Source organism: Thermobia domestica, chromosome 6 (assembly GCF_964235325.1).
Source record: "Thermobia domestica chromosome 6, izTheDome1.hap1.1, whole genome shotgun sequence".
Taxonomy (NCBI): Eukaryota; Metazoa; Arthropoda; class Insecta; order Zygentoma; family Lepismatidae; genus Thermobia; species Thermobia domestica.
In genome coordinates this window covers 297,654,470-298,132,805 of record NC_137459.1, presented here as the reverse complement: position 1 = coordinate 298,132,805, position 478,336 = coordinate 297,654,470, and the positions used below count along the sequence as shown (strand labels likewise).

The window sequence follows — 478,336 nt, the reverse complement described above, 5'->3', positions numbered from 1 at the left end:
AAGTCAATGCCGAGCTTTTCACCTGTTAGATGGTTATTATTTTATATTTGTAGCGAGCGTGAGGATTTAAAGACAAATGCTGTATTATTGAACCATGTTTTATATACTAACTTTGAAAGAACTTACGAAATTTATCGAGTTAAGTTTAACATCACCATTTAGCAGCTAGGCTGTATGAAACGTGAACCGAAAGTGGAATTTAAGTTTTTGCTCAGGATTGAACTCGAGTTTTTTTTTCTTATGCTAAAGACACGTAGATTATCCGGTTAGTAAGGAAGAAGTTGTATTATTTTTACTTTTGTATAGGTTTTCCGTTTTTTGTGCAACAGCTAGGTTATATGGGACGTGGACCTACTAATTAAAATGGAATTCGAAGCACATGAGATTCCGCCGGGAATCAAACGCGGGATTGCACGTGAAAGGCATGCACGCCAACCGACATGTCACGAGGAAACTATGTGAAATTTATTGTTTTACAAAGGGTTAAGATTGAGTTTTGAATCATTATAGGGTGGAATTAGATTTTGTAAAATGTTGGTAGCTAGATTTATTTAACCTGTTACGTTTGACGGTAGTATCCCTCAGCGAGCACACTATTCGGGGAAAGATACAAAGTGGTGTATGTATGCATGTTGGGTATCATTTGGGCATTTATTTGTTATGAATGAATGAAGGAAATCTTTATATTAATATTTTGTGGAAATGGTAGATGTTAGAATCCAAGTTAAACCCTGTATTTGGTTATTAGGTTGTTCGAACAAAAAATAAATAAATAAAAAAAATTCAGTGAATTTAAAGTCAACTTAGAGTAGAGACATTTATAACAGAAAGAGTAAACAATCATTTATGATAGACTAATCGATTGAATCTTGTTGATGAGAAGTTTTTATACATTTGGTCCTCCTGTTTGTGTTTTTTACCTGTATTGACAGAATGATTAAATTAGGTCACTTGCTACATGACAGGATCTCATGAAATTTTTAAGAACAATATTTTGTAAATAATTAGAAGTGTCCGCTAAGCATAGATTTGGGTTGCTTTATGTTCTATAATTTGATATCGTAAAATTATTTTGATTGCTTTACGTATTATTCATAAGTAATTTATACGAGAATTATTATTATTCACACTTTTAGTAACGACATGATATTGTGTAGAGAAGAAAATTGTGAATGAAAAAAGAATAATATTATTGGGGAAAAAATGAAATCTTTAGTTTTACGTCACATGTTTATAATGGTAAGGCTAATATATTTGGTCTAGGAATTAATTCGTGCGGTTGGTACGCACACATTGAAGCTGTAGTACAAACACAAAATACATAAATACCTTAAGAAAAATATTGTCCATCGCTAGCCACCACTTTCGCCCATCTGTCAGGCAATGTACGGATTCCGTGGCGAAAGAAGTCCTCATCCTTGGAAGCGATCCAGTCAGAGACCCATGTTTCGATATCTTCTGAAGAAGTAAACCGCTGTCCAATCAAATCGTTGTTCATGCAATCGAACAAGTAGTAGTCCGAAGGAGCAACGTCTGGTGAATACGGCGGGTGGGGCAAAACTTCCCATCCGACATTTTCTAAATAGGTTTTGACCGGTTTTGCGACATGTGAGCGAGCGTTATCATGTTGAACAATAAGTTTATCATGTCTGTTCTCCCATTCTGGTCGTGTTCTGGCCAGAGCTTGCTTCAAACGCATTAATTGTCGTCGATAACGTTCTCCATTCATAGTTTCACCCGGTTGCAGCAGCTCATAGTACACCACACCTTTCATATCCCACCATATGCACAGCATAACCTTTGCACAGTGAATATCTCGTTTTGGTTGTGATGGACCTGGTTCACCTGGTTTCACCCAGGCCTTTTTTCGTTTAGGGTTCTCGTAATGGATCCACTTCTCATCACCCGTAATAATTCGATGCAGAAACCCCTTTCTGCTCTGTCGTTGAAGCAGCAATTCGCAAATGGTTTTTCGTCTTTCAACGTCTCTGTCTTTCAATTCATGTGGAACCCAATGTGACATCTTTTGAATCATTCCCATGGCTTTCAAGCGTTTGGAGACTGTTGTTTGATCAACGCCTAATGCTGCTGCAAGTTGTTCCTGCGTTTGACACGAATCCTGCTCGAGCAATGCTGTCAATTCTTCGTCTTGAAATTTTTTTGGCTGTCCAGCTCGCTCTTGGTCTGCCAAGCCGAAATCACCACTTCTAAACCGTGCAAACCACTTCTGACACGTTCGCTCAGCTAGAGCATGGTCACCATACACTTCCACCAAAATACGATGACTTTCAGTCGCACTTTTCTGCATGTTAAAGTAATGCAGCAGGACACCCCGCAAAAACACTTTATCAGGCACAAATTGCGCCATGTTCACTTAACTACAAACTGGTGTTGTTGACGCTTTAATCCACTGCCCTATACTACGAACGATACGCGATGACAGGGGTTTGCAACACATGTGTGGATACACGGAACTGTGGGACGCTCCGTTCGTTGCGCCATCTCTTGTCCACCCGCACGAATTAATTCCTAGACCAAATATTAGATCAGATTATAATGAAATTGGGAAAGATCTGTTGAGAAATTGCATAAGCATGGTGTTTGTGGAATATAATTTTATATAAGATCCAAACTGTTATGTTTCTTATGAAAAAATGTTCACCTAAATGAGGGACCCCTGCATCGGAGGTGAAGGCTCTACCACTGATTCACCTCATCCCCTTATTCATATTATTGAATTAGGAATGTAGTCAGAAATTTAAAAAGACAGGATTTTAGGATTTACAATTTAGATTTTCTGAGCTTTTGGATCTAAGGTTATGTTAACCCTTTACGATTTGAAGGATATCATCCTTCAGCGAGCACACAGTTCAGTGAAAGGGTAGGAACCTATTAAAATTTCTCTGGTGTTAATGAGGGAATTTTCACGCATGTTGTTTTGTCTGAAAAAGCTTTTACACTTTTTCGATCGAATGATTTCACAGCAGAAGACAGCATGTAACGCAGGAAGTGAATATATGAATAAATGTGAGTATAAAAAAGAATGTAGAAATTAGATGAAAAAATTATACTTAGGATTTAGGATATAGAGTTTTAACATCTAAACTTATTGACCTTGTTTTCAATTTGAGAGATGACATCCCCCGGAGAGCACAGAATTTGAGGAGAGGATTTTGTATAATCCCTAGATAGTAGGCAACCCAATATGCTTCATGTACTGTTGGATTATCTAATCTGAAGGATAACATCAACTAGGTAGAAATCATCTGAATACAGTAAAACTTAGTTTAATGCATTTGAAAAACATTAAATAAAATGTATTTTAGTTTATTATCTGAATAACGTAAGCTATGATAAAACACTTGAAAATAACTTTTTGTCACATGGAAAACTGATATTGTTTTTTGGTAACGAAATAATTTGATCGTCTAAAATCGGTTGTTGATTACTTGAGTTTATCATTCTGCTGAGGTACGAGGGTAGGTGAGTTATGTCCTACTGTTTAAATTCGAATTTGAATTACATGACCTTCCGGTGGGAACGGGAGTCGAGGTGTTTGAGGAGAAAATGTTGAGTTTTGATTTTAGAGGTAATTAACATAGGATTAAATTGTCGGGAACCAGATTTACCTCTTTTGTGATAATTTGATAGCCATAAGGATACTTATGTTAGATTGTATAGGATTGTAAATTCAAATTATTGATAATTTTTTATCTGTTTCTTTAAGGATGGATCATAACCATCTTGTAAACTGTTTGAGGAATTGTTTGAGAAACGTACTTGGCACGTGCCAGAAAAGGTTCGCTGCGATAATTATAAATTTATGAATGACATTTTTCCCGGATACCATAAATGCGAATATTGCGAAAAATTTTTAATTACTTATTTATATGCAGAAAATTCATTTTATTGGACAAATAGTGAGAAAGAAGTATTTGGATTACCTTAAAAAAATAAAAATCTGAACAAAGAAATGTATATATTATATTGTAAAAATAGTTGAAAAATAAAAGACGAAAAACAATTAATCTAATTATAGTTGTAGTGAAAATTTGATGTTTGATTTCAAAAATATGTGAACCCTCTTTTTGAATGGTATATGTAAAAAGGAATGAAAGATAAATATGTTACTATTTGGTGTTGAAAAAAGGAATCAATTCTTGAAGGAAAAATCTGTTTTTTGTTTTCAGCAATAAGGCTATATGAGACATGCACATACAGATCAATATGGGATTTCAATCAGTTAAATTGTGACTTGTTTTTTGTTTTCAGCAATAAGGTTATATGAAACATGCACCTACAGATTAACGTGAGATCCGAACCAGTTAAATTGTGCCTTTTTTGTTTTCAGCAATAAGGCTATATAAGACATGCACCTACAGCATAACATAGGATTCGAACCACATAAGCAAATTGAAGTCAAATTTATCTTTGCCAAATGTGGATATGAAGAAATTTTATTATTATTATTATTATTATTATTATTATTATTATTATTATTATTATTATTATTATTATTATTATTATTATATCTTTGCCAAATGTGGATATGAAGAAATTTTATTATTATTATTATTATTATTATTATTATTATTATTATTATTATTATTATATTGATTTGCATGCATTGAGACCGAGGGATGGAAATGGTGATTCACATTATTCACTTAGAATTTTCAGCTTAGAATTATTAGCTATGATGATTAGTCTTTTAAACGAAAAGAAAAAATGTAGAAATTAATGATGTCCGTCCATCTTACGTAAAACTGTAAACATTTGAGTAAACTAAATGAAAAAACTTGTTTGCTTACTTATTGTTGGAGCTGGTAACGAAAAGATTTTTTTGTTTTGACTCAGAATGCTTTCTCATTCATAACTTCAGGAGGAAATCATTGGGAGTTTGAAAAAACAATTTTTAGCTTGAAGATTTTGCGAGTTGAAGTCGAATAACACCTCATTTCCTCCTTCTCCCCTCTATGAGCTGGTTTTCAGTGTCTGGATGTTTACTTTTAGGAAGAGAGCTGTTTCTTTTCAAGAAATGTGACAGTGCTAGGGAATAGCAGGAAGAACTTTGTGAAATTCTGAATATCTACAACGCTTTTTACATGATTTTTCTCGATGAGTTGAGGGTAATCTTTTCTTTAAATAGTATTCAACGTTGCTTCTTAGTAAAATATACCATGAAAGAAATATGTTCTTCGGTTTCCAACGTATTGTTCTTATATTATAATATCTTGGCGAAATTCTGACTGGGTTTCACTGTAATTTTACAGATTCACGTGATATTGCAAATGACGGATAAAGATAATGAAATGAAATAAAATCTTTACGTCCCACGGTTATGTCGGTGAGGCTAAAGGAGAGGGCAATAATTTTATGTTGTTTCGCTTTATAAAAGCTCTTGAAAAGTATATGAATAAAGTGTGAGGAAACGAGAGAACTCCGAGAAAACCAGCGAGCACGGTGTTTGTCAACCACAACTTTAACTCATATTTAGGTGAACGCTCTACCACTGAGCCACCGCGCCCCCTACGGATAAGGACAGTTAGTTGAACTTGAAATATGCAGATGACATGGTGTCCTGTCACACTTGTGCTGTTATTGGAAAAATTCCTTATGTAACCCTTTCGTTTTCAGAAATAAGCTTTTTTACTTTAGTTATGATGGACGAACACAACGTTTGATTAGCGGAAACTGGAATCGAATCATACGGCTCAGGCACTTGAATATCTGATATCATGCTTTTTTCACTTTCTTTAATAACTAAGTAAAATATTTTGGTTCCTGATATCTCTGCGTTTGTGTTCGAACAGTAAAGGCAAGTATTCTCTGGCTTCGACTTATTCATCGTTATACAATATGCTTAAAGTTTCATGGAGAAATCCTAAGACCGTTGAAATGAATTTCTGCTTTATCTTTACTTAGCGTTGTGAGCTATAGTTTGTGAGTCATTAAATTTCATAAAGCTAGGAAATCACAGTGCCTTGATCACGTGTTTGTCGTTACGCTAAATATTTTACGGTTTAAAAAGTACCGGTATGATAAACGGTACCTTCAATCAAACGGTATGATAAACAATAATCCAAAGCAAATGAGTGATCAGTGAGAAAATTACTTAAAGTATTTCGTTCTTTGTAAAAATAATCGTCTTTTAATCGTCGAATTTATTCATTTGAAGAAATGTGGCTGTAAAGAAAAAGAATGCGAATTTCTGAAACAAACTAGTATCTTTTAATGACAAAGGTGAAAAATCTGATCAATGTAGAACAATAAGTTGAGATACTATCACTGCTTTCAGTGATTTCATAATTTTGTCAGCTTGTGGGGGTGTATAATATTGCGCAAATGAATATTACAAATAGAACATAGTTTGGGTGAGAAGTAACAGTTGATATCAGTAGTACTAGTTAAACAATTATACCGAGTAGGTTAGAAATTCCTGAGACGTATATTTCCACTCAAGAGGAAGGAAAATAGGGAATGGCGGAAACTTCATCACGAAGAACTATATAATTTATGCGGTTTATCAAGTATTGTTAGGGTCATCAAGTCTAGGTGGCTCCGGTGGGCAGCTCATATAGCTAGGATGGAAAAAAGTAGAAAGGCTTTCAAAGAATTAATTGGAAGACCTACCGAAAAAAGGCCATTAGGAAAATCAAAGCAAATCACTTTGGAGAGAAAAAGTTTTGTGCTGATACATGAGCGCGTAATAAAAATAAATAAATGAAATAACTGATTTAGAAAAGTGTATATCTATAATAAATTTACTCATAAATATATTTTATTATTTATGAAACCTGAAAATAAAGATGTGAGGTGAAAAAAGATAAAAAAAAAACATTGATTTATTACAAGACCATTGATAAAGTCATTATAAATCCTATGGAAACGGTAATTAAAAATAAGTTGAAATGCTCAGCAAGAAATCATTTAGGCTATAAAGTTTTAGGAAATTTCTTGTGTAATGTATATTTGCAAAAGATACAAACGTCCGTCTTCCAGTGCAGTCGTTGTGCGTCCACATTTCGCAGATAATTCCTCGCTCTCTCAGTTTTTCTCTGTTATCTGCCAAGCATTATCTCACAGAACAGACAAACTTCTTCATTAGTAGGATTTTAATTCCGATTGCTTTTTCTAGAAAGATATTCCCCAGAATCGATATCTGATTCACATGATTCCTTATCTGAATCTTCAAGAAATTTCTTTTTTATTGCCTGATTTCTTTTAGTTTGAGTTTTCTTTGTAGGCTGTTAATCATTTTTTATCTTTCAATTTGCTTTCTGAAAGATCTGAGGCAAACGTCTTTCTTTCTTCTTGAGTAGTTAAAGTTTTATGGGTTCATATACCAAGCACTTCCGAGGGCTCATATTAGAACCTTCGCGAATTGGCATACTCATAATATATTTTTTTAACTTCCAAAGTTAAATAGTATCTGCAAAAAACTGTTTTAAACATGCTTTATTTATTGGAATAATATACTAGCATGAATTTAAATGATTAAGCATTGTAATTAAAAGCAAAGCAATAATCTTTCAATGCTTAGAAAACAAAAAAACAATGCGTTCTCTTATGAACTACTGAAGAAGAACGCTGTTGCCCAGAAAGGCATAAGTTGTCAACGGCAGGTTGAGACCGCTGTATGAAAAATATATTAAGGGGGCTCATAATATATGAAGGGTTCTTAATAATATATCTACTTCCGTTAATAATAATAATAATAATAATAATAATAATAATAATAATAATAATAATAATAATAATAATAATAATAATAATAATTTATGGCACTTTGGCACAGAAGGTTCAGATTCAAATAGGAGAAGGGAAAGAACGTGCATACTCGTAGTGCTTAAGTAAGTGTTTTTCCTGTTTTCTGGAAAACAAGGATTTGTGACTTCGCAATTCATGCTCACAGATACAGCTACAGATATTTGCTACATAAATAAACCCAGAGTCGGACTGGCCAAGATGAGGGCCCTTGGCACAGATTCTTAAAGGGCCCCATATATATATATATATATAAACTTAACACGACAGTTGCAAAACATGATACGTGCCAAAATTTCCGTACTGAATAAATATGTAGTACAAAACAGACCGCAAAATAAGTTACAATAACACTGGGCCAATCCAGCGTAATCGTGAAGCTACTTCTGTTACTATGACAGTTTTTTTTTTTTTTTTTTTTTTTTTTTTTTTACGCAGTTCTTAACTTGATAAGGCAATCAAATCAATTACTTTTTCTTCATCTACATTCTGGAATGTCTTCGTCTGTAAACATTGAAAGCAAAGGAGACAAATGGTTTTGAGTTATCGTAGATCTTAGTCTACGTTTAACAAATTTCAGTTTAGAAAATGCTCTCTCACATATGAATAGCGCAAGGAACTGTTACAGACTTAAGGGGACCTTTGCTAGTTTAACTGACTCATGGGGCCGTACTGATATGAGCAGGGGGGGCAAGAAGACTTCTTTCGGAAAGACGAACTTAAGCTTCCGCAACCTTTTTGGTAGTAAAACTCAATAAAGCATTTTAGATCGCTAAAATTCGACCAAGGAATACAGGTCCTGGGCCTCGTGATCTCTGTGGGGGCCCCCTCGGGCCTCGGGTTGTTGGCGATTGCCAAGTAGCCAACGTGGCCAGTCCCGCACTAAATAAACTTAAATATAACGACGCGGAAAACCCGGGTTCGATTCCTGATGAGAGCTCATGTGATTCGGATACCATCTAAAGCTGTATTACCACGCCTCTCTGAGAAACCCTCACTTTTTAGCGCCATAAAAGTTTATTTTTGGATTTTCTCGAAAAAGTTCGTTGCTGAAGTCTCTTTGTGTGTGTGTGTGTGCCTGTTATTTGCTAATTTTTCAATATTGAGCCCTTCAATCGATAGAGTATCAAAAACTATCTGAGAAATTAATGAAATTTTTCGCGTCACTCTTACCGTTCCCGAGACATTGGCCAAAAAATTCCAATTTCGGGAGATTTAAGGATCTATATCTCTGGAACCGTAAGTCATAAAAAGATCGTGTTGGTGTTGATCAATACCTAAGACGATGGTGGATAGATCGGTACTAAATAGTAACCGGTGGCCATTGGCCAACTAGCCATCATTCCCTAGATATTGGCCAAAAAAGTTAGGATTTTAGCAGATTTAAGGAGCCATATCTCGGGAATCGTAAATCATAGAGAGATGAAATTTTGCGAATTTTTCAATTTTGAGCCCTCCAATTTGAGTATCTGTCTTCGTAAAGCATATCGTAGAACTTTTTAACAGAACTGTTAAACAAAACACGTGGAAAAAATTAGTACTTAAGGAAATTATCAATGGATAGATATATTACAAGAACTGTTTAATGAGTATAATAATAAAGTACTGTACATAAAACAATTGGTATAAAGCCTGTAAAAGTTAATAAGAAAATTAATTGTTTTTAAGTTCGTTCTGGCAATGCTCTTGGAGCATTCTTAAGTGGTTTACTCTGAAACACATTACTTAGGTCATCTCAATGTACTCATTGTGATGTGATCATCTGTTCACTCATGTATGCCTTACATTTGGACAATATTTTAGTTCAACAGAAATTAAAATATAAAAGCTACTGATAATTCTAGCTTACACCTCATTAATAGTTATGTACTGTCGCTTTGCTAGTATCGCAATTAAGAACTTAATAAGAATATATTTAATCTCATGTTCACCTCAATAAGTGCCATGGTTCTCGTATACGGTAGTATCAAATTTTAAGTACACAAATTTATTGTTTTTCCTCTCGAGTTTCTCGAAAACTACGCATGTTTTACTAAGACACACACACACACACACACTTATATATACACTTATATACTTTCAAAACAACACCGACAGCGTTCGGGAGATGATTCCTGACACGAAGATAAGACAAAAGGTATAGACCAACCTGGGTGCACAAATGCTTTCTTTCGGAGTTAGGCTGCCGGAAACATCAGAATATGGACTTTAAAGATCCATAGCTCCAATACTATGAGACCTACCGTAGGCGGGTCAAGACTGCGCTTAGGAACTAACATGCGCCCTATCCAAAAATACATGTTTCAGAATCCTAAGGTACTCACGAAGCAATTTTTATGGAGAGAGTTTGGCATATAATTTGAAGAACTCGCCAACTACCTCTGTAAAAATTATTGCGGAAGTTCCGCAGGATTCTCAAACATGGATGTTTGGAGAGGGCACATATTAGTTCCTGAGTGAAATCTTGACCCGCCTACGGTAGGTCCCATAGTATTGGAGCTATGGATCTTTAAAGTTCATTTTTTCATGTTTTCGGCAGCCTATTAATCCGAAATGACAAATTTGTGCACCCAGGTTGGTCTATACTTTTTTCTTATCTTTGTGTCAGGAATCACCTCCTAAACGTTGTCGGTGTTGTTTTGAAACACCCTGTATATACACACTTCAGCTCAATAAAATCTATCGATTGGTCAGGGCCGGATTAACCCATCTGGAGGCTAGGGGATAGAAGAAATCCGCTGACTTCGCCTAATACATTTCTCTGAAAATACTGTAGGAAAGTTAAGGGAATACACGTAATTCTACAACACCAACCATGCTATGTATTAGATGATATTATACATAATGGAACTTTCCAAATGCATAGAAAAACGCAGAGAGTTACTCTATTTTGTAAATGTAATGAATTAACAAATGATACCTCGAAAATTTCTTTTCCTAGCTTTCGTCCTGGCGAAGTCCTCTATCACATCCTAGAAGTCAAGAGGACTCGGTATCCCCCCACTGAACCCCGGCCCGGATGCAATGGTAGCTGAATCTGCAAGTCAACGCTAATGGAAATGTCACCATTGATCTCAGCGACGGCAAAAACTATGGATTTGACATTAATATCGGTCATTTTGGATTACTTTTACATGTCCCGGTAAACGCCCCCTGAGACCTCCATGTTTCGAATTTTGACAAAAACGCTTCGCCTTGATCTGGGGCCTGGACCATGGTATGCGTGACCAAAATTTGGTAACGCTCGGTCAACTTGTCTGGTCCCCAGACCGGTCCTGGTAAACACCCCCCTGAGACCCCCCTGGATCGAAATTTGAAAAAAAGCACTTCGTCTTGGTTTGGAGCCTGGACCAAGGTACCCGTGACCAAATTTAGGTAGCTCTCGGTCCACTCGTTTGGTGCCCAAGCCGCACATATACAGACAAACAAACACACAAACAAACTCTTTATTTTATTTATATTAGAAGCTAGAAATATAACCACTTAATAGTGAAAAAAATACGAAATAAAAAGAATCTTCTGGAAAGAATTCGAGTTGAGTTGATTTTAGTTTAGCGTCTCTTTCAGCAACGAGGCTATATGAGACGTGGACCAACTGATTAACGTTGAATCCGAATCACATGAGCTCCCGCCGGGAATCGGACTCGGATCTCCCACGCCGAAGGCAGTAAGGAATTCGAGTAGAAAGTACACACTAGAAATTCAGCTCCAGCATGCAGCTTGTGGGGGGCGGTTGCTTACTGGTAGAGCGCTTATTTCTGGTGCGTGGGGCCCCTGGTTCGATCCCGCCAAATAAGTTCGTGGTGGACATTATTTCCGTGGATTTTCTCGTGGTACTCCTGTTTCCTCCTACATTCCCATTCTACCAATTCTTCCATCATCATTTACTTGCTTTAATCATCTTTCAACCCTTAGTCTAAAATGGCATAATCGTGGGACGTTAAACTGACAGACTTCGTTTTATTTCAATGTTCCAACATGTACTTGGTGGAGTGTAAACCTTGACCCACTGTGTGACTCAAATTCAGGACCCTTTCCATATTAAGATTGTTAACCAATCACCTACATTTTGGGGGTTTCTCTTTTTTTATTGAAGTGTTCTGAATGCTTTGAACACGAATCAAATATGTTAAACAAAGTTTGTTGAATAAAAAATCATATTGAGTTTTCTGCAAAATATTAAAAAAAAACTAGTGTTCTTGTTGTTATGTTAAAGTTTAGCGTCCTTTTAGCAGCAAGGCTACATAAGACCTGCACCTAGAGTTTCGCGTAAAATCCGAACCATATCGAGAATCAAACCTGGATCTCCCGCGCAGATGACTCGTACACAAATAAAAACAATAATCAGCTGTGTCACACTCATTGATTGGACAGGAAATTTTAGAATTATATTCTGTGATCTATTCAATTGTAATTAACATTTATAAATAACCTTTATTTTCCAAAAAAAAAAAAAAAAAAACTTGCGTTTTCGTAACTATTAACTTTTTTGTAAATTGGCTAGATGTTCAAACTGTTTTCAAAAGAGGAAAGAAGAAACGAATTCAGGGGTTATGCAGGGATTCACTGAACATGTCGCATTATTTTTTCCAACCGTGGTGTAATTAAAAAAACACAGTCAAGTTATATATGATATAACAAGTGCAGCTATTCATTGGAAGGTAGGTGGCAACCCTGTGTCTAGTCTCATGGGATGGGGAAGCTAGACATGTTTATGATGGGTCATTGCCCGTACAACCCTTCTTAGCGACGTCCTTGTGAACGTAAAAAAAAAAAAAAAAAAAAAAAAAAAAATCTGACCTATTTAATATTATATGTACGTGAATGTATTCCAGCGTAATAGAATTACTTCGAACAGTTTGATGTATCTATGCATACTTTAGAAGTCTTCAGTATTTGTTCGTTTTTCCAAATGGACGATTGTAAGTTAATTGCAGGCTCATAAACAAAAGTCCCTTTGTTCTTGTTTTAAATTATCTCAACATAACTAAAATCTTCACATCCTCATCAGCTGGACAAAGTTTGTCTGTTCTGTGCGAACTTTAGCTAACAAATAGTCCCGGGTTTTATGTTGGCTGTTTAGATTTCCTCCCTGTAATTTATCTTTTGTAACTAAAGCTTTCACTTAATTAACTATAGAATATATAAATATTCAGTAAACATATGAGTTATGAGTAGAAATCGCTTGTAAAACTTATTTGATAATTTGTGAAAACAGTGCATATAAAGTTTGTAAAAAAATCTAGCAGGGGAGGAGCGCAACTACGGGAACAGCAACAGGTCGGCCATATCTCAGAAGTTTCAATTGTGTTGCTGCTGGTGCATGGGAAGAGTTGTCTGTGACGGAGTGGTGGTAAGTACGTGCCTCAAGAAAACAAGTTTAGTTAAATACTTAATAGTGAAGTGTTGTGCATTTTACATGTTTTTTATATAAAGCATACATAGTGAGGACTGTGTTTTGATACCGGTGACCAAGTTTTTCTTTTCTGTTTTATTTTTCTTCGGAAGTTATTGTGGGGTGGAGCGACACTCAGAGCGTGTTATGCGCTTGTAAAGTAAACTCTTGTTTACAACTGAGAGGAAGTGTTTCCTTGGTGATAACTATGTATGGAAATATAATGAGAAATGAATTCAGTCTTTAGTTCCGATCAAGGAAGTGTGAATACGTATCTTCAATATCTAGTGAAGAAAGAAAGCAGAATTTTGTGTAATGTATACGGAGGTTAAAAAATATAGGACATACGATTTTTTCTTCAAGTCCGTGGAGATTAACGCAATCGAACTCAAGACCAAGCAGATAAAAAATTATTGTGTCAACTTTTACGTTACTCAGTAGTTCATTGTTTACAGGAAGACAAGATATAATTACAAAGTGTGAGAATATTCTTCAGTACTCCGGTTCCTGTTATTATTATATATTATTATTTTTATTAATAATAATAATTGAAGGCTTGTGCAAATTGTGGGTTTCATATCCACTCTTGATTTAAAAAATTGCAGCTTTTGGAGAAAAACTATTCCAAAGGTTACAGAATTTCGTACTTTTCTTTTGTTTTCTTACGATTTAAAGCCTATTTTCAGCATCAATGCTGTACGAGACCAGTTTGAATTATGTGCTACTGCCAGGAATCGAACTCTGTTTATCTGGATTGATGGTGAGAGAAAGAATCGCATAGCTACGAGAAGGACCAGTCTGTATTTGTGTTATTTAGAAAGATGATCGTATTGTTGCACCACACTGAAATGGTATTAGTTCATTTTTTGTTGGAGCTTAACCACCCTTTTTAGTAGATGCAGCAGACTAAAACATTTTGGAAATGAGAGGGTTTTGTGTGTGTTTGATTTCTTTAGTTTTACATCGTACGAATTTGCGGAAAAGGGTCAGATTCCGTTAGGTAACAAGCTGTGGGATCATGTGGACCAACACTAACCTGCTGGGTATCTGCCCACGTTTTTTTTCTTTTCTTTTTTAAGTATAGTTGGAGAATTTAGTAAATGAATTGAAAAGACATGGCCAACGTGCGTGTTCTAGAGTTCAATTGCCGGAGGAAATGCCTGCCTAGGATAAGAACGCGAGTAGTGGTTTGCATCCCGTTTTAAGCAACAGTATCTGTTTCATATAATCTTAAGTCTGAAAAGCAACGTTAAACATCTTGCGGATTGCAACAGTATAAGGACGCAAGTTCGATTGCACTTTTATTTTAAATGTGTGCTTGTGTGGGGAGGAAGGAAGAAAGGAAATATGGAGTTGTGACCTTTCCGACTTCTCTATCCCATAAGTCTAGCCCTATTATATAAGAAGTCAATGGGAGTTTCATTTACTAGAATTGTGAAGAAGGAGTAATGTTATCATACCCATATAGAGGAATATACTCTATATGTTCATTGACATTTTGATTTGATTTTGAGTTTAGCGTCCCTTTCAGCAGAGAGGCTACGTTACACGTGGACCTATAGTTTAACGTAGCATCCGTACAACAGTTCTCGCCAGGAGTCAAACCCAAGTTTTTCCACTCCAAAGGCACGTATGCTATCCGCTTAGCCTCAAGGAAGTTCCCTTTCACATTTTGGTGGTAATCATTGTTACAGTTAAGAATCTGCACGAGAGAAGTCATTAATGCTACTGTTGTGTATTCTTCGTTCATAGCATTCCGAATTTGTGGCAGATAGCGAGAGTTTTTTCAACGTTCTCCCGGTGCCTTCCATTTCAACTCAGGCAAAAAAATAAATAAAATGTACCATCACCATCTCAGATATTGTTGAAACTTCTTTTTATAGCAACTAGAAGTGTTTTTTAAGAGACCCGTATTTTTTTGTTTTGTCGAAAAGAATTTTCCCGCCGAGTAATGGGCTATCAAAGACAGGGAGTACAATTTATGAATTGTAGAAGAGATAGAAAATGGTCAATTTCGGAGCCCCACCATTCAGCTATGGAGACAGGTAAAGTTATAATTCTTGTTGTGGTATGTACATAGAGATATAAATAAACTATATTTTATTATAGTTTGGTTTGCGCATGCATATCTTTTTCTATATAAATTAATAAATGAACGTCGGTTTATCTCAAAAGTCGAAGTTTGCGAATTTTTTTTCGAGCACTTCCGGTTTGAATGTTAAAATTCTGTTTTCACGGTTGGTAAGAACAAGTTACCCGCTTTCCGCAAACAGTTTTGTGTCGCTTCTGTGTGCAACCGTTTTGTCGAAAAAAATTTCCAGAAATTGTAAAATTTTCAAAAATCGCCATTTTCTCGAAAACACCATCTTTTAAAATTCTGAAATTTTGTCAGATGGTTCAACTTTACATGTATAATAAACACACCAAATACCATTCTCGACCAATGCTTCATGAATTAACTACAGCCTTTTGAAGGCAGCGAAGTTTCGCTAACTTTGATGTCACAGCAACACTGGAAACAATAAGAGTGCAATGATTTGATGTTGTTTGTGGTTCAGATTCATTAAATGAAGAATAAAAGGTTTTCCTGACTGTTTTTTTTTAATTTTGATCAAAAAGGTTCTGAAATAGTAAAATAAGCCTCCCCCTTCTTTTTTTTTTAAATTCCGAAGTAATCTGAGTTTACGATTACGAAAAGCACAAACTTGAAGTTCACTTACTTAAAATGGTCTTCGGAAACAAAATTTTACTGATTTTTTTTTTTTTTTTTTTTGTTTGCTTAAGATGGACCAATCATTTCCTTGCTTGGTGTCTTCTTCGCTAATAGCATGTAACCGTGCAGATGCTCTAATAGATGTTCATGCACTCATATCTCGTCCAGGGGTGGATCCAAGTGGGCGATCGCCCCCCCCCCCCCAGGAAAGAAACTTTCTTATTTTATATATAAATAAAACCCATCTCCGACTTGTTAGCTCTTAAAAGTAGCTCTAAGTAGCAGTATCATAATCCCCCCCAGAAGTCCGTCCTGGATCCGCCCCTGCGTAGCACAGTGTCGATAGCCACAAAACACTTGTTTTCACTTCTCTTATGCCCTTCTGGAAACCTGTACTCTGCTGAAGGTCCATCTAGAAGCATAAACAGCACATCAGCCTCGCGTAATTCATGATTTATTCATAATATTTCTGCTACGCACCACTGGTTATCATACGTACATGTATGTAACAAAATTTCCTTTTTGCAGACTTCTTAAATATACACTTTGAATTGCATAAGCTCGATTTTGGGGGAAGCATGAAGTTAGTTCATGGTGATCCGTTACTGCCATAAAAACGTCACCATTTTCCGAAAGTCAAAGGTGACTTCCTTAAATACCAGTTGCCTGTCGCACACTTTTCCATTCTTGAGGTTTTATTATTATTATTATTATTTTCGAATTTAGTTCCAGGCCCGTAAAACGAAAGTAATACCCGGAGTGTGTACTTACGCTATACTTACGAATTCTTCTGCAGTTTTACTACTGGTATCTGTTTTTGCCTAAGGTTATGCCGCGTTGTCAGATTCTTTACCCCCCCCCCCCGATGATTCACTGGAAAACCGCTGCTTTATCGGACATGTCTGCATCTCGAACCTCTGAAAGCGATTTTTAAAGTGGGATGCAACACCATCAGAAGTCACTGGCACGGTTTGGGAAATTGTAGACACTTATTTTCACGTTGTTGAGTTGAGTTGATTTTAGTTAAGCGTCCCGTTCAGCAGCAAGGCTATATGAAACGTGGATCTACTGATTAACGTGGAATCCGAACCACATGGGCTCTCGCCGGGAAGCGAACCCGGGTCTCCCACGCCTAAGGCGCGTACGCCAACCGCTTAGCCACGAGGAAAATCACTTATTTTCACGTATTAGAACCTTTTTCTTATTTTCGCTTTTCTTCAAGTATTTTTAGAATCTTGTCTATGGCTATGAGTACATGAGCCGAATCGTGTGTTTTGTCGTCGCTTATTACAAAAAAGCTGTCAGTTGTTTCATATTCCGGTGATAACTCTGAATTTCACTTTGCAGAATAACAGTCCAGTTTCAGCGAAGTCCACATAAAGTTTTATAGAATTTGTATCTTGAAATTTTATACGATGCTTTTCGGTAGGAATTAATTCTCTTTGGATTTTCTCGATGTGGTCATGAATTACAATTCTTCAAGTTAAACCACCAATGCACGATACAAAAACAGAAAGTGGCAGTTTTTTTTTTTTTTTTTTTTAATGAGATCATTGTTTTCCCATATGGCATACGTAACACTTTCATTTTCATCAGGATCAATAATTAAAGACTCCACACTTACTCCGTCCACCCCAGGACATTCACCACATTCTTGAAGAAGACAGCTGTCATTTTCTACGGATCATACTACTAAAGTAAATAGATCACTCATGACAACTTCAATACAGACTGCACCTTTGATTTGTTTTAAGGCAGTAGCAGCTAACTCACAATTTGCACAATACATACACTTCTTTCGCAGATTGCGGATTGACCCACTTTAGTCGAATACTATAAAATTCCGAGTGACCCATTCTTCTGTTGTGTTTAAAAAGTCCGTAAATTTCTTTGATGGAACGCGTAAGAAAACGTTTCGATTTTTTTATTTTTTTTTTTTAAACTTTTTGTCCTTTTCGATCACTGTAATGACGTCGCACTTAATTCAAACTTTGTCTGGAGCATTCCAAATCATCACTGAGCTAATAGTTTAGGCTTTTTATAGATCATCAGAATTTATTGGATGGTCATTTCAAGTAAACTTGAAATTTGTATGTTTCGTAATCGTAATTTCCATCTCAGATTACTTCGGAAAAAAAAAACGGAGGAGAAGGGGAAGGCTCATTTTACTGTTTCAAAGAGCCTTTTTGATCAAAATAATAAAAAACATGTCAAGAAAACCTTTTGTTCTTCATTTAATGAATCTGAACCACAAACATCATCAAATCATTGCACTTTTATTGTTTCCAGTGCTAACTGTGACATCAAAGTTAACGAAACTTCGCTAACTTTAAAAGGCTTCAGTTAATTCATGAAGCATTGGTCGAGAATGGTATTTAGTGTGTTTATTATTCATGTAAAGATGAACCATCCGACAAAATTTCAGAATTTTAAAAGATGGTGTTTTCGAGAAAATGGCGATTTTTGAAAATTTTACAATTTCTGGAATTTTTTTCGACAAAACGGTTGCACACAGAAGCGACACAAAACTGTTTTCGAAAAGCGGGTAACTAGGTCTTACCAACCGTGAAGACAGAATTTTAATATTCGAACCGGAAGTGCTCGAAAAAAATTCGCAAACTTCGACTTTTGAGATAAACTGACGTTCATTTATTAATTTATGTAGAAAAAGATATGCATGCGCAAACCAAACTATAACAAAATATAGTTTATTTATATCCCTATGTACACTCATGTCCAAAATTATTGTCGCATGTCTATAAATATGTTGTTGTAGGAATATTCTTTGATAACGAATTCGCCCCATATTTCTTGTAATGTTAGTATGTGCACAATCGGCAAAGACATGTATGTGGCAAATTTCATGCCAAAAGAACAGTAAATAAGAACAACAAAACGAAAATAAAACTTTCTTGTCCATTTAGCAACGTGTTTTACTCACTCTAATTTTCGTATTTATAGTTCTTTTCCTATGAAATTTACCACAAATATATATTTCCCGATTATACACAGAGTATCAGTATTAGAGGTACCCTGCAAAATCATTACCAGATTATATTCTTACAAGAAGACAGTTATAGATATGCGACAATCATTTTGGACATGAGTGTACATACCACAACAAGAATTATAACTACCTGTCTCCATAGCTGAATGGTGGAGCTCCGGTGTTGACCATTTTCCATGTCTTCTACAATTCATAAATTGTACTCCCCGTCTTTGATGGCCTATTACTTGGCGGGAAATATTTTTTCGACAAAACCAAAAAAATATGGGTCTCTTAAAAACATGTCTAGTTGCTGTAAAAAAAAAAAAAAAAAAAGTTTCAACAATATCTGAGATGGTGATGGTACATGAAATGCCTGAATTGAAATGGAAGGCACCTCCCGTTACTTTCCGCATTCTTGTTCACTTTATCGAGCGGTTGAGGGATCGATTCCCGGTGGGAGCACTTGGTTGGAAAGGTGTGAACGCCTTTTAAGGTCAGCTATCCTGAATGAGGTTTTCCACATTCACGCCAGGCAAATGCCGGAGTGGCACGTATCATGAAGATTCCCGGCCCTTTCCATCCTTCCTCACTTCCCCGGATGGTATGATCGCCGATGAACATCAACCCTCATAGATAACGGGCCAAAATGGCCATAGATCCTGAAAGCTTACAACTATAATTCCTAATTCATTAACCATCCGTCTTATTTAGCTTAAAGACATGTTAGATGGAAAACTAGATATTTCATTTCATTCTTTTTCTTCGAATGGTAACTCTGGAATGGGGGGCGGGAAAATAGCTGAAAGCGTAAATTTCCCGTTGTCTCATCTTCGTTGAGTGAGCCAGGAGGAAGCCAGTTACTTTTTTTTTCGGTTTTCATTCTTCCTTTTATATATATATATATATATATATATATATATATATATATATATATATATATATATATATATATATATATATATATATATATATATATATATATATTATCCACATAAGTTTTTTCAATCATAATGTTTATATTTCTGACCAATGGTTGTAATTGAACTCTAACTTATTGCGAGCTTCACGTGTGTTGCGACCAAGTACGTGAGCGTATGTTTTTTCTGGGTCTTATATTTTGTTTTTTCACCGTCAGTGGAAGTTTCCATGTAGTGGTGTGGCTCACTTGCTACGATTTTCCCTCGCATACTGTGTGTGAATATGGGAGTTCAGTCTCTCGTGTGTACTCAACTCAAGTATGTGGCTTAGCAGACAAACAATTATGCTCATTATCTCTCTCTCTCTCTCTCTTTTTTTTTTTTTTTACCTTAAGGCTATAAGTCAAAGTTATGACACACAGGACGGGACGACTAAATAAATCGCGAAGTATGGCAGGGCAGGGTTCTAGAAAACTGATCCGCATATCAATCGAGTCGTAATAAATCAATCAATCTGGGTATTAACCCACCTTCTTCACACCTTATCACTCACTCGGCATTAGTATGTGAATTGAGTATTGAGGTTTGATAAAGAAAGGAACCAACCTGGGTACTAACACACCTCCGCCTATATGTGCGGAACAGTATTCTAGAACCTTCCCAGGAATCTTGTTTTTCGATATCATATTTAGTTATAATTGCGACCTGGGCCGTTATTGTCATTCTGGTAACATTTTTTCTTTTTAACCGCCAAATTGCGTGCGCGTCACAGGATAACATGTGAATGGTAATATTCACAAATATTTCTTTGGTATTCCCAAAGCGCTAAATAAATGAACTTGTCTATTTGAAGGGTGCTTATCTGTTATGGTCCCTGTCTCACGTTTTTTCAAAACATTGTAGTCGTGCAGTAAGATAGCGACGTACTGACGAGAGGTAAATAGGGCCCGGAAGTTGAGGAAAATCCTCTTTGTTACAAGTGCCCGAAGACGAGGCTTAACATACTATATGTTCATTTTGGTCATTGTAGGCCAGAAAATGGTGGATTTTATTTGTTCTTTTTCGTTTTTTTTATTGGCCTTTTTTAAGCTTTTCATAGGTCTTAACATCTTTGTCTTTGACTTCATCTTTTAACAATAAAGTTACTGGCCATTAACTTGAATCACCACTACCTCTTAAACATCTTTTCTTTAGTAAAGAAAATTCAAGAGATAAGACATTCTTCAACGACTGGACTGATAAGACCAGAGCTGAAACAATTGCAAGTCGGATAACAATGTCCTCCGGCAAGGGGGGTGAGGGGAAAGTTTTCTTATTTTAGTTTGTACTTCAGTTTGCGGATGAAGGACAGACCATTAACCTACCAGAAGCTTGCATTTCTTGAGCATTATATTCATTAAATACGTAATTCTAATTAAGCTGGGTCTTAATTTTTACGTCTTTTTTTTCAATTTTTACGTCTTTTTTTTTCTTTTAGATATTTTTAGGTCCTTTTTAGGTAATTTTTAGATCTTCAACTTCCGAGCCTTAGTGATAAAGAATAAAAAAAGTTGCTGGGAAAACGAATACATACACGGAAGAGGGTGCCGATAATGAGGAAGAGGGATATCTTTTTTGTGCTAGTTAACAATGGTTGTATATTTGTGTATCTTGGGAGGTGTTATCGAGTAATTATGAGCAAAGGAAACAGTAACAACTTTCTTCGCATAACGTTGTCTTCCTCTTTGTATTTCTGTCGCCACTTTCGAAGAGAGACAATGAAAGAACTATCCTGAATGAGCGAGGACTAGATCATTTCTCTTCCCTTTCCTCACGGAATTTTTTTGTTCTGCACGACAGTAAAATTGTAAATGAATCTTATGTGTACGTTTTATTACAACGCTAATAGACTGTATTCGCGAAGTCGCAATCTTAAGTTCGAACGTCACGTTTCTGTTTGACATGGAGTGATAACAGTAAGGTGTCAGATAGATTGGATGGCCTTATGGAGTCGGGGTTGGATTTCCCAGTAGGCAAACAAAGCAAGCTTACTAGAACCGCATACCTTAGAGAGCTTCAAGTGAAACAAAATCGACGTTTGGAAGATTTATATTTTCTAAATTAATATGGTGACGTTTACTTCTTGTTTGGATGAATTGATTGTTGTAAGAGATATATTGCAGTGTAAGTTACAATATTCTCTATGTGTATGTATATTAATTTTATAATTTTTGTTTTGAACATAGAATTATTAAAATATATATATATGTTTAACAAACTATCTAAAACTACAAAGATACTTTTATGTACTTAAAAGTAAATGTACTGTGAAACAGTCAACGGCTGAAGCAAAATTGTCAAAAGTATACTGACACGATTTCATTGATAGACATGTATCACAGGGTGGGTGTCGTGCGGGTGGGGGACTTTTGGACATAAATTGCTTAGGGCCAGAAGATGCCTAAATCCGCCACGAGCTAGATAATTTGACGTAGTGATCAGTCTGATCACCTGGTATTCCGCACGTCTCTTGAATATCTTTCTGACATATGTAAAGAAATAGATCTCAGAGCAGTAGGAAAAATAAAGCATATGTTGCTAATCCTTAGCTTTATTCGCGAAAACATCACAATTAATAATAATGTTGAGGAAATTAATACATTGAAATTCTTAACTGTGGTGTTAGCAAAGAAGGTAAGGAAAGTAGTGGAATCTTTTGTTACTGTTTTATAGTGTGAGCCATATGTCGCTTCACACTAGCAGTTGTTCAGTTCTCGGTGTCTTCCCACTTACGACAGTCCTATTAGCGACAGGAACTGTTAACTGTCCTATGAGCGACCGATTCGATCTGTTAACTGCTATATGAGTCACCGATTCGTTCATACTAAGATAATGGAAGAAGATAAGGTTCTCCCTTCTTCAACTTGTTTCATGCTAATGTGATTTAGAACCTAACAAAATGTACTATGAAAAATTTCGCTCTACCTGAATTTAATACGTGAGAATGCTCTCATTACATTAACAATCTTTTATACGTTTTTTCTAATATTATATTTTTGAATTAATTTCTATGAATACATTGACTCTATCAAGGGGAAAACTAACTAAATACATTTAGAGTAGCTCCGCCTTTGTCTATGATTCTAATATAATTAAAAATTCCATGTTTAAGTGATACGGAGCATAAGTTTAGATTGAATATGTTTATGGCATAAGAAAGAAATCAGAAAGAGGTAGGGGCGCCCGAAGAAAATTTTCAAGGAGGGGCATATCCATGGTTGCTGTATCACGTCTGATATATCTGGGGTATTTAATATACGTGGTTTGCTATATTACGATATTTGTGAGCCAGGGGGGTGACCCCTGCCTTCCCATCGGGCGCCCATAGAAAAAAGGTGTTCACCACTTGAGGATATTAAAGAAATCTAAAATACGGTGTATTTGAAGAAATTATTACACAAGTTACAAATCTCTCGCAGGACTTAACAGTTCGTCTAGTTATAAGGGATTATTTCAGATTGCTACACGGCAAGCTTTTATGCATAAGTCAAAACAAGGGAGGGAGGCAAATTAAGCAAATAGTTTACGTTTTAGTAGCTTACAATAGGGGGAGGGTAGTTTAAAGAGTTTGTTTACCGTTTGGATTGTTTAGAGTGAACTGCATTGTAATTGGTGGGATTGGTTGAGAATAGCCAATCAGATGTAAGTTATCTCAAGAGCTGTCTTTTATCATTGACATTTTTTTCTCATTCTATTCATAGAGTCTTAGGAAGTTTAAAAAATAGATAGTTGGCGAAACTGTTACACGTTTAAGTTTTTCAAAATAAAATATATTACTGTTCTTAGTGTGTGATTAGATTTGAATCAAATTAAATACAGAAAACAGAGCTTTTGAAGAAAGGGGATATTACAACTGGATTTTCAATAATTACATAGGAATATACTTTTCATGGAAATATCCCTGTTGTCTCGTTAAGTTATTTGATATGTTTTATGTCAAATCTAACTCAAAATTAAAATAAGTTTTATTTGCACTCACAGTAGAGGAAAAATATATTTGACGAGCAGTATCACTGGCACGTACATATTTCATACCAAGGTTGTTCGGACACTAATAACGCCAGAAGCAAACATATTTTACGAGATGGAATCATATCATCTTCCATCATCTCAATGTAAATGAATCGGTCGCTTATAGGACAGATAACAGTTCCTGTCGCTAATAGGACTGTCGCTTCTGGGACTAATTCCAGTTCTCAGTTGACTTTATAGCAGTAATTATTCGATGTAGACAACACGTTATGGTGTAATTCGTGAATAATAGGTAAATTTATAAAGATCGAGTATCAATCGCCCGCTTCTCTGGGCTATTTATTAATCTCCCCTTTAGATTTTTTAAAAATTAAAAATATTCACTTTTGGCAATTTTTCTGTCGGTTAGTCCCGAAAAGCTACAATCATGTCAAATTTAATCATTGTAGCCCTACAGGAGGTACCCAATAATTTTGGGTAAAAAGTGTCCCATATAAGTAACATGGGAGAGATTTTTCAGTACCCGATGAAACCACTCTAAAGTTGGATATTTTTTATTTTTACTGATCTACTTAGCAATGCTAACGAGAGCATGCAAGTATATCGAATTTCAAGTTTTTATTCCAAGTACCTAAAATATGTGATGATAGGTCCAAAAAATGCCCATTTAAATAACATGGAGAAATTCTTCACCCCCTTTTAGACCCCATAAAATTTAAAAATTAATCACTTGCCAATTTTACTGTTGGTAGTCCCGGAAAGCTACAATTATGCCAGATTTCAACTTCCCACGTCAACCGGAAGTACCCCTGTAATTTATGTCAGTTCATGTAGTTTTATATATAGTTAGGATCTAAATCTTATTACATTCATAATTAAGTTAGTTTAAAATAAATAGTGAGGTAATGATGAACGTGTGTTTGTACTTCAAAGGTGATGGTTATATGACCACATTTACCAAGATGTGATTGAGTTATTTGTGCAGCATTCACTGGACCTAAGCCCAACGCCTTTAGGCTATCAAAAGACAAAATTTAGGAAATGAAATATAAAGGTTTCTCCAGAAAAACGTACGGATCTAGACTATTTAGAAATAGCATATTATTACTGAATTTCATAAATTATAATCCAACAATATTATGATGTTATGTTCTTTTGTTCGTAGAGGATGTAATTTTTGGATTGATTATAATGGATGGCACTTTCAACACTGATTTACGAAAACTTGCTTTCTAGCTTAACTTAACATAACTTTTAATAAGTTTGTAGTTGATGAATTGATGCATTTTTATGCAGTTTTTTAAGTGACTTATGGGACCCTATTGTCGGACTAATATCGGAATAATTCAAGCCAACAAAGATATGATTAAAGACTTAAATGAATAACAATATAAGTGGCCCCAATATACTGAAGAAGTGGTTTCGAATGCCCGTCCATATATATACAGAAAACTATGCATTGTATCAACACTAACTTTTAGTCTGAGGTTTCATAGAATTCCGTAAGGGGTCAAAAGTGTTTCCTACACTGGAAACTAAGTGTAATTTGCAAAAAAGTGGAGGTCAAATTGCATTTTTCTCGATAAAGACTTCCGACAATAAGGCATCAGTCGTTACTTTTGTAAAGTACAGAACGGAAGTTTTCTGATTATATAAATGTGTTTCGGACTATTTTTTTTTTCAAAACAAGTATAGAGTATATTGTTTATTATGAAATTTTTCATTAACAATCGTATAATTCAACCTAAGCAATTTTAAAAATTACAGAAAGAGTTGTTCACTGGCGAGGGTAAGGATTTCTTGAACGATTTTTCATAAACTTCTTTAGCGATTTTGTTCACTTTACATTAAGTGGGCATTTTAACAATATGAGATAATTTTCTGACTAAATTCCAGAAAGGCGAAAGTTGCTCGTATAGTTATCTCGAAAATGGCATTAGCAGTTTTGTTTTTATTTCATGTGGACATAGCGATTCAGGGATAGAGCGCTTACCTCTGATGCGAAGAGTTCCCGGCCCGATCCCAGGCGATGTAAATTTGTAATAGTTAACATTGGATTCGGGGGTTTCCTATGGGTTCTTCCATTTATTTCCACATTATTATTTGTCCAGCTCTTTCATAATCATTCACTTTCTTGAATCACGTGTCTCCTTTGCCCTAAAGGGAATAGTCATAAGGATATAAACCGAATAATTCCATTTATACATACATATATATACAGTGGCGGATCCAGGATATGATCAAGGGAGGGGCTAAACCATAGTTTGCCGCTTTATCCAGTGTAAAACCGAATTGAAGTCAATTTTATCCAGTGTAAACCTGAGCGTCAAGGGGGGGCTATAGCCCTCCCTTGGATCCGCCCTTGTATATATATATATATATATATATATATATATATATATATATATATATATATATATATATATATATATATATATATATATATAAAATTTCATAAATATGTATTTTACTAATAGCTTTAGTATATGGTCCATTTTTCTCACTGGATTTCAGAAGTAGTAGTTTACGGTAGAATAATTTGCGTTGAGACGAATTTCTCTAAAACAGCCCTAATGACTTGTTTATAGGTCACAACTAAATATTTAGTTTACCACCCTACACATCAGCGTGATTCTTTTGTTCATATCAGTAAAGGATATTTTGCTGATATAGGAGAGTTTTGGTCCGACGATTTTCTCGTAAACGGTTTTAATGATTTCTTCATATTTTACTACATTCTTCTCCAACAATATATACATTTTTTCTTTCTTTTTTTTTACTATAAAATGTAGCATTAATACAGCAAACAGTAAAAATTAAAAATAAATGTGCTACTATATACACCGACGATTGTAATAAACGAATAGAAACACATAAAGTTGAATAAGTGTTTCAGTCCTCTCTACTTAGATTTTGCCATGCAACGTTTGAAATGCTCATCATTTCTGTTCTAAGTTAGCAACACTGAACATAACACGATTTTCATCTGTTGTGTTTGTGATTAGTAGTCACGGAGCGCCGAATAGTGTGTCATGGGAAAACTTACTACAAATATAGTGAACGTTGTGTGCAGAGACTGTTCGCAAACTCCGTGGAATGTTTAGTCAACGCAATGCACGGAATAAGTCGACTGTGATAAGATTGGTTGCTAAATTTGAGAAAACTGGTTGTGGACATTAAACCCTCGGGTTGTCCTCGTGTTAGTCGTTCTGCGAAAAACATCTTCAAAGACTTCTTCAAAAATGGCACCGGAAACGCATTAACAGTGAACGCTACCGCAATATGTTAAGGGAATCTGATACCTCTTCGCTTAGGCTTCTAACTCTCTATTTGATAACATGTAAAATTTAATATGGTAATTTCTAACAAAATATTGCAGGTAATGACTTGAAATTTTTAATACAAATACACAAGACACACATATATCCAACCACGGTCTCCAATTTACGTTACATGCGTTAGATTAATTGTAATATATTCTTCAGTAAGTTTGGCAACTATGCTGTATATAGTATATGGATAGATCTTTTTGAAGGAATTGAGAGCCCTCGGAACTTCTAGCCCTACTAGTCTTCGCGGCACGTGGTAGTGATTTATAAGCGCTTCAGGCTAAAAACCAATGTCGCCTCTGATCCTTTGTTTCTAATTTTCTTTCTTTTTTTCCTTTTTTTCAAAAACTTGTTTTGGGCAGCTTTGCCCTTTTGTCGGCTGTCTATAGAAATAACAGTCATACTCCCTGGAATTGTTGATTCTCGGTTGGAACAGTCACTTCCTCTCCGTCGTGAACCTCAGTGTTAGATTCGACAAACAAGAATAAACTAGAAGACAGTAAATGTAAAAAGACAACAGTAGCAGTAGTTTGTATTAAAAATTTGAAACGAACAAGAATATTGTATCTAAATAACGTATTTGTGTTAAATGTACTTTACCATGATAAGAAGTTCTATATTCTTCTCGTATAAGATGCTATAAATGCTCTACTTTGTAATAAAACTAAAAGTAATGTCTTTGAAAGATGGTATTAGACTTGGCAAAAATTGGTTTTCTGGGGTCAATGTAATAATTTCATACATACAGTATTTTTATTCAATTTTCAGACATTAGTTCATTGGTAATACACAAAGTGTACAGTACATGTAATCAGTGTACAATATTAAGATATTTTATTGATAATTGCTTTTTGGATGAGTTAACTTCAAGCATATAATCATTCTATTCTTTTCTATAAAGTAATTAATATAAATGTGTACACAGAGTATAAATGTTATTTGACAATAGTAAGGTATTTTGTTGGAAAAAAATACTTTTTGTAGTATCGTTTTAATTTCAGATATATAGTTTCGTTTTCATAAAGTAATTAATATAAATGTATCAACAGTATAAGCGTCGTTAGTGTTAGAAATGTAGTGAAATATTTCGTTGATAATTGTTGTAGAATCATTTGAATTTTAACCTTATAGTCATTCAATGGGGTTTCATAGTCTAATGGTTAGAGCGTTGGACTCCTGATCGCCTGGTTCTAGCAGGTGATTACCTGCTAGAATACTCAAATTATTGGCGTCTGCCCATCGTCGTGAGGCAAGCTGGGTAGCCATATGATTAAAAGACATAACAGTCTATATAATTACTATAAATATATACACAGTACAAATGTTGTTTGACAGTAGTGAGGTATTTCGTTGATAATTTATTTTTATAAGATGTATACTATTTTTATAATGGTAGAATGTGTGTGTACTATTTATAAGATGTAGACCTATACATTTCTTTGTATAGACTTTTATAATGTATAATGAATTTTTATAATCAAGAGCGAAAGTTTAAAACCTTAGAATGGGCGAATCTTGCCACAAAAGCGAGATGTACCCGTAGAAAGATTAATAATAATAATAATAATAATAATAATAATAATAATAATAATAAGGGAAGGAATAAAGACGTATTAAAGGAAGCTAGTAAAGGACGACAGATCATGAAGATAATAGGAAAGAGAAGAACGAGCGTGCTTACCTATCTTATTCGACACTCAGATCGGACACCGTGTTGATAGAGGAAAAGGCAGAAGAAAAACCAGGAATTGGAAGACCAAGGATAGAAAAATCTATAAGTTTTACGTCCCACAGTTACGCTTGGTAGGTTAAAGGAGCTAGTGTTGTTGAGAAATGAAGGAAATGGTGGAAGGAAACGGGAGAACCCCGAGAAAACCCCCACACATGGTGTTTGTCCTCCATAAAGTTCACTTGGTGCGAGCTGAGGTCGAAATAAGAACGCCATGCATTAGAGGTGAACGCTCTACCACTGAGCCACCGCGGCCCGACCAAGGATAGATGCAATAACGAAGAAGAGACCTTATCAAATTATAAAACAGCTCTCCCAGGGGAAAGAAAACTTTTAAAATTTCCTTCTTGCCCATCAACCTATGATTGAAGTGAGAAAGATTATTATTATTAATATTATTATTATTATTATTATTATTATTATTATCAGTGGCGTATTTACGATTTTGTTTCGGGGGGCTTTGCCTGAAAATGTGAAAATTCTGCAAGATATTTAATATACTTTACTATAGTAAGATTTCAGAGGGGGCTTAGGCCCGGAAGCCCCCCCTAAAACGCCACTGATTATTATTATTATTATTATTAGTATTATTATTTTATCGAGAATGTACTTCTGGGCTTCCTCCTAAAAAAAAATACACACACTATTTCCAACTATGGTTATCTTACTTTTTACAAATTTGTCTAATTCTATTGGTTTAAATAGTAGTTTTCAAGCTACGTGTTCTTTGACTAATGAATAGTGCACGCCCGTTCTGGCTCACTCACCACTATTTAACATTAAATTTCAGATGTCTCGATATATTTCCATAAGTTTATTATTTCTAAAATAAACATTACGTATAAGGTCTAGTCAAATTGATATCAAGTTTTTCTGACATGTGTATATTACGCATATCATTCTTAATTTGCATTACTCACATTACCCCAGAGAACGAACAAATTTTTAGAGTTCTGGTTTGAACTTCCCTTACAATAATAAGCAAATATACGAGGAACAAATTTACCATTATTGACGATGCGGAGGGGAGGAGATTTTCTGGACTAGGAAGGAATGTGTGCGGGTGCAGAGCAGAGGTCTGCACGGGCCGGAATTTTCAGCTCGGGTCCGGCCCGTCAATTTACAATGTGAGGCCCAACCCCAGTCCGAAATATGTCTTAGTATTCGGCCAGAGTCCGGACTGAGCTCTGTAATAATCAAATGAGCCCGAAATAAGTCCGAATTACAGAAACTTAATTATTAATGCAAAATTGTATTTTTATTTACAGAAATTCGAGGTTTAATTTTGCAGTTGTGTTTTAAAGGTCCTCCAGAAAGAAAGGTGCAATTTGTATCGTTTTACACAATATTTACAAAGTTAGGCCAGAAAAAGTCCGAGAAATATGGTTGTATATTTAAAAATTCACAGCCCGAACCCAGGGGCGTCATTTAGGGGGCAGGGAGGGGCATCTGCCCCTCTGAGTTTGAGATTTATATAGATTTTATCAATAGAATAGTAGTAAGTCAGTGAAAAACGCGGAATTTTACATACATCAAGGGGTCTTGCCCCCCCAAGCCAAATCTGAAATGACGCTACTGCCCGAACCCCTCCCGGGCCCGAAGTGATGCATGCTTTGTAGGCCCGAGCACGTGCAGACATCTAGTGCAGAGGCGTTTCAAGTGGTGGGCGACTGCCCACGGCCTTGCATCTAGGGACCTCGCAAAGACCAACGAGCCTAAAACGATTTGGCACTCACTTTTGTCGATGCAACAATAGAAACAAATATGAATTCGGACTTATTTACAGAAAAACAATACATAAGGCTTCAAATTAACTTTTCATCTATTCGTATATATTAGATCGCTAGCATATGCGACAGGCGGCGAGTTTATTTTAAGATTGCAATAATGAATGTGTATAAGTCTTTATCGTTGAGATGAATTGTTTTCGATAAATTTTATTATAATTAGCAATTTTTAAAAAGGGGGTAGGAACCTTACTCGCCTTGCTGTGCAGATGGTATGGTCAAAATCAATACTGGATAGTGAAAGTGTAAGTGTAAAAGCTAATATGGAACAGAGAAACAAAAGAGAACTTCTTCAGAAGGGAATTGGGAGGGAAGGGAAGGAAAGTACAATACTGTAACACTTGAAATGCGTCTTGATCTGTATACTTCAACAAACTTTTCTTATTAGATTACGCAACTTCTAGTTTCTTACTCCGATTATTCAAAGTATTCAAATGTTCTCGGAGGGAGTGACCGCCCCTCCCTTTAATCCGTCCGTGGTGTCATTCAGTTTTGCTTTTTGCTACTAATTCAAAATCCTTTCCGAAACAAGTTGTCTTCTTGTGACTGCAGGGGAATGGAAGAAACAAACAAACCGTGAAAGGAAGAAAGTGGTTTTGGGCGCTTACAGTCCAGACCATTCTAACCACTGAGAAGTGAGAATCACAACGTGATTTTTCTGGTAAGAGCGTCCTTTTAAAAGCAGCTAACAAGCAAACAGATGGTCAGCCCTCTTCCCTCTGCAGCATACTTTTTATTCTCTGTTGCCAAACTTACTGAAGAATATATTGCAATTAATCTAACGCACGTAACGTAAATTGGAGACCGTGGTTGGATTTATATGGGTCTTGTGTATCTGTATTGAAAATTTCAAGTCATTACCTGCAATGCTTTGTTCAAAATTACCATATTAAATTTTACATGTTATCAAATGGAGAGTTAGAAACCTAAGCGAAGAGGTATCAGATCCCCTTAAGGGAGTTTTTGTGGTCTGAACAAGATCGTATGAATGCTGAGGAAGTATGGTTTCAACAAGACGGCCAACCTCTCACACATCGATTGCAACAATAGACTTGTTACGAGAGAGGTTCCCTGGCAGTGTTGATTTCTTGCACCGGTGACGTGAAATCTTGTGTGCGCGCCAACAAACAATGGTCACTTCCAGAACACAAGGCCAAGACTCAGCGTGTAATTTAAGAGCTTAAGGTGCAAGTATGCCGAAAAGTTATGGAGAATTTCGTCGAATGAACGAGAGTGCCTGCAGAGTCGTGGAGGGGATTTGAGTAGTATCATATTTCATGCATAATCTCAGGTAGCATACACTGTAAAATTATGTAATATGTAAATTACTTAATTTCATTAGTAAATTAAGTAAGCATGCGTATAAATTTGTATGTTATTATGCACTCAAAAGTTTCGTTCTTTATGGTACACCCTTTATGTTTATCGTTAGTTCGTTTCGACAGTGAGATCTCGGAAATCGCAAGCTCTAGAAACGTGCTGTTTTCGGCATTTGATTCCAAATTTTATACAAGTTTGCCTATTCTAATCGAAATTTTGAAGAAAACCTGTTATTGTTTTTCTATTCAACGTTTCAGAAGTCGTTTTGAATAAATTAGATTAACATTGCTGTTAGTGCGCTGCTAAGGTTTAAATCCTTGTGTTAGACAACTGACAGATGAGCAACGCACAGCAGGTTGACGGATATTGCAGGCGCTTTGTTTTAATCTGAATGACAAAACCTGTTACATGCTTACAATTTTAAAGGTGTGTTGAGCCACAGTGACTCGTATTCTGATATGGATTTATAACAAAAAAATAAATAAATAAAAATAAAAATAAAAAATATTCCTATTTAACATTATCTATCAGTTCTCCAAGTTTATTACAAACTCACCCCCGAGTAGTGCATTTCCTTTTTTACTTGTGTCTGTAAAGGGACGTACATATTTAATAAGGAAGTGTGAAGGAGATTCATGCTCATTTTAGGATGATGCGCTGTGTAGTCAACGCAGGTTCAGCCAAGTATTATTATTATTATTATTACTATTATTATTATTATTATTAGTAGTAGTAGTAGTATAATATTACGATGGTTTGGGGAATCCTCAGTTCAATTCGGAGATAGGTTTAATTTGAAGTTGTAAGGGAAATAGAGATTCTTGGAAACAGTTTTCGGATTTCGGTATGTTCAGTGCATATTATAATTGAGTTGTTGAGTTGAGTTGATTTTAGTTTACTGTCCCTTTCAGCAGTGGGGCTAATGAGACGTGGACCTACTGATTAACGTGGAATCCGAACGGCATGAGCTCCCGCCGGGAATCGAACCCGGGTCTCCCACTCCAAATACGCGTATGCTAACCACTTAGCCACGAGGGAGCTCTAGTCATAATTGAAAGTTCTGTAGCGATTACAAGAACTTTTTTTATAATAACTTATCAGAAATTCATAAATTCTTTTTTCTTTATTTTATAGAGTAGGTTTAACAGATTTATATAATAATAATAATAATAATAATAATAATAATAATAATAATAATAATAATAATAATAAAGGAACACTTAGGTAAATTGGTATAATTTGAAATTCTTAAATTCGGTTATTATCAGCGAGTCGAACCAGAAGTGTCGAATCTATATCCAACCTTTGATTAGCGTCCTGAGTAAGAGTATCGAATATCGGAACGTGGAGTCTACTATGGTGCCATCTGTTCGAAAAAGTACGAGTTAGGACTAGTTTTCAACATTTTAAGATCTTTGTAAATGAAGGCTCAGGTTTGCATATTACGAACGCATGATAGAAAATAGTTTTCAATATCCAAGAAAAATAAACTCTTTGTTAGCAATGGAATCAAAACAAAAGGAAATTATATACAATTTCGATTTTGTCTCGGTCCACAAGTAGAGGTCTCATTCTCGGTCTCGAGAGTCAAGCTTCGATCTCGTGTCAGTAGTCGTCGTTTCGTCTATTATCACTTCATTCTTGATTGTAGAATTATTGTAGGCTTGTATTCCTTCGTAGTAAGTGGCTAACTTTCGTATTTTCTATGCATATGTTCGCGGTTCAACCCCCATTGGTTTTATCAAGCCTTGAATGAGGCTCAAATAGTAATTCAGATCCCACTTTAAGTGATAGATCTGGTTTCATGTAGCTTCGGTCTGTAAAGGATCATTGAAATTTAATTAATGAACTTCAATATTAGAGCTCCTTTCCTTCCTGTTGAATCAGATAACATTGTAGATAGCAGCAACACTAGCTATAATCAAACCGTAATACCAGTTTTGATTTTTCATTTATTTTGCTTTACAATCTTCTTTGATTGATGTCTTCACTACAGAAAATCACGCCCATTATTTTAACAAATGTTGATCAATTCCTACTACAAAGTTATATTTCAGATGAATGAACTGCTTTATTACCGTTTCATTTTTCCGAGTTTAATTGGCATTTGATAACACAAATTCGCCCAACTGTATGGTCGGAATATTTCTCTAGAGTTTAATAGATACAGTACTCATCTTTTCTATGCATTGTTCCAGGTTGGATATCCAAACGATGGATCGGATTCCAGCTTAAAGTGTAGGTCCACGTCCCATATAGCCGTGATGCTGAAAGAGACGTTAAACTCTAAGCTATGCAGCAAATCCAATATCTCGCGTAGTTCAGATCTCACTTCAAATACAAACACTTTTTACGCTAGTTCATTAGTTTGTAATATATTATGTATGGTATATACGGTTATATATACTGACTTTCTTCTTGGTCCTAACAATATGAAGCGTTCCTATGATTTGAAGCGTTGTCGTATGATTTTTTTTTGTTTATTTTTGTTTTTAGTAGAGCAAAATGAAACAATTTAAGATGTAATTGTGGAGAAAATGTAGATTACTCAGAAGAAGAAAGATGGAAATCAGATTTAACACTCAAGAGAATATTATGTCTACTATTATTGACTTTAGAACTTAGATTTATAAGGCAACCAAGAAAATTCTGTCGCTTTTTCACCCACCACCTTCGAGCATCGAAATGTCACCTACGGCAAACATAGATCAAAAATAGTCCCCATCTGCATCGACGACCTTCTGCCAACGTTCTAAAAGGCTATGGATTCCATCGCGGTGTAACTTTGTGGGCCGTGAAGCAAAGAAGGTATCAAATGCATTTTGCACCTCTACTAGGGATTTGAACTGGCGTCCTCTAAGGTGATTGTCCAAGGAATGGAGCAGGTGATAAACGAACGGTGCAATCTAAGGGGAGTATGGCGGATGCAATACTGTTTCCCATCCAAAGCGTAGAATGGTGTCCCGGGTCATCCTACCCACGTGGGACTTAGTGTTGTCCTGTAACAGGAGGACTCCTTTGCGATTCAGAAGTGCTGGCTCCAGAGTTTTGAGTCTTTTCTTGAACGCGGCTCAACTGCTGCAGTTGCATTGATGCTCTGACCAACTGGTAGCAATTTCTGATGCATGATGCCGCGAGCAGTCCACCAAACAACACGCAGGGGACCTTCTTCTGGTGCAGTGTTGATTTCGGTGCTTTGGAACCGGTTCATGGAATGCTAACCAATGACGACTGCGCCGTGGAGCTTCGTACAGGATCCACTTCTCATCACATGTCAACACCCTGTCCAGAAATGCTCCTCCCTGAGGCGAGAAAGCAACGAAACACAGGTGTCTTCTCGCTTTGCCTTCTGGCCCGGAATCAGATCATGTGGGAGCTATCGACCCACCTTGTAGTGTTTCCCAAGTTGATGGAGGTGCTGCCAAATGGTTTCTCTACTCACACTGAATTGTAGTCCCAGTTCCTTACATGTCTGGCCAATGTTCGCCTCAAATGCTGCGCGAAGATCTTCATTTTTACATGTGTTGGTCTCCCGGCACGTGGTGCGTCTTCGAGTGTTTCGTCACTGTCCTTAAACTTGTTAAACCACCGCTGCACTGTCCGCGTAGTCAAGACGCCCCCACTAAAGACCTGTCATATCTTCCGTCCCGCTGCAGCGGCGTTTGTCCCCAGTGTAAACTCGTACAGCATACACGTCCTTATGACACTCTGTGGAGGTCCCATGTTCAGTCTGTTCTTACGCAAATTCATGATGTAACTGAACTGCCACAACTAGGTAGTATGTCGAATATAGCCACACCAACAACTGACTTTCGCCTTATCTCCATTCTTCTTCAACTCACTGTGTGAGGGCGAATGGAACACACACTTCCACAAAATGCGACACAACTTTCTTGGTAACCTTAATACATCATTCTTTTGCTTTTCGCTGGATGTTCTTTTTCTTCATTATAAACTAGAAATTGTTTCCTTTAATCTACGACAAATCTGTCAAATCTTACGCTGTATTTCAGTTTATTTTAAAATGTTTTGCAAGAAAGATTTTAATTCTGAATTGACTCAATATTGAAATGAGTAATCTCAGGTTAAGATTAAGTTAATTCTAATGTTATAGCGGGATCATAATTAAACAGACTTTCTAATGTTCTGCTTGCTGATTTGAAGTTTTTAAAGCTATTTAAGAAGTAGGATTTATAGTGGATCGGGAATCGAAGCCGGGTCTTCTGAGTCGAAGTCACGTGCGCCGACCTCACGAGCACGTGGGACCTCATACTCCGAGTAATATTCTACTTCAAATGGAGGTCATTCTGGCATTAACTAAAACGTAAAGAGTTGTTTTTTAAATAAAGAAATCTAGATACCAGTGGCGGATACTGCCTTACCGAATCAACAAATATGAAAATAAGGAAGATATTTTTTTCTATCTCAACACACGAGATCAGGGAGGGCGCCCACAGGTGCACGTGCCTTTGGTATTGCAACCGTTGGTTTTACAAGCCATTAATCCCTACTTTCAGATACTGACTGAACATAGATATTTTTGTTAAGATTGAACATTATTTTTAAGAAGAAAATCAGTAGTTATAGGTTACTTCTCGAAGTACATAGGAAGGAATCAATCGACTCTGCCATGCATCTTCTTCACATGAATATTCAAAAGGTCCGCAGAAGCTTAAATAGTTTATTTCTTATATCAACGATGTTATTTTTAAATACTGGACTCAACATGCATTACTTGCTCTCCCTCTGATCTAGTGACTAGCGCGTGCACCTTTGGTATACGTGGTCCAGGGTTCAATTTCCAATGGGAGATCATAACACTTTTAACGCATTACGGTGGTTTGGGTCCCGTCTTAAAATGTAGGTTCACGTCTCGTATAACTTCAGTGCCGACAAGGGACAGCAAACGTTAATATGTATTAATATGTAGCTGTAGTTTTGGGGACAAAAGAAACAAGTTAATAAGAGTAGATTCATTATGTAGCATACATGTGACTAGTTTATACAATCTATTAAAATGTTCGTTTTTTGCGAGACTGCAACATTTGCCTCCTTGATAACATTAGAGCCGCAATGCTTTAGTCAGTAAGATATATGCAGTGGGTAAAAAAGTATTTGGACACCTCGTAAAAAAAACAAAAGAGCCGCTACTATGCAGCATACATAACAAGACAACAGATTGGATTTATGTTGGAAACAAGGGGCAAACACGGTCTTTTATTTGCATGTATACATATTAGAAAATATGAAAATTATATTATAATATCGAACGAAAGATGATAACTGTTGACAGTACAACAACAAAAAAAAGTATTTGGACACAACGAAAAATTAACATAAAAAAGCTACGAAATGAAAACAAGAGGACCTTTCAGTACTTCGCCTGATACCCTTTTGCCGCGACGACTGCTTGAAGACATATCGACATTGAATTGATGTATTTACAACAAATTGTGGAATCAAATTGGGCCCATTCCTGTCGAACATACTGAGCCAACTGTTCTGTTCTGGTAGGGTTGCGTTTACGGATATTTTTCTTTAGTTTAAATCACAAGTTCTCCAGTGGATTCAAATCTGGTGATTGCGGCGGAGTTTCCAGATAATGGAATGCATTGTTAAGGATTCATTGGCGAACATCGTAAGCTCCGTTTTGGGGGTCGTTATTTTGTTGGGACATCCACTTATCACCCAAGCAAAGTTTTTGCGCGCTATCCTTTAAGTTTGATTTTAAGTTCTCCAAATATACTCTCGCAGTCATAATACCATCAATCACATGGATATTTCTCACTCCGTTACCATTTGTGAGGTGCAGGTAGCTATAGAAGAAAACTAAGCATACCACGAAGACACCCCTACAATAAAGATGATAATATTAAGTGGAGTGGCTAGGGATATTCAAATTAAAACAGAAAATCTAAATAAAATGCAAATAAGATGCATTAGCATACGTAATCCCTGTTTGGAGATAAGGGTGATCTCCTGTGGAAGCCGTCACTGCCACGTTTTAGTCGGTAGAGCATAAGTAAGTGAATAAAAACAGACAAGAATCTCAGGGTATTCTCTGACATCAGTTATGGTCTGAATCTACTTATAGAGAGTTTCAACATAAACAAAGGTTAAAAAAAAAATTAAAAAAAAAAACAAATTTCAAAACAAACAGGTAGCAGCCTGTTAAATACTCTCTATACTCATAACTGTGTCCTCTTTAGTTCTTTGGGCGTAATTCTCCCTGGGCCCCATTCAGGAAGATGGTCAGATGTACACTAGACAAGGAAAAATGTTCCTTGACTCTCACTCCTGAAAACAAAACATAGGAATTAGTATTCAGGTACTCACCGTACAGGAAAAACAGACACCCTGGAAATACTTTTGATAGATGACGATTTATTGTTGGTTTGGTAGACCATTGATGAAAGTAGAAGGACATGACACTTTCATGGTAAATAGACACACTTGTAGTGAATTTACTTATAACTTGGTGCACCACACACTAAACAAATTACTCACAATTCCACACTGAAATTTTATAAAAAAAACTTAAAGCACAAAATGATGATTAAACTGGAGATCTGTATGATCTCTTGAATGATCGTATAAATAAAAACACCACTTTTATACACACTCCTCATAGTTGCAAGTTCACAGTCTCTGACCGTCTTTCAGAGAGGAGGCAGATAATAAAAAAGGAAAAATAAAAGGTTATACACACTTCATACTTGAAAGTTGTTAATTATAATATATATATGTATATATCGGTACGACGCACTGTTCATCCGGAAAGGTTGACGCACAGTCCCTGACGGAAAATCACAAATATAGTTCCCACATTCTCATTCCACTAAACTGGAAAATTTTTGAGACGATGCTGACTAGTTGGATAGTCACAACGACGATAGAACTGACATAAGGAATGTCAGCATTATAGTAAAAATTAAGCAACTGCTTGTCTCCTTGTTCTAAAGTCCAAGGATGGCCCTGCCGTAATAGCGCGACAGGCCTGGTTAAATCTCATATAGAGATTTGACAGTGATTTCTATTCCATGATTGGAATTTGATACTAGTGCCATTTCACTGTTACTGAAAACGTAGGCAGAAATGACTACTACGTTATAATGCTAGCCTAGACCTAGCCAAATCACCATAGTTCAGACACTATGTCAAACTGATTTTGTTCTGGTGAAAACACACAAGCATAGTCGAAGTTTCAAATTTTGAAGGATAACACTGTTCAAACACTTGAAATAATTCCACCAATAAAGATAGTTATGAACACTGTCCACTAATAAGAATATGTAACCCATACATGTCGGTACATGTATATACACAGGACAACCTGGGTTGGTTTTCTAAAACTTCACACACGAGAGTTCGACGTGTACTCCTCGATATCTATCTAACAACTCCCTTGCTCAGCCACTGAACAAGGTTATTAAACTCAAGTATTCTCAGAAATTGTGGACTCGCTCTTCTCGGAAACTTCCCACAAAGGGTTTGATGCCCCAGGCAAGATATCGTGGGTGGTCTCCTACGTACAGCCCACAGAAACTAGCTCCTGCCTGCACATTTTGCCAGACACCTCTTGAGAGGTGCTGCCCTCACCTCAGAGAGCGGTCACTTTGAAAACTCCTGATCCAAACAGAAGTCCATAGCAATAGCATGTAAACATTTACTATTTTCACTTAAAAACAACACCTTGCATTATCGTTTCACATGATAAAATGTACAAAAATAAACAAAAATATATATAGAATACATTGATACATATATACAAAGCTGTCATCTCTCTGGTATTAGAAGGAAGTCTATTTTCCTTTGGCTTCCCTCAAAACTGTCTGCTACCAACCCCTGTAGCCATGTTTGCAAGAGAGAGAGAGAGAGAGAGAGAGAAACATTTTAGTTTACTATTAATTTTGAAAATATACAAGATCCAAATGTCTTGAACGAAGGGAAACACGTTGACAAATAGAGCTCCTCTGTGGCTAAGCGGTTAGCGTACGCGCCTTTGGCGTGGGAGACCCGGGTTCAATTCCCGGCGGGAGCTCATGTGGTTCGGATTCCACGTTAATCAGTAGGTCCACGTCTCATATAGCCTCGCTGCTGAAAGGGACGCTAAACTAAAATCAACTCAACTCAACGTTGACAAATATAGTCATGAATTTTGAACGGTCTTTCCATGAACTGGTGAGCGTAATACGTTAATATTAATATTTTACACATAAAATGAATCAAAATAAAATACAAATTTTCAAAACTGCAGTGCATCCTGGGATAAATACTAAGGTCCGCTCGCAGGCGGCCAACGAACAAGGGGTGGGGAGACGCTACGAGCTTGCTACTCGAGAAATTCTTTTAAAAGGTGTGAAAATCTCACCTTTACAAATTCAAAATCTATCATGTTGCCACTAAAAATTTTACTTTTTCAACAAAGCATGCTGAGCGTCAGTCAGCAATGTATCCATACCAGCATTGCTATACAAGAGGAAGTGAACAGAATACTTCCTATGCTTAATGAGTCATTCTATCTGGCTCATCTAGTGATTCCTTCACTCGTGAGTTGTCATAGACCTCTCATGCAGTTCTCGATGCAGACAAGTGTCGCCAGAAAAAAAACTCTCTGTTCATGTAGCGCTGTAGCCTCAAAGTTCAAACTTCTGTACAAGAATCCTTAGTAAATGATATGATTTCTCCTTTAATTAATCGTATGCAGAATAGTATGATAACTATTTCACTTCATTAACATATGTAATATATACAACATAATGTCCCAGTAATGAGATGCACGCAAGAAATAAATGTTTCACTAGCCTATAAAGGAAATAACATACATAATTAAAGACAATATACAACAATATAGTATTAATACTCTCGTATTACGCTCGGTGTTTACCCATTAATATTCATAATAACAAGACAATATTTACCATGAATGCAAATTACGAAGCAATAAATTTTACCACAAATTAATATATATTTAAATAATGATATGCAAATGTGCACTCATCTGCATTTTGATATGCAGATGAAGGAGAAGGAACTCGGCCTTCTACACATTTACCCCCCCCCCCACACACACACCATCACTAAAAAGTTGCTATGTTTAACTCTTCGAACAATATTCTGTTTTTTAAATGCATTATTCATCTTTCGCCACACATGTTGGTAGCTACCACTTCCAAATGCGTTGATTTTAGTTTGACCTGTGAAAATCACATTGTGCCGAAAATCTACAGGTTCATTTTGGTATTTCTTTGTAAGTTCTAGTCTTTGCTTTCCTGTTGTCTGAGAAATATGTTTTTTCCTAGGTGCACATTCCCGAAAACCTGCTATTTTAAGCGTATTTCTTACTGTTTGAGGTGTAACATTGACTTGCATGTCTTGAGTGAATGATGTAGCCAAATGTCTTGCACTTGTTCGTGGATTTTTCTTCACAGTTCTAATGATTTACTTTTCTTGAGGAGGATTTAGCTTCCTTGATCGGCCAGTTGGCGGTTTATTTTGTAGTATTTCTTCTGTTTTGTGTTTCTTTATAATATAACCAACAGTGCAAGGTAACTTGTTCACTATACGGCCAATTTCTCGGTAACTTTTACCTTCCCCATACAATTTCACAATTAACTTTATTTTCTCAAGGGTTGTCTCTCTCTGTTTTCTCCTCACGATAGTAGTTTCGTCTTCAACTGCCATGAACTGACTCTCTCTACTATGTAGACCTTCCAGATGCACTGAAGCAACTTTTCAGCTTCTATTTCTGCGTGATTTTTTGGCGATCACAGCGTTGTCCAAATAGTTTTTTGCTACCCTCCTACCTACCTCTTTCCTTTTCCTTCACTCACGGTTGTCAGGTAGAGTACATGACAGTACTCAATAGGCAACACAAACCATCATACCTCTGGTGTTAATGGCCCATAATCTTTTGCTCTATACTGATTTGCATATACGGTACTTTCTTGTGTTTTGATCCTAGGTCTAGCTGTCCAAATACTTTTTTTACCCCCTGTACGTACCAATAGGACAGCCCGGTTTCGATTCTCAATGGGGCTGGATTTATTTTCCCATTTTACCCTCGTCCATATGTAGTTTATGGATTCACTCAGTCTGTCGTATTTATACATGGGGATAAAGATGGACGTAGTGTTCGTTCGTTCGGTAGTCGTTTTACCGCCAACTTCATTGTGGCTCGCTGGTAAAGTGTAGTGTCATTTAAAATAACACAAATAATGCAGTTGGGCAAATTATAGCAATGAGATTTGTGTCAATGGAGACTAGATCTGAACCTGGACTAACACATATCAATTTTAGAGAATTTGACCTAAATATGTTTTCCATAAGATTACGGTATCCATTGTGGCAAGGAATTTGTTTTCTCTCTCTCTCTCTCTCTCTGTATATATATATATATATATATATATATATATATATATATATAATATTCCGTCGCACACATTAATTCATACTTAATCATATCACATATTCCTTGATATATTGTTTCTTTGACCGCATTTTAATTTGAACAAAACTAATTGAAAATTATACGTGACAATAAATGTGCTTTATTATTACTGCTGAAAAAAAATCGTCGTAACTGTGACATATATATTTTTACTTAACTTAAAAAGAAATAAAGTAGTGACGAGTGAGTTGGAGACGGTTAAAAGGCAAAAATTTTCTGTTACTGGTGCTGGAAGCTATTTTAGTCTCCTTGTATGACATAATGTATGTTACCATGTAACCAGCTGGACGGAAGCTTCCTTGCCATATACATGAGAACAGGATGTGTGTCTTGACTAATGATCAGTGAGGACAACGCAGTTGAGTGAATACGACAGCGGAGCTACTGAAGTTTACAATTTTTAGGTTAAATCATCATCATTACGATATTTAGATACAAATGTTCGAACATAAAACGTATTCCATTCGCTTCTCTATTAAAATGATGTGAGCATTATCCTTCAACCCTCAAGTATAGCAATCCAGTTTTAAGGTTTCTCTTTTCGGTTTCCGGGCACTCAGTATCGTTGGTTTTCAAAGAGAGAGAGAAAAAGGAGGGAATAGGTTGTGGTCTCCAGACGTAATGATCAATGTTAATAAGTAGTATACTACCGTATATAGTAGAATCTGGATAATTTTATCATTTTAATCTTCACTGATTTCTGTAACCGGCAAGATCGTGGGACGTAAAATTTAAGGATTTTTTCACCGATTTCTGGTCCATCTGATCTACCCCTCCTATGCCTTTTTTTATAATTTGAAATTACTGGCTGCTGTACATTATTTATACAACTATTGACATCGGCAGTTACCAATATACATGTTCCCATTAACATCTTCCTCGAGGAGATCCAGGTTTCCATCGTGATCTTGATCCGATTTGCCAATATTCTCGCCTGTCTTTTCTCTATCAATCAACAAAATACAAATTTCAAACGCTCTTTTTCGCTCCAATCTTCTAAAGTGACTAAGGTTTTAGTTACAGTCAAACTGACACAAAAATTAAACCTGATACGAGCCGCAAATTAAAGATTGTCAGTTGTTAGCATTCTCCAAAAAGATACATAATACAAACATTGTTCACAAAAGTCTTCCTGAATGGAAATATGTATTTCACTACCCTTTGGCTAGATAGGGGCTCCGCCCCCAGTCCCCTGTCTTTGCTCGGCCTACGGCCTCACGTCTGTTATGTGTATCAGCCTTTGCATCAAGAGTGAATCTCAAGCATTTGCTCTTAATATTTCCTGAATTTGGCCCAGCTGGGGGCTTCGCCCTCCTGACACCTGCATTTACTCGGCCTACGGCCTCGCAGTTCGTAAACCCACAATTCTGCCAAATTTTTAATTTATAACCATATTTCAACTATCTAAAAGATAGGATTTTATATCCCAAGAAAACGTTCATTTAAATAACATGGGAATATCTTCATCCCTCATTAGACCCCTTAAAAGCTAAAAATATATCTGGAGTGTCACTATTCATTTCTGCGACTCCAAATTCTATGTATTGGACACCAATGTTGGTCTTTTTTTTTTTTGACTATTTTTACATGACACCCCCGCCTCTCACCCCATGTCAATGGGGATGAATTCGGATTTCCATAGCATCGGGAGTGTCTCTGTGACCCTGAAAACTATGGGTTGGACATTAGTATCGTTCGTTTTTTTATTATTTTACATGCCATCCCGTCCCAACTCTCTAAGTCCTCTCCTTCAATCAGAAAATGCGATAGAAGCTAAGTTAGGCCATGGCCAATTCATGTACCAAAATCGGTCCAGCGATTGAGGAGTTCGCAGAAAAATTTTGATGGTTCATTTTTATTTATTTGTAGTTATAGATAGAAAATATCTTGCCCCGCTTAAAACGAAAATTTTTAAAAACACTGGAACATGTTCCCCTTTATATTTAATGGGGATTTTATGTGCTATCATCTTTCTAACTTGAAGGGCTCATGAGGTATTATATTTTTGGAATAAATTTTGAACCCCCTTTATTCCCTTGGGATGCGACCTCTAATCAAAGTTATGCAATGAAAGCTTTAGGCCAGGGTCGTCGAGTCAGGTACTAAAAGTTATTAAAATCAATTCTGTGACCTAAGAGAAGTTTGCAGATAAACTCCGTTACACTCATTCTCATTAGATATATCGTCCCTTTGTTTGCAAAGTGTAGTATCTAAAAAAAATCGATTCCCCTTTAACCCTGAATTTCCCTTTAGGAGCTCTATAATTCTCTTTAATAGCCGTATCTAAATTCCCAAATATAACTGTGGAATATGGAATAGGCAGTTTGATGTTCGTCGTATCTCAATTGTAGAGAACTAATTTTCTCTCAAACTGCCGTAACTCAAGATACGACAATTTGCAAGAAAAATTAAGGTAAGTTTCTATTGTTCACACAGAGTCGTATCTCAAACGACTTTCTATTTGTATGGGTGTGTGTGTTCACATTAATGCGTAATTTGTTTTAATATGTTATTTAACCAAGCAGGAAATATATTTGTGCCTTCAGAACTGGTCCCTGTGATTAAGCTGGCTCGTAGAAAGCAGCCTTTTGAGGTACTGGAACTACAGCATAGTGGCTTCCTCAACTTCAAGCAGCCCTCCAAAGAAGTTAGAATTCCACAAATTCGAGAATCAGATGGAAGCAATGCAAAAAACGAAAACTGGAAGAACATGATGGAAATCAAGAGATCGCTGACAAGCAGCGACGCAACTAGGCTAGTTATCGCGCGGTATTAGAACTCGCCTTAGAGCCTCCCCTGGTCAACCAAACCAAAACGCTCCTCAACTACACCTGATATTGGCATCATACAGGAATTCTCCTATTCTTTTTTTTTTTTTTTTTTTTGTAGTGGCAAAGCTTGATTTCAAAATTGCAGTACATAATTTAATTTTTAGTACAAAATAAAACACCAAACTAATTAATATTTGATAGACAAATAATCTTGAGAGTAGCATGCTTGATCTATTCTTATAGTCTTATTATAATAACTGCTACCCACAATGTTTTTGGAATTATATCGGGATGTGCATATGTGTAGAATGAATCAACAGTCTGTTGTTTTAGAGTAGAATATTTAATTATGACAGTCAAGCTGTTGTCTCAAGTACTATACTCGGACATTTTGCAAATCTCTTAGATTGATGTAAGTTAAATGCAAACGCAGAAACTTGGAACTAAAATTTAACTTTGCGGGCTCTTTTGGCTACAAAAAAACAAACAAAAAAAAATGTTTATAATGTTCTCGAAAGATAGCTTTGAAGCTAACTTATGCTCTATGGATATGATCTTAAGGTTGGTGAGTCGTTGCTGCCCTGTAAAGTTTCTTTGCTAAAACTCATTTCCTTGCCTTATAGTGAAAATAAATATTTATCCAGTTTTGCGCCCGCCCAATCCCACACCCGTGGCACAAGCCCCGTTTACACCCCTCTTTTGTTACGTCACTGCCGACAACTGTTTTCTACAAAATCAGCTACAGCTCACAGATGACGAGAACTCTAGCAGAAGTAGTGACACGTAGGTATGGTCTCGCCCACTTTTCGCACGGGGGTTTCAAATGACACCACAGAATAGCACACACACAGAGAAAATTTTGGGGGTTAAATTAGCCAAAATTCGGTTGCCAGTAACCAAGTTGCTTTGTCAATATAGAGCATGCCTAGAGCTCGGTTACTGCAACCTAGTGCTACTCGGTTAGTTAACATTCGTTCATTTAACCGAGTAGTTGGCTAAGGGGTAATCAACCAAGTAATACACGGTAAAAATAACCAAGCAATATTAGTTAATGTAGCAATAGTACTTGGTAAAAAATAACCCTCTGTGCTCGGCTGATTTAACATGGTATGACTTATTCTTGCCGAGGTAGTTGGTAAAAATAACCTTTTATGCTCGGCTGATTTAACTGAGTATGTTGGTTGCTGTTGCCAAGGTAGTTGGTAAAAATAACCCTCTATGCTCGGCTGATTTAACTAAATGTTTTGGTTACTGTTGCCAAGGTAGTTGGTAAAAATAACCATCTATGCTCGTCTGATTTAACTGAGTATTTTTGTTACTGTTGCCAAGACAATTGGTAGAAATAACCTCCTAGCTCGTCTGATTTAACTGAGCATGTTGGTTACTGTTACCAAGGTAGATGGTAAAAATAACTTTCTATGTTCTGCTGATTTAGCCGAGCATGTTGGTTGCTGTTGTTAAGGTAGTTAGTAAAATTACCCTCTCCGCTAGGATAATTTTTAAAATATTTTTCAGAACTATAGCTCTTATCCGCGCCATTCTAATCTCCAAAAGACACGTTTCTTAACATAAATCTGTTGATAGAAGACAGGTGCATAAATTATTGTGAATTCAAGTCCTGATTGTTTCCTTAAGCAGATTTATGTTGAGAAGCGCGTCTTTTGGAGATTAGAATGGTGCGGATAAGGGCTATAGTTTTGAAAAATATTTTACGAATTATCGTAGCTGGGAGGATAATTTTACCAACTACCTTAAAAACTGTAACCAACTAGCAGAGGTTTTTAAAATACCAACTACCTTAGCAACACAAACCAAAGAAAAAAAAAAAGCTTTGGATCGGTGACTGTGTTGTCAGAAGTTCCTCTCAATAGCAATACATATTTACGTAAGACGACGTAAGAAATAAAATATGAAATAAGATATGGAATCAAAATATGAAAACATTCAATTTGAACTGAAATAAACAAGATTACGGTTCTATTTCCAGTTCAGAAAATGACAAAAACGCAAAAGAGTAGACAAATTTCTTCCTGATATGTATGGAACATAACCGTAGCTTACTCTAGGAATTTCTGACACTCAGATATTGCAAGAGAGAAATACGAATTACTTACTGAAGGAAAATTAATTATTTATGCTACATAATACACTTTATTTCATAAATTCTAGTAAGTAGAGAAGAAAGAAAACAAAGGAAAGCACATTTATGACATAGATAAGATTCAACAAAACAAATCTCTCTTCATAAGAGAAATACAGATAATTCAAAGCTTACTTTGTTATTTTTAGGTAGTCAATACTCTCTTTCAAAACAAGTACCTGATTATTTACATTGGTACCCTTACAGAACAACTGGTAACTTTCAACAGAAAAACAAAATCTCTGAACATATGCCTGTAGCTTATATAGCCGGATTTGTAAGTGCAAGTAAATAATTTTGCAGACTGCTTATGCTCGCTTCTCTTTTTGTGCCGTGTTGGTTCGAGATTGTGATGGCTAAAGGAGACGTGAACATATTGATTATAATGAATCCGAGCCAGTTTTTCGTTCAACTGTACTCTGCCGGTAATCAAATCAGAGACCACGCACACAGAAGGCAAGGATTCTAGCCACTAGAGCTTGTGGGATCTAGACTGAAGCATGAAAAGACGCTCAATGTTATACGACAGCGATGAGCTAATTACTTTCGTTTAGCATATTTTTTTAATGCGAATACAAATTGGGCTGCGTTGGCTAAGTGGTAGTGTTTTTCTGCAGTGCGTGAGGTCCCTGGTTTTGATCTATGCTCGCGTCAAGCTAGCTTTCTGGTGAACAAACACCAAGTTCGAGAGTTCTTTCAGGGTTATCCCTTTCCTCTCATTTTCTTCATTCCAGCATTTCATTCATTGCTCATTATTACGTCTCCCTTAGCATCGATGCACAAACGAGAGACGTTAAACTAGATATGTCATATCATTTCAGGCGATTACGAGGAGTTGGAAATGTCATTTACTTGCAGCTAAAATTCTGGCCTACAATCATAATTAACATGTTTACCAAATATGGAAACTTACTATTAAAGAAAGAAATCAATATAACATTCATAGACTTGACGGTCTTCATAAAGAACAAAAAATATAAAACAGAACAACTGTCTAATAATGAACATTAATTCTCAAACTTACAAAACAAGTGTAAGCAAATCCTGAATATATGTTACAATAAACACACTATTTAACACAGTTCTAAGTTCACTGAAAAGTTACTGGAGAGAAATCTCTTGACGCTACCCACGCATAAAATTGATGAATGTTAACTTTTACAATATGGACGGTTTCGTCTTCATGAACTTCACATTTTAAGATAATGTTATTGTAAGTATAACGTTTTCCCTTCATTTTTAAAATTACATTTCAAAAGAGCTGGGGAATTTGTTTTAAAAGCCTTACTGACAACACTATTTTCCTGAAATTTTGCATATGATAATTTTGAATAGGCCTTGATTTCATTTTATTCTGAAGTTAGCACCCGTTCAGGAGCAAGACTACATACAACGGGGACGTACAGCTTAACCTGGGATCCGAAAGACGTGAGCTCCCATCGGGAGACGTACTCGGGTCTCCCACGCAAAAGGCGCATATGCCACCCTCTTAGCCATGGAGGGAACTCAATTACATGAATAATGTACACGAAAATGTATGAAACAATGTTATGCAACACTATTATTTGATATATTTAACTTCAAAATTAAATTTCTCGTATATTTCAATTTTTTATATAATATAGCATTTTTCGTAACAGGTACTGAAGCCCGCACTTGGATATCTTCCTCGTGGCTAAGTAAATAGTGTACGAGACTTTGGCGTGGGACACCCGGGTTCGATTCCCGTCGGAGGAACTGGTTCAATTCCCATCGGGATCCTACGTTAAGCTGTAGGTCCACGTCTCATAGAGCCTTGCTGCTGAAGGGGAGTGAAAATTCAAAGCAACTGAATTTATGAGCTTATTTCTCTCAGCCCAGGGGTGGAGATCGCATGTTCTCCATCCCTGGGCTAGGAGAAATAAGAAGACAATTATAAGTGACTACGAAGTATCGCATATTGCTTACCGTTCATATGAGCCACTTTCGCGTTTAGTTTTGGGGACAGAAAGTGATCATATAAAAGATACACACGTTCACTATGCAAAGGGATGTCCACTTCGTAAGCATAGTTATGTTCGTACCGGACGAAATTACATGGGCAGATTCATATAAATATATCAACTATAAAGAAGTTAATTAAATATCCGTTGACACCTATGTTTAATGCAAGAATTGTTCCATTTTCGTAACACTGAGATGACATCTCCAACTACCCAACTCAACTTTAACAATTTCTTTTTTGTATTTAACTGTAAACAAACTTGAGCGGACCTTCTATCAGAAGATAATAATTCCATGCTTGGTCCTGTGGAAAGTACGTCTCTCTGCTTACCCCTAAGGAACAGATCATTTAGCTGTAGTCGATGTCTTATTGTCAATGTTTTAGTAATATTTTGTCTATTCATTGAGGCTCTAGCAGCTATTTTCGAGTGCCTGTGCTTTGCTTCGTATCTCGTTGACCATATATTAACGAGGGAACCATATTTCAAAAGAGCTGTGTGGTAGTGAACAAGATTGTGGAAGTTAGGTTTGAGTTTTCCCCTTGTTAGTGTCATATACAGTTCATTTAGTTCGGCCACCAACGTCTGTAGTAAGTTCTCTGCGCCAGGAATAATAATTCGTCTCAGTAATATATCGAGGATCTTTATCAAAGTTGTGTACAAACACCAGAGCTAATTGTCTATAGGAACAAACTCTCCAAAAAGCAACCCAAAATAACGTAAACATGTCAACATCTCTGATGCTGTGTAATGGAGATTGCAATTTAATAAGTGCTCAATACTAACAGAACATGGTTTGTTCCTATTTACAGGTCCATAATTAAAAGCCTCTATTCTATTATTGAACGTGGAAAGCGTAAATAGTTCACATGTTCGAATTTACTCAAGTAATAGGAAACTTAAGACATATTTCGATACACCTTCTAGCACATCATGCTTAACATTTACTCTTATCTGATCAAATAAATAAAAACCATCTATGTTCCTCCACACACACTTTTCTTTAATGCCTATCAGTGAGGAATCTTTCTTTTATAAATCATCTTCATAACTTGTAGTATCTCGTAACAAAGATTTCTTCTCGTATCATTGAACCTGCAAAATTTCTTTTCTCACTTTGTATACTCTACACGCAAAATTGGCTGAGAAACTTTAAACAAACCCTGCAATTGAATGCAGACCGAGATTGTTCCCAAGAATAAGACAAGTTCGAAATAAATATTACCTGTAAATTCTGGAATGTCAGTGAATATTCCCACATTTCTAAGATAATTCAGTTCATCTATTAAGGGTTGAAAAACTACGCTATTTCCGAACGCTTTTCTATCTTCAGAATGAAAGAGCAATACCAAGAAAATGTTTGAAAGAACTGAAGTTCTCGAAGGACGAAGACACGGAACAGAAAGATATACGGCACCTAATTTATGAACACTACTACGACTGCCAAGAGCATTTTGTTTCATAGTCATCGTGTGATAAAAACAACGGAATGACATTGCGACCATGGTGATTTCGTCGTTCTTTACTACACGTTCCTGAATGAATTTTTCCACTACATTAGACTAGTGGACTAAATACGCTCGAGCTGACGTTTTCTCAGCGATTCTATTGCTTTCGCGTTTATGATTAGCCATCTACATTTAAATACATGGTCAGCGTATTCCAAGAGTACGCATGAGCAATAAATACGCTTTGCGATCGCCTCAAATAGCCGGGTACTAAGAGTCTTAGGTGGGCAGGCCATATAGCTAGGATGAAAGAAAGTATAAACCCTTTCAAAGTCTTGACTGGAAGACCAATCAGTAGTGATGAGCGCAAGAGTCTTGGTCTTGCAGTTTTTGCAAGAGTCTTGTATGCAAGACCAAGACCAAGACCAGGAATCCCGATGCAAGACCAAGACCAAGACCATACCTGCAAGACCAAGACCAAGACCAAGACCATATCTGCAAGACCAAGACCAAGACTCTTGCGCAAGAGTCTTGCACAAGTAAGGTACTACTTGATTTTTTATAGAATGTAAAAAGGAAGGGGAAAAATCATTACATCTTTCACGTGAACTTCTTGGCTCCAGTAAAAATACCGCCGGAGTGAATTTGTTCCCAGTAGTTTATGCAATCCATGTGAGTCAATTTGCTCCTGTAACATATAGCTACAGTATGTCGTTTTTTGAATCGGTTGTTCACGAGACGACCGACAGCATAATTCTATGAATTGTTACAAGCTATAATAACTTCAGTGTCTGATTTACTTTGGTCATCATTTGATCATTCACGACGGCCCATGATTGGATTTTGGGAAATCATACGAAGAATAGTTGTGTCCTTAAGAAGTGGATAAGTAAAAATAAACTAGAGCATGCTATGGACACGGTAACTCAGTGGCAGAGCGTGCACCTCTGGTACATGGGGCCCTGGTTCGATCGCAGCTTGCGCTATGCAGGGATTTATTTGTAGCCAGGGAAGCCTGGTAATTTCCCCCCTTCTAAATTTTGACTTCCCTGTCTCTAGGTTTAATTCAGTCTTCCCCCCTGGGAAGATATTTTCCCCATTTCTTAAGCTATAAACTGTTTTTAAGTGCAATGATTCAACTTCATGTTTTAGTAGTAGGGATGCATTCGAGTCGAGTCGAGTCGAGATTTAAGCCTGTCTCGACTCGTCTCGAGAAAATGTTGTCTCGACTCGAAAATATGTTTCTGTCTCGACTCGACAGTCTCTGTCTCGACTCGACAGTCTCTGTCTCGACTCGACTCGAATTCGAGTCGAGACGTCTCGAAATTCGAGTCGAGACAAAATATACGAGTTAAAATATACGCACACATCAGCCAGAATATTATGACTACCTACCTTATTATCAGTGTGTCCAACTTTGGCACGGATAACAATGGCGACGCGTTTTGGCATGGACGCAATGATCCTTGAAAGGTCACTGGAGAGAGTTGATTGGTACACATAGGCAAGGGCGCCGATTTTTCTGTATATGTGGGGGGGGGGCATTCAGATGCAGAAGGCATATATATGAGGATTTTAATTCAAATTGTATTCAAATTATGCCAAATACTGTATATTCATAAATACAATGCGGGGGCTCACATGAGCTTTGGGGGAGCCCCCTCGGCCCCCCAGGATCGGCGCTCTTGCACACAGGTCATCTAATTCCCGTAAATTCCGGGCAGGGGCGATGCGCTCTGAAGTCATGTTCAATCACATCCCATTTGTGTTCGATTAGGTCAGATCAGGCGAGTTGGGCGGCCAGCACATCACTTGGAACTTGCCTCTGTGCTCCTCGAACCACTCCATCACAATCCTGGCCTTGTGATATGGTGCATTATCTTTTCAAAAATGCCACTCCCGTTGGGAAACATGGTCGTCGTCTGCAAGCAGTGTGTGATACGCCTTGGCCGTCATGGTGCCTTGCTCGAGCTTCACTAGACACATGGATGCTCACGTGAATGTTTTCCGGAGCATAATTAAGCCACCGCCAGCTTGTCTCCGTCCCGCAGTACAGGTGTCAAAGAACTGTTCTCTTGAAACACGACGGATTCGCACCCTCCCATCGTCATGATGAAGAAGTTATCGGGATTCATCAGACAATGCAACGCTCTGTCACTGTGCCAAGGTTTAATGACGATGGTCATGTGTTCATTTCAGTCGTAGTTGTCGATGTCGTGGTGTTAACATTCGCACACAGATGGGACATGGGCTTCGGAGGTCCATCGTTAGGGGTGTTCGGTGCACTGTGTGTTCAAACGCACTTGTACTTTGCCCAGTAATAAAGTATGATGTTAGCTCTGCCACAGTTCGCTGCCTGTCTTGTTTTACCAGTCTGCCCAGCCTATGACGTCCGACATCTGTAATGAGGTGGGAGCGCCCAACCCCTCGACGTTTGGACGTCGTTTTCCCTTGGTTTCGCGACTTGTTGAAGACACTCACCACAGCACTCTTCGAACATCCGACAAGTCCTGCAGTTTCCGAAATTCTCCTGCCAAGTCTGCGGGCCATTACAACCGGTCAAACTCAGATCGCGCGCCTTCCCCATTCTACACACGGCCAGCACTCTCACTGATACTACATGCACCGTACGCGTGAATGTCCAGCAGGCATTCGTCGGCAGGTGACACAGATATCGCCTGGACGGAAATTATATCGATAGTAGGTTGGTAGTCATAATGTTCTGACTGATCAGTACATACTAAATAAATTTAAAATGTAGGAAATTTTCAACATGCTGATTAACTTGCAGGAAATTTCACAATGAAAAGAAGCATCTGACTTGGACAAGACAACGGTTAGTTGATGGGGCAATCTTTTTTTCTGGTCTTTGAGGTGTGAGCTTTGACCATGCCTTTTGAAATTTTGATGTTTGGTGCTCATCAGTCGCGCTTCCATTTTTTTTTCTAATTGTTCCAGTTCATGATAATTAACAATACATTGCGCAGTTCGAATACATGTTCACGTTTTCATTCAATCCAACTCAAGCCGCTTCAGATACTATAGAGTTATATTTGTTTATGAAGAATTAATTGCGTATTAGAAATACACCCCAACAAAACATTTTGCGTGCTCATCTGCTCAGTATTCAAGGTTTTAATTACAACCTGAATTATTAAAATGCGAACGTAAGTTGCATTAGATATCTAAGCAGTTCCTAGTCTATGGATAATTCAAGCAATGCTAATTAAGGTCTTTCTAGCAAGCACTTCTGCTGTTCATAAACCTTACGCATTGGAGTAGGAAAAAAAAGAAAAGAAAAGGAAGAAAGAAAGAAAGAAAGAAGTAAAATTGGTAATTTTGCAACCGTGACTCACTCGGGCTCATGCTCTCTATCCTCAATGGAGCTCGCGTTCGCTAATCTCAATGAGGATCACACTAGTCAAATTTCTCACTAATTCGAGCTTGAGCTTGATATTTACTGTGAAATTCTCTTTAGCTCGATCTCGTAATGCCACACGTCCTTTCTTGTTTTTACATTTGTCTCACCATTTTCGATTTATACGGGTGGCGTGGACTTTTCAATTAAGTTTTTGTTTTCATTTTGACCCGCCGCCATTTTGCACAGGGTTGTCGTAGAGAGTTGAGACTTGCTCCATTTTCCTTCATTTTACAACAGATTTCAAACGATGTGCTACTTAACCCCCCTTGCCATTTGAAACTTTTTAGTTGGATCCCGTCTGGGGCCCTGCGGGGAACCCTGGGGCAAACTTTTTAGTAAAAAGTTTTTATCCCAAAAAAGTGTGGCCTTGAAAATGATGGGATACATGTTCACCGAGTTTTCCATTTACCCAATCGTTTCCGAACAAATGACTCGGTTCAAAATATTCTAGCAGGTAATTTCCTACCTATGGCTTTTTAAATATCTAGAAATTGGCCATGTTTTTGGCCAATATCACGGGAACGGTAAGCCATAGAGATATGATATTGCTGGTAATCAATCCCTAATAGAATGTTAAACATTTTTGTCCTGATATTAATTGGTGGCCACTGGCCAACTGGCCATTGGCCAAACAACTGGCCAGTTGGACAGTGACTACCGGTTCCTATTTGGTACCAAAATGTTTACCATCCTTTTAGATATTGATCAACACCAATATGATCTCTCTATGAGTTCCCGATATATGGCTACTTAAATTTCTGTAAATCGGTCATTTATTAGCCACTATCTTGCGAACGGTTAGATTGACGCGAAAAATTTAATCATTTTGTCTGATAGTTTTTGATGCTCTATCTAATGCAGTGTACAAAATTTTAAAAAATGCAAATAACAGACAGACGGACAGATAGACACACAGACATAGAGAATTCAGTAACGAACTTTTTAAGTTCGTTGAATATGTTGTAACTCACGATATCCAGCCCGGTGACACGTATAACTTCGGGATTCGTCTAGTTATAACATATCCAATGCGAACACAATTGTCTCGTTCGGATCTCAGTGGAGCCACTCCCTTGTCAGTAAGCAACTGTCTTCTTCAAATAACAAGTTGTTATATCTCGAATTATTTTCTTGGAAGATATTTCTGGTAAATACGATAATTTATTGTAATACACTGTAATTCTAGTCTAAGATACACGATATCGAAAATATGGCATTATAGACTAACATAATAATATTCAAATGTTACACTGGAAAATAAAATCTTTGGAAAATCGCAAAGAGGAACCTGACATTCATGTTCACAGTCATTTCTCATTATTTGATTTTAATTATTACTTCATTATCAACGAACTTAAAAAGTTCGATACTGAATTCTTTGTCTGTATGTCTGTCTGTCCGTCTCTCTCTTATTTGCGATTTTTCAATTTTGAACAAATTTGATAGAGCTTCAAAAACTATCAGAAAAAGTGATTAAATTTTTCGCGTCACTCTTACCGTTCCCAAGATATTGGCCAAAAAATAGCCGACTTCCAGAGATTTAAGGAGCCATATCTTGGGAACCATAAGTCACAGAGAGATCACATTGATGTTGTTCATTACCTAAGAGGATGGTGAACATTTTGGTACCAAATAGTAACCGATTAACACTGGCCAATTGGCCACTAGTTTGGCCAATGGCCAGTTGTATAGTGGTCACCAATTAATATCGGTACTAAAATGCATACCATCCTCTTAGGTATTGACTAACACCAATATCATCTCTCTATGACTTACCGTTCCCGTGATATTGGCCAAAAACATGGCCAATTTCTAGCTATTTAAGGAGCCATAGCTCAGGGACCATAAGTTGTAGAGAGATGACATTGATGTTGATCAATACCTAAGAAGATGGTAAACTTTTTGGTACCAAATAGTAACCGGTGGCCACTGTTCAACTGGCCACTGGTTTGGCCAATGGCCAGCGGCCACTAATTAATATCGGTACCAAATTGTTTACCTTTCTCTTAGGTATTGATTAACACCAATATCGTCTCTCTATGACTTACCGTTCCCGTGATGTTGGCCAAAAATTGCCAATTTCTAGATATTTAAGGAGCAATAGCTTGGGAGCCGTAAGTTGTAGAGAGATCATATTGGTGTTGATCAATACCTAAGAGGGTGGTGAACATTTTAATACCAAATAATAACCAGTGTCCACTGATTAACTGTCTACTGGCCAACTGGCCACCGTTCTCCAAATACTGGCCAAAAAGTTCATATTTCTAGATATTTAAGCAGCCATATCTCGAGAACTGTAAGTCATAGAGAGATAATATTTTACTAATTACTAATTTTTGCGAGGTAGGAACAATGACAGTTTTCCTTCCCGCTCCATATCTCCATTCTTTTTAAGTTCGTTCTGGCAATGCTCATGGAACATTCTCAACTGGTTTTATTCTGTGAAACTGTTAGAATTAATTATAAGCTGTGTAGAAACGCTTTCAAAATGCATTAAAATTATAAATGACAAGTAAAAGGTGCCTTGCTGAGCGTACCTTGTAGAGGCCCCCTCAAGTATGCTCCCCCGCACCGCGGGGTCTGCGCGCCCTCTATCGCCGTCACTGGCTAATATGAATATGAAACAGATGTCAGGCAAGGACAACTAGCGGTGTTTCCCATACGATCAGACGATGACTTATTTATGGCACGAGCCATAGTAGAAGGCGGCTTAGTTGAAGAAACTACACCCTCTCAGTAACCTAAATTGCACGAAAATTTCCAAAGCAGGTTCATTGACCTGACTACCGCATGTTGCCCACTTTGTCCAAGAGCGGGATGGTTTGTTCCTAGCTTTTCTACCGAAAAGCATTTGTCTGGAATGGTGTTTCGGAGACAATAAAATAAAGAAAATATACTATGCAGAGAGAGAGCAGGGAGGAGGGAGTGTACCAATTATTCTTTCCTCTAAACCAGCGTTTCCTAACCTTTTTCAACTTGCAGCACACTACGGGTGTAACATGGATTCTCGCGGCACACTTATAGATATTATTATTTGTAAATATAAAACACACACCAGTGTCGCGGTATTTTCACTGCTAGCTTCTCATTTTAGATAGGTATATTTACAACAAAGGGGGGTAGCGTGCACCTTTGCACCCCCTAAATCCGGCCCTGTCCAGAAGTTAAGTAGCCCTATGGCGTTCATGGAAATAAAAACACAATAGTTATAACTATGCTAAATTACTATAGACTGCCAATTGATCATTCAGAGAATTTATGATGTTCACTTTATTGCAATGTTCTTATACAGACTAGATATAGGCTACGGATGATAGTTTTATACAAACTAGATAATCTATTATTATTATTATTATTATTATTATTATTATTATTATTATTATTATTATTATTATTATATTTGAAGTACAATCAAATATCACGACATTAATTACTAGTTTTAATTAACTGAATTGAGCTGAAAATTAAATCTTGATCTCGGAAGATTAACTATTAAATTTATACGTTCTGTACCTTTCTAAAGTAATAAATGCTGGAATTGGTTTCAAGGCTGTTCCTGAATTAATAATTTCTTCATAATAATATTAAAAGTTTTAGAAAAATTTTCGAGACATTCGAGTCGAGTCGAGATTTTTATGAGCTGTCTCGACTCGACTCGAAAATTCGAGTCGAGAAACACGTTTGTCTCGACTCGTCTCGAATTTTACAAAGTATGTCTCGACTCGAATCTCGACTCGAATTCGAGTCGAGTCGAGTCGAGATTCGAGACATGTCTCGACTCGTGCGCATCCCTATTTAGTAGCGATTCTTTATTTTTTCTCAGTATGTTTATTGTGGTCTTGTTTATGAAATTGCTTCCCGAAGAAATATTCATAGAATTGCTTTCAGTTTCTTCTGCAGAATGTTAGAAAGGCTTTTCCAACTTAAACTTACAGCATACTGACGTTAGAAACCATTTATCTGTAAAAACCCTCGAATCTCTTCTTTCCATAAACATTAATGGGCCAAACATTACTTCTTTCAATCCAGAAAAGTATACCTTCAGCTGGATAAAAAGTGGACATCATGCTGCTACCGACAAACCAACTGAAAGGGAAGGTATCCGATGTAAACCAACCTCCTATTGCACTATTCTAAATTGAAGGACTCTATGAAAATATTGTTAATTTCTAAAGACAGTGTTAGATAAGTCATGCTTCAGCTTAACTCAAGGTGAAATCGGCAGTCAATCCTTTGTTGTGATTTTGTAAAAACTGTAAATATTGTAGGCTACAATGGCTGTTTCGATTTCGAGAGTAAAAGTGAAAGAAGAGTTAAGTATTTTTTTGCCTAGGTAGCATCATATTGGTAATTGTTTAATACATGCTCATGATTCTTACATGAGACCATATTACAGTCCTCGTTCAATTCTGGATTCGTTTTAATACCAGTATGTTTTGTTGACTAGAAGTTTACTTTCAACAGAACAGTGCTAGGGTCACTCACACCTGAATGTAATTTTATTAAGTAGAAGGAGCAAGTGCAAAAACTCATTTATGATATGAGGAATGACATTTAATACCTTCTTTCCCCTTCTATTTAATAAAATCAGGTTCAAGTGTATGTGCACCTATCACTGTCCTGCCCAAAGTAAACTCTTATCGTATTTATTGTTCGGGCAAGGAATTTGGTTTTCAAAGACCAAATTAGAACGGACTAAAGAATTATTTGTCATAACAAAACTGTTTTACGTAGGAGTGTGACACTTGTTTCGACAAGTTGTGCTGATTGCAGTGTAACTATAGAGCTTTTACTGGATGCTGCACACTTGTCTTCAGCAGTAGGACGAAAAGTAGCAAGGTAACACATGTAAACTAATCTACCTAACCAAATCTTATCTAACGTACCTATCCGTATTTATCATAAAATTGTTTTTAAAAAGGTGAAAAAATGAAGAACTTGGGGACCGCCTATCACAAACCAGTACCATAATTTTAAAGTAAGTAGGTTTAAAGATAACATTGTCCCAACCCGACTTTAAAGTTGTTCTGTTATACGGAACACAATCTTGCATAAATATTCACCCCTTCTACAAAATCCACAAATAAATCACTGGCGCTATGTGAGCTTCTTTGGTGAACAAACACCCTGTGCGTGGGTTTTCCCGTTTCCTCGTACTTTCTTCATTCCACCATTTCTCATCATCACTGTTTCCTTTAGCCTCAGTGTAATAATCGTGGGACGTTAAAGTAGATATTTCATTTTATTTCAAAACATATTAATGGTGTTCTTCTTCCAAAACTAAAGAAATGTAATATTGAACATCGGCAATTCCGTACACCATAGGTGCCGACTACATGGGTATGGCCTTGGCTCTGAGGTTCAAGCATCCGTTGGAAATTTTTAATGTGTACTTATAAAATTAATATTGAAATAACATTTTCATGACATTGACAAAAACTTAGCGCATGTGACCGCAAGTTTGATTTCATAGATGGATGCTTATACGTTGAATAATTGTTTATCAATATAACTTATAGCCCCCTTAGGTATACGGCATATCTAGGATTCAACGATATAACATTATACAACAATAAATAATCTATATTCACAACTGAGAGTAATTTCGTACTTATTTCAAATAACTTGAAGTTTGATGCCGTTATTATGTATTTCTAATGTAGGTCAAAAGTATTTATATAAATTGAGTTTACACAAAAGACATAGACAGTTGAGTCGTTTTCAGTTTTCACTCAAATTATTCTAAAATATTGTGGCCGCGGTGGCTCAGTGGTAGAGCGTTCAGGTGTTTGGGGTCCCGCGTTCGATCCCAGCCCCCGCCAAGTGAACTTTGTGGTGGGCAAACACCGTGTGCGTGGGTTTCCTCGGGGTTCTCCCGTTTCCTCCCACTTTATTCTTTCCACCATTTTCATTCATTTTTCATTATCACCGTCTCCTTTAGCCTAGCCGGCATAATCGTAGGACGTAAAACTCACAAATTTAATTTCATTTCATATTCTAAAATATTGAGGTTTAATTATTATTATTTTAATTTTTTCTATCTATTTTGGTCAATATTGCAAAACATATCATCATCGTCATAATAATAGCTATTCTGCCATTATTGGCAGGTCACTTGCTGCAGCTGAGAAGCTTCGATGACTGTGGTCCTCAGCTAGTCTCTTCGTCTTAACGTAGCAATATTCTGTCTTAATATCTTTCTTCAACTACAATCTCCTTCGTCCCCTCCCTCTAGCACGTCCCTCATAATACAGTTCCTCTTCAGCCAATGTCGTCCTCTTCATTACATCTAAAATTCTTCTTTTCTCCCCTACTGCTACTATTTCTAAAACCTTCGCATTCGTTTTCCGTTCAACCCAGCTGATTCTCTCCTTTTTTCTCCATGCCCACATTTCGAAAGTCTAACTGTTTCATCGTTTTTGCGTAATGTCCTTGTTTCTGCCCCATACAGTACATATTAGAATCAGTAAAACAAAATCTCTATATTTAATTGGAAGTTTGTTTAATACAAGGATTAGCTAATCGTGGTTGAAAAGAAAGATCTGACGCCTTTAGAGTGTAAAAATAATTTTGGAATTTATGGTATTTCAGTGATCTCTGCCGTCTTGGTTTTCTTTCATGCGTCTCAATGTCAGGGGTAGCCTCCCCAGTTTGGAAACCAGTGGAGTATTGGATCTGTTAAAACATAAAAATATTACGAAATGTTGTGATTTATCTTATAAGTAGTGAAGCGTGATCACCCATTTAAAAAAAAAGTAAAGGTCATCGCCTATGTTGTACAGTATCATCACACTTACACGAAGGTAAAATATATTACATTTAGAAACATACATTGTATTTCCCTCACTATTGGCGCAATGTAGGATTTATTATCCCTTATATCCAGAGTAAAATTTACTTATGAAAATCATAGATTTCTTAAAAGCAAAACTTGCAAGACTCTTGCAAGCAAGACCAAGACTGGGTGTGCAAGACCAAGACCAAGACCAAGACTAGGTGTGCAAGACCAAGACCAAGACCAAGACCGAGGGTTCCAGTGCAAGACCAAGACCAAGACCGCATGTGCAAGACCAAGACCAAGACCAAGACCCGGGTGGTCTTGGTCTTGGTCTTGCATTTGCTCATCACTACCAATCAGAAAACGACCATTAGGAATACCTAGGCGCAGATGGGAGGACAATATTAAGATAGATCTCACAGAAATAGGAATACGAAGTAGAAACTGGATCCAGTTGGCTAAGGATAGAAGCCAGCGATCTTTTGTGAATGCTACATTGAACCTTCGGGTTCCATAGGCCATAAGGTTGGTTAGTTACCTAAATTCAAATCAATCGAAGAAATTGTAAAGACTTCAAGAAAGAGCACAATATATTTCATGAAAATCAGATATGTCTTTCCTTTCCTTTCTGTTCGATTAATTATTATTACGAAAGTTATCCTGAAACATTATTGCACATGCTATAGTTCTTATTGGGAAGCATGAAAAGCACGTGTTATGTTTAATGAATATCTGATGATTTCTAGAAAAGATGTAGTTTTAACTTTTATTTTGCAAGACGAGGTGAGTTCACCCTTTTGCTAGTGGTTTTCAACCCCTTACCTATATGCTGCGTTGGAATGCCTCAAAGAAAGTACACAACATATTTCATGAAGATAGGATAATTGACGTTTCCATTAGCTTTTACAACATTAAAAGACACTTAGTGGACACCTGGAATCAAAATTGGGAAGCAGTAAATTAAAATATGCATAAGTTGGATCAGACTTTGTTCAGTACGTGAAACACTTACCTTGGTTTGTGTGTGAATTCTAATTGACAGAGACTGGCAGTTGAATTTCGGTCTCTAACACGTACGCTCAAAATAACGATCATCGTAGTTAAATGTCACTGACTGGTTCAGGAAACGACCGTTGCTACTTTGTGTGAACAGATCATTAGCTTCATATTTAGACCCTTCAAGAGCGAAGAAGAAACATTACTTGAATTGAGTACTTTTAAATCGTCTACAAAATCGTTGATGCAACGAATGATAAAAGCTGAAAAACTAAAGAGTTTAACAAATCTTAGAAAATTAAATTTATTATTACCAACTAGCAGCGTTCACCCCGCTTCGCTGCGGTCACCCCGGAACGCAATAAACTTTGTTACTTAGATAATTTTTACTTTTTCGCTTTCAAATTGCAGTAAATGTTAAAATTATAGCGCCTGTCATTTATGTTAACCCGCCGAGTCACATGGTCATGCGGGTTGCATATAAATACGTTTATTTTTACCTATGATGAACTAATAACAAAGGATTTGTACGTATGGACACTTGAATGGTCAATTATCTCAAGACACTGGTAATTAAAAATTAAAGTGATATGATAAAAACCATCTAGGGTCCAAATCCTAATAACCCCCCAAAAATGAAAGAAATTGGTTCAGCCGTATTAGCGTGATGAGTTCACAAAGGATTTGTGCGTTCTCTTTTATATATATAGATTACTTCAATATTTATACTGTATATTGAAAGACTAAAGTTTTCAGTTCATTAATATCGCCCATCCAGAATTAAAATCCTCAGAAACTTAAATTTGGATAGTGTACTTTATTAGTAATCAAGTGATATGAGATACTTATAGCGATTGTGGACCCGATAGGAGAGAACAAAAGTTTGATTTATTTCAATAGAATATTCGCTTATGCGAGTTGATTAATTTGGAGAAGTAAAATTTAAAAGTATATATACTTAATTTAAAGTAAGTATGCTTTTGAATATTTCTCAAAACTAAATTAAGACATGTGTATATTTCTAACTAAAAGTACAAAAACAATAAAATAATAATAATAATAATAATAATAATAATAATAATAATAATAATTATTATTATTATTCCGTAATTTCACTCTCAAGAGGTAAAGTAGAGTTTTAGTATTATTTATAAAGATAACCAAGAAAGTTCTGTCGCTTTTTCACCCACCACCTTTGCACATCGATATGTCACCTAAGATTTACCGGGAAGATCAAAAATAGTCCCCATCAACATCGACGACTTTCTGCCAACGTTCTGGAAGGTCACCAAGCACACAGGAGGACCTTCTTCTAGTGCAGTGCTAGTTTCGGCTGTTTTGGAACCGTTTCATGGTATGCTAACCAATGATGATGGCGCCGTGGAGCTTCGTACAGGACCCACTTCTCATCACATGTCAACACCCTACCCAGAAATGGTTCTTCCCGTAGACGAGACAGCAAAGAAATAGGTGTCTGCCCGCGTTGCCTTCTGGCCCGGAGTCAAATCATGTGGGACCCACCTATCCAACATGTAGTGCTTCCCAAGTTGATTGTGGTGCTGCCAAATGGCTTCTCTACTCACACTGAATTGTAGTCCCAGTTCCTTACATGTCTGGCCCTGTTCGCCTCAATTGCTGTCTGAATATCTTCATTTTGTAAATGTGTTGGTCTTCCGGCACGTGGTGTGTCTTCGAGTGTTTTGTCACCGTCCTTAAACTTGTTAAACCTCCGCTGCCCGCTCTACTGCAGCGTCGTTTGACCCCAGTTTAAACTCGTACAGCATACACGTCCTTATGACGCTCTGTGGAGGTCTCATGTTCACTCTGTCCTTAGGCAAGTTCGCGGTGTAACTGAACTGGCACAACCAGTTAGTATGTTGGATATAACCACGCCAACAACTGATCTTCGCCTTATCTTAATTCGCATTCAACTCATGGTATGATGGCCAATTGAACTCTGACCTCCACGAAAGCGACTGAACCTTCTTGGTTACCTTTATACAGTTCGAGAACTGAATTATTACCCACAAAATTACTTGATGCATTAAGATGGGGATGCTTTATTACTTGCTGGTGCCACGGTGGTGAGTACTAGAGCGCTTATCTCTGATGAGAGAGGGGCCCTGGTTCAGTTCCGTGCCATATTAGTTTCTAGTGCATAATTTGTGCTATGATATTTCCCGGTATTTTTCCGTTTCCTTTTAGTTCGTATTCCACCAATTCTTCCATATTCGTTCACTTTCATTAGTTATCCGTCTTTTCTAGCCTGAAAAACGTAATCGTATGTCGTTAAATTAAAAATATAATTTCATTTGTGTTTGATCACTGCATGCAGGCATTTACAGTCTTAATCTTCTTGGCGGGTCGGTCGGTTCAAGAGTTATTCTCACAAACATAGTGACTTTCATTTATATATATATATATATATATATATATATATATATATATATATATATATATATATATATATATATATACAGATGGTGATCAGAAAAATGGAAACACCTGAACGAAATTGCAACTTACCAGATTAATATGGTGTGGGGCCACCTTTCGCCTTCAGAACAGCCTTGATGCGATGTGGGATGGAGGCATAGAGGTCGTGAATGGTAGCAAGTGGAATTTTACACCATTCCTCGTGCAGGACATCGGCCAGTTCTGTGAGAGAGGATGGAGGTGGAAATCGTCGCCGGAGTCGTGTTTCCAAGACGGACCACAGATGTTCAATTATTTTGAGATCTGGGGATTGGGCGGGCCAAGGGAGGTGTTGAACTTCATCCCGATGTTCCTCAAAGCACGCTGCAACAACGCCAGCTGTGTGAATGGGTGCATTATCATCCTGGAAGATGGTGTCATTGTCCGGGAACAACATCTGGACCATAGGATGCAAGTGGTCTCCTAAAATTGCGACATAATCGTTGGCAGTGATTCGTCCGCTAAGTGTGACCACAGGACCCAATGAAAACCATGATATGACGGCCCACAGCATTACCGAGCCGCAGCCATGTTTCACAGTTGGGCGGAGACACTGCAGATCATAAGCTTCTTTGGGCGTTCTCCACACATAAACACGGCCCGTGGTTGGGAATAGGGTGAAGGATGACACATCCGACCATATCACACGTTTCCAGTCCTCAACGGTCCAAGTTGCATGGTCGCGGCACCATTTGCGGCGTGCGAAAGCGTTATGGTCCCTCATGAGCGGTTTGACCCGTGCAACACGACCCCGTGAGTTCATGTCATGTAATTCGCGGCGGACTGTGATTGTCGAAACAGGGTGGGGGATGTGCTGATTGAGTTCCTCCTTCACTTGCTCCGCAGTGACACGACGGTTCTGCGTGACAATGCGCTTTAATACCCGGCGTGACCTGTCACTCATGATTTTCTTCCGCCCACTGTTCCGTTTCCCGGATGTGGTTTTCCCGTGTGTTGTGTAGGCCGTCATCACCTTCGACACTGTCCCACGCGACCCACCTAACACAGTAGCCACTGCCGTCACACTCACTCCACATAACCGCGCACCAACAATTTGCCCTCTGAAAATCTGAGAGGTCTCCAATTTTACACTACCTCCGTCTGCTGCAGCCACTGGACACTGCTGTTCCACTGCGCCTGACGTAGTATCGAGACCGACCTAACACACCACCACCAGCGGTCCGGCGCTGCGGGCGCCACGACACCACTGGTAACCCATACATCTGACGTGTTGCCAATTACAGGTGTTTCCATTTTTCTGATCACCATCTGTATATATATATATTAGGGTGGTCCTTATTTATATGGGGAAAAATAAATTTAGGAGTTTCTTTGGACTCAGCCCCTAAAATGGTTCCATATGGGACAAAATTAAGCCAGGAGAAAAATTAGATCCATTGAATAATTTTAAATGGTGCCCCAAACGACCTAAAATTTTGAATGCGTTTACAATACATAGTATATAGGGAAAAGCTGGAATAAACTCTTATAATTTACAAACGGCTTAAGGGAATGGAAAGATATCTTGGATAATGGAATTAGAGAAAATGACCAACCTAATTTTGAATAGCATTATTATGGCGGCCATATTGAAGTCCGTCATCTTGAATTCAGGTCAAAATTTTCGAATAGGAAGAGGGTCATGTTACATATCATTTTGAGGTGGCGTTTTCCCAGAAGCACAAATCTCGTATTATTTTTAAGCTACCAATAATCTTGTAAGAGTTATTACGTGTGAAAAACAAAATGCTTCGATGTAATGTTATTTTATTGTAGTTATGGAGCACAGATTTGTAAGAATTTTGGGACTATTTTACATAAACTGGAAACAAACTGCTAGAGAAAGTTAAATCTTTGTTTCCCCATGAGCTACCAATAAGTTTTTCCATCAAGATGATTCATAGACCATTATGAGGATAAAGAAAAAATATAACATGGAAGAAATTGAAATACCCCTTATTTATGTAGCTTTGGGGTAAGTTTTCAATAGGTTTTCAATCTTATATACTACACAGTTCACTTTTGTCACATCTAGGAAAAGATTATCTATGAGAATTCACTATATGCAAAAGAAACTGTTTCTGATACTCATTTTTCGTAAAAACGATGTTGTAAACTTCTGTTAGTTTCACTCCTCTTTCTGCTGCATCGTTTATTACGGAGATGAATTTAACTATTGTCTTTCCTTGAAGATAGTCATTGTTATCTGACCATGAAATCGGATCACACTCAAGAAACCCTTTGGGTATTTTAAATCTCACGAGAAAAAAAATGTTTGTTGTATCAAAATCACTGATTTCTCTTTTCGTAAGAATTTTTATGGTATTATCCTTGCGTCAAGCCTCTTTGCTGCTTCACGGTTTCTCCTTACAGTTTTAATTCTTTCAACCAATTTTTGTTTTTCCACTATGTTAACTTCATCAAAAAACTCCAATGCTACGTATTCCTCCTTCAAGTACCAGAGATGCCGAGAAAATTTAGAAAGAGCCACTTCAGATAATTCATTATCTACTTGCCTATAACTGTACAAAGCTTTCAAAAATTGCAGATCTTGTAATGGTGAATGAGATACTTGATCACATTTAAATCAAGCTTGGACATATAGTTGTATCAGAAAAATTCATGCTCTCCGAAGACCCGTTTCTATTTGCTTCGTTAAACGAAAATGTTGGCGAAAGAGAAATATTTTTAAACAGTATATTGCTTTTCCCAACTACCTTGCATGGTGAATTGCTCCAGGCAAACGAAAGAAAACTCTTCGAGGAGGTATGCTATCCAAGAATGTCAGTTCTAAAAATTTACTGTAATCTTCTCTGCGGTGTCCTGCTTCTACAAGTTTGATAGCAAAATTCAATACTTCATTTCTTACATCTGAGATGTTGTTCCTTACGTCATTATCATCATCAATTCTGGAATAAAGTTAGTACAATCTATTTTAGACCAATCGTTCAGAAAATGCTTAAATAGGGGAACGTCCGGTCGAGATGCAAACGAAACACAACACTTGTCAAATACACATTTTAAAACCAATTCATAAATGTAGTGTCTACAAGGAAGGTATAGAAGATAATTTTGGAGCATCTGCTCTAGCAGAATGAAAGCACCGTTCACATGACACATATTGCAGGGAATAGTGTGACATCAAACTGCCTGCACGAACTTTACCAAGTTCCATTCTTCAAGCTAATGAACTATAGTAGAAATAATATGTTCGTTCTCCTCTTCATGATGACAAACTGAGAACACCAATTAGCCTCTCATGAGCATCTCCTGTAATAAATATTGATAACCCGTCGATAGTCTCTCTACCAGTCAAATTCGGCAGTAGTTTTCCGTCTCATTGCACAGCTAACGCACTTGATGCACTCCGAAATTGTTTTTGTGGTCTTATGCAACTTCGCTACGGATTTTCTCTCAGCAGCGATGCATATTTATTACTAGTTCCTTTACATTATGGCCTAATGTTTCTGCCGTCGCTGTCAGAATATGTATTCTCGTTCTATCAGTGGACTTGTATCGATCAAGAGCAGCAACCTGTCTTGGAGTTTTAAAATTAGTTTTTCCCCTTTTACATCTCTTCCAGGGTCCGGGCGCACACAGCCACATATTTACATTTTATCTCATACTCAACTGGGTTTTCCTCTTCATTTCTTGAAATGCTTGTTTACCGTGTATTTTGGTGTAAAATTCATACAAATCATTTTCAGAAGTGCATTTTTCTTTCGCGTTCCTCTTTCTAATGAAGCCGCGCATATCCCTCTTGTTATTTTCGAGCCAAACTCAAGTCTACATTTAGTTGTGTAAGTTATTACTTGTGAAAAAGAGAAATATTTTACAAGTAATAATTCTTAGACGACTGAGGCTATCTTTAAAATAGTACCAGATTTGTATTTCTGATGAAACGCCACCTCAAAACGATATGTCACATGACCCTCTTCCTATTTGAAAATTTTGATCTGAATCCAAGATGGCGGACTTCAAGATGGCCGCTGTGACAATACTATACAACGTTAGGTATGTTTCTTCCTCTAGTTCCATTATCTAGGGTCTTTTTGCGTTCCCTTAAGTCGTTTCTAAATTACAAGATGTTATTCCAGATTTTTCCCATATATTATGTACTGTAATCGGATTCAAAATTTTAGGTCGCTTGGGGCACCATTTAATATTATTTAATGAAGTTAATTTTTCTCCTTCCTTAATTTAGTCCCATATGGAACCATTTTAGGGGGTGAGTCCAAAGAAATTAGGAAATCAAAAATTAAGGACCACCCTAATATATATATATATATATATATATATATATATATATATATATATATATATATATATATATATATATATATATATATATATATATATAATCATCAATTACCCGCTTCGTTGGGTTAAATTTAAAAAAAAATAGTAATATGTTTCGTTAGCCACTCTTTTTATTACTAAAGCGCTCCTTGATATTGGTTATTTTCGATGATTTTTATATATCCCCTCTCCTCTCCATTTTGCGGCCACTAATATCGGTCATTTTCGATCAAGTTACATCGTCAAAGTAATATGACAAAAATCATCTCATGTTCGAACTTCATCTACGTTGAAAATTAGATCGAGATCTGTCAGGTAGTTCAAGAGTTAAGTTTTATTTATTTTTATATGTCCCACTCCTACCTCCTCCCCTAAGTTCTATCGTCAAAGTGAATAGATTAGTACCATCCCAGGCCCGAACCTCATCTATGTTGAAAATTTGATCGAGATCGGTCAGGTGGTTCAAGAGTGAAGTCACATAGACAGTCACTTTTATTTTTTTTTTACATATATCTCCCCTCCCCCTCCCCTACATTGCATCGTCAAAGTTAAATGATAAAAATTATCCCAAGATCGAACGTCATCTACGTTGAAAATTTGATCGAGATCGGTTGGGTGGTTCAAGAGTTATTAAGTTTTATTTATTTTTATATATCTGTCCCCTCCCTTCCCCATTCCGTAAGGTCTACCGTCAAAGTGATATGATAATAACCAACCCAGGTACGAACTTCATCCTTATTTAAAATTTTATTAAGATCGATCCTGTGGTTAAAGCGTGATGAAGTCACAAAGACAGTCACTTTTATGTTTTTTTTTCTTTTCACACACACACATATATATATATATATATATATATATATATATATATATATATATATATATATATATATATATATATATATATATCCCCCTCCCCCTCGTTGCACTGTAAAAGTGAAATGAATTAAACATCCCAGGCCCGAACCTTACCTATGTTAAAAGTTTGATCGAGATCGGTTGGGTGGTTCAACCGTTATTAAGTTTTATTTATAGATTTATCCCCTCCCCTAAGTTCTACAGTTAAAGTTATATGATAAAAACCACCTCATATTTGAACCTCATCTATGTTGAAAATTTGGTTAAGATCGGTCGGGTAGTTTAAACGTGATGAAGTCACAAAGACAGTCACTTTTGTTTTCACTTTTTTGACATATATATCCCCCTCCCCCTCCCCTTCGTTGCACTGTAAAAGTGAAATGAAGGAAACATCCCAGACTCAAACCTTACCCATGTTGAAAGTTTGATCAAGATTGGTTGGGTGGTTCAAGAGTTGTTTTATTCATTTTCATATATTTCCCCTCCTCCCCTCCCCTAAGATATACTCTCAAAATGAAATGATAAAAAAACTTCCCAGATTTGAACTTCATATATGTTGAAAATTTGATTGAGATGGATCGGGTTGTTCAAAAGTTATTAATTCACGAACATAGTCACTTTTATTTTTGTATTTTTTTTATTTTTGTATTTCTCTCCCTCCACCCCTCCCCTACGTTGCTCCGTTAAAGTGAAATTACAAAAATTATCCCAGTCCCGAATCTCATCTACATTGGAAATTTGTTCAAGATCGGTCGAGTGGTTCAAGAGTTGTTTTATTTTTTTATACGTCCCCTCCTCCCCTCCCCTAAGTTGTACCGTCAAAGTAAATAGCTAAAAACACTCTCAGGCCAGAACCGCATGTACGCTGAAAATTTGATCGAGATCGGTTGGGCGGTTGAAGAGATTAAGAGTCACAAACATAATCACTTCCAATTTTATAATATACTAGCAGCGTTCACCCCGCTTCGCTGGGGTCACCCCGGAACGCAATAAACTTTGTTACTTAGATAATTTTTACTTTTTCGCTTTCAAGTGATATGATAAAAACCATAGAAGATTGCAGTAAATGTTAACATTATATCGCCTGTCATTTATGTTAACCCGCCGAGTGACACGGTCATGTGGGTTGCATATAAATACGGTTAGATTTAGCTATGATGAGCTAACAAAGGATTTCTACGTTATGGACACTTGAATGGTCAATTATCTCAAGACACTGGTAATTGAAAATTAAAGTGATATGATAAAAACCATCTAGGGTCCAAATCTTAATAACCCCCCAAAAATGAAAGAAATTGGTTCAGCCGTATTAGCGTGATGAGCTAACAAAGGATTTGTACGTTCTCTTTTATATATATATATATATATATATATATATATATATATATATATATATATATATATAGATATATAGATAGATAGATAGATAGATAAATTTTATATTCTAACGTCTTGAACGTGAAGTCACAATACTATGTGATACGTGACATCGATATGCGGAATATGGATACATTTATGAGTCCAATATGGCAGACGCAGAAGGAGTAATTGAGTCAAATATCGTCGACACTAATATGCGAATATATTTGGTTGTATATGTAATACGTGAGTTGCTCGGGAGAACATAATGCTAAGCACCACTTCCGGTGATATTAAGCCGTTAGGTGGCATGGGTTGTGATCAAACCACAGGAGAGTATGTAGCCAATTTAATTTCGAAAAAAATACCTGCAGATGTCAGGGGAAGCTAGTTTGGTATGTTTCATTGCATTGAGTCTTATGGGAATGGTCACCCTTCTTTTCCAGTTTATTCGAAATTTGGAAAGTGTGACACCATTATATTCGCCCGAACCGCTGAAATATGTAAGGACATGCAGTTGTGACTGATATAGTAAGTTATTTATTCACTACTACGAATCGTATTTTTTCCCAAGCGTCAGTACTTCTTCAAATTTCTCGTTGCAAAACAATTTGTGGCACTAAAAATCATTTCATAGCGTGAGAAAGTTCGTTAAACTTCGTATGGGTAGGTGGATCCTTTTCAAACTAGATCCGGATATCTAGTTTCTCATGATGTTGTTGTTTAAGTTTGCGTTCCTTTTCAGCGCTGAGGTTAAACGTGAACCTACAGTTTGAGCTGGAATCCAAACTACTACAGTATGTTCAAATTTCAATGATCTCTTGCCAGGAATCGAACTCGGGACTCAATACACCAAACTTGGGACTCAGTTTGCGTGCTGGTCACTAGACCAGCGGGGAGAGTATCCAAATCCTTTTGGACCCATATCTGACCATTTCTACTTTCCACCTTTGAAAGGATATTGGTACATATTTGAAATTGGAATGTTTAGTTAAAGCGAATCTGTACCCCGACTTTGAGAAAATTATGTCGTGTATGTGGGGGAATTATAATATGACAAGGCTGTATTGTGACACTATGTTTTAAAGAGTGCCATGAACCAGAATTACATATAATCACAATATCATTTATTTTAGTTTCGAGGGAATGGGAGGCTGACCATCTCTGGGGACTTCTTTCGTCCTTTGAGAACCGAAGGAATTTAGCACAAAATTGTCACAAATTTCTGTTGTGTGTGATCTGATTTGCTATTTCACTTAAAGACTTTACCAGAAACTTCAGTCAGCAATTGTTGTAGCGAATTTACTTTTTCCAGCCTATTCGATCCCTAAACTTTTTGCCTTTCAGGAAAGCTTACAGTTCAAAGTTCCAAAGAAAGTTAAACCATCCTTCGTGCCCTTCTAGGGGTGAGTTTCAACCACTTTGAGGAATTCCAGGAGACGCGGTGTTCACTTTTTGACCAGTTACAGGACTTCATTTTAAAGATGGCCATTTTATATATTTTCCTTTAGAAATTAGAAAACATACAATTATGAATATACTTTTATTTTTAAAATAGGAACCAACCACTGAAATATATATTTATAAGCACAAGAAGTGTCATTCATGATTCAAATCAGATATTGAAAGCTTATACAGGGTTAATTTAAAAAGAAATAAGTTGTACTATCTATAAAATGTTACGTTTTTTTTTTTTTTTTTTTTTTTTTTTTAGCAAAGAGATTTTACCTGTGGTACATTCGTACATACTTGAAGTTTTGCGGATGACTGTTTTTCTTTTGTTTTAGTGACGGATATGTGACTTAAGTGGCCTTGCCCTCGAACTTGACCTTGACGTGGCGAGTCAAGTTGAGAAGGCGTTCTGTGTTCTGGAATATGCCAAGACAAATTCAATTACTATAGTGCAACGTCATTTTAGGACAAAGTATGGGAAACAACCACCCACACGGCAGTCCATTTATAACTAGGTGCATAAATTTGAAGAAACAGATTGTCTGCGTAAGAAGAAATCCACGGGAAGACCTTCAGTGTCAAATGAAACAGTTGAGCGCGATCGTGCGAGCTACGCACGCAGCCCGAGCAAAGCAACGACACGTGCAAGAAAGGAACTTGATATTTCTCAAAAGACTGTCTCGAATATTCTACGGGGGGCGCGGTGGCTCAGTGGTAGAGCGTTCACCTCTGGTGCTTGGGGTCCCGGGTTCGATCCCAGCCCCCGCCAAGTGAACTTTGTGGTGGACAAACACCGTGCTCGTGGGTTTTCTCGGGGTACTCCCGTTTCCTCCCACTTTCTTCATTCCACCATTTCACTCATCTCTCATTATCACCGTCTCCTTTAGCCTAACCGGCATAATCGTGGGACGTAAAACTCAAAGATTTTTCGAATATTCTACGCAAAGTTCTATCCATATCGATTGCAATTACTGCAAAGTCTCAGTGAAAGTGGCAAACAGCAACGTTTAGTGTTTTGTGTGTTCATACAAAATCTTTGTGAAGGAAAAGATGACTTCCTTCAGCTGCTGAGATTTGGGGACGAATCATCCTTTCACATTAGTGGTGTCGTAAACAAACATAACGTGCGTATATGGGGAAGTGATTGTGGAGCAGATTAGGGACTCCCCAAAGGTTAACGTATTTTGTGCTGTATTGCCCAAAAAGGTGTATTGAACCTTCTTTTTCCAAGAAGATATCGTTACTGGAAGAACGTACCTGGACATGTTGCAACTTTGGTTGATGCCACAACTTGAAGAAGATAGTAACAATTTCATATTTGTGCAGGATGGAGCCCCACCACACTTGCATTCCGATGTAAGGGATTACTTCGACGAAATTCTTCCTAGGCGGTGGATGGGCCGTTCAACTGATGAGAACATGGCTATGATTCAATGGCCACCACGAAGTCCAGACCCAACAACATGTGATTAGTTTCTGTGGGGTTTCATAAAAGATAAAGGTTATGTTCCTCCCTCCCTCAGAGCAGGGTTTGCCCAAGTGGGCCCAGCCCGAAAAAACCCACCGGGTTTTTTCGGGTTGGACCCACCTGAAAAAACCCATCTTAAAACCCACCTGGGTTTTTGACTTTTTTGTTAGTGTATTATTGGTACAACTAAGGTCATCACATTGAAAGTTATTTTTATCAGATTTTAAACATTCTTTGGGCGAATTATATGCTTTCATGTTAAGATAGACAACATTATTCAACATAAGACCTTTATAAAGCTCTAAATGCACTGAATGAATGAATAAATAAATAAATAAATAAAACCCTCACCTTAGCTTGAGATAATTGTAGAACAAATTAATGTGTGGATTATGCTTATAGCCTATTTGAAGTAAAGTGAACGATTGTATGTTTTAGAAAATATTTTCCATGAATAGTGTGTTTCCTGACTCGGCACCAGCGAGGGACGTTATTCCTCATACGTTGACGGGTTTAAGGTCATAGGTGCCGGTACTAACAATAAATATGTAAATACATTAGTAAAACTATTAATATTATTTCTTACCTTTGATGGTAACAAAAGTATTCAGTAAAATTTGGATTTCCAACAACAACAGTTAAGTTCAGTCATTTGTTGCTAGCCTTCAAATAAGCATTCTGTAGAATCAACACTAGCAATAACGTAAACATTCTTGTCAAAATTAAGAAGCTTAATGCTCGGAGCTCCGAAAACTACGTAACACTTACTATTTCAAGTGCTGCATTCGAACTTCAGTATTAATGGAAGTTTCGATGTACAGTAAACCAAGCTGCATTTTCAGTGAAAACCCGTCGTGAAAGAAGTGTTCGGGAAATTCCCGCAATTGAACCCACAAAGCATCGAAATGAATACTTCAACAATAAAACTATTTATTTTACGCTGGAAGATATTTCATTTCATTTTAGACATTTTGAAACATTTACTTTATAAAATATGAATTATAGGCCTATCTTTAATTGTTTTAAATTAATTTTCGGAAAAGAATGATCTTGCAACAACTGCTCGGGTAATTCCCATAATTGAATGCACAAAGCATCGAAAGTGAACTTCAACAATAAGACCATTTATTTTACGTTGAAAAATATTTAAGACATTTTGATTAATTATGTCTTTGTTTTAAATTAATATAGCTATTTGGTATTTATATTTGGCGAACATCACTGAGGCTCCTAGGATGAAAATATTGTTCTACATTTGTTCGTTTGTCTGCCTTTACTACACAGTGTTCAACTCTCGGTCTTTTAAATTTTCAGGATACAAACCAGAGAGACTCTAAATTTTCTGTTTAAATTTTGGCAGCATACCAACGTAAAATTACAAAATGGCGCGCTTTTTTTTTAAAAAAAATAGCTGATATCCACTGGCGAAAATTCCGGGGGGATGATGGGGACATATCTCTTACAATTTTGGAACTGTCCCCCTCAATAATCCGATTGGAAATGTGTCTTAGGAAGAAATGTGATGATTTGTGTCCAACTGTCACAAAGGAAAGTGAGATGAAATTGATACCTCCCAGAATAAGCCTCAAATCTGACCGCCTCCCAATGTTGAAGACAACTCTGCTCCCCTGCCCAAGTTGTCCCGGAGTCCCACACAGGGGACATAAAATATGACGATATTATTATTACTTTACAACTTTAAAATCAGACTGGCAACATTGAAAACTGTTTAAAGGGAATGATCATATTTGGATCATCCCTTGTAAACAGTTTTCAATGTTGCCAGTCGGATTTTAAAGTTATAAAGCAATAATAATGTCGTCATATTTTATGTCCCCTGTGGAGGACGCCGGGACCGACATGGGTAAAACTCCCCAGCATTGTTTTTCGCCTTCATAAATATTTTGTACATCGCATATATATATATATATATATATATATATATATATATATATATATATATATATATATATATATATATAACGTCTTACCCGTCCCCCCAATGTTGAAGAAAAATTTGCGCCGCTGCTGATATCCACACTACAAAGCGCAATTTTAGGTCTTTCAAGTTGAAATTTTCAAAGTAGAAGCACGAGAGACTATATTAGCTGTATATATTTTAGCGGCATAAAATTTCAAAATGGCGGCCATTTTTCAAAATAGCGGGTATCCATGCTACAAGGTGCAATTTTCGGACTTTTTAAGTTGATATTTTGAGGGTAGAAGCACAAGACCTCCTAAATTTGCTGTATAGATTTTGTCGGTGATCCAGTATAAAATTTCAAAATAGCGGCATTTTTTTCAAAACAGCAGTGAATAGAAAGTTGTTGCAAGTTGTGACAATGACACTCATAAAATGTAAATCATATTTTAACATTTTTACCCCAAAGAGATTGAAATATTTCGAAAAAACCCAATTAAACCCGAAAAAACCCAATAAAACCCGAAAAAACCCACATGGGCCCAGGTGGGTTGGGTTTTTTCAAAAATACCCGGGTTTTTTTCAAACCCTGCCTCAGAGTCTGAGGCAACTGAAACAACGAATCAGAGATGCGTTGCATTGGTGGACAGTCAGACTTTGATGCGTGTGTTGGGAAGAATTGGACTCTAGACTATATCGCACCCTTACTACAAAAGTGCCACAACTCAAAAAAGCTAGTTTTGAGTAAATCGCATTTGAAAGTGTTGGTAATACGTTCACTTTAATGTTATTCACTAGTGAAACTAGCGCTCTCGTGCAGCTTCTAGAAAAGCTAGGGTCATGAATCTTATATTGCCGGATAGACGGCAGGCTCACTAATCCGAAGATAACCTAAAATTGACCATTTTTGAGTTGTGGCATTTTTGTAGTAAGGTTACGATATGTTTTCCGTGTAACCAAAGGATCACACATAAAACATCTGTAGTTGTACCACAAAAATTTCCAGATGTACCTTACAACTCATGTGAGTTATGTCACCATGTCATTAAAACTCTTCATTTGGGGGACCACTAAAGCTGTCTATTTCTTTTAGGCTAACCCTGTAGTTTTAGACACAGAAATAGATTGGCTTTACATGCAATAGCAATTAAAAAAATAATAAGTGTAATGCTGAATCTTTGGTGGCGTCTAGGCTGGAGACCCGTTGGCTCTCTTTCTTATCTGACACAAGTTTTTAGAGTCGCTTTCACTCTTGTCCCCCTGAAAAAAGGAAACAAATAGAAGGCTTTTCTCGAACAGAGTAATCGCACGTTAAGCAATACTTCTCGCACATTGCAGGGAGCTACTTTTATTTTCCACTTCAGGGTTATTCACACTATCGTATGGATAGTGAATCGTGTTAATTATAATAACCAGCTACTTCTGCTATTGATCGTCACAACGTACTGAAGGCCTTTTGTCATCAAATTTGCAAGAACCTGTTCACTTATGGACCTCGTTAGCACCGGAAGCAAGAAATTGTGGTGGAGGAGTTTTACAAGTTGTGTAAATTTGTGGTTTAGTATGAATGATGTTCAGATATCAGCTTTTGTGAGAATGAATTGGTTCCTCAAACAGTTTCTCAAAAGCTTTCTGAGTGGGAGATGATTTTATTGGACTATTCTTAGAGAATAGTAAAATGTAGTAAACATGGAAAACTGCCATCAGGAAACATGAAATCTTACTGTAGCTACATAATATCTGACATAACCTAGTCATGTAATGAACAGAGGACACTTTCTACACCAAAGCTCGATGTTCTGGGTGATCAAGATGTTACGGGTTAAAAAATTTCATACACACACAGTGAATAAACGTCATCACAAGGATTTTACCATCATCGTTAGATACTCATTTCTCGAAGCTAATAACTTCAGTTCAAAAAAGAAGAAATAAAAACATAGGGTGTTCACTTAATTGTCAGATTGATGCAAAAAAAAAAAAAAAAGTTATAGAAGCGATTTATCTCCTATTCGTACCTGTATCTTGAAGTTCTTTCCTGCTGTATCTGCGCGTCGATTCCAACATTGTCACCATCGCTAAAAGCAGTTTCGGTACGCCTGTTGTTGAGTGTGCCGGAATTTCCTTGTGTTATCCTGGACGGTGTGGAATTATTTCCGTTTGAGATGGATTTCAGTGTAGGGATAGGAAGAAGTCACGATGGTAGACAGAGCGAATGACGTACGACGGGATGTAGCTTTTTAGACAAGAAGTCAACCACCATTTCTGAAGTGTAATACGGGATGTTACGGGTGGCTCGGTGGTAGAACTGTCACCTTCTGCAAGTACTCCTTGGATCGATCCAAAGCCAAGTGAGTTTGTGGTGGGTAACATAGTATCCGTGGGTTTCCTTGGGATTCTTCCGTTACAACCCAAAATTTCACGCATCGATTCTTTTGTTACTATCAACTTTCATTAATCATCCACCTCCTTTAGCCTAAAGGGCATAATCGTAAAAGGTAAAAACCTGGAAATTTAATTTTATCTGTCCGGCCTTTACGACGAACGAAGTCACATAACCGTTGTAATACAACTGTGTAGCGCTTTTGTTGACTGTTTGAACACGTGGAACTAATTCGTGATGCACGATCCCAGACATGTCAAAACAACTCAATCAGTAGCACTTTCATTCGGGATCAGACTTCTTTGACCTTTTTCTGTCTTGGGAATGATGGCTTCCATTGGGATAACATTGCTTTGTTTTCGAAGTTATATCCATGAGATCATGATTGATCCTCTATGATGACACTGGTCAGGATTGTTGGATCATTGGCAAAATTTTTCCTCTATTTCTCTGTTGTTGGTACGAGTATTTTTCTGGCCTCAGTGTGAAAATCTCGGCACAAATTTTGTGCATATACGCTGCATCCCTAGATCTTGATGTAAGATGTGGAGATATAATCTAATGGAAATATTTAACAGTTTCACATAGAGTTAGTCGAAGATCGGATCTCAAAAGTGCACTGACCTGGACAATTTTTTCCCAGTCCGACTCACAAAAGGGCGACCAAAACAGATCATCTTTCACAAACTTTCTTCCAGCTTGAAAATGTAGAAACCACTGAAAGGTCATTACGCGACTTATTGATGCATCACTGAAAGCTGCTTCATACATTTCGTGCTGTGACTATTTGGTAAGTTACTATTTTCGAACTGGTTTAATAATTGTTATTGAAGTTTGATCTTCACTGAAAAGTTTGATCCTGGTAAATCATGGTACATGCTGCTTGCTATCACGGTGAGATGAAAACTGGGGTTTAATCGGTCATCTGGAATGCGTGTTACTTGATCGATCGTGGAGGGAAGTTATTTAGTCAATTCTGGTCTATGCCGCATTCACAAAAGCTCTCCATTGACTTATGTCCTTAGCCAACTGGATACAGTTTCTACGTTTCGTGCGTATTTCCGGAAGATTCAGTTGAGTATTGTCCTCCCATCTGCTGCCCCTAGGCCTTCCTAATGATCTTCTTGCGATTGAGTTTTGAGTTAAAATTTAGAAATGTTTTACTTTCTTCCCTTACGGCCACGTGACCTGCACAACTGAGCCTAGACTTAATGACCCTAACAATGTTTGCTAAACGGTATAAATTATGCAGTTCTTCGTTGTAAAATTTTCGCCATTCCCATTTCCGTCCCTCTTGGATGCGAATATTCGTCTTAGAATTATGTTGTCAGATGTTTTTAGTTTACGTTCTTCCCTCAAAGTAAGGGACCATATTTCTCAACTATACGAAATAATAGGTGTAACTATCGTTTTATATATTTTAAGTTTCAAATTTTTCGACAGAATTCGCGAAGGCAAAAGGACTGAATTATAACACGAATTTCCTGTTTTCAGTCGACATTTAATTTCTCGGTATAGTTTTGGTCCGTTAATGTTGATCCTAGATATTTGAAAAATCCACTTTGTCGAAATATTATTTGATATTTTAACGTATCCATAATTTATAGTATTACGGTCACTGCGAATTTCCATGTATTTAGTTTTTTTCTGCATTTATTTCTAAATCCATGTTCCTGCAAGCATTTATTAAAATTTCCGCATTTGAGGAGTTTGATGCAATAAGGGCGTAAGTCGGAAACATGCAGTTGGAGAAAAACGATGTTGAAAATTTAATAGTTTTTTCTTACATTAAACAATGTAATATGCAGCATTTTATTCCGATATTGAATTGAAATGTTACCAGGAGGATAAACAGGCATGGAAAAAGCCACAAATGCGTTTGATGCAAAAAGGGCGTAAACTCGCTTACGCCCTTATTACATCAAACTCCTTATTTCTTTCTGTTCCCTACCAATTTTACATAATGAGCATAAATCACAACCTGGTGAGTGTCATTCTGCTCTAGGTTCTGATTGCCATCTGTAATATTCTTTGCGTATTCTAGAATAACATTGAATAATAATGGCGAGAGCACATCTCCGTGTTTCAGACCATTCTCGATGTGAAAGCTCGTGAGGGATTCATTTAAACATGTCTTAATCTGACTAGCTTTTTCCGGCATTCCAAAATCTATAAGAATGTTGTACAATATTTTCCTTTTAATCGAGTTGTTACACCTTTGTGAAATTAGTAAATAACTTATGTGGCGGGTATTCTATTCTTAAATTTGTGGGGGGGGGAAGCTAATATTTTTGCTTGAAGATTTAATCTGATCTATCGTTTTCAAGTGTAAGAAGACATTTTATCTCATTTTTGAACTTGGAATTTAGGGATTACTTCGGAAAATTCATTTTGCCAGTATTTTTGAGTATCATCAATTTTATGGAAAACGTGGGAATCGTATGTTTTTGGATGCGAGAAGGCGATTTAACCAGGTCTCAACTCATTCAGATAAGACTTAAGGAAAAATAGGGGGAGAGTGACTAATGATTTCCATTGAATGGTATATACATGTACTATTTTCATTGCGATAAAGCAATATAAATAGATACCGATCTTTTAGAAAGTTGTTGAAGGGCTACTTCACGAGGTATTTGTCCCCTTGCGTTTAAGGGGTTTGTGATGAAAGATATGAATCCACCGTTTTCACATTCTAGAAAGGGATTTAATTTGACCTCGACTTTCCGAATAGTCATGTAGGGGAAGAATGGAAAAATGCTTCCAGTCCTAAAGTTTTTGTTGAACTATTTCTGTCAAATAGAGTGAATGTTTCATTTTGCGATACGGGAAAATTACTTTAGCCTCGAATTTGCGAAAAAAAAATACAATTAAAAGACGATCGGGGTAGTTTTATTTAACGATTTCCACGGAATGGGGTGATTCTACAATTTAAAAATGTGAAAATACCTTTTAAATATGTCTTGACTTTCGAAAAGACTATTCTATTCCGATTTTTTTTTTTTTTTTTTTTTTTTTTTAAGAACGGTTTCGCAAGGAAATAACGAATTTCATGAAATGAAATTAAATTACCACTTTTGGGTGCAACATAGTGAGTCTCGGATGTTGAGGAAATTAGTTTAGATGCGATATTCCGAAGGTTATATGGGACTGCAGTAAATTTGAATTTGTGATAACGAGTGTCTTGTAGCCAAAATCGTGCGTATATATAAAATGTTTTATATTGTTAATCACGTCTCATTCTGTGTAGAGGACGAGTAGTTGTACTGATAAACGCAGAAATGGATTAAGATCGTTGGAATGCACTGTATAGTGTTGAATTGTCGCTATTGGAAACATGTAGTTTTTTTTTAATTATCATCAATCATCTTAGTTTTTATCTCTGCAATGGTGGAATATTTCAGTCCTTTCTTTTTACCAGTAGAAAGGCAGCATAAATTACAATTAAAGGTAAGAGTTACGATACTATTATAAATAAATAAATAAATGAGGAAAACAAGTACAAAAGTTACGAAATTTACTCTATGAATCACGGCTTTTGGGACACGAATCAATGTATCACAAAGGATCTGGGTCAGAGCTCTTTTTATCTAGTACGAAGACAATAACTTTTCTCGTGGAATGCAGACTGGTCTCCCTTTCGAAATCTGCTGCTTGGTGGTTCATATTACAGGACTTTGTGCTTTGTCGGTTTAAGGTGACGTTTTGTAAAGGATAAGACTTTTTTTTCTAAGTCTTCAAGAAATTATTCAAACATTATTTTTGAGACTAATCTAGTTTCTCAAAAGTAAAGAGAGGGGAAAATATTGGCGTATTGTGGATAGGTCTACTATTAACAAATTACTTATAACATAAAGGTGCTTTTAGAGTTAAACTTCATATGCTCCTTTGGATAATTGGAATCACTGAAATTTACATTAAAATGCAAGCTCCCTCGTGGTTATCGTACGTCTTCGGCGTGAGGGACCCGTGTTCTATTTCCGAAGGGGAATTTGTGCAGTTCGGATCCCACGTTAAACTGTAGGTTCACGTGTCGTATAGCCTCGCTGGTGAAACGGACTCTAAACTTAACTTAACCAACCAAACAATCATCTCAAAATTATTAGTTTCATGTTATTTTAAAGTTACTAGTTTCAAGACCTCATTATGTATAAAATTTTCAGTCGAATTTATCACTAAAAACTTTACACTTCGTTTCATGTAGTAGAAAGCAGAATAATAGAATATTCGTGTAGTAGAATATTTACGATGATATCCTTGACAACTCTGGAACGCCAACAATATTACTAGAAAACGGAAAATTTTGTAACTACCATTTGTGTTGGCATGCTTTGCCCTGAGGGAAGTCTTCCAAAAATCCATTGTTTCTAGAACACTTCTGATATACAAACTGAGATGGAAGTACGACATTTCTAATGTTCACATTGATCAAGCATAGAGGAGGATCAACTCAGGTGCACTCCTTTTTCTCTCCTGAATTCATTAGTGAATGTGTTTGAGTTCTGTTCGCAATAAAATACGGATATTTTAGTTGCCCGTGTCAGCGAGTGTGTTCATATCCAGGCAACGTAGGGGAGGAGAAGGAGGGGGAGATGTATAAAGATCAATTTATATACGACTGAAAATGACTGTTTTTGTAACTTAAAAACTCTTGAACTATCCTACCGATCTCAATCAAATTTTCAAGATACATGAGGCTCAGATCTGGAAACATTTTACTCTGACGGTAGATCCTAGGGGAGGGGGAGGGAGAGGGGGGAGATATATATGTAAAAAAAATAAAACTACTGCCTTTGTGACTTCATCACTCTTGAACCACCCGACCGATCTGAATCAAATTTTCAACATACATGAGTTTAACGGCAGGAATTACTTTAGGCTATTCACTTCGACGATGCAACGTAGTAGAGGGGAAGAGAAATTTTAAAATGATCAAAAATGACCGATATTAGTGTTGAATCCATAGTTTTAGGAGTAACTAAAATTAACAGTGACAATTCTGATGCCATGTGTCGCAGCACGGAGGAGGAGGAGCTATATATACCGTAGGGAGGGGGAGAGAAATTATCAAAAATTACCGATATTAGTTTTGAATACATAATTTTTGGGGTCGATAAGAGAAACAGTGACACTTCTGATGCTGTTTCAATCTACGTTCAGCTCTGGTAGTTGGGAAGGGGGAGGATACAACGTAGGGGAGGGGGATAAACATTTAAAAATGATCGAAAATTACTAATACTAGTGTCGAATCCATAGTTTTAGGAGTAGCTGAGATCAACAGTGGCAATTCTGTTGCCGTGTGTTGGAGGAGGGAAAGGGGGAACTATATATAATAATGATCGAAAATGACTAATATTATTGTTTAATCCATAGCTTTTTGGGATCATTCAGATGAACAGTGACATTTCCGATCCGGTTCAAATTCAAAATCAGCCCCGCCACTTGGGGAGGGGGAAAAGAAGATGTATAAAATGATCGAAAATGGCCACTATCAGTCTCGAAGTTATAGTTTTCTGGGTCGCTTAGGTGAACAGTGATACTTTCGATCCCATTTAAATTTAAATTCAGCTCCGCAACTTGGGGAAGGGGAGGAAGAGATATTTAAAAATGATCGAAAATGACTGATATTAATACTGAATCCACATTTTTTGGGGGTCGCTGAGATGAACGGTGACACTTCCGGTGCCATGCCCGCAACATGGGGAGGGGGAAATATAATGGTCAAAAATGACCCATATTAGTGTTGAATATATAGTTCTTGCGCTCGCGGAGATGAACAGTGACACTAATTAAATTACGAAAAAAAAAATCTGCATTATTAGAACATGAATCTCACACAGTTTACAACTAAGAGAAAAGATTGTTACTACATTATAACGTTACCAAACATTAACAAAAACTGTGTAAACATGCTTGCTGCAATAAACAATAAAAATTAATGGCAATAAAATACATGAGATACAAAGATGTACATTTAAATTATTTCAACCAAGCGGAGCGGATAATACTGTATATGCTAGTTTAGAATAATTTTGATTTCTGATATTCTGAAATTTGTCTTTACAAATAAAAGTAGTTCGCGGTGTTTTCCTTCCAAGTACGAATAACTAGTATTTGAGATTTAGCATCCAGAAATCTCATTTTCTTTTCTTCATTAGATATTGTGCGCAAATCCCTTTCTGTACTTATTTTAACGAGATGCTTGATTAAAGTACGTCTCTGCACCTTCACTATTGGGGGTGCGAATTTAAAGGGAGTGCTCTTGCCTACCACTATTCGGGGTGCTTATTAAAAGTGACTCCCTTCCCCTTTCACTAGTCGGGGTACATATTTAAAATGAGTCCCCTCTCCTCTCACTATTGTATGTGCTTATTTAAAGTTAGTCCCCTCTCCTCTTACTATTACGGATGCTTATTCCAGCGTCTAATGCAAAGTTGACTTTGTTATTAGGTTCGTGAAGTGGTCACAATTCATCAGTTTTTGAACCTATTTTAAGAACAAAAGAGTACCCCAAAATAGAAACCATTTCTGCAGGAATAACTAGCAGGATTCAGCCTCTTGATGTGTTGTTTTTTAGGCGATAGAAAAAAAACTTCTTGAGACACTTTTATGACATTATCCTTCTCTACAACTATAACATGACTTTACATCTCCGTAATAATATAACTAACTAGGGATGTACTTGAACCTGAACCCACAAAGTCGGGGTGATGTATATATTTCCTGAAAGCTTGGTTCAAGATAAGATCAAAACTTGTTACCAAAATTGGGGAGGTCTCATGCATTCCGCTTGGGGGAAGCACTTTATTCATTGTTATTAAAATGTTTAAACGTGTCCATAAAGTCCGTTGCAACCCGGAAAATTCTGAAACCGTGAGACAGATATGAAAACAGGAAAAACATGTCTTTCATCATTTCAAAACTACAATGTATCAAAGTAAAATAAATTGTCCCAGGGTCCCAGACGGGGTCCAACTCAAAATTGTTTAATGGGAAAGGAGGGTCAACTTGCATATCGTATGGTGTTAAATGAAAGAAGATAAATCATGTCTCGACTCTCTACGATAAGCCTGTGCAAAATGGCGGTGGGTAAAAATATCAACACAATCTTCATTGCAAAGTCTATGGCCACTCATATGAATCTGAAACAGTGCGATAGGTGTAAAGACAAAAACACGGATATGTCATTATTTCAAAAGTATAATGATTAGAAGTAAAAAAAAAAAAAAAAAAAAATGTTCCAAGGTGTCTCGCAGGGTCCCAGACGGAGTCCAACTCAAAATGTTGAAATGGGAAAGGGGTTCAAATTGAGTATCGTATGAAAGCTGATGTTAAGTGAAAGAAGATGAAACAAGTCTCGACTCTTGGTGATATGCCTGTGCAAAACGGCGGTGGGTCAAAATGTCAACATAAGCGTAATTGAAAAGTCTATGGCCACTCCTATTAATCTGAAACGGTGAGACAGATGTAAAAACAAACAAACAAACAAAAAAACTAGAACGTATCAACAATGTACCGGGATCCACAAAATAAGTGAATGGAATTACTGTCTTTCACGCTAACGTGTCGATGGCCAGCCCCCATTCACCATACTCTTACAAATATTATCCAGCCTCCCGGTAAATGGTAACGTTGCATTTTCATTTAACATTGGATGCATAAAGAGTGTACAGCCCAAACGGCTTGTCTGCTTTAAAAAAAAAAATCCTTCACTTTAGATTTAAAACATCATATTCGGAGACTGTTTCCCTTCTTACATTTTGTTGTAACTCTGATAATAACACGAGTTACCCCATGTCAGGGGACTTTTGAGGCACTATATATATTAACTAGCCTTTAGAAATGTACGTACGTGTTATCAAATTCAAATTAATGATGATACACACAAGTTTTTTTTTTTTTTAAGTTGTAATCTTTTCCAGAGATATTAAGTTGGAACACCAAAATTTTGCTTACTTTTAAGATTACATTGAAATGAATTACTGTAAGAACTCAGCCAGACTATGTAAAAACATTGTCCGGTCTTTGTTAAGCCGATGGATCGTTGAATGTGTGTGTGTTTTAATTTGTGACGTTTGTATATTACAGTATTTTCATTATTTGAGACTCGACCGCTGGAATATTACATGTAGATTGCGTAATGATGATGTCATCTTGAATTTGCAAAGCGAACTTCAAGTAATCAAGATTTGTTAGCTTTAGTAATATATTTCAAGTAAGAAACGATTCCACATATTTAGCACCTTATTAAAGGTTAGATCCTTGTGTGAGCGTCGTAACTGCTGGTACAAGTCTATCATATACATCTCAGTGGTGTTTGCACTGTATCTAAGTCATGAATTGGAGATAAGTTCAAGGGGTCTTTTAAATTAATTGTCCCATGTACAGTCTTTTAAACCGTAAATAATTTGTAATTGTTTTTTATTAAATCTATTATTCACCTTCTAACCGATTGTTGAAGGGCTTTAAACATAGTATATTGTTTAAAGATAATAATAATATTGAAAGATTATTTTTTGTCAGCCATAAAATTTATGTATTTTTTATTGCGAGGCTGTGATGGATTAGTGATAAAACGCATTGATAGAGGGAACTCTGAATTAGGTCGTTGTTTTATCTAGTCAGGTTATGGATGCTTGCTGTCGGATGAACGTTTGTGATACTTCGAGAATGCTGATTTTAAAGCTATTGCAAAAATGATTGAAGTAATAGTTTTATTTCATATTACAAATTTATTTGTATTTATCCAGCTTTTTGGCTCTCAGGTACACATTTCAAGAGATTAATAAAGAATTAAGCTAGATTTAGTGGCAAAGGTTCAATACTCATATTTGCTTTGTGAATTTTGGATAAATCTATTCTATATTCTAGCATGTTTTCAAATTGGGAGTCTACCAGAGTGGAAGACTAATGTTCACTAAATTAATTTCAAATATTTGAAATAGCTATAGCTCTATGAACTATATTTCTTATAACAATAACTTTAAACAACTTCTTTTAGTGCTTGCTCTCAATCCTCTTTTCTTTCCCTGTTATGCTGTTACTTATGTATCAGTAAGTAAACACTTGAGAATTTGTAGTTTGCTTTTGACTAGCAGTGTTTATTGTGAGTCAGTGAGTTGTTGATTAAGTGGTCACTTCATCGCAAAGCTAATCGTAAACCAGCTGCAAATGATACACACAGCATGTGAAATTGCTGTATCCATGAATCCCGAAGCTACTAAGAAGATAACTGAGCACAGTAGATGAGCTGATAACACAGGCGAGCTTCGAATTCTTCGCTTCCGTTACTTGTATGATTTTCCTGGCCTTCAAAATGTACTATTATGATTCCTGTTCAAATCGTCTTGATTACTTTGGTTCATTTTCAGAAATGAACCCGTTATTTTATAAGGTTTTCCTTTTTTTAACTTTCGAGAAACTAGAAATTGATAATACCTTATACGAAAGCCCAAACATAAAGAAAAAAAATGGTTCATATATTTAAAAGATACGCATTTTTCATGATTCTATATACAGACAAAGGACGCAGATCACTGCATTAATATTTACATTTAAAAAGAAAATTGCATGTGGTTTGGGTTCGGATTCATTTTAAAGTGTAGGCCTAATTTCATATGGCCTCAGTACTGAAAAGGATGTTCATTGTAGAGTTAATAATGCGATGCTTGTGAAAAATGAACAAATTCGTGAAAGTTGTTTTTAGAAAAATCATCATTAAATAAATTAGGACTAAATTTTAAAATTAGGATTTTTAATGAGTCCCAATGACATTTTTAGGAGGGAAGTCGAGTTATTTTTCTTTGCAAAGTAGAGTAATGCTTTTCTGAATGGACTTTTGTCACACAGACGTAAGTATTACACAATACACACTACATTTATCTTTTGACTTAACAAGAGGAAATCATGTTTCGACTCTTCATGAAAATATGTTTTCGGATTTTTGGAAATTAGTTTGCTTTAATCGAAACACAGTAGAAAGAAAGCGGTTGGTGTATAATAGTTTTTCGTCTTTCATTTGATATTTTTACCTGAAAAATCAATGACACAATATTTCATAAGAATTTAACTGAACGCATCCATTTGGGATCAAACTTAGCGCGATGAAAGACCTTGACCTGTTATGTAAGAGTGAAATATTAGGTTGTGCAGACTTTTGGTTTCCGAGTTACGAGGGGGATTTTTTAGTCATATTGTTGGAAATAGTCATACACCGAACTCATCAATTATGATGTGTTGTAGGGACGTAGACAGTTCTGAGTTCACGGAGCCATATTTGCAAATGAAATAACACACATATATATATATATATATATATATATATATATATATATATATATATATATATATATATATATATATATAAAATATATATAATGTGTGTGTATGTATTATATTGTGTACTCACGATAATTCGCTGAATCGGGTGGCGTGGCAACCGCGGATAATCAACACGAAAACATCGCATGGAGAACTCACCAATAAATTATTTTAAATTAGACTTTAACTACTCTTTCGGGGGTTAGAAGAGAAAATTGAACCTCTCCTACGAAATGCGATAATGAAACAATAATTTAAAAACTATGTATTAATAGTGTTGTTTACATATGCAAGGACATCCAACTAGAACATTAAGAAACGAAATACTTCATATAAATACTTTTTGATACATTTATACAGGGTGTTTCAAAACAGCACCGACAACGTTTGTGAGGTGATTCCTGACACCAAGATAAGACAAAAAGTATAGACCAACCTGGGTGCACAAATGCTTTCTTTCGGAGTCATAGGCTGCCGAAAACATGAAAAAAAGTGAACTTTGAAGGTCCATAGCTCCAATACTATGGGAGCTACCGTAGTTGGGTCAAGACTTCACTTAGGAACCACTATATGCCCAAGTTTCAGAATCCTGTGGTACTTCCACAACAATTTTTATAGATGTAGTTCGTGAGTACTTCAGATTATATGCAAGTAACCAGACTCCCTCTATAAAAATTGTTATGGAAGTATCGAAGGATTCTGAAACTTGGATATTTGGTTAGGGCACATACTAGTTCCTAAGTGAAGTCTTGAACCGACTACTGTAGGTCGCATAGTTTTTGAGCTATGGACCTTTAAAATTTATTTTTAGCAGCCTATAACTTCGAAAGGAAGCATTTGTGCACCCAGGTTGGTCTATACTTTTTGTGTTATCTTGGTGTCAGGAATCATCTCCTAAACGTTGTCGGTGTTGTTTTGAAACACCCTGTATATTGTGTACATTTTTGCCTTGTACCTTTATATACTTTGTAGCTTGAGAAATAGTTCCAAATAATATAGTAAGTAATAGGTAACAGGTAATACATAAACTACCCTAATAAAGTGGCATGACTTCCATGATGTTACCTAAACTGAACACACAAGCTCTCAAGACATATTTTTGCGTTAAAATGTAATATTCTACATAGTTAAAGAAACATTATAGCCTATACTAGACTAAATATAATTTCAACTGACTATCGTGTAAATTTAATAAGCATTAACAAACTTTAGCATTTATTAAAGATCTTGAGTTCCTTCATATACATTTTTATTGTTCACAAAATCGTTAACGTCTTCCGTGCGTCTCAAACATAGAGTCTTACAATACTTGAACGTCCGTAAGCATAAAAAATCTAATCAACGAAGTACATATAAAATAATAATTGGTAAAATATTGGCCTAATATTACACCACCACTTTTTATGCTGTTCTTGCATCCATCTGACAAGGTTCTGCCACTTTGTATTTACAAATTACTTGCTGGACACAACTATAGCGCATCTGCGACGACTTTTTGAATAGGCCTATGGCAATATTTTTATCTTCTTCAAGCTTAGAGGCTATCTCTTGTTCTATTTCAAGTGCGGCTAATGCTGATGTTCTGTCCTGATCAGACTTACAACGAAGATATGATCATTGGCGTATTTAGGGGGGCTCCGGGCTTAAGCCCTCCCCCCGAAATTTTATTTACTATATTACAGTAAATGACATATTTTGCAGAATTTTCATATTTCCAGGACTAAAGTTAGCAAAGCCCCCGAAACAAAATCGTAAATACGCCACTGGATTTGAGTCTTATGCACGCTGAAAGAACACTCACAAGAAGCTGATAACACAGGTGGCGTCAAAACTATTTCCAGCAAATTCGTAATTTGGGGAAAAATTGCCTTGGGCAGAACAGCTCGCAGATCCGAGATATTTGTAATTTCTTTCTCCATAAGGGATTCTACGTAATTTTTACAATAACGAATTCATATTCACGAAAATCACGTAGCAAACTCTTCCATTGCCTCCTTCATCAAGAACAGTTTTGTTTCAGGATGACATCCTTGAATGCCACCAATCACAGATATATTTTCCTTGCGGAATTTTCTGACAAACTCGTTCACAATGTTGTCATCATTCTCCTAAATTTTCGTAAATAACTATAAAGATGGTCCTAAATTTTCCAAATAAATACAGATAACGATCACTAAAGTTCATAATTGACTGTTTAAGAACATGTTGGCCTTTTCAAAAAATATCACATATTTCAAAATGACGGATTGCAAAATAGCGGCGGAGGTTCCTGATCTACTTTGCCCATTTTGCTCTTGTCAAAATGTGAAACTACTGCTGTTTGAATTGTCTATCTTTCACTATTTTTACGATTCAACAGTTTATTTGATATATTTCTATAACATAACATAGCCCTTCTCCCACCAAATTTGACCCCCCTCCCCCTCCGTTCCTTATGGCGCTCAGCCACTATAATTTTGCACAAAAATATTTTTACATACTGTATCAGGTGCAGTATGTCTCATCCTGCATCTCAACTCATCCATTTGGATCCTTTACTTGTTAGTCGGTTATAAAAAGTGCATTCGCATAGATTTTTGGTACCTCAAGACGACTGTAAGGCTGGAATCACTATGAGCTGGAAGAACCTAGCAATGTTAAAAATGACGACTCCCAGCCCCAAAGTTACTGATCTTATACTCACATTACCGTTCACTTAATGTTGAAGAAATAGCCTATAAATGGGTTTTTAAAAAATAACCTTTTCTTAGAAGTACGAACAATTTCAGTTTACTATGGATAATTTTTCATTTATTGTCGGATAAAAACAATTTGTAACATAATTTTAAATAATTATTTGAGGGGGCCAGACCAAGATTGGGGGGAGGTGCCCCCCGTGCCACTCCCTAGCTACGTCCCTGGTGTGTTGGTAGACCATCACCAGCTATATAAGTATGTGAAATACGAGCATTATGTTGATCAGACTTTTTGTATTATGAGCGGCAACATTTCTTTTTTAAAAAAAGTACACTGAACTCATCGATCAAGATCAAACTTGCCACGGTGATAGGCCTTGGCCGAATATAAATGCTGAAATATTATGTTGTTTATGCTTTCGGTTCTCCGGGTTCTGAGTAAATTTTGAGTCATTTTTCAAAAAAGAAAAAAAAGCCGAATTCGCCCAACCAAAATTAAGCTTAACATTGTGGTAGACCTTGACCTAGTATGTAAGTGTGTGAAATATTATGTTGTGCGGGCTTTTTGTTCCCGAATATGTGAGATCAAGTTTTGAGTTATATATTCTCAAACAACTCATACATTCAACACATCGAATTAGCATGATACTTGGCATGTTGGTAAATCTTGACACGTTGTCTAAGCTTTGTATTTCCGAGTATGGGTCACCCAAATTTTAAGTCATTATCGAAAACAAAAAGTCATACGCTGAACTCATCAGATCGGACCAACCTTGATATGGTGGTAAAACCTAGACGTAGTATATAACCTTGTGAAATATGTTGTGCAGGCTTCCGATTCGTTAGTTACTGGCGGTCAAATTTTGAGTCATTTTCAAAAGCAGAAAGATAGTCGTACATCAGACTTGGCATGGCGGTAGACCTTGACCTATTATACGAGAGACTGAAGTTTTATGTTGTGCAGGCTTTGTACTCCCGAGTTATAAGCGGCCAAATTTTGAGTCAATTGTCAGAAAAAGGAAACGTTGAGCTTCTCGAAATCAAACTTGAGATGGTGGCAAACTTGATCTAATATAAAAGTGTGTGAAATATGTTGTACAGTTTCGATTCCTGAGTTGTGGAGGGTCAAATTTTGAGTCATATTTTTGAACACAATAAGCCATATCATTCGATCGGGAGGAAACTTCGTGGTAAAACTTCACCTACTATATAAGTATATGAAATATGTTGGTCAGACGTTTGGTTCCCGATTTATGAATGACTGAATTTTGATATTTTTTTAAAAATAGGAAACCATATACTAAACTCATCCAATCAACATCAAACTTGGCATGATTGTAGGTAGACCTTGACATGCTTTACAAGCAGGTGAATATTATGATGTGCAGACTTCTGGTACCTAAGTTAATGCACAATCAAAGTTCTAAATCAATTCACTGAATGTAATAGAAACGTAATAAACGGTCTTTAAACAGTAATTAAATGCCAATCTTGGAGAAAAAGAAAATAAAAATCAAAAGATGATTATTTCTTTTTCGATTATCCGTATTTCACTTGTCAATTTTTTTCGTCATTGGAAAGTTTCGTAGTCCACCCGATACTCAGCAGCGATCGACTGTTTGGCCAGCCCTGCTATAGAGTGTACAGTACAATAAATGTGATTTTTTTTCGGACAAGTTATGTCTAGACCATAAAACTACTACATTGCATTCCTGGAAAAATCTCCATGCCTAAGGTTTTGCTGACAATCGCTTACCTAACGAACATATACATTACAGACAGGAAATGAGATAAACATACTGTTATTCCCCTTCATTCTTCATTTAAATTAAGTTGTACTGCTGTTGTTACTGGAACATTTATTTATGAACTGTAAACAAAATTACGGACATTTACGGAGAACTTCCAAGAAAACTTACCACCAAGAGTATAGAACTCTGCTTGACTTTTTCATGAGAAATGACTTCTAACAAATTGTAGGGTTGTTATTGAAATATTTATTTATGGCATGTGAACAAAATCGCTTGAGCAATTTTGGGAAAATTATTTGAAACAGAAACCAGTCCTAAGAATAAACTAACTCTTGTTGACCTTTCCTAGGGAAATGACATGTCCTACATGTTTATGAAATATACAGGGTGGCCCAAAAGTAGGTATACAGACCGGCATCGATGAAGTATGACTTTTTAATTTATTAATATAATGAATTTATTTGCTTAGGTTTGTTTCGAGCTTAAGGTATAGGTGAAGATAAATTAAGAACAAATAAGGAAGAAACTAAATTAATACCTGTATGAATACCAATAAGTAAATGATATAAATTGTCATGACCGATCAGTTCGGGACTGTATATATACCAGGGTAGATTTGTTTAAAACAAAATGTTCAAAACAAATGATTGAAACTTGTTTTAAACAATTTTTGTTTAAAACAAATTTTGTATACGTTTTAAACATTTTGTTTTAAACAGACGTATTTTTAAGACTTTTTTTAAACATATGTTTATATTTATTTTATTTTTGTAAAAACATCTGTCAGAGAAAGAAAATTGTCAAAAGGTGCTCCCCATTCAGAAAGCTATTTTCTTCCCATGTAAATGTTTTGATTTCTCGTGGCTACAGCAGGTCGGTGTGGTGATCTACAATTTATTTACTCTCTTTTCCCCCCTTATTTTGACCTATATTGTATTGTTTAAATGCTTCTCAGCTAACTAGCGAGTTAAGTGTCGTAATCGAAGGTTGGACTACTTGTAGAACTGATATATAATAATAAATAATTATCATGGAAACGAATGTTTATGTTGTATTCAGAAAACAAACAAAAGGTTATTTGATAAATTGCAGTTCTGAAATTAAAATATCGCAGGCTTTCGTTGATACGGTGCATGTTGGTTCTGTGTCCATACAGCTTGGAATCGTTTAACTTGAGATTTACAGGAAGAAAAAAAGAACGTCATTTGGAGCAGATTTATTAAAGTAACTGAAACTCCATCAGATGAAAAAAACGACCATACGAGCTCGTTGCAAAACGTTTAAAAAGAAATGGTTGGTTTAGTTCAAAGATTGGGGGGCGCGGTGGCTCAGTGGTAGAGCGTTCACCTCTGGTGCTTGGGGTCCCGGGTTAGATCCCAGCCCCCGCCAAGTGAACTTTGTGGTGGACAAACACCGTGCTCGTGGGTTTCCTCGGGGTTCTCCCGTTTCCTCCCACTTTCTTCATTCCACCATTTCACTCATCTCTCATAATCACCGCCTCCTTTAGCCTAACCGGCATAACCGTGGGACGTAAAACTCAAAGATTTCATTTCATTTTTAGTTCAAAGATTGAAGAATCATTATGAAAAATGCAACACTGTGAAAAAACTGGAAACCCAAACAAATCGTAAAAGTGTTGATCCGAAAATTGCTTCTGATGTGGTTGAGATGCAATTGAAAACTTCAGGCAAGAATTAATTTTGTATCAACGATATCTTTTTCACTATATTATAAAAAGTTTATTTCGTCCCTCTTCCCCACCTCAGTTCTAAATTTTCTTAAAAACTTTACACCTTAACATAACTTGTATGAAGGGACCAGACGAGAGAGCGCAAGGTATGGCAGTCGTCCGCGTAACTAACCCTTAAAGTGTGATACTCATTGTAACATCAGTGCCGAACGTCAATATCTGGGACAATTTGATCTCAATTTGTTCTTCTGTCTGTATGTATGCACCACGCTACAGGGCACAATTTTCGGTCTTTTAAAATTAAATTTTGAGGGCCGAGGCATGAGACGTCTGAATTTGCTGTATAGATTTTGACTGCGATCCGACATGAAATTTCAAAATTAGTGGTTCGGATCCCACTTTAAACAAAAATTCCTGTCTCATATAGCCTTTCTACAGATGCAAGACTGTAGTCAATCAAACTAAACAAACTAATTTTATGCATTTTGAACAAACTTGGTTTGCAGGATAAATTTGGCTGCAACTCAGTTTTTATAAAATATTTTTAGATATGGGGCGTTCAGAGCACAAGGGATCCAAGCCCATTTTCAGAAATCTTCACGTTTGCTCAGCAAACATAGAATCTTCGTAGCCAATTGTACGAAATAAGTGAAACACAAACCACGTGAAAGGGTGTGGACTAGAGTTTCATAGGACAACCAATAGACAAGGGCGTTGATGGAATGGGGGAGAAGGATGAATTTTTCCTTTCCTTGCTCATAAATTTAAGATATTAACGTCATATTGTGTACGGTGCAGCGTGGAAATTGATTAACAGGTCAAGCTCCAAATGCCATAGTCAGTGATGCATAATTACGTTAAATAAATGCAGAGTGTGTCCAAAAAAATACACCAACGGAAATAGGGATGCCCACGAGTCGAGACATATCTCGAATTCGAGTCGAGACATTTTGTAAAATTCGAGACGAGTTGAGACAAACGTATGTCTCGACTCGAATTTTCGAGTCGAGACTGCTCGTAAAAATTTCGACTCGACTCGAATGTCTCGAAAATCTTTCTGTAATTTTTAATAATATTTTAAGAAAGTATTAACTCAGAAACAGCCTTGAAACAAATCCAGCACTTGTTTCTTCAGAAATATACAGAACTTGATCTTTCAAAGGGAGACTACGTACACCCCTTCATGACGACCATGTTTTCCAATGGTAGTGGCATTTTTCGACAAGATAATGCACCATGTCACAAGGCCAGGAGTGTGATGGAGTGGTTCGAGGAACACAGGGGCGAGTTCCAATTGATGTGCTACCCCTCAACTCGCCGGATATGAACTCGATCGAACACATCTGGCATGTGATTGAACGTGACGTCAGAGCGCATCGTCCCCCTCCCGGGAATTTACGGGAATTAGGTGACCTGTGTGTGCACATGTGGTGCTAACTCTCTCCAGTGACCTATCAAGGATCATTGCGCCCATGTCAAGACGCATCACCGTTGTTATTCGTGCCAAAGGTGGACATACTGACAAGTAGGTAGGTAGTCATAGTATTCTGGCTGATGTATGCATTGACGTAACTAGTATATTTTTCTAGGGGGGCATGGCCCCTTCTGAAAATTGGAAAAATATTTTAGAAGACCTTGAGTACCACTTACCCCGCACTCACTATCAGCTCTTCAAGTTATTTAGTTCTGCTAATTCGAGGCTGTCATGTAACAGTTCAGTGAAAATCTATTACATCATAAATTTGCTTAAAATTGTATTTTTCCTGTATATTGTATAAAATGGTATATTCAGTTGCTATTAAATAACTACCTAAAATCTACTCTGATTATGAAAGCTCATAATTTTCTATTACTGTTTTACTTGTGCAATTCTGAGCGAAAGTACATTATTCGTAAACGTTAACTATCATGTTCTCAGTTTACTCTTGCATCTAATAGAAACAAATAAATATACAAGCAATGACAATTTAAAATTATAACTTTTTAAAAGTCAGTCACCGGCTAATATTCATTTCTATATTTAAAGTAAAGTGTAAAATCTTTTCATTTTAAGTTTTACAATAAATCGTTGTCGGTTACTAGAGTTGTAGCTTAATTACACGAACCATTGCGAACAAAGAATTACAATCATTTTCTTATACACAAAACATTTTTCTAAAAAAACAAATAATGGTATGTAAAACTACCGAATCGGAGAAATATAGGTCTAGTTGGCTAACTTCCCGTACAACTTAAATATTTAAAAACTGTAAATAGAAGAGGTCAATATGGGAGAAGACATGTAGCGGACTTCAGGGACAGCAATAGCAATCAAAATAAATTTATAGTGAAAACATCACGTTTATAAAATGAAACATCTCTAAGATTGGTATTAAGTACAAATTTGTATTAGTTAAGTTACAATACACTACAAGTTTACATCTTATATAAATAGTCAAAATTAATATTAGTTCTCTTAAAGATTCTAAGTGGGTGTTGCCTACAAATTCACGATATAAAAAAATAATTAAATATAAAAAAATCTAAGCTACGCATTTATACACTACAATATTTTTAAATATTAATATAGCCTAATTGCTTAAATTGAAGTTAGCTACACATTTTTGTGATTTTATAAGCAGTGTATTCAACGTTTTGCAGCATATATAAGAAAACTCTTATATATTCCTGAATTACATGTGAGCATCTTAGCGTACTGTTATAGTTGCATCATTAGTAGTTAGTTAGTTATAAAGGAGGGGAAGTCGGAAAATATGGTTACAGCCAGAGAGCACCCACGGAGGGATCCACCAGATTCTCAAAAGATTTTTTTTTTTAATGATTATATTTTGTCTGTACCAGGGCGCACTCATGGAAAGTCCATCCGATCTGGACCGCATGCAATCTTATTAACTTGACAGACACCTTTGCACTTTCTTAAAACTATACTTGCTTTAACAGTGAAATTATTAATGTGGATTAAAGATTTGAACTTACACTATATCTGTATTCTTTCCTTTCTTATAAAAATAATATAGTCTTTTATTTTTTTCTGTAAATATAGGTAAAATAGAGGAAGTCGTGCGTTCCAGGGACACAATATACAGTCCACAGCAAAAAACCTGCAACTTGAGCATGTAAGTTTATTGTGAAAGAAACGACGAAGCCTCTTGCTCCAAAATAAGTGTGCATGGGCGAACGCCGATTGTTTCTCCTGCGTGATTCGTGCCACTTAGTCGTTATGTTAATTCTCTGGGCTGTTAGGCATAGTTTCGCAATAAACTTACATGCTTATGTTGCAGGGTTTTTGCTGCGCACTATACCAGGGGACATAGCATCTACAGCTCTCCCTGGTTCCCCTCTAGTTCCGCCTATGGATGTGTGTATGTTTTAACTCGTCTATTTTGTCTCGACTCGAATTCAAGTCAAGTCGAGACAGAAACTGGCGAGTCCTGACACGCGTCAAGACAAACATATTTTCGAGTCGAGACAGGCTTAAATCTCGACTCGATTCGACTCGACTCGTGCGCATCCCTAGGCGGAAAAGGTCATATTTTCACAACCTCGAATCCGAGATGAAAGAAAGAAAAACTACACGACAAGATGTAATCTAGAATTTTATATGATTGCCGCTAGAGAGGGGCGTTCGTTTAGACATCATCCGCCCCCTAACCTGAATTTCAGATTTTGGGAGCAGTAATGCAGTTTTAGAAACCTTTGCTGAGTAAAGTCCAACATAAACAATTTGAAGTCCTTACACCGAATAAATACGGATTTTGATCAGTTAAAATCCATTTCCATTGGCCGTAAGGAGCTATAAGCTTATATTGCTCTCTTGTATTTGTTTTTCCCCAAAGGATTCCAAAGGTGTCTCTACTTTTGAGTTTCGTGCCTGCTTACAATACTGGAAATTGGGCCTTAGCAACTTTCCAGTTTTAATCATCCGTATGTTCTCTGTATTTATTCGGTGTAAGGACCTCAAGCTTGTTCTGTTGGACTTTGCTTATCAAAAGATTTCTAAAACTGCTGTATTGCCCCCAAAATCAGAAATTCAGGGTGGGATGGGGAGGTTACCCTGTCCCACTGATGCCCCCTTGTCTAGCGGCTGTCATATGAAACTATCGCACGCCTTTTCGCATGGTATTAGTTACATTTGTTTTGGACTCTTGACTGCAAATATATTACGTTTTGAAATAGAAATCATTTAATGAGCAAAACTGAACTTTACTGAAAATGGATTTGGTTCCATTGTGCTCTGAGCGCCCCAAATATTACCTTTCTCCAATAAATTATTGACCAAAACACAACAAATTACATACGCTTGCAGAAAATATTTCAAATTAGCACATGAAGTGTGCTTCATACATTACTTTTCGAAAATTTATTATTTTAAAATAATTTTATTAGCATCAGTGTTCTGAAATAGTAATCAAATTTTGCAACAAAAATCTCACCCGCCTCCAAGGAAACGTGAACTTAGCCCCTAAAAGCATAACTAGAAAACTTTCAGAAGCGATAACTCCGAAATGACCTGCTTTAGAGCAAAACAATCGCACAACCGTATTTCTGGTAAAATTGTAACCTTAAAACATGTAACATGACTTCCTTTGCATTTTAAAGTTAGAATACTAAGCAAAGTTGTCCACGACGATGCTTGATAGCATCATCTGATGTATCAGACCACTTCCAAGTTTCATCATTCTCCCTCAACCCGTTCTCAACACATAAGGATGGTGAGGACTTTTGTTTTGCCATGTATATTGATTGATTGTGTGAAATCTCTATAGTAGGTAAATTTTAAAATCTACTTAAAAAGCTTACTACAACTAAGAAAGCACTTACGAGAGTCACTGGCAAGAGGGTGTAATAAAAGGGGGCCGTGATATGAAATAAGTTAACTACTAATCTATACTGAAATGTTCTCTTCCCAACACAGTGTAGTCTTAACGAGAATAAAGTAAATGAAAAGATCGGTTGCAAGAGCAAGAAAAATCTTAAATACGTTATTACACGATTTTGAAATATGTTTAAAATCATGTTTTAAACTGTTCAAAATGTTTAAATTTTTTCGTGTGTTTTAAAACATGTTTAAAACATTTTAAACACGTTTTTCATGTCTTAAACATATGTTTTGTTCTTTTTTAAAAGAAAAAACTGCATTTTTCCAACCCTGATACCTACTTTTGGCCACCCTGTATATTTATGGAATATAAACAAAATCGCCTAAGATATTCTTGAAAAGAATTTTCCGAGAAAAATTCGTCCCCAAATGTAAGCTTCTTGTGTGAAACTTTTCAGAAGAATTGCTTTACTTCATGTTATAAAGTGAAATATGAACAAAATCACCTGAATCGTTTCTGAGAATATTGTCCAGAAAGCACGAACACCGAAGAGTAAACTACAGATTTTTAGTTTTTCTTAGGAGAACTTTCCAGATTATATATAGGGGTTGGACAAAAAAATCTAAAACGTTTGCAAAAGTGTGAAAATCATACCTAGTATGGTGTGGGGCCTCCTTTTGCGTCCAAAACAGCTTGGATCCGACGTGGAATGGACGTATACAGCTCCTGAATCGTGGTGTGTGGAATTCTGTACCATTTTCCCTCCAAAACATGCTCCAGTTCCTTAAGACATGCTGGTGGAGGGTAATGAGGCCAAACACGCCTTTCTAACTCAGACCACAATGGCTCAATGATGTTCAGATCTGGTGATTATGGGACCCAGGGGAGGTGTGATAGCTCCTGATCATGCTCCTTAAACCATGATTTCACCGTTTTTGCAGCGCGGCAGGATGCCAAATCATCTTGGTAGATGCCATCACCATCAGGGAACAATATTTGGGCCATGCGTAGAACCTGTCCCTCAAAATGGCCTCATACGCCTTAGCATTCATTATTCCATGCAGGGCTATGATGGAACCTGCAGAAAACCATGATATCACTACCCATACTGTAACAGAACCACCCCCATGCTTTACAGTTGGGAGCAGTCAGTCAGTATCATAGACCTGCGACGGTGTTCTCCATACGTAAACACGGCCGGTTGTTGGTAACAAAGTGAAGGTCGATTCATCGGACCACATTACGTGTTTCCACTGCTCATGAGTCCACGCCTTGTGGTCCTTGCACCACTGGATACGCCTCTTCGCATTTACTGCTGTGACCAGGGGTTTGGCGATAGCGGCCCTGCCATGAATTTTCATTTTATGAAGTTCCCGTCGCATTGTTTTCGATGAAACCAGGTTATATAGGCCGGAAATGAGTTCAGACGTAATTTTCATTGCAGTGGTCTTCTTTTGAGCTGCTACAGTCCGTTTTAATGCCCTCCGGTCCCTACTTGACAGGATTGTCTTTTGACCACTGTTGTGCTTTGCAGAGGTCGTTTGCCCATGAATTGTGTATGCCCTCGTGACATTGGACACAGTGCCTTCCGATACCCCCACAATGTTCGCCACTGAAGCTCCAACCAGACGGGAACCAACGATCATGCCCCTTTGGAAGTCTGTCAGGTCGCCTATTTTACCGCACCATTTTCACACCACGACACTCACAGGTGAACTGGTTACTGCTGACGGAAGAGGAAGGTCCATATGACACATTGAAAACAAACAACGATTGGCAACCGCAACACGTGTTGTACAGTTGAGGGCCAAATTTCCGTGTCTGTATGATAGTGTTTTTTTCTTTTGTCTATGCCCTGTATATTTAAAAAAAGAAATAGAGATTTACGAAATATAAACAAAATCGTTAGAGCAATTGTGGAGAATATAACGATTTTCGATTTTCATCTACAAGTAAACTACGCATATTTTTGAGGGTAAGAAAAATCCGAAATCCCCTCCTACGAAGTCTTATAAAAATATTAAGTTTAAAATTTGGTCTCGGTATCTAAGCGTTACGACTCTACGCGAGTGTACATATTTAGGGTAAAGTTGCTATAATCTCACTACCCCCGAAATCGCACCCCCATCTATATTACAGAATCGGCAGGTGATACGAGCCATCTATTGAACGGAATGGAAAGCTGAGTCTACTTGCATAATCCTTCAGTAAGGAGTGCGCGCGTGAAAGTGGAAGATAATATCTAAGTGGAAAATTTTGTACCATTTGGATAGAAGATTTTGACGTTCGTCGTAGGCAAATTACAAGCTATGCTTTGTTTCATGAGTTTCCTAGTGTTATTTAAAATTGTTGAGTATTATGAATTACAGTAGTATTGAAATCGGCATGGGTAGCCTACAAAGAAATACAAAAGTGTAAATTCGAATAATGGCGTGTTGTCCAAAATCACACCATCACAGTGTTGCTAAAATCGTACGGGTGCGATTTCGGCAATTATTTACATTATGCTTTCATTTCATTTTCGTTTCAGTACTAAGTTGATCTCAGAATGTCAAAACGACAGTATAGAAAATGGAGTGTAGAGGACATGAATCAAGCTCTGAAAGACTTTGGAGATAAGAAAGCGGTTCAAATGAAATGTGTAGAAAATATGAAATACCAAAAAACTTTCCTAAAACAGTTTTGAGGTGAAGTTCAGAGGGGCACACGTCGTACCTGGACAGATGCAGTGAATGGAAGAGACACAGCTATTTCTTACGAAGCTGAAAATGAATTGGTGGACCTAATGTTGGAGTTTGAGGTGATGATGTTCGGTCGTACACCATTAGATGTTCGCCGAATAGTTTACGAAATTTTGGAAGCGAATCCTCATCTGCGTAAGCCTTTCAATAGAGAAAAAGGAATAGCATGCAAAAAAAAAAAAAAAAAAAAAAAAAGTATTGCGGTTTCATGAAACGTCATCCTGTATTAAGTTTAAGGCAACCAGAAAACGATTCTATTGCTAAGGCAAGGAGATTTAATAGCAAAAATGTGTATATTTTTTTCTGACACTTTAGGGAAACTTGATGAAAAATCGCTTATTGCAACACGAATACTTAATTTGAGACTGGAGTATCTAGCGTGCAAAAACGGTCACCAAAAATACTGGTGTAGAAAGGCAAGCGTCAAGTTGGAACGATTGTATGAGGAGAAAGGGGAGTCAATACCACTCTAGTTTGTTATGCAAGTGCTAATGAAAACTATGTTCTTCCGATGATCATATTTAAGAGACAGAGAATGCATCCATCGCTGAAAACACGTGCTCCACCTGGAAGCATAGTTGAGTGTTCCGAGACAGGCTACATTATTCGTTAAGTTGCTTTATCGATACTCAAGCAAACAACTGAAGAAAAAGTTTTGACTCTCCTTGAGGGCATACAACGCATTTAAGAAACAACAATGCAATTCAGCTTGCTAGGTCACACGAAGTTTTGCTTCTTCAATTCCCCTGGGCATACTACATATCGCCTTCTGCCTCTGGATGTCGCAGTATTTGGGCCATTTCGAACGCATTATGATGAAGCTGTAACAAAGTTCATGCGAACCCATCAATCAACCATTCAATAGTGTGATGTTAGTGTATTAGTTTCAGATGCTTATGCAAAAGCAGCTAGCGTTGGTAATGCAATTAATGGTTTTAAAACAACAGGAATATGGCCTGTCGATATACATGTTTTCACAGATTCAGATTTCGTTCTGGGAGCATTTCATTCATCAAGCATCGGTAGTGAAACCTCTGAAACCGTCAGCAATCTTGCAGCAGGCAAACATCAAGATGTAGATGTTAGCCTACCTCTATCAAGCAGACGTTGCAATAATGCCTTTCACGAGGAAGAAAACAGTAACGACTATCAAGAGCAGCAAGTTGTAAGCAATCTTCCGATCCAGGAGCAAAATTCCATTGCATCTACAGAGCCTAGTACAGAAGAGACAGAAAACTCAACATACAAATGTGACGGTTGAAGCAAATAAAATACTTACAACTACTGTTCACCAACTGAACCCTTTGCCATTGAGAACAACGAATAGTATAAAACGTATACCTCGAGGAGCGCAAAAAGCTGAAGTGTTGACATCAACTCCGTATAAAAATAAATTTATAAGCGCAGTGAAGTCTTCCAGATACCAAGCGTACGACACCGTTTGTAAACACTACCGGGAAAGATAGCCATTTTAGAGGACCTTTCTGTGGGAAAACGAAACAAATGTTCGAGAAGGTAGATCTGTGTAACACACTGGCTCCTGTTGAATTTGTATCTGCAGGCTTCCATTTACACTCCTCCTCTAGTAGAGATCAATGAAGATGATTGGTTCTGCTTCATATGCAAAGACGTTTCAATTGAAAGCATTGTTTAATGTGAAGAATGTGAGAATTGGTGTCATGAATCATGTGATGGAACTTAGAAGAATACGAAATAATACAAATTTGGCTCTAGTAAAAATAAACACAGCAGTGAACTAGGACACATAAATATTCTTATGATATTTTAAAGTTCTTTTTACGTTTTGTTACAGGCGTACCAACTTAAATGTTTCATTTAGCTAATTCTACGTTCTGTTGGGTGTAGATGCAGTTCACAGTTGTTTTGTTTAGTACTCTTACCAGGGAAGGGACCGAATGGGGCACTTGAGTTGCCGAACGACATGTATCAGGTATGAAAGAGGGTGTGAAACTAGGTACATACGCAAATTTATAGCGGCTGAGGGCAACATAGAAAAGCAGGAAAGCCGGAAGAAATATGGCCAAACGTAGGGCCAAGCATCACAGACAGCTAGGGAGCAACTCGTTCTACGCGTGAATGGCCACAGAAATTAACGTCAAATGTTTAGTAGTAGATGCATGATAAGATCTGCTATATGTAATGAACATCCTGGCCGCCATATTGAGTGGCCATCTTGAATTCGGATTCACATTGTAGAAGAGAAAGTGGGTCATGTGGCATATGAAGTAGCATTGTAATTTTACCAGGAATTTATTGGTATTGACCATTTTGTAGTAACTTTGTTGTGATTTGAGAAGTAACATGTAAGAAAGTCGTGAGGGGATATTTGAACAAACTGCGGAATAACCTATCGGAATAATGTTGGCACATGATGCACATCTAGAAAAAAATTAAAAAGAGCATTTGCACATGCAAAGAGCTCGTAATATAGCAGTGTTAAAGATGGATAGTTGTTGTCACTTACAACACCCGACACAAAGGGGGGCTGTGGATTACAGGTACAATTACGACGTGGTTCTTCTCAAAGAAAATACCATATATCATTACATAAGCAAATATACTGATAAAGGTGCATACCAATCTATGAAGGGCAGCTGATGTGAAGAGTATTTATAAGGGTGTGATGAAAACACAAGAGCTATTCTCACTTGACACTCTGTCATGTATCTCTAACTTTTGTTATTCTTCGACCACTGTATCAATATTCACTAAAAATACATTTCTGATCTTCTAAACAGGGATTATTGTCGCACGTCCCAAACTCAAGTACTAATAATGATACACCTACCTGGGGATTCATATTCATACCCACAAGAAGAAATAACTTTTCCATATGATGAATTAGAATATACCTTGTCATTTTCTAGCACTTCCTCAATAGTGGATCATCGATCAAGGGCACATTAACCTCCCTACCAACCATTCTATCTTACTGGACTACTTCACAGATAAGGCAAATATTAACTGATGAGTTTTCTTGCGCATTTTCTGTCTGGAAACTGGACACACAGTAGGTGCACGGACTCAACTTTGGTATCTTCTTTCTCTGTCGTCAGTGACATCTTTTTCTTTCTCGCAATTATTCTGCATGTAAACACATTTTTCCTTTGGTCTGTATGCAAACCAGAGTTCTTCAAGCTCTAGCTTTTGCGTCATACTAATAAGACTATCACAGAATTTATATGCATCCTTCTTGCATATTACTTCTCAACTCAGAATAGTTACTAGAGAATGGTTAACAGCAATGTATTCCTGGTAAAATTTCCACGCTATTTTGTACTCCACATGACCTACTTTCTTTTCTACATTGTGAATTCAAATTTAAGATGACTACTTTCAATATGGCGGCCATTGATGTTCATGTTCTTCAACATATAGCAGATCTTATGATGCATCTACTACTAAATATTTGACCTTTATTTCTGTGGCCATTTAGTAATTTCTTAGCTTTCTGTATTGTTGAGCCCTACGGTCAGCCATATTTCTTCCGGCTCTCATGCTTCTCCATGTTGCTCTTAGCCGCTATAAATTTGCATATGTACACTCATGTCCAAAATTATTGTCGCATGTCTATAAATATGTTGTTCTAGGAATATAATTTGCTAACGAATTCGTCCGGTATTTCTTATAATGTTAGTATGTTTATAATCGGCAAAGACACGTATGTGGCAAATTTCATGTCAAAAGAGAAGTAAATAAGAACAATAAAACGAAAATAAAACTTTCTTGTCCATTTAGCAAGATTTTGTTTTAGTCATTCTAATTTTCGTATTTATAATTCTTTTCCTATGAAATTTATCAGAAATATACTTTTCCCGATTATACACATAGTATCAATATTAAAAGTACCCTGCAAAATCATTATCAAATTATATTCTTACAAGAAGACAGTTATAGATATGCGACAATAATTTTGGACATGAGTGTACATAGTTTCACACTCTCTTTCATATCCGGTACATGTCGTTCGGCAACTCTAGTGCCCCATTCAGACACTTCCCTGGTTAGACCTAAATAGGCCTACGTAGTAAGGTTAGAAATCTATTAGGTACACTTCTGGTCACAATAGTTCGATACTGCTCTCCAATTACGATGAATACATAACTAAATATTATAATGGACGGATATTCTCTAGAAAATTATTTCGAACTCATATAGTCTATTGAACACTTCGTAGTTACATAATCTCACTCAGTATAAATTCTAGATATTGAAAATATATTCATATATTTCATACTTTGCGATTTTCATTCTTTCTTAATTTCCTTGTTAATTTAATTTGAGTGCGATTTTGGCTCCCAGTGGTGCGATTTTGTATACCCTACGCCTAAATGGCACCTTTTGCAGACTTTCAGAAAAGTGGCAAAATCAGGCACTTTCCTTTCATCTACATGCCACACACATGTTTCACTAATAGCAGAAATATTAGTCTCTAGATAGAGAAAAGGGGGGCAAGAGTACGCAAATTTCAATTGAACTTATATATTTTGGTAAAAAAAAAATAAAATAACTGCATCGGAAAACTTTTACATTGAACACAAAATTTGAACTTTGCTTTAAGAAATGTGAACTCAACTATGCTTGGAGGAACTAGAACTCGTAAAATGAAAGTATTCAAATTCTTACTCTTGCCTCTGTATGTGGGGCAAGAATACGAAATCAAGGGGGAAAGAATACGCACCCAAATGAGCATTAACAATTGAGCTGCTTGTAGTGAGGATCCAGCGTTAGTAGCTGAAGGTTTGTCACAGATGAAGGTGCCCACTCTTGCATATAATGTGAATTGTTCATGCCACCATTCATTGCATATTGCTCACTGGATCCAATCTTCTGTTGGAGGATCGCTGTAGATAATATTACATGATGGACACTCGTACACTAGTTTCTCACTAACCTGAGAAGTTGTCTTGGTTGTACTTTTTCGGTGCAACTTCACGTTTGCCTTGGTGTTTGGACAGTGCCGTTTCAGAAGTAAGTTCTGTTTGAAAGGAGAGGATGTCAAAATCTCAGATTGACCTCAAGAAGATCGAGATTTGCTGGCTTGGTGGCAGATAGAGAAGGATTGACAACCACCAGAAGAATGTATGATGTGACTCCTGTTTAATTCCAGTGAAGATCCAGCTTTACTGGTTGAAGGTTTGGACACAGACGAATGAGCAACCCGCAGAGGAATGTTTGATGTGTACAGTCCGCATGAGCTTCTGCCTGCTTCTAGCGATGATCCAACGTTTCTGGCTGAAGGTCTGGTAACAGATGGAGGAGAACGACCAACCAGCAGATGAGTGTTTGAAGTGGAAAGTCTGCATGAGCTCTTGCTTGCTTCTAGTAAAGATCCATCATTACTGGTTGAAGATTTGGTAACAGATGAGAAAGAATGAGCAACCGGCAGAGGAATGTTTGAAATGGACAGTCCACATTAGCTCCTGCATGCTTGTAGTGAGGATCCAGCGTTAGTAGTTGAAGGTTTGGTAACAGATGGAGAACGAGCACCTGGCAGAGGAGTGTCTGATGTGGACGCACCGCGGTGATGTGTGTTCCAGTGTAATTCCAGTGAATCTTCCGATGAAAGATTTTGGACTCTATTCGGGTCTTCTGCTTGATTTGTTGCTTCAGGAATGCTTTCATCTTTAGAGCTGGCTTCTACATTTAGGTCTACGACATCAACAGTAGTAGGAAGAAAACCTTCAGCGAACACATCTGGGTTCAGTGGGACAATTCCACATTCTTGAAAGCCGGTCACTGCATTGCTAATGGTTGCAGCTTTGTAATAAGCCTCAGTGAACAAAATCGCAACTTGAAATTGTGTAATTGGGCGGAATGGATAATTCCCCATCCATTTATCACACCCTGTTGAATACCAGGATTTCAGTGACCAAAAAAGGAGCAATCTAACGGTTGCAACTTAGGCTGGTATGGGGTGGTAAACTTAATATCACAATCCCATTTTCCCTGTAGAAATAAATCGCCTCTATTGAAATGTGAGAGGATTGACTCTCAAGAAGTAACAATACCTTTTTCGTGACCGGATTTGATCAGACATGTTGATGTAAATGATGCTGTCATTCTCCGAAAAGTTGTGAGTTGATGAAACCAGATAATCAGATATTCTCACGGAACAAGGCGGCGCTCCATCGAGTAACTCCTTTTTCATTCGTTCTCTGGGAAATATCAACGCAGGTGGAATAAAGGAACCAGATGCACTCACGCAGCAAACAGCTGTGGTAGTAACTCCATGACCACTAGGTACGATTTTATTCACAACTGATTTTCTTTTAGTCAACAACACTTTTGGAACTTTATGAGGAACCGTATTTATGTAGTTCCTCCATATTGTAGACCTCCTGTGGAGGGAAACCATTTTCTCTTACAAGATCGTGTAGACTATTAAAAAAGCGTTCAACTTGTAGCTTGCTAAAACCACGAGCTCTTCCCAGACCAGCTTTGAAGGCTGTCACAAAGCAATAGTTGGATTCTACGACGAAAAGACTCTGTTCAGTTTTTTTCTGCCATTCAATTCGCATGGCTAAAGGGGTAGGGTAACTGGTTACGTTCAGCAAAATAGTACACCATTCTTCTTACTGTTAGATCATTAAAGTTAATCAATAGAAGAGTTGCTCCAGTAATGTGATATGTCCCACTAATTCGTTCTCCATTTCTTCGTTAAATACTGACTTCATTGTGCCCAAAGACGCTGCAGGTTCTCCCTGAGAAAAACAAAGAAAGGGAATATCCTTAATTCTCCTCATTATCAGTAATGAGAACGCATAGGATACAAACAATCAGATAAAAAGTATATTTTCCAACTTCAGCTTATTTAATCAGTTTCTTGTTCTAAAGAATGCTTGTCAACTACGAAGGTAACATTGAAGCGAAGCTCCTCTTGGTCTTGCCCACTCCACTCTCTCTCTTTTGCTTCTGTAAACTCTTGTTTTGTAAGAAGCCGCATATTTCCTTTCCTCTGATAATTGCGCACCATGATCTGAAAAAAGTTTTATTTTACACCGTAAAAGACACCTTCTAAATGGACAAGTTTATAGGATCATCTGATGAGCAATCGTAGGCCCCCTGTCGTGTCCATAATTCACCTAAATATATTAATTTTACACTATGTTGATGCATTACTGACACGATCGGGGCATTACGACTGCTCAGAAGATGGTCTTCCGGACTTGCCCAATGTCTCTAATGGCAAGCGTTATGTATTCATTTTACTCACTTCAGGATAAGTAAAATTAGATGAGTTTGCTTTAGATATTGTTGTGTAAGGAGTGGCATTTAGAATAACAATTTTTCCCTTGTATATAAGAAAGTATCAGGATTTTTCAGAATTCTTAACGTTATAGGCTACATATGGGAACCAGTATTCGTAACACTTGCTGTCTATTACAACGGAATCTACATTCTTTTTTGATTGTTAGACGTAAATTAAATTGGATTCTTTTTTTCATAAAAACGAAGGGGCAAGAGTACGCACGCGTATCCTTGCCCCGTCGGTATCTGCGTATCCTTACCCCCTAACTACACAATGGACTTTCCCCTGTGTGAGGTGCAGGTTGCCAGAGCCGAAACTACTGTTACCTAAGAACACCAACACAAATAAAAATAAAATAATTGAAGTGGAGTGGCTGGGAATATTCAAATCAAAAGAGATATTTGCATAAAATGCAAATCACAAACATCTGAAAATGATTTCTTCCCTCTTGGAGATAATGGTACTCTCCTGCAAGAGCCGCCACTCCCTCAAGTAAGTCGGTAGAGCATAAAATTGTTAGTATTTTGGAACTGCAGATCTCAGGGTCATCTGCATAACAGCCATGGTCAAAGACGCTAATATAGTGAGTCAGTTCAAAATTACCAAAATAGGTTAAAAGAAAAAAAAATCTATACTTTAAAATTTACAGGTAGCAGCCTGTACTTGAGCTCACTATCTCATGACTGTTATATGGTTCCATGGGCATCAATACTCTCTCTGAGGCCCCATTCAGAGAGCCGGTCAGACATACACAAACAAGGGAAAAATGCCTCCTTGTATCACTTTGATGAAAACAAACATCTCATTAGTACAGGTACTCACCCTACAGCAAATTGAGTAGACATGAATTCTGGTAAGAGATGGTAGTTTTATTCTCATAGGAACCAGGAACATAAAGATGAGAATTGAGATGAAAGCCACACTCCAATACACTGATATTATAACTTTTCACGTAGTGCACTATCACACACACACTTTTATATATATATTTATATTTTAGATTTATATATCTTTATATCACAGCGTTATAATATAAAATAAAAAAGGAGGGGAGGACTACACCTGATGTTAAAGATCTGTCTGACCTTTAAAAAAAAACAAAATATATATATATACAACTTTCTTATCTCCTCATGTTGTGAGTTTATGGTCTCTAACAGTTTAGAGAGGAGAGAAATATTTCACAGTAATTATCATATCTAAATGACTGCGTAGATAACACAGATTGAAGCTTAAAAAAAACTTAATACGTTGATCCACTGTTCATGTTGTTCACTAGTTGTTGTCGCACAGTTCTAGTAAATTTCACAGAGTCCTTCCGCATTGTCATTCCACTGCGAAGAGAAATGTTCCTCATAAGCTATGGAACACTGGATACTGACGTTTCACGAGGGGACTTGTAGTATCTCTTCCACACAAGCAAATTAAATGCTTGAAGCCTTGTTCAAAATGTCCAAGGACAGGCACGGCTTAAAAGCGTTACCGGCCAATGTTAATATCTCTACTGGAGATATTGTACGTTACGTATTTCTCCCATACTGGAAGAGTATGTTTTCCCATATTAAAAGTGGGTTGTTTGACAAGAGTCAAAGTATGTAATCTCTTTTGAGTGGCGGTTAGCACTCAGAGGATGAACGAAGATTAAATGAATATAAATGTTAACTTTCCATTGTCACTTGTTGTAATAATCACAACTTAATTTTACTCACTACAGAAATGTGTACGGCTTCACACATTCTGTGAATTCACTTGAAGGTGATATAAAACATTGAGTTCTCTACACACTCGCGTAGACTGTTGTTCACAGGACCTCCACGGGAACCGGAAAATTGTTCACACGTGTCCTGGGTTATCAAACACTATGTAAGTGAAGTCAGATGACTTCTTACAGCGGAAAATTTCGTGTTCTCACTCGAAGCTACTAAATTGAACTCCCCCGTTCTCTCTCGAAAACAAGTATATCTATTCCCAAAAAACAAGGAAACGAGGAAACTCGCTTCCTCCAGTCTCTGTCACAAAGGTTTTGTCCCTTCAGGCTATTCTCACAGGTGGTCCTTACCGCAAAACACTAGTTTGGTTGCTTCTGGGAGCAACTTCAACCCTTCACCCCTGTGACAAGTGCTGCCCTATGTAACTTGCGGAGATCTGTGAACTTTCTGCTCCTAGCAGAAATCTTTGAGAGTATTCAAAACAATAAGTTTTCTTCACTTATTATACTCATATGGAAATAGAAAATATATGTTAACATACACAAAAATTGAATAACAATATTTATACAATACACTGACATTATATTCACACACTGTCATCTCTCCCAGAAGCCGAAGTAAGCCCAATTTCCTGTGGCTGTCCTTCAAGCTGTCTGCTACTAATGCCGCCATGTTTGCAAGGAGAGGGATATAGGAAACATCTTTGTTTATATTTAATTTTTGAAAATCACAAGATCCAAATGTCTTGTACGACTAGGGGTCACGCTGATAAAATAAATCAGAATTTTGTACGGTATTTCCAAGAACGTGTTGAGCGTACTACGTAAATATTAATATTATACATAGAAAATAAGTCAAAACAGAGTATACATTTTTAAACTGGTGTTGCATCTCGGGAACAAACTAAAGGCTCGCTGGCTGACGTTACTGGTCTTCTGAGAAAAGGGGGGAGGAAGTGACGCTAGAGCTCGCTACATAGAAAACCACACCTATAGAAAACTAAAATCTCGCATGTAGAAGCGAAAAAGTTTATGACTTTTGAAACAATACAAACGGTGGGTTTCAACCCACTGTATCAACGTCAGTGTGGTTCCACTAAGGAAGTTTGTAGGCTACTTCCTGTGTATAAAGATTCTTATTTAGTTCCTATTCTGGTTATTTCTTTCCATGGTGAGTTGTGAAGACCCCACCGCTGGCTGACGTTACTGGTCTTCTGAGAAAAGGGGGGAGGAAGTGACGCTAGAGCTCGCTACATAGAAAATCACACCTATAGAAAACTAAAATCTCGCATGTAGAAGCGAAAAAGTTTATGACTTTTGAAACAATACAAACGGTGGGTTTCAACCCACTGTATCAACGTCAGTGTGGTTCCACTAAGGAAGTTTGTAGGCTACTTCCTGTGTATAAAGATTCTTATTTAGTTCCTATTCTGGTTATTTCTTTCCATGGTGAGTTGTGAAGACCCCACATCTCGAAGTCTAGGCGACAAAAGTCGGGAGAAAAAAAAAACTTCTCTCAGCGCTCGCTCTATCTTCCAGCGTTCTGAAATTCATGTATGATTCCCATAGAATCTGCTTATTTCCTTTTTTAATTAATCCTTCATATATGATTTTAATATCATTTCTTCCATCTTCCCCAGTAAGCTATACATTATTCAAAGACTCAGTAATTAGATGCAACCCCTAAATACACTATAAATTGCCTATAAAAGGAATAAACACAAATGAATTAAATACAATATGATACAATATTGTATTAATATTTACGTACTACGCTCGGTGTTTTCCACTTCATTACTCATAATATCTAATTAATATGTAATGAGTATGCTAATATAAGCAATTAATTATATCACAAAATCATTATATTTACATATCAATATGTAAATGTGCCCCTCATCTGCATTTCGATATGCAGATGATGGAGAAGGACATGGGCCTTCTACACCTGATGTTGCACAGTCAACTGTTGGAAGAAAGTCAATTTACTCCATCCTGTCAAACAATGAATATGTTAGAAACTAACGTTTAACAATACTTTGAAATCGTTAAAAAGTTGTGTAAGTTATTCCTTAAGTACTTACGTCCCAATATTATATCAAACTATTAGAAAAACATAAATACTTACCTAGATAGCTTGTAGTTTTCCGCAGCACACTCAAACTTGTTTAGGTTCTAGACACCATTAACATCAAACTCCATGTGACGCATTATTGCGATGTGTGAATATATTCCCCTGTTTTAGGGAATCGTATTCTTACCCCCCTGTACTGTAGCAGAGATTATTGCTACTTGTTATATTGTATAACTGCGACCATATCTATCGTTCAGATTCAACTTTGTGAAAAGTGGTGCCATATAGGCAACTTTTCCCTACATTGGGTTTAAATATAAGTTAGAATTATGTTCAATGAACTTTAAAAAAATTCTTTACTGAATTCTCAGTCTGTGTGTCTGTCTGTTATTTGCGAATTTTTTCAATTTTGAACCCTGCATTCGATACATCATCAAAAACTGTTTGAGAAAGTGATTAAAGTTTTCGCGTCACTCTTACCGTTCCCAAGATATTGGCCAAAAATGACCGATTTCCAGAGATTTAAGGAGCCATATCTCGGGAACCGTAAGTTATAGATAGATCATATTGATATTGATCAATATTTAAAAGCATGATAAATATTTTAGTAGCAAATAGTAACCGGTGGCCACTGTCCAACTGGCCACTGACTGGCGACTGGTTTGGCCAGTGGCCACCAGTTAATATCACTATCAAAATGTTTACCATCTTGTTAGGTATTAACACCAATATCATCTCTCTATAATTTACCGTTCCTGAATATTGGCCAAAAAGTTCGAATTTCGGGAGATTTAAGAAGCCATATGTCGGGAACTGTAAGTCATAGAGAGATGATATTTTGCAAATTTCTGCGAGAAACAGAACAAGGTGCGGATAAAAAGATGTACTTTTACATCTAGAAACAATGAAAGTTACCCTTCCCTCTCCATATCTCCATTCTTTTTAAGTTCGTTCTGGCAATGCTCTTGGAGCATTCTCGACTGGTTTTAAATATGTATTCGTTTATGAACTTGTTTATGAAATTATTAACTAAGAGATGTTAAAAATTGCTACTGGAATATTCAATTCATATGTATCTGGGGTATAAACTCTAAAATGTATTCTATGATACCACTGTTTACATTGTCGACATGAAATTAGTCTTCTCTCCTATCGTGTTTCTTTAGAGTAATATTTCACATAGCGTTATCCACATGATGCTTTTTCGTTCAATTCATATTTATGACTAAGGTGACTTACAGAGGAATGACCATAGATGGAACGGCTAAAATCGAGTGGGAACACTGAAAATATAGTATAATATTCGTCTCACTTCAACCTATCAAAACCATTTACCTGCAAGCTCCATCTAAACTATCAGCGTACTATGTATGATTGATTCACTTCGTCAAAGCTGTAAAGATGACTCATTTGTTTACGACCAATGTGTGAATGAGAACAAATTGAAAGACTAGAGGAGCACGATGACACAGGAAAAACAATACTGTGTAAAAGATATTTCTGGGAGACAGGCAAAAACTAGACATGGAATCATTTGGAAATCAGATGGTATTTGGGAAACAACTACAAGAGATTCGCGTGAGAGAATTTATATTAATTGGAGATGGAAGGGCTACAATAAAACAAACTTTTTTAAAAAATCTCCGAAGTCTTTTTTTTTTTTTAATATTTGAAGTTTAGTGGAGAGATAATAATACGTTTCATCTTGGTTTTCTCATTATAACACGAGAAAACATTTACTTACTGCATTCTGAAGAGAAAATACTGAGAAGAAAGTCGAGAATTAAAAAAAAAAAAACGTTATGCGACAGGACAGAAAATTGAAAATCGGTGGAGGCGCTCTAGCTCCAACGAACTGTTTATGGAGCTATTGGATTAACTTTCGACGACAAAGATGGCTTACTAAAATGTTAAATAGTGTTAGCAATAACCGTACTGAAAATATAGTAGGTATCGTGGTCTAAAATTATTGAAAATTTATGAATAAACCAAAACTTCATTATCACTAAGATTTATTGAGGCCAGTTAAATTTGAAAGGGAGAACGTTAGAACAATATCCACCAATTTCTTATTTCAAACATTTTGACGATATAGCAGTAAAGAAAGAAGGAATTATGTGAATAATGATGTTAAACTAACATGCCCAAAATTTATAACTTTAATTTTGTACTGAACTCCCTGAACCTCAAAATAACATCTTTACCGAATAGAGAATGAGATGTAAGTAAGACGAGCTTTATTTTTTATTTATTTATTTATTTTTTACCAGAAACAAGTTCTGTATTTGTTTCTTGGTTTATAGTACTTTTTTTCGTGAGAGCCAGATCGCATCACTGAAACATATATCAAGATATAAAAGTAAACGTAAAAACTTGATAAGACGGCTAGGCAACCAAAACGACATTTGAGATATGGTGGTTGCATAAGGTACATTTGTTGAAAACATGCCAATTTGAAAACCAATCAAGACAGCCAGCCCCGAGTTGAACATAGGAATCACAAACTAGGTGATGTAAACACACTTTCTTAATTGTAGAATTCACTACTGAGAAACGAAAGTAGTACTTAGACAAGAGAATCATAAAAAGTCAAAAATGCAAACAATTCCCGTCCCTCCTCGCCCCCCAAAAATCCGGACTTGTATGGGAAGAAAACCTGTCCTAAAGAGGCAGGCGTTTTTCCCTGCATATCTATGTTAACACATTAATACGTAGAGATTTTCGATTTCCGGAACGAGATGCTGTAATCTGGCACTTTAATGTCGCCATTCTTCATTAAAGTGCAATTGGGAAGTTTCCGTGTAGTGTTTAGAGCACAGCAGTATATGCACACTGGACAAGGGCAACATGTTGATACGCGACATTTTCTTGAGTGCATCCGCATTGCAATAGGCCTATATGAAAACAACAGTGCTCACATTATCAAATGGTGATATAGGCAGTTTCAACTTTACATTTTTTGTCACGCGTATGCCAATCTAGGTCTGTATCTTCGTACACAAATTGGCTGTTGTAGACCCCAGAGTTAAGCCTGATAATGAAGTATCAGTTAAGTAACGAGACTTGTGTTTTGTGAGTGTATAACCGTACAAAATCAACAATCCGTCTAGCGTAGATTTTATACGTACTGTTAAATAAAACAGACATTCAGATGTTAACAGTATTTAGATGTCTTTGGTGGCAATATCTTCAATTTACTTACCTTGTTGTGGAAATAGTCTTCTGTCTTTGTGTCCACATCAGGAATCACACAGCAACAGACTCTCACACACTCATATCTTCATTGAAGGACGATTGAATAGAAACCTTTTATGCGTTCTCTCTTTGTTCATTTCTTCACTTTTACTCGCTTCCATGCGAATGTTTCTCAAACACATCTGTTGTTTTCTGCAAAACATGGACTTTTATTCCGATAACATATAAAACTGATTCACCATGGCCAATACGTGGGTTCCCAGCGCCAACTCTTTTTTTCTGGACCAGAATTCACTACCTTTTTACCTCCTTGTGTAACAATACGGCGCTTATAGTTTCACTCCAGGTATATATATATATATATATATATATATATATATATATATATATATATATATATATAATATGGTACTTTATTTCTCGGTAACTACTGACTGCACCTAAACGAAATTTGGTGGGCAAGCAGCCCATCGTGTAAGGGATAAATATCGCTATATTTGGTGGCTTAACTCGGCCAGAAATATGCTAGAGTTCCAGAACTCAACACACCAGAAGCTTCTGAGTTCGGTTGACCGACTGTGTTCTCCATGTAATTAAGGTTGCTTTCTAAGTTCGTTTCAATGTTGCCTAAGCTAGATATAAAAGAAAACTTGCTGTTACGAAGTCAGGAAGAGCTTAAGCCAACCAGTTGGAGATTTTAATAATAAGAATATACGTCATTGCATTGCGATTCCCATTCCTGTTTCTGGTAGTTTACAAGAGGCCACTACTTCTTTCATTCAATAGCTCACAGATTCACGATACTTGGTGAACGCTGCACTCCAAAGTAATGCATTTTGTTTTCTTCAACATTCAACCATTGAATACTAGCCAGATGCTAGGTAAATACCAAAAAATGCCTATTCCAAGAGTCTTACAAGAAATCGAATCTGAGACAACGTGCGTCTGACACACGCGTACGAACTTCCTCTGCGCAACATTTTTCCTCTTTATTAGGATTGCGTTAGTGTACCTTATACGATTGTAATGTTATAACGTCCGTCCGACCGTCCGTTCGTTAACTTTTAAACAAACATTTTTTTTATAAACAGCTGAAGCAATTATCTCTGCCGAGTTCTTTCTTCTCTTGTGTTTAACGTCCCACAATTATGCATCGGGGCTAAGGAAGACGTGATAATGATGGAATGAAGAAAATGGGAGAATACTGGAGAATCCCGAGAAAACCCATACACACACATTGTTTGTCCATAAAAAAACACTTTGTTGGATCAGGGATCGAACCATGGATACTACGCGCCAAAGGTGAACGCTTTACCAATGAGCTACTGCGGTAGTTTTGACTAAAAATGAAATGACATTTTTGAGTTTTACGTCCCACGATTATGCCGGCTAAGCTAAAGAAGACGGTGGTGATGAGAAATGAATGGATTAGTGGAATGAATAGATCTAAAGTGGGAGGAAAGGAGAGAACCCCGAAAAAAACTCATGCAGACGGTGTTTGTCCACCACAAGTTCACTTGGCACGGGCTGGGATCAAACCAAGGAGCTCAATAAGCAGAGGGGAACACTTTACCACTGAGCCACCATGGCTCCCATTCTTGACTTGAGTTCGTTAATGGAATCAATCCGTTAAAATTCACTGGTAACGGTGACTTTAATGGGAGCCATCCATATCCCATTTTCTACCATTGAAACAAGGACGTACAGTTCTAGAATGCTTAAAATTACACATCACGCTGTTAGATGGCAGCAAACATCCTGCAACAGTTGACATCCTACACCAACACAAGATTAAACATATACCCGTCATTCCCTTTAGTGTCTCAGCAGAGTTTATTAGTATTCAGTTAGCAAACTTACAACTTGAGAGGCTAATTTAAACTGAAGTCATTAACAATGATGATAATCTTCTACAGCAACAGTAGAAATAGGAAACGAAGTATTCAGGGCATGAATTGACTGTTCTTTGCATTTTTCATTTGCAAGTGAAGTAAGGCCATGGGAAAATCTGTCAAGATTACTGGCCATCAGACTCGAACTTGGGACTGACTTGATGCAAGAGGAAGTGAAATGTGTTCTAGAAAGTGGGGAAACAATGATGATAGCAACCGATGTGATGATCAGAATACCCAACTAAAAACTCCTCCTGGAATAAAAATGCCAGGGAGATAAGCATTTAATCTCTGTAGAAAAGTATTGTAGATGGCCAGACAGCTTTTATTTGTGTGATGAGCAGTCAGCGTATTGAGTGACGTCGCTCTTCCATTTGCTTCAAACTCTGCATTTAAAAGGTGCTTAATTCATGTAGGTATCTTACTGTCAGACAATGCTGAATCATAACGTCATCGGCATTCGCCTACCACACGCTTTAAAGTCCGCATGCTAACCATGAAAAGTAAGTTTAAAAAAATGTATAATTATATAAACCACGTTTTTTCAAGTGTAACAAACTGTTACGAATTTCGTTTTCTAAAATTTTTTTATACATTAACTGTCCGTGTGTCCTTCCCTACGGGAGAAAAATCTCGAGAACTACTTGGTGGATCAGGATGACTTTTGGCCAGAATGTGGAGGGTCAAAAGTTATAAATGAACTTCGTTGATGCGTATCGTGTTCAAGCAGAAAGTGGTAGAAATAAACAATGTCCGGTTTCAGCGTTGAACATTGTAGAGCAAACTCTGTAATAGATAGCGAGAATCGGTTTGCTACAATCGCTTAAGCGTCCTAAAAATTCATTTCATATTCATCCTTAATTCTTTACTAAAACCGAAAGTGACAGAAATGCAGTACAACTTTCAATTTCAGTATTGATCTACATAAAGCAAAATCGATAAAAGATAGTGCAAAGCTGTTTTTGGAATAGTTTCAGCATTCTAAGAACAAGTATCGTCTCTTATCTCTCTATTCAAACCAGAATTGGAAGAAATCAAGCACTTCCGGTTGTAAGGTTGAAAACTGTAGAGTAAAAAGGGTAATAGATAACAAACAAGAAGCGTTTCTTTGTAATTGATTTAGCATTCTAAGAATAGATATAGTCAAACCTCTTAGTCCTCTATTCAGTGGCGTAGCAATAGGGTAGGCAGAGTAGGCACTGCCTACAGGCGCAGGCCATTTTGGTATATTAGGGAGCGCTGCTGCCGTTTTGCGTCCCTTGGGGTTTTGGTAGTGTACGAATTGATTCCCGCACTCGACAAGCTTGTCTAACGATAACATCCGAGTTGATTCCCAACACTACGAACCCTCACTGTCCGTGTTGATTCCGGGTTTGCTTTCACACAATTCCTGCAGGTGTCGCTACTCACTTGCGAGAAACCAGTTCATTGTGTGCCAGCGATGGAGTTTGAAGTGATGCCAAGTGAAAAGGGTAAGCAACTGTTGGTGATAGATGGTTACAAATTTTGTTTCCATAAGTGTGTCGTCAGTGGGGTTGAAAGATATAAATGTACGAGAAGAATATGTAAGTGTTTTGTAATCCTAAACTCTTTAAATTGTGTTGTTCGCTCGCAATTAGATCATAATCATGAAAAAGATAACTCTGGTACATTAAACCGGCAAACACTTAGTAATTCAGTCAAAAGGAAGGCGGAAGAAAATTTGTGAGAGCCCGTCAAAACTTATACGCATGGAGTTAGCTAATAGTGATATCGACACACTCACAACATGTGATTTAGTTCGAACTAGGAAAAATATTAATGCTGCTCGCTCACGCAAGCTTCCGAAGTTGCCTAATAACTTAAAAGAACTGCAAAAATCCCTAGAGAAAAGTGTATTCAACACACAGTAAACAGGGGCGAAAACTTTTTGTTTGTGAACAGCTCAGAAAAGAATATTGTTGATTTCTCGCGTGAAAATAATTTGGATTTTCTTAAGAATTCGAAAACTTTATAGGACTTTCAAGAGCTGCCCTAAGCTGTTCCACCAAATATTTGTAATTCACGGTGTAAATAAAAAACTATTTCCTGTTGGTATTTATTTTTATTTATTTATTTATTTATTTATTTGCTCCCAAACAAAACCTCTGAGACATACAAGGAAGCTTTGTGCTTAATTAAAAATATCACCAATCCAGACATTATATACATTGAGTTTGAGACCGCAATCTACCAAGCAATTGCTTACTTTTGGCCCCAAACGACTATAAAGGGCTTAAGATTCCATCTCGGTCAGTCATGGTGGAGAAAAATCCAATCCTTGGGACTGTCAAATGATTTTAAATCAAAAGACTCTAAACTAGGAGCACTTCTCAAAACCTTGTTTGGACTGCCTCTTCTCCCACCAGATCAAATTGAAGACTGCTTCGTAGAAGATCTAATGTCTCGCAAACCTTCACATGAAAAACTGGATGAATGTTTTGATTATTTACTTGAGACCTATATTCTCGCAAACAGCGACTTCCCACCCATAATGTGGGCCGACTTTAATGGTAGTTCTGAACGTACTACAAAGTGTTGCGAAGCATTCCACTCTAAACTAAACACTCAATTTTACTCTCACCATCCAAACATTTTCCACCTGATAGAAACATTGAAGGGTGTTCAGACTGAAACTTACGTTAAAATGAAAAGCGAGAGGAAGACCACTCCCAAAAAAATGCGGGACAAACAGAACTATACAGAAGAAGAAATGATTAAACTAACAGAGTCTACCATTACCCGTTATGAATATCTTCAGAAAATCTGCTACAAGTTTCTCCCATGTACATAATTCCATTGACAGTTGCAACTTAGCACGTAAATTATGAGAGTAACAATAAAAAAATAATAAAAATGTGTAATGCATGTGAACTAGTGTTTCTTAATAGGTGGTCCGCGGCATCTTTGCTAGTAATTGTGTTTCCTGACTGTGTTTAGTGGATGACTGAGTTCAGTGATTGAAAATATTTTAGTGGTGTGCTTAGTGATGCAAATGAAGCATCTTCCAAGTAGCGGAAATAGTGAGTCAAAAGTATTTTTTTTCTTTTTCTGTAGTTTGTTCACTGTATAAAATTTCTCAAATTTATATTGCAACTTGCATCTGTCAAGTGAGTTATTCAAAAGTTGAAAATTGGTATTATTTAGGATAGTTTGCTTAACTACAACTTCATAAGTAGCCAAGGTGTGATTGGCACACGTGAATCGGTACGGTATGAGAAATCGGAATCGCATGGTATGGGAATCAACTCGTACGCTAAGGGTAAATACGCACTCACCAGATGGGAATCAACTCATACGCTAGGGGTAAATCCACAGTCAGCTAATGGGAATCAACTCGTCCGTTTCGGAATCAATTCGGTATCAGCCTTAGGGAGCGCCTCGGGTTTTTAATAAAAAAAGAAGCAAGTTGTATAAGTAGAGCCTCAAGTTTTTGCTGTCTTCATTTCCGAACATGGCAAGAATAAAAATTCCTTCTCACTGCGTTCGCAGTTTCTTACGTTGGCGTATCAAATTATTGGCATTACTGTAAACTCGTCTAGGTTATAGCACTGTATGATTAAGAAATTAATCCTCCTGTATTAATACGATATCAGTCCTATATTACATGTAGTGAGCTTACTAACTTCAAATAAAATTCCCCTGCTCAACAAACTTTCAATAATAATGACAAATTCTATGACCTATAAGATGTTAAAACGAGTTAAAAAGTGTTGCCATGATTATGAAGCACAGCAACAATTGCCACGTACCGCGGCTACACAGAACCAAGCCAAGAACCAAGAGTTGGTCAAACCGGACAACTGCCCGGGGTGCCAACGTCCGGGGGTGCTCAACCGAGCACCCCAAAGTAACTTCTCGAACGTATTTTCTAATATCACTGTAATAAAATATAGGCCAGCACTAGGTGGTAGAAGGCAAAAGACATCTTGGCCGGGTGAAAATTCTGCCTTCTTCCGCTCCTGATACTAAGATGACGTAACGTTAAATGGATGAGGAGAATACTGACCTATTTTGGCTCTATACTCAACATTATTGAAGAGTAATAATTAGCTGATTTTTTAAATAAAAGATCGATTGCAATATAACTTACAGTATTTTTGTAGACATGACAGATAGGGGAACTACTCATCTGAAGTGACAGATATTGTTCTAAAAAAAAAAAAAAAAAAAAAAAAAATTTGAACTATGGCTCATGCATGCCACAACTACTGTGTATTCTACAAATTAAAATGATGGAAATAGCAGATTTTCCAATGAGTACTACACTTTTCGAAAGAAGGCTGGTGTTCTCCAAGAAAGACTATGGTTATGTTAATGTCCCAAGTTGGATGTGGTCTCCTGTGAGCCTTGCTGGGTGTTTGCAGATAGACGGGGACGAAATTTCCGAGAAGAATGGATTAATGGCATAAATACATGGAAGAACTTGTTAAGTAAAATAGTAAGGCATAGTAAGCTCAGAAAGCCATATTCATTCAGTAAGGGCGAAATCTGCATAGGCCACAAGGCGAACAATGGTAAGCAAGCTCGATTCGGAAACACAATTGAGCATTAATTATTGTGCAGGAAGTATTAAATCGAGTGTTTCGTGTTATTATTTTCCTGTGTTCTGATGATTTGGCACTTCGTGGTCGAGAATCTGTGAAAGAATGTTGCAACTCAGGTAATTTTCTTCGAACTATCAGTCATACGGCAGAATTGATGAAGTTTTGGACAGACTCTTAGAAGACGACAGGAACAAAACCAAATATCTAAGCCCACAAATTCAAAATAAAATAATCGATCTCACTGCAAACAAAATTAAGAAAAACATCTGCAATGAGATGCAAGAGCTCTTTTTTCAGCATAACCTGGATTCAAAAATCGACCAACTAAGCATCAACATTCCTTATGTTATCTTCTAAACATAGTGGTCATTTCCTACAGTTCGAAGTTCTAGAAACCTTCCTTGGATTTTATGATATGGACGAACACTATGCAGAAAATTATGAAGATTTAATACTACCTAAAATCGTTCTACTAGAATATGGGATTGAGATTAAGAAGTGAAAAGGACAAGGCTACGATGGAGAGGCAGTAATGAGTGGTCGTATTTCTGGCTTGCAAACATGGATTCAAAAACATGCAAGAGTGCCATATGTGTTTACTGCGCACCACATAATCTGAACCTCATATTATCGGATGCTGCAAAAGTTAACACAGAAGCTGTTAATTTCTTTGCCACTCTACAAGATATATGAACTTCTTTGATAGCAACGTGCAACGCTGGAAGGTTTTACAAGACTGTATTCCCAAGGATACATCTCCGGAAAATGAAACGACATTGAAGAATCTATCCAAACACGCTGGAATTCAAGTCACAATACCGTGCTCGCATTAAGAAAGAGATATGCGTACGTTATGAAATGTCTTAATGTCATGTGTTTTACTGGAAACAAAAAGAACGGACAGAAGCAGCTCGTTATAAACGAAAAATATAAAAGTTCGATTTCGTGGTAATGCTTGTGTTGTGGGAAAAACTTCTAAGAAGCATTAATGTTGCTAAAAAGCTGCAGAACCCTAGTATGTGCTTGTCAGAGTTTCAACGAGAACTGAAAAAATGTTATACAGTGGTGAGAGATCTCAGAAATAATGTGTCTCAAGTATTCGAGAAAGCCAGTGCTTGTTTGCGCAAATTTGATGTTTCAGGTAAGTTAGAAGAAAGAAAGAAGCCAGTGCCGAAAATATTATTTGATGAATTGGCACAAGATACGCGATTTACTGACCCTGTCGAAGAATTCGAGGTCAAAGTGCTATTGCCTATCCTTGACTCTGTAATAGTAAACATAAGAGTACGCTTCGAAGGAATGAGGGAACTTCGTGAAAGATTTTCGTTCTTATGCCCGTCAATGTTACGAACCACTCCTGCAGAAAAGGTCAACAAGCAGTCTTTTGTATGCAAACGATTTATCCAGTGACTTTCCACGAGAAGTGTTGACTTTGAGACACTTTTCAAAAAAGACTTTCAAATCTTTTAACCCACGAGCAGATTCTTCATTTTACAGTATTACCGAATCTGACATCAGCTCAGCGTTTCCAAATCGAGTGACTGCGCTTTGTTTATATGTAACTCTTCCTGTTACAATTGCAAATGCTGAGCGATCATTCTGTGCGTTAAAATTAATCAAGACATCTCAGAAACAGTATGACCTAAGAATTCGTTTGGGGTGTAACCAGGGGGGCCCGGAGAAAATTTTCTAGTGAGGGGCCATCTCCATGGTTGCTATATTACGTCTGGTATTTCTGGTATTTAATATACGTGGTTTGCTATATTACGTACACAATTTTGTGAACTATTCGGGGTTCGAGATCCACCCTGCCCTCCCCTTCGGGCGCCCATGGGTGTAGCCATGCTGAGTATTAAGCGAAAAAGAGCTCACGAATTGAACATATCTGATCTGATAAAAGAACTTGCAGAAAAAAGTGACAAATAAGCATTTCTGATTTTAAATACAATTTGTCGATTAAAAAAGAAAATGAAAATAGAAATATACTTACAAGCGGTTTCACAAGGTTTATTATTTATTTTATAATTATGTAAAATCTTATCATACTATATATATTTATTTGAAATCCTTTTGGTAATACTAGCTGATACATTACTTTTTATTTACACTGCCACTGCAAGAAAGTCCGAATTTTACATGAGTATATTCTTAATGAACAGGGTACTGTCCAGTTTACTATTAAATGACATACCACAACGATATAAAAAGAAAAACGGTCAATACACTCCCACTGATAATTTTCGGTTTATGGCCATTTCGATGCGGACGCATAGTCATGCATGGGATCCATTCAATGTGTGAGGGGGGACACTAGAGATTTTGCCTAGGGGCGCCAAAGGCCATTGTTACGCTACTGCCTCTATTCAAACCGGAAGTGGCATAAATGAACCACTTTCGGTTTTAAGATTCATGGGTATACAGTAAAAAGTGTAATAGACAGCAGAAGCGGTTTTCTGCAATCATTTAAGTGTCCCAGGAGCAGGAACGTACGTATGGTGTCGGTCCTGATGGTCAAATACCTTCCCGAAATCCCGAATTTTCTGTAAATTAGTTTAATTTTAGGGTTTATTCTACAAATTTTAATGTAATTTATACTCATATTGAATTTGGAGCCCCCCGAAAAGACCCGCTTAGTATTGAATACTGTGGTCATACTATAACATTTGAAGTATACTATAACATAAAAGTATTTGAAATGAGCAGGAACAAAGTTATGGGGAATTTAAGTTATGACTTCTTAAAGAATGGTTTATTTCAAAAGCCTGCTTAAATAAATATCAAACCCAATCAGACAGATTCTCAGTACACCTAAAGATCATAATATCATTCACATTGATCAGTAACTGTTTCGAAGTTATGAGAAACATAGGTAAGCATTGCTGTACTCCTGAAAATGGTATATTTGTGGGAAATATTTATGATGATTGTTGTTTTCCTTTGCATTTATAACATTTAACAGCAACAGCTATTGCTAGTTGTAATTACAAGTTCTTGCAATACATAACATTAAGCAGTGTTGCCAACTTCCTCAATGCTTATCGTATCTGCAGAATGGTGATACAGGGTGTTAATGAACTATACCGACAAACTGTAAGATGTGATTCCTTACATTAAAATAAGAGAAAAAGTTCATATGGACCTGTGGGGAAAAGTGCATAGTTTCAAAGCTAGGGCTGTCCGAAATCGCGAAAAAGCCAAATTTCAAGTGGCCTTATTTCGAATTCGAGAAACTGTGGGTGGTGATCCTTATCAGGTGAAGGAAGTCACGCATACGCTGCCACTGAGACAAGAAAAAAAAAGTTCTCTTGAACTTTCGGCTATCGGACATAGTTCCAGATCTACAAGGTGCCGAAAGCGTGGGAAAATGACTTTCGGACGCCTATAGTTCGGAAACTTTCCAACGTAAAGAGGGCGGGTAAAAAATTCACTGAGGAAGTCATACCTGCTGTATTGAATTTTGCATGTTTCACAATCCTACCATGCACGCGCAAGGGATTCCCCAAAGGAACGTAGGGAGTCCCGGATAATCTGCCAAATGAAAATTGGTCAAAATGGATATGAATTGATAGGGTTTCTACCAGGTAACAATAATTCTTTTGTATTAAGTCGATATCTGGAACAAATAGAAAATGGCGGACACCTTCATGTGGTTCCGTTCTGTGTGGCATAATCGCCAGGTACGAAGGCTGGCCAACAGTGACGTTCTGAGCATTAAGTGTAGCAAATTTGTACTCAAATGCTCTAGAAAGACATCTGGCGTGACGGTAGAGTACAACAGATGAAGCAGGGTGATTCACATGTGTGGAAACACATAACGAAAAATGCCCAGAAATGCATTCATACTAAGTAAACGTGAGTCCAAACCGTCGGAAATGTAAGGAATAACATAAAGAACATGAAAGCCATTGCCAATTCACCAAGAATATTACCTCAAACCGATGCAATATGATGTGCACGGTTGCATATCAATAAGGATGTAACAACTGAGGTTAACAAGGAGAAGGCAGACTTTGCTAAGAGAACTTCGGGGCCATTGTTTTGCGAGAAGGTAGTGCACATTTAAAGAGTTAATATTACAAACTGGCAGAGCGCAATGGGCAAAAATGAGGGAGAAAAACCGTCTTTAAAAGTTTTCTACTCGCCACATATACTTTTCGACGCGCAAATTTATCAAATGACGGCGTGGCAGAGTGAGTAATGTGTGCAACTCATATGTAAAGCGTCCCGAGTTCGATTCCCGTTCAAGTTAATCCTTGTTTTGTTATTTGCTTCAACTAATACAGTAACCATTTGTAACTATAAATAAAATATTAATTCACCATATGTTTATAATGAATAAAAGAATGGAAATTTTAAAATCACTTGTAAAATCTTTCAATGTTCCATGTTAACTAGTAAGAAAATTTAATCTATTCCGTAAATATACTGATATCAAGAGTTGTATTATGGTTACGACAGTCAACGGCGCCGATTTCTCTGTAAATTTGGGGGAGCCTATTCATAAAAAAGTACATACAACAATACATTAACAACAAAACATAAATGGGGCCCACATGAGCTTAAGGGACGGGCCCCTCGGTCCTCCATGATTGGCGCCCTTGGCGACAGTCATTGTGTAATAGATGTTGTTGATGCTTCGTGTCTACATCTGTTGACAGTGTGCGATTTACAAAGGAGTTGAGGGGGAAATCCCCTTTGCTAATACTGGATGCTAATAATTACGGAAGAGATTAAATTTTGTTCCTGCTTAACATGGAACATCAAAAGAATTTACAAGTGATTGAAAATTTATATTGTTTTATTCATTATAAACATATGGTGAATTAATATTTTACTTATAGTTACAAATGCCTACTTTATTGGGTGAAGCAAGGAAAAAAAAGCGACTCGAACGAGAATCGAACCCGGGACTCTTTGCACTTTCGTCGCTTATTCTTCTCACTTTGCCATGCCGTCACTTGATAAATTTGCGAGTCGTACGATATATGCGTCGAGTAGAAAACTTTAAGTCGGTTTTTCTCATTCATTTTTGCCCATTGCGCTCTCCCAGTTTGTAATATTAACTCTTTAAATGTGCACTACCACCTCGCAAAAAATGGCCCCGAAGTTCACTTACCAAAGTGTGCCTTCTCCTCGTAAGTTGAAATTGTGCAAGGGGACTCACTAAGAAACTGGGTAGACTAAGTGAATGTCACTAGTGGGATCGCATGATCGATATTGGAATGTGGCCAATGTGTGTGTTGATATCGACATGTAGCTAATGGACAAATGTCAATATATCCTACTCTGCTGGGACACCGTCCCACGTGCGAAATATAGGAAAATAACTACCCGGGTTTTGAATCTGAGGCGGCCGTGGGCTCCCGGTAGGATTGGAAACTGCAACCACGCGAGCAAAAGCGAGCGCTCTAGTCCTGAGGCTTCGAGGGAGCCTCACTTTCTCTGTATTCATTTCTTTGAAGAGTACCCACTTTGTTTGTCAAGCGCTCTTGTGCAGCCTCCCGACATGCTTGTGTGTTTCATTTTGTTATTCCTACTACACACTTGTAAACAATCAGAGCTTTAAGACGTTTCTTCCTATTTCTCATGTCTTTATATTTTCCATATGTGTGATGTTCCAGCAGTAGTGTTACATGTACCATATTGGTTCATTTTCGTCTTTGTCTTGCCATGTGCACTGTGTGTAAGATACGAATTTCTGGAGGTATTTTCTTATATTTCGAGTACGTCATATGTCCCAGAAGACGTGGGACATGATACAAGTTTATTATTTTCCCGCTCTCTCAGAATTTGAACCATGGATTAAGATATTTCTTTCCATATGTGTCGACTGTGGGACAATGTCCCAAACAAAGAGGGACATTGATACAATCGTCTTCTAGTTACGTTCTACCAAAAAGTGCACCAGATGAAATAGCAGAATGTAAAACGTTATTTTCCTAGTTTTCGCACTTCGGACATTGTCCCAGAGTAGTGGGACATGTTGACATTTGTCCATTAGCTACATGTTGATATGAACTCACACATTGACCACATTTCAATTTCGATCTTGCGATCTCACTAGTGACATTCATTTAGTTTACCCAGTTTCTTTGTGAGTTCCCTTCGACAATTACAACTTGGCCTCAGTTGTTGCATCCTTATCGGTATGCAACCGTGCACATCATATTGCATCGGATTGAGGGAATATTATTGGTGAATTGGCAATGGCTTTCATGTTCTTGATGCTATTCCTTACATTTCCGACGCTTTGAACTCACGTTTACTTAGTATGAGTGCATTTCTGGGCATTTTTCGTTGCGTGTTTCCACACATGTGAATGTTGTGCTCTACCGACACTCCAGATGTCTTTCTAGAGCATTTGAGTACAAATTCGCTACACTTAATGCTCAGAACGTCACTGTTGGCCAGCCTCCGTACCTGGCGATTATGCAACCACACACAGCGGGCATGAAGGTGTCCGCCATTTTGTATTTGTTTCAGATATCGTCTTAATACAAACGAATTATTGTTACCTGGTAGAAACCCTATCAATTCATATCCATTTCGACCAATTTTCATTTGACAGATTATCCGGGACTCCCTACGTTCCTTTGGAGAATCCCTTGCGCGTGCATGGTAGGATTGTGAAACATGCAAAATTCAATACAGCAGGTATGACTTCTTCAGTGAATTTTTTATCCGCCCTCTTTACGTTGGATAGTTTCCGAACTATTGGCGTCCGAAAGTCATTTTCCCACGCTTTCGGCACCTTGTAGATCAGAAACTGTCCGATAGCCGAAAGTTTAAGAGAACTTTTTTCCTTGTCTCAGTGGCAGGAGTCACCTCGCAAGAGTTGTAACACTTATTTTGCAATACCCTATATATATATATATATATATATATATATATATATATATATATATATATATATATATATATATATATATATATATATATATATATATATATGTGTGTGTGTGTGTGTGTGTGTGTGTGTAATATTAGGTTGGTGTAATTATCACTACGATCCTTACGTGTATTGAAACTACGTGATTGAATGTGATAATTACTTCAGCTGTTTTTTTTTTTTTAAATAAAACATTTTGAAAAAATCAAACTTTATTTCCTTCTAACTTTATCCCTGGTTATTCGAAATGTGCCACATTGGGATCTTAATATCGAACACTAAGGTAATTTGAATTTGCGTTGCCCCATCCGTCTCTCGCACATTGTTACTGCTGTAGAGGTTTCCAAAGTTTTGGTGTGTGTAATATTGTATCACTGATTAATAAATTTGGTGGTGGTAGATTTTGTTCAATATATAGATTTGAGATTTGCAATAATATTACGTAGCAGGGTTTGAAAAATAAAACTTTATGTTCGGTTGGCAACACTTAAACTGGTGGTATATCTGCTATCATGGAAAGACATCCGTATGTAAGTACAGGAGTCTACATCTGAATAGAAATCGTGCTAAGACCACATAGAACACAGAGAAATATAATCCAATAGCATTATGTGAGATCTTTCCGCGGTAAAATGGACTTCTGTGCAATGGTCGATAGTGTCCGACCCCGGTCTAGAAGTATCTAGGAATCGAGGATATTACATAGTTGAATTGGCCATCATGCTCCCCAAACTGCATTCATGCTTTTCATACGTGGGACGTCTTCGACAACAGGATTTAACCGATAACCTAGTCACCACGAATCTCTGCATGGAAATTGACCAGGAATGTAATGAATTACTTCAGGAATTCTTAGACGACGTGGTTGGTAAAATGGGTACTTGCTACGCAACCTTCTCAACACATTTCGATGTGGTTTTGAGGTGTCAATTCGTTTCTACAAAGGTAGTCAAAAAAGTTATTTCGCTTTTTGTGGAGATCTGTGTTCAAATGGCTCTCACACTGTGAGTTGAATGCGAATGGAGATAAGGCGAAGGTCACTTGTTGGTGTGGGTATATCCAACATACTACCTGCTTGTGGCAGTTCAGTTACACCGTGAACTTGTGTAAGGACAGAGTGAACATGGGACCTCCACAGAGCGTCATAAGGGCATGTATGCTGTACGAGCTCAAACGAGAGTCAAACGCCGCTACAGCGAGGCGAAAAATATGCCAGGCGAAGGTTTCGTGACTACGCGGACAGTGCAGCGGAGGTTTAACAAGTTTAAGGACGGTGACGAAACACTCGAAGACGCACCACGTGGCTGAAAACCAATACATGTTCAAAATGAAGATCTTCAGGCAGCAATTGAGGCGAACAGGGCCAGACATGTGAGAAACTGGGACTACAATTCAGTATGAGTGGAGAAACCATTCGACAGCACCTCCATCAACTTGGGAAGCACTGCATATTGGGTCGATGGGTCCCACATGATTTCATTCCGGTCCAGAAGGCAATTCGAGCGGACACCTGTGTGTGTGTGTGTTTTTTTTTTTTTTTTTTTTTTTTTTGCTGTCTCGTCTGAGGAAAGAGACATTTCTGGACAGGATGTTGACATGTGATGAGAAGTGGGTCCTGTACGAAGCTGCACGGCGCCATCATGGTTTGTTAATATCCCATGAACCGGTTCCAAAACATCCGAAATCACCACTGCACCAGAAGAAGGTCCTCCTGTGTGTTTGGTGGAGTGCCTGCGGCATCATGCATCGGAAACTGCTACCAGGTGGTCAGAGCATTAATGCGACTATGTGCTGTCAGCAGTTGAGTCGTTGTCAAGAAAAAAAACTCAAAACTCTGGAGCCAGCACTTCTGAATCGCAAAGAGGTCCTCCTTTTATAGGACAACGCTAAGCCCCAGGTTACTAAGATGACCCGGGACACCATTCTACGCCTTGGATGAGAAACTATTGCAACCGCTATACTACGCGGACATTGCACCTTCCGATTATTACCTGTTCCATCCCTTGAAATCCATATCCTTCCAGAACGTTGGCAGAAGATCGTCGATGCAGATGGGGACTATTTTTGATCTTCCAGGTACGTCATACCTGACATATCGATGTTCGGAGATAGTGGGTTAAAAAGCGACAGAACTTTCTTGGTTACCTTTATAATTTTGATATCAGTATAGGAAAAATATATAGTTTTTTGGAACTTCCACAGCACAACGAGGGGTCCTGCTAAATCGATTTCCACTTTTCCTCAAAATATTACAAGTTTGCGTGGCTTTATATTTGTCTGCCTTTGATTTAATGATCATAATACTGTACACATTATTAAAAATGTGTTATATCGTTTCCATCTCTCTGTATTCCGAATGTAAATTAAGTCATTTACTGTGTAAAAGTCTGCGTGACCTTACTTTTTTAACAAATAGTGTTAAATTAACTAAATAAAAAATCGTACTATTTTAAGTTTACTGTGACCGGATTGATTGTTACACATAATCATTTGGTGATTTCCTTGAAACATTTTAAATGAAAATAATATAAGAGTGCGTTTTAGAAAGAACCCCACTGTCGGCCTACGGGCATTGTCGCATTTGATTGTAACGTGAAATTGATGTTCATGTAAGGTATGCCGCCTCGACACTGATGCGAGTGTGGATGCAATGGACATCATCGTACACAGTGACAGTCGGGGAATCTGCTGCGTAATGTAATCACATCACAAGATTTCGTGCAGCCATCAAACAGTGTCAGCTCGATACTGCACCATGGTAATAAGTATGGAATTTCGTCGACTGTGTCTGCTGAAAGTTGGACTCGTGGCACATTTACCTTTGAATTGGCCTCCATTGACGCAGAATCGCAAATGCTTCAGGCTACATAGGTCTTTCCACTGGCCTAGCGGATATCGCGCGTTGTGCATACGGAGACCCGGGCACGATTCCAATGTTAGAACATTGAACGCATTATGGTGGTTTTTATTCCACTTTAAACTGTAGATCTACGTCTCAAATAACCTTTATGCTGGAGGGGGATGCTAAAGTATAATAACCGAACAAAGTCCCAGGCTTCAATTGGAGCGTGAGTACCCTGGCTGGCGTTTGTATTTTTGGTCGAGTCCCGCTTCAACCTGTACTATAGTGATGGTTGCACACGCGCTAAACCCTGTCCTAGTGAGCGCGCTTTGTCAACTTGAAATGTCAGATGTCAGAGAGGGTGAATAGTAAGTGTCATGCTGTGCCGTGTTATTGAGTGCAATACAATCTCGGTTTCTATGCATTGAGGTGTCCCCACCATTGACCACTATAGCAGATTATTTCTTGAGGCCTAGGTCATGCCTTTTCTTGAGATAACGGGTGAGGTCATATGACAGCTGAACAAGGCGAGGTTACATGTATCACGGGGTATGTATGCCTTCTTTGAGAAACGACGTACCTCTGCTTTCTTACCTTCAATAATCACCCTGACGTCTTTCGTATCGAAGATGTATGGAAACTGGTTGGTTGGCACCTTTGCTCACCACTGTTTTCCAGCATTCAATGCTGATATTTCACGGACTCGCATACAATCGGCATGACATACGTCACATTTCCTCAGCATATTCAACGGTTATTAGATTCAGTGCAACGACATATACCGTAGCTCTGATTGCAGAAACTTTGTTGTAAAGTCGCAGTTATTTATGTACTGTTGTATAACGAATTTGTGGTATAACTTTTATTACGAGTACATCCACACGTGTCCTTTAGTGTGTTGTAATTTTCAAAAACAACAGTGTATGTTTATTTGATCAAAACATGCTTTCAGAAATATTAGTATAATTTGAATAATAAGTGAAAACTTTTTAACATTTGAACTCATTTATGAATGTAATTTCTTGTTTAATCTAAAAAAAGAAAAGAAAGAAAGAAAAAGAAAATAAATTGAGTATGTTGGTTTAGATTAAAACATACGTAGATAAGTATGCGTAGTTAGTGAGAATAATAACACATTATGATAACACAGATTTCCCGCAACATCAGAGCATCAAAGTATTACCTAGCACTTAAATTATTCCTTCCCAATCTAAACAGTTACATCCTTGAGACATTTATAGAAAGGACAAACTGTTGAACTTCCATTTTCTAACATCTCTTAGAGCTCCTGTCTGTTCGTTCTCATTGCGTCTTCGTAGTAGAAATCAAGTAGAGAATCATAATAGCAATGTTTATCTGCATGTAGTGGAAATCGTGTTTCCGAGCCCCATAGAGTTGTTGATAATTGTTCCCCGGCTGATACACAATTAGCTTTTAGTTTTACAAGTTAATTTCCAATGGCAAAAAGAGCTCTGTAGTCGCAGAAGTGATATTAAGTATAAAGATACATGAAGAAGAACCTTTTAAAATAATGTGGATCAGCACTTATAAGTAATGGATTCTTGATTATATATAAGAAGGAGAATCATCTTTACATAGTAGATTTCATTTCCAAACCGCCGCTACTTCATTTATTTACTTCAAAGTCAATCGTTTTAAAACTTTAAGTGTACTATACATAAGTGTGGGAAGCTTTTATAGAAAGTCTATGTCCATCCTTCGACAGGTATGAAAGCAAAAATGATATTACAGAATTGTCCCATCTCCTTCATCAACTTTGTACTTAAACATATGTTAAGGAAAAATGATAAAAATTACAACTTTTGTTCCTTTAGGAGTTGAACTTCCAAAAACGCTGAGGTATGTATCCACTTGTTTTTAATAAGGAGTTCATATTCCAAGTTTCTTCTAACATGAGGGTTTATTTTTGTTAAGAGTTTCCATATCAAATTTGGCACCTCTAGTTGAACTGATCCTTACATTGATGTTTTCTAAGTAAATAGTATGGAATTTTAATACTGTAGTAATTGTTCCCCTTTAAGTGTAGAATATTGAAAAACACAAACTCGTGCAATTACTTCCTTTTCATGGAAATTTGTGTGCTTGGTTTTATCTTCCTAACTTCAAAGATTCGTGAGATACTTCATTCTTGGCACAAAGTGTAACCTCTCTTTACTCCCATCGCAATACGTACTTCCAATTTGCGTTTTTGGCTATAACAGTATAGCGTGCGCGATGAGCCATTTCAACTATTTTATATAATTTGATTTGTTGATTGCATTGCTGAGGTTTAACGTTTATCTTGAACATTAAGCCTGTGTGAAACGTTTACTAGTTTAACGTGAAATTTTAACTATATATTAGTGTCATCAGAAGTGGAGCCCTACAGGACTGGATTAACTCATCTGGAGGCCCGGGGCTATTAAAACTGTGTGGTCCCTGTTGACTTCACCTAATGCATTTCTGTTTTAAGTACAGTAGGAAAGTTAAGGGAATATGATTTATATTTTTGGTCATTTTTTATGATCATTGTATCTTCATAATTAATTTTAGATAACTAGTTGAGATTTTCATAAGAGTGGAGGCCCCTGTCTACCTAGAGGCTCAGGGCTATAGCCCCCCTAAGCCCCTCCCTTAATCCGGCCCTGGAGCCCTAGTCTCCAGCCCAATCATCTTTACTTATTTCTGTATTTTGAAACATAAAAACTCGTTGCGAGACAGTGTCAAATTACGGTACATTGTAATACGTGGAGTAGCTTTTGGTACAGTACAATATACGGTACAGTACAGTTCTATAGGATGTACAATGCAACCTGGAGTTTGGGATAGTAGAACTTTTGAATCTGAAGTGACACACAAACAATGGTTATACCAAAATGAAGCCTTGTTCATGCATATATTTTTAAACTAGGAAGCAACGATTGAAGTACACTAGGAACCACACAGTGTTGCCAGATGTGAGCGAAGGTGTATATCAATTTTTTTTGCAAAACATGTAAATTGACATAACTCATACGTATGGATGTTCTGTCGTTAATTTTCAGTTTGTTTAATTGGAGTAGCTTGAAAACTATGGAGCAGAAAAAAGAATTGTTCATTTCCACCGATAACTAATCGGATGAGGCCTCTGTAAGGAGGAACTAGGAAATCGTAGTTTTCATACATTAACGCTCTGAATTGGAACTTTGCTGATGTTTCAGTGCATCGAAAGGTGTGTTAAGGATCTGTGCACATTATGCAATTCCCGAAAACAATGAAAAACAAACTTTGAAATTTCATGATAAAACCTTTACTTTCATGTACCCGGCAACGCTGCTATTCATTTCTATGGGGCTATTTAAAACAAGTATTCAAGACCTGGAAATGAACATTCGCAGTGCCATTGAGAACATTAACAGTTCTAATCTTCGTAAAGTTGCTGCCAACCTGGTGAAACGTATGAACCAGTGTTTGAATCAAAACAGGGTACACTCTCAGCATCCGTTGTAGAGCTGGTAACTCATTTCTGATAGTAGCTGTGTTGCCGGGTGCATGTAAATAAACGTTTTATCGTGATAATTTCAAAGTTTGTTTTTCATTGTTTTCAGGAATTGCATAATGTAGACAGATCCTTAACACACCTTTTGATGCACTGAAATATCAGCAAAGTTGCCAATTCAGAATGTTAATGTATGAAAACTACGATTTCCTACTTCCCCCTTACAGAGGCCTCATCCGATTAGTTATCGGAGGAAATGAAAAATTCTTTTTTCTGCTCCATAGTTTTCAAGCTACTCCAATTAAACAAACTGAAAATTCACGACAAAACATCCATGCGTATGAGTTATGAGTCAATTTACGTTTTGCAAAAAAAAAAAAAAAAAAAAAAAAAATATATATATATACCTTCGGTTACATCTGGCAACACTTTGTGGTTCTTTGTGTACTTCAATCGTTTCTTCCTAGTTTAAAAAATATATGCATGAACAAGGCTTCATTTTGGTATAACCATTATTTGTGTATCACTTCAGATTCAAAAGTTCTACTATCCCAAACGCCGGGTGCGGTTGTATATTGGACACCCTGTAGTTAAGAATGTTGAAACATTTAAATTCACAGGTGCAGCGCAGGGAGTTGACGTCATGTTTAAACTCATTAAATTTTGATGGTCTTTGGGAGAATTACTATCCTGTTTGAAGAAATTGCGACCGGCTTGTAGATTATAGAATTGAAGCACACGCTTGCATATATTTCTATACCAATTTCTGAGAAAGAAATAACTTCATTGCTGGTATTTGTTTTGTTATCGTAAGAGGTAATCGATTTAGTATAATAATACATCTTTAATATTTTCGTAAATATTACGAAACTTGATACGTATTGAAATCAATAGTGCACTCTGTGCACTAATAAATAATAATAATAATCATCACAAAATAATAATAATCACAAAATAATAGTAACAGTAATAATGTTCATCTACCGGGCATCATACACTGCTGTTTGTGAAAATTGCAACACCAAGTTGAAATAACGGAAATTCGTCTAAACTTTCATGGTCTATATACGGCAAGGCTTGACGTACGAACGATTACAATTTTAACAGGGTGGCGCATGCATGGATGTAACAGTACATTATCTTATATGCTTGGAATAGTAACATGAGAGAGCAATTTATGCAGAGCTTAGGTCGTGGAGTGTGGAGAAGCAAACAGGAAGCATATGGGCGAACGATATCTTCCGTTGTCAATAGAAAACTGATATAAATTAAACAGTCTTCTGCGTTCAAAAAAATCCACATGATCAGACTATGAGAAGACGTCTTCTTGTACTACGAAATTGTAGCGGGTGCAGGACATGCTATCATGCAGTGATGCATGTGTGGAAGCAGTCCATAGAAAACAACCTCACACAGCTTTAATCCGGAAGTGAGCCACGCAGTTTGACTTTACTACGGGATAATATGGCCTTAACGGACTGTACAGCGTCCACAGTTTGATGGTATCGTCTGGAAGCTAGACTCATTGCACGCATATATTTCCGCTGGCTTCCATTCACTCAGAACCACAAACACCTCAAGCAACAATGAGTGTGTAAATAACGTTGCTGGCGTCCTGAGTGACAGGCTGTCGCGTTTTCGAATGATGACTGTATTCAGTGTTCTGCAGTGATGACTGTATACTTGTTTGATGCTATAGTGGTTAGAGTAGTCTGGTAGCGTGCATTGTGGAGCGTCATAATAGCCGAATGGTAAGTGTGATGTGCGAGTCGCCCTTGGTATAGCACACGATCTCAGCCGCTACACATTGAGAGTAGGACCGCATCATCAAGGAAGCTATAGAGACTGACCTCATAGTTTTTTTTTTTAAGACAACTTCGGGCTGTATATTCCAACTAGACAGTACTTAACTATGTTTATCCCGAAATGAACGTATGTTCTTCAAGGTATGACTGGGGACCGCGGTGGCTCAGTGGTAGAGCGTTAAACTCTGGTGCATGGGGTCCTTGGTTCTATTCCAGCTCACAGTAATTGAGTTTTGTGGTGTACAAACACCATGTGCGTGGGTCTTCTCGGGGTTCTCCTATTTTCTCCCACTTTCTTCATTCCAACATTTCATTCATTTTTCATCATCACATTCTCCTTTTGACTAGCCGGCATAACCGCGGGTCGTAAAACTTAAAGATTTTATTTAATTTCATTTCAAGGTATAACTGGCACCCTGCCCTTTATAGTCGCTTTCTGTATTTGCCGCTCATCGAAGATAAGAGGAATTATGACTGATTGGAATTTTGTATTATGGTTCTCGTTACGCAGTGTCGAAGTTATGTGCATACAAGCAATATGAGAGGCAATTCGTTAGAAATACATTCAATTTCTGTTTGGTTCTATGTCACGATGTGCAAAGACTAGTCGTGGAGGTTTTACGCTGTATGATTGGTTCTCTGCAGCCTTGTAACAAATATTTTATATAAACTCCATTCCACTCACATGTGTGTCTGTAGCCGTTCAAGCTGGTCTAGTAGCTGGAAAATGCGTCTTCGGTGAGCGTGGTCCCTGGCACAATTTCACCTTAAACTGTAGGTTTACGTTACATATAGCTTCACTGCTGAAAAGAAAGTAAACATCAATAATGAAGCATTTGTTTTTGTTTTGCAAATTTTTAGAAGTAGCTAACAGTATGTGTTCTAGAAAGATATATATATATATATATATATATATATATATATATATATATATATATATATATATATACAGGATGCGGCAGCGTTCATAGCGTAATTTGACTTGCGTAGTACAATGACGTACTGCATGAATGCGCGCGAGCTCGTGCCGCATTCGTGTACTAATGAGCTGTCATTTCGAGTGTGACAGTGATATGGAGCGGCGGAGTGCACAGCATCGTGCCTTTGCTGTTGAAAGTTATTTCAAGAATAACGACTCTGTTATTGCTACCTAGTGTCTATGTCGGCAGCATTTCAACTTGGGACGTCATGGGAAAGTTCCAGATAGACGGACCATTGTGAGGTGGGTACGTGCATTTCGAACAACAGGTTCTGTTTGCAATGGCAAACCGGGAAGAAGTGAAAGAACTGTGCGGACACCAGAAGCCGCGGAAAATATTCGTGCTGCAATATCGTGTAGCCCAAAATGATCTGCTTGTCGTCATTCGCAAACTGTGGATATATCCGATCGCTCATTCAGGAGAATATTGCACGAAGATCTCCATTTTCACCCATATAAGCTGCAGATTGTTCAGGAAATTAGGCCTCGCGATTGGGTTGCACGAGAAACATTCTGCTTAACCATGCGTGATCTCCTTCACCAAAATCCACAAATGTTGCACACCATCCTGATGTCAGATGAAGCTCATTTCGAGTTATGTGGTTCAGTGAATAAACAGAATATGCGTTGTTGGAGTGATGTAAACCCGCATGAACTGCACATCAAGCCCTTGCACAGTTCGCGTGTCACAGTGTGGTGTGGAGATGCTTCCTTCGGGATTATTGGCCCTTACTTCTTTGAGGATGACAGCGGTGTGGCTGTAACTGTTACCAGTGAACGCTACCTAAAGATGCTGCAAGACTTCGTTCTTCCCCAATTAGGTATGGTCAATGTGGATGTGGAACAATCATGGTTTCAACAAGACGGAGCGACCTCGCATACAGCCAGAATTTGCATGGATTTCTTGCGACAGTCATTTCCAGGTAGAGTAATTTCCCGTTTTGGTGACATTTTCTGGCCCCCTCGCTCACCTGATCTTTCATGTGCAGACTTTTTTTCTTTGGGGCTACCTGAAGCAAGAAGTTTTCCAAACACGTTGTGCCACCATTCGTGAGTTGAAGAATCGCATCAGAACTGCCGTCGGCAGTGTCACAGGGAATACGTTACGCCGAGTTATGGAAAGCTTCCAACGCCGCCTAGATGAATGTGTTGTGCAGAGGGGGCATCATTTGACAGGAGTCATATTCAAAAAGTAATCCACGCAATGGACAGTGACTTACACATTAGTAAATAGCATACCTTTAACTATTAATTGACATAAGAGGTAATAGCTAAATTACAGTTACTGCCTGATGGTGTGTTTTTAATATCGTACTATGAATGCTGCCACATCTTGTATATTATATATTCCATAAAATATAAAGTGTTCTAAAAGTGACGCCCACAGAATACAGAGTACTATTCTGCAAGTCAAAAAAGTATATATATATATGTATATAGGGTATAACTTAATTAGTGTAACGAACGTCGGGAAGTGATTCGTGACACCGAGATAAGTGGAAAACGATCTGTTAACATGTAACATTGACGGAGTTAGCGAGGGCCGAAAGCGTGCGAAGAATAAGTTCGAAGTGGTAGATATCAATGTGCGGAGTGAAACAAATGTACGTTCGTCGTGCACATCACATAAGATGTTCAGTGTCCGCCATGGACAGCAATGTGTACACGACAACGCCGGATCATGGATTGGCGAACCCGTTCGAAAATACCTGAGTCATGACGTTGTGGGTACGCTGTTCCAAGTCGTGGAATCGTTTACAGGAAGCATGTACACTTTTCATGTATCCCCAGAGTTTTAGTGGATACAGGTCCGAAGACCGGGCAGGCCAATCCAACATCTTGGAAAGTTGTTGTTCAACCAGCTGCGGAAATTCACACTGAAGTGCGCGGGAACCCTATCATGCATGTACCAATATTGCGGGGAATCGCTAGGGGGACATTTTCCAGTAAATCGAGCAGTGTATCCTTCAGGAAGGTCAAATACTGTGCTTCATTCAGTCTTCGGGGTATGATGTATGGGCCGATCATTTGATCATGGACAATGCCACATTGTATATTGAGTCCAAATTGATGTTGATGATTAGTGACAACCGTACCATAGGGTTGTGCATCTGCCCACATGTGTATTATGCCTTCCCTTCCAAACATGGCCTCATCAGTGAACAGTACTGATGTCCGAAACAGCATGATGGTTATGGACTGTTGAATGAACCACTAACAGAATGCTTCACGTGTTGGAAATCCGCTTCTGTTATCCTTATATCCTTAGGTGTTGTGAATTTAAGGCATTTTTATGTAACGCACGTTACACAGCCATGTGAGTAACACGCATTTCACGGTTAATTTCCCTCATACTTGGCTCATTGTCCAGAGCTTCTAAAACACGTTTGTCCATAACAGGTGTTCGTACACAACGGTGTCGACTAGCATCTGCAGGGACAGGTAGTACAGTTTCTGTTTCCCATACGTGCCGGTAAATCGCTGCAAACATCCTGTGTGATGGTGGTTAGCGTCTATTAGGTAAACGCTCCTGGTAGGGTCGTGCCGCTTCACGTCCATTGCCATCTGCACGACCGTATATGAAGAGCATGTCGGTCTGTTCGCGGTTTGAATAACGCATCATGTTTTAGTCGAGCACTGTCACTTGTTCTATTCAACACTCGCAGAATAGAGCCAGTACTCATGTACTGTAGAGTCTTGAACACAAGCTTCTCCTCGGTTAGTGTACGCGTCTTCGGCGTGGGGGACCCGGATTCGATTCCCGGCGAGAGCTCATGTAGTTCGGATTCCACATTATTCAGTAGGTCCACGTCTCATATAGCTTTGCTGCTGAACGGGACGTTAAAATCAACAGTCTCTACCTGTACGTGCGAACTGAGCAACCACATATTGAACACGAACGCCACATCTAGCCCTTGATATGCCGCCATCTCTGAGCTTAGTTGTTTTCGATATCTACCGTTTTGAAACTTACTGTTTCCAAGCTTTCGATCCTTGCAGCCAGGCTTGATCTATGTGGCTATACATTTATCAGCCATTGTGTATTCATATTGAATTGTATTCCTGGAAGGTCGTCTCTTATTACTCGAAACCTGTGTCATCCATCTTTTCTGTTCTAGTTATGTGACCCTATATCTCTACTTCCGGTTCATAGCCTTGATTGAGTTTTCTGTTTGAAAGCGAATCCATTCCTTTGTCATATTCCTTGGGTTGTTTGTAAATCAGCTTCCAGATATATGTTTTATAGTAACTCAGTTTATGGAAATGTCGACATGTTGACGTTTAACTGGTTTAAATAATGTTTCCATCGAAAGCAAATAGATGGTATCTGAAGTTCAATATCGTAAATCAAGTTAAAGTTAGTACTGCATCAGTTTTTCTCCATAATTTCCTTTAAAATCGGTATGTGGTTCAAAGTGGTAAATCCTCTAGAAAATAAGCCTATTTTTCCCCTGATTAAAATTTAAATTGTGGTCAGTTTAGTTCAAGAGAGGTTTTGTGAAATCCTTGCCCGGGACTCAAAGCTGAATGGTCGATAATTTCCAACACATTCGTTATATATTTCCAACACAACACATTCCCTTTTCTTCTGTAAGAGAATACAGGATGCCCCAAAAGTACCTCACTATTGGAGTAGTAACTAGTGGTGGGCACAAAACCCGGTTTTTCGGTTTTCGATCTTTAGAAAAAACGAAACCGGTTTTTGAATTTTCAAAAAACCGGTTTCGGTTTTCTTCAAAACCGGTTCGGTTTTTCACCGAAACCGGTTATCGGTTTTCTCCAAAACCGGTTCGGTCTTTTACCTGGTCCGGGTTTGGTTTTCTTCAAAACCGATTCCGATTTTTTTCCAAAATTTGTTCTATTTCTGACCAGAATGGTGTTTCGTTGTTCTCCGGAAACCTAATCCATTTCCACAGAAATAGTTTTGTGTGTTTTCGAAATGTTTTCACCGAAACCAGTTTCGGTGAAAAACCGAACCGGTTTTGAAGAAAACCGAAATGTCGGTTTTTCGGGTTTCGGTTTTTATAGAAACCGGTTTTCGGTTTTTATAGAAACCGGTTTTGCCCATCCCTAGTAGTAACCCATGTGCTTTTCTTTTCTCTTTTCTTTGCTTTTTCTTTTTGGTTCTTCTATTGTTGTGACTTCTGGAACACTGGATTGGTTGTAGAAGCAGCATCGAATGGACCCACGTTCGCAGGATTAAAATCCGATGGACTATGCTTTCTGGGATATGCTTAATTTGTTGTGTACAGCGTGAAGATTTGCGATATGGTTCCTCTTTGCACATGCATTGGAAGTATGCGAAGCAATTGTCCCAGAATTATGTTTTCCGTGTGCTCAATAATTTGCGATTCTGTCTACAAACCTGTGTGGAACTCAAGAGAAAGTCCATGAAACAAATACTGTGATGTTGCAGAACTTTTCTGGATATCTGTAGGGATGACATTTTTTTTCTTTTTTTTAATAATTTAAGAGCAATTCTCTCTTCTTGAATACTTTTGCAAATGCTTTTCTTGTTTAAAAATACAAATCCTCCCTATTTCATTACCTTTAAAAAGATTCTCCTATATGTTTTTCATCCTTCCTCCATCTAATTACTTTGTGCATATCTTCTTCCGTGTTTTCTGGATCTTGTACGTAAGCTTTTTCAACTGATCCTTTTTCTCTAGAAAGTTTTGAATATATCTTTATAATCGCGTCCTTGCTTGTAGCTAAAATCTAGGCTTCTTAATTGTCATTTTTTTCTATTACAAGTAATTGAAGAGGTTATTTTCAAAGGAGAATATTTCCACAATTACTAATTTTACAGTATGAGGGGGAAAAAAAAGAAGTGTGTATGGTGAATATGTTCCTTTTTGGTAGAACCTATATATATATATATATATATATATATATATATATATGTGTGTGTGTGTGTGTGTGTGTGTGATTTCTACCCAAAACGTTCCCGTTTGCATAAACCTTGTTCCATAATCCAATAGAGCTCATCCGAAACATTCAGAAACTGTGAAAAATGCATTTCGAATCAGCATTACTATTACTATTATTATTAATTAATAATAATATAATAATAATAATAATAATAATAATATATAATAATAATAATAATAATGTTCCCTTATGAAAATAATCTCCTTAATCGTTTGGTTTACTTCAAGATGTGTATATTCGCGACTCTGTCTTTCAATCTTTTGCCCACTTAGAAAAAAAATCTGCGGGTTTTTCTGCTTTCTTGTATAATTTTTCGACTTGTTCAGATATGATAATGTTGCAGGCAGAATATGTTTAAATGATTTACACATTGTATATTTTGTGTATCTTAATTACTAATTGGGTGTCGCGGTGGCTCACTGGTAGAGCTCTCGCCTCTGACGCTGAAAGTTCCTGGCTCGATACCAGCTCCCGGCAAGTGGACTTTGTGGTGAACAAACAACCTGTGCGTGCTTTTTTTTTCGTAGAGGTTCTCCCATTTCTTCTCACTTTGTCATTCCACCGTTATAATCCATCTCATCATCACCGTCTCCCTTAACCTCGGTGAATAATATTGCAATGTTAGCAATAATAATAATCTCTATTTCAGTGCCGCGAACAACTTGGTAGCTAAAATACAGCACATTGTATGGTATCAGAGTACTACGTTAATGATAAAATAATAATAATGATAAGAAAAAGGTAAAAAGAAAAAAACTAACATGAGATACAATGTAGACTAAAGTCAATTAAGCAGAAATAATTCCTTGTTAATACTGTTACAATTGTCAAGCTTTCTTTCTAATTAAACAAACGAAAAATAAACACAACAGTCTTGAAACTACATTTTAGCTCGATGTTGCTAAAGTTATTGCTTAGAAACAATCAGTCAGGACTTATAAAAATTTCACTTGCTTAATACAGTAACCCTAAATTTACATACTTTTCAAATTATTTCACTTTTAAATTTAGGGAAACTAAAATTGTGCTATTTCTTATGCTATGATTTGTTATTTTAAACCAGTGTTTCGTAAACAGTATTTACTGATACATACTTTACCTGGTAACGTTTGCATGCACATTTTGTCAAACCTTTTCTTCTATTGGTAAGTCTCCAAACTCCAGTTATCATTCCAGTCACATAGATCTGTGAATAGTAGATCATTTTCATTTCCCTAATACCATAGTAAACGTCTGAAAAATTTGCTCGTTTCAAATGAGAAGTATCATACTGAAGAACGAGACTATTAATGCTACGATCTATAATTTTCCACTCAAATGTAAATGGGGATGGAAGCGATCAACTTTAGTCAATGATGGGATGTCAAAATGCATAAAACTGTTATCTATGTACGTATGTCAGCACAAAATATAATATTGATACTCTACTACTACTACTACTACTACTACTATAATATTATTATTATTATTATTATTATTATTATTATTATTATTATTATTATTATTATTATTATTATTATTATTATTGATTGTGCGAGTCTGTCTTCTTTGATTGTGGCACCTCGATTTGTGACACCTTTTGCCTCTGATGAAACATACACTTGACATTTGACAATTTTCTATTCTTTTTATAGTAGAATCTGTCTACTGATATTCATTTTCTCCCTTCTCTTTTTCTCGTCACCATAAACAACCCTATTATATCTCATGTAATTTTCTCTGTCTGTCTTTACTAGAAAGTGATTGGCAGTTCAGGGTCGCCGTATAAGTTCCGTTCTAACAAAATCCGTTCTAGGTTTTTGTTTTCCTGTTATCCTAGCTTCTTAACTCGGGAATTTCGACCCTCTTGGACTTCCTGCTGAAGGGATCATTGTCAGTCGCATTTCATCTTCCAAGCAGTGAGGGGCATCCGCGACTTCTTCATTGGTGTTTCTATTATGAGAAAAGATGGGGGGAAGGGGATACAAACATCTAACTCACTATGCTGCTTGTGGGTGCTTGTTAGTGAAATCCCATTCATGTTTATTGTCAAAACACGGATCTCCAGCAGGATTAATGGCTACTTGGATCATGTTGTAGACCATGAACTCATGGATTAGACGTCAGACCTCCATCCTTATCTGTTCTTTAAGCGTCTAGTAAGAAGAATTAAAGGGATTCATTACCCTTCTGGTGGAAACTCATATTGGGTTTATATTAGTTATGTATTATATCAATTTCCAAGTTTTCATTTGCATAAATGATATATGTTTTATCGCTTGCACGTGAATAAAAGCAGCCGTTGTAGAAAATGTGCTGCACAATGTCAGGAGAGAATGAAGTATCACGTCTTGCTTGAAATATACGAGACTACTGAAAATTTGCATATTGGGAGGCTTAGTGAGTCAGTAGAAGAGCTCTCAACTGTGCCGCACAAAAAGCATAGTTTGATCCCAGACCATAGGAGTTTGTGGTAGGCAACATTATGTTAATGGTTTTTCTCCGGGTTCTCCCATTCTCGTTCCATTTTTCTTTTGTTAACTCACCCACTGTCATTCTCTTCCAGTATTCATCCGTTTTATTTAGCATATAGGCATAACCTTATGACGTTAAGCTAACAAATTCATTTCGTACTCAAAACTTGGCGTTCATTGCTTAAATTAAAAACGATTATTTTAAAACTATACATGTCGCTCTACGGGAATTATTTGTGTATTAAATTTGTCTCAACTTCACACACGTGTTTGGAATATTATATTTATCCCACATTTATTTTTATTTTTAAATTAAAATGAAATATAGTGAATTTAGAAATTGGATTCTTGGAGAAATAAAATTGTTCCAAAATAAAATTCTTGGAATTGTTTAATGATAATTACCTTTATACAAGAGTCGGGATTTCTTTTACATATATATCAAAACATAGTGCATAAAATAAGCATTCTTGAGTTTCCTTACTGGAATTATGTGAGTATTATAATGTGTTTCATCACATTAATCAAAATGCGTCTTCGTACTTAAGTAAATATTTATTCTAAGATGCGTTTGAAACGTTTTTTTATTGTTTCGGGTAGTTTTTTGTAGCGGAAAAAAACTAAATGACTTAAGCTTTTCCGTTGTTTTTTTTTTTTTTTTATCCTCTCTGATGGGATCGTTGACGTGGGTGTGCATGACATTTCTCACAGAGCGGTAGCGTCTCAGTAGAAGTGGCAAGCACATGTAGCTTCTCGCAAAGGTCAGAGAGTAAATGGTTGTTTCTTTCTCGTCACAGGATGGACCAGTGATAAGGGTTGAAGTGGAGGAGCAGGAGCAGCCATGTTGGGCCGAACCCTGTGTTCTTGGAGTGTGGTGCTTGTACTTCTCATTTTCTGGACAGGTGAGTAATAGCTTTTATATATATTTTTTTTGTTCTTTTTAAAGGGTTGATGATTATAATAATAAATTGTGACAGCTAATTATGTTTTGACACTATATAAAATTCAAATCCGCCTGCTTGATTTACTAGACTGTGGTTATGAAGGTTCCGGAATGGAATCCGCATAGCAGCATAGACGTTTTTATTTATATATTTTAATAATAATAATAATAATAAACTAAATTTGAAGTTAAGGTAGACATAGAGAAGGTAAAGAAACTTCCGTCTGTCGATTTATGAACAATTTGTTGTGTTCAACAGTGTGTGAACATTGTTTGTTGTGGACATCGAAATCTCGATTCTATAGCTAATTGCAATTGCAGTTGTAGGGCTGCTGCTGCTGTATTCATGTGATGTTGTTGGAATATTCATGGGGCACACTGGCTCAGTGGTAGAGCGCTTACCTCTGGTGCATGTAGTCCCTCCTTCTGTCCTCGGCCAAGTAAGTTAGTGGTGGACAACATCGTGTCCGTGGGTTTTCTCAAGGCATTCCCGTTTCCTCTCACATTATCATTCCACCGATTCTTCCATCATTATTCATTCAATAGGGTGAATTTGGAAGTTAATGCGATCGGAGTTTCACCATTGATCTCAGCCACCGCGAAAACTATGAATTTGACACTAATATCTGTCATTTTCTACTACTTTTACGTGTCCCGGTAAACGCTCCCCCCTGAGATTCCCTGGTTCGAATTTTGAAAAAAAAAAAAAAAGCTCTTCCTCTTGGTCTGGGGCCTGGACCAAGGTACCCGTGACCAAAATTTGGTAATTCTCTGGTCTACTCGTCTACCACATAGATAGACACACAAACAAACAATGTTATTTATATTAGATTACTGTATATTAAATCAACCAGAAAAGCAAGCGTTAGCACAACATTCATTAAAACCAAAAAAAAAAAAAAAAGTTTGAAAATGCGTCCGTTATGCAAATCCACTCACTGTTATAATAGATTATTAAGAGAAGCAATTGAAATAAAATTATGCGAATGAACATTGAATAGAGAGGAAGGTTTGAAATTTAGTGTTTCTGGAATATTTTGTTACAATAATTAATAACAATAATAATAATAATAATAAAGAGAAGGAAAACAATAACTAATGTTCGGTTGCACCAACCGAGCATTAAGATCGGATGAGATAATCCGTTGATTATTTTGATCTTTGGATAAGGATCTTACATCAATGCACCCACAGTTTGTGAGAAAGGTTTAACTTATACACGAATAGTCAAAAGCTGTATAAAACTATGACGTTTACGACATGACTTCATGCAATTTTATACGTTTAGCTTCAACAGTGCCGTAACAACTGAAAACTTATTTGCGTAGCATGTGGTAACTTTTCTTATTAGATATGGGAAGAAAGCGGGAGAAGCTGACTCGGGAAGGCAAGTATGTTTTAATGCTGGTAGACAAACATGTCGTTTAACAAAAAGAAAAAAGCCATGTCAAATATGGAAAAGGAAGCTGTTTCTGATGTTTCAAAAATTATATATATATAGAGGCGGACCCAAGGGGGGGCTATAGACACTCCCTTGACGCTCAGGCATACACTGGATAAAATGGGCTTCAATCGTACTTTACACTGGATAAAACCGCAAACTGGTTTAGTCTCTCCCTTGATCATATCCTGGATCCGCTACTATATATATATATAAGAGCGGATAGTTTTTAATAAGCGGGATGGCGTGGGAGATCCGCTGGCCGGAACTCATTTAGTTCGGATCTTACGTTAGCTGTAGGACCGGGTCTCATATAGCCTCGCTCATGAAAGGGATGTTAAACTCCAAACCAAATCAGATATGGATATCTGGGCCTGTTAAGCGACATTTTAAAGTAAGGGTGGGTAGTCCCTTTCTCTTAAATAATGTTTGGCTACAAACTACACTAAGCTTCACTCAAATGCCGTCTTCTCTTAAATCTAATGTTCGGTTTATGAATTCAAGTATAGGGTAGGATAGGGAAGAGTAGAGAATATTAGGGTAGCGTATGATGGAGTAGTGTAGGTTAAGTTAAATTACGTTAGCTCAATGCTTTGCTATTATTTTCAAATGTAGGGTAAGGTAGAGTAGGTTAGGCTACTTAGCTCAATATTTAAACAATATTTTCAAATATAGGGTAAAAAGAAATGAAATCTTTAAGTTTAATGTCCGACTATTATGCCCTTTGAGCTGCGGGAGACGATGATTAAAGCAAGTGAATGATAATGGAAAAAATGGCGGAATGAGAATGTGGGAGGAAAGGGAGTATCCTGAGAAAACCCACGGACACGATGTTGTCCAAAACAAATTTACTTGGCCGGTAATCGAACCAGGGACTCCATTAACAGAGGTAAGCGCTTCAAATGCAGGGTAGAGTAAGTTAGATTACGTTACATTAGTCATTGTTTTGAAATATAGGGTAGAATAGGTAAGGTTAGGTTAGGTTAGCTCATCGTATTGCCGCACCTCACCATAGCACTTTATTTAACAGTTACCTCACCAAGAAATCCTCGCCCTTCCCCCTAAGGCGCTGTTCGGACAACTTTTTAAAACCCAAATTTTGACATAGATTTAGATTTGCATCGCCGCAACACTTCCGCAGAAACAAATAGCAACGGTTTAAGTTTGCATTTGCGTCGCCAGTTGGTTATGCTTCATTCCAGATGGTTATGGTGTACGCAGGGTAGAGACCTGCACGGGCCGGGCTTGGGCGGGCCGACTCTGTTATTTCTTTGGACCGGGCCGGGCTTGGGCGGGCCGATACTGATTTCTCTTCAGGTCGGGCCGGGCTGGGGCCGATCAATTGCAATTCTTTAATAATTATTGACTTTTGTTAAACGATAATTGGAATAAAGCCAAACGTTGAAGAAGTGTGCCCGTGAAAAATGTTAGAAAGAATGCAATAGCTATTTATAGTTTGTGTTGCTAAGCGGCTCCACTTTCACTATAGAGGATTGCGGGCATTATGTTGTAAATTGAGCTCTGACCTTGACCTTCACTAAACTCAAAATATAAAAAGGAGGGGTGGGAATGTTTTGCCTGTCGCTAAACAATATTGCCATCTTCACTTTATGCTAAAAATCAACTAAGTTAGATTTTTCTTACAGGGAACAGAGTTTTTGTTCTCTCGATGACAGGCAAAGTTCTAGGAGGCAATGGTACCATTCGGGAGGCAAGCGTCAGGTTGTGAACCAGAGTTTAGAAAATGTTTCTGAGGGTTAGGTCAAATTTAGTACTAAATTTTGAGAAATATTCGAGTTCGAGCTAATTAAAAAGAAAAAAACTTATCGGGCCGAGCCGGGTATGGGCCGAAAATCTCCAAAATTTTTCGGGCCCGGGCTGGGCTGGGCCTAGGTACGTGTGGGCTGGATTGGGCTCGGGCCGAAAAATTCGGCCCGTGCAGGTCTCTAACGCAGGGCCGTGCCGTGAAAAATCAGCGCCCGGGGCGTAAGTATACGACGGCGCCCCATACATATATTCGACGCAATTTTCCTATCTTTTTTCTTTTCTTCTCCCGAATCCCCCCCCCCCCCGGCACGGCCCTGGGTGTACTTAAATATGACCCTTTTAATTAAGCAAAGTTATTTTAGTAATTCATTGTCGGTTTTGCATAATGTTACGAATTAGCAATGTGGTGCAGACTTATGTATGGATCCAAGCACGAATTCCTTGCATATATACTTTTATTTCAGCAAATAGACTTTTTGTATCTTAAATAATCATTCTTGGGGTATGGACTTGCCTTTCTTTGTACAGATTCATTTTAGGGGAGCTTCAGTTTATGTACACGATGAAAACTATTGTGCAAAAGACACTCACCAGCTTATGCTGCATGTTCACTAAAAAGCATGAATACTATCTAACCGAGTTAGGGTAGGACTGCAGAGGAGTGACCCGATTGACAGCGAGGTTGTATATCACCAAAGGTGGGTATACATATAAACGAGGATAGTGCAAACACTATATATGGCATCAAATTTCCTTACATGTTGAATAATGAATTTGCACATTACTAAAGACGTTATACGTAATATCCCGATGTTTTCATTGCTTGTATATTTGTGTTCTAAATTAAGGGTTAAGTGTTATATCTGCAGAACAGTTTTAGGAAATTTACCGGGTGAATTGTTAATTTATTTTGATTTCTGATGAAAAATGAGTGAAAGTCAGGTGATGAGAATAGTTGAAGTAATGTTGTTGGTTGTTTTTGATGTAAGCGGCATCGCATATGTAGGCGGAAGGGACTACCAATATTTGTCGGAGAGGTATACTTCTTATGGTTTAGTAGCGGGAAAGTTACTGTGGAAATGACGCGTATGTGTCAAGGTTCTTACACTCGTGTCTGTCTTTTATCGAATTATAACCTAATCTATATAACTTAACCAACCTAACTTGCTAAGTGGCCACTTCGGCGATGTATTTCTGCACATAATGTATTTTATGTTTACAAGTAGATAGTTATAAGTATGAAACCATGACAAATGCTATTGAAACTCGTATCGTTACCAAAATCCACCTGTTTTCACTACCTTTGCTTACGCGCATACACGCCATCGCTAACGTGCCTGCTCCCTTTGGACGCACCCCCCGTGCTATCGTGCGGGTGCACTACCTTGGCCCTGAACCGACTCGGTTAGATAACACTTGTGCTTTTTTAGTTGACACCTAGTACAAGTTAGTTCATGTTTTTTGCACTGTAGTTTTTATGCCATATATCTGGACGCCATATTTATACGCATATAGTGATTTTCTCTTCCAAGTTGTAAAAGTTTAACCTAATCCAACCTAATATAATGTTATCTAATCTAATGTAATGAATTGTAGTGCATTTTTTTCGACTTTCGTGTGGTCCGGCGATACAGCACAAATGCCCAAAGTAACATAAGGATTACTGACACAAATTTCATGATTATGTGGATCGCTTAATTCTCAGACATTTGTATAGTTGCATGTCATGCGTTAGCACATTGACTTCAGATACTTCTCATACTATGGTTACTAGCTACCTTATAGGGGAGTCCGTTCATAAGAGGTTTGACTTTCATTAATGTATTTTTACATAGCTATGTATTTCACAGGTAAGAAGACAACATATTTCGATTCTTCTTCTTTTTCACCTCAACCATAGGTTGATGGGCAACATGGAAATTTTAAAACTTTTCTCTCGCTTGGGAGAGCTGTTTTATACTGTGATAAGGCCTCTTCAATGTATTAAAATATTATTCGCTGCGAGCGGTCCCGGGTTCGATTCCCGGTGGAGATACTCGGTCGAAAAAGTGTGAAACGCTTTTTCAGGCCATCCATCGTGAATTACCAGGCAAATGCCGGAGTGGTATCTAACTTCTTGGTCCCAGGCCGCTTCCTTTTTTCCCCAATACTTTTTTCCTTCTCTTTCCTCGGATAGTGTGTTCGCCGAGGGACGTCATCACTCAAACGTGACGGGCTATATGGCCTTAAATGCCGAAAGCCCAGAAATCTAAATCCTAAAATTGGCCTGCAAATTTTACAAATCTGTGGATCCGTACAGTAAATGTGCACCGGTGAAAATTTGAACTGTAATGAAAAATTGCTCACGTTTTTTAAAAAATTCTATTACGTACGCTGTTTACTGAATGACTTATTGATAAAATTACGATAGCAGCAATCAGTAGTTTATATTGTAAAATTTACAGAACATGCTAGCAAATTTAATGTAAGGATGGGAGCAATTCTAGTTTATCACATGCAAAGTTAACTGTTCGATTTTCTCCTTCGGTTTATTTTCTTTTCACATTTACTGCTACAGTATTTAATATACAAGGGCATATTCAACCCAAATTAACCAAAATTGTAAAGATTTAAAATGCCAATAGGAATGTTAAATGAACACATGGAGCAGTGTATACCATAAAATATAATTGACCCCAAGAGTGTGTCTTGCAGCGAAGTAGAATCGTATAATTACCTTAAATGTGAGATAAATTTAACCTAGTACTATGTCCATCTCTACTAAGTGGTCGCTAAAACTAAACTACTTCAATTTACAAACTTTAGTAGTAAATAAGTCAATTAATGAAATAAATAATATAATGAATTAGTGCAAATATGCTACTTTAATCGGTCCATTGTAGGAATGTTAAATGAACACATGGAGCAGTGTATGCCATAAAATATAATTGACCCCAAGAGTGTGTCTTGCAGCAAAGTAGAATCGTATAATTACCTTAAATGTGAGATAAATTTAACCTAGTACTATGCCCATCTCTACTAAGTGGTCGCTAAAACTAAACTACTTCAATTTACAAACTGTAGTAGTAAAAGAGTCAACTAATGAAATAAATAATATAATGAATTAGTGCAAATATGCTACTTTAATCGGTCCATTGTAGTAATGACAGATTTTTATTGGTACAAATATCACTGTTTCTTTCTTTGGGAACAATTAAAATAAGCACAGTGACACCATTTATATCTAAATAACCATAAATAACAAATAAGCATCCAAATTATTGATATAAGCTCCAGCAAGCAATCCTGCAACAAACTGCTGTAAAATATCAAAACAGAATGCTTCGATAAGTGAAAACGAATTCAAAATTTGTCATCGCTGAAGTACTCCAAATGATTTTGTCTGTCTCTCATTATTCTTCTACGTCGGATAGCATATTCTGTCTTCCAGCACTTCAAATTCATCTAAAACATTCAAACTGCAGCCATGTTCACTCTACTCACAGCTATCACGACGTTATCAAGCATTAATCTCCCGTTTTCCATGGTTAATCTTAATCCGACGATTTGGCGATATAATCTTCAGATCAGTGTTGGTGCAAGACATTATCCTCACGTCGATTATTAAATTTAGTTTAATCGCTATACACCGATTAATCCTCGGTTGGCACAGCTGAGAATAAGAGATCGCTTATATTATAAACTTGGATGAAACTATAAATTATAAAAAATTTCGACTGTTTCATATTGAAATATAAAATTATAAAATACATAATTATAAAATTATTCCAGTTTCCTTAGTTTCTACCTCTGAATACTAAATGTGATATTGTAAGTTTTCGTTTAACATGAAACTTTGAAATATTTATTGATCTAACATTGTGATATTTGAAAAACAAAATCGTCATGTTGAGTTGACAGCTTGTTAATCTGGTGGTATAACAGAATATGTGAAACTTATTTTTTCCAAAGTAGATGCAAACTCAGAAGTGTGTGGAGGGCTTATATTGAAAAAGATTGTATATTAAACTGTAGGTACACGTTTCACATAGGATTGGTGTTGAAAAGGTACGTTAAATTCTAAACTCCAACACCAACTAATCTTCGGATAACTTTGAAATTTTGCACTACAAAAACGATTGTTCGCGGTAGCATTTGTGCTTATTTTAATGTGTACAATGGTATAGTTAGTACGTGGCAATATTTCCCTTCTTGATGTACTTGATATAGAGGGTGAATACATATTCCCATTACAGCATTTGATGGGTGATTTTAAGCACAAAAACCTTCCAGAAAGTCTATATGTACAAGCACCGAAAGCGGCTTCTTTTCAAGAGTTATCAGCGCCATTTGATAAACTAAACCATGATGCTCTACAGTGGATGAACTAGTATAGGAAAGGCAGGATTGAAATTTGCCCAGGAAGTCATACCTGTAGTTTTATGAAATACAATGTTTAGTACTCTCATGGGATAATTGGAGAGTTTAGTGCAGAAATAAATCAAGTCTATATTTTGGTCATTTCGGATAGCCTATATGTAGTCCTTAACTGAACTTTATCTGAAGCTCCTTTCAGAATTTAAAAGATTCCTGTCCAGATATTTTAAATAGGCTTTTATAAGGTGATAGATGAAGTTTCGTGGTCGATTGGAAAAGATGTATGGTGATAGAGATGTGATACTTCTTGCTGAGTATTTCAAAACTGACCGAGAAAAACCGTTATCAGACGTAAGTCTAACCAGAAGATTTGTCGATGAGGAGATGCAGAAATTTCTACGTCGCGTAGAAGTATTATCAATTTCCACGACATAATATGAACGGAGATTTCCCCTGATGAATTTACAGATGACTGATATTAGAAATAGACTAAGTGCTCAAATATTGTCTAAATTGTTGTTCATCAATGTTAATGGCCCACCGGTAGACAAGCTCAAAGTAGACGAGCTAGTTATTTCTTGGCTGAAGGATGGACATCATTCCGCTGCGGATGATTTACTACGACAAAGTTCTAGAGGCCAACAGCAAATAAACCCGATTTCAGATTTGTTTTAAGGTGGCAAATTAGGTGTTATGGAAAATGTATACTTGTATTACTAATGGCTGAGTCTCTTCTTTCCTTTTTATAAACAAAAAGGTAAACTACTTTGAATAAATATTCATAATAATTGCAATTATTCATATTTGTAACTTAAATTTAACGTAGTGTTTTAGTGATTACACAAATTACAATTATGAGCATACTTTGTGGAGATGCTCTCACAGAGGGTACCCGAGACCTTTATACGCTATGAAAAACAGATTTTTTGAAGTCTTTGGAGAAAAATACCGAGGGTGGGCTGATTTCTCCGCCCGACCTAGAAGGACTTGAGCTGCAGGCATGAAAGTGTGAGGCTATTCAACATAGTCCCCTCGAAGGTCAACACACTTGGCACTTCGATGCTGCAACTTCTCCAACCTCTCAAAAAAAATAAAATAAAATAAAAAAATAAAAAATAAAAAAAAATAAAAAAGATTTCGCAAGGCCTGCAAAGAACTGTTTCCGCAGCTGTTATCATCTCTTCATCACTGTGAAATTTCTGTCCTTTCAGTGCTGTTTTGAGTTTTCGAAACAGATAATAATCAGAAGGGGCAAGATCTGGCGAGTAAGGTGGGTGGTCAATGCACTGAAACCCTAGGTCCCTCAGAAAATCCATTGTTCTGCCAGCCTTGTGGGCGGGAGCATTGTCCTGCAAGAACAAGACACCTCGTGTCAACTTTCCCCGGCGCTTTTCTTTAATAGCGCCCTTTACCGTAGCCAGCAGACTGCAATAATACTCTGCAGTTATGGTTTGGCCCTTTGGAAGGTAGTCTGAGAGCAAAACACCATCCTTATCCCAGAATATTGAGGCAAGCACCTTCTCTTCGGACTTTTGTGCTTTGAATTTTTTGGGTCTTGGAGATCCTGAGTGGCGCCACTCGCATGACTGCTGTTTGGTTTCCGGATCAAAGTAATGCAACCACGTTTCATCCTGGGCAACAAGCCGATCCAAAAAATCGTTCTTCGAGTTCGCAAATGCAACAGTACACTGTCAGCAGTTGAGCCGTGTTCAAGAAAAACTCAAAACTCTGGAGCCAGCACTTCTGAATCGCAAAGGGGTCCTAATGCTACAGGACAACGCCAAGGCCCACGTGGCTAAGATTATCCGGGACACCATTCTACCCCTTGGATGGGAAACTATTGCAACCGCCATACTCCCCGGACATTGCACCGTTGGATTATCAACCGTTCCATTCTTTGGACAATTACCTTAGAGGACGCCAGTTCAAACCCCTAGTAGAGGTGTAAAATGCACTTGATACATTTTTCGCTTCACGGCCCACCAAGTTCTACCGCGATGGAATCAATGGCCTTCCAGAGCGTTGGAAGAAGGTCGTCGATGCAGATGGGGACTATTTTTGATCTTCCAGGTATGTCTTAGGTGACATATTGTTGTTCGAAGGTGGTGAGTGAAACAGCGACAGAATTTTCTTGATTACCATTATAGAAAACGCTCTTTGTAATTACCAACATTTAGTTTCAAAAATTAGACTAGAAGGATCTAATAACTACTTGGTCCCCCTGTGGCTACGCCAATCCTAAAAGTGTTTGCAATAGGAATAAAATTATTTTACTCAGATATGACATTATTTCCAAATTGTTACACTCATGCAATAAGTAGTCTTTAGTAAAGTCTCGAACTCGCATGATAATATATGACCCCACAGTTAGAGATTTGCAGATGGGATGGCCACAAAGTTGGAGATCCGGTTTTCAGAACCGATTTCGGAACAGGTTCTAGAGCTGGATCCGAAAACCCGGTTCTAGAACTGGATCTTAGGAACCGGTTCCAGACCTGGATCCGAAAGCCCCCAAAGACCCGTGAAGGAGGCACAAAGTTCAGCTTCAAAAGACTGCAAAGGGGACCACACGCTTGTGCCCTTCCCACCCAGACCCGCTTGTACCCCCCAGAAAAAAATGATTCACGAGTGGGTGTTTAGCCAAAAAAAAGTGCCTGTTTAGTCAATAAATTTCCCAGTTACACAGTTTGTTTAGGCAAATGAGACAAGCGGGCGCCGCCTGGGAGCCTGTCTGTTGCTTCCACCATTTCATCTAGCACACTGTTCACAGCCTGCCAACAGCTCGGGTTTAGCGTAAGGATGGCCGCCAAGTTCTGGAACCGGTTCCAGACCTGGATCCAAAAAACCTGTTCCGGAACCGGATATTCTAGACCCGGATCCGTTCAGAGCCAAAAACCGGTGCTGGCCTTCCTTATTGCAGCACGCGTAGCTCATAAAATAATCACCTATTATCTTTCGTCTGTGTGAAATACTGACACGTCTTACAGAAAGCACATTTCCTGGGTGATAATTCCTTCTGCACATGCTAATTTTAAACCTACCCTTACTTAACAGAATTTCGGCGAATTCGTTACTTCCTGTATGGAAGCTTCCAGTGTAAATTTGAAATCTACTTTTCCCATTCTTTTAGTAGTTTATAGGCTTTCAGAGATAAGTTTTCTAATATTTCTGGTGCTCAAAACTGAAACAACACTTACATGGTTTGGAATCGATTCCCAGTGAAAGGTTTTTTTTTTTTTTTTTTTTTTTTTTTTGCATTAGAGTGGTTGGGGTTCCACCTTAAACAGTAGATCTGTGTCTACTATAACCTCAATGCTGAAAGAAACACTACACTCCAATTCAGTCTAATTTAACCGGCTTTCGGCGTTAAACATTTTTCTTTGTTTATTTTCATACATAAATTCAGCCACCAATCGCTGTATTAGAAATATCAAATCTCTGTGTGTGTTTGTGTGTGTGTGTTTAATCTATAGTGGTTTCAAGGAGTTCCTTCCTGGCTAAGCGGTTAGCGTACGTGCCTATGGCGTGGGAGACCCGGGTTCGATTCCCGGCGGGAGCTCATGTGGTTTGTATTCCACGTTAATCAGTAGGTCCACGTCTCATATAGCCTCGCTGCTGAACGGGACATTAAACTGAAAATTAAATCAACTCAACTCCACAGTGGTTTCAAGAAATGGGGAATTAATTACGCAGTCCATGAACCGAACTCTCATTATTACAAAAACAGAATAGCTTAATTTCATAGAAATGTTTACTTTCTAACCTACATTATAGCCAACTGCTACTCAGATCCAGTTCGTTTTGCCATATTGTAAATGTTTTAAACCGAACACTAATCATCTTTCGACATTTCAATATAAAATAGGAGTGCGTAGCAAAAGGAATATGCGTTTCTGGGCCGATGCTGTGAAGTAAACATGAAATAAGCCGATATGAAAGGAACTCAAACTCCCGCATGCAAAGCTGCCGAATACTGGCTCTTTTGCCGAACCGAGCCTATTCCTGATTGAGCTTGGCCATCAAATATAAACATCTTTATTTCGTAGGCTACTTGCTCACCAAATATTGTTCAGATCTTGTAAGTAGTTACCGATAAATAAAGAACCAAACACAAGGCGAACCGAGCTAGGCAGAGCTTGTCCCTGACCAAGCTCGGCCACCAAAAATAGCAATTTCTATTTCTTAGAGCAGCGTTTCCCAACCAGTGTGCCGCGGCACACTGGTGTGCCGAGAATGGGCCGTTGGTGTGCCGCGAGGAAATTGAAACAAAATGATTAATTGTATGGCAATCAAATTGCAAAACGCAGGGGAAATTGTATATTTGTATTTCACATTACTAAGAACCTCTACTATGAATCTACAATTTTAAGTTTCATACCAGGTTACTGTTCTGTACTTTTCTAATGTTGAAAAAAGTATTTGTTATTGTTATGATCATTATTGCTTCTTTATTGTTCAGACTATTTCGTAACTTGAAAATTTGAAATATCATTCAATCCTTTCGACAAATTACCTACATTTGTGTTTTAAAAGTAAAAGAGATGTGTTTGTTCGTTCGTTATTTAGTGATCTTCCTTCTTAGTGAAAGGTTGGATACAGTTTTCGAAAAAGAAAGCGTAATTTTAAAAACCTAAGTCCAATATTTCATTGCAATTGTTTTCTTTTTTTTAAATTGAAAAATAAGAATAGTGATTTACCACGGGGAAAAAACAGTGATCGAGCTTTCTTCTATGTGAGAAGGAGCTCAGTAATCACAGCAAAAATACCACGGTATTTTATATTAGAAATAATAATATCTATAAGTGTGCCGCGAGAATCCAAGTTACACCCATAGTGTGCCGCGAGAATCCAAGTTACACCTGTAGTGTGCCGCGAGAATCCAAGTTACACCCGTAGTGTGCCGCAAGTTTAAAAAGGTTGGGAAACGCTGTCTTAGAGCATGGACCTGCCCACCAAATTTTGTTTTAATCCATTGAGTAGTTACCGAGTGATAAAGTACCATACACTAGAGCAGCGTTTCCCAACCTTTTTCAACTTGCGGCACACTACGGGTCTAACTTGAATTCTCGCGGCACACTCATAGGTATTATTATTATTATTATTATTATTATTATTATTATTATTATTATTTGTAAATAGAAAATAACGTCGTATCTGTTTTCTTTGATTACTGACCTCCTTCTCACAAAGAATAAAGCTCGACCACTGGTTTTCCTCCATCGTAAATCATTATACTTAATTTTCATTCAAATTAAAAAATAGAAAACAATTCCAATGAAATATAGAACTCAGTCTTCTAAAAAATACACTTTCTTTTTCGAAGAATGTATCCAACCTTTCAGAAGAAAGATCACTAAATTACGAACGAACAAACAAATCTCTTGTACTTTTAAAACAAAATTGCGGTAATTTGTATGGGTGTTTACTTTGTCGAAAGGATAGAATGAGATTTTAAAATTTCAAGTTACGAAATAATCTGTAACAATAAAGAAACAATAATGGTCATAACAATGATAATACTTTTTTCAACATTAAAAATGAACAGATAAGTAACACAATGTGAAACTTATAATTTATTAACATGGTTAATATACGTCACAATTTTAAATATTAATAAAATTCTGTTTTCGAAATACAATCTATGTAGTAGTAATGTATGTATACACGACTCCAAAAGTGCATTACCACCTGCAATTCTCCTTTTCCTGCAATAGCAGGCAACCCAATAAGCTCAGCGGTTGGGTTGGTTGCGAATTCGAAAGGCGCTGGACCAAACCTCAATTTTGTAATAAATATGTCAGTGCGGCAAACTGCAAATAAGAGAATAAAACAAATTGTTAAAAATGACAATTTTATTATCGTGACGGAGTTGGATGACATTAAAAGTTACAAAATGATCTTACTTCAGCAGTTCAAACAAGGTCAATGGCAAGAAACAGATATCAGAGGAAAGCATTTCTCTCGTCAATACCAACAAAAAATAAAAGAAAAATCATAAAAAAGAAAAAGGGGCATAAAGTTACGTAAGTTTTAATATAAAAGTCCCACTCTAATTTGTGAAAGTTGACACCCGAAAGGCAACAACAACTGAACCAAAGTCAATGAAATTGTGCACAGATATTGCAGACGTAAAACGAACGAATACGAGTTTCGTATTTTCTTGGAAAAAGGGTTGGGTGAGGCACGGACCCCTCCAAACCTTTCATCACGAAATATGGAAACTGCTAGTAACAGTATGTCAGAAGTGTGTAAAAGACATGAAGAATTGCAACGAAACCTTTTGTATGGAAAATACGCAAAAAATAAAGGAATACGGGCTTTTTTAATTTTCTGCGGAAAAACGGATTTAGGGACAAAAACTAGCACCCAAAATTTTGAAACTAGACTCCGAAAGGCAAGAAGAAGTGAACCGAACTGAATGAAATTAAGCACAGATGTTGCACACGTAAAATGAGGATGCGGGTTTCGTATTTTCCTCGAGAAAACGATTGGGTGGGGCACGGACCCCTCCAGACCTTTGATCACGAAAAATTAAATGTGTTGGTAACAGCATGTCAGATGTGTGTAAAAGAACATCAAGAATTGAATCAAACTGCGAGTATGGACAATACGCAAAAAATAAAGGAAAATATTTTTTTAAAATTTTCTGTGGAAAAACGGTTTTAAGGGGCAAAACTGAAACCCAAAATTTTGAAAGTTGATGCCCGAAAGGCAAAAGGAAGTGAACCGAAGTTAATGAAATTGTGCACAGATATTGTATACCAAATTGGGGAATCCGCGTTTCGTATTTTCCTGGAAAAAACGGTTGAGTGGGGCACCGATCCCTCCAAACCTTTGATCACGAAAAATCAATAGAGCTAGTAACAGTATGTCAGTCACATGTGTGTAAAGGACATGAAATATTGAAACGAAACTTCTTGTATGGATAATACAGAAAAAATAATGGAATACAGGATTTTCTATGTTCTTCGCAAAGACGGTTTTAGGGGGCAAAACAACTTACCCCCAAATTTTGAAATTTGACGCCCGAAAGGTAAGAAGTGAACCTAAGAGCAAGAAATTTTGCACAGATATTGTAGATATAAAATGGGGGAATACGGGTTTAGTATTTTTCTGAAAAAAAATGTGTTGTGGGGCACCAACCCCTCCAAACCTTTGATGATGAAATATCAAAGGTGCTAGTAATCGTATCTGAGATGTGTGTAAAGGACATGAAGAATTTCAACATAACTTTTTGTATGGACAATACGCAGTAAGTTAATGAATACAGGTTTTTTCATGTTCAGCGGGAAACGGTTTTTGGGGGCAAAATCTCCCAAATAAAATTTTGAAAGTTGACTCCCGAAAGACAAAAAGAATTTAGCCGAAGTGAGTGAAATTGTGCACAGATATTATAGACAAAGTGAGTGAATACGGGTTTCGTATTTTCCTGAAAAAATCGGTTGGGTGGGCCACCGATCCCTCCAAACCTTTGATCACAAAAACTGAAAATTGCTAGTAACAGTATGTCAGATGTGTGTAAAGGAGATGAATTGCAACAAGACTTTTTGTATAGACAAAAAATAAAGGAATATGTTGTTTTCTTTTTTGCGGAAAGACGGTTTTAGGGGCAAAAAACCCAAAACCAAAATTTCGAAAGTTGACGCTTGAAAGGTAAAAAGTGAACTGAAGTGACTGAAATTTGGACAGATATTGTAGACAAAAAATTAGGGAATACGGTTTGCGTATTTTCCTGGAAAAAAGGTTAGGTGGGGCACGGACTCCTCCAAACCTTTCATCACGAAATATCAAAATATCTAATAACAGTATATCAGATGTGTATAACGGACATGAAGAATTGCATCAAACTGTGTGTATGGACAATACGCAAAAATAAACGAATACATTTTTTAATTTTGGTTAATAACGGTTTTGGGGGGAAAGCCCCCGTCCAAAATTTTGGAATTTGACCACAAAAGACAAGAAGAGGTGGACCTAAGTGAATGAAATGTGCACTAATATTGAAGAGGTAAGGTGAGGGAATACGTGTTTCGTATTTTCCTGAAAGACAAAAAAAAAAACTTTTGAGTGAACTGAGGCGTTGAGTTCCGGGAGGAGTGGACCGAAGCGAAAGAAAGATATTGGATATGTAAAATATGGCATTTCGTGTTTGACAAGTGTCGTGCCTCCATCCGATTTCTTCAAATTTGGCAGATCAAGTAACAACAAACACAAACAAACAGTGTAGCTTATTCTATAGTATTTCAGGAGGCCCCTTTAACCCTTGGAATGTTTTTTCCGCATAAAGAAAAACACGTGTCGATTTATATCCAGCTTCCTGTTGATATGCCAAATTTGAAGGAAAACCGATAGAAACACTTGAGAAACACGAGAGTTCTTATTTTACATGTAATATCTAAACACAATTTGATTTGCTTGGGTCCACTCCTTCCTGAGCTATATTTTTTTTTTCGGATGGGACCTAGGCCCCAACTGTTTTTCCCCAAAAATTAAAACATGTTTCATATATTGTTTTGCAAATAGTCCCTTTACGAAGTTTCGTTCCAATTCTCCATATTCTTTAGGAACTTTTGCGTATGCTTATTTGCACTTGTGATATTCCGTAATGAACAGTTTAGAAGGTCCGTGTCTCACTCAACCGCTTTTTCCAGGGAAATACGAAACCAAATTATCTCATTTTTCGTCTACAATATCTGCGCACAATTCAATTCAATTCGGTGCACTTCTTGCATTTTGGGCCTCAAATTTCAGAATTTGGGATGGGGGCTTTTGCCCTCTAAAACCGTATTTCCGCAGAAAACAAAAGAAAAACCGTATTCGTTTATTTTATGCGTATTGTCCCTACACAATGTGTCGTTCCAATTCTTCATGTCCTTCAAGCACTTCTGTTATTAGCAGTTTTGATATTTCACGATCAAAGTTCTAGATGGGGAGTGTGTCGCACCTGAACGGTTTTCTTTTTATCAGGAAAATAAGAAAAAGGTATTCCGTCATTTTATATCGACAATATCTGTGCACAATTTCATTCACTTAGATTCACTTCCTCTGTCCTTCCGGGCCTTTCAAAACTTTTGTGATGGCTTTTGCCCCCTGAAACCGTTTTTCAGCTCAAAATAAAAAAACCGTGTTCCCTTTTTTTGGTATATTGTTCATACACAAAGTTTCGTTGCAATTCTTTGTGTCCTTTACACATATTTGTCATATTGTTACTATCAATTTCAATATTTCGTGATGAAAGTTTTAGAGGGGTCCGTTCCCCTCCTAGCCGTTTTTCCAGGAAAATACGAAACACGTGTTCCCTAATTTTATGTCTGCAATATGTGTGTAAAATTTCTTTTACTTCGGTTTACTTGGTTTTATGAATAAGTAAGTAAGCCGAATCGTTTAATTCGGCTTACTTACGAATAAGAAACACGTATTCGTTTATTTCATGTGTAGTATCTACCTCCCAAATTTTATCAAAATCGGAGTGTTAAACTTCAGAAGTGTTGCTTGTTAATAATAATATTTCTTTAAAATTTTATGAAAAAATAGAGGGAATTAAAGCGAAAAATTGGGATCAATTGGAACTTTCGGCTTCTACCAACATTAAAAGAAATGACAGCACAAGTATTTGGATGCAAGGTAGACATGAAATTTGAAACTGATATTTAACTATATTTTTGTCATGATTTTAATGCACACTGCGAAGTTCTTAAATGCTAGTTAAGTCAGGATTCTACATCCAAATTAAGTTGCAACATAATAATTCTTGTTAGAAAACCCGCATCGGCAATGCGAATTTAAGATTAGCCGATGCTTTAGATAGCATGGGAAAAAGGTGAAGAGTGTAACTTAAGTGTGCGGCCTAGTGGGTTGCGAGGCGATTTAATAAATTGCATGTCTTCTACTCGGCAGAGTCCACCTCAACCGTTTCATTTTGTTTTAAAACAAAACATTTTTATCATGAGTTACATTTAGGGATGCGCACGAGACGAATCGAGACAGGGTTTTCCTGACAAAATTCGAGTCGTCACGGCACTTCCAATAGAGAAATATACATTTTTCGAGTCGAGACATTGCTTTTTAGCTCATTTTCGAGACGAGACAGCCACAAATCTTGTCTCGTGCGCATCCCAAGTTACAGTAGCACACACTACATGAGTGACAATTTATATTATGACAGAATAGATTATGAGCTTTAATAGAAAAAGTGTAGACACTCGATAATTATTACGTAGTAAGATTTCAATAGATTCAGTGCTTGATCGTGCCGTGTATGAAGTTATGAAATATGAATTGGTTTCAAAAGGCGCGATCCAAGGGGAATTTTATAGGGGCTACAGCCCCCCATGACGCTCAGGTATACAGTGGATAGAGTGTGTTTCAACTCTAGTTTAATTACACTGGGTAAAGTTGGAAACTATGGTTTAGTCTATCCCTTGATCATATCCTGGTTCTGCGTATTTAATATGTGGTCAGAACTTGCTGTTCTAGAAGCCTCAAGTTCATACGCGATAAAATAGTATTTCTGCATTATGCACCTTTTTAAACTATTTTCAATATTTGTATATATCTTCAGACAAACCCTCCTCGAAAAGTTTGATTTATTGGATACTGTATTTCTAACGATACTTCCATTATCAAATAGTGTGTGTAGTTTTATTTAACATAGAATTGCATACGCCAAAACAGTAGAAAACATTCTCATCGTTTTAACTTTTCTTGTGTTGATTTTGAGCTTAACGTCCCTCTCAGCAGCGAAGCTATATGAGACGTGAACCTACTAGTTAACGTCGATTCCGAATCACATGAACTCCCACAGGGAATCGAACCTGGGTCTTCCATGCATTAACTTTACTTGAATTTGGACTCGAACGCTCTCAAGCGGATTTAAGACGATGGACTTGCCACCCGTAAGTTTTTCAATGAATGTATTTTTTAGTAATTATTTTAATTTTACTTTTTAAAAGGTGTAAACATTTCGCTTTTTTTAAAAAAATCCTTGAATTGTACGTAGTCAGTGTTGAATACAGGTTTCATTTTTGTACGTGGCAATAGTAACTTCCATGTCCCCTCTCTTGTACCTCTAGACACAGAAATATTGTTTTTAATAACTGCCAAATTACAATTTTTATCAATAAAGAGTAACTGTCCTACTAATTCTTGTATCGATTTCCTGCTAGGAAATATAAAGTGAATCTGAAAAGGTAGGGAAATGGTAGGTAGCGGCATGACGTCACGCCGTCCCCCATGCCTATCTTTGCCCATTGTAATTTCTTGGGACCTGGGGGGACGCCGTACACATTTTTGAAGGCGTCCCCTGCATTCCGAAGCAATTTTACCCCTGCTGCTAAGTATAAATTGCTGTGAGAACTAACGGAAAATATTATGTAGTAATATTTATACTACTACCATTACTACTACTACTACTACTACTACTACTAATAATAATAATAATAATAAAGGATCTGAATGATGAAGATATTTTTTTTAACTTTCTATTGCACTCCCTGTGGGCTTCCGTGAATCTGGATATATTGGTTTTATAAGGAATAAAGAGGCTTCAAACAACAACGATTTGTATAAAAGTCTTTTTAGCTGTTTTACGAAGAACTAAGCAACTGACAACTGACCTTGTGTCTGTTTTTCTTTTTAACACAATGTTACGAGGCACAGAAGCCTGCGGGCATTTTGCTTTTTTTTTGACTGAGTGTAGCTTCAGTACTAAAATCAAGACTTTCATTCTGTCGTTGGCACGTGTCGAATCAGCTTGTTTGTTCTGCAATGTTTTGCCTTCAGGCGATCGACTAGATAGATAGATAGAAGTCAAGAAAAAAGAAACAAACCAAACGATATGCTTATTTCATGGAGATATGCTTGCTTCTTGGCATTAAGTGTTTGAAAACCAAAACCATTCTGAATATCCATTTTGTTATTTCCATAATAAGTATAAAAGGGAAATGTTAATTCTCATATATAGTAGGGGTAAAACTGAGGGAGAACGCGAGGGGAACGTTATATATATAATAACATAGCATATTTCTTTCCAAAATTTTATTAAAAACTTTATTTTATAGAGTTCAAAATTCGGCCAAATGTTTATTAGTATTAATATTGCATGTTCACTTTTACTTTTTCTTGCTAAGGTAATATTAGAGCGCGCTAATTAAAAATTAATTTTCCTCCGTTTAAAAGCTGTTTAAGATATTGGCTGCATTTTGCAACAGTACAGAACAGCAGATAGGAATCTAACCAGGTAGATTTCGTTCTCTCTCTGCCCTCGCTAGGTCACGTGCGTGAACTTAGGGTTGTCCGCGGAGAAAAAGAAACCGATGGAATGCAGATTGACAGCAAATAATAGCAAAGTCTGTTTTCTCTCTCTTCATAGATCGTAAAGATTTCCTTGATTCTATGTAAACATCTCCGCGAATAATTAACTGTACAGGAATATTGTAGCTAACAACATACGAAAGTTTCAGAAAATCTGTCTATTTTTTTTCAAGTGAGAGAAGTCTGTTCATCTTATAAAATCAGTTTCGAACTGTAGAGCGTAGAACAAACTCAATTATTTTTTGCATCAACTGACAAAAGTTTACATATAGATCAAAGAGAAGTGTTAGTGCGTTTGCACACGGCAACGATAATATCGGTGGAAGCATCGATAATGTCGGCGGTGAAATCGACTTCAATGTACTCAAATTGAAGCTTACACATGGCACCGATATTATCGGCCGACCCTCCGACACGCAGATGCTGTCGGCCAAGCCCCCGATAATGTCGGCGGTATCGCCGACACCGATTTTGTCGGTGGCAATGTTTTCTTATGATTGGATGCACATGTGGCTGATAATGTCGGCCGGCCAGTGGGTTAGATGAAGAGAGTGAGTGACAAGGCGCTGTGTATTTTTGTTTCGTTTCTTGTCTTTGGAATTTTGTTGTTTCCATTTTTTCTATTACAATTGTATAATAATATTATTATTATCTTGTCCTATAAACAACTTCGGAACAGCTTATTACTTTTTTTACAGTCTCTGTTTTGGAGTAGCTAATTCCCTTTATTAAATAAGTACAAAATGTGGGAAGTTTGAAAAGTACTGGTTTCTCTCTAAATAGCTATTACCAAATAGAATATAGGAAATTTAGATAACCAATTTCTTGATTATTATCCACTAATTTTTAATTTTTGTTCTTTCTCTCTCTCTCTGTCACACACACACACTCTTTGATGGTATATTTTTTAATCTATTAATGCATTTAAATTTCAATACATTCTGGAAATTAATTTAAGCGTAATTTTCAAATTTTGATACACTGTGAACATAAGCATATGGAAAAAATCCTGATTATTATTACTTCCTTTTATTTTCATTAGAATTGTGTGCAGATCACTTTTCCCGGTTCCACTCAATAAGCAATGATTGAATACAATATTTTTTTGACAAGTCAAAGTAGAATTATTATTATTATTATTTTGAAACGAAACCAGCACAATCAAACACTCTTTCCCAAGCTCCAAGGACAAGTTGCTCACTTGGCATTTTATTGATTGTGATCTCAACAATAGGGATGTGACTTCATGCTTCACTTGTTACAGATTTTTTTCTCTTACTTCCTTAACTATCCCAGATCTCCCATTTTAAAAAATAATGTGTAGAATGGCAATTGAAAACAAAGACCAAAGCTATGTATCCAAGTTTTCCCTCTCCCCTTTGTACCGGGATCGACCCCCTGATAGAGTTCTGCAGTTTAGCTACAGTGACTGCATGAAAAGGTTGTGTATTATTGCATTCTTACCTTTCTAGTTTTCCTTAGATTTTTAGATATCAGGAATTTTTCCATTCGATATTTTAACCGTTATTGAACTTGTGGAATGTAAACTTTGCATATGGGATAAGATAACAGACTCTTTCAACGACAGAGTTAAAAAGCAAAAAGCATGGCGAAAAATTTATGCAAGCCTTGTCCAGGATTTTGAGTTCATGGACAAAAAGAAACGAGAAACGACAGGTATATATGCAACAGCGCAAATCTGTCTTCAACATTGGGGGGGGGGACGGGTAAGATGGTTCCCATATTATATATATACATATTTAGCGATGTTCAAAATATTTCTATTGCCGAGAAACAATGCTGTAGAGGATCAGGGGAGCAGAATTGTCTTCAACATCGGGAGGCGGGCAGATTTGAGGCTTATTCTGAGTGGACATTAATTTCATCTCACTTTCCTTTCTAGCGATCGGCCACAAATAATCAAATTTCTCTCCCAAAAAACACATTTCAAATCGGATTATTGGGGAGGATAATCTCCCCAGTTCTAAGATTGGAGGGGACATGTCCCCTTCAACCCCCGGGATTTGCTCCAGTGTATGTATGGAGCAATGTAAAACAGAATTACTAATTCAAATTTTATCATTTAATCTACTACGACATTAATGTTAACTACATGGAAAACAAAATAATATATATACATGTGTTTTCATTGGGAAGGCCGATGGGGGCTGAATTTGAACGTAAACACTATCGGGATTGTCACTATACATCTGAGCAATCCCGATAAATATGGATTCGACACAAATATTGGTCATTTTCTACTACTTTTACATATCCCGGTAAACGCCCCCTGAGACCCCCTTGGTTCGAATTGTGAAAAAATCGCCTCTGGCCTCCAGACGATACCGCGAAAACTATGAATGTGACACTAAAATCTGCCATTTTCTACTACTTTTACATATTCGGATAAAAGCCCCTATGATCCTCTGTTTCTAATTTAAAAAAAAACCACGCCTTTGGCCAGCAGCCGATGGGGGCAGTATTTGGAAGTCAACGCCTGTGTGAGTATCACCATTTATCTCAGCGACAGTGAAAACTATTGATTTGAGACTAATATTGGTCATTTTCCATTATTTTTCATGTCTCGCAATTCTCCACCCCGGTGACTCCCGGCCCGCATACAATGGTGGCTGAATTAGAAAATCATCGCTAATGAAAGTATCATCATTGATCTCAGCGACCGCAAAAACTATGAAATCGACACTAATATCGGTCATTTTCTACTACTTTTACATGTCTCGGTTAACGCCCTCCTGAGACCCCTCTGGTTCGAATTTAATCAAAAGCGCTTCGCCTTGGTCTGGGACCTGAACCAAGGTATCCGTGTTCAAAATTTGGTAACTCTCGGCCAACTTGTCTGGTTCCCAGGCCGGTCCCGGTTGAAAAAAAAACTCTTCGTATTGATCTGTGGCCTAGACCAAGCTACCCGCGACCAAATTTTGAAAACTTTCGTCCACTCGTCTGGTCCACGGGCCGCACACAAATAGAGAGACAGACACTCAAGCAAACTCTATTTTATTTATATTAGAAAGGTCAGATCCACCGTTATTGTAATAGAGCGGTGCTTGAGTGATTGATCGTAGAAATTCAAAATCCAATGAGTGATAATTTCATAGCCTTGTTTTATTACAAGTTTAAACTCTTTAGTCAGCAGAGAAGAGGGCATAATTCATGGGTCAGAGTTGATGACAATGGGTTTCGGTGGGTCTTGGGTCACAGTGTGTGACAGTGGTTCATGGTGGGTGGTGGGACAGAGTGGGTCACGGTGGATCATGGGTCACGATGAATGGTGGGTCAGTTGGTCGTGGATAAAGTTTTCATTGCCCCACACTCTCTCTGAACTACAGTGTTGAAAATTAATCAGTGAAAATCAATTGCAATTGATCAATCAATTGAAAGTAATTGTTGTGGAAATCAAAAATTGCAATTGAATTAATTGCTGATTAATTTCAATTGCAATTGAATGACTGAATTCAATTGCAATTACTTTCCACTGCAATTACTTTCAATCTATTGATTAATTGCAATTGATTCTCCTTTATTAATGGCCAACTGCAATTAACAATTAACCATTACTTACTTCCGTTGTCAATTGCAATTAACAATTAAATTTACAGATTAATTATTAATTGTCAATTCAATTGAAATTTGCCCAACACTGCCACTCTTCTCTTCACTGTCCCGATCCGGCCCTTTTTTTCCTTCTATCGAAGCCAGTACTGCCTACTTGGGAAAAGTCTCAATGTAGAGGATTGCTAGTGGTAAAAACGATGCATTCGCCGTTCTGTTGGAAGGGGGAGCTCGTGGAATGTGCCCTAAAAGTTTACGTTGCCCTCATAGGAAAAAAATCTAGATTCGACACTACTAATATATATATATATATATATATATATATATATATATATATATGTGTGTGTGTGTGTGTATAAATAAATAAAATTGAGAAACACTATGTTTGTGACTCTAAATCTCCCGAACCGCCCCACTGATCTTAATCAAATTTGAAACATGGATGAGTTTTACGGCTGGGCTGGTTTTAGACTATTCACTTTGATGGTAGAACTTAGGGGGGGGGATGTAAAAATAATTAAAATTTAATAATTCCTGAACCACTCGACCGATCTTGATCAAATTTTCAACATAGATGAGACTCAGGCCTGGGATCGTGTTTTTTTTAAATTTGACGAAGCAACGTGGGGGCGGAGAAGGAGGAGATATATATATATAAATCAATTTATATAAGACTGAAAGCCACTATTTTTGTAACTTAATAACTCTTGAACTATATCTTGAATATCTGACCGATCGCAATCAAATTTTCAAGATATATGAGGTTTGGATCTGGAACCATTTTTGTAATTTCACTTTAACGGTACATCCTAGGGGGGGGGGGGAGCGAGACGTATGAATAGAAACTAATAAAACCTAATAACTTTTGAACCACTCAACCAATCTCGATCTAATTTTCAACAAATATGAAGGTCGGGCCTTGGGTGTTATTTTTTTATCGTTTCACTTTGACGAGCCAACGTAGGGGAGGGAGAGGTGGCAGATATATGTAAAATAAAAATAAAAATGTCTGGCTCTGTGACTTCATCACTCTTGAACCACCCGACCGATCTAAATCAAATTTTCAATATACATGAGTTTAGGGGCAGGGATTACTTTAGGCTATTCACTTTGACGAAGCAACGTAGGGGAGGGTGAGAGGGAGAGAAATTTAAAAATGATCAAAAATGACCGATATTACTGTTAAATCCATAGTTTTCAGGCCCGATGAGACAAAGAGTGACACTTCTGATGCTGTTTCAATCCACGTTCAGCCCTAATAGTTGGGAAGGGGCAGGGTACAATGGAGAAGAGGGGGATAAACGTTTAAAAATGATCGAAACTGAGTAATATTAGTGTCGAATCAATAGTTTTAGGAGTAGCTGAGATTAACAGTGACAATTCTGATTTCGTGTGCCGCAGCACGGGGGATGGGATCTATATATAATAATAATAATCGAAAATGACCAATATTAGTGCCTAATCCATAGTTTTCGGGATCATTCTGATGAACTGTTACATTTTCGATCCGGTTTAAATGCAAAATCAGCTCCGCCACTTGCGGGAAGGGGAAAAAGTGATATATAAAATGATCGATAATGGTCACTATCAGTGTCAAATTTATAGTTTTCTGGGTCGCTTAGATGAACAGTGGTACTTTCGATCATGTTTAAATTCAAATTCAACCCCACAACTTGGGGGAAAGGGAGGAAGAGATATTTAAAGATAATGGAAAATGACCGTTAATTAGTGCTGAATCCACATTTGTGGGGGTTCGCTGAGATGAACAGTGACACTTTCGTTGCCATGGCCCGCAACTTAGGGGAGGAGGAAATATATATATATATATATATATATATATATATATATATATATATATATATATATATATATATATATATATAATAGGGTGGGCCGAAAAAAAATTTTTCAGATATTCAGGATTGAGTAGTTATCAAAAGTTGTGTATTGGTATGAAATGAAGCCATGTCAAATATGTTGATTTTAAAACAATATTTATCCGGGCCCCCGAGGCCCTAAAGTTCCTCATTTTTTGTTGAAATAAAATGATTTTAGGTAATAAGAACATTGTTCCAGACAATACTATTAATACATAAAACATGAAATACATGGTTTTAATATACGCAAGTAGCTATTGAGACCTTAACTAACTTTCATAATTACCATATTAACCACGAAAAACCTTCGTGTTGAGCCCAGCTCAGAACTCTCAAACTTTAAAAGAATATCAATTTTTCGCATCTGGATGCAAAATGCACAACACTGGCTTTCCGAAGGCGGCGCTTACATTGCTGAATTCAATTAAACTATAAACGATATGGCTGCGAGTCTCTCTTCCTGTATTGTCTTGCCTTCGAATTAAGGATATAATTTTGAATTACAAGTCAAAATGCAAAACGATCATTAACCCCATTAAGAAATAAGATACCTCCATTAAGAGCAAAATTAAAGAAATTTAAGAACGGTGCTCAGAAGTTATTTGATATTTTTTCTTCTCAAATTAAATACCGCCGTGGGAGCTCATATTAGATCAGAGAAATCAGAGACAAATGACGAGTTGCAATGCAGATAAAGCAGGAACCCATAGGCTCAAAAGAAAGCATGACACACAGATCGATTATGATGCTGCGGTACCAAATACAAGAGGGTTACAATCGTTAGCCTCAATCACGCACTTGGAACATACATTAAGTGCTTCCACCCCGAATTCAGACGATGAAGAATTCGCATGGAGCTATCGTTTAGAGAATAAAATTTAAAGTAAACCTAAATAAACAATACTGAGCCTAAACAAATGAGTACCGCCAAAGATTTAACAGGTGTCTCGAAGAAGTCGGATGCTAAAATTGTATCCGCTGTTTTAGGAGATATTAATTTACTGAACAAAACTAACCAAGACAAGGTAGTAGATAAAACCAGAATCCATAGGAAACTAGCAAAGAAGAAAAAGAACGAGAAAAAAGAAACCGTCTACAGTGTAAAGCTACTAATTTTAAGGGTCTATTTTGATGGCCGAAAATACCAAACTATAGTTATAATTGACAATTGCAGTAGGCAAAGCACTGAAGAATATGCGGATTATATCGATTTGACCGATTGGTCAGAAGTAATAGGAACGAAACCTCCAATTTTGGCTAACATATCAACAGAAGAATTAACCGAAATGATTGTGGAAAAGAGGAGGTTTCACAGTTTGTCACGTTCCCCTTCCACACACAGGCTTTGGAGAAGTATCTAAAGGTAGTAATAGAATCTTCTTCAGAAATATGCGGTAGTGTAGCACGAGACGGTTATATTCGCGCAAAACTGGAAGCACGAAAGTATCTACCAAGTTTCGAACATAAATCTCAATATTTTGTTCCAAGATTCAACTAAGGAGCTTTAAGTAAGAGGAAGGTGGGTGGGAGGAACTCGCTGTGTAGCCATCTCCACGTGGTGAGTTCTGGGCTGGTTTGGTGTTTGTTGGTCAATTTTTCAATCTTGCTTTATGTATTTGTGTCCGTACTATTATATCTACTAAACATCAATCAGACGAAGAGCTGCACATCAGATCAGAACATTTAAAATCCTGGGGTCAAGTTAAAGTATTAGGAATCTTAACCAATTTTCTACACATACTTAAAATAATGGTATATATTTAAAAAAAAGTAAAAAAACAAAATAACACTTTTTGGACCCGCAGGTCCTGGTGAAATATTTTTATCTGCCCCTGTTTTGGGGAAGAAACATAGCATTATACAACTTTTACACGGTACTCAAACTTAATTTTCTGAAAACAAATATTTCAATAATATTTTCACTACTCACAACCGTATTTTTCAGCATTAACGTTCTTTCGGGCTCCCGGGGCCCGGTTAAATATATTCTTATCCGGTTCTGTTTTGGCGAGGAAACATAACATTATACAACTTTTGCACGGTACTGAAACTTAACTTTCTAAAAATATATTTTAATAATATTTTCATTGATCGCTACTTTTTTTTTTCAAAATTATTGTTCGTTCGGGCCCCTGGGGCCCGGTTAAATGTCTTTTTATCCGGCTCTATTTTGGTGAAGAAACATAACATAATATTATACAACTTTTGCATAGTACTCAAACTTAACTTTCTTTTAAAAAAATATTTCAATATTTCACTGCTCGAAACTATTTTTTTTAAATTAACGTTCTTTGGGGCCCCCGGGGCCCGGTTAAATATATTTTTATCCGGCTCTAGTTTGGTGAAGAAACATAACATAATATGATACAACTTTTGCACGGTACTCAAACTTAACTTTCTAAAAATATATTTTAATAATATTTTCATTGGTCGCTACTTCTTTTTTTCAAAATTAGCGTTCTTTTGGGCCCCCGGGGCCCGGTTAAATATATTTTAATCCGGCTCTATTTTGGTGGGGAAACATAATATAACATTTTACAACTTTTGCACGGTACTCAATCTTAATTTTCTAAAAAAAATTTTTTTCGGCCATTTTCGGCCCACCCTAATATATAACCAAAAATGACCATTATTGGTGTCGAATCCATGATTTTTGGGGTCGCCGAGATCAATGATCTTTCCGATGCTGTTTAAATCGATGCCATTAAAAACGAAAACAGCATATTTCACGGGTACTAAACACATGAAATACGGAGTTGTGCTTTTAAATTTTCATTTTAACTTAGCAAAGCGGGTAATATATGCTAGTAATACTAATAAAGCTCAGGTACTGTCCTTTCTCTATTTCAAAACCACCTATTTTTTAAATCTCTTTGCTATAATATCTATTACTGGAGCTATCAGTATATTTTCTTTTTTCGTCCTTATACAACACCAAGGTTATAAAGGAAGGTCTTTTTAATGTGGGTTCGGAACTTGAATCTGATAGGTCGTTCCCAACCATACTATCTCGCCTCCAGAAAAACTGGATTACAGGGCAGAGTCTAAAGCAAGAAATTTCTCTCTGTTTTGCTAAACAAAACTTTAGTTCGCATACTAGTCATAGCACATGTTTAGAGGTTTTTCAACGAATCTGTATGAGACGAGAAGTGCAAATGACACAGGACTGAAAGTTGAGCTTTCACCAGGAGTCGAATCTCGTATCATCCTAAAACAAAAAAATCCTAATGGCTGACTACTTTAATGCTCATAAATCATTCTAATGTAAAAAATTTTTGGGTGATCCCGGCCCCCTAGACTCCCCGTGGATACAAACCTGTGTGACCCCCCACCCTCGAACACAATTTTTTGGAAGAAAGCCTCTATTCTTCCTTTTGTCTGTCTAGTTTACTGAAAACATGAAAAGCAAACTAGGTCACAGAGCATAGAGTTGGAAATGATGGACATGTTGCATTGCAGACATATTTCGTACCGTTGATGATTTTGGGAGGTTTTCCATGGACAAAATTCACCTCGGAGTTATATCTCCTATGGTGCTCAATATGAGTTGAGTTGATTTTGTCGTCCCTTTCAGCAGCGAGGCTATATAAGACGGGACCTACTGATTAATTGAGAAACCCGAACTACATGAGCTCTCACCGGAATCAAACCCGGGTCTCTCACGCCAAAGGCACATACGCTAACCACTTAGCCACGAAGAAGCTCGGAGCTCATATTAGAAAAGAAGAAAGCACATTATGGGAATTTCAGTGCAGACAACTAAGTACGACGACTGTTAAAAGAATATTTTTCATCTTGAATATATTGTGATAATGGTCAATCTTATTCGATAATGTCATTTAAAAAAAATAGCATTCTCTTTTTCTGTAACTTACTACAGTATACAAGTTAAATTTCACACAGTGTGCAAAAGAGGGGAAGGGATTACAACATACGATGGGCTTCGTTCGCTTCCTATCCGATGGACAAAACATTTGTAAAATTCAGCGTTTCAAAGAACCTGTGTGGTTGACTTATAGCTACACATAAATTAACAGAATTTTAGTACTGTCTGCCTGAGGCAAAGTCTTAATTTTGGTACTGAAGCTGCCTGAGGCAAAAAAGCAAGCACACCGCAGGCGTGATGGCTTCTGTGCCTCGTAACATTGTGTTTAAAAAAACAGACACAAGGTCACTTCTCAGTGCTTAGTTCCTTGTAAAGCCTGATAAGGCTTTTTTTCTTTTATACAAATCATATTGTTGTTTGAAGCCTCTTTATTCCTTACAAAAACAATGTAACCAGATTCATGGGTACCCACAGCAATTGTAATAACAGTTGAAAAAATATATGTATCATTCAGATACTTTATTATTATTATTATTATTATTATTATTATTATGACATAATTTTTTTCGTTAGTCCTCACAGCAATTAATACTTAGCAGCAGGGGTTAAAGTGTGTGGGAACGCGGGGGACCCTATCCCCACCTCCAAAAAACTGTACGGCGTCCTCCCACTTCCTAAGCAATTACAATGGGCAAAGATAGGCATGGGGGACGGCGTGACGTCATGCCGCTACCTACCGTACCCCTACCTTTTCAGATGATTCCACCCCATCTAGCCTAATCCCACCTCGCCTAACGATTTATCAGCCACTTATATCTCCAAAATAAGAATGTCTTACCATTTTAGGCGAGATGGGAATTCCCATCTCGCTTAAAATGGCGGTAGGATGCAAGGAGGTAATTTCTGTACTGAAGAGGGAATTCCTCTAATAGAATTTTAACCAGATATTTCAATCAATATTGGCAATCTCCGTCAATTACAATATAAATATATAATAAGTACTATACAAGAAGAAAGCATAGGGGGAAGGCGATTTAGTGAATTTAGTTCACTTTTGTTTTGTTTTGAGAATACTGGAAATTGATTGGCAAAGATAAGCTAATCAGAAACAGAATAGAAATATAGAGGGTGTTTCAAAACAACACTTACAACGTTTGAGAGCTTATTCCTGACACCATGATAAGACAACCTGGGTGCACAATGCTTCGTTTTGGCGCTATGATCAGCCAAAAACCAGTCGGAAAAATGCCCAAAACAGCCGTAACTCGAGAACAAAATGTCGGATTGAAGTCGCGGGAAAGGAAATGTATATTATTTTTAGCCATGGCTTCCATTAATGCACAACCCGATATGGTACAGAGGCAGCACAAAGGTCACCTCAAATAAAATGAAGAATTATGGGGATATTTTATGAAACGTTGACCGAGGCAAGTTAACTACAATTAAATACGATATTTCAACTAACAGGAATCTTAGAACACAGTCAAAGTTACAAGAACATCATTAAGATTATAAAAAAGCTAAGATGGACACATTTGATTGATCTACTTTGTCTCAGTATAGAATTGGCTATCGAGGAAGAACTGAAATTATTTGAAGTCCATAAAGTTTAAATATTATGCCTTATAGGCCAATGAAGACAGAGATATCACGCATGGCTATGGGGTAGCGTCTGCGACTTTTGCATAGGAGACCCGGCTCCGATTCGCGGCGGGAGCGCAAGCAGTTCGTATCTCACGTTAATCCGTAGCTCCATATCTGATGTAATTTTGCTACCGAAGGGATGCTAAACTGAAATCCGATCCAATAATAAAGAGAGGTAATAGATGGAAGCTAATTTTTGGGAAATAATTTGTGAAATGAGAATGTAGGAGAAAACAGGATAATTCCGAGAAATCTCACGGGTACGATGGCATCCACTACAAATTTTATAGTCTGGGATCGAACGAGGTTCATCCCACACCAGAAGTAAGCGCTCTAATCTAAGTCACCCTGCCCCTACTTTGGAGGAAACACTATGATTCTGACAGATGTATCGATATACTAAATAATGTGTGTGATAAACCAACATACAAGAAGTACAAACGGTCAGAATGTGGGATTCGTGGAGTTTCCTTTGTGCGAAAATGGTAAGTACGTTCTTCTATGTCAGTTATTCTTGAATGGATGCCCGCGTCTCTTAGGGATTGGGGGAAGACAAGGTGACTCAGTGGTAAACACTTGCCTCTGGTACGTGGGGCCTCTGGTTCGATCCTCAGCCAAGAAATTTTGTGGTGGACACCATCGTATCGTGTGTGGGTTTTCTTGGGATACTTCAATTTCCTTCCACATTCTCATTCCATCATATCTCCCATCAACATTCACTTGCCTTAATCATTGTCTCCCTTAGCCTAAAGAGCATAATCGTGGTTCGTTAAAATGAAATACTTCATTTCATTTTACAGAGGTTGCTTACAGTTTGTCAGTGGGTTACCGTTAAGATAATTTTTAATAGGTTGTATTATTGATACTAATATTTGTAAGAAATGAGGAGTCTATGAGGCTCATAATTTTCGAAAGACTAAGAACTACAATTGTACGTTGATTGTAAGAAATGCTAAAGGTACGAACTAAATTTGATTTGTGAGTCTTTTAGCATTATTAGTCGTATTATGGACAAGAAATAACTCACATATCTACAAACCAAGAAAACTAACAGTGAAATTTGATATTCGACAGAGAAATATAATAATATACAACTTGGATATCAAATTTCGACGTTAGTTTTCTTGGCTTTGGACATGTTCAACTTACATGTGTTTTCGTGATAGTCCAAACTTTCAACATACGAGTATCAGTCTCCTAGATTTTCGTAAATAACTATGAAGATTATCCTAAATCTAACAAATAAGTACAGATAACGATCACTAAAGTTCATAATTGACTTTTGAGAGCATGCTAGCCCTAATTGATATATCACGTCACTACCTTTCCATTTCCAAAATTATCACAGATTTCAAAATGACGGATTTCAAGGTGCCGCCAGAGGTTCGTGATCTACTCTGCCCATTCTTCTTCTGTCACTATGTGAAACTATCACCGTTTGCATTGTCTATCTCTCACTATTTTCATGATACAACAGTTTATTTTATGTATTCCAATGACATAGCATAGCTTTCCTACTGATCATATTTGACCCCCTCCGTTTCTTATGACGTTCAGCCCTTATAATTTTGCAAATATACATATTTCCATATCCTCTATCAGTAGCACTACGTCTCATCCCGCAACTCGACTCATCCATTTGGACCCTTTACTTGTCAGACAATTTTTATTGATGGAGAAACAAGGAAAATAGTTCTACAATGACTGACAAGTAACACTTCCCAAGTGGAACACTCCGATTTTGATAAAATTTGGTAGGTCGATACTACACATAAAATAAACGAATACGTGTATTTTTATTTTCTGCGGTAAAGCTGTTTTAGGGAGCGAAAACCCAGACCCAAAATTTTGAAAGTTGACGCCCGAAAGGTAATAACAAGTGGACCGAAGTGAAAATGTGCACAGATATTGTAGACATAAAATGAGGGAATACGGGTTTCGTATTTTCCTGGAAAAAACGGTTAGTTGGGCCACGGACCCCTCCAAATCTTTGATTACGAAATATCAAAAGTGCTAATAACAGTATACCAGAAGTGCCTAAAGAACATGAAGAATTGCAACGAAATTTTGTGTAGTGAAAATATGCACACAAAAAATCTAATGAGTTTTCTATTTTCTGTGGAAAAGTGGTAAGGGGAAAAAGGCCCCAACCCAAAATTTTGAAAATTAACGCCCAAAGGCAAAAACAAGTGAACCGAAGTAAATGCAATTGTGCACAAATATTGTAGAGGTAAGATGAACGAATACGTGTTTCGTATTTTCCTGCAAAGAAAAAACTTTTGGGTGGACCGAGGCGTCTGGTGGCGGAAGAAGTGGACAGAAGCGAAAGAAATTGAGTGTAGATATTGGATATGTAAAATAAGACCTTCCGTGTTTCACAAGTGTATCCATCCCATTTTTCAAATTTAGAAGATCAACAGTAAGCACAAACAGTATATGTACTATTTTATAATATTTCAGGAAGCAGCTTTAACGCTTACAATGTTTTCGTGATCAAATGTTTGGAGGGCTCCGTGCCCCACCCAACCGTATTTTTCCAGGAAAATACGAAATCCATATTCCCCAACTTTCAAAAGGTTGGGGTGGGGTCTGCTGCCCCTAAAAGAATTTTTCCGCAGAAAATAAAAAAAACGTATTCCTTTTTTTCGCGTATTGTCTATACGTAAAGTTTCGTTGCAATTTTTCATGTTCTTTACTCACATTTGACATAGTGTTACTAGCACTTCTCATATTTCGTGATCAAAGGTTTGGAAGGGTCCGTGCCCCATACAACATTTTTATCAGGAAAATGCGAAACCCGTATCTTCATTTTACGTCTGCAATCTCTGTTCACAATTTAATTCACTTCGGTTCACATCTTCTTGATTTTCGTGCGTCAGCTTTAAAAATTTTGCGTGGGGACTTTCGCCCCGTAAAATCGTTCTTCCACAGAACATAAAAACCCGTATTCGTTTATTTTTTGCGTATTGTCTATACAGAAAGCTACGTTGCAATTCTTCATGTCGTTTCACACATCTGACATACTTTTACCAGAACTTTTGATATTTCGTGATCAAATGATTGGAGGGATCCGTGCCCCACCTAACCGTCTTTTTCAGGTAAGTACGAAACCCGTATACCAATATTTTATGTCTACAATATGTGTTCAAAATTTCATTCACTTCGGTTCACTTCTTATCTTTCGGGCGTTAATTTTCAAAAGTTTGGGGTGGGTTCTTTAGCCCCCTGAAAGCGTTTCTCCGCAGAAAATCAAAAACCGTATTCCTTTGTTTTTTGCATATTGTCTATACCTAAAGTTTCGTTGCAATTCTTCATGTCCTTTACACACATTTGACATAATATTACTAGCACTTTCCGTATTTCGTGATCAAAGGTTTGGAGGGGGCCATGCCCCACCCAACATTTTTTTTGAAGAAAATTCGATACCCGTATCCTCATTTTACGTCTGCAATCTCTGTTCACAATTTCATTCACTTCGATTTACTTCTTCTTACCTTTCGGGCGTCAGCTTTAAAAATTTTGCGTGGGGACTTTTACCCCCTAAAATCGTTTTTCCACAGAACATAAAAGCCCATATTGCTTTATTTTTGGCCTATTGTCCATACACAAAGTTTCGTTACAATTCTTCATGCCCTTTTACACACATTTGACATAGTGTTACTAGCACTTTTCATATTTCGTGATCAAAGGTTTGGAGGGGCACGTGCCCCACGTAACTTTTTTTTTAGAAAAATACGAAACCCGTATCCTCATTTTACGTCTGCAATATCTATGCACAATTCATTCATATGCACTTCGGTTCAGTTGTTGTTGCTTTTCCGTCGTCACCTTCAAAAGATTTGGTGAGGCTTTTACATTAAACCTTCACATTATGTAACTATTTTCTTTTTTATGAGATTATTTTTTGTTGCGGGGGGGAAGATAAATGCTTTCCTGTGATATGTGTTTCTTGCCATTCATCTTGTTTGAACTGCTTAAGTAAGATCATGTTGTAACTTTTGATGTTATCCAACTCCGCCACGACAATAAAATTGTCATTTTTAATAATTCGTTTAATTCTGTTATTTGCAGTTTGCCACACTGATATATTTTTTACAAAATTTAGGTTTGGTCCAACGCCTTTCGAATTCGCAACCAACTCAATCGCCGAGCTTTTTTGGTTGCCTGCTATTGTAGGAAAAGGAGAATCGCAGGTGGTAATGCACTTTTGGAGTCGTGTATACAATAATATATTACAATTACAGTATTTTTTCATTGTAGAGGTTCATAGTAATGTGAAATTTAAATACACATATTTCCTGTCTTGCAATTAGGTTCCTATATAATTAATAATTTTGTTTTCATTTCCTCGCGGCACACCAGTGTGCCGCGGCACACCGGTTGGGAAACGCTGCTCTAGAGATCTGCACGGTCCGGGCTTGGGCAAGTCGACACTGATCTCTCTTCAGGTCGGGCCGGGCTGGGGCCGATTGATTGCAATTCTTTAATAATTATTGATTTTCGTTAAACGATATTTGTAATAAAGCCGAACGTTGAAGAAGTGTGCTCGTAAAAATGTTACAAAGAATGCAATAGCTATTTACAGTTTGTGTTGCTTAGCGGCTCCTTTTTCTCTATAGAGGATTGCAGGCATTGCGCGGTAAATTGAGCTCTGACCTTGACCTTCACTAAACCCAAAATATGACAAGAAGGGGTGGAAAATTTTGCCTGTCGCTAAACAACATTGCCATCTTCACTTTATGCTAAAATCAATTGTTAGATTTTTGTTACAGGAAATGGAGTTTTTGTTCTCTCGATGACAGGCAAAGTTCTAGGAGGCAATGGTACAATCGGGAGACAAGCGTCAGGTTGTGAACCAGAGTTTAGAAAATGTTTCTGAGGGTTAGGTCAAGTTTAATACTAAATTGTGAGAAAGATTGGGGCTCGAGCTAAATTTTAAAAAAAAAAATATCGGGCGAGGGTTGGGCCAAAAATATTAAATTTTATCGGGCCCGGGTCGGGCTTGGGCCAAGAATTTTAAAGAACTTATGGGGCCGGGCCGGGCTCAGGCCGAGAATCTCCAAAACTTTTCGGGCCCGGGCTGGATTGTGTTCGGCCCGTGCAGGTCTATACCTTACACATACACCTGGAGTAAAACTATAAGCTCCCGTATGCTGAAAAAAGTGCGCCTAAGTTGTGTTTTAACTAGTAATCTAGTTTCCGAAAAGTGAGCTCGAGTTCTGGATTTCAAGAGTTCATTGAGCAATTTTCTTCACAGATAGGACATGGTATTGAAGATGGTGTGGTTTTTGTCATGAATTCTAAGAGCATTTTCCAGTGATTTGATTTTTACTATGTAGCAGATTGTATTCTTGAGATCCTAAGCGGAAACGTCAGGTTTCCGAGGGAATTAATCACTGAGCTTTCTTTATATGTATGTAAAATCAAAAGAAAACCGTTCTACCAAAAAGAAGAAACAATAATATATTGTTTTCTGTAGCAAACATAGCCTTCTTCCGTAATAAATTATGACCATAGATGTGTCGCATTTTGCGATGCAATTTCTCGTTTGTGTCGTATTTCCAAGGTTTCGTGTAGCTAACTGTGATGTGATACCGCTTAAAGAAATTGCTGATATACAGGATGAACCATTTATCTTGATACATCCTTGTAAGTTTTAAACCAATGAACAAAAATCGCTAAAATTTTGTACTATGGAAATATTCGGCAATGGCGTATTCGGCAGAGGAACATTGTTGGTCATACTCTGTGATACCACTGGATTAAGAATGTGGCCAACCCAGCATAAAATATTGTATTTTTTCAAATGACATTACGCTAGCTTATTACATATTTCAGATTTACATATAACACGAAAACATATATTATCATGCAGTATTGAAAACTAATGACGCTAGAGTATCACAAAAATCGAAAAGCAACCAAATTTTTAAGGGTCCTACAACAGTAATAACACAAGTGAGAGCACTGAACAACGCACATCTAGAGTACCGTAGTATCGAATACTACGATTGTTATGTGACATATTTGAAACAAGTAGAAACAAAGTTACAAACAGTTGAAAATTTGACTTTTCTTCAAATGATTTTATTTAAAAAATGTGTTTAGATAAATATCACAACGAATTACGTACGTGGTTTTCAACAAATGTAAATATCATAATGCCGTTTAAAGCAATTTGATATTTCAAAGCAGTCGGAGGATTTAAATGGTAAAATTTGATATATTGCTTAAAATGACGTATTTGTGGGAACTTTAAAACATTTTTTGAGTTAGTTTGCTACTATAACCCTACAAAAGTACTTTCTGGTAGGTGCAGTTACAATAAGTTCTCAGAATTACATAATTTTAAGCAGTCTTGCAAACTTTAATAGTTTTTACCATATTGCCTAACGGTTTGAGATATCAAATTCGTGTAAACAGCATTGTGATCTTCATATCTTTGAAAACCATCTTTGCAATTGGATGAGGTAATTATAAGGAGTTTTTCGAAATAAAGGCTTTTGAAAAAAGTCAACTATTTAATCCATTATAACTTTGTTAAAAATTTGTCAGATTATGTTCATAGTATTGCCGCTAAAGTACTTTGGATGTTCATTGGCTTGTTCGTCTTATTTGCGTAGTTACTGCTCTGAAAACCACCAAAAGTTGAATATTTGTAACACTGTAGTGTCCTTAATTTCAACACTTAATAATAAATGTAACATTGTAGGTTTTCGATCAATAAGTAAATTTGAAATTAGGGATGGCCACATTTTTTCGAAAAATGAATTTTTCGAAAACGAAATTTTTTTTCAAAAAAAGAAAATGATTTTTTTTTTTTTTGAGAAACGGGAAACGAAAACTGCCGAGAAACGGAAAACGGATAATTTTCGTCAAACAAACTGAATTCATTTCATTTGTTAATACTTCCAAACTATAGTATACTATGCATACGTATAGGAAGTCTTATAGAGCGGCTATGTTCATCTGTCTGTTTATCCATCTGTTCGTCTGTCGGCTGGCATCAGAGCAAGAGCGGTAAGAAATAGCGAGAAGCATAGGTTTGCAACACGAATAGATTCATCTAATGCATTTGACTTTCATTTAATCCAGAAGTGGTAGAGATCTATCGCTTTCTGCTACATTGTTTATCACCACAGAACACAAACGGTAATATATAGAAAGACGCGGTTTTCCAGAACAAATTCAGTATCCCAAATGGCTTTGTCCGTCTGTCTGTCGACAGGTGTCAGAGCAAAAACAGTAACAGATATTGAGAAGTCGTTTCTTGCGGTCGATTTAGAGCCCCTAAAATAGGTTCGATCTCCTCCTTTAACCCTCAATTCAAACCGTAAGTGGTTCAAATACCCTTTTTTGGTTTCAATTTTTATCGATATAGAACAAAACGAGTAATAGATAGCGAGAAGCGATTTATTGCAAACAATTTAGCGTCTTAAGGCAACATATAACTATCCACAACATTCAATCAAAACCAGAAATTGTTTATATTTACTATTATTTCCAGTTTCAATACTGAATTACGAGATATCGAGATGTAGATTTTTGCAATCGATTCAGCTACCAAGAAATAGGCCTATCTTTTCCATTAATACTCTATTCAGATCGGAAGTTGTTTAAAATAACCATTTTCAGTTTCAACATTGATCGATATAGAACAAAAATAGTAATAGATAGCCACAAGTTTTTTTTTTTTTTTTTTTTTTTTTTTTTGTCGATCGAATCGACACAGCGTCTCAAGAGTATATAAGCTATATATAATCTCAACCCACAATACTATGGAAACCGAAAGTGGCTGTATTTACTAGTATATTGGTTTCAATACTGATTTTTATAAAGCAAAAACTTGGAGAAATCGTGATGCGGTTTTTCGCGATCGACTAAGCGTTCTAAGAATAGGTTCTACCTTCTCCTTTGATCTCTATTCACACCAGAAGTGGTTCGAATTAACGATTACAAGTTTCAACATTTACCGCCACAGAACAAAATTGGTAATAGTTAGCGACAAGTGGTTCACCTACAATCGATTCAGGGTCTCAAGAAGTAATACCATTACAATCCGCAACACTCCACACAAGCAGAAATGGTTGAAGTTTATTACTATTTTTGATTTTATAGGTAATACCATGGGCGTCTCTGGCGGGGGGGACGGGGGGGACGTGTCCCCCCCAATATTTTGAAGTGACATAATCTAAAATTCCACTGAGATACTAGCAGTTAGATCATTTCCTTTGATGTCCCCCCCAAATTTTACATGCCAGAGACGCCAATGGGTAATACTAATTTTCATAGAGCAAAATCGGTGAGAGATATAGAGATGCAGTTTTTAAAAATCAATCCAGCATCCCAAGAATAGATTCCACCTTCGTTAACACTTTATTCGAACTGAAAGTGTTCAAATTAACCATTTCCGGTTTTAACACTTGTCGCGATAAAACAAAAAATGTAACAGATAGCGACAAGCAATTTTCTGGAATCAATTCAGGGTTTTAGGAGAATATATCGTCATAACCTGCTTCATCTTTTGTAACCGGAAATGCTTGAAATTTACTACTACTTTCGGTTTCAATACTTATAATCATAGAGCAAAAAACTATAAAATATATCGAGAATAAGTTTTTCTGAAATCGATTTAGCGTCCTAAGAATAGATTCCATCTCCTTCCTTAACCCTCTATTCAAGCAGGAAGTGGTTCAAATTAACCATTCCTGCTTTCAATCTTTATCGCCATAGAACAAAAACAATAAGTGATAGCTAATAATGGCTTTTGATACGGATTCAGCATCCGAGGAACAGATTCTATCTTTGATCTTACTAATCTATTCCAACCAGTAGTTTTAGTTGTGCTACTTGTTGTACTGAAGTTTGAGTATTCAATTCGCATAGATTGGGAGTCTACCATAGTTTTACACTGTGAAACGAAACTCACTTGTTTCTCTACAAAAACAAGAAGTAGGAAAAATGTATCACAACCAGGGGCGGATCCAAGGGGGGCAATCAATCCCCCAAAAGAGGACACTTTATTTTGTATATAAATAAAACTCATCCCAGAGTTTGAAGCTCTTAAAAGTAGCTCTAAGTAGCAGTATTACAACCCCCCAGAAGTCCGTCCTGGATCCGCCCCTGATCACAACTCCCGGTTTCAGTATTGATCACAATAGAGCAAAAATAATAAGAGAACGATATATATACACTGAATATATATATATATATATATATATATATATATATATATATATATATATATATATATATATATATATATATATATATATATAGGATTCGAAGATTGTCATCTCGATCGCTATCCCTCTATGTAAACCGGAAATAGTGAGAAACTACCATTTCCGGTTTCATAGTAAAAAACGGTAGCCGGAAGCAGTTTTTGGTATGGATTCTGTGCCCCAATGGTAGTTTCCATCTCTAATGTAACCGAAAGTGATAAATACTATATCTCGGGTTACAATATTTTTTTCTCATAGAACGAGAGAGGTACTAGGAAGCGACAAACGTTTCTTTCAAGCAGTGGCGTCGGAAGTATTTTTCAGCTGGGAGCAAACTGCTGTCTTGAAAATAGACACGGTAATGTTACATAGATAAGATAAGACGAATATATGTTCGCCATGTAACAATAATTTGTTTTGGTTGGATAATAATAATAATAATAATAATAATAATAATAATAATAATAATACAATACAGCTGTAAACAGTTTCGTGAGAGTGAATTTTCCATTTATGAGAAGCGTCTTGGTTTACATCTTTAGATTAATTAATCTAGTGTCAGTTTTGTGCTGGATTTAGTCTGATGCAGAAATTTTCAAGCACTGAAATCACAATGAAAAACATAAAATTGTAAAAAATTGTACTTCTTACAATGTTTTTAAGTACAATTTTTACCATTTTATATACCGGTACATATTTTTAACTGTATTGTAAATGACCATGCGGCCACTATTAAAAAATCACACATTAAGCGCCAAGGAAAATTCTGCTGGTTCCCCCTCCCGGGCCAAGATGTAGTTTCAAAAGGAACACGTTTGGCCGTGTGTATCGAAATTGATACATATTGTTTTTTCTTCCTTGGCTCTATAAAGTTTTGACACAAAAAGGTAAGTGTCAACAGACACAACAATCAACTACCTTTCCCAAGGTCAACTTGGCCCGAGTGGGTAAGCAAGATGATTTTGCTTTGGCCCTTAATGGAGTCTCGACTGTGTTTATAAAATGATACACGTAGCCCCGGAAGGAAAACCTGTGAGTATCAATTTAGATCAGGGTTGATATGTTTAAAACAAAATGTTTAAAACATGTTTAAAACGAGGGCTGTTGTTTTATTCAGTTTGTTTTAAACGTTTTAAACAAATTGTTTTAAACGTGTTTTTTTTTCGATGCTGGTTGGACATGTTTAAAACAACTAAAATATCAGATTGAAGAAGCTAATTTAATTTTCTAACAAACAACCCATCCTCCGTAGGATTTGTGCATGGAGTAAATTGCAAGCAGAGTTATATTCTTATTATAACAGCAATTACTGAACGAAATTCTGCATATCAATGTGCGTATAACTAAACCAACAGAAATTCAAGTGAAGTATTTGAACATTTCTTAATTTCCAAGAATAATGGAGGTTAAACACACTATACACTATTCTAAGATCCAAATTCACAAATTCAAAACTTGGGTATTTTTTGATCACTATCATTTCCATAATAATGAACAGTTCTCACATCATAAGTTAGAAGAAATACTCTGACAAATACAATACAACTCATAGAAAAGAGCAGTGACTAGCCTACAAGGAGCAAATGACATTTTAACTAAACAATTTTCAAGATACATCTCTATCTGCAGTAGATGTACCCCACTATGGCTGAAATTTGATCCCTCCCGTTCTTAGAATTCGGTATCATTTCCGGGAATTCGGTGGCAAGTTTCGACAAGCCTTTAGTTGCTATGTTCATAGCCTTTTACGGGTAGTACAGAAGCGCGTGGTAAAATTTTGGTTTATTTGAACACCGACACCCCCCTACTCCTCTTTAGTTGCTATGTACATATCCTTTTACGGTTACCACAGAAGCCCCGTGGGAAAATGTTGTTTTGCTGTTGCTATGCTCATAGTCTTGGACGCCTACCAGATGTAAAAAGCAAGATAAAACGGCCGGGTCAGAATCCTATCAGTTATCATGATCGAAGCTTCCCAATGGATTGATTGATTGATTTTTGCTTTTCGTTATGTATTGAATAGCTAAATGCTCTTGGATGGATGAGAGTTCTATTAGTTATCATGATTGAAGCTTCCCAATTGATTGATTGATTGATTTTTGTCTTTTCGTTATGGATTTGAACCCCCACCAAACCACAGCCACATCACTCCCTCCTGCGAAGAACGCAAGCGAACGTTGTTACTATGCTCATACTCTTGGACGTCTACCACGTTCGAAGCTTTCCAATTGATTGAATATCAAGTTCGAAGCTTCCCAATTGATTGATTGATTTTCGTCTTTTCGTTATGTATTGAATAGCTATTTTGTATAGCGAAGAGCATACTTAATGTCTTAAAATATTCAATGCTTTCTCATCGAGAATCGAACCTGTACACTAAATATGTTTTCATTTTGAAAGCTCTCTCATTGAAATTGAACGCAAGACCAGTACTTCACGATTTAGAGTTGAATTAATTCTTGCATAAAAAAAAAAAAGAAATTCATGTATTGATTTTAGCGTAGCATATGATATGCACATTGTTCGAAGCTCTTCATTTCGAAGCACTATAATGTTTTCAAGTGTTCAATGATCCCTTTCTCTCTCTATCATCGAGAATCGAACCCGGACCAAAGTGGTATTAAAACATAAATAACAACCATAAAAATAAAATTTAAAAAATACAGCATCACATTATTATTATTATTATTTTGGGAGTGAAAGTGTAGTAGACAACTAATCTTGATTGTAGCTTCGCTAACGTATGAAATAAAGACTTTACACAAAATTCTACTTTGGTAGGGAGCTGGGATCGAATTTGGTACTTCATGATTTTAAAGTTGAACTAGTCCTTGCATGAAAAAAAAAGAATTTCACTTCGTTTTCACGACAGAAAGGATCGAATGACTTTCATGTCTTAAAATGTGTAATGTTTTCTCAACGAGGATCGAACCAGCAGGACACGGGAATCAAACGCAAGACCTGAGAATCAAACGCAAGACCTGTACTTCACGACCATTGAGTTGAATTAATCCTTGCATGAAAAAAAAAAAAAGAATTTCACGTATATAGCACATCGTTTCACGACAGAAAGGAACGAAATAGAAATATTTAATGCTCTTTCACTAAGAATCGAACCAGAACCCTAATATATGCTTTTATTTTGAAAGTTCTCTCATCGGAATCGAACGCGAGACTTCACGATTTAGAGTTGAATTAATCCTTGCATGAAAAAAAAAAGAATTTCACGTATATAGCACATCGTTTCACGATAGAAAGGAACGAAATAGAAATATTTAATGCTCTTTCACTAAGAATCAAATCAGAACCCTAAATATGCTTTTATTTTGAAAGTTCTCTCATCGGAATCGAACGCGAGACTTCACGATTTAGAGTTGAATTAATCCTCGCACGGAGTAATCCAACTCGAGGTGAGCACTCTATCACTGAACGTCAGTGTCTCGCATATAGATTAGATTTTATTTTTTTAAAAAAAAACTTTTCGTATTTTTTCTAGTCGTCTTGTATTGGGTAGCTAGATTCCCCACCTCAGCCCCTCCAGACCCATCTTGTAATGCTAAGAATAGAAGTTCCCAGGTTTTCTGCGAAGAGTTTTGAGGAGTTTGACCTGATCTTATTCTCACGAAACGGCTGGAAAATTTTCGTCTGGAACCTTCTCAGGAAATTGAGTTGATAAGACGATTGTTGTGGTTCATGGATGTTTTTAAAACGTATTGGTAGCGGAAGCACTTCTCATAGCATATCATAATGTTTTAAAAACGTAGGATGAGAAAATTTGTATGCTCAAATCACCAGGGTTGATTGTATTGCATGTGAAAAGTATTATATGGATATTCACATGATGGTGATGAGATATTGCGCTATAACATTCCCATAGCACAAAAGATTACGCCCCACGAAATGTCTGTAGGTTATGAACTATTTGTTTATCTAATTTGGTCTTGGGATTCTCACGAATTCACTTGTAAGTGTTCATGGGAATAGAATTTGTTTGCAGACTGTTCTTTGATCGAATAGACCTTAGTTGCTCAGGGGAATATCGCATTGCATGAATCGTGAATATCATATTTTCAAACGTATACAGCATTTGAGATTACATGTATGTTTGTTGTCGGCTTCACATACGAACATACTCACGTGCGACTGAAGATAGTGTAATCTGAATGCGAAAACGCTGAGTTTGTGTAATGAAAAATAAGTCTGTTAATAGATAAGATTTACTAAAGATGATATTTTGATACATCTATCAAATAATGTGTGTGAATAAGGAAATGAAATTGAATAAGGATATTAAATGTAGCAGGGGAGAGGTGGGGAGATTTTATTCGTTTGGAAAAGCTCATATGTTTCTTGAAAACAGTTATCATAATAAACTTGCTTTATTTTTGACTTCCAATGCTCTCCCATCCGTAAATCGAACTCAGGATCACGTTCCGTGTTAGATATTAGAACAGCTGAAGGTGCTGAAAAGATGAGCAGACGGCACAACGGCAAAGCGCTTACATTTGGTATATGATGGTCCCTAGCTCGACTACCGAATATATTAGCTTATGATGACTTAGCATAATGAGCATAATCGTAGGACATTAAATAAATAAATTTGTGATGGACAACATCGTGTTCGTTGATTCTCATGTGGTATTTCCGCTTCATCTCATAATATCATTTCATTTACCTTAATCATCCTTTCATCTTAGCCTAAAAGAGATATTCGTGGGACGTTAAACTGAAAGATTTCATCTTTATCGTTGCACACCCCAATCAACATGTGTAACATTCTACATTTAGTCGTGTTTCTGTTCTTATGGTTAGGTTTGAAAATTTACATTTTAATAAAAAAAAATAAAAGAAACGAAAAATCGTCTTAGACGTTCCTTAAGTTGAATTACTTGTAACAAGAAATCTTAATTCTGTGGCGAGGGTACGTCCCTCATGATATAGTTCATTCTCGAGACGAGATAGAATACATCGAGAAGCAAGATCGACGATACCTTTACAAAAAATTTATGATGAGATCCAATGTCGGACAGAACTCCTTATAAAAGTCATAGAAAAAGGATTCATTCTGTTTTCGCTGTTGTAAATTAAGGCTTTAATTGGAAGATATCCGTTAAATCGTGTAATATGGCAACTCAACTTGGAAGTACAAGACATCACATACAAATTTTGCCTTCATGTGTTACTAGCCTAGATGCTCAGTATAATAATAAGGGCGTCAACGCATCTCTCTCTGTTTCAGACCAATCTCAAAGTTCGTGAAGAAAAATTTATTACTTTTAGATTCATTTAAATGTATGTTAATTAGTTTAAATAACTTTTTTCGGTATTTCAAATTTTGTTTCCCACATATTCGAGTCGTAGGCCTTTCTCAAGTTAATAAATAATTGATATGTATGGATATAGCATTAGCCCTTGTTTAGTTGTAAAATTAGTGTAATAAATCTTTTGCACCCATGATAAGTAAATTCTCTCATTACACTATTCGTTAACTTACTTAGTTGCAATTTTCATTATTTATGCAATTCAGCTTATTTCGTTTACGATTTACTTCCTATGTGATCAAAGAAATGATCTTTGTTCGTGGGATTTCTTAAGACATCATGTTCTCACACAATGTTAAGGAAAATCGATGAGCTTGAAAATTTTCAATCCTGTGTGAATGTATTAAGTTTTGTGTCTCACGCAGGAGAGTCCTTTATTATTATTATTTCCATCGAGAGATAAGAAAGGTATCCTGCGAATTCTTAAGATAATGAGGACAAGGTGATTTAATGGTCATACATATAGAATACGTCTTCGAGAGTGAACATATTATTCATTAGTTAAAGATGGCATCGTCAATGAATTTATTAACCAAACTTAATGCAGCGTCGTTAGTATCTTTTACAAAATTACAAGACTTAGAAATTAATAAAACCTATCGTATTGTAGATTGCAAATTAATTACAACCGTATATGGAAAGAAGGTTTGTGTGACTTTTGAAGCAGGACAAAAAGTGATTCTACCAGGACGATTTACTGAAAAAGTTGAAGCAGATAATGGCGCTTTATTAACATATTTGCAAAGTGGAAACGTTTGTTTAATATACAAAGGAAAAAAAAAGATTAATTTAACGGGACATAGTATGCACGATATTGAATTCACAGAGTTGAACGCATCGTAAGTGTATGAACATGTACATGATTATCGACTTATTCTTCATACTGATACCCAACCTGTGGATGACATCGATGAGATGGATATGTGTTGATAAAAAAGAAGAAAAAATATTTTTCAGTGTAGTGATTTTAGTGAAAAGTGATATATATTTTTATGACGTAAATTGAGTGACAAGAGGATATCTAACTGTCTGAAAATTATATACATTATCAAGTTTACTATACGAATAGTGAAATGAAACACGCAAAGAAAGAAAACATATGTTTCAGTCTAGTGATTTTATTAAAGTGATATATTTTATACATTTCTGAAAAAATGTATCATTCATTAGTGAGTAACATTTTACGTTGTACGCAAAATCGTATTTGAATTCATTATTATGAAAAGAAAAAAATATGTTTTTCAGTGTAGTGATTTTAGTGAAAGTGATATATTTTATACATTTCCGATTATGTATCATTCATTAGTTCACTAATATTTTACGTTGTATTAAAAATCGTATTTGAATTCATTCACCAATAAAAAACTAATTAAAAAAAGAGCTATTAGGTTTAGATTTAATCTTGTACATTTGTTTGAAAGTTTTACATTTTAATAAAAGTAAAAGAAACGAAAAATCATCTTAGACGTTCCTTAGGTAGAATCACTTAGAGCAGGAAATCTTAATTTGTGAAAAGTTATGTACCAAATTCACCGTTTGAATATTAATATTATTATTATTATTATTATTATTATTAATATTATTATTATTATTATTATTATTATTATTATTATTAATTTGGGGAGTAGATTCGTTTGATATAAATCGACAAGTACATTTTTTTCAAATTCGAAATGAAACAGAAACATCCGAGTCTCATAGACAATACTAGTTCACTCAAGTTTTATAATTAAAAAAAGAGCTATTAGGTTTAGATTTAATCTTGTACATTTGTTTGGAAGTTTTACATTTTAATAAAAGTAAAAGAAACGAAAAATCATCTTAGACGTTCCTTAGGTAGAATCACTTAGAGCAGGAAATCTTAATTTGTGAAAAGTTATGTACCAAATTCACCGTTTGAATATTATTATTATTATTATTATTATTATTATTATTATTATTATTATTATTATTATTATTATTATTATTAATTTGGGGAGTAGATTCGTTTGATATAAATCGACAAGTACATTTTTTTCAAATTCGAAATGAAACAGAAACATCCGAGTCTCATAGACAATACTAGTTCACTCAAGTTTTAGCCCTCAGACAATGTTTTAATGTTACATGTGGCATATATCAGTTGATTTTGAGTTTAACGTCCCGTTTGACAGTGAGGCTATATGAGACGTGACCCTACTGATTAACGTGGAATCCAAACCACATGAGCTCCCGACGGGAATCGAACTTGCACCTCCCACGCGAAAGGACTGAGAGTTGCTCATTCCTTATTGTCAGTTCAGAAAGAAGCAGAATACAGGGAGAGTTAATCTTTGATATCGCGGAATCTTTCTTTGAATTCATTTTTCCAATACTGAAGCTTCTTGGTATGCAACCTGTACAAAGCAAATGTATTGTACTTGTTCCATACTTAACACAAATTGGTAAATGTATGAAGCCTTCGTTTTGTAACAGTTTCTCCCAGAGCTGCAACTTGTGTTCTAACGTTTTATTTACGTAATGTTTGCAGTAATTATGTTTTTTTCCTTAAAGTTTCAAATTAAAATGTGACAAATATTTCGTAATATCATCTGCCATGAAAGAAACATATTGTAACCATAAAGAATCTGTCAGTAAGTTTGTGCTTTGTTCTTTGATTTGAAGAAAATTGTTAATTTCATCTCTCAAGTTCTAGGAACTTTTCAGACCCGTGGAGCACAGGATACCGAGCACACTTCTCTGCGATAGGGAAACCTAGAATATTTATGCAAAATCTTCCAAGAAAACAGCAATTTGTCGCTGGTTTAAGCCATATGAACATTGTCTATGTGAACTATTTTTGAACGTATCACAAAGTGACCCAAAGTAGATATACATACCTGCATTGATCAAGTATGACATTTTAATTTATTAAGATAATGAATTTATATGTTTCGGTCTATTCCGAGTTTAGGCATAAGTGAAAAGGAATTAAGAGCAAATAATGAAGAAACTAAGTCAATATATTGTATGTATGGGTTGCAATAAGTAAATGAAAATTCCATGAGCTGATCAGTACGGGGGTGTATATCTACTTTTGGGCCATTATATATATATACGAATACTTCTTTCTTGTTTTCTGAAGGTGAACCGAGGGTCACAAAGAAATGATTCAAGGGCCACATGCAGCTCACAAGTTTGAAATACTTGTTCTACAGTTACAGGTTAATTCTGTTACCGGAAAAATGGCAGATCATATGTATTTGAAGTTTCATTGCGTTATTTTCAAATCACAAGTGTATTCTCAAATTTTGAACTTCAAAGGACAATGCTTTTCAGACAACTGATGTAGATCTACCAAAATTTAGTTTTTATTAAGTAAGGAATATTTTAAGAAGATATTAGTAGAATAAATTATTAACATTTCAGTTCATTTCAAAGAAGAAAGAAAAATAAATCCTCTATAAGTCAATGGACAAAAAAGAAGATGACACACAACACGCAACATTATCCATCATTTCTCAAAATGGATTAAATTTCCATTATATGGACTGAAGTTGAGGATTTTGAAAGACTTTGAGGCTCAATATGAATCAATTATATACAGACTTGATGCCACAAAGAAAAAACTATGTAGCGTACGTAAAATCGTAGGTTATATGCGTAAATCTTAGGGATAGGCGTGAGTCGAGTCAAATGTAATTTTCTCGAGTTGAGTTTCGAGTCGAGTTACTGTTTTCAGGTCGAGTTTCGAGTCGAGTTGAGTTTCATAAATGGCTCGCTCCTTCAGCTCATTTTAAGTCGTTTTGGAATCGTAGTCTTATTAAACTGGAAAAGGAAAGCCATGAGAAATATAAGCAATAATGTGAAATACTTTTAGTGTTTCTCACGACTTTTTTTTATTAAATCCATGTTGATAGAGAGAAAGGTAGAAGGACGACCAAGCATAGAATATCTAGATCTTTGATAACGTCACAGGTTGTAATTCCTCTTTGTAAAATAATCCATCAGTGGTTCCTTTGTTCCTATCTTCACTGTCTGACAAAATATGACACGATTCGAGAAACTTTTCGGTACGAAAAAGAGATAAGTCGCAAATCGACAAGTACATTTTTTCAAATTCGAAATGAAACAGAAACATCCGAGACTCATAGTCAATACTAGTTCACTCAAGTTTTAGTCCTCAGACACTGTTTTAATGTCACATGCGGTATATATAAAAGCTTTAAATTGATATAGCAATTGCACGAACACGATGTATTTTCAAACTCAAGACAATACAAAAACATCCGAGATTTATGAGCATTAATAATTCACACACATCCGAGACTTATGAGCAATACTAGTTCGCCCAAGTTTTTGTGATGAGGAAGATGTCCACATTAGACAAAATTTACAGAAAATTCGGAATATTAAGGAATGTTGGTGATCTGACCCAGAACATACCTTTTCATTACAGTAAACAAAGAACAGAAATGAACATGAATTGTACCTCAAATGATGTGTGCTGGTTCGATTTTAATCACAGTTCCCATGAAGTGAACTTTGTGGTGTACAAACATCGTGTGTGTGTGAGTAGAGTTTATGTTTCTAACTTCTTATTCAAAGATTCACAAGATGGGTTATTTCTTATTTAAATGCTTCTTTCAACATTCCTACTCTATCTTTGTTTTTAAATCACGTTCACATTTTATGTTTTATCTAATAACTACAGAGATATAAAAGTAGAAACAAAATGTACAAATGAAGGGGGATTAAAAGATTTATTATGAAGATCTAAAGCTGAAACCTCAAAATACTATTACTAGGGTAACGAGTAATGCCAACAAAACGAGAGAAACTTCTCGATACAAAAAGAGGCAAGTCTCAATTCAATAAGTACATTTTCAAATTCGAGATGATACAAAAACATAGGTACGTTCAAAAAAGTTTGTGATAACTTAATCCAAGATTCAATATATTTTAGAAAAAACGATATCGAAATTAGAAATTTGTACACGCAAGCCCATTATCAACGATGATTTTTTATTTATATTACACCTGTTAGCAGTGACTTTGGGGGAATTGCTAGAGTTAGGAGGATATAGATATTTTTTTATCCGTAGTGTCATCACTTATCAAAGCTTGTTGACCATTACGTGATGCAACTTTTTTTCGCAATAAGGGTTCATCTGAAAATTTCAGATTTGTGCAATTTTTCGAAGTGTAAGTGGTCAGTTACAGTTACAGATTCGATTAACCGAATATAAGTCTAGGTACATCTTTAATAGTGTAATTCAAATTGTGGGCCTGTTGTCAACATGTGCAGAGCTATGTAAAAATGCATCATGTATTATATCACAGAATACTACATTACTAGATCCAACCACTTTCTCAGATTTGTTCAAAAAACGTAACACAAGACTATTGTAATTTGTTATTTGAATTACCTTTTCTTATTTGTCTTAAAAAGCAATACATCTTCGCGGATAATCATTTAGCGCCCATACAGCCAGTTGAGAAAATTTCTTTTCCTATTACAGTACTGACTTGACAAGTTATCAAATTATAACTATTCCAAAGATAACGTGAAAACAGATTAATTCATTTGTTCACGAATTCATGCGAAAAAGAAAATTTGTCAACTGAAGAATACTTTCTTTTTCGTGTGTACAGGTAGATTATATGACTATACGTAATAATGATCTACTGTATCTCCAACAAATATAGATCAAAACTTATTGGCCATTACGTGATGCAACCTTTTTTCGTTAGTAATTCAAATTGCGGATCTGATGTCGACATGTGCAGAGTTATATAAAAATGCATCATGTATTATATCGCAGAATATTACATTGCTACTCCTTCTGTATATAGGATAGGTCAGTGTTTCTTTAGATATATGCTATCTTTTGCTGTTCAGCATTACGTCAGAACATCACGTTAACACTTCTCAGTTTTGTTGATGAATGTCTTGGTTTAATATTTATCTTCACACGTATGTAGTTCATTCTTTTTTTTTAAGTAAACTTACGATGTTTAAAGATGATGATGGTGAACGTGTACAATAGATTTCAATCTTTTAATGAAGTCATTCGATTCATTTTTAATGTTAGACTTTCGTTTTGAAAAGTAATTAATTTTCTAAGAAACGATTACATGTTACTCTTGTGCACATCACATCTTTGCAAATACTATCTAATGTAACCACTAACGTTTTGAATCAGGTTCAGTTGGAACAAAATTTTCTAAAAGGGAGCATGGACATGCCAATTTTTGGTTGCTAATCATGGCTCACATGTTCGCCAAATATTAGTAATTTTAAGCATTACCTCATTAGCCTCCTGTCTCCTTGGTATTATCACAATGGAAAGTTCGCTGACGGTATTCGTAACTTTTTGTAAAAGAGTGATGAGTAATCACAATTTAATTTTTTAATGGCCATGATGGATCAATGGTTGAGTCCCATTGGTAGATTGGCAACAGTCAGTCCCAAATGTAGGGAGATGGGCAGTAGAAGTTAGGAAAGACCCAATTCAACCATATTTTAGTTCATTTGCAAGCCTACCATGATAATCGTCGCTCCGTTCGTCATCCCTGTGGATAAGGGCATGGGTACAGTGAATACTTCTGGTGCTTGTGGTTCCTGTCTCAATCCGAGTTCATGTTAATAGGTAATTGTGGTAAACAAAAAAAAACTGTGAGCATTAGTTCTCCTATTTACTTCTACTTTGTTATTTTTCTAAAGCAATTATGTCAGGTTAGAAGAACATGTATCTTTTCTTTCTAGTACGTGTATTGTTCTTCTACTCATAAATTCATTGGATTTCAGGATGCATGATGTCTCAGTGATATAACGTTTATTCACATTGTCATTCTATCAACTAATATTTTTTCGTCTTAATCATATGTCCTTTTACCGAGAAAGGGTATATTTATGGGGGCGTATCTTTATTTCTCCGAGGGGTCTTTACATGATGTACAAACCTATTACATTTTAGGTTTGAGGAGTATGGTGGTTCAGTGGTAAAGGATTTAAAATCAGTACTTCGTTTTTCAAATGCTGAAGCTTCTTGGTATGCATCCTGTACAAAGCAAGTGCTGGAACTTAATGGCGATCAGTGCCTCAGATTTTGCAATCATCACATCTTCAGTTAATTACTCTAAAAAAAGAAAGATAACGAGTTCGGAATTTGCTAGATTCATGTTTCTCCAAGGCTGATGATGATGATGATGATGTTAATGATAGGTGTTCAATATAATAATAATAAGGGCATAAACACATCTCTTTTTGTTTCAGACAATTCTCATAGTTCGTGAAGAAAAAATTATTACTTTTAGATTTATTTGCCAACGAATGGAGAAACTTTTCGATACGAAAAGACATAAGTCGCAAATCGACAAGTATATTTTTTCAAATTCGAAATGAAACAGAAACATCCAAGACTCATAGTATTGTCACTAATGTACCTTCAAAAAAACATGTTATGTTAAAAGAAAATGGCAACGTTGATTTTCACTGAAGAGTGGAAATACGAAGAAATTCTGTTAGGCGGAACGTTAAACTAAAAATATTTCATCTCTCTCTTTCTCTCTCTCTCTCTTTCTCTCTCTTACAAAGGGCATGATGTCTTAATGATTGCGAAAACTATTACTTAACACAATATGATGTTCTTATTCCGTAGCAAATACGAAAACTCAATTTAGAGGTACGTTCAAATCAGTTTAACGTACCACGACTATGCCCATTATGCTGAGGGAGATGGGTGATTAAGACAAATGAATGAATGAATACTTAGTAGAATGAGAATGTATGAGTAGATCATGAAACTCATGGACACGATGTTCGGAGATGAAACTAGGGGGCTGCATGCACTTTGTCACAGTGCACGACAATTAGTAATAAGAAATTATAAGCTTACTTGGTCGGTGATCGAACTAGGGACCGCATGCACTGGGTTACGGAACAATGTTCTACTATACTAAGTATTCATCTGAAAGAATAAGTCATTGCTTTATCACTGAACCACACACAAACTTTCACATATTTCTTACGTTCGAAACGTAAGAAGATATTTCAGTTTAACGTACTACGATTATGCTCATTATGTTGAGGAAGACGAATGATTAAGACAAATGAATGAATGAATGAATACTTAGTAAAATAAAAATATATAAGTAGACCATGAAAACTCACGGACACTATGTTCGGAAGTCGACCACAGTGGGCGGCAATTAGTAATAAAAAATTATAAGCTTACTTGATCGGAGATCGAACTAGGGACCGCATGCACTGGGGTTACGGAACAATACTCTACTATACTAAGTATTCATCTGAAAGAATACGTCGTTGCTTTATCACTGAACCACATACACAAACTTTCACATATTTCTTACGTTCGAAACGTAAGAAAATATTTCAGTTTAACGTACCACGATTACGCTCATCATACAGATAGACAGACAGAAAGATATACACTTAGATAGTACTTATTGTCTTTTCGAGTGCAGAATAATACGCGTTCAATACTACACAGAGGCTTGTAGTGTTTGAGCCCCGCCGCCCAAAGCTTGGACATCTCCCCAACAAAAAAAATCTTGATGCACGCCTGTGTACATAGCTAGTATACGAATTCTATGACGGGATTCTGAGCATTTTAAAAGAAATTGATGATAATAATAGGGAATATTTTAACTACTTTCGTCCTTTTAAAGTAATATCACACACAGCTTAGACTATAATATGGAGAAAACTGTACAAAGTTCAACTTCCTAGATCAACTTAAAGAAATGGAGAAATGTTCTCTTATTTGAGAATAGACAATTGTTTTAACTTGAAGATTTGTGTTTATGTTGAAATCGTGGGGGTACTGTGGATCAGTGGTAAAACGTTCACCTCCGGTGATTGGGGGCCCCTGGTTCGATCCTAACTTTCGTCGTGTGAACTTTGTGGTGCATATAGCTTCGCTGCTGAACGGAACGTTAAACTCAAAAATCAATCAACATCATGTGTACATGAGTAACGACATCCGAGATGTATAAGCAACACTAGTTTTGTCAAGTTTTAGATCTCAAACACTGTTTTAATATTACCTAAAACACACACATACATATCTTCGCTTCGTGTTGACTGAAACCATGACCTAAGATAATGTTGACGCGACAGCTGAAGAACAACATTGAAATACAAAACATGTTCTGTTATCTTATTTTTCTGCTCTTTGCAAGTAGACATTGCAGATACAGAAACTCTCTCTCAGTTCGTTGACTTGTGTATGTGTATTTAACGTTAGATTTCACTCTTATTAACATTAGAAAATTATGAAATTAACTTCAGTGCCTCAGTGGTAGAGTGTTTACCTCTGGTGCATGAGGTCCCGTGTTCAAATCACGTCTTTTTTTTCTATATACTTGTCATTAATTTTAGCGACCACAAATTCCCTGCTTCCTTTACAACTTAACGAAAAGATGCTATTGACTGACCCCGAAAAACCGTCCTTATCATTTCATTTTTACGTTCCAGATGGCACAGTGGCTCAGTGGTAGAGCGTTCACCTCAAGTGCTTGGGTCCATGATTCGATCCCAGTTCGTGCCCTATAAACTTTATGATGGACAAACATCGTATGCGTCGATTTCCCTTCGGAGTTCACCAGTTTCCTTCCACTTTCTTCATTACATCATTTCATTCATTTTTTTCATTATCATCTCTCCTTCATTAGCCTAGTAGACGTAACCGCAGGACGTAAAACTCACTTTTCACTTGTCCCATCGCCGTCTATTAGTATAGTACACTCAGTCTAACCGGCATAATCGTGGGACGTTAAACTCAAAGATTTCATTTCATTTTTTCGTTCCAGAGGACAGGGTGGCTCAGTGGTAGAGCGTTCACCTTAAGTGCTTGGGGGTCCCTCGTTCGTCTTCCATTAGCATAGTACACTTAGCCTAACCGGCATAATCGTGGAACGTTAAACTCAAAGATTTCATTTCATTTTTTCGTTCCATGGGGAACGGTGGCTCAATGATAGAGCGTTCACCTTAAGTGCTTGGGGGTCCCTCGTTCGATCTCAGTTCGTACCCTATGAACTTTGTGGTGGACAAACATCGTATGCGTCGATTTCCCTTCGGAGTTCACCAGTTTCCTTCCACTTTCTTCATTACATCATTTCATTCATTTTTCCATTATCACCTCTCCTTCATTAGCCTAGTAGACGTAACCGTAGGACGTAAAACTCACTTTTCACTTGTCCCACCCACACAGATTATACTATTTTCATTTGCTAAAACACACATATCTTCGCTTCGTCTGGACTCCACGTACTACAGATACATAGACAAACGGAGAAACAAGTAGACATATTATCAAAATTTTAAGACACACAAGCTATGATTATTATTACATCATTCACATCATAAAGTTCCGTCTTTCAAAATCATTAGTTTAACAGTCATAATCGTGGAACGTAAAACTCACTTTGGGTGTTAGACAACATTGTATCTAAGACTTTTCTCTTTGACTCTCTTTTCAAACTATGATTTGACCTCTCTCTCTCTCTCATCGCAGGTTGAGGACCCTAGTGGATCAATGGTACAGTGCTCATCTTTGATGTATGGTGTATCCAGGTTGTAATCCAGCCCCAGACAAGTGAACTTTCTGGTAGACAAAATTACTAGTTTAACAGACATAATTAAAAATTGGACGTAAAACTATGATTCGACTCGAACGAATATTTCTGGTGCATTGGGATCCATATTTCGATCCTAGCTAACAACAAGTGAAATTTCTGGTGAACAAGAGCGTTCATCTTTTGTGCATAGGTCTCCGAGTTGAAAATGAAGCCCTCCTTCCCCGTGTTCAACTTTTGCTTTCAACAAATGAATTTTATGATAGACAAACACCGTATGCGTGGATTTCCTTCGGAGTTCTTCCGTTTCCTTCCACTTTTTGAGTGTACGTTGATTGATGGTACAGCGTTCACCTCTGGTGTTTGAGGTGGGGCCCTGGTTTCAAACCCCAGCTCCCTCCGTCAAGTGAACTTTCTGTGTTGGACAAACAACACGTACGTGGTTTTTTTTCGGTGTACTTTCGTTTCCTCCCACTTTCTTTATTCTATCATTTCATTCATTTCTCATCATCACCGTCTTCTTCAGTCTAGTCAATATATCCATGAAACTTAAAATTGGAAGTTATTATTATTATTATTATTATTATTATTATTATTATTATTATTATTATTAAAAATAAACCAAGAAGTTCCGTTACTAGTGATATACATATATCCTAATTACCAGTCTTATGGCGGCTCCCTTTCCTAAATTTAGGGGGACACAATGACTCATTGGTCTATTCATCTTCCTAGCATATGCTACAGACAAACAGACAAACGTCAGCCGGTGTTCACTGACATTTTGTCACTTCAATGCAACGTTTTCTTATCATCGCTTGATTAATAAAGCGGTAGGTAGGTAGGTTTGTGTTTTGCTTTTCGATAAGCTAATCTTCTCTTCTCTTGAATACGAAGCAACAGACAAAGAAAAAAAAAGATACTGGGAAAACACATTTCTTTGACGCTGCTGTATATATATATATATATATATATATATATATATATATATATATATATATATATATGTATGACTGTCTGTATCTGTCTGTAGAATCTGGTTTCTTTATCACACACGAAACAACTATGAATAAATACACTTTATAACTTTATTCTTTTTTTAAAGACAAAGACTAAAAAATAAAGACAAATATATTATTTTACTCTAGTTCGATTCTTAGTGAAAGAGCATTAAATATTTCTATTTCGTTCCTTTCTGTCGTGAAACGATGTGCTATATACGTGAAATTCTTTTTTTTTTTTCATGCAAGGATTAATTCAACTCAATGGTCGTGAAGTACAGGTCTTGCGTTTGATTCTCAGGTCTTGCGTTTGATTCCCGTGTCCTGCTGGTTCGATCCTCGTTGAGAAAACATTACACATTTTAAGACATGAAAGTCATTCGATCCTTTCTGTCGTGAAAACGAAGTGAAATTCTTTTTTTTTCATGCAAGGACTAGTTCAACTTTAAAATCATGAAGTACCAAATTCGATCCCAGCTCCCTACCAAAGTAGAATTTTGTGTAAAGTCTTTATTTCATACGTTAGCGAAGCTACAATCAAGATTAGTTGTCTACTACACTTTCACTCCCAAAATAATAATAATAATAATGTGATGCTGTATTTTTTAAATTTTATTTTTATGGTTGTTATTTATGTTTTAATACCACTTTGGTCCGGGTTCGATTCTCGATGATAGAGAGAGAAAGGGATCATTGAACACTTGAAAACATTATAGTGCTTCGAAATGAAGAGCTTCGAACAATGTGCATATCATATGCTACGCTAAAATCAATACATGAATTTCTTTTTTTTTTTTATGCAAGAATTAATTCAACTCTAAATCGTGAAGTACTGGTCTTGCGTTCAATTTCAATGAGAGAGCTTTCAAAATGAAAACATATTTAGTGTACAGGTTCGATTCTCGATGAGAAAGCATTGAATATTTTAAGACATTAAGTATGCTCTTCGCTATACAAAATAGCTATTCAATACATAACGAAAAGACGAAAATCAATCAATCAATTGGGAAGCTTCGAACTTGATATTCAATCAATTGGAAAGCTTCGAACGTGGTAGACGTCCAAGAGTATGAGCATAGTAACAACGTTCGCTTGCGTTCTTCGCAGGAGGGAGTGATGTGGCTGTGGTTTGGTGGGGGTTCAAATCCATAACGAAAAGACAAAAATCAATCAATCAATCAATTGGGAAGCTTCAATCATGATAACTAATAGAACTCTCATCCATCCAAGAGCATTTAGCTATTCAATACATAACGAAAAGCAAAAATCAATCAATCAATCCATTGGGAAGCTTCGATCATGATAACTGATAGGATTCTGACCCGGCCGTTTTATCTTGCTTTTTACATCTGGTAGGCGTCCAAGACTATGAGCATAGCAACAGCAAAACAACATTTTCCCACGGGGCTTCTGTGGTAACCGTAAAAGGATATGTACATAGCAACTAAAGAGGAGTAGGGGGGTGTCGGTGTTCAAATAAACCAAAATTTTCCCACGCGCTTCTGTACTACCCGTAAAAGGCTATGAACATAGCAACTAAAGGCTTGTCGAAACTTGCCACCGAATTCCCGGAAATGATACCGAATTCTAAGAACGGGAGGGATCAAATTTCAGCCATAGTGGGGTACATCTACTTCTGCAACATGGGTAGCTAATAATGATTAGTGTCTACGGCATAACAACACAATTAACTCTAGACACCCGCCAGGAATTTTAACAAAACGGTACACTCTCATGTTCGGGGCTCTGGCGACCCCCTAATTATCACAGAGTCATGAGTTATACACCATTGGAAAGCTTATAGACCACAAATTCTAACGAAGTAACATTCGTGAAATTCCCGCCGTATTCGTAGAAAAAGAACAGACATAAAAAAAAATCATTAAAAATATGAAAATATTGACTTTGCGGGTCCCTGGCAACCCTTGCAGTCTCCCTACGTTGACAAAATGATGCTAATGTGTAGGCCACATACTTGTGACAATAATATAAGAAATGGTAGCCATTACTGCCATTGCGTAATGAATTCGTTTTAAGTAGGAAATATTTAAAAAAATATATATATATATATATATATATATATATATATATATATATATATATATATATATATATATATATATATACGCAGAAAAACATTCATTGAATTAGACATTCCCTCCCCTCCCCCAATATAGTACCACGTCCATATGCAAATAATTTTTGCTGCACACATCATGTATACGAACAAGAATTATGCTTCTAGACCACTTCAGTGAAATATATCTTGTGTTATATGGGACCGTCCCAAAAATAATTGTAAATTAACCAAATTTGACCCCTCTTCCTCTATAAACAACATGTACACATACAGGTTTCTATCATGTAGGGGACTACTTCATTGCTTCACATACCAATTTTTAGGGATGTACCATAAAGGGGTAAGAAATACCCGCCAAAACTTGATGAAAAATTTAAAAAAAAAACAAAAACTTCATCCTCCCTCTCTCGGCCGTACATACGTACTCCCTATATACATAAAATGCAATTGACGGAAAGCTTCATCCCTCAAAAATACTTTGGTACCAAATCATCTATCTAGCTTAATTAGAGGCTGAGCTATTGATGTTTGTTGTAAAAATAAATGTAATTTACGTCAAAAAACTTAAAACTCCAAAAATTGGCTAACTTTGCCCCCTCCCTTCACCCCATATAAGCAAGAAGTACAAATACACGATATTACCATGTAGTGGCCTACTTCATTGCTTCACGTAACAATTTTTATGAATCTATCCCCCAAGAGGGGGAATGGCCCCCAAAAAAACCGTTGAAAAAAAAAAACGATATTTACCCTCCTTCCACATACATAAAACGCACATCAGCAAAGCTGCATCTTTCAGGAATAAATTGGTACCAAAACCATCTTCCAGCCTTAATTTGAGGTTTAAGACTGAGCCATTGAGGTTTAAAGCCCTGACACAGCAGTTGCGTTAATGGGCGTTTAAAGATTAAGAATGCAGACGACCAGTAGAACGTAACACAAAGAAACTAAACTACATATTCCGTGAACGGAGATCGGGAAAATCCCGAGTTCTTTCTCCGGAATTGAACATTTGGGCGGATCGAGATTAGGGAAGTTCCCGAAATTTGATCCAGCGGTTGAATATAGATGGCAAGCAATACCTAAAGAGTGTATAAATGTAATATATATGCGTATTTAGATTATTGTTTTAAACAAAATAAACATTTTAAACATGTTTTTTTTTGTTTTAAACAAAGTACTTTGTTTTAAACGTTAAAAACGTTTTAAACAAAAAAAACGTTTTAAACATAAAAAACGTTCTTTTTGTTTGTTTTTTTTTAAAAAATCATGTTTTTTTTTCAACCCTGATTTAGATACACACGGCGCTGAATGTGTTAAAGCTACTTAAATCACTTGGAAACGAGGAAATTAAAATTATATTTTTAAAAATCTAGTTCTGGTGTTGCAGTACACTGTAATATTAGAAATTCCTATTTAGAACTACAATTTTTTAAGTACTTTGTAGTAGAAAGTAACTTGAATATTATAAAACAGGCTACATAATCAAGTAAAAAATAAGAACATATTTTTTCTACTTACATGCCAGAAATGGAAAAATGAAATTTTCACTAAAGACTTCATGAAATTTATATAGAAAATTCAATTACACTAATTATCCAGAGTTACTTGTATTTTTACTACACTTACTTCAGTATATCCAGTTTATTACATTCACCTCTCGTCCTAATGTCATTATATTCACTTCACTTCACACTAATAAAGTACTACACAATTAATAAGGTATAATTCAAATTTATATTGAATTTTAGGTGCTATTTTGTAATATAAAGAATTGGTTATATAACGCATAACATTTTCCCTTACTTGATTCTAAATTTATTTCTTTTAAAAATTGACCAAAAGTGGCTTTCCTTTCGCTTGTCTTTGATATGAGTTTTCTTGCAATGGTCTTGAAATCTGGTCGTTATGCACATACAACAGCAGATGAGACAATCTTTTCTACGTCATGTAAGTCCTCAAATATATCTTTAGACGAAGCAAAGAGCTGAATGATCTTTTGCAAGATGCTGAAGAAGTTGGCAAAGTGAGAACGAGAGTCTTAGACGAACAATTTGGTCGAGAAAGCTGCGAACAGTTCGGGTTTCAGGACTAATAGTTTTTAATATGCTGGTGGTCGTCATCGAAGTAGGTGGAAACAGTGAGAGCTGAGCGCATAATCTATTCAGGTTAATTTCCGACGCATGAACTCCCAATTACTGCCTCAAATAGTCTCTAGAGAGATGCTCACAACATACAGCATCTTTACAAAGCATCTTGTCGAGTTATATGAGTTGTTCGAGGCCTGGACGATTGAAACGACGCTGTACTTCACTCAACAAATAGTCAATGATTTCGATGTACTTTTTCGAAGAATTGATACAGGTTCTAGGGTAGCTGCTATAGAAGGATTATCAGTCTGCTCCAACCTAATTGGTGTTCTCTTTGATCTTGATGAAGTGGGCAATTTTAAGTGTAGTCTGTCTGCATTTTCCTTTGCTTCCTTATAGATGTTTTCAAATGCACTATTTGCTCGTAGGTTTCTCATAGTATCCTCTAGAATCGCTGTTGCTTTTTAAGCTCTGGAAGCAGAAGCTTCAGACTTTTGAAGCACTTTTGCCAGTTGTTCGCAAGGTACAAAAGCACATATACTGACTATCAGAAAAAAATCCGAATTTGTTCATTCTTTTCAAATACCCTTTTAGTATTACTTTTTGACCATCATCTGGACCACTTGTATTACTGATGATTTTTTTCAACGTGATTTGAATTCGTTTGTAGTAGATTGAAATCTGATTAGAGATTTTCGTCTAACACAGCAGTGACTAGGACAAAGAGGCAGCAAATGTTTAGGATAACTTTCGTTGTTAGTTTTACAGGACTTAAGAACGATATCGGCGTTTGTTGTTTCTCGTTTTACAGAATCCAGGTTGATGATACAAACGTCTTTCACTATGGCCGATACGTCACACAAAGATTAGCATTTTCGTGCTACTTCCTGGATGGAAGATCTAATGCATGATTACTGCAATGAATGTATACAGCTTTCGGATGTTGATTCAAAATTATCTTCTGCGTCTGTACTGTGCCATCAGTTGTAGCTCAGAATACTCATTAAATGAACGCAACAAATTGGGGATGAAACTGATGCACAACACGGTACTTAACTGTAAATTTATGGTTGAATTTAAATGAAATTCAAATGTTTTAATTTTGAAAAATGACTAGTTGTTGGAAATAGAGGTAGGTGTGTGTGTGTGTGTATGTGTGAGTGTGAGTGTGTGTGTGTGTGTGTGTGTGTGAGAGAGAGAGAGAGAGAGAGAGAGAGGTAGGTAGGTTTTAACTAAGATAAAGGAATGAGCACCAGCCTGATGACCAGTCGTTCTGGTCATTTCATATCTAATACACAACTAATTCACACTTCTGCACACCATTCACTCGCCCTGACATACTAGCTGCACCTTCTTAACACTGGCCGCGGATATTTTCTGCATTCAGGTTAAGTCTCGTTAGAATATCTTTGATCGCGAATTCTAATGTTTCCGATTTTGTGCCATGTAGGGTAATCATCCCCATAAATAATTTTTGGGGTTTGATGAGTCAGAGTAAACACAGTGCACACAGACACAACTGATCTTGGTTTGAAATATCAGTCGTGGAGTCGGCTATGATTGCATAAAATTGAGACTCTTTAACTTCTGTTACCAAGTTTGTCTGTATTGCATATGCGGTAATCTTCAAAATTTCATTATTTCAATCAGCACTAAGCCAGTTATTATGTCGATTAATCCATTGACTGAGAACAGGTACATTAATTTTTCTTTTATCCAGGAGCAACATCAAATTACCCGTACTATGCAAATGTCCACTGATTACTTGACCACTGTGAGCTAAATATCTAAGACTACTAATTATTACAAGCAGCGACTGTCTTCTTTATTCTTATTGTTTACGAACTTGGTCGGAAAGTAGAGCTTGAAATAGGTGTTCTGTTTCTGCACTCATATCTTAAACAAACGGAACGACAATGGACATCGCATTTTTCATGTGCTCTGAATTATTAATCCTATCTCATACATTTTTATCCTCACTACAAAACTTACTGCACTCTGCATATTGTTTTAAGAACGTTAATTTCACTTTAGAGAAAATGTATTTAAATGTCCTGTTACTTATTTAAACTGTTATACGTATTTTTTAAACTTTAAAATCTCGCTCAACGACTCGTTTCACATTGCAGACTCGCGATTACTTAAACAACAATTTTTAAAGATTTTACAGTGTGTTGAGAATGTAGACCAATGGAAATAAGAATAGAACAATTCTTTTCCCTACATCTTTGTCCAACATGGGGTCAGATAAAGCGCCCGGTCCCATGTCTCCAAGAGAAAGATTAATCTGGAATAGAGAATTTTTTCACGTTACCATAGAAAGCAAAATTAAGCTCATATAATCACTGTTGTGTGATGTTTTTACAGTCTGAATGTGAGGGGGCAAAACAAGTATCTTGTCCCCTCTAGAAGTTTTAGGGGAAGCAGCTACCCCCTTACCCCCCGGTTCCGGCGCCCCTGCTTTCAAATATATAATTTCATAATTCCAAGAAAAGATTTCAAGCCCTGCCCACTGGTCTAGTGGCTAGCGCGTATTCCTTGATGCACAGGGTCCCGAGTAGGAAAACATTGAACGTGTTATGGTGGTTGGAATTCCACTTTAAAATGTAGGTCCACGTCTTGTATAGTCTCGCTCGATACTGAAAAGGGACGTTGAACTTCAACAAACAACCAAATAAAAAATATCTCATCTTAGTAGTATTCTTCTACTGAAGTTAGTAGCAGTAAAAACTAATACGAAAACGAAGACCCACCTATTTAAAATTTGAATTCTCGTTTGATGAGATTATTATAGTCAGATACTTAGTTCTTTGTCCTACCGTATATAAAACATCTTTATAACAAATAAACCATTCAATAGTATTTTGTTAGTATTAAATTGCCTATTTTTGAAAGCAATCAAATTGTTTTTGATACTGACTTAATTAGTTATAGAAAATAAGAGAAATGAATTGGGGATCTTAGTGAGAAGTCTTTGGAATCAGTATCAGTACATATAATCACGTCATGTTTCATATTTTGTTAAAATCAATTGTTGAAAGTCAATTTATTACAGAGTTGTCTGATACTATCACGATCAGTTTATACAGGATCCTTCTATTTGGTAATTTGTTAGTCCTTTTTTTTTTTTTTTAATTATAAAATATATTGTTGGGTTAACTGCTGTATCGCCCGGGTCAATTGGAGAATTTATTTAAGTTTATGAGGAAGAGTGATTGAAAGTCAGGTACGGGGAATAGTAAAAGCTCAGAAAGTGATTGTATTTGCTGGCTGTTTTTGATGTTCTAAGCTGCACTGTATGTGGAGGCGGATGGACTATTTCGCGGAGAGGTTCACTTGTTTTACTATATGGATCCATAGATTGTAAAATGTACAGAAAAATTTGGGCAAATCATTACTTTGCCCATTTCATGTCGAGAAAAGATTTTTTTCGAAAAACTATTATTTTTTCGAAAAACGATTTTTTTCGATAAAACGAAAAACGAAAATTTTTTCGAAAAAAAACGAAAAATTTTCCGAAAAACTAAAAACGAAAAAAATTCCGGAAAACGAAAAACGAAAAACGACACATTTTTCGAAAAAGTGAAAAACGAAAAATGAAATTTTCGAAAATCGAAAAACATATTTTTCGAAAAAGGCCATCCCTATTTGAAATATGTAATAACCTAGGGGTAGTGCAATCTGAAATAAAAAAAAAACTTTGTTGGGATGGCAACACGGTTAACCTTATTGTATCATAGAGCATGCCAGACCATGTCCTCCTGCCGATTTTTGCAAGCTGCAAAATTTCAGCGTTTTTGTCCGTTAGTTTAAATGTTGCAAGGCTGTATTATGATAAATAGTCCACGCTGTATATATGCTAAAGGAAATGGATGATGAATGAATGATTGAAAAACATGGTGGAGTGACAGTGTAGAAAGAAATATAAAACAACACCAAAAAAACCTAGGAAAACGATTTTGCCCACTACAACCAACCTAAAAATCTTCAATGGGTAACAATACGTAATATGGGATACAAATGTTGGATAGTCAGGTAAATCGAACGTGCAGGAGGAAGACAGCTATAATGTTTCAAAATTATGAACAGGAAACATAGAAGTTGGTATGTTTTTTTTTTGGGGGGGGGGGCATGGTATGGGCTTTTTTTTCTTAGTGCCAGCTTGCAAATGTGGACAACACCGTAAGGAGCAGATAAAAAGAACGAGCTTCTTTTACCGCCATGCAGTCACGAAATAAAGAATTTTGCCTTCCAAGTTACAGGAGAAAGGGAAAATATTCCCAACTCTGTTCCTGTGTTTTAGGTCTATCAAAAGATATGCTGTCTGCACGTGAGGTCTGCAAGCAGACGGCTAACCGAAGCTCCTCCAAGTAGCTGGCCGCAATCCTCCCAAATTTACCACTATCCCCTGCAAAAATACATAAAAGATGGCGTCACTTGGTAGCCTCTGCTTCGTTTTTTTTTTTTAATACTCTATATCCACTTACGCCTCTCGCTACAATTTTGTCCTTTCGATCAAAAGGGATCTCTTTTTAAAGTTTAACATCCTATGATTATGTACCGAGGTTCAGGGAGACGGAGATGATGGTAATAAATGAAATAGTGGAATGAAAGAAGTGAGAGAAAACGGGAAAATGTCGAGAAAACCTACGCAGGTCATGTTTGTCCACCACGAAGCCTAGTTGGCGCGAGTGGAATCGAAGAATGGATCAAATACAATAGAGATAAGCGCTCTATTAATGAGCTACCGCGACCCCAGAAGAGAATAAATTTTTTAGTGTGTCAATTATTTATCAGGCTTTCAAACTGTGCTATGTTTAAGTGTTGGAAATCGTATAGAACGGCTATGTCCGTTTGAACGTCTGTTGACAGGAATAAGAGCAAAAGCAATGTACAGTATCGATGCTCGGTTTTCTATAATCGATTCAGCATTCCAAGAATATTTTTCATCTCCGTTAATCTTCTGCTCAAATCGAAAGTGATGGAAATCAACAGTTTCTGGTTTCAAAATTGATCGTCAGAGAACAAAAACGGTGATAGATAGTTACAAGCGGTGTTTGAAATCGCTTAAACGTTTCAAGAAAGAAAAAAAAAACATTCTCACCGTAACAGTCTTCTAGTACTAGAAGTAGTAGAAATTTACTACTAATTCCGGTTTCAATGTTAATCTCCATAGAACCATAATGTTAATATAAAATCGATAAGCGGTTTTTCGAAATTCTAGATTCAACGTCCAAAGACTAGGTCTCATCCCCCATAATCCTCCATTCAAACGGTAGTGGTAGAAATCAGCCATTCCTAGTTTTAACCTTGATCGCCATAGAACGAAAGCGGTAATATAAAGCGACGAACTTAATTTTCTCTTTGAATCCATTCAGTGTCTTTAGAGAAAATTTAGTAGTATCTTTATGCTAAAACCGGAAGTGGTAGAACTTTACCACTCATTCCAATTTGCATGTTGATCTCAATAGAGCCAAAGTTGTAGGAGATATCAAGAAGCTGTGTTTCTTAATCCTTTGAACGTCCAAAGAAAAACTTTCAATTAGATCTTACGAGGTGTGATAAAAAAAAATACGATGAATAACACAGGTCTGCAAAAATAGAACAATGCTAAGCTGTTTCGGTTTATTAACTGATTCGAATGTGTTCGGGTGCGCTGAAACCATGAATGACAACAGTTTTGCCGTGGGACGTCTGAGTTTCGAACAAACGTGTGGTCATTGTTGAACAAAAATATGAGCAAAATAATGCGATTTACAGAAACACCATTAACAGCTTAACACAAATTAATGTACAGAAACACGCACACATGTGAATACTAAAAAGTAATACATCCCTCAATCAGATTGCCTGTGATATCGTCTTTTTTTTAAAGGTCAAACTTCGTTTGGAGCTTGTCCTTTTGTAAGTGGCTGCCAGAAGATCCCTAAACAACATTCAGCAGTAGTATGCCATCATCATAACACTCCAGTTCCCCTGATACCGTAGTTCTATTTCTTTGATATCTTGATGGAAACGCTCCCCCTGCTCTTCACTTACTGCTCTCACATTGTCAGGAAAATAGTGAAGATGGGAGTTGAGAAAATCGACTTTTAAGCTGATTGAGCAACCAAGTTTTCGGTGCAACATTTTCCTCACCATTTCCTTGCACTGTGGGTCCTTTCGGTTTCTCAAAACGTTTTGATGGCCACAGTAAAGGCAAGCCAAGCCTCTTTTTGAGTTGGAGTCATTGAACTGATGAAGTCTGTCGGATATAAGTTTTCTAAAATCAGGGCCAACAAAACCCCGCGTATTCGCGTACTCGTAGTATTTGAGCAACAAACAATATAGCCAGAACTACTCACCAAAGTTTCAAAAATCTAAGATGTAATTTTACTAAATTCGTTTTATGAACAGATTTATTGTTTTTAGTTTTACTTTGTAATCTCGTACTCTCATTTATGACACATTACGACATGTGTCAGTGATCCCCGTTCGGACCATACATGTATGTTCATGTTTCGGGGAGCACAAATACATTAAATCTTTCATGTTAATTTTTATTTCGTGTGATGCATTTGCAATCTAGCGATTTCCAGCTGCCTGTTTGACCACCCTACATTTCGATTGTCCGAACAATTGACGTCCCAGGAAGAAACGGGGATCATTTTCAACTTCGGTGCACTCAGAAGCGTAAAAATCAGCTAAACTTACGCGTTGTTGACCTGTGTAATTTTATTAGAAACAAAGTAATAAGCTTACATGGAATTTGATTTATTCTCCTTCAAAGTACTGTCCTTGTCTAGCAATGCACCTATCTCAACGTTGAATCAATCACTGGAAGCAGTTCTGGAAGGGTTCTTTTGGACGGATGTTCAGCTGCTCTGTCGTGGCCCTCTCAATGTCAGGAAGTGTCAAAACTTTTTACAACTTTTTGCACTTTTTTTTAAGGTTAATGGACGTCCCGAACGTTGCTCGTCTTCTACCGACTCATTTCCTCTTTTAAATCAATTATATCACCCGTCTTGGAATCCCTAGTTCAATAATAGTCATATCTTTGTCAAAATGTCGGTTGAAGTCAATAAGGAATTTAAACGAAATTAAATGCTACTTTTGCTTTCTATATATAAACCTTTTTTTTTTTTCTTTCTATTGTAAATTCTTCTGAATCGAATTCGATAAGAAGATAATCCGACATTTCGAGAACAGGTGAAAAAACGTTATATTTTAGGAGGGGGGGTAACTTTTAATAGCGACTTGAGATCTACAGCTGTACACATCAGACCGCTCGGCCAGGGCTAGTTTGGCAATTGCAATTGTTTTGAATAGCACCTCTTTTTACAGAATGGAATGTGTTTTGCATTGTCTGAAGTTTAAGCCCTTTTCGCCCTGATGTAATATGTATTGAATTTTTGTATGCTTACCATATTCGTTACTTCGACGAATAGTAAATGTACGTATATAGATTTAATTATATATTCATTCATAAATATTACATAAATTATCAGGATTATTTAGGACCTTGTGTAGCAGTTCACTGGTGTATGCACAATAGACAGAGAGTGCAGTTGGAAGTGGAGTTCCACAGGGATGATGTCTCTCGCCAACATTATTTAATATCTATCTAGAAGAGATAGCGAAAGAGAGTCTACATAATAAAGATGGCATTTCGGTAGGAGGTAGAATGAATAGGTGCATACGGTTTTTGATATGATTGTTGATGCAGAACCTGAAAAGAAAATCAATAAGATGTAGAAAACTTGAGAAAAGCCCGTGAAAATGAGATGAAAATAAATGTTGAAAATCAATGGGGTTGGAACGAAGCGGTCGGTGTCAAATATAAAAGTAGGAGGGGAGAAAATAGAACAGATGATTAGTTTTCGATACGTGAGTAGTAGTATTATTAGTGTTTATATGAAGTGCGAACATGAAATAAAAGCAAGGATAGGAATAGGGAAAGAATACTTTAGGAAGAAGGAAATATTTTGTGGGACATTGAATAAAGAGTTGAAAAAATACTCAATCACGAGTGAAGATGAAGAGTTAACGGAAGATCGTGAAGCATGGAAACTTCAGTTGCGGCAAGTGGCCCCCAATAATGGCAGAATACTTCTGATGATAATGACGCTGATGATGCACAGTAGAAACAGATCCACTCTAAGAACATTGCTGATATGAATCACAACGTAAACTTCTACAGGATGTCAAAATACATCGCTCTAAACGCTGTAGAGAATTGTTATTCTGCGAGTGTAGGTCATAGGTCGAGCAACAATGGGACAAACTGCCCCGCAGATCGCTAGGGATCTGGGCTGTGACAAGAAAACAGTGAAGAAATGGATTTACCGACATGAAGAAGGTGATGAATATTTCACGTCTCGGCCAAGAAGTGGGAGGTCTAAAGTGACATCTGCTGCTCAAGATCAAACGTTACGGTAGTAAGGGTCGGATCTCTACGCCACAAGTCTATCCTCTTCGACAAAGACAGGAAATATAATTGCTCTGCCGGAACAATAAGAAAAGGAATATTATAGGCTGGTCTAAACTATTTAAGACCCAATGCGAAGACTCTCCTCACTGAAACTTACAAGGCTAGACGAATGTAATTGGCATTTTGCCGAGATACGCTTACTGCGCCAAAGAGATCAGATCAAGAATTGTCGTAGCCAGAGATATATTGAACAAGAAAACATCAGTCTTAATTAGCAACCTTGGTATTAGAGTAAGAAAGAAGCTGGTCAAATGCTATATATCAAGTATTGGAATGTACGATTCGGAGATTTAGACATTATTTAAGTCACAGTATAAATATTTAGAGAGATCTGAATGGTGGAGTTGGAGGAAGATGAAGATAAAATGGACGGAGAGAGTAACAAACGAAGATGTTTTGAAACAGGTAGCAGAGAAGAGGACACTTTAAGGTAGCATCTTTCGTAGGGAGGCTAATTGGATTAACTTCCTCACGGATATGGCATCAAATGATGCCACATATTTATCGGGAAAATAATCCGAATTTTTTTCACGAAGAAGAGTGGGAACTGAAGGTAAGTAAAAACAAGTGCTTCAGTATATTATCTTTACTTACCTTTAGTTCGCACTCTTCTTCGCGAAAAAAAAATCGGATTATTTTCTCGATAAATATGTGACATCATTTGATGCTACATCCGTAAGAGGTTAAACATCTGGCGAAGAAATTGTCTTCTTCATATAGCTAATGACGGAAAGATGAAAAGAAAACAAGGAGTAGGAAGAACACAACAGATGCATGATTTGAAAAATTGAAGAAAATATTGGGAATTCAAAGAGAAAGCTGAAAACTGGGAAACGCGGAAGAAAGATTCCCAGACCTAAACCGTGAAAAAATCATTAGTCCCATGACCTGGCATCAGGTAGAATAAATAATAATAATAATAATAATGTACAAAATATATAAAATGTTAAAAATTTTATACAATGTTTACATGCTGACACCTTGAGACTGACAAAGACCCAGAAGACAGGAATTTCACACTTTGAGTGAGAAATATATAGATTAGGACAGACGTTTATACATTAGGAAATTCCTTTTCAAGTACGTAAGTATCTGTGAGAGAGAGAGAATGAGGAGAGAGATGCGAAGTGATTGGTGGGGAAACGCGGAAAGCGTGAGACTGGTCAGCAAAGAGATGGTCAGAAAAGGATAGGAGAGGATGTGCAGATGCACATATGCACTAACATGCAAGTTGCATTGCAGATATCCTCCCATTTCCTGCCCTGACCTTATATCTTCTGTGCCCACTGGTAGAGCGTTTACCTCTGGTGCATGAGGTCCCTGGTTCGATCTCAGCTTGCGCGAAGTGAGCTTTATGGTGGACAAACACCGTGTGCGTGGGTTTTCTCAGGGTTCTCCCGTTTCCTCCCACTTTCTGCATTCCGCCATTTTCATTCATTTCTCATCATCGCCCACCGTCTCTAACCTAGCCGGCATAACCGTGGGACCTAGAACTTGAAGATTTCATTTCCTATGGCATCTGTCTTCTTCTTTTCTTCCCCTCTGACCTGTTTTCCGGTTACAGGTTTAGAGGTTTATTGCTCCCAAACCCTTTGTTGTCTGCCCGATAAATTTTGCCTGTATTCCCCCTGACCTGACCCTCTTGTATCTAAATATGAGCATTGTTTCCGGATATCAGATTGTCTGGAATGAACGTTTAGTATGCAATATAAAATGATCTGCATATAAGCAATTTATATAATAAAAGTTAAAAAATAAAGTTTAACGTCCCACGGATATGTCCTTTAGGATAAAGGAGACGGATGATTGATGAAAATGAATGATTGTGAAATAAAACTTTTGTGTTCTACCATCGAGAATTCAACTCAGGATCACGTGCACAAAGGAACACGCGTTAGCCACTAGACCACCGAGGAGGGCTTGTAGAAGTTGAGGACTAACGTGCAAATAAGATTTTCCATAGATCACAACGTTAGCTTTAGACTATTCTTCTATAACCTTTAATGTCGGCCGGTTAGATTTCGTATTTTTACTAATCTCGGTTAGTGCGTTACGAATATACCATGTCGACATCCCCGATTGCTGGTGAGAACGTTTATTTGTCAGAAATGAAGTAATGAATCATACTGGATTCAGCATAACAAAGATTACTCACAGTTCGATCAAGTTCTCTAGGTTTTATGGTATTAAGGCTTTAGACTGGCTAGTGCAATCCGACAGATCTTGGATCGTGTCCCATCCTGTTCCATCGTCAAGTAGCTAAAGTGCTCATCTTTTATACATCTGATACTCCTGATGTGGTTTTGCCTTCGATACAAATTTTCACTCGAATCCAACGTTAAGCAGTAGCTCCGTATTCTGTAGCTTCAGTTCTGACCCTCGGCACAATTGTTTTCATTATCGTCGCGTTTGTGAATCAAACCTTCTTAGCCTCTGCAGCGTAACCTTTGGAAGTAAAACACAATACAATAATGCTATTTGAGAAACATATTGGTTTTATTTTCTGCAATGCTGCTACAAACAGATAAAACTTGCTGTATCTGCTCTGCTTTTTCTCTTAATAAGGCTGTAGCTATGGCTCCGGGAGTGAAAAATTCTCCCAGAGCTGTACTTCGAAAGACATGCACTAGGACCACTTTACAATGTAAGTCTCTAAATATCACCGAAACACTAGCAGATCTTCCTCTCAAAGGTTGTGTCTTCGCAGCAGATAGTTCTTATAGTAGTGTGGTTTAATTGCTTCGATGTTGTTAATATGTAATAGTCAGCACCTTTTTATTCAGTTTATGAGAAAAGTAAAACAACAGTTAGCCAGTGATCCCCTGTTGATAGTGATAGTTTTGCTTACCTCTGGATATCCTTTTGTAAAATAGGCATACCTACTGTAGTTAATCAGGAATGCTGACTAGTCTGTCTCTGAGCTGAATGATATGCACCTTCTTAGGCACGAGAGAATGACCGGGAAGCTAGTATTCTTTAAAGTGAACAGTTTCCGAATCATATCTGTTTACAGATAATTGATGATCTCCTTCAAAAAACATGGACGATCTCGTACTGTGCTTACGGATCACTTTGACGAGTATGTAATTACCTACTTTGATAAGGCATGTTCTGATATGAACATATGTGTTGTAGGCCGTTTGATATGCACTCGGTATGCCAGTGGGTTGTACGTCCTCGGTGACGAAGTGCACCCATTTAAATTTTGTACACTGAATTTATTGTAGAAAGACTTCCCCGTCGTCAGGCATTTTGCCATTTATTTCTGCAGCAAGTAGACGCTATGCCGCACTTTCTAGGCCTGTGTTGTGGACTGAGGGCGGCAATATTTACTAGTAGCGAAGGAGCCATATTACTGACGACTGTTGCACGGAGGTGTATAGAGAATTTCTTCTCAAAACTTGTTTCCTATCTGTCTAACAATAACTTTTAGCTTGGGTACGCGTTTCTGGTATGGGGATATCTTTCCCAATATGGTCGTCAATATGACCGACCACCGAAAGTGCAACGTTAGTAGAAAATAGCCTATTATATATCTTCGAAACCGTTGCTTTTAGCTCAAAATTTCAAAAGACCAACATTGATCAGCACATGATCTTAAATTGGATACACCATTTTTTTTTTTTTTTTTGCATGAATAGCATAGCGTTTTAATTGGCAATGAATATATATATATTTGAAACCATTAATTAAACTTGGTACGAAAACTAAATACGTGAGATTACGTATTTGATTTGTTTTATATTTTAGAATTTTAGAAAGCTGCATCTGTAAATAGATAAAGAAAGATCATGAAAGGAGTACAACTTGCTCCAGCACCAAAGCAACAGAAGAAAAACATTAGTTTTGAAGTATCTGTTATATGTAAAGACGAAGCCAGAAGAAAACACATGAGACTGTAAATGATAGATAGAAATTAATTGAAGCCTTTAACTACTGTGACGATACCGAATTTAAAAAAAGAACATTAGAACATAGAGAAGTGTATTATCATCTTTGCTATAAAAATATCTGCATGCGCAATATCAAGGTGATCCTAAACTATATCGGATCTGTGAGAAGGAAAGGACAGATAAATTTTATTAGCTACACGATACTTTCAAGATGAGGCATCTTCAAGGTCAAATATACTGGTGATGTTAATACGTATATGCAATAGACGTTATATACCACTCTTCCTCCATGAGCAGTTACTTATTAAAATACACAAGAAGTGCTGAGCAATTTGAAATTCTGTCTAACAGCAGCTCAATTACAGAAGGGATTCAAAAATTTTAGATAATCTAGACTTTTCCCAAAACTGATATGAACTATCTGAAATTACTCCTTTTATGAATTCAAAATGTCAGCTGGAAAATAAACTTTTAAATAGAAAATGCAAACACTTCTCATGAGGCATTTTGGTGAAAGTATATCATTTGCATATCCAAAAGAACGATCGAAGTCCCAGATTGTATTCTTCTCCAAAATAATTACGCCCAAAATTGTTCAGAAATTGTTTTCAACTAACAATTTAAATGATGCTTCTGAGTAATTAACAAATGAGCTCAAATTCTATTACTTTAATCTCGACAATAAATTATGAGATACCGAAAACTTAGAAAAAAGCCTTTCGCTCTTTGAAAATAACAGGTCTACGCTTTGGGATAACTTTTTTAAGCACATGATGGGGTTATTATCAAATCAAGTTGACAAGAACAGTGAGAGAAAGTGATACATTTTTTCAGATACTGTACTTCATATTCCACAACGGCCCCAAGAAAACTCCGTTCCATGTCTCTAGAGCACAAGCAATTCATAAACAGATAAATCTAAAACTTCAATAACATCTTTGAACTTTGAACCACGTTGGTTTATGCAGTATCTATGACACTGTTCAAAAAATGAACCATTCCTTTGCAGCAAGAGCTGTGGAACTAACGGTGAATTACCGTTCCTATTGCCAACACACTTAGCCAGAGGTATTCCGCTTCGAGCAGCTATGGATAACTTTGACCAACAAGAGGATACAAAATCATGTATTGTTAGCTCGCATGACACAGCTCTAGTACTATTTCCGTACGTTCACCATAATACAGTAATTCAGAGCTTAGTTTGGATAGTTTTACATTTAATAAATACAACAAAAGTTGAATGATGTTTTGAGCTATCAAAAGCTCGTGCCATTTATCAAACTTAAGTACGAGGGAACATTGATCATAATTTCCGTCCAGTAACTACGTCAGGCACGCAAACATCACTTTCAATATCAGAAATAGATCTTACATGATCAATGGCATGATTTTTTTTAAAAATCAAATTGTGACTTGTATATTACAGTTTTCGAGATAATAGCTGTGAGACTTCGTGGAGCTCTTTTAACTTATTAGTCAAAAGAAGCTCCGGGAAAGTATTTAAGCATCTGTTTCCATTCTTCCTTTTCCGACCACCAATCAAACGTCTATATACACAACTATGGTAGATTTTCAGGATGTATTGATACAGATAAATCAAGAGAGTGGAGCCCTATGCAGTGATGAAGGAGTATGCCATGTAGCCGAGAAACTACAGTTGCAGTTCCCTGATAAGGTTGTATATATGTTTCTTTAACTAGTTTCGTTTCATACAACTAAAATCTTAATAAACTGTCTTGAGCTAGATCCTATATTTCAAAGATAGTGGAATCTTTGAAGCATTAGTGGAGACTAAAGTATTTGTCCTAAAGTGGTTAAGGTAATTATTACTATAGAGCAGTTCATGCCATGAACATAATAGCAGAAGCTGTACAAAGAATCCAGTTTCAACAGATTTTCGTGAAATTTGAAAATGAGAAACACCAGCCAGTCTTTGATCAATTAAAAATTCTGGAAACTTTATGTAATGACTAAGATCGTAGTAATGCGATGAAGAAAATTGAAGATTGTCTTCTACAGGACTTCCATACTGATTTTCTTACCTTTATCAAACAAGGTGAAGAAAAGTCCAAATGTTTTCGTTATTGGAACGTTTCCCTAATCATGTTATTCCCAATATTGAGAGACATCAACAGAGCTGGTAGAGAGGGGAACTGAGATATCCATTTATCTGCATTCGGCAGAGCCTTACCTTTGGTAAATTCAATTGCGCAAGACTCAATTTACTATGAAGACTGTTTGAAACTTCCTGATGCAATAGAACCTTTAAAAAGATACGAAGTTATTGTTCAACATGGAAAAAAGAAGTTCAGCAGTGTAATTATGGATCAGGATTTGGATATGTGCTGCATAAAAGCAACTATAGGGCTGGGTGGTATTATAGGAATTCCCCGGACGAAAGCAGCTGTAGCATTGCAAGGCATAATCAAGCAAGCTATACAATCAAATAAAAACTTTAGACCTCAATGCTTTCGCCAATCATCTGGTAGAGTACTACATATCGAAAGACATATTTACAAGCTAACCGATCTTAGTGAATATGGATAAGTAGAACTTGAAGCAGGGTGGATTCCTCATATGATGGCAGAACAACTTTCTCTTGACTTCCCTCACATTTTTATTTGTCAGTCTTGTGCATTTGTATATGTACGAAGAACGTAATAATCTGTTCCAGATTCTGTACTTGAGAACTTTCAAAGTGCCACAACGTTTGGAATCAGCCTGTATTATATTATGTACGTATGATGAGGTTAGTCCTTACTAATAACCATTTATAGCTTTTGCTGCTTACACTACTACGTTTAAGATTGTATAAGTTATCAAAACATACATATTTTCTTAATGTTGCAAAGGATACAGTATTTTCGTTAATAAAGCTTTTATAACCTCTAAAACTAGTATTTTTCTTTGAAAACTGCTTGTATATTACACAAAAATTTATACTGATCAGTTTTTGGCCTTTGAAACTTTGAGCTAAAAGTGATAGTTTCGGAGATATAGGCTATTTTCCACCAAAATTGCACTTTAGGTGGTCGGTCATATTGAGACAAACCTCCAGAAACGCGTCCCCAAGCTAAAAACTATTGTTAGACATGTAGGAAACAAGATTTGAAGAGAAATTCTCGATACACCTCTGTGCAACAGTCGTCAGTAATATTGCTCCTAGACTATAGGACCGACATGGTCAAGAGGCACAACACTCGTGTGTAGAATATTGAAAATCCGCACGGTACTCTTTTGCAACACCATCAGCACAGATCGCGTAGTATACTACAGAACCTCATAGTTAGTCCGTATTTGTTTTCTACCCGTCATTCTGGAGACAGTTAATTTATATTCCAACGTAACGCCTTGCTGGACAGTCAATGTGAAATTATCAATTCGGCAGCGTCTGTGTTTGAACACGACGACACTCCTTCATATTCTGACGTGAATGTCAATAACTTCCCGAATGAAATATTCATCAACTCTTGGATATGTCATTGTGGACCCATGCCTTAGCAACCACGCTTGCCCGACAAAACCATTTTTTGTTTGTTTGTGGGAAGAGACTAAATATTTCGTACACGAAGCATTTATCACAACACTTAGGACTCCATTGCCCGTGTCGTCGCAGCTGGCATGATAACCTCAATAATTTGAGAAGTATTCATCTGTCATAGGCAGCACTACGTTCGTCAATGGTAACTGTGTAATGAGTTCAAAAGTTTCAACACCTTCTGTATGACATTGTTCATTTCGTCCCTTCCATTTAAAAAAAATCTTTACAATACCACTGAGAGAAGTACAAAGAATAAAGTTTCTGGTGCTCATCTCTAAATCTATCGCTATGGTGGTGCGGGGGACTCATTTTACACATCTATCTTTGCATATTTGAAAGTCTGTGGACCGATTGTTTCTGCATTTCTCTAGCATTTTCTTTCTTTCTTTCTTTTTTAGATCATTACCTGCTTCGAAATTTAATTTGCTATTGACTTCCAACGTGATTGAGTGCTTAAGACAGCCGTATTCGACTTTTTATATAGCCGGTTTTGTTGTTTTTTTATGTTATCAGCTCCCTTGCCAGCAGTCTCTTGCCTGCTGCTGGGGAAGAGTATACGGTTTCTCAGTAGTACAACGTTCACCTCTGTTTCAAGGAGTCCCAAATTCGAACCCAGGCTAAGTGAGTTTGTCTGACAACATCGTGTTCGTTTTCTGAGTACCCCGTTTTGTCCCGTATTCTCCACAAAATCTACAGGATATTATCTGGTCGTAAGACAATTAAGATTTTATTTTAGTTTTATGATGATGTCAGAAGTCAGGCCTGGACACTGAAGCCTCAGAAATAGGTTCCGAAGATTTGGGCTCGGTGCAGTGGCAGCTAACATCAATTATGGACTCGGGCACGGAACGCGTGCAGCGCTGCGTTTGACAAACCAATTCGAAGTAAAGTGGGTGGTTCAGTAGTGTCGAAATTAGCGAGTGAACACAGCCGCGGCAGCACTTGCTTAATCTGATATATGCATACATGGGCGATCTCGAATTTTGATATAGGCACATATACCAAAGTGCAGTCATGGTGTGCCTACAGCATCCCTCAGTTCTTTCACCACTGTTACAATATTACATCAATACTGGGCCACTCTATCAATTGCAGCAAGGGCGGTGTCCGAAGGGAACAGCAGAAAAACTTTTCATGGTTTGTTTTAGCCAGAGTATCGCGATTGTAGGTTGCTCTTCACGAGAATGACATTGGCTTGATCGATTTCGATGCTAACGCACAGTAATCGATATTCATTTGGCCCTATACCTCGCAGATCATAGAGGCATTGCAGTCTTATCATCTATGCCAGCATTGGTTGCAGTCTCGAAGTATGAGATCACGTTGTCTACTTGATAGGAGCGACAGACAATGAGACGGAGATCGTGTTTACTGAGACTCGGAAAGGTTGTGGCGATATTGGCAACTGGGATACGCACGTAACCAAGTGCTTTCCTCCACGTAAGATTTAATGGGGTCAAGATCTCACCAACCAACCTGCATATTTTATTCTCCGTTCTCATGTGATCCCAGTAGACGTTCGTCCACAACTGGATTGTTCTGGTTAGCGTTGCTCGTCGGGATAAACTTATTGAGCAGTGTGCAAGCCATTTCGAGCACCTGAAAGTCATTTGTCACCGATATGTTGCGAACTGGGATAGCCAAGTAGCGAAATAGCCAAAGGACTGCTCGATAACGAATGTCACCTTGGTGACTCATCTTGACCAATTGACTTGCTCAGTCGACTGCTGAGCACCTCCAGGGCTCCTGCTCTTCGGAATATAAAAAGGGATGCCATTTGACTCCACATTAGTCCTGGCATCCCGAAAGCCACGGTCTGCCACCAGTGTATCGCCCGCTTGTATGAAAGGCAGTTGGTTATTCTGGAAATTATTATTGAGAATTGGGGCATCATTCTGGGTTGCAAGGTAAGGACATCAAAGCCACCAGTCGGCTGTTTGAGAAGACCAGCGCCATAAACTTGTATAAGCGGTTCTTCTGCACAGACCAGGTTTTGCGCTGCAAGATAGTTTTTCGAGTTCGCATTCTCGGTAAGCACAATTTGCAATGCCCAGTAGCCGACGTTCGCTGATTTGAAACCGAAGTTGAGCAGTGATCTGATTTGGCCAAGTAATGTGGCTCGAGTAGGTGTATTGTATAGCTTCACCATCACTTCGCGGATCGTAGCGATTGTCACACGAAATTCTCAACCCTTCAAGCCCACCAGAGAGCCGATGTTTCTGTTGGCGAGGGCAGTTCTGATCTAGCATAGGTGCACGGCTAGTTTGTGGTGGGTGAAGGGAGGGGCGACATGTTATAAGATATCCTGAAACTTGTCCTTTTGTAACCAAACCAGATCTCACAAGTTTCATCGTCCATGAGATCCAAGGGATCAACTTCGATGAGGTACTTGCTTCCACCGGCTTGCAAATATAAGACGTAATAGCGACGGAGTTCGTTCAAGGCCAGACGTTGAGTTGGTCGCTCAAGACAGAATTCGAACCAAGAATCAGTTGCCTCTGGTTCATGGTACTCATGTGCGAGAAACAGATGAGCAAATCTTGAGGTACACTCATGTCCAAAATTATTGTCGCATATCTATAAATGTGTTGTAGGAATATAATTTAATAATGAATTCGCCCGGTATTTCTTATAATGTTAGTATGTTTGTAATGGACAAAGACATGTGTGTGGTAAATTTCATGTCAAAAGAGCAGTAAATAAGAACCAGGAAATGAAAATAAATCTTTCTTGTACATTTAGCAACATTTTGTTTTACTTATTCTAATTTTCGTATTTATAATTCTTTTCCTATGAAATTTACCACAAATATACATATGCCGATTATACACATAGTATCAGTATTAAAAGTACCCTGCAAAATCATTATCAAATTATATTCTTATAAGATGACAGTTATATAGATTTGCGACTATTATTTTGGACATGAGTGTACAAGGAAGCGATAGCTGACAAGAAGCAGCATTGGTAGGATTTTGCAAACTGTGACCTTTTCGCGCGTGTTTGGAACCATAGCATCCTAATGTGCATGATGCATAACCAGATCTACCTTTGCGGCAGTGCAAGAAATCACCCACCTAAGGTTCAAGTGGTTTAGGAATGGACTGAGCAGATTGCTAATCCCCAGAGCTATCGTCTTATTTTGTCTCAGGCTCTTGTCCACATTCATTGTGGTCCTCCGTCTCCCAGTACGATATTATCGCTGTTGTCCGAGTCGTCATTGTTGTCATTATGGCTGATCTCCATGGGAACATGGGACAGCAAGTTTCTATAAACATCCGCTGGAATTTGGTCACCTTGCACTGTTTCAGGGTTAACTTGCCATTTGCGAGCCTGATAAATCTTCATATAGTTCTTGCAAAGACTTCTTTCGGTGGTTCGAGTTTCAGAATGTACGTATTGGAATTGCCTTTTGTGGCCATTAATCATAGATACCGCATTCGCTTTATCGTGGCAATAATTGAGAAAGATTGATGTGTGAAAGTACGGCTGGTACGATTCGTATCGCACATTGCCTATCCTCTTCGTACCGCATCCGACACTTTCAGCGTGCACCATTCTTATTAACTTTGGAAAGGTAACACAAATGATACACAGAAAAGGATTTGTTTTCTGCAAGTTCTTTAACGAAAGCGAAAGTTTGTGAAATTGAATTTTTGTACTCTCCCACCTAGAATCATACCTTGTACTACACCAAAACCACTGAACGCTAGCCGCTAGACCAGCAAATGAAGGTTGTAGAAGTTAGACGCTAACGTGAAAATAAGATTTTTCTAGATTACAATGTTAGCTTTAGACCCATTCAAACTCTTATACCCTTTGTTGTCTCCCTTCAGATTTCGTATTTTTTTTTTTACTAATCTCGGTTAGTACTTTAAGAATATATATATATATATATATATATATATATATATATATTGTAATGTAGTGAATAAACAATTATACACGCCAGTGTTTACAAACACCACCACGTGGTTTGGCAAGAGGGTTTCACACCAGATGGATCTACAATCACCTGCAGACGACGGGCTTCTGGCCCCTCCCAGAGTGTCCAACGTCGGCGGCAATGCACTCCACCAGGCCCTACAACGAATCGACTTGACACCATCGGCTCCCCCAGAGCCCAGGCACTACCCTACCAACGGAGGCGCACCTGACGTACTGGACATGATCCTCACCAGCAACATCGCAATTCTCGATGGACCCCACTCCATCCGAGCACTAGCGTCCGATCATGTCCCGGTGCTACAAACCCTCTCAGTTAGCCACCACCTCCCAGCTTCCCGGCTCCCCACCGTCAGTATCACCGATTGGGACGAGTACAAGCAAACACTTTCCCAACTCGTAGACACAAGAATGGCTGTCACCACCCCAGAAGACATTGATGCAGCGGTAAATTCCATCACAGCCTCCATGATGTCTGTGTTCAAACTGGCCACCACCACCTCAACCACCACTACTCCTCCCACCACACCAGACGAACTTCGAACTACAGTGCTGATCCACTTCAAGCGATGGGCCCGCAAGAAGTGGCACACAACCAGACACCCAAGCTACAAAACATTATGGGACAACCTCGTCACCAGAGTACGCAAACGGCTCCAAAGATTGAAGATTCAGCAGTGGAACCAGAAACTAAGTGCAATGACAACTCCGAACTCGGAATTCTGGAGATTGGTCAAACACATCTACCGACCTCAATCCGGAACGAGGATCTTCCCCCTGCAAGGGCCCCAAGGACTCTTACACAAGCCAGAAGATCAAGCAGAGCTGTTTGCCACTACACTAGAGGAAACACTCCAACCGAACCAAGCTCTCCCCCCAGTGACCATCCTCCGAGCAGTGCACCACAGTAATAACCACATTCCACTGACCGACCCCCTCCCCCCAGAAGACCGCACCACGCCCAGAGAGATCCAGGCAGTCGTCAGAAAACTACACCCCCATCGAGCACCTGGCCCTGACAAAATTCCACCCTCCGCACTTCGAAACGCACCCCGCAAAGCCCTCGTCCTACTAAGTCGGATCTTCAACGCAATACTGCATACAGGACACTACCCATCGGCCTGGAAAGAAGCTAGGATAGTGATGATCCCGAAACCAGGAGCCCCACGCTCAAACCCAACCGGGTACAGACCCATCAGTCTACTCTCCCACACTAGCAAGGTGTTTGAGAGAATTCTACACAGAAGATTACAACAACATACAGAAGAACACAGCATCATCCCCGACCACCAGTTTAGGTTTCGCTCAGGACACTGTGCAGAACACCAGCTAGTGAGGGCAGCAGAAATCATCACCATCAGATTTAATGACGGAGACCACACCTTGGGTCTCTTCCTCGACATAGAGAAAGCTTTTGACAAGGTGTGGCATGAAGGCCTAATCCACAAGTTTCTTCAATGGGCCTTCCCACAATATAAGATACGAATAATCAAATCGTACCTATCAGACAGGATCTTCCGAGTCGCACACGCAGGCTACGTCACACCACCTAGAAGAGGAAATGCAGGAGTTCCCCAAGGCTCCTGCAAATCACCCCTTCTGTATGCAGAATCAGCCGACATTCTACCCACTCTAAACACAATAATGGCCACCTTCGCAGACGACACCGCAGTGTTCGCCAGCCATTCCAACCTGCGATACGCCACACTCCAACTTCAAAGGCACATTCAGCTCCTGCACGACTGGACGATAAACTGGAGGATAAAAATCAACGCCACAAAGACAGCAGTAGTAGACTTCACTAGGGCCAAACGTAAAGAGAACATCCGCCTCACAATGGATGGGACAGCACTGACTCTCAAGGAAGCAGCGAAATACTTGGGAGTCATCCTCGACAGAAGATTAACTTTCGCCCAACACCTCCAGGCAGTGACGAATAGAGACCTACAGCGATTCAGGGCACTCCTACCACTATTACTGTCTCCTTCGCTACCTCTGGAAACAAAGAGACATGTCTACATCACCTGCCTCCGCTCCATCATGCTGTACGCACACAACGCATGGCAGCACGCAGCCAAAACCCACCTATGACCACTGCAAACGACCCAGAACAAAGCCGCCAGAGTAATCACGGGTCATTCCAAGTACACCAGGGTCACACAATTACATGAAGACCTCTCCCTTCCACTGCTCCAAAAGGTGAGAACAAGACAGGCAATCAACTTCTGGAGAAACACCACCACCTCCGCCAACCCCGAAATCGCACGTTTAGGGCACTCCAACCCAAAACGACACTGCCATAGGATGCCTCGTCCTCCATGAAGAAATCCTAACCCCGCACACCAGATGACGACCACACCAGGAGCGCGACAGTTGCGTCCCTAGCAACACAGATGCTACAAACAACAACAACGTCACGCAACAACAGAAATGGAAGGCATGGGCCCAAGCCCGAAACTTCTACCAAGAAAAGCAACGCCAAGATAAGTCTGAAGTCTGAATTCTGTACCAGTTTTCTGGTGACCCTCCTACTGTTTGCCACGGAACATTGGGAATAATCTAACCCCAGGCCTCTAGTCTGCTACGGGACTACGCCTATCTCCTGGCTTAGCCTGCTACGGGGCTCTGTAGAAATCCTGTCTGCAACCTTAGGTCAATGACTACCTATAACTAACCTTGTATACTAGAGAAATTATTTGTACAGTATTTTGTAAAATACTTTTATAGTGAAAAGTTTTGTAATACAAACCGGTAGTGGGCGTCGATTCGATTCTGGACACACTTTTTATTGACACTCTACCTATACCTATATATAGGACAAAGTTTAGATCACCATTGTTGATGAGAACGTTTGCTTGTGAGGCCTTGCAATATTTTAGACGCTGAACTTTCTCGTAGGCATGCATCTCAAACATTTTTTCCGGCACACTCCAATGCCTGTTTGCTTATGTATAACACACAACTATTCCTAATAGAAATAGGAGTGTATTTTCAATTTGGCTTGAAAGTGTGGACATTCTCGAGATAAGCAAGAAAAACATGATTTTTCAAGTAATCTTCACCGTGGGTGAGTGGTTAACGTCGTAGCTTCAGAACTAAAAGGTTGTTGGTTCAAAACTCGTCTCCGAAAATTGTGAATTTTTCAATTGTTCATTCTCTTTATATTAAGATTTTTTTTCATTGCGCAGTCCTCTGATACTTCAAAGAAAGAGTTCTTCACCTTAATTCGACAACTGCGGGTGTGATGCTCACATGTTTTACTGAGAACCTATGATTCTTATTATGCTTCAGAAAATCACAATTTTTTTCCCCTCAGAATGTGGATGGTGTCCGATCATTTGTTTCTCCAATTCTAAGCTCTCATACGTGAATGTATCATTCGCTGTTTCTACATTTGAATTTGCCTCTCTCAATGTCGTCCGTCACAAACTCTCGGCCTGAGATCAAACGTCCGACTCTTAACCAGATTTTTAAGCCTCTACGAATGGCCATCGTGACTCCCTATACGTTTGCTTTTAGTAGGCTGCGGACATTTAGACACTTCAAACAGGAGACATAGACACAACAGTCAGTAAAACAGATGGTTTCGTTCTGGAAATTTCGATCTCAAAGATCCCTGTTTCAAAAAGAATATATACGTATTTCGAATTCGTATATTTATTAAACTTTAGGACATACGAATATGAAATTTCACACACATATTTACGAACCTCTCAAGTTCAAATTACAGTTCAAAGTTCAAATTACAATGTTCAATATGTCCTCCATCAGCGACATGAACAATATCACACCGATACCCAAATTCCTCCTCTATACTTGGGCAAACATGTCCTGCGTCACTGATGTTATTGCAGTACGGATTCGATTCTTCAACTCTTTCAGGTTCTGTAGGAGTGGTGGTACATAAACGTTGTCTTTAACGAAACCCCACAGGAAGAAGTGGCAGGGTTGTAAATCCGGTGATCGTGGAGGCCAGAAGAGACATACGAAGTCGCCAGCTCCTTGACGACCAATCCAACGGTTTGGTAGAGTTTCATTCAGATATTCACGCACTTGGCGACTCCAGTGAGTAGTGCCCCGTCTTGTTGAAAAATGTTTTCGTGCAGCCTCGGAAACAACCAGTTTTGTAACATAGCGAGATACTGCTGACTGTTAACCGTGTTTCCATTAAATAAGAATGGGCCGTAAACAGATGATCGGGATATCGCACAAAACACATTGACTTTGTGCGAATCTCGTACGTGTTCAGTGACTGCCTGTGGGTTCTTTAGGCTCCAAATTCGAACACTTTGTTTGTTTACCTGACCACTAACACGGAAAGTCGCTTCATCACAAAACACGATGCGTTGTGCAAAAGTGTTATCATTGTCAATAGCATCCAGAATCTCGTTACAAAATGCCACACGTTTGCGTTTTTCATCACTCATCAGGACGCAGAGCTTGTAACAGCTGTAACTTGTACGACTTCATAGCCAACCGACGTCTCAAAACACGCCAAATTGTTATTGTCGGCACTTGTAACTCCTGACTGGCACGACGAGTTGATTTTTAAGGACTACGTTGGAAAGCAGTTTGAATTCGTGCAACATTTTCTTCAAGAACACGAGGGCGGCCAGGAATCTTTCCTTTAGATACACATCCTGTATCTACAAACTGTCGATACCATCTGCGAATGTTCCACCCATTCGGAGGATCAATTTGGTACCTCAACCTGAAACGTCTTTGCACTGTAATCACGGAATTGCACTTCGCAAACTCGAGAACACAAAATGATTTCTGCTGCGGAGTAGCCATTTTAAACATATGACGGTTACCAAGCAAAACAGAAGACAACTGACATCTAGCGGCTATTAATATAAACTAGACTATGTATTCGTTTCTCCAATAGCCAAGCCGAGGCGCAGCGATCGATAGTTTGGACAAATAATTCTTCGTAACACGTATATTCTTTTTGAAACAGGGTGTACTTCTGACAGTGGGCGACCGATCATAGAAAACGTGCAAGTTGAGTAAGAGTTGCATGTATACAGTCAATGACCTAAACCTCCGTCACCAGTGTTAAATCATTGGGATCGAAGAAAGGTGACTAAAAAGGGTCCTTACCCACTTGATTATGTGCAACTCGGCTTACTTTGAATTTCTGGTTGCAGCATATTTTAGGATGATCTTTTCTCAGGCGTTGTGGGAATTATTTGATTTTTAAAAATTAATAAATAAAATATTTCTTTTATAAAAAAAAATATGGTAAACCTTCCTTGGGAATAGCTTATTCGATTAGTGAAAACCGAATCGAAATGGGACGAACAGTTCTCGAGATAATCGCGTACAGCCATGCATACAAACATACACACATACAGGCCAAATTCAGAAACTCTTGTTTTTTAAACTCGGTAAAAAACACAGAATTCGCTAAATCAGATAGAAATATTTGCTTGGACTATGTTTGAAAAAGCGTCTACAAGGAAACGTTTGGAATGATGTATATTCGATTTCTGACAGCAACAGAGTGAACACTCGAGGGGAAAATGAGAGAGAACTGTTGATTGCGTCTCGGTAAAAACAAGTTTAGTTTTAGTTATGCGCAACAATTCCCACAAAGAAGCAAATCACATACTATTCCAACTTGCACAGCAAAACGAGGACGCCTAATCTGTACCAATGTAGCGTAAATATTTGATGAATATTTATCTTTCAAATGGCTGTTTTTTAAGAACTGAATTGGTGTTTTTTATCTCGCGCAATCAGGTATTGAATTTAAGCTACAGTAAAGGTTTGCGACAAATTCCAAAACTTCGGGCCCGATTTCTGGGGCTTTGGGACCCGGGCTAGATTTCTGACATTACTGCTTTGCTCAGGGGACCCTAATTTTTCTAACGCCACCACCCGCATCCAACAACTCCATGTTTAATAGGCGAATAGAAAGAACCTGAGTCCAAAATTGTGGGACCCAAATTTTGGGACTTCTGGGCCCTGGCCCGATTTCTGACATCACTGCTGTGCTCAGGGGACCCGGATCTTTCTGATACCACCACACGCATCCAACAACGCCATGTTTAATAGTCGAATAGAAGGAACCCGAGCCCAAAACTGTTTCCCTAGAATAGAAGAATCGGCTCCGTGCACTTCTTGCATAAATTTCATTTGTGTATTGCATAGAAATAGTATGCCTTAGGAAAGTGAAACTTAGTGGGATAATGACGAGAGTTCGAAGTTTTGTGTGACGCTAAAGTGTGGTCGAAATCATAAAGGATTAATAAGTTGCAGGGCAAAAGGTGAAACGTGAGAAAATGAATTTGATAATAAGTGTGAACCGAAAGTTTTAACATATTTCTCCGATTAGAATATGCATAAGTATAAATGAACTAAACTGAAAAACTCTTTCCGCAAAAGAATATTTTACAAGAAAATGATGAGTGGTGAAGTGAAAGAATTAGGTCAGTAAAAAAAAAAAAAAAAAAAAAAAACTGATCGGTAAATGCAAATGGATTAGGCCTATTGGGAATACCACTTAAGAAAAAAAAGCAAACCCGACGGACAATACTTCTAAGGTTGTGGGCAAAACTTGTCTCGATATACATAGATGAAAGTTAGATTCTTTTGGATGTAATAAGAATATATTGAAATACTTGATTTACCCTACATTTCTTTTTATCTGCATTTTTTTAAATAAAATATATTCCCATGAGGGAATAAAATTCCAGTTATATAATAGGCATCTAAATCAGGAATAGCTAATAGACACCTAGAAGTCAGGAGAAAACAGTAATTTCACATTGAGATTCCAAAGAGAATATACGGGAGCAAGCAGACGACAACGCAACTCCTATCCCGAGCGTGTGTCGAAGGTGACGTCATTGCGCGAGTAGGACGCAAACGCGTTCGCTGATAGACTTACCTAGTCTTATTTCTACCATGGTTAAGGATCGTCAGCAGCACGGTCTCTCGTACTCGGGAAAACGCATGCTGCAATGTTTTCTTTCACGCTTATAAATGGAGAAAACGTGAAATATACCGTGACGAAATACATCCCATCACACACACACACACACACACAAAAAAAAAAAAAAAATGGAGCTGCCAGTTCCTAACACTTCCGACTTCCCTCCGAAGCATTGGATGTCCATTGTTGCCAAAGCTATCGTCCTGCCTACTTTGGACCCTCCTTGAAATCAGGGTATATCTGAAGACTTTATTGAGAGCATATCTGAGAACTACACCCTGTAGGGAATACCCTTGTACACCTATTAAAAATTGACAAAATATGTACTTTTGGATTGTCCGTGCGTGGCTTCCTGCATGCTGATAAGAACCACCATCCACAGTTTCTGGTATTCGAAATAGAGCCCATTGAAATTTAGCTTTTTCGTGGTTTTGGATAGCCCTAGCCCTGAAACTATGGATTTCTCGCCATTGGTCCATATGAACTTTTTCTCTTATTTTGATGTGAGGAATCAGCTCTTACAGTTTGTTGGCATAGTTCATTAACACCCTGTATATATATATATAATATACGTACGAGGTATGTATCACTTACTGGTGTCTACTGGTGGATTTTTTAAAAACAAATTCTGTGTTAAATAGCCCATCATCTAAGGAATGAAGTTCACTCAATATTTGTGGTGGCCGGGCTCGGGCAGGGTAAATTCTGCTTGTGTGTGGTAAAGACCTGCACGGGCCGAATGTTTCGGCCCGAGCCCAATCCAGCCCGAACGTACCTAGGCCCGGCCCAGCCCGGGACCGAAAAGTTTTGGAGATTTTCGGCCGGAGCCCGGCCCGGCCCGATAAGTTTTTAAAATTCTTGGCCCAATCCCGGCCCGGGCCCGATAAATTTTAAAAGTTTTTGGCCCGACGCCGGCCCGATAATTTTTTTTAAAAATTAGCTCGAGCCCCAATCTTTCTCAAAATTTAGTACTAAATTTGACCTAACCCTCAGAAACATTTTCTAAACTCTGGTCCACAACCTGACGCTTGCCTCCCGAATGGTACCATTGCCTCCTAGAACTTTGCCTGTCATCGAAAGAACAAAAACCCCATTCCCTGTAACAAAAATCTAACTTAATTGATTTTTAGCATAAAGTGAAGATGGCAATATTGTTTAGCGACAGGAAAAACATTCCCATCCCTTCTTGTTATATTTTGAATTCAGTGAAGGTCAAGGTCAGAGCTTAATTTACCCGCATAATGCCTGCAATCCTCTATAGTGAAAGTGGAGCCGCTTAGCAATACAAACTGTAAATAGCTATTGCATTCTTTGTAACATTTTTCACGGACACACTTCTTCAACGTTTGGCTTTATTCCAATTATCGTTTAACGAAAGTCAATAATTATTAAAGAATTGCAATTGGTCGGCCCCAGCCCGGCCCGGCCCAAACAAATAACAGTGTCAGCCCGCCCAAGCCCGGCCCGGCGCAAAGAACTAGCAGAGTCGGCCCGCCCAGGTCTCTAGTGTGTGGTACTTTACTTCTCGGTAAGTACTTATCATCATCATCATTATTAGTATTCGCCCATTATTGCCAGATCACTTGATGTAACCGAGAAGCTTGCATGCAGCACGGTCTCCGACTAACCTTTTGTTTTCCCGTACAATTTTTCTGTTTTGATATCGTCCATCAACTGCCCTTTCTCTCGGTCTCTTTCCTGCCACCATACCCTCTGACATGTTCCTCACCTTCATGATTATAACTATGCGAAATTTGATTTCGGTCTGGTAAGTCAAATGTGTTATTTCATGTTTTCTAAAATATGACACGAAATTTAATCGCCCATAACTCGGAAACCGAAAGCCTGCACAACAGTATTTCACAAGCTTATATAACAGATCAGGGTCTGCTATCATACGAGGTCTGATATTTATCGGATTAGTTCGATATATTGAGTTTTGTTTTATAACGCAAAAGTTGACCACACACAACTTGGGAATCAAAAGCCTGTACTACCATGGGAAATTTGATCCCAATTGGATGAGTTCGGTGTACAGTTTATTGACTTCAACATTATGACGCAAATTTGACCATCCATACGTCTCTAATCGAATGTCTGCAGAACATGACTTTTCACAGGTTTATGTAGCAAGACAAGGACACGTTTGATCTCGATCGGATTTGTTCGGTTTAACTCGTATGGCATACTATATTGATCTCATCAAAAAGAAAAGAAAATCAAATGAAGGGCGAAAACAGGGAGCAAGGTGCGAATAGGAATAAAACTGTCTGAGCTTTTTGAAATTTAGGAATTTGAAGCAAGTGGGATGCCATATACATTACATTCTAGCTTCACTTTTGAATAATCGAACACACATATTAAATATAACAAGAGAGGGTGATGTAATGATCCATAACGTAAAAGCGAATCAAAGTTTGAACATTATGGATACAGAGTTCATATAAAGATATCTTACAAAATCTGATTCAGAGTCTTTTGCATCGTAATATTTTCTACTTTGCCCAAAATTAGAAGGAATACTCATTGGTTATGTCTCAAATATGCTAGATCAACCTACGATATAAGAGTAGAGGTTATCTCGTTAGTTGATTTGGAGTTTATTGTCCCGTTCAGCATCGAGGCTACATCAGACGTGGACTTACAGTTAGACGTGGGATTCAGATCACATGAGTTCCCACCGAGAATCGAATCCGGGTCTCCCGCTCAGTTTGTCTTGTATTCAGCAATGTGGCACCTGGAAATGTTGTAGCTGAGAGTGGATTGCGCCACATTTAATCTCTGACCTATGCCACGTCGGAGTGTTAGGATTCTCCTAGCCTGCCAGTCAGCGCTTTTACACGAAGCATTTTAGGCGATACTTTCACTAATAACCTCGAAGATAAAATAAATAAATAAAATGTTCCAGTTTAACGTTTCACGATTATGCCCTTTGAGCTAAGGGAAACATAATGAAGGCAAAGTGAATGATAATGAACGAATTGGTAAAATGAGAATGTGAGAGGAGATGGAAGTACCCCGGGAAAACTCACGGTCACAATGTTGTTCCCACGATCTTACTTGGCCGAGTATCGAACCAGGGATCCCACGTACCAGAGGTAAGGCTTCTAACCTCGAATGGGGACCTTTTGGCGCCGAATGTTTCTGTAGAGTCCTCGTTGTGCTTCCATGGCCAGCATATATTTAGCTGTTGAATATTTTCTCGATACTGTTCCACTCTTAGGTTGTACAAAAAGTGTGCGTGGAAAAGAGCCATGATGTACCTTCTGCAATAATGGTTTACTTTCGGTGACATTTACTCCGGAATCTGCAAGGTGACACAATAGTGATATGTTTCTGGAGCATTGACACTGGTGACAACACCGTTGCCAAATCGGTCGGATATAACCTAATCAATCTTCTGTATATTTAATCCAATATCGAGTAATTATTCAAATTTTACTGCTTCACGTTTGCACTGTTTGTTTGCGTATATTCCGTGGAATCCTTGCATGTGGATGCATTGGCGTGAAGAATACAGGTTACTTCAGAAATAAAAGGAAATTTTGTTATATAGTATTAATTTTACAAAATTTTAGTACTTGAGATGAGGTATAAACAAGCAGCAATCGTTGCGAAAAGTATAAATTTAAGCAAGAAACAAAATTATGTGCATTTCATTACACCTATAAATGTTGTATAACATGATTGTTGTAATCGATAGTGATTTTTAACAATTAAAATTATAAAATATTACGTGTTACTAATGTGAATTTTTCTTACTCATTAGGCCCAATGGCAGCTCAGCTGGCTCGAGGGAGATCTAGAGTAAGACCATTTAGAGGTAAGTTGGCAACACTTTAGCTTCATAAAATTTGGCAAAGATTAAACAATATATTCTTTGAATCAGTGATAAATTTTGGTATTGTGTGGTATGGAGCTAGATACATGAAATTAGAAGGGCAAACTCAGTGGTTATCTAAAACAAATTGGGGTACTGTGAGACACACACAATTTAAAAAAGCTTTATAACTTTTTAATATTCCGATAACTTCTACCGACGAGGAAACTTAAATAGTATTACGATTTCTAGTTTTCTTCATATAGTGTTAGATTATGTGCTTTATTTTTCTTTCTAATGAATATTTTGCTGATGTCGTTTTATTTCATTTTAATGTGTTGAACAACGAAAAGTGCATTTCATAAGTCAGTCTTACAATTATCGAACATTTAATAAACTAAAGTTATCACTTAAAGAAGTGTAGGTTTATTATATTTTATTATGCCCATAAACTACCTATATCACCTTAATATTATTTCCAATTCCACTAAATGATTGCATCAGGAAGGAGCAATTCCAACCAATCTTTTCACGTAGGAAGATGATCTTGTAGATTTTGTTCAGGAACTTTCCAAACAGTTTTGTTGGTATTGTTGTTCCTAAGCCGTGGATAACGAAGACCATATTTAAGCGCAAATCAGGCAAAATCTTGTAAAGTCGGAAGAGATCATGCAAGGGCCAGATGGGGGAAGTTGGAAGGAAAGGAGGAGACAAGTTGTAACAAACAGAGAATTGACAACATTGCAAATAGAATTGTCAGTTAAATTAATGTATCGATAGAAGTTGTTCACTGAAAAAATGTTCTATGTTTTGCATAAATGGTGCAGGGTGCGTGTATTTTTCTAAACGATCGGTATAAATTCATAAGGTTATAGTATAAAATAATAATTAAAAATGCGCGCATTAGAATTAGGTCATTCTCAAAACTATCGTTGTACGTATTTACCGCTACCCAAGCTATGCGGGTTTGTTATCCCCTATTGAAATAGGGCAGTTCGCGCAATCATGAAGTTCGCGCATGATCACACAAATATTTATTGAACGCAGTAATATGATCGTGCATGCGGGATAACATATTGTTCGTGAATGTCATACTAAAGAGAGTATCGAGAAAATGTATCTATAGAAAACTGTGGTTATTGCACGTCAGGCCCTTAACTAGAGTTGGCCAGGATGTTGAGCCCCCTGCGACCACCTTCAGCTCCTCTGAAACTTTCAGTTCTTCCTTGGAGTGTAGCCCGATGCATGAGGGTTGAACTCAAGTCATCCCCAAAAATTGGTATTCCCCCTCCATTTTTTTTGTTTGAATGCGATCTTATCCGTCAAACAACTGTCTATTTCAAGGTTTGTTACTTTGATAGCGCAGTCTATAATTGTTTTCATAGCACCGATATCGTGTAGTAGCATATAAATATTCGTTATTAGTTGTCATGTTTCGGAAATATATTTTATACTCTCTTCATCATACCATATTGCTTCTTTAGTATCACCACGATGCAAGATTTAACTTACCCATTTGTACGATCTCCCGTACCTATGTAGGAGATTTCGCACAAAATAAAGAATTTTGAAAAACGGACACCAGTAAAAGCACACTTTCAACAATGCGGCGGATCTGGTATTGTGCACAAGGTACCCAATTGCGCACTGCGTCATTCTTAACAATATTGCTTCAACATTTGCTATAGTGTGTAAGTTTGTTGAATTGTGCCCGAACTATCCTTACTTTACTGTATTTAATTTCTGATTTTAAGAGCTGTACTTGTTGAAAAAGAGTACATTCATATTTTTCTCCCACTAAGTACCAGGGTGTGGACGTAGTTCATTTATGTTCAGTCAAAACTCTTCACGTAGCTTACAACCAGAAATCATAATCTTCTCTACAGTTATAGCACAAATAATTTGGTTTATATGTAATGACCCCTTGATACAATTCATCGAAGTATTGTTTGCAGTCCACACACAGTGTCCGTTGATTGCTGGCTCTTTGTCGTTTTTGAAATATCAGCTTCATACTTGACGATCTGTCTCTTGCCTGTCATTCTAGGATTTTGCTTGTGTTGAGTGTCGTCTACTGGGACGACATCCTTACGAGTTTCATTCTTTGAAACTGAATTCATGTTTTGTGGCCTTCGATTAACTCTCTGTGGGATCAAGACTTTCCTAAAAGTTTTGGATTGTTGAGCTGATTTTTTTCAGGGTTTCTACCAGCACCACTATGGGATATCACCTGTGTTTTTCAAGCTCTTTTTCTCTTGTTCTTTGTTTGAGTCATTTCTTAAATGCTGAAGACTGTGTAAAAATGAGGCGATAAAGGGGATATATTCCGTTTTCCTAAAACTGTTAATGATGTTTTGTGTCAAGATTTTCTCGATACTCTTTGTTGAAGATGGGAAAGGAAAACTTTATTGTGGACTTACTCCTGCAATATTCTTTACATATTTCTTCGATTTTGCATCGTAAGAGCAAACACAAACATGTCTAATGACTACAGGAAATGGAAGTGCCACGAACGTTAACTCATTTCCTGATGTAAAAGCCAGAGCTTGTGCGAAGACGAGGCCGAGTTAGCTGTCCGTTATTATTATTATTATTAAAACAGCCCGTGATGTGATACAAAATGTTGAAGGGAATGGAGGAAAATGTTCAGTTTGGATATGTTTGTCATTGAAAAAAAAAACTATGAGCACATTGATTATGACTGTTTTGAGGTAACAATTTTCTAAATCCAACTTCTGGTATCTTCGGAAGCAATAAACCAAAAATGCCAGTTTCAAGCTCCCAAACAAACTTTCGCAACCTGGAAAAATTGTGCAGATATGTTTCCTTCTTTCGAGTCTAATAATACACGTTAGGAATGAGTAACATTCATTGAAATATTTAATCATACAGTATTTCAAAACTATGTATACATGTAAGCACACGCTGGTTTTGTCATTTACGATTCCATACTTAAAAGAACATTTCCAATGAAAGGAGAGGCAGTGAACATAGTTCTCGCATCCATAGTAGAATAAAAAAGATAAAGGAGAAATATCAAACAACATTTGCAACGGATATTGTAACCGGCTAGTAGCAATACAACACCACTTACTGTTACAAGGTGGTGGAGTGACGAGGGATATTCGAATTAATGTAAATCTTAACGAAAGATGCTAATGAAATGCTCTTACATATGTAAATCCACTACTTGGAGTGTCAAAGGTGACCTCCTGTAGGAGCCGCGACTGCCACACTTGTTACCTTTATGAGCGTGAGTAAAAGTTAAAACAAAATTATATCTCAGGGTTTTAATTTCATAATATATATCAGGGATTTTTGGTGACCGCAGCTATGGTCTCAGCAGCTACTTGTAAAGGGTTTTGCAAATTTAATAAGGTTAAAAGAAAGAAAAAAAAACAATTCAAACATACAGGTAGCAGCCTGTTATGTACCCTTTACACTCATAGCTGGGTCTCTTTGGTTCTCTGGGCGTGAAGCTTTCCTGGGCCCCATTCAGGTAAGTGGTCAGAAATACTAGAGTAAAGGAGAAAATGTTTCCTTAACTCTCTATCCTGAGAGAAAACATCAGAATTAGCTATAGGGTACTCACCACACAGGAAAACAGAAACCCTCTCGCTACTGGTAGAAGATAGATATTTATTATCCAGCTCGAATAACCAGATGACTTATGTACACACGCATAGATATCATTTAATATAACACTTGCTTACTTGAGAATTAATTTCACTGGTGCATCATTTACACACTGCTATTTATATATATATATATCATTACACTTGAACACAGATTATATATTACACACTGGAGATCTGGCTGACCTCTTAAAATGGTAAGCTGCTAAGCATACAGAAAAATTCTCCTCATTGTTATGAGTTTATTGTCTCTCACTGTCTCTATACAGAGGCGAGGAGTAGAGAACATATATTAAAAAATATATCAAATTTAAAATCAATTGAGAAAATTTCACACAGTTCCATGCTGTCGATGTGATGACATAATGTCCACTTCTTCGATAGTCTCTCCTCACTTGGAGGGACTTGAAAGGTTTTTGTGACGGTAATCACACGCAGGATGCACTTAGTTCTAACGTATCATGTCACTGGGAATCTCACTGTCCCTGGAAGGTGATGATGTAATTTTAATGAAAGACGTCAAAATCACGTCAAAACTGACACAGAACTTAGACAGCATAAATATTTACAATTTCATTTGGTATTCTCCTTGGTAAAAGTTCAGGAGGTCCCTGTCGTTGACTGAGACAGGCCACTAACTCTCGGATGAGACCTGTTGAGATTTATTATAGCATTCCATGTCAAGAATGTCACTTTAGTGCCACTGCACTACATAAAGGTTAATTTCACAGATATACTTTTAAGTTTTTTTAAAAAATGCATGGCCAGCATAGCCACAGTTCAGGTGTATGATAGTAAAATTTGTAATATAACTTCTAAAACAACAACGTGTTTGATAGTTTTAAATAAACTGCACTGTTTCTATTCCACTGCTGGATACATCTCACATACTAGCTTGTGAGAACCACTATCACATAGTAAGTATACTATCACACCCGAGTTCGCGGTACATGCAATCTCATGTACATATTTCAACAGAGCTCCAGGGAGCGACGGCTTCTCCCCTCTGGGACTTGACAACAATACGACAATCAACAACGAACTGAAAATCACAATGTCCACCAAAGCCTTGTAACCTACGTAGATTTCCAGGAAATTGAGCGACTCGCTCTTCCAAGAATAGACACAAAAGCTTTGGTAGCCTGGGGCTAAACTGTGTGTGGTCTCTCCAGTCAGCCACGCTTGAAAACGCCAACCTGCTCTTGCAACGAGCAACCACTCGTGACATGTGCTGCCCTCATAGTAACGAGCGGCAGTTTTGAAAGATCATGTCTAAAACAGAAGTCCATGCCAGGAACTACATAAACATTACTTGTTTCACTAATAGTAAATATACACAGAATAGTAACACATGGTCATATACACAACAAGACATAATGATATATACAGAACATAATTATATAGAGATACAGAGATGACAATACATATTTTACGCGTAGGGAATCTTTTTTCCATTGGTCTCCCTATGCGCGTCTGCTAATCCCGGCTGCCATCATGCCAAGACGGAGTGAGAGGGAAACATCTGTTGATATTAACAAATTTTGATAATGTACACAAGATCTAAATGTCTTGCACGTAGGGAAACACGATGATAAATTAAATCATGAATTTTAACGGTCTTTTCCAGAACTTTTGAGTGCAATACGGTAATATTAATAAATTACACATAAAATTAATCAAAATAAGATACAAGATTTTAAACACGCAGTGCATCTTGGGAAAAAGAGAGCTAGGTCGGGTAGCTGACGATAACGGTTGACGCTTTGGAGAGGCTTCGAGCTTGGAAGGTGCCACATTCTTTTAAAATGTGTGAAAATCACACGTATAGAAATGGAAAATCTATCGTAGCGACGCTAAAAATTTTATGACTTTTTCAACAAAGCCAGGAGTGCGACTTGCAAGCAATGTTTCCACCTAGATACTATATAGAGGAAGTTTCCAGTATACTTCCTATAAACAATCTTTCTGTCTTCCTTGTTTATCTAGGGTTTTCTTCTCCCACTAGTAGTCAACGACCTCCAACGGAGTTTCAGCTCAGAATGCTGTCGCCAAGAAAGAAAAAAATCTCTGTTCAAGCTCTCTCTGCATCATGAAGATCAAGACTTCTATATACGAAGTAACTAAATATAATATGATTTCTTCTTATATTCCTTATATGCAGCATATGTAAATCCACTGATGCATGTCATTATATACATTCTATTTCCCTTTAATGAGATGCACGTAGCTACCTAATGATATTCATAACCTATGAAAAATAAATGTACATACATGAATAAAATATATATCAAAGAATATTAATAATATCGTATTGCTCTCCGTGTTTACCCAATAGTTATTCATAATTGCTATATGATATGCAAATGAAGACTAATTAAATAGAAATTAATTTATTCACAAATTATCATAAATTACCATTTTGATAGGGAAATGTGCACTCATCTGCATTTCGATATGCAGAAGAGGCAGAGGGCACTCGGCCTTCCACAATATTCCCCCCTTTGATACTAGGTGCTGTATTTACTAATACAGGACGTAGATCAACAGGGTGCACATTTCTTACTACTGCATACAATCAAAATATCTTACACAATACACACCATAAAGAGAAAAAACAATTACTAAAACAATAAGCAACATAACTAAAATTGAGAATTCAGGTAGCCCTAACTTACACTACACATGAATACAAAGTTCCCCATTAATACACAATACACAAAATTACACTAATCACTTAACACTAGAACACTACAGCACTATTTACACTATGTTAGTCACAATTAGGTATTGGATGCTTCTAGTGTGATTTCGATTTCCGGCTCCTGTGTACCTTTACCACTAGTATTTTCCTCCCTTGGCACATACTTTTTCAGTAAGAAAGCGTTTCTTGTCATCTTCACCTCATTTGTTGTTGGGTCTGCTAGTGTGTATATATTCTTGCCAGATGATGCAACGATCTTCCATGGGCCAGAAAATAAGAGGAGAAGCTTCTTTGAAACCCATGCTAGAGCATCCGACTTCGGAAATACTCTGGATAGTACAAGATCACCCACATTGTACACTATTGTATGGTGTGACTTGTCGAAGTTTCGTTTTCGTGCAGCAGCATTTTTCTTATGGTTTCTCCTTGCTGTATCTACATAATACTGCACGTCATGGCGTTGTTCCACTTCCGGAATCTCAAATATGCGAGCTATGTCTCTTGACATAGATAAGTCAAAATGGCATTCATAAGGTGATACGCCAGTGGTCAGGTGATTCGCAGAATTCAAACACTTCTCTATTTTCTCCAAATATTTGGGCCACATTCTCTGGTTGTCATGACACAATTTACGTAGCAAACGTACGGTTGCCTTAACAGCTACTTCCGCCATTTCTCCCTGGGGATAATATGGTGTGGAAGTGATGTGCCTGATACCAAGTTCTGCAAGCTCTCTTTTCCAGCGCTCAGACTGGAAAGGTGACCCTCTGTCTGTTAAGACGAGTTCCACGCTAGGACTTAGTTTCAGATATTCTCTGAGCTTTCTTACTGCGGTGGTAGTGTTTGCCTTCCTACATGCATACAATCCCACTAGTTTGGAGAATGCATCGTAGAATACAAGCACGTAGTGGACTCCCCCAATTCCTTTTGTAATTGGTCCAAGCCAATCTACACATACCAAGTAACTTGGCTTCTTCACAATGACGGGATTCAGTTGTCCCGGACGATAACACTGGGGTGGGGTGCTCTGCTGACACAATTCGCAGGAAGCACAGTATTTCCTCACACTTGCTCTCATTTTTGGTCATACAAAGAATTCTGTCAGAAGTCGTAGTAACTTACTAGCCAACATGTGCCCCCGATCTGAATGATGATAATCGAGCAAGGGAGCTACTAACACTTCTGGGATGCAAATTCGAACTCCTTCCCGGTCACCTTTACACAAACGTCCGTTCAGTACTTCGAACCGGTGACAAGAACTGTTCACTCGTGGCGAGTTCGTCTTTTCAACTTCCTTCTTGATCTTCCCATAGACGGGGTCAGAAGACTGCATCTCTGGTAGTATGGCAATCATCTTCCTCAACTCACATGGAATCTCTGTGAAGATGGTCATCAGTGACTCCTGGAGGATAGGCTTCCTTGCAGCACTGCGGTCTTCTTCTGTGTGAGGAGGGTACCTTGAGATATAGTCACTCAAATTTTCATTGGACTTGACGAAATCGAATTCGAAATTGAAATTCGACAGCAGCATAGCCCACCGGCTAATGCGCTGGTTCGTGGGCCTGCAATATACAATGGATTTCAGAGCAAGGTGGTCGCTGCGAATCTTAAATTTTGTCCAACAAGATACTGCTTGAATTTAACAACCCCATCAATGAGTCCTCCGAACTTCTTTTCTGTCAGAGTAATTTCTCTGCGCCGCATTGAACACACGTGATGTGAAACCAATAACGCGGATTTTGTCATCATCATCACGCTGGTACAATAAAGAGGAGCACGCGAAATCACAAGCATCACACTCCAAGATTAGTTGTTTATCAGGCAGGGCGCTCTTTAATACGACCTCTTCTAGGAAGATCTCTTTGATCTTGTCCATCGCTGCCTGATGTTCTGGTTCCCATTTGAACCTCACATTCTTCTTCAGCAGACTGAACAGCGGATATAGAACTTCCGAGTACTTTCTGCTGAAGCACCGGTAATATTGACAGTAACCTATAAATGATCTAAGTTCTTTCACATTTCTAGGTGTCCTGAAATCTAACACCGACTTCACTTTCTCCGGATCTTTGCCAATTCCATGTTGAGAAAGCTCGAAAACAAGTATGTTAAGTTTCTTTCTCGCGAAATTACATTTCTTCAGCCTGAGAGTTACGCTACCTGCAGTGAGTAAACCCAACACTCGGTCTAAGTGTTCCAGGTGTTCGCTGAAGCTTCTGTCCGCCAAAATCAGGTCATCGACATACTGGCCGCAGTATTCACGTGCTTCAGTCCCAATAGTCATATCAAGTGCACGAATACATGAGGCAAGACTTTGCTTGGTGCCAAAAGGTAATTTTTGAAATACGTAGGAAATTCCTTCGTGTAGAAAGCCAAGATATTTCTGATCACACTCTTTAACTTTTATTTGTAGAAACATTTCCGTTGCATCTACGCAACTGAACCAAGATTTGTCGCAAATGTCTTGGAGAACAGACAAGGGAGGCATGGGCCGGTCGGATAAATCCCCAGAAATCTTAGCTAAAGCTCGACCGTCGATACACACGCGTATACGCCCATCGCTCTTCGCAGTTACAACCAATGGATTTATGTACGCAGTAGGTTTACGTATAACTCCCCATGCGAGCCATCTCGAAATTTCATTGGATACCTGATTGTGATAACGCTTAGGGTAAGGATACAACTTGGTCTTTATGGAATGTTCGTCCGTTACTCCGATCTCATGCTCGTAGTTAACTATGCAACCAGGCTTGACATCAAATAAAGCTTGATGCTTAACCAGCACAGCTTTTAAACTCTCTCTCTGTGTAGCTGAGAGATCTGAGTAGTTCGATACAAATTCATCAATGTCTGAATGGGAGGCGCGAGTCTTCACTTTCATCCACTCTTCTGGTGGGAATACATAATTTGCTAATTCTTGGGTACTTGGGAAACGTCCATCATCCAAGTTTGGTGCACGAGTTGCCTTCTCTCTCGAGGTCTTACACTCCTCTGGTGCATTTACCATCATGGCCTTCCGTCTACCATCTGACGGGAAAAAATCAAAATTTACATAATCAACTTCATCCATTATTGAAAATGGTTTACAGCACTCACCATTCCACTATACACCGAACTACTAGATCCTCAGTCTCACAATCTACCGATCTAAATGCTACTTCTACACCATGTGGATGTTTCAGATGTAGAAGGCCGGTGTCATAATTTAACACGGCACGAGATTCGGAGAAGAAGTTAGAACCCAAAATTAAAGACCAATTTTATCCAGAGATAATAATTCCTAATGTGTGAAATTCCTTCCCTTGTATCTCAATAACAAGAAGAGTCTGACCCACTAACGACGCTGCTTTATTCCCAAATGCCGACGTGACATGTTTTTCGCACTCAAAAATGCTGGTGGGGGATTACTATTTGAGACAGTGTCCCAAAATTCTTTCGAGATAGCGCTGCATGTGGCTCCTGTGTCCAGGAGACAATTTACATCTTGACCAAACAAAAGAACGTTTATTTCAGGAAGTGAAATAACATTATTTCCAGGTAACGGTTCGTTACTCGTATCGAAAAGGTTCTTGAAAATACCATTCGCTTCTTCATATATTTCCCTGTCTAAATCTATTGGTTCTCCATTTCTACTTAATAATACTAATTTATTTTCTACATTGCCCTCATTAAAATGTTTCGTGCTCATGATTTTCGTGCAAAGTTCACAATTTCCTTCTTCTTCTAAATTACTTATTTCTTTCACTGCAGTTTCGCGGTCATTATCATTTTCTTCATTCTCTACAAAGGTTACTGTGTTACGCACAACTTGGAATTTATTTTTGTCAACTTGGTTGAACCAGTTCTATCCGCGTCCAGCCTACCGTCGTTCCACGTATGTGCAGACCATCCTCATTCCCTCGCAGCGGGAGAGGCGGGGTGATTACTCCTGTGTGCACGATTGTTTTGATTCGGTGGAGGTCTTTCCCGATCATACCGTTCCAGCAATTGTATTTCTTCCTCCCCTCTAAAGGAGTTTCGCTGAGGTACGGGATTTTGCATGTTTCCCCTCCTACCGCGGGCTCCACGACTGTTCTGGTGAGTGTGGTTGTTCCCACAACGTGACCAACCTGATGACCCACTTCCGTTGCCCTGGTTACGGGGTGGTGATCTCTGGTTGTTGTTATTGTTTCGTCTCTGGTAAAGGCGGTGGTTCTCGCGATTACGCTTAGCCTGCGGGCGAGACGGCCGCTTACCACTGTGGCCAGGGGAGTTTTTCTCTTCATTTTCTATGCTCAGTTCGAGCATGTGAACTCCCTTCCTGGGGTTTTGCTGGAAGAACTGCTCTCGATTCGTCATCGATGTCTGCAGTTCTTGCACCAAATTCAATAGCTCATCTATTGTTTTCGGGCGAGACGAGACGAGGCCCGAAGCAGCCACTTCGGGAAATGTCTCGGAAGTACCTTTAATAGCGTGCAATCATTCTCGGCTCGAGAATGCTATTCTTATGCAACAAGTCCAACAGGTGCTCTGCTGGCGACTTGTGCACCCGACTGTCAAAATGAGAGGTCAAAATATTAGCGCTTAAGTTCGCTAACCGTTCTTCGCTGAAGTAGCAGTTCCTAAATTCGGTTATGAAATCCTCATATGTATGAATTTTGCCCCTGTTTACTTGGTACCACTGGTACGATGTGTTTCTCAATGCCCTGGACAAGAAGCTCAATCTCATTTCCGGTGGTACACCCGTGATCTCAAAATATCGATTTAAGTCCTGCAAGAAGTTGTAGGTCTCAGTTTCACATTCTGTACCAAAATAAGTTGGCAGGGTATCATCTCGGTGAATTAGGCCGAGCGCTGTTGCCAGATTTTGTCTCGTCTCATGAGAACATGAGCGAGACGTTGAGGGAACAGGGTCAGTCTCGCGGGCTGTTTCCAGGTTCTCAGGTTGAGAACCGGGCAAGTCGCGCCTTGAGGAGTCGTTCCGGGATGGAGATCTTACTTGCGTGGAAGAGACAGAGATGTTTGCAAGACGTCCTTCAATCACGTCATTTGTCTCTTTTTGCACGGAGTTTCTCCACTGCTCCATCTTTTTCTCCAGTTTGTCGCATACATCCTGGACGGTGTCGTGCATTTGCCTAATGCTCCCATTGCACTCAGAACGGATCTCCTCGAGCTGCGTCTCTTGCTCGATCTCCACCCTAAGTCTGGCTAGTTGAGAGGCGAAGTTCACCTCCACTCTCCTGACCTGATTATTAAGAGATAGTGTGGTCTGTTCGACACGAGACGTGACACGCTGTAGACCCTCAGACAACTCAGTTTAGTTTTCTTCCAGTTGCCTGGCAACACTGCTGGCGCTCTCCTGCACTTCGTCAAGCTTACTTGCAGTTTCAGCTACACGGGAATTTAATTCTTCTCTAGCGCCATCTATCTCCCCCCTTAACTAGACGGTGGTAAGCTCCAACCGTTCGGTTAACTGGCGCTCACTATGTTCGAGCCTAGAACTTACGTTTTCTAACTGGAGTTCGAGTCGGGCATTGCTTGTCTCAATAGCCTGTTCGAGACGTTGGTGTATTTCTCGAGATCCTTTCGTACCTGCTCCAGGCCATGTTCTAGTCCCTGCTCTAACCTTACACTATTTTGCCTAGTCTCATTGCGGACCTGCTCTAAACTCCTCTCTAATTTTCCACAACTATTTTCCAAACTTCGGGAACTCTCTTCTAATTTTGATTCTAATTTGGTCTCGAGGTTCCTTGCATTTTCTTCTAACTTTTTTGTACTCTCCTCTAATTTTGATTCTAGCTTACTTTCAAGGCTCCGCTGGCCTTGTAAAATTTCACCCAAAATGGCCGCAAGATTTAAGCTAGTAATACTACCAATATCATTTATAACTGGGCTATCCGTACTACTTGGTACAACAGTCGGTTCTAATGTCTCTTCCCGGCGAGGCACTTCCGGTTCCCTACTGGTGGACGGCGGGACCGTTTCCACATCATCTGTATTTACTACCAACTCTTCGAAGCGCTCACCAGCGCTCTGCGCGAAATCTACATTTTCACACTGATTTTCCATGTTGCCGTTTTGACGAGCCTGCGCTCTCGTAATTACCATGGATAACTAAACACAGAATACAAAACTTACTTCCCCCCATAAACTTCAAATGCCTGAATTCTCTAAGCACATAACATGTACGAATTCAACTGAATCAATAACATAAGCAAAATAAACATTCAAAATACATTTAAAAACCAAAACCGAAGTTCTTGAAAATTTCTGTGGGGATATTGAAAACACACAAACTGAAAAATTATAGCCAAAAGTATTCTGACCAAATGTATTTCTTCTAAGAGAAATACTTTTCCGCCCTTTACGCTGTTGGCGCCACTTGTTTTGTAAGCGGCTAGTAGCAATACAACACCACTTACTGTTACAAGGTGGTGGAGTGATGAGGGATATTCGAATTAATGTAAATCTTAATGAAAGATGCTAATGAAATACTCTTACATATGTAAATCCACTACTTGGAGTGTCAAAGGTGACCTCCTGTTGGAGCCGCGACTGCCATACTTGTTACCTTTATGAGCGTGAGTAAAAGTTAAAACAAAATAATATCTCAGGGTTTTAATTTCATAATATATCTCAGGGATTTTTGGTGACCGCAGCTGTGGTCTCAGCAGCTACTTGTAAAGGGTTTTGCAAATTTTGTAAGGTTAAAAGAAAAAAAACAATTCAAACATACAGGTAGCAGCCTGTTATGTACCATTTACACTCATAGCTGGGTCTCTTTGGTTCTCTGGGCGTGAAGCTTTCCTGGGCCCCATTCAGGAAAGTGGTCAGAAATACTGGAGTAAAGGAGAAAATGTTTCCTTAACTCTCCATCCTGAAAGAAAACATCAGAATTAGCTATAGGGTACTCACCACACAAGAAAACAGAAACCCTCTCGCTACTGGTAGAAGATAGATATTTATTATCCAGCTCGAATAACCAGATGACTTATGTACACACGCACAGATATCATTTAATATAACACTTGCTTACTTGAGAATTAATTTCACTGGTGCATCATTTACACACTGCTATTTATATATATATATATATCATTACACTTGAACACAGATTATATATTACACACTGGAGATCTGGCTGACCTCTTAAAAATGGTAAGCTGTTAAGCATACAGAAAAATTCTCCTCATTGTTATGAGTTTATTGTCTCTCACTGTCTCTATACAGAGGCGAGGAGTAGAGAACATATATTAAAAAATATATCAAATTTAAAATCAATTGAGAAAATTTCACACAGTTCCATGCTGTCGATGTGATGACATAATGTCCACTTCTTCGATAGTCTCTGCTCACTTGGAGGGACTTGAAAGGTTTTTGTGACAGTAATCACACGCAGGATGCATTTAGTTCTGACGTATCATGTCACTGGGAATCTCACTGTCCCTCGAAGGTGATGATGTAATTTTAATGAAAGACGTCAAAATCACGTCAAAACTGACACAGAACTTAGACAGCATAAATATTTACAATTTCATTTGGTATTCTCCTTGGTAAAAGTTCAGGAGGTCCCTGTCGTTGACTGAGACAGGCCACTAGCTCTCGGATGAGACCTGTTGAGATTTATTATAGCATTCCATGTCAAGAATGTCACTTTAGTGCCACTGCACTATATAAAGGTTAATTTCACAGATATACTTTTAAGTTTTTTTAAAAAATGCATGGCCAGCATAGCCACAGTTCAGGTGTATGATAGTAAAATTTGTAATATAACTTCTAAAACAACAACGTGTTTGATAGTTTTAAATAAACTGCACTGTTTCTATTCCACTGCTGGATACATCTCACATACTAGCTTGTGAGAACCACTATCACATAGTAAGTATACTATCACACCCGAGTTCGCGGTACATGTAATCTCATGTACATATTTCAACAGAGCTCCAGGGAGCGACGGCTTCACCGCTCTGGGACTTGACAACAATACGACAATCAACAACGAACTGAAAATCACAATGTCCACCAAAGCCTTGTAACCTACGTAGATTTCCAGGAAATTGAGCGACTCGCTCTTCCAAGAATAGACACAAAAGCTTTGGTAGCCTGGGGCTAAACTGTGTGTGGTCTCTCCAGTCAGCCACGCTTGGAAACGCCAACCTGCTCTTGCGACGAGCAACCACCCGTGACATGTGCTGCCCTCATAGTAACGAGCGGCAGTTTTAAAAGCTCCTGTCTAAAACAGAAGTCCATGCCAGGAACTACATAAACATTACTTGTTTCACTAATAGTAAATATACACAGAATAGTAACACATGGTCATATACACAACAAGACATAATGATATATACAGAACATAATTATATAGAGATACAGAGATGACAATACATATTTTACGCGTAGGGAATCTTTTTTCCATTGGTCTCCCTATGCGCGTCTGCTAATCCCGGCTGCCATCATGCCAAGACGGAGTGAGAGGGAAACATCTGTTGATATTAACAAATTTTGATAATGTACACAAGATCTAAATGTCTTGCACGTAGGGAAACACGATGATAAATTAAATCATGAATTTTAACGGTCTTTTCCAGAACTTTTGAGTGCAATACGGTAATATTAATAAATTACACATAAAATTAATCAAAATAAGATACAAGATTTTAAACACGCAGTGCATCTTGGGAAAAAGAGAGCTAGGTCGGGTAGCTGACGATAACGGTTGACGCTTTGGAGAGGCTTCGAGCTTGGAAGGTGCCACATTCTTTTAAAATGTGTGAAAATCACACGTATAGAAATGGAAAATCTATCGTAGCGACGCTAAAAATTTTATGACTTTTTCAACAAAGCCAGGAGTGCGACTTGCAAGCAATGTTTCCACCTAGATACTATATAGAGGAAGTTTCCAGTATACTTCCTATAAACAATCTTTCTGTCTTCCTTGTTTATCTAGGGTTTTCTTCTCCCACTAGTAGTCAACGACCTCCAACGGAGTTTCAGCTCAGAATGCTGTCGCCAAGAAAGAAAAAAATCTCTGTTCAAGCTCTCTCTGCATCATGAAGATCAAGACTTCTATATACGAAGTAACTAAATATAATATGATTTCTTCTTATATTCCTTATATGCAGCATATGTAAATCCACTGATGCATGTCATTATATACATTCTATTTCCCTTTAATGAGATGCACGCAGCTACCTAATGATATTCATAACCTATGAAAAATAAATGTACATACATGAATAAAATATATATCAAAGAATATTAATAATATCGTATTGCTCTCCGTGTTTACCCAATAGTTTTTCATAATTGCTATATGATATGCAAATGAAGACTAATTAAATAGAAATTAATTTATTCACAAATTATCATAAATTACCATTTTGATAGGGAAATGTGCACTCATCTGCATTTCGATATGCAGAAGAGGCAGAGGGCACTCGACCTTCCACAATATGAATATCATTGTCTTGGAAATTGTTATATTTCTTCATAAGGAGCTCGGCACAAGTGTTCATGTTAACTCGATGGTAAACCGCGGGACTTCTAATCGTGATGCCGTGAGTTCTATTCCCGTTTGGGGTGTATAATGCTATATTCCTGAATGCGTGAATCTATTGTTTGTGACTTAACTCTTGAAATACCCGACCGATCTCGCTCAAATTCCAACGTAGATGAGTTTCGGGCCTGGGAGTATTTTTAGCATTTCACACTGATAGTGTAACTGCGGAGGGGGAGATATTTAAAATGACCAATATTAGTGTCGAATCCATAGTTTTCGCGGTCGCTGGGATGAACAGTGGCACTTTCGATGCTGTTTAAATCCAAATTCACCCCTTTATGTCCAAGTATTCCCCTTGCATAGGATGGGCATTGTGCTAGTATTTACATAAAATAATTGCATTAAAATAAATCAATTGTGTATATATGTATTCATATAATCATTTCAGGGTATAAGTAATTATTATGTTTAAAATATAACATCTGAGATGTAGGTGTTGACCGAATGTCAGTACATTATATGTGAATGTTAAATACAAATTAAGAAAATCGTGTAATAGCAATAAATAAGTGTATATAGTGTCTTTGTTTGCAACTGTGTGTCATACGGAGGCTGCTTCTCAATATTCTCATCACAGAATGTGGTTTATATTCTTGAAATATAGTCAGAGGCGTAAAGCGTACATGCGGGTATAAACATAGAATATCCAAAATCGGATCGTGGTTCCCAATATATCCATGTCCACAGGAAGAGATTAAATTTTGCTTTAGTAAGGAAGGCAGAACAGAACAGAACTTCTCTCTCTCTCTTATCTGTATTTATATATATAAAAATTGATGTGTATGTGTGTTCCAGCATAACTCTGGAACGCCTGGAGCAATTTTAACCAAACTTACTACACATATTACTTACCGTCTGGTAAAGAGTGCTGTTGAGGTAAGACCCCCAGCACACTTATGGGGACTGCGAGAGGAGGGTGGCTACATATCAAAATGATCGAAAACGATTGATACTAGTGTCGAATCCATAGTTTTCGGGGTCGCTTAAGTAGTGGCATTCGTGATGCCGTTTAATGCAAATATTCGTGCATCGAGGAATATAGCAGTACGTACCAAATAGTTTGATCCAAACAGGAGTGGAACTCACAGCAATACGATTAAAAGTCTCGCGGTTTACTACTGAACTAACATGAACACTCCTGCCGAACTCCTTATGAAGAAATATTAGTGAATTTCTAAGGCAATGACATTCATACCCGTTGAAAATGCTTTTTTTTTGTTTTGTTTTTGCCTTTGTCCTTTTTGTTCTAGTATGGATGTGAGTACTATATTCAGTGTATTGCCTTTCATTGGAAATGTTCTTTCACGCATGGAAACGTAGTTGACAAAACCAGCATGTGCTCACGTGTGTATATGTACATAGTTTCAAAGTACTATATCATTAAGCATTTCAATAAATGTTACTTTTTCTACACTTAATATTTTAACGTGTCTTGTTAAAAAAAAAAAAGAGAGAAAACATATCTGCACAATTTTTCCAGATTTCGAAGGTTGGCTTGGGAGCTCCAACCTGACATCTTTGGTTTACTATTTCCGAAGATATACGAAGTTCGACTTAGAAAATATTTACCTCAAAACAGCTATAATCAATGCGGTCATTTTTTAAATAGGTTGTACGTCTTTCATATACCACTAACGCCTTCAAAAAAATAATGATCGTGGATCAGGATGCACCTCGACATTGGCTTTCAACAGAACTGTCATCATCTCGTTCCATCCGGCGGATATTTTCTGATAAGTTCACTTGGCCCCGTGGGTAATGATAATTTTACTGGATCTCACTGCCAAACTGATACTTGCCTCATGAATGTTTTACATCCTCTCTGAATTTTTAAGAAAGTTTTCTTTATTCTAAATATTGTTCAGGACAACACAATTTTTCAACTATATTTTTTACATTTGCTTCTGTTGTCGGCAGATACTTTCTGGAATACACATTAATCCATACCTCTGTTTGAATAATACCACAGTTTTCAATCTATTTAACTCTTGATCCTTGTTAAACACATATTTTCCTTGTTTGTGCTCAATAGGCTTGAATGCATAGGCTCCATCACTTTCACCTGCATTTAAACCGAAGCCGAATTTTTGAAATTCGCTGTGCACTGTGAATATCTTTGTTCTTGGATTCAAGGGAAATGGTTTGCTCATTTTTTCTATCGTAGAACTGCCATCATCACATTGATAGTCCTTCAGCTTATCCTTCTAACCTATCGTACGGAATATTGAAATACATCGACAATTAGGCACACGCCGGGCCTCTAAGAAATGTTCTATTCATTGGCATAATGTGTTACTTTATTGGATCTGGATAATCGACGATTATCTGTTTGAAATACAAATACAGTACCGTCTACCTGAAGCACATGTCCAGGATTAAGCTCGTAACTACTTTAATTAATTAATATATGATTCAGATATATTATTTGAAGGAAACGAAAACTTGCTGTTATATAATTTAGTTATACTGATTATTATTAAATATAATTTTAGCATGTGTGAACGATAGTATAGCAACCACAGTCTTGGAAGTCACAGAGAAATACTTGTAACAGCCGCAACTTATCTCAGAGTGTACTTTTCTCACCGAAACAAACCACAAAAAGGCAAACATTAAAAAAAAACTGTCTGGTGTATATCAGAAAATTTCAACCTGCTCTTGAGTAACATCCCTAGTTTCGCAATAAGCGAATAAAATTTTATTGTAAAATTAGGTAAGCTTACACTTTTCTGCTGTTAATACAGTACAAACATTGTTTTGTATTTATTATTATTAACTGTCAATTTATGTGAAGAGAGTTAACTATTGTCTCTGTATAGTGAGAAACGTCATATTTTATCACTATTTGATTTGTCTTAATGTACTACAAGTCAACTTCAGAAGATTTTTTTTTTTTGTTTTGGTTTTAATAGCAGCACAAACTAAATACGACACAATCAATTTGCATTATACAATACTATATCCTGTAATGTACAATTATCACATGTTTTAAAGTACGAATTGTCAAGAACCTTAGAGATGTCGTTACTTTTCTTTTGTAAGTTTTCTTTCCTTTTTTTTTCTCGTGTTTTGTACTGTTAAAAGAGACTGACGTGAATGCCTTTTCATCCACTGGTAGCTAACGAAACAAAGTACGGATTGTTTTGGCTGATTGTTAGTTTTGCAACTTAAACTTATAAATCATGTTAAAACGCCTTATGTCTCACTGCTACCCTATTTTGCTTTACTCTTGAGTTAAGAAAGTGAAATAATTAATTGACTTTTTGTAGGTTTGTATATTTAATTATTACTTTTTATCGGTACTTCTATTTACAAGTTGGTGACTAATTTCCATATATTTTTTATCTTGATTTTTGAATAATGTGTACACTAAATGCAGTTTTCTTCCAATACTTTCCATTAAAGCTTTAAGAGGTACTGTAATTTCATAATTTCATTTATGGTTCATATGATTAGTTTGATCTCGTTCACCAGTTGGACATAAATGCTTTACAGTTTCTCAACAATATTGGTAGTCAGTTGAGTATTTCCACTTTCTTTTACGAATATAGATTGCTTCAAGGCAATAAGGCGCTATTGATTCTGTTAGTGTTCTTTTTTCTTCTTAAGAAATAAGCACCGCACACAACATAGAAGTTACGACATGTGGATTCAATATCCGATTGTGTGAAATATTAAAATTAGGTAAAGAAACGTGGAAGTTGTTCATAAATAAAGTAAATCGCGTAGCGTTTATTATATAGTTGCTTACTTTATTTACATCATTTAACTGAACTATAAATATTATAATATTCATACGAATGAGACAAAAGAAGAAATATATAACAATATTTTCAAACTACAGGGCCTTTAAATTAGATTTGTTCAAGCAAAAATTTAAAGAGATCAGAATGATACGTTATACAGAAAAAAAATACCTTTATCAATTACGCACTTTCCTTGGTAACATTTTCGGAAATGAAGCATGGTAGCTTCATTTAATACTACTAACATGAAGAAACAATGATGATTTGGATGTTGTGTTCTTTTGTCAGCATTATTATAGTCGCTACAAACTTAAAAGAAATCTTTTGATACTTATGATATATTGATTATAGCTTTGAAAGCATTTATGTCCAATTTTTGAATCTGTTAAGACGTTCTTTCAGCAAATCGTGTTTCAGCTACCAATTTGAGAATACCAAATCTGAAATCGAAGGAGCAGGTGAAGTATAATAATTAACCGTCCAAATTATGCAACGCAAAAGGAATTAATGTGAGGCATCCACTTATTGTGGTACGTCAATGCTGGTGGTGAAATGCGACGAATTTGTCATTTGAAAAACAGTTCTGTTCACATCTATCGTTGAGGGCTCTTTATTTTCTCTTAGGCGGAGATGGAGTACAATCTCGAAGGCGATTATTTAGGTGGGAAGGAAGGCGTTCTGGCAGATTTACTACACGATCATGGACAGAACTAAGTACCACAACAGAGCCAACAGAACCACCTACAGGATGGCTTAACCGCACACAAAAGATCCATCGTAATATTAGCTATCCTACTCAAATATCTACGTCAAGTATTTCGCAAACAAACGTAAATGCAAGCAGCTGGGATCTTGAAAGTAATGTCCACCCTTTGAATCAGGCAGCATATCGTTATGAAGCCAGAGGTATGCCACTCATGTTCTTCCTTCTCGGCTAACAGGAGGTGGTCAGCAACTAATCACAAGACGCATAATGTAATGAAGACGCCCAGTATAACTACTAGAACTACTACTGTTTGGATGGTTTTGGTGGAGAGTGGGTTTTTTAAAGACATTTGAATAAAATGCATCAGTTTAGTTTTAGGAGTGGCGTTTTATAATGCGAGTGACAGTAACAAATTTTGTTTGCAGTCAAAATATGTAACAATAAAAGTTCAAAAATAAATTTGCAGTACATGGGCGTCAGCAGGATTTCTTTAGAAGGGGAGACAATATGTGCATACATGAAGTAGACAAGTTTATCAGTAGACACTGTTACCATGTTATAAAACGTTTCTCTTGATTATCTTTACTGAAATTCGTGTTAAGCGTACTGTAGTACTTGCACACAATGTAAGGTTGCTCCTTCTGTGTTTTGTGTTACAAATAAAATCATGTAGAATGCACATTAACATACAGCTGATATATTCATGATCCTCGGCAATTTCTGACTTTTTTTTAGTTTTCTTGGGTCAGTACTATACTCCTAATACATTTCTGTCTCTAGAAGTTTCGGCGGCAGAATTTGGATAAACGTTTCAGACGTTATGTAAGTGAAAGATATAATTGTTCATAGTATATATATATATATATATATATATATATATATATATATATAATAATATTCACAAAGCTTACAAAGCAAAGATTTAGGTACGTAAAAATCTTCTAGATTTTGCAATTTCTTAGCTAACATTACAGAATATGGAGCAACCTTGTATATTCCTGCCGACGCCTATTATATATATATATATATATATATATATATATATATATATATATATATATATATATATATATATAATTAACACCATAACAAAACCATAGAAATTAATTAATTTATTTGGGAAAGCAGGGTATTGGCGTTCACTCAAAATATTACAAATCGAAAATATAATTGGAAATTTCACAGGCCTTTGTTTTACCATCGTGCTCTGCATTTAGGAAGGAAAGATTAACTTGACGATATCTTTGTTAGTTAAATAACGTTGGAGGTTTTGTACTTAGTGTTGTATTAATTTATTCTTCTGTAGTTTTTTCCTTCTTCCCAAATATCGAATCAAGTTTATATAAACCAGATTATGTCATTGTTAACACATTAAATAGTGGTATTAGAGACACGGGTTGTATAAGCTTGTCATAGATCAATATTATGGATGGGACTTCAAACTTACCGTTACTCTTATTTAATGTTTTCATTTGTCGTTTTCTTAACGATAAAAAATCGTACGTGGTCACTTCGAATTATTTTAATATGAAAGAAACAGTCTGGAAAGAGTATATTCACTCTATCGTAAATCTGTAACTTAAAGACAGGCCATAATTTTATACTTTTCTGTATGAAAAAGGAGAAATGGCCCTTAACGAAGTGATTACCTAGTGTACGAGTCGTTTATTGCGCACGTTCGAAAATTAGGGCATTTAGTGGCCAAATCATTCATAAAAATATGTTTACTGTTTATAAAACAGGTCAAAGGAAATTTGGCACACCAGTAGCAGTTAAGCAGTGATTATTTATGATTATTTCCCAGAGGAAATTCCGCGGAGTCGTATCATCATTCATCCTCAGTCTGAGTTACCAGTATATTTACGATATTATTTTACACCACCACGTGTATTGAAAGCTCCCTAGAGAAATTGAAACCATCACTAGTCTTAAGTTAATTTACATATCACAAAATGATATGGCTGGAGTCAAGCATGTAGCTGCCAAAAGAAGTTAAATTTATAGAATTTGTGAAATATCCACTTTTACCTTACCTTACCCGATTTATGCCATATGCAAGGATAATAATGGATAATTAGTATTATATAGGAGGATAGGATTTTTAGGATTTTAGATTTCTGGGCTTTCGGCAGCTATGCCCATGTTAGCCCGTCAGGTTTGAGGGATGACTTCCCTCGGCGAGCACACTATCCGGGGAAAGGGAAGGAAGAAAGGATTGGGGAAGGTAGGAAGTGGCCTGCGACCTATAAGTTAGGTACCACCCCGGCATTTTCCTGGTGTGAATGAGGAAAACCCAAGAAAACCTCATTCAGATTCAATCTACACTTTTTCGACTAAGTGCCTCCCACCAGGAACCCAGGACCGCTCGCACCGAAGACGAGAGCGTTAGCGACTACGCTACCCGGGGCCACCTATATAGGAGGAAGTAAAGCATCAACTTGTGATGCGGCGCTTTGAACAGTAACAGCAAGAAATTAACATTACTGGCCCCAGTGTCTCACTCCGTATCGTTTTGCTTCAACGGAACACAAGATTTCCACTTCAGTTTGCAATAATCGGCATATCATTATGCTTGGTGGTTGTATTTTTTCGTTGTGTTACGATACGCAAATTACTCAAAGACCGATACTGAATGAGACTCTCATTCTTTTAACTTATGGGCTCATTCTATACTTGTTCCCGCAAGAATTGCGGAGCATAACGAAACACAAAACATGCAAAAACCATTTATTACTGCTATGCCTAATATCGCTAACTGAAGTAAAGATTTTGCGTCTCTGATTAATTTCAGATTTTGTTCATTTCAAAGCATAAAATCTCTAGTTTTCGTGAAGCATTCGGAACACTTAATTTGTTACATATTCCTCCTAGTTGTTGTTAAACTTTTGGTTTACAAGTTTGTTTCTTCTTCACACGAAACTACAGATATGACAGATTTAATTCTCATACTCTGCCTTTGTTTTAAAGCAGTCGCCATTACCTGGTCAAAGACTTATGTCCGCCACGATGCATAATACATATGTATAACTTAATATTTTCCAGAATTGAAGTTGCTGGCTAAGTTAAGCAGATGTCTTAACAGTAAATGCATTCAAATTCAGTCCCGTGCAGTGTTAATGTAATCTCAATCGTTAAAAAAGGAAATTCAATTGTGGATACATAAGCAGAAACGAATAGATAGCAGCGATGTAATGTATTGTATAATGAAAATGATTTCAAATCTATCAAAAATGCTGGTATCAAAAAGGTGCGAAAGGGATTTCTCGTCTATATTTCGACTATTAATGGTGATTTGCCAACTAATGAGAATAAAGTAAAAAAAAAATATTTCCTAAGCAACTGCCTGGGCGTTAAAATTTTATTTTTGTCTTAGCAGATATTAAAGAATAGTGATATTTTTAAATTTTGGTAGATCAGGTGTGACTTCTTCCAAGATACGCCATGTCATACTATCAAACTTCAAGAGTATTCGTTGGGTGGTTGAATTGGAGCTTAGCGCTCTTTTGAGCATCAATGGTATATGAGCTGTGGGTCGCATAGCGCAATCCTAACCACATGAACTCTTAGCGAGAATCATACCCGTATCTCTTTCTGAAGGGGCGAATTCGAGCCACGTAGCCACGTGGGATTTCAATAGCATTCGAGTTATTTAGCCCGGAAATTTTATTGTTTGCAATTTGAAGTAGAAACAGCTTTGAAACGAATGAATATAAGCGAAATATATGCCAGGCCATATTTTGTTGAAATTGAAATATTCGGTATATACCATAAACTTTATAATTCCCGTACGAATGCACGTATCTTTTTTTTTAAAATAAGGTTGTTATTTCGTAATTCACGAACATACTTCTGGGTGTCAAAATGCACACCAATAATGTGTCATAAGTGATATTTTTCACGAACTGATTTAAAAGCATAAGGGAAACTAGATATTTGTTCTTCTTCACATTCATTTATAATTCATTTGTCCTATAATGGTTGTGATTTGTGGTTATAATACCCTATTAATGATCTTTCAAGTTTTATCAAAACTATATAAATACAAAAGAGATAAGGAGTGTTTATAGTCTATTCTGAAGTATCCTGTCACTAGCTGAATTAATGTGCAATTTGCATTAAGATATAATTATGTGGTAATAAGCATTCTTTTAGGAAAAAAGAATTTTAACGTCAGATAGAACATAGTATTTTGTACTCATTACAGCTATTTAGAAACGTGGTGATCTATTGAGCTAAGTTTGCCATTAACCCAGCAGAATGAACAAAGGCCAATGGCATCCAAAAATAAAGTTTGAGAAAATTTTCTGAAACCTAAGAAAATGCTGTGAGGCTTTACCAATATTCACGTTTATCCGCTTCGAACTACTTTTCTGCTGCATCTGCGCCCACCTATTCCAACGTTTGTCCTATCGTTGGTAGTAGTCTGGAACGCCGGCGTTTACCTTTTAACGTGGATTTCCGTTAGAAAACGAAATAATATCACACGGAGCTAGATTCAGCGAAGTAGAGGGATGATGCACGAAGGGGATGTTGTTTTTGGCCAACAATTCGATCATCATTCCTGAAGCGTGACACAAAATATTGTCGTGGTGAACGCGCTGCTGTTCAGATGCCCACCTATCCGATCGTTTACAATCACGTAACCGTTGTAACAAAGCCATGTAGACTTCCTTGTTTACAGCTCTGCCACATGCAGCAAATTCGTGACACAAGCTCCCAGACATGTTTTAAAAAATCGTCCCCACAGATACTGGTTAGGAATGTCGGATCGTTGGCGCTGTTTTGTCTAGTTCCTTTGGTATGGTGACACGAGTGTTCATTTGGTTCTATGTGAGAATCTTCGGTACGAATTTCACCGACACACACCACATCCCTAGGTCTTCATGTAAAATTTGGTGACGTTAGCCTAGGAAATTTTTAAAATTCCCACAATAACACGATCAGTCAGCTGTCGATCATAACGGACAAGTGCACTGATATGCAATTTTCTCCTCATTCCGACAGGAATCTAGGAGGGAGATCATTGTCCAGGGATTTTTTTTTCAGCTTGGAAACTTGCAAACTTGCTTGATTCAGTGATGTATCGCCGCATACCACTTGCAAATTTTGTACGTCTCTATAGACGTTTTTCCAAGTTTAACACAAATATTTGCTGTTCCTTTGAATCACCCATTGCTCATCCGACATGGATCACATAACATATCGTATGTAATCCCGTCTCACTAAACATTGCTTGAGCTTAGGTGAGCGATAACGCAGTGACATCATAAAATGTTGTAACATGAACCTGCGGTGAACGGGCGATGAACATCCCTTGTATGCGTTACTGGATATTATATGACTTGCATGATGAACACGCCTTTGAGGAGCGGAGCATGTTACGCATATGGGTAAACTCATTCGAAGGGTATAACGATTTAGTTGGAAAGCTTTCTTGTAAGATACCTTGGGCAAGCATAGATGATAGGAAAATAATACACACACACACAAATTGAGATATCTATGACTATATGTACAGTCGTTCTTTCAGACAAAATGTTTCGGGGGGGAACACGTAGTATTCCGGGGGGCACTTTTGGTACTATTTTATTTATTATTATATTATTGACGTATTATTTTGGTCTCGTCCTGGGGAGGCAGTGCCCCCCCAAAAAACATGTCTGGAAGAAACACTGAGTGTTCTGTACTAAGGCAGGTTCCAGCCTACTTACTCAAACGTTGCTGTCTGGGGTTATTGGGCCAGTAGAGTAGAGGTAGAGCGAGTAATTTATTTATACTGTGGTTCAAGAAGGATTGTAACAAAGTTGAAGTTACGAACTGAAGTAAGATGTATATCCAGACTGATTGATTTCGCACATACGCAATCCCATGTGTTTTTATTTCTGCGGCGATGATCCTCTGCTTCCTTAAACAATAAAGTTAGTATTTAAATTTTGAAGTGAACTATTACTTTGAACATATAAGGGGAAAATCATACCTCGACAAAATATTGTATACTTCAATTATTTATTTATTTTAGAATGTGAGTAATTAAAAGTGTTTACAAAAAGTGAACGTCATGTCATGGTTTCCCCTGCTTTCCCTATTCTGTAGCACTGCGTGCTTAACATGACTAATGTTACTTTGAAGAAGTGTAGTAGAAGGTGTCTAATGTACTCGGTCAACCTGTGACCTTAAACTATGCATGATGAAACTAATGTTAGAATGAGGTTTCGGTTTTCTGCGTGGTGATAAATTAAATTTTATTTTAGTTTCCAAATTGTTATTTTGGTAATATAAATATTTATTATATGTAAACATAAGGAGAACGTTAGAATAAGATGGATGTTCGTAATATATAACCTATATTTGAACGTAAGTGCAATTATTATGGTTAGTGAGTGATATGAGAAGATTGGTTTTATCTATGAAATACTATCTGTACACCAGTAGTTATTTGTGCCTTGAAATTGTAAGGCCGTTACAGAGCAAACCTTTGACAGTTTTGCCGAAGTAGATAATGGAGAGAGTTAATAAATAATCATCTCGATTTCATGTGTTGCCATTCTGTAATCATTACTTCACATGTTCCATTAATTAATTTCAAGATAAGAGTTGTTTTTGTGAAATCTGGACGAACAGTTTAACGTACATTTGAACCACATACATACCATCGGGAATCGAACTTGGTTCTCCAGCACCAAACGGATAAACTCCAACCACTTACCCACCTCATCTTTTCTTATAAGACTTACAGTTCTAATTTTAAGCAGAAGTCCTTAGCATTTCATTGTATTCAAAATGAGTACACAAAAGTGAAAAATATTGTATTCTAAAAGTATGTTATAATATAGTTATGAAAAATAAAATAAACTTATGTATAGTTCTCAGCATGTAAGATTTGTGAGGTAGGAACACTTAGGATGCACGTGTAGCTCCTGGCCGTTGTTAGTGGTATATTAGGTGACCACCTGTAGTATGTCAAGCGAGGTAAGAAGAGAGGGTGTATTGAAGCGGGCAGACGGTGTTGATGCAAAATAGGAGAGCTATCTGCGGCCAAGGAGGTAAAAATTATGGGTGCGTGACAAGTTGGTGCAAGTGCAACTAAGACAGCCAGTATGTTAGGTGTGTCACGGGGAAGAATGTTAAGGTGATGGTGGCGTATAGAGTTCACGGCAAATCAAAACCGACGAAGAGTAATAGTGAACCACTTACCAGAAGCCTCGCTGACAAGTTTCGCCGAACATTGAATTGGATTGTCAAAAATGACCGTAGAGGAAATGCAGTAAAAGTAGCTGCTGAACTCATTTACAATATGTAACAACATATTGCAACAATTACAGTCCAACGGAAGTTCCATAAATGGGGAATCTCGGGCGGGTTGCAAATGTCTAAACTACTGGTGATCACCAACTGCTGGTGACTTGAGCGCGATGAAAATAGTACAGAAAACTTGAAAAGTGGACCGCCTATGAATTGAAACGCGTAAATGGACGGTGCATTATCTTTACCTTATTTCAAACAGGTTTTGTTTATTTATGGCGGACGCACACACAGGATTATGTTCGGAACTATCTCCTGTCTATCATGAAATATGGCAGCTGTAGGCTAAATTTCCTAGTATTTCGTAAGTGCTGTGATTAGTCTCGCAGAACGCGTTACCGTAAGTGATTACGTAGAAATTTTAGGTGGCCACATGCATAATATGATCCAGATGTGTCTGGCTAATACAATTTTCAACGATGATAATACGCCATTTTACACTGCTGAAACTATCGAGTTGTAGTTTCATAAGCATCGAGATGCAGTCCCCTCCTATGCCCACCAAATATTCTCAACATTGTTGAGCACCTGGCCAGTTCTAGTGCTGACTCCGAAGTGAATATCCTCCTCCATCTTTGGTGACGGAAGTGAGCGTTTTATGCATGAAGAATGGTATAGTTTTCCTCTGGAAACCATCATTTTTTCCATTTTACGACGAATCAGAGCTGTTCTGCAGGCTTAAGATGTTCCGTATTAATCAGGAAAGTCGAAGTTTCTTCACACATTTCCATTGTTTTAATAACTACCTGTATGACTCGTAGCTCGTATGAGACTACATAATTAATAGGAGAAAACTGATTCTATTTGTCTGCTGGGACCGACCTAATTTAAACTTATATAGAATCTCCATTTCTAGTTCGTTAGAAATATTTTAACTGCCATAAACAATTTTTGGGCATAAAATGATGAAACATAGAAATGTCAATTTGAGCTATGGAGACTAATAGAAACTACATAAATACGGGGAATAGAACCAGGGTGTTACGTAGGAAATCTGTTGCCCATTCGATATCCTGAAGTCTTTAAATTATAGTGAAAATTTCGCCAAATTAACATAAGTTTGTGCAGTTGCCATCCTAGCAAATCTCACTTCAAGAATATTAACGTTTCAAACATGTTGAAGGAAAATTTTATTTTCTCAGTAAAATAAATCTCTGCAGATGCAATGTACGCAAATTGTGTTTGATTACCAGTGTGCGGAAGATATCATCTATTGAAAGTTGCCGCCTTGAAAGTCCTTTAGTATTAGCTTGGCGTTTCCGTGAAAACCATCCCGCGTTTTTCCCAAGGAAAGGGAAGTAAAGAGCATCACCAAGACCTTTCGCAGTCTGGAGTGCACATGTTTCATCGGTCATCCACTCACAAAACGCCCATCCTCAATTCAACCACTTGTGTGTTCCTTTTGTTTTACTTCTTCCCTTCCTTTCTCTTTTCTTCTCTTTGTAATTTCATACCACCATTGGAGAGCAGTATTGAGAGTTTGGGTGGGCCGCAGGCAATTTGGCGCTTCATTTTTTTTCCGTGTTGAAGAAAATAAATGCGGTTTTCCAGTCGGTCCTCACTATCAGTGTTTAAATGCGAATCACACTTCGTAAATATAAAATAAGCGTCATTTAGCTTTGTGTTAGCAACCAAGAAATCCATAACATTGGGGAAATTTAACTAGGCACTATGATAATTTTTCTCAATTCTCACGCAAAAAGTTCTTACCCCAACTCCGATTTTCTTTCAAGAATACGCATCAGACGATTCCTTTTCAAATAAAACAGGTCAACTGTAAACCGTAAAATGTACACAAAACGTTAATTTTCATATCGCAACAACGCCTCCATTAATATAGACCAAGAAACTTAAACACAAGAAAAACGAGAGACAGAGTTTTCGGTGTCCAGCCAGTATTGTGAGGTAATGCAGTTTAGAAGACACTCGAACTCAGAGGTAGTAGATCCAGTGGTGATTTCAGAAAATTTCCTCCGTAGAGCGGCTTTCAATATCTGGGAGTTAAATATAATACTGCAGAAATGCTAGTAATCCATGCCGAGCACGATCGGAGATATGCCCTGGGGCAATTTTGTAGCCCCAGGGGAATTCGTTCACTCAGACCACCCTCTGAAATCATCAGTGCATAGACCTGTGTCTAGAAAGTAGAGACCTGCACGGGCCGGGCTTGGGCGGGCCGACACTGATTTCTCTTCAGGTCGGGCCAGGCTGGGGACGATTAATTGCAATTCTTTAATAATTATTGACTTTCGTTAAACGATAATTGGAGTAAAGCCAAACGTTGAAGAAGTGTGACCGTGGAAAATGTTACAAAGAATGCAATAGCTATTTACAGTTTGTGTTGCTTAGCGGCTCCACTTTCACTATAGAGGATTCCAGGCATTGCGCGGTAAGTTGAGCTCTGACCTTGATCTTCACTGAACCCAAAGTATGACTAGAAGGGGTGGGAAAATTTTGCTTGTCGTTAAACAATATTGCTATCGTCACTTAATGCTAAAATCAATTAAGTTAGATTTTTGTTACAGGAAATTGAGTTTTTGTTCTCTCGATGACAGGCAAAGTTCAAGGAGGCAATGGTACCATTCAGGAGGCAAGCGTCAGGTTGTGAACCAGAGTTTAGAAAATGTTTCTGAGGGTTAGGTCAAGTTTAATACTAAATTTTGAGAAAGATTGGGGCTCGAGCTAATTTTTTTAAAAAAATTATCGGGCCGGGGTCGGGCCAAAAATTTTTAAAATTTATCGGGCTCTGGCCGGGATTGGGCCAAGAATTTTCAAAAACTTATCGGGCCGGGCCGAAAATCTCCAAAATTTTTCGGGCCCGGGCTGGGCCGGGCCTAGGTACATTCGGGATCAATTGGGCTCGGCCCGTGCAGGTCTCTACTAGAAAGACATAAATAATGAAACTGTGAATGAAGAAGTTAAACCGTGCATTACCCATTTGAACAAGCACTATCTGACCGTCAGTATCTCTTTGTGTGGGCTAAGGGGTTTATATGAAAATGTGTAATAAATACCATCCTAAATAAATGAATAGTTATCTAGTACCACTTCTGGCTTCAATTTTGATCTCCATAGACTACAAACTGTAAAAGAGCAAGACATGACTTTCTGATGTGGATTCCGCGTTTCAAACGCGCTTCATCTCGGTTCTTATTTTTTTCACTCAAACCGGAAGTAGTAAAACTAGTACAACTCCCTACTTCAATATTGTTTCCTGTCAGATAGCAAGACACGGCTTTTGACCGTACGAAAAACAGGCTCCTTCACCGACCTTATTCCAACCGGACTATTGCAACCGGAAGTTATAGATGTTTATTTCCGGTTTCGGTATTGAATTCGCATAGTTTGCAAGTCTACCGTAGTTTCACAATGCACGATGTACTGTACTTCAAGAACCTATTCAATGTGAAAACATAACAAAAAGTGAAAATAACAAGCGTAGAAAAATATAACATTCTTTTGTAAATGCACGAAATAAATTATTTTTTGAGTAAAGTGAAGAAATGAATCTAGTGATGAGCGCAAGAGTCTTGGTCTTGCAGTTTTTGCAAGAGTCTTGCATGCAAGACCAAGACCAAGACCAAGACTCTTGCGCAAGAGTCTTGCACAAGTACTGGTACTACTTGAATTTTTTTATAGAATGTCAAAAAGCAGAAAAATTAATACATCTTTTACTTAAATTTTTTGGCTTCAGTAAAAATGCCACTGGAGTGAATGTATTCGCAGTAGTTTTATGCAATCCGTGTGAGTCGATCTGCTCCTGTAGCATATAGCTACAGTACATAGTTTCCTGAATTGGTTGTTCGCGTTTTCTGTATATATTGCTCGTTTTCAAGCCATACAGGTGTCGTCTTGCGCCATGTGAGCTTTTTTGGTGGACCAACATTGCGTGCGTGGATTTTCTCAGCGTTTTTCCGTTTACTCCTACTTTCTTCACTCCACTATTTCGGTCATTTCTCATAATCACTGTCTCCCTTAGCCTTGGTGCATAATCGTGGGACGTCATTTCATTTCAAAGCATATCAGTGGTGTTCTTCTTCCAAAACTAAAGAGAAATGTAGTATTGAACATCGGTAATTCCGTACACCATAGGTATCGACTACTACATGGGTATGGCCTTGGCTCCGAGACTCAAGCATCCTTTGGAACTTTTTAATGTGTTTTCATAAAATTAATATCTAAATAACGTTTTCAAGACATTGACAAAAACTTAGTGCATGTGACCACAAACTTTATTTCATGGGCAAATTCTTATGCATTGAATAATTGTTTATCAATATAACTTTTAGCCTCCTGAGAGATACGGCATATCGAGGATTGAGCGATATAACAATATAGGCCTACCACAACAATAAATCTATATTATAAAATTGAAAGTGACTATATTTGTGACTCCTAATCTTTCGAACCACCCGACCGATCTCGATCAAATTTTCAACATAGATGACGTTTAGGCCTGGAACCATTTTTATCATTTTACTTTGACGGTGCAAAGTAGAGGAGGGGAGGAGGGAGATATATATATAGTAAAAAATATATATATATATAAAAATATAAGTGACTGTCTTTGTGACTTCGTCACTCTTGAACCAGCCGATAAATCTCAATCAAATTTTCAACATAGCTGAGGTTCGGACTTGGATTGGTTTCTATCATATCACTTTGACGGTGCATCGTGGGGGAGGGGAAGGGTAGAGATATTTTAAAATGATCGAAAATGACCAATATTAAATTGGAATCGATAGTTTTGAGGGTCGCTGAGATAAACAGTGACACTTTCGATGCTTTTTAAATCCGAATTCAGCAATGTACCTTGGCAGAGGGGAGGGAAAATATACAAAAATGATCGAAAATGACGAATATTAGTGTCGAATCCATAGTTTTCGAGGTCGCTGAGTTGAATACTGACACTTTCAATATCGTTTACGACCAAATTCAGCCCCGTAACTTGGGGGAGGGAGATACACAATAATAATAGAAAATGACGAAATATTAGCGTCAAATCCATAGTTTTCGGCGTCGCTAAGGTGAACAGTGATACTTCCGATCTCGTTTAAATGTCAATTCAGCACCGCAACTCGGGGAAACGGGAGGAAGGAGATATATATAAACATGATCGAAAATGACCATTATCAATGGCGAAATCATGGTTTTCAAGGTCATTGAGATGAACAATGACACTTCCGATGTCGTGCCTCGCAAGATGGGGGAGGAGATATATAAATTTATTGAAAATAAACGATATTAGCGCCAAATCCATAGTTTTCGGGGTCTCTGAGACGAACAGTGGCACTTCTGATGCCGTTTAAATCCAAATTCAGCACCACAACTTGGGGAGGAGGAGGGGAGAGAAATATAAAAATCATCGAAAATGACCGATATCACAGAGCGCTTTAGTAATAGTAAAATGTGACTGACTAACGAAATATATTATTATTTTTTTAAGTTTAACCCACCGAACTGGGTAATTGATGCTAGTAATCCATATTCACAAGTAGGGATGGTATCGAGACGAGACGAGACGAGACTTTGTACAGTCTCGGTCTCGTCTCGGTTTTAAAAAAGCTGTCTCGGTCTCGTCTCGAGTCAAAAATCGCCGTCTAGGTCTCGGTCTCGTCTCGGTCAACAAATGCTTCTCTCGATCTCGGTCTCGGTCTCGAGGGCCAAATCTCGGTCTCGTCTCGAAAGTCTCGAAATAAATAGGTGAAATTAAAATTGTAAAAGTATTATTATTGTAAAGTCTGTCGTTTCTGCTTCTCATTTTTGGCCTTATTCTTGACTTAGAATTAGAGGATGGTGTACTTCTTCACAGCTAATTTGCTAGCGCTGATGCCTTCCATGCGTGTGTTCCAGTTTCAATCATCAGTGGGTATATCATATCTGGGATAAAATTCTAATAGTAACCCATATTTCACTTTCAGCAAAAGACTTTCACATATGGCCTCAGTACTGCCTGTACAATTAAACTCTATTAAATCAACTTCAGTACTATACAGTAGTTTATTTCCTTCCTTAGAATAAGAATTGTTCTATACATTCTAACTGATAACGCAACACATAGCAGCATGAATGTATTTAATCGTACCGAAATTGAAATTTTACAGTTTCTCATTTATTATACAGTTTCTCAATACATTCTGTTTTGACTGTCATTTTAAAAACATAATATAACGTTCATTATCTGAACAAATAGGGTAAATTGTTACTACAATATATTTTGTTTAAAATTGATCAAATGCTTTATTACCGTTTCACATTTACGTGTTTAATTGACACCCTATTACACGAAATTCCTAAACTTTGTGGTGGGAGCTACGGCACTCATCTTTGCTATGTGTGGCCTCGGTTTGCATCACGAAACAAGTTAGATTCAAAGTCAGATGTTTCGCATAGTTCGCGTCTAAATTTAAGTACATTCTGTTTCATATACAAGTTCCTAAAGTTGTAATGCATTACAAACGCATACGCATAGCCACTGCCGTAACATAGATTAAGCTTATTCCTGAGCTCTTAGCGGTGCATGCGATCTTTATTCGAGAAAACCAATCGTGCGTTCATTACGTTGAAATTTTATATTGATTGAAAATTACTTGCGAAATATGAACATACATATTATATAAGTATATAGGTAATTTGAGCTAGCTGTATCTATTTTCTCTCTCTCGCCAAAACAAGTGATTCTTAACTTTCTAGTTTTCCTTTGTATTCATTTTCGTAGTTTTGCAGCAACATGAAGTATTAAATAGTCAAAAATGTTTTCCGCTGTATGCTTCGTTAAATTTTGGATCCAATTTTACCCTACCTTACCTAGTAAATTTATACAGTATATATATATATATATATATATATATATATATATATATATATATATATATATATATCTGAACATTAGTGGTAGACTATGTTAAGTCACTTTTTGGTCAAATTGAGTTAGAATACTTTTTTTTTTAATAGACTATGTTCTTTCTAGTGGTGTAATAATGTAAGTCTAAAGCCATCTTACTACTTTGTAACTACTTAGTATAGTTTGAAAAACAGTATTATAGATCTTAGTTAAGGAACCGGTTTTTCGCTTCTCCTCTAAAATTACGAAATTATGACTTGGTTTAGTTTACCTCTGAGGTCTCGATATAAAATCATCATCATCATCATAATCAAGCATTATCAATCCACTGCTGGATGATGTCTTCCCAAGTTTTCTCTACAAATATCTATCTTGGGTAATTCTTTTCCAGGTTACTCCCCAATGGTTCCTGATTTTGTCACAGTTTCTTGTATGCGGACATTTCCTAGGCTGTTTTTGTCACGTGGTATCCAATCTAAAATTGTTTTCGTCTATCGATCATAATTTCGTCTTGCAATATGTCCATCACATTTTCCGGTCTATTTTAAACATTATTTCATTAGTACCAGTCATTAGTTGCCAAATAATTCATTTCTATATATTTGGGCTACAAATAATTCATATCCTCTACTTTTGGAGCACAGACACGTTACTTTTTGATATTCGGATTTGGCAACACTGACTCAATTATTTAAATCAACACAATGTAAGAACCCCCATTTGCTGTAATGGCTAGTACGCTTGATTTTGGTTCGCATGGTCCCGAGTTCGATTCCCGGTGGCGGTAATGTTCAACGACCGAAGTTTTTCGGATTCCACTACGATTAGTAAGTCCACGTCTCCTTTAGTCGCCTTAGCATAATCGTGAGACGTTAAAAGTGGGAGAAAACGGGAGAACCCCGTGAAAACCCACGCACTAAACTAAATTAACTGAACAGAATTATGTAATATCAAACGTAGTGCAATTTGAAAAATTACGACTTTATGTTGCGTTGGCAACATTGCTTGTTTATCTAGTGGTATTGCAGAGTATCTAGAAGAATTTCCCCTTCCATATTTCACACAGCATGTTAAAAAATTCAGCATTTTTAATATATGTGACTATTATATATAACTAAATAAAATACCCATTTTTCGCATGGGACCAGTATTTGGAAGTCAAGGCCTGTGGGAGTATCACTATCTCAGCAACCGCGAAAACTATGTATTTGACACTAATATCGGTCATTTTGTATTATTTTTACATGTCTCGGTACCCCCTCCCCAGCAGGTGAACCCCGGACCACATGTACCGGTAGCTGAATTTGAAAGTCATCGCTAATGGAAGTGACATCATTGATCTCAGCAATCGCAAAAACTATACATTTGACACTAATATCGGCCATTTTGGATTACTTTTACATGTCTCGGTGTCCCTCCTGTGAACTCCGGCCCGCAGCTGAATGGGATGAATTTGCAGGTTAATGCGATCGCAGTTTCACCATTGATCTCAGAAAACGCGATAACTATTTGACACTAATATCGGTCATTTTGTATTATTTTTACGTCTCGGTACTCCCCTCCCCCGCAAGTGAACTAAGGCCCGCATGCACTGGTAGCTGACTTTGAAAGTCATCGCTAATGGAAGTATCATCATTGATCTCAGCGACTGCGAAAACTATGTATTCGACACTAATATCGGTCATTTTCTACTACTTTTACATGTCCCGGTAAACGCCCCTCCTGATTCAAAATTTAAAAAAAAAAAAAAAACGCTTCTTCTTGGTCTGAGGCCTGGGACATGATACTTGTCACCCAAATTTCATAACTTTTGGACTCTCGTCTGGTCCCCAGGCCGCCCACAGGCAATCAGAAGGACAGGCACGCAGACACACAGACAAACAAACTCTTCCTTTTACTTATATTAGATATAATATACAGGCGAGGATCCAAGGGGAGTGTTAAAGGGGTTATACCTCCCCTTGACACTCAGCTATACACTGTATAAAATGGGCTTCAATCCTACTTCTTTCTTTACACTGGATAAAATGTCAAATGTCAAACTATGGTTTAGCCCATCCCTCGATCATATCCTGGATCCGCTGGTGTATATATATATATATATATATATATATATATATATATATATGTTGAAAGAGGGAGAGAGACAGAGATGACTATACACATCAGCAGTGGATTTTGTTTCGGGAGGGGTTTCAGTCCGATAGCCATCCCCTAAATACGCCACTGAACATTAGTCAACTGTTCCCATATTACCTAATACAGCAACGAAAGAAATTTTGAGTAAAGGTCAATGTTAATAATGTCTATATCAATATTCGAGACGAGACCGAGACTTTCGAGACTTACCTAAGTCTCGTCTCGATTTATAGAGCTCTGTCTCGGTCTCGTCTCGGTAGATAAAAGGCCATCTCGGTCTCGTCTCGGTATATAAAAGGCCGTCTCGGTCTCGGTACCATCCCTATTCACAAGTGAGATTTCAAATAACTTGGATGCCGTAATTTTGTATTTCTAATACAGGTCAAAAGTATTTATATAAATTGAGTTTACACAAAAGACATAGACAGTTGAATCGTTTCCAGTTTTCACTCAAATTATTCTAAAATATTAAAAGTTTGGATTATAATCATTATTATTTTATTTTCTCTCTCTTTTTTGGTCAATATTGATAAACATATCATCATCATCATCATAGTTATCTGCTATTATTGGCAGGTTACTTGCTGCAATTGAGAAGCTTCGACGTACGGTGGTAATCAGCTAGTCTCCTCGTCTTGACGTAGCAATTTTCTGTTTTAATATCGTCTTTTAACTGCAGTCTCCTTCGGCCTCTTCCTCTCTTTCCTTCCACAATACCCTCTAGCATGTCCCGCATAATACAGTCTCTCCACAGCCAATATCCAACCAGTTTCTGTTCCTCCTCTTAACAATGTCTAAAATTCTTTTTTTTTTCCTACTGTTAATATTTCTTAACACTTCATTTGTTTTCCGTTCAACACAGCTAACTCTCTCCTTTTTGATCCATGCCCATGTTTTGAAAGCCTGCAATTTTTTCATCGCTTTTGTGTAATGTCGATGTTTCTGCCCCACAGAGTACATATTGGAATCAGTAAAGAAAATCTCAATATTTAATTGGAAGTTTAATACAAGGATTAGCTGATGGTGGTTGAAAAGAAAAATATGACGCCTTTAGAGTGTAAAAATAATTTTGCAATTCATGGTATTTCAATAATCTGTGCCGTCTTGATTTTTTTCTTGAGTCTCAGGGGTAGCCTCTCCAGTTTGAGTGTTGGATCTGTTAGAAAATATAAATAGATTATGAAACGTTGTGATTTATCTTATAAGTAGTGAAGCGTAGGCACATTAAAAAAATAAAAATCATCACCTTTGTGGTACAGTACCATCATACTTACACGAAGGTAAAACTATATTACATTTAGAAACATACATTGTATTTCCGTTACTATTGGCGCATTGTAGTTTATTATTTCTCATATCCAGAGTAAAATTTACGTATGAAAAGCATAAGATATCTTAAATGTAAGACTTGCAAGACTCTTGCATGCAAGACCAAGACCAAGACTGGGTTTGCAAGACCAAGACCAAGACTGGATGTGCAAGACCAAGACTGCCCCGGTCTTGGTCTTGCTTGCATTTGCTCATCGCTAAATGAATCTACGACTATAAAAACATTGGGCGCGATTGATTGTAGTGGATTATAGTGAACCACTTAAAGCGCCTAATGATTTTATGGTCTTCGTCCCATTTCCCCATTTTACCTCACCAAAAAGAACTACTTCTTGGTGTGATTTTTGAATCTCTTCCTAAGGTAGCCTAGTGTGTCCAGACACCAAGTTTCGTGAAGCATGTAGGAAAGTAAAGAAACCAAATTCTACAATATAAATTGTATTTAATTATGAGTAAAAGTAGAAAATATTTAAATATATATATATATATATATATATATATAATATATTTAAAATGATGTATTCTCTAAACAAGATTAACAAAACTAATCGTATTAAAATGTAAAAGAAAAAAATGCTTTCAAGAAAATTTCTTTTAAAATAATTTTTATTTATGCATGACTACAAGGAGAAGCATAGAGAGCATTTACAATCAATTTACAAGCCAAAGTAAACCGAACTCAGAAGCTGCCAGCGTGGAAAGCTGTAGAAAATTTTCTGTTGCCGAGATGAGCCTGTCTCTGATCAAGCTTCCCGCCAAGTATAGAGATCCTTAGATCATAAGGTACGTGCTCACCCGAATTTGGTTCAAATCTGGCCAGTAGTTAGCGAGAAATAAAGTATTTCATACAAGTTGACCCGATCCGATCCTATCCACGCTCGGCCACCAAGTACAGGGGGCATTATTCCTTGAATGATGGGTTTCTTGCTAAACAGAATTTGTTCAGGTTAGGTCAGAAGTTACCGTGACATAAAGTACATGCAAGGCGAGTTGAGCCGAGCCGAGCCTGCACCTGGCCAACCCCGGCTACCATATATAAAGATTAAAACCAGTGGTTGCCAACCTTTTTGACTCATGGCACAATTTACCAAACGTAAACGACATCGCGATAGACTTGTTTGATTCTCTTTTATTAATAATAATCAGAGCTAGGAATTTTAGGTACAAATTTTAAGTCAATCAGGTGCAATATTTTGTATAAAAAATATTCAAATTTCAAATTAAATATTCGATTATAAACAGTACCAAAACTGTACATCATAAATAAGGATTCAAAAATGTCTAAAACAAGGTGCGGACACAATGCTATTAAATTTGCAAATCTTAAACTGCTAAACTTGATAACATTTAACATTTCAATCAAATTCACAAGTTCTACAAACTTTTGTATGGAGGTAACATTTGTATGTTTTATGAGTGACGATGCATCTATGGTCACGTAAGTAGGCCTTGTGGCTATATGGTTGGGCGCAGTTGACCCGAGTTCGATACCCGGTGGGAATTCATGTGGTTCGGATCACGTTAATCTGTAGGTTCACGTCTCATACAGCCCCGTTGCTAAAAGGAACGCTGAAGTCTAAATCAAACAACCAATCAACTCATCCGGACACTAGTAACTATTTATATATACTCAAAAGAGTACAATAGTACCGATTGGGAATAGCAGGAATTAGTCGGCTTGATGTTTCCAACTCCCTTTACTTTCTATTCAATAGCTTTCGCATAACGACACTGCACTGAAGCTAGAATAGTGTGATGCCGCACCTGCTCAATAAGTATTATTAGAAAAAATGAAATGAAATCTTTGACTTTTACGTCCCACGGTTATGTCGGTTAGGCTAAAGGAGACGGTGATGATGAGTAATGAATGGAATGGTGGAATGAATAAAGGGGGAGGAAACGGGAGAACCCCGAGAAAGCCCACGCACACGGTGTTTATCCACCACAAAGTTCACTTGGCGGGGGCTGGGATCGAACCCGGACCCTAAGCACCAGATGTGAACGCTCTACCACTGAACCACCGCGGCCCCCTAAGTATTATTAGAATGAAGTGCGTAAAAGGAGCAAAAAATGTTTCAAAAAGTGCAACAGGGTGATGAAATTAAGAAAAGGTCCAAAATTGTGTTTGCATTGAAAATAAAAGGTACAGGCTACCGCGCTAAACTTTCTCCTTCAAATTCATTAACTAAATCATGTTGCACTGCAGTTTTTAATGAAACATTTTCTTGTGAAATACTATACAAAATTCGAAGCGTATCCGGAAAACTTCACCGAAAGGAAACTCATCCCTAATAGTAAACTACCCCTTGTAGAGTTTTTCGTAAGAAATAACTTATGGCATATGTTAGGGTTATTAATGAAATATTTGTTTATAAAGCAATAAAATCGCAGGAGTGGTGTCTCACAAAACTGTCAAAATAAGAAAAAGACAATCCCAAGAATAAACTACCCTGTGTGGATATTCCTATGGAAGTAATTTATGCAATATTTTGGGAATGTTAATGAAATATTTATTTATGAAATATGAACAAAGTCGCCTCAATTGTTTTTTGAAAAAAAAAATACTTCGAAAAAATACTTGCTCCCGAGAGTAAACTACCTCTTGATTTTCCCCGAGAAATTACATACGACATTATGGGGTTGTAATTGAGAAATTGATTTATGAAATATAAACAATATCGTTAGAACCACTTTTGAGAAAATCGCAATGTTTAATTTTCACTCTTCAGTAAACTGCCCATATTTTTAGGAGTAGGAAGAAAATTCGAAAACTCGTCGATATTTATTTCGCATTGGCTGCACATATCCAACTTAGGTGAAGCACGTACAATTGTTTCACGAGTACAAGAAGGAAGCTCTGAGACTTTGTGATGGCTACGTGTTGCGTATGTAGCGCTGTTTTCACATATGTTGCGCATTTCTTACTCTTGATTTTCACTGTCCGGAATGATTTTCTGATTGTCAAAACTTGATTTCTCTTATCTATTTTCTTCGCATTACCAGAGCGTTTATTGTCTTCTTTCGCTAACATGAACGCCCGAAGAAAATTTTCTAGGGAGGGCTCAAATCCCTGGTTACTGTATTACTTTGGTATTTTTTATTTGTATGAAGAAAATCCTTAGAAATTTAATACAGTTTCGGGGGCCACATTGGCTTAGTGGTATAGCGTTCATCCCTGGTGCTTGGGGTCCCTGGTTCGATCCCAGCTCGCGCCATGTGAACTTTGTGGTGGACAAACACCGTGTGCGTGGATTCCCTCGTGGTTCTCCCTTTCCTCCCACTTTCTTCATTCCACCATTTCATTCATTATTTCATCACCGTCTCCTTTAGCCTAGCCGGCATAACCGTAGGACGTAAAACTCAGATTTAATTAGTTTCGTGAGCCAGTGGGGGGGGGTTCGGTCCCCAACCTGTCCTCCCCTTCGGCCCCCATGTATGCTAAGGTCTTCTGAAGGCTAATCTCTTTTTCGTTTTTCTATTTTTTCTTGCACTCGTTTCATTTCTTCTTTTCACTTGTAATAGTTCTTCCATTCGGCTGATGATATGGCAAAATAAATTTGTTCACAGACTTGCATCTACTTCCCCGACAACAGTCTATTCAGCTGTTTTTCGATGTTTATGATACTGTAGCATCTTTATTTTGCAACACTGCATAACAAGTGTGATATTGTGAGAGTTTGTTCAATATTTAGATTTGAAATATAATGATAATCCGACATACTGTCATTTGAAACTTATTGGGTTGGGTAACCTTTGTTACAGCAAAATCTACACAGGATATGGAAAGTGGATGTGAATACGATTTTACAATGAATTTTGTTTTATATAGTGTTAAATAAAAGGATAACAACAAATATCTGCTTGGTTGCAGTTGAGCATCCTTTTTCAGTACGGATGTGGGGGCACGGTGGCTCAGTGGTAGAGCGCTTACCTGTGGGGTGTGGGATCTCTGGTTCGATCCCTGGCCGAGTAAATTTGTGGTGGACAGCATCGTATCCGTCGGTTTTCTCGGAATACTCCCGTTTCCTCCGTTACGGAATTAGGTCTCGGATTTTCCGCAATATTCAAAAAACAGGAAGAATGTGAATTATTAGTCTATATAAATTTGTACAATTATATTTAGAAGAAATATTCATTTGAAGACGTTCCTGGATTTGTATGAAATAAAGGTGTATCGTCTTTACTACTTTCAGGTGTTCTCCACAAGAGCTACAATACTGTTCTTATGATTGTGTACTAGTTGCTTTTACATTGAGGATGTGAGGTCAGTGACGTACGCAGAACTTCGCCAAGGAGATTTCAAGCTCCCAAATGTATATATTATCATATATATTTGTGTATAAACTTCTGACAAATGTTTATTTTTGCATATATCTTGCTGAAGGGCTGGTTAAAACCCTGAACCTCCTTTGTGTACGACACTGTGCGAGGTCATATATCTTCGAGTGTTAGAGTGTTAGTATACAACATTTGTGTACAGTTCGTATGCATATTAAGAACTTAATAAAGTTGTTTCGAAGAAATCGTAATACTTGATACTTATTATATTTTATGCTGGAGAATAAGTAAATACAATTAAGACAATCTGAAGTTTCTGATGTATGCATTCTTAATTACCCCTCTCATATAGGATATATACCACAAAGGTCACATCCCTGCGAACACAGTTCATGTTATCCTGCAACAGGAAACTTACTTATAGGAAGAGAAAATCGTTTGTCTGCCTCGTCAACATGTGGTCTTCGAGGTCAGGTATGTATATTTTTATAGATTTTCTTCTTCTGTAAATATAAACATAGCCTTGCTTTTATAAACGTGTAGTGTTTTAGTGTTTCATTCATCAAACCCAAATCGTAGTGCTCCAACTCTGGATGTTAATCATATTGGACCAAATATTGTGGTGGGACTCGAATTTCAAAACAGTAGCGGCCATATTGCACTGTTGCGTTATAATTATTTCTTCCACTAAAATTAATTTCGTTGATAGTGAAACTGTTACATCCTTTTAATTTATATGATTTAAGGGGATGTCTACCCACTTGCAAGTGTTTCAGGATCCCTATAAGATAACACGTAGATATTTCTATGTGAATATTTAACAAGATATTGCACTTACCGTCTCAAAATTTTCCATGATATTTTCCAACAGCAATACCTATATGTTCATGGTTTCTGTTTTTGATTTAATGCCCCAGATCAATTTAGATTAATTATAATGTATACTTCCGTTTACACTTGGCAACGTAGAGGATAGAATTTCTCCAGGAACTGAGAGCTCTCTGCTGAACCTCTAGCCCTAATAGTCTTCGCGTCACGTGGTAGTGATTTATGAGCGCTTCTGGCTAAAAACAAATGTTGTCTCTGTTTCTTCCTTTTTTTTTTTGTCAAAAACTTGTTTTGGGCAGCTTTGTCCTCAGTTTTGTCCACTGCCTCTATCGAGATAGCAGTTATACAATGGAGATCGTTTGCAGATCTCATAGCAGATAATGTAACATTCTTTGAAGAAACTCGAAGACTGACATACGAACCGCGTGACAATTTGGGTAGGGAATCTGGAGCGTTGCAATTTTGTGTTCTGAAGTCCGCCTTATCACACAAGACGAAATGACCATAAACAAGAGACTTGTGAAGGAAGAAGGAAAATGTTCTTAGTAATTGTATCCAATTGTTTCCACATTTTTCACCTTTCCCCCCGAAAGATCCCTTGGAAAAGGGAAAGAGGGGTGATTTTGTGACCCTTGAGTTTTAGAATAGTCTTGAAACGAACTGCAAAGTGCACTTACTGGAAATTCTACTGTCGTTGTGCTATAATATCTGTGTTGCAAGAAGTGTGACAAAATGAAGGAATCAAAGAGGAAAAGAATTTGGTACTCTCTCCTTCCAAAAAAGAAGTCTCGCCAAGCTAATTCATATGTGTGGTCGATCTCAGAGTATGGAGTTCAGAGACTGGATAGTTAATATTTACCATTCAGGATTACCTTACAACCAATTAAATTCCATTTTCACCTAGCTTGGGCTGGGTTTGGGCAACTCCCTCTTGTGCAGTCGCCTGGACCCAGATCAGGCTCGTATTTATGGACATGTGTCTATTTCCGGATCACTTCGGAATTGATCCTTCGTTAATAACCATTCAAGTTCATTACTATATTTCCTGAATTATCCAGTAATCCTTTCTCCTCCAATCCTTTATCTTTCTTCATTCTTTCTCTTTTTCTTTTCTTCTCTGCCTCCCTCTGCTACTCTTCTTTCTCACTCTTCTTTTTCCTAACACTAACAAAACTGAAAAACGGTGTCGTGACGGGGAGTAGTTCTGTGCACCAGACCCCAGGACGATTGACCGTGATATTTTTTTAAATGGGCGATAAACACAAGCAAACGTAAAACAGCACTTACGTTCTTCGCCCATAAAACAAAGTTGACACGGTCAAATCGTCCTGGAGTTTCGAAATTTGGGTTCTGGGTACCAAAATACATCGAATCAATACCCTGGGGTCCAGTGCACAGAACTTTTATTTATTTTGTGTGGTTGTGTAATAATAATAATACTGTATAAGGAAAAGGAATGAAGACATACTAAAGGAAGCTAATGAAGGACGACAGATCATGAAGATAATAGGAAAAAAAAAGAAACAGCATGCTTGGACATCTTATTCGGCACTCCGATTGGATCACCATGTTGATAGGGGAAAAGGCAGAAGAAAAACCAGGAAGTGGAAGATCAAGGATAGAAAAATCTATAAGTTTTACGTCCCACAGTTATGCCTGGTAGGTTAAAGGAGCTAGTGATGTTGTGAAAAGAAGGAAATGCTGGAATGCAGAAAGTAGAAGGAAACGGGAGAACCCCGAGAAAACCCCCACACATGGTGTTTGTCCTCCACAAAGTTCACTTGGTGCGAGCTGAGATCGAACTAAGGACGCCATGCATTAGAGGTGAACGCTCTATCACTGACCCACCGCGGCCCGATCAGGGCTAGATGCAGTTACGAAGAAGAGACCTTATCAAATTATAAAACAGCTCTCCCAGGGGAGAGAAAAGTTTTAAAATTTCCTTCTTGCGCATCAACCTATGATTGAAGTGAGAAATATTATTATTATTATTATTATTATTATTATTATTATTATTATTATTATTATTATTATTATTATTATTATTATTATTATTATTATTATATCGAGAATGTACTTCTGGGTTTCCTCCTTAAAAAATACACACACTATTTCCAATTATGGTTATCCTACTTTTTACAAATTTGTCTTTTTTTCCCTCTGTCTTTCATTCCCATCATGCGATGGGTGGGCCATAGAAGGTGACGCCTTTTCTGTGGCTAGAGTGATCAAATTTGTCTAATTCAATATTGGTTTAAATAGTATTAGTTTTCAAGCTACATATATGAGTTCTTTGACTAACTGAATAGTGCACGCCCCTTCTGGCTCACTCGCCACTATTTAACATTAAATTTCAGATGCCTCGATATACTTGCATAAGTTTATTATTTCTAAAATAAACATTACGTAAAAGGTTATTCAAATTGATATCAAGTTTTTCTGACATTTGTATATTAGGCATATCTTTCTTAATTTGCATTACTCACATTACCCCAGAGAACGAACAAATTTTAGAGTTCTGGTTTGAACATCTCTTACAATAATAAGCAAATATACGAGGAACAAATTTACCATTATTGACGATGCGGAGGGGAAGAGATTTTCTGGACTAGGAAGGAATGTGTGCGGGTGCAGAGCAGAGGTCTGCACGGGCCGGAATTTTCAGCCTGGGCCCGGCCTGTGAATTTACAATGTGAGGCCCGACCCGAGTCCAAAATATGTCTTAGCATTTAGGCCCTAGCCCGGACTGAGCTCTGTGATAATCAAATGAGCCCGAAATAAGCCCGAATTGCAGAAACTTAATTATTAATGCAAAATTGTATTTTTATTTACAGCAATTCGAGGTTTGATTTTGCAGTTGTGTTTTAAAAGTCCTCCAGAAAGAGCGGTGCAATTTGTATCGTTTTACACTATATTTACAAAGTTAGGCCCGAAAAAGTCCGAGAAATATGGTTGTATATTTAAAAATTCACAGCCCGAACCCAGGGGCGTCATTTAGGAGGACAGGGTTTGCATTTGCCCCCCTCCCGAGTTTGAGATTTATATAATTTTATCAATAGCATAGTAGTAAATCAGTGAAAAACGCGAAATTTTACATATATCAAGGGGTCTTGCCCCCCCAAGCCAAATCTGAAATGACGCTACTGCCCGAACCCCTCCCGGGCCCGAAGTGATACATTCTTTGTAGGCCCGAGCACGTGCAGACCTCTAGTGCAGAGGCGTTTCAAGTGGTGGGCGACTGCCCACGGCCTTGCATCTTGAGGGACCTCGCAAAGACCAACGAGCCTAAATCGATTTAGCACTCACTTTTGTCGATGCAACAATAGGAACAAATATGAATTCGGACTTAATTACAGAAAAACAATACGCTTCAAACTAACTTTTCATCTATTCGTATATATTAGATCGCTAGCATACGCGACAGGCGGCGAGTTTATTTTAAAATTGCAATAATGAATGTGTATGTCTTTATCGTTGAGATGAATTGTTTTCGATAAATTTTATTATAATTAGCAATTTTTAAAAAAGGGGGCAGGAAGGACTCGTAAACCTTATTCGCCTTCTGTGCAGATGGTATGGTAAAAATCAATACTGGATAATGAAAGTGTAAGTGTAAAGGCTAATATGGAACAGAGAAACAAAAGAGAACTTCTTCAGAAGGGAATTGGGAGGGGAGGGATGAGAGTACAATGCTGTGACACTTAAAATGCGTCTTGATTTGTATACTTCAACAAACTTTTCTTATTAGATTACGCAATTTCTAGTTTCTTACTCCGATTATTCAAAGTATTCAAATGTTCTCGGAGGGAGTGATCGCCCCTCCCTTTAATCCGTCCGTGGTGTCATTCAGTTTGGCTTTTCGCTACTAATTCAAAGTGCTTTCCGAAACAAGTTGTCTTCTTGTGACAGCAGGGGGTGGAAGAAACAAACAAACCGTGAAAGGAAGAAAGAAGAGGTTTTGGGCTCTTCCAGTCCAGACCATTCTAACCACTGAGAAGTGAGAATCACAACGTGATTTTTCTGGTAAGAGCGTCCTTTTAAAAGCAGCTAACAAGCAAACAGATGGTCAGCCCTCTCCCCTCTGCAGCATACTTTTTATTCTCTGTTGCCAAACTTACTGAAGAATATATTGCAATTAATCTAACGCATGTAACGTAAATTGGAGACCGTGGCTGGATTTATATGGGTCTTGTGTATTTGTATTAAAAATTTCAAGTTATTACCTGCAATACTTTGTTAGAAATTACCATATTAAATTTTACATGTTATCAAATGGAGAGTTAGAAACCTAAGCGGAGATGGTAGAAGATCCCCTTAAGGAACATGGTACTTTCTCTTATTCGAAATATCCATTAATATGTCGGAAAAGTAAAAATAAACACTCCAGAACGAGTAATTTCTTCAGTTGGTGCAAATCACGCCACAACCACATTTCTATAGCACCGAGTAATGAAGCATGTACGAAACCTGCTTCTCCTTATAGTCGGGCAGATTTGGGGGGAACCGTACCATGTGGTATAAAGTCTTTTTTCTTTGCTTTTTATTGTAAAATATAATGTCCTTTTGCTGATTCCGATTGATGCCACCGTGGCATCCTTGGGCAATTTTCAATATTACATCATATATGACGTCACTGTTTCACACTTCTAATTTACGTAGTAAACGCTAGTGGATGAGTTAAAATCTCTCTAACACATCAACCGTACACAGCGAAAAGACAATATTTGGCAGGATACCTTTGCACAATTTGGAACGTTTGAGTTTTTTCGTAGCTAAGCGGTTAGTGTACGCGCCTTCGGCGTGGGAGACCCGAATTCGATTCAAGACGGGAGTTCATATGGTTCGAACTCTACGTTAATCAGTAGGTCCACGCCACACATAGTCTCGCTGCTGCTGAACGGGACGTTAAACTCAAAGTCAACTCAACTCAATTTGGAACATTTTGGTGACCATTCCTAGTATGGGAACAATATAGTGACGTCACAATTTAAAAAAAAAATCATTTAAAAAATGCACTTTAACAATTTGCTATGAACAAAGTATTTAAACAAATTGGACCAAACTAAAGGAAATGGCAAAGAAAAATATATCTTGAAACACTACAGTAAAACTTTTAGGACTTGTAGCAGTAAGCTTTGTTTCTTTAAAAAAAAATCCATTGTTTTTTTTCCTTTGTAATAACTAAAAAAATAATAAGAACTCTACAAACACAGAAATTTTAATTTCTGTCCAGTTTCACGTTTTTCAAAAGCGGGGGCTTGAATATTAAATATGATCTACGAACAAATTTTAACAAATATTTCAGCTCTTCAGCTAAGGGTCCATATACTCAGAATCACTGTCATTGTCAACTATCATATTTTGAAGATGAACCTTCAATTTTCACTTCCAATTTGCTGAACCATGGTAAATCTGTTCAAAACTTTTCAGATGCACCACATTTACAATAGGTTGTGCATGACGGTTTTCCACGTTTACATCTACAGTTACTGGATTACAGCTGACAACTGCAAGCAACGATTTCGATGAGTTCAGGTGGACCTATGCTGTCAATGCCCGTAATCAGGCAACAAATATTCTCACGTACATCCCAGGACAACTTACATCTGGTGGACTTTGTGTGCTGCTTTACAGAACATGGTTTGCAGGTGGGCTCGTTTTAAATGTTCATTCAAAGATTTGTTCTTCGGAGGTAAAGTTTTCAAATTGGCGAAAGTATTTTTCTTCGATACGAATAAGTGATATTGTAGTTGGTTCATTGGAAAGACTTCTTTGCCTCCATATAAAAGAAGAAACAATCGTCTACCTGTATGAGTTAGATCACCTTCATCAGCGTCGCTTTCGGTACAAACCAAAGTTTCGGATCCATGGATTTTCATGGTCACTATATCGCTTCCAAAGAACTCAATTTTATCTTTAATCACTCTGAAACGAGTAGTTCAGAATACATAAGGAGCACTATTATTGTATAATTAGTACAGTTTAATAGAAGTTAATTAGTACAGTTTAATAGAAGTCCACATGTGAGTTGGATCGTTTAGCATCTTTTCAACGACAAACGATAAAGTTGAATTCGTGGACTGAGAAAACATCCTCCCTTGATTATTAGCACTTTCTGTGTTACGTATAGTTACAAAAGCACATCGACAATTTACGTGGTATAGTGTATCTACTGCGTATAAATCAGCTGTAGCTCCTTGTAGCCTTATCCATACTTCTTCAGCTTGATCATCACCTCGTTCATCGCATATCTTTCGTAGCTCCTTTTCCAGTTGTTTTCCTGTAGTGGTAATTGTTGAATGAAATAGATAATAAGAGCGCGATTTCTGTGGATGTTTAGGATCACTTTCTGCACATTCTTTCCCGAAAAACACACACTGTTTCTGAAACTGGAAGGATGACATTGATGACTTACTTTTACTTGGTATAGGCTGTGATTTTTTTTGTAATTTGTCGAGATTTACTCTCTTTTGAGCACGTGTAATATGATGTTTAGACGTGTATGTAGATACACAGGTCCTATGGCATCTGATTGAAGAATTAGGATCATTTTAAAGAAGACGTTCTAGCCTAGAATGATCATCTTGCCTACGTTTACTTGCATCAATAATAGAAAGAATCCTCTGTTGTCCAGCAGTTACTAATTATTTGTCCTGCCCACAATCGAAAAAGCAATTAGACTCCATTACTCACATGTAAAATAAAAATTTTTAAAAAAATTAAAAGCTACATATTGCTTATATATTTAAAAACATTTCAATGGTTGCAGAGATATTTACATGCTGTAAGGAAATAAATAAAACAACGTTAATCTTTCTGATATTCTAGCAGTCATATAAGTTTCAGGAGATTATGTTTGCTGTGCATATCAATATCCTCTTCCTGAAAGAGAATCGAGAGATAAAATTAAGAATTGCGAATCATTAAAACAAACGGTACGTAAATATTACTTTCCCCAGTGAAATTGTCATTAGTGATGACACATTGAAAATAGCTCAACGCTGGCAGGATGGCTTCATTCGGAATATGAAAGAAAACGTTCAGATCCATAGGAGAAAAAAAAAACACTGTATATATTAGCGTAACAAACATCTTTATCCCACTTTTTATCTTTATACAAGTTTTACTGTAATGCATTCATGAGTAAGAAATATTTATTTTCTATTTTTCTTTGCAATTTCCTTTAGTTTAGTATAATTTGTTTAAATACTTTGTTCACAGCAAATTATTAAAGTGCATTTTTTAAATGAATTTTTTTTTTCCAAAATTGTGATGTCACTATAGTGTCCCATACTAGGAATGGTCACCAAAATGTTCCAAATTGAGTTGAGTTGACTTTGAGTTTAACGTCCCGTTCAGCAGTAGCGAGACTACGTGTGACGTGGACCTACTGATTAACGTGGAATCCGAACCACATGAACTCCCGTCTTGAATCGAACCCGGGTCTACCACGCCGAAGGCGCGTACGCTAACCGCTTAGCTACGAAGGAACTCAAACGTTCCAAATTGTGTAAAGGTCTGACTACATGTATCCTGCCAAATATTGTCTTTTTACTGTGTACGGTTGATGTGTTAACAGAGATTTTTTAACTCATCCACTAGCGTTTACTACGTAAATTAGAGGTGTGAAACAGTGACGTCATATATGACGTAATATTAAAAATCGCCCAAGGGTGCCACGGTGGCATCAATCGGAATTTGAAAGAGAACATTCCGTTTCATAATAAAATGCAAAGAAAAAACTTTATACCATGTGGTACGGTATAGCAAATTTTACCATTGCTATCTTCTCGACTATTACTCCTGTTGTTAATGACCTTGGGCATTGCAGACTAGATGCAACAACACATTCCGTTTTGTTGATCCACAATATGAGGCACTAACAATAATTCGGTAGGTCTACCTGAGTGTCAGTCTCGCCAAATGAACTGTATGGTGGACAAAAACTGTGCGTAGGTTTTATCGTAGTTCTCCCATTTCTTTCTTTCCAATATTATTATCGATTCAACCTTCACTGTCTCCCTTAGTCTTGGTCCATAATGCCAGATTGTTAAACTTTAAAAAAAAAAAAAAAAAAAAGTTCAGGGGAACAAATCGTACAAAACTCAATTTCAGCACAGTTCAGATTCTCAAATTCAGCTTTATCGTACATGAAAAAGAAGAAGAATGTTCTGTATATACGACTATTGAATACAACTGAAATAAATTAAGTGCAATAAGGTCCTTTTATTTTTTTCCTGTAAAGTACTAAAGATGAAGTGTTACATTTTTGTGGTACTCAGAGATCGAATTAACTCTTTTTCTGATTATCGTAAAAAAAATGTATACCTACGGTTCAAGGTCATAAGTGGAACTCCCTCGTTGTCATGTGGATACCGTGCATGAATTTTGCGTGGGAGAACGTGTTTGATTTCCGGAGAGGAGTTCATGTGGTTCGGATCCAACGTTAATCTGTAGGTCCACGTCTCATATAGTTTCACTCATAGGCGTCTCTGGCAAGTGAAAATTAAGGGGGAAAGGCTGTTGACCCCAACTAACTTTACGTCAAAATCGTTAGGTAAATGAGAAGCTATTTGAGCTAGCTGGATTGAGTTTATATCTCTAACACTGTAATTAATCATAATATATTCTTCTATCACTGGTAACTAGGTCAGTTGCTAAACGAGTTCCTGTATACTACGGTTTAGGAAATTTTACCTTGATTTAGGAGTCATACCATTAGTAATCAATGTATTTTATATTTCCCTACCTTCCTCGTTTGCCTTTTATCATACTTTCTACCATGTCACCCAAAGTACTATTTCTATTCCAGTAATGTCCTAACATTTTTTTTTCTAAATTATTTCACCCCTATTATTCCTAATATGCTTTATTGGCTTATCGTTCCAGTCAGCTAAGATTTTCCCTTCTTAACATACAAACTTCGGATAACTCAAACGCAATATATTTTTGATGTTTTTCCGCAATGCCCACGTTTCTGCTGCATACAATGCAATACTCAGCATTTAAAACTTTCTTGAAACTTTTCATTCAGTTCCCATATAGTGTGCTTCCCATCATTATAATCACAGTCATTATGAAGATATTTCACATTTTCATATGTTGCGATTTACAGTATTTATCATTTACATTTCAACTTTTCGTTAATAATAATAACTACCTAAGTATAGAAAACGAGTCACCTATATTACTTTCCTTGTCAAAACTCTCCCACAACTAGTTAGTTGCTATATCTATTTTTCATTGTCCTATATTTTTCTTGCAAATTTCAAACAAATCTGTTTCTACTTTCTCATCTTTAAACTTTTCAGTATCAAACTTGTTGTCTCATACTTTTCTCTCTAAATACACTTTTCAGTAGGATTCCACCTCAGTCAACACAAGATTTGGATCTGATACTTCTGCTTTTTTTCTTACCATTCGCATTCAGCAAATTCTTCTTGATATAGCTATTATCATATTTGCTTTAATACTTCTCTTTGTTTAACTTTCATGATACCACGGTACTCAGAACACAACTCCTTCATAGAAGACGAGTTTCAGATAAGCATATATATAGAACGTAACAACAATATAACATTCATATGCTCGTCCTATTTCCTTATTTCTTTCATATAGTACTTTCGGCCTTCATCTTTTGGGGCCGCGGTGGCTCAGTGGTAATGTGTTCACCTTTGGTGCATGGGGTCCCGGGTTCAAACCCTGCTTCCGCCAAGTGAACTTTGCGGAGGACAAACACCGTGTGTGTAGGTTTCCTCGGGGTTCTCCCGTTTCCTCCAACTTTCTTCATTCCACCAGGTAATTCATTACTCATCATCACCGTCTTCTTTAGCCTTTCATTTCATTTATTTTCAGCCTTCATCTTTTTCCTGTCAACGCAAAAATTTGGGGGGACGTGTCCCCGGCCCCCCGCCAGAGACGCCCGTGGTTTCATTACTGAAAGGGTTGCTAAACTGAAATCAAATCAAAGTTCGTAAGTGTAAATTAATCTCTGGCTTTTTCTGAGAAACTTTAGTGCGCATACTGCAATACCTCTTAAATTCTCTCCATAGAGTGATATATAAAATTGCACAAAATTGTTACACGTTTCTAAATGTACTTTTTGTTTGGTGTACGACATTTAGTGGTAGTTCCGATTCTTTGATGAGCGACCCTTTAGAGAGGAGCATGCATATAAATAAGTCATTGTACACCCAATCTAGGCTTGAGTGGCTTTTATGGCGTCATTTTTTTCCGTTTCTGAGGAAAGACTAATAGCCGCCTATAGGGTTAAGATATTTTCAAAATATTTAATTAGCATTGTATTTTCAACCACTTTGAACTTTATCATCGTTAATTTAGTAAATATGTACAGAATAGGCACTACAAAAGGAGTGTCAAAAATAAAATTTACAGTGTACGAATAGGTTAGTCCGAAGTTAGAAAATCACTGTCTCTATCCACAAGGAAAACATCCACTTTTTAAAAAAGGAGTTTCTTTTAACCTGTTCGTGTATCCGTTCATCTGGGAACCAAAAAAAAAAAAAAAAAAAACTCAAGAACCACTTGATGAATCACCCAGGGGTGTAGCCACGGGGGGACGATCGGGGCCAGACCCCCCAAATAATTTCCTGCCCCTCCAAATGACTAGCATTTAAAACATCATCGCAATATTACCTCGCTTCAGTCATTTAAAAATAACAAAGTTTACATATAATTAATAAATTACGGTAATATAGTAGGGAAAAATACGATTTTACCATAACGATTGAAAAATATTATGATATCTCTTCCTTATGCCGATCGGAAAATAGTACGGTATACTTTTCTGTGACAGCAAATTACACAGTTTACTTCGATTTATATGTGACAGTTTGAAGACAAACATTTTAACACAGTACTATAAATATAAAGGTAACCAAGAAAGTTTTATCGGTTTCTCATCCACCACCTTCAAACACCAGTATGTCACATGACACGTACCAGGAAGATCAAAAACAGTTCCCATCAGCACCAACGACCTTGTGCCAACGTTCTGGAAGGTCATGGATTCCATCGCGGTAGAACTTGGTGGGCCGTGAAGCGAAGAAGGTATCAAGTGCATTTTGCACCTCTACTAGGGATTTGAACTGGCGTCCTCTAAGCTGATTGTCCCAGGAATGGAACAGGTGATAATCGGACGGTGCAATGTCCAGGGAGTATGGCGGATGCAGTAGTGTTTCCCATTCAAGCCATAGAATGTTGCCCCGGGTCATTCTAGCCACGTGAGGCTTAGTTGTCCTGTAACAGGAGGACCCCTATGCGATTCAGAAGTGCTGTCTCCAGAGTTTTGAATTTTTCATGTACACGGCTCAACTGCTTACAGTACACATTGCATTGATGCTCTGACCAGTTGGTAGCAGTTCCCGATGCACGATGCCGCGAGCAGTCCACCAAACACTCTTCTGGTGCAGTGTTGGTTTCCGCTGTTTTGGAAACTGTTCATGGGATGCTAACCAATGATTACGGCGCCGTAGAGCTTTGTACAGGACCCACTTCTCATCACATGTCAACACTCTGTCCAGAAATAGCTCCTTCCTCAGACGAGACAGGAAAGAAATACAAGTGTCTGCTCGCTTGCCTTCTGGCTCGGAGTCAAATCATGTGGAACCCATCGACCCAACTTGTGGTGCTTCCCAAGTTAACGGAGATGCAGCCGAATGGTTTATCCACTCACACTGAATTGTAGTCCCAATTCCTCACATGTCTGGCCAGTGTTCGCCTCAGTTACTGTCTGAAAGTCTTCATTTTGTACATGCAGGGGTGCCCACAAGGGGGGGCTATGACGCAAAGTGCGTCATTGAAATATTTGGGGGGGGGGGTAAAATCTGTATAAATATGTTTGAGGGAGTGTAAATATTAATCGAAAAGATTTTTTCATGGAAGAACACCTACGGGTAGACAATTGGGGAGGTGCGTCATGGACATAAGGGGGGTACCACTGGTACATGTGTTGATCTTTCGGCACGTGGTGCGTCTTCGAAGTTTCGTCACCGTCCTTAAACTTGTTACACCTCCGCTGCACTGTCCGCGTAGTCACGACACCCTCGCCTGGCACATTTTTCGCCCCGCTGTAGCGGCGTTTGACCCCAGTTTGAACTCGTACAACATACACGCCCTTATAACGCTTTGTGGAGGTCCCATGTTCACTCTGTCCTTACGCAAGTTCACGGTGTAACTGAACTGCCACAAGCAGGTAGTATGTTGGATATACGCACACCAACAACTGACTTTCGCCTTATCTCCATTCGCATTCAACTCACTAGTTCACCTGACTCTTAATTTCCAGCTCCGATTTAGTCTCCTTCTCTGTGGTATTAGGAGGTTCCAACATGGTATCACACCGTGAGAGACCTTCAGTAAACGATGGGGTTTTACCAACACGTAATCAATTTAAATAGCTTCGCTGTTTGCTGTTTGTGGACAGTTTGCAGCAATAAGCTTCGATGCATGCTGCCATCTCAAATTAAGTTTTATTTTAATTCATGTGGTTATCCATTTGAATCTCTCTCTCTCTCTCTCTCTCTCTCTCTCTCTCTCATTAAGAAACTTCTAAGCAAAGTGTTCATAATACGCATGATGATTATTTCTTTTTCAAATGCTTTTGTAGGATCGCGTGATATGTTTACCAAGGTATGCGCTCCCCAGTGCTTCTCAGAAGCATATGCATATAGTAAAAACTCGCAATAAGTTGACCAATATGTACTTGAGAAATGCTTTCATTAAAAAAAAATGTGCTTTTCTTTCTCCATTGTAATTTCACTTTGAAATAATAAACTTCCTATTTTCTTCCAAACGTATAGTTGTTTAAATTTTCCTCTCTCATTTTCTTGCAGCTAACTTCTTATGCAGCATGACTGCCTTTGGACTTCGTGACTTGAATTCGACTGCTTGCTAGGAAGTAGTCAGTAATTGCTTCAGATGCTTTATGTGCTCTGGTATCCAATTTCTTAATAGAACGTGTTTTCATGTGTAATATAGCTTGCAATCCATTTGTCTTCATGTTTTTTTACACAACTTGCATGTGCATGGCTGGTGTATTGCAAACCATAATAGCTTTTTACTACTTCTCTAGGTTTGACTTGTACAGAAGTAAGTCATTAAGTCACCCGCGTGTTTTGTTCCTTTTATTCTTCTTAATATATACATTGAATGATGAATTTGCACTATTACTACTTATAATACTAACACTGATAGTAATATATTTTAACTATTCTAAATATTTATGTATTTGCATATTTTATGTGAGTTTATTTTTAACTTCTAATCTGATGGTTTAGCCTGTACACGTATGAGTCAATGAAAAATGATAAATGATTTATGTTGACAGTCTTCCGTGTCCTAGATGAAATTCGAAACTCCACTGACATGGACAGTTCTGTGCTCGTTCGTCTAGTGGGTATGCCACAGTGTTTACTGTGGACTTTCAAAGCGTCCCTTGTATCCTCAAAATTCAGTTCGGATTTTGAAAAAATAAAGTTCTTATATGAAAGTTGTTAGGATTGTGTTTTTATTGTATGCCAGTTTTATTTCTATTCGTAATACAAACAGCTTAAAGAGCTAACTTACAATCAAATTCAAAAAGTACACATTTTGCTACTCAGTATCACGTTACAAATGCATTTAAAATAATCCTCGATTCTCGATAATTATGCTATCAGCATTTCTAAGACACATAAGAAAGAGGATTTAATGGAGACATGATGGACGAGAATTTAGTTGCACAGGTAATATCTATATACATTAACGTCTTGAAGCTTTCAGTACTGAACCCCTGTTTTTCCTTTTTAAGAGAAAATTCGATGATTGATGAGTTTTTAGACGAATCTTTAACAGGATAGAAAAAAAAAAGAACCTTTCGAGTTCGTCTACCAGTTGTAGTTTTCTGCTTAATATTTACGTTGTAACCCTTTTTTGCATCCTTCAAATAACTAAAAAATTATCCAGTTACTTCATTACCTATCTTCATTTATTTTGCATTTAGCACTATAGTTGTTTGGAGAACCAATATATTAACTATCAGAATCCAATACTAACATATGGGAATGAAATAGTTCGTTCAAGCTTTGGCCATTTGCAATTGTATTTCTTCTTCCATAATAAACCTTCCGTATCCTAGGATAATGTGATATCAAGATATTTACACTTTCAAATGTCATGAGCTAGCTATGTGTTTCAAGATTTTGGGTTTAACACAGAAGAATTTTTTATAATTTTCATAATGTTCTAAGTTCAATTAATTGTACATACATGAAAAAAACAAATATCATTAAAACAAAGTTCAGCAATATTGTCATAATACGTAGTCAAAAATTTGAGATTTAGATAATGCAGAACAATTGCTTTAAGAATTTCCAATGAGTTGGAACGCCATTATACATACTTGTGACGAGTAACAACATATCCACAACAGTTTTGAATATTGCTTACTTGTATGTGCAGTGACTCATATTATTATTCGTACACTTGCATTGCATTTTGTTTAAAGTAGGAAGGATTATGAAATAAATTAGAGTCGTGTTAGTGAAAAAAATGAGGTATTTAGATATTCATATAAATGCAGAAAGAAAAGTACAAATACGGTGTCTTAAACGAAAGAAGCAGAAAGAATTTGCAGATACTGATGACACTGTGTATTTGCAACGTCACTTTAATATTCGGACACCTACTACATAGATGTTTTGTGTCTGTTGTTTCTTGCTCACAAACGCTTCACTAGTACTTAGTAGGAAACCCACGACGTTTCATGACTTCCTGTAACGGTTGGATATGCTTCCAATAAGTTTCTTGGTAGAATGGGGCGATATATCATCCCATGCTGCGCGAAGAGCCCTTTTTAAATCGTCTCGTGGTGTTACTTGTGCCGGTTTGACCTTAAACTGTAGCTCATCCCAGATATGCTCTATAGGGTTAAGGTCGGGACTCTGCTGTGGTGTTTCAAGCATTTTCGGAAAATTATACAGCAACCATTAGCGCACCACATGCGCTTTATGCTTCGGGTCATTATCCTGGTAAAATTTAAACATCCCCCTAATTCCTAATTTTTCAGCATTCTGGTGGAGATTTTGCCGGAGAATATTCAATAAACCTCCTTTGTCATAATCCCTTCAACAAATACCAATTCCCATACTCCCGATGCAAAATACACCCCTTATACCACCACACTTCATCCTCCATGCTTTACGGTAGGTTGAAAATTTTTGGATCTAACTCTGTATTTGGTTTCTACCACAATTACCTTGCCATCGGATTCATGCAGATTGAATTTTGATTTGTCCGTGAATGACACGCCACTCCACCAAGTAGCGGGCTTCTCAATATGAACTTTAGCGAACTTAACTCTTTTCCCTTTGTTAATTTTAGTAATAAAAGGCTTTTTCTAAGTTATTTTCCCATTAAACCCTTCACTTCACAACACTCGCCGCACAATTTCTGGACGCACCGTCTTCCCTGTGTCTTCATACAGCTCTACTGTTCATTTCGGAGCACTTATTCTGGAATTTGTCTTTACTTTCCGAATCAATTTGCGTTTCTCTCCATCATTCAGTTTCACAGGTCGACTTTTTTGAGGCACTGACTCGATTAAATCCTCTCTATTAAATATTTGTACAACGTCATAAACGGTGCTTTTGCAAGTATTGAGTAGATCTGCAATTTCCCTGTACGATAAACCTTTCGCATGGTGAAAAATTACTAACTGCCGTTAAATGTTGTATTTGGCTCCTTCCGCCCCATTTTCTTTTATGCTTTCTCTCGGTCACACTAACCACTCGTAAACTAAGCAGATATCCGAGTTCTATCTCGGGACAACTTAAACTGCAACTGGAACTCTTCCGCTGTCTCGCTCACTATTGGTAAAGAAACGTCAAAACAACTGTCCGAATATTAAAGTGGCGTCCAAAATACGGTATATTGCAATTGCGTGCTCACAAAGTAGACTTGGTTTGCATAATTTAATTGATAGCATATTTGTTCGACTAAACCATTGCCCTTTTGCTTGTTTCCGTCGGTTTCCCATTTAATACTTTTTTCATGTACAACAAGCAAATTATGTGTAATATCTATGGTGTCCGAATATCAATGTGAGTCACTATATATAACTTTTCCTAGTCTAGAGTAAAATGTGGAAATGCAACATGGTATTATAGCAGAATTATATTTTATGAGATGATTAGTATGACCCTATCATTCGAGAGCTTGCAGTTTACATCTTGAGGAAAGAAAATATCCAGTGTGAGAAAATCTTATATATATATAGAAACATATTCCAAGATAGTGCAAAAATAATAAACTGTTTTTTCTGGCAACTTTTTGGCTTGTCATATAGTAAATTGTACATCCCAAAATTACGTTGCAAGATTATTAGGTAATCTATAACTTTTGTGTAGCCTACTTACATATTAAACCTGTTATAAATAGTTTTGAAATTTAGGAGAACTTTTAAATGTATTTATAATTAATGTTTAATTACAGGAACGATACTGCATAGTTTCACATTTAGAAGAAAGAAAGAAGTGTTTCTGGTGTGATTCACGGCAACCATATCCCAGTAATCCCACTCGTAATCATCGAATCGAGAATATAGTTTATCGATACTTTCCTGGGTAAGTACTGATCAAACCAAATAATGGATGAAAAGGAGATCGCCAGTAGAACTCAGAGAATAAAAGTTCATTTTGCAATTTGTTAGAAATAAACTTTGTTTCCTTACTGTTGAGAATTTTGTCGTTACTTATCACATAAATCACGAATCTAAATCTGATTTTGTAAACATCGTATTCAGTATTAGATATTACTCCAAAGAAAACCAAATTATATGTTGTTCTTTTCCACAGGTTCTACACTTACTAATATTATATCAGTAAGCTATGGCATGAGTAGTAAGCTGGCATGTTAACATACACATGAAGAAATAATTATATATATATATAACTAGCATATGCCCCTGTGTATTACGCAGACAATATTTTTAATCCCTTCTTCCCTCTGCGTCACTTAAAGCCTCTTATTCCCCCATTAGGCTCTGCGTTTTAAAAAAAGTCCCGTATCATATACACATTAAGTGCAAGGACAACGCTTTTCTAAATTTCAAGGTTCTATGGGTAGTAGCTTTGGAGATCTGGCGAACGGCAAAAATTCCACTCAGTCTTTCTTATACCCCCATAGGGCCCGCATTTCAACGGATTACGTCATATCTACAGCCTTGAATGCAGAGAAAATATTCATGCAAAATTTCAAGATTCTACGCATAATAATTTCGGAGATCTGTTGATGAGTGAACCAATGAGTCAGTCAGCGAATTTACATTATATATACTTCTACTATTATTAAGAGAGTAGAAGTGACTCATCATCGCCCAGGCCATACTACTGTAAGGGGGGAAAGAGGGGGTTCAAAATTTCCCCAAGAATAATGTATTTCTCGAAACCCTAGCGTTGGCAGATGAAACTCGGCATATGAACTCTTCCCTAGAAACAAGGAATCACGTATTTCAGCGTTGTCAAAAATTCCACTCTTTAAAGGCGAAGGGGGCAATATGTTATTATATGGAAGAATGAAATTGATTCGCTGAAAATTCAGGCCATACTAATATATCTAGAAAGGTGAGATTTGGGCAGAAAACTCCTTTTGTTACGAGAACAATGAATTTTTTCATTGGCACTGAGACCTTGTACTCCAGACCTCTCGAAGTTTCTTACGTGGCATTAATCCTGGTCGACCTGATCTTAGTCTAAGCATCTTTTCCGTCCCATTCGAACTGCATTATTACCCTGTTGATAGTTGCTTATGGTGTATGCAACACATCAATCATTACACTGGATTCTTCCATACTTCCAATTCACAGTTATACGACTTCGGGTAAACTCCATCATATAATATGCAACCTCAAAGATTTTTGAAACTGAACAAAATATGAAAAACTTACCTGTGTAGGAATGTGACTATATCAGGGGCTCACAAATCTAGAAGATACGTACCTGACGTGGTGTGCTACATTCCTGTGTAGGTAGAATTTTTAGTTCATGTATTTGAGGTCGCAACGTTAGATGGATAAAGCACCTTGTATAATATTAGAGTTTGAAATGTAAACATGTTTCTAACAGGCAATCTGCATGATTTTTTATATACAGTGAAACCTAAAACTATATACATGTATGCTTGATTTAATATCTGATGCCGTGGAATTCTTTCAAAGGTACTTATCAATTTAATGGAAACACATGATAAACTCTCATCTGACCAGACCAATATGACATTGGATCACCTTTCATCTTCAGAACAGCTCTGATGCGACGTGAAATGGAGTCGTAGACGTCGGTAATGATAGCGAGTGGAATATTATACGATTCCTCGTGCAGTGCATCACTCACTTCCATGAGAGGTGATGAAGGCGGAAATTGCCCCAGATTCGTGTTTGCAAAACGGACCACAGATGTTCAATTATGTAAAGGTCCAGGAATTGGGCAGGCCAGGGGAGGTGTTCAACTTGATCTCGATGTTTCTCAAACCACTCCGCAACAGTTCCAATTGTGTGAATGGGCACATTATTGCCCTGAAACATGGCACCATTGCCCAGAAATAAATAATTAAAACTTTTCTGACCAGAGTATATCCTCATTTATTAAAATTAAAATAAGGTGTAACAGCTTCAATAACTTAACATTATCTTAATCAGACGTTCATTCCGATGAAGATAATGTTAAGTTACTAAAACTGTTACACCTTATTTTAATTTTAATAAATGAGGATATACTCTGGTCAGAAAAGTTTTAATTACTTATGAAGTACTTCCAGAGTCGAGAAATGAATGGAATTACTAGAAACAAAATCTGGACCATAGGATGCACTTGGTCCCCTTAAATGGAGACATAATCACGGACAGTCATGCGACCGATAAGCGTCAACACAGGACCCACTGGACACTAGGATATTGTGGCCCTTAGATTCATAGAGCCCCTATCATGTTTCACATTTGGGCGGAGTCACTGCGGATCAACGCTTTGGATGTCCGCACACACAAACACGACTCATGGTTTGAATGAGGTAAAGCATTCACTCATCCGACTATATCTTTCATTTCCAGTCATTAATGGTCCCTTGTCAGCGGTTTCGTTCATTCAACCTGACTCCGTATGCCCGTGCCATGTAACTCGCGGCAGATTATGTTTGTCAACACATACTGTGTTTTGCTTCTTGAATTGCTCTCCCAGTTACACTGTAGTCGCACGACGGTTCTGAGTGATAATCAACTTTAATGCTAGCTGAGATGAGACCTGCCACTGAGAGCTTTCTTACCACTGTTCCTCTTCACCTATATACTTTTCTCGTGAGTTTTGTAGATCATCATCATCTTGGATATTGTCCTTCACGACACACCCAGCACGCTTGACACTTTCGTCACGCATGTACTACGTCACCGAGCACCAACAGTTGCCCTTTTTGGAATCAGAGAGGTAACCATTTTACACTGTCACAATCTTCTCAGTTCAGTGCACACTGCCGTTCTACTGCTTCTCAGGAAGATTCCCCGGCACTGTGGTTGCCGCCTGACCGTTTCCAACCCAGCCATCTGACGTGTTTACAACTCTAGGTGTTTCCATTAAATTGATAAGTATTCGTGTATATTCTATGGTTATTAAAACACATGAGTGTAACGCGCGTCTTAGCGCCATATGCTTTGTTATTCACTGTTCCATTGGTTGAATCTGAGGATATTCGAAACCAAAATTACATTGTAATCCACCAAAATGTATCAAATATACACATGTTCTGTACATACGTAGAAATGGTTATTTTGAGGAATAGTAATGATATGCATTCTATTCTGTTAACTTCCATATCGTCAGCTAAATAAAAAGCAAACTTTCCTTTCTTTTACTTTAGAATTGTATTATGGACGCGATGGCATAGTTGTAGAATACTTACGTGTGGTACAGAGAGTCCCTGGTTCCATTCCAGGCCATGTGACTTTGTGGTGGTTGATCTTACCTGTGGTTTCCCCTTTCTTCCCACATTCCTTTTCCACCAGTTCTTTCACAACCATTCACTTGCACGTATCATCCGTACTTTTTAGCTGAAAGGATACAACCGCTGGGCATTTTAACTTTAATTAATTTTTACATGATTTAGTATCATAATGGTAATTAATTGTATATTCTGACTTCTTTTTAGCTGATTTTTTAATTTTATTATTTTTTTTTTCAGTGGTCGGCATAGTCGTTCATGGTGGCAATCAGAAAATGGAGTGGAAAATGTTACAATACAGTTGGATTTAGAAGCGGAATTTCACTTTACTCATCTCATTATTACATTTAAAACTTTCCGACCAGCAGCCATGTTAATAGAGAGATCATATGACTTTGGAAACACCTGGCAGGTAGTTTTAGCTCTTTTTTAACTCTAGTGTTTGAAAGTTGTTTTCTGTAATCGAGTAAACTTTTATAATAAAGGAATAAGAAAATTAAATTCCATGGATCTACTTTGTTTTGAGGCAACTTGACTTGACAAACGGCTTTCTTTGTCTCGTAATACATCTATTTGTATTGCCATTATTTGTGCGTTTTTGAACTGGAGTTTACCAACCATGCTAATCGCCGAATCTAGCAGCCCCAAACAACCTGTTACAATTAAAATCAATCCGAAACATCCACACCAAAGTTAAACATACCAGACACTTGAAGAGCCAAAGTATAATAATATACTAAAACTAACATTGGGTGTCTTTTATAAACTATTGTCTGATCTCCACCTTATCAGATGTTGAATAATAATTTAAATTATTTGGTCCGAGTGTTTTATTTTTATGACTATTGTTGATATTGACCTTAGAACTATTGCGTATTTGCTAACGCTTTAAACAAGTGAAAATTAGTTGTTGCATCCATATTTTTATAGGAGGAAGAAATCCAGCTATCCTAATATTATCTTTGTTAAAATTTATCATAAAAGTACCACAGTGTTCAGTCTACAGATGTGAGTACTCCTCATTCTAGCTTTGGATAACTTAAAAAATAAAAACATAACTCCCCAGAGCAAACACTTATTTCAATTAATCTGTGTTACAGTTTCGGTAGTATATCTCTCTCTGATGAAGGTAATGATAATATAGTAATAAATCCCCTTAGGATATACATACAAAATCTAATAGCCTACGGTCTCTTCGATATAGTTAGTTTCTTAAAAGTACGCCAAGCCAACGATTTGGATTTGTATACCAGATAAAAATTGTTTTCAGTTAAATATATAGATATTTGTAGTTTCGCAATACCTCTATAATTTCATATCTGATACTAGAAGAGTTGTAATACATTATAACACACCTTTCTGTAGTTTTAGTTCTTTCTGTAAAATTTCACACAGAAAGAAGAACTCAATACCTAAGGCGTCTTCTGTCATTGCATAGATACGGCTTGGATCTTTGGAAATTATTTTTTCCACAGCAAGCATATTGTTGCACAACGTGGTTTTCTGCTCGTAATAAGTCGTATTCTCTAGAGTGTCATCCGCAAATGCGATCCTCAACTGTTCAAGATAGTCTGTCGCCCAAACCAACACAGAAATTGCAGAAATCCTTGGCGTGATAAGTTTTACATGAAAATTCAATTCCAACACTTCGTATGACACATGGGTGGCTTGTTGACAAATAATGATATTATGGCTGGTTTCCTCTTTTTGCAGTGCTACAAATAAGATCCTTACCTGTAATGAGAGGAAAACATTACAATATCTTATAAATTTTCATCTTGCAAAACTTAGTTATTCTCGGATTACCACAGTTGTTTAGAAACCCAGAATATGATTTGTAAGTTCATTATTTAAGTGACAAGCTGAAAAGATTTATCATCTATATAAAAAAAGTTAATCGTACACAAATTACATTTGTTCATAATTTTTTTCGTGAATTTATGTATTCTTTATCTCGCAGCACTTCAGTTTTATGTGTGTTCTGATTATTTATGATTTACATATATTTAATATATTTCTAATTTACAGGTATATAGATATTTCGCATACAACTGCGATGAAGCCTTTCCAGGCGTTCCTAAAACGTTACCACGAAAGTTGACTGACGTCGTCTGCGAGTCAAGATATTCAAACGTTGCTCCTTCAACTGAGGGAGAGGTTAGTATGTTTATAGATACGAACATGCTAGAAACCTATAAATAGAAGGGAAAAAAATGTTGTTATATATTCTTTGAAGAAATGAAAATAAAGGATCTCTCAATTAAGTATTTAATTATGAAACGAATGGTTATTATGAAGATTTTTCTTTCTTTTTTTAAATTAAAAAAAATGATTGAGAGGTGGTTTTGAGAAACGCAGGAAGAGAAATTAATTTCTCCTTTCATCAGTTGTTGTTGAGTAACAAATTGGAAAAATGTTTTCCTATAAGCTAATTTTTAAACTTTGTTTCTTGCAATTTTGTGATTATACAGGGTGATTGAAAAAACTAAAATTTCGAAAATTAAATAAACTCATGAACCCACTTTTTTTTTTTAAAATATTTATCTTATTTAATAGTAAAAATAATTCTCTTAGAATAAATACAGTACAATTTTAGTACCCGTTGGCCACTGGTTTGGCCAGTGGCTACCGGTTACTATTTGGTACCAAAATGAGATGATATTTGTGTTGATCAATACCTAAGAAGATGGTGATCATTTTGGTACCATCTCCCTTAGCGTCGATGTATAATCATGGGACTTTTTTAACAAAAGAAAATCTGTCTCGCATCTGTTCTTCATTTAAGGAAATATGACGAGTACTACGTACATACACGACCATCATCAATCCTATCCTCCAGACTTATCTGGATACTTTGGATTTAATCTTCGAGTAGGATAACGTGACTCTGCGTAGTGCCAGGCAACCCAGTGTGCTCTACTCGATATACACCTTCCCTGGCCTGCTAGGTCTTCGAACCTAAGCTCTATTGCATACGTATACACCTGACTGCCATCTGGTTTCAGAGGTGATAATCTTGCAGCCACATCAAGACCTACAACAAGCGTGAGATACAAAACTATCATATTATAGACATTCAGCAGCTTGTGTGGCCTCTCGGTGTGGTTATACGTTCTGTTAAAGAAAGTACTTAATGATTCTAGACCCTTTGTATAACATGTTCGGAACGTTGTACGTGGATTGCTATCACCGTCCTTTTCCCGTACAGCAAGTTTGGGTCAGATCCGTTAATTCCTTCGGAGTGTTCTTACTTATACATGCCGTTTCACCAGTGTGTTTATAAAGTTATTACTTATGTAATTCATTCCCATCAACAGTAACCCAGTTTTCTTACAATAGACTTAACAATATATATATGACTTAACAATAGATAATCAGGTAATATTGTGAGATTAATTATTTTAAAAATTAATCCGTAGCAGGATAGGGACGAGCAAACAGAGCACCTTTTGAATTTATTTATGGACGAATAATTTGGAAACGATTAAGGTAACAAGAATTTTAGGAATGATCCAAAAAATGGATCAAAAGATTCGATCTTGGTCAATAATTAGTTTTTGGATCAAGGGCTACAAAAGTTCGGAACGGCAACTAAATCGAGTTTTCGTATTTTTTACGGAATAAGCACATCATACTGAGTAAAGTGATAGTTTGGGTTTGGTTACACTATATGTAGTTCTCGAGATATGAGGCGTAAAAGAAAATTTTTGATTGAATGAAATATATTGATATTTTGGGATCAGGGGCCACAGAAATTTAAAAATAGAGTTTTCGTATTTTTTTACAGAATAAGCACATCATACTGAGTAAATTTGTAGTTTTAATTTGCCTACACTGTATGTAGTTCTCAAAATACGGGGCGTGCAAGAAAATGTTTGTGTGTTATATATTTAATTTTGTGAATCAGGAGCCACAAAATTTTTGAATGATCCCTAACTCAAGTTCTCGTATTTTTTTACGGAATAAGCACATCATACTGACACGGGCGGGTCCCACAAGTTGTCGCTAAAATCTGATTCTCACATAGCACATCTGATAGCGCATCATGACAAATGAACATGAGCAAAATTTAAGGTACTATGGACCAGAAGGATAGTAGCTAGGGGGCTTCAAAATTTGATTATCGAAAGAATTATATCATGGAATTATGTACGTTTAAAGTAAATATCTTGAAAACCGTGAAGGCAATTAAAACAAAAGTTGCACAATATAATGAAAACAAAACGCCCTATCGAAAACCATAAACAGTGTTGCCATAGGTGAGGAAGTGTTGCCAACTCAACATAAAAAATATTTGAAATAGTACCATATACAAGTGTGCACAGATTTAAAATGCACTATTATCACTAAACATAACAGTGAAGTGCAGTGGTACAGTGTTACACACTATTGGAGCTACGTGTGCTGAAAATGTACAATGGAGAAGTCTGATATGTGGCAACAGATGGTAATAAAGGAATCTGGGTTTCATACTATGAATTTAGTTCAAATGCATAGCACAGATAGTATAACATAACACATGTCAGCAGTAAAATGTCAGCAGTATCACAAAATATTGATGCATTTGAAAAACGAAATTGAGTGATGCTATTTTTACGTCCTGTGTCAGCTCCGAAGCTATATAGGAGTGTAAAGTGAGATCCGAATTACTATGAAGGACAAAGATAACAATGAAATGTAAGGTGAAAAGTACAGCAAAAACGTTCAAGGCGTTATTGGAACCCGTGATGCCTAATATGTCGGTTGTCTACTCTTCTAGATCACACCGTTATCCCGGCCGACTAAAAACGAAATGAGGTAGTAATGGCACGGGCCTACCCAAAAATGTTAAATTGGAGACGACGACTGGAGAGAACGCTAAAAAACACAATAAAGAGTAAATATATTTTCCACTATTTATATTAATGGTAGATAATCTACCAGTTAAAATGCTACAATAACAACAAAGGCGCCTGAGCTCCAACCTATAACTTTGGATTTCAAACGTTTGATTTACGGTTATTTGTAATTTCACGTTTAATAAAGACAAATAGTTTAAAGTATGTGTACTTGAAATAAATAATTTAAATAAATCCGTTTTTCATAAAGTTTATCTTTTTTAAATTATTGTTCAAAGCCTCTATTTTAATAAGGCTTTTCCAAAATCAATGCAAATGAATTGTGCTGCCAGCTTTGGAGTTCTCTTAAACTATATGTTTGTGGCCAATCCTTTCGACAATGAGATCTCGGAAACTACAAGCTCTAGAAAGATGACGTTTTCACAGATCGATTGCAAATTTCATGTAGATTGTCCAGTTCTAATTGAATATTTTAAAAACATGACCATTATTTCTTTATTACATTTTTACGGGTACACAGGAAGTGTTGAAATTAGAAGAAAAAAAACTAAAGCATCATATCCTACGCATTATACATCCCAACAGCACAATTGTGTACGGGGTTGCATACCTCTCAGGCGTTTGTTTCATGGCCAGATGATAATGAAAGACGAAGGATAACCATTTCTCCACTCTAAGTTGAATCTTTATTCGAGTGTTTGGAGTGTTTTGCTCAATGAAAACCATATATCACTGACATTATAATTAATTGTGTGTGTAATGTATTTGCTTATTACATACCGCATGAAAGAAAGAAAACACTGATCATACATGAATTAAAAACTCCAACCGGAAGTAGGCTCAAATCTTTCAAACGGTGCGAGATATTGAAAAAGTAATCGCAAAAATGTCCCCTTTATGGTATCTCTTGCCAATTTTTATCAAGACGTCTTTCACTTGTGTCTGTAAAGGGACATGGACAGATGTGAGGAATGACAAGGAGATTTATGCTCATATGTGAATGATGCGCTGTGTAGAGAGCGCAGGTTCTGCTAGTTAAACAAATATCATCAACCACTACTGGAAAAGTAATTTCCTATTGTCATTAATCAATCAAATTGTATATGTATCCATAAGCGAGGGAAAGGGCCTACCCAAAATTAAAATCCTAAAGCCGCCCCTGAGAACCAGTTTACAGAATTAGAAAACACGTGTTTCTCTCCTCGCGTGTATCATTTTGTTTTCGCGAGTTGTCAGCTTATTAACCGGGGCTACAGAAGTATAATACAAAATCCTCACCTTTTTCAAATACACTCCTTTATCACCTTTTGTTGCCACATATGAGACTTCACTATTGTACATTTCAGAACATGTAGCTCCAATAGCGTGCAACACTGTACCACTACACTTTGCTATGCTTAGTGATAATAGTGCATTTTAAATCTGTGCACACTTGTATAGAGTGCTATTTCAAATAAAATATTTTTATGCTAAGTTGGCAACTCTGTTGATATAATTATTGTGAATATAATTATTGTGCAACTTTTGTTTTAATTGCTTTAACGGTTTTCAAGATATTTACTTTAAACATACATAACTCCATGATATAATTTTTTGGTTATTCAAATTTTGAAGCCCCCCTAGCTCCTATCCTTCTGGTCCCTAGCACCTTACATTTTGCTCATGTTCATTTCTCATGATGCTCTATCAAATGTGCTATGTGAGAATCAGATTTTAGCGACAACTTGTGGGGCTCTCCCGTGTGAGTAAATTGTTAGTTTTTGTTTGGCTACACTATATGTAGCTTTCGGGATATAAGGCCTACAAGATTTTTTTTTTTTTTTTTTGCCAGAAATATATTGGATCTTTTGATTCAAAAAGGGAATTATAGCTGCTATAAAATTTAGCGTTTTAGTTAAAATGAATACTTATTGAATTCTACTGTACTCACATTTTTCCAGTAAATAAACTTGAGTGCGATAAGGAAGTACAGTGAAACCTGTCTATGTTGGCCACCATCGGTTCCATCGAAAAGTGGCCAACTTAGACAGGTGGCCAACTTACAGAAAATAAGTCTGATTTGTGTATTTTTAGAATAGGATTTCTAGTATTACTTGATTGTAAAATTTTAATAAGCAGTGGCTCGACAGCTACTTATAAATAATGTATATAGAGTAATCATAAAAATATACAGTACTAGAAAATATTACTATAGTATGCAAGAGCGCCGATTTCTCTGTAAATTTGGGGGGGGGGGCATTCAGATGCAGAAGGTATATATTTGAAGATTTTAAGAAAAATTGCACTCAAATTATACCAAACATTGTATACTCATAAATAAAAGAGGGGCCACATGAGCTTTGGGGGGCTCGGGCCCCCTTGGTCCCCCCAGGATCGGCGATCTTGATAGTATGTTTAATATATATGCATACCTTTCTTTTCCTGAAAACTAGTCTGGTACATTAGATTATTCGGATTGAAAACACAATAACACAAACAACCATGAAATAGAAGTGTATGTACGCAGTTTATTGAAATTGATATTATAGCACACTGAGTTATTCAGATTGAAAACAAGAAAAGCTAAGTTATAAATTGAGAAATTCATATGCAGTTTATATGACTTCTTTTCAGTTGTTACTGAATGGTGGTTCATTCTAGACATATTTGCTTTATTCTTTTTGGTAGATATGCACATTGTAATATTGTAGTTAACTACCTCTTGTTAATGAGCTAGAAGTGTTTCCCTTGGAGCCAAAGATGTTTTGAGAAAATCTTGAGGGAATTCATATCTCAAAACCTCCACTACCTTTTGACGTGCAGTCAGGTGCCAATAAATGACAATAGAGCTTTAACCTTGAGAATTTTCCGGAATTACTAAAGCTTCCCAAGGAGCCGTTATAGCTAATGGTTTTACCAAAACAGACAGGGTAAAAAAATACGTACAACCATTTCCTGAATTTCTGTACGTGCTTTTTCTTATTTACATCTTACTTCACCACCCTTTTATGAGGGTAGTGTTCTGGCCATTGACCTCCAAGAACAAATCGTGCGAATCTATGCTTCTTTATGTCCAGTCTGCCTTTCATATGGGAATTCGAAAGAGTTAAGAAAAATAACAAAACTGTATTTTTCATGGCCAAATTATCATCATAGGGTAATCATTGCTTCAGTGTGGCCAACTTCCAAGATAGACAGGTGGTCAACTTATAGAGTAGTAAGTAACGAATGTCTTATGGGAAAATGCAGGTTCAAGACGAACTAGGCCAAGATAAGCACGTGGCCAACTTAGAGAGGTGGCCAAGTTGACAGGTTTCACTGTATCTGAAGATCACTTACATGATAGTTATCATGAACATCGGAAAAAAGCAAAAGCAAGAGAAGCTTTGGTAAGCATGATAGATGCTACGAATAAGCGAGCAATGTAGTCCTGGAGCTCCAGGAAAGCCTACGATTGATCTAGCTGCAGTGAATTGTTCAGTTGGCTCTAGAAAGAATGAATAGAGTTAGATTTTAGAGTAGGCAGAATTAGTTTGGCGATATAGATGAAATTCCCTTTGGTGAATGAAGTTAAAATCAAGTTGAAGGGTAAGGGGAAAAAACAAGAAATGTCCATGTGCGTGCTTTTTCGGGTGCTTTGTCCTATCTGTTAGTGACTCTTGGTTCTATTTGACTGTATATGCCATGCATGCATAGATGTAGAAATATCAATGTAAAAAGGGGCAAAGAATTTGACTAACCCTATTCTTTTCACGCTGTTTTCAATATTAAAACGCCGTTTTCTCGAAAATGCAATTTTGTGACATTCCTTCTTTTTTCCCCTTACCCTTCAGTTGTTTTTCCATACAAAACCATATATAGGTACAATAACGAGTTAGGTGGAGAAAACGAATACCATTGGTTTAAATAAATCGATTATAAGGTAAAATTATCCTACTTTCCAAAAATGTAGATTTTTATACCATATGAAAATTTATTCTGTTAGTATTGCCGTAATTTGATATTATGTTGATTGATTTGTCTTGTCATATCAGTTTCTACCTCCGTGCGCTCGTAATTTAAATGGTATATTTGGTTTAAAAATTATTATTATTATCATTATTATTATTATTATTATTATTATTATTATTATTATTATTATTAATATGAAATGTGTTTAACTTACGTCATGTACTATTTATTTATTTATTTTTCAGATTATCTTCCGAGTTCTGCCTCCAAATTTACCAATAGATGATCCGTATTCAAAAGAAGTTCAAAATTTGTTAAAAATGACCAATTTGAGGATAAATTTTACGAAGCTACATACATTGGGAGATGATCTCTTGGACAACAGGGAAGAAATACAGGTTTGCGTTAGCTGTTGATGCTTATGTAGGAAAGTCATTTGAAAATGAAAGCAAAAACTTACCTGTTCTGTTTCCCAAGGCATATCATTTTTACTTCTAAATTTCTTTAAGTAGTGTACCTGTAAATTCTCTTAATGGTCAAAGTTACTTAATTAGTAGAAAAAAATAGATGATTATATATATATATATATATATATATATATATATATATATATAATATGTAATATATCGGGTGTTGCAAAAGAAGTGTTACAACTCTTGCGAGGTGACCCTTGCCACTGAGACAAGGAAAAATGTTCTCTTGAACTTTCGGCTATCGAACATAGATTCGGATCTATTATACAAGGTGCCGAAAGCGTGGGAAAATAACTTTCGGACGCCAATAGTTCGGAAACTATCCAACGTAAAGAGGACGGGTAAAAAATTCACTGAAGAAGTCATACCTGCTGTATTGAATTTTGCATGTTTCACAATCCTACCATGCACACGCAAGGGATTTCCCAAAGGATCATAGGAGTCCCGGATAATCTGCCAGATGAAAATTGGTCTAAATGGATATGAATTGATAGGGTTTCTACCAGGTAACAATAATTCGTTTGTATTAAGTCGATATCTGGAACAAATACAAAATGGCGGACACCTTCATGCCCGTTGTGTGTGGTTGCATAATCGTCAGGTACAGATCCTGGCCAACAGTGACGTTCTGAGTATTAAGTGTAGCGAATTTGTACTCAAATGCTCTAGAAAGACATCTGGAGTGTCGGTAGACTAACACAGATGAATCAGGGTGATTCACATGTGTGGAAACACGTAACTAAAATGTCCAGTAATGCACTCATACTAAGTAAACGTGAGTTCAAACCGTCGGATATGTAAGGAATAGCATAAAGAACATGAAAGCCATTGCCAATTCACCAATAATATTCCGTCAATCCGATGCAATATGAAGTGCACGGTTGCATACCAATAAGGATGCAACAACTGAGACCAAGTTGAAATTGTGCAAGGGGACTCACAAAGGAACTGGGTAAACAAAATGAATGTCACTAGTGGGATCGCATGATCGATATTGAAATGTGGTCAATGTGTGTGTTGATACCAACATGTAGCTAATGAACAAATGTCAACATGTCCCACTACTGCTGGGACAATGTCCGAAGTGCGAAAACTAGAAAAATAACGTTGTACATTCTGCTATTACATGTGCTGCACTTTTTGGTAGAACGTAACTAGAATACGATTGTATTAATGTCCCTCTTTGTTTGGGACATTGTTCCAGAGTCGACACATATGAAAAGAAATCTCTTAATCCATGGTTCAAATTCTGATGCAGCATGAAAATAACAAACTTGTATCATGTCCCACGTCTTCTGGGACATATGACGTACTCGAAATATAGGAAAATACCTCCAGAAATTCGTATCTTGCGCACAGTGCACATGCCAAGATAAAGACGAAAATGAACCAATTTTTCACATGTAACACTACTGCTGGAACACCATACATATGGTAAATAAAACGACATGAGAAATAGGTAAAAACGTCTTAAAGCTCTGATTGTTTACAACTGTGCAGTAGGAGTAACAAAATGAAACACACAAGCATGTCGGGAGGCTGTGCAAGAGCTCTTGCCAAACAAAGTGGGTACTCCTCAAAGAAATGAATACAGAGAAAGTGAGGCTTCCTCGAAGCCTCAGGGCTAGAGCGCTCGCTTTCGCTCGCGTGGTCGCAGTTTCCAATCGTACTGAGAGCCTACGGCCTCAGATTCAAGACCCGGGTAGTTATTTTCCTATTTTTCGCATGTGGGACGGTATCCCGGCAGTAGTGGGACATGTTGACATTTATCCATTAGCTACATGTTGATATCAACACACACATTGGCCACATTTCAATATCGATCATGCGATCCCACTAGTGACATTCATTTAGTTTACCCAGTTTCTTTGTGAGTCCCCTTGCACAATTTCAACTTGGTCTCAGTTGTTGCATCCGTATTGGTATGCAACCGTGCACATCATATTGCATCGAATTGAGGGAATATTATTGGTGAATTGGCAATGGCCTTCATGTTCTTTATGCTATTCCTTACATTTCTGACGGTTTGAATTCACATTTATTTATTATGAGTGCATTTCTGGGCATTTCTCGTTAAGTGTTTCCACACATATGAATCACCCTGCTTCATCTGTGTTAATCTACCGACACTCCAGATGTCTTTCTAGAGCATTTGAGTACAAATTCGCTACACTTAATACTCAGAACGTCACTGTTGGCCAGCATCCGTTGGCTGCAATAGCTCCTTCTCGTGATGACGAAAGAGTAAGGTTGGATGACGCGAAAGTGTCACAGTAGGTGAAATCCCAGAGAAGAATCTTTCCCCTCTTTCATGGTACCAGCGTCATGCCATCTGGTCTTTTGCCATCAGATATGTTACATCCCGGAGGTTCACGAACAGATGGAACTTCCGCCGATGTGAGTGCTCTCCAGATAATGTCGTTCACGTTGGAATGCCTCACATACCTTCCGGCGCTACTTATACAAGACAGACCATGTAGACCCTTCTGCTTGACTGATGTACCACATTTAGAGCAGTTGTGTGATTCACAGATCTCTACTCCTAGGCGAAGTGCAACTGCAGTACGAAAACTTTCGTTTGGAAGGTGCAGTCCTAAGGTGTGTGAAGGTAATGCCTGTACCCAGGCACCTGAAATTGGAGATGAGAAGGCGAGAAGTCTGGCCTCGTCCCCTTGGCTGTGTGCTTCTCGTAGTATCACTGATTGATGCAATTTGATGATCGGGTTGTCCCAAACTGATTGTGAACTTCTGTCAGTTATTTCAGGAGGACTTAAACTAACTAGGTTAGACCAGGCAGATCTGTAGTCTTGGACATCCAATTCTATGTGAGGCTCATTTTCTTGATTAAGGAGTATGCCGGGATCCATAGAACGACGCTAAATATGCAGGATACGCCAAATCGACAGCCCGACGAATACCAAGACTTCCAGAATCAACTGGGAGGGAGGCCTGTATCCATGCGTTATTATTTAGGTTACAGTTGGGTAACGATTCTAGTCCACTTTTCAGAACAATGTCAAACTTCTCTAGCAAATCGACTTCACGCCAAGAAGGAGAACAGCGTAAAAAATAGATTAATCTTGGCATGGAGAACGACGCACGAAGAAGGTAAAAAGCTGAATATGCTGAGACTAGGGCCAGACGTGACACGAAAAATCTAACTTTTTAGTTTTCTCTACTAACAAGTTACGTGTTGCCTCAGGTGAAAGGGCTTCACCAAGAAGAAAGGCTGAAAAGGTTGTGATAAGTTGTATTCCTGGTGCTGAATTTTTAAATTGTGAATATAATACTTCCATTTGATCTTGAGAAATTCCTAAAAATCCTACTTCGCACTTCATGAAATTTAAGTGTAGTCCCATGTCTGTTGCCATTGTTCGAATAATTGTGTAGCTCACTCATAACTGTGTCTGGATCTCCTGCTATAGTACCATCATCTAAATCCAGACATTTAATTCTGTGTTGATCCCAGACACTATGGACTGAATTGTAATGGTGCACAAAGCGTGACATAAAGGATCGCCTTGTTGTACTCCACGTTGCAAAAGTATAATGTTATCACCTACGAATAGGTTACTTGGGTGCGCATAACATTGATAGACATAGTGATAAATTGGTGGAAAATTAGCTTTAATTGTGAGGAACATTGCATCTCGGTTCAGCTCATTGAAAGCATTACCAAAGTCTAATTTCAAAAAAGCCTTTTGTTGTGTATGAGGAGTAGAAAAGTAAATGCGAGCTGCATGTGCTGCGAATTCGGCTCCATTGGGGACTCATACTCCCAATTGATGAGGATAAAGGTAAGTTACGATGGATTCTTTAATTCTGGAACATATAATTTTTGCATATATCCTACTCCAAATGTTGCCCACAGCGATTAGTCTAATTCCACCACTCTTCTTATTGAGTGCAATAAGCGATGCTCCAAAAAAGGTTGGTCCTATTTCGTGAGGTACGTTACCTGAAAGGATTAAATGAAGTAATTTCAGAATCACTGTGATTAATCTTTCCTTTGAATCTGATTCCTGTTGTAAGAGTAAATCCTTAAGAATCGAAGGACGGAGACCGTCAATACCTCCAGCTGATCCGGATGGGAAGGATTTTATTGCATATTGTAATTCAGAAGCTGTAACTCTTGGTATGTTAGGCTTATTTTTAGAAAGATCTGGTAATGCAAAAGTGTCTGAATGTGAAGGTTGCTTCTCCTTAAGTGCTTCTAAAACAGAGGCATTAGGTGTGGCGATAATATTTTCAGAAATTAATAATCTGACTGCACCTTTTATGTTTCCATCGTTGAGTTTGTTTGCGACTCTTTTGGCGTGAAAAAATGTTGGATCGGAAGAATGTTGAGGTTTGCGTTTGTATTTTTGTGAATAATTATCGGGTAACGAATCTCGGTGAGAATCATTCCATTCGCAGACTCTGCTTGACCCAGGTAGTTAAGTTCTTTACTTGATCCGATTGTGAAGGAACATTGAGGACTGCATATGGGAATAATAGCAGATCCATCCATGCGTCTAGTTCATTTGTGTTTACAATACGATGGATAACATCATGGAGAGAGATAGCTACAGGTGACCAAGCACCTCTTGGGACTCTTCTTAATAAAGGTACAGAGGATTTTAATTTGACTATAAGATCGCAAAAGTCGGAAATCTGTTGTTTTCTCTTCTGATTGTTATATCAAATTCCCTTTGATGAGGAAGCATTGTAATTCAGGGATGGCTTCTCTTTTGATATGGAAGGCTTATTTTTCTTGTGCACAGTTTGGTGACTTTTGCTCATGTGGATGGCAAGTCCTCTGTGGTTAGCCAGAAGTTTTTCACAATGAGGGCAGGATACATGTTTTCCATCGTAAGAAAAATTAACTGATTCTTCGTTATTAATAAGTGACACGCTTCCGATGTCAGAAATGGTTCCGTCAAGATTGTGGTCCTCTTGGCAGGAAACATCATTGTAGATTAAAAAAATTACATGATCATAACTGGAGTCAAGCCTCTGCCGATCGGCCGCCAGTCAGCACAAAGGCAATACTGGATTGTTATTTTCGCTTAATGGTGACTCCATCCCCATTGTTGCTAAAATAAATAATTTTGATCAAACAATAGAAATTTTTAAATCGATGTTTAAATAACAATTTAACGGATTTTCCAATGAATTGAAAGAAAATATATCACTGAAACAAATTTAAATCATAAAATCACCTTAATATCGAGCGATATCGTTTGTGAAGAAGCACTCCTCCGGAAGCACCACTCGTTCTGCTTACATATATACACAGATACAATTCACAAACGCGATATATATCACCTAATCAAACGAAAATTGCGGAGCAAACATAACATGCACACTCACTCTTTTCAACAATATAGTTAGATGAAATATCTGTGTTCTGTTATCTAAATTAGTACAAAATTGTATTTTAGACCTCGGTTCGATTCCCGGAAGGAGCTCATGTGGTTCGAATTCCACGTTGAGCAGTAAGTCCACGTCTCATATAGCCTCACTGCTGAAAGAGATGCTAAACTCAAAAATCAAAATTGTATTTTGAGATACTATTGATGTGAAATGTTTGTCTTGGAAACTGAGCATTTTCATTTTTTGTTTAATAATATGGAATTAATAAAATATTTTTTGCGATATATGTATTATGGATTAAGGGGTCTGGTATGATTCGATTACAACTCTAAATTGGAAAAAAATCATGGGTTAGTATTACGATAAAAATACATTTTATGTATGCTTTTTTGTGTAAGTGTCGTACTCTTTCAGTTCTACTTCTATAATCAGTTTCACAGAAGTATTTGTGGAAATTGAAATCAAATTATGTGTCCATCTTCCCTGGGAGCGAACTAGTCACAAAGCTGCACATAAATTGCATGTATTAGAATTATTTAGCACGCGTTGTTAGTAGGGTATATAATAATCATATTTAGTTTACCGGTACAGATTACCTCCTATAGTCGTAGTTCTCATCAAAGGTATGTTAGTTTAATGCAGTAGTTCTCAACTGATGTGTCGCGACACACTGGTGTCACGTAGTCCCCTAAGGTGTGTTACGAAATTTTAAAATTTAAAAATCATAAAGAATTTAATAATAGTTAGTTAATATCGAGACAGACTGTACCAGTCAACACCTCCAACGGTAGCAATAATGCTCAGTGCTATATAGAGTCATTATAAAAACTAATTAGTTTCACTACTATAACAGATATTATTCAAGCAGGTATGTCGCGATGATCTGGACGTTCTGTAGTAAAGTGTGTCGTCAGTCAAAAAAGGTTGAGAACGACTGGTTTAGTGCATAATTTAGGGGAAAATGCCTACTTCTTTCTATATTTTTTGTTTGTGCTTACAGGAAAAATATTATTACGCAATTTTTGATATGGTTGTAAGAGGCTCTTGCTCTTGTTACGGCCACGCATCTAGATGTCTTCCACTTCCTGGTGTTGAGGCTCGTCCTCCAGATATGGTTCATGGCAGATGTGAATGTACGCACAATACCAAAGGTTTAAATTGCGAAAAATGTGAAGACTTTTATAATGATCTTCCTTGGCAGCCAGCTATTGGAAAGCAAACTAATGCATGTAAAAGTAAGTGTTTTATGAATAATGTTTCTTTATGTTTATATTGAGAGCTGCTAATATAGACAGCTTTAATGTTCATATAGCTGTATAATTTAAAGAATTCATATTAAGTAACTGAGTTTCAAAAATGTTATGTGTTATACAATTAGTAACTACAATGCCATTATAATATATTGTAAAACCTTGTTAATAAAACATAGCAAATGTGATTTCATAATAGAGCAGATGAAAAAGTAAATAATAATATTTTTTAAATTAAATATGGAAATTACAGATAACGACCCTGTCAATTTCCTCAGTATATAAAATATACACAATAAATAAAAATACATGAATAGAATGACAAGTACAACAACAAACTAAAACAATACACAAATAGCATACCGAAAAAACAAAAGACATGCTAAATCAAAGAATAACATGCAGAGATCTATACTGGTAGGTACTGGTAGGTAGGTCTATCTATCTTATCTATACTGATAGGTAATATAAAAGATATTGTTTCTTAATATAATGAGAATATTTATTGACCGTTTTAAGTCCTTTATAAATAGGCTTTATTGCTAATTTAGATACACATCTAAAAATTTGAATTTTTTTTCTGTTCTTGGAATATAAGAATTTAAAATATGAGACAAATGTAATTGACGAAAGTTTATAAGATGTTAATTTACTAACCAACAGAGAATGTTGTATTTTATCAAATGCCTTGGAAAAGTCGAAATAAATAACATCAACTTGTCCATTATTCCTAACTGCAGGCAGAACATCAGCCTTAAAATGAAGTAAATTAGACAAGATATTAGTTCAATCTATGTGTCAATTCTTGATAAATTGCAAGATAACTACCTTTGTGGTAAGCATAATGAATAAGTTTACACTAATAAGTGTGTGCTTACTTCTAAAAATAACAATTTCAATTGGATAATACCACATATTCGGTGGAGCAATAGGTTCGACATCTTTGGATGCCGACATATAAAAGTTAGATAAAATAAATCTAAACCAGATACATGAGGAATAACCTCTAAATTACAATTGCTCAAAAAATACAATAATACTTTAAGCTTTAACCTTCAAATAGTAAAGAATATCATACAGAAATTCTCTGTTGATCCAGTCTACTTTGGATATATTATAATCACCAAGAAATATTACATCATAATCCATACAATTCACACTATTAGCAATAGTCTCAAAAACATTATCGATGATATCAGGATGCAAGTTAGGATAAAAGTATATACATAATAAGAGTAAGTTTCTCCCGGTTTTTAAATTGGAAATTCCAGAACTACATTCTCAGAAAAAAATCGAAGTATTTCCTCCTAAAAACTTTAATATGTCTTTTAGTAGCACCCCATTTCACCACCACCTCTTATCAACATTTCCAGGTAAATATAATCTATCCCCTCTATAACACACATATGATTCAGGAAAATATTCTCCACTTAACCTAATTTCATGTAACCAAGTTTCGGTTACAGCCACAATATCATACTTACAATCTGACACAGAAGCAAAGAACTGTCGATCTTTAGTTCTTAAGCCTCTCATGTTGTGATATAAAATACGCCATTTATTCAGTAATTGTTTCTGAGCTGAAATTTTCACTACCATCTTTAATATCACCTTTGTCTTTAGATAACTTTCGTAGTCTAGCATAAATGAGCCACTCAGTATTCCCTGTGGCTCATATTTCCGGACTGTTAACTAGAGAAGGTTATTCAGCAGGAAAATGAGGAATGTAAAAAGTATTTCGTTTTAGTATTCTTAAATAAAACTGATTTCTTTTATGTTTAATTTACGTTTCTTGTTTCCCTACAAGCCGTCCTGAGTTTGCTGAAACTTGACATTTGTTTTAATTCCTACTTACTGTTAGGCGAACACTACAATTGTGACTTGAGCAGTGATGAGAGAGAAAATTGAGTGTGTGAATGTGGTCATTGCAGTTGAGTAAGCAAAATCTACTGAAATTAGTTGACATTAGATAGCTGCCGAAGCATATTGGCATTAGGCTAGAATGTATTATTTATTTGATTGTTTACGTAATTTTGCGAGACTACGTTATAAATGGATTTTCTGTTCCTTTAATGTCGTCTGGATCCTTCAGACATTATTCATTTATTTAATGATACAACATATACTTCGAGGATATGCTACATTGTCCGAAGCGCTGGTAATAAAATTCCTTTCAATGTGTATATGTATAAAGTGAATTTATTTACACACCTATAGTTTTTCATTGCATCTATATGAAACTAATAGGAATTCTGTGGTTTAAGAAAGTCCAATATTCAATTTCTGAAAAAATAAAAACTTACTATTGGATTTTATCTTGTCCCAGTGCAGTCCGGATTAGTGTTTTATGCGCATCAATGATCGTTTTGTTTGTTACACTATAGCTTATTCAAAGTTTTCAAACAACAGATTTTAATATAAGTTTATATGTACACTGTAATGAAATGCTCCTTAGTAAAAATAAATCGTGAATCCTTAAATAGTTTTGGGAAGAAATGCCCTTATTATTTAATTTAATTTTCTTTGTTGAAGAAAATTGAAAATAAATTCCTGCCAGATTTCAGTCTGACATCTCTCACTTATAAGCATACGGAAGGATTTATCTAGTAAATACAGTTTTCCATTAAGAAACTAACGCTAAGTTATGGCTGGCTTGATTGAATTTAAATTCAATTACGGTCTTCTATCATTATTTATAATATTGTACTTATCATTTATTTACATAAATCTACTTTATATACTTCCGATCAAAAATTTTCTACAAAGTAATAAGCCTGATTTGTAAAATAGACTCAGCTCGTTCTTGACCAAGGTATTAAGTAATAGAAACTGTTGCTGGTTCATCAAACTCCTTGAAAATACATTGTTATGGTGACATTATTAGCAACATCCATTACGTCCTTTTTTCTCTCTTGCTTATTACAGGGTGTAATTGTAACAACCATGCAACTAGTTGTCATTACGATGCTGCAGTATATGAACAAACAGGACGTGTCAGTGGAGGAGTATGTGATAATTGCCAGCATAATACAATGGGACGAAATTGTGAACAGTGTAAACCTTTCTTCTATCAAGACCCAGAGAGAGATATCACAGACCCTGAAGTATGTCAACGTAAGTATGTGATTGTTATCGCTGTTGCACACTGGGTATATACCGTATTCCATCTATGCTAATGAAGAGTAGCCAAGTGAACAAATAATGTATGAATTACTTTTTTCAAACTGTTGCTTGTGTGTGTCTTAGATGCATTTGTGTTTCTTAAAATATTGCATCATTTTATTTTAAATACTAGCTGTTATGCCCGTACCTTGTACGGGTCAGATAAAATATATCTATGTAAACAAACTGAACAACGAAAGAAAAAAAAAACTTATTTTACTAATGGATTTGGCACTAATATCGGTCATTTTGGATTATTTTTACATGTCTCGGTACCCCCTCCGGTGACCTCCGGTCCTCAGCCGAATAGGGTGAATTTGGAAGTTAATGCTATCGGAGTTGCACCATTGATCTCAGCCACCGCGAAAACTCTGAATTTGACACTAATATCTGTCATTTTCTACTACTTTTACATGTCCCGGTAACCCCCTCTCCCCCCAAAGACCTCTCTGGTTCGAATTTTGAAAAAAAAAAAAAAAAAAAAACGTGTTGGTCTGGAGCCTGAAGCAAGCTACCCGTGATCAAAATTTGATAAATCTCCACTCGTCTGGTCTACAGGCTGCACACAGACACACACACACACAAACTCTCAATTTTATTTATATTAGATTAGATAAAAGAAATCAAGTAATAAAAATATTATATATATATATAATATATAAAATATTGTAAGGATCCGCATGTCTCCATAACATGTGATGCGATAACCATGTGTATACTACACGTGCCAATAGTAAACAAAAACAACGCAGACGACGGACCCGAAGAGGAGTCGCCCACATTCGCCAGCAGTCGGCAAGACTGAGATCACCGAGGGCAGCCGACACTCCAGGATAAAAGAGAGCGGCACGCATCAACAAGCATCAATCTACCCAGGTTGATATAACCACCTAAACCCCTCTCACGACGCTTGGTCAACGAGAGGTACCTCACCTGCAAAAGCCCTAAGACGCTTGGTCATTGGGTTCCTTTCTTTATCTTACCCAAATTATTGGTGGGACTGCTTTTTGTATACCTTTTGCATTTAAGAAGACAATTTTATAATAAAAGGTGATGGGAAAGTCCAAATTCCCGTGTACAGTAATTTCTCTACCTCTTTAGACTGAAAGAATTTTACAATATATATATATATAATTTTAGTACATGAAATAAGTGTAACGAGAAGTAAATATATCTCTTGAAACATAAAATCCTTTTCTTATGCCACTGACATGGATGACTGTACGATGTGCGCAAAATCACAGCTTTAGAGTCTGAGTCTGCTTTCGTTTACAGCTTCTTAGGGTTGGAAAAGAGGTGAGGCAATGCGAATGTTTACAGGAATTGAGGATACAATTTAAATTACTTGCAAAGAATCTCGCATTTTTCTTATGGAAAAGGAGCTTCCCCTATCTTAAATGTGTGGTGATATTTCGATTCTTCACATCTTTTTAAACATGTCATAATGGATATAACCCCCCAGAAAGCCCTTATTAACCGAGTGTAGATCGCTCACGACTATTTAAAAATTATACTTGGGTTTTGCCTATAGTTTTCTAAATATGAAGGGACGAGAAGTTATAGAAATATATAATCTTGTTTATTTGCTGTTTTTATCTTTTTATTTTCTCGTATTCTTCTTTCTAAAAGGCAGAAATAAGTTTTTAGATCCACAATAAGTACATTATGTGAGGAGTGAGAGGGAGGAGCTTCAAGCGTTTTTCGCGCTGTGTCACGGTCAGTGTGTCACATTTATGTTTTCGAAAAGGAGATAACATGGAGTAAAACTAGAAAGTTCTGAGTACAATACTTCAATCAATTTTTAGATGATTTTTCAAATGAAAGTAACATTTCATTAGAAACTACCATTTTCAAATTTAAAGGGTTGGAAAAAAAAACATTTAAGTAGCCTTAATGAGGGCGTTTGTGCCCATCATGACATACATAAGAAAAGCTGTGAAGAATCAAAATATCACACATATAAGAAATTTAGCGGAAGTTGCTATTCAATAAGAAAAGTTCGAGATCCTTCAGTCATTTCAAATACAGTAATAACGAAATATTAATAAAGATTTTCTTTCAATTGTTGCACTTAAGTGTTTTTTAGTGTTAACAATCCAGCTTTATATGGATGAAATATTGTTTTAAGTTTTGATTAACAAAAGAAAGAGTTGATTCAGGTTGATTCTATTGCAATTATGGAAATGTTTCTGTGTAATTTTTCAATAGATTTGATACTAAATAAATTGAACAATTGTTGGAAATGTAATGTTTTCAGAAATGTCTTTATATATACCTGAATTGTTATTCGTAGATATCTACATATTTTTCAATATACTTTAAAAAAAAAAAAAATACAATGTAACTTTTTAGTAGTTACAAACTTAGTACTTGAATAATCTAAAATAGAGAATCGTTTTCAAGTAATTTCTTGTTAATAACCAATACGTTTGTTAGTTATTTTCACGTCAAGTACTTCGATGATAGTACCCAGCATAAGAATTTCATGAGAGCAGTGGCTGTTTTAGATTGTAATATTACGTAATTATTCAAAGGTTGTAAATTTTCAATATTCCATTTTTTCCCGGTATTTCAAAAAAATTTAAAATATGTAATGTTAAACTGACAGTAATATTAAACTGACATCAGAAACACAAAGATATTTGAGACTTCTCTCCGTCAGTGCAACATTTCATATATACATAAGGTATGTCATTTTTTTGTTCCTGTTTTTCAGCATGTGATTGTGATCCACGTGGTTCTTTGGATGATGGTGTATGTGACTCTCGTACAGACTTAATCAACGGATTAGAGTCTGGCCGTTGTCACTGTAAAAGAAATGTTGACGGACGTCGATGCGACAAATGTAAAAATGGCTTCTGGAACTTCAATGAGGAGAACCCAGATGGATGTCAACGTAAGTAGATATTTTGCCATATGTAATTAGAAATGTGAGGTATTTATTATTGTGGAACCCATCGAACCAGTAATATTTAATTTGTAAAAAAATCGGCTAGATGAGATAGATAAATTAAATGTTCGTGTCTTGCTCCTAAGAACGAGGACTTTAAAAGCAAAGATAAAACGAACATTTAACGTAAGTAAAACAGGGTTCGGAAGCGTTCTATCTTCATTGATTCTATCTAGTATATTGTAATGTTTATTTAAAAAACTGTAGAAATTGGAAAATTTAGGTTAACACTTAGAGCTTGTGGATAAAATTTAAGCAAGTAAGGGGGAAAAGACTACGTGAAAAAAAAATGTTATTTTATGCGACTTCATATACAGTAGTAGATCGTGTTTGCTTCGTAATATCATGAGTAGATTGATAGAGAGTATGTTATATTGTCATTTTGAATTCTCTTGAATATACGGAGTGTTTCAAAACAACAACGACAACGTTTGGAAGGTGATTCCTGACACCAAGATAAGACAAAAAGTATAGACCAACCTGGGTGCACAGATGCTTCTTTTCGGAGTTATAGCCTGCCGAAAACATGAAAAAATGAACTTTAAAGGTCCATAGCTCCAAAATTATGAGACCTACCGTAGTCGGGTCAAGACTTCACTTAGGAATTAATATGTGCGCTATCCAAAAATACATGTGCGCTATCCAAAAATACATGTTTCAGAATCCTAAGGTACGCACACAATTATTTTTATAGAGGGAGTTTGGCTCCAGGCTTATAATTTGAAGTACTCATCAACTACCTCTATAAAAAACTGTTGCGAAAGTACCGCAGGATTATCAAACATGGATATTTGGATAGGGCACTTACTAGTTTCTAAGTGAAGTCTTGACCTGACTACGGTAGGTCCCATAGCTTTGGAGCTATGGACCTTTAAAGTTCATTTTTTCATGTTTTCGGCAGCCTATAACTCCGAAAGGAAGCATTTGTGCACCCAGGTTGGTCTATCTTTCTGTCTTGTCTTGGTATCAGGAATCACCTCCCAAACGTTGTCGGTGTTGTTTTGAAACACCCTGTATAAAATAGTAGCTGTCTCTAAAGTTGTAATTAAGTGAATTCTCGAACTAACAGCAGACGTGAATAAAGACGTTGCGAGCAGGACGATGTGAAAATAAATAAAATAAGAAACGACACTTAATTTGGGTTATAAATCGTTCATTAGGTTCAGAACACACAGTAATCTTCTCATGAACATACACATAGATAAGGCGAAATTACATCTATATTTCTGTATCTGATTCCGTACGTGAATCTCCGTATTTTGTTCTTTATTTATTGTTATCTTATTTGTGTTGGAGGAACGGACAAGTTAGAGAAAGTGGAATTAACATTTTCTGTTCACTTTTAAACTGTTATAGCGCAGTATCATTCAAGTCATTCAGTTTAAATATTATCAGCACACTCAATAAAACATAGTCACCATTGTTTGTTTGCCTAACAAGCGGTTTATTTTAATGGGAAACCCTAAACTCAGGGTCAAGGAACAGACGATATCCACAAAATCCAACCACTACCACCACACATCCTTGGAACTTGGAATATAGATGTCATTTCAACACACAATTTCTGTAGCTGAAGTAATCTCGGGAATACATGAATTATTGCTGAGATTCTCAGAATGCTGAATTGTAAACAATTTGGTTAACACAATGACTAGATAATTTGTTGAAATTATTAAGTTCAGTTATAAATTCTTACACTTTTCAAATTAGTATAATGATAAAATAGATTAATTATTAAAATTGAAATAGGTATTATGGTAAAATATCTAAATAGTACTTCATACTTCTGTGTAAGGATGTAACTTGTTACTAACTAATTTCCTTGTTTTCCTGTAGCGTGTACCTGTAACACGCTAGGTACAATAGATAATCAAGGTTGTAACGCATATACTGGAGAATGCACCTGTAAAAGATACGTGATCGGCCGAGATTGCAACCAGTGTTTGCCCGAATATTGGGGTCTTTCTGATGATAGAGACGGATGTAAACCATGTGATTGTGACCCTGGAGGATCATTTGATAACAACTGTGATGTAATAACAGGACAATGCAGGTAATGAATTTCAGTAATTTTTGCATTTATCGATTTATGATGATTTTATTATTGATTGTTCAGTTGATGCAGACAAAGCTAGTAACACTGCAAATAGTTTAAGGGACGGCCAAGAGGTGGCATCACTGCATGGTTTAGTGCTTTAGTAACAGCACAGAATGCTTCCGCTGGATAGACCAGAAAATTAATTGAAGCAACAGTGGTATGTCATGTATACGTTACAGTGAGTACAACGTGATACGACGTGATTCAGTTCCTGTACACAAAGAACGTACTTCAACTGAATATAACAAGAAACGGTCTCCGAAGTAGATTCGATGCCCCGATAATATTGCAAGGATCCGTACACCCACACATACTATACGCTACATGTTTTTAGTATGTTATCAACACGTGTTTTTACAATTCATAAATAAATAGTGGCAGACGACAGAAGAAAGTCACGTCTACAGGAAGAAACGAAGAGCCCCAAAGAACCGAAGTTTCACGAGACCGGGCCTTAAAAGGAGCGTCCAAGGCCATCAGCACTAGTGCCAGTACTGATCGTCCACGTACAATTCCTACTCTCAATGCCGCTTTGTGCTAAGGAGTCTTAACCTCCCCGAGGCAGCTTTGTGCAAGGGAACTCTATCCTACCTCCTTCTAACAGCTTTGTGTTAGGAGAGACAGATCACGTCAACCCGAGGCAACATCTTGTGCCGAGGGGACCATTTCTACCTAATACTGAAAACACTTATTTAAATTAGTAAGAGTTATAGAAAGTTATCAAGAATTTGTATAATACTACATTTTATAATAAAAGGTAAAGGGCTAAATCCCGTGTACGTTATTAACTCTATTTACTAGAATATTACAATATATTCCTTCACTTTTTACTGCTTCCGGTTTCAGTATTGGATCCCCACATAGCAAGGACTGTAAGAGATAACGAGAAATTGTCTTGTGATATGGAGTCAGAATTGCAAGAATAGATGCTATCTCCGTCTTTATATATCTATTGAAACCGGAAGACATAAGTACCGGCTGTGTGCTGGATTCCTATAGAGCAAAAATGTGGGAAATGTTTTCTCGAAACGAATCCAACGTCTCAAGAGTATATTCAATCTTTCCTCATATCTCTCTATTAAAACCGGAAGTGGTAGAAATCTTCCACTTCCGGTTTTTTATACAGATTCAGCGTCCCAAGAATAGGTTCTATCTCTGCTCTCGAACCGGAAGTGGTAAAATCTAATTGTCGATTATATAGTTTGAAAGTCTACCGTAGTTTCATATTGTGAAAAGAAACTCGCTTGTTTTTCTTAAATCATTTCAGTATTGTAGCCTTTACATTTTATAAACGTGTATTATTAACTGACAAGTGAGTAGAAAATTCGTGCAATAGACTTGTGTTTATCGATAAAATGTCTTTGTCTTGATGCCCTTAATGCAAATATTGAAATTCTGGCTCGAAAATACTGAAATTCAAAGATTGAAAATATGCATCATTCTCGGGGATAGACGTCAGTCTTCCTCCTTTTCATGCACTAACTATTACACTGTCCAGCCCTCGTCCAGAACAACCATAGATTTTTACTCCTTGAGATATTGCTGGACTTTTTGTCAGGGGATTTTATTACAGCTTACCACTACTGTTCTTCGACAATCTAATGATAATAGTACTGAACACCTCTTGATAGTTGAATTGGCCATTATTTTGAGAAATGGCATTAACTAACTATAGTTTTAAATATGTAATCCACTATAGGTAAAATTACATTGAAATTTAGCTTTCTAAATAGATAAATAAATAATAAAAAGTTGAAACAAAAGCGTTAGAACTTACAAGAAGACTGGTATATTTGCAAGTAAATAAACTATATACTTACTACTCTTTTTATGTCTTTTCAGGTGTCGACCGCATGTCACTGGAAGAAACTGTGATCAGCCAGAACAAAGTTATTTTACTGGATTGTTAGATTATTTAGTTTATGAAGCTGAATTAGCAAGAGGTAGTGAGGTGTGTATGCTTACAAATTGTTTTGATTTGTACTTCTATATAATATATAATTTAAAAGAATTGGAAGTAATATTTAATCTAGCCTTAGTAGCTGAAGATGTATTTTCGTGTCTCGGGAATTATTGTTATGGCTTGATAAGTTGGCAATCTCCGCTCTAGATTGTTAATAATTCAGAAGATGCGATGATTGATGTATTTTACTTTTATATATGCAATCGAATGATTAGCGTGGCCATGGGTTTGATTCCCTGTGAACATACAGGTTTTTGTTGTTGTTGTTGATGATCATTGTTTGGCAGTTTGAAGTTGACAGTTACTGGTACTTGAATTAATATGGCAGAATTTCCAGTCTAGAAAGCCAAAAACATGATATTGAGAGTTGTTACCTGTCTTGTATAATCCAGTTGAATAGCACCATCTGATCAACCATAGCCCGCTATGGTCCATAGCACCAGGTAGTTTAGTTGTAGCTTATAGATTTATAAGAAAAGTTAAGAAAAATAGAGCTACGATAGGGAGATAAAAAGTAAATGTAAAACTAAAACATTTACTTATTTATTTTAACATAAACAATAAATTTCTGTACATCAAATAGAAAGGTATCTATGGGAGGTTTGTAACATTTATAATAAATGCTGAAAGCGTCCATCTTGCAGCTGAAGACACAATTTAGCACGTTATTTCCTGTTCCTAACTGCTTTCCGCAGGAATGCTATCAATACCAATACCGTTGATGGATTGTAGAATGCTCTGCTACAAATCATCTATTGATGGAGAATTTTGTTGGTGTTAACTTCGCCTTTCAAATAACCCGAGAGTAAGTTATCAGGCTTTTCCTAATCTTAGAGGCCACCGATTCTTAAAAATTACCAGTCCTCAATCAAACTCGAAATTAACTTTACGGACTCCTTTGAAGCGGCATGTGGCGCAGTTTTGTTGAGAATACCCTTTACACAAATCTATCCAGTTACTTACAAAAACCATGAAAATCCGTAAGTACTCTACAGTGTCCATAGTTCCTTTAAAAAAGATACTGGGCTTATTATCCTCTTTGTAGATATTGCACACCAGACTTCGATTTTCATTGGATGCATCGATTGTTCTTAAATGGCTTGTAGGATCCCGTCAGGTCCATTTTCGTTTCTTCTGTAAATAGACATAATCATATGAATGATATAAGTGGAACAATGCTTCATTTCTATGAACCGTTTGACATGTTCAGTATGTCAAGATTTCTTAGATTAAACCCCTGAAACCAATGGCGGTACCTCGTACGTTTTTCCGTATCTGGTTCCAGAAACTGCCAGAAAGTGGTTATCTAAAATGCCTTTAACTGAGCTGTCTTCATAGCTCTCTGACACACTGAATGTGATTATTGAGTCTCCTGTGATCTTAATGACTTTATGAGGTGATCGCTCCAATTGAGCTTTGATATTATCAGCAACAGTCAGCATTAAAGATGGTTGATGCTTGCCATTTTCACTAATACGAGACCCACTTGTTTGCAGCGTGTGTACTATTGACAGTATTCTGTTCCTTTCAGGGACCTGCAAACACCAAGTCCCTTCCAATGTGTCCCTTACGTAAATGTCATTGAATTTGTAATCCAGGTATTCTTCAGGAAGAACCTTTGCTGTGGTGTGTACTCCATCTTCACAATATGCAACGGGACTATCAAAAACAGCTGTTAAGCCTGATGAGCACATGCGCCATCTATTTGACAGAGGAATACCCAGGATCGTCGAATTCGCATATATACAGCATAATTTGAAACTTAAATGGACCATTGCGATGTAATCTCGTGCGAATTAATAAATAAACTGCGCTCTCTGCATAGCACATCATTCACATATGAGCATAAATCTCCTTGTCATTCCTCACATCTGTACATGTCCCTTTACAGACAAGTGAAGACGTTTTGATAAAAAGCGGGGGGGGGGGGGGGGGTTATCATAAAGGGGAGATTTTTTTCGATTATTTTTTCAATATCTCGCACTGTTTGCAAGATTTGAGCCTACTTCCGATTGGAGTTTCTAATCCATGTATGATTAGTGTTTTCTTTCTTCTTGTATGCACTATGTAATAAGCAAATACATTACATACACAATTAATTATAATGTCAGTGATATATGATGTTCATTGTGCAAAACACCCCAAACAATAAAGATTCATCTTAGACTGAAGAAATGGTTATCTTTCGTTTTTTATTATCATTTGGCTATGAAATAAACACCTGAGAGATACGCAACCCTTGCATACAACTGTGGTGTTGGAATGTATAACTCGTGGGATATGATGCTTTTTTAGAAAAACTTCAACACTTCCAGTGCACCTCTAAAAATGTGATAATAAATAGCGGCCATGTTTTTAAATATTCAATTAGAACTGGACAATCTACACAAAATTTAGAATCGACCAGTGAAAACAGCACGTTTGTAGCACTCGGGTTTTCGAGATCTCATTGTCTAAAGATTGGAGACAAACATATAAACTTTTCTTTGGAGACAAACATATAAATCTAACTTTTTAACATATAGATGCGTTAGTTTTATATGAATCACTTTATAGAAGGGAGAAATTTGAGTTGACTGTGATCAATCGTAACCGATAAATCTCGTTACCTTATTCATTTTACTTTGTGTTTGGTACTTCTTGTGTCTTTGATTCCACAGACCTGTCTGAGATTTGATAGGAACACTGTTGCACGTTGTTCTGTAGTTTTACAATGATTGAAATTTTATTTTTCGTCTGTTTTGAAATAAAATGTTTCTTGGCATTTCATTATATAATTTATGGCAGTACTTATTTGTCTTAAAGTATATTCCATCTTCCTCTCTTCGATTTTTCTCCAACCAAGAAGATTTGGTACTTTTGTAGCTCTCTGCAACTAAAGTAGGTATCCCACTCGAATATGATTATCGTCACGGGGACAAATAGCCACGATGCTGACGTCTTCATTAAACCTCAATCAATCGAATATGATTAGTTTTTCCAACTCTTATTCTAAAATGTGTCTAGAGTTCTTAAATTCTTGTAAAGGACGGAAATTCGTATTATAACTTAGCTGGATTTTCTGTTAGTTATTATAGCTTAGCTTAGTTATCTGTTTTAAGTGTGCTAATGTATGAATATTGGTGAATTAATAACAGCTGGTAAACACAAGTACGAGAGTTTTAAATAAGTAATGGTAAAATAGGCAATACAAGGAATATATTGGAACTCAAATGTGACATTCCGTTACATCCGTTCAGCCACTGGATTCGTTAGCGAAGTTGTTTCTGTTGATAAACATAATGTAGAACTCTACTACTTGAAACAGAGGGGTACATGAGGAAGCCTGATGCTTCTGAAAAGTTCTTTCAACCTTGAAGCAGATCGAAACCGCAAGAACGTATGTCAAGAGAGTATGACCTCTCAGCACCATTCCTGGCTCCTACGAAACACACTGATCTCATGGACGTGGCCAATACGGTAATGCATCGTTGTTACAGGTTTCACATAAGCCTCAATAACATTCTCATGCATTTTTACCACGGGTCAGCTGGGTTAATCCGTTATCGCTACTCTATCTTCGCAAACATATTTTATTCTTTTTAAACACATACACACAAAAAACACTCGGCAACTCTTGCATCAACACGGGCTCGAACTGTTTGGTAGGGCATGCACAGTATTCCTGTAAGTAGTAACATCATTGTATTTACATTTTGTGCACTTTAGGACCAATAAGTATGTTTGTAATAAAATATATACGGGTATTACAAACGTTGATTGTTATGTATTGTATAATTCGCATATTGTTTCAAAGTAAATCGTTTATATTCTGGTTTTGTTTTAGAGAAGCCAAGTTGTTATTCGAGAACCATACCGAGATGGACGTGAAACGACATGGACTGGTGTTGGTTTTATGAGAGTTTTTGAAGATTCTTACTTGGAATTCGTAATAGATAATATTCAAACGAGTATGGAGTACGACATAGCTATCAGATATGAACCAGAGGTAAGATGATGATTCATTACTTTTGCTTGGTGGTCCTCATGTTAAGAATATTCGTAGAAATTTTCATGTTTATTGATTGCAACAGGCATAAAGATACTTGTACAGCCATGTTTCTTAATTCTATCCCTACTGTCTCTGAAGGATTTATCGAAACTAAAATGTGATTTTTTAAGACAGTGAACACTAATTACTGAATTCCGCCATAACTTGTTGCTAAAAAATAAATTACTTTTCGAGATCTTGTTTTGAATCTTACTGCACAAAGTGGTAGAAATTATCTTGTAAGGCTATCCCAAGTTCAGTTCTCCGGTCAGTTTTATTGCAGTTACATACACAACTTAAATATCAAAATATCATAGAACACTAAGGTTTAAGATACAATTCAGAATGATCTTTTGTCTTCCTCATTCCGTTTCTTTTGGAAATGTAGGTTTGAATGATTGTGCATTTACGTCGTTATTGTTTCTTAGTTGCCATACTGTTCTTCTTGTTCACGTCCTGAATTCTATTTTAGTTATCAGCACAATGGGACGAAGTGAAGGCTACGGTTGAGAGACCTGGCCCTGTGGATCCTTATGGACCTTGTGCCAACACACTGCCTCAAGATGACATCAAACATGTAACGCTACCTGATGGTAAGTAAATACATATATGTAAATTGCAAAGCATTAAATTTCAACTAACATTTTATATGTTTAATTTTTTGTTACAGGACATTTCCAGGAGATTATTTATTGTTTAAATGAAATAATTTTATTAGTTCTTGTTAATGATAATGAAATAAGTTACATCTTTATGACATGAAGATAATAATAGTATTGGGTGATATTATTACTTACTGTTTTATATAGGGTGTTGTTACACGACACATGAAATAAAAGTTTCAGATAATAATACCATAGTAATATTACAAAATCATTAGCTAGTACTAAATTATCATGTTACAGGTGTGAAAAATGTTGCTTCAAGGGCATGATTTAATATTGGATTTGTATATCTCGAAAAGTTATATATAATTTTGACATACTCATTCCATCTTCCGGTAATTGCGATTCTTTCAATATCATCTGTCGACACGATATTTGCAATCTCAAATCTAACCGTCGTATATGCTATTGTAATAAAGTTCTCGTTCTAGAAAAGGTAGGTGGGTAATCGGAGTGTTACAGAAGCATAGATGATTGTTGATGTGCATCCAGAGAGAAATTGAGTTTCTTGACAGTAGGTGCATTTGAGGATGTAAATCAGGTTGGAAGGATCACTGCTATCGGAATAAGTGAATGTGCATCATTTGTATGATGGGATGTTGGACAGTCAGAATGTCGAATATAGAGCAAGTTTTATATCTGTGTCTGGCATTTATCCTGTTGAGGTGCTAGATATCTGGAAGAACCAGTTGCTATAATAAGGTATAAAGGGCGGATGATCTTCGGTAAATTATTTCGGGCAGGGGCGGGAAAGCATTTTCAGCTTCGGGTGAGGTTGTGTATGGCTGAATGACAGTGATCTTATATCTGATAAATAATTTGTTGTCCATGCCCTCTCGGGATTCTTTTGTTCCAAATGAAAACATATTTTTATTTGATATTAATTTCTTTTCATTTAATTTACAGGGTCACGTAGTGTAACTGTGTTCCCACCGGCATGTTTCGAAGCTGGAAAAAGGTACAAGGTCAGATTAGAATTTAAACGTTACAATAGTCAAGTGGATACACCAACAGCATCTGTGCTAATAGATTCAGTAAGTAATTTTATTACTCGCAACAGAACAAGCAAATAAAGTAATGCAACTGAAAAGTAGATGAAGTGAGTATTGAAAGGAAAATAGAAGTGTAAAGTAGTAAGAAGAGGATAAATCGAAAATAATACTTCATTTTTCTTTAATCAACATATATTTTATTCATGATATACATTAGATTCTGGGAGTTACCAATTTTTCAAGAAGTTTATGAAGGGGACAAAGAGGACAGTATTTTTCCTTGAGGAAAAAGAAAAGTAGAGTGGATATAGTAAGCATATAAAGTTATACGTATGTACTTGGAAACAATGATTTTAAACCCAATTTGTGTTCTAGTTATTTGTTTCCTAATTCCCAAGTTAATTATTTAAAGCAGTATGAGACCAAAAAAACCTCAAAATACATTTTATTGATGAACGTAGCTGACACACACAAACGAACATACATAATAAGCAGAGGTTTTTGAAAACGAAGCTATGAAATAATTTAGACGTAAATATTAGGCAGTAATTAGAAGAGTCCCCGATTCCGAAGTTTTCCCTTCTGCATTATACTTGCTGTATTATTAAATGAAAATATTCGAAATACTTGAAAATTAAAACAGAAAGAAAATGTTAGTATTTATCAATACATCCAACTCCCTCATATTCCTATCCAAAGGACTCTGCTTCTATATAAAAGTCACTTTTATCATATGAAAACAGCATAAATATAAATGGAAATTGCATTTCTGTGGGTATAAGCAGGGACTTTACATGTACAGATAATTTAACTAATATATACGTAACTTGACTGTTAAATGTGGATTTAATTATTACAGATTATGGCCTTGTCGCGGCTTTCGTTTTATATATGGAGACAGGATAACTTCATGTCAAAGCATTCAATCCCAGGCCATTGTGAATTCGTCCTCGTCCATGTGTTTTTTCGAGGTTCTTTCCTTTCCTTTCACATTCGCATTTCGTCATTTCTTCTGTAATCATTAATTTGCATTAGTTACCCATCTCCTTCACCAACAAGGTATATCCATGGAATGTTCAACTAAATATTTCATGTATTTTTCATTGTTACTTTTCTCACTTCACTACCAAAATACGCTTCTTCTGTAGAACCTGTTCGACCAACATTTATCCAGTTTTTATGTAAGCGTCTAAAGGCCGTGTCTAACGTTTTCAGCTGCAATCATTATTCCCTATTTAATAACATGGTGAACTTCTTTCCAAAGTATTATGAAAACTATTTGTCTTGTGCAATTCAAAATTTCTCCATATGTTAACCTACCCCAATACTATATGTTAACTTTTTTTTTATTTTTAAACTATCTCTTACTTTTTACAAAGAAATGTGACAGCGCTGTAAATATATACACAAATTCAGGTATTGGAGAAACAGCAGGGTTTCTTTTCCTGCTCATGGAGGTGCAGATACTGTCTCTCCTGATCCATTCACACCATTGTTCCTCATTGATCTTCAAAAAGTTGCTACGGGAGGTTACAAATGAGAAATAAGTTACAAGTTACGAAATGAGAAAAGATTGTTCACCTAATAATGTTGAGAATGTGTATCTTCCAAGTTATGTTAGTTGACAATCTGATCATATGGTTCGGAAGAAGAAAAGGTTGCGGAAGACAAGACTGACTGCTGTCAGAAATGAGACAACCTTATCTACTTATACATCTTTTTACTTGTATTTTATAGCAAACCTTGTCAAACAGGGCGTACTTTCCTTATTTTCATTTTTTAACCATATTTGATCCTAAATCTTGATTCTTGCACGGTGAAAAAAGGAGATACGAAAGAGAGAACGCAAAACTAAAAGCATTATCATCAATATTTTGCTTTCCAAAATAAGGTGTGTAATTTTAAAAATTAAAACGTATAACTTTAAAAGAAATATTTGGGAAGCTGAAAGAACAAATCATGGATTTTCAGGCGTGTACCTAAGAGTAATATACAAAATAAATAAATAAGTTTTACAATATTTCTAAGGGTCTAGATCTTTTGGACCCGATATTGGTATTCCAAGGGTAAAGAAGTGAAATATTTTTCCCCTTGTTTTTCATATATATATATATATATATATATATATATAGTGTGTGTGTGTGCGCATTATATAGTATTTTTACTCAGTTTCGTGACCAACGTTACGTTACATCTTAGGAATTTACAATTGTGTCACTTTTGAACAAAGAGACGATTATCCTTGTTCCCCTATGTAGTTCAAAACATCAGCTCTCCTGATTCATCTGAAGAACCAATTACCGGTTGATCGCAAACTGGAATTATTATTTTCAGCTGAGGAATCTTATCAAGCTCTCAATCAAATCTGGCCGATAAACAGTAATGGCCTTGTCGCAAATTGAAATGATCGCAAATCGCACGGAATCAATAAAAATATATACACAGAAAGCTATATTTGTCCATATATCCACATTCGTGCATACTTTATTTGGTAGTTGACCATAATACTTGATCTCAGGCCCGAAACAAGCCACAGAGGTTTGGGGGAGGGCATGAAGACGTTAGGGGGGCCAAGTCATTAAAAATTCTCTTACGAATATCTAAATTGTGCTTTTTGTATTGAGGTCTGGAGGGGCCAAGAAAAGTTTAGGGGGACCAAGCCCCCCCTCTGGTTGCGAGCCTGCTTGATCTGTTGATGATTTGCGGGTGAAACATCGCAACTAAAATCTCGTGGCCTACAATCTCGCCTGGCGAAAACCTCGCGGACCAAAATCTCGCATAGTCAAAATCTTGCCGGACGAAATCTATCCTGGCCGGAGCCTCACTTAGCCATCTAAAATCTCACAGAACCAAACCTTGCAGTAGCGATTTCTTCTGTATAGAATGTTTAAAATATATATTTAACATATTCACTATACACCTGGAAAATAATAATTACTATAATAAATAAACGACAAGACATGACATAATAAGTGATTTTATTAATTTTTAAAAGAGGAAAAGAAAGATAGGTAAGCAGTTAGTTCCTGACTTATTAATATAACACTTGCATCAAAAAGAGATCTTCACAGTTTACGCCACCATATAATTTAATTAAGTAGAGGTGCATAACAAAGAATGGGGGTGCCTTTTTTGAAAATTTACGAGTAAAACCTGTTAACTCCGGGACTAAGAACTTATTTATGTAGGCGGATAACTTGTAACTCAACAGCGCTGAAAGGTTTGCTCCATCACCATGATATTGTTCTGTGTGAATAATGCAATGATCATACGTGTTTAGTAACATTTTGAAGGGTAATTTACATTTTTGCACTAATAATTATAACAATAATGTTTTGATCAGTGGCGTATTTAGGGTTACCATCGAGCTCAAGGCCCCCAAAATCATTTCATTATTATTTTTTTCGCATTATACCTACAACACAAATGCTTCTTACCGGTTCTCTAGCCCCCTCGAAACAAGATCCTAAATACGCCACAGGTTTTGATAATATTTGAATCGATGTTATAAGTAGAAATACTTTATATTAAGTTCAAACCTGAATTATCACAGAAATAAGAACACGTAAGATGTTAGTTACTATAGTCGTATTGTCGAACGAACTCCCAAAGAGTTGACCTCTTGAATGAAAGTGTCATAGATACTTGTTAATTTGCATTTGAAACTAACATCTCTACAAGCAACTTGGCAGTTTATACTGGAAAATATTTCACTGTGTCATAAGCAAAACAAAAACTGGATATTGTACTTTTTACCATTTTAAATTCGAGACGAGGCAAGAAACATAATAATTATCGTCTCGTTTTCGAGACGAGAAATTTCTCGAATCTCGTGGACAATACTAATTCACCCAAGTCTTGGAACTCAAACACTGTTTTAGTGTTAGTATACATGATTCATATGAAAAAAAAAAAAAAAAAAAAAAAAAAAAAAACTTCAAATTGATAAAATAATAGTACAAAAGCAATGAACAGCAATTATCTACATTTAAAATATGCAAGTCATTACACAAGTTACTCCAATAATAAGTATGGTTTAAATGTTGTTATATCACACTATTCGTGGACCAATCGTGATGCGGAACGGTTGATAACTCAGATGAAATTAAGAAAAACATTAGGGTATATTTTTAAACATAACTTAACAAAAAAAGAAAAATCAAGGTATATATATATATATATATATATATATATATATATATATAATATGTACCGTGTCGTGCGAAAACGAACTAAGCGCCACTTTCATACTTTTAAAAAAATTACGTATAAAGGTTGATGTCCAGCATTAATGTAGCCGTAATCAAAAGTGAAATTATGTTTCTTTTTTGGAAAGGTGTTGGTTTTCCTCTCTTTTCGATTGTGCAAAACGTTCTAATGCTTATCAGGAACCAGTCGTCGCATTTACGTGGATTTTCGAAGTTTGGCGCTTAGTTCATTTTTGCATAACACGGTACATATATATATTACATAAATTAACCAAACGGAACAATAAAATTTCGAGATAAGAGCGAAAGAGGCCTTCTAGCCTCGAGACTAGACGAAACCTATTAAACTTAGGAAACGAGACGAGAAACCTTACTTCTCGTCAAATGGAGAACACTATCTAAACGAAATAGATATCACTCTTTCTTGTAGCGACTATCTGGCTCATGTTAGTGCCCCCCCCCCCCTTTTTTTTTTTTTTCATGAACAATCGATTTTATGGCATATCAATCTGCAAGCATATGATCAATCTGTACGCTATTATTGGGGCATTAGCCAAGAATAGAACACTGTAGAATGCATTATGTTATTACTTAGAAATGAAATGAAATATTTGAGTTTTACGTCCCACAGCTGTGCCGGCTAGGCTAAAGAAGACGGTGGTGAGAATGAATGAAATGGTGGAATGAAAGAAGTGAAGGAAATCTCTCTAATATCTCTGAAGAACAGATCCTTGGCAGTTTTGAATAATGAATTCTCGGTCGTTTTCTTCTTACATATATATTACTATTTTGCAGTTCGCTATCCATTACAACAGGGTAAATCATCATTAATCTCTATACAATCTTTGTCAGTTGATGTGACAAATAAACAAGTTTACTCTACACTATACAGTTCGAAACTATTTTTATAAGGTGAACACATCCCTCACTTGAAAGCAACATAGACAGATTTTCTGAAACTTTCGTACGTTGTTAACTCCAATATGCCACTACAGGTAATTATTCGCGGAAATGTTTACGTAGTCAATGAAATCTTTATGATCAATGAAGAGAGAGAGAAAACAGACTTTGCTCTTATCTGCTGTCAATCTGCATTCCATCGGTTTGTTTGTCTTCGGGGACAATCTGAAGTTCACGCACGTGACCTAGCGGGGGGCAAAGAATGAAATAAACCTATCTGGTTAGCCTCCTATCTGCTGTTCTGCGCTGTTGCAACATGAAGACCATAAATTAAACAGCGTTTAAATGGAAGAAAATTATTTTTTAATTAGCACGCTCTAATATTATTCTAGTAATAGAAAAAGTAAAAGTGAACATGCAATATTAATACAAATATTTGGACGAATTTCGAAATATATAAAATAAAAATAGTTTTCATGATATTTTGGAAAGAAATATACCGTTATTATATAGGGAAATCCCATCGCATTCCGAGTGTTGGACACAGCTTTAAGTGAGTAGGTGTACACATTTGTAAAGCTCTCTCGAAGTAGTACAGATTTATCCCAGATTGTCTTAAGTTACTCGGGGCTTCAAGTGTAGTTAAAATAGAAACGCAATTTGCTTGCTACTTTGACTACCAGATTTTAAATAAATATTTTCTTAGTCTCTTCTGTTTCTGTGTTTTCATTTTCTACTTTCTAGCGATGAAAGAAAACAAGAAAGTATGGTGATCGTGGAAAAAGTCGAATTCGAGATTTCAGCGGATATACACGCTTCATGGGCCCAGTTTTTAATTATTTTTATTTTTATTTTATTTTATTTTAATTTTTTTCATCTGTCCCTCCGTTCGTCCTGATGTACACTCACCTAGAGGCCATATCGTTCAACGTATCTGTATCAGATTTTAACTTAAATTTTTTATGTGATTCTCCAAAGGGATTTTTGGATTTTCTTCCTACTCCTAAAATTAAGGGTACTTTACTGAAGAGTGAAAATAAATAAAATGCTGTTTTCTCAAGAAGGACTCAAACGATTTTGTTTATATTTCCTAAATCAGTGTTTCAATAACAACCCATTCTGTGATATAAGTTATTTCTCTGCGAAAATCGAGAAGGGAAAGTTTACTCTTGGGGTGATTTTTTTTTCGACCGATTTTCTCAGAAACAATTCAGGCGATTTTATTCATATTTCATTATTATTCCTAATAATTTTGGAGAAATCACTTCCATGAGAATATCCACAAAAGTTAGTTTACTCTTAGAATCTTTTTTTTACAGTTTCGTAAGATATCATCTGTGCTATATTATTATTTTATATACAAATATTTCATTGGTAATCCTAACATATGGCACAAATATTTCATTAGTAGCCCAACGTATAGCATAAATCGTTTTTTATGGAAAAGTCTGCAATAGACAATTTACTTTTGGGGATGAAGTTTTTCGAAAACAAGGTATAATTTTGTTCGTATTTCACAAGATAACCTTTCATTAATAACTGCAGCACATGATTTAGTTTAAGCAATCGGAGCGAAAAAGTTTAGTATGAGAAAAAGATTATTTTTTTCTTAATGCTTGTAATACGCCTTAATACAGTATTTTTTTTTTTTTTTTTTTTTTTTTTTTTTTTTCAGATTGCTCTCATTCCAAGAACAGAAAGTATTCCATTCTTTCAAGGATCTCACGCAAATGAAATTAGGAGACAAGAGTTTGAGCGTTATAGATGTGGACAAGCATTTTATAACGTAGTGAAGGGACCAATTCCTGATGTGTGTAAGAAATACCATTATAGTATAGGCTTCTATGTTCATGACGGAGCATTTGGTAAGTTAATTACTTATTTGGTCGAAAATACACGTTGATTTACTTGACTTGCTTTCGCTCGCACAGAGCGGGAGCATAGGGCCTCTTGTGAAGCAGATTTTGACTCCGTCCAAGTCTTTCCTTGTTGCGTCAAGTCGTGCTCAACTGTCCTCCATGTACAGTTGGGACGTCCTTTACTTCGTATATTCTGTAGTTCCCAGTCCAACACATCGTTCTCTATTGAGCGATCTACTTTCCTTTCTATTATTCATTCTATAACTGATTTCAAGTTAAAATGGACTTTGTGGTGGACAAACACCGTGTGCGTGGGTTTCGTCGGGTTCTTCTGTTTCCTCTCACTTTCTTCATTCCACCCTTTCATTTATTTCTCATCACCGCCTCCTTAGCGTACCCAGCATAACTGTGGGACGTAAAACTGAAAGACTTGGTTTCTGGTTAGTTATATCCCAGAGTTTTTTCGTTTGTGATTTTGTCAGGTCACTTCATGTTCGTGATCTGTTTTCAAATGCTTGTAGCTGTTCTATTTGATTTATTTGCTTCCATGTTTCACATCCATATAATAATACTGATTTGATGGTACTGTGAAAAATCCTTAATTTTGGTTTTAGTTCAATCTATTAACTTTCCCATATTCGCTACAGTTGAATAAATCGTGAATTGTTTACTTATTCTAATTTTGATGCCTTCTTCCGTTTCTCCATTTCTAGTTACTATTGCTCCGAGATGTTGGAATTTTTACTTCTTCACTCGTTGAATTTTCTGTTTCTAGTTTCTTCATACTTGAGGTGTTTATTCTCATTTCTTTCCTTTTTTTCCCCTATTTATTTTTAATCCTATTATTTCCGATTCTGTTTCAATTTCTGTTATCTTATTTGTCGTGTATTTGTAGGATTGTGAAAAGAGACAATCATCATCAAGGAATTCATGGTCTTCAGTCTATTTGTCATTCTACATTGTATTCATCTTTTCTTCTTGTCCATTGTCTCCCCACCCCCCTCATAGCGTGCTCTACCACTAATAGAAACAGAGTTAGTGCTATCACACACCCTTGCCTAACTTCAGCTCTAACCGTTATTCAATCAGATAGATGGTTGTTGGGTACTATTTGACATTTTCTGTCATCGTGAATATTTCTTATTAAATTTAATATTTTAGCATTCCTATGTCTTGAAGTATCTTTCACATTTCGTTCCTTTTTACTGAATCAAAGACTTTCATAATCAATGAAGACTGCATATAGTGTTCTCTATTCTGATGTCTGTTGTAGTATGATTCGCAAAGTATTTATGTGGTCTACATGTGATATGTTTGATCAAAATCCTGCTTGTTCCTTATGGCTTCTTGTACTGGTTGTTTTATTCTATTTAATAATATTAGTGCAACTATTTTCCTGGTATAGATAGTAAAGTTATTCCTATCCAATTTTTACATTATGTAAGATGTTTCTTGAGCAATTTAATAATCAAACCAGTTTTCCAATCTTGTAGGTGTCTCTGTGTTCTCCAAATTTGGGATATTAAAGGATATAGGAGTTTTGCTGAGGTTTCTACATCTGCTAATATAGTGGTATTTCATTTTGACCAGGAGCTTTTCCCTTCTTTAGTTGTTTGCCTTACCTCATCCAAGGTAGGAATACTTGTATTTACTTTCCTGAAGTCTTCGATCTCACATTTCCTTCTTATTGTTTTTGGATCAGGGTTTTGGTTTGCGCACACACACACACACACACACACACACACACACATATATATATATATATATATATATATATAATATAGTCTATTTAGCAGTGGTTGAAGTTTTCCTTTTTTTGTAAATCTTCCCATTTGGTCTTCATCTGACGTAAGCAGTCTTCCATTGAGATCTTTAATTGGTTTATTCTGTTATACTTTCTTTCTTGAGAGTCGCTTGTTATATCGCAGTTCCTTCAAGTTATTCTTATTACCAGCTACTAACTCTTGGGCCCAGTTTCATTTATCCTCTCACACGCTTTCCTTTCTTCTCTATATAATCTAGCCAGCTCCTGTTTCTGTTACCTTGTCTTGGCGTTATTAAGTCTTTGTTTGAGGCTGCTTCTTTTTTCTATTTTCTTTCAAGTATCGAGCGAAATGCATTCCTTCCTTTGAAGGTTTGCTGACTGACTGTTTCTTCAGTTGTTCCTTTTAATATTTCTGTCATTTTCTCCCAAGCGTCCTCTGCCTCACGTATTCTGTCCATCTTAATATTTCGTATCGATTTTTTATTTGTAGTAAAAACCGCTGTCTTGCCGCTTGTTATATTTTGAGTTTATCTATGTCATATTTTTGTGTTGTTTGTTGAAAATTTTTGTCTGCACCTTTAGTTTTGGTTTTACTTGATCTATCAGCGTGTGGTGATCTCTGTAAATATCAGCACTGCGCTTACTTCTTACATCTAGTAAATTTCTTTGCTATCATCTATTTATCAAGATGTGATCTATTTAGAATCTGGGGAGACTCCCTAACTTATGACAATTCGTATGAGAGAAGATTGTTCCACCAATTATTACTTCGTGTCTTTTGCAAAATTCGGTTTTCCATTTTCATTAATGTCTCCTAATCCATATGTCCCCATTACATTTTCGAATCCTGTGTTATCGTCTCCAACTTTAAGACCTCCCATTATTATTTGTATGTTTCTCGTGTTTATTTTATTAGTAGTGTCTTATAGATGTGTTTTGTAGAAGTTCCCTTTGTCTGGTTTATTTACTTCTTCTATTAGAGTATAAATCACTGATACAAGTCATATTTTAGAATCAAATCGAATCATATCATCTCTGTCATACAATGATGACTAGTCTGATATTGATTTCTTAGCTAAAAGTGACAACAGGAATCTAACTCAGTTTCTATGATCTTCCTCAGATTCTTTACCCGAATAACAAAATGTCATTGTATCAGAGGTTGTACTGCCAAATTTCTATTAAGTGGTTTTCCATATTCCCAAAATTTCCATATTTAGTCATTTAGCTTCCTGTATCAGTTGAACGAATTTATCTGATTCGCTCAATGTACGAACATTCCATGTAGCTATTTTCGTCTTCCTCTTTAGGCCAAAAGTCATCTTCGATCGTTCATACCAGCTCCGTTTCAGTTTGCTTTCTTAAATAATCAAAACTTCGGTTAGTGTGGATTATTATCCCTCAGGTCCCTAGTACCCTGATGGGACTGCCATGGCTGCCATCTAATCTTGGTTACCGGCTGGCCTTTTAACTTACTTTACGGTGTGGTTCATCGTTCTTGTTAAGCCTGCCACACCAACCTTTCTCCTTTCTCATTCGAGCCTAGAACCGGCCAGGGCGGAGTTGAAAATATACGTAATCAACAACAAAAATGTGCCAATTATGAAAACGTGCTTCAGATTAATTGGAGTGAGATTTAAGATGATTTCTGCACTTCTCCAATTTTTGAGGTATTATAAGGTACTAGCATCAATTACCGCTTCACTGGGTTAAATTAAGAAAAACTAGTAATATGTTCCGTTATTCAGTCACTTTTTACTATTGCTAAAGCGCTCTTTGATATCGGTCATTTTCGATGATTTTTATATTTCCCCCTCTCCTCCCCATGTTGCAGGGCACGGCATCGAAAGTGTCATTGTTCATCTCATCGACTCCGACATCTATAAATTCGGCACTGATATTGGTCATTTCGATCATTTTATATATCTCCCCCTCCCTCAAGTGGCGGGGCTGAATCTGGCATCAGAAGTGTCACTGTTTATCTTAGCGACCCCAAGAATTATGGATTCGACACTAATATCGGTCATTTTCAATCTTTCTAAATTTCTTTCCCCCTTCCCTTCCCTTCCCTTAAGTTACACCGTCAAAGTGATACGGCAAAAGCCATCTCAGATTCGAACTTCATCTAGGTTGAAAGTTTGATCGAGATCGGTCGGGCGGTTCAAGAGTTATTAAGTTTTATTCACTTTTATATATTTCACCATCCCTCCCCCAAGTTTCACCGTCGAAGTTAATAGCTGAAAACACTTCCAGGCCAGAACCACATCTGCGTCAAAAATTTGATTGAGATCAGTCGGGCGGCTCAAGAGATTAAGAGTCACAAACATAGTCACTTTTCAACTTTATAATATAGATACGTAAGATTCGCGTGCAAAGGAGACTATAGAGCAGCTAAAAGACAGTTTGGGTGCGTTGCCACGCTCAATCAAGAAGTTCCAACCATTCCATATAGGAAGATACAAACAACAATGTACAGTTTATTATTATTATTTGTATTTCATTTTGAGTCTTGATATTGAAAATCGAGATTTTTATTATGTTAATAAATGTTAATAAGCGTGAGATTATATTCTTAACGAGTAGGACATTAGTAATAGTTTAGAATGATCAGCCAAGAATGATCAGAAAGATAATAAGTGATCAGCCAAGTACAGCACTGTGTGTTAGATTAATAATTATATATAGAAACGAGAACATTGAGAATGCAAATAAGAAAATGTTTGCTAACTTTCTTATAATTTGGACCAGTCAGATATACAAAATTTGAGATTTTTTACTATAATACTTACACAAATGCTATGTTATTAAAGTGTTTGAAGATACAATAGCGTTTGATTGTTTTATATGTGTGCTTTTCAGTACGTCAATGTTTATTGGCTATTGTTCGTAAGTAAAAGCGGTAAAACAGTTTCTATAGGCTGAATAGTCAGGCAGAGTCAGAGAAACAACATTCCGTTTAGTGAAAGTTAAGGAAATTTACTAGATACTAAAAACAATGTCAGCTGTGTCTGTATAGTAGATATATGAGCCGTGCCCACTAAGCTTGTTTCACATAGTTGTGCTCTTATGCCGAACGGCTGCAGCGCCCCACTCACACACGATTCACTTCAGTGCACCGAACGAAAGAGAGTACTCATTCAATTCGACAACGATCCATAATGGGAATAAATAAGTAAATCAAATGAAGACGTGGATTAATTAAAATCTTACCACCTGCATGAAAAATCGTACACTCTGCTCCGTGTTGTTTTCACCTGTTCCTTTCTACGACGACGCAGTTCTTGTAAAGCAGACAAGTCTAGGACGTGAAAATTGTAACACGGTTCATTACTTCTTCAATGTCTTTTGCATGCTTTCATCGAAGAAACGTTGAAGAAGGATAGTCTACTCCAATTAAATATATTTCACACAATATCTTTACGTTGTGAATATATGATAGAAGGATGGATTTATGGACCGAAATGTTACAAACTTACGACCCATCCGGTTCATTTTAGGTAAAACTACCATTTAGATGAATGTAAATATAAAGTGGTGCAGATGATGAGTTAAACAAGCATTTGTAAAACCACGAAAGATGGAAAATGGAGCAAGTTAATTTCTACCTGCCCAAACTTTGTAAGGGAGAAGTTAAAAAGCGGTCATTAAAAAAGTTAAATGATATATTTTATTTGTTCGTGAGGAAACATTTCACCCAAATATCATCTCTCTTGCTTCCGTTTTGTGTTTTTTAAAAAAAAAACTTTCTGTGCAGCCTGAGAGTTAAGTGTCACAACATCAGATTGGTTTGTGAAAGGGTAAGCTTTTGTTTGCAACTGAAGCGCTGACCCTGCTTTTCGCCCGAGATGTTGAGATTTTTTTTTTAATGTGGACGGGTTGAAATAATATATCGACATTCTCGAATGTATCTTTTGCACAGTGATATGAATATATATATTTTTTTCTTTTAATCTTTGAACTATTGAAACTATTCAAAAAATGTTTTCACTACTACTCCAATTCCCTTCGATGAAATGTTTAACTTTCTCTTGAGCACACATCATATATATATATATATATATAATATGGTGTGAGTAAATAAGATGAATCAAAATTCTGATTGACGAAACAGTGTTGTTCTCTTAGATTTTGCCTCAAAATCCTAGGTACGAGTTTCCTACAAACAATCTTGCCATGAAAGATGGTTTTATATTTTCTTGGTGCTTAATGTGGATATGTTGTGTTGTTTCGTAGTCACATATTTGTGTTTTGAGGACATGATGCCGCAGTGGTAGAGCACTCGCCTCTAGTGCACTATTCTATATTTTTTTTTCACAACCTGTATTGTCCCTCAACAATACTTTAAAAAGATAAATTACAAACAATTCTTTCTCCGCTCAGAGTTTTCAGAACTACAACTTTAAGAGACAGACTATAATCTGTAGAGAGGCAGCACTATGTTCTGTCAATCAGTTCGTTTAGAATAGCTTGGGAGAAAGAGTGTGTCTTGGTTAAAAAATTTCCGAGTAGATGTACAAAGGAATCTATAATGTATTGCGCATTATATCGCTCAAAATTTCATAGATTTGAAATACTTGCTTCTTAAATAGTATTTTTTAAATAATTGCTTCTTAAATAGTATTTTTTATGGTGTTTGAATAATTACAGTTACTAAATTAAGATTAAACTATGTCTTATTATTAATTGAGCTGAGCGAAGCGAAGCTCTTATACTCGGGTTAGCCGTTTGGTTGTCCGCGAACTCCTCCTAGACCGTTTGGCCGATCTCAACCAAACTTAGCACGCTGATAGAGTATGTCGTGCTGAGTGACAACATAGGTCGAAATCAAAAATCCGATGTACCATCGAGGAATAATCACCGAAAAACGCTTACTCCTAGACCGTTTGGCCGATCTCAACCAAACTTAGCACGCTGATAGAGTATGTCGTGCTGAGTGAGAACATAGGTCGAAATCAAAAATCCGATGTACCATCGAGGAATAATCACCGAAAAACGCTTCCATAGACTTAACGTGGGGAAAAAGTCATGATTACGTAGTTTAAGCTCGCTCAGCTCATTTCATTGCAATTGGGTATATCCATTGCATTCCTAGTAATAATGATTGAAAAAATAATATTTTATATTGTATAAACTTTTATTAATTTTTGTGTTTTATTTTCTCTTAAGAGTGCCAATGTGATCCTACCGGCTCAGTCAGTGCGTTGTGCAGCTCTTTAGGAGGACAGTGTCAGTGCAAGGCCAACGTAGTGGGAAGACGATGTGACCGATGTGCGCCAGGAACATTTGGATTTAGTCCAGAGGGCTGCAGAGGTAATGACTACATAATAATTACTTTAACTAATTGTCTGCTTATATAGTGAGTTGTTTCCTAGTTCAAAATGAGCTCCTGAAATAAAATGAAGCAAGACAAATTAAACTTATTTCAGGCAGTGAAAAACGAGAAACGTACATGACAATCTTTGGAAAGAAATATTGGGAAACTGGAAAGTGCACTATAATTTTCGTTTACTATACTGCAAGCGTGTCGGTAGTTCGGAAGTTAGTTTAGGTTACAAAAAATGAGATGAATGGATGAAGAAAGCATGTAAGAGAAAGTGAATCAAATTCCTACGTATACTCAGGGTTGAAAAATACACAGTTTATAAAAAAAGAACGTTTGGATCTTAGAATAGTGTATATTGTGTTTAACCTGTTATTCTTGGAAATTAAAAATGTTCAAATACTTCACTTGAATTTCTGTTGATTTCGTTATACGCACATTCATGTACAGATTTTGTTCAGTAATTGCTGTTATAATAAGAAAATAACTCTGCTTGTAATTTACTCCATGCACAAATCCTGCGAAGGATGGGTTGTTAGAAAATTAAATTGGCTTCTTCAATCTGATATTTTAGTTGATTTAAACATGTCCAACCACCATTGAAAAAAAAAAAAAAGAAAAAAAAAAACGTTTAAAATAAACTCAATAAAACAACAGCCCTCGTTTTAAACATGTTTTAAACATATCAACCCTGCGTATACTATACATTAAGTCTTCATTTCTACACAACGCGACATACTTTTAGAATGAGCTACTACAATTACTGAATGAACTACATTTCTTCGTAAGGAACATAATGTTATACTTCTTTTGCAAAATTTGGAAAAATCATTGAGGTGAAGTGTATAAGAAAAGTCACAATTCAAACATTACCTTTCGGTATAGTAAAAATAAGAAACAAGTTTGTCTGAAATATTTGGATGAAATGGTTCATAAAACATAAAAGTACACCGTTTCAGAGCTACATACTCGTATATGAATAAACTCTAGTAAATACAGTAGAAAAGATCATGCGAATTATTTCCATGTTTGGGATATGGATACACACCTTTAGTCACCGTTATTCGTTAAGATGGGACAGTTGATTCCATTACAAAAACGTTTTTATCAAACACGTAGATTGCTACAAGTTTCTAAAAAAGCCCAAAGAAACGAAAACTTAGTCAGGAAATTCACGTTTTTCACAATTATCGACAAAAATTCAACGTATTCTTGCAAAGCATAACATCTAGTATTTTTCCAAAATGTATAGCAAAGCATCTCACTGACTTTTACAAGTTACTTTATTTATCCATTAATTAAGTCAGATATTTATCATACTCAGTGTGAAATGTGATTCTTCATGTATAGGTCAAACCAAGCGCAATATTAACACCCGAATTAAAGAAAACGTTAAACAATAAAAATGTCACAAGAAGAGGGGATGTCAGGATTGTTACTTCACCTAAAGCAACATATACATAATATAAAAAGGTAATAGAATCACGAAAAACAAACCAGAGATTAAAGAGTCCTTCTTTATTCATAAGTATAAACCGGCTTTAAATCTGGATTTTGACAACATTGATAAACTCTGGCTACCTACCTTTGATGTGTATTTGGTTCTGGCAACAGTGACGTAGCATAGACAATATACTTCTTTCAAACAGAACTCTTCCTTTCTTCCATTGTGTTTTGCTTGTTATTTTTAACACTCATTCTTACGTTATGCCCATCTGGTGATATGTATTTCTGTTTCTTTACCATATTTCTCTTATCCGTTTTTAACTTTGTTACCTTACCACTGATGACGGAAGTAGCTTGTTGTCGTTCAGATACATCTAGAGAATATTTAGTTTTCCTACGGGAAGATATATTGGTAAGGATATATTTAATTTGAATGATTCTATCATGTGCCTACATAATTTTAATTTTAACTCCTTAATATGTTTGAATTTTGCTACATACATACCTCTCCTCGCCATCTTCCCCGCGCGTCAAAATAAATACAATATCGTATACGCAAATTATCCAAGTTAGAAAGACTAATCTTCTGTCAACAATTCCAAATTGGTTGGACTGTTTATGTGGCTAAGTTCGAATTTGTTTCCCCTCTATTGCGTATCCGAGCTTTTCATCACACCAAAACATTTAAATAAATATTTTCAGGCCTAGTTTTGTAACAAGAATGGTCCAAATCGATAATTTCTACATCCTATGCCACTATGTTCTCGAATTTTTAAATTGATTTTTGTTTTACGAGTTTACGTGTAAGATTGCAAACATATTACTTACACTGATTTGTTCTTTAACTCTCTCAAACTAGTGTGAGAATTATTTTTATCCTTCTGAACATTCAGAATCTCAGGATGTTTTTTGAAGGCCTTAGTAAGAGAATAATCTTAGAAAAGCCTCGTATTTCTCGTACCTAGTTGATCTTAATATGTGAAAGTATCATATATAATTCAGCTATCAAAAATCCAGAATCTGGTTAAAAGAGAAGTGAATGTGATACAACTCGGTTATACCAATTCTGTTGTAATAAAAAGCTCAAAAACCTGGTTGGGTTTTAACTATAAACCTGGTACGATTTTCTGTGAAAAATTTATCATGTGTATTAAGAACCTAGATTACAATTTATCCGGATACAAGCCGAATAAGTATTTACACCACATTTACAGGTGCTTAAATTTTAAGGAGGTGAGAGATACTTTGCTGGCATGCAGTGTTTATAAAATAGCGTGTATTTCTCCAGTTTTGCTGTGCTTATGTTAGGCTCTTAAGCTAAATGTATGAAAGATCCTTGAAAATGTATTTAAAATGAGAACATGATCGAATTTTCTACATTTGATTCGATTATTAGTGTATTTGTTATGTTCTTTCCCATAAGTTGAAAATTCTAATATGATGTGTAGTAAGTTTCTAAGTTTCTTTTCATCTGTTGAAACATTTTTCAGCGTGTGATTGCAACTCGATTGGTTCTTTGGACAATTTCTGTGACGATCAGACTGGACAATGTAAATGTCGGCCAAATACGTATGGACGTCAGTGTGATCAATGTCAGCCTGGATTCTGGAATTTCCCCAACTGTCAACGGTGTGAATGCAACGGACATGCAGATGTATGCGACTCCAGGACAGGATTCTGTATTGAATGCAGAGACTTCACAACGGGACATAACTGCGACAGGTAGGATCTAGTAACTACAATATTTATGTGTATTTTTTTCAGACAGAATATACAAAACCAAATTATATTTTATATACTTAACTATAAAGAAGTGAGGAACTGATCCTTTTGTTCATGGGAGTAGGTAGCGAAATATTACCATGTTTTGCACACTAGTTGCTTCTTACTTGAAGGAATTATAAAAGTATTCGGTTTATTCTCCGTACAACTTACAAATTGCTTCTACCCTCTATTGGGATCTAAGTAGTCTGCTTTGACAACTAGTGATAAGTCATATCCAAGAGAGTTTGTCGGAATCAGGTATCCAGCGCCTGTTTTTCTTAAATGAAATTAACTTCTTAGTTTCACAACGCCCGTAGTCATGCACTTAAAACTAAAAGAGACGAATTATTAACGAAAGAGAATAACTAGTGTAGTGCCAGTACGGGAGGAAACGGGAGAACCATGAAAAGTGCACAGGCACGGTGTTTTCCGCCAGAAATTTATATAGCTTGTGATCTAATTACAGATACCCCTCGCTCTAGAGGTGATTTTTACACAACTGAATTTCCATAGTTGCCTTATTTTCCTTAGTTTTCAATATTTTATGTGTGTTGGTGGTGTAATTTCTCCTTTCGTAAATATTCGGAGTTTTGTAGTTTCTAAAATAGTTAGTTATTTGTAGGTTTCAAATTCTGATATAGAGTGAAATATAATTCAGTTTTAATCTGGCACAACCAATGTAGCTTGAATTTTAGTATTTTTGATATGATTGTATTTAAAATTAATAGTATCGTACAGATGACAAGTATTATGATTTTTGATATAGGTGCGTCGAAGGTCATTATGGAGATCCACGGATTGGAATAGACATCCCTTGTCGTCCATGCCCTTGTCCTGGAACCGCTGAGTCAGGTCATTCGTATGCCACACGCTGTGCACTCGAGTCTGCTTCTCAAGATGTTGTTTGTGAATGTAGAGAAGGGTATGCCGGTGAGTTGTTTTTACTTGTATATGATCGTGCATAAGTTGTATTGAAGTTTGTGTATAAGTTATTCAGTCGCACTTAATGAACTTACAGTATGTTAGATATTTAAGTCTAATCAATAATAAATTGCATGAAATGGTTTATTGAATTCAAATTGATAACATTGTAAGTTCATAGTTATTAAGAATAAAAATATAACTCCTAATACTGCGCGAATACAAACTTGCCCGATTGAATCCATAGAAGCATATTCGGTTCAGTAGAATTGTGATTTTAGAGCAGATGTCTTAATTTGTAGTTTTATTACTTTATAGCTATGAAACAGAAATTTAAAAGCTCTCGTCTGATGAGGCTTTTATTATAAGTTTCTCTTTATCTAGGTAATATAAAATGGTCTAATATAATCTGCAATCATTAGAAAGATGCATTTAATCATACAATCAAGATAAAATCACCGACGTTAAAGAGGAGTATGAACCTGATTATTTACAAATGCATATATTTAAGTAAAATAAGTTATTTTAATAAGTGACAACTTTTTTTAATATGCTGGATCTATACAATGGGGGGGGGGGGTCAAAGCTACTAATTAACATTTCTTTGTATGTGATAATTACAAGTAAAATTATCTTTAATATTTATATGCTATACTTGCAAGTATTTTAGTTTATTGTGTACCCTATCATTTGTTTACTAAATGTTTTAAATCAGTAATTTATTTTACGGCGTTGAAGTCCATTTTATAATTGCTTTTACGTTCTCTTTTGTTCACTGTTCGAATATTGTCTTATTTTTATTTTTATTTTTTTTTTTAGTCTATTAATTAGGAATCTATAAAATTGCCTTTGAATAGAATAAAATAAGAAACATAACTTATATGAGCTTCCCGGGGAAACATAATGGTAAGCGCACTTCCAGTGAAATTGAATTATTAGGTGGAATGGGTTGGGATTAAACCATAGAAGAGTATGTAGGTACTTTAATTTCGGAAATGTACCTACAGATGGCAGAAGAAGCTAGTTTGGTATGTGTTATTGCATCGAATTGCATGGGAATGTTGAATCTTTTCAGTTTACTCGAAAGTGACATATCATTATGTTTTCCCGAGCCGCAAATAAATTAATATTATACAATGGTTATTTATTATTGTTATTTGTTATAGTATTGTATGTATTATATATTAATTATAATATACATTTATGTTTTCATTACAAAATATTTTCGTAACAATTTTTAGGTCCGAGATGTGATATTTGTGCTGATAATTATTTTGGGAATCCCGAGACACCTGGAGGGTCCTGCAGACCATGTAATTGCAGTAATAATATTGATATTTCTCGTCCTGGTAATTGTGACGCACGGTCTGGGGAGTGTTTGCAATGCCTGTTTAACACAGAAGGCTTCAATTGTGAGATATGTAAGGCGTCGTATTTCGGTGATGCAGTCAATCAACAATGCGCAGGTGAGTTGAGAGTTCATACTGATTTCCGTTAGATTATAATAAAAATGTTGTATATACAATGCTAACAAAATTAGAATACCAATTTGAAAGCAGAAGGAAATTATTTTGAAATAAATAGATAAAAGTCCCTTAGAGTTGAAAGTCGCTAGTCAGATTTTCAGCTACAACACAGAGAATGGAAAATATTTTTGTTTGCATCACGAAAATAATATTAATCGTTATATATATAACACGTTAGTGGTGAATATACATCATATATTATCATGTTGGTTATTTTAGTTAGAAAGAAATTGTGAAGATTTATTTTCCGTGCATTTAAAGGAATTATAGTTTCAGCTTTAGTTTTGTTGGTGCAACCTGCATGTGCTCTAACACAAGTGTAGCTGCAACTTGTGAAACGTTTCAAGATTTCAGAAAATATCTGGTCATTTTTATTCTCCAAGAAAGGCCTTTTAAAGTATTCACTTTTCATGACAATTCTGAGAAGTAGAGAAGTGCACTAAGATTTTCAGGAACATAGTGCTAATTAATCCATTCAATACCCTTAATATGGCAGAAGTAGTTTGCGCCTTAATATGTTAAAAATAGTTCTTGGAAAGCTGTGCTTTAGTGTTGAATGGTATATGGTGGTAAAAGTTTCGTTATTGATATATCGATATTTCAGTGTGTGGAGCACCTGTGCTACTTAGTACTTGTTCTAAATCCAAACAAATACATATAATTTGTTTACTGGAATTTGTGCTTTTCATTTTGTGAAGGCAGCAGGATAAACCATCGGAAAACTGAGGGCATAGTTTTTAAATCTAATTGCGGCATATTTGAGTTCAGAATATAATTAATTAACAAACTTAATATTAAAGGACTGCTAGACTAGATCTAAGACTGAGAATCAAACTGCCCTTGTGTCAAACTGTGCCATTAACAGTGTCAGTCTTAGATTGAATTGTCATTCTGTTTAACATGCTACAGGATTGAAAATATATTGTATTTTTTTATTTACGACGAGTGTTGGAACTTCATTTCAAATTTTCTGTACATCTTTTTCTATTATTCGTGAGTTTTAGCAATTGTTGTGTATTCGCAGAATGTGTGTGTGACCTCTTGGGAACAGATGCAAAAGCCGGCCCATGTGATCGTCAAACTGGTCAGTGCCCATGTTTACCTAATGTAGTTGGTTTATCGTGTGATATGTGTGCAGACAAGCACTGGAAGATAGCCAGTGGTACAGGATGTGAAGCATGTGCCTGCGATCCGGTTGGATCATATTCAGAACAATGTAACCAGGTAATTTATTTGTTTCAAGATTCCTTCTTTTGTGTACCGTCTTAAAGACTCTAAACTAAGAACTTATTGTGGGATTTAGAGCACTGATTAAAACAGAGAATTATTTTCTTTTATTGTTGAATTAAAAAGATAGATAGATAGAGTTTGATGGTTCTGATTTCTCTTTGTGTTACTTCGGAGAAAAATCGTGTATTTGTGTGGCCCCGCGTAGCATAGTCGGTAACGCCCTCAAGTTCGGTGCGAGCGGTCCTGGGTTCGATTCCCGGTGGGGTCACTCGATCGAAAAAGTGTAAACAACTTTTTCAGGCAAGCCATCCTGAATGAGGTTTTCCTGGGTTTTCCTCATTACTACCAGGCAAATGCCGGAATGGTACCTAACATATAGGTCCCGAGCCGCTTCCTTCCCCAATCCTTTCTTCCTTGTTCGCTGAGGGACGTATTCCCTCAAATGTGACAGATGCTGTGAAAGCCCAGAAATCTAAATCCTAAAAAATCGTAAATTTGAAGTCATGTTCTTAATAGAAGAAAGAACTTTATCATAGCGTTAAGAGGTGCAGCTTACATTAAGTTGAAGCCCAGCAACATATAGGGAAGCGTGAAACATGGCATGGTTCTGTAAATCTCTTTTGGGAGAGGGGTGCTGTGGTGGGAAAGGACGTATTAAGTGCGAAGTCATATTCATGATGCTCTGTGCTTTCACCAGCTGTGCCGGGTTCAAATCGACGTAGTTCGGAGTTCACGTAAAAAGTATGTGCCATCCTTCGTAACTTCGGTATTGCGTAATGACCTAAAAGAAGATTACTTAATCAATCAACATATAGGATACGGCTGCTTATTTTTCATCTGTCATTGCATGAGATAGCTATCTAGATGTGACGTAAGTCGCTCGAAAGCGTTCATTTCAAATTCTCTAACTATTGTTAATGATTCTTTCGTGAGCTACTCAACGAGAAGCAATCCTCCCACTTTCTTCATTCCACCATTTCATTCATCTCTCATCATCACCGTCTCCTTTAGCCTAACCGGCATAATCGTGGGACGTAAAACTCAAAAATTTCATTTCATTTTCAACGAGAAGCAACTTCGTTCAAGTCGACGGCAGAGAGACAGAAGAGATTGCTACTAGCAGGCGACAAGAATATGAATATTTCTACTCTTGTTACTTGCCTTTTAGCTAATTAAATTAAAAATAATCAAATATAAAGGGTAGTAATCTTTTTTGGTCGTGCAAGTCCCTGGAACCTTGCGGGAATCATTTTAGAAAATTTATTCGCTTTTATAAATATGTTGCGAATAAAATAATATGCTAAGTTGAACCAAAGATACAATTTAAGAAGCTAGGTGCCAATATTTTGAAAATTTATGGGTGAAATCAACTAATTTATGAATCAAAATTCGAATTTAATGGAAATGATTAAGAACAGGTGTACCAATATTTAAAAATGTTCAAAAAACAACTGTATTATATGAGAAGGAAAGACTACTGCTGAAATAGGTAATTTATAGAGGAATAGTGAACCTGAAGTGTGAGCTAGTCAACTAGTACGAAAAGGCCACGTGAAATATGATAGATGTAACGAATATATGACATTATTGACAAGAAATATGAACGTTGGTGCTTTTGTTTCAAATCCGTGAAATAAAATACAGTAAGCGCATTGAGAAAAGGTGCAAAAGAAGTATCGGTAAAGCAGTAGCGTAGCGTTAACTTTCGCAAAGGGGAGACAGCACAGGCGCACCCACGAGGGGGGAGAGTCAGCCGGGTTCCGACATCCCCAAAACTTCGTAAGTCAATATACTTTTATTAATTTTCTTAATAAAACTATGCTTGTTTAGTAGAGAAATTATTGATGTAAAATGAAAATTTGATCTTACATATCTTATGTACTATTTCTCTTATAAAAACAATGTAGTTCCATATTTTTTTCTGAAAATATACGTAGATGAAAGAACTTTACAGTTACTTGTCTTGTAGAGTACATAATAACATCTGCTCAATACCACATAGACGTAGTGACTTGGATCCAGGGCCGTAACTTGTGGGGGGCAGGGACCAATTGTCCCAGAGAAGCTCCCAAAGAAGCTCCCCGCTGTTCGAGGGAGACCCATTTTAAGACAAAATTTTCTTACTCTATATACGATACGAACATGAAATTATAAATGAAGCATCAAACAGATTCACTACATTACATAAATAAAACAGCACACAAAAGGAAATAAAACAAAAGAGTCGTGGGCCCATTTTAGTAAAAAAAAATGTCTGCTATTAGGGGTCCTAGAGATAATATTTATTCGTATGGCTTTGAGATTTGTCAATATTGTCCCCTTAATTAATTTGTCATGTATGGAACGAGCCCAGAGGTGTAACTAACGGCCCCGCAGACCTTGTCGTACTTCAGGGCCCACAGGCTCCAGGGGGGTCATAAAGAGTAAGAGAAAGTTGGAAAGAAGGGGCCCAAGAATTAGAAACTTTTCTAGGGGACCCAAATACGCGTATTAGTGCTTGCCGCCCAGAAAACTCTAAGTTAGGGGGCTCTGCTTGGATCCCCCAAACCCTGCACCCCTCCGCCATGAATGGAGTTAGGAATTGTCTGCTCGGGCAGACTTTTTGGTCAGTGTCGGACCTGTAGAACACTTTCTACACAAATGTGGAGTTAGCATATAGGTATACATTTTATTTTTTGTAAAAAAGTTGGGGGCAACTCCGCCCTCCCAACAAAAAATTGGGTGCGTGCCTGGTAGATATTATTATTTCTTCTCGAGTTCGGAACCAAAATTAAGTTGTAGGGTCATGTCTCATACAGCTTCGGTGATGGAAAAGAATATGAAACTCCTAACCAAATTTCGTTATAAACTGATTTTTGCGAGGTTGCACTACTGTATATAACATATGGAGACTTAATTTTGATCAACAAAGCCCTCAACGATTAAATCAAACAGGCATACCGATATTTATTCATTCTGAAGAATCTCAGTATATACACTGGATATGTTAAATTGAATTAATAATTTACTTCCTATGTAATATCTTCTTATTTGCTTAGGCTTTGTAAAGTGTGATCTCTGATTCAAAAAGTAAGCTTAGAAATTGGCTGTTTTATACTTGATACTAATTTTCATACGACAACTTAGCATGCTATTTAATAACAACTGGTGCAATAAATCTATATCTAATCATTTAGTTTTCACATAATACATAATTAACACACGTATCCAAATTCACACAAAGTTAGCTAACGATTTTAAAAGCAACAACAGAATAGCATACTATAAAACATCTTGCGTTCGCTTTTGCCTTTCGCAGTGTTGATACACTCTGATATTGCGATTAAAAAGAAGCCGAAGCTAAATCGTGGAAGATTTATATGAATTACTGGTATTCATAAAACTTTCAGCAAATTGTTCCGGTAGTTATTAATTTGTTTTCTTTTTTCTTCTATTTCTTGAAATTTCCTCTGAAATATGATTGAATATCTAAAAAGAAGAGGAAAAAGTGTGTTGGATTTTCAATAGTACAATTGCGCTGAGTGTGGTATCACTGTAGCTGAAACATGTCTCATTGCCAGGTTCTTTCAGCGAGCGAGAACCTCACACAGCCACATGCGCGCGCAACTTTCAAGTAGGAGCTCCACTGACTTGTTCAGCCGCGTTGAGACAGACTTCCTGATGTCTCTCTGTGGCCTGTTTGACGGAGACAGAACTTTAATTTCCCAGTTTTGAAAATTAAAATTATTTACAAATTAGATTCTACCACTATTGCTATTAACCAACCTATCACGGACCCTATTATTTTTATATTTTTCTACAACATGAAATGTATATTGATTCTTATTAATTAAGAAATTCTAAAACTATGTTCTTTTAATTTGAAAGGGTAGACAGTGTCTCAGTGTCTCATAGCACTCTACGCCACCCGAACACAAAGTAGAGTAGATAAATATGTATTTAAGTAAAATAGATTTACTTTATATAGCGCCCAGTTCTCTCGTATTACTTGCCTGTCTTTGCTCACTTAAGTTTCTACAATCCTCACTTCGTCACCAAACATCCATCGTGGAAGCAACCTTGTAAAAGATAATTGATTTCTAACCAGTTAGTAAAATCCCTCCCCCCTTCTCCCTCAGAAAAAAAGAACTGTTGAATTCATAGACGTTAAGATTATAGTCTCTGAAAGTAAACCTGAACTGAATAATGCAATATTGCTTATGAATACTAGTTTTTAAGGTACTAGTGTTGATTTTAATCAAAAGGCATGATATGTACAGTAATTTTCCGTTGGCACACCTATTCTTAATCTGGATCCATATAAGAAACTTCTTTATATACACCCGTCATTTAAGTGAGTACAAGCAACATTAAAACTGTTCGTCATATGATGCACTTGTACTTTGGTTTCTATTTGTAAAGTGTATACCTATAGAATGATTGTGAAGCGCTTATCCTTACCATTTCGGCGTCCTACCCCTCAATGCTGCTCCCTTGTATGGTCTCTTCAGCACCATATTTCACATGAAACACAAAGCAGGAAACCCTCTTGTGCAAGCATGCCTACTAAAAGTGAACAGTAGTTATAACAATCGCTTTCACGGAATTTATTATCATATCATGTTTACCCTCGTATTGTAAATCTGTACGCACGTGGTAGCCAGAAAAAAAAAAGTAAGAGCTTTGAAAGTGTTTCCAGACTATTCTGACCAAGGAAAGTGACTGTAACTGTTATAATCTCAAAGCATCTGGATTTTTAACCTGCGTCTTTATTGTTTTAAGCCTTCTTTGTTCATCTTGACTATTTAAAAGCCTCATCAATTCCTTCCACAATTTTAGTTAGTGTTTATTCCTAAAGGATGAGAATAATTTACCTCTAGCTAAATTCGAATATTTATTTTTAATGAAGTAGACGATAATGTAGTCTAACAAGTTTGCATATAGATACATATTTTTCAAAATCGAATGTGCTAGAAGCAACATAATTGGCTGAACGATAACTAGCCTCTTTACAAGAAATCGATTTCAATATTTATGGCGAACGAGAAAGTTAATCTTCTCAGTAGGCGTACAGAATGAGATTTTGCACTGGTTACGAAAAAACGAGTGACGAGAAAGTCGAGAAGTCGTTAGTAACTCATGACTGATCCAAAATAAGCCTCCTAAAGTTGAACGATACTTGGAATATACATTTCCTCAGAATTCATCAGTAAAATTTTTAAAATAATAAATTGTTTTATGAATCATCATTCAGACTTCCGTCCACTTTTTCACTTTTTGGATATTTTTACTTTTCAAAATGTTGCAAAAGTTGATGAAAGATAGTCTTTCTCTGTATCATTTTTTTACTATTTAAAATATATTGTTAATTAAAGTAATTAAGTGTAGTTGAGTTGTTTCATATTTCCAAGTAGTAAGTCTTCAGTGGAGTTACGACGTCATATGACTTGGAGACAGACTTTTTGAAAGTGAAAAGCATTGGACAGACTCTGATCACTCCACCAAATAATACGTACTTTACTAGTAAATACTGCCAATTGTCATCGCAGCTCTTAATATTTTGCAGTTCCGTAACCTGAGTCACTCATTGTAAGTGAATGAGGATTCGTATTTTGTTTACAAAATAAACCCCATTTAAAGAAATGTAGTTCCTGTACGTGTAGTGGTTCAAAACTTGCAAGAGTAGTGAATAAGCTTTTTAACTGCCCTATCCCTCATTAAAGGGCGAATTTCACAGTTTTCATTTTAGTCACAATTTAGGATTTTAAAAAAATGTTCACTCATATTAAAAGTTTTCCACGGTACAAGAATATTTTTCAATGTACTTTTTGATTACTTAAATAGAATTAAGTGATTTAACATATCACATATAGATTAATTCATTATCTGTAACAAGCAAAAATCAATTCATGTTTGACAGTTCCTAGGTAGAAAGTTACATTGAAGAGTATTTCTCTATAATGGGTAAGTTTTAATGCCGTGATAAACATGCAGTCGACATATATGTAGCTGTAACTGTTTATTTGAAGACTTGAATTCTGTGTATGAGAGTGTTCTTTTATTTGCAGTTTGATGGTCAGTGCAGCTGTAGACGTGGCTTTGGTGGAAGACAATGCAATGAATGTGAAGCTAATTACTGGGGAAATCCAACACAAGAATGCTTCCGTAAGTAAAGTACAATGGTCAGAGTTTAAGACATTTCAATTGTATCTGTCAATAAGTTAAATTTTGTTACTGTTGCCCATTCAACATGAATTTTTGAAGCGAACTATGAACTAGATTATCTTATCAGAAGTTGCGAAGTATTGCCATACCCTTACAGCTTTCCTTTCTTTCCCTGGAAAATGTTGTGTGAGCTTTGATAGATAAGACGTTATAATAATGTTGATCTGGAAGTTGAAATAAACTTTTCCATTCAGGAAATTGATGTTCTTACAAATGTTAATGTTACTGAAACTTGAATGAAGTGCTTCTCAGAAAATGTTATATTACCCATTTTACCTTACTTTTGGGATAGAGTACTAGAATCTTAAAACAAAGATATCTGTGTTGTATCTAATATAGCTTTGTGTTTGAATTTCACATTATTGTGTTTAATTTATTTATAAATTTTCTTACCACGTACCCTTCTAAACGGAAATGGAAATATAAATTTTCATCAGTAATAATTATTTTAATTTCTTACGCTGTATTTATGGCAATCAAGAACAATATTTTATTGATAATGAATTCTGATTCATCAGACAAATCGAAAATTATTTTCATCTTCTGAATCGTATGTTATTCTAAAAATTCATATCAAATCATTGGATTTTGCCAAGTCTTTCTAAAATCATACCGAAAATGTTACTGGAAATGGACGATTTTTTTCCCTGATTGTACAAACAAAAACATGCCGTGTTCCTTATAATAATTTCTATTATTATTACTATGAACAGCGTGCGAGTGCAACCCAGAAGGTTCTGCTACTCTTCAATGTCATCGGAATAATGGAACTTGCGTATGCTTGCCCGGGATTGGAGGAGATAAATGCGATCAATGTGCACGTGGATATATCGGCAGTGCGCCATACTGTACTCCATGTGGTGAATGTTTCGACAACTGGGACAGGATTTTGGGTGAATTGAGAGGTAAGTACCAAACAATGTTCCCTTCTCTTAATAATAGACAGAGTGTTTATAAACAGTGATGATGTAGCAGACTTGTAATAAATTAGTCCTCAATAACTAGAATGTTTGCACAAAGATCCTAATTGTTACATAAATATTTCGTGAAAGAGAAAATCTCCAGCATCACTTTATAATTATAAAAGTTTCAGTCTAGGACCTATATAGCAGCACGAAGGTTCACAAAGCAATTGAACTCTTGCTTACCTAATGTATTGATAGTGATATCTTATTTAATTTTCTGCTTCAGCTTCTGGATGTCGCATGGCAAATGTAATAAATCAACAAGAAATCACATTTCATACGTCATTTTGCAATTTATTTCTTTTCTATCTTCGTACATTTGAATATTTTCTTGGGAATATTGTCTACCGAATAGACTTGTCCCTTAAGATTAACACAAACGAGGAAGCATTGTCCAATGAACACTCCTTAACATTTTGAGAAATATAGTGATTTCGAGATGAAATTTAAATTGATTATAATGCCTGCTATTAGTTCTTGGTGCAGTAGTAATGTGTTTCTGTATAAAATTTGCCAACATTTGATCTTGAATCACTTCAAAACACAATGTCTAATGATCACTACATTCCCTGTTGTCTAAGTCAAATTTAAAAAAAAAAAAAAAAATGTATGCTATTTCTACAATATAAGCATATTGGATAAATGTTTCAAGATGTACAATTTCTAAAATTATCTTTAGAACTATATAAAAAGTGTCAGCTAAAATATAAGTTTCAATATGTGTACGCAATACTTGCTTCTTGAGTCATACGAAAAGACATTTTTGGCACCTACTATACAAGTGATTAAACGCTGGCAATAACTTTCAGACATCATTTTTTTATAACAGGATTATGCATGTGATTAACATACAGTTCAGTTTATTAACCGAATTTAGGATTTTGCACCAGCTTATACATTTCTTTCACTTATGTGTTTTCACTGTTCCCTTTAACAGGTGATGCCCTTGCTCCTAACATAAATGAAATAAACTCATCTTTGTGTAATTAGACGAGATTTTCTTTCATTATTTATATTTCAAAGACATTCAAATTCATGACGGACAACTAAGATAAGTCTCAGAGAAGAAAACTAATAAGCTTAATAAAGACTTATAATATTATATCCTTGTTTTTTCTCTCTTTAGTTTCGTAACGATCTTAACTAGAATACTCATCTAACTCAATTTCTGTCAGATCAGTTGGGCCAGAAGCATTCTACAGTATTGTAGATACAACACTATATAAATTTGTCATTTCTTCATATACTAAAATCTTGTAAATGTTGAATATTCTAGCAGAGTAGAACAAAGTAATTCATAATAAAAATGTGCGTTTATTATTCAATTTAAATGAGAATTTCGTTTATATTTCTTAGAGCAAACTGACAGTGTAATAGAGGCGGCTTCTAAGATTAAACAGACAGGTGCAACGGGAGCTTACACTCGTGAATTTGAGAACATGGAGAAGAAACTTGATGAAGTAAGGCAATTATTGGAGAATACCACTGTTAGCTCTCATGACTTGGAGGAACTAAGTGATCTTTTGGAAACCCTGAGGTAGGATGTTTATATTTATTAATTGGGAAGAAACTAATACATAATATTTTTGTTTTTATGATCTTATTTTCTAAGTATTAAGTAACTATCACTGATCTTAATTTATGTATGTTGGATGCTGATTCTTAGCACATGTAAAGGGGAAGTAAACACTGATTTATAACCTAACGTTTAATTGTTTGAAGTAAAATAAATTCAAGGCAAACTTACAGCTCACAGATGACGAGAAGAACCCTAGCAGAAGTAGTGTGACGTAGGTATGGGCTCGCCCACTTTTCGCACGGGGGTTTGAAATGACACCACGGAATAGCACACAGATAACTACCCGGAGTAGCAGATGACATCTAAGTATAGACCACACCTCAAAAACCGAAAATGGACTTGACCGTGTCGTTGACCTTTCCCCGCTGCCCCTGTTTTAGGATTCTTCTCGTCATCTGTGAGCTGTACTCCAAGATAGCCAAGCGTTCAGACTTCATTATTTATGTATTTTAGAAATAGGAATAAGAATAGAACCTCATCAGTAGGACTCGTAACATTTCCACTCCAACAATAAAATGTGACATACTTTAAGAAAGGTATCACTTCAAACGACACAGGATATTTTTTTATTTTATTATTTTCAAAATAAGTCATTTATTTTACGGATTTATGTGTTCTCTGCACAAAAAGATATGGTAGATACACACAATTCTACAAATAAAACCGACTCATTAGAAAATTAAGAAGTTACGTAAATAAACATTTCATCACTTAATGTACATTTCAGTGAACTTGTATTTTAGAAATTGAACAGAACCCTGATTCTGGAAGTGTTTTTTGCTTTAAAGATTTTCATAATTAAGTTGTAGCTTGTAGTTTCAATTACGTTTACGTACATATGGAAATGTAATTCCTAAGATTACCTTTAGAAAAGTCGAAAATAGGCCGAGTTGATGTGAAAAGAAGAGCAAAATAGAAAACAAAATTCATTATCTCATAATTGTAGATAGAATAAATACTGATCGTACCGGGAACAAAATAATTTTAATTTTATTTCTTAGAAGAAAATTTCAAATTATTGGGTTCGATTTCGTTTTTAGAGCATTCTAAGAAACTGTTATTTTAGAAGGCTTCACACTGAATTAGCATTAGTTCGAGTGCAATTAAGTATATTTATTTTATCAGATTTGAATCAGTTTATAAAATTGTGTTGTTTTATTTCTAAATCTTTCGGGTTTTAATAGGTAACATTGTCCTCAGTATTAGCGCATCCGCCTGTAATACATGTGGTTTAAGGCTCAATTGCGAGTAAAACAGCGAGTATTACTGTACAGGACAAACTTGAAGCAGTTAGCATCTTCGGTCCCCGCGTCTCCTGTAGGAGACATTAACGTTAAGAACCGAAAGAACAAACAACTTTTCTATGTTTTTAATTCCCTGTCAGGTAGATCAGGAGCGTTACCTTAACTCATGTTGTATGCACAGTACTTCGTAATAAAACACATTTTGCAATAGTACTATAATATACACCCATATGTTTTATTTGGAGTTAATCAGTGTAGAGTGCGCCCTTCTTTGGTGCTAGGGGCCCTGGTTCAATTCCAGGCCATGTGAGTTCGTGGTGGACAACATCGTTTCCGTATGTTTTCTAGGCGTAGTCCCATTTCCTTCCACATTCTCATTCTATCAATTATTTTTCAATAATTCACTTCCATCAATCACCCGTCTCTTTTAGCCTGAAGACTTGACCATGGGAAGATATACTACAAATATAATTTAATTTCATGTTCTAGTAAGTTCCGCTAGGCTATCAGCCAGGAGAAACTATTGACTTTCGACGTTTCGAATGCAGACATTACATGTATCTTTATTGATTGTTATGAGGAAACCAGATATATCTGTGGAAGATATTTAGTCCCTTCATAACAATTCTTTAAGATGAATGCAATATCTGCATTCGAAACGTCTAAAGTCAACATTTTCATCTAGCTGATAGCCCGAGGAAACTTATAAGAATCACGTCACAGGAAAAATTCAATTCTTACTTAATTTCGTGTGTTTTATTTGTTTTTGTTATTCATTTAGTTCAGATATGTAGTAAAGGAGTGACAAAACTGAAATTACTTTTGTGAGGTTTCGGTTAGTTCACTCAACTTTCATAAATAACTGAAAATAAAACCTGAATATTCTTTGGCCAGGTTAATATGAATGTCACCAGTGACTAAATGTGAGGTGAATAAGTAGTTTGGTTTACCTTACTATTATCTTAGTTCATTGGTGTTTGTAATTATATGAAATGAATTATTAGCCAAGCAATACTTAATACTACTAATTTTTTAACCAGTTAAATTGTATGTATTTAATTTTACTTTTAATTAAAAGTACCACATGTACCAGCTTTGATTTAATTTATGTATTGCAGTAGGTCATTCTGCCATATATTTTCCAGTTTTCTGCAACTAATGCTTAATTATCCCGTATTTGAATTAATTGGTTCTTTGTTACTTTCGACCGAAGAAAGGAGAGAAGGAAGTATGGCGATTGTAAAAAATCGAATTCGAGATTTCACAGATTTACCACGTTTCATTACCCATATATACCGAAAACGTGATTTCTCGATATCTGTTCGTCCGTTTGTCCTGGTGTACACTCGCGTAGAGAGATATTGTTCAGCGTATCTGAACCAAATTTTAAACTTGATGTTTTTATGTGATTCTCCACAGGAATTTTTCAAGTTTTCTTCCTATCCCTAAAAATAGGGGTAGTTTACTTAAGGGTGAAAATAAAATTGCTATTTTCTCAAAAACAGCTCCAACGATTTGGTTTATATTTCACAAATATATTTTTCAGAAACAAATCTATCATGTAGTATAAGACATTTCTCTGGAAAATATCGAGAACGGGTAGTTTACTCTTGGAGTGTTTTCTTTCGGTCGATTTTCTCAGAAACGACTCGGGTGATTTTGTTCATATTTCGTAAATAAGTATTTCACTAACAACCTGACAATATGGCATAACTCATTTGTCCTGAAAAAATTTACGAAGGATAGTTTGTTCTTGGAGGTGTGTTTTGACAATTTTCTCGAAAACAACCCAGGAGATATTCATGTTTTATAAATAAATATTTCATTAGTATGCCTATAATATTACAAAATCACTTCGATGAGAATGTCCAAAAGGGGTAGTTTAGTCTCGGAGTGGGTTTTTTGAAATCTTGCTCGTACTTCAGAAGAAAACATTATCAGTAACTGCAGCACAACATGATTTGGTTTAAGGAATTGGAACGAGGATTTTAGTACAGTGACCCATACGTTGTTTTAATTGTATAAATTGGCATCAGAAGAAAATACTTATTCCATACAGTTCTTCTTTCCTTATAAATGGATCTGTGTGATGATTGGTCGATTGGTTTGGATTTTAGTGTTCCTTTCAGCATCGAGACTATATGAAACATGGATCTATAGCTGGATGTTGAATCGGAACCACATGTGCTCCCACCGCGAATTGAATCCGAGTCTCCCGCACCGAAAGCGCGTGTACTAACCATGGAGCGACGAGGGAGCTCATGAATCAGTTTGAGTAGTTCTCTCTACATGAAAGAAAAGTTCTCAAACTGATCTATTTGTTCTCAGCGTTATTGATAAAGGGGCATATAGAGTGCGTATGTATTTTTGTTGGTGACCGTAGCCTTTCCTATATCCTGTAGAGTAAATGAGACTGGAATTCCTGAGCGAATTGAACCTGGTGTTTCACGAATCAAAGCTAAGCTCTAACAACTTGGGAGCCCATTTACATGTCAATATTGTGTTGCTGGTTACCTGTCTTTGGGTATGATTTACTCACATCCCTTGGAACAACTTTCTCTCTCTGTCATACACATACGCCATTTTTAAATGTGTGTATAAGGTAAGTGCACCAATAGCTGACACTTTAAAGATGCATTTGTAAATCTATTGCTTTGGTTTGTAAATAAAACAACATAGGAGGAGTATGGCTTTAATAACTGAAAGGTTTAAGTTTAACCCACAAACGCCCCTTGTGCCACCAGTGACCCACTTTATGTTTCACTACGTTACATGGGCTATATCATTCATTTAGGCAAAAAAAAACCCGTTGTTCCACTTCAGACACACTACCCGTTCTCTTGTAAGAGTTTCGTTCACTTCTCTTCTCAGGTTTTCGATGTAACACGGTATTGTTCAGGCAGTTGCTAGTGTATGCAAATTTTTGTTACCTAACTGGTCTTGGGGGGCCGCGGTGGCTCAGTGGTAGAGCGTTCACCTCTGGTGCTAGGGGTCTCGGGTTCAAACCCTGCTCCCCCCAAGTAAACTTTGTGGTGGACAAACACCGTGTGCGTGGGTTTTCTCGGGGTTCTCCCGTTTCCTCCCACTTTCTTCATTCCATCATTTCATTCATTACTCATCATCACCGTCTCCTTTAGCCTAACCGGCATAACCGTTGGACGTAAAACTTAAAGATTTAATTTCATTTTTTCTTTTAATATGTAGGTTAACCAGAAGTAACAGTACTTGTAGTAGGTATAATCTGCTCTTTGTTTGAGTACTTACGCAAATATATCCATTTAAAATTTCAAAACATTTCTTACCTTTTGTTAACGCGATATTTCTCGATTTCTTCTATTAGATATGCATTCACATTGGAATCATATTTAGATGTTTTGATTTTTTTTTTTTTTTTTTTAAATGTCTTCACATGCATGCCATGTTTGTCCTCAACTTTCGCCCAACACCAGCCATATCTAGTCTTTTAGTATAACATTGACGAAAGCTTCGTTTTACTTGGTCTCCAAAACTTTCTTGGAAAATATTCACTTTCATATCAAACAGTTAAATAATCATTGACGTGAAAATTGCCCTCGAACTAACTTCCACTAGTTGACAGCCTTCCCTGTTACCAATCTCTGCTATCTCCGTCAAGTTGAAGCTCAATGGAAAAGTCGGATGATTCTTCGAAGGAAATGTCACATTTTCTCCTTGGTCGAACTTTTAGTTTCTACTCTTCTTTACCTTCTTCGGTAATTTTCTTTGCTTTCTCCTTTCTTCCCTTTCTCTCTGGATACGTTCCTTTTCCTTTCGCTTATTTTCATGATATTTCTTCCACTCTGCCGATGTTGCGACTGAAGGTATTTTTTCTCTTCTCCTCTTTAAGGTAGGCATGTTTTTATGAAGCGGTGAAAATAAAGCTCTTTTAAATGGTGAGGGAATTAGGGTATCAGTACTTTCCTTTGCGTCCTGTTCTTAGGTAGGAACGTCAGTTTCTGTAGTTTCCGAAGTGCTTGCAATTGAAATATCAGTAGTTTCATGTGTATTTCGATGAGTAGATATTTCTTCCGTGACTTACTCGTTGTCTATTCTGGGTAGAGGATCACATCTGTTACACATCTCTGCATCCAGTTTTATAGATTTCCAAAGAAGATCTTCTATGTTGCCTAACCACGCGCTATCACAATCGGAGATTTTTTTAACATTCTCAGTACCAATTCTTTGTTCTAGGAAACACAAGAATTCATTTATTTGGCCCTGTTGAGTTTTCTTGGAGAGATTTCTGAAAAATATTTCTAAAGTTGCTCCTTTCATGAACTTTTGATAGTCTACATTATCAGCGTTGAATGGGTAGAGATCACATGCTCTGAATCTATTTTGCATTGTAATTGAAGTTGTTGACATTTTCGTTGTTTTTTCTAAAAGAGGAGCAAAGTCTTCATTCCTTAGATTTCTACGGTCATGTTTGATGCTCTACTGATGCACACCACATTTCCAAGCGCTCTTGAGTGGATGGAAAACTGAAACATCCATCGATTGAAGAACATGAGTGGAATTCGGATACAAAGCTACAAGCACAATGCCATTGTTATTACAAAAAGTGCTTAGGAGCTTAGTGAGATGCGATGCATGACCATAAAGGAAAACAAACACCGGAATTTTAATATTTGACTTTTCAAGCCATGGTTGAAACATTAGTTATTTTCATAAAATCTCTCTCCTGTCATCCAACCTGACTCAGATCTACCAATACCCCAATTCTTAGGCATTGGCTACAGAAGCTGGTATTCGTTTGTTACTGTATACAACCATCGGGGGAGCCAAAATACCCGAAGCTAAGCTGTAACCATTCATACATTCTTTTTCATCATTGCTTGCATATGTGTAAACAGTTTCCTCTTACTTACGAACTAACACTTTATTTCCTTTCGGACACAAAAAGAATGCAGTCTCGTCTGCGTTAAGAATTCTGGATGGATCTTAAGGTGCCTGGATAAAATACTGCACTCTTGGCTGTTCCAACAAGTTCATACACCTCGGCTCATTCAGTTTCCAACAAGAGGAGGAAGTGCCACTATTTATCTCTGTTCTAACCAATGAAAAGTTAAGAAAAGCAGATCATGAATTTTTGTTTTGTGAAATATTAACAATCATAAAATACTTCTTCTTTCTGTAAAATAACGATGTTTGCATCATTGCCTTGCTCAAATCCTTTTTATTATTATTATTTATTTATTTATTTATTTTCTTTTTATTATGTCAGGTCTTGGTACAAAACAATATCTTGCTGCTCCAATAAGCAACAGCCCCTGTCAGCTTTTGGACCGACATCCAAATTTAGTGAAATTGGTAACAGAAGACAAATGTTACTTTCTCGTGTAAATTATGTATGAAATTCATAAATTAATGCCGTTATGCTGTCTACCAATGCCTGACATGCAGTGTCAGCTACTGGAAAACCCTACACAAAATGACACCAATACCTGACAACCCCTATGAAGTTTTAGAGTTTGAAATTTAACAAAATTTTCCTCCCGCGATTCACTATCCTGTTTCACCAACACAATACATATTCAACACGCTACTGGAATAGAAAAAAAATTGATATAAGAGTAACGAGGTAAGTAGTCTTACCGTATTAAGAATTATTCTCACTTCTGCATATTTCCTTATTGTACGTAATTCAACTTCGGCAAGCTTCTATCAGTTGGCTCGCAAATTAACCATGATTAAGCAAAATGTTGCTAAACCACCAAAAAAAGTGTGTTTTTTCATAAATCTGTTAATGATCACAAATAACCGTATTATGTTCAATTTAAGATGAAAGTGTCAGCTTTAGGAACAGTGTCAGCTACTGATGCACTTACCTTATATAAATACGCGGTTTCGTTTTTGTATGTAAGCAGTCTTTTCCTGTATCAAAGCTTTACGTAGATTGTTGATCTTTAAATACTAATCAAAGATACGTTGTGATATATTAATGAATTACAGATAAGAGCATGTTATTTGTAAAATAGTTGTCAATATATATGTAGGGTATATTCGTATTTTGGATCCTTAATCGTAATAATGTTTGCGCTATATCGGGTATCATTTTAGATATTCATTGGAATATTTACATGCTGCCGAAATTATTTTGCTGCGTGTTATCTCGTAATATAAATACTGGTATTCATAACCGAATAGTATATAATTAATATCGTGACGTCTGAGATGGATGGGTCATGTCATTCACATACTTAATAAACCGGACACATGGAGTGTCAGTTAAGAACCTTATAGGAAAATAACGTTTAGGTAGGTCAAAAAAATTTTGAGAGAAGTAGATAATAAACAATTTGATTAGACTGGATTGGTACATAATATAATCCCTTGATATATTATTCAACTGCAATTATGGAATATTTGATGAATTATCATGTCTAACGTTAGTTCGAAGAGCAGACTGGCACATATTATTTATGCCTCGCTTGAAGATCGTTTAGACTATTAGACTCATTATTATTTCTTGTGACGCGTTCATCTTTTATTTATTTATTTTTATGGACGAATAATAGACCACATTCATTCACATATATCATAGGATCATTTCACGAAGACAAACTCTCGTGTTCGTCTTTTGTGTGGATTATCTAAAGTTTCATTCCCGATAAAAGTTCAGTGTCTATTAGCTAACAGGCATGTTACCAGGACGGCGAAGTACATAAGCTAATGAAAATTACTGCTAATCGCCTCTGTTTTCAGTGGAAAAATAATACTAAGCTGTTTCGTTAAAATTGTGTTTTATAAGAAGCGCAAAAGTGTGCTCTGAAAGCTTGGCTCATTTTTGGTAAGCATCAGTAGTCAGTGCCTTATTTAAATATTAGAAGTACATTATTTTAAACTACATGTTTGACGATTTTGTAGTATATTAGATTCTGCTTTTTAATGAATCGTTTGCTTTGTAAGAGACAAGTTATGTATCACTTTGTGATTAGTAATTCTTATTTAATTTGTTTTTGACTAAATGGCCAGTCTTTAATGCTATTAGATAGAACTTTACTGGGTCATTTACTGAGACTATATCTAGAAAAAGGAAACTATGTCAATAAGTTGAAAAATTAGAAAAATTAATAATATATCTTAGAAACGAGACTTCAATGAATGAGCAAAGAAGGAGGCATGTGTAGACCAAATGACTTGCTTATTGCCTCCTGTCGGAATCTAGAGAAGCAGGTTGTCGATTGCAAGTGGTTCCTTGAGATAGTCTTGCGGACACATGATTCACTGGCAAAGCATGGTTCTGTATGGCTATGTAAACTCTCAGAAACTACATTTGGGCGGCCTCAGGGCATGAACATGTGATTCATCAGAAGTCCTGCAGATCACGTTCGCAAACATGGAGTGTTGTATTGTTAGTGCTTTGATGTATGCGAAAACACTTTCATCTTCTGACATCGGCTTATTTTATGTGAGGTAATGTATTTGAAATCTTTAGATCTTCCTTACATATGTGATGGTTCTCGGTATTTTTAACTTCTTTCGGATTAGTTCCGAGTGAGTCATCCTATATAATATTTAGTCACTAGATATTACATACTAGCAGCGTTCACCCCGCTTCGCTGCGGTCACCCCGGAACGCAATAAACTTTGTTACTTAGATAATTTTTACTTTTTCGCTTTCAAGTGATATGATAAAAACCATAGAAGATTGCACTAATGTTAACATTATATCGCCTGTCATTTATGTTAACCCGCCCCGCTTCGCTGCGGTCACCCCAACCCGCCCCGCTTCGCTGCGGTCATCCCGGAACGCAATAAACTTTGTTACTTAGATAATTTTTACTTTTTCGCTTTCAAGTGATTTATAGCGCCTGTCAGTTATGTTAACCCGCCGAGTCACAGGGTCATGCGGGTTGCATATAAATACGTTTATTTTTATACCTATGATGAACTAATAACAAAGGATTTGTACGTATGGACACCTGAATGGTCAATTATCTCAAGACACTGGTAATTGAAAATTAAAGTGATATGATAAAAACCATCTAGGGTCCACATCCTAACAACCCCCCAAAAATGAAAGAAATCGGTTCAGCCGTATTAGCGTGATGAGCGGACAAAGGATTTTTTGTACGTATTGACACCTGATTGGTCAATTATCTCAAGACACTGGTAATTGAAAATTAAAGTGATATGATAAAAACCATCTAGGGTCCAAATCCTAACAACCCCCCAAAAATGAAAGAAATCGGTTCAGCCGTATTAGCGTGATGAGCGGACAAAGGATTTTGTGCGTTCTCTTTTATATATATAGATAGATTTTCTTAAAATGGAGCACTGATTGATAAGTGATACTTAGAATCATTGTTGCTTATAACTTAAGTAAGTCGTAACGCCGTATAAAATGTAATTGTAAGTTATGTCCTGGAACAAAATACACCATATGTGTATCCTGCTCATGACAAAAAAAAAAAAAATAAAAAATAAAAAAAATAAATAAAAAAAATAAAAAAAAATAAAAACTTCTCGATATGGAAACTAACACGTGTTAGCATCTCTAAAGAATAAAGCATATTTTATCGATCTAAAAGTATAGAAGGGTTCAGTTTAGAAGTAACTAGCAGCGTTCACCCCGCTTCGCTGCGGTCACCCCGGAACGCAATAAACTTTGTTACTTAGATAATTTTTACTTTTTCGCTTTCAAATTGCATCGCCTGTCATTTATGTTAACCCGCCGAGTCACGTGGTCATGCGGGTTGCATATACATACGTTTATTTTTACCTATGATGAACTATGGAGACTTGAATGGTCCATTATCTCAAGACACTGGTAATTAAAAATTAAAGTGATATGATAAAAACCATCTAGGGTCCAAATCCTAACAACCCCCCAAAAATGAAAGAAATCGGTTCAGCCGTATTAGCGTGATGAGTTCACAAAGGATTTGTACGTTCTCTTTTATATATATAGATTGCAAGAAAACCAAAGCTCATATCGAGAATATTGATCAGCAGTATCTTATAAAGAATTAACTTAAACTATACAAAACCAAATGAAGAACCGAGGAAACAGCTGCCTCGATAGACCTGAAATCAGTAAAATCGAAGACACAGAATCCCAGGTCTCTGGCTTACCGTGCTTGTGCGTTAGCTACTACGCTACCCAGTTCCTAGATTCAACCACATATTTTTGAGTCGTGACGTCGGTGCTGAGTATTCAAACAATAGAGACTGTACCACAACTGTTGCGCTTAGAGAACTCATAGGTGAAAATAAATACGTATGACAGTTTTTATGACTTTTTTTTTTAACGTTCCACGATTATGCACCAAAATGATAGAATGAAGAAAGTGGGAGGAAACTAGAGAATGCTGATTAAAAAAAAAAAATACCTACACACACTGTTTATCCACCACAAAGTCCACTTGACGCAAGCAGGAATGAAACCAGAGACATCTCGCACGCCTATGATGGTTGAGTTAGATGTATTAAGAAGTAGTATATAATATATTTTTCATATTAATGTAGTATTGGGTTCAACCGTCATAGTTATTCTATTTTTGACTTTTATGCCCCATGGCTCTGCTGTTAGGCTAAAGGAAACGACGAGAAATGAAGATTGAAATGACAATACATAACATCCATGCTGTGAGGGAGATCCGAATCCTCGACAAACAGGTTTTGAGATCGCGAACTGCTTAGAACACTCGATCATGCTAGCTGATAACTATAATAGTTGTTGTGTTTAGACAACCCAGGGCCTATATTAATAACAAGAGTTGACGCACTGATTGGTTCCATGTCGACTGATTGACTGAGAATGAAAACATATGGTTAGTCTTAGTTGTGGTGAACTGGGTTGGCGCACCTATGTGGTAATCTGGACACCTTGCTTCAATGTTCGACTTAGTACTGCTCTTTGACTCTTTGTGTTCATTTACACAATTGATTTTAATTTAGACAGAGCGCTTGACAAGTTAATCTTTCGAAATAGTACTTTTAAAATGACAAGTTGTAAAATATGTATACTATTATTAAAAATTTTGAGTACTTGGTCTTTCATTTCTTCTTCCAGGTAGCGTATAAGCTTCATACTGGCTAGATTGAACTTCCAACTATAGAATTTTGATAACCGTCTAATATTGCATGTTAAAATGTAGGATATAAACTAATGCTGAATTCTTTTTCTTAAATTTAATTTCAGGGATAAGCTGAACGAATCAACAGTAAACCATAATGAAGTTCAGAAATTCGTACATGACACTAGTGAGAATATCTATATTGCTACTGTCCAATTATCAGAATTGGAAAATAGGACTAAACATTTGAATATAATAGCCCAGATCTTAAAAGAAAATGCTACAAAACTGCAAGAAGCCAATGTAAAAGGTACTGTACTAGAAATCTCTTCAATCTTGAAATTTCATGAAAAGGGTATGGGGACGAATGGCAACGGTATAATATATATATATATATATATATATATATATATATATATATATATATATATATATATATATATATATATATATATACAGGGTGTTAATGAACTATACCGACGAACTGTAAGAGGTGATTCCTCCCATCAAAATAAGAGAAAAAGTTCATATGGACCTGTGGGGAAAAGTGTATAGTTTCAGAGCTAGGGCTGTCCAAATTCGCGTAAAAGCCAAATTTCAAGAGACCATATTTCGAATTTGAGAAACTGTGGATAATGGTCCATATCAGCGTAAAGGAAGTCATGCATACGCAGTCCAAAAATGCATATTTCATTAATGTTCAATAGGTGTACAGTGTATTCCCTGCATGATGAAATTCCCAGGCATGCTACCAACCGAAATTTGAAATATGCTCTGAATTCTTGATTGGTCCAAAATAGGCAAACGATAAGTCTTGATAGCAGTGAACACGGATTCCTTTGGCGCGATGTCGGAAGTGTTAAGGATGGTCAGCAGCACTCTCTGTCGTACTCGCGAAAACGGATGCTGTGATGTTTACTTTCACGCTAATAAGAGAAGAAAACTTGAAATATGCCGTAAAAAAATACATTGCATCACACGTTATTCTGAACACAAAAAACATGAAGCTGCCGGTTCCCAAGTCTTCCAACTTCCCTCGGAACCATTGGATGCCCATTGTGGTCAAGGCTTACCTTCTGCCTACTTTGGACCCTACTTGAAATCAGGGTATATCTGAAAACTATTGGGAGAATTACACCCTGTAGGGAATACCCTGTACATCTGTTGACGATTGGTGAAATATGCAATTTTGGATTGTGTATGCATGGCTTCTTTTACGCTGATAAGGACGACCATCCACAGTTTCTGGAATTCGAAATAGGGCCTCTTGAAATTTGGCTTTTTCTCGATTTTGGGCAGCCCTAGCTCTTTTCGCCATAGATCCATATGAACTTTTATTTTGATGTAAGGAATCACCTCTTACAGTTTGTCGGTATAGTTCATTAACACCCTGTATATATATACCTGTGTATATATAATATACCGTTGCGATTCATATATATACCATTCTCATTCATGTATATATGAATCAGAATAAGTAAGCAAATATATAGAAACATGTAGGAACGTCAAAATTACATCCTAACATGTGGATGGTCTTAAGATTTAATTTAATGAAAGATGGGGACTTGGCTGAGATAGGAGGAGGGGATTAGAAATTCAGTCTGTCTAAATTTAAAAAAAAAAAAAAAAAAAAACTGACTAAGATTTGAGAAAACAAAGGGAAATCAGGTAGTGTAAGTGACATAATTTGACTGTCATAAAAAAGAAAACTAGGTGTTAAAGAAGTGTCTGAATCATCAAGAATGTCTAAACTTCAGTGTCGGAAGCTACCTGTGTTTTCCCTTTCTAAAGATAGTCCTTCATTGTGCAACTTCAATATTATGAACGTTTCATTGATAAACATAAACCCTGTTCAGGTAACTGCTATACAACATGTTTCCTATATTTATTACATGAATTTACCAACAAATGTCACTGAACAATAAATACTTTTATAAATTTTCTCTTGCTATGTTTTTTTTTTCTTTCTTTCTTGCTTTTGTCTTTTCTTCTTCTTCTTCTTCTGATGATGAGGAGGAGGAGGAGGAGGAAGAGGAGGAGGAGAAATATTTGAATCGAAAAAGATATAGTCTGTTCGTGGTGTCGAGTGCGCAGCTTTCAAGAAAGCCAATCAAGTGTCCTAACAAGCAGTTTCATAGCTGTCACATGAAGACAATTACAATACACTTATGAAATTATTGGAAATTACCCATACAAAAGCACGGCTACTTTATAAATTGCTTAGTTTTCCAAGTATCAATAGATCGTCCTCAGACATTAAAAAAGAAGAAAGGTGATGGTGGATATATACACAAGTTACGGAACATTAACTATTACACAGTTCCATGAATAAACTAAACAAATAAAACGTGAATGTCGTTACGAGCTATTCAATCCGGGTTCACGTATAGCAGATGGATTAGAAATCAGAATGTATTTTCTCTCTCTCAAAGGGTAATAATAGATCTATGAAAACTCTTTTTTAGGAAATGTAAACTCCAGCCAATAGAGAAATGGCGATAGTGATAAACGAGAAATCTGAACATTACAAAAGCGTTAATGGTAACTGATGAGCAAAGATAAGGCTATATCCAGAGACTGTTTGGAAGAGATGTTTTCAAGTCTCATTAGCGAAGCTTATGTCAGTATATCAAGTGCATATTTGAGAATCTTTGGCGTGAGAATCTCTACCCACAATTTCTGCGATTGGCGTGAATTATTTCCTCCGTTTTTCCCTTATGCTTTTGTCTGTGCTCAACGAGGGCTTTCCTTTTCGATAGGCATCCTTCAGGTCTGTACGATCATGTTCGAATTGTTGACACATTTTACTATATCATTGCATTGAAGCTATGAAATTGCATTTAAGCTATACACAGCTCACGTTGAATCTCTGTACAATTTAGGAGTTTTGCCTACAAAAAGCATATTGTTCCGCGCACTTTCCGTTTGGAGTAAGTTTCCAGTCGCCGACCGTTTCATTTTCACACTAGAATGTATTTCTCACGAGTACCATAGAACGACTGTTTGTACAAGTGACCGTGACCCTGAACTCCCTTCCGACAGCGCGCAATGCACTCCGGTTCAGGCAACATGTGTAACTATTTTATTAGTTCTCCTCGTACCGTCCAAGCTGTTTTATAGTCTTTGTTACGTAGATTTTTGTTTTTGATTTGGAACCAACTGCCTTCCAAGCGTTGAAAAAAAAATGTATCAGCAAACAGATCAGGGCTCATTAACTTCGCAAAATCGCAGTCGTCATTCAATTAACAGTTCGAATAGTTAACGGATAAAGGAAAAATCTAAGGGACAGTACTGTCCAGTACAATGTAAATAAGCGAAAGTTAAAAAGAGCTGAAAGAATTTAATGAAAGCCATTAAATAACCCTCAACAAAGAGAACAAGGAGTAAAATCAAATGTATGATTCATGTAATATATCGGACATCGGGAATGAACAATATAACAATACTACCTCTGGTGTGTGGGGTCCCTGGTTAAATCCCCGGCCGAGTAAGTTTGTGGTGGACAACATGGTGTCCGTGTGTTTTCTCGGGATACTCCCGTTTCCACCCACTTTCTCATTTCACCAATTCTTCCATCATCATTCACTTGATTTAATCATAGTCTCCACTAGTCTAAAGGGCATTAATGTGGGACGTTAAACTGAAAATTTTCATTTCAATATAACAATGGAAAACAGGTGACACACGAAGCCGACATTTCACATTTTGAATTTGGATTCTTCTTTTATTATGCTTACATTATATATATTTTTTATGTTTCACATTTTGATTTTAAAAACTGGAAGACGTGTGTGAAGAGAGTTGTTCACAAAGCAAAAATAAAAGACACATGTAAGTCTTCCGGTATATATCGAAATCGAGGATACAATACTATGAATGATCGTATTTTTTTTTTTTTCTGAATTGATAGTTCATTGCAGAATAATTCTGAAATCACTTCATGTAGTCCAGGCTTCAGAATTCAACTCATACAGCAACTGCGTAGATGTGTTTATGTCAGTAGCGTGACTTGTCACCAATATTACACAGAATCCTTTAACTAACTGAACAAAATCCTTATTCGTGGATATCATATAAACTATCTTGTCAATTGGAAAATTTCCAGCTAGAGAAGCAACAGATGCAAGTATGAAGATATACAGAGAACACCACAGTAGAAAAGTTTCGAGACCTTTCAACGATTTGGTGTATTCAAAACATTACTGTTGAGCTCGGGCCAATTTATCTCAAGCATAGATGCTCAAAAACAAAAGGAAATAACTACTTCCTGAAGAGTGTCTTAATTATAATATCTGAGGAGAAGGTGCGGAAGTAATTGAAATGTCCTCATCGGAAGACGAATAAATATTTTATAGTTAACAAATTGTTTCTATCGTTGTAGCCCAAGAAGTGCGAACGAATAGTTTGAGTTGTGTGTCAATACATATAATCTCAATACATTATTTTTGCTTGCTACAACAGAATTCGTTACATCTTATTTTACATAGCTCCGCAGTTGCCTCGTAATAATGAGTCAGTACTAATAACAATATATACCTTCAGCTGGGATGAACCCGAAACGATGTCCACTAGAGGACTAATCTTTAACTTCAGATTAACAGTAAATTATCCATACGCTATTAGTTTATTTAGATACTCTACATGTCCAGACTTGTTTTTATCCGACCTCTAATTATGCCGATTTTGCCATATACAAAGCGAGTGATCATTATATTCAATCATTAAAGTAATTCGCATTTTGTTCATTCTTAGGAAATGGTAACAATTCTGTTTCCAAGTAATGAAAATAAATAAATATATTTTTTTTTTTTTTTTTTATATCTCAGACCTCATTTCCCAACGTTGAAACACTAAGATCGCACTGTCGCTTCTTCATTAAATTAAGTTGATCATACTCGATTTTTTTTGTTTGTTCAGAACAGTGTATTGTTAAATTGAAAAAGAGAATTAAGCTAGTTGTAATGTTAAGAGGACAAACGTACCTCTTTTTCATGCATTTAGTATGGGAACTACGTTTATGTAATTCACAAGTATACGATATATTGTTAGTACCCATAGAATCTGGAAGTTCCTTGCGAAAATCTTTGTATATTTTTTATGTTACGTATTGTATAGACGTCACAGTTTTATTTATTTATTTGGCATATAGGTGCTCTGAATCTCACCCGAGAAGCTCAGAAGCGTTCACAGGAGGCTCAAGAGAAGGCGAACAAATCACAGGACGTAGTCACTAATTCCACGCGACAACGCCGAAGAACAGAAGCGTTAGTAAATCGAACAGAGGAGCAGTTTAATCAAGGCACTGTGGATAACAATGAGACGCTAAACTATCTGTTAGGGAAACTGGACGATCTGAACGGTCAAATTCCAGATCTAAATGAACAGGTGAGCTCAATATTTACATGGATATCTTGTCAAGTTACTGTTAACATACAAAATATACCAGCTTGTTACTAATGGCCACTAGGCCGTGTTATAGTGAATTCCAATACGAAAAAGCTATTTGTGATATACAACTATATGATGATCTAGAAAAAAAAATGTACCTTTTCAGTAAGAATCATGTAATAACCGAAAGTCCTTTGTCAAATGAATTGAAAGTATTTCTGAAACACACTGTCGATTTAAATTGTGCAAAGCTGTTTTCACTGAAGGAAAAATTTTGTTATATCTTCAGTTGGTAATATTTTCATATATTATTGGTCTTGTAACATATTGTAGTTGAAATATGTTGTTTCTAATGAAAATACTTTATTTCCAATTGGAAACCTCACAATATAAGTACTATTTATTCTGATTAAATAAGAAGTTACTTCACGTTGAAAGTGATCAGAAGTAATGGAATTCCTTTCTTGCAGAACAAAGTTTTTTAAATTTATTGGTCAATTCAGTAGGTATAATACTTCAGTTCTAGAAGTGTTCCGGTGAAACTGTATTCAGTACTGTGGAAACATGTTAACATCAAGGAGAGAGCTATGGTTAATACTAATTTATAAGAAAAGTGTGTTCAGTCGTTCATAGTAGTGATCTCAATTAAATCTAGTGCAAGTGAAAATGTACCTCCGAAATATCATAATTACAAATATGTATTTTCATTTTTAAATCCCTTTTCCTTTTCTTTTCCGAGAGTAGACATTTGGAAGTCAGAAAAGATAAAATCCTTAAACTAATTAACTAAAAGTGTATATACAAATTATATAATTTATCTAAAAACAACATGTATGATTCAAGGCCGTATCCGGGAAAGTGATACCCAGTTACTAAATACTTTTTTTTTTTTATGTAAGTATGTGAAGGAACTTTAGAACATGCTTTTACAATCAGACAAATCGCAGCGACAAGGTGTGTGGAGTCCCTGGTTTGATCTCAGCTCGCGCCAAGCGTGTATTGTGGTGAGATCTCTCGGGGCTCCCCCGTTTCCTCCCACATTAGTCATTCCACCATTTCATTAATTTTTCTTCATCACTGTTTTCTTTAGCCTACATAGCATAATCGTGGGATATAAAACTGAAAGAATTTGTTTCATTTCAGCTTTTGTTTCAGTCTAGATTGTAATTTCTGTTGTTTTCTTACAATCGGATGTGATCTGAAACTAAAATTTGTGTTGAGAATAGCGAATTTTTTGAGTTCATTGGTTGATTAGGAGTTCTCCCGTGACTATATGAGACGTGAACTTACAGCTTAACATAGGATCCTAGCCACTTGAGCTCCCTCCAGAAATCGAACCCGGTCTCCCGCATAATCTCTTGAGTAGTTCTGGCAAAAGAATTTGATATGTAGTTGTCTTGTAACTGTGGTCGATATTGCCATCGTAGTTAGTATGTTAATTTAAATTAATTCAAATGTACTGGACTAGTTGGTGTACGAGAAAGCTAATGTGCGTAATATGTTTAATATATGGCAGATCGAAGTATAAAACTTTCCTTATTGTAGAGCAATGAGTAAGTAAAAATATTTAAATTTAAACAGTCTTCATCGAGCAGAAGCTTTATTAAGTAACAAAAGATTATATTCAAGTTGATATTCGTTGAACTTGTTATAAAATTGAAGGACCTTTAGGAAGACCAAGAAGCATGAAATATCTTACAGGAGGTGGACAGTTATAATCTTGGATGAATTACTGAAAATAGTGGTTTATGTTCCTGAGGTGATAAAACTTTTGCTTTCTTTGGCCGTAGAGTGGGTGTGTAAGGATGGATGTTTCAGATTATTTATTTGTTTATAATTTACCTGTATGATTTACTTTGTGGCTCGTAAAATAATAGAGACAATTTTTGTTATATTGTGCAGTTAGTTCTTCCATGTGTTGGTGTTTAAATTAATTTGAATTACACATTTATCCATACTTTCTCTAGGTTTGTGATAAGCGTGGAGATCCTTGCGACAACCTATGCGGAGGAGCTGGTTGTGGTACTTGTGGAGGCTTAGCCTGCGAAAACGGAGCCGTGATGAAAGCAGATAATGCATTGAAATATGCCAAAGAAGCAACAGATGCTATTCGCGATAAGGAAGCCAATGCGGATGATCTCCTTCGAGGGGTAAGACGAAAACAAATACACGACCTTAGTCGCAGTAAGGAAATACTTAGTTAATAGCATTACATCGTTTGGTACAAGTGATTTCTAACAATTTTACAATATGCTTCTTAACATAAGTTCTGGTATTGTCAACCAGCGCTAAAATATAGTTCATAATAAAACATATTTGTTACAGAACTATGTGGATTTTTTTAAAATTAAATTTCTTGTAAATATAGCCGCGGTAGCGTAATTGGTAAGACATTTGCTTACCAATTCGAGCTCAGTTTACTTTAGCTCAATCTTCATTTAACAGCGGCTCAGTAGTTCACCAAACCTCTATAATGTAGATGTCTCTGGGAGTGTGGGAGGTAGAAATAGCCAAAGTGCAGTACTAAACACTTGATTTTTATAAATACCGAAATCAAGAAAATGTAGTCTTACTGAGACATACACAGAAAATGTAGCCTTACCCCCAATGGGGTACATCTTTTACTTTGCTTGTGACTGATATGAATAAAGAATAAACATACGAGTAGTAGTATCTTATTGTAATAATTCGTAAATGTGACTTGAGAACTTCGGTAAACAGGTGAGAAAGACTTTAAGATAATTTCTTTCTCTCCTTGAAAATTTGGTGTTTGAAAAACAGATTATTTTCTGCATTTACTCGAACAATATGCCTATTTTATTCTGCGTTTAAATTTGGAAAACTTTCTATATAATAAATACTAACCAGATATTAGGAGGTATAACGTTTTGTATTTTGCCATATTTTAATGTAGCAGTACGTAGATATACACCATTTAATCTGAGTGTGTGTATATATCCCCTGATCATACAGATCCAGGATATGATCAAGGGAGGAGCTAAATCATAGTTTGCCGCTTTATCCAGTGTAAAGATAGTAGGATTAAAGCCCATTTTATCCAGTGTGTACCTGAGCATTAAGGGGGGGGGGTGATATAGCCCCTATAGACTTCCCCTTGGATCCGCGCTTGAATATATATATATATCAGGTAATCTGAAAAGTATCGAGCCTTTTGTAGCGTGAGATAGTGTCCCAAATCTCATGGTATATGAGTTGCAGCTGGTCAACTCTAATGCCATTTGAAAGCTAATAGCTGGAGCTAGTAGTGCAAAAAGTTTTGGAATTCTAATCAGACGTAACTATTGCGCTGTGAAAATGAGTATATTTCCGCAAAACTGCGCTATATTTTACAGTTTTATTTCCATAAAGGCGCAAATGCTGCACAGGCCCGTGAAGAAATTTGTACTGCTTATGGATAAGATACATCAAAAGCAACAGCGAAAAGATTGTTTAGTTGCATTCGTTCTGGAAATTTTGATGTACAAGATGCTCTTCACTTTAAGTGACCAATCACAGCAGAATTGGATGATATTCTGGCAAAAGTCGAGCAAGATTGGGATGTAAGAAGTCATTACATCGCCAATGACCTAAACATCTATCACCAAATAGTATTTAGGGAAAGCTAGCTGAAAAGAAAGAAGCTTGACGTTTGGGTGCCAAATGATCTGGCTCACAAGTAAAGGGTCCAAATGGATGAATCGAGTTGCGGGATGAGACATAGTATATCTTACAGAGGATGTGAAAATATGTGCATGTGCAGTTATAGCGGCTGAGCGCCATAAGAAACGGAGAGGGTCAGAGTTGGTGGGGATGGCCTATGCTATGTTATAGAAATATATCAAATAAAGTGTTGAGTCGTAAAAATAGTGAAAGATAGATAATACAAACAGTAGTAGTTTCACATATTGGCAAAAGAAGAATGGTCAGAGTAGATCACGAACCTCCGCCGCCATCTTGAAATCCACCATTTTGGATCTGTGATATTGTTTGAAATGGAAAGGTAGTCATGTGATATATCAATTAGGTCCAGAATGTTCTCAAAAAGTCAATTATGAACTTTAGTGATTATTATGTGTACAAAAATATAGGAGCCTGATACTTGTATGTTGAAAGTTTGGATTATCACGAAAACAAATTTAAGTTAAACATATCTACAAGTCAAGAAAACTAACAGTGAAATTTGATATCCAAGGTTTATATTAGTGTATTATTATTTATAACATTACTTCCGATTTGCTTCATATAGTGCCGAAAAGAACTGTTCGGAACTGTCTGGAAGAACCGTTTCCGCTTTGTTTTCCGCTTTATTGGTTGAAAAGAATGTGAAGTCTATATAGCTACCTTTCGCTAAATGGCATACTTACTAATATAGACCATAACACAATAAAATCTGATAGATTGGAATGCAATTATAACGTACTGTATGTAGACCACTATTTTTTTCACAACTTGCTATATTTTCACTCAACTTTCTTTGTCCACCTTCGTAAGCAAAAGTAACTTGGGATGAGCGTAGCATGTGATATCTGGATGGAAAGTGGGCTACTGCAGTCGAATGTATTTTCGTAATAATCCAAACTTTCAACATATGAGTATCAGTCTCCTACATTTTCGTAAATAACTGTAAAGATGATCCTAAATCTTCAAAATAAGTACAGGTAACGATTACTAAAATTCATAATTGACTTTTTGAGAACATGCTGACCCTAATTGATATATCACATGACTACCTTTCTATTTAAAAAAAAAAAAAAAAAAAAAATCACAGATTTCAAAATGGTGCTTCATGGACCTTGGTTTAAACCAGCTGTTTTTTTTTTCTTTCTTTCAAAAAAACCAACTGGTTTAAACCAAAAAATGAAAAGTGTTCGTAAAATCTTGATGATCACACATTTGTGGATTGTCACGTTTCACTCCCGTATATTATTCGTACTATATTCAGTCTTAAATTCCCCATTCATTACTCAAAGAGATTATACTATAAAAGCAACTTTTCTTTTTTATAAGTTTATGAATGTTTCTTTTGTGATTTATTTTATAATTTGTTATGCAACTGCAATCAAAGGAAAATTCTAAATATTGTTTCGTTTTAATAATGTTTACTTATTGATAAAATACTCAAAATGCCGTACTTTTTTGGGGGGGAGGGGGTGTCATACAAACCCCACGAAAGGCATTTATTGAAATCAGAAGTATCTTTGGTATTTATTTATGTATAAATGGATTAGAGCCAAAGTGGACTCAAATAATTAGTATCTTTATTCACTTTTCGTACTGATATGCAAACTGTCGTCGTCGTATTTCTTGCATGTAATTCTGTATAATGGTTTCACTTGTGCAACTGTTTATCCTTTTATCCTTCTGAAATGACTGTTGACAATTATATTAACAAGTATGTAAAGATTAGTACAATGTATTTTTATCAGGAGTCCTTCGTGAGTCGGGAGACGTGTCGCATTTGTGACCAATTAGTCCCGGTTTCGAGTTCAAATGGAGGACAATTTCTATCGGATGTAAGCCGAGAAGCGGTTTGGATTCCACTTTAAGCTTATGTGACCGCTTCCAGTATAACCCTGTTGTTGCATAATAACACCAAGGCGAAACAAACTTATTTCTGCCCATATGCGATATAAATACATAGGGCAAATTATTAAAACCAGAAAAACCTGGTTTACCCCCCCCCCCCCATTTTTTTTTCAATAAAAACCATGGTTTTTTTTCAACCTTGCTCAGAAACATTTACTCGATCGAATTTGCATCTGCATATCTCTACTGAAACGTAATGAATTCGAGCCATTCCTGAAGTGGTAGATCACGAACGATGAAAAGTGGATACCCAACTACAACAATGTGCAAAAAAGATTTTGTCCGAAGCGAGGAGAAACTCCAGAGTCTATGGCAAAGATCACAATGACGTCCTGGAAGATTATGCTCTGTGTTTGGTGGGTTAGAAGGGCATCGTGCGTCACGAGCTGCTGCCACCGGGGAGAACGGTCTATACTGTCGAAAATTACCGCGAGTGCACCTAGCAATTCAAAAGAAACTACCGGAACTGGTCGATAGAAAGGGTGTTGTATACCACGCTGATAATATCAGACCGCATACCTCCTTAGTGACCCATCATAATTGAAAGAATTCGTCTGGGAGGTTTTAATGCATTCATGCAGAGATCTAGCACCGTCAGACTATTATTTATTTCGGTCTCTGTAGAACTTTCGGAATGTTATTTTATTTAGTTAGTTTCGAAAGAGACCGGTGAAAACCACATGTCACAATTTTTTTTTTTTTTTTTTTTTTTTGATCAGAAACGACAGAAGTTCTATGGCGACGGGATTATGTTGTTGCCGGAAAATGGCAGAAGGCCATCGAACAAAATGGTGCAAACGTGTCTTCATAATGTTATTTTTCAAATAGCAATATTTGTATTTTCAGTTTTGACCTCCAAAGGCTCAATAATTTTTAGACAACTGGATATGTATATATATGATATGTATACAATTAAATATCCTCACAAAAACTGTACTTTTTAATATTGCAGTTAGTCAGTAAATGAAGATATTAAGAAAGTTAGTTGTTTCGAAGTAATACTCTTTCTCAGCACTTGACCTTCTTCTGCCAGAAATCAAACCCGGCTCTCCCGCAGTAAATGCAAAATTTCTAACCATAATTTAATAACTTGGAATTTTATTGACGTCAATAGCTAGAGAGCAATGTTAATTACAATAATAATAATAATAATAATAATAATAATAATAATAATAATAATAAAGCCTCATACTTTTTGAAATTTTTGCTGAATTTTTAGATTATTGTAAATACTATTCACACTTTTATGAACAACATATGTAATTTCTCAGACAATTGTATCTCAGCGCTGGAATAACAGGTGAAATATGTTGAATCTTGTGTGTTTGTATGCAAAGCTGTTTGTTGCGTAGTGGCTGTTTTTTTTTTTTTTTTTAATTTTATTTTTTATTTTTTCAAGGTGTCTCAGGCAAAGCAAGAGGCTGTGGTAGCTGAGGATTTGGCGAGAAAAGCCAATGAAACTGCATTGATGGCTCGTAATCGTTCGGAGAACACCAGAGCGAAAAGTGAGAAGCTAGCTAATGATATAGCAGAATTTCGGGAGAGTCCTGGTGCGACACCTGCAGAAATCCGAAACCTTGCCAGTGATGTGAGTGAACTTACCTTAGTATGTTAGTTGTAAAGCTAAATCGAGATTTTGCTATGTTAACTCGTGCTACGTTATGGGTATGAGACTGTTTCATGGATGACTGTGGTGGACTTGTGACAGTATATTTTTAGTGGCTAATATATATATATAATATGTCATCGAACGTATTGGTAATCAAAGTTTTATTTATTTACTTTCTTTCACTTTTGTCTTGATACATAAACGCCACTCCTTAATGCAATTAAACTTTTTTTTATTATTATTATTTCTTGTGTAAAAATTCTGTCACAAGCGGGAACATGGGAAGGAAAGTGTTAACATTACTCTTCATGTGATCTGAAATTAGTTGTTCAGGTTTATCATTATTTAAAGGTATCTTTTTTCTTTCCTTTTTTTAACGTAAATAAAATATTTCCCTTATCAAGTTTACGATAATTTTATGAGTGAACGATCAACCAATATCTGAAAGATAAATTGTTTTAATTCAGTATAAAATAAGCAGTGTAATTTACAGACCTTCAAGGATGAAAAATTTGAACCATTCGTGGAACATTCTGCCTCAAATCAGAACTAACATACTGTCTTAGTGGTGAATCACTTAAGGCCTTGGAGGAAACAAATCTATACAACTAATAGGGCATGCGCCAGTTAGTGTGTTAAGCTTAGGGTGTAAACAATTGTGTCGTATGTCAATAAATGCTAAGTGTTTTTGCACATCTTTCGCTTGCTGACCTGTTGAGATTAGTAGTGCAGTTAAATTCAAAAGTAAATTTTCTCTAGGGTTGTATACTTTGAGTAAAGTTTACAGAGAGAAAAGAAAATGATTTTCAACCATGAAATACTGTATTCCAATCTCTCAATTCGTTCAAAATAATACTAATATTGACGAAAGCAATTTTCAGAAAGAATGTGCAGATCTCCGGAGTTCCAATGGAAATGTTCGACGAACAAAGTTGGCAATATGTTTCACAAGTGCCTTATATCAGAAAATATTGAAAGTTGTTCGCAAAATTCAAGTAGTTACCTTAAATTTGGAAATATAACAGTTGCCAATTATTACCAAGTTGGAATGGGTACAGTTATTCACAGTAATACTGAAATGTGTAGCATTCAAAGATTCAACTGATATGTATATTGGTTCAAAATTTGTTGATGTCTGAAAATAAATCTTCCAAGTTTGTCATAATTTATTTCTAAATGTTTGATTCCAGAGGTATAGAACTAGTGTAGATTTTATGTTTTTATTTATTTATTTATTCTTTTTTATTGGTAAAGAAGTACTTTTGGACAAACTGGTAACGCATGATTGAAACTGCTGATGGTGATTAGTAAAATATTACCCTTTTTTGTTTGTTTATTTCTTTGTTTGTGGCACAATGAAGCATGAAATCAGTTCTCACTTGCATATAGACTACAATAATGATTAAGCTGCATCTACGTTTATGAAATGGTACATACAAAGTAATAATAGAAGAACAGAATAAGTAAACATTTTGTGCTATTGTGAAATATAAGCTTTAAATGTGTTATTTTTCTCGTATAATTGTAGGTTCTTAACCAAAATATCTATCTTCAACCTGAGCAAATAACGGAACTAGCGAGGAAGATAAATGACACGATTGCATCATTGACAAACATCGATGCTATCCTTGCTGAAACAGCTGGCGGTCTAAATAGAGCAAAAACTCTTGAGGAACAAGCTGATAGGGCAAAGTAAGTATTTTACAATTTTCACAGGACATCGTGTGACGTTTTGATGTCTAAGATAGCACAAACCCGCTCAAACTAAAATGTAACTCGTTGGAACAAAGGAATCCTTAACCGAGCATGTAAAATAATAATAATAAACATATTAGATTTTTCAACATGCTTCATCAGATGAGGGAGAAGTAGGAAAAATAGAAGTGTTATATAAATTATCAGCAACTGAAAAGCGCACGAAAATACGCAATGATGGCACCCAAACTCACGTGATAGTGTTTCGAGATTGAAAATTGAGAGCATATTGATAGAAGATACAATTCACATCGTGGTTGTTCAGAAAGGGTACAGAAGGGAAAGGAAAAGGAAATAATTAATGAAAGGAGGGGAAAAAATACCTATTCATAAACCAGATGAGTTACAAAATATAAATTATGTGAAAGTAACAACAATAATAAACGTAGTAATAGTAGAAAGAAACTAAAAAATAATTCAAATATTTTTTGTAGATTATTTGATCGTGCCTTACATGATTCTTCATTCATGGTTTAATTTGTAGTGTCTGGTCACTATTTTCCATGAAAAACTCCAACTGGTAAGGAATACTTGGCAACTATAAAATAATTTTTTTTAAAAGTCTTGGAAGTAAATTTAGATAGCCCCTCTGAAAGTGTAACATATTCCAAAGTTGTTACTGCTAATGGTAATACATACTATTATGTGAGAAAGTAAACGTGTGTGACTTCTTATCGCTCAGGCCACACTAATGAATGATTAATTTTAACAGACACCGGCTTACAGCTCAGGCAAACGTTGGTTTCATTCATTGGAACAGCAACGAAAATAACCAATCAGAACCTGCGTACAAACTCAGGCAACCAACCAATCAAAATGAGACCATAGATTGACGCTGACTGGGCGTCTCTGTCACCAGTCACATTCCGCCTTTTCCTTTGCCAGTACTTATACAAGGAGTTTTTCTGTTTGTTCTCTCATAATATACCCTGAAGAGTAGAACAATGTGGTCAGTTCTCGAAACGTCGAACAACATTGAATTTACGTGGTTGTTATTCTGAGAACCACTGTATTCCTCACAATACTAGGAAAGCTTTAGTTGCTCTTCGGATTTAGTTCGTAAAGTAAAAAATCAATAACCCTATAGTGTAGCGTAAATCACTTTTCATGAAAATATCCATAGGGGGTAATTTTTTAAACAATTCCCTCAAATACGACTTGTGATTTTGTTGATCTTTTATAAACAAATTCTTCATTAATAATCCTAATATATTAGTGATTTCTCGTGATAAAAGTTATAAGGGGAAGTTTACTTTCAGATATAAATTCTTTTGGACTAAGTTTTCTGAATAATTTTATTCGTATTTCGCAAATAAATGTTTCAGTAATAACTGCAGCATGACATGATTTACTTTAAGAGATTGGAGCGAGAAAATTTAGTGCAGTGGCCCTTACCTTTTATTTCTTTTTTCACACGGAATTTTCCTTCTATTTATTTGTACTGGTTACTGAATTACCCTGTGTATATAACATCATATGTCTTTTTGGACCCTTTACCTAAAAAAATAATTAGTGTCATTTGAATTTATTTATTTATTTATTTTTGCCAAAATTAGGTATTATAGCCAATATCTACACGTTCATACACGTTGCCTCAAATGCTTCTAGGAAACATGTTTCCTTTCTTCAAATGACAAATTCAGTTCATGTTTGTGAAAAAATATTGAAACTCATATGTTCCATTAATTTGAGGTGCTGACGTTTTGCGCTAACCACATTGGGCCACTGGCGTCAGCATTGGAAGTTTGGTGACCAGCTGAAAAATTTTAAGTAGCGGAGGGATTCTTGTAATATTTTGTTCTAAAAGGCAGAAACTACGACTTCTCTAACATGTACCGGAAATGGTGAACAAAGAAATTTCTGAAATTGACCTACAATTAAATCTAATGCCACCGTCTGTATTTTCTGATAGGAGTAAAATACTAATATACCGCAATTAAAATATCAACCGAAATCAAAAAGTTTTGAAAGATCCTTAGTCGGTGTTTGTCCATTATTATGAGAGATTACATTTTAAGTTAACCAAATTCGAGAAGAAGTGTAACCAGTGGGGCTGGACGGAGAAAGTTCAATTTTAAATATCTAAGGCTGTTATGTAATATCATTCGAAGGACGTTTGAAGACAAATGTTTTGATGCAACTACCATGACTTTGAACTTGTACTAAAAGTGGGGAGAAACAAATTTCAGAAAGTGACCTACACACCGACTATTTTGGATCCAGATTCCATAGAAATGAAACGAAATGAAATCCTTCAGTTTGACGTCCCACGATTATGTCTGTTAGTCTAAGGGAGTTGAATGAATTAGGCCAGTGAGTGATGATGGAAGAATTAGTGGAATGAGAATGGGAGAGAACGGGAGTACCCCGAGAAAACCCACGGACACGATGTTACCCGACCACAGACTTACTTGACAGACGATAAAAGACCCCATAGAGACGCCGTAGTTATACCAAAATATTTCCCATTCAAATCATTATTTGCTCAAATTGTTTCAAATAGTTATGGAAGAAGTCTTAGTCTGTTCTTAGAGTGTAAATTTTGTCTATTCTAATTTGCACTTACAAGATGAGGTGAGATTAGTGACATGAATTTGTAGCTGTGGTGAACAGACACCGTGTGCGTGGGTTTCCTCGGGGTTTTCCCGTTTCCTCCCACTTTCTTCATTCCACCATTGCATCCATTTCTCATCATCACCGTCTCCTTTAGCCTAACCGGCATAACCGTGGGACGTAAAACTTACAGATTTCATTTCATTTCATGAATTTGTACCATAATACGACAAAATGCTCTATGTATTATATATAGAGATGCAAAAAAGCCGGCTTTTTTGAATCGATGTTTTTTTTTCACATAAAAAGCCGGCTTTTTTGGGAAAAAAACGAGAATTTTGGAAATTTTGGCTTTTTTCAGTTTCATGATTTTTCTATCTAAATAGCTTTCTTATAGTATATTCTATAGTTAGATAAGAATTCCATGACCTAAATGCGATATTTTGCTCTGAAATTCACCATCAAGATAGATGGAGCACATGTTTTACAAATTAAAGCTAACATGAAGAATGTAGTATTTGAAGGCAATTTTAGAGGCTATTTAACTTTATTTTAACTTTTGAGTTATCGACATCTTTTTTCTTCTCTAAATCATTTTAGTTTGTCATCCGTGTTTCATTTCTAAGAGCTTTTAGTACTCTAGCTTCTAGCGCAAAAGTTAAACTTGCCCGTTTTTCTATTTATCCGTCAAAGCGTACGTTTTTCAATATATCGTCAAACCGTACTTCCACATTTCTGTTATACTGTAGCTGTGAAGTGATTTAGCAATAATTTTCCGGACACAACCTTGAATACCAATTTATACAAATAATCAGTAGCGGTTTTAGAAAAGTACTTTGGGGGGGGGGGGGTTCTGATTGTTTCGTTTCCTAAAAAGTCCTAATTTTATTTGGGAGGTGCTTGAAGTTTATGAGTACAGGCATAACTAATATTTCGTTTCGTTTATATGTTTAGCAATAATCTTCCGGATACAACCTTAAAAATCATTTTATAATGAGAATCAGTGGCGGATTTAGACAAGTATTTTGGGAAGGAATTTTCTTACTAATGTTTAGTTTTTCTAAATATTCGTAATTTTTATTTGACGGGAGCTTAAAGTTTATGAGTAAAGGCATAACTAATAGATATTTCGTTTGTTGCAGACATTCCGTAACTTTGGGGAACGGGCTTCAGACCGAAAGACCGCCCCCCTAACCTTCGCAAAACCGTCACTGCTGGTAATTAGTAATAATAACGATTTAAAAACAATAAGAAAGGAAGTCGGCCAACTCACAGTACACGCACTATTTCTACATTCACAAATGGAATGAAGAAAAGCTTTGTCAGAATGGTCGAATGCTGGTTGAATCCCTGACTTCCCGATAGAAGCGCAAAAGCTAATCACTCAGTCATGTTTGTTGTGCAGTTGTATTTAGCTTAACTTAAATATATTCCGTAGTCCTTTTTTTTTGGGGGGGGGGAGGAGTTCCGTAATGATATGTTGAATCCCTCTTGTTAAAAATTCAGAAAACTGGAGGATTGGGTAAACCGTGATGGCGGTTATATAAAACTTAACTGTAGAATTTCAAGAATATACAGAACCAAAAGCTCTAGATGTGCAGCCTTTAAGTGTATCATATAAATCTAAGTATTTCTCTTATGTTTTACTTTAATTTTATTTTGTTTCGAAAAGAGGGTATGGAATATTTTGAAGTAAAAATACTACATACTATTTTGCTAGTTATTTGTGTATTTTTTTAAAAGAAGTGTTTACTTTTAGGGTTGGCTGGTTTACACCAACTTTTTTTTTTTAATAACTGGTTTAAACCCGAAAAATAAAAAGAATGAAAAATGCGAATCGTGTGAACTTCATGGTGACGTTTCCAGATATCAAACCACCTGCAATAGTTTTATTTCCCTTTCACCTTTTAATCAAGTTGTCCCATGTTCAATTCTCGGTCGAACCACAACCCTTCTTTCATGCGTAAACCAAGTAGCGGTTCGGATTTCTGTTTAAGCGAAAGTCTTCTCCTTGATAACCTCGGTATTTCGTAAGGATGCTAAGTCTAAACATACGAAACGAAACCAAATTGTATATTTCTGCATGCCTAAATGCCTGTTGTTTTATAAAGAAGCCAAGATTATAGATATTGATAGAAATTGGCAAAATTTATCAATTGCCTACGTAGCTTCCAACATTAGCTTCGATTGGATTTTCAATGGTATCTACGCATGGGCGGCGATTAGGGGGGCAAAAGGGGGCGGCAGTTGCACCCACTTTTTTGAAATGACCCATTAATGTATATAGTTTAATTTGGAAGTATTAAGTTTTTGCATGTATTAATGGTTCATAGAATAACAGTTGTACCATAAAATATTTGCCGTCCCGTGAGTACGTATTGGTTGTCTTCCGGTTCAGTTAAGAAAGCTACAGGAATTGCGTTTTAATTGTCACGAAAAATGGCCCAAAAATTAACCTATTGGAGCGCCATAATTCGATTGTATTTTCATTCTTCTTACAAGGGATTCTTCGAGTGTGTTTTCATTCTCTCTTCATTCGTCTCAATATGTTAGTCAGCCGCTTTGGTACAAATTGAGACAACATTTCGTACAAAAAAGAAGTCCTTCACAACTTGTGAATCACAAGTTTTCTTTAACTGCACAAAAATCGAAAGTTCCTAAAATGTCTTTTCATCTTTCTAATACTAAGGAATATTTTAATTTGATCTTTTTTTTTTAAATTTTAACATCCCGTTCAGCAGTGAGACTATATGAGACGAGGACCTACTGGTTAACGTGGAATACGAACCGCATGAGCTCCCGCCAGGAATCGAACCCGGGTTTCCCACGTCAAAGGCGTGGCAATGTTTGCAGTGTAATATACGAGTTTAGGGGTGTACATATACAATTTTGTATATACAATTAAATTTAGTGAATTCAACATAATTCTATGTTTTAGGATTATTTTGTATAACTAGAGTGATTCTAAGTATTGTTGAGTTTTGATGTACGTATTCCAAGAAAGTGAAAACTGTACAAGCAACAAACGTGCTTCGGGAAGCTGCAAAAGTACTTCTTTAAATGTCGCAGCATATGCTTCTAGTATTTATTATTTTTCTAAGAGTAATAACATACATTTATTAGCATGTGTGGAATTTAAAATATAAGTTGTTCATTAATCCCCGGTTTCAATAACTTTTGCAAAATAATCCTCATTTTTCATTACTATTCGATTAATATTATTTTTTCTGTTTATTTGTTTTGCAAATTTGTTATTAAATAGGCCCCTAATCAGATCGCACAATTTTCCAGACAGAATTTTAAAATGTTCTTGAGCAAGGAATCAAATCTCTTCTTATACCTTCGTTGTTTAAGAGTAAAAAGGGCTAGTATCTACTTGCGTTGCTCTTGCCAATTTACTTAAAAAATATGAAGCACGATATACGGTATTTAACTGGAAAAGAGAGTATCCTAATAATTATACAACCTTTCGTCAAACAAAATGTTAGAAGGAACTAGAAAAACTAACATTGATATACAAATATTGAGATCATGTCTTGTCCCCCCCCCCCCACTTTTAACGTCCATCCGCCGCCATTGTATCTACGTACTAAATTTGTAATTTAATACCTCAGTTTTAGCGTACTGATTATGATACGTTGACCTTTAAATTTTACATGCAAAGCAATAACAGGATTTTCCCGTTATTGTCTTATATTTCAAGTAATGAAGGGATTTTCCCGATGGCTAGGGCGGGAGATTCTCAATTTAAGAAATTTACTGACCGGACTTCTTTAAGCTTATGGGAGTTCTTCCGGCATAACCCCGCTGTTGCATAATAACACCAAGGCAAAACAAACTTATGTGAATATGTAATATAAATACATAAAGCAAAAAATTTAAACCAAAAAAGCCTGGTTTAAACCAAAAAAGCCTGGATTAAACATCCCCCCAAAAAACGGTTTTTTTGCATTTTCAAGAACACCCATGGTTCTTGCCAACTCTGCTTATTTTTGTATATAGGAGGTTAAAATATTCTTATTATATTCATTGGTTAATCCTGTGGAATACATAATGTAAATATGTTGAAGAAAAATTGTTTGAAATATCTTTTCGAAATTCATAGTTTATTTTCGAGGTTTTATTTTATTATCAGCATCAACCACTAATTAAATGACTTTTTGTGTTATAAGGAAGCAAAACAAAGTCTGTTTTATCAATTTAAAGCAGAATTCTGAAAAAAGCCCAAAATTTCCCAAGCAAAAAAGCGAAGCAGAAAAAACCGAGTTTTTTTCCAGAAAAGCTGTTTTTTTTTCGAGCCCTTGCATCTCTAATTATATATAAATGTACGTCGAAATTATTAATGATAATAATATAAGCATGAAATGGAATAATTAGTTTTGTGTATATATGAGAACCGAAATAATGATATTGAACTTAGAAACAGGAAATTGAAGACACCCGACCTCATCAAACGTAATTTCTTGCAATGCTAGCACTAAATATTGTAAGTAAAGAGTTTTGGGGCGAGGTTTTAATACACTTATTTATTTATTAGGCAAAATGCTGAGAATATATTGGATAGAGCACAAAAAGTGTTAAATGCCCTTGAAGATGCACAAGAGGCTCAAGATACAGCTAAAGATGCCATACAAAGAGCCAAGGACGATATCCAGGCTGCTGAAAGAGATCTGTCACAAGTAAGTAAATAATATCTGCTACAACCATTTGTTCGTTCGTAGATTTATTTCAGATTATCTTTTGTCTTTCTACAAAAACAGCTTTTTTTAATTTTTTTTTTAATCGTTTATTCTTACATAACACTTGACAATAATAATCACAAAGCTGATTCTTAAGTATTGTGAAGAACTGACTCCTCCAGGGGGTCATAACTCTTTGAACGCCGTAACGCCGGGAAGTTAAGAATTTTAGCATTGGCTGTAGACACTTTCGATCATTTACAAGAAATAAACTGTGTAATAGAAAGTCTCTAATATTAAGGTTGAGTTATGCTATCTAGTGCACAATACAAAAGGCGATATCATTATGATAGCAAATGAGAGGAGGAAGTTATAATATACATGGATCAAAACACCCTCTGTGTATTTACTTATTTCAGATATAGCTAGAAAGCTATTTAACTCTGGAAGTCGTTAACAATAAAACAGTTGTAAGTACATTGTCGACTAGATCTTTTATTTAAATGCATCATTTCAGTATTTCCTTCGTAAAACTGAGAAAATTTTTTGAATGATTCTTAGTCGCTGGATGTGGCATTCCCGCAGAAGAATACCAGAAACAAAGAAATGTTGGGTACATTTATCTAAAATAATGACGAATGGATACTAGCGATGGTTAGATGCTAAACAACGGAAATTCTATCCATAGAATCAATTTATGCCAAAGCAGTCAATGAGTAAATGATATATTAGTGTTTCGTGAAAAGCAATATAGATCAGGGGCCTTCTTCTCAAAACTACTGGTCTCATAATATATTTTTTTTACAAGAGTAAAGTGTCGTTAAGTAGAAATACTAGAATAATAGTAGAAATCATTTATAAAGTGATGCTGATACCTCTAATTTGTAACTATTTTATGGTGTATACAGTTGTTGAATACTTGATTTTGAAGAGTTTTACACTAATAAAAGACTAGTAGTTCTGAGAAATAGGTCTCTGCCTGTTCTTTCGTAGGCACTCATATTCAGATATTATTTCCACAGGCCAATTCTTAGGCTACTTTGCATAAATTGCTTAGTTGAAATGGTGAGTTAATTATTAGTTGAAATAGCCCTTTGCTGTGTTCAACTGTTGTTAGCCACTTCATTTTTGAAGTAAAGTTTTTTGAAACCATCGAAAACGGAATTTTCAAGACTGATTTTCCAGGGCATCTAGGCAATTTTCGTCTCATGTTTTCCAGAACTTTTTTTTTCCTCAGTTTATGTCAAAGTGACTTCCGTTACCAACCATCCTACATAGCAATCGAGAGTGCATAATATAAAATACAATTTCGGTATTAAATCGATTCAAAAGCTTTTAACATTTAAGGAGCTTTTAGTATCGTTTTATATGCATATTTTTCATGTTCTGAGTGGATTAAAATGTTTATTTATTAATTTATTTATTGTCAACACAACAGGCTATAGTCCAATTAGTGTTGAAAATTACATAATTACATACCCAAAACGGCATTTCTAAATTTATTAGGCAACATATCACATGTTCCGGTTACCGGAAGGAACATGCATTACAATTTTGACTCATAGCAACTGTAGTGTTAAAAAGATGACAGAATAGTGATTTATGTTTCCTTTTTTTTTATGAAAAATAAAATAAAATAAAAGATGATCGTATTCTAAGTTGTTAACGTTATGATTGAATAGAAAATAAATTCCATAGCAATAAACTGTATCTCAGGTGGTACTAATAACTTAGTTTGATAGAGTACAGAACTCTCTTTTCAGAGATTTTCAGAATTCTTGCGCATAGTTCAATCTTGGACAAGAGCTTTTTTCTGTTTGTGAGAATAAAGTTTATAAATACATGACCGGTAAATGCCGTGTCACATAATTTGTTACTTCTACAAACTATTCTAAACCTGTCACCACGGGAAAGAAAAGTATGGTTAGGCAGAAACACAACTATAGATGGCATAAGAAAATTAATAATATATAATCTGTGATCAAAATAAGTCCGAGACTGAAATTTTCTTCAATTAATCTTAGAATCAGTAATCTTAGAATCTGTAGTTTATCTTAAGTTTCGATTACGCTTATTTTAAAATAAGAAACATATATATGCAGTCGTAGATAGATTAATGGAGAAACATTGTTTTTGTTTTCTCCATCTTCTGTTCATTAGAGCACCAATATCAACCATTCATTTTCAATTCCATTACTTAATCCAGTTGTGTGCGAGAAACACCGGGTTGGCAAAATGACGCTTCGTGTTAGTGCAAACAAATTGTCATCTCGTTTGTTATTAATTTAAAAGTCATGTTTGTGTATATAACTAATAACTTCAAAGTGTCACTTATTTACAAATTATGTTACTTTACAGAAATGCGTATTACTTAAAATGACAATATAGCATAGTATAGTGAATGTATGGAAATAAAATGCATGCTCGTGGGTAAGAACTACAAAAAATAATCACCTAAATTCAATTTGTATCAATCTGCTTTCTTAGATGTTTAACGCGTAAGATTTCCATCTTTATTACCGAATAGGACAGTTGTTTTAAGAAAATACAAAGATATGTAATGAGCTTTTTTCCCTTTACTTTTAATAATTGGATGTATAGCGACGAAGGCTATCCTTGTAATATTAGTTATAAAAAAATCAGGTTGAACTGTTTACTAGTGGAAGACATTTCGAACGTATTACATCAGTGAAGTATTGAGGCATATTACATTGATAAAAACTTAAATTCCATCAACACAAGCTGAAGGGAGGGGGGACTCACCTAATGTACTAACTCTTGCGTACAGCTTTCTGTAGCTATGTGAAGCGTTGTTTCCATTCCTTATAGTGATAAAATTCAAATCTTTACCGATTTTACTTCCATCAAGAGCTGCCACTGATTACTGCAATTTATTTGTGTTATTTTAGATTGCCAGTGAAACTACGGATGCCCAGGAAAAAGCTGATGATACGTTGAGAACTGTGGAAGGCCAGCAAAGTCAACTGAAATCCCTACAATCTCAGTTTCTCAAAAATTTGCGTGACGTAAATGACGCTAAGAAAGGAGCTGAAAATGCATCTAATTTGGCAAAGAGAGCAGAAGAGGGGACTGGAGAGCTGCGAATGAAGTATGAAGACGTTTCAGCTGCTTTAAATGATAAATTTGATAAATCAATGAAAGCTCAAGACAGAGCACAGCAGTTGCTTAAAAACGCTACCCTGTTGTCCATAAAGATGAATCAAATGTTACAAGATCTCAAAGGTAAAAGAGTGCATAATAATAGTCTCAACTGTATAGTGTGTTCGTTTGTGTATTCAATACATAACAATAATGCTTTCGTGCTGTCATATTAAATCTCAATAGTAACAATACAGGAAATATCATTATGTTTCTCTGTGCATGAATAAAACATCTTGTTACTTGCATTTATCTTGCTCTGCAACAGGATGTAATGTATGACGTTGGTTGGTGTTAATATCCCTTTTCAACACGGAGAGTAGAGGAGATGCAGATCTACAGATTAAGGTTTAATCTGAACTCTGTAATGCGTTTGAATTTCAACGCTCTTCCACCTGGAATCGAGTCCATGTATTAAAAGCACACGCGCTGGCCAGTAGATCAGTCGCGAGGTTTTTTCTTCGTATTTTGTCTACTAGAGGTATATTAGAAATTACGTGTTCATCCAGTCTTATTTCTCTAATTTTTTCCCATTCTCTACATACTTTAAATATTATTGCATTTAGCAGAATAATTTTTTTCTATTTCTTTCTTTATAACTAGCATCAATTACCCGCTTCGCTGGGTTAAATTAAGAAAATATAGTAATATGTTCCGTTACTCAGTCACTTTTTACTATTACTAAAGTGCTCTTTGATATTGGTTATTTTCGATGATTTTTATATATCCCCTTCACTCCCCATGTTGCGGGGCAGTGCATCGGAAGTATCATTGTTCATCTCAGCGTCCCAGAAAACTATGAATTCGACATTGATATTGGTTATTTCGATCATTTTTATATATCTTCTACTTCCCCAAGTTGCGGGGCTGAATTAGGATTTAAACGGAAGACTCACTGTTCATCAGAAGTGTCACTGTTCATCTCAGTGATCTCATAAACTATAGATTTGACACTAATATCTGTCATTTTCAATCATTTTTAAATCTCTCCCCCTCCCTTAAGTTACACCGTCAAAGTGATATGACAAAAATCATCTCAGGTTTAAACTTCATCTAGGTTGAAAGTTTGATCGAGATCGGTTAGGTGGTTCAAGCGTTGTTAAGTTTTATTCTTTTCCATATATTTCCCCTAAGATCTACCGTCTAAACAAAATGAGAAACTTCCCAGGTTCGAACTTCATATATGTTGCAGATTTGATTGAGATCGATTGGGTGGTTCAAGAGATTAAGAGTCACAAACATAGTCACTTTCAATTTTATAATATAGACTAGCCTTTGGCTAGCTGGGGACCTTTGGCAAACCCCCGAGTTTGCTCGGGCTACGCCCTGGCATTTCTTATCTATCGCCCTTTGCATCAACAGTGAATTTCGTGAACTTGCTCTTCATATTTCCTGAATCTGCCCATTCGAGGGCTTTGCTCGGCCTACAGCCTCACACCTCTTGAATCCACAATTCTATCGTTTCTTTTCCTATTTCAACTATCTAAAAGATAAGATTTTGTATCCCAAGAAAACGCCCATTTAAATAACATGGGAATTTCTTCATCCCCCTTGAGACCCCTAAAAAATTAAAAATATTCACTTTTGGCAATTTTCCTGTCGTTTAGTCCTGGAAGGCTACAATCATGCTAAATTTCATCATTCTAATCATGACGGAAGTGCCTAAACATTTTGGGTTGTAGAAGACGTCCCATATAAATAACATTTTTCAGTTCCCCATAAAACCTCTCTACGGTTGAAATTTTTTACTTCTGATGATTCACTTAGGTAGCGCAAATGCTTGTACGCATTCGTACAAGCATACCGAATTTCAAGTTTTTATTCCAATTCTAAGTATCTAAAACATGAGATTATAGGTCCAAAAAATAGGCCCATTTAAATAACATGGGGAAGTTCTTCATCTAATCTTTAGACCCCCTAAAAATTAAAAATATTCACTTTTGGAAATTCTCCTGTGGGTTTGTCCCGAAAAGCTACAATCACGTCAAACTTAATCATTGTAGCCCTACAGGAAGTGCTCAATAATTTGGGGGTGTAAAAGGTGTCCCGTATAAATAACATGGGAAAGATTTTTCAGTTCCCTATTAAACCACTCTAAAGTTTGATTTTTTATTTTTTTTTATTTTTACGGACTTACTTAGGTAGTGCTAATGAGAACGTACAAACATACCGAATTTCAAGTTTTTATTGGAATTCTAAGTATCTAAAACTTGAGATTATAGGTCCAAAAAAAGGTCCATTTAAATAGCATAGGGAAATTTTTCATCTCCTCTTTAAACCCCCTAAAAATAAAAATATTCACTTTTGGTAGTTTTCCTGTCAGTTAGTTCCGGAAAGTTACAATCATGCCAAATTTAATCATTGTAGCCCTACAGGAAGTGCTCAATAATTTGTCAGCTCATATAGTTTTATATATAGTTAAGATTACTTAGTATTGAAGAAGCAACTGAATGATTTTGTAGTTAAGCTTGACTTCTGTCTTCGTAATAAAATCAATAAAGATACTTATCAGTTCAACAGAAACGCCTAACAAAAGTGCAACTTATCAGATCAATATGGCATTGCACTATCTTCAAGGCTTATATATATATATATAGGGTGTTTCAAAACAACACTGACAACATTTGGGAGGTGATTCCTGACACCAAGATAAGACAAAAAGTATAGACCAACCTGGGGTGCACAAATGCTTCTTTTCGGAGTTATAGGCTGCGAAAAACATGAAAAAATGAACTTTAAAGATCCATAGCTCCAAAACTATGGGACCTACCGTAGTCGGGTCAAAACTTCACTTAGAAATAGTGTGTGCCTTATCCAAATATCCAAGTTTCAGAATCTTGAGGTACTTCTGGAGCAATTTTTTGTAAAAGCAGTTGGTGAGTACTTCAAATTATATGCAGATAGCCAAACTTCCTTTATAAAAATTGTCGCGTGAGTACCTTAGGATACTGAAACATTAATTTTTGGATAGCGCACATATTAGTTTCTGAGTCAAGTCTTGACCCGACTACGGTAGGTCTCATAGTTTTGGAGTTGTAGACCTTTAAAGTTTATGTTTTCGGCTCCGTATAACTCCGAAAGGAAACATTTGTGCACTCAGGTTGGTCTATACTTTTTGACTTATCTTGGTGTCAGTAATCACCTCCCAAACGTTGTCGGTGTTGTTTTGAAACACTCTGTATAATAAAAATATGTATATTTAAAATATAAAAGAAATATAAGCATTAATAGAATAAAAAAATAATTGAACTGCGAAACTTAAATGTGGAAAAAAAGAGTAATGTAACCTTCAGAAGAATAAACAAGCAGATAGAAATAAAAATATAATTTTTTTCATTCGTGCATTTTGTCAATCATGAAAGGAGCGTATTGTCTGAGTAACTGTTGCTAGTGTATCCAGCAATTCTCAACCAATTGTTAACGACGCAGTTATGTATTTGATTTTTTTCATCTTTTTTCTACCCTCTACTACATAACCTTCAATCTAGTTGAAGCTTTTCTGCGGAGCGCAGAAATTTACCGAGTTGGAAACAATAGTATTGCCTTTCACGAAGTACTCTCTAACAGAAAAGGGCTTTGTTTAAAGACAGTCAAACTCCGTTTGACAGCCGACAATGGAAGATGAACTCTCCCCTCCTGAGGAAACGGAATTCAAACTAGAGACCACAGCGCATCTGGAGATGCTTACAGTTTACATTTCTCCTACATTCGACCTTCTAGATATTAGTGGTATCAAATTTTGTCTATTGGTGTGTCATGGCGTGTCTACACCTACGAAAGCGAGACAGAAGTTTTTTTTAGTTTTTAAAATGTAAATATAAGATGATTCAGATTTAACCTCACCGCTTGACAGTAAAGATCATGTAAAGTGTTTGATACGGTTTTGATTCAAATGCAGAAGATGGTCGTCTTATGTTGGTTTATGAACGCAGCAAAATTGGCAGGCTGAGAGCTGAAGAAGCATCAGAACATAACATTTCAGAATGTAGTTTATATTTCTGAGTAGTTAGGCCAAATGCTTGATACTGTGATAATGCAGGGTCGATTTACATACAGATCTTTCCTTTTTTAAGTTTCACGCTATACTCGTTGCAATCTTTCTTAATTTTCTTCACCATTTTAGTAAAATTTTCCATAAGTAGAAGTTTTGTTTTGTATATACTTAAACACAAACAATTTGCTGAGCAAAACAATATATTCACATGAAAAGCTACGTACGCGTTACAGTTTTGCCAGCTAACACTTATGCTCAGCACTTTTTATGTGAATATATAGTTTTTCTCAGCAAATTGTTTGTGTTTAACCATTTTAGTGTATCCAGTGCCTAGCTGCAAAAGTATTGTTAAATGTTTAATGATTTCGTAAAAATGTATTGATAGATGGCTTAGTGACATATGTAAGTACGGAAGCACTGAATAAGCTGAAGAAAGAAAGCAAAGATGGCATTACAATTAATATCTCAAAGACAACAATACTTCTATTGAAGTATATGAGAAAGAGTCTTGTTCACGTCATATATCACTAATTCCGTACCTATTTGCACCTTGTTTTAGAGGGTACCGTTTTATTTTAATGTTATCATTGTTATAGCTTGTGTAATTTTAAATCAAGGATTTAGAGAAAGCAAGCATTACAGTTACTCGCCGATAAGAAGTGCAACAATGATGCTTCCCACACTTTGCCTGGCCTGTTAAAAATTCGTTCACTGAGTATTTTCCAGGACGGTGGATAGGATGTCGTGAGCCTACAAAATGACCTGTAGGACATGGACACCTCACTCGCTGTAATTACTTTTTGTGAGAATAAGCAAAACAAGTGTGTAGAGTAAACTTCAAATTCTTGATGAACTTGAAAATAAGACCCATGTACCCGCCAATTAATATCTATATTGAAAATGTTCCTGTTTGCTTAGAGAAATGTGTTGAAAATGAAGGGCCCCGCAACTTCACATGAAGATATAGCGCACAATGAACAGCATATGAGAAATGTATGGTCCCAATGTATTTTAGGGGGCACAAAAGTTAAGAATAGGAATTTACTTTTCTGCCCATTCTGAATAAGAAATCGAGGGTTCGATTCGTAGTATTGATTAACGGTAAGTAGCCACGACCGGCACAAAAAGTACTCATGAAAAGAAAAATAAGGAGACGTGACTAATCTAGAGATTTGTCTAGACGAACCACATTCAATTTCGCTAGTTAACAACATATGCTCTAGGAATGAAATATTATTATTCTACTTTCATTTATAAAATTGTAACAACGAAAAAGAAAATAAGCAAATTGTAACATCGTAGTAAAAATTGTTACCAAAACCTTCACATGCAAACAGAATTATTTACTTAAAAAATTAGTTTAAGTTGGTTGCGTTGGCAAGACGAACGATGCTTTGCAATAAATTTGTTGTAAAACTAAAAATGATTTTGAAGTAAAACCACACTTCATCTGCACGAAGAGTACAAACACACGAATCACTAGCACAAAAAATATATAACACATTTATTTATTTATTTATGCGCCGTGACGGAAATTAACGATTATTGCGAATAGCCGATGAAAGTTATTTCACAGATCCTCGATGTTTCCACGAACTCCGGAGAATTCCGCAGTAGCACATTTTTCACTGTTTTACGTCACTGGGGGATTCGTACATTGTCATTATCCCATTCCGGGCATCAGATTTTGTAAATGTTAAAAAAAAATAAGAAAAAGAAAAAGAATGTAAAAAAGAGGTTGGGCACCTAGCTATGACGCTTTAGTTTTCTTCATTGCCTCCTGTTTAGCTACTTCTTGGCCATCGACTGACTTTCCCTTCTTCCATCAACCACGAAGTGGAAGGGGCAGAAAGAAGGACAAAGTATCGTCTTCTTCCTCTGGGGAAAACGAAGAACAACACTTTGGGAGATTCAACACTTATCACTGTGCATCATAATTACTATTCAATTATACTCATTAATTAACGAAAGTAACATAGAAGAATTATGTTTTTCCCTTCTACAAGCTTGAATGAACAGCAACTGATGCAATAAGCGATGATATAACCAAGAAAGTTAAACGAACACTTCGTTTTCTTTTTTTCCTTATACGGAAATCTTGCAACAAATATATGTATGCTCAGTTGAGACTCCTAGCTGCACTTCCAAGAATCCTGTCCGGCAGAAGTTTATTTCTAAGAATTTTAACTGGATATACGAAGGCTAAATAAAATGTTCTATGGGGTATGTAATGTCAATACCGTTATATCTTTATGTGATTTCTTTCAAGGTTTACCCCTCCTGTTATAATACAATTTTCGTTACGCCTGTGCCTTATTTAGAATAAAAAGTCCAGCCCTCATTTTACAAGTGCTGTCTGGTTACCTCTACAAACGCCACAACCTGTATCAAATGATACATGTATTATTTCTTGGAGTTCGGGATGAGTGGATTTATCACTGCATTCGTCCTGTTTAGTCTTGATGTTAGAATGATTTATGATTGGTCATAATATTGTAAAGAAATAATTTCTTTTGGAACAGGTCTGGCATTTCTTTGTAAGTAAAAGTCCTATGATCGTTCTGTTCATGCAAAAGAAGACTTATTAACCCATGAAGAAGCCATCCTCTTCCTACCTAAATCAAGCCTTACGACATACTGGTATGCGCAGCAATTGCAGATGTTGTTAAAGGAATGTTGATGGATATCAAGCTCACTGAATGTAATGAGCTCTCCCTTACATTATTACATTATCGGAAAGCCTGTTGTGACATGTATTCGTCACCGTATCTGTTATTAAAGTAAGGAGCACAGTGGTTCAGTGGTAGAATGCTTACCTATGGTGCGAAAATCACTGGTTCTATTCCAGGTCGTGTGAGTTGGTGGTGGACAGTTTCGTGTCCGTGGGCTTTCTCGGTGTTCACCCGTTTCCTTCCACATTATCATTCCACTAATTATTTTATAATCATTTACTATCGTTAATTATCCATCTCCCTTATCCTACAGTGCATAATCGTGGGACGTAAAACTAAAAGTTTAATTTTATTTCTTTATCAAAGTAACTCAGAGGTCTTTTTGGCCGATTTCTTCAAATAAACACAAAATTTAATTGCACTATCCAGCACCATGTTCGGGCGGAAGAAAACAGTTACCTCTCCTCTCTGTCTCTAACCTATATGAAATTGCTTCAGTATGTTTGCATTTCACATCTGATCATTCCTCGTATAAATGTATATACACCTTTCTGTAGGTGCTATACGTACAAAAATCATTGTACGGCTGTTAGTATCGAGAACGAGTACCATAAATTATTTGTGTTAATAGCAAACAAGGTTTCCAGAATAATTGATTTTAATATTTATTTTAATATGAATCGTTCCGGGTATCAAAGACGAACGCAAGAGGCTTGTATTGAGAATCTTCATAAGAGCAAGCTCAACAAAACGTTCCTCTACTAATTAATTATTATTTTTGTTGAAATTTCTGTTATTATTATGATTATTGAGCTGAGCGAAGCGAAGCTCTTATACTCGGGTTAGCCGTTTGGTTGTAAGCGAACTCCTCCTAGACCGTTTGGCCGATCTCAACCAAACTTAGGACGCTGATAGAGTATGTCGTGCTGAGTGACAACATAGGTCGAAATCAAAAATCCGATGTACCATCGAGGAATAATCACCGAAAAACGCTTACTCCTAGACCGTTTGGCCGATCTCAACCAAACTTAGGACGCTGATAGAGTATGTCGTGCTGAGTGACAACATAGGTCGAAATAAAAAATCCGATGTACCATCGAGGAATAATCACCGAAAAACGCTTCCTGATTACGTAGTTTAAGCTCGCTCAGCTCATTTCATTGCAATCGGGTATATACATTGCATTCCTAGTTATTATTAGTTTGGGGAAATAAAAAATTATTCGAAGTTGAGGTCGTCCTTACTACACGGAGCGCGTATTAGATACTCTTGTAATCGACAGGTTTGCGCGCATAGTCCCGAATTTGATTGCAGTGGACCGCGTAATTTTTTGTGTTGATCCTGCATCAGGAGCCATTTGCGGAGTTATGTCAATTGAAGAGATATCGAGCCCCGGTCTAGGAAGCCAGATATAATGACAGTGGGAACTGATTTGCTGGCCACAAGTTACACAATTGACAGCTGTGTAGATGACCATAGCCCTTGGCTATATACGTCAGACCGTGTAATTTATTTCAATGAAACTGAACAGCCATATAGAATTTAACGTCATTTATTTATAGGGTTTAACTGTACTAATTTCAATTCTCAAATGCTACCATTGCTAAAGTGCAAAATAAATAACTTCCTAAGAAATAAATCTGAACAAGGCACCACGGTTTGAAACTATATATTTACCAACCGTGTTACAGTTACAATGCTGAAAATTTAACAGTTGGTAAATAGATGATTTAAAATTGCAAATCCTTATTCAGAATTTTTTTAATATGTAATGATGGTATTATATTTTCTAAATTGCGCATGATGTAATATTTAATTTTATCATCTCTTTTTAGGAGACCAACTTGAATACGCCACAAATGAGCAGATCCTTAACGATTTAATTGACGCAATAATGACTCTAATATCACGAATGAATGGATACGTGCATGATATTACTTCTTCATCTGAATATTACCGCACGTGTGTTTCATAATTGTGAAGTGTGTCCTAGAAACAGCACAGCAACTGCCAAATCAACTCAGGGTTTGATAGCATGAACTGTGAAATGCGTAAAGTCATAGTTTTGGTGTAATTTTGACTGAACTTTTCCTGGCTGTTGTTTTAAAACTTCAATCTACTTGAAGTGAAGGACGGTGATCCGCTCAGCCTGCGTGTTCTTTTAGCTGTGCTAACCCGTAACCATTGGACTGGGTGGAAGTGATGTATAGAAAGAAATTACATTACTCCTATGTAGAAACGCTAGATATTGTGCCAAAACAAAGAACTCTGTCACCTACTACAGTATTTCCCTAAAATCTTCGTAGGAAGGTGACTCCTGCCAAATGCTAAGTTTTATATCAGAATTTAATATGCTTCCTTTTCTTCATATTTTTGAGCGTATATGTATGTATGAGTGTATTTGTGTGTAAGAGTGAGAGAGGAAGAAGAATGTACGTTTATGTGCATAATTTGTGTGTATGTAAAATTTTAATTAAAACCAAAGGTATTTTTTTCGCTTTTCAAAACTAATATGTCATGGGTTATATGCTAATCCTTATCTTGTTGCATAATCCTTTTAACAGGATTCCTGTGAACAAAATAAGTGTCATCCATGTATTGTTGCGTTTATATACAAAAGCCATGTTCTTTTAATTTTAATTGTTATTGTATTTTGTATAAAACCTGAATTCCTGTATACATAAAGCTAAATATGTAGAAGTAATGTTAAGTTTTTTGTTCTCAAGTCGACATGCCCATTGTATTATTGACATCTAGAGTATTCATTGGCAACAAGCCAAATGTTCTTGAATCTTCCTCATAATTCAAAAACTGTATCTGTGTAATAACCAATATAACTATGTTTATATATAAAATGTTCATATAATGGAGCTGTCATTATATCAATTTGTAGTAAACTAAGAAAAGTAATTTTTCTGGTTTTTATGGGTATATTAATATAATCTTTCGTTTGTTGTTTCTAATTTATATTACAAGTGCTGTAAACATGTTTGCTTTCGATGCTAAAATGCTATATATATATATATATTTGTATTTATTAGTTCGTGTTTGAGAGAATACTAAATATTTTGTTCAGAAGAAACTGTTTTGAAGGAAACAAAATATAGTGCAAACACGACTTGAAAAGTGTTTAGATCAAATTTCGTTCCTTAATATGGATAAGAAGAGTGAAGAACTTGTCTGAGATGCTAGAAGATCGTTTTACGTTTCTCTGTTTGTAAGTATATCAGATCACATTTAGTTGGAGGAAGCTGTGAAGTTTCTACAATTGTCTATCCATAGGTCAAACATTGAGTAATATACTTGTATTAGTGGTTTTCTTATCAAATACGCAAGGTTATTACAAATTATCTTTCCGATTAGAAACACTTAAAACTCATGTTTAATTACACTCAGATACATAAAACTAGCGTTAATAGAAAGAAAAACTCTAAACATTTCACTGGTCGGTGAATGCCGTATAGATACACACACTGCTATGAGTTATATGAGAGCAAATGGCTGTCAATGAAGACAGGAGAGCGTTTTATGTCCTCTATTTTCGTGTCAGTTACTCTGTTATTAGCAGGCTTGTAATTAATCCGTTAAAAAATAACGATTAAATTAATCAATTAAAAATTTGTTAATTTTTAATTTAATTATATTAGCCAAGAATTATTTTTTCCTTGGAAACCATGACAAATAACATATTTTTCAAGCTCATTTTATCGACTTACATCGGAAACTTTATAATGATTTTACAACAGTAATTTGCTTTGTGCTGCAGACCTTTTCTATAAAGTAAACAGTATGACCTTAACTTGTTTTGAAATCTTGATCAACGTCACCTTTCTTTAAAGATGGTTAAACAAGTAGCTGTAATAGTTTCCATGGGAAGCAACTCAGACTTTTGAGAATAATAAAGATTTTTGATGGTCATTTCTCGTTCTCTCTCGTATTAGACACAAAATTTCGTTGAACCGTTATTTGAAATTATTTGAGATTTGTTCCCTTCCATTGTTATTTCTGTTTGCAATGTAGCAGTCACGTATACTTTTAAAACATTGTTGACAATCTCAGCCGGCTACCCTTGGTTAGATCAGAGGGTGAATATGTAAAGTGCGAATATCATTGCTACCTGAAAAAGAAAAAGGATGGGGAAAGGCAAGAACTATGAAAAAAAAAGCGTCAAATTCACTGATGTTTGAACATCTGCATCTTGTCTTTTGATGTTTCTGATTAGGAACATAGAAATAAATAGAACAGCACTATCCTCTTGTGAATACCCTTTTGTAGTATATAAAGTAATATTTACTTTGCGGAGCGATGAGGTTACCCAATTAACATTTAAAGTTACTTTGCAAGTGCGTAGTAAATTCCGTGATGTTATTATTTTTCTCTATTAAAATACATTTTTACTTTCATTTGGTTGATAATGTGTCTGATCAAGGTTATTACATGGAAAACTTTTTTGATACTAGAGAGGAGGGAACACAGCTCCAACCAACACAGTTCCATTATTTTCAATAAAAGGGCAATTTCTCATTCACATTTATTCTAAAAGTCGGTCAACCTCTTGTGGAAGCAAGTGGCACGCAGCTGCCCGCGAAGTATACCACAGAGGCAATTCAGCGACATGCATTTACATGTATTGTCCGTGTACTCAGCTTAGTTGTCCGGGACAAGGAGCATACACGCTTTTTATCGAAAAAAAAAAGAAGTGAAATTTCGTTTTCCGTGTCCCCGAAGGCGACTCTTTACGAAATGCGGACAAATATTACATATTATGAATATATGATCTACTTCTTCTATAGTCTTTCTTAAGGGGTCCAAGGCTAGAAGTTATATATAGCTTACGCTATGAACTCTCTCATGACTATACGGTTAGCGTACGCGCTGCTCGCGTGACTCTGGTTCAATTCCCGGTAGGAGCTCATGTGGTTCAGATCTCACGTTAAGCCATAGGTCTACGCTTCATATAGTCTCAAAGTTGAGCGGGACGGTCAACTCCAACCAACACAGTTGACGCTATGTAGGCCATTACCAAGGCTGTTATATTTGTTTGCGCATCCGATTTAATCGCTTTAGATATGGGGAAATTCGTTCTTAGTAAAAAATAAAAAAAATAATAAAGGTGAAATTTCGTTTTATCATGTACACCTTCCCCCCAGTCGACGCTTTGCGCAATCGCAAAAGTATTGCATATTCCAAAGGTGCGATTCATTCACAATATAACAGATTTTGTACCAGAGATCTAGGAGAATTACAGAACGACATATTGATAGTTAAAAGTAACTCTGTAAACTATGCCTATGTATTTCAATGAAATTTAATACAAGGTATATATCAATTTGGTGGTGCACTTACTCTATCAGATGCTTAAACAAAGGGAATCAATTTCTCATATGGAGAGAATAAAAGCTTCTTGTTATTGCGATCCTTAATTTAATTACTTTTCAAGAGACAAATATGACATTTGTTTAATATTTCTAATCTTGGAAGCTCTTCGTGGCAGAAGAGCAGAGAATGTGCTGTCTTTGCGCATTATCTTCTGCTTTAATATCAGTGTTTGCACTTTTCTTATCTGTTTCTAGAAGTGTGATACTATCGTCAAGTAACTTCAAATTTTTCAACTTGATCACAGTATCTACCTGATATATGAGCGAGATTTACTATGAAACACTAAATTCAATGATAGAATTTTCCAGTATTAAAACATTTTAGTTGATTCTGTCTTTGTTTTTGTACTTACGTTATGTCTATTATGAAACATTGCTAATAATAACTTTTCCGGGACATTTTAAACCAAAATTAAACAAAGAAAATCCCTAGAATTTTCAGTTAATTTTTAATGGCTGTACATGAGTAACGTAATGAAAAGAGTCTACGAACAATTCTTTCTGAAAATTTTAAGAATAATATTTTTAAGTATTTTCTTGCTTTGAAAAATATCCATACTTAGCGAGAAAAGGTTTTATATCCTATTTCACACACTAACAGTGTATAATCTAATATAATATTGTCTATTATCTCATAAAACTTTGGACTCGAACTATCCCTCCTTCTCCATAGAAAACATTCCTCCTGTTCGTAGGAAATGTATCCTGTAAATGAATTCAATAAATAAAACATTATTTTTCGCTACACTTTAAATATGTAAGAATGTACATCATATACTTTGCCAGCATATATTACCCGCTTCGCTGGGTTGAAATAAATAATTTAAATGCACATCTTTGTATCTCATGTATTTTATTGCCATTAATGTTTATTGTTTATTGCAGCAAGCATGTTTACACAGTTTTTGTTAATGTTTGGGAACGTTATGATGTAGTAACAATCTTTTCTCTTAGTTGTAAACTAAGTGTGATTCGTGTTCTAATACTACAGAAATAACTATTTTTTTCCGTAATTCAATTAGTGTCACTGTTCATCTCTGCGACCGCAAGAACTATAGATTCAACACTAATATTGGTCATTTTTGACCACACAAAGTCGGGGCCATGGATAAGCGACTATTTTTCCTGGAAGAAGGAAGACTTTCCTCTACCCCCTGTGGCTTAGTAACCGCAAACTGCACTGGAGGTCGCGAAGGACTCAATGATGCCAGATTTTTAAACTGAATGAACTGGTTCCTCTCTGTTTTGAAGGTTTCCATTCCAGATTGTCATATGGGAACAGCAGAAGTAAAAACTTATTTTTTAGTTCAACCTAGACACAACTTGCATTATGTTAGTATTCGAAAGTTTTCGATAAAGTGATATATTTATTTATTGCCCATAAAATATCTGTAGGGAAAATGAGCTAACCAAGTATCTCATTTTTTAAAAACGGATTCTGTTTTCTTCAGGATGACATTTTTTTAAAGGAAAAAAGTGTGGAAAGGGAAAAATTTACGCACTTAAAAGGTAAATATTTATTCTCAATTTCTGCAAGAGCCTAACTTTTGGCGCTATAGTTTACAACTAAAGGCAGGTAGTAGGGTGATTTTCCTTTCTTCCCTTTATAGTTTTCCGATTTTTGCAAGCCATAATAAAATGAATCATATATTTGTAAATTTAAGCATGATTTTTTTTGAAGTTTATATATATATATAGAAGAAAGAAAGAAAGAAAGAATGTCTTACGTCTTCATCCACGATTGAGTAACAACACAAAAAGAAGTTAAAAGTTAAAACTTTTTTTGTATTGTTTTGCAAATTAAAGAAACGAAGAGAAGGAAGTAAAAATCTTAGCTTGGAATGCTTTCTCAAAAATTTTCATTCCTTATAGAACGCTTCAATTTATTGTTTATGACCATCAATGTTTTTCACGGTTGTCAGTTGGTAAGTTGTATTTCTCTACTTTCCCTTGAGATTTTGTTCGAAGAGATTGTAGTATGCTGGTGGTGTCTACGTATTTTCTTGCTGATTGGAAATGTCTAATTTCTTTCGGCGGTACCAGATGACAAGCAACCTAGTCCTTCTGGCCAGAAAAGTCTAAGTAACAAATAAAAGAATCATGTACTTGGAAGTGAAGCAAAGCAGAGGAAGCAAAACATGAAAGTTTCAGGGGGCTGAAGGTGGTCGAAAGGGGCTCAAACCCTAGCTACCCGTAGCTAGGGTCTGGTTTCGATATGAATATTGGTTAAGAAATCCGGGCGATATGTATCTTTTTTAATTAATGCTAATTATTCAACACTTATCCCCACAAAGCATTTAATTTTCTTATTACTAAGTGCAAAAATTGGCGTATATTACTCTCAAAAGTCAAGGATATAAAATTACTTAAAAAACGAGAACATTTTCGAAAGAGAGGATAAAGAATTATTTGAGAATCGAGACAAGACGAGACTTTTTCAACCTTAACAAGACGTCTCCTCTCGTGGACAACACTAGTCAAGGCTGAGTTAAATAGTTTTTGCGCGTCCCAAACCAGTTACCTTACTTTAATCAAAGATGATCACATATCGGAATAATATAAAATAATTCTAAACAACATTTATTTAATATCACCAGTTTATTGGCTTCAATGATGAAACCATAGACCCTGCCCACGTCACTAACCTTAGGATACGTTTTCATGTAAAATACTTGCACTCAATTGAATTACATTGATTTCAATACAAAAGTAAAGTATTTACAGATATCATTCTCAACAGCTTGTTTTCAATTTTATTTTATGTTTCGGTACTGACAGATTTATCAACCGAGTGCTAATCAAATTTGCAATTTTGCTGACATTTTTCACTAATCTTTGTTTCTAATTACCTGAGGATATTTCTTTAGTAAAACTAAAATTATAATATTATAGAAATTGACCCCATTTCCCCTTCTCAGGAACAGAATTAAAAAAAAGAAAGAAAGAAAATCCGAGGGCGCGGCCTGTAATATTTTTTTAATGAGAAGTGTATGTGCTGAATTTTACGCCTTCTTAAGCGAATCCTCACATTCGGCATTTTCTAAACAAATAATCGGAAATTTGAATATTAATAGAAACCCCCTCTTTTCTCCTATAGGAGCGAAGTTTTTGCAATCATTGAAACGTGTTTTCTGTTAATTTTAATTAAGAATTTATCCCTTAGTTCCATCTTCTTACCTTCAAGAATTTATGATATATTCTATTTTTAGTTAAAAAAAAAAAAAAAACGAACTCTCTTTGTCTCCTATAGGACATATATTTTTAAAATTGTTTTATTAGCCCTTGCCTTTTGACAAAGGAATATTCTGTATAAATCCATGTTTCTATCTATAATAGTTTGAGTAAGGTATTGATGAGTAAGTCACTTTAGATAAAATCTTTTTTAATTTTTTAAATATAATAGTGTATATATCTTTTTAAAAACATAAATAATTCGTGTTCAGTTTTGGCATTTTCGCCCTATTTGAATTTTGTTGGCACTCGATCATAACATTTTTCTTAGATCACTTTTTATTACACAATTCACGAGTCAATACGTTTCTACTACGGTTTTCTCAATGGCTCTCTCTAGAAGAAAGAACATATGGTGTCCAGACATTTTCAAGAAAAGATGTGACAACCTTGTCCCTCAGCACGTGCAGAAAACACTTTTGTGGTCACTTGTGGTCATGCTTGTGGAAGGAGCTGTTTCTTACGAAGGGTATAAGTAATGGTCGCTTAACGGTGGCCACGACTTATATATATCCCTCCCCCCTCAGCGACCCCCCAAAAAATGTGGATTCAACATTAATATCGGTCATTTTCGATCATTTTTAAATATTTCTTTCTCCCCCAATTTGAATTTAAACGGGATCGAAAGTATAGCGTTTCATCTAAGCGACCCAGAAAACTATAAATTTGACACTGATAATGGCGATCATTTATATATATATATATATATATATATATATATATATATATATATATATATATATATATATATCTTCCTATCCCTCGCCTAAGTGGCGGGACTGGTTTTGGATTTAAATTGGATCGGAAATGTCACTGTTCATCTGAATGATCCCGAAAACTATGGATTAGACACTAATATTGGTCATTTTCGATCATTATTACATATAACTCCCCCTCCCCTCCTCCGTGCTGCGGCACACGGCATCAGAATTGTCACTGTTAATCTTAGCTACACCTAAAACTATGGATGCCACACTATTAGTCATTTTCGATCATTTTTAATTGTTTATCCCCCTCCCCTACGTTGTACTCTCCCCCTCCCCAACAATCAGTGCTGAACTTGGATTGAAACAGCATCAGAAATGTCACTGTTTCTCTCATCGACCCCGAAAACTATGGATTTAACACTAATATCGGTCATGTTTGATCATTTTTAAATTTCTCTCCCCCTCCCCTATGTTGCATCATCAAAGTGAATAGCCTAAAGTAATCTCTGCCCCTAAACTCATGTACGTTGAAAATTTGATTGAGATCGGTCTCGTGTTTCAATAGTGATTAAGTCATAAGGCAATCATTTTTATTTTAATTTTTTTTACATATACAGTGTGAGAAGAAGTATCCGGACACCCCCAAAACATACGTTTTTCATATTAGGTGCATTGTGATGCCACCTACTGCCAGGTACTCATTATCAGCGACCTCAGAAGTCATTAGACATCGTGAGAAAGCAGAATGGGGCGCTCCGCGGAACTCACGGACTTCGAACGTGGTCAGGTGATTGGGTGTCACTTGTCTGTACGCGAGATTTCCAAACACCTAAACATCCCTAGGTCCACTGTGTCTGATGTGATAGTGAAGTGGAAACGTGAAGGGACACGTACAGCACAAAAACGTACAGGCCGACCTCGTCTGTTTACTTACAGACCGCCGACAGTTGAGGAGGGTCGTAAAGTGTAATAGGCAGAAATCTATCCAGACCATCACACAGGAATTCCAAACTGCATCAGGATCCACTCCAAGTACTATGAAAGTTAGGCGTGAGGTGAGAAAACTTGGATTTCATGGTCGAACGGCTGCTCATAAGCCACACATCACGCAGGTAAATGCCAAACGACGCGTCGCTTGGTGTAAGGAGCGTAAACATTGGACGATTGAACAATGGAAAAACGTTGTATGGAGTGACGAATCACGGTACACAATGTGGCGATCCGATGGCAGGGTGTGGGTATGGCGAATGCCCGGTGAACGTCATCTGTCAGCATGTGTAGTGTTTTTCTTGGAGAGGGCTTGCACCCCTTGTTGTTTTGCGTGGCACTCACAGCGCAGGCCTACATTGATGTTTTAAGCACCTTCTTGCTTTCCACTGTTGAAAAGCAATTTGGGGATGGCGATTGCATCTTTCAACACGATCGAGCATCTGTTCATACTGCACGGCGAGTGGCGAAGTTGTTATACGACCATAACGTCCTTGTAATGGACTGGCCTGCACAGAGTCCTGACTTGATCCTAGAGAACACCTTTGGGATGTTTTGGAACGCCGACTTCGTGCCAGGCCTCACCGACCTACATCGATACCTCTCCTGTTCAGCACTCCGTGAAGAATGGGGTGCCATTTCCCAAGAAACCTTCCAGCACCTGATTGAAAGTATGCCTGCGAGAGTGGAAGCTGTCATCAAGGCTAAGTGTGGGCCAACACCATATTGAATTCCAGCAGTACCGATGGAGGGCACCACGAACTTGTCATTTTCAGCCAGGTGTCCGGATACTTTTGATCACATAGTGTATCTCTCGCCTCCCGTAGGTTGGCTTTTCAAAGTGAAACGATAAAATACACCGACCCTCATATATGTTAAAAATTTGATCGAGTTTGGTTGGGTGGTTCAAAAGTTAGTAGGTTTTATTAGTTTTCATTTATACGTCCACCTCCCCTCCCCTAGGATCTACCGTTAAAATAAAATTACAAAAAGGTTTCCACATCTGAACTTCATATATCTTGAAAATTTGATTGAGATCGGTCGGATATTTCAAGAGTTATTAAGTTACAAAAATAGTCACTTTCAGTCTTATATAAATTGATTTTTATATATCTCCTCCTCTTTCTTCTCTACGTTACTCCGTCAAATTTAAATTATAAATACGATCCCAGGCCTGAACCTCATCTATGTTGAAAATTTGATCAAGATCGGTCGAGTGGTTCAGTAATTAAGTTTTATTTATTTTTTATACCCCCTCCCCCAAGCCCTCAGTTCTACCAGCAAAGTGAATAGCCTAAAACCAGCTCAGCCTCGAAACTCATCCATGTTACAAATTTGATCGAGATCGGTCGGGGGTTCAGGAGATTTAGAGTCACAAACATAGTGATTTTCAATTTTATATATATAGATTACAGTAAACACGAAATTAATCTTCAGGGTTGGAGGAGTTAAATAGAAGTGGGAGTTTCCCGGATTGCACATTCGTATAACAATATTTCATCTTTCGTTTCCCGGAACAATTGTGAATAAGTTCCCCGCTTTACATCACTGGCAAAATTCCGTTGCTAAGAATGTATGTATTTACGAGGGTCGGCTGATAAGTTCTTGGCCCGACCCCCTTCCTAATGTACTACCCTGATGTAATTGATGTCATGTGAAATGTTGATCTTTTATATGTTCAAGTACCAACTTTCACGATTCCACCATGAACGTTTTTTTATTTTACAAATAATTGAATGAACCATGGCGGAGGCAGATGTCAAATTCACCAAAGAGGAGTTGCGAGGTGTAATGAAGTTCTTCTTCCTGCAACAGAAGTCGCCCAAGGAAATCCATGGTTGCATGCTAGACACATTGGGTGGACAGTGCCCTTCTTACTCCACTGTGAAGAAATGGTGTGCGAACTTCAAGCGTGGTGAATTTTCAACAGAAGATGGTGACAAGTGTGGCAGACCAGTGCCAGTGTCAACTCCGGAAAAAGTGGACCAGATTCATGACCTGATTTTGAGCAACAGACGGATTTCGCTTCAGGAGATAGCTGACAAAGTGCACATATCCAAATAGTTGGATATGCGCAAGCGTTCTGCGAAATGGATTCCGAAATGTTTGAACGCGGATCAGAAACGCGAACGTGTGAGATCATCGGAGGTGATTTTACGGCATTTTGCGAACTCCAAGGGCGATTTTTTTTGAATCGGCTTGTTACCCAGGATGAAACGTGGTTGCATTACTTTGATCCGGAAACCAAACAACAGTCATGCGAGTGGTGCCACTCAGGATCTCCAAGGCCCAAAAAATTCAAAGCACAAAAGTCCGCAGGGAAGGTGCTTGCCTCAATATTCTGGGATAAGGATGATGTTTTGCTCTCAGACTACCTTCCAAAGGGCCAAACCATAACTGCAGAGTATTACTGCAGTCTGCTGGCTAAGGTAAAGGACGCTATTAAAGAAAAACGCCGGGGAAAGTTGACACGAGGTGTCTTGTTCTTGCAGGACAATGCTCCCGTCCACAAGGCTGGCAGAACAATGGATTTTCTGAGGGACCTAGGGTTTCAGTGCATTGACCACCCACCTTACTGGCCAGATCTTGCCCCTTCTGATTATTATCTGTTTCCAAAACTCAAAACAGCACTGAAAGGACAGAAATTTCACAGTGATGAAGAGATGATAACAGCTGCGGAACAGTTTTTTCCAGATCTTGAGAAATCTTATTTTTTTATTTATTTATTTATTTATTTATTTGGAGAGGTTGGAGAAGTTGCAGCATCAAAGTCCAAGACCTTCGAGAGGACTATGTTGAATAGCTTCACACTTTCATGCCTGCAGCTCAAGTCCTTCTGGATCGGGCGGAGAACTTATCAGCCCACCCTTGTAACAGACGATTTGTGGTTTTTCCCACATAGTAAGCTGCGTTAAAAATGTATAATTTGTGAAAGAAAATGTATGTTTTGTGTAACATACGGTCATAACTATAATACGAAAGTTATTTTTTTTTAATTTTATTAATTATCTAATATTAGGGTATAATTACACTGGACATATTGCAAAGGTTGCCATGAGAATCCTCCCACTTGAGGTTTAGTAGTTTTGTGGAACATGTCATTGCTAGTAAGCAGAGAGGCCTCGCAGGCTCACTGGATGAGCACTCAGCTCTCGTGCATGGAATATCTCAATTTTGGCTCATGCCATATGGGCTTTGTGGTAGACAAACACCGTGTTCATAGGTTTTCTCGGGGTTTTAAAATATGTTTTCAGTAATTGAGAATCTTCAGGCCACCCTTAGTAGCGGGGCCTTGGGGCGATCGTTCAATCTTTAATAAGGACTACCAGTTACTGTCGGTATATTTGCATTGCTGTCATTATTAGTTGTAGTCAGCAGTCATGTTTTGTTGAAAATGATCATTTCGGTCTATACAAGGGGTAATCTGAGGAGTTGATGGCGATGTTTGGCCCCTTAGCAGTGGTACCCGAAATATTGGAATTTTCTGGAGATTCACATTAATGTTCGAAATGTCGTATTTGTAGATAACTGGGAACATCGAACATACGAAACATTTTTATGTCAGTCAGTGAGTCAGGCACGAAAAACTCAGTTCGTGAAGGTTCACATCTCAACCCCCATGGTCTCCTGCAAGATTTGGTACTTGTGTAACGTGTCATCACTAGTAACTGTGTAATTTAGCGTTGTTCACATTATTAATTACTCAGCAGTGATGTCTTGAAAAATAACATTTCGATCTATCTAGAAGTTTATGACGCTATTTACTCCCCTCTAGCAGTGGTACCGGGAATGTTGAAATTCTGAAGATGTATGTAAATAAATAAATAAATAAAATATGTGTTACCCCTATCAATGTACGAAATTTTGTATTTCTAGTTAGTCAAGAACATACCAAACATTTATATCAATGAGTGATCAGCCACGAAACAACGACAAACATAGTTTGAGAAGTTCCATCTCAATCTCGGATGGTCCCCGACACGTAAGATTAGGTACTTTTCTACATGTCATTACAAGTAATTATACATATGACCGCAAAGACATGAGTACTATAAGCTGGCTTGTAGCCCCTGTCCTTTACGGGATGTTACGCCAGGAGTTATTTATTTATTTATTTATTTTTTTTTTTTTTAGTTACTTAGATAGTCTATAAGTGCCCTTACCACGCATCACAGAAATCATTGTATCAGTCAATCGCGATATTTTTCAAGGTCTGTAGCAGGAACTTTAACTTTGCTCGATGGCATAGTGACTGGAAGTTATCATCTTGGATGCTCTTCAGTTTCCTCGTTACGGCCATCTTGATACCCTCCACGTAATTAATCATGTTTCCCTAGTAGTGGAGTGTAAGCATCGGTATAGGAGGCAGCCCGCTGGAGGAAAATCTAACAAATATGGTAGATGGTTATTGGCAGCGTCAGGATTTTTTTTTTTTCTCGCCAGTAACCTCTCGAGAATGTTACAGTTGTGTGAGGAGACATTGTCGTGGAGAAGATTCCAATTGTCGGAGCTGATTATTCTTAAGCCTGGCATGGGTCATTTGCTGAAGGGATCGCTTCATGGCCATTGATGGACTGAATTTCTGGAGTAAGTTTGTGGTGGTTGAGACTTTTGGAATCGAAAAACGCAATCAATGATGGCTTGACTCATGACTTGCATGCGAACCTTGGTTGATCTTGGCTTCCTTGGGCTAACCTACGCCGATGGCCATTGCTTGTGCCACTTAAATGCTTCTTATAGATCATGTTTCATGCCCCTAAACATTCTGTAGCAAACAATGGGTTTCTGCGGCTGAATTTTCCCTATTTTAGAACACAAAACTTCATTATAGGCGTCTGCTCCATGCTATAAACAGACTGTTACTCGCAGTAGGTAGCACTGCTCGGAACGTATTGAAACATACTCTAGTCACTCAGTAGACAAGTGTGCTTGGTGTGTTCTTGTTTCTCTGATAGAACCTTGGAGTTCCTCTGATTGAAGAAAAATAAATCCGGGAACTTGAATATCGCACTGTGTATATGCCTGGATATCATTAAACGTGGGTAATGAGTGTTTCTAATTGGGTTTTAGAAAAACCGTGTATATAAAAAGATCAGACCAAACAAAAATGCTAGATCTTCTAATAGATCTTGTTTCAAAGGAACGCTAGAAATTGGAGATTGTTGTTAATAAAGTTACTGAATATTTCGTTACAAATTTGGACTTCAAAATGCATTGATCAGTTTGAATTGAACTGATGTTTTGGATAATCACAACATTCTGAAATTCAGTAGCTGGTGTTCCTGAAGGAAGTGTAATGACCAGGAAGGATTCTAAACACTTGTAACACTAATATACACATGCAAACAAAAGCTTTACTTTTCAATTTTCTTGATTGGAGTTTACACCTGTTTTGAACTTTGAGGCTGGACGAGACACTGTCCAAAGCATAGTACGGGTTATCGGGGATCACGTGCCTCAGGTACGCAGGCACTTCGAAAGAAAAACGCTCCAAAACATTCGGTGACAAATAGATGGACTGATCAGTTTGCCTTTTCCCTGCTCCCAACACACTAGGACTTTCATTCTAGTGTGATAAAACATTATTAATTAGTTCGTCAGTGCGAACTTCCGAATAATGGTGTATGTCAGGTTTAAGATTAGTGTAAAAGCATGACTATGTTCAATATATGGCAGCAGCTCGTTTCCCTGTCTTCCTAATGTGTTTTGTAAGGAGCGATAATCTTTACAATAATTCAGTCAAATTCAAGAGATGAATATTCAAACGTTGTCCAAACATAAGCTAAATAACATAATCAGAAAATAATTCGTACACTTTAAAATTTTGTTTGGCCTATTCCAAATTACACTTTTATTACTCTTCAGAAATATGCTACAAGGGTGATTCAGCAAGTAATGCCTCCAAGCCCACTACTTGGTCAATATTACTGCAAACATTCTGAACTCTATCATTAATGTACTAATATTTACGCTATAGAATCTCACTTGTTTCACCTTCTTATCTCTTGTCGTTCCGGAGCAATCCATGGTATCCAGTGGCGACGTCCAGTTGAAAGAGTAGGCTGTCATTGAATTTCTAACTGCGGAAGCTTTGTGCCCAGCAACATTCATCGCCGGCGACCAGTCGTGGACACACCATTACGACCCGGATTGATTCATTACTCTATTTTGAAGAAAAGAGTTTCTGAAAGTTATCGTGTACTCCGGGAAGCGTACGGTGAACATGCACCATCTCAAGATACGTATTAATAATGGGTTAAACGTTTTACAAATGGTGGTTTTGGTGTGAAGGACAACGCACGGCCAGGTTAACCGAAAAAGTTTGAAGAGAAACAACTACAAGCATTATTGGATGATGAAGATGCATGTCAAACTCAAAAACAACTTTGCCACTATTAAACGTTCCTCAGGAAACAATTTCTGATCGTTTGAAAACAATGAAAAATATTGTAAAGGAAGGGAAAAATGTGTAATATCAGCTCACCGAAAGACAAATCGAAACTAGAAAGGTCACAGCAAACTGTTGAATCAACGGCACCAACGATAGTACTTTCTACATCGAATAATGACGGGCAATGAGAAGTGGATTTGTTTTCAACGCACAAAAACGTGGGTTGACCCAGGTCAAATATCGTCATCGACTGCACGGCCAAATCAGTGGTGGATTATGGTGGGATCAGGGGGATGTAGTGTATTATGAGCTACTAAAACCCGGTGAAGCCGTTAATAGTGATCACTACCGGCAACAAATATTCAGTCTAAGCCTTGCTTTGATCGTCAAACGACCACAATGGGCAACAAGACGCGGCAAGGTAATTTTGCTTCATGATAACGCAGTATAACACAATTTAAAACTTGTTAACAACATGTTAAAGGACCTTTCCTGGGAAATATTAGCTCACCTACCGTATTCACCAGAATTTATCCCTTCAGATTACTAATTGTTCCGTTCGATGGCACACGCATTTTCTAAGCAACACTTTATAGCGTACGAAGAAGTAGACAAGTGGTAGGGGAGACCGGGGTAATAAGAGAGACGGCCAAATAGTACCATAAATATCAAATCAAAATTTTATATATATATATATATATATATATATATATATATATATATATATATATATATATATATGCATGTAAAATAAGTAATAAGTAATGAAACCGTCAATACCTTTACTTTCCTACCTCACTTGTACTTATGAACTAATGAGTTTTATATTGTTGTCACGCGATGCAAAAATACCTTCACTTTGAAATTACCACAAAAGTTCGTGACTGTTTTAAAATAAAATTTTATTGTGAAATGTGAGTTACAAATGTGGAAATGAGTGCTATGTAACTTTGTGACTAAGATTATGAAGATTGATGTGAAGTTTTGAAAAATGCTGACACATTGTACTTCAGGTCAATTGAGGGCATGTCTCTTATTACCTCTTTTAGAAATTTTGAAGGGGTAATAAGAGGCAGCTGTCTCTTATTACCCCAATTCACCTTTATGTTTATTTAGCGCATATGACGAGTATAACCTGCTAGTTTTTTGTATATAAAAAGTAAATAGGAAAATTCCTACTCTGGCAATCCAGTCAGAGTCTGTGCATAGATCGTGACAGTGGAGAATATGCTTTGGATCAACTAATTTTATCAACTGGTGAAAGTTTGCCAAGAGAAATTGATTCAACCAGAGCAGAATCTTGCTTAGAAATGTATTACGCCGTGTACTATGATCTTGACTGTATATTGGGAGGTCTATTGTTTTCCCAGATGAAAGACTGTGCAAGATTAAATTTTTGGAAAAAGGACTCAGTGGTTTCAATTGGCCTACCTATGATGACATGCAGTGACATCCAAATTTGTGTTTGTTGGGAGATTGGCAAGATGTGTTAAGTGCGTTAGTAATGGCATGTAAACATATTAAAAGAAGAAAGAATTGTATTCACTGTGCTTTTTTATGTTCGTTTATATGTCTTTTACAGGAGTATATTAAGTATCCATTTATATTACTAAATTATATTTATGAGTTTATGTTGATGTCATTTTCAGTGAAAATCATATTTGGTATTAAAGTACGTGTGCAGTGGTACATTTTGGTTAATGATTCTTTTGCAGAATTGTTTTATAATTTATATGTGATAATGCTTATGTGTAGTTAGGTCTATTTAGTAAGCCTAACGCTATAGGGAAAGTTTCTGTTTAACTATCTACTGCAGGACATACAAGAAAATTTAAATACATGTAACAGGTTGGCGCAGTCGGTAATACGGATTTACACTCTAGTTTGTGGAAATGGCTTCGTTCACCAATTTTGAACCATTTGACGTAAAGACAGGAAGGATTCAAATCTATATAGAGCGATTCGAGCAAGTTGCACTATCCTTAGCATTGCCAAAGGACATAGTAGTGCCACCGTTTCTAGCAGTAATGGGATTACCGGCATATGAAGAATTAAGGAATTTGTGTGCTCCGATGAAGCCATCACAAAAATCGTTTGAAGAGTTGAAAAATTTAATGATGGGACACTATGGACAGAAAACAAATGAAATTGCAGAAAGGGACAAATTCCACAATATCAAGCAATTGGAATACCAGAATGTAGCTCAGTTTGTAATGGTGTTAAGAAATCAAGCTACCTTCTGCAATTTTGGTTCATGTTTAGAACATTCGCTGCGTGATCAGTTTGTCTTTGGCTTAGAAAACAACGTAGCGAGAAGGCAGATGTTAACAGCAGCTTCCTATCTTTTCAACAAGCGGTAGACATCGCGACAGCAGTGGAGAACACTGAAGAACGAATGGCATTGTTCAATAGTGCAGGAGCACAGCAACAACAATAGATTTGTAGAATGGAAATACAGCGCATGAAGTGGAAGGGGAAACAAGAAAACCAGGCTAACAAAATGTCTAGTGGTCAAAGTTCACCACGAAGTACGGGTCAGCGTTCATCCTTTTCTTCATCATCTAACTCCTCGAATCAGAGAAAGAGAAGATATATTAAATGTAATATGTGTCAACGATCACACGTAAAAGGTGAGTGTCCATCTTATGGAAAACGCTGTTTTAAGTGTACTGGTTTACATCATTTTGCGCCAGCTTGTGTATTACGATCGTTGGATGTACTCCCATGCGCAAAAAAAAAAAAAAAAAAAAAAAAAATTGCGCGTATACTGTAACTCACGATTTTTCGCAATTATTTCATTTTCCTTATGTTTATGGGTAAAATTCAGTTATTAGTATGTGAAGATGATAGAAAGCAATCCATCTAAGGAGATATTTCCAAAAAATATAATAAAATAATAAAAATATAAGAGAAAAACAAAATTATGTTCGGTTTTGTGTATACTGGCAATAATGTTTTCGAGGGAATTTTTGGAGTAGCACAGCACGATTGTAGAGGGAATTACAGAATTGGTAACAGAACGGGGGGAGAATTGAATCAAGGAACAGGAAAGTGGAGTAAATTATTGCATTTATTGGCTTAAATCTAGGGTGTAAATTGTCTGCCAAATATAAATTAGCTTCTGTAACCAAGATGTTGTACGGAAATATATAAACAAAGAGAAAAACTGTTGTCTTAAGTTTGGAAGTGACACGCTCTATAGCCATGAGCATTTATTTCTTAAGAAAACAGATAGACAACAAAAGAAAGTCTTTGTGGTCAAGTGGGTAAAGTGACGGACTAGTAATTCTTATCCTGTTTTGACCCCAGATCGAATACCATTCGATCCTGTTCATTTTTTTTCTTTACAAAACATTGTAGAAAGTGTATAATTTTTATGTTAATAAGAACCGAAACAATATAATAATGAAATAACTTTTTGTTTTTCTGATGACGTATTTATTCAGAATTAGCTTACTATTTATTACTAATAGCGATTGTTTTTAGTTTATGGTATGGTATGCTTAATCATTCCCTCTCCCTTTTTTTTAACACAGCAGAAGTAACTTCAAACTTCAACTCACTGCGAGTGTGTCTGTAAAAAACAAAACAAGCGCGACCTGCAGCTTTACACACAGCGTGACGAACACAATCATAGCCATAGCTCGTTGTCTGTTCTAGTGTTTCTGTGTGTGTGTGTGTTCCTTTTTAGAGTATTGACTCTCTCTCTCTCTCCTTTTGTTTCATATCAACAAGTGCAACAAATGCAAGTCTGTGTAAAAAAAATCAAGAATGCTTTCTTTAAACAAAATTAAATTTTACAGCTCTCTTTGTGAATAACACGAATGCTTCCGACAAATTATACAGTAGCGTGAAAAACTGATAATAAAATGATCCAACATGCATAAGCTTCTTTTTCTAGCGTGACAACACATTAAACATAAAAAAATAAATTTTTGGGATTACAAATTATCACATTACGTGTCGGTGTAGGCCTATTCGTTTTCACATTCGAGCGACGAAAGAAGAAAGTGTGGTTATAGTTATAAAAACCGAATACCAGATTTCAATGAATTCAAGTTACATGGCTCCTACATATCGAAAAAATGATTTTTCGATGTCTGTCCATCTATTCGTCTCTCGGTTCGTCACGCTTTTACACGCACTCAAATAGAGTCCATACTGTTCAACGTATCTGGACCGAATTCTAGACATAACGTTTTAATAACATACTATCTTTCGAATTTTATGTCCTTCGACATCTAAAAGTAAGGGTAATTTACTGAAGGATTACAATTTAAAACAATTCAATTTTCTCAAGTAAAAAAAGCTGTGACGATTTTATTTACTTTTTATAAATATATATTTTATTAACGAATCTCCACCGCATATGAATAATTTTTCTGAAAAAATATATATGGTGTAATTTACTGTATGGTATGCGTTGTTTTTGCAGAATTTTCTCAACCACATTTCATAAATAAACGTATCATTAATAACCTAACCAACAACTCGTTCGAAGGAGTAGCTTAATCTTAGGGTGAGCTTTACCCCGATAGTTTTCCCATTAACGCCTCAGGCAATTTTGTTCATACTTCATAAAGAAATGTTTCATTAATAAACTAACATACAGCATAAATAGTTTATTCCGATAACATACAGAAGAAGTGGTTTTCTCAAGGGTTGAATTTTTTTGGACAATTTTCTCAGTAATAACTGAGACAAATTTGTTCTAATTTCAGTAAAATATTTTCTGTAATAATCTTACAATATGGTATAACTCGCTTGTTCCGAAAAGAAAAATCCAAAAGAGATACTTTGACAGTGAACTTTTTCCCGACGATTTACTTAAAAATTACTCGATATACTGTCAAAATTACAGATAAAAGAGTTTACCTTTGGGGGTAAGCTTTTCCCGATGACCTTCCTAAAAAACACTCAGGAGATGTTTGTTGTTCATATTTTATAAATACATGTGACATAAATAACCTAGCTATATGGTATAATTCCCTCATCCGGAAAAACTAGAAATGGTATATTACTTTTGACAGTAAGTTTTACCCTGCGATTTTCTCAAGAACGACTCAGGCGATTGTGTTCGTATTTCATAAATAAATGTTTTACGAAAACACTAACAATATAGCATAGCTCGTTTGTCCTGAAAAGATCCACAAGGGATAATTTATTCTTGGGGGTGACTTTTTTCATGATTTTCTCAGAAATTACTCAGACGCTTTTGCTTATAGTTCACATACAATTATATCCTTAATAATACTAATATATGGATCAAGTTATTTCTAACGAAAATATGACCAATGGGTACTTTACTTTTGGGCCTGAAGTTTCTTCTAGCAAAGTTTTCCAAAACATTATTTTATTCGCAATTTCCCAAATAAATGTTTCAATATTAGTTACAGCCTAATATAAGTCAGTGTAAAAACTTCGAGCGAGAAAGTACAGTGCGTTTGCTCCGTATCCTTTCTTAAATATTTTTTTTTAATGTTACACCTAATCACAATCTTCCGAACAAAATCGAAACTTCTTTTTAAATGTGCCTTGTTGTGGTCAAATGGTTCAAGTGCATTGGTTCTGGATTTGATTTCCAGTGAGAGCTAGTGTATTTTCATCCAAGAGATGTGACGCGTCGGTGCAAAGAAAAAAGTGTTTAAATAAGCCTAACCAAGCTAACCAACAAAAGAAATAATACAATGTTACGAACTTATCGTAGAAATGTTAATATTAGGTAGGTGCGACTGAAATGTCCAAACGATTATTGTCAATTCCAAAGGCCTTTGTTTTCGTCCGGCGGGAGCTCATGTGGTTCGGATTCTACGTTAATCAGTAGGTCCACGTCTCATATAGCCTCGCTGCTGAAAGGGACGTTAAACTCAAAATCACATCACACATCTTTGTTTTCGCCTTTGTTTTAAATGTCTCTGTTCATGAGCTCCTTAGTGGCTAAGCGGTTAGCGTACGCGCCTTTGGCGTGGAAGACCCGCCGAGAGCTCACGTGCTTCGGAGTCCACGTTAATCAGTAGGCCGACGTCTCATATAGCTTCGTTGCTGAGCGAGACGTTAAACTCAAACTCAATGTCTTTGTTCATAAATGTCTTTGTGTATGGTTTTGCATATACGTGGCATGGACATTAAATTTTGATTTCTACGCCATATGTATCTAATTACATACACAGCTATAGAACGAACACAACAAACTTGGAATATCTACATTGTTTGCGTATGGAAAATAATCACGCTCTACTGCACAGGAGAGCCGTGTGTATGGAATTCCATACACATGGCAATAAACTTAATAAGAAATGTATAATAATAAGAATTAATAATAATAATAAACAGAAAACGATACGATCACTTACATAATTTATAAATATAAGTTAACATTTAATAAGCATATAACTGCAATGGAATTAAGTTGTTTCTCTCTCTCCCTGAACGCAACAGCCCTTATTGTGGTAAGGCGTAGAAAGGAACTTGTGGCACTCACGATTTGGGGCGGTGTGTGGTCACAACTTCGGATCCCTTTGTTGTTAGTCCTAGCTTTCTAGACGGATGCAGTTATTCCCGGTAGAATATACAAGCAAATAGATTTTGTATTACTATTAAAGTAAATAATTATACTCATTCCCTCAATGTGATACTTGTGGTTGCTTAACCGTATACAGACAGCTGATCCATGGAAGAATCGTTGATAATAATAATAATAATAATAATAATAATAATAATAATAATAATAATAATAAATAACAGAAGCTCGACAAATATTCTTGCAAATAATAGGAAAAAGTTTGCGTCACACAGTTCACTTTGCTGGACACACCAGTGTGCCGCGTTATACCAATTGTGGCACACTGGAATATAGGGTATGTTTTTTTTTCAACTATTCCAACTGCTTCAATTGAAATGGATCTATCTATAAGGGAGTGACTTTAGTCTTCTTACCCTTCGATTTTGAAATAAGGTTCGCGAGAATTTCATAAAAGAATAATATACTCAGAATTGTATATAGTAGTTTGTTTTATTCGAAATTACATACTTCCTGCAACTGTTTTTTGATTGAAATGATTTGAAATGAAATCTTTAAGTTTTACGTCCCACGATTATGCCAGATAGGCTAAAGGAGACAGTGATGATAAGAAATGAATGAAATGATCGAGTGAAGAAAGTGGGATAAAACGGGAGAACCCCGAGAGAACCCACGCACAGTGTTTGTCCAGCACAAGGTTCACTTGGCGCGAGCATAGATCGAACCAAGGACTCCATGCACCAGAGGTGAACGCTCTACCACTGAAACACCGTGGGCTCTGAAATTACTTAAAGGAGAAAGGGACTACTTTATGAAAACTTGATGATGAACACATTTGTTAAAAAATACCAGCTTGTCGTGAAATATTGCTATAGACAGGGGCGGATTAAGGCTTTTGGGGACCTAGAACCGACTGTTTTAAGGGGGCACTATGTTAAGAATAGTTCCAGTGCATAAATTTTCTTTTCTGCCTTCCACAGCCTCATAGGCTTATGGAACTACCGAGAACTATGCTGTAATATTTGAATGTGCTCCAAGTTTAGAATAATTAGTTTAGTTAAATTCATTATTAACAATTAAATAATTGCATTCATTATTAACAGGTAAATGCTGCTGATAAAAAGACTTAAATCTAGCGATACCGCGAGCGTAACGAGCGGGAAAAAAATAGCATCGGTCAGAAGCATATAATATAATACGTTGATTACTATATTTTAGTAATAAACAGAGGGATTTTAAAGGGCCCCCTGAGCTTGGGGCCCCGAAGCCTGGGCTCCATTGGCTCTGCCCTTAATCCGCTAATGCCTATAGATTATAAATTAAAGGGGACGGGCCGGGTCCGTTCTAAAAATTCCGGCCCGTGCAGACCTCTAGCCCCTGTGTATATGCTATCTTTGAAAATACAGTAGAGTTTCGCTTATCCGACATGAAACAAGCAGGCAGAACGCCGGATAATATGGATGTATTAAGGAAAGACCTATTAAAAGTCAAACTATGATATAATTTTACATATTACGCATCTAATTATCATGTTTTGCAAGAAACAAATACAATGCATTGACTCAGTGACGTATCCAGCGTGAGGTCCTGGAAGCTGTCCCTTACCAAACCTCAAGCACTTTTTAATAAACCTACTTTTTCCCTTTTGAGGTTCTTTTATGTCAGATTACTTTGAGTCAGTATCCAAACTGTGGACAATGCGTTGTTGTTATAATTCTAACAAGTAACACTTCCCAAGTGTTACACTCCGATTTTGATAAAACTTGGCAGGTAGATACTACACATAAAATAAACATATAAGTGCTTCTTTATATTTTGCTGAAAAACGGTTTTAGGGGGCAAAAGCCCTCACCCAAAATTTTGAAAGTTGACGCCCGAAAGGCAAAAACAAGTGGACCAAAGTGAACGAAATTGTGAACAGATATTGCGGACATAAAATTAGGAAATACGTGTTTTGTATTTTCCTGGAAAAAACGGTTAGGTGGGGCACAGACCCCTCCAAACCTTTGATCATGAAATATCAAAAGTGCTAATAACAGTATGTCAGAAGTGCCTAAATTTACACGAAGAATTGGAACAAAACTTTGTGTTAGTACAATAAGCAAAAAATAAACAAATACGGCTTTTTTATTTCCTGCGGAAAAACGGTTTTAGGGGGAAAAAGGTCCCACCCAGAATTTTGAAATTGGACGCAAGAAAGGCAAGAAGAAATGGACCGAACTGAATGAAATTGTTCACAAATGTTGTAGAGGTAAGATGAGGGAATACGTGCTTCGTATTTTCCTGAAAAGAAAGAAAAAAAAACTGTTGAGTGGACCGAGGCGTTGAGTGTCGGAAGGAGAGGACCGAAGCGAATGAAATTGTCTGTAAATATTGAATATGAAAAATAAAGCCTCTCGTGTTTCACAAGCGTCTCCATCAGATTTATTCAAATTTGGAAGATCAACAACAAGCACAAACAGTTAGCGTATTTTGTAGTATATCACGAGGCAACTTTAACCCTTATAATGTTTTTCCGCATAAACAAAAACACGTGCCGATTAATTTCATGTTTGTTGTTGATGTGCCAAAATTGATAGGGACATCTTAAAAACACGAAAGTCCTTATTTTACATACAGTCTATACAATATCTACACACAATTTCATTTGCTTCGGTCCATTCCTTCCTGCACTTTTACGGTAATATTTACTTTTTTTTTTTTTTTGGAGGGGCTCTAGGCCCCAACACTGTTTTGTCGTACAAATTAAAATGCATTTCATTTATTGTTTTGCAAATTGTCCCTATACGAAGTTTCGTTGCAATTCTCCATACTCTTTAGGAACTTCTGACGTATACTTATTTGCACTTTTAATATTTCGTAATCAACAGCTTAGAAGGTCCGTTCCCCACTCAACCGCTTTTTTTTTCAAGAAAATACGAAACACAGTTACCTCAATTTACGTCTAGAATATCTATGCACGATTTCAAAATTTTGGGTGGGGAATTCTGCCCCCTAAAACCATTTTTTCGCAGAAAATAAACCCGTATTCGTTTGTTTTTTGCGTATTGTCCCTACACAATGTGTCGTTCAAATTCTTCATGTCCTTTAAGCACTTCTGACATACTATTATTAGCACTTTTGATATTTCACAATCAAAGTTTTGGAGGGGTCTGTGTCCTGCCCAAACGTTTTTCTTTTTTTTTTCAGGAAAATACGGAACCCGTATTCCCTCATTTTTCGTCTGCAATATCTCTGCACAATTTCATTCATTTCGGTTCACTTCTTCTTGCCTTTCGGGCGTCAACTTTCAAAATTTTGGATGGGGGCTTTTGTCCCCTAAAACCATTTTTCCGCAGAAAATAAAAAAACAGGTATTCGTTTAGTTTTTGCGTATTGTCCATACACAAAGTGTCGTTGGAATTCTTCGTCTTTTACACACATCAGACATATTGTTACTAGTACTTTTGATATTTCATGATCAAAGGTTTGGAGGGGTCTGTGCCCCACCTAACCGTTTTTCCAAGAAAATACAAAACACGTATTCCTTCATTTTACGTCTGCCATATCTGTGCACAATTTCGTTCACTTTGGTCCACTTTTTTTTGTCTTTCGGGCGTTAACTTTCAAAATTTTGGGTGAGGGCTTTTGCCCCCTAAAACCGTTTTTCCGCAGAAAATAAAAAAAAAACATGTATTCGTTTATTTTATGTGTAGTATCTGCCTGTCAAATTTTATCAAAATCGGAGTGTTACACTTTGGAAGTGTTACTTGTAAGAATATACCGTAATGCCATTGATACCAGATGGAATTAAAGAACATTTTTAAATGGGATTACAATTTAGTTTCCGTTCTGTTTATAACATTACTGTATTAGAACGATACACTCATTGCCATTTGCTATTTTTGTTATGTGATATACGTAGCAGACAGTTTTCCTTACATGTCTCTAGAAAATATTTTTTTGATTTCGTTTGTGTTAGAATGCAGTTTGACCGGTTCATAAATGAAAAGTAAGAAATGTTTAAGAGAAATACAGAACTGTTGCATTATTATTATTATTATTATTATTATTATTATTATTATTATTATTATTATTATTATTATTATTATTATTATTGATATTTTTGAAACTTTAGAATTACGTGCATACGAGCTTTCGTGTCGGGCCCCCTCCGAAAAGTAAAGCTAGATATGTGCCTGCACTGAATGATAGACGTATGACTCAAGGTATAGACGGGCGTGCTAGGTGATCGAGTCCGGAGCATCATAAACAGACTAAGACCACAACTTGCAGTTTTTCTTGCCGATTGATGCTGCTTTTTACCTGCTATGATATGTCGGATAATAATGTGAAATAAACGAAGGTCAAGACCATGGCGTATTGGTGTTTCATGCATCTAGACCTGTAAAATATTTGTGCCGAAAACATCTTTCACCCACTAGCTAAATTTGTGGGTATGATCGCACATCTTGCCTTATAAAGTATAGTCTTATAAAGAATATATATAGCATGCTAAAAACCTAAAGACCAAATTCAATGATTTTCTATAGTTTTCTTTTTTAATAACGGGAAACTTGTTTATTTCATCACGATACATCACGTTTGATACTAAGATGTCTGTTTCTGTCTATATATATTTTTCATACTTTATTGGAGACAAATTTGTTTTTTTTTTCAAGAAAAGAGGACGATAAAAGAAGCTATATAACAGCATAAACTGAAAGCAATGGCTATTACTAATAGTACACTAATTCTAAATGAATACGTCATCAGAGGAAACAAAAAATTATTTCTTTATTGTATTGTTTCAGTTTTTATTAACATACAAATTATACACTTCTATAATGTTTCGTAAATAAAAAATGAACATGATCGGATGAGATTCGATCTGGGGTCAAAACAGTATAAGAATTACTAGTCCGTCACTTTACCCACTTGACCACACAAACTTTCTTTTGTTGTCTATCTGTTTTCTTAAGAAATAAATGCTCATGGCTATAGAGCGTGTCACTTCCAAACTTAAGACAACAGTTTTTCTCTTTGTTTATATATTTCCGTACAACATATTGGTTACAGAAGCTAATTTATATTTGGCAGACAATTTACACCCTAGATTTAAGCCAATAAATGCAATATTTTACTCCACTTTCCTGTTCCTTGATTCAATTCTCCCCCCGTTCTGTTACCAATTCTGTAATTCCCTCTACAATCGTGCTGTGCTACTTCAAAAATTCCCTCGAAAACATTATTGCCAGTATACACAAAACCGAACATAATTTTGTTTTTTGCTTATATTTTTATTATTTTATTATATTTTTTGGAAATATCTCCTTAGATGGATTGCTTTCTATTATCTCCACATACTAATAACTTAATTTTACCCATAAACATAAGGAAAATGAAATAATTGCGAAAAATCGTGAGTTACAGTATACGCGCAATTTTTTTGCGCATGGGAGTACAAATGAATGAGCTCAGTATGAAAAACTTGGAAGAGGGAAGAGACAAGGAAACACAACATAAGGCTAAGGTCTCCGATATAATTCCCGCAGTTTTGGAGACTGAGAAAGTTTCTGACCTTTATTAAGTGCTACATATGGAGACACTACATTACCTATCTGAATAAGATGTTTTACCAGATTTAAGGTCTGTAGCCGGCGGCAATGATGCAGAGTGGTTAGCTAACTCAGAAGCTGTTATAGACAATCAAAGCGATTTGTGGTTAGCTAACTCAGAAGCTGTTATAGACAATTAAAGCGATTTGTGGTTAGCTAACTCAGAAGCTGTTATAGACGATTAAAGCGATTTGAACCACGAGTTTAACCTAAGTGAAACCAGTTCCGATATAATCTCTTTATTAGGTCGCAGTAAGATTAAAAAGCTAAAAAAGAGGAATAACAAATTCAAATTATGACTGACTCGGATGAGAAGGTTCGGGACGGTACAAAGAAAAGTCGTAGGAGATATCAAATGCGTGACGAAGAGACTGGGAAGAATATTTCTAGTAAAAGACAAAAAGCCAGCAAAGGAAGAGAGAGTGCCGTACAGCAATCACAGTGTATGTTTTCCGATTTCATGGATAGAGATCAGGAGTTCCAGGAGATGTGGAGTAAGATTTCAGAGTTGGAAGAGAGATTTAAAAGGTTAGAGTTACTAAAGAAGGAGAAAAGAAAAAAAGAAGAAATCAGCATCTGTAAAGTAAAAACAAAACAAATCGTGTTGCTGTTGTATTTATGTTCTTAATTGATGAAAAACATTTTATTGTCAGTTTACGTTTTAGTGGTTGTACGACGCAGTCTTACATTAGTTTTATTAATAAAGTTTATATAGTAGTATATTTAAATGTTATCATTAATTTGCATATCAAAATTGAAATGGTTTCCTTTATTTTCAAATATTATTTATATTATTAATTAACTTAGAATCATATTTATTTTATTTCCTAAGTATTGGTAATATTATAGTTTATATCGAGGATGTAACTATAGATATTGGATTTCGTATATAGAAAGATAGACTCTAGTGAGTTAGATTTTTTTTAAGGTCAACTTGTAGAAGACAACTAAGCTCCAAAAGATCAGTCACCTATGCTTGGTCAGCCTAGCCAACTATATTGTGAGTTGAAACTAAAAATTACTGTTTTATTTCTGTTAAGCAGCTATAAGAATACTGTATAGAACTAAAAAAAAAAAAAAAAAAAACATAAAACACCCTGAGTTGTAACACTACCGAAAAGGCGACAGAAAGTCGGATATTTGTCTATTGTCAAATTTTAACACATAGATATAAAAACAGAAGGACAATGATGTGTGAAAATCTTGGGTTAACCGCCGATTTCACAAGAATTCTAGCTGGCGTAGCGAATCTATCAAAACAGGCTGTGAATTCGTTCCAGGTTTACCAGATGCAGCAGTTTGTAATATCAAATAATAATAATAATTAAAATATGTAGGAATCAGGGAGTAATCTACACCCCCCCAACACCCCCCTAACACCCCTACAAATTTCTTTACGCACACCCCTGGATGGAAAAGGAATACTTCCCCAAATCCAATTATATCAATCAGTATCATATAGGTTATTTATTACATCAAGTTACAAAAGATTTAGCGTTTAGGAAAGAAGGCAATATTCTTATTTATTTATTTCACTTCAAAATACGAATCGACTTCGTTCTCATATACGGCTTCGAGAACCACATGACCCGATTGTTTCGGGCAGTGTTTTGATCAAAACAATTGACAAAACAGACCGCTGATACCTACCCTCCTGGGCTCCGCGGTCGTTTCCGAGAAAAAAGATTGATGGACAGATGCAGATGACTGAAATTGGCAACGTCTTGAGCGGTCATTCACCTACCTCCTCCTCAATAAGGAAAAATGTGACAATATAGTAATAAGCCTATATCAGATTCAGTTGGTAAGTGCTACTCTGCAACAGGCTCGCAACCAGAGGGGGGCTAGGGAGTGCCTGGCCCTCCTAAATTTTTCATCCCTCCAGACCTCAATATAAAATGCGATAAATTTAGATATTTGTAAGAGAAGTTTTAATGACTTGGCCCCTCCTAACAAATTCATGGCCCCCAAAGCTCTGTGGCTGGTTTCTAGCCTGCTCTGCAAGTGGTGTATCAGCGGACGGACGTTAGAAGGGTGTAGTCAAAACGTTTTTAGAACTGAAGAGATCGATCGAAGTAAGAATTATCTATATTTTAGACTGAGTCTAGTTTTATGCAAGAACGCATTTCGCGCTAGTTTATTTTATTGTAAAGTATATTTTTATTCACGTAAATTCATTGAGAAGAACAGGGCTCATAGCGAGTCACTTTTTTTTAAAACTAAAATTTACGTTTTTTCAAATTGGTCACTAAAAGTTACTTTTTTTTCCAAATTTGTCACTAAAAGTTACTTTTTTCAGAGGTAAAGTGATTTTTTCGTGTGATTTGTGTTTTGCATTGGCAGTTTTCTAAGAAAAAATATAAAAACAAATGGAAAAAGGCAAAAGCTTGTTACTCATTACTCTTCAGAAAGCTTCAGTACTTGCTGCCACATGTGAAAGAGTCAACTTTATTCTCACTTTAACTTTTATTCTTTCTAAAGAACAGAGGACGGTTGGTGGATGCTTAATCTTTCAGGGTGGAGTTGAGAACTCTTCTGTGTCTATTCTTTCTTCTATCATAATAATCTTTTAGTTTTCTCTCATAATAGTTAACGCTCCATTCAACGTTGTGTGTTTGTGTTTGTGTGGTTCATCATGTTCGTATTGTGTTATATTCTTCTTAAGAGTAGGTGATGAATTTGAATATGTCACGTTTTTGAGAACTCTATATGAGAAGTTAAATACAATGTCTAGGATGAAGAAATTCAGAAATAGGCCAGAACTGGTTCCACTTACTCAGAAGCTTTTTACATCTGCTAAGTCTGCTTGCCGTAACTACAAAACATACTTTGAAAACCTAAGAAAGGAGGAAGCTCAAAAAGAAGTAAAGAAGAAACAAAACAACAAACGAAGAGAGAGGTGATGGAGAAATTGACAAAGGAAAAAAGGGGCATGATGAGATTTTGATCACGTTTTCGCGGGTTTTTGGCCATTTTTGGTCACTTTTCAACTATTTACAAGAGACAAGACCACTATGAGCCCTGAGATTATTAAAATTAGGGTATATTAAAGAAGACAAAACAGAAAGATAAAAAATATTTGTAAATTGAAAAACTGGATTTCTGGAAAACAACTAAATCAATGAATAATTTTCTTATGAAACATATTCAGAACCAATAACGTAGCCAGGAAGGGACAGGAACGAAGATTAAGAGATCAAATGATATTATAACAATTAACGTTAACAAGAGGGTTAGAATATTAAAATAATGAAATTGGAACTATGTGCAGTATTAATTACTAAACGAATGTGATTTCAGCATGGAACGAGGGAATTTTTCCCAATTAATATTTTGGAAAAGATCACCCATTAAAGCTTGCTGGGGGTGATAAAATTGAAATAATAGCAGAATTTTGCAAAATAATTACAATAATTCGTATGTAATCAATTCACATGTAATTACTGGGTAAAATAGTGGAGGTTAATTCCTAATACAGTGTAACCTCTCTTAACGGACATCTCTCAATAGTAGAAATCTCCATAAGAGGACAAATTTTCTTATTCTTGCATACCATAAATATGTGTGGTGTGGTATCATGAGAGAGAACCCTTCCTTTTAGGGACACCTCTCATTTACGGACAAATAATCGGTTCCACCGATGTCCGTTTTGAGAGGTTTCAATGTATTACTTAGTTTAATAATAATAATAAATGCTCAAATGTGTGAACTTACTTTATTGATCCTACCACTGCGAAGAGCTGATAGTATTATTATTATTATTATTATTATTATTATTATTATTATTATTATTATTATTATTATTATTATTATTATTATTAATAGTAATAGCAGTAGTATTGAAATAGTTGCGTAACAAAATATACTGTTTTCTTGTTTGAGTTTATTTAAAAAAAATTATCACTATTCTGAGAGCACCCCCCCTTTTATTTTGAACACCACCCCCCAAGTAAAAATTTCTGGCGTACTTACTGGTAGGAATTAGTGTGTTTAAGAGTCAATTATGTATTGGAAAGCTACGCGTACCCTTATTGTTTGTTTTACCTTTTCCGTTCTTCCGTATATCGTATCATAAAACTCTCTTTCAGCCGTGAGAAAAAAAACAAGTACTATCTGGTATTGGAGGGTGGAGTTTTGGCTTTCTGCTGGGGACAGACGGAACTGGGAATCCTTACCCTAAGAAATTGATTCAAATAAAGTTAATAGAGGATGACAACTCCATACCACATATGTATACGGTAGCAAAGATATGTATATACTTGTAAGTAAAGTAGATGTATGTTTAATTTCATTCCATAATTAATAATTTGTAAAATTGTCACGCGGAAGCAGAAAACTCCGAACTATTATGGGTGTCCGCGACATTATGAATTCTTTCCGCTGGAGGACACCAATGACTAGTCAAACATAAGAAAAGAAAATGTCAGGTGGTGGAAAACATATTAACTGGCCTATTTTAAATGCAAAATTTTAAGGTTATATCAGAAGGGGACTATAACATATTTGGTATCTAATGAAAGGCCAAAGAATGCAGATTTTAGTGCTTGATTCGAAATTAGGTGACAATCTATAAGAAGTGAATTATTTGCGTATAAAGTCAATGTAAATAAAAATCAGCATACTTCCTTGCAAAGTTCCGTTAGCAGGTAGATAGACAATAGAAAAGGTTATCTCTATTGAAAAGCCAGTAGCTTTGATGCGAAGCACGACTCTTGGGCGTCAAACCCCTTTTACAAAACCGAAATTCTGGAGAAGAACAAGGCAGTTGGCGTTTAGATCGGGTCTGTGAAGTTGCTGCTCGTGTGAAAATAGTTATTTTCCTGAACACTATAAATTCAACGGTGTTAGTTGCAATGGAAGATAGGTGCCTATATTTATTTTAAAAGTGAACTTAATTAAGTGCGATAAGTTGCACCATTCGTGTTCAAAATAAGTTAAATAAACTGTGTCAGTTTTCTAGACTATATGCATTTAGAGATCCAATCTGACACTACTGGAAATGAATACACACATCTTACGTATGCAGCAACAAATCATTAAAATATCTATAAATATATATATAGAGAGATAGAAGTGCAAATAAAACCAAGTTTGAAGTGGTTACAAAGTAGTGGACTTAAAGTTATAATCAGGCACAAGGACTTAATCTACTTTAGGATGCTACGGAAACCGTTCTAAAAGAATACTATCAACATGAAAGAATAGACACTAAAATTGTGATTAACGCTGTGAAGTAACGGACATACTTATCTGGAAATTAAAGAAGATGAACTGTGCAATAAATACAAATAATATTATTAACTATGAACTAGTGATGAAAATCATAAAATAGTTTTTTTTAAATTATTTTAGTTCAACTGTGAGCATATCTTATATCGATATCAATTAAGTGTTGTGGTTTAAGTGATTAAGTGTTGTGTTTATAATAAAAGTGTTTATTAAACTACATGGAGTTATCACCTTCCCTAACGGAATTTCGGCTGGTATGGTAAGTACCAGAATAATTTGTTTGTTTCTTGCAGGTTTGCTGGATTCCATGTTCTTTAATATCAGATGTTCGAAACTAGTAAGGTAATCACACACCTATTCTTTGATAAACCAAGGTGGCAGATAACTCATGCATAAGTCCACATATCAAAGAAAGTCCGAAAGGGGCTACAGGACTTTAAAGAAGGAACTCACACTTACAGGAATGGCATTATAGAAATTATATATATATATATATATATATATATATATATATATATATATATATATATATATATATATATATATATATATATATATATATATATTATTTTTTTAATCTTAGCTCTACCGACTTTTATCTAAATTTCAGTAATTTCTATTATTTTATTTGGCATATCTTTTGATTTTCTTTAAATTTGGATGATACAACATTCCTGTAAGTAAAGGGGTAGTAAGAGAGAGATTTACATATGAGTTTAATACGGAGATTTCTCTTTTCCTCCCCTGCACTACACATAAGTTTGGCGCCCAGCGTGGGGCAATTACTACGCTTGTGTGCATAGTTATTTTACACATTAGTTTGGCACCCAGCGTAGTAACCATATTATATGCTAGGATTACAGGCAAAGGCGCAGTACAATCACATAATTGTGGCGTCCATGTGTGAGTGCTTAACCACGTTGGTCATTTCTTTACTTAAATGTTTTAACACTCTACGTGTTTGACAAGAAGTGTGCAGGTTACGCACTGTTTTTCACATTCTAGCGTATAACCGAGTGTGTGATTACTTAAAGATTAGTAAAAGTTTCGTGTAATGAATTTATTTTGTCCCAAATGCTTTCCAAAACATAATTGATATAAGAGTAAAATGTGTGTAGAAATGTGTTTATATATATAATACTTGAGAAGTTGTAAACTTGAAGGGGGAGATAATTTATAGAGATAACATTTAGATAAAATAGAGATTCTTTCCTTTTTATTAGTGAATTCATTAGATTAAATAGAATTGATGGTTTTGACTAGGCTGAAAAGCAGAAAGATGAATGAAGAACTTAGAGATTTAAAACAAGCGCAAAGGATGTCATTTACAGAAGTAGATCAGGGAGATGAAATTCAAGGGAGAGACGAAAACGTAGAAGTAGGTAATGAGACAGATGGGATAGGAGACACAACTAGGAGTTCATCAGACCCAGTGTTGCAATTCTTGATGCAAATGCAGCAAGAACTAAATAACAAAATTGATAAATCTCAGCAAGAATTAAATAGTAGGATAGATAGATCCCAACAAGAGTTACAGCGTGAACTGAAAACCGAAATTAGGAAAGAGGTGCAAGAGTTAGGCTCTAAACTAGCACAAACTCATCAGGAGTTAGATAGTAAAGTTAGTGCATTGTCTAGTAAGCTAGAAGATACAAATGAAGAGCTGAGAAATACAAGAAGGGATTTAGAACATTCACAGAAAGAGCTTGAATCTAGGCTGAGTAGGTCACTACAAAATACAGAGCAACAACTACATAACGATATAGAGAACACCGTACAACAATTAAATGTAACAGTAAATCAAGTTTCTGAAAATTTAGACCAGACAGCTAGAAATTTAGAAGAAGTTAGAAATGATTTAGGAAATAAGATAGGATCTTTAGAAGAGCAAGGTGATAATATTATTGGTCATGTTGAAAGAAATCGGGCAGAAGTAGAGACAAAATTAAGTGATATAATTTCTGTACACGTGAATGTAACTGATGAATTAAGAAACACTATCGAGAGTGTAGATTCGAGAAAAACCGGAAAAGTAGAGGCCATAGAAGAAATGATTTCTGCCAGACTAAATATCATTGAGTCAAATCGCGTAGAAGTCTCCTCACACACTAGCATTCCACCAGAACAGGCTATGCCCTCATGTTCACGTACTATTACTAATGAAACAATTTCGCCGAGCATAGCACCACCTGCATCCTCTGTTTCACCACTCGATAATCAGACAGCACAGTTGTCGACATTCATGAACCCTTTTATTCATCGTGATCTAAGCCTACCAAATTATCAGGGTACAAAGGACGAACCACAAACATATAACTTTTTGCTAGACTTAGACAATTACTTTGCATTAACAGGTGTACCTAATGAAGCACGTTTGTCATTTATTAGTAGAACGTTAAAAGGGACAACACTTTCGTGGTTCATAGTCATGCGTCAGAAAATTGTTACGTATGAAGAGTTTGTGATTAAATTTAGAGAAACCTACTTAAGTCAGGAACGATTGGCTACACTAAGAGCTAATTTGTTAACAGTTCAATTCGACAATAAGGTCCATAAAACTCCTTCTGATTTTCTGTTGAACATCCTACATCAAAATTCAATATTGGATCCTCCTGTAGACGAATCTTGCTTATTGAAACTCTTAACGAGAAAACTTCCAGTATATATATTTAGGACCTTAGTGGCTTCGAAACCACAATCTCTTACAGATTTACTCGCGATTGTGAACGAAGTACAGGCAACTCATTACGACCGAGATAATTTCCTCCTCGTAGAAATATGAATATGTTGCAAGTGTCCTCTGAGAGGGTAGACACACATCCTCGTAGGAATAATAGAAGGAATGTCCCTTACACACGAGGACAGCAACAGAGAGAGAATAGAGGCAATAGTAATGAGATCCCAAATTCAGGTCATAACGGGAGAAGGGAAGGAGATCAATCACCCCGTAATGAGCGCTACCCTTCACCTGAAAATAGACAAAACCACAGGGGACAGCGAGGTTCGAGAAGGGGAAATAACAACAGTACACGGAATGGAAGTAGAAATCAAAACAACTACATTCCGGAGCAACAAATACAACTGCTGGAAACCTATCATAATAGCGAAGGACAAGGTTACCAAACTAACCAAAATGCACCCAGTGTGACAGGGGGTCCTCATTATAATAACTGATGCTTTCCAGCACATACAGCGGGAAAGTTGGATGTAGTACTTGTGAATAGAACATCTGATATCCAACAGACGAATAAAGCCCTGTGTGTGCTCGCAAACAATAGTTCTGACTTGGCAGACGATAATGAAACACATGTTAAAAGTATTGAGGAGAATGAAAATAAATGTGTAAAATGCGAAGAAATAAATAGTACTCAAAATTTTGAAAATAATACTAAAGACACTATTTCATTGTTATTGAAAGATGGTAGAAAGGTAGAATTAGAAAGGGAAACATTTAATGAGGCAAATGGAATTTTTGATAATCTGTTAGATACAAAAGACGACCCAGTTGTGAGAAACAATGTAGTAGTTTTACCAGAGATAAATGTAAATATTTATGCTCAATCTGTAAATGCATTGTTAGATTCTGGAGCAAGTATATCCGCAATAAATAACAACTTATTTGAAACGATACTAGGTAGCCAAACACAACCACCATTTTTAAAAGCAAATAACATAGAAGTTACCTCAGCGTTCGGTAAGAAGATAGCCACGGTCAAATGTCAAACTCTTCTTGAGGTTATTGTACAGGGGAAAACTTATTATACAGTTGGCATCATTGTAGAATGATTAAATAAAGATGTGATATTAGGATCCCAATTTTTCGTAGAATCTGCTGCTATTCTAGATTATTCAAGAGCGCTGTTGATATTACAAAGACCCCACTATATTGAAGTTAACTTTAGAGATCAAGAAATATCGAGTGATGATTTAGTTCTTAGACAATTAGAGGAATCATTGCAAAGTGGCATTATTAGTGAGTTAAGTGAGAAAAGTGAGATAGGAGAGAATGTAGAAAGTATACAGTTTCCTAAGGTAGGATTGGGGAATTCAAAAGCGAGGCTATTTGATAGTGACCCCACACTGCAGTTCGGTAAAGGAGTATTCCCAACTCCCACAGAACTGAAAGAAAGAGTGTTGTCTCCCGAAGAATGGGAGAAAATCAACACAAAGGCCAGTGAGAAAGATATTTATGAACATGTAAATAACTATAAAGATCTCACTGATGAACAAAGGGGTAAATTAGCGTCCGTGTTAATAAAACACATAGACATTTTTGACGAAAAGCCAGGAACAATTAAAAATTATGAACATAAGATAGAACTTACAGATCCTACACCAAAAAAATAAAAAATGTATCCTTTTCCTCTTAAGTACAAAAATCAGATACAAAATGAAATTCATCGGTGGTTAGCTTTTAATATTATCAAGAAAGCACCTAGTGAGTATAATCATCCGTTGGTGGTCGTTGAGAAAACGAATGGGTCTATTCGTTTATGTTTGGATGGCCGTAAGTTATCAAAAGTGATAAAAAGCGAATTAGATAAACCTCTTCCAGCACTTGAGATATTACAATCACTAAGTGATAAATCTTTCTTTACTAAGCTAGATATAGTTGAGTTTTTCTTGAATGTAAAAGTCAGAGAAGAAGACCAAACACTCCTTGGCTTTTTGTATGAAGGCCTCTCATACTGTTTTATGAAATTACCTTTTGGAACTAAGACTAGTCTAGCCTCTTGCATTAGAGCATTAGATCAAATTTTGGGACAAGAAGTAAGGCCCTATTGTAATAATTACGTAGATGATACAATTATTGCTTCTACAAGCTTTGAAGAACACTTATTACATATAGATAGAGTATTAACTTTGCTAAAAGAAGGTGGTGTAACTTTACGCCTAAAGAAATGCGAGTTTGCTAAGCCGAAAATAAAAATTTTGGGTTTTGAATTATCACATGAAGGAATTGGGAAAGATCCACAGAAAATTGAACATGTAATGCAGTTTCGAGCACCACGCAACGTAAAAGAGTTGAGAAAGTTGATTGGATACTTAGGGTTCTATAGATGTTTTAGCCACAATATTCAGAAGTACTACACCCACTCTTTAACTTGCTTAAAAAGAATACTAAATTCAAATGGACCAAAGAACATCAAGATGCTCTTGAGAAAATTAAATTGATTTTTCAAGAAGATATAGTACTCAAGAAGCCTCTTCCTAATAAAGAGATGATTTTAGAGGTAGATGCCAGTAATGTAGCTTGTTCTAGTCATCTCTATCAAATTGATGACAATAATGACAAACGAATAATAGGCATGTCATCAAAAGTGTTCAATGCAGCACAGAGAAATTATAATACAACGGAAAAAGAATTAGCGGCACTAATAGAGGGTGTTTCAAAATTCAAGCATTATTTGATAGGAAGAAAATTTAAAATAAGGTCTGATCACTTGGCTTTGAAGTTTATTTTGTATTGCAGGTTAACGAACCAACGTTTAGTTAGGTGGTCTTTATCTTTGGCAAATTTAGATTTTATTTTTGAACATGTTCGGTCCACGGATAACTTGGCAGATTTCCATTCAAGATATCCTCCTGATGGAAATTTTACTTCTGAAATAGATGCTAAGCCTGTAATAAAAGAATCTCTAATGGGCATCATAGAGGAACTGCCAGGTGAACTGAGAAACTTCATAGCAATGTTGTCAGAGTTCATAGCAATGTTACCTCTGACACATTCTATGGAAACATAAAACGAAAAGTCGAATCAAACGACACATCTAAATGCATCAAGGGGAAACATCACTCATACGAGTTAATAAATGGAAAACTTTGTAAACGTGATACAATATAGTACGTATTTGTATCCCTGAAGTAATGGTGTATCCCTTACTCCATTATTATCACGATCAGAATGGCCATCTGTCAGCAAGTAAATTGTTGCCACAGCTAAGTGAAAACTTTGTATGGCCAAAAATGAGGCACAGTATACGAAAATATTGCGGTTCATGTGATTTATGCCAAAAGGCCAATCCACCAACATGCTATTATACAGGAAAATTACACTCTGTAGTTACAGACAGACCTGGAAAGCTGATCTGTATCGATTTTTGCGAGCCTCTTGTAAAAGGCAGTGGTGGATTCCAATATATTCTAGTATTTTTAGATGCATTTTCGAAATTAGTTGGACTTTATCCCTGCAAGCGTGCTACTACACACGTTGCCACTCAGAAGTTAACAGACTTTCTGAAATTATGCCCAAATGCAGAGTTCATTTTAAGTGACAGAGAATCACAGTTCCATTCGAAACAATGGAAAAATCACCTCCAGAGTTTAGGAATAAAACACATTATGAGTAGCGTGTATTATCCTCAAGGAGAGATGGCTGAAAATGCTGTCAAAGCCACTATTCGCATGTTAAAGAAGTACACGAATAGTAATCATAAGAATTGGCCAAAATACTTAAACAAAGTGGAAAAGTGTCTAAACTCAGCAAAGCACCTCAGCTCGGGTCTAGCCCCGTACGTAGTCCATTTAGGATTGTCACAATCTAGTGATATCGCTAAATTATTTGACATCCCAGACGTGGATAAACGAAATGATATGAAGTATTACATTGAAGTAGCACATGGAAATCTGAAGAAGAGGGCTGAATCCCGTAAAGCTTATTTTGACAAGCAGCATAAAACAATCGAGTACAATTTAGGTGATTTGGTACTCATCAGACTATTCCCTAAATCCGATGCTTTAGCGGGAATATCTAAAAAGTTGATGTTAATCTATGGAGGACCGTTCCGTATCGTAGATAAAACAGATAAAAATGTCTACACACTTTGTGATGTAGCCACAGGAAAAGAGATAATTAAAAGAAATACATTTCTCTTAAAGAAATACCATCTGAGAGAAGACAAAGAAAAGGAAGATAACACATCCGAGCAACAGACATGAGATAGTCTTGCCTCGTATAAAAAAAAAGAAAAAAAGAAAAAAGAGAGAAATAAAAATGTCTATGTACATATCTTAAAACTATCATATGTATCAGAATTCTGTATCGTCAGTATGCTATATATATATTTAAATATATGTATTGTCAATTTATTATTGAAAATAAGTTAGGAATATTAATTTGTCAAGTAGTCATTACATAGTTATTATAGTTCTTAAGTATTGTATCTGTGAGTAATATATTAATTGTCCTGTCCATTAATATATAACTCAAAGGGGGAAATATACGACGCAGTCTTACATTAGTTTTATTAATAAAGTTTATATAGTAGTATATTTAAATGTTATCATTAATTTGCATATCAACATGGAAATGGTTTCCTTTATTTTCAAATATTATTTATATTATTAATGAACTTAGAATAATATTTATTTTATTTCCTAAGTATTGGTAATATTATAGTTTATATCGAGAATGTAACTATAGATATTGGATTTCGTATATAGAAAGATAGACTCTAGTGAGTTAGATTTTTTTAAGGCCAACTTGTAGAAGACAACTAAGCTCCAAAAGGTCAGTCACCTATGCTTGGTCAGCCTAGCCAACTATATTGTGAGTTGAAACTAAAAATTACTGTTTTATTTCTGTTAAGCAGCTATAAGAATACTGTATAGAACTAAAAAAAAAAAACATAAAACACCCTTAGTTGTAACACTACCGAAAAGGCGACAGAAAGTCGGATATTTGTCTATTGTCAAATTTTAACACATAGATATAAAAACAGAAGGACAATGATGTGTGAAAATCTTGGGTTAACCGCCGATTTCACAAGAATTCTAGCTGGCGTAGCGAATCTATCAAAACAGGCTGTGAATTCGTTCCAGGTTTACCAGATGAAGCAGTTTGTAATATCATATAATAATAATAATTAAAATATGTAGGAATTAGTGTGTTTAAGAGTCAATTATGTATTGGAAAGCTACGCGTACCCTTATTGTTTGTTTTACCTTTTCCGTTCTTCCGTATATCGTATCATAAAACTCTCTTTCAGCCGTGAGAAAAAAAACAAGTACTATCTGGTATTGGAGGGTGGAGTTTTGGCTTTCTGCTGGGGACAGACGGAACTGGGAATCCTTACCTTAAGAAATTGATTCAAATAAAGTTAATAGAGGATGACAACTCCATACCACATATGTATACGGTAGCAAAGATAAGTAAAGTAGATGTATGTTCAATTTCATTCCATAATTAATAATTTGTAAAATTGTCACGCGGAAGCAGAAAACTCCGAACTATTATGGGTGTCCGCGACATTATGAATTCTTTCCGCTGGAGGACACCAATGACTAGTCAAACATAAGAAAAGAAAATGTCAGGTGGTGGAAAACATATTAACCGGCCTATTTTAAATGCAAAATTTTAAGGTTATATCAGAAGGGGACTATAACATATTTGGTATCTAATGAAAGGCCAAAGAATGCAGATTTTAGTGCTTGATTCGAAATTAGGTGACAATCTATAAGAAGTGAATTATTTGCGTATAAAGTCAATGTAAATAAAAATCAGCATACTTCCTTGCAAAGTTCCGTTAGTAGGTAGATAGACAATAGAAAAGGTTATCTCTATTGAAAAGCCAGTAGCTTTGATGCGAAGCACGACTCTTGGGCGTCAAACCCCTTTTACAAAACCGAAATTCTGAGAAGAACAAGGCAGTTGGCGTTTAGATCGGGTCTGTGAAGTTGCTGCTCGTGTGAAAATAGTTATTTTCCTGAACACTATAAATTCAACGGTGTTAGTTGCAATGGAAGATAGGTGCCTATATTTATTTTAAAAGTGAACTTAATTAAGTGCGATAAGTTGCACCATTGGTGTTCAAAATAAGTTAAATAAACTGTGTCAGTTTTCTAGACTATATGCATTTAGAGATCCAATCTGACACTACTGGAAATGAATACACACATCTTACGTATGCAGCAACAAATCACTAAAATATCTATAAATATATATAGAGAGAGATAGAAGTGCAAATAAAACCAAGTTTGAAGTGGTTACAAAGTAGTGGACTTAAAGTTATAATCAGGCACAAGGACTTAATCTACATTAGGCTGCTAGGGAACCCGTTCTAAAAGAATACTATCAACATGAAAGAATAGACACTAAAATTGTGATTAACGCTGTGAAGTAACGGACATACTTACCTGGAAATTAAAGAAGATGAACTGTGCAATAAATACAAATACATATTATTAACTACGAACTAGTGATGAAAATCATAAAATAGTTTTTTTAAAATTATTTTAGTTCAACTGTGAGCATATCTTATATCGATATCAATTAAGTGTTGTGGTTTAAGTGATTAAGTGTTGTGTTTATAATAAAAGTGTTTATTAAACTACTTGGAGTTATCATCTTCCCTAACGGAATTTCGGCTGGTATGGTAAGTACCAGAATAATTTGTTTGTTTCTTGCAGGTTTGCTGGATTCCATGTTCTTTAATATCAGATGTTCGAAACTAGTAAGGTAATCACACACCTATTCTTTGATAAACCAAGGTGGCAGATAACTCATGCGTAAGTCCACATATCAAAGAAAGTCCGAAAGGGGCTACAGGACTTTAAATAAGGAACTCTCACTTACAGGAATGGCATTATAGAAATTATATATATATATATATATATATATTATTTTTTTAAATCTTAGCTCTACCGACTTTTATCTAAATTTCAGTAATTTCTATTATTTTATTTGGCATATCTTTTGATTTTCTTTAAATTTGGATGATACAACATTCCTGTAAGTAAAGGGGTAGTAAGAGAGAGATTTACATATGAGTTTAATACGGAGATTTCTCTTTTCCTCCCCTGCACTACACATGGTTACACTAGAGAAGGTCAAGCGATGTGTCAGTTAATTTTTGAGCTTTACCTCAGAGAGTGTTCAGGTTTGTCAGTTTGTCTTTGGGCAATACCCGAGATGTTGGAGGTTGATAAGGTAGTGTTATTATTAAGGTATTTGAGTGGAACCAGGGAGTAATCCACACACCCCCAACACCCCTCCAAATTTCTTTACACAAACCCCTGGATGGAAAAAGAATACTCCCCCAAATCCAATTGTATCAATCAGTATCATATAGGTTAATTATTACATCAAGTTAAAAAAGGTTTAGCGTTTAGGAAAGAAGGCAATAATATTCTTATTTATTTATTTCACTTCAAAATAGAAGCGACCTCGTTGTCCTGTACGGCTTCGAGAACCACATGACCTCATTGTTTCGGGCGGTGTTTCGATCGAAACAATTGACAAAACAGACCGCCAATACCTACCCTCCTGGGCTTCGCAGTCGTTTCCGAGAAAAGAGATGGATGGACAGATATAGATGACTGAAATTGGCAACATCTTGAGCGGTCATTCACCTACCTCCTTCTCAATAAGGAAAAATGTGACAATATAGTAATAAGCCTATACCAGATTCAGTAAGTGCTACTCTGCAACAGGCTCGCAACCAGAGGGGGGCTAGGGAGGGCCTGGCCGTCCCTAAATTTTTCATGTTCCCTTCAGACCTCAATACAAAATGCACAATTTAGATATTTGTAAGAGAATTTTTAATGACTTGGTCCCTCCTAACATATTCATGGGCCCCAAAGCTCTGTGGCTGGTTTCGAGCCTGCTCTGCAAGTGGTGTATCAACGGACGGACGTTAGAAGGGTGAAGTTAAAACGTTTTTAGAAATGAAAAGATCGATAGAAGTAAGAATTATATATATATATTTAGACTGATTCTAGTGTTATGCAGGAACGCATTTGGTGCTAGCTTAATTTTTGTAAAGTATATTTTTATTCACGTAAATTCATTGAGCGGAACAGGGCTCATAACGAGTCACTTTTTCAACCAAATTTTACTTTTTTTCAAGTTGGTCACTAAAAGTTACTTTTTTTTTCAAATTTGTCACCAAAAGTTACTTTTTTGAGAGGTAAAGTGACTTTTTTTCGTGTGATTTAGTTTTGCATTGGCAGTTTTCTAAGAAAAATGTAAAAAACAAATGGAAAAAGACAGAAACTTGTTACTCATTACTCTTCTGAAAGCTTCAGTACTTGCTGCCATGTGTGAAACAGTCAGCTTTATTCCCACTTCAGCTTTTATTCTTTCTAAAGCACAGTGGATGGTTGGTGGATGCTTAAGTTCTCAAGGTGGGGTTGAGAACCCTTCTGTGTCTATTCTTTCTCCTATCATAATAGTCTTTTAGTTTTCTCTCGTAACGCTCCGTTCAACGCTGTGTGCGTGTTTGTGTGGTTCATCATGTTCGTCTTGTATTATGTTTCTTGTATGTTCTTAAGAGTAGGTGATGAATTTGAATATTTCATGGCTTTGAGAACTCGCAATGCTAAGTTAAATATAATGTCTGAGATTAAGAAATTCGGAAATAGGTCAGAACTGGTTCCACTTACTCAGAAGCTTCTTACATCTGCTAAGTCTGCTTACCGTAATTACAAAGCATACTTGGAAAACCTCAGAAAGGAAGCTCAAAAAGAAGAATTAAAGAAAAAGGGGGCATGATGAGATTTTGGTCACTTTTTCGTGTGCTTTTGGCCATTTTTGGTCGCTTTTCAATCATTTACAAGAGATCAGACCCCTATGAGCCCTGGGGTTATTAAAATTAGGGTATATTAAAAAAAGACAAAACAGAAAGATACAACATATTTGTAAATTGAAAAACTGGATTTCTGGAAAACAACTAAATCAATGAATAATTTTCTTGTGAAAGATATTCAGAGCCAATAAGGTAGCCAGGAAGGGGCAGGAACGGAGGTTAAGAGATCAAATAATATTACAACAGTTAACGTCAACAACAGGGTTAGAATATTAAAATAATGAAATTGGAACTACGAACAGTATTAATTACTAAACAAATGTGATTTCAGCATGGGACGAGGGAATTTTTTCCCAATTAATTGAAATAATAGCAGAATTTTGCAAAATAATTACAATAATTCGTATGTAATCAATTCACATGTAATTACTGGGTAAAATAGTGCAGCTTAATTCCTAATACAGTGAAACCTCTCTTAACGGGTATCTCTCAATAGTGGAGATCTTCGTAAGAGGACAAACTTTCTTATTCTTCCATGCCATAAATATGTATGGTGTGGTGTTATGAGAGAGAACCCTTCCTTTTAGGGACACCTCTCATTTACGGACAAATAATCGGTTCCACCGATGTCTGTTTTGAGAGGTTTCGCTGTATTACGTAGTTTAATAATAATAATAAATGCTCAAATGTGTGAACTTACTTTATTAAACCTACCACTGCGAAGAACTGATATTATTATTATTATTATTATTATTATTATTATTATTATTATTATTATTATTATTAGTAGTAGTAGTAGTAGTAGTAGTAGTAGTAGTAGTAGTATTGCAATAGTTGCGTAACAAAATATACTATTTTCTTGTTTGAGTTTGCTTAAAAATTATATCACTATTCTGAGAGCACCCCCTTTTATTTTGAACACCCCCCAATTAAAAATTTCTGGCGTACTTACTGAGTGGAACCTAAGTGGTTAACAGGGTGCAACAGGTTTTTAAATGTTAACTTGGAGTTTACATAAGCTAGCATAACATTTCCGAACTTTTTTGTACATTTTCATATATTCGTTCGACTGTACATCGTAAAAGGTTTAATATTCCTATTATATATTTTTCGAAAATGTAGTTTTCTACCTAGGCTACATTTTACATAAAATTTGATTATTTTTTCAATGTTCTCTTCTTGTATGATTACAATTTAATAGCTTTTTCAATCCATTTAAGTTAGCTAAAACTATTTTTCAAATGCGGTGTTTTTTCTTTATTGCGAATTTAGGCACTTTTTAAGTTCATTTTCGACATTTTTCATTTCGAATTTCTTGTCAGCATTCTTTTTTTTTTATTTGGTAGTGAGAGTTTTGTCCATGATGTATCTAGATTACGTAAAACTCAACTAGGCCTATACTTTGTTTTAATGGTTTTTTGATATTCAATACTCAGGCAACTAAATTTTCCGAACGAACTATTGAATTTCATTTTTTAAATCTTGATATGTCGGGAACATATGTGCATATTTCAGAAACGAAAAAAGTAAATTGCTCAGAATTGTCCGAAGATGTTTTTTAAAACTCTTACTCATTTTCTATTCTATTTGCATGAGCAGTGAGAGCCCGGTCTCTTATTACCCTTTAGGGGTAATAAGAGACACTGACTTTAACAAAATTTTTCGTAATTTTTTGGCATGAAAAAGCAACTGGAAAAATGTGTTAATACATCAGCAGGTTTCATTTTTTTTTTTTTTTTTTTTTTTTGTAAAATCACATACATTTTTTCTAGTTTCTCAAGAAATCAATACAAGTGCTAGATTTTTTGTCTGGTATTACCCCGGCCTCCCCTATCTTAATAGTGTGCCTCCAAGGACGCAAAGTTCTATTGGGATGGTATCCACAAATTACCTGAAAGATGGAAGAAATATATAGCTAGTGATGGCTATTACTTTAAATCAAGTACATGTGCTGTTTCTGTTAAACTTATCGTGTTTTCTTTGGTTACAAAATCCGCATTATTAGCCGGTACACCTGGTGTCAAAAAGAACGAGACCCGCAGCCAGTCACCAAAGTTTGGGGAACCATAAAGCCGTAAGTGTGGCCAATAAAGATATTATGGGGGGCTAGACTTATCCCTCTCTATAGTAAGCATTATGGATTTAGAGGGCAAGAGAAATTTAGGGGGACTTAGCACTTCCATACCTCCAGTAGTTGCAAGTCTGAGCAGAACTCGAAGGTAAATTAGACTAGCAGTTTTCTCTGCTTTTAGTCAAATTGTATGTGGCACATTTGTTAAGAAAAGGAAATGAAAACCATGGGATATCTGTATTTTCGTTTTAATGAATTCTGTTTGGCGGACCAACTAAGAGATTTTTGTATTTCACAATATTTCATCATCTAGGGGGGCGTGAGCCCCTTGCCCCCCTTGAATACGACCCTGGATATTATGACTGGTATAGTAGTAGTAATAGCTAGTGGGTATCTTAGTAGTAAGAAGTCAGTAGTGCTAGCACACTGATTAAGAATGTTTCCACCAGACATTGTTTTCTATCACAGTTCTAAGGCGATTTTGCATGCTATATACCAGTCTCTCCCATGTTCGTGGTCTGTTACGAATACCATCCCACGTTTCTTTCACTGTAGCAATGCCTTCTTTGTTCTCTCCTGTCTGCAATCCCATTCCCGTACAATGATGCCGTAGAGGTTCTCTATTGGATTTAAGTCTGAAAATTTCGCAATCCAGTTCAAAACTGAAATTTCAGGGTATTCATTTAACCATTCCGTAGTAACTCGTGCCTTATGAACGCTACTGTTCTCATGATCAACATTTATTTGTGGCATTTCTTCAGCAGGATAGACCAAGCGCACTGATAGCTACATACAGTCCTCAGAAACCTGAACATACTCGTCAGCGTTCATCCTAGATGATGCGTCAACTAGTTCTCAAACCTCATCTCCACTCATCTATCCCCCTTCCCCCCCCCCACACAGAGAGATGACCTTCTCCATGTATTGTCTGAACGTTCTGTGGAATATATATCTTGTGTTATCGTGCCGTCACACAAAGGGTTTCTCCGTCTGAACTAAACACTTTCTCATCACTCCTGATTACACGGTTCCAGTCTTGTGACTTGTTGACATCCTTGCGAACTCTAAGCGAGCATGTATATGTGCATGTTTGTTGAATCTGAAAAGCAGAACAAATAATATGAGTACACTTACATGTCTCTGCACTGCATTCCAGACCTATAGTTATTTTCAAGTTTGTTGCAGCAGCGATCAGGTTTGCTGCGATAGCTCCAACACTCGATACATTTTCGTCTTTCGTTATCACCAGTAAGTACGCCAGAAATTTTAACTTGGGGGCGTTCTAAATAAAAGGGGGGTGCTCTCAGAATAGTAATATACTTTTTAAAACAACTCAAAGAATACAGGATATTTTGTTACGCAACTATTAGCAAGAGTAACTGGTTCCATGTGGGTGTAGGACAAAAGCCCACCAGAGCTTTCGTATAAGCTGACCAAAATACAAATAAAATACAAATGATTGGGATAACCATCCACAATAGAAATTATGCATGAAAATACTAGACGTGAAAGAAATACGTATTATTTCGTTTCTGCGGAAAAACAGTTTGAAGGGACCTAAGCCCCTTCCGGAGTATTTTAAAAAACGCTTGAAATACCCAAAAAGACACAAACAATTTGCAGAAAAAGACGTACGCACATACTAGATATACAAGTAAGATGTAGGTATTTGTGGTTACCCTATTCTTAATCTGCATTAATCACATACCTGGTCATTACTGCTCCCGGTTCATCCAGTACTTCCATAATCTATGCCCCGTACTCTGATAGTTCCGTCGATAAAGGTGGTAGACAAGAATTCACAATAAACTTGTCAACGAAATAACGACAAGTTCACCATGAATGCCAATCACCCTTTAATATTTTAATACGTTACAAACAACATTATAGTATACCATTACATCAGACACTTTTTCTATCATTACACATACAAATTATTACATGGTCATCCAGTTGTCAAACCATTTACAATATCGCGTAATAGGGGTGTAGCCAGCAGGTTTGTGTAGGAGGGGCCCGTCATTTTTGAGGGGGGGGGCAGCTACAATGTACTACTATGAGCAAAATAAATGACGCGTCTCTTTATTTTGAAGTTTTTTGAAAATATCTCAGTTTTCTTTATATGTTTGAGATTTTGGAAGGTTTCCCCAGCAGGAAATAACAAACCAGTTTTTAATATTTGTTTTAGATATTAGCTTAAAATAAATAAATTAGAAGCGAAAAACATTAAATCGACCGAAATTACGAGAATTGCCAACTCTGCTAAAGTGGGAAATTTTCAAAAACGCCAGGGAATTCTGCAGTTCAACATGAAGCAGCGACATCTACAATGAAAGTCATAAGTATTTGTACAGTCAGCGACTTTAGAAAATGGAGGTTGGATACATAAGAAATGATAGCTTTTTCCAGTAGCAGAATAGTTTCACTGTATGTCTGATAGTTGGACAACCAACATGACAGCAAATACGTGCCCGAAAACATAACATGCCAGGATATTCCTCCATTTGGAGGAAAAAGTATTACTATCTGAGAGCATCACTTAGAGAAACAACCACGAGATAAATCTACAGAAATTCCATTTACTTTAAGATCAAAGAGATAGGAATTAATGCAAAGGAAACGAAAACAATAATACGCATCATGCAGAGACCGAAAAAGTATGGAAAGCTAAACAAAATGAGAAAAGAAGGAAAGAGGGAAAGGAAAGAGCAAAAGACATGGGAATAAATTAAATTTTAACACTTAAGGATAAACAGTGTCCGTCTTTCCACCTGACCCCATCGTGGGTTTTCTCCCTTCATAGGATAAATCTCTTTCAGTATCAAACGCGAACATCATTTATAGTGTTGAAAAAAAAAATAACTCAGTCTAGGCCGAGACTCGAACCCCACACCCTTAGAATGACAGTCTCACGCGGTATCCACTTACCTACACAGGCTCTATCTATAAACCACCTATTACCCGCGCTGTTATCAAACGTGTTAAATCAGCCATTGTCGGTGAGCCACCCCAGTTCCATTTGAAGTTTAAATTTTATTTACCTCACTTAGCCATCTATGGGTAGCAGTCCCCTTGCTTTCATAAAAAACATGTGTTCTGTAGATTAAAATCAAGAATGAATTAATCTGTACTCTTGGGAGCTTACTGGTGCACCAACATATCTATCTATCTATCTATCTATATCTATATGTCTATCTATCTATCTATCTATCTATCTATATATATATATATATATATATATATATATATATATATATATATATGTGTGTGTGTGTGTGTGTGTGTGTATATGTGTGTGTGTGTCGAATTGATTTTGGATTAAAAGAGCGACTTCGTAAATTTACGGAACGCGTGTTAACACGACAGTAAGGACATCTCGTAACGTTGTTAGGTAACACACGCAGTGTAAATAAAGTTTCAAAACCAGAAGTCGGAAGATATGCCGTGGGTAAGTCGGTAAGACGTCTGCTTGCTGAGTGCAGAAATTCGGGTTCAAATCTTGGCTGTTACGTTTTTGTTTTTTTTTGTTCCGTTGAAAATACATTTCTATATTTTTGCGTTTGAAATTGCTTTCTTTCATTTTTTGTAGATTATCTTAAATTAGTGAAGGCCAAGTAAGGTCAGATTACATATATGTCTGCTTTATCTGTGTGTACAGTCCAGAGATGGAGTGAGTCAATTGGGTCAAGATTTGTGAGTAGGTCAGTGGATCGTGGGTGAACAGGACGTGACTAACTGTGACACACCACCCCCCGTGACCTCTCTGACTCACGCTGACCCTACGTTTTAAATTTTAAGGTCTCCCTCTTTATTCGGCCTCCCTCCTTCAAGGTCTCCCTCCTTATTATTAAATTCAATGTATAGATAATTATTAAGTTGAGTTGATTTAGAGTTTAGCGCCCTTTTCAGCAGCGAGGCTATATGAGACGGGATCTACTGATTAACATAGAAACCGAAAAACGTGAGCTCCCGTTGGGAATCAAACCAGGGTCTTCCACGCCACAGGTATATAATAGTGTCTTATATAGCAGTTAATATTCTTGCTATAAAGTATCAAATAACTAAACATTTGATGTAAATAAATGAGAAACCTAAAATATTGCAGATTACTGCAATTGCGATTTAATTCAATTTAAGCATTATACATCCATATGATTGTTAAAGTTGCTTTATAAAGATGCAGATTATGAATTACAGTAATTTTTTCAATGAAATGAAATTAAATTAAGTTTGACCCCCATGCTTATGTCGGCTAGGCAAAGGAGACGGTGATGATGAGAAGTGAACGAAAATTGTGCAACGATGTAGGTAGGAGGAAACAGGAGAATCCTGAAGAAACGAACGCACACGGTGTTTCTTCACCACAAATCTGACTTTGTGCAAGCTGGGATCGAACCAAGGACCCCATGCACCAGAGGTGAACGTTCTACCACTAAGCCACTTTGGCCCTATGAAAAATACAACCATATTTATTCTCTCTCTCTCCCTCTCCATTTTTATATAGTTATCAGAAGCATGAATAATTTTCATTTTGGGGGGTGTGGTGGTTTAGTGGTAGAGCGTTCACCTCCGGTGCTTCGGGTCCCTAATTCGATCCCAGCTCGCGCCGTTTGGACTTTGTGGTGGACAAACGCCGTGCTGGTGGGTTTTCTCGGGGTTCTCCCGTTTCCTCCTACTTTCTTCATTCCACCATTTCACTCCTTTCTCATTATCACCGTCTCCTTTAGCCTAACCGGCATAACCATGGGACGTTAAACATAAAGATTTCATTTTTTTTAAATTTTTGCTTTGAACGTATGGTTTCAAGTTGGTATTAAACTCAGAACTCTGATCTTAATGAGTTGAGTTGATTTGGAGTTTAACGTCTCTTTCAACAGCAAGACCATATATGACGTGGACATATTGATTAACGTAAAACCCGAACCATGTAAACTCCCGCCGTGTGGTGGTGATTGTGATTTTGAGTTTAACTGCCCGGTCAGCAGCGTGGCTATAGGAGACGTGGACCTACTGATTAACATGGAATACGAAACACATGAGCTCCCACCGGGAATCGAACCCGGGTCTCCCAGGATAAAGTCGTGCGTACGCTAACTCCCACCGGGAATTGAAATCTGTTCTCATTGTAAGAATGTTAACGTTCCTTATTTTACCGGTTTTTGTATAACTTCATGGACCAAATTTCACAGAAGTAAATCCCCGCGGTAAGCAGGTTTGCATATCCAGACTCCTAAGTATGAAAACATTTACGCTCACTTCAACCTCAAACAATTCATGAATTGAAGAATAAAGGATAATATTCCCGATAAAGTATATGGTTTGAAAAATACCATATAGGAGAGGGACATATCAGTCCTTTCTGCTCATGGAGTTATTAAAACAGGATCATCGGGCAGTGGTCTTTACCATTGAAAGATATTGCTTCTAAAATATTTCCAAGTAACTTCCAATTTTCTTGTTCTTGTTGTGGGGCTCAATGGTAAACCGCTTACGCTGGTGCGTGTGGTCTTTATTGTTTCGATCCCCGGGCAAGAAAGTTTGCGTTGGACAAGATCGTATCCGTAGGTTTTCTCAGGGTACTCCCGCTTTTTGCCACTTTTCATTCAACCAATTCTTCTATCATCATTGACTTGCTTTAATCATTGGAGATGCCTTGGTCCCTTGAGCTTTGCGGTGATGTCAGAAATCAGATTCGGTCCCAATCATTTAGGTTGTGATGTAAACCTTTGCTGTGGTTCAGTCTCAGTATTTTATTACGCGAGGTAAAACCATCCATACAGCTATAAATGTTGTTCTATCTTACGCAACCAGGTATTGATATTGAGCCAATGCGGAACCTCATTTTTGGCGCTTTGAGGCCAGGAACTGACTTCGGACATTACGCTGTTTTCAAACGACTAGGATCTTTCGAATGTTACCATCCGCGTCCAACAACCCCATGTTTAAAAGGGGAATAGAAAGAGCCCGTGTCTAAAATTTCCGGACCCAGTTTCTTGACGTTCAAGTTTAGGGATCGAATTCTGACATCACAATTGTGCTCAACGGATCAAAACCTTTTAAATGCCGCCAACGCCGTCCAACAACTTCATCTTTAATAGGTGAATAGAAGGGACCCGAATCCATAACGTCAGGACCCCATTCCTTGAGTTGCGTGGCCTGGGCCAGACTTCTGACATTACTACTGCACTCAGGGGACCCGGGCCTTTCCAACGCTACCACTCGCGTCCAGCAACTCCATGTCTAACATGGTCGTCCTGACGTAGGAGAATCGACTCCATGCTTTTTTCATAATTATTCTCCAAATGGATTTGTATACAAGGTAGTTTGGCAAGTTTAGCAGCAGGTCTAAAATAAGCCTCTTGAGAGTGGCTCTTATTTGTTAAAGAATACATAACGATCGCTTTTGGCTGTTGCAATGGTCTGTCTAAGCGGCTTGATAAAAAAGAAAAAACAGCGTAGCATAACAACAAAAAGGTGTTTCTCTTATATGTTAAAAATAAAAGCACAGAAAGAAAAAGTCAAAGTTTGGTAAGGTGAGTGTCGGGGGACGCCGAATTCTACTTCGCCCCGGGCAACGAAATTTCTAGCTACGGCTCTGAACTCCAACACTTATCGGTCATTCAGAGTCTCATCCCTTACCTACAACAGCGTAGTTTGATTAACCTGTTATACCAAAACGTTTGGAAAGAACCTTTGAGTGTGACTTATTGATAGCTATGCAATATGTTGACAGAGTGCTAGTCTTCAGTTTAGCAACGAAGGTGCCCTTAGGCGAAATTTCACGTTGCTCTCTACTTTTGTCTGTGCCTTGTAAACCGTAACATTATGTTTAAAGGCAAGCAGAAACAACGTCAGTTGTTTAGTACTTCTTTGCAGAGCCACTGATAAGGCGTTTGTGTCTTTTACACAAATAATTTTTGCCTGATTGCTGTTTGAAGCCTTTTTGTATTATACACTATAAAACAACATATCCAGATTCAGAGAAATACACAGAAAGTTTAAAGAAGGGGGGTTAAAAATATCGTTATTATTCAGATGCTTTATTATTATTATTATTATTATTAATATTATTATTATTATTATTATTATTATTATTATTATTATTATTATTATTTTCTTGAGTACAGAGATACAAAGAACAAGAACTCCGTCACCATTAACATGGAAGCGAAAATGACTTCGAATTGGAAATAATAGATCAATGCATTTAGTTTCGAGGAGAGGCTATAGGGCAGACACGGATCCAGGGAGCGATCGGGGCAATCGCCCCCCTCCCACGGAAGAGGAAGCTTTCTTATTTTATATATAAATAAAACCCATCCCAAAATTTGGAGCTCTTAAAACTAGCTAAGTAGCAGTATTACAATCCACGCCCCCCCCAGAAGTCCGTTCTGGATCCGCCCCTGCTAAAGGGGTACTTTAGAGTTCACTGCTTTTCCTTGCAATCCACGCTCATTGCTGGATAAGTATTATATTTTATTATATTATTTGTCAAATTGAGCGAAATAGTTTTACCACAGCCGCAAATTCAACAATTAGGTTTAGGAAAAACAACTCATTGGTTCAAACACACACAGAAAGAGAGAGTCCATTTGTTCGGGATGTTTTTTGAGGTTCGCGGCGTCTCCCAAGAAGAAATCTTGCTAAAACATATGTTGTTTTTAACAAGGAACGTAAATGGGTATCAGGTATATCAGTACTTCAAATGGAAAGCAAAAAGAAAAGAGAGATAAAGATGAGTAATTTCCTATACTGTATTTTTGGCATTGAAGAATACCGTTACTGTTTTATTGATCTACTGTACGCACTTCTGCGTTTTACTAACCAACCCACAATCATGCTATATATACCATATATCGGCTAGGTCCAATCTGCTGCCAATGCGCCTTTTCTTCAAGGAACATTTTTTTTTATTATTACACGCTCAGAAACAAGGATAATCACCCGAAACCTGAGAAGATCTGGAGAATGACCCAGTAACAATAAACTGACAAAGGGAAGGAAATACAAAAGTGGAAAACTATTGTAATTCAAAGTCGAGGCATTTTTTCTTGCAATAACTGACCCTTCAAGTCGGGGGAAGTTTCTTGAAATAATAGTAATATATTTTTAACTTGCTCCTTATTTTAGCTTATGTAGTAATTTAAGACACAAAGATGTATCGCAATTTGCAATACATTTTTCAATTTGCAGTGAAAACATGTAAATGCAATGTTGCATTTCCATGTTTGCGCTGCATTGCATTCCCATTTGCACTGCAAACTGCGATGCGATACTCCATTTAAAAAATGCAAGGAGATTCCTGACCAGTTGTTCTTTCAGAAAAAATGTTCAGGGTGGGGGAAGGGGCACTGCTGGTACTATTCTATTTATTATTGTATTATAGACGTAATATTTTGGTCTCCTCCGGGGGCACTCTCAGAGCTCCGGGGGCAGTGCCCCAAAAACATATCTGGAAGAAATACTGTTCCTGACACCAAGATAAGACAAAAGGTAATAACAAACCTGGGCGCACAAATGCTTAATTTCGGAGTTATAGGCTGCCAAAAACATGAAGAAATGAACTTTAAAGGTCCATAGCTCCAAAACTAGGCGACCTACCGTAGTACGGTCAAGACCTTATTTAGGAACTAGTACGTGCGCTGTCCAAATATCCATATTTTAGAATTCTAACATACTTCTGCAACAATTTTTATACAGGTATTTGGTGAGTACTTCAAATTATATGCACATAGCCAAAGTTCCTCTCTAAAAATTGTCGCATGTGTACTCTAGATTCTGAAACATTGTATTTTTGGATAGCGCACATATTAGTTTCTAAGTGAAGTCTTAACCCGACTACGATAGGTAGGGATGCGCACGAGACAAGATTTGAGGCTTTCTCGTCTCGAAAATGTGCTGTAAAAGTGATGTCTCGACTCGAAATTTGTCAGGAAAATTCTGTCTCGACTCGTCTCGTGCGCATCACTAACGATAGGTCCCATAGTTTTACAGCTATGAACCCTTAAAGCCCCGGATCCAGGATATGATCAAGGGAGCGACTAAATCACTGTTTGCCGCTTTATCCAGTGTAAAGCAGGATTGAAGCCTATTATATCCAGTGTATACCTGAGTGTCAAGAGGGCTGTAGCTCCCCTTGTATCCGCACCTGTATAATATATATATATATATATATATATATATATATATATATATATATATATATATATATATATATATATATATATAACTGTTTCTGAGTGATTAGTTTCTTCAAAACTATTGTTAAAAATATGTGAAGAGTTTTGAGACATTCGAGTCGAATCAAGATTTTTACGAGCAGTCTCGATTCGACTCGAATTTTACAAATTGTGTCTCGACTCGTGCACATCCGGTTCGGTTCTCGGTTCGGTTCGATATTAAATAAGCTGTGAGCCAAGCCGCACAAGTCGTTGACAACCGTAGACCCAGGCAGAACAGTTTTAAACATGTTTTCCTGGCACGCTATAACTTTTAACAAATTTTGGCCCAAGCACGAATACTTGATCCTCCGGAACTCAAACCCAGAACCTCGTGAACGATGTCCTTGTGTCCTAGATTTCACGACTACCGAAATCGGCAGTTAACTAGTTTTTAGTATTCAGATGGAAACCGCCTATCTTTCAAGCTTAATTACAGAATTTAATAATAATAATAATAATAATAATAATAATAATAATAATAATAATAATAATAATAATAATAATAATAATAATAATAATAATAATAATAATAATAAGCTGTAGTGGAAGTAGCAACATTGATAATAATTATATTGTTTATGCAGAATAAGTGAAAAAGGAACTTGAAACTACACACAAGATTTGGCTCGATTTGGCTCGACTCGACTCGAAACTCGATCCAAATTCGAGTCCAGTTTCGAGTGGAGTCAGAAGAAATTTTTCGAGTCGAGTTCCCGAGTCGAGCTAAAAGATGTCTGTTTCGAGTCGAATCAAGTTTAAAAAAAAACACTCGAACTCGCTCGTGCCCATCCCTAACCACTGCCCCTGAGTGCAGTAGTAATGTCAGAAATCAGGCTCAGACCACGAAGCTCAAGGAATGGGGTCCTGACGTTATGGGCTCAGGTCCCTTCTATTCACCTGTTAAAGATGAAGTTATTGGACGGCGTTGGCGACATTTCAAAGGTTTTGATCCGTTGAGCACAATGGTGATATCAGAAATCGATCCCTACTCTTGAACCTCAAGAAACTGGGTCCGGAAGTTTTAGACACGAGTCCTTTCTATTTCCCTTTTAAACATGGGGTTGTTGGACGCGGATGGTAACATTGAAAAGATCCTAGTAGTTTGAGGACAGCGTAATGTCCGAAATCGGTTTCTGGCCTCAAAGCGCCAAAAATGTGGTTCCGAATTGGCTCAAAATCAATACCTGCTTGCACAAGATAGAACAACATTTATAGCTGTATGGATGGCTTTATGTCGCGTAATAAAATACTGAGACTGAACCACAGCAAAGGTTTACATCACAACCCAAATGCTTAGGATCGAATCTGATTTCTTACATCACCGCAATCCTCAAGGGACCAAGACCTCTCCAATGATTAAAGCAAGTCAATGATGATAGAAGAATTGGTTGAATGAAATGTGGGAGGAAGCGAGAGTACCTGGGAAGACCCACGAATACGACCTTGTCCACCACAAACTTCCTTGCCCGGGAATCGAAACAATAAGGACCCCATGCACCAGAGATAGAGCTCTACCACTGCGCTATCGCGCCCAACGATTAAAGCGTCAATGCTAATAGAGAAGTTGGTGGAATGGAAAGTGTGAAGAAGCGGGAGTACCCTGAGAAAAACCACGAAGACGATCTTGTCAACAACAAACTTACTTGACTGGAGATCGAAACAATAAGGACCCCACGCACCAGAGGAAGCGCTCTACCACTGAGCCACCGCTCCCAATGATTAAAACAACTTAATGATAATACAGGAATTGGTGGAATGAAGAGTAGGAAGAATCGGGAGTACCCTGAGAAAACCCACGGATACGATCTCATCCACCTCAATGTTAATTGGTCCACCAGAGGAAGCGCTATACCACTGAGCCACCGCGCGCAATTATTAAAGCCAGTCAATAATAATAGAGGAATTTGTGGAATGAAGAGTGGGAAGAAGTAGGAGTACCCTGAGAAAAACCACGGATATGATATTGTCCACTACAAATTTCCTTGGGTGGTGATCAAAACAATAGGACCCCACGCAAAAGAGGAAGCGCTCTACCACTGAGCTGCCGTGTCGAATGATTAAAGCAAGTCAATGATAATAGAAGAATTGATGGAGTGAAAAGTGGCAAGAAGCGGGAGTACCCTGAGAGAAGCTACGGATACGATCTTGTCCACCGCAAACTTATTTGGCCGGGGATCGAAACAATAAGGACCCCACGCGCCAAAGTAAGCGGTCTACCATTAGCCACCGCGCTCAACAAGAACAAGAAAATTGGAAGTTACTAGGAAACATTTTAAGAAGCAATATCTTTCAATGGTAAAGACCACTGCCCGATGATCGTCTTTTAATAACTCCATGAGGAGAAAGCATTGATAAGTCTCTCTCCTATATTGTCTTTTTCAAACCACATACTTTATCCGGATACTATCCTTTATTCGTCATCCGGATGTAATCAGTTATCCGAATGTTCTATTATCCAGATATTATCCGTTATCTTAATTTTATAAATTATCCGGATAAATCCATTATCCGGATATTATCCGACATCCGGATAACATCCGTTATCCGGATCTTATCCGTCATCCGTTATCCATCATGCGGATAGTATCCGTTACCTCTATATTATCCGTCATTCGCTATCCGGATATTATCAGTCATCCATTATCCTGGTATTATCCGTATAACGGATAATATCAGGATAATGGATGACTGATAATATCCGTTATCCGTCATCCGTTTTGTTGTCCGTCAACCGGATATTGCAAATCCGGATAAGTTTCTATCCGATATCAGTATAAAAATTATCCAGATGTTACAATCCTTAATCACCATCGCAGGAGCTAAATATCTTCAAAGTCTGCTACACAAGAGCGGGGGCGGATCCAGTGGGCGATCATGGCGATAGCCTCCCAGAAAGGGAATATTTGTGTTTTTATATAGAAATAAAACCCATTCCAGAGTTTGGAGCTCTTAAAAGTAGCTCTAAATAGGAGTATTACCAACCACCGAGCCCCCAGAAGTCCATCGTAGATCCACCTCTGGACAAGAGAATGGGAAACACTTATTATTCACATTCAGTTTGCGCATCTCAACAAATAAACAATATTTTCTTTCACTTCTGCATTCTACTACTGCATTCTAGTGAACTGTAATGCCTTTTATGTTTAAAAATAATTATTCATTTTTCAATAATTGTCAATGTTTATAAGTTCAGTAATTCACCATGAATAGAGTCAACTAGAAGTGTTTTTGTAACGAAGAAATAACAACATGAACTGTGAAATATCTTACAAACTGTCGAGAGTTGAGAGTCGACAAACTTTGCTCTTTCGTTTACCGATTACCTCGAAACCGCGGTAGCCAGAATTAGCCCAGGATAGGGGACTTATATTAAGAAAATGAAAATCTTAGGAAAATGCAGAAGTCTTTTAGTCTGAGAGAAAAAAGGAATGAAATCTTTAATTTCTAGTTCTGTTAGTCTTGTAGCTCTTAGTCCGTACCAAAGTACTGATAGAAATATGGCCAATGAATTATGACTATTTTGTAGAATATTCCACTTTAATATTACAGGAAATTCATCTTCCGGCTTGCTTGGTTGTGAAAAGTTATAGAGTGTATTGGTATTGGTATACTATGTAAAGTATGTGTACTGTCGCTGATTTGTGATAACAATCAGAAACAGAAGTAAAAGGTAAATTGCAGTAATAGTTTTCTGTTAATTTTTATATTCAAGGGGAGACGGAAAACCTACTTTTATCTTAACATTTGTTTTTCTTAAAATTTCTATTCGGGTTCAAACTCTTCCCCCTCAACATTGAATAGGGAAATGGGGAACTTATTTAGAATTTGATTGTTGATTCCAGTATATTTCAAGCATCACTTCTCGGACCTGGGCCTGTGATATGTCGATAAATCGCTATCGTCGATATATATATATATATATATATATATATATATATATATATATATATATTATCATATATCAACATTCGATATCGCGAATATATGGACATGAATATATCATTCGAAATTTTCGATATCGATATTCGGGGGGCGGCGAGGTATAAGGGGCCCCTAAGACTGGCGATGGATGAAGAAATTAAACTTACTTATTACAATATTGTTTTCTAATCATAATATCTTTATTACCACAAATTGCAATGTAAATACATCCACTTGCAAATTTGCAATATTATATGGTATAATTTCTTAGGCGCCAGAACTTTTCTGTTCCCTGAAAAAAGAAACAAAAAATCACGTGCAAAAGCAAGTGCTTCGAACTTTGAACTAGAATTTACCAAAAAAAACTTTTTTTTATTTCTCTCTCTTGGAGATTGATTGATTGATTTTGAGTTTTACGTCCCGTTCAGCAGCGAGGCTATATGAGACGGGGACCTACTGATTAAGGTGGAATCCGAACCACATGAACTCCCTCCGGGAATCGAACCCGGGTCTCGTTACAAATCGGAGGATAATAATGGGAAAACATACTTTATATTTTGTTTTCAGCTATGGATTTTAGATTTGCAATTGATATATTGTTCCGTCTTAGCCGAATTTGAAACAAAAGAAGTTTCCAATGAGTTATTCAAAGAAATGTTTTCCGCCTCCAAATGAAAATAGGAAGACACTTAGAGAAACTTATTATCGGGTTTTAAAACACAAACATATGATTGATAGAGTATCGACCTAAACCACTCGACCATTTTGCATGCTTTTGGAGGCTTTCTTTTAACCTTTGTGAAAGCAGTTTACTGTTCCATACTCGCTTTTGTTTATTGCGATACGACTATGAGTTCTCAGTGAATATTTAGACGTCACAGCTCTTGCAATGTATAAAAGTGTTTGTAGAATAAATCACATTCAATTTTACGTCCTAATAACATATGTAAATCAGGTTGAATTCATGAAATGATTGAGGTTGGAGTGAACGTAAATGTTTTCACACTTACAAGGAAGGGTCACGCAGTGGCTCCGCTGAGATCGGAACGAGACCATTGTGTTTGCATTTTATATGTTATAACTAGATGGATCCCAAAGTTATACGTGCCACCGGGCGGAATATCGTGAGTTACAACATATTTTGTAATGTAAGAACTACAAAAAATTACCATGCAGAATAGTTTGAACCGTCATTTGTTCGGAAATGGTTGAGAAAGTGAAAAACTCTGCCAACACTTATCCCACCATTTTCAACGAGAAACCTTTTGTGGTAAGAAAAAAATGCCCCAGGGTCCCCCGCGGGGTCCCATATGGGGTCCAACTCAAAATTTTCAAATGGCAAGGGGGGTTAAGTGGCATATCATTTGAAATCTGTTGTAAAATGAAAGAAAATGCAGCAAGTCTCGACTCTCTACAACAACCGTGTGCAAAAGGGCGACGGGTCAAAGTGTAAACAAAATCTTAATTGGAAAGTCCATGACTACCCCTATAAATCGGAAACGGTAAAACAAATGTGGAAACAGGAAAGAAAGCGTGGCATTATTTTCAAAGCACAACGTGAAAATGTCTTGTTCCAGGGTCCCCACATGGTCCCAGGTGGAGTCCAACTAAAAAGTTTCAAATGGCAAGAGAGGTAGGACATCGTTTGAAAGCTCTTGTTAAGTGAAAGAAGATGGAGCACGTCTCGACTTTCTCCGACAATCCTGTCCAAAATTGCGGCGGGTAAAAATATAAGCAAAAGCTTAATTGAAAATCTATGGCCACCTTGAATCCAAGAGACAGCTTAAAACCTATATCGAAAGGATAGGCATACCAAACTGCTGAAGCTAGGAAAACCAAATTTGGCATGAATGTTGATCAGTGGATGACGAAAAGATGCGAAATGTTCAAAAAACGAAACGTCTTGAGTTCAAAATGCCATAGTATGTATCGAACGCATGTCCAGCTCAAACCACTGGTGTTGGAGGTAATCCAATATGGCTGCCAGCGTGAAAAATGAGTTTGTATATAAATATGTTATTTCTTGGAATACCGTAATTAAACCAACAAAGTTCGGCGCAACTCGAAATCTGAAATGACTTACACATGGTTTGGTACTACTCGCCAATCTTGCAAATGATTTTTTTTTTTTTTGTATATTTGGTATTGCTTGGAGTATTGTGATCAAACCAACGAATGACATACAAATGTAACCGCCACGAATGCGCAGTTACGAATTACAATAGAGCCACCCACCTACTGGTGCAGCAAGTCCTTTATGCATGAACTACGTATGACAAAATTAGAGGAAGTCAGAGTTGTGTGTTCATCGCATATTCGTTATATTAAAGTAAATGATGGCGAGGGAACCAAACAAAACATATATGTGTTGTTACCGAATGAAATTATAGTTGAGTTGAATCGAAATTCAATTGTTCTTTAATCTTCCTATTGTTTCTAAATATATAATAGAGAAAAATAGAGATTTAAATTTGTACTGTTATGAACGACATAAGTTTTAACCGGCCATCTTGGATTCGAGGTGGCCATAGTTTATCAAATAAGCTTTTGATTACTTTTTGACCCGCCGCAATTTTGGACAGAGTTGTCGTAGAGAGTAGAGACTTGCTCCATCTACTTTCATTTAAGAAGATCTTGCAAACGATGAGCTACTTAACCCCTCTTGCCATTTGAAACTTTTTAGTTGGACCCCACCTGGGACCATGTGGGGACCCTGGGACAAGACGTTTTACCTTAAATTGTTGTACTTTGAAAATAATGCCAGACTTCCTTTCCTATTTTCACATTTTTCACCGTTTCCGATTTATAGGGGTGACCATTGGCTTTTCAATTCAGTTTCTGTTTACATTTTGACCCTCCGCCATTTTGCACAGGGTTGTCGTAGAGAGTCGAGACTTGCTGCATCTTCTTTCATTTTGCAACAGCTTTCAAACGATGTGCTACTTAATCCCTCTTGTCATTTGAAAATTTTGAGTTGGACCCCATGTGGGACCCTGCGAGGATCCTGGGCAAACTTTTTTATCCGAAAAAGTGTGTTCTTGAAAATGACGGGATACATATTATCCGAGTTTTCCATTTACCCAACCGTTTCCGAACAAATGATTCGGTCAAAATATTCTGCCAGCTTTGTAGTTCTTACATTACAAAATATATTGTAGAGCTCCTTCGTGGCTAAGCGGTTAGCATACACGCCTTTGGCGTGGAAGACCCGGGTTCGATTCCCGGCGGGAGCTCATGTGGTTCGGATTCCACGTTAATCAGTAGGTCCACGTCTCATATAGCCTCGCTGCTGAAAGGGACGCTAAACTAAAATCAACTCAACTCAAAATATATTGTAACTCACGATATTCCGCTCGGTGGCACGTATAACTTTGGGATCTATCTAGTTATAATATATCAAATGAAAACACATTTGTCTCGTTCGGATCTCAGCGGAGCTACTGCGTGACCCTTCCTTGTTAGGAGTCTGGATATGTAAACCCGCTTAACGTAGGGATTTATTTCTGTGAAATTTGGGACATGGCGAATAAATACGAGTGAGCTTGGAAATGTGAAAGTTCATCTGAATTTGTTTTACAATCACTTCAAAATACAACTTTATATATACTTTTAAAAAGCCATCCCTATTTTGAAAAAAAAATTACTGTACTTAGGCTCGAACCGCCGCCCTCCGGTTCTAGAACTTTAACAGCGCTATTAAGCACGCTTGACCACAGAGGCAACTCACGAAAATGCGTTGTGATATAGCTAATAAAATCGCTCCAAGCGCAGGTTTACACTTGGAATTTTAAATAGCCAGTTTCTGTCTTTTTCAGTAATTCCAACTGAAGATATTGACTGATTTCCCATATTGGAACTTTGCGTGAAGTGTGAATTGTATGCTCATTTCAAAAATGCACTATTTTCTGTTCTTTCAATTTTACGTATTTGCGAGTGTTCCTAAGACCTGTTGTGTGCAGCGATTTTCACACAGTTAAGCGTTTTACTAACCCCCGGAGGCATAATATGTTAAACGTAGGCAGCATTCTGTTGTTATCATAGTAGTCACTTGTAAAGGCACACCTAGTATTAGTTTTTCATTTTTGTTCTTGTGTTGACCTTGAAGGACCAACAAATGCCTTTCGTGAAGCTACAAGTTTTCTTTAACTTTATACTTTATAGCAAGAATATTAACTGCTATATAAAACACAATTATATACTGTGGCGTGGGAGACCCTGGTTTGATTCCAACGGGAGCTCATGTGTTTCGGATTACATGTTAATCAGTATGTCCCGTCTCATATAGCCTCGCTGCTGAAAAGGGCGCTAAACTCTAAATCAACTCAACTTAATAATTATCTATACATTGAATTTAATAATAAGGAGGGAGACCTTGAAGGAGGGAGGCCGAATAAAGAGGGAGACCTTAAAATTTAAAACGTAGGGTCAGCGTGAGTCAGAGAGGTCACGGGGGGTGGTGTGTCACAGTTAGTCACGTCCTGTTCACCCACGATCCACTGACCTACTCACAAATCTTGACCCAATTGACTCACTCCATCTCTGGACTGTACACACAGATAAAGCAGACATATATGTAATCTGACCTTACTTGGCCTTCACTAATTTAAGATAATCTACAAAAAATGAAAGAAAGCAATTTCAAACGCAAAAATATAGAAATGTATTTTCAACGGAACAAAAAAAAAAAAACAAAAACGTAACAGCCAAGATTTGAACCCGAATTTCTGCACTCAGCAAGCAGACGTCTTACCGACTTACCCACGGCATATCTTCCGACTTCTGGTTTTGAAACTTTATTTACACTGCGTGTGTTACCTAACAACGTTACGAGATGTCCTTACTGTCGTGTTAACACGCGTTCCGTAAATTTACGAAGTCGCTCTTTTAATCCAAAATCAATTCGACACACACACACACACACACATATACATATATATATATATATATATATATATATAGATAGATAGATAGATAGATAGATAGATAGATAGACATATAGATATAGATAGATAGATAGATAGATAGATAGATAGATATGTTGGTGCACCAGTAAGCTCCCAAGAGTACAGATTAATTCATTCTTGATTTTAATCTACAGAACACATGTTTTTTATGAAAGCAAGGGGACTGCTACCCATAGATGGCTAAGTGAGGTAAATAAAATTTAAACTTCAAATGGAACTGGGGTGATTCACCGACAATGGCTGATTTAACACGTTTGATAACAGCGCGGGTAAGAGCTGCTTTATAGATAGAGCCTGTGTAGGTAAGTGGATACCGCGTGAGACTGTCATTCTAAGGGTGTGGGGTTCGAGTCTCGGCCTAGACTGAGTTAATTTTTTTTCAACGCTATAAATGATGTTCGCGTTTGATACTGAAAGAGATTTATCCTATGAAGGGAGAAAACCCACGATGGGGTCAGGTGGAAAGACGGACACTGTTTATCCTTAAGTGTTAAAATTTAATTTATTCCCATGTCTTTTGCTCTTTCCTTTCCCTCTTTCCTTCTTTTCTCATTTTGTTTAGCATTCCATACTTTTTCGGTCTCTGCATGATGCGTATTATTCTTTTCGTTTCCTTTGCATTAATTCCTATCTCTTTGATCTTAAAGTGAATGGATTTTCTGCAGATTTATCTCGTGGTTGTTTCTCTAAGTGATGCTCTCAGATAGTAATACTTTTTCCTCCAAATGGAGGAATATCCTGGCATGTTATGTTTTCGGGCACGTATTTGCTGTCATGTTGGTTGTCCAACTATCAGACATACAGTGAAACTATTCTGCTACTGGAAAAAGCTATCATTTCTTATGTATCCAACCTCCATTTTCTAAAGTCGCTGACTGTACACCGACTGCAAACTATGATTAAATGCTTGTAGCTCCGACTTTGTTGGAGATAGATCATTGAAACAAAAGGTATTGCATTTACCATTAATTTCTTTATTATGTACAAAACAAACGTTCCGTGAATGCGTAAAAACATAGACACATAATGGCAAAAGAAACCAAAATAAACATGGTTTTGTGTGTCAAAAGTATTTGTACATTGAAATTAAAGGGAAAATCGTCCAGCTGTTCGAGCCGTTGTTCACGCTCTCTGGCGGTTAGAACGCCCTCTGGTGGTTTGCAAAGCTAAACACAATCACAGGCCAACGAAACATCATTCAAGATCAAAGATTGATTCAAGACGAAATACATAATGGTTCGAAAAGGTACAGAGACAGCAGAAGTAGAAAGAAATATAATTATAAGACTTCATAACCACTTCAAATCCTTACGGGACATAGAACATATTATTGGAAGACCATTTTCGACCGTGCAGTCAATCATAGATCGATACTGCGAAACAAATACAGTGAAAAACATGCCGTGAAGTGGACGTCCACGAAAGATCACTGAACGGTGTGAGCGTATACTACTGAACGAAATTAAGAACAACTCAAGAATCAGTGCTCCGCAGATGGTGGCAGAAGCAGCCAAATCAGGTATGTCAGTTTCAGAAGTCACTGTGCGTCGTGCTTTCAACGAACAAGGGTATAATGGCAGGTTGCTAGAAAGAAATTTTTTGTTTCCAAAGTGAATAGGAAGGAGCGGTTCCAGTTTGCAAAAGCTTACGTGAATAAAGATGTGGCATTCTGGGACAAAAGTGATATTCTCAGACGAGAGTAAATTTAATGTTTTTGGTTCCGACGGTTGACAAATGGTGTGGCGGAAGCCAAATAAAGAGATGGACCCGAAAAATCGACGGCCAACCGTCAAGCATGGAGGTGGTGGAGTGCTAGTTTGGGGGTGCATGAGTGCTTCGGGAGTTGGAAAGCTGACAATTATCGACGGCACTATGGATCAGCATATGCACATTGACATCTTGAAGAAAAATCTACGTCCTAGTGCTGATCAAATGGGCCTGCAAGATAATTTTGTATTTCAACAGGACAATGATCCCAAACATACGGCACACAATACAAAGCTCTGGTTACTGTACAATGTGCCAAAGCAACTGGCCACTCCTCCTCAATCGCCTGACCTCAATCCGATTAAGCATTTATGGCACTTACTCGAAAAGAAACTCCGCAAGGTAGCATTGCGAGTAAACGTTCTTTGCAAACTGCACTCGAAGAGGAATGGGCTTCTATAACAGTCGAAGATACGTGAGTTTTGTGCACACGATTCCGAAGTGCCTTCTAGCTGTAATTAGGGCCAAAGGGAACCCAACCAAGTATTGTATCATGCGCAATCATTTTCCTTCTGGACGTTTCGTAAGTGTACGAATACTTTTGACACATCAAAATCATGTTCATTTTTGTTTCTTTTGCCATTGTTTGTCTATGTTATCGCATTCACAGAACGTTTGTTTTGTAAATAATAAATAACTTAATGGATAATGCAGTGCTGTTTGTTTCAATGCTCTATTTCCATCAAACTCGGAGCTAGGGGCATTTAATCATAGCTTGCAGTCAGTGTACGAATACTTATGACTTCCACTGTATGTCTTTGAGAGAAATGTGGATTAAATCTACAAACGAAAATTTTAACGAAACATTTCTAATGTGTCTTATTACGTGCATTATCTGCAAACTCCAAATATATGAATCTATACTAAGTATTAACTTATAGATAGAGCAAATAGTGGAAATTGCCTATGGAAATGGAGGAATTGGTAGCAAGATCGTAATGAAAAATGGTCTTTACCGTAGAACAGGTTCAATTCACGTTAGAAAACAAATAGCTCAGTTAGTTGAAGCAACGAGTCTGTATGTTGCAGGTAGGTGGTTCGAACCCCATGGAAGTGAAATGGTTATTTTTATTACTATGGTTATCTTATTTACTTTTTTTCGTGGGAAAGAATCAAATTGTAACATATGTGTAAAACTCATTACGATACAAAAAAAAATGTCGCACTTGATTAGTCTCCCTAATTTTGTTTGCAAACAGTTTCGTAATTATTTTTCCTTTGCTTCCTGCTCACAATATGCTCGCTGGTGCATAATGAATGTTTTCCAGTAAACGTTAATTCTAATTTGGAGAATTTTATAAAGTTTCACAATGTTTATCATTAAATAGTCTTCTATCTACTTTTTGGACACTTTGATAACAGATTTCTTTATTAAATGTTTAATTTTCTCTAGATGTTTAATTACGGAAAAGTTTTACAATGTATTTGTTTTAAATTGAAATTGTTTTGAATTTACTCCATGAGGTAAGTAGTCCGAAGGAGAAGAACTGAAGTAACTGATATTCTACGTAAAAGCAACCAATTTTAGATTGATGACGCTTCTTACATTCAGCATATAACCTTTACGTTAGAGATTCAGACACAAAAATCCTGTTTTTTCTTCCCCTATGACCACCCATCTTATACTTCTACGTACCATGGTTCGTTTCACACAATTTCGGTGCTCCTCCAAAGACATTCATATAATAATAATAATAATAATAATAATAATAATAATAATAATAATAATAATAATAATAATAATAATAATAATCCAGAATATGCCATCCTTACATGATGTAGTAACCTTAGACATCTTAGTTTAAAATTCTTTCTTCAGTAATAATTTGAGCAACCATGTAGGAGGCGGCACGACGTTTTATTTTGCTCCTCTCATTTCAGTACCCTTCCAACAGAAAGTAATTTCTGATAAGCAGGACAGACAAAATTATAAGAAATATATTTACAGCATCCTCTCCACTTTCATGATTGGAATATCACGTAGCATTTTTATTTTACCGAAAATGGCCCTGTGCGGTTAGGCATAGGTAACTAAAGAAATACCTAATATATAGCGCCCCTTGATTGTAATACGAGGGGGCTATATATTAGATATTACTGCTTCTTTATTTGTTCGAGGGAGCCCCTACACAACCAAGGGTGACAAAAAAAAATTGGAGAAGTGTCTATTGATTCTAGTGGCGGATCCAGCACGGACTCCTGGGGGAGGCGGTGAAGTGAAAGACGATGTGAAGCTGTCACAAATTACCACTTAACTAAACTAAACATAATAGTGTGGTGAACCGGAACCCACTTAGTTCAAATTGATGTAAAAGTTTGATATTTGGCTTGATATTAAAGTTCTGGTTGCAAATGAGAATTTCAGTCCGAGTGGTCAATGATCAAATCTCGGGGGGCTCTTCGGTGTAGATGTTATGAACCCCTATGGTAAAATACAAAAAATACTATAATTCTTAAAACTTTCAAAGTTTTCATGTATTTTAAAGGAATTTTTGGTTTCATATTAAAATGTTGTTTCCAAATGACAATTTCAGTCCGAGTAGACAATGATCGAATCTCGGGGGCTCTGCAATGTAGGAAAAATAATGACGTCTATATCGTGATACTGTTGGTGACATCACGAGTCATGGCCTCAATATAGCACAAAGTAAACGCCAGATACTGTCGGCTCTCGTAGTCGACTGATCTAGCGCAACATGATAGTGTGGAAAATTGGTTTCGCTGTGGGTTTAAACCCTGCCCAAACAAAGTTATAATTATTACTTTTATAACACTTCTTTTGTTAAAATAAGATTAAAAATAATATTCAAAAAGTGATTTAACGATTATTTTTAAAATTTTCATTAAACTTCTTTCATTAAAATAAGTTTGCCCCTGTACTATACAGATCCATAGCAAAAGTAGTAGTAGTAGTAGTAGTAGTAGTAGTAGTAAAAGTAGTAGTAGCAGTAGTAGTAGTAGTAGTAGTAGTAGGAACGAGTTAGAATGCTATTCAGCATTCATTAGTTTCCATGCGATGTTGCCAAACGTAACTCGCTTACAATGCCTTCTGGCTAGGGCTGAGTGTATTTCGAAAATATGCTTGCTGTTCGGGGTGAAGTTCCAAGATTCAGCATTGACTAGTAGTTTTTGCTGTTAATATCTTTTCTAACAATATTGGCAGTGGACAAAAGTTAACCCGTGTTGAAGCTTTTTGCTCCTAATTTAGTTATTTTACTGTATTATTTAACGAATATATTGAAAATATATTTGTCAGCAGGCACGTATGCAGGAACTTATTTCGGGAGCGGTCCAAATCTATTTGATGGGCGACTTCAATATTAGGATAAATTATAATAAAAGTTATAAAAATAACCCACAAAATTAGGTTAAATTTACAGAAAAGTTTGGATTTCAGAGGGGATCCAGACCCCTGGACCCACCCCTAAATGCGTCCTTGTTTGTCAGTAACGTTTCCTTATTTTGAAACCTTCAGAAACTTCGAATATATAAAGGAAAATGAATTATTTTCGATAAAATATCACTTCAAGGAGACGCAACATTTTTATTGGACATGGTGGTACCCCACGTTAACAAGGGCAAGAATTCCTCCCCTTTGTTTCTTTGCCATTGCACTCTATCGAAAGGTGAGGTTTGTAAAATGTTGGCAGATAGCAATGCTGAACAGGACTCCACAGAAATGCATGCTGAACTTTCGTTTATAGCTACCCTTTGGTGATTTGCCCTCAAGGTCAATCGAGTGATAACCCAGTTCCGTCCCTGTTCTTAAGCCGTGTTCGTATTACTTCGAACAGTTTTGACGTATTTGTTTTCCAAACTCCATAGGAACAGACAATCAGGGCCAATCATAGCATACATTTAAGCAAGTATATTTGTCGTGAAATTATTACACACATTACCCAAAGACTCTTAATATATGAATCTATACATTTATTTATATAGATAAATCAAACAGTGGAAACTACCTATCGAAAGAATAAATTAACAGCACGATCATAATAAAAAGCATGCCTCGTAATATAATAGACTTCCTTCGCGTAAGAAATCGAAACTCAGTTGGTCAGAACAACTAGTCTGAACGAATTAGTTTATTCATTCGAGCCCAGTACAAGCAAGGGTTTTTATTACTATTGTTTTTATCTTTTTTATGTGAGGAAAAATCAAATTGTGACATCGCGATAGTAGGGACAGACAAGAAGGTACACCGGTACCGTTATGTTTAAATTTATTAGTGAAACTCCGTGTTCTCCTTTAATGGATGTGTTGGCAGACGGTCGGGTAGTTCATTAGGGGTTGATGATCTGATTACGTGTATGTTCGGTTTGGAAAGTTTGTGTTTTCTTTTTTTTTTTTGCTGTGATTACGTGTGTGTATTGTTGGAAAGGTCGTGTCCTCTTTTTCGAGTGTGTATACGTGTCTGTACAGGCTGTATACTGGATATTTTTAAAAATAATAATGGAAATTTAAATTTGAATTTTAATTGGTTCGATTTGAATTAAATCTGTTGATATGTTAGTTAATTAGAATATTAGTAGATATGATGAAACGTTATTCTCTATTACTTACTTCCGTAGCAGTGATTAAATTAATAATATTGAATATATTTACATTATTGATATTGAGATCAAGACCCGCGTTCGAATCTCGTATTATACAGATGGTTTTTGAGTAATAGAAACTTACAATGAGATGAAGACCCGTGTTCGAATCTCGTATTATACAGCTGGTTTTTTGACTAATAGAAACTCACAATGAGATGAAGATCCGTGTTCGAATCTCGTATTATACAGATGGTTTTTGACTAATAGAAACTTACATTGAGATATATATAATTTGGAAAAAATGAAATATTTGAATCCCACGGTTATGCC

The 478,336-nt window shown here is 36.6% G+C and overlaps 2 protein-coding genes across 3 annotated transcripts; both read left to right on the top strand.

Annotated features, from left to right (window-relative positions):
* Positions 1–12,982: 12,982 nt before the first annotated feature.
* LanB1 (laminin subunit beta-1) lies at positions 12,983–409,574 on the top strand. Of its 2 annotated transcripts, XM_081762898.1 has the most exons (34): positions 12,983–13,120; positions 147,032–147,136; positions 238,805–238,858; positions 259,097–259,378; positions 281,423–281,544; positions 298,390–298,520; positions 302,122–302,293; positions 303,910–304,038; positions 310,895–311,047; positions 317,478–317,712; positions 320,653–320,841; positions 323,606–323,785; positions 325,676–325,892; positions 327,780–327,888; positions 331,727–331,888; positions 332,403–332,523; positions 333,502–333,629; positions 340,371–340,560; positions 347,486–347,629; positions 350,576–350,807; positions 351,616–351,779; positions 353,012–353,236; positions 354,321–354,520; positions 360,574–360,670; positions 361,444–361,635; positions 363,052–363,232; positions 374,684–374,868; positions 379,711–379,946; positions 381,917–382,099; positions 386,935–387,123; positions 388,673–388,836; positions 395,990–396,131; positions 399,041–399,374; positions 407,792–409,574. In XM_081762898.1, exons 2-34 carry the CDS (start codon positions 147,076–147,078, stop codon positions 407,929–407,931), a joined length of 5,643 nt encoding a protein of 1,880 aa, XP_081619024.1. In that variant the 5' UTR covers positions 12,983–13,120; positions 147,032–147,075; the 3' UTR covers positions 407,932–409,574. The 2 variants fall into 2 exon arrangements, with proteins under 2 accessions (XP_081619024.1, XP_081619025.1); XM_081762899.1 differs by lacking the exon at positions 259,097–259,378 and having other exon boundaries at positions 12,985–13,120.
* A 14,968-nt stretch (positions 409,575–424,542) lies between these two features.
* On the top strand, positions 424,543–425,010 carry LOC145687592 (uncharacterized). The gene has a single exon (XM_081761058.1). The coding sequence runs from the start codon at positions 424,543–424,545 to the stop codon at positions 425,008–425,010; it is 468 nt and encodes a 155-aa protein (XP_081617184.1).
* The last annotated feature ends 53,326 nt before the right edge of the window (positions 425,011–478,336 follow it).

Bases quoted from the DNA above. Each gene is read 5' to 3' on its own strand.
- LanB1 (XM_081762898.1), top strand. From the start codon at position 147,076: ATGTTGGGCCGAACCCTGTGTTCTTGGAGTGTGGTGCTTGTACTTCTC. The intron at 325,893-327,779 runs GTAATGAATTTC...ATGTCTTTTCAG, and splicing joins GTAATAACAGGACAATGCAG to GTGTCGACCGCATGTCACTG. The intron at 332,524-333,501 runs GTAAGTAAATAC...TTTAATTTACAG, and splicing joins ACATGTAACGCTACCTGATG to GGTCACGTAGTGTAACTGTG.
- LOC145687592 (XM_081761058.1), top strand. From the start codon at position 424,543: ATGGCTTCGTTCACCAATTTTGAACCATTTGACGTAAAGACAGGAAGG.